This window comes from Scyliorhinus torazame, chromosome 10 (assembly GCF_047496885.1).
Source record: "Scyliorhinus torazame isolate Kashiwa2021f chromosome 10, sScyTor2.1, whole genome shotgun sequence".
NCBI lineage: Eukaryota > Metazoa > Chordata > Chondrichthyes > Carcharhiniformes > Scyliorhinidae > Scyliorhinus > Scyliorhinus torazame.
The window spans coordinates 134042971-134619686 of NC_092716.1; the positions used below are offsets into that span (position 1 = coordinate 134042971).

General features: G+C 51.6%; 3 protein-coding genes across 4 annotated transcripts in view; 1 reads left to right on the forward strand and 2 right to left on the reverse strand.

Annotated features, from left to right (window-relative positions):
- LOC140430941 (zinc transporter ZIP13-like) overlaps nt 1-19847 on the reverse strand; it is a 56986-nt gene extending 37139 nt beyond the window's left edge. The window contains exons 1-2 of one of the 2 annotated variants that reach the window (XM_072518772.1): nt 19662-19847; nt 8701-9056 (exon numbers count right to left, since the gene is read on the reverse strand). In XM_072518772.1, the coding sequence (XP_072374873.1) occupies nt 8701-9016 (316 nt within the window). In that variant the 5' untranslated portion in view covers nt 9017-9056; nt 19662-19847. The remainder of the gene's footprint in view (nt 1-8700; nt 9057-19661) is intronic. The other variant, XM_072518771.1, reaches the window with a different exon arrangement.
- A 58884-nt stretch (nt 19848-78731) lies between these two features.
- Nucleotides 78732-84723, reverse strand: LOC140384869 (maestro heat-like repeat-containing protein family member 1). The gene has a single exon (XM_072466812.1). The coding sequence runs from the start codon at nt 84354-84356 to the stop codon at nt 79482-79484; it is 4875 nt and encodes a 1624-aa protein (XP_072322913.1). The 5' UTR covers nt 84357-84723; the 3' UTR covers nt 78732-79481.
- Nucleotides 84724-162105: 77382 nt separating this feature from the next.
- LOC140430942 (SITS-binding protein) lies at nt 162106-418785 on the forward strand. Its single transcript, XM_072518773.1, has 10 exons — nt 162106-162665; nt 218194-218365; nt 240234-240441; nt 255533-255683; nt 298498-298689; nt 326758-327026; nt 356854-356990; nt 389296-389417; nt 413884-414063; nt 415912-418785. Exons 1-10 carry the CDS (start codon nt 162201-162203, stop codon nt 416125-416127), a joined length of 2112 nt encoding a protein of 703 aa, XP_072374874.1. The 5' UTR covers nt 162106-162200; the 3' UTR covers nt 416128-418785.
- The last annotated feature ends 157931 nt before the right edge of the window (nt 418786-576716 follow it).

Consider the following 576716-nt stretch of genomic DNA (forward strand, 5'->3'; position numbering starts at 1 on the left):
AAGAAAGGAAACCAACTTGGCGACAAAGCAAAAAAAGGCACTGCCCGAATGTAACAAAGATCAATGGAAACTTAAAAACATCAAATGAGTGTGTAATTAAAGGGGGAAATAAAGCACTTCAAACCCTGCTGTGGTCACCGGGCATGGAAGGCTTTGATGGTGCCTATGGCATAGCATACTCCCTTTCTATGGGCCCCGGTCGCGAATATAACCGTGGAAGAGGAGCAGACAGTTTGGTCAGACGGCCCCGCGGTCAACCACTGCCTGCACCTATAAATGAAGAGCTTCGCCAGGCCCAGGAGCAGATTCACGAGGAGGCCCTCCACCTTTTCCGCCCCTCTCCACACCAGGTGCCCGTAGATCAGGAGCGTGGGGCTGAAGAGCAAACAAAACTTCAACAAAAGATTTTTGAGTAAACTAAAAAGGGAGTGCAGCCTATAACATGTAACACAGACATGGTCCACGGACTCCACAAGGCCGAAAAAATGGCAGGCTTCTTGGGAGTCAGTGAACCGGTGCAACTGGTGATTGTACGGCACTGCTGCATGCAACACCCTCCACCCCCATGTCCCCAAAATTGAGGGGGCGACTCCTCCATAGAGGGACCTCCAGAGGGGACCTCTGCCGCTGGACAGCAACAAGGCACATAATGGTGTGTCTGGGCGACGGGCAAGGACAAGGAGGTGAAAGGTGTGCAACAGCAGCCCGTGCAGGAAACCCCTCCAATGCAGTGCGAAAAGGAACAGAGGGCATTTTGGTAAGGTGGCTAGGATTGTGGGGCACCAGGCCCCGAGGGAGGATTTGGGGCTTGGGACCAATGTGGAATTCTGTCCGAGCAGTGGTTCGCTCAGACCGGATACCACCGCACACCTGCGCATGCCATTGGGCCCGTGCACGACCGATTAGAGGCTCTGATGGCATCAGCGCGAGCCGGATGTCCACCGCCGTGCATTGTGCTAACTTGTGGGGTGTCATCCAGCCCACTCCTCCCCCACCCAGCACGACCCGATCCCGGTCACCCCGGCAGCCACAGCCACTCCTCCGCAAGCCACTGGAAATGGTATTGGTGGAGTTGCGGATTCCTGAGTAGCGGCTCCCTGATGACAGCCCTCACTCCTGATGGGCAGGCGGGCGGGGGGGGGGAGAGAGGAGAGAGAGAGAGAGAGAGAGAGAGAGAGAGAGAGAGAGAGAGAGAGAGAGAGAGAGAGAGAGAGAGAGAGAGAGAGAGAGTGCTGCGGCAAGAAGCGACCATCTCCAGACTTTGAGAATATCCTGGTAAAAGACGGGCAGTGCCTGCTGGAGGTAACGAAGACTCTGCTGATCTATGAACAGGAGCTGCACGTCATAATTCAGGCCGTGCACCTGGCGGAAGAAATGCATCGCCAGGGCACACCATCGTGGAGGGGGCTCAACGTAAAGTTATCGCTGCAGGGTCTGAACGTGGACGGTTGCCACCTGGATGCTAAGGCACACCAGTGCCTACGCGGGCGACTCAGAACCTCAGCAGAGACCCAGTGCAGTCTCTTGTCCCAGAAAAACTCTACAAGCATTCTCTGGAGCGTTGTGGCAAAATCAGGGGGAGGGGTCAAAGTGATAACATGGAGGCTATCAACTGCCTTATGACGAGAACTCTACCCCTGTAAAGCCAGCACTCTGAGCAGTCCTGTCCAGCATCTCAAGCGAGCGGTGACCTTGGCCTCCAGCTTGTGCCAGTTAGCCGGCCAGGATTCCTTGACCGGACAAAGACCGGCTGCCAAGTAGAGAATGCTGGTCTTGCTGCAGGTGAAAGGCCGGAACTCCTCTGGGAGGGGGGGTCCAAATGCCACGGACCGACCTGGAGTCTGGAACACTTGGTCCAATTGATCCTGGCAGAGGATGCGGCGGAGTACACAGCCTGGCACACTTGCATTTGCTGCAGGTCAGCAGAGTCGGTGGCAAGGTCGGTGAACATGAGAAGCACGTCACCAGTGTTAGCTGAGAGGTCCACCTCAGTGCCCAGCTTATGCAAACAATCCAGACAACCTCCTCCGCTGGAGGCACAGGAAAGGCTCCATGCAAATGGAATAGAGTTGGCCAGACAAGGGGCAGCCCTGTCGCACTACTGTCCCAAAATGAAGGGGCGCGGCCAGGGACCCGTTAACTTTAACGAGACAATTTGTGGCAGTGTACAGAACTTGGATCCAGGTGACGAAATACATCCCGAATCCGAATGATTGCTGAATCCTGAATAAATATTGTGATCCACCCTGTCGAACGCCTTTATCATAGAATTTACAGTGCAGAAAGAGGCCATTCGGCCCATCGAGTCTGCACCGGCTCTTGGGAGAGCATCCTACCCAAGGTCACACCTCCACCCTATCCCCATAACCCAGTAACCTCACCCAACACTAAGGGCAATTTTGGACACTAAGGGCAATTTATCATGGCCAATCCACCCAACCTGCACATCTTTGGACTGTGGGAGGAAACCGGAGCACCCGGAGGAAACCCACGCACACACGGGGAGGATGTGCAGACTCCGCACAGACAGTGACCCAAGCCGGAATTGAACCTGGGACCCTGGAGCTGTGAAGCAATTGTGCTATCCACAATGCTACCGTGCTGCCCCGCTCCTGATTAAGAGACAGGAAGGCGCTTGAAACACCAGCCCTCTGGGAATGATGGACCAGGTCCCAGACCAGATGGATATTGTTGTAGATTGTTCGTCCTGGGACAGTGTAGGACTGGGTGGATCATGTGGTCCAGCACAGCACCAATGCACAAACTCATCACCTTGGCGAAGACCCTTTAGTGCGTGCTGAGGAGGGAAACCAGTCGCCGGTTTTTAAAGTGGCATAGATCCTCCCTCTTTGGCAGCAGGGTAATGGTGGTCCTGCATCACAAGAGGGCCATCTCCCCAGTTCAATACTTTCCCCAAGATCCAGCGAAGTAGCTTCCCAGGGCATCTCCGAACGCCCTGAAGAATTCCACAGTCAGCCCACCTTGCCCTGGGATTTTGTCCCTGAAAAGGGTGTCGAGGGCACCCCATCTTGCCCTGGGGTTTTGCCCCTGGAAAGGATGTCGAGGACACCGGTCAGCTCCTCCAGGCTTATAGGGGCATCAAGCCTCCCGGCACCCTCGGGCCCACCTGCGGAAGATCCTCCCACAAAACTCTGCAAAGATCCTGGAGGATCTTTGCTGGATGGATCCGAGGAGAAGAGCGCTGTAGAAGCTTTGAGTTTGTGCCTGACATCCTCCGGATCCAAGACAAGGGACTCGTCTTTGGCAAGCACCTTAAGGAGCTTCTGACGGACCTCATGCGCTTTTTCCAGCGAGCAGACAGGGGAGCCGCAGTCTATGTCCATGAGGATCTGGGTCCGCAACCTCACGGATGCACCGTGGAACCAGACCAGTTTCAGGTCCCGCAGCGCGCCCTTCTTCTCTCTGTACACCAGCCACAGGGCCAGGTCCTCATTGGGCTGACTAAGACGTGAGAGTTAAGCACCTCCTTCTCCAACTCCTTGACCCTGATTTCCACCTCTATGCCGATCCACTCGCATATTCCTGACAGAATGCACGCCAAGTCTTGCCCAAGTCCCACCATAGCCTAAAGGAGGGGAAGCGTCCATGCTTCCTTCTCCAGCCGGTCCAGATGTGACAATACGAGCCCAGGAAGCGCTCGTCCTTCAGCAGCAGCTCATTAAAGTGGCAGTACGCGGACTGCAACTGAGCGCAAGACAGAGGGAGACCCGCTCATACCAGACGGTGGTCCAAGCACGGCATTTGCTGCACAGATGCTGTCAGGACACGGAGCAGGTACACCCTTGAAATGTAAAGGCGGTCGATTCTGGACGCTCCGACCCCAGGCCTCATGGAGCCGAAGACGCAGGAGTCAGGATGGAGAGTCCGCCAGATGTCCACCAAGTCAAAGAACCCGACCAGGTTCTTTAAATTCACCACTGCACAAGAGCCGCACTGGGTACAGAGGCAGTCCTTTGTCCTGAGGGTGCAATTAAAATCCCCCTTCCCAGGACAATGCACTCACCCACGGTGATGGTGCCACGATGAGTGGACACTTGCTCGAAGGAAGTCGCCTGCTGCTGGCCAGCATGGGGAGGCAGGCATTCATAAAGTGAAGTACTTCGTCCACCTCGCATCAGGTACAGTAACCGGCCTGGCACTGGCTCCTTGACCCTCCTCCCCCCTCAAATCTCCGGCTGAAGATGTGGGACACAATCGCCAACCTGCCTAAATGTGAGATCAAGTGGCTCACGTAGACACCCCCCCCCTCACTGCTCCCCTCCAGGTGTCACGTGGCTTCGTCTCCCAGAGCGATGTGGATTTCTTGCAGGAAGCATCCTGGGACTACACACCGATGGAATGCAGGCGCTCGTTTGCAAGTTCTTCAGCCCAGAAGGGGCTCAGCAAACACACTGTCTACCCGATCCCCACCTGATGGACAAGCACACCTAATAGAATGAGAAAAAGGCTTTGTCCTCTCTGAAAAGCATTTGTTGATAGGAGGACGGGGCCGAACAGATCCTTCAGCCCGGGAGGGGTCCAGCAAATAAGCAGTCCAGAGGGCTCCGCTCCCACCCTGGTGTCAAAAGTTGTTCTCTTCTCCTTCTCTCCTCGGTGGGGGGGCCTAGGTAAGATGCTCTTTCAGAGGATCGGTGCAGACCCGATGGGCCAAATGGCCTCCTTCAGCATTGTCAGGATTCTATGCATCTCAACCAGGAATTCCCTCTTTCCGCAACTCCTTTAGTTTCATTTTAGTTTCAAGAGATATCGCACAAAAACTTTTTTTAAAGCAAGTACATCAGGAAACCAAGGGTCTAGTGAGAGGGCAGAATTGAAGGGAACCAGGGGCAGCACAGTGGCTAGCACTGCTGCCTCACGGCACCAAGGACCCGGGTTCAATCCCAGCCCCGGGCCACTATCTGTGTGGAGTTTGCACATTCTCCCCGTGTCTGGGTAGGTTCATCCCCACAACTCAAAAAAGGTGTGCAGGGTAGGTGAATTGGCCATGTTAAATTGCCCTGCAATTGGAAAAAAAGAACTGGGTACTCTAAATCTAAAAAAAGAAAAAGAATTGAAGGGAACCTGTATTAGTAAGAAAATAGTGCTGAGGAAATTAATGGGGTGAAAAGTTTATTTTAAAAAATTTTTTAAAAATAAATTCAGAGAACCCAATTCATTTTTTCCAATTAAGGGGCAATTTAGCATGGCCAGTCCACCTAGCCTGCACATCTTTGGGTTGTGGGGGCGAAACCCACACAAACACGGGGAGAATGTGCAAACTCCACATGGACAGTGACCCAGAGCCGGGATCGAACCTGGGACCTCGGCACCGTGAGGCAGCAGGGCTAACCCACTGCACCACCGTGCTGCCCTATGGGCTACATTCAAGAGTATTACAGGAAGTGATCCTGGGAATAGTGGATGCATTGAACAAAGAACAATACAGCACAGCAACAGGCCCTTCGGCCCTCCAAGCCTGTACCAGTCATGATACCACCCTTGGGCAAAGCCCTGCGTGCATGGGTTTCCTCCGGGTGCCCCAATTTCCTTCCACATGTCCCGAAAGATGTGCTGTGAGGTAATTTGGACATTCTGAATTCTCCCTCTGTGTACCCGAACAGGCGCCGGCATGTGGCGATTAGGAGCTTTTCACAGTAACTTCATTGCAGTGTTAATGTAAGCCAACTTGTGACAATAATAAAGATTATTATTAAAGAACAAAACAGCACAAGAATGGTGGTCATCCTCCAAAATTCTATAGACTCTGGAATGGTTCCTCCAGATTGGAGGGTGGCAACTGTAACAATTCTATTGAAAAAGGGAGAGAGAAAAAAAGGGAGAATTACAGTCCAGTTAGCCTGACATAAGTAGTGGGGAAGATGCTAGGATCTATTACAAAAGATGTGATAACAGAACATTTGGAAAGCATGAAACACAAATCACGCTTAACAAATCTACTGGAGTTTTCTGAGGATGTAATGAGTGCAATAGATAAGGGACAACCAGTGGTGTATTTGGACTTTCAGAAGGCTTTTGATAAGGTCCCTCATAAGAGGTTAGTGGGCAAAATTAAAGCACATAGGATAGGGGGTAATGTATTGGCATGGATCGAGAATTAGTTCATAGAAAGGAAACAGAGCGTGGGAATAAATGGATCTTTTTCTGAGTGGCAGGCAGTGACTAGTGAGGTGCCACAGGGATCAGTGCTTGGGCCCCAGCTGTTCATGATATATATAAATGGCCTGGATGAGGGAACCAAATGTAACATATCCAAGTTTGCTGACAGCACAAAACTGGGCGGAATTGTGAGTTGTGAGGAGGGTACGAGAAGGCCTCAAGGCAATTTAGACAAGTTAAGTGAGAGGGCAAACACATGGCAGATGCAGTACAACGTGGTTAAATGTGAAGTTATACATTTTAGTATGATAAGCAGAAAGGAAGATTAATATTTTAATGGTGAATGGTAAAAGATGTGGCTGCAAGGGGATCAGGGCTGGGATCTAAGTATACAAGGATATGTGTCCTATCGAAAGGACAGGCAGATGGGCAAAGGGGGCAGGGTTGCATTGTTAGTAAGGAATGAAGTTAAATCGATAGCAAGGAGCAATATGGGATCAGAAGGCATAGAATCTCTGTGGGTATAGGTGAGGAATCACAATGGTAAAATTACCCTGATGGGAGTTATGTACAGGCCCCCGAGCAGTAGTCAGGATGTGGGGCAGAAAATGAATCAGAAGATAGAAAAGGCATATAAAAAAAAAGGTAATATTATAATAATCATGGGGGACTTCAATATGCAGGTTGGGACTGGGAAAATCAGGTTGGTAGTGGATCCCAAGAAAAGGAATTTGTGGAATGCCTGAGAGATGTTTTTTGGAGCAGCTTGTGACAGAGCCTACTAAGGAACAGGCAGTTTTGGATTTGGTGATGTGTAATGAGGCAGACTTGATTAGGGAACTTAAGGTGAAGGAACCCTGAGGGAACAGTGACCACAATGTGATAGAATTTACCCTGTAGTATGATTTGGAGAAGCTGGAATCGAATGTAACGATATTACAATTAAATAAGGGTAACTACAAAGACATGAGGGAGGAGCTGGCCAGAGTTGATTGGAGAAGGAGCCTAGCAGGGTAGACAGTGGAACAGCAATGGCAGGAGTTTTGGGGGGTTATTTGGGAGACACAACAGAAATTCATCCCAAGGAGGAGGAAACATGCTAAGGGGAGGACGAGGCATCCATGGCTGATGAGGTAAGTCAAGGACATCTCAGTCTCTGCTGTTAAAGAAAGACAAGGACACAACAGTGTGAGAGTCATATCGGCACATATCGTCACTGAATGTAGTCGCCAAGATTCTGGCAAGGTACAGGCGGCAATGTTGGAGGGGTGTCTCATGAAGGTGATAGGGGGAGACCAGACAGGGTTCGTGAAAGGAAGGGAAATTTAGCACGATCAATCCATCTAATCTGCACATCTTTGGACTGTGGGGGGGAAACCGGAGCATCCGGAGGAAACCCACGCTGACACGGGGAGAAGTGCAGACTCCGCAGACAGTGACCCAAGTCGGGAATCGAACCGGGGTCCCTGGCGCTGTGAAGCAACAGTTCTAAGCACTGCTACCATGCCACCCCCAAGGTTTGAGCCGGGATGGCTGGATGGGAGGTTTCGGAAATGGAAGTAGAGTGGGGGGGGGGCGGGGGGGGGATCAGGGTATTAAAAGACCTGTTCCTGGTGAAATGTTTTGCAAGGTTGGAAGAGTTGGGGGAGAAGTATGGACTGGGGCAAGGGGAAGAGTTTAGGTACCTGCAGCTCTGAGATTTTGCAAGGAAGGAGGTTCCTAGCTTCCCAATAGTGCCAGCCCCCCCTTGTTGTTGGAAGAGGCATTGGCGGCAGGGGGAATGGAGAAGGAGGCGGTGTCAGCGATTTATGGGAAGATTCTGGAGGAGGGCGGAGTGTCCATGGAAGGGATTAAGGCCAAGTGGGAAGAAGAACTGAGCCAGGTAATGGAAGAAGGTTTGTGGCGTGAGGTATTACGAAGGGTGAACGCCTCAACCTCATGCGCGAGATTGTGGCTGATACAACTGAAGGTCGTGTATAGGGCACACCTCACGAGAGCAAGGATGAGCCACTCTTCAAGGGGGTGGAGAATGTCTGTGCACAGTGTGGGAGGGGGCCTACAAACCATGTACACATGTTTTGGCCCTGTCCGAAGCTGGAGAGGTGTCAGAGGGAGTCTTAGCATCATCTCGAGTTTCTGGTTGGGGTGAAGGTTACCTCTTACAAAAGACAACAAGGAATGATCAGGGCCTGAGTAATCTCCTGAATTACTTTAGACTATCTAGAAGACCATAAGACATAGGAGTAGAATTAGGCTATTCGGCCCATCGAGTTTGCTCCGCCATTTAATCATGGCTAATATGATGCTCATTTCTTCTCCTGCCTTCTCCCCATAACCCCCTATTAATCAAGAACCTATCTATCTCTGTCTTAAAGACACTCAGTGATTTAGCCTCCACAGCCTTCTGCGGCAGAGTTCCACAGATTCACTAGCCTCTGGCTGAAGAAATTCCTCTTCACCTCGGTTTTAAAGGATCATCCCTTCAGTCTTAGGTTTTATGCCCTCGGGTTCTAATTTTTCCTACTAGTGGAAGCATCCTCTCCACACGTTAACTCTTCTTTGCCAGAGTTTGTACAAGCTTACCTTTCGATTTCAGCGCTGCCCCAGCCTCAATTGGGATGACAAGGAGGGGAAAGATGCCACTAAGCCCAACGATCACCGAGCCAATCAAAGAGCAGATCCAGGCATCAACACGTTCTCCAGAGAATAGTTCTGACCATGAACGAAGTTCAAACACATTTTCGGGGCACCACTTATGGCTCCCAATAGCAGCTTGTGCAGCTGCCGCCTTTCGGGCCAACTTCTTGGCATTGGCTCTGTGGATATCTGCGCTGGACAGTGACAGGAACAACATACAAAAGACGGCAACAAGAGTCCAGAGTCGTGTCTGTCCCACCATCCTGATCCCAGGCTGAGGTGGACCAACACCAGTCCATAAACTGCAAATTAAAAAGAGACAAGATCATCTGAAAGGCAAGAAGGCGGTCTGCAAATGGAATTGACAAGTAATTTGCTTGAATTTACCCAAATTCAAACCATTTTCCAGGTGAGAATTTTTTCAAAACATATGTTTATTCTCCTTTTTCACATTTTCTCCCAAATTTACACCCACCAATAATAAACAATAAGCAGTAACGACTAGGATGTCAATCCCCATATCAACAACAACAATCCCATCCTCCCATCATTCCTCCAAATAGCATCCCGCACGTTAACATAAACAAATAACAAAAAGGAATCACCCATAGTCCCCCTCCCCCCAAACCCCCCACCCTCAATGTTCGATGTCATCCAATTCTCGAAAGTGCACAATGAATAACGCCCATGAATTGTAGAACCCCTCCATCCTTCCCCTCAGTTCAAATTTGACCTTCTCAAGAGTCAAGAATTCCAACAGGTCCCCCCGTCACGCCAGGGCACAGGGTCGAGAAGTTGATCTCCATCCCAACAGAATCTGCCTTCGGGCGATAAACGAGGCGAAGGCTACAACATCTGCCTCAGCACCCGTTTCCAACCCCGGCTGGTCCGACACCCTGAACATGGCCTCCCGAGGGCCCGGGTCCAGTTTCACGTGCACCACTTTAGAGATGACCCTAAAAACCTCCTTCCAGTAATCCTCCAGCTTTGGACAGGACCAAAGCATATGAACGTGGTGTGGTGTGCGGAAACCCCCCCTCCCCCCGCAACGCTCACATACACCTTCTACCACCTCAAAGAGCCAGCTCATCCTCGCCCTTGTGAGGTGTGCTCTATATACCACCATCAGCTGTATCAGCCCCAATCTCGCACACGAGGTGGAGGCGTTCACCCTCCGGAGCACCTCACACCTCCATACCCTCTCCCAGCTCTTCCTCCCACTTTGCCTTGATCCCATCCAGCGGTGCCTTCTCCTCTGTCAAAATAGCCCCGAAACCGCCGACATGACCGCCTTCTCCAGTCCCCCCGTCGTCAGCACCTCCTCCAGCAATGTGGAGGCCAGCTCTACCAGGAAGTTCTGTATCGCCTTTCTGGCAAAGTCTCAAACCTTCATGATCTAAATATTTCCCCCTGCTCCAGCCCATACTTCACTCCCAGCTCCTTCAATCCTGCAAACCGACCCCCAAGAAACAAATCTTTTAGTGTCCTAATTTCTTTCTCCTTCCATCTCCGAAAATTTCCATCCCACTGTCCTGGCTCAAATCTATGGTTTCCCCGAAACGGCATTTCCCTTGACCCTGCCCCAACCCGAAGTGTTGGCGAAACTGCCTCCAAATTCTAAATGAAGCTATAACTACCGGACTTCCTGAGTATTTCCCCGGGGCCGTCGGCAGTGGTGCTGTTGCTAATGCCTTCAATCCCCACCCCCTACACAAGCTCTCCTCCAGTCTGACCCACTGAGAGTCAACCTCTCTCACCCTGCTCCGTACCTTCGCCACATTTGCCGCCCAGTAATAATACATCAGGTTTGGAAGACCCAAATCCCTTGCCTGCATTCCTCTCTGTAATAGCACCTTTCTAATTCTGGCCACCTTCCCTCCCCATATGAACGAGGTAATCATGCCTTCAATCTCTCTAAAAAATGCCTTTGGCAGGAAAACGGCAGGCATTGGAAAATAAACAGAAATTGCGGCATCACGTTCATTTTAACCGCCTGAAACCAACCCGAAATGGGTGTTTCTTAACTGCAGTGATGTCAGAGTGTGGGTGGAGCTGGTCTGTCTGTCAGCTTTTTAGTTCGTTTTAGGCTGTTTGCTGCAGGGTGTCTTTTAGTTTCGCTTTTCAGTGTTGAAGCTGAAGCCAGGCAGAGCAGGTGTACTGTTGATCTCTGCCATCAAAAGACTATCTCTTGATCATTTGGTGAATTCAGAATTATAAATGTTCTCAGTAGTGAATGTCAACCTTATGTGCTTCTGTTAAAAGGTGTTTCTTCTGTCTTCTGGATGTTGTTTGGGAAGTTATTAAGGATTACTTAGTGTTGTATTCTTTGGGGGTTGTATTTGAATTGATGGTTGCTAAGATGTTCACTGTATGTTTTAAAAGGTTAACTTGAGTTCATAGAATAAACATTGTTTTGCTTTAAAAATTACTTTTCCATTTCTGCTGTGCCACACCTGTAGAGTGGGCCGTGTGCTCCCCCATACCACAATCTATTAAAAGCTGTGGGTCAGGTGAACTCCATGATACACTTTGGGGTTCTCTAAACCCTGGCCCATAACACTTCACTATACTAATTGGTGGCTGTCTAATAACTTTCATGTTAACTAGGGCAGGATGTCATTCATTCAGGTTTTGCATCATTCATCTTCAAAGTCAATACTTAATCCAGGTACACCTAGAATTCCTTACAGAAATCCACAAACTCGAGGGCATTAAATCTAGCTGCCCATGTTAGCCATTTTTTTCACTCCTAAATTTTAGGATTACCCTAGGGTATCACACAGTCATAAACAAAGAACAAAGAACAATCTAGCACAGGAAGAGGCCCTTCAGCCCTCTAAGCTTGCACCGATCACGAGTCCTATCTAGACTAACCGCCTGTATTCTTCTATACCCCGTCTGTTCATGTACCGATCCAGATAAGTCTTATAGATCGTTAACGTATCTGCCTCAACCACCTCACTTGGCAGTGCATTCCAGGCCACTACCACCCTCTGTGTAAAAAATCTTCCCCCGTACATCTCCACTGAACCTTTCCCCCCTCACCTTGAACTTGTGCCCCTTTTTAATTGTCATTTCCGGCCTGGGAAAAAGCCTCCAACTGTTCACCCTATCTATACCCCTAATAATTTTATAAACTTCTATCAGGTTGCCCCTCAGCCTCCGTCTCTCTAGGGAGAACAATCCCAGTTTATTCAATCTCTCCTCATAGCTAATACACTCGATACCAGGCAACATCCTGGTAAACCTTTTCTGTACTCTCTCCAAAGCCTCCATGTCCTTCTGGTAGTGCGGTGACCAGAATTGGACACAGTATTGCAAATGTGGCCAAACCAACGTTTTATATAACTGTAACATAATTTTTGAGCTTTTATACTTGATACCCCATCCTATGAAGGCAAGCATGCCATATGCTTTCTTTACCACCATTTCCACCTGTGCTGCCATTTTTAAGGATCAGTGGACCTACACGCCCAGATCTCTCTGTGTCTCTATGCTCCTGATGGTTCTGTCATTTATTTTATAGCTCTCACCTGAATTGGATCAACCAAAATACATCACCTCGCATTTGTCCGGATTAAATTCCATCTGCCATTTCTCTGCCCAATTTTGCAGCCTACATCCTGTTGTATTCCCTGACAATCTTCATCACTGTCCGCAACTCCTGCAATTTTAGTATCATCCGCAAACTTGCTAATCAGACCCGCTACGCTTTCTTCCACGTCTTTTATATATATTACAAAGAGCCGATCCCAGTCCCAGTACCGATCCCTGCGGAACACCACTAGTTACAGACCTCCATTCGGAAAAACACCCTTCCACTGCTACCCTCTGTCTTCTATGGCCAAGCCAGTTCTGGGTCCATACAGCTCGTTCACCCCTGACCCCATCTGATTTAATCTTTTACAACAGCCTGCCATGGGGGACCTTATCAACTGCTTTACGAAAGTCCATGTCGACAACATCCGCAGCCCTTCCCTCGTCAATCATTTTTGCCACCTCCTCAAAAAATTCAATTAAATTAGTGAGACATGACCCCCCTCGTACAAAACCATGCTGCCTGTCGCTAATAAGACCATTCACTTCCAAACGTGCATAGATCCTATCTCTGAGAATCATTTCCAACAATTTCACTATCACTGATGTCAAGCTCACTGGCCTATAATTACCCGGATTATCCTTGTAACCCATTTTAAATAACAGTACAACATTGGCTATCCTCCAATCTTCTGGGATCTCACCTGTGGCCAACGAGGACACAAAGGTTTTTGTTAGAGACCCAGCGATTTCATCTCTTGTCTCCCTCAGTAATCTGGGATAGATGTCATCTGGCCCTGGAGATTTGTCTACTTTAATGCTTTTTAACATACCTAACACTTCCTCCCTCGTAATAACGACCTGTGCTAAAGTGTTTACACATCCCTCTGAGACACCTCCAATCCCTCGCCTTTATGTTTTAAAATTTTTTTTAATTAAGGGGCAATTTAGCGTGGCCAATCAACCTACCTGCACATCTTTTGGGTTGTGGGGGTGAAACCCACGCAAACACGGGGAGAATGTGCAAACTCCACACGGACAGTGACCCAGAGCCGGGATCGAACCTGGGGCCTCGGCGCCATGAGGCCGCAGTGCTAACCACTACGCCACCGTGCTGCCCAACTCTCCTTTGTGAATACCGATGCAAAATGCTCATTAAGGACCTCACCTACTTCCTCTGGTTCTTCGCATAATTTCCCTCCTCTCTCTTTCTTACCCTCTTGTTCCTAATATACGTATAAAATGCCTTGGGATTCTCCTTAATCCTGTCTGCCAGGGACATTTTGTGACCCCTTTTTGCCCTCCTAACTCTCTGCTTGAACTATTTTCTACTTTCCTTGTATTCCTCAAGGGCTTCATCTGTTTTTAGTTGCCTGTACCTCTCATATGCATCTTTTTTCTTTTTGACAAGATTCGCAATTTCCCTGGTCATCCATGGTTCCCGAATCCTGCCTTGCCTGTCCTTCCTTTTTACCGGCACATGCCTGTCCTGCACTCCCAGCAACTGCTCCTAAAAAGACTCCCACATGCCAAATGTGGATTTACCACAGGTCAAACAGCCTCTCCCAAACAATAGCCTCCAAATCCTGCCTAATCTGGTTGTACATAGCCTTCTCCCAATTTAGCACCTTAACCCTACATCATAGAATTTACAGTGCAGAAGGAGGCCATTCGGCCCATCGAATCTGCACCGGCTCTTGGAAAGAGCACCCTACCCAAGCCCACACCTTCACCCTATCCCCATAACCCAGTAACCCCACCCAACACTAAGGGCAATTTTGGACACTAAGAGCAATTTATCATGGCCAATCCACCTAACCTGCACATCTTTGGACTGTGGGAGGAAACAGGAGCACCCGGAGGAAACCCACGCACACACAGGGAGAACGTGCAGACTCCGCACAGACAGTGACCTTGTGGGGAATCGAACCTGGGACCCTGTGCTGCCCACAAGTATAGGTGTTTTAGTATAGGCCATCCACTTGTGCTACCCAATGTGATATGTGATGATCAGTGGGAAATTAGAGGGGATGCCGGTAGTCCTGGTGAACATTTATGCCCTGAATTGGGACGACATGGACTTCATGAGGCGAATGTTAGGGACGATCCCGGACCTGGACACGCATAGGCTGATTATGGGGGGGGGGGGGGGGGGGGGGGGGGCGATTTCAGTACGGTCCTAGATCAGAGGTTGGACGGGTCAAGTCCTGAATCATCGAGGGTGATGATGGTGGCTAGGGAGTTGAGGGGGTTCATGTAGATTAGAGAGGTCGAGGGCGAAGAAGTTCTCGTACTTCTTACATGTGCACAGGGTGTATTCCCAGATCGATTTCTCTGTGATGGATAAGGCATTGCTGGCAGGGGTGGCCGACTCGGGAGTACTTGGCAATTATGGTTTATGGCCATGCGTCACACTGGGTAGTTTTGCAGATGGTTCAGGGGGAGGCTCAATGGCCACAGTGGCGGTTAGATGTGGGGCTGTTGGCAGATAAGGGGGGGGGGGGGTGGCCATTCGGGTTATGTGGAACTGAATGACAAGGGTGAGGTCACGACCGCCATGCTATGGGAGGCACTTAAGACAGTAGTAAGGGGTGAATTTATTTGGATCCAGGCGCATAGGGAGAGGGTGGAACGAGAGGACAGCACGAGGCTGGAGAATGAGATCTGAGGGTGGATCGGAGGAACCCGGTGACACCAGAGGAGGGGTTGCTAAAGGAGAGGCAGAGGCTCCAGGTGAAGTTCAGGTTAGTGTCCAAGGAGAAGGCAGTGGGGTAGGTGCGGAGGGCCAGAGGGGCAGTGTATGAGTACGGGGAAAAGGCGAGTAGGATGCTGGCCCACTAGGTGAGGAAGCAGGCAGCGACAAGGGAGATCGGTAGAGTGAGGGATGAGTACAGTGATGTTTGACCCGGAGTGGGTGAATGAGATATTTCAGACCTTTTATAGGGGTCTCTACGAGTCAGAGCCCCCGACAGGGGAGATGGGGATGAGAAGGTTCCTGTTTGTGTTTGTGGTTTGTGGTTTGTGGTTTCTGTTCATGTTTTGGTCTTCTGACATTTTCATGTATATCATATTCTATATATATATAAAAGCCTGGAATAAAAATATATATTTTTTTTCAAAGATCATCAGGTGGATGGTAATATTCGGAAGAAGAGCAGGGGTGGGGTATTCTCCTCGATATTTATCCTGGCCAATATTTATCCATCTTAAAGTTATGTATCTAGTATGAACCTTTTAAAACCAGGTACCTTTCAAATCAGCTCCAAGAGCACAAGGTAAGCAATAAATATTTTAAATTGGTGTGAAGTTCATAATGGAAATCTATAAAGACTCAGCTGTTTGAAATGTATGCAGAAACTGCTAATGATGCCCGAATAGGTGCGAGGGGCAAGGTATAGAGGAGATGTACAAGGCAAGCTTTTTTACACAGAGGGTAGTGGGTGCCTGGAACTCGCTGCCGGAGGAGGTGGTGGAAGCAGGGACGATAGTGACATTAAAGGGGCATCTTGACAAATACATGAATAGGATGGGAATAGAGGGATACGGACCCAGGAAGTGTAGAAGATTGTAGTTCAGATGGGCAGCATGGTCGGCACAGACTTGGAGGGCCGAAGTCCCTGTGTGCTGTATTTTTCTTTGTTCTCTGTTTTAATAGAACCAAGGTCTGGAAGTGTATTCACAGAAAGCTAGCTTTGTGCTATTATGTAGGAATTGCATGGTACCTACAACACAGGAACAGGCCATTTGGCCTGACTGTTGTTTTCTGGTGTGAGCCAGAACCCACTAAAAGAACATCTTGGCCCAGAACATCCTGATTCTCCAGCACTGTATTTGGGGGGTACTCCAATGATGCACTGGGGAATCCCTCTAGGAGGTTCCCAAGTAAGGGTTTACCTTGGGGCTGGTTTAGCTCAGTGGGCCAGACAGCTGGTTTGTGATGCAGTGCCCTCAGATCATCAGTCAAGGCCTATGGATTATTAATTCAGGAACATATGACGAATGTGATATAAAATAGTAAGTTTAAATATTAGTTACAGTAATGTAGAGAGAGGCCAGTTTAATTCTAGTGAGTTCACAATGGATTTCAGAAAGGATGGCAAGGAAGGAGGGAGGGGTGTCTGGTAGAGGAGGAGAAAAGGATGCTGGGTAACAAGAGGCCCAGGGTTAAGGAATGAGAAGTGAGCCAATTAGGATGTATGGCCAGGTCAGGAGGGGTATAGGATGACCTATGGGAATCGTGTATGTGAAACTTGATGCCATTTGAATGTATTTGCAGAGATCCCTTTGTCTCGGACCTCATTCGTTTCCAAGGGGTCCAGGAGACTGGTTCTGTGTTCTGTGTTCCTGAGAAGCGAGTCAGACTTGCAAGTTGGTTAAAATTAAATAATACTATGCCTACAAATCCATCTCGAGTTTTATTGAGGCCAGACTGACGGGTAAAGAATTCAATGTTTTGTCACATAAACACTGCTACCGTTCCCTTGTATTAGACTTTTGACCAGTTAACCACATGGCTACACTTTCAGAAATAACTATCCCCACCATGTCTTCTTTGCAAAATATTATTGCGGGTAGTCCTATCAGAAATTGTAAAGTACAAAAATATACATTTCAAGAATTATTTTTATTTCAAGACAATTCCAAACCAACAGTAGTTCTGCTGCACTGACTCCAGCTGCTACTATTTTGCACGAGGATAAACAAATTCCCTTTGTGCATTCCAAAACCACTTGAAGGTCCAATTCTCACTATGTTCTTGTAAACTCCAAAACATGGGCGTACATAATTTGCATTGCTGCAAAGTTCCACCCTACCCTGCAGCAGTTTAGAGATTCAATCCAACTCTCCACATTCGAACAAGACAGGGAAAGATTTATAGACAGCTGCAGCCTTCCCACTCCAATGTCCCTCTCTTGACATGTCCCAAAGGCAGGTATTAATACTGGCAACACTTCACAGAGCATTGACATAGCTTTCAGCACACGATTAATAAGCATTCATCCACACCCCAAACACTCACCAAGCATACCTACCAGATCCTTCCTTTCCACCACCTGAATTTACACTGCGTACTTTACATCTTGTTAATAAAACATAAAGCCATAAAAACTTGCATGTGAATCTCCTCAATATAAAATTCTCAGTTTGTTTAAACCTCTCACCTTTCCCCATCTCGGTTACATCACTGCTATCTCCACATGCCAACTGAATTAGTCCATGTTAGACTGATTTTTGATTGATAAAGGAGTCCAGGGGAGCAATGGAGTTAAAGCCACAATCAGATCAGCCATGACGGCCTACTCTGCTTATGATCTTATGTAATAAATCTGTCAAATACCATTTCCTTTTCATAAAACTATGTTGACTCTGCGAGATTGTATTCGGATTTCCGAAATGCCCTGCTGTGACTTCCTTAATAGTAGATTCCAACATTTTTCCCAGGTAGGCTGACTGGCCTATCATTTTCCGCTTTCTGTCTCCTCTCTTTCTTAAGTTGAGGTAGGGAATTTTGAAAGATTACAACCAATGAGCAATCTTTCTGTAGTCACTTCTTTTAACACCCTGGGAAGCAAGCCATCAGGTCCCATTAGCTTTCCTCGTAATTTTTCTCGAGTGATCATGATTGTTTAAATTTCTGCCCCTTTAACAGCTCGATTTTCTACTATTCCTGGGGTGCTTTTTGTGCCGTCTTCTATGAAAACAGATTCAAAATACTTGTCCAAAGTCTCTCCCATTCCTTGCATCCCATTATTTATTCCCCAGTTTCATCTAAGGGACCTATCCTCACTTTAGCTACTTTTTCTTTATACTTGTGAAAGTTTACTGTCTGTTGTTATATTTCTTGCTACCTTTCTCCCTAACATTTTTTAACAAGACTTTTTTTTTTAAAGTCTTCATAGAATCCCTACAGTGCAGGAGGCTATTCGGCCCATCGAGTCTGCACCAACTCTCTGAAAGAGCACCCTACCAAGGTCACTCCCCATCCTGTCCCCATAACCCCACCTACCTTTTGGACACTAAGGGCAATTAGTGGCTAATCCACCTAACCTGTTCATCTTTGGGCTCCGGGAGAATACCGGAGCACCCAACGCAGATACGGGGAGAACGTACAAACTCCACACAGACAGTGTGGAATTGAAGGCTGGAATTGAACCCGGGTTCCTAGCGCTGTGAAGCAACAGTGCTAACCACTGTGCCATCATGACGCACTATCTTTTGCTGGTTTCTAATAACTTTCCAATCTTTTGACCTACCACACACCTTGACAGCATTGTACACCTTTTCTTTCAAATTAATGTCATTCTTCACTTCCTTACTTAACCACAGATTGTGCACCCTTCGCGTAGTCTTTCTTTCTCAATGGAATATATATTTTTTGAGAGTTATGGAATGTTTACCTCTGCTTCTCTACTGTCTTATCATTTAATATATTTTCCCCATTCTACTTCAGCCAACTTTGTTTTCATGCCCTTTTAGACCCAAATTTCCATCCTCAAACTGTATGGGAAATTCCATCATGTTTTGATCAGTCTTGCCTAGACAATCCTTTACAAAGTCATTCACAAACCCTGTCACATTAAACGTTACCAGGTCAAATAATGCCAGCACTCCGCTGGTTCCCGAATGTTTTGTTCTAAGAAACTGGCCACAATACACTGCGTCAGGTATAAACTGCATAAGCCTCCAGGCTACCTTTGCTAATTTGAGTTGTCTAATCTATCTGAAAATTAAAATCGCCCATGATAATTGCACTACCTTTTTACAAGCCCCCATTATTTCTTCATTTATACACTGTTCTACAGTGTAGCTACGGTTCGGGGCTTGATAAACAACTCCCACCAGTAACATTTTTTTCTTCACTATTATTTTCACTTAAACTGATTCCACAGCTTGATACTCCATCCTGGCCCCCTGTCCGTGTGGAGTTTGCACATTCCCCCTGTGTGTGGGTCTCACCCACCCAGATGTGCACAATAGGTGAATTGGCCACGCTAAATTGCCCCTTAGGTAGGTGAAGGGGGGCCAGGTGGCTGAGGGGGGGGGGGGGGCAGGTGGGTGAGGGAGGGGGCTAGGTGGATGGGGGGGGGGGGGGGCTAGAGTGGGTGAAAGGGGTCTAGGTGGGGGCAAGGAGGGCGACCAATGGGGGTGATGGGGGCAGTCGATTGGGGCGACCGATGGGGGTGGGGGAGGTTGGTGGGGGTAAGGTGGTGGAGGGGATTACACTTTCCCTTTGATTTGGGTTCTATGGGAACACTGATTCTCTCGGATTGTCGGTTAAGTTTTAAGGAGGTGGGAATTGCATTAACTTTCCAGAAAGTTAGCGAGATTCTGGGGTCCGCTAACTTGGTCTGTCCACCTTGAGCACTCACCCCGTCCGGGGTCTCCGGGCAATCTTCACCGAGTGATCAGAAGCAAACACTGCTGTCGTCGTATTCCGTTGTTTATTCCTCCCTCTTCCCCGATCGCCCTGTGATCCTGGGGTTCCAGCCGCCGCCACGTAGCCAGCGGAGAAAACAGGGCTCAGAGGCCGGCAGAGTGCACGGGCACGCACTGGATTCGGGGGGCTGCATGCACCAGCACGCACAGCATATTAAAGACGCATGCGCCTGCTTAATCGTGAGGACGCGTGCACGCACGTGACTCAGACCTGAGGCAGTTAATCACGCGCAGGGCTAACCTGCAGCCCCCATGCTCCCTAAAGCTGGGCGCGCGCAGGGTGTTTGAATTTTCCGTCCGTTGTCCGCGCAGCGCCGCGTGCCCCCATTCTCAGGGGTGGGGAGTTGGGGAGGGGTGGGGAGTGGGTGCGGCCCTGGACCTACCCGCTGGCCGGGAGGGCCGCCCCCTGGTGGGGGGTCTGGCTCCCATCCGCATGGCCGGGAGGTTTGCGCTAAGCCAACGCCCGGGGTCAGTGCCCATCAGCCTGGTCGCCGTAAGGTCGTCCGTGACTTTGGCACCGTCCTGCCACGGCGGGCCATTCCCAGCCGGTGGGGCTGTCCTCCCCACCCCTCAGCCACGGCTGTGCCCGTCCCGCCAGCCCGAGGTTCCTCTTCCCCCCCCCCCGGCCGACCCCTACCTCCTGCTGCCGCATCGCTGGCTGACGATTTTTATAACCACATTAGATCTCCGGTAACTGCGTCAGGACTTCAGCCCATCCGGGGCCGCAGTATCGCCGGGAGCCCGGAGATCGCTCATCAGACCACCTCAGGCGATTCTCCGGGCTGCGCGGCACCTTTCATGACCATGCCGTTTTCACTTGTGCGGAGAATAGAGAAACGGCGTTGCGTGACTTTCCATCGAGAACGACGATTCTCCCACCCAACATTCTTCATCCTCTGAGGCTTTCAAACTGACAACATCAGTGTGGCATGTGTAACCTCGGATGTGTTTGACAGCAGATCAGAAGAGGAAGACCCACAGCATGCAAAGCAGTGATGACGTCCAGTGGTGGGATCTGCACACACACAGGAGAGTGGGACACAGGAGGAACATTGATGGGGATGAGAGGCAAAATTGACTGGGTGTTGGTGGAGTTGCGAAATGAATCAGTGGCACTGGTACAATAAGCCTCACTTCTCGAAGCTGCTCTCAGTTTGACAGAGATATGGTGGAATCCTTGCAGTAGCATCCATGGATGAGTCACCATCGATGGGAGATCAGCAACAAACAATCAAACATTAAAAAAAGGTGGCACCGTAGTTAGCACAGCTGCCTCAGAGCACCAGGGATCCAGATTCAATTCCGACCTCGGGTGATTGCCTGTGAGGAATTTGTACGTTTCCGTCCTGTCTGCGTGTGTTCCTTCCAGGTGCTTTGGTTTCCTCTCGCAGTCCAAATATGTGCAGATTAGGTGAATTAGAAACATAGAAAATAGGTGCAGGAGTGCCATTCGGTCCTTCAAGCCTGCACCACCATTCAATATGATCATGGCTGATCACGTAACTTCAGAATCCCACTCCCATTTTCTCTCCATACCCCTTGACCCATTTAGACGCAAGGGCTACGTCCAGCTCCCTCTTGAATATATCCAATGAACTGGCCTCAACAGCTTTCTGTGGTAGAGAATTTCACAACTCTGAGAGAAGACGTTCTTCCTCATCTGAGTCTTGACTGGTTTACCTCTTATTCTTAGGCTGTGACCTCAAGTTCTGGACTTCCCCGACATTGAGAACATTTTTCCTCCATCCAGCCTGTCCAGTCCCATCAGAACTTGTATATGTTTCTGAGATCCCCTCTCATTCTTAACAACTCCAGTGAGTCAGTCGATCCAGTCTTTTTTCATGTGTCAGTCCTGCCATCCCAGGAATTAGTCTGGTGAACCTTTGCTGGACACCCTCAATAGCAAGAATGTCCTTCCTCAAACTGGAGACCAAAATTGCACACAATACTCAAGATGTGGCCTCACCAAGGCACTGTATAACTGCAGCAAGACATCCCTCTACTCAAATCTTCTCGCTATGAAGGCCAGCATGTCATTAGCTTCCCTCACCGCTTGCTGTACCTGCATGTCAACCTTCAGCGACTGATCCACCATGGCACCCAGGTCTTGTTACACTTCCCCTTTTCCTAAACTGCCACCATTCAGATAATAATCTGCCTCCTGTTTTTGCCACCAAAGTGGATAACCTCACATTTACCCACATTATATTGCATTTGCCAAGTGTTTGCCCACTAAGCCAGCCTGTCCAAGTCACCCTGCAGCCTAAATTACCCCTTAGTGTCCAAAGGTGAAGTGGGGTTACAAGGATAGGGCGGGGGAGTGGGCCTAGGTTAGGATGCTCTTTCGGAGAGTTGTTGCAGAATGGCCTATTTCTGCACTGTAGGGATTCTATGAAACCCTGTGGCCCTGATGATATTCCAGCTGAGGGTTTCAAAGCTGCCTGGCTTCTGCTCACATCAACACTCCATGAACTCATTCTACAGATTTGGGAGGAAAATGAACTCCCCTAGACTTCAGGAATGTGACAATTGTAATTATCTTCAAGAAGGGAGAAAAATCATGTCCAGGGGAGGGAAATTCCTGGCACACATTCTCCTGAATCACCTACTTCCTGAGCTGAGGAAATCCTCCCAAAGAGGCAGTGACAGCCCCGTCTAATATCTCCTTTTTTGTCTCGGTGTTAATTTTTCTCTGATTACGTCTCTGGGGTGTTTGACTATGTTAAATCGATCCATAAATACAAGTTGTTGTCCTCTCACATTCCCTCCAATCCTCAAGGTACTGATCTGAAGTAGATTGGACATTGATTTGCCTCTAGTACGATGTTCGAATGGCCATTCAGCATGTGTAGACCCAGACAGTGAGACATTGGAGATTGTCACAGCCGATACACATCCTGTCCTCCCCCTCACCTCCTAGCTGGTTTACTGATAAGGAATGGGATTCCTGTCTGATTCTCCCCCGCATGTAGATCAGAGATGCTGAGGCTAATTGAAGTCCTTCCATTACTACCCCAGGATTGGCTCCTATCCTGAGGGGGTTGTGTGGGTAGATCACAAGCTAAATCGTTCTAACCATTGATTATCTGATTGCCTTCTTGACCTGATTAAGAGCCAGTGGGGATGTGTGTTGTGTTCTCATAATGATACAAGTCCTTCAGTGTATTTGCACTATAAGACACCAGTCACCAATCATGCATGCAAGATTTATTCAGACTTAGCCAGAAGAGAACAGTCTGACATAGTTGTATAGCTTGGAGACATTAGGAGCTGTGTTGTCTGTTCTGATGATTAGTGATTATACAAACACATGTTCATCCTCTGAAAGGCATACAATAACATCCCCTTTCTCTTTTAAGTATATTTTACCCTTCTTCCAAAGATGTTTATTTACAATACATCTTCTAGTTTAGTTGCAATTACTTTTTTAAAAATATTTTTATTCGCCTCCTTTTTCAGATTTTCTCCCAAATTTACACCCAACAATAAACAATAATCAGTAACAAATACAATGTCAATTCCCATATCAACAACAATCCCATCCTCCCCACCAAACCCCCAAACAGCAGCCTGCATGTTAACATAAACAAATAACAAAAAGGAATCAGGAATCACCCATAGTCACTATTAACACACAGTCCCCCTCCCCCCAACCCTCACAACACCACTCCCCCCCGGTAATGTTCGATGTAATCCAATTCTGAAAGTGCATAATGAATATCGCCCATGAATTATAGAACCCCTCCATCCTTCCCCTCAGTTCAAACTTAACTTTCTCAAGAGTTAAGAATTCCAGCAGGTCCCCTGCCACGCCTGGGCACTGCTGAATTTGAGCTGTGCAACAGGCACCGGGGGAGAGGTTGATCTCCATCCTAACAGGATCCGCCTTCAGGCAATCAACGAAACGAAGGCTGCAACATCTGTCTCCGCACCCGTTTCCAACACTGGCTGGTCCAACACCCCGAATATGGCCTCCCGAAGGCTCAGGTCCAGTTTCACGTGCACCACTTTAGAGATTACCCTAAAAACCTCCTTCCAGTAATCCTCCAGCTTCGGACAGGACCAAAACATATGAACATGATTTGCGGGGCACCCGCCGCAACGTTCATACGCATCTTCTACCCCCTCAAAGAGCCGGCTCATCCTTGCCCTTGTGAGTTGTGCTCTACATACCACCTATATAGCCCCAATCTCGCGCACAAGGTGGAAGCGTCCACCAGAACCCCTCCTCCATACCCTCTCCCAACTCTTCCTCCCACTTTGCCTTGATGTCTTCCAGTGGTGCCTTCTCCCCTTCCAAAATATCCCCGTAAACCGCCGACACTACCCCCTTCTCCAGTCCACCTGTCATCAGCACCTCCTCCAGCAATGTGGAGGCTGGCTCCACTGGGAAGCTCGAAATCTTCTTCCTGGCAAAATCTCGAACCTGCATGTATCTAAACATTTCCCCCTGCTCCAGCCCATACTTCGCTCCCAGCTCCTTCAATCCTGCAAACCGATCCCCAAGAAACAAATCTTTTAGTGTCTTAATCCCCTTCTCCTCCCATCTCCGAAAATTTCCATCCCACTTCCTCGGCTCAAATCTATGGTTCCCACGCATCGGCATTCTCCTTGACCCTGCCCCCAACCCGAAGTGTCGATGAAACTGTCTCCAAATTCTCAATGAAGCTATTCTTACCGGACTCCCTGAGAATTTCTCCGGGGCCATCGGGGACAAACTCTCCTACATAAACTCTCCTCCACTCTGACCCACTGGGAATCAATCCCTCTGACCCAGCTCCGCACCTTCTCCACATTCGCCGCCCAATAATAATACATCAGGTTCGGAAGACCCAAACCCCCTGCCTGCCTTTCCCTCTGCAGCAACACCTTTCTAACTCTGGCCACCTTCCCTCCCCAAATGAACGAGGTAATCATTCCTTCAATCTCTCTAAAAAATGCCTTTGGCAGGAAAATCGGCAGGCATTGGAAAATTAACAGAAATCGCAGCAACATATTCATTTTAACCGCCTGTACCCAACCCGCCAGTGACAGAGAGAGACCATCCCACCTTGCCAGATCAGCTTTCACCTTCCCCATCAAACTAGAAATGTTGTACCTACGGAGCCCCCTCCAATCCTGAGCAACCTGCACCCCCCAGGTATCTAAACTGAGTCCCTGCCGTACGCTTTCTCGGCATCCAATGCCACAACCACCTTTGTTTCCTTCCCCTCCGCCGGTGCCATAACCACGTTCAATATCCTCCTAATGTTCGAAAAGAGCTGCCTCCCTCTCACAAACCCCATTTGATCTTCACCTATCAGCTTCGGGAGGCATTCCTCCAGCCTACCTGCCAGTAACCTGCGTCAATATCTTTGCGTCCACGTTTAAAAGTGATATGGGCCTATACGACCCACACTCGGTTGGATCCTTACCTTTTTTAAGCAACAGGGAAATCGATGCCTTCCCCAAAGTTTGTGGTAACACCCCCTTTCCTATTGCCCCCTCAAACATCCCCACCATCAGCGGTGCCAGCTTATCCTTGAATTTTTTCTAATATTCCACCGGAAACCCATCCGGCCCTGCCACCTTCCCCGATTGCATCCACCCAATCGCATCTTTTATCTCCTGCTCCACTATCGCCCTTCCCAATATAGCCCTGTCGCCCTCCCCTAACCTCGGGTACTCCAGCCCATCTCGAACTTCCTGCACCTCCCGGACTCCCCCAGGTGGCTCTGTCCTGTGCAACCTCTCATAGAATTCCTGAAAGACCTTATTAATCTTATCCGGAGCGACCATCAACTTCCCTACCCTGTCCCGCACCTGAACAATTTCCCATGCCGCCGCCTCTCTCCAAAGCTGACCTGCCGCTTTAAATGTGCGGATCCACAGTTGCCGCACGTCGTGACATCATGACAGGTTGATTCAATATTATACGTGGATTGCAGCAGCTGGTTAGTCAGTCTGGGTAGCTATAGTAGGATTAGCAGTAATGTCGAACCCGAATAATAGAAGTGTAAATAGTTTAATAAACGTGTTGAAGTTATCTCCACGTCTGAACCTTCCTTTGTCAAGTGCACCACAAGGAAGCCGCTTATGTTACACCTGCAACATAACAAATCATGGTACCAGAAGTGAACTGTTTCAATCCACATAGCCATACCTCAGCGTACAGTGACAACCAACGATACCCAGGCAAGATGTTCGAGATCCGGGTTCCGCAGCAGCTCCAGTGCCACGGCGATCTCTGCGAAAACTGGCGGGCATTCCGGCAAAAGTTTGAAATCTTCCTGGTGGCAGCCGAACTAGAAGATGTGGCCAATCCTGAAAAACAGATCCTCACCATCGCCGGTGCCAGAGCAGAAGAAATCTTTTAAAAATTCAAGTTCTCCAAGGGGCAAAACAGGAGCGACTTCCAGGCAGTCCTGGACAAATTCGGCAAATACTGTGAGGAAAACACACTCTAACCAGCAAGAAAAGGTAAGAGAAGCGCCAGTACTCACCTCGAGGCCAAATTCCCGGAGCAGAGAACGATTTTGATCGGCGGCCATCTTTCTAAAGGGACTGCACTTGCGCAGTTGCGCGAGAAGCGCACAGAATCGGAATGTCCGCAAGTAAAGGAACAGCAATCTGCGCATGCATAATCGCTTCCTGCGCGCTACGTCACATGTGTCATGACGTCAGAGGCCCTGGAACACGCCCATTTAAAGGGGAAACGTCCCAAATCAAAGAAAAAATCTTTGTAAAAATCAAAGAAAAAAGCTGTAAATCATCGTTCCTTCACCTGGAATGACAGCACACTGCCTCAAATTGAACCAGGAAATAAAATAAACCTCCGAAGAAACCTGCAACAAGCAGTTACCGACGCCCATACCGATGATTCCGACGTTGAATACTTCGATACTGACCGTTACATTTTCTCTGGACCTTGCGAGCCCAATGCCAGCTCCGACGCAAACAGTGATGATATGGTCCTCGAAGACAATGACTCAGATGAACCTTTCACCTTGGGAGGCTACCACAGTACCAAATCCGAACCGCAATTAGACGTATTGCACATTGGCGACCCCCGTATTGAATCCGACGCAGACACGGATTCGTTCTTCGGATTTGAGGATCTTCAGCCCAGCGGATATGACATCCCAACTCGTGAGTGCAGGATGATACTGCAGCCTGAAACCAAGAGTCAGAGAGTGGTACAAGCCCACAGAGAGCGGCCTGCTGCCATACAGAGCGTGGTCAACGCACCACTCAGGGTTCCCGACTCTACGAAAGAAGACACGTAAGACTCCACACCGCTGTCCTTGCATGAACAAGAAGTGACTCCAGTGTCACAAGCCTCCACAGTGAGCTCGTGGACAGACTCCACGATAGAAGCAACGCAAGACTCCGACGCGCAGTCCTTGCAGGAACAAGACCATGAGGGTCTAGCAACCTCCTCTGACCAACTGGCGGCAGACGATGCAAGTCTGCCATGCTCAAGTAAACAGCAAGAAGACTATGACAGTCTACCACGTTCCAGTGCACAGCAGGACGACCATGATGGTCTATCATGCTACAGTGAAGAACAAAGCGACGTTGACAGTCCAACCCCAAATGAAGGACAACAGCAAGACAATGACAGTCCGCCCACATTGTTTGCACCACCAGATGAAGACTCTGACAATTTACCCAACCCAAGTGAACAACAAGCAGCTACTGAGGCTCTACCCACGGTATGTGAGACGAGTGACGACAGCATCCCACTTCCCATGCAAGATGTGCAAAGTGACAGACCTCAGCTAGTGTGTACAGAGGCACTCAACGATCACTGTGAGACCACTGGTGACTCCGGTGGCACCATGATACTTCCTCCCTCATTCGCTCGAACCTCTCCACAAGTCAATGCATTCCTGCATGTTCCGACTCCAGACGTGCAGCTTCAAGAAATCTCAGCTGACTCCAGTGAACCTGCTAAGACTCTGGACGGGGAGCATCAACAAACCAACACTGACTCAGTTAACACAGACCAGACTCCAGATGGGGAGCAACCAAACGCCAACTCTGATTCATGTAAGCTGGTCTTTACTCCAGACAGGGAGTGCCACAACCTCAGTGATGGCCGCTCAGGGTGACAGCAGATGCCACAACGACAGGAGATGGATCACTTAACAATTACACTGGGTCACTAATAACAAGCAGTAGCTACAGTCCAATATTCACCACAGCTATATCCACACATTTCTTCCACACCAACAGTGCAGCCAATGACAGCTCATGCTGGACAAACCCAGTATTCAGACATGCTGCAGCCAGCAGCATATTCTCAAACAGGCCAGCACTATGGATTGCCCACTAATGGAATCAAGACCGAAGGAGGACTACCGCAAGCGCAATCTGCACTACAGACTGGATTCCTCAGTTACAGCCCAGGATTTCCTGCACCCCAGCCTGGCCAGACGGCATATTCCTATCAGATGCAAGGTTCTAGTTTCACACCATCACCAGGTATTTATGCGAGCAGCAATTCTGTTTCCAATTCGACAAGCTTCAACGGTTCTCAGCAGGGTCACCCTTCCAGCACAGCACGTGGCCAGAACCAGTATGTACTGTCTTATCCAACTTCAACATATGGCACATCCATGACCTCGAATGATACTGTTGATGGTACCTCTTTAGCATCAACACCTTATCAGCTATAAGATGCCATCCGACAGCACCATCACAAACATCGAAAAAAGAAAGGGATCCCAAATCAGACAGCGAAGTGATTTGATCACTTCTTGGTTCCTGTGGCACAGGGACGTTGATGGCGTTCATAACCAAGAGAGACATTTAACCATGATGATTGATGGTTTATGGACTCACAAGAATGATTTGTACTTATTGTTTAATCACTGTTCCCATGACTTATCAACCTGTTCTTTGTTCAATTTTCTTAAAGTGTACAGAAAATATGAACATATAAAAAAGCGGGGATGTGGTGATGTGCATTAATGTAAATGCATGTAGGCTAGCTAGACACTAGAGGGAGCACCAGAAACATCACACACACACTCAACCAATAGATCAGTTAGATAGGAGACGACCAATAGACATTCACGATACACAAGGAGGTGACAAGACCACAGGGGGACATTACACCAACCCATATACAAAGGACACCACACACATGATCTGCCTCTTTCCAGTGGAGACAGTCAGTGAGTACAGACACAGGGTTGATTCAATATTACACCCACCACGTGGATTGCAGCAACTGGTTAGTCAGTCTGGGTAGCTATAGTAGGATTAGCAGTAGTGTTGAACCCGAGTAATAGAAGTGTAAATAGTTTAATAAACGTGTTGAAGTTATCTCCACGTCTGAACCTTCCTTTGTCAAGTGCACCACAAGGAAGCCGCTTATGTTACACCTACAACATAACAAATCAGTAAAGTCCCAACAATGTTACTGCACCCTTCCTATTTCTTAGCCCTACCTATATTGCCTCAGTGCTCGAATCCTCCATTGTGCCCTCCTTAATCACAGCTGTGATATAATCTCTGACCAGTAATGCAACTCCTCCACCCCTTTTACCTCCCTCTCTATCCCTCCTGAAGCATCTGTACCCTGGGATATTTAGTTGTCAGTCTTGCCCTTCCCTCAACCAAGTCTCAGTAATACCAATAACATCATATTCCCAGGTACTAATCCAAGCCTTAAGTTCATCTGCCTTACCTGCTACACTTAAAACAAATGCACCTCAGACCACCTGTCCCTTTGCGTTCATCATCTCTTCCCTGTCTACTCTTCCCCTTAGTCACATTGAGTTTATTATCTAGTACCTTACTGGCTTTAGTTGCTGCCTCTTTACTGACCTCTAACTTCCTAATCTGGGACGAAATTCTCCCGAAACGGCACGATGTCCGCCGACTGGCACCCAAAACAGCGCCAATCAGACGGGCATCGCGCCGCCCCAAAGGTGCGGAATGCTCCGCATCTTTGGGGGCAGAGCCCCAACATTGAGGGGCTAGGTCGGCGGCGGAGGAATTTCCGCCCCGCCAGCTGGCGGAAACGGCATTTGGTGCCCTGCCAGCTGGCGCGGAAATTACATCCCAGGGCGGCGCATGCGCGGGAGCGTCAGCGGCCGCTCACAGTTTCCCACGCATGCGCAGTGGAGGGAGTCTCTTCCACCTCCGTCATGGTGGAGACCGTGGCAGAGGCGGAAGCGAAAGAGTGCCCCCACGGCACAGGCCCGCCCGCGGATCGGTGGGCCCCGATCGCGGGCCAGGCCACCGTGGGGGCACCCCCCCGGGGCCAGATCGCCCCGCGCTCCCCCCAGGACCCCGGAGCCCGCCCACGCCACCTTGTCCCGCCGTTCAAAAGGTGGTTTAATCCACGCCGGCGGGACAGGCAATTTATTGGCGGGACTTCGGCCCATCCGGGCCGGAGAATCGAGCGGGTGGGCCCGCCAAGCGGCGCGGCGCGATTCCAGTCCCCGCCAAATCTCCGGTGCCGGAGACTTCGGCACCCGGCGGGGGCGGGATTCACGCCAGCCCCTGGCGATTCTCCAACCCAGCGGGGGGGTCGGAGAATGACGCCCCTGGTTCCCATCCCCCTGCCACATTAGTTTAAAACCTCCCCAACAGTGTTAGCAAAAGCACCCCCTTGGACATTGGTTCCAGTCCTGCCCAGGTTTGTAATGGACCCACCGCCCCCAGAACAGGTCCCAATGTCCCAAAAATCTGAACCCCTCCCTCCTGCACCACCTCTCAAGCCACGTATTCATTCTGACTATTCTTGAATTTCTACTCTGACTGTCTCGTGGCACTGGTAGCAATCCTGAGATTACTACCTTTGAGGTCCTACTTTTTAACTTATCTCCTAAATCCCTAAATTATGATTGTAGGACCTCATCCAGTTTTTTACTTATATCGTTGGCGCCTATATGCACCACGACAACTGGCTGTTCACCCTTCCCTTCAGTATGTCCTGCAGCGATCTGAGACATCCCTGACCCGTGCACCCGGGAGGCAACATACCATTCGGGAGTCTCGTTTTCGACCACAGAAACGCCTATCTACTCCCCTTACAATTAAATCCCCTCTGACTATAGCCCTGCCAGTCATTTTCACGCCCTTCTGTGCAGCAGAGCCAGCCATGGTGCCATGAGCCTGGCTACTACTGCCTTCGCTATTAACATCCTGTTCCCTTGGTTTCTCTGACTATGTCTCACCTTTCAATCTCTCACTCCACAGTATAAATATTTCCCACTTTCACAATCTTTTAGAAAATGGTAGCTCTTTTCTCTCCCTGCAGATGCTGCCAGACCTGCTGAGATTTTCCAGCATTTTCTCTTTGGTTTCAGATTCCAGCATCCGCAGTAATTTGCTTTCAATCATAAAGCACATTTGTTGACCAATTTAGTATATCATCCCATCCCACAACTGGAATTGACTCTTTAACCATTAGTACTACTCCCCCTCCTTTTTTGTCTTCAACTCTGTCCTGCTTGAAAACTCTATAAACAGGGATATTGAGCTGCTAATTTTGCCCCTCCTTGAACCAGGTTTCCATTATAGCAATTACATCCTGCTGCCATGTGGCTACCTGTGCTCTTAACTCATCTACCTTGTTAGTAATACTTCTTGCATCAAAATATAAACAGTTTAACCCCACTATTTTCCCTTGCTGGACACTTTTAAAATTTTGCTTCTCCTGTAATTCCAAGTCTATCACTACATCTTCTACATCGCTAGCTAATGTTTTACCTACAATCCTGATCTGAATATGACCTATCTGATCCTACTCCTGGGATCCCATCCCCGTCCCACACTAGTTTAAATACTCTCCAACAGAACTAGCAAAAGCCCCCACAAGGATATTGGTCCCAGCTCTGCCTGGTTGCAACCCGTCTGGTTTGTATAGATCCTACCTGCCCAACAACTGGTTCCAGTTCCTCAAGAATCTGAATCCCTCCCGACTGCACCATCCCTCCAGCCATGCATTCATCTGATCTATCCTCCTATTCCTATTCTCTCTAGTGCGTGGAGATGGGAGTATTCTTGAGATTACTACATTTGAGGTCCTGCATTTTAGTTTATCTCCTAACTTCCTGTACTCGGCTTGTAGGTCCTCATCCCTTAGTTCACCTATGTCAGTGGTTGCATTGTGTACCACGAACACTGGCTGTTCACCTTCTCTCCCTAGAATGCCCTGCTGCCGATCCATAACATCCTGGACCCTGGCACGAAGGGGCGATTCTCTGATATGGAGTCCAAGGGTTCTCGCCGGCGTGAACGCCGTCGCGTTTCACGACGGCGCGAACAGGACCCGGGCACGACCTATTCTCCCCTCCACAGGGGGCCAGCACGGCGCTGGAGCGGTTCACGCCGCTCCAGCGTCCTTACGCGGTGCCAAATGGGCGCCGCGCCAACCCGCGCATGCACAGTTGGGGCAGCCCAATCCTGCGCATGCGCGGGGAACGTCTTACGCACGCCGGCCCCTCACCAACATGGCACCGGTGTTCTGGGGCCGCGCACGAAAGGAGATTGGCCCGGGGGGGGGGAGAGGCTGGCCCGCCAATCGGTGAGCCCCGATCGTGGGCCAGACCCCATTGGAGGCCACCCCGGTGAAGGAGCCCCCCTCCCTCCCCCACAGGCAGCCCCCCCAGCACCATTCCCGCAGAGTTCCCGCCGGCAGCAACCAGGGGTGGACGGCGGCGGCAGGAACCTGTCGTGTCGTAGCGGCCGCTCGGCCCACTCGGGCTGGAGAATCGCCGCTCGCCGGTTCTCCGAGCGGCCCGGTGTGAATCGCGTGCTGTTGGTTTCTGGGGGGCGGGAGAATCGCGTGCGGGAGTTGGGGCAGCGTGGCGTGATTCGCGCGGCACCCCGGCGATTCTCCCACCCGGCGTGGGGGGGGGGGGAGGGGGAGAGAATAGCGCCCCAGGGAGGCAACATACCATCCTCAATTCACATTTGCGGCCACAGAAGCGTCTATCTGTTCCCCAAAACTATTGAATCTCCTATCACTATAGCTCTGACATTCATTTTTCTCCCACCCATCTCAGCAGCAGAGCCACCTATGGTGCTGTGGATTTGGCTGCTGCTGCTTTCCCCTGAGAGGCCACCCCCCAACAGTATCCAAAGTGGTATTTCTGTTTGAGAGGGGGATAACCACAGGGGACGCCTGCACTGCCTTCCTTTTCTGTTCCTGATGGTCATCCATTCCCTTTGTGCCGTTGTGGCGTCTGGGTGACCACTGTGGAGATCCTTCAGGAGGGACTCCTAACCCTTCAGTAGCATGACCACGCGATCTTCCCACAGTATGATATCGTCCTCCATACTTAGTTCCTGGAGTTTCTGGGCATAAGGCTGCAGGGCTACTTGGGGTGTCCCCTGCAATTCGCCATTTAAAAGCAAGCGGCAGAGCTTTGCTAGTTTGGGATCCCACACTGAGTCCATGTTCGGACCTGAACAGCTGTCACTGGCAGAGAATCCATAAAATTGAGGGTTGCTACCACTTAGAGTCATAGAATTTACAGTGCAGAAGGAGGCAATTCGGCCCACCGAGTCTGCACCGGCCCTCGGAAAGAGCACCCCACCCAAGCCCTATCCCCGTAACCCAGTAATCCCACCCAACCGTTTTGGCACTAAGGGCAATTTAGCATGGCAAATCCACCTAACATCTTTGGACTGTGGGAGGAAACCGGAGCACCCGGAGGAAACCCACGCACACAAGGGGAGAAAGTGCAAACTCTGCTCAGACAGTGTTCCAAGCCGGGAATCGATCCTGGGACCCTGGAGCTGTGAAGCACCTGTGCTATCCACTATGCTACCCTGCCCCCTCCACCTGCCACTGGTTGGGATGGGGGATTCACGGGAAATGGGAGACGACGAAGGGCATCAGCGTGGGCATCTGCATAGCGGGACTGTGTTGGATCGCTGAACACTGAACGCGGAACGCTGAATCCGGGCTGATGCAATGGATGGAATCTCTTTGCCCTCCCTAAAGAGGCCCAGCAGAGGCTTGTGATCAGTCACAATGGAGAAGTGCCGTCCGTAGATGTATTGATGGAATTTCTTGACTCCAAATATCAACGCAAAGCCTTCCTTCTCTATTTGGGCATAATGTTGATCCGCGTCTGCCAGGGTCTTTGAAACAAAAATAATAGGGCGCTCTGCAGTTGTCCCATCTGTGGGCCAGTACCGCCCCAATGACATAGGGGGACTTATCGCACGTCAGGGCTAGCGGACAAACTGGGTGAGGGGCTACGAGGATGATAGGTGCTTTTTCACCCCAACGAATGCTTCATCCTGTAAAACACCCCAAACCAACCTCTGAGCCTACTTTAGTATGTGGAGGGGCGCCAATACGGTGGCCAAGTTGGGGATGAACTTCCCATAATAATTCACCAGGCCTTAAATGACTGGAGTTCAGTGGTGTTCCTTGGAGTTGGGAAACCCTTTTATGTCCTGAACTTTCTCCTCCACCAGGTTTCGGCCATCCCTGTCCACCCTGTACCCCAAATAAGTTACCACTTTCGCTCTGAACACGCACTTGCTCCTCTTCAGCTGGGCTCCCACTTTCCAGAACCAAGTCAGCACTTCCTGCAGGTTGGCCATGTGCTCCTTATTGATGGCACATCGGGCAGCAGGTGGCGCAGTGGGTTAGCCCTGTTGCCTCACGGCGCCGAGGTCCCAGGTTCGATCCCGGCTCTGGGACTGTCCGTTTGGAGTTCTCCCCATGTTTGCGTGAGTTCCGACCCCACAACCCAAAGATGTGCAGGGTAGGTGGATTGGCCACGCTAAATTGCCCCTTAATTGGAAAAAATTAAGTGGGCACTCTAAATTTATTTTTAAAAATTTTAAAAATTGATGGCACATCATCCAAATATACTCCTTTTGCAGACCCTGAGGAATACCCTCCATCACTCATTGGAAGATTGCCAGAGGAGACGAGATCCCGAATGGGAGGCGGGTGTATTCAAATGACCCTCTATGGGTGTTTATAGTTGTGTGCTTCCTGGATGCGGGGTCCAGCTCCACCTGTAAATAGGCATGGCTCATATTGAGCTTCTTAAAAGGAACATCCTTCAGCCAGTTTCGCATATAAATCTTCCACCCTGGGCAGGCATCAGATAACGGTTTAGGCGCAAATCCTGTGAGCTTGTAATCCCCGCAGCTGTCCGGCTTCATTATAGGCACCCTGGGTGCAGCCCACTCCACAAACGACTGGATTTCTGATTTCCAGATCCTTTAGGCGCAATAGCTCCATGTCAACTTTGGCAAGCAAGGCATAGGGAACAAGCCTTGCCCCAAAGTGTCTGGATTGAGCCTCTGGGACAACATAAATACGAGCCTTGGCCCCATTTATCCTGCCCAGACCTTCCTGGAACACTTCAGGTGGCTGAATTCTCCCAAAATGGGACTATGTCCCCATGCCAGCGTAAAAACGCTGGAGTTTTACTTTGGAGGTTCCTGCAAAACATATCAGCTAATTCAATGCCCTGCAGGGGGCTAGCAGCGTCCTAGAGTAATTCACGCAGCTTTAGCTGCGGATACGGGCCCCTGCACTTCCGGTTTTGAGTCCGCGCATGTGCACGGCGACGGCCTCCAGCGTCCGCGCCAAGTGCCAAGTGCAGACTGAAAACGTAGACCACCCCCCCCCCACCGATCGGTCACACGCCCGAGGATCTGACCGCGTGGATATTAACCCCGGCCGCCGATAAAGTACCCCCCCCAAGTGTCCGATCCCCCCGTCCACCACCAGGGCGGCCGCGGAGGATCGCTGGGCTGACCTCTGTCAATGGGCCCCCAGCCGCGCGGCGTACTCCGCGATCACGCCGATTCTCGGGTCCTGGTTTCTGTACCACGACGAAGGGAAGCCTGATCAATTGCTGTCCATGTGTCACTGGAGTCACAATGGTCCCCATGATGCTCAGCAGTTCGCTGGTACAGGCTACCAACCTCGCCTTGGTGTCTCGCAATGTCAGCGATAAGGTCGCTGAACGAAGCCGTCGAAAGATATGTTGGTCACAATGGAGACGGCAGCTTCAGAATCCATTTTCATTATTAAAGGATGCAATTTACTTGCAATATGACCCGATCAATGGCATCTTCGGGGCCGTGACGCAGTTCTACTGCATCATACAGTCTTCTTCTCGAGGGGCCATGTGCAACGCCCTGGCTCGTGGTAATCTTGGCGGCTGCCCTGGATGATGTTCTCTTCACCAGTTCTGGCTACTCTGACCACCACATGCTCTCTGTCCACACATCTGGCAATGTGGCCGGCCCTTCCCTTCATCCTCGGGGCAGGTATCCAGCAGGTCTGCAGTGCCTTCCGAGTATCATACCTGACTGTGGAATTGTGTCTTGGGTTGCCTCTAGGGAGATGATCCGGCTAGTCCGGCACAGCCCCGTAATGCTGCAGGAGTCCGATAGGAAGAACAAAGAACAAAGAAAAGTACAGCACAGGAACAGGCCATTCGACCCTCCAAGCCCGTGCCGACCATGCTGCCCGACTAAACTACAGTCTTCGATACTTCCTGGGTCCGTATCCCTCTATTCCCATCCTATTCATGTATTTGTCAAGATGCCCCTAAACGTCACTATCATCCCTGCTTCCACCACCTCCTCCGGCAGCGAGTTCCAGGCACCCTCTGCCCTCTGTGTAAAAAACTTGCCTCGTACATCTACTCTAAACCTTGCCCCTCGCACCTTAAACCTATGCCCCTAGTAATTGACCCCTCTACCCTGGGGAAAAGCCTCTGACTATCCACTCTATCTATGCCCCTCATAATTTTGTAGACTTCAATCAGGTTGCCCCTCAACCTCTGTCATTCCAGTGAGAACAAACCGAGTTTATTCAACTGCTCCTCATAGTTAATGCCCTCCATACCAGGCAACATCCTGGTAAATCTCTTCTGCACCCTCTCTAAAGCCTCCACATCCTTCTGGTAGTGTGGCAACCCGAATTGAACACTATGCTCCAAGTGTGGCCTAACTAAGGTTCTATACAGCTGCAACATGACTTGCCAATTCTTATACTCAATGCCCCGGCCAATGAAGGCAAGCATGCCGTATGCCTTCTTGACTACCTTCTCCACCTGTGTTGCCCCTTTCAGTGACCTGTGGACCTGTATACCTAGATCTCTCTGACTTTCAATACTCTTGAGGGTTCTACCATTCACTGTATATTCCTTACCTGCATTAGACCTTCCAAATGCATTACCTCACATTTGTCCGGATTAAACCCCAAATGCCATCTCTCCGCCCAAGTCTCCAAACAATCTAAATCCTGCTGTATCCTCTGACAGTCCTCATCGCTATCCGCAATTCCACCAACCTTTGTGTCGTCTGCAAACTTACTAATCAGACCAGTTACATTTTCCTCCAAATCATTTATATATACTACAAACAGCAAAGGTCCCAGCACTGATTCCTGCGGAAAACCACTAGTCACAGTCCTCCAATTAGAAAGGCATCCTTCCATTGCTACTCTCTGCCTTCTATGACCTAGCCAGTTCTGTATCCACCTTGCCAGCTCACCCCTGATCCCGTGTGACTTCACCTTTTGTACTAGTCTACCATGAGGGACCTTGTCAAAGGCCTTACTGAAGTCCATGGAGACAACATCCACTGCCCTACCTGCATCAATCATCTTTGTGACCTCTTTGAAAAACTCTATCAAGTTAGTGAGACACAACCTCCCCTTCACAAAACCATGCTGCCTCTCACTAATACGTCCATTTGCTTCCAAATGGGAGTAGATCCTGTCTCGAAGAATTCTCTCCAGTAATTTCCCTACCACTGACGTAAGGCTCACCGACCTGTAGTTCCCTGGATTATCCTTGCTCCCCTTCTTAAACAAAGGAACAACATTGGCTATTCTCCAGTCCTCAGGGACATCACCTGAAGACAGTGTGGATCCAAAGATTTCTGTCAAGGCCTCAGCAATTTCCTTTCTAGCCTCCTTCAGTATTCTGGGGTAGATCCCATCAGACCCTGGGGACTTATCTACCTTAATATTTTTCAAGACGCCCAACACCTCGTCTTTTTGGATCTCAATGTGACCCAAGCTATCTACACACCCTTCTCCAGACTCAACATCCACCAATTCCTTCTCTTTGGTGAACACTGATGCAAAATATTCATTTAGTACCTCGTCCATTTCCTCTGGCTCCACACATAGATTCCCTTGCCTATCCTTCAGTGGGCCAACCCTTTCCCTGGCTACCCTCTTGCTTTTATGTACGTGTAAAAAGCCTTGGGATTTTCCTTAAGCCTATTTGCCAATGACTTTTCGTGACCCCTTCTAGCCCTCCTGACTCCTTGCTTAAGTTCCTTCCTACTTTCCTTATATTCCACACAGGCTTCGTCTGTTCCCAGCCTTTTAGCCCTGACAAATGCCTCCTTTTTCTTTTTGACGAGGCCTACAATAACTCTCGTTATCCAACGTTCCCGAAAATTGCCAGATTTATCCTTCTTCCTCACAGGAACATGCCGGTCCTGAATTCCTTTCAACTGACACTTGAAAGCCTCCCACATGTCAGATGTTGATTTACCCTCAAACATCCGCCCCACAATCTAGGTTCCTCAGTTCCCGCCTAATATTGTTATAATTAGCCTTCCCCCAATTTAGCACATTCACCCTAGGACCACTCTTATCCTTGTCCACCAGCACTTTAAAACTTACTGAATTGTGGTCACTGTTCCCGAAATGCTCCCCGAAATGCTGAAACTTCTAACACCTGGCTGGGCTCATTCCCCAATACTAGGTCCTGTACAGCCCCTTCCCTAGTTGGACTGTCTACATATTGTTTTGAGAAGTCCTCCTGGATGCTCCTTACAAACTCTGCCCCGTCTAAGCCCCTGGCACTAAGTGAGTCCCAGTCAATATTGGGGAAGGTGAAGTCTCCCATCACAACAATCCTGTTGTTTTTACTCTTTTCCAAAATCTGTCTACCTATCTGCTCCTCTCTCTCCCGCTGGCTGTTGGGAGGCCTGTAGTAAACCCCCAACATTGTGACTGCACCCTTCTTATTCCTGATCTCTACCCATATAGCCTCACTGCCCTCTGAGGTGTCCTCCCGTAGTACAGCTGTGATATTTTCCCTAACCCTTTTCCCTAAGGGGTGGCAACTCCGCCACCCCTTTTACATCCCCCTCTAAACCGCCTTAAACATCTAAATCCTGAAATGTTTAGCTGCCAATCCTGCCCTTCCCTCAACCAGGTCTCTGTAATGGCAACAACATCATAGTTCCAAGTACTAATCCAAGCTCTAAGTTCATCTGCCTTACCCGTAATACTTCTTGCATTAAAACATATGCACTTCAGGCCACCAGACCCGCTGTGTTCAGCAACTTCTCCCTGTCTGCTCTGCCTCAGAACCATACTGGCCCTATGCCTTAGTTCTTCCTCAATGCTCTCACCTTCTAACCTATTGCCCTGTGCCCACCCTCCTGCCATACTAGTTTAAACCCTCCCGTGTGACACTAGCAAACCTTGCGGCCAGGATATTTATGCCTCTCCAGTTTAGATGCAACCCGTCCTTGTTATACAGGTCACACCTGCCCCGGAAGAGCTCCCAGTGGTCCAGATAACGGAAGCCCTCCCTCCTACACCAGCTGTTTAGCCATGTGTTTAGCTGCTCTATCTTCCTATTTCTAGCCTCACTGGCACGTGGCACAGGGAGTAATCCCGAGATTACAACCCTAGAGTTCCTGTCTTTTAACTTTCTGCCTAGCTCCCTGAACTCCTGCTGCAGGGCCTCATGCCCCTTCCTGCCTATGTCGTTAGTACCAATATGTACAAGGACCTCTGCCTGTTTGCCCTCCCCCTTCAGGATGTCTGCTACCCGCTTGGAGACATCCTGGACCCTGGCACCAGGGAGGCAACATACCATCCTGGAGTCTCTTTCACGTCCACAGAAGCGCCTATCTGTGCCCCTGACTATAGAGTCCCCTGTGACTATTGCTCTTCTGCGCTTTGACCTTCCCTTCTGAACATCAGAGCCAGCCATGGTGCCAGTGCTCTGGCTGCTGCTGTTTTCCCCTGATAGGCTATCCCCCCCCCCGACAGTATCCAAAGGGGTATACCTGTTCGAGAGGGGGACAACCACAGGGGATTCCTGCACTGACTGCCTGCCCCTTCTGGTGGTCACCCATTTCTCTGCCTGCATCTTGGGTGTGACCACATTTATATAACTGCTATCTATGACGCTTTCCGCCACCTGCATGCTCCTAAGTGCATCCAACTGCTGCTCCAACCGAACCATGCGGTCTGTGAGGAGCTCCAGTTGGGTGCACTTTTTGCAGATGAAGACATCCGGGACGCTGGGAGCCTCCCGGACCTGCCACATCTCACAGTCAGAGCACTGCACCCCTCTAATTGACATTACGTCAATTAATTCGTAAATTAAATTTAAACGTTTTTTTAAAAAGTTACTGTTAACTATCTGTTTACTAGCACTAGATTTCTACTACAAATGTGAAAGCTAAATACAGTACTCTCCGGCCTCTGGCTTAGATACCCCTCTAAATTATAATTAAGTAATTATGTTTAATTAGTTTACCAATGCTTAATTTTTTAAATTTAGTGTAGATTCCCAACCAGCCAATCAGGTCACAGCTTTTCTGTGATGTCACTTCAGTTTCCCCCCCCACACACAATTTGAAAAGGTAATAAAAGTAAAAATGAATAAAAATCACTTACTTACCTCCGAGGGTCTCAGATGCTCTCTGGTTCTCTCACTGCAGATTAAAAGTTACAGGCCAGAAGAAAGAGAGAGAACAAAACAGTTGGGGAAAAGCACCTTCTCCCACTCTCCACCAAATTACCTCACTGCACCAAATTACCAAGTTCCAAATTCCCACTCTGGATATGTCTCACTCCGGCTGTGTCTCCTTCACTTGCGCAAAGGGCGGGCCAAACTATGGCCACCATAGTCCATGGACCCCTGAAGCTCCTGCACCCCTTTCTCTGCATTTTTACGGGATTGTGACAATTGATGGCCAATTTCAAGTCTACCGTGGGCTCCGCAACAGCTTCCTTTATTCCACAAACAAGCCTATCCTTCAACGTCTCCGAGAGTTATGGCCCAAGCCTCAAATGCTTTGCCAACTGTCTATGGCGGGTCCAAAAGTCAGTAACCGACTCACCCTGAGACCACACAGCCATGTTGACCACAAAGTCCATTATAACGGAAGGTTTTGGATGTTCAGCCACTTGTGCAACAAACTCATCGAATTGGGCTTTTCACAGTAACTTCATTGCAGTGTTAATGTAAGCCTACTTGTGACACTAATAAAGATTATTATTATTTGGAGTCTGATGTAGTTGGGTAAGTAAGACTCTTTATAATTCCAAAAGTTGGGGCCTCGCAGGCGGTCAGGAGGATCACTTTTTGATGATCTTCCCCCAAGATATGGTTGGCCTGAAAGAAGTATGTCATACGTTCTGCGGATTGGCGTCAATATTCCAGACCCTTGTCGAAGGCCTCTGGCTTACCAAAATAGCGTCATTTTTAAACTTTATATCCTCACGTTCCTTTACTGTAGGTGTTCGGGGTGGCTGGGCATTTCAACAGGAGAGTGTGGAGTCTTCTTTTTGTCCCTGTTGCCAGTTTTAGGACCAAGAAAGCCAACTGCAGGAAGCAAAATATTTATTTTACTATTTAAAAAATTTAGTGTACTCAGTTCTTTTTTTCTTCCCAATTATGGGGCAATTTAGTGTGGCCAATCTACCTACCCTGCATATCTTTGGGTTTGTTGGGGGTGAGACCCACGCAGGCATGGGGAGAATGTGCAAACCCCAACGGACAGTGACCGAGGGCTGGGATCGAACCCGGGTCCTCATCGCCGTGAGGCAGCAGTGCTAACCACTGCGCCATCGTGCCGCCTTATTTTACTATTAACAATAAATGCCCATGGCAGTAACTATTGGGACAGCCAACGTGCTGGTCCCTGCTTGGACCGGCTTTTATGTTCAGTTCTAACGAGCCCCAGCTGGGTGGCCTCCGCTATCTATGCGGGAAGTACATATTCCACGAATTCCACAGGGAGATCGATAATGGTTTCCCTGTAGACTCATGGGGATTATGACATTGGGGAAGCAGGGAGGGGGAATGAGTTTGGGGAAATGTGATAGGGAAAAAGCAGTTGGAAATGGAGGATTGGGAATGGGACGGTCACATGTCGGGAAAATCAGAGGGAAAAGGAGCCAGGAAAGAGGAGGATGGGGAAAAGGAGATGGGGTAAGGAAGAAAGGGGTTGGGGAAAAAGGGAAGGTGAAAGGGTTTGGAAATGAGGCAGGGGGAAGTGGGTGGGGAAATGGAAGGGGGAATGGGGTAGCAGTGGAAATATCGGGAGGGGGAAAGGGGGGAATGTGAGTGGAAGGAAAGAGGGTGGGGTAATAAGAGGGAGTTGGTGGGGAGGGGGTAGGGGATGGGGAAAAGCGGTTGGGAATTGGGAAAGGGTGAAGGGCTGGGATAAGGAAATGGTAAAATGGTGGTGGAAGAGAGCTGTGGGGAAAGGGGTGAGGGCCAGGCCGACCGGACAAAGGATTTTGAAAACAGTTTTATGCCAGATGCTTTAAAGTTTGTACCTTGGACTTGAGGGAATGAAGATGGAGGCCATATCAGCGAGCGTCGACCAGAGCAGGAGAGAGTAAGGGCTTTACTAGAAACAAGGACATGAAAGATGTAGCTGGGTGATTGAGCAGATAGAGAACTGCAGGCATATCATGACCAACAAAGGATAATGACAAGCCCATTGGGTGTTTGAAAGTGCAATTGTAAGCGATGTGGAGGCGAGACTTTTCCAAGAACATATGCAAAATCGGAAGATAATTCTATAGGAAATGGGGATAGATGGCCTTATCGGTGATTGAGACAATGGGGGAGGCTGTGGGAAATGGCATGGTCAAAGGAATAGCCATGAATATGGGGATCTCAAATGTGAAATAATTAATTATTTAATAAGGGATTATAAGGGGAAGGCAGGTGAATGGGGATGAGAAACATGTCAGCCATGATTGAATGGTGGAGCAGACTCGATGGGTCGAATGGCCTAATTCTGCACCTATGACTTATGGTCTTATGGACAGAGATGAAGAGTAGAAGCAGGAGGTTAGGTGATCTCAGTCCTGGCTCTACCTGATGTTCATTCGCTCACATTCTGCTGTGAGGCATGGAATCACTGAATACTGAGGAACTCTGTCTAAGCTTCCATCTTTAAACAGGATATTGAGGCCAACTGTGGCATTCTTCCCAGTGTCCTGGCAATGGTCACCTTTGAAGAACTGGAGAGCTGAAAAGTATTCAGCTGGAGTAGTTTTCTGTGTTCGTTCAAGGTTGATTGCTTCTGGGGAGATTTAGAGCTTTATTTTTCTTTTAAATTGTGACTGTTTTTCAGCTCTGGGTTTTTTTGAAAATAAAGCAAATTGTTTCAACGTGGGTGTGATTGCCAAGAGTGCAGAAGATAAAAGTCAAAGCAACCTGGTAGATGTAGAGGTAAGAGGGATTTCTACTTCATCTGTTCCTCCCACCAGTTTATTCGATTTTTAATTGAAGTACTGTGTTCAGCAGATGCTTTCAGATTCAAATTCAATGTTGTCTTGGGTGGTATAACAAGACTGTATCAAGGACAATTTACCAAGTCAGGTATCTCATGGTTTTAACCTCATTATGCACTAAGAGCCCAGAGAAAACACTTTTCCATTATTTTGGTGCCAGGCGTTTGCACAGGTCTCATGCAGCCAATTGCAATCCTCAAGTAACCTGCCAGATTTCTAAGGCTGCCAGCTGAGATTATCCAAGCGTTTTTAGCCTTAGCTAAGATCTGAGTTTGTACAGTTTTGCTGTCAGCTGCACAAACCCAGTAACGCAGCAACGACATAAGAAAGGTTAAAGACCTTGGATCGAGTTCTAGATATCAGCCTTGTCTGGGAGCAAGGCAGAAGAAGCAGTGGCTGAAGCTTTGTCACTCTTATTCTGTGATATTTAGCACAATCTCACACAAATTTGCAGATGCCAAGAAACACACTCCATTTATTCAGTACAAAATCCCCCAAATAAATTCAAATAATTATCATTAAACTCTCTAAGTGACCCCACCCCCTGCGCATGCGCAGGGATGACGTCAGCAGCCGCTGACACTCCCGCACATGCACGGACTTCCGCCGGCCAGCGAAGTCCCTTCAGCCCCAGCTGGTGTGGCGCCAAAGGCCTTTCCTGCCGGCCGGCTGCGCACCAACCACTCCGGCGCAGGCCTAGCCCCTCAAGGTGAGGGCTTGGCCCCTAAAAGTGCGGATTTGGGGGGGCCCGACGTCGGAGTGGTTCCCACCACTCCATCCCGCCGGGAACCCCTGCCCCGCCGGGTAGGGGAGAATCCCGGCCCTGATCTTTCTATGCATCTAGTTGTGGCACTATACACCACATACTTCATCTGCTGTCTATGTTTGTGTGTTTTCATTATGTATCCTCATGTATTTACAATATTCTATGTTCCCTTATATGGAGCGATCTGCCTAGACTGTACGCAGAACAATACTTTTCACTGTACCATAGTACTCATAACAATAAATCTAAATCTAAAAATCCATACCTTTCAGCTGATCACTAAAATCACACTGTGATCTTTTACCATCAGATTATCCTTAGGAGAGAAACATAGCAAACTCATACAACAGAGTTTAAAATTAAAGCCATTTAGAATAATTTTAAAATGTGCAACCCTAGATACTATCTTGTCCCTGTTTTTTTTACAAATTTAGACTACCCAATTCATTTTTCCAATTGAGGGGCAATTTAGCATGGCCAATCCACCTACCCTGCACGTCTTTGGGTTGTGGGGGCGAAACCCACGCAAACACGGGAGAATGTGCAAACTCCACACGGACAGTGACCCAGAGCCGGGATCGAACCTGAGTTCTCAGCACCATGAGGCAGCAGTGCTAACCCACTGCACCACCGTGCTGCCCTCATCTTGTCCCTTTTGAAAGAAGTACATTTTGTGCTCTGCTCTGTGAACTATTAAGGTTGCGCTCCTGGAGGATATCCACATTGGACTAGGTATAGTGTATGCAAGTTAGTGTTTTTCTTTTGTCATAGTCCAGGATGTGACTGTGAGCCTGCTCATGGCTATTACTAACAACATAATTAACCAGTGTCATGCATGGGTGGGGGAACTGCTAGATGTAAATTTGGAGTGTGGGGATTTACAGATCATTACTGTATATGCCCTATCATATCAAGTATCAGCTTTAATAGTACAAATGTCCTTCTCATACACAAGAACAACTGACATTTATATAGTGCCTTTAATGTAAAAAACATCTCGAGGCACTTCACAGAGGTGTGAACAAAATCTGGACTCGGTCAAAGCATGAACATTTAGAAGGAGTGATAAAAACCTTTATCAAAGTGATATTGAAGTCACAGCTACCATTGGTGAGGGGAAGGGAGGGAGAATACACAAGGAGATTTTATGACCTGCATAAGACCTACGGGGTTGGAGCAATCAGTCTCCCCCTGATTCTCGGCAAATACAAGCTCTCTCCGCTAAGGGGGCGGGAGCCCGAGCACATTCATGATTGAGATCTGTGTAAAGTCGGCCAGGTGTGGAACTGACAGCAGATCCAATTCGGACCTGATGTATATTATAAATATAATTGCTTTGCAATAAACCAAGTTTTCTTTTGACTATCTTGGTTCGGACTTGTTTGTGGCCTACTAAACTGGCACGAGGATTTAACTGGATTACTGTCAACGCTGCTACGCCATCAGACGAATAGGCAACTCTTTTCCCATGCTGGACTAAGGTTGGAGAATTTATTTTGTTGCAAATATGCCTTTGTTTGGAAGATTGGACGTGTTCAACAGAAGCTTAGCAAATTGGATACAATGCGCAGAAGACATGCGTTTTGTTTTTCCAATGGAACACAATCATGGATGTTGACCGACAGACAGTGATATTGGTGATTGCCTGTGGACCTCATACCTATGGAGTGATGAAAAGCCTTTGATATCCTGCAGCTCTGGACACTAAAGCTTTTGAACAATCGGTGACCCTAGCGGTGCAAAACTTCAACCCCAAACCATCTGTTATAGTGCAGAAATACTGTTTTAATAGGGCAGCGAGGAACCCTGGAGTGTCTGTAACCGGGTTTTTGACAAGGCTACGAAAACTAGCTGAATATTCCCTTTCCAAAATGCTGTGCAACTGTTTGGTCTGCAGCGTAAATAATTTGGCTACTCAAAGAACGTTGTTAGCCGAACCGTCCCTAGATCTTCAGCAGGCCGTAAGAAGTTTGCTTTGCTGTGAAAGTGCGGAGAGAGGAGTGCAAGAGATCCAGGGATGGAAGTAAACACCATAGGATGCACCCCCTCCCAGTGAGTGCCTCCCCCCAGCCCCAAGATGGAAAACCCGCCCTGGACTGAGTACCATAGGGGCCAGTCCGTTGGTCAAGGACCAAAACATCCCGACAAGACATCTCCCAGAGTCTGTAGGGGGAAAGCCCAGGCGTTGTGGGGCATGTGGACGCAGGAGCCGCAGGGAGCGCAAGGCACAAGTCAGCCAGCAACTCCGGCCCCCTGTTGGTGTTAGCCAAGGGCTCACACCTACCACCTGGACCAGCCAGAGGAGGAGTGCATGCAGCTGAATTGTATTGAAGCACCCCAAATGGCCCCCAACAAGATGACCTAGCAAATTTTACAAATGGGCTCTGGGATCTGGGAACCTTGTTAAGTCACCTGCAGGGATTCTCAGAAAATGGGATTTCGCCGGCGGGATTCTTGTTTTCCGGGTCTCGCGAGATTTTGTGCCCACATCCCTATTTACGCTCACGGTGAACATGGTTGCAAAGTCACGGAAACTAAGCCTGATGATATTTGAATAAACACCAAAGGTGCCTTGTCGTCTGTCCATATTTCCATTTTGATAATGGCTTTTAAATTCAATGTAAAGGTTTGAAAGCAAATAATGTGCCTTTAATACAGTTGTCCTTAAAATTTATAATATCATAATTACATGTTCATGAAACAGAGTTAAAATCAGGCCCTAGATCATTTCTGGCACGGAAGGAGGCCATTCAACCCATGATGTCCACGAGCCAAAAAAGAATAATCCAACCGAATCCAGCTTTCCAGCCTTCGAATCATAGCCCAGTAGCTTACAGCACTTCAAATGTGCATCCAAGTATGTTTTAAAAGTCCTGACGGTTTCTGTCTCTACCACCCTTTCAGACAGTGAGTTCCAGATTTCCACCATGCTAAAAGCTCAACTATGTCTGTGTATATCGGATGAGTTCCACCGATGTGCACTTTCCATGAATCAGAACCATAGGGAGCCGATTGCAAAGTGCTGAACACATCAGCTGGTGTCTATCACAGAAGCATAGAATGACATGGCGCAGAATGAGGCAATTAGCCCATTGTGCCGGCTTTGTAAGAGCTGTCTAATTCCCTTCTGAAAGTCATTAGTAAACCTGCTTCAATCACCTTTCAGGCAGTCCAGCATTCTAGATTTTCCCCTGTGGTTAATCTCATAATCACATCCTGCCAAGAGAATTGTACAAAGGGTTACATTTTGAAATAACCCCCTGGATTTAGCATTTACTTTGAGCCAGTGAGCAGAAGATTGTCTGCTGAGATTGTTACCTGAGTATAAATAGCTGAGGAAAGTAAAAAAGGAGTTCCAGTTGAGTTAAGAGGGTTCCGGGGCGTCATTCTCCGACCCCCCGCCGGGTCGGAGAATGGCCGTAGGCCGCCGTGAATCCCGCCCCCGCCGAAGTCTCCGGTACCGGAGATTAGGCGGGGGCGGGAATCGGGCCGCGCCAGTTGGCGGGACCCCCCGCTGGATTCTCCGGCCCGGATGGGCCGAAGTCCCGCCCAGAAATTGCCTGTCCCGCCGGCGTAAATCAAACCTGGTATTTACCGGCGGGACCAGGCGGCGCGGGCGGGCTCCGGCGTCCTGGGGGGGGGGGGCACGGGGCGATCTGACCCCGGGGGGTGCCCCCACGGTGGCCTGGCCCGCGATCGGGGCCCGCCGATCCACGGGCGGGCCTGTGCCGTGGGGGCACTCTTTCCCTTCCGCCTCCGCTACGGCCTCCACCATGGCGGAGGCGGAAGAGACTCTCCCCACTGCGCATCCGCGGGAAACTGTCAGCGGCCGCTGACCATCACGCGCATGCGCCGCATTTCCGCGCCAGCTGGCGGGGCAACAAACGCCATTTCCGCCAGCTGGCGGGGCGGAAATCGCTCCGGCGTCGGCCTAGCCCCTCAATGTTGGGGCTCGGCCCCCAAAGATGCGGAGCATTCCGCACCTTTGGGCCGGCGCGATGCCCGTCTGATTGGCGCCGTGTTTGGCGCCAGTCGGCGGACATCGCGCCGTTGGGGGAGAATTTCACCCCTGCTCTGTGAAACTGTAAGGCATAAAAAGGAATTTACCAATACACTCTGTTGGCCAGTGACCACAATCTTGCTGAAATAACCAAAAGCTGTGTGTGAATTGTGCTCTATTTTAGTTCTAGGATGTGCACCTTTGTCTTACTGTTACTTTTCACAGAAAATATTAACACCTCAAATTCATTCCAACTGTCAAGAATTAACCAATTCAGGCTTTGTGAAGATCTAACTCTCTCATTACCGCCCTTAGCCCCTTTCTAATTCTGGCTTGATTTCGGTTTTACCTTTTGCTTTTTGATGATTGCTGAATTAAAGGTACAATTTTAAGCCGTTGTTTCAGTTCCCAAGCTCCTAGAATGCAGGGTCAGCTCAACCACCTTACGATATCATCTAACACAGGGTCATTTGCCAAAACAAATCAGTCAGATTCATCTGCAAGATTGTCCCGATCACATCCTGCCAAGAGAATTGTACAAAGGGTTACATTTTGAAATAACCCCCTGGATTTAGCATTTACTTTGAGCCAGTGAGCAGAAGATTGTCTGCTGAGATTGTTACCTGAGTATAAATAGCTGAGGAAAGTAAAAAAGGAGTTCCAGTTGGGTTAAGAGGGTTCCGGGGCGTCATTCTCCGACCCCCCGCGATCGCCAGAACCCGGAGCGGATCGCTCCGGTGTCGGGCCCCCCCAAATGGCGCAAAGTCTCCGGCCCGGAATGAGCTTGTAGCGGCGTGACACCATCCGCGACGGCGTCACCTGCCGCTGACTCGCGGCGTCACAGCACAAAAGACGCCTCCCCCCCCCACCCACCGGAGAGCCATCAAGATGGCCGCCCGCCGCGCAGTTCCGAGGTTCCAGGAGCGCGACATTGAGGCGCTCCTGGAAGCAGTAGAGCAGAAGAGGGAGGCCCCGTACCCCGGACACGGCCGCAGGGTCGCCCCACGCCTCAGCTGGCGCCTGTGGAGGGAGGTGGCAGAGGCCGTCAGCACTATGGCTGTAACACCAAGAACAGGTGCCCAGTGCCACAAGAAGGTGAATGACCTCGTCAGTGCAGCCATGGTGAGTACCCCCCCCCCCCCCCCCCCGATGTGCGGCACACCCCCAGGTGCAACTAATCCTAGCCCTAATGTCCTGCGCACCTCTGCCAATATATGCACAACTGCTGGCCTGCATGTATATCTGTGCCTAACACTGTTGCCTTTTATCCCTGCCACCCACCCACCCGCCCCCCACAGGAGAAGCGCGCACACAACAACCAGGAGCATGAGAGGACCGGAGGGGGCCCAGCTGATGAGAGACCACTCACCGTTCGTGAGAAGAGGGCCCTGGAACTGGCAGGTGGATCCGAGGACCGGGAGGTTGCCGATGCAGAGGTCTGTGGCCCACCAGTAAGTGAGACCCCCCACGGACCGTCCCCCATATCCCCCCTTCCCACATATCTCCCCTCCCCCATATCCTCCCTCCCCCATATCCCTCCTTGCCCATATCCCCCCTTCCCCATATCCCGCCCCCCATATCCCCCCTCCCCCATAGCCCCCCTCCCCATATCCCCCCTCCCCAAAAACGTTTTTAAGAAAAAGATAGATGCCTTTCTAAAGAATAAAGGGATTCGGGGATACGGTGTACGGGCCGGAGAGTGGAGCTGAGTCCACAAAGATCAGCCATGATCTCATTAAATGGCGGAGCAGGCTCGAGGGGCCAGATGGCATACTCCTGTTCCTAGCTCTTATGTTCTTATATTCTTATATCACCCCTCCCCCACATCCCCCGATCACCGCCAGCGTGTCTAACCATGCATGCTGTATTGTGTATTGCGGGACCAAACGTCGAGGCACCCGTCCCCGCGGATGCCGACCGCCCCCAGGACGTCCCACGTGCGGCCACGAGACAGGGACAGGCCGGAGCAACAGGGATACGACGCCCCCGTCTCGTGCGAGTGCGGCGGCGCTGGCGTGTGACACCCAATGACATGGGGGGCAGCCACATCCCCCGTCGCAGCCAGTACACCACTACCCAGGACACCACTACCCAGGACACCACTACACAGGAAACCACTACCCAGGACACTGCTACCCAGGACACCACTACCCGGGACACCCCTACCCAGGACACCCCTACCCAGGACACCCCTACCCAGGACATCACTACCCAGGACACCCCTACCCGGGACACCACTACCCAGGACACCCCTACCCAGGACACCACTACCCAGGATAGACCTACCCAGGACACCCCTACCCAGGACACCCCTACCTGGACACCCCTACACAGGACACCCCTACCCAGGACACCCCTACCCAGGACACTGCTACCCAGGACACCCCTACCCAGGATAGCCCTACCCAGGACACCCCTACCCGGGACACCACTACCCAGGACACCCCCACCCGGGACACCACTACCCAGGATAGACCTACCCAGGACACCCCTACCCAGGACACCCCTACCAGGACACCCCTACACAGGACACCCCTACCCAGGACACCCCTACCCAGGACACTGCTACCCAGGACACCACAACCCAGGATAGCCCTACCCAGGACACCCCTAACCAGGACAGCCCTACCCAGGACACCCCTACTCAGGACACCACTACCCAGGACACCACTACCCAGAACACCCCTACCCAGGACACCCCTACCCGGGACACCCCTACCCAGGGCACCACTACCCAGGACAGCCCTACCCAGGACTACCCTACCCAGGACACTGCTACCCAGGAGACCCCTACCCAGGACACCACTACCCAGGACAGCCCTACCCAGGACACCCCTACACAGGACACTGCTACCCAGGAGACCCCTACCCAGGACACCACTACCCAGGACACCCCTACCCAGGACACCACGACCCAGGAGAGCCCTACCAAGGAGAACCCGACCCAGGACAGCCCTACCCAGGACACCCCTTCCCAGGACGCCACTACGCAGGACAGCCCTACCTAGGACAGCCTTACCCAGGACTCCCCTACCCAGGACAACCCTACCCAGGACACCACTACCCAGGACACCCCTACCCAGGACACCCCCACCCAGGACAGCCCTACCAAGGACAGCCCTACCAAGGACCTAGCCAGGACACTGCTACCCAGGAGACCCCTACCCAGGACACCCCTACCCAGGACAGCCCTACCAAGGACCTACCCAGGACACTGCTACCCAGGAGACCCCTACCCAGGACACCGCTACCCAGGACACCGCTACCCAGGACACACCTACCCAGGACAGCCCTACCCAGGACACCCCCACCCAGGACAGCCCTACCCAGGACACCCCTACCCAGGACACCACTACCCACGACACATCTACGCAGGTCACCCCGACCCAGGACACCCCTACCCAGGACACCACTAGCCAGGACACCCCTACCCAGGACAATCCTACCCAGGACACCCCTACCCAGGACACTGCTACCCAGGACACCCCTATCTAGGACACCCCTACCCAGGTCACCACTACCCAGGACACCGCTACCCAAGACACCCCTACCCAGAACACCCCTACCCGGGACACCACTACCCAAGACACATCTATCCAGGTCACTCCTACCCAGGACACCTCTACCCAGGACACCACTACCCAAGACACATCTATCCAGGTCACTCCTACCCAGGACACTCCTACCCAGGACAACCTTACCAGGACACTGCTACCCAGGACACCCCTACCAAGGACACCCCTAGCCAGGACACCACTACCCAGGACACCAATACCCAGGACACCACTACCCAGGACACCCCTACCCAGAACACCCCTACCCAGGACACCCCTACCCATGACACCCCTACCCAGGACACCACTACCCAGAACACCCCTACCCAGGACACCCCGACCCAGGACACCACTACCCAGGACACCCCTACCCAGGACACCACTACCCAAGACACATCTATCCAGGTCACTCCTACCCAGGACACCCCTACCCAGGACACCACTACCAGGACACCCCTACCCTGGACACTCCTACCCAGGACAACCCTACCAGGACACTGCTACCCAGGACACCCCTACCCAGGACACCACTACCCAGGACACCCCTACCCAGAACACCCCTACCCAGGACACCCCTACACAGGACACCCCTACCCAGGACACCACTACCCAGAACACCCCTACCCAGGACACCCCTACCCAGGACACCCCTACCCAGGGCACTGCTACACAGGACACCACTACCCAGGACACCCCTACCCAGGACACCACTACCCAGGACACCCCTATACAGGACACTGCTACCCAGGACACCCCTACCCAGAACACCACTACCCAGGACACCCCTACCCAGGACAGCCCTACCAAGGACACCCCTACCCAGGACACTGCTACCCAGGACACCCCTACCCAGGACACCACTACCCAGGACAGCCCTACCCAGGACAGCCCTACGAAGGACACCCCAACCCAGGACACTGCTACCCAGGAGACCCCTACCCAGGACACCCCTACCCAGGACACCGCTACCCAGGACACCCCTACCCAGGACACCCCTACCCAGGACAGCCCTACCCAGGACAACCCTACCCAGGACAGCCATACACAGGACACTCCTACCCAGGACAGCCCTACCCAGGACAGCCCTACCCAGGACACTCCTACCCAGGACACCCCTACCCAGGACAACCCTACCCGGGACACCACTACCCAGGACACCCCTACCCAGGACACCCCTACCCAGGACACCCCTACCCGGGACACCACTACCCAGGACACCCATACCCGGGACACCACTACCCAGGACACCCCTACCCGGGACACCACTACCCAGGACAGCACTACCCAGGACACCCCTACCCAGGACACCACTACCCAGGACACCCCTACCCAGGACACTGCTACCCAGGACACCCCTACCCAGAACACCACTACCCAAGACACCCCTACCCAAGACACTCCTACCCAGGACACCCCTACCCAGGACACTGCTACCCAGGACACCCCTACCCAGGACACCGCTACCCAAGACAGCACTACCCAGGACACCCCTACCCAGGACACCCCTACCCAGGGAACCACTACCCAAGACACATCTATCCAGGTCACTCCTACCCAGGACACCCCTACCCAGGACACCACCACCAGGACACCCCTACCCAGGACACTCCTACCCAGGACACACCGACCAGGACACTGCTACCCAGGACACCCCTACCCAGGACACCCCTACCCAGGACACCACTACCCAGGACACCAATACACAGGACACCACTACCCAGGACACCCCTACCACGGACACCACTACCCAGGACCCCCCTACCCAGAACAACCCTACCCAGGACACCCCTACCCAGGAACCCCCTACCCAGGACACCACTACCCAGAACACCCCTACCCAGGACACAACTACCCAGGACACCCCTACCCAGCACACTGCTACCCAGGACACCACTACCCAAGACACCCCTACCCAGAACACCACTACCCAGGACACCCCTACCCAGAACACCACTACCCAGGACACCCCTACACAGAACACCACTACCCAGGACACCCCTACCCAGAACACCACTACCCAGGACACCCCTACCCAGCACACCGCTACCCAGGACACCACTACCCAAGACACCCATACCCAGAACACCACTACCCAGGACACCACTACCCAGAACACCACTACCCAGGATACCCCTAACCAGAACACCACTACCCAGGACACGCCTGCCCAGAACGCCACTACCAGGACACACCTACCCAGGACACCACTACCCAGGACAACCCTACCCAGGACACCCCTACCCAGGACACCACTAACCAGGACACTCCTACCCAGGACACCACTACCCAGGACACCCCTACCCAGGCACTGCTACCCAGGACAACCCTACCCAGGATCCACCTACCCAGGGCACCACTACCCAGGACACCCCTACCCAGGACACCCCTACCCAGGGCACCACTACCCAGGACACCCCTACCCAGGACACCCCTACCCAGGACACTGCTACCCAGGACACCCCTACCCAGGACACCACTACCCAGAACAGCATTATGCAGGACACCACTACCCAGGACACCCCTACCCAGGACACCCCTACACAGGACACTGCTACCCAGGACACCCCTACCCAGGGCACCACTACCCAGAACACCATTACCCAGGACACCACTACCCAGGACACCCTTCCCAGGACATCCCTACCCAGGACAGCCCTACCCAGGACACCCCTACCCAGGACACCCCTACGCAGGACAGCCCTACCCAGGACACCGCTACCCAGGACACCCCTACCCAGGACACCACTACCCAGGACACCACTAACCAGGACACCCCTACCCAGGACACCTCTACCCAGGACACTCCTACCCAGGACACCCCTACCCAGGACACTGCTACCCAGGACACCACTACCCAGGACACCCCTACCCAGGTCACCGCTACACAGGACACCGCTACCCAGGACACCCCTACCCAGGACAGCCCTACCCGGGACACCCCTACCCAGGACACCACTACCCAGGACACATCTACCCAGGTCACTCCTACCCAGGACACCCCTACCCAGGACACCACTACCCAGGACACCCCTACCCAGGACACTCCTACCCAGGACAACCCTACCCACGACACTGCTACCCAGGACACCCCTACCCAGGACACATCTACGCAGGTCACCCGACCCAGGACACCCCTACCCAGGACACCACTAGCCAGGACACCCCTACCCAGGACACTCCTACCCATGACACCCCTACCAAGGACACTGCTACCCAGGACACCCCTACCCAGGACACCCCTACCCAGGACACCCCTACCCAGGACATCCCTACCCAGGACACCCCTACCCAGGACACCCCGACCCAGGACACCACTACCCAGGACACCAATACCCAGGACACCACTACCCAGGACACCCCTACCCAGGACACCACTTCCCAGGACCCCCCTCCCCAGAACACCCCTACCCAGGACACCCCTACCCAGGAACCCCCGACCCAGGACACCACTACCCAGAACACCCCTACCCAGGACACCCCTACCCAGGACACCCCTACCCAGGACACTGTTACCGAGGACACCACTACCCAGGACACCCCTACCCAGGAGACCACTACCCAGGACACCCCTACCCAGGACACTGCTACCCAGGACACTCCTACCCAGAACACCACTACCCAGGACACCTCTATCCAGCACACTGCTACACAGGACATCACTACCCCAGACACCCCTACCCAGAACACCACCAACCAGGACACCCCTACCCAGAACACCCCTACCCAGGACACCCCTACCCAGGACACCACTACCCAGTACACCACTAACCAGGACACCCCTACCCAGGACACCCCTACCCAGGACACCCCTACCCAGGACACTCCTACCCAGGACACCCCTACCCAGGACACTGCTACCAAGGACACCCCTACCCAGGACACCCCTACCCAGGTCACCGCTACACAGGACACCGCTACCCAGGACACCCCTACCCAGGACACCCCTACCCAGGACAGCCCTACCCAGGACACCCCTACCCAGGTCAGCCCTACCCAGGACACCCCTACCCAGGACACCCCTACCCAGGACACCACTACCCAGGACACATCTACCCAGGTCACTCCTACCCAGGACACCCCTACCCAGGACACCACTACCCAGGACACCCCTACCCAGGACACTCCTACACAGGACAACCCTACCCAAAGAACAAAGAACAAAGAACAAAGAAATGTACAGCACAGGAACAGGCCCTTCGGCCCTCCAAGCCCGTGCCGACCATACTGCCCGACTAAACTACAATCTTCTACACTTCCTGGGTCCGTATCCTTCTATTCCCATCCTATTCATATATTTGTCAAGATGCCCCTTAAATGTCCCTATCGTCCCTGCCTCCACTACCTCCTCCGGTAGTGAGTTCCAGGCACCCACTACCCTCTGCGTAAAAAACTTGCCTCGTACATCTACTCTAAACTTTGCCCCTCTCACCTTAAACCTATGCCCCCTAGTAATTGACCCCTCTACCCTGGGGAAAAGCCTCTGACTATCCACTCTGTCTATGCCCCTCATAATTTTGTATACCTCTATCAGGTCGCCCCTCAACCTCCTTCGTTCCAGTGAGAACAAACCGAGTTTATTCAATCGCTCCTCATAGCTTATGCCCTCCATACCAGGCAACATTCTGGTAAATCTCTTCTGCACCCTCTCTAAAGCCTCCACATCCTTCTGGTAGTGTGGCGACCAGAATTGAACACTATACTCCAAGTGTGGCCTAACTAAGGTTCTATACAGCTGCAACATGACTTGCCAATTCTTATACTCACGACACTGCTACCCAGGACACCCCTTCCCAGGACACATCTACGCAGGTCACCCCGACCCAGGACACCCCTACCCAGGAAACCACTAGCCAGGACACCCCTACCCAGGACACTCCTACCCATGACACCCCTACCCAGGACACTGCTACCCAGGACACCCCTACCCAGGACACCCCGACCCAGGACACCCCTACCCAGGACACCCCGAACCAGGACACCACTACCCAGGACACCAATACCCAGGACACCACTACCCATGACACCCCTACCCAGGACACCACTACCCAGGACCCCCCTACCCAGAACACCCCTACCCAGGACACCACTACCCAGAACACCCCTACCCAGGACACCCCTACCCAGGACACCCCTACCCAGGACACTGCTACCCAGGACACCACTACCCAGGACACCCCTACCCAAGACACCACTACCCAGGACACTGCTACCCAGGACACTCCTACCCAGAACACGACTACCCAGGACACCTCTACCCAGCACACTGCTACCCAGGACATCACTACCCAAGACACCCCTACCCAGGAAACCCCAACCAGGACACCCCTACCCAGAACACCACTACCCAGGACACCCCTAACCAGAACACCACTACCCAGGACACGCCTACCCAGAACACCGCTACCAGGCCACCCCTACCCAGGACACCACTACCCAGGACACCCCTACCCAGTACTCCCCTACCCAGGACATCACTAACCAGGACACCCCTACCCAGGACACCACTACCCAGGACACCCCTACACAGGACACTGCTACCCAGGACACCCCTACCCAGGATCCACCTACCCAGGACACCACTACCCAGGACACCCCTACCCAGGACACCCCTACCCAGGACACCACTACCCAGGACACCCCTACCCAGGACAACCCTACCCAGGACACTGCTACCCAGGACACCCCTACCTAGGACACCACTACCCAGAACACCATTACCCAGGACACCACTACCCAGGACACCCCTACCCAGGACACCCCTACCAAGGACAGCCCTACCCAGGACACCCCTACCCAAGACACGCCTACCCAGAACGCCACTACCAGGACACACCTACCCAGGACACCACTACCCAGGACAACCCTACCCAGGACACCCCTACCCAGGACACCACTAACCAGGACACTCCTACCCAAGACACCACTACCCAGGACACCCCTACCCAGGCACTGCTACCCAGGACAACCCTACCCAGGATCCACCTACCCAGGGCACCACTACCCAGGACACCCCTACCCAGGACACCCCTACCCAGGGCACCACTACCCAGGACACCCCTACCCAGGACACCCCTACCCAGGACACTGCTACCCAGGACTCCCCTACCCAGGACACCACTACCCAGAACACCATTACGCAGGACACCACTACCCAGGACACCCCTACCCAGGACACCCCTACCCAGGACACTGCTACCCAGGACACCCCTACCCAGGGCACCACTACCCAGAACACCATTACCCAGGACACTACTACCCAGGACACCCTTCCCAGGACATCCCTACCCAGGACAGCCCTACCCAGGACACCCCTACCCAGGACACCTCTACGCAGGACAGCCCTACCCAGGACACCGCTACCCAGGACACCCCTACCCAGGACACCACGACCCAGGACACCACTAACCAGGACACCCCTACCCAGGACACCCCTACCCAGGACACTCCTACCCAGGACACCCCTACCCAGGACACTGCTACCCAGGACACCCCTACCCAGGACACCCCTACCCAGGTCACCGCTACACAGGACACCGCTACCCAGGACACCCCTACCCAGGACAGCCCTACCCAGGACACCCCTACCCAGGACAGCCCTACCCAGGACACCCCTACCTAGGACACCACTACCCAGGACACATCTACCCAGGTCACTCCTACCCAGGACACCCCTACCCAGGACAGCACTACCCAGGACACCCCTACCCAGGACACTCCTACCCAGGACAACCCTACCCACGACACTGCTACCCAGGATTCCCCTACCCAGGACACATCTACGCAGGTCACCCGACCCAGGACACCCCTACACAGGACACCACTAGCCAGGACACCCTTACCAAGGACACTCCTACCCATGACATGCCTACCAAGGACACTGCTACCCAGGACAGCCCTACCCAGGACACCCCTACCCAGGACACCCCTACCCAGGACATCCCTACCCAGGACACCCCTACCCAGGACACCCCGACCCAGGACACCACTACCCAGGACACCAATACCCAGGACACCACTACCCAGTTCACCCCTACCCAGGACACCACTACCCAGGACCACCCTACCCAGAACACCCCTACGCAGGACACCCCTACCCAGGAACCCCCTACCCAGGACACCACTACCCAGAACACCCCTACCCAGGACACCCCTACCCTGGACACCCCTACCCAGGACACTGCTACCGAGGACACCACTACCCAGGACACCCCTACCCAGGACACCCCTACCCAGGACACCACTAACCAGGAGACGCCTACCCAGAACACCGCTACCAGGCCACCCCTACCCAGGACACCACTACACAGGACACCCCTACCCAGGACACCCCTACCCAGGACACCACTAACCAGGACACCCCTACCCAGGACACCACTACCCAGGACACCCCTACACAGGACACTGCTACCCAGGACACCCCTACCCAGGATACGCCTACCCAGAACACCGCTACCAGGCCACACCTACCCAGGACACCACTACCCAGGACACCCCTACCCAGGACACCCCTACCCAGGACACCACTAACCAGGACACCCCTACCCAGGACACCACTACCCAGGACACCCCTACACAGGACACTGCTACCCAGGACACCCCTACCCAGGATCCACCTACCCAGGACACCACTACCCAGGACACCCTTACCCAGGACACCCCTACCCAGGACACCCCTACCCAGGACACCACTACCCAGGACACCAATACCCAGGACACCACTACCCAGGACACCCCTACCCAGGACACCACTACCCAGGACCCCCCTACCCAGAACACCCCTACCCAGGACACCCCTACCCAGGATCCCCCTTCCCAGGACACCACTACCCAGAACACCACTACCCGGGACACCCCTACCCAGGAAACCCCTACCCAGGACACTGCTACACAGGACACCACAACCCAGGACACCCCTACCCAGGACACCACTACCCAGGACACTGCTACCCAGGACACTCCTACCCAGAACACCACTACCCAGGAAACCCCTACCCAGGACACTGCTACACAGGACACCAGTACCCAGGACACCCCTACCTAGGACACCACTACCCAGGACACTGCTACACAGGACACTCCTACCCAGGACACCCCTACCCAGAACACCACTACCCAGGACACCCCTACCCAGAACACCACTACCCAGGACACCCCTACCCAGGACACCACTACCCAGGACACCCCTACCCAGGACATCCCTACCCAGGACACCCCTACCCAGGACACCACTACCCAGGACTCTGCTACCCAGGACACCCCTACCCAGGACCCACCTACCCAGGATACCACTGCCCAGGACACCCCTACCCTGGACACCCCTACCCAGGACACCACTACCCAGGACACCCCTACCCAGGACACCCCTACCCAGGACACTGCTACCCAGGACACCCCTACCCAGGACACCACTACCCAGAACACCATTACACAGGGCACCACTACCCAGGACACCCCTACCCAGGACACCCCTACCCAGGACACTGCTACCCAGGACACCCCTACCCAGGACACCCCTACCCAGAACACCACTACCCAGGACACCCCTACCCAGGACACCCCTACCCAGGACAACACTACCCAGGACACCCATACCCAGGACACCCCTACCCAGGACACTGCTACCCAGGACACCCCTACACAGGACACCACTACCCAGGACACCCCTACCCAGGACATCCCTACCCAGGACACCACTACCCAGGACATCCCTACCCAGGACACCACTACCCAGGACACCACTAACCAGGACACCCCTACTCAGGGCACTCCTACCCAGGACACCCCTACCCAGGACACTGCTACCCAGGACACCGCTACCCAGGACACCCCTACTCAGGACACCACTACCCAGGACACCAATACCCAGGACACAACTATCCAGGACACCCCTGCCCAGGACAGCCCTACCCAGGACATCACTACCCAGGACACCCCTACCCAGAACACCCTTACCCAGGACACCCCTACCCAGGACACCCCTACCCAGGACACCACTACCCAGAACACCCCTACCCAGTACACCCCTACCCAGGACACCCCTACCCAGGACACTGCTACCCAGGACACCACGACCCTGGACACGCCTACCCAGGACACTCCTACCCAGGAAACCCCTAACCAGGACACCCCTACCCAGGACACCCCTACCCAGGACACCCCTACCCAGAACACCTCTACCCAGGACACCCCTACCCAGGATACTGCTACCCAGGACATCACTACCCAAGACACCCCTATCCTGAACACCACTACACAGGACACCCCTACCCAGAACACCACTACCCAGGACACCCCGACCCAGAACACCACTACCCAGGAAACCCCTACCCAGCACACCCCTACCCAGGACACTCCTACCCAAGACACCCCTACCCAGGACACTGCTACCCAGGACACCCCTACCCAGGACCCCCTACCCAGGTCACCGCTACACAGGACACCGCTACCCAGGACACCCCTACCCAGGACAGCCCTACCCAGGACACCCCTACCCAGGACAGCCCTTCCCAGGACACCCCTACCTAGGACACCACTACCCAGGACACATCTACCCAGGTCACTCCTACCCAGGACACCCCTACCCAGGACACCACTACCCAGGACACCCCTACCCAGGACACTCCTACCCAGGACAACCCTACCCACGACACTGCTACCCAGGACTCCCCTACCCAGGACACATCTACGCAGGTCACCCGACCCAGGACACCCCTACCCAGGACACCACTAGCCAGGACACCCTTACCCAGGACACTCCTACCCATGACACCCCTACCAAGGACACTGCTACCCAAGACAGCCCTACCCAGGACACCCCTACCCAGGACACCCCTACCCAGGACATCCCTACCCAGGACACCCCTACCCAGGACACCCCGACCCAGGACACCACTACCCTGGACACCAATACCCACACACCACTACCCAGTTCACCCCTACCCAGGACACCACTACCCAGGACCCCCCTACCCAGAACACCCCTACGCAGGACACCCCTACCCAGGAACCCCCTACCCAGGACACCACTACCCAGAACACCCCTACCCAGGACACCCCTACCCAGGACACCCCTACCCAGGACACTGCTACCGAGGACACCACTACCCAGGACACCCCTACCCTGGACACCCCTACCCAGGACACCACTAACCAGGATACGCCTACCCAGAACACCGCTACCAGGCCACCCCTACCCAGGACACCACTACCCAGGACACCCCTACCCAGGACACCCCTACCCAGGACACCACTAACCAGGACACCCCTACCCAGGACACCACTACCCAGGACACCCCTACACAGGACACTGCTACCCAGGACACCCCTACCCAGGATCCACCTACCCAGGACACCACTACCCAGGACACCCCTACCCAGGACACCCCTACCCAGGACACCCCTACCCAGGACAAACAAAGAACAAAGAACAAAGAAATGTACAGCACAGGAACAGGCCCTTCGGCCCTCCAAGCCCGTGCCGACCATACTGCCCGACTAAACTACAATCTTCTACACTTCCTGGGTCCGTATCCTTCTATTCCCATCCTATTCATATATTTGTCAAGATGCCCCTTAAATGTCCCTATCGTCCCTGCCTCCACTACCTCCTCCGGTAGTGAGTTCCAGGCACCCACTACCCTCTGCGTAAAAAACTTGCCTCGTACATCTACTCTAAACTTTGCCCCTCTCACCTTAAACCTATGCCCCCTAGTAATTGACCCCTCTACCCTGGGGAAAAGCCTCTGACTATCCACTCTGTCTATGCCCCTCATAATTTTGTATACCTCTATCAGGTCGCCCCTCAACCTCCTTCGTTCCAGTGAGAACAAACCGAGTTTATTCAATCGCTCCTCATAGCTTATGCCCTCCATACCAGGCAACATTCTGGTAAATCTCTTCTGCACCCTCTCTAAAGCCTCCACATCCTTCTGGTAGTGTGGCGACCAGAATTGAACACTATACTCCAAGTGTGGCCTAACTAAGGTTCTATACAGCTGCAACATGACTTGCCAATTCTTATACTCAATGCCCCGGCCAATGAAGGCAAGCATGCCGTATGCCTTCTTGACTACCTTCTCCACCTGTGTAGCCCCTTTCAGTGATCTGTGGACCTGTACTCCTAGATCTCTTTGACTTTCAATACTCTTGAGGGTTCTACCATTCACTGTATATTCCCTACCTGCATTAGCCCTTCCAAAATGCATTACCTCACATTTGTCCAGGTTAAACTCCATCTGCCATCTCTCCGCCCAAGTCTCCAGACAATCTAAATCCTGCTGTATCCTCAGACAGTCCTCATCGTTATCCGCAATTCCACCAACCTTTGTGTCGTCTGCAAACTTACTAATCAGACCAGTTACATTTTCCTCCAAATCATTTATATATACTACAAAGAGCAAAGGTCCCAGCACTGATCCCTGTGGAACACCACTGGTCACAGCCCTCCAATTAGAAAAGCATCCCTCCATTGCTACCCTCTGCCTTCTATGGCCTAGCCAGTTCTGTATCCACCTTGCCAGTTCACCCCTGATCCCGTGTGACTTCACCTTTTGTACTAGTCTACCATGAGGGACCTTGTCAAAGGCCTTACTGAAGTCCATATAGACAACATCTACTGCCCTACCTGCATCAATCATCTTAGTGACCTCCTCGAAAAACTCGATCAAGTTAGTGAGACACGACCTCCCCTTCACAAAACCGTGCTGCCTCTCACTAATACGTCCATTTGCTTCCAAATGGGAGTAGATCCTGTCTCGAAGAATTCTCTCCAGTAATTTCCCTACCACTGAAGTAAGGCTCACCGGCCTGTAGTTCCCGGGATTATCCTTGCCACCCTTCTTAAACAGAGGAACAACATTGGCTATTCTCCAGTCCTCCGGGACATCCCCTGAAGACAGCGAGGATCCAAAGATTTCTGTCAAGGCCTCAGCAATTTCCTCTCCAGCCTCCTTCAGTATTCTGGGGTAGATCCCATCCGGCCCTGGGGACTTATCTACCTTAATATTTTTTAAGACACCCAACACCTCGTCTTTTTGGATCACAATGTGACCCAGGCTATCTACACCCCCTTCTCCAGACTCAACATCTACCAATTCCTTCTCTTTGGTGAATACTGATGCAAAGTATTCATTTAGTACCTCGCCCATTTCCTCTGGCTCCACACATAGATTCCCTTGCCTATCCTTCAGTGGGCCAACCCTTTCCCTGGCTACCCTCTTGCTTTTTATGTAAGTGTAAAAAGCCTTGGGATTTTCCTTAACCCTATCCACTACCCAGGACACCAATACCCAGGACACCACTACCCAGGACACCCCTACCCAGGACACCACTACCCAGGACCCCCCTACCCAGAACACCCATACCCAGGACACCCCTACCCAGGAACCCCCTACCCAGGACACCACTACCCAGAACACCACTACCCGGGACACCCCTACCCAGGAAACCCCTACCCAGGACACTGCTACCCAGGACACCACTACCCAGGACACCCCTACCCAGGACACCACTACCCAGGACACCCCTACCCAGGACACTGCTACCCAGGACACTCCTACCCAGAACACCACTACCCAGGACACCCCTACCCAGGATACTGCTACCCAGGACACCACTACCCAAGACACCCCTACCCAGAACACCACTACCCAGGACACCCCTACCCAGAACACCACTACCCAGGACACCCCTACCCAGAACACCACTACCCAGGACACCCCTACCCAGGACACCACTACCCAGGACACCCCTACCCAGGACATCCCTACCCAGGACACCCCTACCCAGGACACCACTACCCAGGACTCTGCTACCCAGGACACCCCTACCCAGGACCCACCTACCCAGGACACCACTGCCCAGGACACCCCTACCCAGGACACCCCTACCCAGGACACCACTATCCAGGACACCACTACCCAGGACACCCCTACCCAGGACACTGCTACCCAGGACACCCCTACCCAGGACACCACTACCCAGAACACCATTACACAGGACACCACTACCCAGGACACCCCTACCCAGGACACCCCTACCCAGGACACTGCTACCCAGGACACCCCTACCCAGGACACCCCTACCCAGAACACCACTACCCAGGACACCCCTACCCAGGACACCCCTACCCAGGACAACACTACCCAGGACACCCATACCCAGGACACCCCTACCCAGGACACTGCTACCCAGGACACCCCTACCCAGGACACCACTACCCAGGACACCCCTACCCAGGACATCCCTACCCAGGACACCACTAACCAGGACACCCCTACCCAGGACACCACTAACCAGGACACCCCTACCCAGGACACCATTAGCCAGGACACCCCTACACAGGACACTGCTACCCAGGACACCCCGACCCAGGATACGCCTACCCAGAACACCGCTACCCAGAACACCGCTACCAGGCCACCCCTACCCAGGACACCACTACCCAGGACACCCCTACCCAGGACACCCCTACCCAGGACACCACTAACCAGGACACCCCTACCCAGGACACCATTAGCCAGGACACCCCTACACAGGACACTGCTACCCAGGACACCCCGACCCAGGATACGCCTACCCAGAACACCGCTACCAGGCCACCCCTACCCAGGACACCACTACCCAGGACACCCCTACCCAGGACACCCCTACCCAGGACACCACTAACCAGGACACCCCTACCCAGGACACCACTACCCAGGACACCCCTACACAGGACACTGCTACCCAGGACACCCCTACCCAGGATCCACCTACCCAGGACACCACTACCCAGGACACCCCTACCCAGGACACCCCTACCCAGGACACCACTACCCAGGACACCAATACCCAGGACACCACTACCCAGGACACCCCTACCCAGGACACCACTACCCAGGACCCCCCTACCCAGAACACCCATACCCAGGACACCCCTACCCAGGAACCCCCTACCCAGGACACCACTACCCAGAACACCACTACCCGGGACACCCCTACCCAGGAAACCCCTACCCAGGACACTGCTACCCAGGACACCACTACCCAGGACACCCCTACCCAGGACACCACTACCCAGGACACCCCTACCCAGGACACTGCTACCCAGGACACTCCTACCCAGAACACCACTACCCAGGACACCCCTACCCAGGATACTGCTACCCAGGACACCACTACCCAAGACACCCCTACCCAGAACACCACTACCCAGGACACCCCTACCCAGAACACCACTACCCAGGACACCCCTACCCAGAACACCACTACCCAGGACACCCCTACCCAGGACACCACTACCCAGGACACCCCTACCCAGGACATCCCTACCCAGGACACCCCTACCCAGGACACCACTACCCAGGACTCTGCTACCCAGGACACCCCTACCCAGGACCCACCTACCCAGGACACCACTGCCCAGGACACCCCTACCCAGGACACCCCTACCCAGGACACCACTACCCTGGACACCACTACCCAGGACACCCCTACCCAGGACACTGCTACCCAGGACACCCCTACCCAGGACACCACTACCCAGAACACCATTACACAGGACACCACTACCCAGGACACCCCTACCCAGGACACCCCTACCCAGGACACTGCTACCCAGGACACCCCTACCCAGGACACCCCTACCCAGAACACCACTACCCAGGACACCCCTACCCAGGACACCCCTACCCAGGACAACACTACCCAGGACACCCATACCCAGGACACCCCTACCCAGGACACTGCTACCCAGGACACCCCTACCCAGGACACCACTACCCAGGACTCCCCTACCCAGGACATCCCTACCCAGGACACCACTAACCAGGACACCCCTACCCAGGGCACTCCTACCCAGGACACCGCTACCCAGGACACCCCTACTCAGGACACCACTACCCAGGACACCAATACCCAGAACACCCTTACCCAGGACACCCCTACCCAGGACACCCCTACCCAGGACACCACTACCCAGAACACCCCTACCCAGGACACCCCTACCCAGGACACCCCTACCCAGGACACTGCTACCCAGGACACCACGACCCTGGACACGCCTACCCAGGACACTCCTACCCAGGACACCCCTACCCAGGACACCCCTACCCAGGACACCCCTACCCAGGACACCTCTACCCAGGACACCCCTACCCAGGATACTGCTACCCAGGACATCACTACCCAAGACACCCCTACCCTGAACACCACTACACAGGACACCCCTACCCAGAACACCACTACCCAGGAAACCCCTACCCAGGACACCATTACCCAGGACACCCCTACCCAGGACACCCCTACCCAGGACCCACCTACCCAGGACACCACTACCCAGGACACCACTACCCAGGACACACCTACCCAGGACACCCCTACGCAGGACACCACTACCCAGATCACCATTACACAGGACACCACTACCCAGGACACCCCTACCCAGGACACCCCTACCCAGGCCACCCCTACCCAGGACATCACTACCCAGGACTCCACTACCCAGGTCACCCCTACCCATGACACCCCTACCCAGGACACCCCTACCCAGAACACCACTACCCAGGACACCCCTACCCAGGACACCACTAATCAGGACACCCATACCCAGGACACCCCTACCCAGGGCACTGCTACCCAGGACACCCCTACCAAGGACACCACTACCCAGGTCACCCCTACCCAGGACACCCCTACCCAGGACAGGACACCACTTCCCAGGACACCACTACCCAGGACACCACTACCCAGGACACCACTACCCAGGACACCAATACCCAGGACACCCCTACCCAGGACACTCCTACCCAGGACACCCCTACCCAGGACACTGCTACCCAGGACACCCCTACCCAGGACACCCCTACCCAGGACACCACTACCCAGGACACCAATACCCACAACACTACTACCCAGGACACCCCTACCCAGAACACCACTACCCAGGACACCCCTACCCAGAACACCTCTACCCAGGACACCCCTACCCAGAACACCACTACCCAGGACACCCCTACCCAGAACACCACTACCCAGGACACCCCTACCCAGGACACCACTACCCAGGACACCCCTACCCAGGACACCTCTACCCAGGACACCCCTACCCAGGACACCACTACCCAGGACTCTGCTACCCAGGACACCCCTACCCAGGACCCACCTACCCAGGACACCACTGCCCAGGACACCCCTCCCCAGGACACCCCTACCCAGGACACCACTACCCAGGACACCCCTACCCAGGACACCCCTACCCAGGACACTGCTACCCAGGACACCCCTACCCAGGACACCACTACCCAGGACACCCCTACCCAGGACACCCCTACCCAGGACACTGCTACCCAGTACACCCCTACCCAGGACACCCTTACCCAGAACACCACTACCCAGGACACCCCTACCCAGGACACCGCTACCCAGGACACCCCTACCCAGGACACCACTACCCAGGACACCCCTACCCAGGACATCCCTACCCAGGACACCACTACCCAGGACACCCCTACCCAGGCACCACTACCCAGGACACCACTAACCAGGACACCCCTACCCACGACACTCCTACCCAGGACACCCCTACCCAGGACACTGCTACCCAGGACACCCCTACCCAGGACACCCCTATCCAGGACACCACTAGCCAGGACACCAATACCCAGGACACAACTATCCAGGACACCCCTACCCAGGACACCCCTACCCAGTACACCACTACCCAGGACACCCCTACCCAGAACACCCCTACCCAGGACACCCCTTCCCAGGACACCCCTTCCCAGGACACCCCTACCCAGGACACCGCTACCCTGGACACCCCTACCCAGCACACCACTACCCAGGACACCCCTACCCAGGACACCCCTACCCAGGACACCCCTACCCAGGACACCACTACCCAGGACTCTGCTACCCAGGACACCCCTACCCAGGACCCACCTACCCAGGACACCACTGCCCAGGACACCCCTCCCCAGGACACCCCTACCCAGGACACCACTACCCAGGACACCCCTACCCAGGACACCCCTACCCAGGACACTGCTACCCAGGACACCCCTACCCAGGACACCACTACCCAGGACACCCCTACCCAGGACACCCCTACCCAGGACACTGCTACCCAGTACACCCCTACCCAGGACACCCCTACCCAGAACACCACTACCCAGGACACCCCTACCCAGGACACCCCTACCCAGGACACCCCTACCCAGGACACCCCTACCCAGGACACCGCTACCCAGGACACCCCTACCCAGGACACCACTACCCAGGACACCCCTACCCAGGACATCCCTACCCAGGACACCACTACCCAGGACACCCCTACCCAGGCACCACTACCCAGGACACCACTAACCAGGACACCCCTACCCACGACACTCCTACCCAGGACACCCCTACCCAGGACACTGCTACCCAGGACACCCCTACCCAGGACACCCCTATCCAGGACACCACTAGCCAGGACACCAATACCCAGGACACAACTATCCAGGACACCCCTACCCAGGACACCCCTACCCAGTACACCACTACCCAGGACACCCCTACCCAGAACACCCCTACCCAGGACACCCCTTCCCAGGACACCCCTTCCCAGGACACCCCTACCCAGGACACCGCTACCCTGGACACCCCTACCCAGCACACCACTACCCAGGACACCCCTACCCAGGACACCCCTACCCACGACACCGACACACATGACACTGACTCACAGGACACTGATGCACATGCGACGTGTGGACAGGAACCACCTCCCCAGGGGTCCATGGACTTTGGGTCGCACGATGAGAATGACACAACGCCACTGCTATCTCCAACACCCTCCACCATCTCAGACACTCACCTCTGTTGGCCACTTTAGCAATGAGGCTTCCGGTACACTCACTGGTGCGCACAACAGAGCCGTACAGGTACAGCAGGTGGAGGTAGGAGCAGGCGAGGGGCCGGGAGGTCGGAGAGCATCCCAGCGCAAGCAACCATCTGCTGCCCAGATGGGTCCCGGGTTCCTGGAGTTACCACACCCACCCATAGACCCGATGCAGTCACTGAACCAAGGACGATCGAAGGGGGTGACGGCCGGCTTGCAGCGGCTGCAGTCGCAGGTGGAGGAGTGCACCCGTGTCCAAGAGCTGGGAGTGGTGCCGGTCATGCATGCCACCCAGGCCGAAACCGCACGGGTGGCGTCCGCGGTGGAGGCAATGGGTGCGACAGTGTCAGACATGGAAAGCCAGTATGCAAGACCTGGGGCTTTCCGTGCAGGTGGCGTCTGTGGCCCAGGACATGGCTGCCCTCTCACAGGAAGCCATGAGCCAGAGCCAGTGGCAGATGCGCTCCGTGGCCCTGTCTCAGCAGGCCATGGCCCAGTCTCTGCAGGCAGTGGGCCAGTCTCAGCAGTCCATCGCTGAGGGCATCGGCACCATTGCCCAGGTGCTGGCCGGCGTCGCCCAGACACAGGCAGGGATGGCCAACTCCCTGAGCTCCATGGCTGCAAACTTGCAGACCCTTGTTGATACCAGGGCTGGCCTCCAGGACTGGCAGCGCCAGGTGTTGGGGGGTGTCGGATGGCCGGTCCGTTCGCAACACCGGCCCATGTAGAGGCCCGGGGGCCATCGGGCACCCCGAGGGAGGAGGAGGTGCTGAGGCCTGTTCTGGGTTCCCTGTAGGGGAGGTCCCGGAACACCGCGGCACCTTGGACTCCCCCCCCCATTCCGTCCCAGGTGCATCTGGTGGGCAGGGGGCAGGACAGGCTGGCAGCTCGCCATCCCAGTCGCCCGATGTCACAGCCGCATGCACGGATGGTCCGGCTGGAGGGTGGTACTGTGGCCATGGGTCAGGCGTTGTCCAACGATGTGGAGCCAGGAGCTTATCGCAGAGCGGGTTGTCATCATCCCCCATGGCCTGCAATAGACACGCGTCCACCGGCGACCGTGTGAGCCCGGCCGTCGTGCCGCAGGTGGATCTGCAATGGAGGGGTGGTGTGCATGGGGGGGGGGGGGTGAGTGTGGTTGGTGGTGGGCGAGTGTGGTTGGTGGTGGGTGGGTTGGGGGGGTGAGGGTGGTCGGCTGGTGCCGTGCCCGCTGGCCCAGCCGGTAACGGTGGGCAGCCTCCCGTCCATGTCCAGCCCGTCTGCCCTGACCATTGCCCCCATCCTCCTCATCTGGGGAGGACTGCGCCTCTTCCTGCTGCTCCTCCACTCCCCCCTCCTCTGCCTGCAGAACATCGCCCCTCTGCTGGGCTATGTTGTGCAGGACGCAGCAGACCGTAATGATGCGGCCGAGCCTATCTGGCGGGTACTGGAGGGCGCCCCCAGAGAGGTCCAGGCACCTGAAACGCATTTTTAGCAGCCCAAAGCACCTCACTATCACACCCCTTGTCGCTACATGGGCATCGTTGTAGCCGTTCTCTGCGTCAGTCTGTGGCCTCCGTATATGCGTCATCAGCCACGGCTGCAACGGGTAACCCCTGTCGCCCAACAACCAGCCCCTCAGCCGTGGGGGCGTCCCTCGGACACGCCGGGGATATAAGACTGCGCCAATACGAATGAGTCATGTACACTGCCCGGGTACCGGGCGCAGACGTGCAGGATCATCATGCAGTGATCGCAGATCACCTGAATGTTCATGGAATAGGTTCCCTTCCTATTGGTGAACACGGCCGTGTTATCTGCAGGTGGCCGCACGGTGACGTGCATCCCATCGATCGCGCCCTGGACCATGGGAAACCCGGCCACGGCAGCGAAGCCCGCTGCCCGGGCATCCTGGCTGGCCCAGTCCACAGAGAACTGGATGTAGCGGTCTTCAATGGCATATAGGGCATCTGTCACTGCCCGGTGCACCGATGTCTGCAAGATGCCAGACAGGTCCCCACTCGGTGCCTGGAATGACCCCATGGCATAAAAGTTCAGGGCCACCGTAACCTTGACGGACATGGGGAGAGGGTGTCCTCCCCCAGTGCCACGCGGTGCCAGATGTGCCATCCAGGTGGCAGATGTGTACCATGGTTTCCCGGCTCATCCGGAGTCTCCTCCTGCATGCCCGGTTCGTGAGGTCCTGGTACGACGAGTGGAGTCGGTACACACGGGGCCTCATCGGGCATCTCCGTCGCCGTGGCGCCACCGTCTCCTCCTCCTCCTCCTCCTCGTGCTCCACCTCCTCCTCGTGCTCCACCTCCTCCTGTCGGACGGGAGGCCCTCCAGCCGGCCGGCTGATGCCTGCCCCTCTGCGGCAGCCTGCGCCGCCTCCCTGGCATGCTCCTCCTCCTGCTCCCCCAGGGCAACATGTAGAAGTGCGGCTCCCGCCCCGGCGGCCAATAGGAGGTTGGCACCTTGCCAGCCGGATGACCTCCCTCGCCCTCTACTCCCTCCCCGGCACTCCCCCTTCCCCCTCCCCGGCACTCGCCCCCTCCCCCCTCCCCGGCACTCGCCCCCTCCTCCCTCCCCGGCACTCGCCCCCTCCCCCCTCCACGGCACTCGCCCCCACCCCCCTCCCCACTCACCCTCTCCCTTCCCCGGCACTCGCCCTCTCCCCGGCACTCGTCCCCTCCCCGGCACTCGCCCCCTCCCCCCCTCCCGGGCACTCGCCCCCTCCCCCCTCACCCCGGCACTCGCCCTCTCCCCCCTCCCCACTCACCCTCTCCCCTCCCCGGCACTCGCCCTTTCCCCCCTCCCCAGAAATCGCCCTCTCCCCCCCTCCCCACTCACCCTCCCCTCCTCGCCGGCACTCGCCCCCTCCCCCCCTCCCCGGCACTCGCCCCCTCCCCCCCTCCCTGGCACTCGCCCCCTCCCGACACTTGCCCCCTCCCCGGCACTCGCCCCCTCACTCCCCCCCCTCCCCAGCAATCCCCCCCCCGGCACTCGCCCCCTCCCCCCACCCGGCATTCGCCCTCTCCCCCCTCCCCACTCATCCTACCCTCCTCCCCGGCACTCGCCCCCTCCCTGGCACTCGCCCCCTCCCCGACACTTGCCCCCTCCCCGGCACTCGCCCCCCCACTCCCCCCCCCCCTCCCCGGCACTCGCCCTCCCCCCTGGCACTCGCCCCCTCCCCCCCCCCCTCACCGTCACTCGCCCCCTGCCCCCCCACTCCCCGGCACTCCCCCCCTCCCCCCCCAGCACTCCCCCCCTGCCCCCCCAGGCACTCGCCCCCTCCCCCCCCTCTCCGGCACTCGCCCTCTCCCCCCTCCCCGGCAATCGCCCTCTTCCCCCCTCCCCGGCAATCGCCCACTCCCCTCACCCCGGCACTCGCCCTCTCCCCCCTCCCCGGCACTTGCCCTCTCCCCCCTCCCCACTCACCTTCTCCCCTCCCGGCACTCGCCCTTTCCCCCCCTCCCCGGCAATCATCCTCTACCCCCCCCTCCCCGGCACTCGCCCTCTCCCCCCTCACCCCGGCACTCGCCCTCTCCCCCCTCCCCACTCACCCTCTCCCCTCCCCGGCACTCGCCCTTTCCCCCCTCCCCAGAAATCACCCTCTCCCCCCCTCCCCACTCACCCTCCCCTCCTCCCCGGCACTTGCCCCCTCCCTCCCACCCCCCCTCCGGCACTCGCCCCCTCCACCCCCCCCCCTCTCCGGCACTCGCCCTCTCCCCGCTCCCCGGCACTCACCCTCTCCCCCCTCCCTGGCACTCGCCCTGTCCCCGCTCCCCGGCAATCGCCCTCTCCCCCCTCCTCGGCAATCGCCCTCTCCCCCCTCCCCGGCACTCGCCCTCTCCCCCCTCCCCGGCACTCGCCCTGTCCCCCCTCCCCGGCAATCGTCCTCTACCCCCCTCCCCGGCACTCGCCCTCTCCCCCCTCACCCCGGCACTCGCCCTCTCGCCCCTCCCCACTCACCCTCTCCCCTACCCGGCACTCGCCCTCTCCCCCCATCCCCGGCACTCGCCCCCTCCTCCCCCTCACGCTCTCCCCCCTCCCCGGCACTCGCCTCCTCCCCCCCCCCCCGCACTCGCCCCCTCCCCCCCCCTCACCGGCACTCGCCCCCTGCCCCCCCACTCCCCGGCACTACCCCCCTCCCCCCCCCCGGCACTCCCCCCCTGCCCCCCCAGGCACTCGCCCCCTCCCCCCCTCTCCGGCACTCGCCCTCTCCCCCCTCCCCGGCAATCGCCCTCTTCCCCCCTCCCCGGCAATCGCCCACTCCCCTCACCCCGGCACTCGCCCTCTCCCCCCTCCCCGGCACTCGCCCTCTCCCCGCTCCCCGGCAATCGCGGCCTCCCCGCTCCCCGGCACTCACCCTCTCCCCACTCCCCGGCAATCGCCCTCTCCCCACTCCCCGGCACTCGCCGCCTCACCCCCCCTCCGGCACTCGCCCCCTCCACCCCCCCTCCTCGGCACTCGCCCTCTCCCCCCTCCCCGGCAATCGCCCTCTCCCCTCACCCCGGCACTCACCCTCTCCCCTCCCCGGCACTCACCCTTTTCCCCCTCCCCAGAAATCGCCCTCTCCCCGCTCCCCGGCAATCGCCCTCTCCTCTCACCCCGGCACTGGCCCTCTCCCCCCTCCCTGGCACTCGCCCTCTCCACCCTCCCCACTCACCCTCTCCCCTACCCAGCACTCGCCCTCTCCCCCATCCCCGGCAGTTGTCCTCTACCCCCTCCCCACTCCCCGGCACTCGCCCCCTCCCCCCCCTCACGCTCTCCCCCCTCCCCGGCACTCGCCTCCTACTCCCCCCCCCCGCCCCGGCACTCGCCCCTCCCCCCCCCCTCCCCGGCACTCCCCCCCCCCCCCCCCCCCTCCCCGGCACTCGCCCTCTCCCCTCACCCCGGCACTCGCCCTCTCCCGGCACTCGCACTCTCCCCTCACCCCGGCACTCGCCCTCTCCCTTCACCCCGGCAATCGCCCTCTCCCCTCACCCCGGCACTCGCCCTCTCCCCCCTCCCCGGCACTCGCCCTCTCCCCCCTCCCCACTCACCCTCTCCCCTTCCCGGCACTCGCCCTTTCCCCCCTCCCCAGAAATCGCCCTCTCCCCGCTCCCCGGCAATCGCCCTCTCCTCTCACCCCGGCACTGGCCCTCTCCCCCCTCCCTGGCACTCGCCCTCTCCCCCCTCCCCACTCACCCTCTCCCCTACCCGGCACTCGCCCTCTCCCCCATCCCCGGCAGTCGTCCTCTACCCCCTCCCCACTCCCCGGCACTCGCCCCCTCCCCCCCGCTCACGCTCTCCCCCCTCCCCGGCACTCGCCCCCTCCCCCCCCTCACGCTCTCCCCCCTCCCCGGCACTCGCCCTCTCCCCTCACCCCGGCACTTGCCCTCTCCCGGCACTCGCACTCTCCCCCTCACCCCGGCACTCGCCCCCTCACCACGGCACTCGCCCTCTCCCGGCACTCGCCCTCTCCCCTCACCCCGGCACTCGCCCTCTCCCGGCGCTCGCACTCTCCCCTCACCCCGGCACTCGCCCTCTCCCCTCACCCCGGCACTCGCCCTCTCCCGGCACTCGCACTCTCCCCTCAACCCGGCACTCGCCCTCTCCCCAAACTCCCCGGCACTCGCCCTCCCCTCCCCACCTTTCCAAGCCCCCCCACACCCCCCTCACCCCCTCCTTCACCCCCCCACACCCCCCCCTGTCACACACACCCCCCCTCCATATCCCCCCCACCCCCCCCTGTCACACACATACCCCCCTCCACACCGGCTGCGACCGCGCTGTCACTTCTCCTGCGGCCACCCCTCGCTGTGACCTACCTCCACGCTGTCCGGCGTCAACCATTGGCACTGGTTGACGCCGTTATATAGGTGGTTCAATTTAGACCAGCGTGACCCGTGGTCACGCCGGCTGGACTTCAGCCCACCCGGCCGGGAGAATTCGGGCAGCCCCAGGACCATAGCGTCGCGCCGGTCCTCGCCATTCTCCAAGGCGGGCGGCGTGATTCACGCGGGGCAAAATTTTGGGGGGTAGGAGAATTCGGAGGACGGCGGGGCGGGATTCACGCCACCCCCCCCCCGGCGATTCTCCGACCCGTTGGGGGGTCGGAGAATCCCGCCCATGGTATCTCAGGACTACTGCTACTGTTTAAACACATTACTTCCCAACATGTTGAATCAGGACAAAATTCCTGCCAGCACCGTCAACTATCATTTACCTGCCCTTCAATATGATAACACACCCTAAAGCCTGGCCAATTATTGTTTCAGAAAAACATAGCTGATAGAAGGTATTGTAGTTATGCTTCCAATAGGATAAATGAAATGGTTGACAAAAATTCTGGGGTCTAAAGAAATCTCTATATTCTTAGGCAATTTGGTGTTGCATGACTCAAGTCTTGATCCTTGTAAAATATTAATTAGGTTGGGAAGCCGAAAGAGGTCACAGCAATGATGCTGAGACTCTATAACAGAGGTCAGTGCCTGATTCTGTCTGCTCGTGATAACACAAGGACTATCATAGAATCCCAACAGTGCAGAAGGAGGCCATTCAGTCCATCCATCGAGTCCGCACCTACCCTTCGAAAGATCACCCGTGTCCACTTCCCGTCAACCCCACCCTATCCCCGTAACCCTGTAACTTAACCTGAACATCCCTGGACACTGAGGGGCAATTTAGCATGGCCAATCCACCTAACCTGCACATCTAAGGACTGTGGGCATCTGGAAGAAACCCACACAGACACGAGGAGAACATACAAACTCCACACAGACAGCAACCCAAGGCCTGAATTGAACGCTGGTCCTTGGCACTGTGAGGCAGCAGTGCTTACCGCTGTGCAACCGAGGACATCAGTCAAAAAGTAGAATACATTGTTTTTTCTGAGGGAATATAGGCTTGAAGTGGACTGATTTGGCCTCATTTTAAAGCTAGCGTGAAGGATTTACTTGCAGAATATGATTCTTTCTTCAGGTGAGCTGGTGGCACACTCCTGTATGCTACATCCAACTGCGGTGATGGCTGCCCGTCAAACATTTCCAATAGCCAACTGCATCACAACACCAGGTAGCACCTTCTCTGGAGATTGGCTGACTCCTGAAGGAGAAGCCCCATTTCCTAGATACAAATGGGTCTCCCACACATGCACTAACTCACTCTCTCACTCCCACAGACACACACACACAGATGAAAATCAGCATTTTCCTACTGGGAGGTGAAGGAGAGAGGGGGGTGTTGGGGGGTTTGAAGGCAGGGGTGATGGGGGTTGGAGGAGGGGGTGATGGGGGTGAAGGTGAGAAATCTTAATTCTTTACCCATCAGCCTGGCTTCAATAAAACTCGAGATGGATTTGCAGGCATAGCATTAGTTATTTTTATTTGACTTGCAAGTCTGACTCGTTTCTCACAGACACAGGACACAGAACCAGTCTCCTGACCCCTGGAAAACGAATGAAGAAGGAGACAAAGGGATTTCTGCAAATACATTCAAATGGCATCAAGTTTTACATACACGATTCCCACAGGTCATCCTATACCCCTCCTGACCTGGCCATACATCCTGATTGGCTCACTTCTCATCCCTTCCTCTGGCCTCCTATTACCCAGCATCCTTTTCTCCTCCTTAGCTGGACACCCCTCCCCCTTGCTTTGCCATGCGTTCTGAAATCCTTTGTCTGTGAACTAACAGAATCAGACCGGCCGAGATTTACATTACAGTAACTAATATCTCTAAAGTAACTATTTTATATCACATTCGTCAAAGGAGGGGTGTTGGGGTGAAGGAGGGGGAAAGGGTGTGAATGAGGATGGGGTGAAGCAAGAGGTACGGGTGAAGGGTGGATAGAATAGAGGTTAAATGCCTGCAATCCTAGTTTCTTGCTGCCTGGGGTTTACAGGTGTGCATCTCCAATTCCAGACCCACCCATGTGACAGCTATTTTGGCTTGCTCTTTCTCAGGCAGTACGGGCTGGGCCTCCCCGATTCCATACTAATGGCTCCTCACTGCGCAGATGCTCGGCCACATGCAGAATAGATCATTTAGTTCCACATGGGGAAATGTCCCTGCAGCAGACCAGATACATTCTATCCTCTCATTTGTGCTGAAACGTTTGAATTGTGAGCAGCAATGTATGTCTCTACCTGAATGGCTGTGAAAGACATCAATCAGAGAAGCTGCATTTTGGACCCCCCCTGTCTTTGGGGGCCCCATGTATTTCATTGTAAACCCACCCCTCGTAGCTGGGCCAACAACACTTTGTTGTGAGTTATCACAGGAAATCAATCCACTTTACAATCTGCTTTTTTAAGGGAGTTGTCTCCTTTTGAAATTGTGTTTTCTTCTTTTTACATCAATCTTCCCCTCTTTTGGGATTGTGTTCCACTCTTTTGGAAGTCACCGTCACATTCTTCAGGCTGCAATGCCAAACATCTCCAAAGAATTTATTAAAATTTCAAAATTTTACTAATTTTATGATCAAAACAAGTTTAGGTATTCATTTGCTACCCAGATCGTTAGCCCCTTTGCCTCTTGCTCTACCTCAGCAGCAGTATCAGTTCAAATGAGCAGAATTGGAGCTGTTAGCCACCCCTTTTCTGATGCAAGACTGAGCTGTGGATTAGACTTGTACTATTCATTGTGACCAGGCCGTACGTACAGGCCTCCTGACCATGGCCCTGTCAGAGTATAAATCTACACTCTGGGTTATAACGAGAGCATCTTGATGTTCCACTACATCACTTTGTGCCAGGACTAAGTTTCAAAACAACTGAAACTGCCTCTCCAGCATCATGATAGGTCAACTGGAAAAATCAATCCTTACAACACCAGATGTAAGAGTCCTCCCTCTTTACTTCCTTTGTTCGCATTTTATTTTATTATTTTTGGTCCATGGACCCATTATCGGAATGTGCCTTTAAGTAGAAGACTCAATCTGAAGCAGCCTGCTTGTCAAGATATTGTGTTCCCAGGTTTTATGTTTGGAGAGGAGAGATCAAGATGAATCTTTGGAACCAGCTTTGCATGACGTCGGTTCAATTGGTTGGCCGGCAATCTGTGGGCTGCCCAGGGCCAGTGTTCTGCCTGACAATCAATCCATACAGTACCAGGACAGAAAGAACAGTGTTGTCCCAATCACCAGGACAGGGTTGGGTTCTGACCAGACAGTAGTGTGTGCAGTTAATCTGTTCTAAGATACACTGTGTGTTAAAGAATAGAACTGTTTGAAAAATCAAATAGCATCCTGATAGGCTGAAGGATTGAATTTGTCTCTACATCAGAATTTAGCATTGCACATTTTGAAGTTTGCCTAGTAACTAGAAAGGAACAACAGGATTTCAGTTTATTTATAATAAAGTTACAAAACGTCATTTAGCAGCAATCAACAATTCATTGCAAAGTAGAGAATTTGGAGTAGGATCAGGGTCTGTGTTGAAGGGAAGGTCAAGGAGGATCAGGGTCTGTGTTGATAGCAGGTCGAGGAGGATTATTTCTCTGTTGAAGAGGTTGAGGAGGATCAGGGCCTGTGTTGAAGAGAAGGTCGAGGAGGATCAGGGCCTGTGTTAAAGAGAAGGTCGAGGAGGATCAGGGCCTGTGTTGAAGAGAAGGTCGAGGAGGATCAGGGCCTGTGTTGAAGAGAAGGTCAAGGAGCATCAGGCCCTGTGTTGAAGAGGTCGAGGAGGATCAGGGTCTGTGTTGATAGCAGGTCGAGGAGGAGCAGGGCCTATGTTGAAGAGAAGGCCGAGGAGGATCAGGGCCTGTGTTGAAGAGAAGGTCGAGGAGGATTAGGGCCTGTGTTGAAGTGAAGGTCGCGGAGGATCAGGGCCTGTGTTGAAGAGAAGGTCGAGGAGTATCAGGGCCCGTGTTGAAGAGATGGTCGAGGAGGATCAGGGCCTGTGTTGAAGAGGCCGAGGAGGATCAGGGTTCTGTGTTGAAGAGGAGGTAGAGGAGGATCAGGGTCTGTGTTGAAGCGGAGGTCAAGGAGGATCAGGGTCTGTGTTGAAGAGGAGGTCAAGGAGGATCAGGGTCTGTGTTGAAGAGGAGGTCGATGAGGGCCTGTGCCGAATTCAGACAAATGGTTAGTCTCAGCTTTAATATTTATATTTTTTCCACCACCTAATTCTTTGGGCGGGCTTTGAACTTTCTTCTGGATTTTGGAAAAAGAAAACTGAAAGTTTGACGGCATTTGCTCGGATCTGCACCAGTGGGTTGTTGAAGAAAGATACACAGTCTGTAACATATGTGTGTATCCTATCAGGAAAATCTTTAATGAATTGTTTTGAAATGTCTCTGAGGAATTCTGTGTAGTTCAGGGTAGTCGCCCCTAAATGCTTCTCAATCTTTGTGCATGCCTCAGCTGAGCCAATAAGGGGAATGATCAAACCAAGTGTCGAGTTACATGACCGAGACACTTCCTTGCTCTTCCCACCCAGGTGCAGCAACAAACAAACCAGGTGTGAATGGATTTGTTGGTAAAAATAGGTTCTGGGATCTCGGCATCCACACTTGGCTAAACTCCCCAACACGCTAAATGCTTCAGCCTGCACCTTATCACACTTAGCTTCAAAGAATGGTTGGATCCCACTGATGATTTTCAGTACAAAGGGTCTGATAGTATTTGGTCTCAACTGATCTAAATGTTTTGAGAGGCATAACAACACCTCAAACATGAGCAGCTCATTGTCATTTTCTCCAGTTTCCATCAGACCAGTCATTGCACAAAGTACGGGTCGTGAATATTTTTCTATTCTGTGAGGAGCTCCAGTTGTAACGTTGCTCAGGCCCCGAACACAGAGAAACTGGACTACTGAAGAAGAATTAAACAGACACCTGAGCAGTCTGTTCATCAGGGTATCTGTCAGTTGAAGCTGTGAAGTCAATGGAGACTTTACCAGTTCTCCAAAGAAGGCAGCCACAGTGACTTTCTGACATTCTTCTACTGTGAGGATTAGAGCGGAGAGTTGCACTACAATCCCAATGAGACTCGGGCCAGCATACCGGACCATTGCTTTAGCCAGCAGAATAACTCCTCTGTGTGACTTGCGTAAATCCATCATCTGATTCCAACCTCCACATTCCAGCATGAAATGCACCACATGTTTATTGTTTGACATATTCAGCACCTCTATTAACATCTCTACACAGTTCACACACACATCTCTGCTGCTCAATGACTGTGGTTCAGCTGAGAAATCTTTCTGCTTTGATTCATGATGGGGAACAAAAACCTTGGGCAGACGGACATTGATGGAAGAGCTGTGATGGACGAGCAGCGTGCTGAATAATTGGGGGAATAGTTTGATGACAGTCTCCCTTGACTCGGGTGTAGTTATCATCTCATACAGAGCACACACAGCAGCCAGGGATTCAAGAGCTGAATATTGATTCAAGTTCTCAGTGATGGGATACGTTCTCCTTTCCCCAACTGGTATCTGTTTGTTCAGTATATTCAGCAGCTCCCTCATTGTATTCATAGAACATTCTGTGTCCTCTGCCAGTGCTCTCCATATGTCACTGACATACTCATCCAAAGGAACAGGGAAAGTGAGGAGACAGGACACAACCGTTGGCGTGTTGTGCGTGGTTAGAATTGCAATACTCCGTAGAACTGAAAATTTCACAGCCTCTGAAGGAACTGACTGTAACTGAACTCTCAGCAGGTCAAGTATCTCAGAGACCTGGTCCCGAAGTTCACTGCCACGCCTCTTAATGATGGTTTTCAGGAGGACAGCGGCTGCACTGGAACAGTTGGAGTGTTGGTCAGTCAGTCCTTTAAAGATGGCAAAGAGCAGATTGCTCAGCTGGTCATGGGGCAAACAGTTCGAAATGACCTCAGTGATCTGACTGCATGTTTGAAAGAGGACTGAGCTGTCAATGTTGACAAATTCTTCTCTGACTGCTTTCAGAACATCGAGCTGCTCTTTGTGTTGATTCTGGTTGGTGCCTTCATATGAGAACTGAATAGACAGGATAATATACAAACTGTCCATGGCCAATTGCCCAATGGATGGTGACGGATCTACACAGCGTGGCATCAATCGTCCAATCAGAGTCCCAATGTTATTTAATGGTACTACATTTTTAACATCGAGTGTCTCCAAGTAACATTTCATCAGCTCGAAGATCGTGCCCATGGCTCTCTCTCGCTCATAATCCTTTGTTGACATGATCCACTCTTCTACCTGCATGAATATGGCCTGAAGACCTTCAGGGGACAAATCCTGAAGTAATATTTGCTTCAGAAGCTCTTGCAAGGCAGTAATGGTTTGTTTATAAAGCGTGGCTGTCTCTTTGGTGTTCCTCTCTGTGTCTTTGCCCTTGTCCAATTCAGCAGGGACTAGGCTGAAAGTACTGGTTAGGCAGATTTGAATTAATTGTGAGGTGTCATCTTGGTTTGAGTCAGTGCGTAGTTGAACGAGATACATGCAGGCGGACATTGCTAATTGTCGAACAGGGTTCAGCAGTAACTCTGGTGGCTCAGCCCCAATAAGGTCCTGCATGTATATCAAAAGCTGTCTTTTTCCACTGAAGTTGAAGGGAACTCTCTGGTGGATTGATTGGAGGGATCTGGCAATCAGAGTCACAGTCTTTATTAGGCTGAGCTTTAGTGTGAGATCCTTGGATTCGGCCTTTATCCCCTGAACCCTGGCACTAAATTGGTTAGCCACAGCTGGCAAGATATGGTTCTCGATTCTGGATAGAACTAGTTCCTCAGGTGAATAGAGGGCCGTGTTCCCATAACACAGAACCAGTGTGCTCTTAACTTTATCCAGATCCACATCAGACTTATCCCTCAGAATATTGAAGAAATTATTTGTGTTCTTTAAGCTGTTGGAATTCGTAAACTCCTCTAGGATACTGAGGGCATCATCAAAGTGGGTCATAGCACAGAAACCAATGGCAGCGGCCATGCCCTCTCTCTCCACACTCTCACTGTGCTGCACACTTAGTAACATTTGGTGAAGCTCTTGCTTTATGTTCTTACTGGGGACATGATGGAGCACTGTCCCGAGAGATTGATAAAGAAAGCCTTTCTCTTGTGGGGAGCGATGATCGGTTTGGATCAGTTTACACATTTCATCACTCAGTTTTGCTGTCCATTCCCCATTGTCAATGTGATTCAGAGTTCTGGACAAGAGCAACAACAGCTTCTTCTCCCATTCTTGTTGGAGCAGAGACTCCTCTGTATTTGCCAGTAAATGATCAGCTAATGATGGGAGCTCCTCTGCCCAACTTGTCACTGTGGCTGGGTGGATATTGAAACTCAGGACTTGCAATAGCCTCAATGCAGCAGCTCCTTGGCCTCCTCCCTGATATGGACAACAGGACACAATGAGGAGTCGGGCCAACAATGCCTGGGCTGTAGGGAGATTGCTTTCTTCATTGGAAGGGAGTGAAAAGCTTTCATTGCCAGCTTGCAATTTCCTTTTCCCCAACTGTGTTAAACAATTACAGATTGTTGTTAAAGCTTTAGCATACTGGCTCATTGTGACACACTCTAATAAGAATGGCCAGAGAATATCCTCCATCCTCATTGTATTTGTGATCATAAACATCACTGTCTCACATGCTGTAACTACATCTTCATCTGTAACCTGATCTGGATGTTGATCAGATGATGCCATGCTCCCTGAATGAATAGGTGCAGCGCATTGCCGAATGAGAAATTCCACCATTACCTTTCCGCCTTCTGGCTCAAGGTAACCTTGCTGGGCCATAGCACATATTACCTGGGCAGTGATCTTCTTTTCCTGATTGGTGCTCTTGTCTAGGAGAACTGGTTTTACTGCAGCCACAATCTCAGCCTTCCTCCTCTCTAAGTGCGAGGAGGCTGAGCTGATGAGGTGTCTCAGTACAGTGAGAGTTCCTACTCTCACTTGTTGGTCAGCATTTTCTAACTTAGTCAAGAGGAAGTCAACCAATGAGTCTGCATAAACTGGAGCCAGTACCGTGAAACAGCGAAGGGTCTCAGTGTGGTTCTTCACAGAAAGTTGGTTACTAAAGTCCACTGAAAGACAAATCTGCTGGTGGAGATTGTTAAGCACGTTGTCCACCTGTGCTTTCAGATTGAAACATTTCATTTCCGTGGCAATATCCAATACCCTGCACAGACACTCAGTGATTGAACAATGTCCCCCTTGTTTCTTGGAGAGAGACAGGAGGCCTCGGATTAACTTGGGTAGCTCTTCCTCTAGTCTGTCCTTGGGTAGCAGGGCACTAACGTAACCTAGAGCTTCCACTGTGGGGATGTTGAACTTCAAATGCTCCTTCTCGAGCCACATTTTGAACAATAGACTATAGACAATGTTGATCTCGGTAGCGAAAGTATTTTTAGTCACTGTAGGGTCGGAGACTTTATCCTTATTCTCCAGATAGTTCAGGATGCTTTTGCTAAAGCTACCCATTGCTGAAGCAAACACAGACTTCAGCTCATCCTCTTTAACTCCAATAAGAACTGGGATCATAGTTTCCATGATAGATTTAAGAAAAGGGACCATGCCGTACACATTTTGCATTGACATTTTGCTCAAGGTCTTCACCATGTACAAATGGGGAAGGTTCCCTTGTTTAAAATTTTCCATTGTCAACTGAACAACTTGATTAATAAATCTGAAGCTCATGGCCACAAGGAGATTGCATGCAGCTTCCTGGCTGTCAGCTTGTGTTCCTGTTAATGCTGTCATCCACTGTGTAGCCAGAGAGATAACTTTCTGTGCTAGTGCTGGGCTGATTTGATCAATGGTGTCCTTGATAATCTTTGTCATACTCTCCAATATTATAACCCCCTGTGGAACTGTCAGCATGGTGTGTTGGGACAAATGGTCATGGCAGCACTTTAACACTGTTTCTGGGTGATGACATCCCAATGTATGGAGGGTGTTTGATATTTTTTGATGACAACTTTCATCTTCCTCTCCAGCCATCTTCACCAGGGCAACTGAGAATAATTCCACACTGCTGTACATCTTAGCAATCTTTCCACAACCTGAGTTTGGAAAGCTAAAACTGATGAGTTCAGTCCTTACAAAGATTATTAGTGCAGTCTTCCTGAAGGATGTGTCCTTTCAGAATGGAAATCCTGAACTGTCTGATATATTCTAAGCAGATCAGTCTTGATCTTTGCTCTGTACTCTAATCTCTACTCTTCAACTTGAAGGATCTGATTGATCAATGACTTTCTGCAAAAGATTAAAGACCTTTCTTCACTCACTCTCAGAATGAAATCTCCTGTTGGGTGATTATTCTCTCACTATTCTTTCTCTCTAATTGTTAATGTTGTTCTTTTACACAGTGTTTTCACTCCTCTCCAGTGTTCCTCCCAGATGTGAACAAATATGATAAACACACCCGTTTTCTAGCTCTCTCTCGTCACTTTCTCAAATACAAATGCACACTTGGTAACACAGTGCTGTGTTTTGTCCAATCCCTGCTGCCTTTGGGTTGTTATGGTTTTCATTGTGAAGTCACATGACATAAGATGTTATGTTATGATGCTGCCCAGCTGATGGTGCCAGTTTCAGATGGGTAGAGGTTCAGCTTAAGGCACAGACAAGGCAACCACTGCAACACTTGGCAGCCAAGCTGGATTGTACAATAGTTTGTTTCCTAATATCAACTCGACAGTATCACACAAAGTGCTGATACCAAAATATATAGAAACGGTATTGCAGGGTAGATATTTGTTGAACTTTGTCAAATACTTTCTAAAATCCAATAAGACAACATCCACAGCATTCCCTTCATTGACCTTCTCTGTTACTTCAACCAAAAATTTCAATTCAATTCTGCCTTTTATAAATCCATACTAACTCTTTATTCACTGAGAACTCGCCAGTTCATGTTTTCTTGGACTATTGTTTCTAAAACTATGCCTTTATTACCCCCCGGTTTGACCATCTCACTGTGTCCAATATTCCAACCTCCATAGACATCAACTCATCCAGAAAATTACTGCTCATATCTTAATGTGCACTAAGACCCAATCACCCATTATCCCTTGGCTCGCTGACCTACATTAGCTCCGAGTATGGCAATGTCTCAGTTTTAAATTTCTCATACTCAGGTTCAATCTTTCCACATATTTACCTCTCTATATCAATGTAACCTCCAGCTCAGCTCTTTGGTCAAACCTTTTTCACTCTTTCTAATATTTGCCTTCTTTGCATCAGTAGTCATTTCTCTCTGAATACACTTATGTGAAGTGCGCCTACTGGTAGAAAAGGCAAGTAAAAACTCAGTCAGTTGTCTCAGTGTCTGGAGTACGTCTCAGGATGTTTAAACCTGTACATAGGACATACAGTGCACTTCCAGTTGCGGCTATGCGGAGCTAAGTCGCATATTCGGCGGCTCCTGCAAAAACGGACTTTTGGGCTCTTTTCAGGGCCCCCAACGGCACTTTTTCGATGTTTCCCGGTGTGGGAAGGAGTCTACAACAGCTCCTCGTGGGGCTGTTTAGCACTGGGCTAAATCGCTGGCTTTGAAAGCAGACCAAGGCAAGCCAGCAGCACGGTTCGATTCCCATAACAGCCTCCCCGAACAGGCGCCGGCATGTGGCGACTAGGGGCTTTTCGCAGTAACTTAATTTGAAGCCTACTTGTGACAATAAGCGATTTTCATTTCATTTCATTTTTGGTATATGGCTTCAACTAGGAGCGGGGCGACAAAAAAGGTGGTGGTGGACCCGAAGAAGGTGTGAGGGAAGAAGGACAAAATGGCGGCGGGCGGAGACCAAGCAGCGTGGATGCAGTGGGCGGAGGAGCAGCAGGAGGGTATCCAGCACTGCTTCAGAGAGATTAAAACGGACCTGCTAGAGCCGATGAAGGCTTCTATTGATAAGCTGCTGGAGACAGAGACGGCCCAGGGAGTGGCGATCCGTGAGGCTCGACAAAAGATCTCTGACAATGAGGACGAGATCTTAGGCCTGCAGGTAAAGGTGGAGGCGCACGAGGTGCTCCACAAGAAATGGCAGGAGCGGTTCGAGGAGATGGAGAATCGGTCGAGGCGGAAGAATCTGCGGATTCTGGGCCTCCCGGAGGGGCAGAAGGGGCCGGATGTGGGGGCCTATGTGGTCACCATGTTGAACACGCTGATGGGAGCGGGGTCCTTCCAGGGGCCCCTGGAGCTGGAAGGGGCCCATAGAGTGCTGGCGAGGAGGCCCAAGGCTAACGAGCCTCCACGGGCGGTGCTGGTGCGGTTCCATCGGTTTGTCGATCGGGAGTGTGTGCTCAGGTGGGCCAAGAAGGAGAGGAGCAGCAGGTGGGAGAACGCGGAGGTTCGGATATATCAAGACTGGAGTGCAGAGGTGGCGAAGAGGATTGCCGGGTACAATCGAGCGAAGGCGGTGCTGCACAGGAAGGGAGTGAAGTTTGGCATATTGCAGCCAGCGCGACTGTGGGTTACCTACAAGGACCGGCACCATTATTTTGAGTCTCCGGAGGAGGCGTGGGCCTTTGTTCAGGCCGAGAAGTTGGACACAGATTGAGGGTCGGGAGAGGAGGGTGTGCCACACAATGGGAGGAGTTGAAGGAGAGGCGGGAGTGGCCGGGGTCAGCAGGAGTCAGCTGACTTGCGGAAGTGCAATGGGGGAAGTAAATCAGCTAGGATGGATCCTAGCCGGGGGCAGGGGGTGGCTGGGGGGGTTGGGTTGGGTGGGGGGGGGGATCGAGTTACTGCTGTTATGGTCAAGGAGGAGCTGGAGCAAGTGGGGGGGGGTCAAGACGGTGGTATGCCGCTGTGGGGAACGGGCCGGGTGTGGGGTGCGGGCGCGTGGCTGGCCGAGGAGGGGTCATGGCTAGTCGGTGGGGGAGGGGGGTGGGTAACTTCCTGATCCGGCTGATAACCTGGAATGTAAGGGAACTGAATGGGCCGGTTAAGCGGGCCCGCGTGTTCACACACCTGAAGGGGCTCATGGCGGATGTGGTTATGCGTCAGGAAACACACCTGAAGGTGGCAGACCAGGTAAGATTGAGGAAAGGGTGGGTAGGTCAGGTGTTTCACTCGAGGCTGAATGCCAAAAATCGAGGGGTGGCGATCTTGGTGGGAAAGAAGGTGCGTTTGAGGCGGCGAGCATTGTGGCAGATAATGGCGGCAGGTACATAATGGTAAGTGGTAAGTTGCAGGGAGAGAGGGTGGTACTGGTCAATGTGTATGCCCCGAACTGGGACGATGCGGGTTTTATGCGGCGTATGTTGGGTCGGATCCCAGACTTGGAAGTGGGGGGGCCTGATAATGGGGGGAGGCTTTAACACGGTGTTGGATCCGGCACTGGATCGCTCCAGGTCTAGGACGGGTAAGAAGCCGGCGGCGGCTAAAGTGCTGAGGGGGTTTATGGACCAAATGGGAGGGGTGGACCCTTGGAGATTTGCAAGGCAGGGGGCTAGGGAATTTTCATTCTTCTCACATGTCCACAAGGCTTCTTCCCGAATCGACTTTTTCATCTTGAGTAGGGCGTTGATAGCGAGAGTAGAGGATACTGAGTATTCGGCAATAGCCATTTCGGACCACACCCCGCATTGGGTGGACTTGGAGATGGGGGAGGAGAGGGACCAGCGCCTGCTGTGGTGCTTGGAGGTGGGGCTGTTGGCGGACGAGGATGTGAGCGAGCGGGTCCGAGGAAGTACAGAGAGGTACCTGGAGACCAACGACAACGAGGAGGTCCGAGTGGGGACGGTATGGGAGGCACTGAAGGCGGTGGTGAGGGGAAAGCTGATCCCCATTAGGGCCCACAAGGAGCAGAGGGAGTGGGGGGAGAGGGAGAGGCTGGTGGGGGAGATGGTGAGAGTAGACAGGAGGTATGCAGAGGTGCCTGAGGAAGGATTGTTGAGGAAGAGGCGCAGCCTCCAGGCCGAATTCGACCTGGTGACCACCAGGAAGGCGGAGGTGCATTGGAGGAAGGCCCAGGGGGCGATTTACGATTTATGGGGAAAAGGCATCAGCTTCGGAAGCAGGACGCAGCTAGGGTGATCGGGGGAGTTAAGGACGGGAGGGAGTGTGGTGCGGAGTGGACCTGGCATCAATGGGGTCTTCAGGGACTTCTACGAGGAATTGTACCAATCCGAGCCCCCACGGGAGGAGGGAGGGATGGGCCGCTTCCTGGACCAATCAAAGGTGGAAGAGGGACTGGTGGCGGGATTGGGGGCCCCGATTAGGCTGGAGGAGCTGATCAAAGGGATAGGAAGCATGCAGGCGGGGAAGGCACCGGGGCCGGACGGTTTCCCGGTCGAATTCTATAAAAAAATATATGGACCTGTTGGGCCCGCTGTTAGTTAGGACCTTTAATGAGGCAAGGGAGGGGGGGGCTTTGCCCCCGACGATGTCCCGGGCACTGATCTCCTTGATCCTGAAGCGGGACAAGGATCCCCTGCAGTGTGGGTCTTACAGACCGATTTCCTTGCTAAATGTAGATGCCAAGGTGCTAGCGAAGGTCTTAGCCACGAGGATTGAGGATTGTGTACCGTAGATCATCCATGAAGACCAGACAGGGTTTGTGAAGGGGAGGCAGTTGAACACGAATGTGCGGAGGCTTTTGAACGTTATCATGATGCCGGTGAGGGAGGGGGAGGCGGAGATAGTGGTGGCGATGGATGCTGAGAAAGCCTTTGATAGGGTAGAGTGGGGGTACCTGTGGGAGGTGCTGAGGAGGTTTGGGTTTGGGGAGGGGTTTGTCAGGTGGGTTAGGCTGTTGCATGAGGTCCCGATGGCGAGTGTGGCCACAAACTGGAAGAGGTCCGAGTACTTTCGGTTGCACCGAGGGACGAGACAGGGGTGTCCCTTATCCCCCCTGCTCTTCGCACTGGCGATTGAACCCCTGGCTATGGCACTGAGGGAGTCGAGGAACTGGAGGGGGTTGGTGCGTGGTGGGGAGGAGCATAGGGTGTCACTTTATGCGGACGACGTGCTGCTGTATGTGGCGGACCCGGTGGGAGGAATGCCGGAGGTAATGAGGATTCTTAAGGAATTCGGGGATTTTTCGGGGTACAAGCTCAACATGGGGAAGAGCGAGCTGTTCGTAGTTCATCCAGGGGACCAGGAGAGGGGGATTGGCGAGCTCCCACTAAAAAAGTCGGAGAGGAGCTTCAGGTATCTGGGGAGTCCAGGTGGCCAGGAGCTGGGGGGCCCTGCATAGGCTTAATTGTACAAGGCTGGTGGAGCAAATAGAGGAGGAGGTTAAGAGGTGGGACGTGTTGCCGCTGTCCTTGGCGGGTAGGGTGCAGTCAATCAAAATGACGGTGCTCCCAAGGTTTTTGTTCCTGTTCCAGTGCCTCCCCGTGTTTAGCCCGAAGGCTTTTTTCAGGCGGGTTAACAGGAGTATAATGGGATTTGTGTGGGCGCGAGGGACTCTGAGGGTGAGAAGGGTGTTCCTGGAGCGGAGTAGAGATAGGGGGGGGCTGGCGCTGCCCAATCTCTGTGGATACTACTGGGCCGCCAATGCGACAATGGTGCGCAAGTGGGTGATGGAGGGGGAGGGGGCCGCATGGAAGAGGCTGGAGACGGCATCTTGTGTGGGTACAAGTCTGGGGGCGCTGGCAATGGCGCCGCTGCTGCTCCCTCCAAGGAGGTATACCACGAGCCCGGTGGTGGTGGCTGCCCTCAAAATTTGGGGGCTGGTTTAGCACACTGGGTTAAATCGCTGGCTTTTAAAGCAGACCAAGGCAGGCCAGCAGCACGGTTCGATTCCCGTACCAGCCTCCCCGAACAGGCACCGGAATGTGGCGACTAGGGGCTTTTCACAGTAATTTCATTTGAAGCCTACTTGTGACAATAAGCGATTTTCATTTCATTTCAGGGGGGAAATGGGGGCCTCGGCGGGGACCCCATTACAGGGGAACCACCGGTTCGCCCCAGGAAGAAAAGGTGGAGGGTTTGCGGGGTGGCACAGGGCAGGGATACGAAGGTTGGGGGACCTGTTTGTGGACGGGAAGTTTGCGAGCCTGGGTGAGCTGGAGGAGAAGTATGGGGAACACCTTCAGGTACTTACAGGTAAGGGCGTTTGCCAGACGGCAGGTGGCTGAATTCCCGCGGCTACGGTCACACACAGTACAGGACAGGGTGCTCTCGGGGGGGGTGGGTGGGAGTGGGGAAGATCTTGGAAATTTACCAGGTGATGCAGGAGGAGGAGGAGGCCTCGGTGGTGGAGGTAAAAGGTAAGTGGGAGGAGGAGTTGGGAGAGGAAATTGAGGAAGGGACGTGGGCAGACGCCCTGGGGAGGGTGAACTCTTCCTCATCGTGCGCAAGGCTCAGCCTCATACAGTTTAAGGTGCTGCACAGGGCACACATGACCGGGACAAGGATGAGTCGTTTTTTGGGGGGTGAGGACAGGTGCGTTAGGTGCTCAGGGAGCCCAGCAAACCACACCCATATGTTCTGGGCATGCCCAGCGCTGGAGGAATTTTGGAAGGGCGTAGCGAGGACGGTGTCGAGGGTGGTAGGATCAAGGGTCAAGCCGGGCTGGGGGCTCGCAATATTTGGGGTGGCAGAGGAGCTGGGAGTGCAGGAGGCGAAAATGGCCGGAATTCTGGCCTTTGCGTCCCTGGTAGCCTGGCAGAGGATTCTTCTTCAGTGGAAGGATGCAAGGCCCCCAAGCGTGGAATCCTTGATCAGCGATATGGCAGGGTGTATTAAGTTGGAGAGGATGAAATTCCCCTTGAGAGGGTCGGTACAAGGGTTCTTTAGGCGGTGGCAACTGTTCTTAGACTTCCTGGCAGAGCGGGAGACATTGGTCAATGGCAGCAGCAACTCGGGGGGGGGGGGGGGGGGGGGGGGGTCACTTTACTTTTTTGTTTTTGTTATTTATACTGGAGGGTCTGAGGGGGTGTATATACTTGTATTAAGTCGGGGTGTTAATGTTAATTTATTATTTATGTACAGGGGGTGGAGGGGGGTATGGAGGGTTGTTTTTCTGGACTGTGTTTTGTATTTAACCCTGTTGGGTTTCTTTTTCATTTTGTTATTGATATTTTATGAAAACCCTTAAATAAAAATTATTTTTTAAAAAAAAGACCATACAGTGCAGAAGGAGGCCATTCGGCCCATCGAGTCTGCACTGACCCACTTAAGCCCTCACTTCCACCCTATCCCCATAACCCAATAACCCCTCCTAACCTTTTTTGGTCACTAAGGGCAATTTAGCGTGGCCAATCCACCTAACCTGCACGCCTTTGGACTGTGGGAGGAAACCGGAGCACCCGGAGGAAACCCACGCACACACGGGGAGAACTTGCAGACTCTGCACAGACAGTGACCCAGCGGGGAATCGAACCTGGGACCCTGGCACTGTGAAGCCACAGTGCTAGCCACTTGTGCTATCGTGCTGCCCATACAAAGTCACATTGTTTCTAAACAACTCTTGAATAAAGCTCACTCCCATATCTTCTGTCAAAATAAAAGAGCAAAAAGTCTGAGATCTGATAGTTATGCGAATGTAATGAAAGTATGTTACATTGGTTAGCACAATTGCTTCACAGCTCCAGGGTCCCAGGTTCGATTCCCGGCTTGGGTCACTGCCTGTGCGGAGTCTGCACATTCTCCCCGTGTGTGCGTGGGTTTCCTCCGGGTGCTCCGGTTTCCTCCCACAGTCCAAAGATGTGCAGGTTAGGTGGATTGGCCATGCTAAATTGCCCTTAGTGTCCAAAATTGCCCTTAGTTGAGGGTGGGGTTACTGGGTTATGGGGATAGGGTGGAGGTGTTGACCTTGGGTAGGGTGCTCTTTCAAAGAGCCGGTGCAGACTCGATGGGCCGAATGGCCTCCTTCTGCACTGTAAATTCTATGATTCTATGATTCATGCTCTTTCTGTGTTCAATACATTTGTATGGTGTTAAGACCCAAGTAAAAGACAAAGATAGTGTTACTCTTCCCCCTACTGGGAACAGGCGGGATCAGATATAAAACTGAATCCAAAGAAGTTGAGTGGGCGGGTTTCTCCGTCAGCTGATGCCGAAATCTGGAAAGGGGATTGGCCGAACAATCGGTCTTGACAGTGGAATCGTGGCCAGCAACGGGTTCACACCAAATCGCAATTCTCTGGTGCATTGACAGCAGCATCAATGCGTTCCACTCCGCAGGTACAGTAAATGCCATTCGCATATCATTAACGGGCCTGAACCGGTATTCTCCGGGGCCTCCATGATTCTCCACCGAGGGTTCACTTGTGCTCTTAAAAACCGGGAAAAAGGCATAATTTCTGTTGAAAGTCTGAGGAGCTAGGACATGGAGAGGCGCTACCGGTCCTAACACTGGCTGAGCTGGCAGGTTTGAGGTTTGGTGGGTAACCAGGGGACAGGCCTAGGGCCTTGGTGACCCCCCCCCCCCCCGCCCCCCCACGGGGCCAGGTGTCCCGGCATGGGCTGCTATTGCCGAGGTCTGCAAGGCAGCCACCTTGCTGCGTACCCAATTGACCACCCACCTTGGCTCGTAGTTCTGCAGAGTGACACTGGCCGTATGGGTCACACCGCCGCCTACACCCCACTCCCACCCTTCGCTATGCCAGCCACTTCCCAACCGGCTGCCACTTGTCGGTAGGGCATCATGCGGCTCATCCAAGGGCAACGCCCATAGTAGCCCCTATAGGGAGTGTCCTTCTGGCACGGGCAGCGCCAGGTACCCCTGGCAGCAGGGACTGGGGCCTGAGGCCCTCACGGTTCCAGCCACCGATGGGTCCCATGGTGATTTGGGGTGGGGGGGGCATACGGGGACAGAGCCTGCAGTGCCAACTGGGGCCAATGTATAGCCTATTGGACCTGATCGGGGACAGGGGTACACACCATGCTAACATATCGACTTTTCACCCCCTGCAGACAATAGAACATAGAACATTACAGCGCAGTACAGGCCCTTCGGCCCTCGATGTTGGGCCGACCTGTGAAACCACTCTAAAGCCCATCTACACTATTCCCTTATCGTCCATATGTCTATCCAATGACCATTTGAATGCCCTTAGTGTTGGCGAGTCCACTACTGTTGCAGGCAGGGCATTCCACACCCTTACTACTCTCTGAGTAAAGAACCTACCTCTGACATCTGTCCTATATCTATCTCCCCTCAATTTAAAGCTATGTCCCCTCGTGCGAGACATCACCATCCGAGGAAAAAGGCTCTCACTGTCCACCCTATCCAATCCTCTGATCATCTTGTATGCCTCAATTAAGTCACCTCTTAACCTACTTCTCTCTAACGAAAACAGCCTCAAGTCCCTCAGCCTTTCCTCATAAGATCTTCCCTCCATACCAGGCAACATTCTGGTAAATCTCCTCTGCACCCTTTCCAATGCTTCCACATCCTTCTTATAATGCGGCGACCAGAATTGCACGCAATACTCCAAATGCGGCCGCACCAGAGTTTTGTAAGCTGCAACATGACTTCATGGCTCCGAAACTCAATCCCTCTACCAATAAAAGCTAACACACCGTACGCCTTCTTAACAACCCTCTCAACCTAGGTGGCAACTTTCAGGATCTATGTACATGGACACCGAGATCTCTCTGCTCATCCACACTGCCAAGAATCTTACCATTAGCCCAGCACTGTGGCTTCCTGTTATTCCTTCCAAAATGAATCACCTCACACTTTTCTGCATTAAACTCCATTTGCCACCTCAGCCCAGCGCTGCAGCTTATCTATGCCCCTCTGTAACTTGTAACATCCTTCCGCACTGTCCACAACTCCACCGACTTTACTATCATCTGCAAATTTACTCACCCATCCTTCTACGCCCTCCTCTAGGTCATTTATAAAAATTACAAACAGCAATGGATATTGGTAAACAACCAGTAATGGGGGCCTTCTTCCTAGTTGCTGCAGCCCCGTGTTTAACTTTGATTTTGCTGTTTTAACTTGTGTCTTTCTGTAATTTTGCCCTGGTTTTAACTCGGGTCCATCTGCGATTTAGGTCTGGTTTTAACTTGGGTCCATCTGCGATTTTGGTCTGGTTTTAACTTGGGTCTATCTCTGGTTTTGCTCTGGGACTTGTTCTCATTTTGCTCTGAGTTTAACTCGGGTCTATCTGTGATTTTACTCTGGTTTTAATTCGGGTCTATCTGTAATTTTGTCTCTGGGTTTAACATGGGTCTATCTCTGACTTTGTTCTGGTTTTAACTTGGGTCAATCTCTGACTTTTCTCTGGGTTTAACCTGCATCTATCTCGGATTTTGCTCTGATTTACCTCGGGTCTATGTGTAATTTTGTCTCTGGGTTTAACTCAGGTCTATGCATTAGCTATGAGGAGCGGTTGAATAAACTCGGTTTGTTCTCACTGGAACGATGGAGGTTGAGGGGCGACCTGATAGTGGTCTACAAAATTATGGGAGGCATAGACAGAGTGGATAGTCAGAGTCTTTTCCCCAGGGTAAAGGGGTCAATTACTAGGGGCCATAGGTTTAAGGTGCGAGGGGCAATGTTTAGAGTAGATGTACGAGGCAAGTTTTTTACACAGAGGGTAGCGGGTGCCTGGAACTCGCTGCCGGAGGAGTTGGTGGAAGCAGGGATGATAGTGACATTTAAAGGGCATCTTGACAAATACATGAATAGGATGGGAATAGAGGGATATGGACCCAGGAAGTGTAGAAGATTGAGTTTAGTCGGGCAGCATGGTCGGCACGGGCTTGGAGGGCCGAAGGGCCTGTTCCTGTGCTGTACTTTTCTTTGTTCTTTGTTCTATGTGTAATTTTGCTCTGGGTTTAACTTGGGTCTGTCTGTGATTTTGCTCTGGTTTTAATTTGGGTCTACTCTGACTTTGCTTTGGTTTCAACTTGGGTGTATCTGTGATTTTGCTCTGGGTTTAACTCATTTTGCTCTTGTTTCAACTTGGCTTTAACGTGGGTCTATCAGTGATTTTGATGTGGATGTAACTCGGGTCGTTCTCTCTTTTGCTCTGGTTTCAACTCGGGTTTTCTGTGAGTTTGCTCTGGGTTTAACTCGGGTTTTCTGTGCGTTTGCTCTGGGTTTAACTCGGGTTTTCTGTGAGTTTGCTCTGGGTTTAACTCGGGTTTTCTGTGAGTTTGCTCTGGGTTTAACTCGGGTTTTCTGTGAGTTTGCTCTGGGTTTAACTCGGGTTTTCTGTGAGTTTGCTCTGGTTGTAACTTGGGACTATCAGTGATTTCGCTGTGGTTTTATGTCCGGACTATTTCTGATTTTACTCTAGTTTTAACTAGGACCAATCTGTGATATTGTTCTGGGTTCAACTCGGGTCTAGACTTTGTTTTGGTTTTATTTATTTTTTTATCTTAATTCAGAATCTCCAATTATGTTTTTTCCAATTAAGAGGCAATTTAGTGGAGTCAATCCACTTATTTGATTTGATTTGATTTGATTTATTGTCACATGTACCCAAGAACAGTGAAAAGTATTGTTCTGCGGCTAAGGGAACGTACACAGTACGTACATAGTAGACAAAAAGAATAATCAACAGATTACATTGACAAATGGTACATCGACAAACTGTGATTGGTTACAGTGCGGAACAAGGGGCCAAACAAAGAAAATACATGAGCAAGAGCAGCATAGGGCGTCGTGAATAGTGTTCTTACAGGGAACAGATCAGTCCGAGGGGGAGTCATTGAGGAGTCTTGTACCTGTGGGGAAGAAGTTGTTTCTAACCTGCACATCTTTGGGTTGGGCGGGGTGAAACCCACACAGACACAAGGAAAATGTGCAAACTCCACATGGACAGTGACACGGGGCCGAGATCGAACCCAGGCCCTCAGCGACGTAGGTAGCAGTGCTAACCACTGGGTCGCCGTGCCGCCCTTGTTCTGGCTTTAACTCGGGTTTATCTGTGATTTTGCTATGATTTTAATTCGGATCTATCTATGAATTGGCTCCGGTTTTAACTAGGGTCTATCCGTGATCTTGGTCTGGTTTTAACTGGTTGTAATGTTCTTGTTGGATGGCGTGATTTATATTACAAGAACACTTGTAGCTAAAGCTATGAATGATTTATTAACATTAACTGTGGGTCAAATAAATACAAAACAACAGATGAAGAACAGTATTAACATGCACCAGCAACCTCTCTCCTAGCTTCCTCGTCAGTCTGAGTCACCTTACTCTTTTTAAAATAAATTTAGAGTATCCAATTCATTTTTTCCAATTAAGGGGCAATTTAGCGTGGCCAATCCACCTACACTGCACATCTTTGGTTTATGGGGGCAAAACCCACGCAAACACGGAAAGAATGTGCAAACTCCACACGGACAGTGACCCAGAGCCAGGATCAAACGAGGAATCTCGGCATCGTGAGGCAGCAGGGCTAACCCACTGCGCCACCGTGCTGCCCTAGGTCACCTTACTCTCACATTCACTTATATACTAATGAGAGCCCTAGTGGTCAGCTGGTGAACTACAACACAACTATGCTATACTTTTAAGGAATAAATTAATACATTTTCATCAGTATATTTACATGTGATATCATTAGCCTCTGTGTTTAACAGTATTAATTTTCTCTTTGAAATTTAAAAAACTGGTTGAACAAATATATATATATATTACACATATTCATCAAAAATAGTGGGCGCGATTCTCCGCTCCCGCGCTGGTTGGGAGAATCGACTGGGTCGCCAAATCTTCCCGCGACGCCGGTCCGATGCCCTCCCGCGATTCTCCCAAGTGGCGAGAACGGTCCTGTCGATTTCCGCACGGCGCAGGCCGGAGAATCGCCCGAGACACCCAAAATGGCGATTCTCCGGCACCCCTGCTATTCTCAGGCCCGGATGGGCCGAGCGGCCAGCCCAAAACGGCGGGTTCCCCCCGGCGCCGTCCACACATGGTCGCTGCCGGCGGGAACAGCGCAGGAACGCTGGGGGGGGGGTGGCCTGCGGGGAGGGGAGGGGGGATCCTGCACCGGTGGGGGGGCCTCAAATGGGGTGAAGGAGGACCTCCTTTCTTCCGCAGCCCCACAAGATCCGTCTGACATCTTCTTGCGGGGCGGACTCGGAGAGGACGGTAATCACGCATGCACGGGTTGGCGCCGGCCAACCCGCGCATGCACGTGTGACACCAGTTTTGCGGTGCCGGCCGTGTCATGTATGCGGCGCCGCCTTGACGCGGCTCCAAGGCCTGACGCACGTAAATGACGCGGCGCCGCTCCTAGCCCATTATTGGGCCCTGAATTGGTCGGGATAGGGTCCGTTTCGCGCCGTCGTGAACCTCGACGGCGTTCACGACGGCGCGAACATTCTGCCTCCATTTTGGAGAACCCCGCCCAGTATGTACAATGAGTCCAAATCTACAAATTGAGTCAATCGCGTTTTCTTCTGATTCTGGTTGATGTGCTCAAAGTTTGACCTTGCTGCTCAGAACTTGTAGAATCAGGGCTGGGTTCTCCAGTCGCCATCGCCGAAATAGCGTTTGGCGACCGGCCGGAGAATCCAAGTTTCCGATGAAATCGGGAGCAGTGCCGCTTATGCGATGCTCCGCCCCCTCCAAAGCAGCGTAGTTGCAGAGAACGCCGCGCCACATATCGAGGGCCTCGATGTTCTGCCCCCGACTGGCCGAGTTTCTGATGGCTTGGGTCGCGTGTGGCCTCATTTGTTGGGAACTCGGCGTCGCGGCTGCAGACTCAGTCCAGCGCCGCCACAGTGGAGCCACTGTGTGGGGGTGGCACGCGTGAGCCGGCCGAAGTTGGGGACTATTTTGCGGGCCGGGTCCGCGATCGATCGCCAGTATGTAGCATCGCGCGGCCGCTGCAGGCTGTGCACATGCGCGGCCACAGACCTGGCAATTCTCTGGCAGCAAAACGGGGAATCGGTGGCCATTTTGCAGCAGTTTTTCTGGTGTAAAACGCCACCATTCCCATGCCGGTGTGGGGACATAGCCCCAGAATCGGAGAATCCAGCCCTCAACATTCGCCATGACATTCTCATGCTCAGGAACTGCTGAACTATCTGACACTGCAGCTGACTTTGATTCTGATGTAGATTCGCCATCCATCACGTTGTTGTGAAAATCTTCTCTGTTTTTTTAAGTGCAGATAGATTTCTTCTTAAAACCAACCCTTCCTCTGTCTGTACATTGTAGAAACGAGGTGCTACTTCTTTTCTCGACCAATTGCCTGAATCTTCTATTCTCAAAATGTTAAGAAGGCATATGGCATACTTGCATTCAGCAGCCGGGACATTGAGTACAAGAGTTGGGAAATCATGTTGCAGCTATATAAAACCTTGGTTAGGCTGCATTTGGAGTACTGCGTGTAGTTCTTGTCACCACATTATCAGAAGGATGTGGAATCTTTGGAGAGAGTGCAAAGAAGGTTCACCAGGATGTTGCCTGATCTCAAGGGTGTTGGCTATGAGGAGAGGTTGAATAAACCAGGATTGTTTTTACAGAAACGACGGAGGCTGAGGGGAGACCTGATAGAGGTCTACAAAATTATGAGAGGCATAGACAGGGTGGATAGTCAAAGACTTTTTCGAAAGGGTGGAAGTGTCAATTACAAGTGGGCACAGGTTCAAGGTGAGAAGTGGAAAGTTTAAGGGTGATGTGCATGGTAAGTTGTTCACGCAGAGAGTGGTGGGTGCCTTGAATGCGCTGCCAGAGGATGTGGTGGAAGCAGGCACATTAGCGACATTTAAGAGGCAGCTGGATGGATATATGAATAGGGAGGAAATAGAGAGATACGGACCGAGTAAGGGCAGGTTTTTTTTTTAGTTCAGACATCATGGGCGGGATTCTCCCCTACCCGGCGGGGCGGGCCCTACCGGCGGTGAGGATTGGCGTGAACCACTCCGGCGTCGGGCCGCCCGGAAGGTGGGGAATCCTCCCCACCTTCAGGGGCGAGGCCGGCGGCGGCGGGGTTGGCGCCGTGCCAATCGCGTGTGCTGGAGTCATCCCAGTGCATGCGCAGGGGTGTTCTTCTCCGCGCCAGCCATGGCAGACCGTTACACTGGCCGGCGCGGAGGGAAAGAGTGCCCCCACAGCACAGGCCCGCGCGCTAATCAGTGGGCCCCGATAGTGGGCCAGGCCACCGAGGCCCCCCCCCGTGCCAGATCCCCTTGCCCCCCCCCCGAGGACCCCACAGAACGCCTGCAGAGCGAGGTCCCGCCAGTACGGACCTGATATATTTTACGCCGGCGGGACCCACCGAAAACGGGCAGCCACTCAGCCCATCGCGGGCCAGAGAATCGCCAGGGGGGCCCCGCCAGGGGGGCCGCTGCCAACGGCCTCCGACCTGCACGACGCGATTCCCGCCCCCACCGAAAAACCGGAGCCGGAGAATCCGGCAGCCGGCGCCGGGGCAGCGGAGCGGAATTCACGCCGCCCCCGGCGATTCTACGGCCCGGCTGGGGGTCGGAGAATCCCGCCCCATGATTGGCACAAGCTTGGAGGGCCGAGGGGCCTGTTCCTGTGCTATACTTTTCTTTGTTCTTTATTCTTTGTCATCACTACTCAGAGGTGGTAAAATTCTGGACACTCTATCAAAGAACGGCTTTTGTTTTGCTTTAATGTTTTACGTTTCCTGCAGCATCACAGCATTCTCCTTCTTCTTTTCCAAGTATTGAAGTGTGGTACGCAACCTTCCATTCATGAGTAACTCTGTTGACGATCTACCATGTGACAATGGTAACGCTTTGCAACGTGGTTTCGCAAGATATGGATCAGATTGGCTGCCCATTGCTTTATGTAATGATTGTTTTACAATATGTACACTTTTTTCGTTAAGATCGTTGGGATCCATGTCTGTACGAGCATCATCATTTTCTCGTTTCACACATATCATGGAATTTACCCCATTGGTAAGTTCTTCTATCTTCTTGATAACTTGTGATTTCATATCTGATACAGGTGGTAGGGTAGAAATGAGATTGACATGCAGATCTACATCTTCAGCAATTTCACAACTAATAGTTTGTATCAGTGCTTTAGACAATGCATCTACTTTAAATTGTATCTTGTTGGCGAATGGTAGTGCACTAAAATTAGTGAACACATCGCTGAATTTGCTATAATGTTCTCAGAATCGTTGGAGAGTTGATCCAATCCTTTGTGGATGCTATAGTACAACTGCACTAGACCGAATTCTTCACAGGACTGATCACCTAACAACGAATCCAAGGCCTCAGATACAATATGGAATGGGACAGTATAAACTGTGTTCTTCACCACCACACTCAGGTCACAAGCACAATAACATTTAATGCTTGTCTCATTATAGTCTCTTAGAGATATTTTGTGATTTCTTCTAATCGGTTGAATTTTTAGATTTTAAATCAGTCATACGGATTAAATTGGCTTTGGCACCAGTGTCTAACTTCAATTGGACCACTATACCGTTCACTTCAAGTGGTAGCAGCCATTTGTCCTCATCATCTGCATTTATTTTCAATGGAGTCTCAGTTTGGATTTTTTAAAGTGCTGGAGAATTTTTTGATGTCTCCAAAAAATTATTCTTCTCTGTTATTACTCCAACAAACAATGATGTTTCATCACTGGAGACTGTTGGCTGGATTCTCTGACTTTCGGCTACATTCAGAGGAAGTGTCTAGTTTTACAATGTAAAGGTCGGTGGTGCCTCTGCTCCGTCTGGTGGGGGGCTAGCAGCCGCGCCACGTAAAGCCCCCGGCGTGGTCTTGGCCTGCCAGATAGTATACCCCTGTAACCCCACCTCGCCACCTCCGGACCCCCCCCCCCACCAGTCCCCCCAGCCCCCGCCGAAGCCCCCCCTGGCCAGCAGAATGTCTCACCCCAACCCCTCGACTGTGGCGGCGCGAGGCTCCCGAAAACTGAGAGGACACACGGCCGATACCACCGGGAAGTTGGCCCATCGTCGTGAGGCTGTCCCAATGGCGTGCCTCAGCGCTTATGCCATTTTGAGGGGGCAGAGCATCTGAAAAACGGCACCGCCCACGCTTTTGCCGTAAAACGGATTCTCCGGCCAATCGCTGAACACGATTTTGGTGTCAGCAATCGGAGAATCCCCTGTGTCTTCCACTGTGTTGACTGATATGGGATTGAGCTTAGAGTAACAATTCTGAGCAAAGTGAGTTTTTTCCTTTGCACCTGTAACAAATCTTGCCAAATGCTGGACACTGCCTTAATTTGTACCTTTGACCACATCTTTTACACACAAATGCTTTGTCATGATCTTTAACGTGTTTGCTGGTGTATGAGGAGCTGTAGGAATTTTCCTGCCTTTTGTCAGAAATGTCCCGCCTTTTTGGAAAAAGGGCAGCAACCGCACAGCTCTCCTCCAAGAAGACGCCGCCATTACTGAGAAACATTTTAGAATGCTGTGCTGCTCACTCGTGTGCCTGACAAATCTTAACTGTTTGTTCCAAATACAGCTCCGATTCACTCAGCAACCATTCCCTCAGCTTATTTTCATGCACACCAAACACAATCTGGTCCCAAATCATGGAAGGTTCCACTGCAGAAAATTTACAGCTATTGGCTTTTAACTTTATATCAGTGATGAAATCATAGAATTTACAGTGCAGAAAAAGGACATTCGACCTATCGAATCTTCACTGGTTCTTGGAAAGATCACCTCAGTTAAGCCCGTGCCTCCACCGCAACCCCGTAACCCAGTAACCCCACCTAAACTTTTTGGACACTAAGGGCAATTTATCATGGCCAATCCACCTAACCTGCACATCTTTGGACTGTGGGAGGAAACCGGAGCACCCGGAGGAAACCCACGCAGACACGGGGAGGATGTGCAGACTCCGCACAGACAGTGACCCAAGCCGGATTCGAACCTGGGACCCTGGAGCTGTGAAGCAACTGTGCTAACCACTGTGCTACCATGCTGCCCCCATGATCTATGATCAATGGACTCTTCTGTAATTGTGATCCAAACACATTGGACGGGATTCTCTAATCCTACGGCAGAGTGTCCACGGCGTTGTAAACGCCGTCGCATTTTACAACGGCATGAATGGGACGACCCCAAGACTAATTCTGGCCCCTACAGGGGGCCAGCATGGCACTGGAGCGGTTTGCGTCGCTCCAGCTGCAGATTGCAGCGCGAACTGGGCACCGCATGCGCAGTAGGAAGGGAGGCCCCCAGCCAGAGAGGCCGGCCCGACGATTGGTGGGTCCCGATGGCCAGGCCATGTCAGAGGCTCCTCCGGGGTCGGACACCCCTTCCCCCCCACAGGCCGCCCCCCGACCCTTCCACATCGGTGTCCCGCCGGCTGAGAGCTGGTGTGGACGTTGCCGGCGGGACTCGCCGTTTTCACGACGGCCGCTCGGCCCATCTCGGGCCGAGGATCGCCGGGCCGGTAGCGTAGGGCGGCCCACGACCGGTGCCGCGCCAACCACACCAGCGCCAATGGTGCCAATTCTGCGGAGAATCGCGTGCTGACGTCAGGGCGGCGTGGCACAATTCGTGCCGGTCACGGGGGTTCTCCGGCCCAGCCCTGGGCTGAGAGAATCCCTCCCATAGTGGTCATAAATTTCAGTCTTTCTGGGGTGCAATGTGCATCAAGTCTTCGAATTACTTCATAAAACTTTTTACTATCATCATCGTTTGCAAATTTAAATGTACTAAACACAGCAATTGCTTCAGGCTCTGTTGCTGATAGGAGCATTGCTACATTAACAAATTTGATTGATCTCCTAAATTTATTGCAGTATGAAACAGATTATGTTGTTGTTTAAATGAATGCCAGTTGATGTCCACATTACCATGAAATTTGAGGCTCATTGGTGGCTTCAAAGACTCCATGTTGTTAATTCTTGCACTCTGCAAAATCCTCAAATCCCTGTGGACCTCGTGGCAAACTGATAGTTTTTTTCTCAGTGTTTAATACCATCCAACCCTGGTACCATGTTATGTTCTTTTTGGAATGGCCTGATATATATTACAAGAACACTTGTAGCTGAAGTGATAAATAATTAACGTTAACTGTGGGTCAAATATATACAAAACAACAGATGAATAACAGTATTAACATGCACAAGCAACCTCTCTCCCTGCTTTCTGGGCATCATGGTGGCACGGTGGTTAGCACAGTTGCTTCACAGCTCCAGGGTCCTAGGTTCGATTCCCGGCTTGGGTCACTATCCGTGCGGAGTCTGCACGTTCTCTCCATGGCTGCGTGGGTTTCCTCCGGGCGCTCCGGTTTCCTCCCACAGTCCAAAGATGTGCAAGTTAGGCGGATTGGCCATGATAAATTGCCCCTCAGTGCCCAAAAGGTTAGGTGGGGTTACTGAGTTACGGGGATAGGGTGGAAGCGTGGGCTTAGGTAGGGTGCTCTTTCCAAGGGCTGGTGCAGACTCGATGGGCCGAATAGGCTCCTGCACTATAACTTCTATGATTCCTCGTCAGTCTGAGATCACCTGACTCTAACTTTCACTAATATACTAATGAGACTCCTAGTGGTCCGTCGGTGAATTACAACACCATGATATCACTACACTTGAGTCAATCTGTGATTTTGTCTCTGGGTTTAACTCGGATTTATGTGTGATTTTCGTCAGGTTTTAATTCGGGTCTATCTGTGATTTTGATGTGGATTTAACTCGGGTCTTTCTCATTTGCTCTGGTTTCAACTTAGGTTATCTGTCATTGCCCTTAGTGTTGGGTGGGGTTGCTGGGTTATGGGGATAGGGTGGAGGTGTTGACCTTGGGTAGGGTGCTCTTTCCAAGAGCCGGTGCAGACTCGATGGGCCGAATGGCCTCCTTCTGCACTGTAAATTATATGATTCTATGATTCTATGATTGTGCTCTGGGTTTAACTTGGGTCTATATGTCATTTTGCTCTGGTTTTATATCGGCACTATTTCTGATTTTGCTCTAGTTTTAACTCCGGTCTATCTGTGATTTTGCTCTAGTTTTAACTCCGGTCTATCTCTGACTTTGTTCTGGTTTTAACTTGGGTCTATCTATTGTCTGGATTTAGCTCGCGTCTATCCCTGACTTTTCTCTGATTTTAACTCCTGTCTATCTCTGATTTTGTTCTGGTTTTACCCCTGGTTAATCTATGAATTTGTTCTTGTGTTGACTCAGGTCCAGCTGTGATTTTTCTCTGGTTTTAACTTGGGTCAATCTGTGATTTTGTCTCTGGGTTTAACTCTGGTCTATGTGTGACTTTGGTCTGGTTTTAATTTGGTTCTACCTGTAATTTTGTCTCTTGGTTTAACTTGAATGTATCCGTCATTTTGCTCTGCTTTATCTTGGGTCTGTCTGTTATTTTTATGTGGTTTTAACTCGGTTCTGTCAGTGATTTTGCCCTGTTTTTAAGTGAGGTCTATTTCTAATTCTGGTCTGGGTTTAACTAGGATCTATCTGTGACTTTGCTCTGGTTGTAACTTGGGTCTCTCTTTGGGTTTGCTCTGATTATAACACCAGTCTATCTCTGATGAGATCTGTTTTTGACTCAGGCCTATTTATGAATTTGCTCTGGTTTTAACTCGGGTCTATCTTTAATTTTGCTCTGATTTTAACTCCTGACTATCTCTGATTTTGTTCAGGTTATTTTTTAAATTAGCGTACCCAACTCCTTTTTTTCCAATTAAGGGGCAATTTAGCTTGGCCAATCTACCTGCCCTGCACATCTTTTGGGTTGTGAGGGTGAGACACAAGCAGACCGGGGAGAATGTGCAAACTCCATTTTATCCTAGAATTTACAGTGCAGAAGGAGGCCATTCGGCCCATCGAGTCTGCACCGGCTCTTGGAAAGAGCCCCCTACCCAAGGTCAACACCTCCACCCTATCCCCATAACCCAGTAACCCCACCCAACACGAAGGGCAATTTTGGTCACTAAGGGCAATTTATCATTGGCCAATCCACCTGTGGGAGGAAACCGAAGCACCCGGAGGAAACCCACGCACACACGGGGAGGATGTGCAGACTCCGCACAGACAGTGACCCAAGCCAGAATCGAACCTGGGACCCTGGAGCTGTGAAGCAATTGTGCTATCCACAATGCTACCGTGCTGCCACAATGCTACCGTTCTGTTAGGGCCAAGAAGAATCCAACCTGAGTAGATTCAACAGAAGTAACTTTATTTACAATGATAGAAACACAGCAGAAGCAATGTGGTAGTCACCACTGTTGTATTATATTGTATATAATGCACTGCATACGGGAATACTGCATCGCCACCCTCACCATCCAGGGCGTAGAGTTCAGCGGCTTCCGGCTCTACATCCTCCCCAACCTCTGCGCTGCCTTGCTACTCGGCTTGGACTTCCAGTGCAACCTCCAGAGCCTAACCCTGAAGCACAGAAGCTCCAGATTCTGTACACACGGCTGAGCTCCGATGTCTTTCCCCTCATCCAGGACGCGCCTACCTACGCAAAGGCCATGGCGCTACTGAAGGAGAACTACGCTCAGCAGACCAACAAGATCTATGCCAGACACTTCCTGTCCACGCGGCACTAATTTCCCGGTGAGTCTGTGGAAGATTTCTGGCATACGCTGCTCGCCCTGGTGAGAGACTGTGATTGCCAGGCCGTTTCGGCCGCTGAACATTCTAACCTGCTAATGAGAGACGCGTTCATTACGGGCATAGGGTCGGCCTACATCCACCAGCGCCTCTTAGAAGGGGCTACGCTTGACCTCGCAGCGACCAAGAAACTAGCGCTCTCGCTCACAGTCGCCTCACGCAACGTACAGGCTTATGCCCCCAATCGCACGGCGCACTCCTCCTGGGCCAGCGGCCACTCCATCGTGGACCCCATCAGCGACCGCCCCAGCCAACCCCACGCCTGCGCCGCGCAGCAGCCAACCAACCAACCCTGGAGGACCCAAGTGCTACTTCCGCGGACAGACAAAACACCCCCGGCAGCGCTGCCCGGTGCGGAGCATGCTCTGCAAGGCCTGCGGCAAGAAAGGACATTTAGCTGCAGTGTGCCAGGCCTGCTCAATTGCCCCTATTGTCCCTGTACACCCCGCGTGTGGCCAGTGGGTGCCGCCATCTTCCTCGCCTCAGACCACATGCGGCGATGCACGCGGTCGACGTGATGCTCTCCTTCCAAGTTGAGAGCGATGCATCAGACGTCGCTCTGGACGCCACCCCCAACCAGGCAGGCAGGCCCATGGCATTCTTTTCCCGCACCCTCCATGCCTCCGAAATTCGGCACTCCTCCGTCGAAAAGGAGGCCCAAGCTATCTTTGAAGCTGTGCGGCACTGGAGGCATTACCTGGCCGGCAGGAGATTCACTCTCCTCACATACCAACGGTCGGTTTCCTTCATGTTTAATAACACACAGCGGGGTAAGATCAAAAATGATAAGATCTTGCGGTGGAGGATCGAGCTCTCCACCTTTAATTACGAGATTTTGTATCGCCCTGGTAATGTCAACGAGCCCCCCGATGCCCTGTCCCGAGGTACATGTGCTAGCGCACAAGTGGACCGACTCCAGACCGTGCACGATGATCTCAGTCACCCAGGGGTCACCCGCTTTTACCATTTCATTAAGGCCCACAATCTGCCCTAGAGGACGTCAGGGCTGTCACCAGAGACTGCCAGGTCTGCGCGGAGTGTAAACCGCACTTCTACCGTCCAGACCGTGCGCGCCTGGTGAAGGCCTCCCGCCCCATTGAACGCCTCAGCGTGGACTTCAAAGGGCCCCTCGCCTCCACCGACCGCAACATGTATTTTCTCAATGTGGTCGACGAATATTCCAGATTCCCCTTCGCCATCCCATGCCCCGATATGACGTCTGTCACCGTCATCAAAGCCCTCAACACCATCTTCGCTCTGTTCGGTTTCCCCGCCTATGTCCACAGCGACCGGGGATCCTCATTTATGAGCGAGGAGCTGCGCCAGTACCTGTTCAACAAGGGCATTGCCTCGAGCAGGACGACCAGCTACAACCCCCGGGGAAACGGGCAGGTGGAGCGGGAGAATGGGACGGTCTGGAGGGCCGTGCAGCTGGCCCTACGGTCCAGAAATCTCCCGGCCTCCCGCTGGCAAGAGGTCTTCCCTGACGCACTTCACTCCATTCGGTCGCCCCTGTGCACGGCGACTAACGAAACTCCCCATGAACGTCTCTTTGCCTTCCCCAGGAAGTCCATCTCGGGGTTTCACTCCCAACGTGGCTGGCAGCTCCAGGACCCGTTCTCCTCTGCAAGCACGTGCGGCTCCACAAGGCGGTGCCGTTGGTTGAGAGAGTGCAGCTACTCCACGCAAACCCGCAGTACGCCTACGTAGCATACCCCGATGGCCGCCAAGACACAGTCTCCCTCAGGGACCTGGCACCAGCTGGGTCTCCACCCCCCCCCCCCCCCTCTGCCCCGGCGCCACCCTCCTTTCCCCCAGCGCACCCCACCACAGCCCCCGCTCCAGGACAATCAGTCCTCCCCTTGGTCCCACCCGGGGATGAAGAGGATGTCGACACGCTACCGGAGTCACCGACGACCGAGCCGACACCTGACTCGCCACCAGCACTGTGGCGCTCGCAACAACGGATCAAGGCACCCTAAATTTATAACCTTCTCTGAAATTTTAATGACAACCTGTATGTAAATAGTTTTCCACCACCCCCGCAGGACTCATTTTTAACAGGGGGTGAATGTGGTAGTCACCACTGTTGTATAATATTGTATATACTGCACTACATACAAGGGTATTACGGTCAGGCCCCTGGTCATAACAGCCTACTACAGGTACGGGGGTAGATCCCTGCCTGCTGACTCCGCCCAGTAGGCGGAGTATAAATGTGTGTGCTCTCCGAACTGCAGCCATTTCAGCAGCAGCTGTAGGAGGCCACACATTTCTGTGTAATAAATCCTCGATTACTCTCTACTCTTGTCTCGTCATAATTGATTGTGCATCAAGCAGTTCACCACTGCTTCCTTCATTTTTTGTTTTTGAAATTTTTTATTTAAAACAAATTTGTAACATTTCCAATGAGAAAACAGGCCCTATGCAAAGAGCCTTGACATAGTGAAAACAAACAGTGGGAAGGAATAAACATGTTAATAAAGCACTTCCCCTGTCAGCTCTGTTTGCCATGCCCCACGTGTTCAACTAAACTAACGTGGCTCTAACCCCCCCACCCCCCGCTCCCTCGGGTGCTGCTGTTGGTTTCCTGCGCTGTTCCCTGAGAGTCTGCAAGCGACCTTCTCCCCCGGGGGGTCCCTAGACACCCCCCCCCCTTGCCCACTTAAGCCTTCTCTGCTCACCTTCCCGGCTGCCACCCCCTCCCCAACCTCCCCTACCCCCAAGGCCTGACCTGCCAGGCCAGCCCTGTGCTTGGCCCTAGCCCGCCCCTCCTCCTACTCTCCCTGGTGCCCCCTGACCTACGCTAGCTACGCTGACCCCTGCCCTTGGCGCCTGTCTGTCTCCCACCCGAGCGCTCGGGCCCTCCCCCCACACACCAAGGACCCATTAACCTGATTGTATCTCCCCGTGCCCGTCCAACTCCCCTGACCAGCCCCTAGCCCATCCCCCTCTCCGAGGCTCCGATCTCCCGCCAAAAGGTACCAAGCGCAGGACCCACTTTGCAGGGCCCCTCTCCCTACCCCCCCCCCCCCCCCCCCCCCTTTGATGCTATCCCCCAAGACACCCTACACAATGCGCCCTCCAGCCCTCACTCTCTGTCCCGGCTGAAATCAATCTTGGATAGAACATTACAGTACAGAATAATTTAATAAACCACCGCCACACAAATGCTCTGAGAGCCCAGAGTCCTTTAGTTCAAGTCCAGCTTCTTCTTTTAATCATAGTCCACACCTGGTCAGAGCAAATTAGGTTAACAGACCGCCGCCACTGTACAGCATTGAGAAAACTAATTGCCTGTTAGTTCAAGTCCAGCTTCTTTTCTTTAATAAAAGTCCAAACCTGTTCTGGAATCTCAAAGCAGTAGTGGAGTTCCTCAAACGTAATCCAAACCTCACCTCCTTTTTGTAGAGGGCTGCCTTCACCTTGATGAATCCTGCACGCCTCTTGGCCAGCTTCATTCCCAAGTCCTGGTAGATGCGCACCTCACAATTCTCCGCACCTCTCCGCCTTGGCCCATCGCAGCACACGCTCCCTGTCAGCAAGCCGGTGAAAGCAGACCACCAAGGCCCTCGGTCGGTCGCTGTGATGAACAGTTACAGCCTTATCATCATGTAAGGTGATGTCCCCTTTAAGACCGGGCTTGGAACCCTGGGGACTCCACCTCTGGCTCCGCCCATCTGTGAGCCATATATAAGGGGCTGCCTCATGGGCTGTGTAGCAGTCAGCACTTGTCTCAGCTCTAACATAGTTCTTAGTCTAATAAAGCATTCTTTACCGTTTACACTCTAAGCGTCGTTATTGAGGGTACCTCAATTTATTAGACTAAACTAGATTCAGGATGGGCGCAGGCCTAAAACCAGAGAAGCTCAATCTGGAAGCACGAACACCGGAGGCAAAGGAAATTTTTAAATACTGGCTGCGGTGCTTCGAGGCCTACCTGGACTCCTCAGAGACTCCCATCCTGGGGCCACGCAAGCTGCATCTACTCCAAGCCCGGGTGAGTCACAGAATCTCCGCCACACTCGAAATGGTGACGACTTATGATGAGGCGGTCGAGTTACTCCGCAAGCAGTTTGTCAAACCCATCAATGAGGTGCACGCCCGGCATCTGCTCTCTACCTGCCGGCAGCGCTCGGGGCAATCGCTAGACGAGTTTGTTGAGAAACTCACCGTGCTTGCCAGGGACTGTGACCATCAGGATGTGACAGGCGAAGTCCATATGAACCTGCATATCAGAGACGCTTTCGTGTCCGGCATCTGCTCGACCTACATCCGGCAGCGGCTGCTCGAAAATGGGGCAAATGACCTCCTGGACACGCTAACGCTCGCCTCCTCGCTGGAGGTGGCCCGACATAACTTGGGTACGTACCCCGCGGACCCTGCGAGCCCTCCCCGGGCTTCCTCAGACTCAGCCGTATTACAGGCCTGCGCCACGCGGCGACCTGCTCACCATGGGGGCACACCGTGCTACTTCTGCGGACAGGGCCAGCACCCACGCCCACGCGGCACAGCCCGCTCCGCGATCTGCAGCGACTGCGGGAAGATAGGACACTTTGCGAGGGTCTGCCTGGCCAGACCCAGGGGCCAGAAAAACAAAGAACAGCCGATCCGAAAATCAGGCTCTCAGGCCCGCAGGCCTCGCAATGCTGCTGCGCACCGACCCGACACGCTCCCTTCTGACGTGTCATCAGCCTCGTGCGAATCATGGGAGCGGCCATCTTGTCGGCGGCCATCTTCTCGACCCGACACGTGCGACCGACGGCAGCGGCCATTTTACGAGTCCGACTCAGCTGAGGACTCGGACTACCCGCGAGTGGGTGCGATCACCCTCGACCAAACTCGGCCAAAACACCTGCAGAACTCTATGATGCAGGACCAGGTCAACGGGCGCGACACTGCATGCCTCTTCGACTCCGGGAACACGGAGAGCTTTATCCACCCTGAAACGGTAAGGCGCTGCACCCATCCCGCATCCCAAACCATAGCCCTCGCATCTGGGTCCCACTCGGTGCAAATCAAGGGGTATTGTATTGTAGATCTCTTGATCCAGGGCGCCAAATACACCCGTTTCAAATTTTATATCCTCCCTCACCTCTGTGCCCCCCTGCTGCTTGGACTGGATTTCCAGTGCAGCCACCGAAGCCTGACTCTGAAGTTCGGCGGACCCTTGCCCCCCTCACGGTATGCTGCCTTGCGACACTGAAAGTCGCATCCCCCTCGTTATTTGCGAACCTCACTCCCGACTGTAAGCCCATCGCCACCAGGAGCCGGCGCTACAGTGCCCAAGATATGGCTTTTATCAAGTCAGAGGTCCAGCGTTTACTGGGAGAGGGGGTCATCGAGGCTAGCAACAGCCCTTGGAGAGCGCAAGTGGTGGTAGTCCGGTCCGGGGAGAAGAAATGGATGGTCGTGGATTATAGCCAGACCATAAACCGATTCACGCAGCTTGATGCGTACCCACTTCCTCGCATCGCGGAAATGGTAAATCGGATTGCCCAATACTGAGTCTTTTCCACGGTCGACCTCAAATCCGCCTGCCACCAGCTCCCCATCCGACCAAAAGACCGCCCCTATACTGCCTTCGAAGCAGCCGGCCGGCTCTTCCACTTCCTCAGGGTCCCCTTCGGTGTCACAAATGGGGTCTCCGTCTTTCAAAGGGCGATGGACCAAATGGTGGACCAGTACAGTTTGCGGGCTACATACCCGTACTTGGACAATGTCACCATCTGCGGGCATGACCAGCAGGACCATGACGCTAACCTCAAAAAGTTCCTCCAGACCGCCCGAGCCCTTAACCTGACCTAGAACGAGGGCAAATGCGTTTTCCACACCATCCGGCTGGCCATCCTCGGCTATGTCATGGAAGATGGGGGTCCTAGGTCCCGACCCCGACCGCATGCGCCCCCTTAAGGAACTCCCTCTCCCCCACAGCCTCAAGGCCCTCAAACGGTGCTTGGGGCTTTTCTCCTATTACGCCCAGTGGGCCCCCAAGTATGCGGACAAAGCCCGCACACTCCTAAAGACCACCATTTTTCCCCTCTCGGCTGAGGCTCAATTGGCCTTCAACCACATCAAGGCCGACATCACCAAGGCCGCTATGCGCGCGGTGGACAAAACTATCCCCTTCCAGGTAGAGAGTGATGCAGCAGACATCGCCCTGGCTGCTACACTCAATCAGGAAGGCAGACCAGTAGCGTTCTTCTCCCGAACCCTCACCGCCTCCGAGGTTCGACACTCTGCAGTCGAAAAGGAGGCACAAGCCATTGTGGAGGCTGTGCGGCGCTGGAGACACTACCTCGCCGGTAGGAGGTTTACCCTCGTCACCGACCAACGGTCGGTCGCCTATATGTTCGATAACACGCAACGGGGCAAAATAAGAAACGGTAAATTTTTGAGGTGGAGGATCAAACTCTCCACCTACTCGTACGATATCAAGTATCGTCCAGGGGAGCTCAAGGAGCCCTCAGATGCCCTGTCCTGCGGCACATGCGCCAACGCGCAGGAGGACCGCCTGTAAGCCATCCACAATGACCTTTGCCACCCGGGGGTTACCCGGCTCGTCCATTTTATCAAGTCCCGCAACCTACCTTACTCAACCAAGGAGGTCAAGGCCATGGTCAGGGCCTGCGAAGTCTGTGCGGAGTGCAAACCGCACTTCTATCGGCCAGACAAGGTTTGGTTCGTGAAGGCCTCAGGTCCCTTTGAGCGACTGAGCGTGGACTTCAAGGGGCCCCTCCCGTCCACCAATCGTTATGCCTATTTCCTCACCGTGATCGATGAGTTCTCCCGTTTCCCATTCGCCATTCCCTGCCCCGACATGACCTCAGCCACTGTGATTAAGGCACTGCACAGCATCTTCACCCTGTTCGGTTTCCCCGCTTATATCCACAGCGACCGGGGTACATCGTTCATGAGCGATGAACTGCGTCAGTATCTGCTCAGCAAAGGCATCGTCTCGAGCAGAACGACCAGTTATAACCCGCGGGGAAACGGGCAGGCGGAGAGGGAGAACGCGACAGTGTGGAAGGCTGTCCTTCTGGCCCTGTGGTCAAGAAGTCTCCCAACCACCCGCTGGCAGGAGGTCCTACCCGATGCCCTACACTCCATTAGGTCACTCCTCTGCACGGTCACGAATGAGACCCCTCACGACCGATTGTTTCTCTTCCCCAGGAAGTCTACCTCCGGGGTCTCGCTTCCACCTTGGCTGATGGCTCCGGGACCTGTTCTTCTCCGGGGGCATGCGAGGAGCCATAAAACGGACCCCCTGGTCGAAAGGTTCCGGCTGCTCCACGCCAACCCCAGTTACGCCTACGTGGAGTACTCCGACGGCAGGCAAGATACGGTTTCCCTCCGGGATCTGGCACCCGCTGGATCCCCCACCACAGACGCCCCTTCCCGCACCGCTCCCCTGCAGGACCCGGCGCCCCCTACAACACACCCCCTTCCGGCCCTACCCCCCGTTGGTGAGCACCTACCGCGCCCCCTTGTGCCCCCCCTTTACACACCCCGCCGGCGCCGGCACCGCTACCCCCGGCCCTGCCTAGTCTCCCTGCCCCGACCCGGACCGAAGCTCCGACCGCTGTGCTCCCGGATGTGCCCTCAACCGGGACGTCCGTGCCCGCCGCACCACCGCCCGAATTGAGGAGGTCGAGGAGGACGATCCGGCCACCGAGACGGATGGACCTATGATGGCACTTCACCCCCGCCGGACTCTTTTTAAACAGGGGGTGAATGTGATGAACGGTTACTGCCTTATCATCATGTAAGGTGATGTCCCCTTTAAGACCAGGCTCGGAACCCTGGGGACTCCGCCTCTGGCTCCGCCCATCTGTGAGCCATAGGCTGCCTCATGGGCTGTGTAGCAGTCAGCACTTGTCTCAGCTCTAACATAGTTCTTAGTCTAATAAAGCCTTCTTTACAGTTTAATCTCTAAGCTTCGTTATTGAGGGCACCTGTCGCCCATCCTGGGCTTCCTTGCGGGGGCTCTATGCGCCCCATCCAACTCCAGGGGTCGGGGGAAGGCCTCCGGCCCCATCAGCGCCTCGAGCATACCTTTCACGTATGCACCCACATCCAACCCCCCGCAGCCCTCGGGGAGGCCAACAATCCTCAAATTCTGCCTCCTTGCTCTGTTCCCCAGCTCTTCAAGCTGCTCCTGCATCCTCCTCTGGCGGGCGTTCAGCTCTTCCACCTCGTGCTCCAGCTCCACCACCGTGTCCGCCTGGCTGGAGAGCTTCACCTCGACCTCCATGAGTGCCTTCACCTGGACCGCCTGTGTCTCGACCATTCGGTCCATTACCGCCCTCATCGGGTCCAACGTGTCCCTCTTCAATTCGGCGAAGCAGCTCTTAAAAAACTCCATCTGCTGCTCCCTTGGCCAGTGAGCCTCCGCTCGCTGGTCCCTGCCGTCCGCCATGTTTCGCCGCCCGGCCTGGGGTCCCTGCTGCTCCCGCTTCGAGCCCTGCCGCTCCACTCGACCACTTCTGGTCCAGCTGTCCATACCCTGGGGGGGCGGGGGGAAGCCTCTTCCCTATCGCCCTCTCAACCTAACCAGGTCGCCAGGTCCCGCAAAAGTCCGTTTAAAAGGTCTGTTTGCCCATCGCGGGTGGGAGCGATCCGACCTGCGACCTGCTTCCTCGAGGGCCCACTGCTTCCTTCATTGACTAGTACCACACTGGCCAGCTCTATTTCTACAATTGAAACTGCTAATGATTCCCTCCCCTCCCCCTCCCCCTCCCCCCTCATTTGGGAGCTCACCCCCCCCACCTGCGTAGCTCATACTCTGAAGGGCAGGCGGGGAATCGGTCTCTGAGCTCCTGCTGCCTCTGTCTGTAACCCTGCTTCGGAGCTGGAGTGCTATTCTGTGTGCTGGCTGCCTTTTCTGGACTTTGAAAACTGGACCACGGCAAGTTGAATGGTGGTTGTTGCCTGTTGCTGATGCCAGTTGCTTGCAGGGGACTGAGAGGAGATTGCTTTCCTGCAGTTGCTGCAGCTGGGACTCGTACTTTTCACTGGTTGCCTTTCTGCTTATCGGCTTGGAGTGGAGCGAGGTGCGGATCTTGGTTGGCTGTCGGGCTGAAAGTGGAGTGGAATGGACTCGCCTTTGCAGTTTTATACTAGATGGTGCCTGGAGACCGGATGCCGGGACTGTGAGAGCAGCAGGGTGGTGACCCAATTGACTATGTGTACTGTCTGTACTGATGTTGGTTGGGTTGTGTTTTACTGTTGGCGGATTGTATGGTTATGATTGTATTTTTGTTGTGTATTGTTATTTTGGGCTTGGCGCTGGGTGCTCACCAGTTGCGGCCCTCCTGCTTCTGTGCACTTGGGGTTGAGGAGTTCTTCCTGGTGCCAGTGCGGGGGAGGGGTGTTCTCTCTCTGCCTCCTCAACCGTGCGCTGCCTGTCCTTCTCTGGTGAACTGAGCTACTTGCGAGATCCTCTTCACCAACGTGGGGCTGTTGCTGGAGCAGGGGGAGGGTGGGGTAGAGGAGCGTGCGCTGGCTTGAGTGCTGGCAGCTCTGACTTGTATTTAATTGTTTGTTATGTTTCTCGCGATTGCTCTGTATTTGTTTCTGTAAAGGGAGACCCCTCTCTCTCTCCCTCCTTTTTGCCATGTTGTATGTGTGTGTGTTGTTTTTGCATTTTACTGACTTTGTTTTTTGGATTGTTGAGTTGTCAATATACTAAAATACATTATGGGACTTTTAACTCGGGTCTATCTATAAATTTGCTCTGGGGTTAACTCGGGGCTATCTGTGATCTTGCTCTGGTTTCAATTCGGGTCTGTCTCTGATTTTGCTCTGCTTTTGACTCAGGTCTATGTGTGATTTACTTTGCAAATTTAGAGTACCCAATTATAGTTTCTTCCAATTTAAGGGGCAATTTTGTGCGGCCAATCCACCTACCCTGCACATCTTTGGGTTGTAGAGGTGAAACCCACGCAGGCATGGGGAGAATGTGCAAATTCTTACGGACGTCTGGGTCCTCAGCGCCATGAGGCAGCAGTGCTTGCCACTGTGACACCGTGCTGCCCTTGTGTCTGATTTTTGATATGGTTTTAACTCTGGTCAATCTGTAATTTTCTCTCTGAGTTTAACTTGGGTGTGTCTGTCATTTTGACGTGGATTTAACTCTGGTCTTTAATTTGCTCTGGTTTTAACGCGGGACTATCTGTGATTTTGCTCTGGTTTTAGTTGGGACTGTTCCGAATATTGCTCTGGTTGTTACTTGGGTCTATTTCTGATTATGGTCTGGTTTTAACTTGGGCCCATCTGTGATTTTGCTCTGGTCTTTAGTTGGGACTATTTCTGATTTTGCTCTGGTTTTTACTCGGATCTAACTCTCATTGTGCCCTGCTTTTAATTTGGTTGTATTTGATATCGTGGTTTGTTTTTAACTTGCGTGTATCAGTATTTTGGCTCTGGTTTTAACTCGGTTCTTTCTCTCATTTTGCTCTGATTTTATCTGGGATCTATCTGTGATTTTGCTCTGGTTTTATCTCTGGTCTATCTGTGATTTTGCTCTGGTTTTAACTCGGGTCTATCTCTGACTTTACCCTACTTTTAACTAGTGCCAGGCAGTGATTTTGCTCTGTTTTTAAAAAAATGTTTTTATTGAGGGTTTTGTATTTCACAGATCAAGGATAAGCGTGGACAAAGATTTGAAGACAAAAGAAGAATAAAGAGAAACATATATACATCGATCAGCTTCTGTTATTTACATCAGTCGTCTTATGTTATTTACAATGGTTACAGCTTTCTGTTTTTCGTTTTCCAATGAGCACATAGTTCTGGTTGGGTCTCCCCCTTTTCTTCTTGACCACCCCCCCTCGGCCGTCTAGCATGCCTTCCTTCTTCGTCTGCTCCTGTGTCCTGCTCCAGTTGCATTGGTGTGATGCTGTATCTCTTGCTATTTGATGGGCATGGTTGTGTTGTGTGCCTCTTTGTTTCCCTCCCCCAGCCCCACCATTGTTGTATTGTGACTACCCTCTCCTTTGCTTTGGCTTATTGGCTGTTGGATACAAACAGGTCTTGGAACAACTGGGTGAATGGCTCCCATGTTTTGAGGGAGCCCTCTTTCGACCCCCGGATGGTGAATTTAATTTTCTTCATTTGGAGAAATTCTGATAGTTCGTACAGCCAGCCTGCAGCTTTGGGTGGTGCTGCTGACCACCAGCCGAGCAGGATTCTCCAGCGGGTGATTGGGGAGGCAATGGCAAGAGCATCAGCCCTCCACCCCATGATTTAGATCTGGCTGTTCTGAGACCCGCTCTTGGGCCTGGCTCCACCCTCATTCCCACCACTTTGAACATTACCTCAAAGAAGGCTGTCAAAAAGCCAGCAAGTCTGGGGCAAGACAGAACATCTGAGCATGGTTGGCCAGGCCTCGTTGGCACCGTTCGCATCACAGTCCTCCACCTCTGGGAAGAACCTGCTCATTAAGCGGTTAAGTGGGCTCTGTGTACCACCTTTAGCTGCATTAGGCTTAACTTGCATGTGGAGGTGGAGTTGATCCTCTGCAGTGCTTCGCTCCAGAGTCCCCACCCTATTTCAAATCCCAAGTCCTCCTCTCACTTTTCTCTTGTCCAGTTGGATGTTAGCCCTTCTTAATACTCGCGCATACATTTTGCCGCAATTCCCCTTCCTTAGGATGTCCACGTCCAGCTGGTCCTATAGCAGTGATTATTGTGGCTGACGTGGATATGTCCTCGTTTCCCTGCAAAATACATTTTTGACCTGCATGTAGCTTAGTCCCCCCGCCACCCCCCCCCACCGGCCCCCAACCCCACCAGCTGGCAGCTGGAACTTCTCTGTCAATTCCTTGAGCGTTATCTGTCTGTTGTCAGTGTAGAAGTTCCTAACTGTCAGCTGTTCTGTTCTGTAATCTTTCTGTTGCAATGATATACACAGAACATCTGGTTGCTTAACTAGAACGATGATTTATCGATGAACACGTGGAAAGATAACAAACAGATTACTATACAGACAAAGTTACTAAATGAGTTCCTGGAGCTACTCCATGTACGACTGTCCTGTTGTATGCCTTACCACCAACTGATGAGTGTCTCACGTCACGTGACCGATGTCTGACACCACCAGCTGGTTGGTGGTCACATTACAAACTATGTACAAAATTATTCACAGGCATATCACCATATCAGTGTCCCTCTGTCCTGTCTCCACCTTTTGAAGGTGACGTCCATTGTCGCCGGTGTGAACCTGTGGTTGTTGCAAATGGGAGCCTTGTCGGACATTTCGGTTAGCCCGAAGTGCTGTCACTGTTGGATCCACAACTAGAGTGTTGCTACCACCACTGGGCTTGTTGAGTATTTATTCAGTGGGGATGGAAGTGCCGCCATGGCTAGGGCCCGGAGAGAGGTCCCTCTTGTTATGTGAGAGTGCCTTTAAGAAATGGGTGTTTATAAAATAACTGTAGCGGATGTACCTTTAAGAAATGGGTGTTTATCAGTGATGTCAGAGTGTGGGTGGAGCTGGGCTACCTGTCTGCTTTTACTTTCATTTTGACCAAGCAGCTCCAGGGTCTGTTTAGTTTCGTTTTAGATTTGGAGAAGCTGCAATCACAGCGTGATGTGTATGAAACTCTGTAAGCTAAAGAATGTTCATTTGGTGATTTCAAAGTGGTAACTGTTCTCAGTAGAGAAGTTAAACCTGATGTCTTTCTGTAAAAATGATTATTTTTTGTCTTATGGATATTGCAAAGAAGGATTAAGAGTTACTTATAGAGTACTGTATTCTTTGGGGATTTATTGGTGTTGTTAGTTGTTAAGATGTTTACTGTGGGTTTATAAAGTGTTAACTGGTTTCATAAATAAACATTGTTTTAATTTAAAAGTACTGTAGATCTCTGTTGCACCACACGTGTAGAGTAGGCCCGTGTGCTCCCCATAATCACAATCTATTAAAAGTTGTGGGTCAGGTGAACTCTCAATCCTGGTCCATAACACTCTTCAGGAGCCCTCCTCCATAAGCACCCACTCGGTTTCTGGCTCTTTTATCCACCCCTTTACCCTCTCCGTGGTTGCCGGCCAGTGGTAATATTGCAGTTTTGGGAGGGCTAGACCCCCCCATGGTTCTTGCTCTCTGCAGTGCTCTTTGTGGGATCCTTGCGATCTCAATCCCCACCCAGCCCACACACATACACGCAAAGGCCATAATCAGGTTTTCTAGTGAGTTGAAAAAGGCCTTGGGGATGTAGATCAGGATGGATCTGAACTGGAAAAGGAACCTGGGAAGTACATTCATCTTGATCATCTGCTCTCTCCCTGCCAGGGAGAGTGGGAGTGTGTTCCATCTCTGCAGGTCCTTTTTCACTTCCTCCATCCGGCTGGTCAGGTTCTATTTGTGGATCCCTGCCCAGTCATGAACGATTTGGATCCCCAGGTAGCGGAATTTGCGTCGGGCTGTGTGGTATTATCAGGTATTGCAGTACCCGAGAGGCTGAAGTTCCATTGGTTAAACCTGGGGGTTTACCATTGGCTGTATAGTATGTAGCTCCGCCCTGATAGGCGGGGTATAAGAGATAGTGCCGTCCCAGCAGCCCTCATTCTGTACCTGAGCTGCTGGGGAACAGTTCTAGTATATTAAAGTCTTCAGTTGAGCTACAACCTCGTTTTAGTAGTTATTGATCGTGCATCAATTTAATAGACTAGACTTAAGTAGAAAGGATGGATCTCCGAATCAAGCCGGAGTGTCTGCAACTCAGCCCCACGGGGCGAACTCTGCGGCGATTTTCAAGCATTGGCTGGCGTGTTTCAAAGGCTACCTTGAGACGGCTGGAGGCACACCCTCGGGGGAGCAGAAACTGCACCTCCTGCACACAAGGGTAAGCCCTGGGATCTACACCCTCATCGAGGTGGCGGAAGACTTTGATGCAGCAATCAAACTTTTAAAAGGACATTATATCCGCCCAGTAAATCAGGTCTACGCACATCACCTGCTTGCAACGATACGACAAAGCCCCGGGGAATCGTTGGAGGAGTTCTACCGCGCGCTTCTGGTGCTGGGCAGAAGCTATGGCTGCCCGCAAGTTTCGGCGAGTGACCACACGGAACTCCTAATCCGGGATGCCTTCGTAGCAGGTATGAGCTCCTCAGAGATCCGCCAGCGTCTTTTAGAGAAAGACACCCTGGGACTTAGGGACGCAGGGGCCCTGGCAGGGTCCATGGACGTTGCCTCCAGGAACGCAAAATCCTACGTGCCCGACCGCACGGCGGCCCCCTGGGCAGCGTGGAATCCCACAGCTGCAGCCCCACAGACCTTCCCATTGTCCCCGCAGGCCTGCACTGTAAAGTGGCCCGCCAACTCCGATGGGCCCCGCTGTTTCTTCTGCGGGCAGGAAAAGCACCCCCGCCAGCGCTGCCCGGCCTGCACATCCACCTGCAAAGGGTGCGGCAAGAAGGGCCATTTTGTGGGGGTCTGCCAGGCACGAGCGGTGGCTGCGGTCTCCAGCGGCGACTCCGGACTGCCACAGCGAACTTCTCCTCGGGCCCCAGGCGGCCAGCAGTCACCGCCACCCATATCCTAGGGCCATGTGTGGCCCACGGGCGCCGCCATTTTGTTCCCCGGACACCACGCTGGACGGATGTGCGCCGCCATTTTATCCATCTTCGACCACCATGTGCGACCCATGTGAGACGCCATCTTGGATGGGGCCCCAGGACCCCAGCCCGGCCGACTACACACTGCCTGATCAAAATTCACAACCACTGCGCCTGGCCTCGGTGACTCTGGACCAAACTCGACAAAGAACACTCTCAACAGCAACGACGACAGTCTTCATCAACGGCCATGAGACGTCCTGCCTGATCGACTCTGGGAGCACGGAGAGCTTTATACACCCCGACACGGTAAGGCGCTGTTCACTTTTTACCCACCCTGTAAATCAAAGAATCTCCCTGGCCTCCGGTTCCCACTGAGTGGAGATAAAGGGGTTCTGCCTAGCAAACCTCACAGTCCAAGGAAGGAGATTCAACAATTTCCGCCTTTATGTCCAGCCGCACCTCTGCGCGGCTAAACTCCTGGGGTTGGACTTCCAATGTAACCTGCAAAGTCTGACCTTCCAATTCGACGGCCCTATACCCCACCTTACTGTCTGCGGCCTCGCGACCCTTAAGGTTGACCCGCCTTCCCTGTTTGCGAACCTCACCCCGGATTGCAAACCCGTCGCCACCAGGAGCAGACGGTACAGTGCCCAGGACCGGACCTTCATCAGGTCAGAGGTCCAAAGGCTACAGGGGGAAGGGGTCATTGAAGCTAGCAACAGTCCCTGGAGAGCCCAAGTAGTGGTGGTAACGACCAGGGAGAAACATAGGATGGTCATTGACTACAGTCAGACCATCAACAGGTTTACGCAGCTGGACGCGCACCCTCTCCCCCGCATATCCGACATGGTAAACAGGATCGCGCATTATAAGGTCTTCTCCATGGTGGATCTCAAGTCCACCTACCACCAGCTACCCCTCCGCACTAGTGACCGCAAATACACTGCCTTCGAAGCTGATGGGAGGCTCTATCATTTTTTAAGGGTTCCCTTCAGTGTCACTAACAGGGTCTCGGTCTTCCTACGCGAGATGGACCGAATGGTTGACCGGTACAGCTTACGCGCAACGTTTCCGTATCTCGATAACGACACCAGCTGCGGCCATGGCCAGCAGGACCACGACACCAACCTCCGAAAATTTCTGCAGACCGCTAAAATCCTTAACTTAACGTACAATGAGGATAAATGCGTGTTTAGCACCGACCGTCTAGCCATTCTCGGCTGCGTAGTGCGAAATGGAGTTATAGGCCCCGACCCTGAACGCATGCGCCCCCTCATGGAGTTCCCCCTCCCTCACTGCCCCAAAGCCCTGATGCGCTGCCTCGGGTTTTTTAGCTACTACGCCCAGTGGGTCCCTAACTATGCAGACAAAGCCCGTCCCCTGATCCAGTCCACAACCTTCCCCCTGTCGACGGAGGCCCGCCAGGCCTTCAGCCGCATCAAAGCAGACATTGCAAAGGCCACGATGCACGCCATTGACGAATTCCTCCCCTTCCAGGTTGAGAGTGATGCGTCCGACGTAGCTCTGGTGGCCACCCTCAACCAAGCGGTCAGACCCATGGCCTTCTTCTCCCGTACCCTCCATGCTTCTGAAATCCGCCACTCCTCAGTCGAAAAGAAGGCCCAAGCCATAGTAGAAGCTGTGCGACACTGGAGGCATTACCTGGCCGGCAGGAGATTCACTCTCCTCACTGACCAACGGTTGGTGGCGTTCATGTTCGATAATGCACAGGGGGGCAAGATAAAAAACGACAAGATCTTGCGGTGGAGGATACAACTCTCCACCTACAACTACGAGATCTTGTATCGTCCCGGGAAGCTAAATGAGCCTCTTGATGCCCTGTCCCGTGGCACATGTGCCACTGCACAAGTGGACCGCCTCTGAGCCCTCCACGAGGACCTCTGCCACCCGGGGGTCACTCGCTTCTTCCACTTCATCAAGACCCGCAACCTGTCCTACTCCATCGAGGAGGTCAGGACAGCCACCAGGGACTGCCAAATCTGCGCGGAGTGCAAACCGCACTTCTATCGGCCAGAGAGGGCGCACCGGATAAAGGCTTCCCGTCCCTTTGAACGCCTCAGCATGGACTTCAAAGACCCCCTCCCCTCCACCGACTGCAACACGTACTTCCTGAACGTGATTGAACAGTACTCCCGGTTCCCATTCGCCATCCCCTGCCCAGACATGACCGCAACCACCGTCATCAAGGCCCTCCATAGAATCTTTGCACTGTTCGGTTTCCCCGCTTACATACACAGTGATAGGGAGTCCTCCTTTATGAGCGACGAACTGCGTCAATTCCTGCTCAGCAAGGGCATCGCCTCAAGCAGGACGACCAGTTACAACCCCCGGGGAAACGGGCAGGTAGAGAGGGAGAACGGAACGGTCTGGAAGACCGTTCTACTGGCCCTACGGTCCAGGAACCTCTCAGTCTCCCCCTGGCAAGAAGTCCTCCTGGAGGCCCTCCACTCCATCCGGTCACTGCTCTGTACGACCACCAATCAGACATCTCACGAACGTCTCCTTATCTTCCCCAGGAAGTCCTCCTCCGGGACCTCGCTCCCGACCTGGCTAGCAACACCCGGACCCATCCTGCTCCGAAAACAAGTGCGACCGCACAAGTCGGACCTGTTGGTCGAGAGGGTCCATCTGCTGCACCCTAACCCCCAGTACGCCTACGTGGCGTTCCCTGATGGCCGACAAGATACGGTCTCCCTACGGGACCTGGCGCCCGCCGGAACCTCACGCGCACCCCAACCACCACCCCCACCCCTCCCCCTCCACAGCACCTCACAGGAGGGTCAGTCCTCCCGCCGCCCCTGTCTGGGCCCTCCCACCCAACTTACAGGTCGCCCCTTACAGGCGCCCCTCTCCCAGGTCAACCGCTTTCCCCACCAGCACTGTCTAGGGGTGACAAAGTTGCCATGGAGGCCGAAGCCACACTCCCGGAATCGCAGACGCCTGGACCCCCACCGGAATCACCACCGAGGCCCAGACGATCCCAGAGGACGACCAGGGCACCCGACCGACTGATTGCTTCATCTTAACCGATCTGTAACTGTAAATAATAAACACTGACTGCATATATCTGCCATGACTGTAAATATTCTCTAAACACTGTAAGGAGGTATCACGATACCTCCATATCTGATCATACCATGTTGAATACAGTTGTAGCCGCTGGCCACCCCCCCCCCCCCCCCCCCCCCCCGCCGGACTCCTTTTTAACCGGGGGTGAATGTAGTATTATCAGGTATTGCAGTACCCGAGAGGCTGAAGTTCCATTGGTTAAACCTGGGAGTTTACCATTGGCTGTATAGCATGTAGCTCCGCCCTGATAGGCAGGGTATAAGAGTCAGTGCTGTCCCAGCAGCCCTCATTCTGTACCTGAGCTGCTGGGGAACAGTTTGAGTCTAGTAAAGCCTTCAGTTGTGCTACAACCTCGTTTTAGTCGTTATAGATCGTTCATCAGGCTGTTTAAATGGCAACCCCTCCAGCTCTGACTCTCCCCCTTGCAGGTTCACCGGGAAGATCTTGCTTTTGCTCAGGTTCAGTTTGTAGCCCGAGAAGACTCCAAACTCTTTCAAGAACGCCATGATTCCTTCCATGCTGCTTTGCGGGTCCGAGATGTAAAAGAGCAGGTCATCCGCATAGAGCAAGACTCTGTGCTCTCTTTCTCCTCTCTGGATCCCCTCCAATTCTTTGCCGCCCGAAGCGAGATCGCCAGTGGTCCGATCGCTGGGGTGAACAACAGCGGGGATAACGGGCATCCCTGACTTGTGCCTCTGTGCAGCTGGAAGTACGAGGAGCTGGTGGTGTTTATCCATACGCTCGCTGTGGGAGCATTGGACAGGAGTTTCACCCAGGCGTTGAACCCTGCTCCAAGCCCAAATTGTTCCAGTACCTCTATGAGGTACTTCCATTTGACTCTCTCAAAGGCCTTTTCTGCGTCCAGGGAGACCTCATCCTCAAGTCCCCTATTGGGGGCTTGGAGGTGTACAGACCTCGGTAGATGGCCTCGAATGCCATGTTGACCTTATACTGCTCTGCTACTAGTTTGTCTTTGTTGTCCCTAATCTGGGCTAGTGCCCTCGTGGCTGCCTGCTTTCTCAGCTGGTGAGCCAGCAGACGGCTGGCTTTGTCTCCATTCTCGTACAGGGTCCCCTATGCCTGGCAGAGTTGGTACACTGCTTTCCTCGCGGAGGGAGAGCAGGTCGAAATCCATCGGTTGCTTTTTCCTCTCCGCCAGAAGCTCTACGGTTCAGGCCTCGGAGTATTGCCAGTCTAATTCCAGTATGGAGTCGACTAGCTGTTGCCTAGCCACCGTCTCTTCCCTGTCTCGGTGTGCTTTAGAAGCGATAAAATCATCCCTGATCACAGCCTTCAGCGCCTCCCAGAATGTAGAAGACCTCCCCATTATGGTTATTAGTAACATACTCCTCTATGGCCTGCGATATTTTCTCGCAGAAAGCCTTATTATCCAGGAGGGTTGTGCCCAACCTCCATGGGGGTCCTGGGCACGGCCCATCTCCAACCTCACATCTACGTAATGTGGAACATGGTCGTAGATTCCGACCGTGGAATATTCCGCTCTTACTATTCCTGGAAGCACCGATATCCCCATTACAAAGAAGTCGGTCTATGAATATACATTGTGTACCTGGGAGAAGAAGGAGAACTCCTTCTCCCCTGGGTGGGCGAACCTCCATGGGTCCACTACCCCCATCTGCTCCATGAATGTGCCGAGTTCTTTCGCCATGTTGGAGGCCTTTCCTGTTTTGGAATTCGACCTGTCTGTCCGTGGGTCCTGTACACGGTTAAAGTACCCCCCCCATGATTAGTCGGTGTGTGTCTATGTTGAGGATTTCCGCCATGGTCTTTTAAATAAAATCTGTGTCGTCGCAGCCTTGAGCGAACACATTCACCAGGACGACCGGTGCCCCGTCCAGGACACAGCTGACCATGACATACCGTCCCCCTGGGTCCGTAACCATCCTCGTCGCGTTAAACATTGTCCTCTTATTTAGCAGTGTGGCTACCCCAGTGGCCCTTGTCCTGCAGTAGGACTGGTCCCACTCAGCCCATCCTTACCCGCAGTCCGGCCTTCTCCCTCGGGTGCGTATCTTGGAGGAAGATGATGCTGGCTTTCAAACTTTTCAGGTGGGTGAAGACTCTGGATCTTTACACTGGGCCATTAAGCTCCCTGACGCTCCAGGTGATAATCCTGATTGGGGGGGGGCGTTTGTCTCCCTGCACTTGCGGGATCAACCATACTTACTTTGTGGACGCTCCCTGCACTCCGGGGTTTCCCTTTGTTCAGGGACCCTCCCAAGTGGCTGCTTGCGATGCCACATGCGGCCTGTTGTACCCAGCCTAATGTCCATGTTCGCTTCCAGTATTCCCCTTGTGGTGTTTCCCCCCCTCGCATCTTCCTTCTCCCCCCTCCCGTTCCCTCTGTTTCTTCTCCCAGTTGTCCTTCTATTCCCAGTGTCTGCCCCCCCCCCCCCCCCCCCCCCCCCGCTTGCCTGGCGCTTTCCCCCTTGCAGGAGATGCACCACAGCCTCTCTCTCCTGCACACTTCCCGATGCTAGTTTCCCCGCTAGTGTGGTGGTCCCCTCATCTCCCGGGGCTAGTAGTGCATCTTCCTGTCTCCCGTTCCCTGTGCTTCTTAGCTGCTGTTTCCCTCACCTCTAGTGTGCTCTTCTACCCATGCTCCTTCCTTCCTCTCTTTCCTCCATCATCCCCAGATCGAGGCAGTACAATCCCGCACAAAGTGTTCAACATGGTGATTCACAATTGGCAATTCAGAAAGTAAAAGTCTCTTCCGATGAGCTCTTTATCGCTGTCCCTGCTGCTGTTTCTCTGGACCGTTCTCTGAGACAAACTTGTCCGCATCCGCAATGTTCCCTGCCATGGAATGTGACCCAGAGCTTGGCTGTGTACAAACTTTACGCCGCTTTTGTACAGGCGGCCTTCGCCCTATTGACTTATGCCAGGCGTTGGCCAGATCAGCCCCAATGTCTTGGTATATCTGAATCTGGTGACCTTCCCAGTTACAGTTCATAGTTTGTCTCACCCAGTGCAGAATTCGTCCCTGCAAGTCCGGTGCAAATCTGTGATTTTGCTCTGGTTTTAACTCGGATCTATCTGTGATTTTGCTTTGGGTTTAACTCAGGTCTATCCACCAATTTGCTTGTGTTTCAACTCGGGTCTATCTCTGATTTTGATTTTGGGGTTTATCTTGACTTTGGTCTGAATTCAATTTGGCTCTATCTGTAATTTTGTCTCTGGGTTTAACTCGGGTGTATCTGTCATTATGCTCTGGGTTTATTTCTGGTCTATCTGTTATTTTTATGTGGTTTTACCTCGCATCTAGTGATTTTATCCTGTTTTTAACTAGAATCTATTTCTGATTCTGGTCTGGTGTTTAGTCGGAGTTGTTCCTGATTTTTGTTCTGATTGCAACTCAGTCCATCTTTGATTTTGCTCTGGTTTCTAGTCGGGACTATCTTTGGTTATGCTCTGGTTTTAACTTGGGTCTCTGTGAGTTTACTCTGGTTTTAACTTGGGTCTCTGTAACTTTACCCTGGTTTTAACTTGGGTTTCTGTGACTTTACTCTGGTTTTAACTTGGGTCTCTGTGAGTTTACTCGGTTTTAACTTGGGTTTCTGTGACTTTACTCTGGTTTTAACTTGGGTTTGTTAAGGGAGAGGTGTTTTCAGAACCCCAAAATGTATCATGGAGTTCAACCAACCTCACCCTTAATACCCATTCCAGCATTTGAGGAACCTTTTACGAGGGTCATAATTGATTGTGTAGGACCGCTTCCTAAAACAAAAGTGGGAATCAATATCTTTTGACTATAATGGATGTGTCTACTAGGTTTCCAGAGGCCATTCCAGTACATAATATTACAGCTGAAAGGATTGTGGAGGAGTTACTTAAATTCTTTACTAGATATGGACTGCCCACAGAAATTCAATCGGATCAAGGATCAAATTTTACTTCAAAGTTATTCAAAGAAGTTATGGATAGCTTAGGAATAAAACAATTTAAATCAACTGCGTACCATCCAGAATCGCAGGGAACGTTAGAAAGGTGGCATCAGACATTAAAGACAATGTTGAGGGCATATTGTCAAGATTATCCAGAGGATCGTGATAAAGGAATCCCATTCGTATTGTTTGCAATTAGGGATGCACCTTTTGAACTAATTTTTGGTCATGAGGTAAGAGGACCACTTAAATTGATTAAGGAAAAATTGGTGGGTGAGAAATCGGAAATTACACTATTGTATTATGTGTCAAATTTTAGGGAACAATTAAATAGAGCAGGTGAATTGGCTAGACAACGTTTGAAAGTTGCACAAAATGTGATGAAACGGGTAGCGGACAAGAAATCCAAAGTTCGTAGTTTTGCCAGTAGGGATAAAGTTTTAGTGTTGTTACCAGTGGTAGGGGAGCCTTTAAAAGCTAGGTTTTGTGGACTGTATCAGATTGAAAGGAAATTAAGTGAGGTGAATTATGTGGTAAAAACACCAGGGAGAAGGAAGACTCACCGAGTGTGTCATGTGAATGTGCTGAAAAGGTACTTTGAAAGGGAAGGAGAGAAAAAGGAGGTTTTAACGTTTCTAACTCAAAGTGACAAACCAAATCCAGATGACTGTGAATTTGACATACCTCAAATTGAATTGGAAAATGAGGATGTTTTTAAAAATTGGGATGAATTGTTAAGTTACCTTCCAGAGGAAAATGAACTGACCTGAAAGAGTTATTGGTATCACATGGGCAAGTTTGTAGAGATAAATTGGGAAGTACTAAAATGGCTATATATGATGTAGATGTGGGAAATGCTGTTCCTTTCAAACAACATCCATGTAGACTTAACCCTTTAAAATTGGCACAGGTTAACAAAGAGATTGAGAGTATGCTTACAAATGGCATAATTGAAGTGGGTTGCAGCCAATGGAGCTCACCCATAGTGATGGTACCTAAACCAGATGGTACCCAACAGTTGTGTGTGGACTATCGAAAGGTGAATGCAGTTACAAGAACGGACACTTATCCTATCCCACATTTGAAGGATTGCATTGAGAAAGTGGGACAATCTGCTTTTATTTCCAACTTCCAGACATGGAAAGAACATTTAAAACATCGTATGGAATTCTTCGATCGACTTCAGGCGGCGGGTTTGGTGATGAACCTAGCCGAAAGTGAATTTGGAGAAGCCTGAATCACTTTCCTTGCGGAGTTTTCGATACCTTCAAGATGAAGGGAAATAATGCACTCTCTTAGCATGAATGAATTTGATCGACCCTTTGTGCAAAAGATTTGTAGCGTGGTTGCTCCACTGATGGACTTGCTAAAGAAACGTCAAAAATTTCAACGGGCGGCGGACTTTCAGCAGGCATTTGACTGCCTGAAAGCTGTGATCACCAATGTTTCTGTATTGGAGCATTGCAAGGGTCTCTGTGGTCAGATTGAACTAAAGTATCTGATTCTAAAGAGAAATGCCGAGCAATAGAGGAACGGATGGATCGCGCAGAGACTTTGCTCAAAGAGACTGTCAATCGAGAAGGATTTTGGTTGGAGGAAGAAGAACAAAGAAAAATGGACTATATTATTATACCTGTTTGCGTGTGTTTTTTTTTAAAACAAAAAGGTATATTTCTTAGTGGATGGTGCAAAAGTGAAAAATGAAACCATCTTGAAGTTGATGGTTTATTTTTTTTTCTTGGGGGGAGGTATCATGTGAGAGTGCCTGTAAGAAATGGATGTTTAAGCAATGTACCTTTAAGAAAACAGTGATGTCAGAGAGTGGGTGGAGCTGAGCTCAGTTCAGCCATTTTGAAGTTTCAGTTTGAAAAGAGCTTGGTGTGTGTCTGTATTTCCAGTGAGCTGGAACTGCGGTGATCTCTGCCATGAAAGACTATCTCTGGATCATTTGGGTGATTTAAACTCATAATAGTAAAGGTTTAACCTGATGTGTTTCTGTTTAAAGGTGTTAAGTCTCTCTTGGCTGTTGAAAGGAATAACTGAAGGATTATTTAGAGTTGTAAAATTTTCAGAGTTATCTTTGAAGGAAGGGGGTGTTAAGAGATCCAATGTTTACTTAAGAGGTTAAGTTGAGTTCATGGAATAAACATTGTTTTGTGTTTAAAAACCCACGTGTCCATAATTGTAATATCACACCTGGAGAACAAGCCGTGTGCTCGGAAAAGCAACAATAGCATTAAAGGGGAGGTTGGTTGAACTCCATGATACATTTTGAGGTTCTGAAAATGTCTTGCCCATAACATTTTTCCCTGATCTGTATCTCCCTTTCTTTTTCTTTTTGTCCTGCTAGGGCTATTCTTTCTTTTCTCCTTTCTTCTCTCTCCTTTCCTTTTCCCACTCTCTCTCTTTCTCTCTCTTTTTCCTCTCTCTCTTTCTCGTATGCAAGCCACTTTAATTCTTTCTCATGTTCCATTTGTTTAATTTGCAACTGAATTTTTGCCATTTCCAATGAGTCAAACTCTACCTCAGGCAACTTTAAATGCTTAACCACCGTCATAATTACCTCACCTTTTCGCATTTTGTCAGGTAATGTTAACTGCAATGTTTTTGCCAGACCCAACAATCTGCGTTTAGTCTCTGTCCGTAAGGTACTGCGTGTGACAGTCTCCACCCCCGAAAACCTCTGAGCCTCTGAAAGAGCCATTGTCCACAACACACTTAAACTAAAATACCACACCGGAAAAGCAACAATCCTTCACTGTCTTTAAGTTCACAAAAGCCAATCCAATAGATAGAATTTTATCCTGGACGAGCCCCCAATTGTTATGGGAGAGGTGTTTTCAGAACCCCAAAATGTATCATGGAGTTCAACCAACCTCCCCCTTTAATGCTATTGTTGCTTTTCCGAGCACACGGCTTGTTCCCTAGGTGTGGGATTACAATTATGGACACGTGGATTTTTAAACACAAAACAATGTTTATTCCATGAACTCAACTTAACCTCTTAAATAAACATTGGATCTCTTGACACCCCTTACTTCAAAGATAACCCCGAAAATATTACAACACTAAATAATCCTTCAGTTATTCCTTTCAATATCCAAGAGAGACTGTTCACCTTTAAACAGAAACACATCAGGTTAAAGGCTTTACTATTATGAGTTTAAATCACCCAAATGATCCAGAGATAGCCTTTCATGGCAGAGATCACAGCAGATCCAGCTCACTGGAAACACAGACACACACCCAAGCACTTTTCAAACTCAAACTGAAAAACTGCAAAATAGCTGATCTAAAGCCCAGCTCCACCCACACTCTGACATCACTGCATTTCTTAAAGGTACATTGCTTAAACATCCAATTCTTAAAGGTACCCTCACATGACAGGTTTCTGTGACTTTGCTCTAGTTTTAACTAGGGTTTCTGTGCCATTACTCTGATTTTAACTAGGGTCTCTGTGACTTTACTCTGGTTTTAACTTCGGTTTCTGTGAGTTTACTCAGGTTTTAACTTGGGTTTCTGTGAGTTTACTCTAGTTTTAACTTGGGTTTCTGTGACGTTACTCTGGTTTTAACTTGGGTTTCTGTGACGTTACTCTGATTTTAACTTGGGTTTCTGTGAGTTTACTCTAGTTTTAACTTGGGTTTCTGTGACGTTACTCTGGTTTTAACTTGGATCTTTGTGACTTTACTCTGGGTTTAACTTGGTTCTATCTGTGGTTTTGCTCTGGTTTCAACTCGGGTCTAACTCTGCTTTTAACTTGTTGCTATTTCTCATTTTCTTCTGGTTTTAATGCGGGACTCGTTCTCCTTTTATTCTGATTTGAACTCGGGTCAATCTGTGATTTTGTCTCTGGGTTTAACTTGGGTCAATCCGTGATATTGATGTGATTTTAACTCCGGTCAATCTGTGATTTTGTCTCTGGGTTAACTGAGGTAAATCTGTGATTTTGATGTGCATTTAACTCGGGTTGTTCTCTGATTTTGCCCTGGTTTTAACGCGGGACCATCTGTGATTTTGCTCTGGTTTTAGTCGGACTGTTCCGGATATCGCTCTGGTTGTTACTCGGATCTATTTCTGATTCAGGTCTGGTTTTAACTTGCGTCCATCTGTGATTTTGCTCTGGTCTTTAGTTGGGATTATTTCTGATTTTGCTCTGGTTTTTACTCGGTTCTATCTATTATTTTACTCTGTGCTTATTTCGGGTCTATCTCTGATTTTACTCTGGTTTTAACTCGGGTCTAACTCTCATTGTGCCCTGGTTTTAACTTGGTTGTAGTTTATATTTCCGCCTATTTTTAACTCGAGTGTATCTGTATTTTGACTCTGGTTTTATCTCAGGGTTGGAGCCATCTATTATTTTGCTCTGGGCTTAATTTGGTTCTATCTCTGATTTCGCTCTGATTTTAACTCTGGTCTAACTCTCATTGTGTCCTGGTTTTAACTCGGTTGTTTTTGATCTATATTTAACACTGGTCTATCAGGGATTTTGTCTCTGGTTTTAATTTGGGTCTATCAGTGATTTTGTCTCTGGTTTTAATTTGGGTCTATCAGTGATTTTGTCTCTGGTTTTAAATCGGGTCTATCTGTGATTTGTCTCTGGTTTTAATGTGGGTCTGTCTGTAATTTTGTCTCTGGTTTTAACTCGGGTCTATCTGTGATTTGTCTCTGGTTTTAAATTGGGTCTATCTGTGGTTTGTCACTGGTTTTGACTCTGGCCTATCTGTGATTTGTCTCTGGTTTTAATTCGAGTCTATCTGTGATTTTGCTCTGGTTTTAAATTGGGTCTATCTGTGATTTTGTCTCTGGTTTTGACTCAGGTCTATCAGTGATTTTGCACTGGTTTTAACTCGGGTCTATCTGTGATTTGTGTCTGGTTTTAATTTGGGTCTGTCTGTGATTTGTGTCTGGTTTTAACTCGGGTCTATCTGTGATTTGTCTCTGGTTTTAATTTGGGTCTGTCTGTGATTTTGTCTCTGGTTTTAACTCGGGTCTATCTGTGATTTGTCTCTGGTTTTAATGTGGGCCTGTCTGAGATTTGTCTCTGGTTTTAACTCGGGTCTATCTGTGATTTGTCTCTGGTTTTAACTCGGGTCTATCTGTGATTTTGCACTGGTTTTAACTCGGGTCTATCTGTGATTTGTCTCTGGTTTTAACTCGGGTCTATCTGTGATTTTGCACTGGTTTTAACTCGAGTCTATCTGTGATTTGTGTCTGGTTTTAACTCGGGCCTATCTGTGATTTGTCTCTGGTTTTAACTCGGGTCTGTCTGTGATTTGTCTCTGGTTTTAATGTGGGCCTGTCTGTGATTTGTCTCTGGTTTTAACTCGAGTCTATCTGTGATTTGTCTCTGGTTTTAACTCGGGTCTATCTGTGATTTTGCACTGGTTTTAACTCGAGTCTATCTGTGATTTGTGTCTGGTTTTAACTCGGGTCTATCTGTGATTTGTCTCTGGTTTTAACTCGGGTCTATCTGTGATTTGTCTCTCGTTTTAATTTGGGTCTATCTGTGATTTGTCTCTGGTTTTAATTTGGGTCTGTCTGTGATTTGTGTCTGGTTTTAACTCGGGCCTATCTGTGATTTGTCTCTGGTTTTAATGTGGGCCTGTCTGAGATTTGTCTCTGGTTTTAACTCGGGTCTATCTGTGATTTGTCTCTGGTTTTAACTCGGGTCTATCTGTGATTTGTGTCTGGTTTTAACTCGGGTCTATCTGTGATTTGTCTTTGGTTTTAATTTGGGTCTACCTGTGATTCGTCTCTGGATTTGACTCGCGTCTATCTGTGATTTGTCTTTGGTTTTAACTCGCGTCTATCTGTGATTTGTCTTTGGTTTTAATTTGGGTCTGTCTGTGATTTGTCTCTGGTTTTAACTCGCGTCTATCTGTGATTTGTCTCTGGTTTTAACTCGGGTCTATCTGTGATTTGACTTTGGTTTTAATGTGGGTCTATCTGTGATTTGTCTTTGGTTTTAACTCGCGTCTATCTGTGATTTGTCTCTGGTTTTAACTCGGGTCTATCTGTGATTTGTCTCTGGTTTTAATTTGGGTCTGTCTGTGATTTGTCTCTGGTTTTAACTCGGGTCTATCTGTGATTTGTCTCTGGTTTTAACTCGGGTCTATCTGTGATTTGTCTTTGGTTTTAATGTGGGCCTGTCTGAGATTTGTCTCTGGTTTTAACTCGGGCCTATCTGTGATTTGTGTCTGGTTTTAACTCGGGTCTATCTGTGATTTGTCTTTGGTTTTAACTCGCGTCTATCTGTGATTTGTCTCTGGTTTTAACTCGGGTCTGTCTGTGATTTGTGTCTGGTTTTAACTCGGGTCTATCTGTGATTTGTCTTTGGTTTTAATTTGGGTCTATCTGTGATTCGTCTCTGGTTTTGACTCTGGTCTATCTGTGATTTGTCTCTGGTTTTAACTCGCGTCTATCTGTGATTTGTCTTTGGTTTTAATTTGGGTCTGTCTGTGATTTGTCTCTGGTTTTAACTCGGGTCTATCTGTGATTTGTCTCTGGTTTTAACTCGCGTCTATCTGTGATTTGTCTCTGGTTTTAACTCGCGTCTATCTGTGATTTGTCTTTGGTTTTAATTTGGGTCTGTCTGTGATTTGTCTCTGGTTTTAACTCGGGTCTATCTGTGATTTGTCTGTGGTTTTAATTTGGGTCTGTCTGTGATTTGTCTCTGGTTTTAACTCGCGTCTATCTGTGATTTGTCTTTGGTTTTAATTTGGGTCTGTCTGTGATTTGTCTCTGGTTTTAACTCGCGTCTATCTGTGATTTGTCTTTGGTTTTAATGTGGGTCTATCTGTGATTTGTCTTTGGTTTTAACTCGCGTCTATCTGTGATTTGTCTCTGGTTTTAACTCGGGTCTATCTGTGATTTGTCTCTGGTTTTAATTTGGGTCTGTCTGTGATTTGTCTCTGGTTTTAACTCGCGTCTATCTGTGATTTGTCTCTGGTTTTAACTCGGGTCTATCTGTGATTTGTCTTTGGTTTTAATTTGGGTCTATCTGTGATTCGTCTCTGGTTTTGACTCTGGTCTATCTGTGATTTGTCTCTGGTTTTAACTCGGGTCTATCTGTGATTTGTGTCTGGTTTTAATTTGGGTCTGTCTGTGATTTGTCTCTGGTTTTAATTCAGGTCTATCTGTGATTTGTCTCTGGTTTTAACTCGGGTCTATCTGTGATTTGTCACTGGTTTTGACTCTGGTCTATCTGTGATTTGTCACTGGTTTTAATTCGAGTCTTTTGTGATTTTGTCTCTGGTTTTAATTTGGGTCTCTGAGATTTTGTCTCTCGTTTTAATTAGGGTCTATCAGTGATTTTGTCTCTGGATTTAACTCGGGTCTATCTGTGATTTGTCTCTGGTTTTAATTCGGGTCTATCTGTGATTTGTCACTGGTTTTAATTCAGCTCTATCTTTTATTTGTCACTGGTTTTAATTCTGGTCTGTCTGTGAATTTGCTCTGGTTTTAATTCAGCTCTATCTTTGATTTGTCTCTGGTTTTAACTCAGGTCTATCTGTGATTTGTCTCTGGTTTTAATTCGGGTCTATCTGTGATTTGTCACTGGTTTTAATTCGAGTCTATCTCTGATTTGTCACTAGTTTTGACTCTGGCCTATCTGTGATTTGTCACTGGTTTTAAATTGGGTCTATCTGTGATTTTGTCTCTGGTTTTAACTCGGGTCTGTCTGTGATTTGTCACTGGTTTTGACTCGGGTCTATCTGTGATTTGTCTGTGGTTTTGACTCTGGTCTATCTGTGATTTGTCTGTGGTTTTAATTCGAGTCTTTTATGATTTTGTCTCTGGTTTTAATTTGGGTCTCTGAGATTTTGTCTCTCGTCTTAATTTGGGTCTATCTGTGATTTGTCTCTGGTTTTAATTTGGGTCTGTCTGTGATTTGTCTCTGGTTTTAACTCGGGTCTATCTGTGATTTGTGTATGGTTTTAACTCGGGTCTATCTGTGATTTGTCTCTGATTTTAATTTGGGTCTACCTGTGATTTGTCTTTGGTTTTAATTTGGGTCTATCTGTGATTCGTCACTGGTTTTAACTCGGGTCTATCTGTGATTTGTCTCTGGTTTTAATTTGGGTCTGTCTGTGATTTGTCTCTGGTTTTAACTCGGGTCTATCTGTGATTTGTCTCTGGTTTTAACTCGGGTCGATCTGTGATTTGTCACTGGTTTTAATTTGGGTCTATCTGTGATTTGTCTCTGGTTTTGACTCTGGTCTATCTGTGATTTGTCACTAGTTTTAATTCGAGTCTATCTGTGATCTGTCACTGGTTTTGACTCTGGTCTATCTGTGATTTGTCTGTGGTTTTAATTCGAGTCTTTTATGATTTTGTCTCTCGTTTTAATTTGGGTCTATCTGTGATTTGTCATTGGTTTTAACTCGGGTCTATCTGTGATTTGTCTCTGATTTTAACTCGGGTCTATCTGTGATTTATCTCTGGTTTTAATTTGGGTCTATCTTTGATTTGTCTCTGGTTTTAATTCTGGTCTGTCTGTGATTTTGCTCTGGTTTTAATTCAGCTCTATCATTGATTTGTCTCTGGTTTTCACTCAGGTCTATCTGTGATTTGTCTCTGGTTTTAACTCAGGTCTATCTGTGATTTGTCTCTGATTTTAACTCGGGTCTATCTGTGATTTGTCTCTGATTTTAACTCGGGTCTATCTGTGATTTATCTCTGGTTTTAATTTGGGTCTATCTTTGATTTGTCTCTGGTTTTAATTCTGGTCTGTCTGTGATTTTGCTCTGGTTTTAATTCAGCTCTATCATTGATTTGTCTCTGGTTTTAACTCAGGTCTATCTGTGATTTGTCTCTGGTTTTAACTCAGGTCTATCTGTGATTTGTCTCAGGTTTTAAATTGGGTCTATCTGTGATTTGTCTCTGGTTTTAATTTGGGTCTGTCTGTGATTTGTCTCTGGTTTTAACTCGGGTCTATCTGTGATTTGTCTCTGGTTTTAACTCAGGTCTATCTGTGATTTGTCTCAGGTTTTAAATTGGGTCTATCTGTGATTTGTCTCTGGTTTTAATTTGGGTCTGTCTGTGATTTGTCTCTGGTTTTAACTCGGGTCTATCTGTGATTTTGTCTCTGGTTTTAACTCGGGTCTATCTGTGGTTTGTCACTGGTTTTGGCTCTGGTCTATCTGTGATTTGTCTCTGGTTTTAATTTGAGTCTATCTGTGATTTTGCTCTGGTTTTAAATTGGGTCTATCTGTGATTTTGTCTCTGGTTTTAATTTGAGTCTATCTGTGATTTTGCTCTGGTTTTAAATTGGGTCTATCTGTGATTTGTCACTGGTTTTGACTCGGGTCGATCTGTGAATGTGTCCCTGGTTTTAACTCGGGTCTATCTGTGATTTGTCTCTGGTTTTAACTCGGGTCTATCTGTGATTTGTCCCTGGTTATAATTTGGGTCAGTCTGTGATTTGTCACTGGTTTTAACTCGGGTCTATCTATGATTTTGTCTCTGGTTTTAACTCGGGTCTATCTGTGACTTGTCTCTGGTTTTAATGTGGGTGTGTCTGTCATTTGTCTCTGGTTTTAACTCGGGTCTATCTGTGATTTGTGTCTGGTTTTAACTTGGGTCAATCTGTGATTTGTCACTGGTTTTAATTTGGGTCTGTCTGTGATTTGTGTCTGGTTTTAACTCGGGTCTATCTGTGATTTGTCTCTGGTTTTAACTCGGGTCTATCTGTGATTTGTGTCTGGTTTTAAGTTGGGTCAATCTGTGATTTGTGTCTGGTTTTAATTTGGGTCTATCTGTGATTTTGTCTCTGGTTTTAACTCGGGTCTCTCTGTGATTTGTCACTGGTTTTGACTCTAATCTATCTGTGATTTGTCACTGGTTTTAATTCGAGTCTATCTGTGATTTTGTCTCTGGTTTTAATTTGGGTCTCTGAGATTTTGTCTCTGGTTTTAATTTGGGTCTATCTGTGATTTGTCATTGGTTATAATTCGGGTCTGTCTGTGATTTGTCACTGGTTTTAATTCAGCTCTATCTTTGATTTGTCTCTGGTTTTAATTCTGCTCTGTCTGTGATTTTGCTCTGGTTTTAATTCAGCTCTATCTTTGATTTGTCTCTGGTTTTAATTCGGGTCTATCTGTGATTTTGCTCTGGTCTTAATGCGGGTCTATCTGTGATTTTGTCTCTGGTTTTAATTTGGGTCTGCCTGTGACTTTGGTCTGGTTTTAATTTGGGTCTATCTGTGATTTTGCTCTGTTTTTAAATTGGGTCTATCTGTGATTTTGTCTCTGGCTTTAACTCGGGCCTATCTGTGATGTGTCTTTGGTTTTAATTTGGGTCTATCTGTGATTTGTCACTGGTTTTAACTCGGGTCTATCTGAGATTTTGTCTCTGGTTTTAACTTGTGTCAATCTGTGATTTGTCTGTGGTTTTAATTTGGGTCTATCTGTGATTTGTCACTGGTTTTGACTCTGGTCTGTCTGTGATTTGTCACTGGTTTTGGCACGGGTCTCTCTGTGATTTGTCACTGGTTTTGACTCTGGTCTATCTGAGGTTTGTCACTGGTTTTAACTTGGGTCAATCTGTGATTTGTCTGTGGTTTTAACTCGGGTCTATCTGTGATTTGTCTCTGGTTTTAACTCAGGTCTATCTGTGATTTGTCTCAGGTTTTAACTCGGGTCTATCTGTGATTTGTCCCTGGTTATAATTTGGGTCTGTCTGTGATTTGTCACTGGTTTTAACTCGGGTCTATCTGTGATTTTGTCTCTGGTTTTAACTCGGGCCTATCTGTGATTTTGTCTCTGGTTTTAACTCAGGTCTATCTGTGACTTGTCTCTGGTTTTAACTCAGGTCTATCTGTGACTTGTCTCTGGTTTTAATGTGGGTGTGTCTGTCATTTGTCTCTGGTTTTAACTCGGGTCTATCTGTGATTTGTGTCTGGTTTTAACTTGGGTCAATCTGTGATTTGTCACTGGTTTTAATGTGGGTCTGTCTGAGATTTGTGTATGGTTTTAACTCGGGTCTATCTGTGATTTGTCTCTGGTTTTAATTTGGGTCTGTCTGAGATTTGTGTATGGTTTTAACTCGGGTCTATCTGTGATTTGTCTCTGGTTTTAATTTGGGTCTGTCTGAGATTTGTGTATGGTTTTAACTCGGGTCTATCTGTGATTTGTCACTGGTTTTAATGTGCGTCTATCTGTGATTTGTCACTGGTTTTGACTCAAGTCTGTCTGTGATTTGTCACTGGTTTTGACTCCGGTCTCTCTGTGATTTGTCACTGGTTTTAACTCGGGTCTCTCTGTGATTTGTCACTGGTTTTATTTCGGGTCTATCTGTGATTTGTCACTAGTTTTGACTCTGGTCTATCTGTGATTTGTCACTGGTTTTGACTCCGGTCTGTCTGTGATTTGTCACTGGTTTTGGCACGGGTCTCTCTCTGATTTGTCACTGGTTTTGACTCTGGTCTATCTGTGATTTGTCACTGGTTTTAATTCGAGTCTGTCTGTGATTTGTCACTGGTTTTAATTCAGCTCTATCTTTGATTTGTCTCTGGTTTTAATTCTGATCTGTCTGTGATTTTGCTCTGGTTTTAATTCAGCTCTATCTTTGATTTGTCTCTGGTTTTAATTCGGGTCTATCTGTGATTTTGCTCTGGTCTTAATGCGGGTCTATCTGTGATTTTGTCTCTGGTTTTAATTTGGGTCTGTCTGTGACTTTGGTCTGGTTTTAATTTGGGTCTATCTGTGATTTTGCTCTGTTTTTAAATTGGGTCTATCTGTGATTTTGTCTCTGGCTTTAACACGGGCCTATCTGTGATGTGTCTTTGGTTTTAATTTGGGTCTATCTGTGATTTGTCACTGGTTTTAACTCGGGTCTATCTGAGATTTTGTCTCTGGTTTTAACTTGTGTCAATCTGTGATTTGTCTGTGGTTTTAATTTGGGTCTATCTGTGATTTGTCACTGGTTTTGACTCTGGTCTGTCTGTGATTTGTCACTGGTTTTGGCACGGGTCTCTCTGTGATTTGTCACTGGTTTTGACTCTGGTCTATCTGAGGTTTGTCACTGGTTTTAACTTGGGTCTATCTGTGATTTGTCTCTGGTTTTAACTCAGGTCTATCTGTGATTTGTCTCAGGTTTCAACTCGGGTCTATCTGTGATTTGTCCCTGGTTATAATTTGGGTCTGTCTGTGATTTGTCACTGGTTTTAACTCGGGTCTATCTGTGATTTTGTCTCTGGTTTTAACTCAGGTCTATCTGTGACTTGTCTCTGGTTTTAACTCAGGTCTATCTGTGACTTGTCTCTGGTTTTAATGTGGGTGTGTCTGTCATTTGTCTCTGGTTTTAACTCGGGTCTATCTGTGATTTGTGTCTGGTTTTAACTTGGGTCAATCTGTGATTTGTCACTGGTTTTAATGTGGGTCTGTCTGAGATTTGTGTATGGTTTTAACTCGGGTCTATCTGTGATTTGTCTCTGGTTTTAATTTGGGTCTGTCTGAGATTTGTGTATGGTTTTAACTCGGGTCTATCTGTGATTTGTCACTGGTTTTAATTTGGGTCTGTCTGTGATTTGTGTCTGGTTTTAACTCGGGTCTGTCTGTGATTTTGTCTCTGGTTTTAACTCGGGTCTATCTGTGATTTGTCTCTGGTTTTAATGTGGGCCTGTCTGAGATTTGTCTCTGGTTTTAACTCGGGTCTATCTGTGATTTGTCACTGGTTTTAATTCGGGTCTATCTGTGATTTGTCTCTGGTTTTAACTCGGGTCTATCTGTGATTTGTGTCTGGTTTTAACTCGGGTCTATCTGTGATTTGTCTTTGGTTTTAATTTGGGTCTACCTGTGATTCGTCTCTGGTTTTGACTCTGGTCTATCTGTGATTTGTCTCTGGTTTTAACTCGCGTCTATCTGTGATTTGTCTCTGGTTTTAACTCGCGTCTATCTGTGATTTGTCTTTGGTTTTAATTTGGGTCTGTCTGTGATTTGTCTCTGGTTTTAACTCGCGTCTATCTGTGATTTGTCTCTGGTTTTAACTCGGGTCTATCTGTGATTTGTCTTTGGTTTTAATGTGGGTCTACCTGTGATTTGTCTTTGGTTTTAACTCGCGTCTATCTGTGATTTGTCTCTGGTTTTAACTCGGGTCTATCTGTGATTTGTCTTTGGTTTTAACTCGCGTCTATCTGTGATTTGTCTCTGGTTTTAACTTGGGTCTGTCTGTGATTTGTGTCTGGTTTTAACTCGGGTCTATCTGTGATTTGTCTTTGGTTTTAATTTCGGTCTATCTGTGATTCGTCTCTGGTTTTGACTCTGGTCTATCTGTGATTTGTCTCTGGTTTTAACTCGCGTCTATCTGTGATTTGTCTTTGGTTTTAATTTGGGTCTGTCTGTGATTTGTCTCTGGTTTTAACTCGGGTCTATCTGTGATTTGTCTCTGGTTTTAACTCGCGTCTATCTGTGATTTGTCTCTGGTTTTAACTCGCGTCTATCTGTGATTTGTCTTTGGTTTTAATTTGGGTCTGTCTGTGATTTGTCTCTGGTTTTAACTCGGGTCTATCTGTGATTTGTCTCTGGTTTTAACTCGGGTCTATCTGTGATTTGTCTTTGGTTTTAACTCGCGTCTATCTGTGATTTGTCTCTGGTTTTAACTTGGGTCTGTCTGTGATTTGTGTCTGGTTTTAACTCGGGTCTATCTGTGATTTGTCTTTGGTTTTAATTTCGGTCTATCTGTGATTCGTCTCTGGTTTTGACTCTGGTCTATCTGTGATTTGTCTCTGGTTTTAACTCGCGTCTATCTGTGATTTGTCTTTGGTTTTAATTTGGGTCTGTCTGTGATTTGTCTCTGGTTTTAACTCGGGTCTATCTGTGATTTGTCTCTGGTTTTAACTCGCGTCTATCTGTGATTTGTCTCTGGTTTTAACTCGCGTCTATCTGTGATTTGTCTTTGGTTTTAATTTGGGTCTGTCTGTGATTTGTCTCTGGTTTTAACTCGGGTCTATCTGTGATTTGTCTCTGGTTTTAATTTGGGTCTGTCTGTGATTTGTCTCTGGTTTTAACTCGCGTCTATCTGTGATTTGTCTTTGGTTTTAATTTGGGTCTGTCTGTGATTTGTCTCTGGTTTTAACTCGCGTCTATCTGTGATTTGTCTTTGGTTTTAATGTGGGTCTATCTGTGATTTGTCTCTGGTTTTAACTCGCGTCTATCTGTGATTTGTCTCTGGTTTTAACTCGGGTCTATCTGTGATTTGTCTCTGGTTTTAATTTGGGTCTGTCTGTGATTTGTCTCTGGTTTTAACTCGCGTCTATCTGTGATTTGTCTCTGGTTTTAACTCGGGTCTATCTGTGATTTGTCTTTGGTTTTAATTTGGGTCTATCTGTGATTCATCTCTGGTTTTGACTCTGGTCTATCTGTGATTTGTCTCTGGTTTTAACCCGGGTCTATCTGTGATTTGTGTCTGGTTTTAATTTGGGTCTGTCTGTGATTTGTCTCTGGTTTTAATTCAGGTCTATCTGTGATTTGTCTCTGGTTTTAACTCGGGTCTATCTGTGATTTGTCACTGGTTTTGACTCTGGTCTATCTGTGATTTGTCACTGGTTTTAATTCGAGTCTTTTGTGATTTTGTCTCTGGTTTTAATTTGGGTCTCTGAGATTTTGTCTCTCGTTTTAATTAGGGTCTATCAGTGATTTTGTCTCTGGTTTTAACTCGGGTCTATCTGTGATTTGTCTCTGGTTTTAATTCTCGTCTATCTGTGATTTGTCACTGGTTTTAATTCAGCTCTATCTTTTATTTGTCACTGGTTTTAATTCTGGTCTGTCTGTGAATTTGCTCTGGTTTTAATTCAGCTCTATCTTTGATTTGTCTCTGGTTTTAACTCGGGTCTATCTGTGATTTGTCTCTGGTTTTAACTCGCGTCTATCTGTGATTTGTCTCTGGTTTTAACTCGCGTCTATCTGTGATTTGTCTCTGGTTTTAATTTGGGTCTGTCTGTGATTTGTCTCTGGTTTTAACTCGCGTCTATCTGTGATTTGTCTTTGGTTTTAATTTGGGTCTGTCTGTGATTTGTCTCTGGTTTTAACTCGCGTCTATCTGTGATTTGTCTTTGGTTTTAATTTGGGTCTATCTGTGATTCATCTCTGGTTTTGACTCTGGTCTATCTGTGATTTGTCTCTGGTTTTAACCCGGGTCTATCTGTGATTTGTGTCTGGTTTTAATTTGGGTCTGTCTGTGATTTGTCTCTGGTTTTAATTCAGGTCTATCTGTGATTTGTCTCTGGTTTTAACTCGGGTCTATCTGTGATTTGTCACTGGTTTTGACTCTGGTCTATCTGTGATTTGTCACTGGTTTTAATTCGAGTCTTTTGTGATTTTGTCTCTGGTTTTAATTTGGGTCTCTGAGATTTTGTCTCTCGTTTTAATTAGGGTCTATCAGTGATTTTGTCTCTGGTTTTAACTCGGGTCTATCTGTGATTTGTCTCTGGTTTTAATTCGGGTCTATCTGTGATTTGTCACTGGTTTTAATTCAGCTCTATCTTTTATTTGTCACTGGTTTTAATTCTGGTCTGTCTGTGAATTTGCTCTGGTTTTAATTCAGCTCTATCTTTGATTTGTCTCTGGTTTTAACTCGGGTCTATCTGTGATTTGTCTCTGGTTTTAACTCGCGTCTATCTGTGATTTGTCTCTGGTTTTAACTCGCGTCTATCTGTGATTTGTCTCTGGTTTTAATTTGGGTCTGTCTGTGATTTGTCTCTGGTTTTAACTCGCGTCTATCTGTGATTTGTCTTTGGTTTTAATTTGGGTCTGTCTGTGATTTGTCTCTGGTTTTAACTCGCGTCTATCTGTGATTTGTCTTTGGTTTTAATTTGGGTCTATCTGTGATTCATCTCTGGTTTTGACTCTGGTCTATCTGTGATTTGTCTCTGGTTTTAACCCGGGTCTATCTGTGATTTGTGTCTGGTTTTAATTTGGGTCTGTCTGTGATTTGTCTCTGGTTTTAATTCAGGTCTATCTGTGATTTGTCTCTGGTTTTAACTCGGGTCTATCTGTGATTTGTCACTGGTTTTGACTCTGGTCTATCTGTGATTTGTCACTGGTTTTAATTCGAGTCTTTTGTGATTTTGTCTCTGGTTTTAATTTGGGTCTCTGAGATTTTGTCTCTCGTTTTAATTAGGGTCTATCAGTGATTTTGTCTCTGGTTTTAACTCGGGTCTATCTGTGATTTGTCTCTGGTTTTAATTCGGGTCTATCTGTGATTTGTCACTGGTTTTAATTCAGCTCTATCTTTTATTTGTCACTGGTTTTAATTCTGGTCTGTCTGTGAATTTGCTCTGGTTTTAATTCAGCTCTATCTTTGATTTGTCTCTGGTTTTAACTCAGGTCTATCTGTGAATTTGCTCTGGTTTTAATTCAGCTCTATCTTTGATTTGTCTCTGGTTTTAACTCGGGTCTATCTGTGATTTGTCTCTGGTTTTAACTCGCGTCTATCTGTGATTTGTCTCTGGTTTTAACTCGCGTCTATCTGTGATTTGTCTCTGGTTTTAATTTGGGTCTGTCTGTGATTTGTCTCTGGTTTTAACTCGCGTCTATCTGTGATTTGTCTTTGGTTTTAATTTGGGTCTGTCTGTGATTTGTCTCTGGTTTTAACTCGCGTCTATCTGTGATTTGTCTTTGGTTTTAATGTGGGTCTATCTGTGATTTGTCTCTGGTTTTAACTCGCGTCTATCTGTGATTTGTCTCTGGTTTTAACTCGGGTCTATCTGTGATTTGTCTCTGGTTTTAATTTGGGTCTATCTGTGATTTGTCTCTGGTTTTAACTCGCGTCTATCTGTGATTTGTCTCTGGTTTTAACTCGGGTCTATCTGTGATTTGTCTTTGGTTTTAATTTGGGTCTATCTGTGATTCATCTCTGGTTTTGACTCTGGTCTATCTGTGATTTGTCTCTGGTTTTAACCCGGGTCTATCTGTGATTTGTGTCTGGTTTTAATTTGGGTCTGTCTGTGATTTGTCTCTGGTTTTAATTTAGGTCTATCTGTGATTTGTCTCTGGTTTTAACTCGGGTCTATCTGTGATTTGTCACTGGTTTTGACTCTGGTCTATCTGTGATTTGTCACTGGTTTTAATTCGAGTCTTTTGTGATTTTGTCTCTGGTTTTAATTTGGGTCTCTGAGATTTTGTCTCTCGTTTTAATTAGGGTCTATCAGTGATTTTGTCTCTGGTTTTAACTCGGGTCTATCTGTGATTTGTCTCTGGTTTTAATTCGGGTCTATCTGTGATTTGTCACTGGTTTTAATTCAGCTCTATCTTTTATTTGTCACTGGTTTTAATTCTGGTCTGTCTGTGAATTTGCTCTGGTTTTAATTCAGCTCTATCTTTGATTTGTCTCTGGTTTTAACTCAGGTCTATCTGTGATTTGTCTCTGGTTTTAATTCGGGTCTATCTGTGATTTGTCACTGGTTTTAATTCGAGTCTATCTGTGATTTGTCACTAGTTTTGACTCTGGCCTATCTGTGATTTGTCACTGGTTTTAAATTGGGTCTATCTGTGATTTTGTCTCTGGTTTTAACTCGGGTCTGTCTGTGATTTGTCACTGGTTTTGACTCGGGTCTATCTGTGATTTGTCTGTGGTTTTGACTCGGGTCTATCTGTGATTTGTGTATGGTTTTAACTCGGGTCTATCTGTGATTTGTCTCTGATTTTAATTTGGGTCTATCTGTGATTTGTCTTTGGTTTTAATTTGGGTCTATCTGTGATTCGTCACTGGTTTTAACTCGGGTCTATCTGTGATTTGTCTCTGGTTTTAATTTGGGTCTGTCTGTGATTTGTCTCTGGTTTTAACTCGGGTCGATCTGTGATTTGTCACTGGTTTTAATTTGGGTCTATCTGTGATTTGTCTCTGGTTTTGACTCCGGTCTCTCTGTGATTTGTCACTGGTTTTAACTCGGGTCTCTCTGTGATTTGTCACTGGTTTTAATTTGGGTCTATCTGTGATTTGTCTCTGGTTTTGACTCTGGTCTATCTGTGATTTGTCACTGGTTTTAATTCGAGTCTATCTGTGATCTGTCACTGGTTTTGACTCTGGTCTATCTGTGATTTGTCTGTGGTTTTAATTCGAGTCTTTTATGATTTTGTCTCTCGTTTTAATTTGGGTCTATCTGTGATTTGTCATTGGTTTTAACTCGGGTCTATCTGTGATTTGTCTCTGATTTTAACTCGGGTCCATCTGTGATTTATCTCTGGTTTTAATTTGGGTCTATCTTTGATTTGTCTCTGGTTTTAATTCTGGTCTGTCTGTGATTTTGCTCTGGTTTTAATTCAGCTCTATCATTGATTTGTCTCTGGTTTTAACTCAGGTCTATCTGTGATTTGTCTCTGGTTTTAACTCAGGTCTATCTGTGATTTGTCTCTGATTTTAACTCGGGTCTATCTGTGATTTGTCTCTGATTTTAACTCGGGTCTATCTGTGATTTATCTCTGGTTTTAATTTGGGTCTATCTTTGATTTGTCTCTGGTTTTAATTCTGGTCTGTCTGTGATTTTGCTCTGGTTTTAATTCAGCTCTATCATTGATTTGTCTCTGGTTTTAACTCAGGTCTATCTGTGATTTGTCTCTGGTTTTAACTCAGGTCTATCTGTGATTTGTCTCAGGTTTTAAATTGGGTCTATCTGTGATTTGTCTCTGGTTTTAATTTGGGTCTGTCTGTGATTTGTCTCTGGTTTTAACTCGGGTCTATCTGTGATTTTGTCTCTGGTTTTAACTCGGGTCTATCTGTGGTTTGTCACTGGTTTTGACTCTGGTCTATCTGTGATTTGTCTCTGGTTTTAATTTGAGTCTATCTGTGATTTTGCTCTGGTTTTAAATTGGGTCTATCTGTGATTTTGTCTCTGGTTTTAATTTGAGTCTATCTGTGATTTTGCTCTGGTTTTAAATTGGGTCTATCTGTGATTTGTCACTGGTTTTGACTCGGGTCGATCTGTGAATGTGTCCCTGGTTTTAACTCGGGTCTATCTGTGATTTGTCTCTGGTTTTAACTCGGGTCTATCTGTGATTTGTCCCTGGTTATAATTTGGGTCTGTCTGTGATTTGTCACTGGTTTTAACTCGGGTCTATCTATGATTTTGTCTCTGGTTTTAACTCGGGTCTATCTGTGACTTGTCTCTGGTTTTAATGTGGGTTTGTCTGTCATTTGTCTCTGGTTTTAACTCGGGTCTATCTGTGATTTGTGTCTGGTTTTAACTTGGGTCAATCTGTGATTTGTCACTGGTTTTAATTTGGGTCTGTCTGTGATTTGTGTCTGGTTTTAACTCGGGTCTATCTGTGATTTGTCTCTGGTTTTAACTCGGGTCTATCTGTGATTTGTGTCTGGTTTTAAGTTGGGTCAATCTGTGATTTGTGTCTGGTTTTAATTTGGGTCTATCTGTGATTTTGTCTCTGGTTTTAATTTGGGTCTATCTGTGATTTTGCACTTGTTTTAACTCGGGTCTCTCTGTGATTTGTCACTGGTTTTGACTCAGGTCTGTCTGTGATTTGTCAATGGTTTTGACTCAGGTCTATCTGTGATTTTGTCTCTGGTTTTAACCCGGGTCTATCTGTGATTTGTCTTTGGTTTTAATTTGGGTCTATCTGTGATTCATCTCTGGTTTTGACTCTGGTCTATCTGTGATTTGTCTCTGGTTTTAACCCGGGTCTATCTGTGATTTGTGTCTGGTTTTAATTTGGGTCTGTCTGTGATTTGTCTCTGGTTTTAATTCAGGTCTATCTGTGATTTGTCTCTGGTTTTAACTCGGGTCTATCTGTGATTTGTCACTGGTTTTGACTCTGGTCTATCTGTGATTTGTCACTGGTTTTAATTCGAGTCTTTTGTGATTTTGTCTCTGGTTTTAATTTGGGTCTCTGAGATTTTGTCTCTCGTTTTAATTAGGGTCTATCAGTGATTTTGTCTCTGGTTTTAACTCGGGTCTATCTGTGATTTGTCTCTGGTTTTAATTCGGGTCTATCTGTGATTTGTCACTGGTTTTAATTCAGCTCTATCTTTTATTTGTCACTGGTTTTAATTCTGGTCTGTCTGTGAATTTGCTCTGGTTTTAATTCAGCTCTATCTTTGATTTGTCTCTGGTTTTAACTCAGGTCTATCTGTGAATTTGCTCTGGTTTTAATTCAGCTCTATCTTTGATTTGTCTCTGGTTTTAACTCGGGTCTATCTGTGATTTGTCTCTGGTTTTAACTCGCGTCTATCTGTGATTTGTCTCTGGTTTTAACTCGCGTCTATCTGTGATTTGTCTCTGGTTTTAATTTGGGTCTGTCTGTGATTTGTCTCTGGTTTTAACTCGCGTCTATCTGTGATTTGTCTTTGGTTTTAATTTGGGTCTGTCTGTGATTTGTCTCTGGTTTTAACTCGCGTCTATCTGTGATTTGTCTTTGGTTTTAATGTGGGTCTATCTGTGATTTGTCTCTGGTTTTAACTCGCGTCTATCTGTGATTTGTCTCTGGTTTTAACTCGGGTCTATCTGTGATTTGTCTCTGGTTTTAATTTGGGTCTATCTGTGATTTGTCTCTGGTTTTAACTCGCGTCTATCTGTGATTTGTCTCTGGTTTTAACTCGGGTCTATCTGTGATTTGTCTTTGATTTTAATTTGGGTCTATCTGTGATTCATCTCTGGTTTTGACTCTGGTCTATCTGTGATTTGTCTCTGGTTTTAACCCGGGTCTATCTGTGATTTGTGTCTGGTTTTAATTTGGGTCTGTCTGTGATTTGTCTCTGGTTTTAATTTAGGTCTATCTGTGATTTGTCTCTGGTTTTAACTCGGGTCTATCTGTGATTTGTCACTGGTTTTGACTCTGGTCTATCTGTGATTTGTCACTGGTTTTAATTCGAGTCTTTTGTGATTTTGTCTCTGGTTTTAATTTGGGTCTCTGAGATTTTGTCTCTCGTTTTAATTAGGGTCTATCAGTGATTTTGTCTCTGGTTTTAACTCGGGTCTATCTGTGATTTGTCTCTGGTTTTAATTCGGGTCTATCTGTGATTTGTCACTGGTTTTAATTCAGCTCTATCTTTTATTTGTCACTGGTTTTAATTCTGGTCTGTCTGTGAATTTGCTCTGGTTTTAATTCAGCTCTATCTTTGATTTGTCTCTGGTTTTAACTCAGGTCTATCTGTGATTTGTCTCTGGTTTTAATTCGGGTCTATCTGTGATTTGTCACTGGTTTTAATTCGAGTCTATCTGTGATTTGTCACTAGTTTTGACTCTGGCCTATCTGTGATTTGTCACTGGTTTTAAATTGGGTCTATCTGTGATTTTGTCTCTGGTTTTAACTCGGGTCTGTCTGTGATTTGTCACTGGTTTTGACTCGGGTCTATCTGTGATTTGTCTGTGGTTTTGACTCGGGTCTATCTGTGATTTGTGTATGGTTTTAACTCGGGTCTATCTGTGATTTGTCTCTGATTTTAATTTGGGTCTATCTGTGATTTGTCTTTGGTTTTAATTTGGGTCTATCTGTGATTCGTCACTGGTTTTAACTCGGGTCTATCTGTGATTTGTCTCTGGTTTTAATTTGGGTCTGTCTGTGATTTGTCTCTGGTTTTAACTCGGGTCGATCTGTGATTTGTCACTGGTTTTAATTTGGGTCTATCTGTGATTTGTCTCTGGTTTTGACTCCGGTCTCTCTGTGATTTGTCACTGGTTTTAACTCGGGTCTCTCTGTGATTTGTCACTGGTTTTAATTTGGGTCTATCTGTGATTTGTCTCTGGTTTTGACTCTGGTCTATCTGTGATTTGTCACTGGTTTTAATTCGAGTCTATCTGTGATCTGTCACTGGTTTTGACTCTGGTCTATCTGTGATTTGTCTGTGGTTTTAATTCGAGTCTTTTATGATTTTGTCTCTCGTTTTAATTTGGGTCTATCTGTGATTTGTCATTGGTTTTAACTCGGGTCTATCTGTGATTTGTCTCTGATTTTAACTCGGGTCCATCTGTGATTTATCTCTGGTTTTAATTTGGGTCTATCTTTGATTTGTCTCTGGTTTTAATTCTGGTCTGTCTGTGATTTTGCTCTGGTTTTAATTCAGCTCTATCATTGATTTGTCTCTGGTTTTAACTCAGGTCTATCTGTGATTTGTCTCTGGTTTTAACTCAGGTCTATCTGTGATTTGTCTCTGATTTTAACTCGGGTCTATCTGTGATTTGTCTCTGATTTTAACTCGGGTCTATCTGTGATTTATCTCTGGTTTTAATTTGGGTCTATCTTTGATTTGTCTCTGGTTTTAATTCTGGTCTGTCTGTGATTTTGCTCTGGTTTTAATTCAGCTCTATCATTGATTTGTCTCTGGTTTTAACTCAGGTCTATCTGTGATTTGTCTCTGGTTTTAACTCAGGTCTATCTGTGATTTGTCTCAGGTTTTAAATTGGGTCTATCTGTGATTTGTCTCTGGTTTTAATTTGGGTCTGTCTGTGATTTGTCTCTGGTTTTAACTCGGGTCTATCTGTGATTTTGTCTCTGGTTTTAACTCGGGTCTATCTGTGGTTTGTCACTGGTTTTGACTCTGGTCTATCTGTGATTTGTCTCTGGTTTTAATTTGAGTCTATCTGTGATTTTGCTCTGGTTTTAAATTGGGTCTATCTGTGATTTTGTCTCTGGTTTTAATTTGAGTCTATCTGTGATTTTGCTCTGGTTTTAAATTGGGTCTATCTGTGATTTGTCACTGGTTTTGACTCGGGTCGATCTGTGAATGTGTCCCTGGTTTTAACTCGGGTCTATCTGTGATTTGTCTCTGGTTTTAACTCGGGTCTATCTGTGATTTGTCCCTGGTTATAATTTGGGTCTGTCTGTGATTTGTCACTGGTTTTAACTCGGGTCTATCTATGATTTTGTCTCTGGTTTTAACTCGGGTCTATCTGTGACTTGTCTCTGGTTTTAATGTGGGTTTGTCTGTCATTTGTCTCTGGTTTTAACTCGGGTCTATCTGTGATTTGTGTCTGGTTTTAACTTGGGTCAATCTGTGATTTGTCACTGGTTTTAATTTGGGTCTGTCTGTGATTTGTGTCTGGTTTTAACTCGGGTCTATCTGTGATTTGTCTCTGGTTTTAACTCGGGTCTATCTGTGATTTGTGTCTGGTTTTAAGTTGGGTCAATCTGTGATTTGTGTCTGGTTTTAATTTGGGTCTATCTGTGATTTTGTCTCTGGTTTTAATTTGGGTCTATCTGTGATTTTGCACTTGTTTTAACTCGGGTCTCTCTGTGATTTGTCACTGGTTTTGACTCAGGTCTGTCTGTGATTTGTCAATGGTTTTGACTCAGGTCTATCTGTGATTTTGTCTCTGGTTTTGACTCTGGTGTATCTGTGATTTGTCTTTGGTTTTAATTTGGGTCTATCTGTGATTTGTCTCTGGTTTTGACTCTAGTCTAACTGTGATTTGTCACTGGTTTTGACTCTAGTCTATCTGTGATTTGTCACTGGTTTTGACTCTGGTCTATCTGTGATTTGTCACTGGTTTTGACTCTAGTCTATCTGTGATTTGTCACTGGTTTTAATTCGAGTCTATCTGTGATTTTGTCTCTGGTTTTAATTTGGGTCTCTGAGATTTTGTCTCTGGTTTTAATTTGGGTCTATCTGTGAGTTGTCACTGGTTTTGACTCAAGTCTGTCTGTGATTTGTCACTGGTTTTGACTCCGGTCTCTCTGTGATTTGTCACTGGTTTTAACTCGGGTCTCTCTGTGATTTGTCACTGGTTTTATTTCGGGTCTATCTGTGATTTGTCACTAGTTTTGACTCTGGTCTATCTGTGATTTGTCACTGGTTTTGGCACGGGTCTCTCTCTGATTTGTCACTGGTTTTGACTCTGGTCTATCTGTGATTTGTCACTGGTTTTAATTCGAGTCTACCTGTGATTTTGCTCTTGTTTTAAATTGAGTCTATCTGTGATTTTGTCTCTGGTTTTAATTCGGGTCTGTCTGTGATTTGTCACTGGTTTTAATTCAGCTCTATCTTTGATTTGTCTCTGGTTTTAATTCTGATCTGTCTGTGATTTTGCTCTGGTTTTAATTCAGCTCTATCTTTGATTTGTCTCTGGTTTTAATTCGGGTCTATCTGTGATTTTGCTCTGGTCTTAATGCGGGTCTATCTGTGATTTTGTCTCTGGTTTTAATTTGGGTCTGTCTGTGACTTTGGTCTGGTTTTAATTTGGGTCTATCTGTGATTTTGCTCTGTTTTTAAATTGGGTCTATCTGTGATTTTGTCTCTGGCTTTAACTCGGGCCTATCTGTGATGTGTCTTTGGTTTTAATTTGGGTCTATCTGTGATTTGTCACTGGTTTTAACTCGGGTCTATCTGAGATTTTGTCTCTGGTTTTAACTTGTGTCAATCTGTGATTTGTCTGTGGTTTTAATTTGGGTCTATCTGTGATTTGTCACTGGTTTTGACTCTGGTCTGTCTGTGATTTGTCACTGGTTTTGGCACGGGTCTCTCTGTGATTTGTCACTGGTTTTGACTCTGGTCTATCTGAGGTTTGTCACTGGTTTTAACTTGGGTCAATCTGTGATTTGTCTGTGGTTTTAACTCGGGTCTATCTGTGATTTGTCTCTGGTTTTAACTCAGGTCTATCTGTGATTTGTCTCAGGTTTTAACTCGGGTCTATCTGTGATTTGTCCCTGGTTATAATTTGGGTCTGTCTGTGATTTGTCACTGGTTTTAACTCGGGTCTATCTGTGATTTTGTCTCTGGTTTTAACTCAGGTCTATCTGTGACTTGTCTCTGGTTTTAATGTGGGTGTGTCTGTCATTTGTCTCTGGTTTTAACTCGGGTCTATCTGTGATTTGTGTCTGGTTTTAACTTGGGTCAATCTGTGATTTGTCACTGGTTTTAATGTGGGTCTGTCTGTGATTTGTCTCTGGTTTTAACTCGGGTCTATCTGTGACTTGTCTCTGGTTTTAATGTGGGTCTGTCTGTGATTTGTCACTGGTTTTAACTCGGGTCTATCTGTGATTTGTCTCTGGTTTTAACTCAGGTCTATCTGTGATTTTGTCTCTGGTTTTAACTCAGGTCTATCTGTGACTTGTCTCTGGTTTTGACTCAGGTCTATCTGTGATTTGTCACTGGTTTTAACTCGGGTCTATCTGTGACTTGTCTCTGGTTTTAATGTGGGTCTGTCTGTGATTTGTCTCTGGTTTTAACTCGGGTCTATCTGTGATTTGTCTCTGGTTTTAACTCGGGTCTATCTGTGATTTGTGTCTGGTTTTAACTTGGGTCAATCTGTGATTTGTGTCTGGTTTTAATTTGGGTCTATCTGTGATTTTGTCTCTGGTTTTAATTTGGGTCTATCTGTGATTTTGCACTGGTTTTAACTCGGGTCTCTCTGTGATTTGTCACTGGTTTTGACTCAGGTCTGTCTGTGATTTGTCACTGGTTTTGACTCAGGTCTATCTGTGATTTTGTCTCTGGTTTTGACTCTGGTGTATCTGTGATTTGTCTTTGGTTTTAATTTGGTTCTATCTGTGATTTGTCTCTGGTTTTGACTCTAGTCTATCTGTGATTTGTCACTGGTTTTGACTCTAGTCTATCTGTGATTTGTCACTGGTTTTGACTCTGGTCTATCTGTGATTTGTCACTGGTTTTGACTCAGGTCTATCTGTGATTTGTCACTGGTTTTAATTCGAGTCTATCTGTGATTTTGTCTCTGGTTTTAATTTGGGTCTCTGAGATTTTGTCTCTGGTTTTAATTTGGGTCTATCTGTGATTTGTCATTGGTTATAATTCGGGTTTATCTGTGATTTGTCACTGGTTTTGACTCTAGTCTATCTGTGATTTGTCACTGGTTTTAATTCGAGTCTATCTGTGATTTTGTCTCTGGTTTTAATTTGGGTCTCTGAGATTTTGTCTCTGGTTTTAATTTGGGTCTATCTGTGATTTGTCATTGGTTTTGACTCTGGTCTATCTGTGATTTGTCACTGGTTTTGACTCTAGTCTATCTGTGATTTGTCACTGGTTTTAATTCGAGTCGATCTGTGATTTTGTCTCTGGTTTTAATTTGGGTCTCTGAGATTTTGTCTCTGGTTTTAATTTGGGTCTATCTGTGATTTGTCATTGGTTATAATTCGGGTTTATCTGCGATTTGTGACTCGTTTTAATTTGGGTCTATCTGTGATTTGTCACTGGTTTTGACTCCGGTCTCTCTGTGATTTCTCATTGGTTTTTACTCGGGTCTCTCTGTGATTTGTCACTGGTTTTAATTCGAGTCTACCTGTGATTTTGCTCTTGTTTTAAATTGAGTGTATCTGTGATTTTGTCTCTGGTTTTAATTCGGGTCTGTCTGTGATTTGTCACTGGTTTTAATTCAGCTCTATCTTTGATTTGTCTCTGGTTTTAATTCTGATCTGTCTGTGATTTTGCTCTGGTTTTAATTCAGCTCTATCTTTGATTTGTCTCAGGTTTTAATTCGGGTCTATCTGTGATTTTGCTCTGGTCTTAATGCGGGTCTATCTGTGATTTTGTCTCTGGTTTTAATTTGGGTCTGTCTGTGACTTTGGACTGGTTTTAATTTGGGTCTATCTGTGATTTTGCTCTGTTTTTAAATTGGGTCTATCTGTGATTTTGTCTCTGGCTTTAACTCGGGCCTATCTGTGATGTGTCTTTGGTTTTAATTTGGGTCTATCTGTGATTTGTCACTGGTTTTAACTCGGGTCTATCTGAGATTTTGTCTCTGGTTTTAACTTGGGTCAATCTGTGATTTGTCTGTGGTTTTAATTTGGGTCTATCTGTGATTTGTCACTGGTTTTGACTCGGGTCTATCTGAGATTTTGTCTCTGGTTTTAATTTGGGTCTCTGAGATTTTGTCTCTGGTTTTACTTTGGGTCTATCTGATTTGTCACTGGTTTTGACTCTGGTCTGTCTGTGATTTGTCACTGGTTTTGGCACGGGTCTCTCTGTGATTTGTCACTGGTTTTGACTCTGGTCTATCTGAGGTTTGTCACTGGTTTTAATTTGGGTCTCTGAGATTTTGTCTGTGGTTTTAATTTGGGTCTATCTGTGATTTGTCACTGGTTTTGACTCCGGTCTGTCTGTGATCTGTCACTGGTTTTAAATTGAGTCTATCTGTGATTTTGTCTCTGGTTTTAATTCGGGTGTGTCTATAATTTGTCACTGGTTTTAATTCAGCTCTATCTTTGATTTGTCCCTGGTTTTAATTCGGGTCTATCTGTGATTTTGCTCTGGTCTTAATTCGGGTCTATCTGTGATTTTGTCTATGGTTTTAATTCGGGTCTATCTGTGATTTTGTCTCTGGTTTTAATTCGGGTCTATCTGTGATTTTGCTCTGGTTTTAAATTGGGTCTATCTGTGATTTTGTCTCTGGTTTTAATTCGGGTCTGTCTGTGATTTGTCACTGGTTTTAATTCAGCTCTATCTTTGATTTGTCTCTGGTTTTAATTCAGGTCTATCTTTGATTTGTTTCTGTTTTTAATTTGGGTCTATCTGTGACTTTGCTCTGGTCTTAATTCGGGTCTATCTGTGATTTGTCTCTGGTTTTAATTTGGGTCTCTGAGATTTTGTCTCATTTTAACTCGGGTCTATCTGTGATTTGTCACTGGTTTTGACTCAGGTCTGTCTGTGATTTGTCTCTGGTTTTGACATCGGTCTCACTGTGATTTGTCTTTGGTTTTAATTTGGGTCTATCTGTGATTTGTCACTAGTTTTACCTCTGGTCTATCTGTGATTTGTCACTTGTTTTGACATGGGTCTCTCTGTGATTTGTCACTAGTTTTACCTCTGGTCTATCTGTGATTTGTCACTGGTTTTGACATGGGTCTCTCTGTGATTTGTCTTTGGTTTTAATTTGGGTCTATCTGTGATTTGTCACTAGTTTTGCCTCTGGTCTATCTGATTTGTCACTGGTTTTGACGCTGGTCTATCTGTGATTTATCACTGGTCTTAATTCGGGTCTTTCTGTGATTTTGTCTCTGGTTTTAATTCGGGTCTGTCTGTGATTTGTCACTGGTTTTAATTCAGCTCTATCTTTGATTTGTCTCTGGTTTTAATTTGGGTCTATCTGTGATTTTGCTCTGGTTTTAATTCGGGTCTATCTGTGATTTGTCTCTGGTTTTAATTTGGGTCTCTGAGATTTTGTCTCATTTTAACTCGGGTCTATCTGTGATTTGTCACTGGTTTTGACTCAGGTCTGTCTGTGATTTGTCTCTGGTTTTGACATCGGTCTCACTGTGATTTGTCTTTGGTTTTAATTTGGGTCTATCTGTGATTTGTCACTAGTTTTACCTCTGGTCTATCTGTGATTTGTCACTTGTTTTGACATGGGTCTCTCTGTGATTTGTCACTAGTTTTACCTCTGGTCTATCTGTGATTTGTCACTGGTTTTGACATGGGTCTCTCTGTGATTTGTCTTTGGTTTTAATTTGGGTCTATCTGTGATTTGTCACTAGTTTTGCCTCTGGTCTATCTGATTTGTCACTGGTTTTGACGCTGGTCTATCTGTGATTTATCACTGGTCTTAATTCGGGTCTTTCTGTGATTTTGTCTCTGGTTTTAATTCGGGTCTGTCTGTGATTTGTCACTGGTTTTAATTCAGCACTATCTGTGATTTTGCTCTGGTCCTAATTCGGGTCTGTCTGTGATTTGTCACTGGTTTTAATTCAGCTCTATCTGTGATTTTGCTCTGGTCCTTTGGATTTCGGCGGCAGCGGTGCGCAGGGGCCTTCTTGGAGGTGAGTAGTGTATTTAAAAACCTTACCTTTACAGGAGCAGCCCTTTGGATTTCGGCGGCAGCGGTGCGCAGGGGCCTTCTTGGAGGTGAGTAGTGTATTTAAAAACCTTACCTTTACAGGAGCAGCCCTTTGGATTTCGGCGGCAGCGGTGCGCAGGGGCCTTCTTGGAGGTGAGTAGTGTATTTAAAAACCTTACCTTTACAGGAGCAGCCCTTTGGATTTCGGCGGCAGCGGTGCGCAGGGGCCTTCTTGGAGGTGAGTAGTGTATTTAAAAACCTTACCTTTACAGGAGCAGCCCTTTGGATTTCGGCGGCAGCGGTGCGCAGGGGCCTTCTGGGAGGTGAGTAGTGAGTTTAAAAGCTCTTACCTTTACAGGAGCAGCCCTTTGGATTTCGGCGGCAGCGGTGCGCAGGGGCCTTCTTGGAGGTGAGTAGTGTATTTAAAAACCTTACCTTTACAGGAGCAGCCCTTTGGATTTCGGCGGCAGCGGTGCGCAGGGGCCTTCTTGGAGGTGAGTAGTGTATTTAAAAACCTTACCTTTACAGGAGCAGCCCTTTGGATTTCGGCGGCAGCGGTGCGCAGGGGCCTTCTTGGAGGTGAGTAGTGTATTTAAAAACCTTACCTTTACAGGAGCAGCCCTTTGGATTTCGGCGGCAGCGGTGCGCAGGGGCCTTCTGGGAGGTGAGTAGTGAGTTTAAAAGCTCTTACCTTTACAGGAGCAGCCCTTTGGATTTCGGCGGCAGCGGTGCGCAGGGGCCTTCTTGGAGGTGAGTAGTGAATTTAAAAAGCCTTGCCTGGTCCCGTGTCTGTTCTTCTTTTCTGTTTTATTTGTTTTTATATAAGGCGGGAACCGGAAGTTCGACCTCTGGCAAGTCCCCCCCCCCCCCCCCCAACCAATAAATTCTGGTGGAGAGGAAACCCGAGACACTACACGTGTAGTGTCTCCCACCCGCCCTCCTCCTCTAACCTAATAATAAGACCCATTGGTGTAAGGTAAGTGCCATATTATATTAATTTATTATTAGCATTGTGCAGGTCAAGGATCGGAGGTGGAGGAGCAGTCTCTGTCAGCGAGAGAACCTGAGAACATCTCAGACACTCAGAAGGTAAGTAAGTGATTTTTGCTTTTATACCTTTTTTCAAATTGTGTGTGTCGGGGGGAAACTGAAGTGACATCACAGAAAAGCTGTGACCTGAGTGGCTGGTTGGGATTCTAACCTAAATTTAAAAAAAAAATAAAAAATTTGAGTATTTGGGAACTAATTAAACATCATAACTTAATTATAATTTAGAGGATATCTAAGCCAGAGATCGGAGAGTATTATAGTTAGCTATCGCATTTCTATTAGAAATCTAGTGCTAGGAAACAGATAGTTGACAGTAACTTTGCAATTTTTAAAAAAAGTATTAAAAAAAAAAAAAAGACAAATTTTAATTTTAATTAATTGACGCAATGTCAGTTAGAGGGGTGCTGTGCTCTGACTGTGAGATGTGGCAGGTCCGGGAGGCTTCCAGCGTCCCGGATGGCTTCATCTGCAGAAAGTGCACCCAACTGCAGCTCCTCACAGACCGCATGGTTCGGTTGGAGCAGCAATTGGATGCACTTAGGAGCATGCAGGTGGCGGAAAGCGTCATAGATCGCAGTTATGTAAATGTGGTCACACCCAAGGTGCAGGCAGAGAAATGGGTGACCACCAGAAAGGGCAGGCAGTCAGTGCAGGAATCCCCTGTGGTTGTCCCCCTCTCGAACAGATATACCCCTTTGGATACTGTCGGGGGGGATAGCCTATCAGGGGAAAACAGCAGCAGCCAGAGCAGTGGCACCACGGCTGGCTCTGATGTTCAGAAGGGAGGGTCAAAGCGCAGAAGAGTAATAGTAATAGGGGACTCTATAGTCAGGGGCACAGATAGGCGCTTCTGTGGACGTGAAAGAGACTCCAGGATGGTATGTTGCCTCCCTGGTGCCAGGGTCCAGGATGTCTCCGAACGGGTAGAGGGAATCCTGAAGGGGGAGGGCAAACAGGCAGAGGTCGTTGTACATATTGGTACTAACGACATAGGCAGGAAGGGGCATGAGGTCCTGCAGCAGGAGTTCAGGGAGCTAGGCAGAAAGTTAAAAGACAGGACCTCGAGGGTTGTAATCTCGGGATTACTCCCTGTGCCACGTGCCAGTGAGGCTAGAAATAGGAAGATAGAGCAGACAAACACGTGGCTAAACAGCTGGTGTAGGAGGGAGGGTTTCCGTTATCTGGACCACTGGGAGCTCTTCCGGGGCAGGTGTGACCTGTATAAGATGGACGGGTTGCATCTAAACCGGAGAGGCATAAATATCCTGGCCGCGAGGTTTGCTAGTGTCACACGGGAGGGTTTAAACTAGTATGGCAGGGGGGTGGGCACGGGAGCAATAGGTCAGAAGGTGAGAGCATTGAGAGAGAACTAGGGAATAGGGACAGTGTGGCTCTGAGGCAGAGCAGACGGGGAGAAGTTGCTGAACACAGCGGGTCTGGTGGCCTGAAGTGCATATGTTTTAATGCAAGGAGCATTACGGGTAAGGCAGATGAACTTAGAGCTTGGATTACTACTTGGAACTATGATGTTGTTGCCATTACAGAGACCTGGTTGAGGGAAGGGCAGGATTGGCAGCTAAACGTTCCAGGATTTAGATGTTTCAGGCGGGATAGAGGGGGATGTAAAAGGGGAGGCGGAGTTGCGCTACTTGTTCGGGAGAATATCACAGCTATACTGCGAGAGGACACCTCAGAGGGCAGTGAGGCTATATGGGTAGAGATCAGGAATAAGAAGGGTGCAGTCACAATGTTGGGGGTATACTACAGGCCTCCCAACAGCCAGCGGGAGATAGAGGAGCAGATAGGTAGACAGATTTTGGAAAAGAGTAAAAACAACAGGGTTGTGGTGATGGGAGACTTCAACTTCCCCAATATTGACTGGGACTCACTTAGTGCCAGGGGCTTAGACGGGGCGGAGTTTGTAAGGAGCATCCAGGAGGGCTTCTTAAAACAATATGTAAACAGTCCAACTAGGGAAGGGGCGGTACTGGACCTGGTATTGGGGAATGAGCCCGGCCAGGTGATAGATGTTTCAGTAGGGGAGCATTCCGGTAACAGTGACCACAATTCAGTAAGTTTTAAAGTACTGGTGGACAAGGATAAGAGTGGTCCGAGGATGAATGTGCTAAATTGGGGGAAGGCTAATTATAACAATATTAGGCGGGAACTGAAGAACATAGATTGGGGGCGGATGTTTGAGGGCAAATCAACATCTGACATGTGGGAGGCTTTCAAGTGTCAGTTGAAAGGAATACAGGACAGGCATGTTCCTGTGAGGAAGAAAGATAAATACGGCAATTTTCGGGAACCTTGGATGACGAGTGATATTGTAGGCCTCGTCAAAAAGAAAAAGGAGGCATTTGTCAGGGCTAAAAGGCTGGGAACAGACGAAGCCTGTGTGGCATATAAGGAAAGTAGGAAGGAACTTAAGCAAGGAGTCAGGAGGGCTAGAAGGGGTCATGAAAAGTCATTGGCAAATAGGGTTAAGGAAAATCCCAAGGCTTTTTACACGTACATAAAAAGCAAGAGGGTAGCCAGGGAAAGGGTTGGCCCACTGAAGGATAGGCAAGGGAATCTATGTGTGGAGCCAGAGGAAATGGGCGAGGTACTAAATGAATACTTTGCATCAGTATTCACCAAAGTGAAGGAATTGGTAGATGTTGAGTCTGGAGAAGGGGGTGTAGATAGCCTGGGTCACATTGTGATCCAAAAAGACGAGGTGTTGGGTGTCTTAAAAAATATTAAGGTAGATAAGTCCCCAGGGCCTGATGGGATCTACCCCAGAATACTGAAGGAGGCTGGAGAGGAAATTACTGAGGCCTTGACAGAAATCTTTGGATCCTCGCTGTCTTCAGGGGATGTCCCGGAGGACTGGAGAATAGCCAATGTTGTTCCTCTGTTTAAGAAGGGTAGCAAGGATAATCCCGGGAACTACAGGCCGGTGAGCCTTACTTCAGTGGTAGGGAAATTACTGGAGAGAATTCTTCGAGACAGGATATACTCCCATTTGGAAGCAAATGGACGTATTAGTGAGAGGCAGCACGGTTTTGTGAAGGGGAGGTCGTGTCTCACTAACTTGATAGAGTTTTTCGAGGAGGTCACTAAGATGATTGATGCAGGTAGGGCAGTGGATATTGTCTATATGGACTTCAGTAAGGCCTTTGACAAGGTCCCTCATGGTAGACTAGTACAAAAGGTGAAGTCACACGGGATCAGGGGTGAACTGGCAAGGTGGATACAGAACTGGCTAGGCCATAGAAGGCAGAGGGTAGCAATGAAGGGATGCTTTCCTAATTGGAGGGCTGTGACCAGTGGTGTTCCACAGGGATCAGTGCTGGGACCTTTGCTCTTTGTAGTATATATAAATGATTTGGAGGAAAATGTAACTGGTCTGATTAGTAAGTTTGCAGACGACACAAAGGTTGGTGGAATTGCGGATAGCGATGAGGACTGTCTGAGGATACAGCAGGATTTAGATTGTCTGGAGACTTGGGCGGAGAGATGGCAGATGGAGTTTAATCCGGACAAATGTGAGGTAATGCATTTTGGAAGGGCTAATGCAGGTAGGGAATATACAGTGAATGGTAGAACCCTCAAGAGTATTGAAAGTCAAAGAGATCTAGGAGTACAGGTCCACAGGTCATTGAAAGGGGCAACACAGGTGGAGAAGGTAGTCAAGAAGGCATACGGCATGCTTGCCTTCATTGGCCGGGGCATTGAGTATAAGAATTGGCAAGTCATGTTGCAGCTGTATAGAACCTTAGTTAGGCCACACTTGGAGTATAGTGTTCAATTCTGGTCGCCACACTACCAGAAGGATGTGGAGGCTTTAGAGAGGGTGCAGAAGAGATTTACCAGAATGTTGCCTGGTATGGAGGGCATAAGCTATGAGGAGCGATTGAATAAACTCGGTTTGTTCTCACTGGAACGAAGGAGGTTGAGGGGAGACCTGATAGAGGTATACAAAATTATGAGCGGCATAGACAGAGTGGATAGTCAGAGGCTTTTCCCCAGGGTAGAGGGGTCAATTACTAGGGGGCATAGGTTTAAGGTGAGAGGGGCAAGGTTTAGAGTAGATGTACGAGGCAAGTTTTTTACGCAGAGGGTAGTGGGTGCCTGGAACTCACTACCGGAGGAGGTCGTGGAAGCAGGGACGATAGGGACATTTAAGGGGCATCTTGACAAATATATGAATAGGATGGGAATAGAAGGATACGGACCCAGGAAGTGTAGAAGATTGTAGTTTAGTCGGGCAGTATGGTCGGCACGGGCTTGGAGGGCCGAAGGGCCTGTTCCTGTGCTGTACATTTCTTTGTTCTTTGTTGTTCTTTGTTTGTCCTAATTCGGGTCTATCTGTGATATTGTCTCTGGTTTTAATTTGGGTTTATCTGTGATTTTGTCTCTGATTTTAATTTGGGTCTATCTGTGATTTTGTCTCTGGTTTTAACTCGGGTCTAGCTGTGATTTTGCTCTGGTTTTAACTCGGGTCTATGTGTGACATTGGTCTGGTTTTAATTTGGTTCTATCTGTAATTTTGTCTCTTGGTTTAACTCGGATATAGCCGTCATTTTGCTCTGGTTTATCTTGGGGCTGTCTGTTATTTTTATGTGGTTTTAACTCGGTTCTGTCAGTGATTTTGCCCTGTTTTTATGTCTGGTCTATTTCGGATTCTGGTCTGGTGTTTAGTTGGGACTATTCCTGATCTTGCTCTAGTTTTTACTTGGCTCTATCTATTATTTTACTCTGGGCTTAATTCGGGTCTATCGCTGGTTTTGCTCTGGTTTTAACTCCGTTATATTTATATTGTGCTCTGTTTTTAATTCGGGTCTATCTCTGATTTTGCTCTGCTTTAAACTCGGATCTGTATGATTTTGCCATTATTTTAACTCCAGTCTATCTCTGATTTTGCTCTGTTTTACCTCGGGTCTTTTATTTTGCTCTCCTTTTACCTCAGTCCATGTGTGGTTTTGGTCTAGTTCCAGCCCGGGTCATGTGTCTGCCTTGTTTGGATTTGCAGACTATCCCAGTCCGCACTGAGTGAAGTGTTGAGTAACAGTTTGCTGGCTGCAGATTCCGTTGTTTCATTCCTATCTCGGGAGAGGGTTCAGGAGGCAGCTCTGGAAGCTCGGGCCGGACACTGGACATGCTTAGAAGGGGCAGAGAGATGCCCAGCCCCGGGGGCGATGCCAGCCTGGAGCCTGGGGTCAAGGAGATGAACGAGAAGTGGAAAGGGGCGATCGCCTGCCTTGGGGTCGCTTTGCTGTCGGTGATGACTATCGGAGTACTTTACTGGCAGGTTGTGGAGAAACCGGACACTGACTGGATCCTAAAGGGACAGTTCAGCGGGCTGGTGTGGGACAGGAAAACTTTGTCCCTCTCACTGAGATCCCTAAACCAGGACAAGATCTTCACTCAGATCGAGCACAGGCACCTGCCCAACACAGGAGTCACTCTTATTCATAATCTCTGCTGGTTTAACCGAAGCCAGTTCTGCTCTATTTGGGACGAAGTGACTGAACTCCAGGTCTTTTTGGAGCCAGTAAACCAGAGTGTGGCGGAATGTTACCGAGTGGAGTGGACACCTAGACACTGCCAAGTGGCCCTCAAGGTAATTCCACAGTCACATCGATTCCTTCGAACCAACTTGTTGACGAGGTGCTTGGGCTATAATACTCTCTCATTTATAGCAAGTGTTGGGGACAATTAAATGGCAACGAAAATTCAACCCATTATAGAATGAAACATGTATTTTAAGTACTAGTAAAATCTGGGCAATTGGAGGGTTCAGGTCCAAAGCAATAATGAAGGCAGTGGGCGGGATTCTCAATCGGCGGACGGCAAAATCGGGAAATACGATTGGGCGGAGAATCAGTTCCGGGACTGAAATTGTGGCACCCACTGGTTTCACGCCAAATCGCAATTCTCCATCGCCTCAACATTGGCTTCAATGCGTTCCGGAAAGCATGCACAGTAAATGGCGTTGGCATATCATTAGCGGGCCCAACCCAGTATTCTCCGGGGCCCCCGCGATTCTCCGCCTCCGATGGACCAAATTCCCGACGGCGTGGTTCTGCACCGCCAGTTCTGCTGTTGAGGAACTCCACGAATCCTGCGGCGGCTTCAACACTTAGGATCTTCCCAAAAGCGAACAAAGTTCCCAAGTGAGTGTGTTTAGCCGTGTGTTTCCCGGCACTTGCAGTGCCGAGAACCACATGGCTATTCAACGCGACTCACGTTGAATAAGGGGTCTAAATGGGGAACGCGCTGCTGAGGCCGCACATAGCCCTGTTTTTTACAATGGGAAGCTCTGCTCATCAGAATTCCCTGCTGTAGCGGGAGATCAGGACGCCATTTTAAAATGGTATCCCTATCTCTGAGGTCCACAAGAAAATCCCCCCCCCGCAAGCCCAGACGTGACATGGGAGGGTGCCCCAGCCACCACGTAGCCCCCAACACCCACACCGGGCAACCCCAACCCTATTACGCACACACAAAAAAATGCCCTTGGAGACTCCTGTCATGAGAATGTCACTTTAAGAAATGTTTGGCTGCTCATGTTACTGCAGTGATGTCAGAGTGTGGGTGGAGCTGAGCCTGGCTCTGCTTTTTAGTTTCACTTTGAGAAAAGCGTGGGTGTGTCTGTGTCTTTTTGCTTTCGTTTTTCAGTATTGGAGCTGAAGCCAGACAAAGCAGCTGTACTGCTGTTCTCTCTGCCATGAAAAGACTGTCTCTTGATCATTTGGTGAATTCAGAATTATAAATGTTTTCAGTAGTGACTTTAACCTGATGAGCTTCTGATAAAGGCTCTGTTTTTGTAAGTCTTCTGGATGTTAAAAGGACAGCGTAAGCATTACTTAGTGTTGTACTCTTTGGGGGTTGTATTTGAATTGATGGTTGCTAAGATATTCACTGTTTGTCTTAAAAAGGTTAACTTGAGTTCATAGAATAAACATTGTTTTGCTTTCAAATATACTTTTCCATTTCTGCTGTACCACACCTGTAGAGTGGGCCGTGTTCTCCACATACCACAATCTATTAAAAGTTGTGGGTCAGGTAAACTCCATGATACACTTTGGGGTTCTCTAAACCCTGGCCCATAACAAATTGGGGGCTCATCCGGGATAAAAGTCTATTTATTGGATTGACTTAGTGAACTTAAAGACAGTGAGGGGTGAGCATATTGTGGTTGCTTTTCATGTGTGGTATTCCAGTTTAACCTCTTTCAGAAGTTCAGAAGTGTTTGGGGGTGGAGACGGTCACACACAGTACCTTACGGACAGAGACTAAAAGCAGACTGTTAGATTTGGCAAAGGCATTGCAGTTAACATTACCTGACAAAATGCGAAAAGATGAGGTAATTATGGCAGTGGCTAAGCATTTAAAGTTGCCTGAGATAGTTTGACTCATTGGAAATGGCAAAAATTCAATTACAAATTAAACAAATGGAACATGAGAAATAATTAAAGCAACTCGAAACGAAAGAGATAAAGAGGAAAAAGAAAGAGACAGGGAGACAGATCAGGGAAAAATATAAAGAGAGAGTGTTTGAACTTCAGAAAATGGCCATGAAACATGACAGTCAGTTAAAATTGGCAGGCATAAAGGGAAACATACGGTTGGATGTTAGTGATGAGGATAGTGAGAAAGAGCGAAGGCTTGGTGGGGATCTATTTAAGTATGTCCAAGCATTGCCAAGGTTTGATGAGAAGGAGGTAGAAGCCTTTTTCATTTCATTTGAGAAGGTGGCAAACCAAATGAAATGGCCACAGGACATGTGGGTATTACTGATTCAAGCAAAGCTGGTGGGTAGGGCGAGTGAAGTGTTTGCATCACTACCAGAGGAGGTTTCTGAGATGTATGAGGAGGTGAAAAAATCCATCTTAGGTGCATATGAACTAGTGCCTGAAGCCTACAGACAAAGGTTTAGAAATTTAAGGAAAGAACCTGGTCAAACATACATGGAGTTTGAAAGAATCAAACAGAGTAATTTTGATAGGTGGATAAGGGCTTTGAAAATAGACCAAATGTATGAAGCTCTCAGAGAAATTATACTTTTGGAGGAGTTTAAAAATTCAATTCCTGATGCAGTGAGAACTCATGTGGAAGAGCAGAGGGTTAAAACTGTGAGGTTAGCAGCAGAAATGGCAGATGATTATGAATTAGTTCATAAATCAAAGCTTGGTTTCCGACATCAGTTTCAGCCTGTGAGGGATAGAAACTGGCGACATGAGAAATACTCAAGTGGTGAAGGTAAAGAGGATCTGATGGGAGATAATAAGGAGAGTGGACCTCAGACTAAAACAAAAATCCAGGAGGGTGGAAAAGAAATGAAAAGTTTCAAATGTTTCCACGATACTAAACGAGGCCATGTAAAGTCACAGTGTTGGTGGTTGAAGAAAAGCACTGGGAAGGCTGATGTGGTAAAACAGGATAAGACAGTGGGGTTTGTTAAAGTGGTAAAGGAAAGCCAGTGAAGTGAAGGTGGTGCAAAAGATTGTACAGCCTGATCAAGAGGTGATTGATAAGAAGGTGCCAGATCTCTTTAAAGAATTTACTTGTGTGGGTAAAGTTTACTCATGTGTATCAGGAGGAGCAGGTAAAGAAGTCACAATTTTAAGAGATACGGGAGCTAGACAATCTTTAATGGTAAGAGATGAGGAGTTATATAGTTTGGGAAGAATGTTGCCAGAAAAGGTGGTAATATGTGGAATTCAGGGTGAGAGGAGTAGTGTTCCATTATACAAGGTAAGATTGGAAAGTCCAGTGATGAGTGGTGAAATGGTATTAGGAGTAATAGAGAAGCCATCTTGTCCAGGAATACAGTTTATCTTGGTTTACCAAGGAAGTGGAATCTCTTGTTAAGAGGAAGAAGGAGGCCTATGTGAAGATGAGGTGTGACGTTTCAGTTGGGGCGATGGATAGTTACAAGGTAGCGAGGAAGGATCTAAAGAGAGAGCTAAGAAGAGCAAGGAGGGGACATGAGAAGTATTTGGCAGGAAGGATCAAGGAAAACCCAAAAGCTTTCTATAGGTATGTCAGGAATAAGCGAATGACTAGGGAAAGAGTAGGACCAGTCAAGGACAGGGATGGGAAATTGTGTGTGGAGTCTGAAGAGATAGGCGAGATACTAAATGAATACTTTTCGTCAGTAATCACTCAGGAAAAAGATAATGTTGTGGAGGAGAATGCTGAGCCCCAGGCTAATAGAATAGATGGCATTGAGGTACGTAGGGAAGAGGTGTTGGCAATTCTGGACAGGCTGAAAATAGATAAGTCCCCGGGACCTGATGGGATTTATCCTAGGATTCTCTGGGAGGCCAGGGAAGAGATTGCTGGACCTTTGGCTTTGATTTATATATCATCATTGGCTACAGGAATAGTGCCAGAGGACTGGAGGACAGCAAATGTGGTCCCTTTGTTCAAAAAGGGGAGCAGAGACAACCCCGGCAACTATAGACCGGTGAGCCTCACGTCTGTAGTGGGTAAAGTCTTGGAGGGGATTATAAGAGACAAGATTTATAATCATCTAGATAGGAATAATATGATCAGGGATAGTCAGCATGGCTTTGTGAAGGGTAGGTCATGCCTCACAAACCTTATTGAGTTCTTTGAGAAGGTGACTGAACAGGTAGATGAGGGTAGAGCAGTTGATGTGGTGTATATGGATTTCAGCAAAGCGTTTGATAAGGTTCCCCACGGTAGGCTATTGCAGAAAATACGGAGGCTGGGGATTGAGGGTGATTTAGAGATGTGGATCAGAAATTGGCTAGCTGAAAGAAGACAGAGGGTGGTGGTTGATGGGAAATGTTCAGAATGGAGTACAGTCACAAGTGGAGTACCACAAGGATCTGTTCTGGGGCCGTTGCTGTTTGTCATTTTTATCAATGACCTAGAGGAAGGCGCAGAAGGGTGGGTGAGTAAATTTGCAGACGATACTAAAGTCGGTGGTGTTGTCGATAGTGTGGAAGGATGTAGCAGGTTACAGAGGGATATAGATAAGCTGCAGAGCTGGGCTGAGAGGTGGCAAATGGAGTTTAATGTAGAGAAGTGTGAGGTGATTCACTTTGGAAGGAATAACAGGAATGCGGAATAACGTTCTTGAAAGTGTGGATGAGCAGAGGGATCTAGGTGTCCATGTACATAGATCCCTGAAAGTTGCCACCCAGGTTGATAGGGTTGTGAAGAAGGCCTATGGACTGTTGGCCTTTATTGGTAGAGGGATTGAGTTCCGGAGTCGGGAGGTCATGTTGCAGCTGTACAGAACTCTGGTACGGCCGCATTTGGAGTATTGCGTACAGTTCTGGTCACCGCATTATAGGAAGGACGTGGAGGCTTTGGAGCGGGTGCAGAGGAGATTTACCAGGATGTTGCCTGGTATGGAGGGAAAATCTTATGAGGAAAGGCTGATGGACTTGAGGTTGTTTTCGTTGGAGAGAAGAAGGTTAAGAGGAGACTTAATAGAGGCATACAAAATGATCAGGGGGTTGGATAGGGGGGACAGTGAGAGCCTTCTCCCGCGGATGGAAATGGCTGGCACGAGGGGACATAACTTTAAACTGAGGGGTAATAGATATAGGACAGAGGTCAGAGGTAGGTTCTTTACGCAAAGAGTAGTGAGGCCGTGGAATGCCCTACCTGCTACAGTAGTGAACTCGCCAACATTGAGGGCATTTAAAAGTTTATTGGATAAACATATGGATGATAATGGCATAGTGTAGGTTAGATGGCTTTTGTTTCGGTGCAACATCGTGGGCCGAAGGGCCTGTACTGCGCTGTATTGTTCTATGTTCTAATGATATAGCTGGATCGCAGATGGGAGTGATGCCTACTGTGGTTGATAAGCCAGTGGAAAATCAGACAACTGAAGTGTTGAAGGACGAATATCCTGGGATTTTTCCGGATTGTGTAGTAACTAGGTCGCAGGTGAGCCAAGAGATTGAGAGTATGCTTAAAAATGGCATAATTGAAGTGGGTTGCAGCCAATGGAGCTCACCCATAGTGATGGTATCTAAACCAGACGGTACCCAATGATTGTGTGTGGACTATAGAAAGGTTAATGCAGTTACAAGAATGGACTCTTATCCTATCCCACCTTTGGAGGATTGCATTGAGAAAGTGGGACAATCCGCTTTTATTTCCAAATTGGATTTACTTAAAGGTTACTGGCAGGTAACTTTATCCGAAAGGCCGAAGGAGATTACAGCTTGTGTGACTCCAGATGGTATATACCAATTCAAACTTATGTCATTTGGCATGAAAAACACCCCAGCCACATTTCAACGGTTAACTAACAAAGTCATTTCAGGATTACCCAATTGTGCCGTATACATCGACGTTCTGGTAATTTTCAGCCAGACATGGAAAGAACATTTAAAACATCTGATGGAGTTATTCGATCGACTTCAGGAGGTGGGTTTGGTGGTAAACCTAGCCAAAAGTGAATTTGGAAAAGCCCAAGTCACTTTCCTTGGCCATACAATCGGACAGGGTCGAATGGTCAAACGGAATGTGAAGACGACAGTTATTGAGGAGTTTCCAATACCCTCATTGCAAAGGGAAATAATGCCAGCTCTTGGCATGAGTGGATTTAATCGAAGATTTGTGCAAAAGTGTTGTAGCGTGATTGCTCCACTGATGGAGTTGCTGAAGAAACGTCAAAAATTTCAGTGGACAGCGGACTTTCAACAGGCATTTGACGGCCTGAAAGCTGTGATAACCAATGCTCCTGTGTTGGAGAATTACAAGGGGCTCTGTGATCAGATTGAACTAAAGTATCTGACTTTAAAGAGAAATGCCGAGGTGTAGAGAAATGGATGGATCGTGCAGAGACCTTCTTGTTCAAAGAGACTGTCAATCGAGAAGGATTCCAGTTGGAGGAAGAAGAAAAAAAAATGGACTGTATTATTATACCTGTTTGCGTGTGTTTGTTTTAAAACAAAAAAGTATATTTACTGTGTGCATTTCTTAACGGATAGTGAAAAGGTGAAAAATGAAACCATCTTGGGGGGAGGTGTCATGAGAATGTCGCTTTAAGAAATGTTTGCCTGCTCATGTTACTGCAGTGATGTCAGAGTGTGGGTGGAGCTGAGCCTGGCTCTGCTTTTTAGTTTCACTTTGAGAAAAGCTTGGGTGTGTCTCTGTCTTTTTGGTTTCGTTTTTCAGTGTTGCGGCTGAAGCCAGACAAAGCAGCTGTACTGTTGTTCTCTCTGCCATGAAAAGACTATCTCTTGATCATTTGGTGAATTCAGAATTATAAATGATTTCAGTAGTGACTTTAACCTGATGTGCTTCTGTTAAAGGTTATTTTTTTTTTGTAAGTCTTCTCGATGTTAAAAGGACAGCGTAAGCATTACTTAGTGTTGTACTCTTTGGGGATTGTATTTGAATTGATGGTTGCTAAGATGTTCACTGTTTGTTTTAAAAAGGTTAACTTGAGTTCATAGAATAAACATTGTTTTGCTTTAAAAAATACTTTTCCATTTCTGCTGTACCACACCTGTAGAGTGGGCCGTGTGCTCCCCATACCACAATCTATTAAAAGTTGTGGGTAAGGTAAACTTCATGATACACTTTGGTCCGAGATCCCCAAGGCGAAGAGATTGAATCCCAAAGCCTCAGGTACCTTGGGAATCTGCAAGTAAGGTTTACTGCCTCGCTCTAATATGCAATTTTCCCAAAACTGATCTCACCCATTGTGGGCGGGATTCCCATTGCCATGCCTCGCGAGATTGCTTTGAATCTCAGGAGGCTTAGCGAGCGTGGCAGATCCTGGGAGCCTGGGTTTTCTGGATTTTCTGGCGGAGCGTGGAAGATCGCATCCTTAGTCTCAGGAATGGAGAATCCTGCCCAGTGTATCTGTTGTTGGTGGAGAGTGTGCGGTGTCGGGAGGGGCTATGAGTTTGGAGAAAGACCCAGAGGAAGGCGGATTCCCTTGAGGACAACAATTGGCAACTGTTTCCACTCCTGTTGTTCAATTGTTTCTTCTTTCAAAAAGATTTGAACGTCTCCCAATGTGGCCTTGGTAACAATTCAAGGGATTTTCTGTCATTTCAGTGGAAATCTACCATGAACACATGAAAGGCTGAAGCAGCACGATTATGAACAATGTTTAACTAGTTCATTATGAAAAAAAATCACCTGAAATTAAACCAGATTTTTCTCCAACATATATCTTACAATCAAGTTATTCTGCCGAGTAAGGTTCAGTGGGAGAGATAAGGGGCAGGATTTTGCATCCAGCGACACCAGAATCGTGAAGCACGATCAGACAGAGAATAGCGCGCCAGCTGAAAATAGCGTCCAGCCGGACTCTGCACGGAATGCCATGCTTCGGTGCCTTGACAGTGGCGTAAATGTGTTCAATGGTGCATGCTGGCATGGGCATGCAAATCGTACAGTAAACACCATTGACATGTCATTAACGGGCCCAACCCGGCATTGCCTCCTGCGATGCCTGCCTCCATCAGGGGGAATTACCAATGATGCGGTTCACTTGTAGTACTTAAAATCAGGAAATAGGCACCATGGCTGCTGAGGGAGAAGGAGGAGGCAAGACATGTACCCAAAGGCACAACCACGGGCTGCCAAATCGTTTGCTGACCGCTAGGGCCTTGGAGAGCAGCGGGGGTGACCAGAGGATGGTCCGGAGCACTGGGGTGACCCCCGGGACCGGGATGTCAAGGCATGGACTGCCATTGCTGCCTCCTGAAAGGAGCCATCTTGCAGCACACTCCACCGACCGCCCATCGTGGCCCCGTAGTTGTGCCAAGCGCCACTGGCCATATGGGTGCCCTGCCCTCCCCAAGACTGTACCACCACAGCCAGGTGCCACATCCATGGGAGGGTATAGGACAAGTGCTGCAGAGCGTACCGCTGGCATTGATAGCACCAGCCACCAGTACTCCTACCGGCAGAGTGCTGGGGTCGGGCACCATGGTGCCAAGGATACGGTGAGGGGGGCAAGGTGCTGGAGGGACTGACCGGGGGTAGGGTTGAGATGAGCAAGGAAGGGGACATGCGGGGGCAGGGGCTGCAGTGTAGGGTAGGGTCATCCTGTAGCCCATTGGATCTGGTTGGGCACTGGAGTACTCACCATGCCTTTCACCCCCGACAGAGAATGGATTTCATTATCCAATAGGGTCCGATCCATGGAATGGGGGATGACGACACCTGCTGTGCAATGAGCCCTGGTGCTCCGCATCGTTGGAAGCAGTCTAACTCCTGCCCTCGGTAGCACTCTCCATCCGCCAGGTGATTCCTGCATGCGTGCTGGCCATTCCATCCCACAGTCCCAACGAACCCCTGCGGTTGCGGGGGTGTGGATGGGGTCTGGTGGGTAGGGGGTGGGGGCAGTGGGCGGGGCAGGGTAATGGGGCGGTGTGGTGGCCACCCTGGGTGCCGTAGCCAATGCTCAGCTCCAACCCGCGCTCTACTCCTCACACCCTTTAGAGAGAGGACCGAGGCAGTTTGGAACATTGGTGGACATGGGTTTATTGTGCTTTTTACAGGTATTTTGCCCTCGCCCCTATCGCTAACCTATATGCTTCGCCTGTGCCAACTTACCTGGTGTCTACCTTTCTGGTCTTATGGGCCCTAACGTTCGCTCCATCTAGGTTCCCCAGGAGTGGAGGTGGCCTGCTGCGATTCCTGTCCTATGACCTGAGTTCCCTTTGGTGGCCGTCCTCTGGAGCGAAGGGCTTGGATGGGCCCGGCTGTCTTCCGGGTGTCACTTGTAATGTAGAGACACCGCAATCCATCGGGGGCTCACTTGCTTCCCCGATGTCGACCTCCGCCTCGCCTATTGCCCGCTCTCCAGGCCCACTGACCAGGTCCAATGGCCTCTGCTCTGCTGCATTGAGGGGCAGCAGGTCCTGCAGGCCCACACCGGTCTTCTCTCCCTCCCTTGGTTGTGGGTCGCCTTCTCCTGGGCGGAGAGGCGGGACAGACAATGCACAGTGTGACACACTCGGAGCGGGCATCAAGGGGTCCGCGGCTGGTGAATTGTATTAACAGGGCACCTGGCCATGGCAGGCGGTATGGGTGTTGGAATGTGGTGCAGGGTGGGATGAGCGTCGACTGTGGTTGGTGGGGTTTGATTGCCCCCTAAGGGGGTGGGAGGGGCTACGATGTGTGGGATGGGGGTTTGTGCCAGGGGCATGGTGATGAAGATGACGCACCCCGGCTGGCCTGGAGGTTTGCGCATTCTCCCCAGCGCTGACTGCCGGTCTGCCTGGTGGGGGCCACGTAGGGGGCGGTGGGTTATGGATGTGGGAGGTGTGGGGTGGGGTAGTGGTGCCATGGGCACGGTGGTGGTAACTCATCCGGGCCACCCTGAGGAGGTCGTGCAGCTTATTCCTGCACTGCTGACTGGTACTGGCAGTGGTGCCCATGGCACTCTCAGCCTCTGCCACCTGCGTCCAGGCTTGGTTTACATCTGCGGGTGGCAGCATTCTTCCCACCCAGCCTGGTTGGGCACGAGGTATGCCCCATGCTAACATGTCAGCCTTTCACCTGTTGCACAATGGACATTGAATTCAACCAGCAATGGTTGCCTTCACTCTAGTCGCCATAGCCCTGGGGGATGCACTGAGGCTGTACGAGCTGGAGCTGCTCGAAGATAAAGAGGACCATGCAGCAGCAGAGCCTGCCACAGAGGAACAAGAAGCAGCTGGTAAGGATGGAAAGCTGGCCGCCCAACAGGCCGAGGAGGAGGTGCAAAGGGAGCACCCCATGAGGCCGACTGCGTACCAGTAGTACCTGTCATTTGAGGACCTGCCGGACCGGGCATGCCGTTGAAGACTGCGGCTGAGTAGGGGGACAGTGCGACATATCTGCCGGATCATGGTACATGCGAGGGTATGGGGGAGAATACCCCCTCCCGGTGGCCGTCATGGTGACGGTCGCCCTGAACTTTTCCAGGCGCTGAGTGGGGACCTGTCCAGAATCTCTCAGAGCTCGTTGCACAGGTGCAGTGTGTGGTCACGGAGGCCCTTTACGCCCGTTCAGCACAATACATCCATTTCAATGTGGACCGAGCCGACCAGGATGCCCGGGCAGCGGGGTTTACCGTAATCGCTGAGATGCTCCAGGTCCAGGGGATAATCAACGGGATTCATGTCATCCTATGAACACCTGCAGAAGCAGGCCGCTCTACACCAACCGAAAAGGGTTACACTTGATGAAGGTGCGGCTGGTGTGAGACCATGATATGTGCACCATGCACGTCTGCGCCCGATACGCAGTCCGTGCGCAAAGTGCCTTCATCCTGGCACACTCGACGGTTGTCTGGCCTTTTCGAAGCATCCAAGGTGTATACATGCCGATGTTGGTGACAGCTTGATGGGAAGTCTGTGTCTTCCTTGGACTCGGGCTCTGGAGTCTCATGGGATGCAGGCTGAGGGCTCCTCCCAATTGGGGTCATCGCCGTCGCTGCTCGAAAGCTGGGGTTTTGGTTGTGCTTGGGGGAGGGGGACACCAGAAGAGTTCCCCCATCACCAGCAGCTCCTGCAAGACATGACACAAGACAAGCTGCATGATTGCATGCTGGACCGGGGAGAGAGTGGGGGTGGTAGGGGGAGGAGGTTGTGTGAAGAGGGGGGAGGTGGTGGTGGTGGAGAAGGGTGTGGAGAGGAGGGGTGGTGTGAGTGTGATGGTGGTGTGGGGATGGTGGTGGAGAGGAGTTGTGGGGGTGGAGGTGGAGAGGGGGTGTGGGGGTGGTGGGGGAGAGGGGGTGTGGGGGTGGTGGGGGAGAGGGGTGTGGGGGAGAGGGATTGTGGGGGTGGTGGGGGAGAGGGGGTGTGGGGGTGGTGGGGGAGAGGGGTGTGGGGGAGAGGGATTGTGGGGGTGGTGGTGGAGAGGGGTGTGGGGGAGTAGGGGGAGTGGGGGTGGTGGGGGAGAGGGGGAGTGGGGGAGAGGGGGTGGTGGGGGAGAGGGGGTGTGGGGGTGGTGGGGGAGAGGGGGTGTGGGGGTGGTGGGGGAGAGGGGGTGTGGGGGAGAAGGGGTGTGGGGGTGGTGGGGGAGAAGGGATTGTGGGGGTGGTGGGGGAGAGGGGTGTGGGGGAGAGGGATTGTGGGGGTGGTGGTGGAGGGGGGAGTGGGGGTGGTGGGGGAGAGGGGGTGTGGGGGTGGAGGTGGAGAGGAGTTGTGGGGGTGGTGGTGGAGAGGGGGTGTGGGGGTGGTGGTGGTGTGGGGGTGGTGGTGGAGAGGGGGTGTGGGGGTGGTGGTGGAGAGGGGGTGTGGGGGTGGTGGTGGAGAGGAGTTGTGGGGGTGGAGGTGCAGAGGGGGTGTGGGGGTGGAGGTGGAGAGGAGTTGTGGGGGTGGTGGTGGAGAGGGGGTGTGGGGGTGGTGGTGGAGAGGGGGTGTGGGGGTGGTGGTGGAGAGGGGGTGTGGGGGTGGTGGTGGAGAGGGGGTGTGGGGGTGGTGGTGGAGAGGGGGTGTGGGGGTGGTGGTGGAGAGGGGGTGTGGGGGTGGTGGTGGAGAGGGGGTGTGGGGGTGGTGGTGGAGAGGGGGTGTGGGGGTGGTGGTGGAGAGGGATTGTTTGGGTGGGGGTGGTGGGGGAGAAGGGGTGTGGGGGTGGTGGGGGAGAAGGGGTGTGGGGGAGAGGGGGTGGTGGGCGAGAGGGATTGTGGGGGTGGTGGGGGAGTGGGGCTGTGGGGGTGGAGGTGGAGAGGAGTTGTGGGGGTGGTGGTGGAGAGGGGGTGTGGGGGTGGTGGTGGAGAGGGGGTGTGGGGGTGGTGGTGGAGAGGGGGTGTGGGGGTGGTGGTGGAGAGGAGTTGTGGGGGTGGAGGTGCTGTGGGGGTGGTGGGGGAGAGGGATTGTGGGGGTGGTGGGGGAGAAGGGGTGTGGGGGTGGTGGGGGAGAAGGGGTGTGGGGGTGGTGGAGGAGAAGGGGTGTGGGGGTGGTGGGGGAGAAGGGGTGTGGGGGTGGTGGGGGAGAAGGGGTGTGGGGGTGGTGGGGGAGAAGGGGTGTGGGGGTGGTGGGGGAGAAGGGATTGTGGGGGTGGTGGGGGAGAAGGGATTGTGGGGGTGGTGGGGGAGAAGGGATTGTGGGGGTGGTGGGGGAGAAGGGGTGTGGGGGTGGTGGGGGAGAAGGGGTGTGGGGGTGGTGGGGGAGAAGGGGTGTGGGGGTGGTGGGGGAGAAGGGGTGTGGGGGTGGTGGGGGAGAAGGGATTGTGGGGGTGGTGGGGGAGAAGGGATTGTGGGGGTGGTGGGGGAGAAGGGATTGTGGGGGTGGTGGGGGAGAAGGGATTGTGGGGGTGGTGGGGGAGAAGGGGTGTGGGGGTGGTGGGGGAGAAGGGGTGTGGGGGTGGTGGGGGAGAAGGGGTGTGGGGGTGGTGGGGGAGAAGGGGTGTGGGGGTGGTGGGGGAGAAGGGGTGTGGGGGTGGTGGGGGAGAGGGATTGTGGGGGTGGTGGGGGAGAAGGGGTGTGGGGGAGAGGGATTGTGGGGGTGGTGGGGGAGAGGGGGTGGTGGGGGAGAGGGATTGTGGGGGTGGTGGGGGAGAGGGGATGGTGGGGGAGAGGGATTGTGGGGGTGGTGGGGGAGAGGGATTGTGGGGGAGAGGGATTGTGGGGGTGGTGGGGGAGAGGGATTGTGGGGGTGGTGGGGGAGAGGGATTGTGGGGGTGGTGAGGGAGAGGGGATGTGGGGGTGGTGGGGGAGAGGGGGTGTGGGGGTGGTGGGGGAGAGGGGGTGGTGGGGGAGAGGGGGTGTGGGGGTGGTGGGGGAGAGGGGGTGTGGGGGTGGTGGGGGAGAGGGATTGTGGAGGTGGTGGTGGAGAGGGGTTGTGGGGGTGGTGAGGGAGAGGGATTGTGGGGGTGGTGGTGGAGAGGGGGTGTGGGGGTGGGGGGGGAGAGGGATTGTGGAGGTGGTGGTGGAGAGGGGTTGTGGGGGTGGTGAGGGAGAGGGATTGTGGGGGTGGTGGTGGAGAGGGGGTGTGGGGGTGGAGGTGGAGAGGAGTTGTGGGGGTGGTGGTGGAGAGGGGGTGTGGGGGTGGTGGTGGAGAGGTGGTGTGGGGGTGGTGGTGGAGAGGGGGTGTGGGGGTGGTGGTGGAGAGGAGTTGTGGGGGTGGAGGTCCAGAGGGGGTGTGGGGGTGGTGGGGGAGAGGGATTGTGGGGGTGGTGGTGGAGTGTGGGTGTGGTGGGGGGGAGGGATTGTGGCGGTGGTGGTGGAGAAGGGGTGCGGGGGTGGGGTGATGGTGTGTGTGGGGGTGGTTGGGGAGTGGCACACATGCCATGGGAAACCGCAACTCATGGAGGTCTCACTTCCTCGCCCGATGCTGACCTCTGCGACTGCCCTTTCTTCAGGCCCTCTGACCACATCCAGTGCCCTCTGTTCTCCTGCAGTGAGGGGCCACAGGTCCGACAGACCCCTCTAGTCTTCTCCCGCTCCCGGCGGTTTTGTGTGGCCTTCTCCCAGGGGAGGAAAACAGTCCGACACAGGCAGCCCAGGGGTTGTGTATCTGGTGGCTTCAGTGGCCAGGGCACCCGGACATGGTGGCTGGTATGGGTGCAGGCATGTGGTGTGTTGTAGGAGTTTGGCCGCCCTCCGGGGGGGGGTTACAGGTGTGTGCGACGGGGGTTGGGGCTAGGAGCACAGTGCTGCCTACTCACCCTGGCCACCCTGAGGAGGTTGTGCACTTCACTTTCTGCACTTCCGGCCGGTCCTCGCGGTATTGCCAATGGCGCTGACAACCTCTGCCACCTGCGCCCAGGCCCAGTGAATGGCGGCAGCTCGCAGCCTCCTTCCCACTCTGGAGTACTGTGTCGCCCATCTCTCCTCCACGGCGTTCATCAAGGTCTCGAGTTCGGCATGTGTACACCTTGGTGCCGCTTATCTTGCTGCCATTTTGTTGGCTGGGGTGGTGTGTGTAGGGAGTGAAGTGTGGATATGTGCTGCAGCTTGTCAGCCTCCTGGTGTCCATCCCGAATCCAGCACCATTTCTCATTGGAATCGATCGTGTTCCACGCGGCACCGGTGCTAGCCCTTTAAAGGTTGGTGAATTTGTCCAGGTGCGGCACCAGTTTTGCTGTCACTGAACTCCATTAATCCTGCCCGGCCTGTTGTATTTGGTGTGTTGTACACACTGATTGTTAAGTGTAATCTCTGTGTTGTGTGCACCGATTGTTATGTTATCTTTGGTGTGTTGTATATATTAATAGTTATGTTGTACTCTCTATGTTGTATACACTGATTGTTATATTGCACTCTCTGTTGTATACTGTAATGGGCCAGGGTTGAGAGAACCCCAAAGTGTATCATGGAGTTCACCTGACCCACAACTTTTAATAGATTGTGGTTATGGGAGTACACGGGCCTACTTTACAGCTGTGATGCAACAGAAATCTACAGTACTTTTAAATTAAAACAAAATGTTTATTTATGAAACCAGTTAACACTTTATAAACCCACAGGAAACATCTTAACAACTATAAACACCAATAAATCCCCCAAAGAATACAGTACTCTATACGTAACTCTTAATCTTTCCTTGCAACATCCATAAGACAAAAAAGAACCCTTTTTACAGAAAGACATCAGGTTTAACTTCTCTACAGAAACAGGCATTATTTTTAAATCACCAAAGGATCTGGAGACAGTCTTTAGATTGCAGAGAGAGAGGCTAATACACCTTCTTGCTGTGACTGCAGCTACCCAGCTCTCAAAACGAAACTAAAATACACCCTGTAGCAGACAGCCCAAAGCGAAAGTAAAAGCAGACAGACAGCCCAGCTCCACCTACACTCTGACATCACTGATAAACACCCATTTCTTAAAGGTACATCCACTAAAGCTATTTTATAAACACCCATTTCTTAAAGGTACTCTCACATGACAATACACAGATTATTATGTTGTATTGTATGCACTGACTGATATGTACACTTGATTGGTTATGATAATTAAAATTGAGTCCGGTGGGGGTGGTGGAAAACTATATACAATTCACAATTTTTAATATTTACAGAGCAGTAAACAAAAATGTCTCTGGTCATCCGGCGGGCCGGTCAGAGGTTCAGCCAGTCCGGCGCCTTGACCGTCCTCTGGGATCGACGAGGTGGAGCCGACGATGTTGGCGCTGTCGTGGTCGAAGTTGACTCCGGGAGCGTGCCAAAATCCATTTCATCAATGGGGGTGGGCAGGGGGAGGACGGACGATCCTAGGGGGGGTGATGGGAGCTGTGGGGGTGGAACCGGTGCCAGGTCCTTGAGGGAGACGGTATCCTGGCAGCCGTCGGGGAACGCCATGTAGGCGTACTCTGGGTTTGCGTGGAGCAGGTGCACCCTTTCCACCAATGGATCTGCCTTGTGGAGCTGCACATGTTTACGGAGAAGCACGGTTCCCGGAGCTGTGAGCCAAGTTGGGAGCGATACCCCGGATGTGGACTTCCTGGGGAAGGCAAAAAGACGTTCATGTGGTGTACTGTTAGTTGCAGTGCAGAGTAATGAGCGAATGGAATGTAATGCATTAGGGAGGACCTCTTGCCAGCGGGAGGCCGGGAGATTTCTGGACCGCAGGGCCAGCTGGACGGCCCTCCATACCGTCCCATTCTCCCTTTCTACCTGTCCGTTTCCCCGGGGGTTGTAGCTCGTCATTCTGCTGGAGGCGATACCCCTGCTGAGCAGGAACTGACATAGCTCATCACTCATGAATGAGGATCCCCTGTCACTGTGGATGTAGGCGGGGAAGCCGAACAGAGTGAAATTAGAATTAAGGGCTTTAATGATGGTGGCAGACGTCATGTCGGGACATGGGATGGCGAAGGGAAGCCGGGAGTATTCATCGATCACACTGAGGAAATATGTGTGTCGATCGAAAGAGGGGAGAGGTCCTTTGAAATCCACGCTGAGGCGTACAAAGGGGCGGGAGGCCTTCACCAGGTGCACGTGGTCCGGCCGGTAGAAGTGCGGCTTGCACTCCACACAGACCTGGCAGTCCTTGGTGATTGTCTTTACTTCCTCGACGGAGTAGGGCAAATTTTGTGCTTTAATGAAATGGTACAAACGAGTGACCCCTGGGTGACAAAGGCTGTCGTGCAGGGCCCGGAGTCGGTCTACTTGTGCGCTGGCACATGTACCTTGTGATAGGGCGTCTGGGGGCTCGTTGAGTTTGCAAGGGCGATACTTAATCTCGTAATTAAAGGTGGAGAGCTCGATTCTCCACCGCAAGATTTTATCATTTTTGATCTTGCCCCGCTGTGTGTTGTTGAACATGAAGGCTACCGACCGTTGGTCAGTGAGGAGAGTGAATCTCCTGCCGGCCAGGTAATGCCTCCAATGTCGCACAGCCTCAATGATAGCCTGGGCCTCTTTTTCGTCAGCTGCTGTGGGAGGCCACACATTTGATACTAATAAATTGAGGCACGATCAATTTGACTGGAGACGAAGTTGAATCCAATCTGAGGCTTTATTAGTATCAGGTGTGTGGCCTCCCATAGCAGCTCATGAAATGGCTGTGAGCTAGAGGCCACGCATATTTATAACCCGGCTCCTGGGCGGAGCTAGCATGCAGGGGCCACAGGTGAACCTGTAGTGCAGGTTCTACCGTACAACCTCTAATACCAGAACACAGTGGTTTACCACAGCCGAGGTGCTGCGGAGCTTGTCCCAGTCGCAGATGGGCATGGCTGAAGCACTGCCAAGCATGTCTCAGTCACTGGGGGCGCTGGGGTGCCGACGCGGACCCATACCATGGAGTGGCAATGGTGGCCACAAGCTCCCCATGTGCCACCCCTCTGATGAGGTTGCATCCTGGGGTCAGCACACAGGACAGGGCGGCATGGCTGTAAATGACAAGTGAGCCAGGGCCCTCTGGCCCCAGAGCCCCCAGAGGACTCCTGCCAGGGGCATCAATGGCCACGGGACGAGGTAAGCAGCTGACTGCCTTCACCTGGGGAAACACGAAGACGTAGTGGTAGAGCTAGGAGGGCAGGCACATTGATATTCACTGAGGGCACAGGGTAGGGGGTAGGGGTAGGGGGTGTTAGGGAGGGGTGGGGTTGGGGCTGGGGGTCTTGGGGGGGCAGAACTATCAGAAATGGGGTATTGTACAGCACAGTAAACAACTATTTGCTCAACCATTATGATGCCTCTGTCACTTTCTTCTGCAACGCGGGCTGATTCCTGGTCCCTTTCCCATCTCTCCCATGGCTGCCCACCCCTGCGGAGGGTCCCCCACCCCACCACCGAGCACAAAGTGGCACGCCCAGCACACCCGGGCTCTTTGCTTGTGAGGAAAGATTGCTACTCAGCTCCTTGGCTCCCCACAGAAGCCTTTCCGCCAGGTTCACGTTTTTCAAAAGGAGTACCAATTAGTGCCAGGGTGACCACTTGCTGGGGAGGCCGATGAATGATGGGAGGCCGTTGGATATGGGGTGGCTCTCGTTGTTTATATGGAAATGGGGCTTGAGTGGTTATAATTGGTTTCTTGCCATGCCACGGCGAGATCACGATTTTTCCTCAGGGAGCAGGCCGGTTGCATGGTAAACTGTTTGGCGCCCGGCGTGGATCTCGTTTTTGGCCTCTCCTGCTATTCATAGAATCATAGGATTTACAGTGCAGAAGGAGGCCATTCGGCCCATCTAATCTGCACCGGCCCTTGGAAAGAGCACCTCACCCAAGCCCACACCTCCACCCCATCCCCGTAACCCAGTAATCCCACCCAACCTTTTTGGGCACTAAAGGCAATTTATCATGGCCAATCCACCTAACCTGCACATCTTTGGACTGTGGGAGGAAACTGGGACTTGGACTGTTGCCTAGTTATTTTATTTCTACCTGTGGCTAGGAAATAAACTATTTTTGACTCACCTTTTCAGGACTTCCCACTGACTACAATAACCATCGTGTAACCCTTTAGTACACAGTCCACCAGGGCCAAGATGTTTCCAGCATCTTTAAAACTGCTGAATTAAACAGCAGCAACCAGAGTCCTCCATTAACCTTTTAAGGGGCAGCGTCTTTTGAAAAAAAAACAATTTTCCAAATGCTCCTCGAAGGTAAACCATTTTCCCATGTTTCAAATGTTTATGATGTGGAGATGCCGGCGTTGGACTGGGGTGAGCACAGTATGAAGTCTTACAACACCAGGTTAAAGTCCAACAGGTTTGTTTCGATGTCACTAGCTTTCGGAGCGCTGCTCCTTCCTCAGGTGAATGAAGAGGTCTGTTCCAGAAACACATATATAGACAAATTCAAAGATGCCAAACAATGCTAGGAATGCGAGCATTAGCAGGTGATTAAATCTTTACAGATCCATCTGCCCGCTGTGTAAACCCACATCCCACACTTTAGCATCTCCAAAGTTCAGTGACCTCACACACCTCTCAGTCCATGGTCTGTCATAAATCACTCGCCCCCTCCGACGTGTCGAAATACAAATGTGAGGTAATGCATTTTGGAAGGTCTAATGCAGGTAGGGAATATACAGTGAATGGTAGAACCCTCAAGCGTATTGAAAGTCAAAGAGATCTAGGAGTACAGGTCCACAGGTCATTGAAAGGGGCAACACAGGTGGAGAAGGTAGTCAAGAAGGCATGCGGCATGCTTGCCTTCATTGGCTGGGGCATTGAGTATAAGAATTGGCAAGTCATGTTGCAGCTGTATAGAACCTTAGTTAGGCCACACTTGGAGTATAGTGTTCAATTCTGGTCGCCACACTACCAGAAGGATGTGGAGGCTTTAGAGAGGGTGCAGAAGACATTTACCAGAATGTTGCCTGGTATGGAGGGCATTAGCTATGAGGAGCGGTTGAATAAACTCGGTTTGTTCTCACTGGAACGAAGGAGGTTGAGGGGAGACCTGATAGAGGTATACAAAATTATGAGGGGCATAGACAGAGTGGATAGTCAGAGGCTTTTCCCCAGGGTAGAGGGGTCAATTACTAGGGGGCATAGGTTTAAGGTGAGAGGGGCAAGGTTTAGAGTAGATGTACGAGGCAAGTTTTTTACGCAGAGGGTAGTGGGTGCCTGGAACTCGCTACCGGAGGAGGTAGTGGAAGCAGGGACGATAGGGACATTTAAGGGGCATCTTGACAAATATATGAATAGGATGGGAATAGAAGGATACGGACCCAGGAAGTGTAGAAGATTGTAGTTTAGTCGGGCAGTATGGTCGGCACGGGCTTGGAGGGCCGAAGGGCCTGTTCCTTTGCTGTACATTTCTTTGTTCTTTGTTCTTTGTTAAAACTCTCAATTCTGGTGCGTGACCCACAGATGAGCAGGATGCAACACCCCAAACTTCACCCCTTCCTTGTAGAGGGCAGCCTTGATCCAATTATTACCGGCCCACCCCTTGTCCAACTCTGCACCAAGGTCCTGGTAGATCGTCAGCACATTCCCTTCCCTCAGCATTTTCTCGCCCACCTCAGTATCTTCTCCTTGTCGAGAAAACGGTGCAGCTGCACCACCATTGCGCACGGTGGCTTCCCCTTCTTTGGCCTCCTCCTCAGTTCGCTGTGCGCTTTATCCACCTCGGGGGGGGGGGGGGCCGAATGGTCAAACACCCCCTCCCCCAACAACTTCTCTAACATACTCGCTAGGGGGCAGCATGATAACACAGTGGTTAGCACTGTTGCTTCACAGCTCCTGGGTCCCAGGTTCGATTCCCGGCTTGGGTCACTGTCTGTGCGGAGTCTGCATGTTCTCTCTGTGTCTGCGTAGGTTTCCTCCAGGTGCTCCGGTTTCCTCCCACAAGTCCCGAAAGATGTGCTGTTAGATGAATTGGACATTCTGAATTCTCCCTCTGTGTATCCGAACAGGCGACGGAATGTGGCAACTAGGGGCTTTTCACAGTAACTTCATTGGAGTGTTAATGTAAGCGTACTTGTGACAATAAAGATTATTAAATTATTATGCTTACTTTCCAGCCTGTGTTCCCTCGATCTCCTTAGGCATCCCCACAATCCGGAGATTCTACCTCCTCGAACGATTCTCGAGCTCCTCCACCATCTCCCTCAAACTCTTATGGCTATCCGCCATGAGCATCATCTCTGCCTCCAGTGAGGCCAGCTGGTCCTTGTGCTCCCCCACCAACTCCTGCACCTTCTGGAGTGCCAGATCCTTCACCTCCAGCCTCTGCTACACTTTCTTGATAGCCACCCTAAGCGGCTCTGCCACCTTCGCCAGGTCTTCGGAGGCCTCCTGTCTCTACTGCTGGAACTTCTCATTCAAAAAGTCCACAAGTTATTCAATAGACTACTGGGCAGGCAATGACGCCCCAGCACCCTCCGCCATCCTTTCCTGTGTCGCACCTCGAATAACCTTTCACTCTGCATCGTACTTGTTACACTCCACATCTGGTAAGCCATAAACTGGCCCCATCAATGGAGTACTGCAATTCCTAAGATCTCATAAATATCACACCAGCTACCACCGCGTGAATCATGTGGAAAAGGATCAAAGAAATTCCACCTCGAGCGGGAGCCACCAAATGTTTGACCACTCATTCCATAACCGCCACTGGAAGAGGATAAAATATACTTATAAAGATGAAATTTGGTTCAATCTTGTAATATATGGTTGAAAGCACATAGGTTGCTGTTGAAGTGTTGGTTGGCCGGAGTGAAGAGTTAAAATTGAAGAGTTCCGTTCCGAAGCTGTGATGGCTTCTGTAATTGATTAGTCTGCGTTTGCCTTTCAGGTGAATTTAGCGGGTCAATCAACTTTTGGAAGAAGGAAAATGTTTCTTTTTCTTCACAAGTTCTGCGATTATGACACTTAAAGGTTGTCCTGATATAGAACATAGAACATGGAAAAATACAGCACAGAACAGGCCCTTCGGCCCACGATGTTGTGCCGAACCTTTGTCCTAGATTAATCATAGATTATCACAGAATCCACAATGCAGAAGGAGGCCACTCGGCCCACCGAGTCCGCACCAGCCCCTGGAAAGCGCACCCCACCCAAAGCCAACACCCCCACCCAACACCAAGGGCAATTTTGGACACTAAGGGCAATTTATCATGGCCAATCCACCTAACCTGCACATCTTTGGACTGTGGGAGGAAGCCGGAGCACCCGGAAGAAACCTACGCAGACACGGGGAGGATGTGCAGACTCCGCACAGACAGTGACCCAAGCCGGAATCGAACCTGGGACCCTGGAGCTCTGAGGCAATTGTGCTAACCACCATGCTACCGTGCTGCCCTTAAGAACAAATAAATCTACACTATATCATTTTACCGTAATCCATGTACCTATCCAATAGCTGCTTGAAGGTCCCTAATGTTTCCGACTCAACTACTTCCACAGGAAGTGAATTCCATGCCCCCACTACTCTCTGGATAAAGAACCCACCTCTGACATCCCCCCTATATCTTCCACCATTCACTTAAATTTATGTCCCCTTGTAATGGTTTGTTCCACCCGGGGAAAATATCTCTTGGGGCTGTCAATGAAAGGAGCTGTTAATGAAACCTACAACTCCTCCACCCACTGTGATAATGACAGGTTGTGGAAGCAGTCAGGCAGTAATAATACCATAATGATAAGTTTATGTCCACAAATAGCTATTGAAACTGCAAGCATTGATTTTATTTCAACTCGGAAACGCAAGCAGGCCTTTTTAATTTAAAGGGCAGCATATTTTAAAAAGTTGTCAGCTTGACAGTACCACAAACCTTATCTCCCCTTAATGCACATCTACATCTACTGTTTGTAACTCCCACACTGCAGCAGAAATAGATTCCGTTTCAACCGAGCATTCAAATGAACTTACTGTGTTCAGATTTCTCCCATGTATGAGCCACATCTCACCCCCATTCCCCTCCAGGCAAAATTAGGATCTAATGGAAATGGGACGGGACCTCCAGATCTGGCTACCCAGCAACAGTCATGGAGTCTCCACGGCTCCACAAAATTCCAAGCCACAGTGTGGCTGACTAAAATCAATGTAAATGCACATGTGCAACCATTGAAATTCCTTCTGATGTCTCCTAACCTTGTTTCTTGGTTCCAGACTTTGTGTTTATGATTTTCTCAGGTACTTTGTAAGAATCAATCATTATCACGGCACTTGACCAACCTTCCTTCAACCACCAACTCTATCACCCGGTCGTTTTAGTCATTGCTGTTTGCGGGATTTTGCTGTGTGAAAATCAGCTGCCTTATTGTTTAATGAACATTAGTGACTGCATGTAAGTGATATGCTTTGGGCTATTTTGGAGATGCGAGGAGGTATTATATAACGACAGGGTTTATTACATATTGCCCTCTCCTTTGAATATTTAAGTCACTTTTTATGTATCAGGTTATTATCTTATTAAATCTGAATTGCCCTGTTTCTATCTGTGTAAATATTCATACATCAGAGTTGGCATCTACTGTGAGTGAACCAACAATAGAATTGGATTAGTGGCCAATTCAAAGGGCAGAATTTAATTCCTATAAAGGATTAGCAGATTGTAATTGGTTCAGAGATTTACAGCAAACAGAGAGAACATTGATGTGGGGCTCAGACAGAAGGGATCAGAGCTCAGTGACTGAGCTTTGCACCACCCTGTAATTCACCAGCTTCTCACTATGACTACAGAGGCAATGCCAACATTGCAAATTAGGGGTGCTGTGCTGTCACCTACTGCGAGCTTTGAGTGTGTGGAGCAAGGGTCATCTCCCTGGTGATTAATCCCTTTGTCTAATAGGCATAGCAGAAAACCCAAATGAGTTACCACTGAGTCAGATTCTTTGGTATTTGGGTATTCGGATTTCCCTTGCACAGCCATTAGGCTGATTGTGATTGTCTGAAGCGATGTTATTGTAGGGAAGTCAGGGAAACTGAGCAGCGGGTAGTCATGCGGAATGGTTTCTGACATGGCTAATCCACAGACCAAGAATCCAGTAAATTGAGGCAGTAATTGACAGTAATAAAGATTTTCATTTATTTAACACCTTTCAGAACATTAGGATGTCTCAAAGCACTTTGCTGACAATGAAGTACTTTTGAATTTGAGTCACTGTTGTAATTTGTTCTCATATACTACAAAATGCTTAGTTTTTTAGTGCTCTGATTAGCAATAAATATTGGCTAGGGATAGATTCCCTGCGTTTCTTCAAAATAGTGTCATGAAATCTTTTGCATCCATATGATGACAGGACAGACGGAGCCTCAGTTTAATGTTTCGTTCAATGTAGCACTCCTCACTGGAATGAATGTCCAGATTATTGTGCCCCAAGGGCCTACGTCAGGACTTCAACCCACAATCTTGTGATTCAGTCGCAAGAGAGCTAGACTTCAGATTTGCTAGAGCTCCTTGATACCACACTCAGTCAAATACTGGCTTGGAAGTCACACTCGCCTCACCTCTTGAGTTCAACCTCTCTTGCCCATGTTTATCCAATGCTGTAATGAGATCTGGAACTCAGTGGTCCTGGCTGAACCCAATCTGAACATTGGTGGGTAAGTGCTGCTTGATAGCACTGTCAATATTTTGCCTCCCATTACTTTTGTTGATGAGCAAGGGTAGACTGATGGAGCAGTAATTGGCCAGGTTACATTTGCCCTGTTTTCTGTGGACAGACTTACCTGGACAAACTTCCACATTGTGGGTAGACGCCAGTGTTGTAGATGTCCTGGAACAGCTTGGCTAGGGGTATGAAGGGTTCCAGAGCACAAGTCTTCAGTACTATTGCTGAGCTTTGTTTTGAATATTTACCTTTCAGAACATGAGAACATAAGAAATAGGAGCAGGAGTAGATCATTCCACCCCTTGAGGCTGTTCCACATTCAGTATAATCATGGTTGATCTTCTGCCAATCTCCATTTCTTGCTGCTCCCCATATCCCTTGATTCCCTGAGACCAAAATTCTGTCAATTCCAACCTTAAATATATTTAGTGATGGAGCATCCACAACCTATTGGGATAGAGAATTCCAAAGATTCACAACCCTATATGAATGAAGAGGTTTCTTCTCATCTCAGTCCTAATTCTGAGACAATGTGCCAGTGATTTAGATTTGCTGACCAGTGGAAAGTTCAGTGAGATCACCTGTCATTCTTCTAACCTGTAGAGGATGTAGATCCAATTTACTGTACTGCTTCCAGTGCACGTATTTAGTGTCTTCCGTTGTTTCTTCATATCATCCAGAGTGAATTGAACTGGCTGAAGACTGTTATGATGGGACCTCAGGAGGAGTAGATCATTATTCAGCAATTCAGGATGGAGATGGTTGCAAATGCTTCAGCCTTCCCTTTGCATTCATCTACCAGGCTTCTGCTATTTGAATTTCACGTAGTCCTGAGTTGTAGTGTTACCAATTTGGCACCTCATTTTTAGTTATGTCCTGTGCTGCTCCTGGCATGCTCTCCTGCACCCTTCATTGAACCAGGTACCCATGTTGCTTATGTGTTCAGTTCGTAACCCATTGATGTGGTCTGCTGCTGACATAACTGCTGGTGTTATGTGGATGCTGAACGGTTGAGGACTCTGGGTTTGTACTCGTTGGAGAGGGATGAAGAGGGATCTTATTGCAACTTACAGGATACTACGAGGCCTGGATAGAGTGGACGTGGAGAGGATGTTTCCACTTGTAGGTAAAACTAGAACCAGAGGACACAACTTCAGACTAAAGGGACGAACCTTTAAAACAGAGATGAGGAGGAATTTCTTCACCAGAGAGGTTGGTGAATCTGTGGAACTCTTTGCCGCAGAAGGCTGTGGAGGCCAAATCACTGAGTGTCTTTAAGACAGAGATAATGTTGCTCTTTTTAATGAGTGGAATACTGTCCCACAAGCGTCACCAATAATGTTGCCAATCGGCACCGGAGTCACCAATAATGTTGCCAAATTAATAGATATGGCAGTTATTAATGATAATATTGCTTTTCAGAGTCGCCAGGTATCAAATGATACCACCACAAGGCTTTACTGGATATCGATCAAAGACCAAACAACCAGTTAGTCAGTTCAAGTTCAAAGATGGTTTATTTACACACAAGGATTACTTCGACATGCAACGCAAAACACTACAAGTTAAACACACCTAACAACTACAATAACCTATACTTAACTTCAGGGCAACCGGTTCTTTGCAGATGAACAAGGCCTTTGTTCGGATCTTGCGTGGCTGGGTAGAAGAAGTGGCTTCGTTTCTGCTGGGCTCATCCGTCTGGTAGCAATCGTTGGTCTTGAACTCGTCTTCTGGTCGTAATGCTACACTTGGTTTTAGGCGTAGGCCGGGGCCAAGAGAGACCGAGCGCCGAGGCCAAGAGAGACCGAACACGTGGCAGTGTCTCTCTTTATCAAATCTGGGGTTTTGCGCTCTTTTGGGCGGTCCTTAGTTTTGGACCCAATAATTCGGTAGGCTTCGATTACTGCCTTCGATTTTGGCCAATAAAGGGGCGGGTGCCTTGATGGCGGAGTGTGTCCTGAGCGGTCATTGACCTTGGCTTTTTGGACTCCCTGAGCAAAGGGAGTGGCGCCGATGAGTCTGCTTCTGTATCTGTTACCTGAGTACAGGTCTTTTGTTCTGGGGAAATGGGCCATTAAATTGCAAAGTCGCTGGGGGTTTTGATAGCGTCTAGTTATGAGTTGCCAGTATACATAAGCTCTGAGCGTCTGAGTCCTGGGTTGACCATATTTCCCATGGTCCTTTGCAGGTGGCCATATTTCCCGGGATCCTTTGTAAGTGGCCATCCCAGATGGCTACATCCCATCCTTTTGATCCTGAACGAGAAGCGTGGTGGATCACACTGTTTATCCTCATCCGTCCCTGGTGTGCCTGTTACCCTTGGTCAAGGACAGGTTTTACACTCTGTCCTATGTTTTTGGAGCATTTACCTAATTTTATCAACACATCATAAATTCATAAACTCTAAGGGGCCATGATAAAACATTTAATCATTACACATTTAACTTATTTACACAAGGGAACCTCTAACTATCATTACCTAAGCTACTCTCATGCTACTGGCAAATATCAAAAAGGAACTTATGTACAATACAATTTTTTTAAAAAAAGAAATAAACAGCAGCATCACATCTCTACTTAATCTATTACAGTCATAGAAGAAGTACAATCTTTTTATTTTGTCAGTGAAAAAGGTTTAAAAGGTTTGTGGAGTTTGTTGGATTCCAAGGAAACGGGCTCGGAGTGTGTAAACTAGGGGTTGGTATGGCTCACTGGGCTAAATCGCTGGCTTTTAAAGCAGACCAAGGAAGGCCAGCGGCACGGTTCGATTCCCGTACCAGCCTCCCCGAACAGGTGCCGGAATGTGGCGACTAGGGGCTTTTCACAGTAACTTCATTGAAGCCTACTCGTGACAATAAGCGATTTTGATATTGGGGAGCGGGAGGCTCTCCTTCGCCATTTGCGGAGTCTAAGTGTCTGAATGACACTGCAGAGTATTATCATAGAATTTACAGTGCCGAAGGAGGCCATTCAGCCCATCGAGTCTGCACCAGCTCTTGGAAAGAGCACCCTACCCAAGCCCACACCTCCACCCTATCCCCATAACCCAGTAACCCCATCCAACACTAAGGGCAATTTTGGACACTAAGAGCAATTTAGCATGGCCAATCCACCTAACCTGCACATCTTTGGATGTGCAGACTCCGCACAGACAGTGACCCAAGCCAGAATCGAACCTGGGACCCTTGAGCTGTGAAGCAATTGTGCTACCCACTTGCTATTACCAAAAGGGCTTCTACTGTATCGGAAAGGGAATACCATTTTACAATGTTTTCGCACCATGTGGGGGTATCAGTGTTTATTTTCATGTGAGGTGTGGTGTCCGGGCGAGGGGTCTCATATTGTATGGTCATGTCTGGGGCCGGTGTGGTGTGGGGTACAAAGGCTGTCAACACGCACAGTTGTAGGAGTCCAGCGTGTCATGATATTCAGGTAAACATCATGGTACAAACATACAGACATACTGATGGACAGATCAACGGGCCAATCAACACACACACAACACCACAGCCAATCACAGGCAAGAGCATACACAGTGCAAAACAGGGAACACAACACTTCCCGGGCATTCCAGCAGGAGACAGCTCAGGGCACAGAGCTCACAGCAAGCCACTCAGATATCCACCATGTGCTGAGTGCCACTCCAAGATAGTATTAGGAATAGGTCCACAGATTCCAGGGTTATGATGGAACCTCAGTAACCAGTTTACCACTGTAAATAAATGTTAGTAATAAAACTGAGTTGTACTATTCGCAACCGTGTTGGTTCGTCTGTGTAGCAGAGTACCCAACACATCACAGCGATGATCACAATGGAGGTCATCAGTCCTGTCTTCATCTTGTCTTTTTGTTCTTCGTTCTTTGTATATTCCTGAGGGTGCAAGCACAATATCTGTTATTATCGTTGGTTAACATCTTGTTTTGTTTGTCTTTCTCTCTTCAACTTCAATTACCCATTAGAATTGTCACCACGTGTGACTCCCTCTATTTTTTTAAATAACCATTTTAGAGACAAGACATGCCCCCCAAAAAATTCTGTTTAAGTGCAAGGAATCCTGCAGCTTGTGGTCGATGTGGTGAGTGGGCGGACAATTTCTCCGTCCAGGGTCCAGAGATAGTTCACGCATAGCAGCAAATGTGTAACAACCAAGTGTGTCAAACATGTAAATAGCAGTTGAGATAGCGACCAAAGAGTCGCAGAAGGTAAAGAGCTGAGTGTACAGGCTGTGGCAAAAGGCATTCTTTAAACCACACTAAAGAGCAGATAAGGGGAAACAAAGACCTGCAAGGACAGTAAGGAGTGTAAAAAAAAACATTCCAGATTATTTGAAGTGATCGAAGCATGAGGTGCGTGTGGGCTGCGGCAGGGCAAGAATGGGTGGGATTCCCCGGGTAGGGCGGTGATCAGTGCCGTTGATCCACTACCTGAGCTTGGCTGACCGGATGCATTGGGGATCCTCAGGCAGGGTGAGGATTAGTGCCGTTATTCCCTACCTGGGTGACCGAATGAGCGGAAAGAATTTGTAACATATGGGATCCAACAATTTGTTCCTCTAACGGTCATTGGGCAGTAAATGGCGTCAGACGAGTAACCATGACTGTATCAAGAAATGTTGTAACTGGCCGACATTAATTAAAACCATGTAGCAATAAGAAAGAAAGAAAGAAAGAAAGCGGGCAGGTTCCATCAGGAAATAGGACACCGTAATTCACATGCGGTTCCTTTTTATCATCATCTGGACACCTCAGGGTTCCGTATCAAAAAGCATCGCGAAAGGGTTACCGTAACGGGAGTCAGACTCTGAGTCATCACCATCTCCCGGTTGCCAAACTCATGTCTGTCGTTTCTGTGCCGTGGTCGCGTGGGCCATCTTGGGATCTGAATCGTCAATCCTTACTAATCGACAAGAGTTGTCGCGGTGACAATGGGGGGGTTTGTTTGTCATGAGGGGCGATAGCTGCAAAGGGTAAATTTCCATTGTTGGGCGGTGGCGGTGGCTCTGGCTGTGGCAGTGAAAGGGGGTATAGGGGCCAAACATATCCTGGTCGTGGTTCCAGGGGCTGTCGCTGTCGTCCGAATCAAGCTCAAGGTGGAAAGGTGTACCTGTGGGCGGAGACAAGGTCGGGTCTGTAGGCGTGGATGTGCTGTCCTGGCTGGGGGGGGGGGGGGGGGGGGGGCGGGCTGGTCTAAGTTGTCGATGGGCGGGGCAGAATCGTCTGCCATTGCTAGGGAGACGTGGTGGGAGTGGGTACATTGGGTTTTATAAACTTTAAGCTGGTTGATATGGAACCAACCTGTTTTTCCATCGGGGTACGTTATTTTGCACACAGAGGGGCTCACTTTATCCAAAATGGAGTAGGGTCCTGCAAATTTACGGGTGAGGAACGAACTGGGATTATACAGGGAAACCATCACTTGCTGACCGACTGTATACTCTACTGGGTGGACTGCTTTATCAAAGCAGGCCTTACTTTGCTTTTTCCTAGCGCCTAGTCAGACAGCTGCAGCGAGCTGGGCTGTTTTAATATTTCCTGTGAGTTGTTGGACTGCTTTTTCGTGGGTGAGGGCGTTGATTGTGGGGCTGGCTAAATCAAGTCCTAATAAATATTCAGTTCCTTTCATGGGTCGTCCGGTCATGAAGGTGTGGGGGGTGAATCCTGTGGAACTTGACACTGTGTTCCTAATAAACCTAAGGGCAAATGGAAAAACTGTGTCCCATGTGGTGTTATGCTGTTGCACCATTTTCCGAATAGTTGCTTTCAGGGTCCGATTCATACGTTCCACAATACCGCTGGATTGGCGGTGATGAGCAATGTGGAATTTTTGTTTTATTCCAAAAATCATTAGGACATTCTGCGTTACTCTGCCGGTGAAATGGGAACCTTGGTCTGATTCAATGCTGCGGGGTAAATATCTGCTGTGTTAAGATCTTGGCTGTTGCCTTAGCCATGTTTGTCCTGGAGGGAAATGCTTCCACCCACTTTGTGAAGGTGTTGATTATTACCAACACATATTTAAAACCATTTCTCCAGGGGGGAGGGGACCAATGTAATTGAGCTGTAAATTCGTCCATGGGGCATTAACAGGTCGGATGTGTCTTAATTGTCCTTTCCTGGAGTACCTTTCAGGATTATTCTGTGCGCAGATTAAACAATTCTCAACGTAATGCGTGACGTCTGCTTTTAAATCGGGCCACCAGCACAAAGGTCTTAAGTGGTTTCTATCCCCTGATGTCCGTGTCCGTCATGAAACTGGCAAATTATCTGGTTTCTGTCCTGGGTGGGGACCACATAAATTCCATTCTTTAAAATTATATTGTCCTGTACCGTCAGTGAGTCCTTGAATTTGTCGTAGGGGGCTGTGTAGTTTCCATCTAAAACTTGCTTAAGAGTATCATCTACCTTTTGGGCTTGGGCTAAATCTTCGATATTGGTCTGTGAAACCTGGACTGCGTGTATCGGTTCACTCTCGGGGGATTGCCGAAAGTGACCGTGTCATGATCCTGACTTTGCTAAGGCGTCTGCCTTTACATTACCGGGTGGGGAGGAACGATGATGGCTTCTGACTTTGATTATGTGCAGTCTTTTGCTGTCTCAAGAATATGCTTCAATAATGGGGCTGAGGGTAGGGGATATCCTCTAGATTCCCACAGGGGCAGGAATTCTGTCATACTATTGCAGACATATAAACTGTCTGAATATATATCTGCGGGGGTCGGGAAATAATCTGGGTTCTGCACTACATATGCTATTGCTGCTAATTCGGCTGCTTGTGATCCTAAGTGGCCTGGCAATTTAAAAGATATTTCCTCTAATGCGCATCCCTGCGCGTCTTCCACATAAATACCGCATCCTGTATTCTTTTTCCATTGTCAATGGTGGAGGAACCATCTACATAAATTTTTTAAGAGTTATCCCTGGTCGGGGGATTCTGTGTTCTGATGCCTGCTTGTGTGGGTAGTGATTTCAGAATAAAGGGTCCTGTGTGGTGTTGGGCTGCAATGATCTGGCACTCATGTGGGGTTCCTTCATACTGCAGGTTGTCCGCTAAAAATGTGTGGGTCTTTGTCCGTTTAACTGTGATGTTCCTTCCTTGTAACAACAGTGTCCAGCAAGCTGCTCTGATCTGGCTGACTGAACCGTCCTTTAACCTACCATCTAACAATAGCTGCGTTGGGGTGTGCTTGGTTAAAATTGTTACTGGGTTGAGGCCTGTGATATATGCAAAATATTGAACGACCAAAAAGAATGCGAGCAAGTGCCATTTGCAGGCTGAAATTCCTTGCTCCACGGGATCCAATACTCGTGAGGCACAGGCTACGGGTCCTAATCAGTCATGTCTTTCCTGTAGTACTGCTGATAGGGTTCGGTCGGTGGTCGCTACTTCTATGGCACAGGGAGAGTGTGGATCTGGTACCTGCAAAGCGAGGGCTGTGCCTAGGGCGCGTTTTAATTCATCGATGGCGTCCGTGTGCTGAGGAAGCCATTCCCATGGGGCGTTCTTTTTAAGGAGTTCTGAAAGTGGGGCTGCTTTTGTGGAAAAACCATCTATCTGGTTCCTACAATAACCAACTAATCCTAAGAATGATTGGAGTGCAGTAACATTGTGGGGCAGGGGCAATTTAACTATTGATTCAATCCGTTTATGTTTGATCTCTCTTTTCCCGCATGTGATAATGGTACCTGAGTAAATTACCTTTTCTTTCAGGATCTCGGCTTTTTTCGGGTTGACTTTGCATCCAATTGATTGTAAGCCCTAGCAATTCGGAAAGAAGCTTAACATGCTCTTCCTTTGTGTCCGTCTGTAGGAGTAAGTCGTCCGCACTTCTGGGGGGCTAGGTGGGTGCTGGAGGGGTTGGCGCCGCGCCAGCCGGCGGCGAAGGGACTGCTCGAGTCCACGCATGTGCAGAACCACTGGCGTACACTGGCTCATGCGCAGGGGGGTGTCTCCTCCGCGCTGGCCATGGCGGAGCCCGAGGGGGACCGGCGCGGAAGGAAGGAGTGCCCTTATTGCACAGGTCCGCCCGCAGATCGGTGGGCCCCGATCGCAGGCCAAGCCACCGTGGGGGCCCCCCCGGAGTCGGATCCCCTCGCCCCCTTCTCCCCCCGAGGACCGTCTCAGCCGACTTACCTGCCAGGTCCCGCCGGTGGGGCCATGTCTAATCCACGCTGGCGGGACTGCCCAAAAACCGACGGCCGTTCAGCCTATCGGGGCCCGGAGTATTGCCGGGGGGGCTGCTGCCAACGGCCCCTGACCGGCGTGGCACGAACCCCGCCCCTGCACGAAAACCGGTGCCAGAGAATACGGCAGCCGGCGTTGGGGCGGCAGGGCGGGATTCGCGCCGCCCCCTCCCCGGAGATTCTCCGACCTGGTGGAGGGGGGTCGGAGAATCCTGCCGATGATCCATATCCTGGGAAAAGCCTGTACTTTCATTTATGTGATGTCCCTTTAACAACAAAGTGGACTGGTGGACATCTGAGAGAGAGTTGATTGATTTCCTGATGAGGACATCATTCATTTCCAAAGAAATACCCATATGAACTCGAGTTGGCAGGTGATGAAGAACTAAGAAGCAATGTGTAAAATAGAAAGCTAATTGCAGTGGGGTTGGATTTCAGCCTCTTTTCTTATGCTTGGCAGTTTAGGACACTGAATTTGTACAAAGAGAAAATAAGCAAGGCTCTTTCTTATCAGAACATTTATTTATTTGGCAGTCTTTGGACCTTTCCTGGTGTTGAAGCAGGACTGAGAATAGAGCAGAGATATGGGGCGGGATTCTCCATTGTCCATCGCCAAAATCAGGAACGGCGATTGGGCGGAGAATGGCTCTGGACGGTGAAATCACGGCAGGTGCTGGATTGACGCCGAGTCGCGATGCTCCGCCGCCTCCAAATAGGCCTCATCGAGACTCGCGCTGCGTGCAGTCGCAACCGCATTTGCAAATCATTATCGGGCCCACCCATGATGCTGCACTTCCGATGGGCCAAGTTCCCAGCGCGGACCATGTGTGACCCGAACTGTCGTGAGCCTGGCATGGCGGCTCCGGCGAGAGATTGGGCATGTGGACAGTGTCCAGCAACACTACACTTTGCCACTGGCCGGGGGGGCTTCGGCCAGGGCTGGGGGTGGGGCGGTGGGGGGGTTAGTGGTGGGTGGCCAGGAGGTGGCTGTGGGTTCGGGGTGGCTGGGTACGCAGTCCAGCACAAACGGCGTCAACTTTGCGGTTTAGCATACGCGCGACTGCAGCTTGTCAACCCTGCACGTGTCCAGCAAGGATCTGATGATTCTCCTACCGTTTTTTGCGGTTCCAAGGGTGTTTCACGTGGCGCCAGTGCTAGCCCCTCATCGGAATCGGTGCGGGCGTGGCGCCGATTTTTCAGTCGTAGGACACCACAGATCCACCATTGGTGTCAGCACTTAGGCACAGGAATGGAGAATCTGGCCCATATTACTCTGTGTGTTATACAACTGGAAAGAACAGAACACCAACACCAGGAAAAGCAATGGCTTATGGATGGGACAATTGGAATATAACTTAGGAAAATGTGAAGTTATGCACTTTAGTAGGAAGAATAAAGGAGCTGAATGTTATTTGAATGGAGAAAGCTAGCAGGAAGCTGCAGCACAGGGGGAAGTGGGGGTCTTCATGCATAAATCACAAAAAGCTAGCATGCAAGTTCAGCAGGCAATTGGGAAGGCAAATGGAACGTTGGCCTTCATTTCAAAGGGAATGGAGTAGAAAAATAGGGAAGTCTTGCTAAACTATTAAAAAAAACACTAGTTAGACCTAACCTGGAATACTGTAAACAGTTCTCGACCCCTTATCTAAGGAAAGATATACTGGCATTGGAGGCTGTCCAGAGAGGGTTCAGAAGGTTGATCCTGAGTATGGCAGAGGATTCTCATGAGGAGAGGTTGAGTCGGTTGGGCCTCTATACATTGGAGTTTAGAAGAATTAGAGGTGACCTCATTGAGGCATATAGGATTCTCAGGGAGCTTAACAAGGTAAATGCTGTGAGGTCTTTCCCCCTTGTTGGAGAATCTAGGATCAGAGGATATAATCTCAGAGTAAGGGGTTGTCCACTTAAGACAGAGATGAGGAGGAATTTCTTCCCTCAGAGGGGAAGTAACTGGAATTCTTTACTGCACAGTGCTGCAGACACTGGGTCATTAAATATGTTCAAGGCTGAAATAGACAGATTTTTAATCAATGAGGGAATCAATGGGAATAAGGCAGGAAAGTGGAATTGAGGATTATCACGACATGTCGAGTCATGACCTTATTGCACAGTAAGAAGTCTTACAACACCAGGTTAAAGTCCAACAGGTTTGGTTCAAATCACTAGCTTTCGAAGCACTGCTCCTTCCTCAGGTGAATGAAGAGGTATGTTCCAGAAACATTTATAGAGACAAAGTCAAAGATGCAAGACAATGCTTTCAACGCGAGCATTTGCAGGTAATTATGTCTTTACAGAGCCAGAGAGAAGGGTAACCCCAGGTTAAAGAGGTGTGAATTGTCTCAAGCCAGGACAGTTGGTAGGATTTTGCAAGCCCAGGCCAGATGGTGGGGGGGTGAATGTAATGCGACATGAATCCAAGAGCCCGGCTGAGTCCGCACCCATGTGTGCGGAACTTGGCTAGAAATTTCTTGGCGATTCTGCGTTGTCGCACGTCCTGAAGGCCGCAATGGAGAACGCTTACCCGAAGATCAGAGGCTGAATGCCCTCGACTGCTGAAGTGTTCACTGACTGGAAGGGAACATTCCTGCCTGGCGATGTCCATTCATCTGTTGCCGCAGCATCTGCATGGTCACGCCGAACAGTGAACCCAATGAGACAACCAATGATCCAGAACAGAAGACCGAGAGATCTGCGGTGCGGCAACCGAAGAGGAAAGAGACGGAAGGCCGCTGCCCTAGACTTGACATGTATGCTCAAGCCGTCAGTAATGGCGTCAATGCCAGATTCATCAGTTGCATTCATAAGAGAGCCCTGCACGTCACCCAAGCACAACGCAACGCCATCCGCGCTCTCAAGACCAACCGCACCATCGTCTTAAAACCAGCAGACAAAGGAGGGGCCACAATCATACTAAACATAAGAACTAAGAACATAAGAACTAGGAGCAGGAGTAGGCCAACTGGCCCCTTGAGTCTTCTCTGCCATTTAGTGAGATCATGGCTGATCTTTTGTGGACTCAGCTCCACTTTCCGGCCCGAACACCATAACCCTTAATCCCTTTATTCTTCAAAAAACTATCTATCTTTATCTTAAAAACATTTAATGAAGGAGCTTCAACTGCTTCACAGGGCAAGGAATTCCATAGATTCACAACCCTTTGGGTGAAGAAGTTCCTCCTAAACTCAGTCCTAAATCTACTTCCCCTTATTTTGAGGCTATGCCCCCTAGTTCTGCTTTCGCCCGCCAGTGGAAACAACCTGCCCGCATCTATCCTATCTATTCCCTTCATAATTTGATAAATTTCTATATTTTATCGCTTAAATAATAATCCCTTTTGCTGTTATTCCTACCAAAATGGATAACCTCACATTTGTCAACATTGTACTCTATCTGCCAGACCCTAGCCCATTCACTTAACCTATCCAAATCCCTCTGCAGACTTCCAGTATCCTCTGCACTTTTTGCTTTACCACTCATCTTAGTGTCGTCTGCAAACTTGGACACATTGCCCTTGGTCCCCAACTCCAAATCATCGATGTAAATTGTGAACAATTGTGGGCCCAACACTGATCCCTGAGGGACACCACTAGCTACTGATTGCCAACCAGAGAAACACCCATTAATCCCCACTCTTTGCTTTCTATTAATTAACCAATCCTCTATCCATGCTTAATCCTCTACCCTTAATGCCATGCATCTTTATCTTATGCAGCAACCTTTTGTGTGGCACCTTATCAAAGGCTTTCTGGAAATCCAGATATACCACATCCATTGGCTCCCCATTATCTGGTAATGTCCTCAAAAAATTCCACTAAATTAGTTAGGCACGACGTGCCCTTTATGAACCCATGATGCGTCTGCCCAATGGGACAATTCCCATCTAGATGCCTCGCTATTTAGAACATAGAACATAGAACGATACAGCACAGTACAGGCCCTTCGGCCCACGATGTTGCACCGAAACAAAAGCCATCTAACCTACACTACGCCATTATCATCCATATGCTTATCCAATAAACTTTTAAATGCCCTCAATGTTGGCGAGTTCACTACTGTTGCAGATAGGGCATTCCACGGCCTCACCACTCTTTGCATAAAGAACCTACCTCTGACCTCTGTCCTATATCTATTACCCCTCAGTTTAAAGCTATGTCCCCTCGTGCTAGCCATTTCCATCCGCGGGAGAAGGCTCTCACTGTCCACCCTATCTAACCCCCTGATCATTTTGTATGCTTCTATTAAGTCTCCTCTTAACCTTCTTCTCTCTAACGAAAACAACCTCAAGTCCATCAGCCTTTCCTCATAAGATTTTCCCTCCATACCAGGCAACATCCTGGTAAATCTCCTCTGCACCCGCTCCAAAGCTTCCACGTCCTTCCTATAATGCGGTGACCAGAACTGTACGCAATACTCCAAATGCGGCCGTACCAGAGTTTTGTACAGTTGCAACATGACCTCATGACTCCGGAACTCAATCCCTCTACCAATAAAGGCCAACACTCCATAGGCCTTCTTCACAACCCTATCAACCTGGGTGGCAACTTTCAGGGATCTATGTACATGGACACCTAGATCCCTCTGCTCATCCACACTTCCAAGAACTTTACCATTAGCCAAATATTCCGCATTCCTGTTATTCCTTCCAAAGTGAATCACCTCACACTTCTCTACATTAAACTCCATTTGCCACCTCTCAGCCCAGCTCTGCAGCTTATCTATGTCCCTCTGTAACCTGCTACATCCTTCCGCACTGTTGACAACACCACCGACTTTAGTGTCGTCTGCAAATTTACTCACCCACCCTTCTGCGCCCTCCTCTAGGTCATTGATAAAAATGACAAACAGCAACGGCCCCAGAACAGATCCTTGTGGTACGCCATTTGTAACTCAACTCCATTCTGAACATTTCCCATCAACCACCACCCTCTGTCTTCTTTCAACTAGCCAATTTCTGATCCACATCTCTAAATCACCCTCAATCCCCAGCCTCCGTATTTTCTGCAATAGCCTACTGTGGGGAACCTTATCAAATGCTTTACTGAAATCCATATACACCACATCAACTGCTCTACCCTCGTCTACCTGTTCAGTCACCTTCTCAAAGAACTCGATAAGGTTTGTGAGGCATGATCTACCCTTCACAAAGCCATGCTGACTATCCCTGATCATATTATTCCTACCTAGATGATTTTAAATCTTGTCTCTTATAATCCCCTCCAAGACTTTACCCACAACAGACGTGAGGCTCACCGGTCTATAGTTGCCGGGGTTGTCTCTACTCCCCTTTGTGAACAAAGGGACCACATTTGCTATCCTCCAGTCCTCTGGCACTATTCCTGTAGCCAATGATGACATAAAAATCAAAGCCAAAGGCCCAGCAATCTCTTCCCTTGCTTCCCAGAGAATCCTAGGATAAATCCCATCAGGCCCCGGGGACTTATCTATTTTCAGCCTGTCCAGAATTGTCAACACCTCTTCCCCACGTACCTCAATGCCATCTATTTTAATAGCCTGGGTCTCAGCATTCTCCTCCACAACATTATCTTTTTCCTGAGTGAATACTGACGAAAAATATTCATTTAGTATCTCGCCTATCTCTTCAGACTCCACACACAACTTCCCATCCCTGTCCTTGACTGGCCCTACTCTTACCCTAGTCATTCTTTTATTCCTGACATACCTATAGAAAGCTTTTGGGTTTTCCTTGATCCTACCTGCCAAATACTTCTCATCTCCCCTCCTTGCTCCTTTCTTCCTTGATGATAGATTCCAGCATCTTCCCTACTACCGAAGTTAAGCTAACTGGCCTATAATTACCCGCTTTCTGCCTACCTCCTTTTTTAAACAGTGGTGTCACGTTTGCTAATTTCCAATCCGCCAGGACCACCCCAGAGTCGAGTGAATTTTGGTAAATTATCACTAGTGCATTTGCAATTTCCCTAGCCATCTCTTTTAGCACTCTGGGATGCATTCCATCAGGGCCAGGAGACTTGACTACCTTTAGCCCCATTAGCTTGTCCATCACTACCTCCTTAGTGATAACAATCATCTCAAGGTCCTCACCTGTCATAGCCTCATTTCTATCAGTCACTGACATGTTATTTGTGTCTTCCACTGTGAAGACCGACCCAAAAAACCTGTTCAGTTCCTCATCTCCCATTATTAAATCTCCCTTCTCATCCTCTGAAGGACCAATATTTACCTTAGCCACTCTTTTTTGTTTTATATATTTGTAGAAACTTTTACTATCTGTTTTTATATTCTGAGCAAGTTTACTCTCATAATCTATTTTATTCTTCTTGATAGCTTTTTAAAAAATTAAATCTTTTTATTCTCCTCCTTTTTCACATTTTCTCCCACATTTACACCCATCAACAATAAACAATAATCAGCAAGATATGTCAATCCCCATAATAACAACGATCCCATCCGCCCACCAACCCCCAAACCTCAACCCGCATGTTTACATAAACAAATGACAAAAAGGAATCAGGGATTACCCGTAGTCACCCTTAATCTACACAGCCCCCCCACCCCCCCACCCACCCCCCAACCAACGTCATCCAGCCTCTGAGAGAGTACCGTATATGATACCCCAGGGTTGTAACCCCCTCCCCCGCCCCCACAAGTCTCCAGCTCCTCCCATCCACTGCCTCTTGGGGTTCCCTCCCCCCAACTTTCCACCCCGGCTAGATCACTCGGACCCTGTTCTGCCAGGCTCCGATGGCCGCAGCCCCTCCCCCCACCTCACTCCCGTTCACTGGCCGGCTTAAACCGGCCAGCGTGGAGGCCCCTGCCCGGGTCCCTTTACCCCTTGCCCGGCCCTAGCAAAGCCCAAAGATCCCCTTTTAGCACACACACCCCGCATATCCACCTACACCCCAAAGAGCCCTCATTTTGAGTGAAAGTCCCGTCCCTTCCCTTGTCCAAATATATACAACATTGGCTCCTTTAGCCTCTACAGTGATACAAAAAAGAAGAAAATACAGTCATGAGGTTACATCGGCACATGACCATTCCTCAATTTGTCAGTTCTGCCACAGTCCTTCTGCCTTCGCAAACTCCTCCGCTGCTTCCGCCGTTCCAAAATAAAAGTCCCTGAGCTTATAAGTCACCCTCAGCTTCGCTGGATATACAATGCCGCACTGCACCTTGCTAATGTACAGTGCCCTCTTCACCCGGTTGAAGGCAGCCCGCCTCCTCGCCAGCTCCACCGTAAAGTCCTGGCATACACGTATACCAGCTCCAGCCCACTGCACCACCCGCTTCTGCTTGGCCCAGCTCAGGACCTTCTCCTTCACACTGTACCTACGGAAGCACAGAGTCACTGCCCTTGGCGGCTCACTCGCCTTTGGTACAGGCCTCCACGACCGATGAGCCCGATCCAGTTCATATCGGGAAGGATCCTCCCGCTCCCCCAGTAGTTTTGCCAGCATCGCGGCAAAATACTCAGTCGGCTTTGGTCCTTCAACTCCTTCGGGCAGCCCCACGATCCTCAAATTCTGTCGCCTGGATCTGTTTTCCAGATCTTCCATTTTTCCTCGCAGGTCCTTGTTAGTATCCATCACCTTCCGCATCTCCTTCCCCATCGAGGCAAGTTGATCACCGTGCTGCAATAACGTCTCCTCCACTTCCTTCAGCGCCTCCCCTTGCTCTCGCACCTCCGCCACTGCACTCGCCACCGCCGCCATCACCGGGGAAACCGCCTCCTCCACTAGCGCACTCAACACCTCCCTCATCTCCTTCCTCACCGTCTCCATGCATTTCGCTATCTGCGCCAACTGCTTTTCGAATTCCGCAGCCATCACCTTAGTTAGTTCTTCAGCCGTAAGCACTGCAGCCTCCCCTGGTGCTTCAGTCTCCATTTTCTTTGTTGACCCCACGGTGACCTTTCTACTCCCCAACGGACTTTCAGCCGCTTTTTTCCCGGCCATTTGTTTGGTGTTTTTTAACATCCTTCTTCTCTGTGCGCTGTCTCCCGACCTTTACTGCCGTCGCTGGCCCTAGGACTGGACGTTACTCCCCGTCAATGCCGTTCCCGAACGGGAGCCCTCCAACGCGCGGCTGCCTCCCCCTTTATAGCTATTTTAGTAGCTTTCTGTTGCTCCCTCAAGATTTCCCAGTCCTCTAGTCTCCCACTAATCTTTGCCACTTTGTATGCTTTTTCCTTCAATTTGATACTCTCCCGTATTTCCCTAGATATCCACGGTCGATTTTCCCTCTTTCTACCGTCGTTCCTTTTTGTCGGTATAAACCTTTGCTGAGCACTGTGAAAAATCGCTTGGAAGGTTCTCCATTGTTCCTTAACTGTTTCACCATAAAGTTTTTGCTCCCAGTCTACCTCAGCTAGTTCTTCTCTCATCCCATTGTAATCTCCTTTGTTTAAGCACAAAACACTAGTGTTTGATTTCACCTTCTCACCCTCCATCTGTATTTTAAATTCCACCATATTGTGATCGCTCCTTCTGAGAGGATCCCTAACTATGAGATCATTAATCAATCCTGTCTCATTACACAGGACCAGATCTAGGACCGCTTGTTCCCTCGTAGGTTCCATTACATACTGTTCTCGGAAACTATCGCGGAAACATTCTATAAACTCCTCCTCAAGGCTGCCTTGACCGACCTGGTTAAACCAATCGACATGTAGATTAAAATCCCCCATGATAACTACTTTACCATTTCTACATGCATCCGTTATTTCTTTGTTTATTGCCTGCTCCATCATAATGTTACTATTTGGTGGCCTATAGACTACTCCTATCAGTGACTTTTTCGCCTTACTATTCCTGATTTCCACCCAAATGGATTCAACCTTATCCTCCATAGCACCGATGTCATCCCTTACTATTGCCCGGATGTCATACCACTGTTTTGAATCTTAACACCTCGATCAGTAACCTCCCCTATGTTATATTTCCTCTTAACTTTTCTCCTAATTTTCATTGTCGTTGAACCCATATCTTCATGTAACAACCTGCCGCGTCGCTGACCATTTATGCTTTTACTTCCCGTTTTATTCCTTTTAGTATTACTGGACCTATTCACTGAGCTCCCCTCAGTCACTGTACCTTGTACTGTCGCCCTTTTTGATTTTTGATTATGGCTTCTCTGCCTTACACTTTTCCCCTTACTGCCTTTTGTTTCTGTCCCTGTTTTACTATCTTCTGACTTCCTGCATCGGTTCCCATCCCCCTGCCACATTAGTTTAAACCCTCCACAACAGCTCTAGCAAACACCCACCCTAGGACATCGGTTCCAGTCCTGCCCAGGTGCAGATTGTCCGGTGTGTACTGGTCCCACCTCCCCCAGCACCGGTTCCAATGCCCCAGGAATTTGAATCCCTCCCTCTTACACCATCTCTCGAGCCACGCATTCATTCTATTTATCCTGACATTCCTACTCTGACTAGCTCGTGGCACTGGTAGCAATCCTGAGATTACTACCTTTGAGGTCCTAACTCCCTGAATTCAGCTTGTAGGACCTCGTCCCATTTTTTACCTATATTGTTGGTGCCTATGTGCACCACGACAGCTGGCTGTTCACCTTCCCCCACCCCAGAATGACCTGCAGCCGCTCCGAGACATCCTTGACCCTTGCACCAGGGAGGCAACATACCATCCTGGAGTCTCGATTGCGTCCGCAGAACCGCCTGTCTATTCCCCTTACGATTGAGTCCCCTATCACTATAGCCCTGCCATTCTTCTTCCTGCCCAGCTGCGCAGCAGAGCCATGGTGCCATGAACCTGACTGCTGCTGCCTTCCCCTGGTGAGCCATCTCCCTCAACAGTATCCAAAGCGGTATATCTGTTTTGCAGGGAGATGACCGCAGGGGCCACCTGCACTGACTTCCTACTCTTGCTCTGTCTTTTGGTCACCCATTTTCTATCTCCCTCAGTACCTTTCACCTGCGGTGTGACCAACTCGCTAAACGTGCTATCCACGACGTCCTCAGCATTGCGGATGCTCCAAAGTGAGTCCATCCGCAGCTCCAGAGCCATCAAGCAGTCTAACAGGAGCTGCAACTGGACACACTTCTTTCACGTGAAGGAGCCTGGGACAGTGGATGTGTCCCTGAGCTCCCACATCGCACACGAGGAGCATGACACGGGTCTGGGATCTCCTGCCATGTCTTAAACCTTAGGTTAACTTGTACAACTACAATTCCAAAAAACGAAAAAAAAAATAAATTAAATTAGACAATGAAAAGAAAACCTACTTACCAGTCACTTACAAGGGTTAAAAAGCACCTCCTCCCCACCCAGCTTCGAATTCCCACCTAGCTTCAAATTCCCAAACCCACTCTTTGCTGTCTCACTCTGGCTGTATCTTCTCTGGCTCACTGGGAGAACTCACTGGGAGTGAGTTACAAGTTGCTCTTTTAAATTGGTCTGAGTTGACTCCCCCCCCCCCCCCCCCCCACCTGCTTTAAGATCAAAGTAGATTAAGGTGACTGACACTTAACTGCCAACCAGTTATGTGAGTGGGTGGGGCAGCCCTTGTTAACCTTCACTGCACAATTCTAGATAAATTTAAACTCCTGAAATTTAAAAAGGAACAGTCTTACCGATTCAATTCCCACCTAGCTTCAAATTCCCAAACTCACTCTTTAAACAGAACAGATTACTGCAACGAAGTGTACCGACAACTCAACAACAGGAACACTACAGACAGTTACCCACAAATCCAACCAAGGAACACACTCGCCAACTGAACAGACTGATCAAGACGTTGGATCCAGACCCTCAGAGCACCATACGTGCTCTCATCCCACGTACTCCCTGCGTTGGTGATCTCTTCTGCCTCCCTAAAATACACAAGGCCAACACACCAGGCCGTCCTATCGTATCAGGCAATAGGACCCTGTGTGAGAACCTCTCTGGCTACATCGAAGGCATCTTGAAACCCATCGTACAAGAAACGCCCAGCTTCTGTCGCGATACGACGGACTTCTTACAGAAACTCAGCACCCATGGACCAGTTGAACCAGGAACATTCCTCATCACAATGGACGTCTTGGCACTCTACACCAGCATCCCCCATGATGACGGCATTGCTGCAACAGCCTCAGTACTCAACACCGACAACTGCCAATCTCCAGACGCAATTCTGCAACTCATCCGCTTCATTCTGGATCACACCGTCATCACCTTCGACAACAAGTTCTTCATCCAGACACACGGAACAGCCATGGGGAACAAGTTCGAACCTCAATATGCCAACATCTTCATGCACAAGTTTGAACAAGACCTCCTCACCGCACAGGACCTTCAACCGACGTTATACACTAGATACATCAATGACATTTTTTCCTTTGGACCACGGCGAAGAATCATTGAAACGACTACACAATGACATCAATAAGTTCCATCCAACCATCAGACTCACCATGGACTACTCCCCAAAATCGGTTACATTCTTGGAAATACTCGTCTCCATCAAGGACGGTCACCTCAGCACTTCGCTTTACCGTAAGCCCACGGATAACCTCTGTAGCCACTTAAAATGGCTAACTCCCGATTCAAAATGGCGAACGGCAAAGACTGATGGGAAAGACAGCCAACAGGACAAAAATGAGCAGCTGCAGGTTGAGTGTGTATTTACCTCTGGAAAGGCCAGACAAGATCGATACCAGCAACCATCAGCATAACAAAACACCAGCCATCTGCATACTAATGAGCAATCCCCGGGAACAGTAAGCAACATTTAGACACATAAAGCAAAACCAGACTCTTCGGCGCCAGCAGAAGCCGACACAAAGGGAGGTGAACGACCACCTCAGGACCGCCCATCGATCAGGGAACCGCTCCAGCATTGGAGAAAATTGAACCAAGTGATTGGGACGAAGTCCAATCACTTGGGACCAGGTACAGAGTCCGCCCCGAAAGGCAGGAAGCCCCTGGGGACTATAAGAATTGAGCCCCAAGTTCAAATCGCTCTTCCTCAGCTCTTCAGCTCTTCTCCACCGCTTCTCCAGCTCTTCACTCTTCAACAGCTGATCAAAACTGTAAGTCTTACTTCAACGCTCGCTACGAGATAGGCGCTCCTAGCTATCAATCTGTACCAACTTCGAATCCCGCAGGCTCAGAACCCGAACAAAAGGCCATTTGTTTCCCTGACCTGGTGGGCCAGTTCCAAGTTAAGTATAGGCCTGTTAGCTGTAGAAGTAGCTTAAACGTAGAATTTGTGCATGAGTAGCGATTACTGTGTATAATAAATGTGCTTTGATTTAAATCTTACTAATTGGTGTATTGGATTATTGATCATTACTCGGACTTGAACCACGTGGTGGTATCAGAAAGATACTTGGCGACTCAAGAGCAAAGGTGATAAAACAGAGCAATTGAACTAAGGCAAAGTTAGCAACATTATTTGGCGACATCCTGACGGGACCCGATCTCGAAGTGGAAAACCACTCCGGGAGAACCCAAGAATTTGAATTAGTGATCCAATTGGCAACAGAAAACCACAAGTGTTCAAGCAGTTCTGATCAATACTCATAATTCGGAAGTGTGTGTATGCATGAGTAACTAACAGGGCGATAAGGTAAAACTGGTAGATTTTTTTGTTGCGACAAAACTGTCGGAAGTTTGTATATCGGAAAGTAGCGAAATCCGTACCCGTATTTACAGCACCGCCTTAATACCCCTGTCCAAATTTGAAGAGCAGCATTCGGATTAATACCCCTGTCCCAAAATTTGAAGAGCAGCATTCGGATAGGAAAGATGGCAATGCAGGCAATGCAGCGACTAATGAACCCAGAGGAATTTGCGGTCACAGCGACCAGCAGCAGTAGAGTGGGACGATGTCCCATTTGGGAGGAAGAGATCAGGAAATATCTCAAAGGGAAAGGATGGCCCCTTTGGAATTAATTCTGTGACAACGAGGAATCAGGCTCCGGGAGTATAGGACATACTTGGTGGGAGAACCTGAGTGAGATCCACAAAAAGAGCTCAGGGAAAGCTCGCAAGCCGATGGCAATCGTGTCCTGCTTGGCACAATTGCGAGGCACAGAGGAGATCGTTAGGACGCTCCGGAAAGAAGTTGAGGGCATACTTCGAGTAAGGTCGATGTAAGCGAGGTAGAAAAGGAGAATTTGGAATTGAGGAGGAAGTTGGCAGCAAAAGATGGAGAGGTGGATGACGCCAAAAGGGCTCACCAGTCTTGTCTGGCGCACTTAAGCAGCTTCCAGTCTCAATACGAAAAGGCCTATCAGGACACGCAACGTGCAGTCCTGGTACGTGAAGAAACAGAAAAACAGGTAGAGGCATTACAGAGACAGTGTAGTGATCTAAAGGCAGCATTAAGAGCACTCCATGCTGCCACCACAGAACAAAGACAAAACACGCTAGATCACGCAAAGTGCCGGAAGCAGATTGCAGAGCTGCAATCACTGCTTTCAGTTCAGAAAGGTTTTCAGGAAACCTTTGGAGAAAAATTAGATCAGGAAGACGGCCCTGATTGGGAAGAATTGAACGAAACAGCGCAGAGAGATGTTCAGGGAACATGTGCGCAGGGAAAGCCACAAAAGAGAAAAGCGCCCCAAACCCCCACCCAGCAGATAGTTCAAGGTCCAATGAACCCACTAACCAGCCACATCGGACGATGAGAAATTTCTATATTCCACCCCCTTAACAGTGACCCAATTACGGGACGCGTGCGATAAGATCACACCGTTCCTCCCCACCTCAGACCCCCACCATTTCTTTACCACAGTTAAGCATCAGGCGACCACGTACGGCCTGGATGAGCTAGAGCATGTAAAGCTCACAGTTTTAAGTTTAGACCCTTCAGTAGCAGCAGCCCTTCCCGACCCACAGAATGTAGGAGGAGGCACCCTTGCAGAAATGCATACCGCGATCCTGGATGCGATCGGGTATAACCGGGGTGACCCCGTAGATGGCCTCAACAAATGTAGGCAAAATAAATCTGAGCACCCCACAGCGTTTGCTGGACGCCTGTGGATCCACTTTGCAGCAGTCTTTGGAGACTTAGACCGTGCCCATTTGTCCCCAGACAACATGGCCAAATGGACCCGCACCCTTATCTCCCATGTCACAGAAACAGGACAGAAAGCCTGCACGAGTTATGATCCCTCAGAGGAGGCCCATAACGAGAAGTGGGTAGTCCCGCGATTGGGAGCAATCTATACAAAGTAAACCCGCAGTCATGAATCCCGAGGAAAAGCAGGCCGGAGCAGATATGCAGGCAGTAAAAACACACCAGAACCCCGCATGGGTGAATGAGGGAAAGAACAGCCCCCCACCCAAGTCACAGGAGTGTTACAACTGCGGACAGTTGGGACACTTCGCAAGAGAGTGCAATGCTCCTAAAAAGCCACAGAGAGCCCAGCAGACGGGCACTCTGAGTAAGAAAAAGACAGGGCCCATTCATAGCGTTAGCGCCCGTTCAGATCAGACAGACTTGACCGGAATGGACTGACGGTGTACGGGCTCCCCCAGTTGGGTCTGCGACACCCTTTGGGATAGGGCCGGACGACCGGTAGTTGCAGCGAAAATTCGGGGACAGCCCATCGAATTTCTATGGGACACAGGAGGGTCCCGCACCACAATAAATTCCTCCACTATGTTCCAAAAAGACACGTGGCCCACTACAGCCACCATCACCCTCAGCGGCTTTACAGGCCACTCACAGCAGGGACACATCACAGCCCCTGTACCCATTCAAATCGGTACCATCATCACCAAGCACCCGGTAGTTTTAGTTGACCTGCCCCACACAGCAGAGCACATTCTGGGAATCGATTTCATGAATTCCCATAATCTTTCATTCGATCCAGTCAACCAGTGTGTCTGGAAGATGGCAAAATCCACAAGAGCCCCCGCAACACTCAACATAGGAGAGTACGTGAACAAAATTAGCGCAGTAGGTGAATTTTGGTTCAACCCGACCACGCTTAGTACGGACAAGCAGGTAAGGGCAGTTCTGCAAAAGAGCAGGGCAGCATTCGCGACCCACAAGCACTACTGTGGACGGATGACTGGCTCCGTACAAATAACAGGACCTGACCCTAGACCCCAAAAACAGTATGGATTTCCCCAAGAGGCAGAGGTAATAGAAAGCTTATTAGAGCAGGGCGTACGTAGATCAGTAGCCTCCACTAATAATGCCCCGATTTGGCCAGTAAGAAAGCCCGATGGATCATGGTGACTGACCATGGATTACCGGGAACTCAACAAAGTCACCCACGCAGCAGCCCCCACAGTAGCAACAAGTCCCGAGACCATGCTCAAGCAGGGACTCAATTCCCGATTCTTTATGGTTTTGGACGTCAGTAATGGATTCTGGTCCATTCCATTGGCAAAGGCGTGCCAGTACAAATTTGCCTTCACCTTTAAAGCAAGCAGTACACGTGGACATGTCTGCCACAAGGCTTCCACAACTCCCCCTCCATTTTCCACCGACAGCTGACAAATGGTTTAGCCAAATTCTCTCGCCCCGAATGCCTCGTTCAGTATGTAGACGACCTACTACTGCAGACGGACACCAAGGAAGAGCACATTGAGCTTCTGTCCGAACTCCTGGAACTCTTACACTCAATCGGTTGTAAAGTCAACCCCAAAAAGGCCCAGATTTTGGAAGAAAAGGTGATATATTTGGGAACAATTATCACACATGGTAAACGCGAGATCGAGCATAAAAGGATTGACTCGATTGCTAAATTGCCCCTTCCCCAGAACGTTTCAGCCCTCCGGTCGTTTTTAGGACTGGTTGGCAATGCCGAAACCACATTGACGGTTTCGCCAGCAAGGCAGCGCCCCTCTCAGACCTCCTAAAGAAAGGAGCCCCCTGGGAATGGCTTCCGCAGCACACGGATGCTGTGGACTCTTTAAAACAGGCACTCATAGCAGCCCCGCACTGCAAGTTCCAGACCCGCTTTCCCCTTACGCATAGAGGTAGCGACCACAGACCGCACCCTTTCGGCCGTGCTCCTCCAGGAACGGCACGACCAGTTAAGGCCCGGAGCTTACACCTCCAGAATTTTAGATGCTGTGGAGCAGGGATTTTCAGCCTGTGAGAGGCACCTACTCGCAGTAATTTGGACAGTGCAGTATTTTTCATATATTACCGGACTGAACCCCATTACAATTCTCACCGAACACACCCCCACCCAACTTTTACTGGACAGACGACTCAAGGACGGTACAGTTAGTGAGATTAGAGCAGCGAGATGGACCCTTCTTTTGCAGGGAAGGGGCATCACTGTTAAACGGACAAAGACGCACACCTTTTTAGCCGACAACTTACAGTACCCCGGAACCCCCCATGAATGCGAAATTATCTCTCCACACCACGACACAGGCCCCTTTATTGCGAAAACACCCCCCAGAAAGATAGGAAGTTCAACCCAGAGCCCCCAGCACACAGACACGTGTGAGCCCATAAAGATCTATGTGGATGGATCTTCCACAGTCTTGGATGGGAAGCGCATAACAGGTTGCGGTATATATGTCTAGGACGCGCAGGGATGCGCCCTTGAGGAAATATCGTTAAAACATCCAGGCCGCTTAGGCGCGCAGGCAGCAGAGCTCGCGGCCATCGCGTATGTAGTGGAATACCCAGATTCCTTCCCCAGCCCAGCAGACATATACTCGGACAGCCTCTATGTCTGCAACAGCCTCACGGAATTCCTGCCCCTGTGGAAAGCAAGAGGATTTGTTTCTGCAGACGGAAAACCCCTCCCCTCAGCCCCATTGCTCCGTCACATTTTAGAGAAAGCCCAGAACAGGACTTTTCGGATAATCAAGGTTCATAGTCACCATCGTTCCTCCCCCCCTGGAAAGGTGAAAGCCAACGCACTGGCCAAAGCAGCTTCCAGGCATGGATACTGTTGGACACCCCCCAAAGGCGCACCAGTGAGTGCAGTTCAGGTCTCACAGACAAAGATCGAGGATCTAGTGGAGGCCCAGAAACAGGACAGCAATCTCAGGGAGATTGTAAAAGGTAAATATCCAGCACCCTATGAGAGCTTTGAAAATGCTCTGACCACACATGACGGTGTGGTGTTAAAAGATACCCTTTATGTGGTTCCTGAACAGGACAGGAATCAACTGATTTGTTTATTCCATGACGGTCATGGACATCAGGGAATCAATCCCAGTACAGCCCATCGCACGCAGCTTTGTTGGTGGCCGAATTTAAAGGAAGATGTAAACCATTACATCGAGAATTGTCTTATCTGTGCCCAGAATAATCCGGACAGATATGTCAAAAAGGCTCAACTCAGCCACATCCGACCCGTTAATGGCCCCTGGACTAACCTCCAGATCGATTTTATAGGACCATTGCCCCCTTGCAGGAATGGCTATAAATATGTACTTGTGGTAATTGACACATTTACAAAATGGGTGGAAGCATTCCCAGCCCGCACAAACACGGCAAAAACCACAGCCAAGATTTTGACCCACCACACCTTTACAAGATGGGGACTCCCCCACAGCATTGAATCCGACCAAGGCTCCCATTTTACGGGACGTGTCATGCAGAACGTCCTCACGCTATTTGGCATCACCCAAAAATTCCACATAGCATACCACCCACAGTCGAGTGGTATCGTGGAGCCCATGAATCGGACCCTAAAAACCACCCCCAGAAAAATGGTCCAGCAGAACAACACCACTTGGGACTCAGTCCTCCCTTTTGCGCTGGTGTTTTTGCGTAACACAATTTCTACTTCCACAGGTTACATCACACACACCCTCATGACCGGACGCCCCATGAAAGGCACAGAATATTTGTTAGGTTTAGACTTGACCAGCCCCGAGATGACGGCCCTCACACACGAGAAAGCAGTAGAACAATTAGTGGAAAATGTTAAAACGGCTCAGCTAGCAGCCGCAGTGAAATTGGGCACCAGAATGAAACAGTGCAAGACCTGTTTCTACAAGACAGTGCATGCGACTGAGTACAGTACAGGACAGCAAGTCTCTGTATATAACCCCAGCACATTCCTGTCACCAAAATACCCGGGTCCGTACTCCATTGTGGATAAAGTAAGCCCTTCTGTATATAAAATAAAGTACCCCAATGGTACGACTGCGTGGTTCCATATAAACCAGCTGAAGGCATATGGAACACAGTCGAACCACCCACACCACGTCATGCTCGACGCAGCACACCACGCCCCGCCCACAGCCAACGTAACCCTACCAACCCCCAACACGTCCAGCCCAGCCACGGACTCGACCTCGACTCCACCCCCGAAATATACACTCCGCCCCGGAACGCCCACCGATTGCAGCAGCAGAGACAGCGACTGTGACTCGGACGATAGCCACAGCACGCCTCCCTACTATCCCCATGCAACAGGCCCCACACCCAGCGATTCTGACTACGATCCAAATGATCCCTTCATGATCACTTTCCGAAACAAAACCCACCACCGAACTTCCATGACGACCCCGATTTTGTCCCCACACAACTAGACACCAACTATTGGCACCGAGATAACTCATTCCGACTCGTCCACAACGACGAGAGCGACCCCACCTCACACCATGCAGCCCTTTCAGCCCTGATACACTCAAGAGTTTGGCACCCGGGAAAAGGTGACGACCTCGGGTCTGACTCCCAAACCGAGAACCCCTTTGCGACCCTGTTCACAACCGAGAACTGAGGTGTCCAGATGATGTTTTAAAAGGAACTGCTTGGGAGAAGTGGTGTCCTTTCTGATGGAAGCTGCAGAATGTTTTATGTTGTTTGTACGTTTGTTAAATGTTGTATGTCCGACAGAAGAATTTTTTTCTCACTGCCCCACGCCTATTCGGCCGAAACCTCTGAGAACTTGTCCGCACGCCTTTTCAGCAGAAACCTCTGAGGACTTGCCCACAGAGACTCACTATTTCCAGACACTAGTTCAGCGGAACTAGCTTGTCTGCAGATACTGGTTTAGGTACCAGACGCCCGTTCGTAACTGCCCTTCTGTTTTGAAGGAGAGAACCACTACGGCAGCCCCACCACGATGACTGCATTTTGTGCCCGTTCTTGTCGGTTGCCCAGGCAGTGGAGAAACGGCTTGGGGCCCGCCGTGCCTGCGACCCTCCCCTCTGGTCAACTACGTTCGGGTAGGAGAGACACAGCATTGGTAGCCATCCTACCCGGGGACTCCATCCCTTACCCGTCGCGGCCCAGACGCACCTCATTTTGGCACTTTTCGTTCAAAACGTTTTGTTTTGTTTTAGGTAACCTTTAGGTTGACAACCACATGCTATTTACATCCTGAAACATTTGGATGGTAAATTGCACAGTCTGCGAGACGGCTCGCACTGGTTCATTATTGGGAAGTGTGTCTTGTCCTAAAATTTGATTTTTGAAAAAAAAATGAGGGAGTCACACATAGTGACCAATTATAAAGGGAGTAATTGGCACTACAGGACAGACACAGTATCGTACGAGATATTAAACAAAGATAGTTACAGACACTATGCTTGTTTCCACAGAACTCCAGAAGCTCCAGGACCGGAGAAGAGAAGAAAGACATGGAAGAGCCATGAGGACTTCCTTCACATGGATCAGCATCATCTTTATGGACATTTGGTTGCCAATGAACGCGAACCCCATGACTTCAAGCCCCCCAGCCGTTAATGTTTCACTTCCCCACAGTACCCAGAGCCCAGTCACCAGCGACACCACATCATCTTGGTGTGCCAGGTTTATAACCTGGTATTCCCTGTCCTATGTAATAGAAACCTTACTGGTATTAGCGATACTCTGCTGCATAGTGCAGACTATGCGTCTACGGAAATGGAGGAGAGCCTACCGTGCTCGAACCCCGGTATATAGGATCAGATCCCCTATTTTCGGATACGACCAGACCCCCGACCTCCGCGATCTATAATAAAGAGCATTCACTTGCGTTTTATTGTAAATAAAGAAATGTAAAGAACTGTTCATGAGCAAATTGTACGATCCTGAGCTTGACTGCCAAGCCAGGAAGACTGATGTATAAACTGCTATGATTTTGTTTGTATGGTTGAGGAAGGTAGAATAATGAAATGTTTAAGTGAGTGTAGTGTATTAAGAATAGTTAGAGGTTCCCAGTTTATTGTTTTGTAATGCATGTCCCTGTTTGACATAGCGCCCTTCGAATTGTTAGTAACATTTTTTTGCATAGCTGTGGTCAGTGCAGAGGCCATGAAGGAGGTGCCCCCCCCCCCCAGGTCAGGGAATGGAAAGCAACATAGTTATGTGATCCTTCACGCTTCGCGTTAGGATCACAAGGAGGGAATGTAGCCACTTAAAATGGCCAACTCCCGATTCAAAATGGCGAACGGCAAAGGCTGATGGGAAAGTCAGCCAACAGGACAAAAACGAGCAGCTGCAGGTTGGCTGTGTATTTACCTCTGGAAAGGCCAGACAAGATCGATACCAGCAACCATCAGCATAACTAAACACCAGCCATCTGCATACTAATGAGCAATCCCCGGGAACAATAAGCAACATAGACACACAAAGCAAAACCAGACTCTTTGGCGCCAGCAGAAGCCTACACAAAAGGAGGTGAACGACCAACTCAAGACCGCCCATCGATCAGGGTACCGCTCCAGCATTGGAGAAAATCGAACCAAGTGATTGGGACAAAGTCCAATCACTTGGGACCAGGTACAGGATCCGCCCCGAAAGGCGGGAAGCCCCTGAGGACTCTAAAAATTGAGCCCCAAGTTCAAATCGCTCTTCCTCAGCTCTTCAGCTCTTCTCCACCGCTTCTCCAGCTCTTCACTCTTCAGCAGCTGATCGAAACTGTAAGTCTTACTTCAACGCTCGCTACGAGATAGGCGCTCCTAGCTACCAATCTGTACCAACTTCGAATCCCGCAGGCTCAGAACCCGAACAAAAGGCCATTTGTTTCCCTGACCTGGTGGGCCAGTTCCAAGTTAAGTATAGGCCTGTTAGTTGTAGAAGTAGCTTAAACGTAGAACTTTTGCACGAGTAGTGAATACTGTGTATAATAAATGTGCTTTGATTTAAATCTTACTAATAGGTGTATTGGATTATTGATCATTACTCGGACTTGAACCAGGTGGCGGTATCATAAAGATACCTGGCGACTCAAGAGCAAAGGTGATAAAACAGAGCAATTGAACTAAGGCAAAGTTAGCAACACCTCACAATGTTCCACTTCTCCTGCTTCCACCCTAAACACATTAAAGATGCCATCCCCTATGGACAAGCCCTCCGTATACACAGGATCTGCTCAGACGAGGAGGAGCGTAATAGACATCTACAGACGCTGAAAGATGCCCTCGTACAAACGGGACATGGCGCTCGACTCATCGAGCGACAGTTCCAACGCGCCACAGCAAAAAAAAGCACCGACCTCAGAAGACAAACACGGGACACAACTGACAGAGTACCCTTCATCGTCCAGTACTTCCCCGGAGTGGAGAAACTACGACATCTTCTTCGCATCCTTCAACATGTCATCGATGAAGACAAACATCTTGTCAAGGTCATCCCCACACCCCCAGTACTTGCCTTCAAACAACCGCGCAACCTCAAACAAACCATTGTTTGCAGCAAACTACCCAGTCTTCAGAACAACAACCACGACACCACACAGCTCTGCCATGGCAATCTCTGCAAGACGTGCCAGATCATCGACATGGGTACCACCATTACACGTGCGAACACCACCCACCAGGTACACGGTACATGCTCGTGCGACTCGGCTAACGTTGTCAACTCATACGCTGCAGGAAAGGATGTCCTGAAGCGTGGTACATTGGCGAGAACATGCAGACGCTGCGGCAACGGATGAACGGATATCGCGTGACAATCACCAGGCAGGAATGTTCCCTTCCAGTCGGGGAATACTTCAGCAGTCAAAGGCATTCAGCCTCTGATCTCTGGGTAAGCATTCTTGCCAAGCAGAAACTTATAGCCACGTTCTGCACACATGAGTACAGCCTCAACAGGGACCTTGGATTCGCATTACATTCACCCCCCACCATCTGGCCTGGGCTTGCGAAATCCTACCAACTGTCCTGGCTTGAGCCAATTCACACCTCTTTAACCTGGGGTTACCCCTTTCTCAGGCTCTGTAAAGACTTAATTACCTGCAAATGCTCGCATTTGAAGTATTATCTTGCATCTTTGACTTTGTCTATATAAATGTTTCTGGAACCTCCCTCTTCATTCACCTGAGGAAGGAGCAGTGCTCCAAAAGCTAGTGATTTGAAACAAATCTGTTGGACTTTAACCTGGTGTTGTAAGATGTCTTACTGTGCTCACCCTAGTCCAATGCCGGCATCTCCACATCATGACCTTATTGAATGCTGGAGCAGACTCAATGGGCCAAATGGCCTACATTTGCCCCTATGTCTTATGGTCATACAATACCCATTGCTGTTGGTTCAGTGTTGCCAAAACACAGCATACCTACCAAAGAGTTTGGAGAGGGAGTTTCTGGGCATTCTATGCGATTCGGACTGTTGTGACCCGAGAGACAGAGGATTTGTAGATGTGTACCTTGTTGGTGGTAATCATGTACAGTGGGACTTTGGATGGATTACAGATGCTGGTAAATGCAACTTAAGAGCCAAAACAATTGGATGGGAGGCGAGAGATCTTACATAACGGAGGCTGTGTTGGAAAGGCAATGAGATTATACATGGTCCCAAACTTGTGTGGAAAATAATATGAATGCTTGTAACTAAGCGAGGTGTATCTTTGTTGCATCGAGTAAAACTTACCTTTTAATTTGAAATAGCCTTCACCTATTAATTAATGTTTGTATCAAGGTGAGTTTAGTTGCTTTGTTACAGTAAAAGTTTTCAAAAGTGAAATCCTGTCCAGTGATTTTCTTTCTGTTAGCTTCATGGGGATCTCTTTAAAAAAAAAGTTATATCTCTACAAGGATCATAATCACGTACATGTGTGTGAATGTTATGTGAGACCTGGATCAAGCTGCAATTTCTCGTACAATCAACTTCCCAGCAAACGCTAGGTTAAATGAGTAGAGATCTTGCGAGGGAGGGTGTACATAAACAGTTGAAGAAGATTCAATGAGTGGGGAGAATGCATAATAGTGGAGGTTGTTGTTAGGTTGTGGAAGGCGATTCACTGTGTGGATAGAATCCACGATAATATGGAGTATATATGGGCTGTGGTTGGAGATTAATTAATCACATTACTTTTAATAATTGCATATTTTTTCAATTCTTATAATTTTCCAGTAGATAAGGAGTTTTGTGGAGAACATTCTATATTCTCCAGGCTCCTCTTAGCACTTTTTAAATTGAAAGATTGTAAATGGGGTCTTGTGGAGTCCAAAATTAGCAGCTATGAATATAAGATAGTCGCTAATAAATCCATTGGAAGATTCAGTAGGAAGGAATTTGAGACAAATAACATAGGTATGTTTAAGGGAGAACCAGATCAGCACACAGGGAAGAAAGGATTAACAGGTACTGATAGGGTGAGATGAAGTAGAATGGAGGAGCATAAATATCAGCATTGATCCGATAGACTTGTTTCTGCGCTGTAGATGTACAGTAATCACTGTAATATGTAATGGAATTATCTGTAACTTGTTCACAGGATTGTTTCTCTATGGTAAATGTGTCCTGGTTCGGAGGAGGAAGTATGTATTCACAGTACTGGCCTATAAACAATGCTGACATTGACTCCCAGCCATTCATCATCAGCGACCTTCAGGACACCCCCACAGGTTATGGATCTGTGTTAGAGAGGTACTTCCTTGGATCAACAGGTGAGAATGTGGATGTTCTGTGCACTTCATCCAAATCAAACTCTTCAAGAAATTTGGTTTCATTTTAAATCTGTACAGTGGTCACATAGGTCACTGTGATAATTCATGGCCACAGGCAATGTCAGGATGGGGATTGATCACCCTCAATGTCATTAAGTGCATTAATCTAAGCTATAACTGAGTTCATCTGGAGGATGGGGTGGACAAGAAATGGGGAAAGTCATCACTACTCCAGGTAGAATCTATTCACTGTCAAAGATCAATGCCTGCAGTGAAAGGAGATTTGTGCATTTGTGGAATAATGAAGAGGTTGGTAGACATTAGGGAGAAAAAATACTTGAATTACCCTTACCATCTTTGTTGAGGGTTCAATGTCCTCTTTAGGAAGTCTTTCAGCTGGACCAGCCATCACCATGGATATATTATTGCTGTCCAATCATTTTCTGTGCAACATTTATGGCCAGTGTTGTATATTTATTCACAAGGTCTGTGCACCTATTGAGATCAGACTGATTCACAACCCTACATCTGCCGTATTTCTATTGATTTACAAAAACACTTTGCAGAAGCTTTGTCCTCAGACCTGCTCTGACCACTTCCTGAGGCTGCTGTCATGTGGCACATTGACATCTTGCCCCTCTGTTTTGAAATTCATCACTTACTGATGATGGATTCATTGATTGAATGTTTACATTGATAATTTATTCATATTGGATTGGCGTTCAGCCAGTAATTAGTATTTCAGCAATTCAAAGATAGAGCGTGAGATCTCTCCAGTCTCAGTAGCAGTATAATCCGTGATCTGTTGATGCTGTTGTTGCACCAGCAATCTTCCCTTGGAGTTCTGCTCAGAGCTCTCTATACAAGCTGTGAAAGAAGACAACGTGGATGGTTAGAATCTATGAACTTTCTGGAACTTCTCTGTGCTTTGTAAGGACAAAGGTCAGCACAATTTGAGGAAAGGTAATTTATGCATCATGTCCGCTCTTCCTAGTGACAGCATACAACCCATCCTATTTGACATTGGAGGCCACCTCCTTTAATCTCTTTTTACAGGCCCCATCATGGCTCTACCCACCCATTTAATCTCCTTCCACAGCAATGAGCCAGAATTCCATTTGATAGTTCTTCAAACGAACAAATGTTGTATATTTAGCTTAACCATCTTTGGACGTAAGGGAGAAGAACATTTGCAGAAATTCCCCTCCAAGATTAAAGTAAGTGCTGTGGAGTCTATTATATGGCACAGTGTTTACAGGCAGTGCTGATAATGATCTCACCCCAGTGTAAATAATGATCCTATCAATGGAATCCTCTTTATTCCAGTGCAGGAACGTTGGAACAGGTGGAAACCATTCAGGCCCTCGAGCCTTTCCACTGTCCAGTGAGATTGTGGCTGATCTGTATTTTAATTGCACCAAACTAGCTGGATAGCATACCTAACTTCAATTAAAAATGATGAATTGAGCTTTCAATGGGAGAAAATTCCACACTTTGATCTCTTTTTTACATGAAGAAATATTTTCAAACGTCTCTCCTGAACAGCCTGGCTCTGATTTTAACGTTCGATCACTTTGCCCTAAACTGCCCCATCAGTGCCGCACATTCTCTCTATCTAACCAACCAGTTCCTTTCAAAATCCCACAAACCACAATGAAAATACCCCTGAATCTTTTATATTCCAGGGAACACAAGTTTAGATTATGTAATCTCTCATCATAATCTAACCATTGTAACCCTGGTAACATTCTGGTGAATGTGCACTGCATTCCTTCCAATGACAATATATTCTTTCTCTGGTGTAGTGCCCTTTATGGGGCCCAATATTCCAGAAGGGATCCATCAAGGCATTACATAAATTTAACAGTACTTCTTCCACTTTGTCCTCTATTTATAGTCCATTCCATTTATCATTTTATTCATTATTTGTACCTGATGGTAGTGTAAATTGGATCCACATCAGTGGACATCCCTTCATGCCAGTGTAAATAATGATGCCATTAATAGATTTGATCTTCATGTTCGAATAGATATGGGGTGGAATTCTCCGTTGCTGAGACTAAGGGTTTGCCGCTCGCCAAAATCGCAAAACTCGATTGGGCTGAGAATAGCTTCCGAGGCCAAATTGAGATATACGTCGGTTTGACACCAAATCGGGATGTTCCTGCACCCCAAAAATGGGGTAAATGCATCACTTGTTGCGCGGGGTTAAAGTACAGGAGGCATAACATTAGCGGGCCTGACACCCTGGGCTGGATTCTCAGTTTGGGAGACTAAGTCCCCATGTCACCGTGAAAACGGTAATGTGTTACGCCAGGAAAACTGGCGCAAAACGGCCACCGATTCCCTGCTCCGGGGAGGGCTAGCACCCAGGCAGAGTAGAGCTCCCAGCTCTAGCTGCCGATACGGCCTGGAGCATTGCCGGGTCCGTGGCTGCGCATGCGCTCGCAGGCGGCCTGCAGCGGCCGTGCCGTGCTTCATGGGGACCACCCATGGACCCGGACCGCAAGAATAGTTCCCCCTTTTGGCCAGCTCGCGTGCTCGGACTGCTCCCCATAGTGCCTCCACCCTGAATAAACCCCCCCCCCTGCCCGCGGATCGGCCCACCCCTGTCTGTGGCAGTGCGGGACTGAGTCCGCAGTCACTACGCTGAGTTCCGACAGGTGAGATTACATGTGTTCCACGCCGTCGGGAACTCAGCCAGTCGGGGACAGAGTATCGCAGGGCGGGCCTCAGGCAATGACCTGAGGCCGTGGATACAGCGTACGGTGTACTCCTACAGTACGCCATTTTTCAGGAGGTGGAGCATCGCGAAAGCAGCGCCGCCCCTGATTTTGGTGTCAATGGGAATTCTCCACCCCGTCGCCGAACCCGATTTCGGCGTCGAGGATCGGAGAATCCAGCCTCCTATTCTCCAGGGGCCTCCGAGATTCACCATCTGCGATGGGCCGAGTTTCCGACGAAATGGTTCACTTGTGGTTTCAAAAGTCGTGAACCTGGTGTCGTGGCTGCTGAGCGAGAGAGAGGAGGTACGAAATGGCGTGGAGTGACTATGGGCAGCTGCCCGGACACCGGCCTTGCTGGCTACAGTAGGGGGCCCTTTGCCAGGGCCGGGGGAGACTGGTCGAGCAGCCGGGGTGCCCCCCCACAGGATTGGGGCGGTACCCAGGCAACGACCGCCAATATGGCAGCCATCTTGCTGCGCACCTACTGACCACCCACCTTGGCCCCTGGCTCTACACAGTGACACCGGCCGTATGGGTGCGCCCACCCGCACAACCCACCCCCTGCCACAGCCGCCACCCACCGGCAGACCACTCAAGGGCACACCCACGACAGCCCCCAGTGAGTGCAGTGCCAACGGACGGTACCCCTGGCAGCAGAGGCGGGCACCCGGCCATGGCGGCTTGCATGGGTGCTGGCATGTGGGGCAGGCTGCGATTTGGCCATCCCCCGGGGGAGGGGCCGGTTACAGGTGTGTGGGGGGGGGGGTTAGTGCCAGGGGAATGGAGCGGTCAACTCGCCCTAGCTGCCCTGAGGAGGTCGCGGAGTTTCTTCTGGCGCTGCAAGCCAGTCCGGATGACGTTACCCACAGCGCTGACCGCCTCTGCCACCTGCGCCCAGGCACGGCGAACGGCGGCGCCTGGCGGCCTTTCTCCTGGGCCAGAGTACACGATTAACCTTCTCTCCTCCATGGCATCCAGGAGGGTGTCCAGCTCAGCGTCCCTGAACCGTGGCGCTGCTCTCTTTCTAGCCACCTTGTTGACTGGGACGGTGTGTGTGGGAAAGGACCGTTTAAGTGCGGCTGCGGCGTGTGAACCTCATGTGTGCCAATCATGGACCCAGCGAATCCGGCACCGTTTTGCATGGAATTGATTGCGTTCCACGTGGTGATGGTGCTTGCCCATTTAAGGTAGCTGAATCAGTGCAGCTATTGCGCCGTTTTTTCTGTCGTAAAACACTACGGTTCCCATACCGGCATCGGCACTTAGTCTCACAATCGGAGAATTCTGCCCTCAGTGTTGACGCCGGGGCAGGATTCGTGGACTTGTACGAGCCGCCTCGCCTGGACCGATTCAGCGACTGCTGAGGGGCGAGCACAATTGGTTCCAACGAGAAATGGTGCCGGATTTGAGATTGACACCCAGAAGGCTGACAAGCTGCAGCTGCATATACACACCCGTACCCTAACCCCCCCAACCCCGAGGGCAGCCGACCCCTCACCCTGCACCACATGCCAGCACCGATACCTGCTGCCATGGCTGGGTGCCCTGGCCATTGAAGACACCAGCTACCCACTCCCTGGGCTGCATGCGTCGAACCGTCTGAATCTGTGCGTTTTCTGTCCCCCCCCCCCCCCCCCAGGAGAAGGCCGCCCATAACCGGCGGGAGCGGAACAATACAGGAGTGGAACCGCTGGATGTACGGCCCCTCACCGGAGCAGAGCAGAGAGCCCTGGACGAGGTCGGCGGGTCCGAAGAAAGGGCAGTCACCCATCCAGGCCCGCTTGCCCCTGAAGACAGCCGCCAAAAGGGGCTCACGTCACAGGGCGGGAATCACAGAGGGCCACCTGCACTCCTGATGTACCATCTGGGGATCCACCTAGACGTAGCGTTAAGTCCAGAATAGTAGACACCAGTTAAGTTGGCACAGGTACAAGGCAGTTTCGTAATAGGGGCTAGGGCACATTTCTGTGAAAATGTTTTCACATTAAACACCCGTGCACAATGTTACAACTTGTCTCGGTGCCCTGTCAGAACGGTGTGAGAGGTGGGTTGGTCTGGGTTGGCCGCAGAGGGGGCAAGGGTAGGGGGGGGGTGGGATTTAGCGGACGTTGTGGGTGGGCTTGGCTCAGGGGGTCAGTTCAGCCAGCGCTTACTGGTGTCCCACTCCCATCCTCCCCCCTACTTTCCGCACCCCAGGGATTCGATGGCACTGTATGATGGAATAGCTAGCACGCATGCAGGGATCATCCAGATGGACGGTGGGAAGTGCTACTGTGAGCAGGAGTCAGACATTGTCAAACTATACGGAGCATCAGAGGTTATCGCAGAGCAGGTTGTCATCATCCTCCATCCCATGGACCAGACCCTCTGTCGCTGCCATCCCACGGCCCGCACCACATAGTGAGGCAGGCATGTATCACGGAGGGGTTGCAGGCGGGGTGGGGTGGGGGGGGGGGGGGCGTGGGATGTGGTGTTTGTGCCCTTGGCCAGTCCCCCTCCAGTCGGTAAACCTGTAGGTGCTCAAAGCGTCCCTTGTGCATTGGCCCTGGCGTACAAGTTGTGCGGCCTCAATGCCTGCCCGGGCCACATATCCTGCCCATCCCCAGCCTCCACTGCATCCTCCACGTCTGATGAGGACTGGCATTCATCTTCCTCCTCCAGCATGTTGCCCCTCTGCTACGCGATGTTGTGGACAACACTGCAGGCTGCCACGATACGAGTGACCCTCCCAGCGCCATAGTGGAGGGCCCCTCCAAAGCGGTGTGCTCCCCTTACCACAATCTATTAAACGTTGTGGGTCAGGTGAACACCATGATACACTTTGGGGTTCTCTAAACCCTGGCCCATAACACTTGCTCCTTAGAGCCCACTGGCACCCACCAGCACAACCCCTTCATGTACAGGTTTGGTGCCAACACATGCCACCTGCTATAGACTCCCTGATCCATCAAGCGTTCGGCTCACAATACCCTTTCTCCCCGCAGGAGAAGATAGCCCACAATAAGCAGACAAGAGCCAAGATGGGTGGGCGGAGCCCCAGGGATTCGGGTCCTTACTCCCTATACGGAACGGGCCCTGGAGACCGCGGGGTTGATCGAGGTCAGGGCAGTCAGCGACAGTGAGGTTGGTCTGCGCCACAAAGGTGAGGATCCACTGCTCCTTCACCCAGATGACCTGTCTCAAGTGAGTAGTTCATGTCAGACAAAATGATCCTTCCTTCTCACTGACCATACTGTCACCAGCCCCCGAACTCCCACCCCCACTGCGCTTCACCCAAGAGACCACCTCGCAAGAGAGTTCCAAGGAGACCACCATCGAGGCATCACAGCTATCACCCGCATCTTCCACCCATGCAATGATACATACCACAGTGGGCGACATTAGTGTTCAGGAATCTGGGGCACAATCTGGCGAACACCACACAGTTGCTGATCACATCAGGTGGAGGCATCCAGGGGAGACACCAGTCGGAGGTCTACTCGATCCCAGGACTCAGCTAGGTGCCAGCCAAATGCCGAACATCTAGACAAGGTTCTCCCAGCGCTGATGCACAAGATAGGACACAGCCATGAGATTCAGGAGGAGATGTCAGCGACATTCCAGCGAGTGTATAGCCGATTGGAGGAGTCCCAAAGGCTACGCGTGTGGGAGATAATGCCAACAATGCGTGGCACCCAAGCCAACACTGTTAGGATGGCGGCCGCAGTGGAAAGCCTGGAGCACGACTTTCGCGTCTTGAGTGGTGGTGCCCAAGGCATGGCTCAGTCTGTGACAACCTTGGCTGAGGGTCTCGACATCATGTCCCAGTCGTTGAGGGAGACATAGGTGAACATTGCTGAGGCACTGCAGAGCATGTGCACCATGGTGCAGACAATGGGGAGCTGCCATGACCTGCAGAGCCAGATGACTCAGACCTCTGTAGCTCATTCCAGCTCTCCCTCCATCCCATGGAGTTCCCCAAGGCCCTATGGGCACCATCAGGGAGGAGGAAGCACTGAAGGCCAACCTGGGACCTGCCACCAAAGAGACAATGGCTGTCTCCAGTTCTTCCGAATCCCCTCCTCTTGACAGCGGCGCATCTCAAGGTCAGTGGGCAGAACATGGTGGCAAGGCACTGTCTGTGACACTGGTAAACCGGCCGGTGCCCTCTGGCTCCATGCCCTCCAGAGGAAGTCCGCCAAGGGCATCAAAGGCCACAGTGCGCAGGAAGCAGCAGGTTGCTTCCATCTCTGATGTGCATCCGAGGGACACACCTAGCAGTAGATCACATAAGATCAAGAAGAGTGAGAAGCACTGAGTGGACACTGAGGGGGTGTGAGAGGTGGTCACAATCTGTAGCTCGGGGGAATGGAACTACTCAAACATGTTGCACCTGATACATGTCGAGCCTCTGTCTGCCTGCAGCCCACTCTCTGTTGCCATCCACTTCCCTCCAATGCCTGCCCCCATGGGCACAGTGGTCCCAGATCCCCCGATGCAGACCCCATTCAGAAGATGAGTGCGAGCGCGCTGTCATCGAAAAACCACCAATGCATGTACACCTTGGGCCATCCTTGACGACCCCCTCTGGATTCCTCCTTGGCCTGATGGGTGTCCGGGTCTTCAGGGTGTGGGGTGGCCCCCTGCACATGGAATGCCAACGTCTGGCCACCTGGGCTTCCACTGGCAATGTGTGTGCAGCCTTTCCGGGGCTGACGATACTAGCCAGTTTGGTATCTGTCAGGGATTGGAGGAGAGAAACCAACAATTAGTTAGGGCTTCCATCCCGGAACCTTCAAATACCCCAAACCTCCCCCACCCCTTACGTGTCCCGCCTTCTCTCAGAGTGCCATCCACTGAGCCAATTTTGCTGGGAAACCTTGCTTTGCACACTCACTCAAGGCCACATCAGGACTTCCCAGACCCCAGACCTCTGCCGGAAACATTAGGGAGTTTGTGCTCAGGTGCCCTCCCCTGATCCACACACTTACCCTTTGATCGAGAGATGATCCCCAGCGCTGAAACCCTGCTCTTTAGTGTTTGATTGTTGGTAGCTGTGTCTATGGTGCTGATGCTCCGAGAGTACAGCTAAAGTGTTCAAGCATCAAAGTTTGATTAAAATGCAATGCACTAATCATTCTCTGAGTCATGCCACCTGTGCCCATGAGAAGCCATTTGAGAGTTGAGGACGACTAACAAGGCCAATTCCTCCTTTGCAATAACCTTCAACTGCGAAGCTAGAGGCTGCTCAAAGTCAAAGGGAGTTAAAGTGACCGTCAGCATAGAATCAAGAATGGGGCTCTGTCTTGGAAGTGTTTGGTAGGATAGGCAACAGCTGTAGTTGCCCCTATTATGGGTTTCCACAATATTTAAAGATGGTTTGAAGGACTTTCAGATACAAAGCCCCTCAACCCCCGACCCAGGGGCAACGCCCAACTTACAACCCCCGACCCAGGGGCAACGCCCAACTTACAACCCCCGGCCAAGCACCACCATCCTGAGGTTTCTCCCTCCCCCACCGAGCACTGGGCTAGCAGCTCCGGGGCCCTTGAGCTGCATGCTGGAAAATGGAAAGAGCTACTCACCTCCTCAGTTCCCCTCAGTAACCATTGCGCCAGCTTCCTATTTTTAAAAGGGAGTATTTAACGATGCCCGTGTGATTTCCCACTGGGGAGCCAGTTAGTTCCCAGGAGGCCGCTGAACTTGACTTCAATCTCGCTAATGAGATGGAAATGAATGCAAATGAGGGTTAATAATATGCTCACCATTCTTGGGTGAGATCGGGAACTCGTCATTGGGAGTGGGCCAGTTAAATTGCAAACTGATTCGCACCCTGCATGAATCAATAATTTTGGCCTTTCCTGCTATTTAACCTGACACGCCCAGATCCACGCTGAGCGCAAGGCGGTGGTTAAATCGTACCCATTATTATTCTGATGAATCTGCACGCCCACCAAGGCCACTTTCTCCTTTAGGTGTGGTGCCCAGAACGGAACATAAATTTCCCAGATTGAATCTGACCAGAGCTTTATATAATCGGAGTAAAATATTCTTCCCTTTGTATTTGAGCCTCAGAGGGATAGAAACTACAATGATTATATAACAGACAAGTTCAGAGTGAGATACAAAGAGTGAAAGTGTTAACGCTGATCACATTTTCTTAAGAATTCTGGTCATTCCTACATTGCAACTAGTGCTCCTTGATAGAATCAGGGGCAGGATTCTCCCATCTGAAGGCAGAGTGTTGACGCCATCGTAAAAACTGGAGAGTTTAACGACGGTGTCATCGGGCCGCTAGGTGTAGTGATCCTCTGTCCTACAGGAAGCCAGCACGGCACTGGAGTGACCCACGGCATTAAATGGGTGCCACGGGTCTGCGACCGGCACGAATGCGCGCATGCAGGGTAGCGTCCTTCTCCGCGCTGGCCCCGATGCAACATGGCGTAGGGCTACAGGGGCTGGCGCGGAGGAAAAGAGGCCCCCACCAGGAGAGGCTTGCCCACCGATCGGTAGGCCCCGATCACGGGCCAGTCCACGTGGAGGCCCCCCGGGGTCGGACCCCCCCTCCCTCCACCCACCAGGCCGCCCAAGACAGGATGGATGCCGAGGTCCCGCTGGGTAATACTAGATGTGAACGGCGCCGGCAGGACTCGGGCATTTTTTGGCGGCCACAAGGCCCATCCCGGGCGGAGAATCGCCGGGAGGGCCGCGTAGAGTGGCCCCCGACCGCCGTCGTGCCGACACCAACGCCGCCGATTCTCCAGTGACCAGATTAGTTGGCGCCGGCCCAACTGCGCATGAGCGGTCCCTGCGGCACCTGGTCATCTTCGGGCCAGGCAGCTGGAGCGGCGTGGGCTGCTCCAGCGCCATACTGGACACCCCAGGACCTGAGAATCGGGTCTCGGAACCGGCGCTGGAGTAAAGTACTCCCGTTTTGGCACCGGTGCTGAACCAGAGAATTGCGGCCAGGGTATATTTACAGAAACTATTTCCACTGGTTGAAGAGTTTAGGATAGGGGACCTTTCAGGAATTAAATTAGAAAAAACTTAAACGTATAAGGGTGGTAGAAATGTGGTATTCTCTTTGCAAATGGCAATTGATGCTCGGTCAATTGTTAACTTTAAATTTCAGATTTTGTTTGTTAACGAAGCTATTAAGGGATAGTAAGATAGTAGAAAGTAAGTGAGCACGAAGACAGCAACTGGTGATTGACTGCAGCTAGTCTCAGAGTGTGAGCTTGGGAATTTGGTGAATGAGGGAATTTATTGCAATGAGGGAGGAGCTGCTGTTCACATATGTTTGAGGTTAAAAGAGTGTGAAGAGTGTTTAATCAGTTTAAAAGAGCGTGAAGAGTGTTGACCAGTTTAAAAGAGTGTGAAGAGTGTTGACCAGTTTAAATGAGTGTGAAGAGTGTTAGACCAGTTTAAACGAGTGTGAAGAGTGTTGACCAGTTTAAAAGAGTGAAGAGTGTTTGACCAGTTTAAACGAGTGTGAAGAGTGTTTGACCAGTTTAAAAGAGTGAAGAGTGTTTGACCAGTTTAAAAGAGCGTGAAGAGTGTTGACCAGTTTAAAAGAGTGAAGAGTGTTTGACCAGTTTAAAAGAGTGAAGAGTGTTTGACCAGTTTAAAAGAGCGTGAAGAGTGTTGACCAGTTTAAAAGAGTGTGAAGAGTGTTGACCAGTTTAAACAAGTGTGAAGAGTGTTGACCAGTTTAAAAGAGTGTGAAGAGTGTTTGACCAGTTTAAAAGAGTGTGAAGAGTGTTGACGAGTTTAAAAGAGTGAAGAGTGTTTGACCAGTTTAAACGAGTGTGAAGAGTGTTTGACCAGTTTAAAAGAGTGAAGAGTGTTTGACCAGTTTAAAAGAGCGTGAAGAGTGTTGACCAGTTTAAAAGAGTGAAGAGTGTTTGACCAGTTTAAAAGAGTGAAGAGTGTTGACCAGTTTAAAAGAGTGTGAAGAGTGTTGACCAGTTTAAACGAGTGTGAAGAGTGTTGACCAGTTTAAAAGAGTGTGAAGAGTGTTTGACCAGTTTAAAAGGGTGTGAAGAGTGTTTGACCAGTTTAAAAGAATGTGAAGAGTGTTGACCAGTTTAAAAGAGTGTGAAGAGTGTTGACCAGTTTAAACGAGTGTGAAGAGTGTTGACCAGTTTAAAAGAGTGTGAAGAGTGTTTGACCAGTTTAAAAGAGCGTGAAGAGTGTTTGACCAGTTTAAACGAGCGTGAAGAGTGTTTGACCCGTTTAAATGAGTGTGAAGAGTGTTTGACCCGTTTAAATGAGTGTGGAGAGTGTTTGACCCGTTTAAATGAGTGTGGAGAGTGTTTGACCAGTTTAAACGAGTGTGAAGAGTGTTTGACCCGTTTAAATGAGTGTGGAGAGTGTTTGACCAGTTTAAAAGAACGTGATGAATGTTTGACCAGTTTAAACGAGTGTGAAGAGTGACCAGTTTAAACGAGTGTGAAGAGTGTTTGACCAGTTTAAACGAGCGTGAAGGGTGTTTGACCAGTTTAAATGAGTGTGAAGAGTGTTAGACCAGTTTAAACGAGTGTGAAGAGTGTTGACCAGTTTAAAAGAGTGAAGAGTGTTTGACCAGTTTAAACGAGTGTGAAGAGTGTTTGACCAGTTTAAAAGAGTGAAGAGTGTTTGACCAGTTTAAAAGAGCGTGAAGAGTGTTGACCAGTTTAAAAGAGTGAAGAGTGTTTGACCAGTTTAAAAGAGTGAAGAGTGTTTGACCAGTTTAAACGAGTGTGAAGAGTGTTGACCAGTTTAAAAGAGTGAAGAGTGTTTGACCAGTTTAAAAGAGCGTGAAGAGTGTTGACCAGTTTAAAAGAGTGTGAAGAGTGTTGACCAGTTTAAACAAGTGTGAAGAGTGTTGACCAGTTTAAAAGAGTGTGAAGAGTGTTTGACCAGTTTAAAAGAGTGAAGAGTGTTTGACCAGTTTAAAAGAGTGAAGAGTGTTTGACCAGTTTAAAAGAGTGAAGAGTGTTTGACCAGTTTAAAAGGGTGTGAAGAGTGTTTGACCAGTTTAAAAGAATGTGAAGAGTGTTGACGAGTTTAAAAGAGCGTGAAGAGTGTTGACCAGTTTAAAAGAGTGTGAAGAGTGTTGACCAGTTTAAACGAGTGTGAAGAGTGTTGACCAGTTTAAAAGAGTGTGAAGAGTGTTGACCAGTTTAAAAGAGTGTGAAGAGTGTTGACCAGTTTAAAAGAATGTGAAGAGTGTTGACCAGTTTAAAAGAGTGTGAAGAGTGTTGACCAGTTTAAAAGAGTGTGAAGAGTGTTGACCAGTTTAAACGAGTGTGAAGAGTGTTGACCAGTTTAAAAGAGTGTGAAGAGTGTTGACCAGTTTAAACAAGTGTGAAGAGTGTTGACCAGTTTAAAAGAGTGTGAAGAGTGTTTGACCAGTTTAAAAGAGTGAAGAGTGTTTGACCAGTTTAAAAGAGTGAAGAGTGTTTGACCAGTTTAAAAGGGTGTGAAGAGTGTTTGACCAGTTTAAAAGAATGTGAAGAGTGTTGACGAGTTTAAAAGAGTGTGAAGAGTGTTGACCAGTTTAAAAGAGTGTGAAGAGTGTTGACCAGTTTAAACGAGTGTGAAGAGTGTTGACCAGTTTAAAAGAGTGTGAAGAGTGTTTGACCAGTTTAAAAGAGCGTGAAGAGTGTTTGACCAGTTTAAACGAGCGTGAAGAGTGTTTGACCCGTTTAAATGAGTGTGAAGAGTGTTTGACCCGTTTAAATGAGTGTGGAGAGTGTTTGACCCGTTTAAATGAGTGTGGAGAGTGTTTGACCAGTTTAAACGAGTGTGAAGAGTGTTTGACCCGTTTAAATGAGTGTGGAGAGTGTTTGACCAGTTTAAAAGAACGTGATGAATGTTTGACCAGTTTAAACGAGTGTGAAGAGTGACCAGTTTAAACGAGTGTGAAGAGTGTTTGACCAGTTTAAACGAGCGTGAAGGGTGTTTGACCAGTTTAAATGAGTGTGGAGAATGTTTGACAAGTTTAAAAGAGTGTGAAGAGTGTTTGACCAGTTTAAAAGAACGTGATGAGTGTTTGACCAGTTTAAACGAGTGTGAAGAGTGTTTGACCAGTTTAAAAGAACGTGATGAGTGTTTGACCAGTTTAAACGAGTGTGAAGAGTGTTTGACCAGTTTAAACGAGTGTGAAGAGTGCTGACCAGATTAAACGAGTGTGAAGAGTGCTGACCAGTTTAAACGAGTGTGAAGAGTGTTTGACCCGTTTAAATGAGTGTGGAGAGTGTTTGACCAGTTTAAAAGAACGTGATGAATGTTTGACCAGTTTAAACGAGTGTGAAGAGTGACCAGTTTAAACGAGTGTGAAGAGTGTTTGACCAGTTTAAAAGAGTGTGAAGAGTGTTTGACCAGTTTAAATGAGTGTGGAGAATGTTTGACAAGTTTAAAAGAGTGTGGAGAGTGTTTGACCAGTTTAAAAGAACGTGATGAATGTTTGACCAGTTTAAACGAGTGTGAAGAGTGACCAGTTTAAACGAGTGTGAAGAGTGTTTGACCAGTTTAAAAGAGTGTGAAGAGTGTTTGACCAGTTTAAACGAGTGTGAAGAGTGTTTGACCAGTTTAAACGAGTGTGAAGAGTGTTTGACCAGTTTAAATGAGTGTGGAGAATGTTTGACAAGTTTAAAAGAGTGTGAAGAGTGCTGACCAGTTTAAAAGAGTGAAGAGTGTTGACCAGTTTAAACGAGTGTGAAGAGTGTTTGACCAGTTTAAACGAGTGTGAAGAGTGTTTGACCAGTTTAAACGAGTATGAAGAGTGCTGACCAGTCTAAAAGAACGCAATGAGTGTTTGACCAGTTTAAAAGAGTGTGAAGAGTGTTGACCAGTTTAAAAGAGTGTGAAGAGTGTTGACCAGTTTAAAAGAGTGTGAAGAGTGTTAACCAGTTTAAAAGAATGTGAAGAGTGTTGACGAGTTTAAAAGAGTGTGAAGAGTGTTGACCAGTTTAAAAGAGTGTGAAGAGTGTTTGACCAGTTTAAAAGAGTGTGACAAGTGTTTGGCCAGTTTAAACGAGTGTGAAGAGTGTTGACGAGTTTAAAAGAGTGTGACAAGTGTTTGACCAGTTTAAACGAGTGTGAAGAGTGTTGACGAGTTTAAAAGAGTGTGAAGAGTGTTGACCAGTTTAAAAGAGTGTGAAGAGCGTTGACCAGTTAAAAGAGTGTGAAGAGCGTTGACCAGTTAAAAGAGTGTGACAAGTGTTTGACCCGTTTAAAAGAGTGTGAAGAGTGTTGACCAGTTTAAAAGAGTGTGACAAGTGTTTGACCAGTTTAAAAGAGTGTGAAGAGTGTTGACCAGTTTAAAAGAGTGTGACAAGTGTTTGACCAGTTTAAAAGTGCTAGGCATTTTTGGACTGGCCACATCTTGAGAAAAAAATCAAAGTATGTGTCACAGGGAAACAATTAAATATTTGGTTGGTGAATATTTTGCCAATTTGTCTTTCAAAACTCAGGAAATGTAGCAGTAATTGCTGGCTTTATGAGGTTTACAAGCAGTAGCAAAACTCATTCGGAGCATAGCGTCTAGGTTTTTAGTCACCAGTTTTATAATAAATAGTCTGTAAAGTTAATGCAGGCAGGGCAACTCAGCTGCAAGTTACACCCATTCTGTAACATGTAGAAAGTCATGGGTGCATCCTGTGGCCTAGGCAAGCATATGTACAGGAGATACCACCAGCTGCAGAAAGTTGAAGTCTGTGTTTTGAAATTCAAGTGATGGCTGGAGTCACTAAAAGCATCTAAAAGGCTGAGAACGATGTGGATAGCATGCAGAGGGTTAGTTACACCACAGATTCAGAGAACCTAGGCAGAGATGGAATAGGTGACCACCAGAGAGTCCAGGAGGATCACAGAGGTAGTGCAGGAGTTCCCAGAGTCCATCTTGCTCGTTAACCGGTTTGCCATTTTGGATAATGATAGTTGCTCAGAGGAGTGCAGCCAGAGCCTAGCATGTGGCGCCACAGGCAGATCAGCTGGACAGATGGGGAGGAGGGAGAGTCAAAGAGCAATATTAATAGGGGATTACTTAGTTCAGGGGACAGGCGGACGTTTCTGCATCTGTAGACGTGACTCCTGGATGGTGTATTGCCCTCCCTGTTTCCAGGATCAAGGATGTGACGACGGGACATTCTTATGGGAAAGAATGAACAGTCAGAAGTTGTGGTCCATATTAGTACCAACTAGGTAGAGCGAGGGTTGAAGTCCTAAAAGCAGATTTTAGAGAGCTTGGAAAGAGATTAAAAAGCAGGACTTCAATCTCAGGATTGTCCCTATGCCATGTGCTAGTGAGTACAGAAATAATAGAGCAAATGAACTCTTGGCGGGAGATAATGGTGCAGGAGGGAAGGGTTTAGATTTCTGAGGCACCAAGATCAAATTTGGGGCAGGTGGGAGCTGCATATGGCGATGGGTTACACCTTAGCCAGATCAGGACCAAGTTCTTCAATGGGAGATTAGGTCATTCTGTTTTGAAGAGTTTAAACTAGCTTAGCAGGGGGGTGAGAACCAGCAAAAGAATTTGGATAAGAGTGAAACAAAACTGGTAATGGTAGGAAGAAAAGTTGTAAGCAAAATTGGGGAAGGCAACATAAACAAAAGGCCAGCATCTAATAGGGTCAAGATACAGTAACATTTTTTAAAAATGCAACATTTTAAAGGCACTCTCAGAACGCACACAGCATTTGCACTGAGGTAGATGAATTGATGGAACAAATAGAAATAAATAATTAAGATCCAATTGTCCTTATGTAGATGTAGTTACAGGGTGACGGAAAATGGAACCTGAATGTTCTAGGTTATTCAGCATTTAGAGCTGGCAAAAAGAAAAATGAGGTGGATTAATAGTGTTAATAAAGGATGGAATCGGTACATTAGTGACAGAGGATCTTGGATCAAAGGATCAAGATGTAGAGCTACAAAACAGAAAGGGGCTGCAAACTTTCGTGGAAAATAGTGGTAATGTGAGTACAGTATAAATCAAGAAATTAGAGCTGCCTGTAACAAGGGTAATACAGTAATAATGGGGGACTTCAATCTACATTATGTAAACCTAATTAGCACTCATGCTGTGGAGGATGAATTTCTGAAAGTATATGAGATGGTTTTTATGAACAATATGTTGAGGAACCAACTAGAGAGTTAACTATTTTAGATAAAGTTTTGTGCAATGAGAAAGAGCTAATTAATAATCTCATGTAAAGAAGCATTTAGGGAAGAGTGACCATAATATTTGAGAATTTTACATGAAGTTTGAAAATGATGTAGTTCAATCCGAAACTAGAGTCTAAACTCTAAACAAAGCAAGCAATGGTGGTCTGAGCGGAAAATGGGCTGTAGTAGACTGGGAAACTACATTAAAAGGTATGATGGTAGACAAACAATGGCTAGCATAATTGATACATGATTTACAACAAATATATATTCCTCTGAGGCACAAAAAACCAACTGGAAAAGTGATTCAACTATGGCTAACAAGAGAAGTTAAAGACTGTATTAGATCAAAAGAAGTGGTTTATAAAGCTCCCAAACAAGTAGTAATCTTATGGTTTGGGAGCTTTTAAATATCCTGCAATGGATAACCAAGAAACTTATAAAGATAGAGAAAATAAAACATGAGAGTTAACTAGCAAGAAACATAAAAGCAGGTTGTAAAAGTTACTATAGGTGTGTAAAAAGGAAGGGATCACCAAAAACAAATGTGGGCCCACTGCAAGTGAAAATAGGAGAATTTATAATGGGACATGAGGAAATGGCAGAGAATGTAAACAAATATTTTTTGTCAGTCTTCATGGAGGAAGAAACAAAACAACTTCCCAGAAATTCTAGAGATGAAAGAACTAGTGAAAATGAAGAACTGAAAGAAATTAGCAAAAAGGTAGTACTGGAGAGGTAACACCTGAAAACTGATAAATCCTCTGGACCCCTCATGATCTACATTCAAGAGTGTTGAAAGAGGTGGCTGTAGAGATAGTGGATGTATTAGTGCTCCTATTCCCAAATTCTGTAGATTGTGGAATTATGCCTGACGATTGGATAGTGGCAAATATAACCCCACGATTCAAGAAAGGAGGGAGAGAGACAATGGGGAAGTACAGACCTGTTAGCCTGACATCAGTAGTGGGAAAAATGTTAGAATCTATAATAAAGGACGTGATAACTGGACACAGAAAATAATGGTAGGATTGGGCAGAATCAACATGGGCTTATGAAAGAGAAATCAACTGGGGGATTCTCCATTGGCAGGATCCTTTGCTTCGCCGGCAGCGCACCCATGGGTTTCTGACGGTGCAGGGGTGGCCACAATGGGAAATCTCATTGGCGGCTGTGGGAACGGTGAATCTCCCTGCTGGCGGGGGCGCGCCGCACTGAAAAATGGGGCGAGTAGGATGGAGAATACTGCCCCATGTCCGACAAACCAGTTGGATTTATTTTTTAATTAGCAGAGTAGATCAGAGGGAATTCGTGCATTTGATATAACTGGACTTTCAGAAGGCCTTTGACAACATCCCAGACTAGTGGGTAGTAAGGAAAATAAGAGCACATAGGATCGAGTTAATATACTGACATGGACTGAGGATTGGTTAACAGACAGAAAACAGAGAGTAGGATAAACAGGTCATCCTTACTTTTGCAGGCTGTGTCTAGTTGGGTATTGCAAGGATTCGTGCTTGGGGCCCCAGCATTTCATAATCTATATCAATGATTTGGATGTGGGGATTGAATGTAATTTTCCAAGTGTGTTGATGACACAAAACTGGGTAAGATTGTGAGATATGAAGATGAGGCAAAGAGGCTTCAAAGGGATTTATTTAGACAGGCTAAGTGAGTGGGCAAGAACATGACAGATGGAGTATAACTTGGGAAAAATGTGAAGGTATCCACTTTGGTAGGAAAACAGAAATGCAGAGTTTTTCTGTAATGGGGAGAGACTGGAAAGTGTTGATGTTCAAATTAAACTGGGAGTCCTTCTCCATGAGTCACTATAAAGCTAACATACAGGTACAGCAAGCAATTAGGAAGACAAATGGAACATTGGCTTTTATTGCAAGAAGATTTGTTTACTGGAGTAAAGATAGCTTGCTGCAATTGTACAGAACCTTGGTGAGACCACATCTGGAATATGTGTACAGTTTTGGTCTCTATCTAAGAAGAGATATACTTGCCATAGAGAGAGTGCTGCGAAGATTCACCAGACTGATTCCTGGGTTAGCAGAATAGTCCCATGAGGAGAGACTGAGGGGTCAGGACCTGTAATCTCTGGAGTTTAGAAGAATGAGAGGTGTCCTAAATGGAACCTACAAATTTCTACCCTTCAAAAGGGTAGATGTAGGAAGAATGGTTCCCCTGGCTGGTGAATCTAGAACCAGGGTACACAGTCTCAGAATAAGGGCTAGGCCATGTAGGCCTGAGATGAGGAGGAACTTCTTCACTCCAGAGGTTGGTGAACCTTTGGAATTCTCTATCCTTGGGATCTGTGGAAACTCAGTCGTTGTGTTTATTCAAGATTCTAATTTATAGATTTCTAGATATTAAAAACATAAAGGGATATTGGCGTGATCTACCGGCTGTGTTACGCCCAAAAAGCAGTGCTGCACAATGTGGCCAGTAAATACCGGGAGACCCCTATTCCAGGATCTATCGCCAAGACTCGAGAGACATCGTGAAGTGAATCCTGCCCATTGTGGGTGGATCACCTTTTAGCCAACCTGCACTCTAATATGTACTCCCACAATCTAACCAAGGTGTTGGGATCTAACCCCTTCACCTTGGAGATCTCAGTCAAGCACCGTTTAGAGCTTGTCAGCTGGTCCCCACAAATGGAGACCAGATGGAACGGCACTTGTGAGGGTCTCCCAGTGGATTGAAGGCTCCCAGGTGCTTACCCTCTGGGCAGGGTCACAGCCTGGCACTGCTAATGCCACCTGGGCACCTTGGCACCCTGGCAGTGCCACCTGGATGCAAGCTTGGCACTGCCAAGGTGGCACTACCAGGTTGGCAATGCCAAGGTGTAAAGATGGCATTTTTCCCACGATGGGGATCAGGCCCTGTGCGGCTGCAGTGGGTGTGGGAGGTAGCTGAATACACCCTTTTACGTGAGTGGGGCTTTGGGGAGGTTCGGACGTCCCGATCACCTTCTGCACTGAGGAATTCCAGCACGCGGTGCTCCTCAGTCCAGAAAATGGCCCCAAATCTACCTGAAGGGGAATAGAATCCTGTTTGTTAGTGTGGGGATCTCGGCACTCCGAGTGCTGGCTAACACCCGGCTAAACGCGATTGCAATGGGACTCTGTTCCCATTTGGGTAGATCGTGCCCGTGGTGATCGTGTGGGAAAGTGGAGTTGAAGGGAAGATCAGCTATGATCGGATTGGCAGATCAGGCTCAAGGGGCTGAATGGCCTATTCTTTGCCATTTCCGATGTTCCTATATGGGGCAAAGGCGGATATATGAAGTTAGGTCATAGATCAGCCATTATCTATCTACCGAATGGCAGAACAGACTTGAGGAGTTCGGTGGCCTCCTGCATTCATACTGAAAGTGCATGTCGGTTACGTGTACTTAACAGGTTAAACACTTGCAGCAGAAGTTTTCATAATTCTGAGGGGCTTTGATAGAGCAAGTCAGAAGAAATAGTTTCCTCTGTCAAATGGGCAGATTTTAAAAAATAATTGACAAAGAGGAAAGAAGGAAAAATGATTTCACACACAGGACTGTTTCCCTGGACAAACAGCTGCCGTAGGAACTTTCCAAAGGCATCTGCTTGAAGAGGATTCATTTGTAGCTCAAGGTGAGAAAAATCTGGGGTGTGGGATGAAATTGGATAGTATTTTCAAAGAGCTGGCACAAACCCGGCAAACAGAATGGCCTCCTTCTATGCTGGAAGCTTCTATGATTCAATGATCACGTAGCAGTGAGCTCCACATTCTCGACACTCTCTGGGTAAAGGAATTGCTCCTGGTTTCTGTGGTAGTACCAGGTATTGCGGTACCTGAGAGGTGGATGACCATTGGTTAGACCCAGGAAACTACCATTGGCTGATGTACATAGCTCCGCCCTGAGGGGCGGAGTATAAGAACCGATGCCGTCCCAGCAGCCTTCACTTCCTGTATCGAAGCTGCTGGGGAAGAGTTCTAGCAGATTAAAGCCTTCAGTTATGAATCACTTTGTCTTGAGAGTAATTGATTGTGCATCAGTTTCTTTATTTAATCTGTCAACGGCTACCACACAAGCTAAGCCATTGGATTGGAACTGTTAAACCACATGCACTTTTCACTTTGAACCTTTCAACAGCTGGGCTAAGCTTAACATTCACATGAGATGATTCCACAATACCACACTCCTGGGGCCCATACCTGAGCCACGCTTATTGTCCGTGCAGCTCCCTGATATTTTGCATTTCTACACGGTATTCAAACTGAATGGATGCTAGGATCCACCACACTAGCCAACAGCCGCAGCTTCACAAGTCTGCTGGCTTCCTGCTAATTTGGGACACTTGTTATTGAGCTAGTCTTCAGGGATGCAGAGAACATATCAAGCTTTTAATGCAAAGGCAGAACTCGCAAGGGAATATCGTATTTCTCTGAAACCATGACAGCCGGGCCAGTCAGCTCTTGCTGATGGACAGCAGGTTTCCTTGACGACACCCACTTGACAACGTAGAGTGATCTATTTTAGAAAGTTACTAGCTTGGGGAGCTCCCTGTAGAGCCTCAGTTGAGAAATGTTCTGCCCTGTATGTAACTGAGCACCTCAGTCGAGGAAGGTTCCTGTTCCTAACTCTGGTCTATATTGAGCAGCAGCGAGGGAAATGGGGAGATAGATATCAGGCAGGAATGTTGGTGGATGTAGGATCTGCCTGCAAAGACCCTCACCTCACAATGTGGCCCCAACTAAATGAATAAGTACAACTGCTTAGCTAAATTAATAGGAGAGCGAAAAGGCAACAGAGTACCCAGCAGGAGAGGAGAAAAAAACAACAAGAGGTTGTATTTATATAGCACCTTTCACATAACACTCTCAAAGAGCGTTAGAAAGCAAAACTTGGCAGCAATTTGTACAAGGAAATAGTCAGGAAAGAGGGAAGTTTGATGGATTGTTTTAAAGAAGGAAAAAGTGTTAGTCGGAGAGGTTTAGGGAGGGAAATCCTGAGCTTAGAGTCTTGGCCTCCAATGTTGGAGTAATTAAAATCAATGATGCTCAAGAGACCAGAGTAAGAGGAGCAAAGAAATCGCAGAGGATTGTGGAGCTGGAGGGGTTACCAAGATAGTGAGGGGCGAGGCCCTGGCGGGATTTGTAAACAAGGATGAGAATTTTAAAATTGAAGCAATTCTTAACTGAGAGCCAATATAGGTCAACACGCACAGTGGGAATGGGAGTTGGTACTAGTTAGGACACGGTCAGCAGAGTTTTGGATAACATAGAGCTCTTGTTCTTGTCTAATATATAAATGTTTAAGATGTAGCATCACAGCTTCTTGTGTTCGCTTTCTGTTCGAATGAGCTTTCAGGCTGCATCTGTCATCTTGGAATTCCCAGAAGACAGTCCTGCCAACGAAGGCTTTACTGGAATTAGAGTGTGATCAGGTGATGTCACGCAGAGAAATGTGAGAGGAGGGTGGGGGTGGTGGCTGGGCAGAGAAGAGGCACACACACACACACATACACAGCTGATGTAACTTCCATCAAACACAGGCCACACTCAGAGAGAGTGAAGAGTACTTAGGGACTGTAGGTCCTGTAGCTTTCTATGCATTATAGACACAACACACTGCATCCAAACCATTAATCTGGCAGAGAATATGGATATTCCACTCTGGTCAAAGTTGTAAATAGCCAAGGTGTGTGTGGGCTTGGTTTAGAGATGCAAGACCGACTCCTGGGCTTTTGGGCTGTGATAAGTGACCCTGGGCTTCCCAGGGTAAGCCAGGAATTCTGCTAGTGATCTATGACTCCTGTTGGAAGGCCAAGTGAAGACAGGCAGTGATGCCCGATGTAGTCCATTAACTTGTATGTTTTAGCTCGCCCATGAGAAGTGGTTACTGGAGTGAGACTGGGGGCAGCGTTATTCTACCCCAGTGGGGGAAATCGCTGGGGAGGGGAGAAGGACAAGATCTATTTTTACATGTTCCTCTTTGTGTGTGTGTGTCTCTCTTTTGTTAGGCGTGGCTGTGCGGATTCATCAGGATGTCCCGTTGCACGTTGGGATTACCAGCAGGAAGTGGCTGTGCCTGGGAATTCCACCCAGCACTGAGATGGTGCCTCTGAGGTACACAGTGTGTGTCAGTGACAGCCTCAGAACAGTCCACCAGCAAGTGGGAAGTATGATCCCTGCAGCCCAGTCTGCCCTCCCAGACACCAGCATCCTACAGTAAGAAGCAACACTCCAAAACCTCTCTGCTCCACGAATAAACCCTTCCTGTGCATTGCTCGCTTGAATCTTTGCTATTTTGTTTGATCAGAATGGTCCTTTTTATTACATAAAACTATCTCTGTTCAGAACAATCACTAAGCAGATTGAGTTTTTATAAAAGAATGACAGGTTTGAGGCAAAACCATTAGCGTGGCTAAAAGAATGGAAACAGGATGGTCTGAAATGAGAGATGTTGAGGCACAAAGAGAGATACTGAATCAAAAGCGATCAGGGGAAAAAGGAGAGCCAGGTACTAAACAGGAAGAAAGGTTTGAGATTGCTGAATTTAGAAAATACAATAGCAAAATACTGCACATGCTGGAAATCTGAAATCAAAACTGAAAATTCTGGAAATGCTCAGGTCAGACAGCGAAGAGAAACAGAAGTTAATGTTTCAGGTCACTGCCCCTTTAGCAGAACTCAGCACTAGAAAATACAAAGTTGTTCCAAAAAAAAGAATGAAATGGACATACATGAATTGTGAGTATAGTTTTGTGGCTAACAACATGGAATCCAAAAGACTTGTGAACATTCCTTTGACCAAACACAGTTTGGTCAAAGGAAGAGTAGGCCAATTAGAGCCCTGAAAGAGACAGTGACAGCGAGTTGGGAGGGGTCGGTTACTGGAAAATAAGGGCACGATCTAACTGAAAAGTGTCATTGGTGGCGGGTTTTGCTGTGAGTTTCCTGCCGCTATCTAAAGACACTTACGCAGTCAATCAAATTGACGGTGCTCCCAAGGTTTTTGTTCCTGTTCCAATGCCTCCGCGTGTTTATCCCGAAGGCTTTTTTCAGGCGGGTTAACAGGAGTATAATGGGGTTTGTGTGGGTGCGAGGGACTCCGAGGGTGAGAAGGGTGTTCCTGGAGCGGAGGAGAGATATGGGGGGCTGGCGCTGCCCAGCCTCTGTGGGTACTACTGGGCCGCCAATGCGACAATGGTGCGCAAGTGGGTGATGGAGCGGGAGGGGGCTGCATGGAAGAGGCTGGAGACGGCGTCCTGTGTGGGCACGAGTCTGGGGGCGCTGGCAACGGCGTCGCTGCCGCTCCCTCCAAGGAGGTATACCACGAGCCCGGTGGTGGTGGTGGCCCTCAAAATTTGGGGGCAGTGGAGGCGGCATAGGGGGGGAAGTTAGGGCCTCGGCGTGGACCCCATTACGGGGGAACCACCGGTTCGCCCCAGGAAGAACAGGTGGAGGGGTTTTGAGGTGGCACAGGGCAGGGATATGAAAGTTGGGGGACCTGTTTGTGGACGGGAAGTTCGCGAGCTTGGGTGAGCTGGAGGAGAAGTACGGGCTCCCCCTGGGGAACACCATCAGGTACTTACAGGTAAGGGCGTTTTCCAGACGGCAGGTTGTGGAATTCCCACGGCTACTGCCACACACAGTACAGGACAGGGTGCTCTCAGGGGGGGGGGGGGTGGGTGGGAGTGGGGAAGATCTCGGAAACGTACCAGGTGATGCAGGAGGAGGAGGAGGCCTCAGTGGTGGAGTTGAAAGGTAAGTGGGAGAAGGAGTTGGGAGAGGTGATCGAAGAGGGGATGTGGGCAGATGCCCTAGGGAGGATGAACTCTTCCTCTTCGTGCGCGAGGCTCAGCCTCATACAGTTTAAGGTGCTGCACAGGGCACACATGACCGGGACAAGGATGAGCTGGTTCTTTGGGTGCAAGGACAGGTGTGTTAGGTGCTCAGGGTGCCCAGCAAATCACACCCATATGTTCTGGGCATGCCCAGCACTGGAGGAATTTTGGAAGGGCGTAGCGAGGACGGTGTCGAGGGTGGTAGGATCCAGGGTCAGACCGGGATGGGGGCTCGCAATATTTGGGGTGGCAGAGGAGCCGGGAGTGCAGGAGGCGAAAGAGGCCGGAATTCTGGCCTTTGCGTCGCTGGTAGCCCGGCGAAGGATTCTCCTTCAGTGGATAGATGCGAGGCCCCCAAGCGTGGAATCCTGGATCAGCGATATGGCAGGGTTCATTAAATTGGAGAGGGTGAAATTCGCCTTGAGAGGGTCGGTACAAGGGTTCTTTAGGCGGTGGCAACCGTTCTTAGACTTTCTGGCAGAACGATAGACATTGGTCAATGGCAACACCAGCTCGGGTGGGGGGGGGGGGGTTTACTTTATTTTGTTTATGTTATTTACACTGGAGAGTCTGAGGGGGTGTAAACACCTGTTGTGTTAAGTCAGGGTATTAATGTTAATTTATTATTTATGTACAGGGGGGGAGGGGTTTGGGGGGTTGCTTTTTTAGATTGTGTTTTGTACTTAACCCTGTTGGGTTCTTTTTTCTTTCTCATTTTGTTATTGATATTTTATGAAAACCTTTAATAAAAATTATTTAAAAAAAAAAAAAGACACTTACGGCGGAATTTACCAGCTGTTCACACTACCAGGATATTCTGGTCCCGCTGGCTGATCATGAAAATTCTGTATTCCACTCCCACTTTCTCTCCATACCCCTTAATCCCTTCAGCTGCAAGAGCCACGTCCTGCTCCCTCTTGAATATATTCAACAAACTGGCCCCAAGAGCTTTCTGTGGTAGAGAATTTCACAAATTCACAACTCTCTGAGGGATGTGGTTCTTCCTCATCTCAGTCCTGAATTGCTTACCCCTTATTCTTAGGCTGTGACCCTTAGTCTGGACGTCCCCAACATCGGGAACATTCTTCCTGCATCTAGCCGGTTCAGCCCCATCAGGATTTTATATGTTTCTTTGAGATCCCCTCTCATTCTTCTAAACTCCAATGAGTACAAGCCCAGTGGATTCAGTCTTTCTTCATATATCAGACCTGCCATCCCGGGAATTGGTTTGGTGAACCTTCACTGGACACCCTCAATAGCAAGAATATCTTTCCTCAAACTAGGAGACCAAAACTGCACATAATACTCGAGGTGCGGCCTCACTAAGGCCCTTTATAACTGCAGCAAGACATCCCTACTCCTATACTCAAATCCTCTTGCGATGCATGACAGCATGCATTCACTTTCCTTACCGCCTGCTGTACCTGCATGCCAACCTTCAGCGGCTGTTCCACCATGACACCCAGGTCTCATTGCACTTCCCCTTTTCCTAAACTTCCACCATTCAGATAATAGTCTGCCTTCCTGTTTTTGCCACCAAAGTGGATAACCTCACATTTGCCCACATTATATTGCATTTGCCAAGAATTTGCCCACTCAGCCAGCCTGTCCAAGTCACCCTGCAGCCTCTTTGCATCCTCCTCACAGCACACATTGCCACCCAGCTTAGCGTCATCTGCAAATTTGGAGATATTGCATTCAATTCCTTTGTCCAAATCATTAATGTATATTGAGAACAGCAGGGGTCGCAGCACTGAGCCCTGCGGCACCCCACTAGTCACTGCCTGTCACTCTGAAAAGGACACGGGCAACTAATAGATTTTCACAGTAACTTCATTGCACTGTTAATGTAAGCCTACTTGTGACAATAATAAAGATTTTATAAGATTATGTTTATTCCCACTCTCTGCTTCCTGTCTGCCAACCAGTTCTCTATCCACGTCAATACATTGCCCCCAATACCATAAACTTTAATTTTGCTCACTACTCTCATTTGTGGGACCTTGTGAAGAGTCTTTTGAAAGTCCAGATACACAACATCCAATGATTCACCCTTGTCCACTCTACTGGTCACATCCTCAAAAAATTCCAGAAGATTTGTCAAGCATGACTTCCCTTTAGTGAATCCATGCTGATCTAGACTGATCCTGTCCCTGCTTTCCAAATGCTCAGTTATTTCATTCTTAATATTGACTCCAGCATTTCCCCCACTACCGATGGCAGGCTAACCAGTCTATCATTTCCCATTTTCTCTCTACCTCCTTTTTTAAAAGGTGTGTGTGAGATGATATGCATAAAGCAATTCTGTACATAATGTTATGCACGACCTCCGACCATTAGGTGACAGTATATACCCACAACATGACCCAGTGGCTGGGGAGTTGGGAATAGATGTATTTTGCAGTAGCTCTACAACAGTTAATTAGTGTTAGTAATTTATTATTTTATTCATCCTAGTTGTCTTTATCACACAGTTGTTTCTTAATAAATTATTTAAACTAGATGTTCTGTAGTTCATCATTCACTTCGGCCAGTCTACAGAACATGACAGTGTAGTTACATCAGCTACCCTCCAATCCATTGGAACTTTTCCAGAGTCTATAGAATGCTGGAAAATGATCACCAATGTGTCTACTATTTCCAGGGCCACGTCCTTGTGTACTCCGGGATGCAGAGCATCAGGCTCTGGGAACTTATTGGGTTTTAATCCCATCAATTTCATCAATTCCGAATAATAAATATTTCCTTCAGTTTCTCCTACCTGCTAGACCCTCTATCTCCTAGTATTTCTGGAAAGTTATTTGTGTCCTCCTTAGTGAAGACTGTTATGGGCCAGGGTTTAGAAAACCCCAAAGTGTATCATGGAGTTTACCTGACCTACAACTTTTAATAGATTTTGGTTATGAGGAGCACAAGGGCCTACTTTCCAAGTGTTATGCAACAGAGTCCTTAAGTATTTTTAAACAAAACAATGCTTATTCTATGAATTCAGTTCACATTTTATAAACACACAGTAAACATTTTATCAACTACCAACACAAATACCCCACACAGATACAGTACTCTATAAGAAACCCTTAATAATACTCCTAACAACATTCATAAACCAAACACCCTTTTTAACAAAGCAGTAGGTATACATTCTTTACACAAGACAGTTACCACTTTTAAATTATCAAGTGATCTGGACACCTTTTAACATACAGACAGAGAGACAAAATGAACCTTCCTTGTCTGAATTCAGCTTTCAACTGCCTAAAACGAAAGTATAAGACAACGCCACAAACAGTTTCCAGTTCAAAACAAAAGTAAAACAAAAACCACAAAACAGCTTCCAGCTCAAAACGAAAGTAAAAGCCAGAGACTCAACCCAGCTCCACCCACACAATGACATCACTGCAGCTATTTGATAAACACCCATTTCTTAAAGGTACACTCCCATGACAAGACAGATCCAAAGTATTTGTTCAAGTGGTCTGCCATCTCTTTGTTGCCCATTATAAATTCACCTGATTCTAACTGTAAGGGACCTACATTTGTCTTCACAAGTCTTTTTCTCATTACATATCTTTAGAACCCTTTGCAGTCAGTTTTTATGTTTCCTCAAGCTTACTCTCGTATTCTATTTTCCCCTTCCGAATTAAACCCTCTGTCCTCTGCTGTATGTCAAATTTCTCCCAGTCCTCAGCCTTGCTGCTTTTTCTGGCTAATTTATATGCTTCCACTTTGGCTTGAACAACACCCCTGATTTCCCTTGTTAGCCATGTTTGAGCCACCTTCCCCGTCTTACTCTTGTGCCAGACAGGGATGTACAATTGTTGAAGTTCATCCATGTGTTCTTTACATGTCTGCCATTGCCTATCCACCATCAGCCTATTGGGTGACCTGATCCCTAAGTGAGCTTGTGGGTCCCCCACACTCCCCACCCATGGGCAGTGTCACCCCTCCACACATAGGGGCATTATCCTCACCACTCCAAGTGAAGACACTCTGCTATGGGATCCCTGGGTCCCCCCTGCCCTGCCCACATCCCCTTACAGGCCACCCCATCCAGGACCCAAACCCATTACCCCTCAACCTCCCAGTGGCCCCTACTTACCTGCCCTACACCCACCCCACCCTTCATAGTACCCCCCTCATCCTCCTTTCACGGGCGTGACCCCCCTCAGGCACTGACCCTTGATAGTGCCACGCTGGCACCTAGGCATCTTTGCACTTGCACCCTGGTCGTGCTCCTGCCAGCTTGACAGTGCCACCTGGGTGCCTTCACAGTGCCAGGTGTCAGTGCCAAGATGCCAGCCTGGCAGTGCCAAGGTGCCCGCAGGGCCAGGGGCCATCCTGTACTATACCTGACCACGCCGGGACCTTAATGATCTCGGAGGCTCCCCGGGTGCTGTCCTGCTTTGTCCACACTTGTGTGGACCAGTACTGAGCGGCGCCCAGTTGCAGCCTCCCTGGGGAAGTCGGTAGATCCCGGGAGGTTGGTAGATACCTGGTAAGTTCGCCTAAAGTAGGTTTAAACCCTACTTAGGTGCGCGCAGTTTTGTCACGCCATTTCTGGGTGGAGTTCTGATTCTGGTGCCTCCCGAGATATGGGTAGATCTCTCGAGGTGCAAAGGCTGCCAGGAAGCCTGCGGGAGGCTTCGCCTAGGATCTACCCACCGCGCTCTCGCTTGAGCGCAATGCTGCCGGTAGATTGTGCCCTAGATACGGTAGAGGGAGTAACTGGGAATTAGAGGGAGGATTAACGGTAAATTAGAGAGAGAGAGGGAGGCTTGAAATCTCTCCCTTGCCTCCTTTCTTGACAGAGTGGTTGCTTCTCTGCTTCTGGATGAGCAGATTTCTCCAACACCTGGGACTGAAGCAGTTTGCACCGTGTGCATTTTGTTCGCTTCCCGCATTGTGTACAGACATTCCCTCTCTTGCACCGTGTGCAGTACCGTACCATTGTGTCGATAACTTGGTGGATACCCGGCCAACAACCGTACCGCCCATTAGAGAGCAAGGGGGAGGGGGGTAACTGAGAACCCTAGACTGAGGCGTCAATGTAGCACAGTGGTTAGCACTGTTGCTTCACAGCGCCAAGGTCCCAGGTTTGATTCCCGCTTGGGTCACTGTGAGGAGCCTGCACGGTCTCCCTGTGTCTGTGTGGGTTTCCTCCGGGTGCTCCGGTTTCCTCCCACAAGTTCCGAAAGACGTGCTGTTAGGTGAATTGGACATTCTGAATTCTCCCTCTGTGTACCCGAACAGGTGCCGGAATGTGGCGACTCGGGGATTTTCACAGTAACTTCATTGCAGTGTTAATGTAAGTCTACTTGTGACAATAATAAAGATTATTATTATAGGGAGTTAGAGCATGAGGGGGAGAGGCCTAACTGGGAATTAAAGAGTGAGGGAGATAACTGGTGAGGGAGATAGGGGTTGGTTTAGCACAGTGGGCTAAACAGCTGGCTTGTAATGCAGAACAAGGCCAGCAGCGCGGGTTCAATTCCCGTACCAGCATCCCCGAACAGGCGGCGGAATGTGGTGACTAACGGCTTTTCACAGTAACTTCATTGAAGCCTATTTGTGACAATAAGCGATTATTATTATTATTAACTGGGAATGGAAGAGAAAGAGGGGGTAACGGAATTAAAGAGTGATGGGGATAACTGGAAATTAGAATGAGAGGGGAGTAACTGGGGTTAAAGAGTGGGGAGGTGCATGGAATTAGAGAGCAAGAGGAGTAACTGGGAATTCGAGAGTGAGAGGGGGAGGGAGGTAACTGGGAATTAAAGAGTGAGGGGGCTAAATGGGAATTAGCGAGTGACGGCGTACCTTGGAATTGGAGTGTGAGAAGGGAATTAGAGAGCAAGAGGAGTAACTGGGAATTGGAGAGTGAGGGGGTACAAGGGTAACTGGGAATTAGGGAGAGAGGGCTAACTGGGAATTGGAGACTGAGGTAGAGGGCGTAACTGGGAATTAGAGAGTGCAGTGGGTATCTGGGAATTAGAGATTCAGGGGGGTAACTGGGAATTAGAGTGTGAGGGGGAAGGGGAGTAATTGGGAATTAGAGAGTGAGGGTGTTAATTGGGAATTAGAGAGTGTGGGGAGTAACTGGGAATCAGAGTGTGAGGGGGAGGAGGGTAACTGAGAATTAGAGAGAGAGGAGGTAACTGGGAATCAGAGTGTGAGGGGGAGGAGGGTAACTGAGAATTAGAGAGTGAGGGGGGTAACTGGGAATTATACCGTGGAATTTCCTGGGAATCAGAGAGTGGGTTAAGTAGGAATTAGTGAGCGAGGGAAAGAGGGATAACTGGGAATTAGAGAGGGAGTCAAATGGTATTCGAGAGTGAGGGGGAGAGCGGTAACTGCGAATTAGAGAGTGAGGGGAGGAGGTGTAACTGGGAACTAGAGGGGGTGGGGGCAACTAAGAATTCGAGAGAGGATTAACTGGGAATTAGAGGCTGAGGGGGAGGAGTAATTAGAAATTAGATATGGAGTTAACTGGGAATTAGACAGTGAGGGGTAGAGGAGTAACTGGGAATTAGAGAGTGAGGGGGAGGTTGTAACTGGGAATTAGAGAGTGAGGGGGTTAACTGGGAATTAGCCAGTGACGGGGTAACTGGGAATTAGAAAGTGAGGGGGAAGGGGGTAACTGGGAATTAGAGAGTGAGAGTGGTAACTGGGAATTAGATTGTGAGGTGTGGAACTGAAAATTAGAGAGTGAGGGGGTAACTGGGAATTAGAAATGGGGCAACCTTGCATGAGCAATCATGTAAATAGTAATGCATACGACCTCCAACCAGCAGATGGCAGTCAAGAACAATCATGTGACACTGATACCTCAGGAAATCTGGAGATAGTTGTCGTAGTGGATAGTCACATTCGTAGTAGCTCTTAATTAATAATAGTTAGTAGTTTTTGATTTTCGTCTTATGGTTATCTTACACGTTATTGTTTAACAATAAACATTTGGCTAGTCACGAACTAGAAATTCTCTAGTGCACTTATTCCGACTGGCCTAGCTCCAGAAAATAACATGGTACCAGGATTGGTTTTGAAGCTCTAACAAGGTACCAGGATTGGTTTTGAAGATCCAAAAAGACAAAGATAACAGAGAAGAAAGAAGAAAAAGAATTTCTGCTAACCACGTAGAGTACTGACAGATATCACTCAATGCACTGCCAGGCATGGAAGTCCAGGATGGAAGGTCTGAAGACACCACACCAGATTCGAGTCACTGGTAATATAGATGTGAATTGGCGTGCTTTTAAACAGCAATTCACACTCTACGTAGCAGCTCTAGGTCTTCGGTCACAGCCTGATGAACAAAGTTGCTACTCACTGTAGCAGGTCCACAGGCGATAAAAATCTTTAACACCTTCACATTCGATAATGAAGCTGTTAAAAATAACTTTGATGACGTCGTGATAAAATTTGATTGGCAGTGCACACTGAAAAATAAATGTTTAAGCGGTATGTTTTTCACACACGTACACAGCAGGCAGGTGAATCGTTCCAAAGCTACTTAACATCTTGAGATTAAAAGCTCAGACATGCAACTTTGCAAGCGCCGATGATTCGTGATCAAATCGTGTTCGGGATTAGAAATGACAAAGTTCGGGAGAGATTGTTGAGGGAGAATGAAGTCCAACTCGACGATGCGGCACCCCAGCACTGCTCCTCTGACCCGTGTGGGGCTAGAAACCATGCCACGTAAAATGCCCGGCCTCCACGACAAAAAGGGCCGGAGAATTGCATGTGCACGGCGACGATCTGCAGTGGTTGCATCATACAACATGGCGGCAGCCATGCATGGACCCAACCTGCCAGATAGTGCCCCCCCCAGACACCACCTTGCCACCCCCCACCAGTGGGCCCAGCCCTGGCCGAAGCCCCCTCCCACCCGAATGTGGCGACGCTAGACACAGTCCCCAGCTGCCATGCCGGGTTCCCGACCGCTGAGACCACACGTCCCCCGCATGGTCGGGACCTCAGCCCATCAGGGGTGGAGCATCAGGGGAAGGCCTTCAGGTGATGTCCTGAGGACCTTCCAATAGCTTGCGGCGCGCTCCTCGATTACGCTGTTTTGGAGGGGGCGGAGCGTCCCAAAAAAGGCACCACCCCCGATTCCATCGTATAACGGGATTCTCCGCCCGATCGCTGATTACAAAATCGCCATTGGGAATCGGGAAATCCCACCCAAGATATCTAATGAAGATAAACATTGTAACTGCATGCAAGCAGACAAGGCTTCAAAACAATTTGCAGTAATAGCAATGTAAATACAAGTGTTCAAAGAAATAACTCGACAGTTCCTCTGATGATTAAAAAAACATTAATGAATGTTAAACTTGACACTGGAGCAAGGGCCAATCTTATATGAGCAAGAACTGAAAATGAAACCTCACGTTTTAATTAAAACGGTACTTTTGACGGATTACAACGGCAAAAGAATTAATACTCTGGGAGTATGCGAACTAGAGGTCAGTGTAAGGAATAAGGTGCATAGACTGAAGTATTTCATTGTAGAGGCTGAGCATGAATCATTACTGGGAGTGGAAGCATGTGAAGCAGTTGAATTAGTAAAAAGAGTATACAGTGCTGACTGCTGTAACCACGCAAAGTACATCAGTGGATTCAATCCTGAAAGCATTTCCAGAAATATTTCAAGGATTTGGAGTTTTTCCATTCACTTAAAATAATAATAATAATAATAATTGCTTATTGTCACAAGTAGGCTTCAATGAAGTTACTGTGAAAAGCCCCTAGTCGCCACATTCCGGGCCTGTTCGGGGAGGCCGGTACGGGAGTTGAACCCGCGCTGCTGGCATTGTTCTGCATTACAAGCCAGCTGTTTAGCCCATTTATCGAATCCAGTTAAAAGAGAATGTGCAACCAGTCATACATGCACCAAGGTGCGTACCAGCTAAATAATGAACTAGAGAAAATGACTAATCTGGTGGGGTGATAAAACAGATTGAAGAACCAACGGATTGGGTGAACTCCATGTTCTGCGTAAAAAAATGGAATAATGATCTGAGAATCTGCAAGGATCCCAAAGATCTCAATTTAAACATAAAGGGAGAGCATTATCCTGTTCCGAAAAGAGAAGAATTACCTGTGAAATATCAGGAGTGACATGCTTTCACAAACTAGATGCATCGCAGGGTTTTTGGCAACTCAATTTAGATGAGGAGAGCTCAAAGCTGTGCCTCTTTAATACTCCATTCGTGCAATACTGTTTTCTCAGAATGCCATTTGGTATTATTTCAGCATATGAAATTTTCCATAGAGCATTGGAGCACGGCGTAGAAGGAATTACAGGCATCGGAGTATACAAAGACGATATTATCATTTGGGGCTCAACAAGAGAAGAGCACGATGAAAGGCTTATCAAAGTGCTGAGGAGCATCAAAACGCAGGGTCTGAAGTTAAATAAAGCCAAATGCTAGTTTGGTGTCGAAAAAAATCACATTCTTGGGAGACAAACTTTCTGTTTGAGGTATACAACCTGACCAAGAAAAGTTAAAAGCGATATTAAACATGCCACATCCAACAGACAACAAAGGAGTCCTCAAGATGTTAGGTATGATAAATTTCGTAGGGAATTGTACTTCTAATCTAGCAGCAAAAGCGACATGCTTGAGGGAAATCGTCAAAAAGGATACTATTTTCTAATGGTCTGACAGACATGAGCATGAGTGACAAATGTTACAGGAAGCATTGACAACAGCTCCAATTTTTTGACTCTACAAAGAAGACTAAAATATTGCCAGATGCATCGAAAGATGGGTTGGGCGCGGTGTTATTGCAGCAAGGCAATGATAAAAATTGGCTTCCAATTGCCTATGCTTCAAGGTCAATGACTGAGCGTAAATATGCTCAAATAGTAAAAAAATGCTTGGGCTTGATAAATGGATCGAACAAATTCCATGATTACATAAATGGTCTACCGACATTCTTAGTTGAAACTGACCATAGACCACTTGTGGCGATAGTAAAGAAAAATCCTAAATGAGATGTCACCAAGAATACAACATATGATGGTGAAGTTACAGAGGTACGACTTCAATCTCATTTATACGGCAGGAAAACATCTCATAGTAGCTGATGCACTTTCTTGAGCTGTGGACATGAAGGAAGAACATTGTGTGGATGAGGATGTGCAAATACACCTGAATATTGTGACAGAATCCCTTCCAATGTCCAATAAAGACAAAATTAATCAGAAACATAACCAACAAAGGTGAAATCTTACAGAAGATAATAAAATATGTCACTGAGGTATGGCCAAAAGGATCCTGTTCCAAATATTATAACATTAGAGCAGAGCTAAGAGCAGCCAATGGTTTTTGCTCAGGCAAAACAGGATTGTAATACCACAATCTTTATGATCCTTGATTCTAAAGAAGATTCATGAGGTACACTTAGGCATATTGTAGCCACCTGGGTTGGCCACTTCCCGACTTAAAATGGAGAACCGCAAAGACTACAGGGAAATTCAGCCAACACAGGCAAAAAACTAGCAAGTGCAGAAATCCTGTGTATTAGAACTTGCAAAAGCCCAGACAGCACTGAAACCAGCAGCCATCTGCATATTAATGAGCGATCCCCGGGCACAATTGAAACACTTAAGGTGAATAAGGCCAAGCCAGACTCCTTGGCGCCAGCAGGAGCCAAGACAAAGGAAGGCCAACGGACACTTAGGGACCGCCCAACGATCAGGGAACAACTCCAGTATTGGAGAAATCGATCCAAGTGATCGGAACGCAGTCCAATCACTTGGAACCAAGTACGGGGTCTGCCCCGAAGGGCAGGAAACCCCTGGGGACTATAAAGTAGAGTCCCCAAGTTCAAATCGGTCTTCTTGGCAGGGTCACTCAGCAACTCGAATCAACCCGTGAGAGTGAACTGTCTAAGCTGCCGCATCAACCAAGTAAGTCTCCAGTCAATGCACGCTACGAGATAGGCGCTCCTAGCTACTAGTCCATACCAGCTTTTGAATCCTGCAGACTCAGAATCGAACGAAAGGCCATTTGTTCCCCTGACCTGGTGGGCCAATTCCGAAGCTAAGAATAGACCTTTTAGTGATAGAGAATAGTCTAGAAAGTAGAGTTTATGCATGAGTAGTCATTTACTGTGTATAATAAATGTGTTTTGATTTGAATCTTACTAACTGGTGTGTTGAGTTATTGATCAGTACTTGAACTTGAACCTCGTGGCAGTATCATAAAGATACCTGGCGACTCTCGAGCAAATGTTATAGAAACAGAGCAAATTCAGTAAAGACCCAACGGGCAACGAATTAAGAGCCAACCAAAGTTAGCAACAATATAAAAATGCAAACGAAGAGCTAGAGAAACGGTATACTGGCCAGTCATCAATCAAGACATTCAGAGCATGATAGAAAACTGTGCAACTTGTCAGTAGGTTCAGTACAAACAACGAAAAAAAACAATGCAAATGGGCGAAATCATTACGACTCTATGGCAGAAAATGGGAATGGATCTGTTCTATCTGGCAGAGAAAGAATATCTGTTAGCGATAGACTATTTCTCTAACTTTCCAGAAGTGGTACAACTAGCAAACTCATCAGCTATGTGTGTTATCAAACACACCAAAGACATTTTTGCTCGCCATGGAATATTTCAAATTGTCATGAGTGACAATGACCCACGTTTTAGCAGTCGTGAATGGATAGAGTTTGCACTGAGCTATGATTTTTGACATATTTCTAGTCCTCTTTATCCACAATCCAATGGGACTGCTGAAAAGGTGTCCACATTGTGAAGCAGCTACTCAAAAAAGCTATGGACAGTCGAGAAGATCCATATAACCATATCTCGTGTTACTTAACAGCACCATTGATTAATGAATTATCACTGTCATGATTGTTGATGAATCGACAGCTCAGCACAACCTTTACCTGACATTCCACAGGAACCAACAAATCGAAAACTTGTGAAGAAGCTCACATTTCAAAAAAGGAGGCAGAAGAGGTATTGTGATGTCTTTTCCCTTATTGTGGCCTCTCTATCAGAGCTGGGGTCCGACAATCCAATGCTGAGGCACGGCCTTCACCTTAGCTCCCAGTACATGTTACTCCAGGCCTCCTTACACCATCTCCCTCATTGTGCCATGCGGCTATCTCATCAACACATTGATCCATAGCTAGGTTTCACTTCCTGTGACCCTCGACAGCCTTCCTCTACCCACGATTCAGAATGCCTGTCTGAATTGAGCTGGAATTACTTTTTTTTTCAATAAATTTAGAGTACCCAATTCATTTTTCCAATTAAGGGGCAATTTAGTGTGGCCAATCCACCTACCCTGCACATCTTTGTGGGGCAAACACGGGGAGAATATGCAAACTCCACATGGACAGTGACCCAGAGCCGGGATTAGACCTGAGGCCTCAACAATGTGAGGCTGCAGTGCTAACCCACTGCGCCACCGTGCTGCAAGCTGGAATTACTTAATAAGTTTTAATAATAATCTTTATTGTCATAAGTAGGCTTACATTAAGACTACAATGAAGTTACTGTGAAAAGCTCCTAGTCCATTGAAGTTACTGTGAAAAGCTCCGGCACCTGTTTGGGTACGCCGAGGGTGAATTCAGAATGTCCAAATTAGAATTAAATTTTAAAAGATTAGAGCGAGTATAAGTTAAGTAAAAAGTGGATCTGTTGGGGAGAGCTCGCAGAGAGAGTCCCCTCGCTCCGGCGCCATCTTCTTGGAGTACTGGATGTCAGATAAGCAGTCTGATAGTTTAGAGAGTGGCGGTGAAATAGAACTGGCTGTCATCAGCGTATATCTGGAACCTGGCATTGTGGTTTCGGACAATACCACAAAGGGGTGATGAGAAATTGGATTGGACCAAGGATTGATCCTTGGGAGATACCAGAGGTAACAGTGCAAGAGTGAAGAGGAATCACTGTTGGTCATTTTCTGGCTATGATTAGATAGATAAGAATTGAACCAGGTTGGAGGGATTCAAACATAGATTTGGGAGCTGACAACTTGTTCAAGGACTAGAGGGGAAAGAGAGGTTTGCAAGGACAGAAGAATCAAGGGTTATTTTTTAAGGAGAAAGGCGATAATGGCAGACTTAATAAATAATTGTTCAACACCCAGTTTCCCTTTCTTCCTCCTCGCTTTAAGACCACTCCCTTTCTCTCCTCTCACTATCTTTCTCTTTATCTAGTACCAGTTTCTTCCCTTCCCTCTTGCACTCTCTCTCTGTTTAATACCTAGTTATCCTCTCCCCTCCCTCACATGCTCTCTCTCTCTCTAATACCCAGTTCTCTTTTCCCTCTCTCTGTTTAACACCAAGATCCCCTCTTTTTCCCCAGCTGTCTCGCTCTGTCCCCATGTTTAATACCTACTTCTCTGTTCACCTGACCGCCCCACTTCCATTAAAATGGAGAGGTTGTAGTTATTTTTGTTCTGGTTAATGAAAAGTGTTTCTTTGCTCCTTTTGAATGCAGCTTTCCGTTCTGGAGATTACAGAAATCTGCTGATGTAGTGCAGAAACTTGAGCACAACCTGAAGACATTGTCCAATAAACTGAAGCAACATCAGCTTGGATACGGATTGATAGATCTCAGCGAGCAATCCACAAAGCTGCTGTTTGGAGAGGTACAAGAGCCATCTGTCTGAACAATGTGATGTTTGTTTAAAATTCACTGACGGGATGTGGGCATTGCTGGGAAGGTGGTGGTGAGCTGCCTTCTTGAACCGCTGCAGTTCTTGAGGTGTAGGTACACCCACTGTGCTGTCAGGAAGGGAGTCCCAGGATGTTGCCCTAGCGACAGTGAAGGAACAATGATATATTTTGAAGTCAGGAAGGTGAGTAACTTGGAGGGGAACCTCCAGGTGGTGGGGTTCCCAGGTATCTGCTGCTCTTGTCAAGATGGTAGTGGTCGTGGGTTTGGCAGGTGTTGTTGAAGCAAGCTTGGTGAGTTTCTGTAGTGCATCTTGTAGATGGTACACACGGCTGCCACTGTTTATGGTGGAGGGTTTGAATGTTTGTGGAAGGGGGAGCAATCAAGTGGACTGCTTTGTCCTGGATGGTGACGAGCTTCTTGAGTGTTGTTGGAGCTGCACTCATCCAGGCAAGTGTGGAGTATTCCATTACACTCCTGACTTGCTTGTAGATGGTTATCAGGCTTCCGGGCTCTGTGAGATCCCGGAGAGTTCCCCACTCGGCACCTGGAAGGACCTCGTGGCGCAGAAGTTCAGGGCGACCATCACCTTGATGGCCACCGGGAGTGGGTGTCCTCCCCCATTCCCTCACGGTACCAGATGCGCCATGATCTGGCAGATATGTCGCACTGTCCCTGTGCTCAGCCGGAATCTTCGATGGCATGCCCGGTCCGGCAGGCCCTCGAATGACGGGCACTGCTGGTACATGCGAGGCCTGATGCGGCACATCCTTTGCACCTCCTACTCATCCTTCTCTGCCCGTTGGGCAGCCTGCTTTCCATCCTGTCTCCAGTTCCTCGAGGACAGGCTCTGCTGCTGCAGCTTCCTCCTCCTTCAGCAGCTCCAGCCACACAACTGCAGTGCATTTTCCAGGGCTGCGGCGACTAGCAGGAAGGCCACCATTGCTGGTTATACTCCAATATCCATTGCCTGCAGGGGTTAAAGGCCGACATGTTAGCATAGTGCGTGCCCCCCTTTGCCGACCAGGCCCATCGGGCTACTTGTGGCCCTGGTTTGCACTGTGGACCTTCATCCCCTATCCGCACACCCCTGGCCCCATTGGTGCTCGGCATCGTAGGGCATCTGGCTCTGGCATCCAACCCTGCTGCCAGGGGTATCATCGGCTGGCCCTGCCCTTGCCAGCGGTATGCTCCACGGCCCCTGTCCGGCGCTCCCCTGTACGGGTTACTGTTGGCATTGCCTTTGGTGGCCCGCATGATGCCCCACCTGCTGGTGACGGCTGGTTGTGGGGCCAGGCATGGCGGAGTGTGGGATGCAGGGGTGGTAGGGTGGGAGAGTGGGGGCTGGGGTGTGGCGATGGGAGCACCCATACGGTCGGTATAACTCTGCAGAACCAGGGACCAAGGTGGGTGGTCAGTGTGGAGCATAGCAAGATGGCTGTCATGCAGGCCACGGCAATGATAGTCCGTGCCTGGGCACCGCCCCAGTCCCATGGGGGCCACCCCAGAGCCATCCCATGGCCCGTCCCCTGTTCAACAGCCTCCCCCCCCCCCACCCCCAACCACGTTTTCGGTGTCAAAAACGATTCTCCGCCCAATTGCGTTTCCTGATTCCGGCATCAGCTGACAGAGAATCCCGCCCTCTATCATTTGTGGCGGGTTTTGCTGGGAATTTCCCGCCGGCGAGTTCCCCACCGCTATCTAACCAGACTTAGCCACCTATTTAGGCCCTGGGGAGTTTCTCACTGGTTTAGCCCATACTTTGAATTAGTTTCATCACTGGGGAGTTGAACTTATTGGCCAGACCGGCTCCTCAGAGTTTGGGGTGCCATTTTGAAAGGGTCCCCCGATCTTTTAGTGTGCATGAGGGCCCCCCACACCCTCCACCCTTGGGCAATGTCACCTCCCCCAACACACAAGGGCTTTACCCTATGTGAGGACACTCCACTATGGGGTCCCTCGTCCCCCTCTTCAGGCATGCCCACACCCCTTACAGGCCCGCCTCTTCCAGGACCCCCCTTCATCCCCCCTAACGTCTCAGAGGCCCCTACTCACCTGCCCTGCACACTCCCTCCACCCTTCATATCCCTCCTCCACCCTCATTCTATGGGCATGGCCTCCTCAGGCACTGACTCTTTGCAGTTCCACTCGGGCACCCTGGCTATACCACCCTGGCAGTGCTCCTGATGGTTTTGCAGTGCCACCCGGCACCTTGGTAGTTACAGAGTGGCAGTGCCACATTGCCAGCCTGCCAGTGCCAAAGTGACCACGTTCCAGGGGGAGAGCCAGGGGCCACTCTACCCTGTACCTGACCACTCAGAGGCCTATGATGGTCTAGGAGACCCCTGGGTGCAGTTCCGCCTGGTCCACGTTTGTGTACATCAGTATTGAATGGCGCCTGGCTAGGCCTCCCTGAAGATTTGGGTAGAGGCTTCTCCCAGTATCCATCGGCCACGCCACGCTCCTGATCGGGCGAGCCCTGGCCAGTCGATCGCATCCCTAGTGTTGAACATGTAGCATTTATAAATAATGTTAATGAGGGCTCAAAGTGGGTTTTCATGGCCTCCAACATTTCACAAGACTGGCTATTCTTCTCCTCAATGACCAGTAAAGCTTGGGAGGCAGTGGAGTAGTGGTATTGTCACTGGACTAGTAAACTGAGACAAAGAGTAATGCTCTAGGGATCCAGGTTCAAATCTCACCACTGCAGATGGAGAAATTTGAATTCAATAAAAATCTGGAATTAAACGTCTAATGATGACGATTGTTGCAAAACCATTTGGTTCACTGATGTCCTTTCTGGAAGGAAATCTGGCCTACATGTGACTCCAGACCCACAGCAATGTGGTTGACTCTTAACTACTCCCTCAAGGGCAATTAGATATGGATAATAAATGCTGGCACAGCCTGAGACGCCCATGTCCCATAAATGTATTAAAAACACTCTTTCCCCAGTACTGAAAATCAGGTTTCTTGTTTAGCTCTTGGGCAATTCCATATTTCTGCCTTTGAGACTGGTATAATTTCCAACTTGTTCTCAAACCACCCTTCATCTCCTTATAAGCTGGTTCTGGAAAGCCATATTGATGCAACCGGCAATCAATGCCCTTTACAAAGTTACAGACTGAACTTTTAATGATTCTTACAGCAGCTGGCTCTCTTACAGCTATCAAAATCCACTCAAATTCAGCTGTACACTCCTTACATCATGGTTCATGTTGTGGGTAAAAATAGCTTCTGTCCAAAGCCTTTACCCAAGATGATCTCAATGGTCACATGATTATGGTAAGTCAAGGTGCACAAATGCATTTCTCCAAACAGCTTTGGCTCTGTTCCAAGTGTCGGCTTCAAAGTCCAGGCTCTGTAGCTGCAGAGCTCCCTCCAGACTCAGGCCTCACGCCAGACCCAGGCCTCTGCTCATGGAGGCCCCTCTCCGGGTGCAGGCCTCTCTCCAGGCCCAGGCCCCTCCCCAGATGTAAACCCCCAGGCCTAGGCCAACATATGACTCATTCCAGGTCCAGGGCCAACTCCAGTTAAAAGGCCTTTCTCTGAGGTTGCCGTCTCTGACCTCCTGATCCTCAAGCTATCTGGAGAAATGAATGGGAGTTCACAACCAGTCTATGGTGAGAACCAGTGGGTGGGCAGAGAAACTCGAGTGTAGAATGGTCAGGATTTTCTGACGAATGCTAACAGATAGCGACAAGCTTGCTGTCTCATATAACATTATTGGTGGCTGCCAGGACGAACTCTGAATTTCAGTGCTACTGGAACAGCCTGACTCAGAATCAACAGAAGGTCAAAGAATTTGTAAACACTCTGAATGCTGAGACCAGTCATTTTCACACCTGTCTACAGACAGACTTATCTTTGATGTGGAGATGCCGGCGTTGGACTGGGATGAGCACAGTACGAAGTCTTACAACACCAGGTTAAAGTCCAACAGGTTTGTTTCGATGTCACTAGCTTTCGGAGCGCTGCTCCTTCCTCAGGTGAAAGGAAGGAGCTCACCTGAGGCAGGAGCAGCGCTCCGAAAGCTAGTGACATCGAAACAAACCTGTTGGACTTTAACCTGGTGTTGTAAGACTTATCTTTGGAACAGATGGTTCCCACTCTCTCACCATGTGAGATAGTCTGTACAACTGGGTCTACAAGTGGCCCTGGGCTCTTCGCAGGACTCGCTCTCTGCCCAAGTTCATTCCTGGTAACATTTCAAATGGCTTGCTTGGTCTGCTGGCTGATGTAGTCGATTCCTTGCATGTCTCCGGCACTGCCTGGTTCTCTTCTCCACCTGCCTGGCGCCCTCTCCCACCTGCCTGGCCCCCTCACCCTCCTCCAACCTGCCTGGCCCCCTCCCCCTCCCCCACTTGCCAGGCCCCCTCCCCAACTGCCTGGCCCCCTTCCCCACCTGCGTGGTCCCCTCCCCCTCCCCCACTTGCCTGGCCCCCTCCCCAACCTGCCTGCCCCTTCCCCCTCCCCCACTTGCCAGGCCCCCTCCCCCTCCCCCACTTGTCTGGCCCCTTACCCTCCTCCCACCTGCCTGGCCCCCTTTCCCTCCCTTCACCTGCCTGGCATACTTACCCTCCTCCCACCTGCCTGGCCCCCTCTCCCATCTGCCTGCCCCCCTTACCCTCCTCCCACCTGCCTGGCCCCCTCCCCCACTTGCCAGATCCCCTCCCCTCCCCACTTTCCAGGCCCCCTCCACCACTTGCCAGGCCCCCTCCCCCTCCCCCACTTGCCTGGCCCCCTCCCCCTCCCCCTCCCTCACTTGCCAGACCCCCTCCACTCCACCACTTGCCTGGCCCTCTCCCCCACCTGCCTGCCCCCCTCTCCCTCCCCCACTTGCCAGGCCACCCCCCCCACTTGCCTGGCCCCTCCCCCCCCCCCCCACTTGCCTGGCCCCTTACCCTCCTCCACTTGCCTGGCCCCCTCCCCCACTTGCCAGGCCCCCTCCCCCACTTGCCAGGCCCCCTCCCCCACTTGCCTGCCCCCCTCCCCCTCCCCTCCCCTTCCACTCCCCCACTTGCCAGACCCCTCCCCTCCCCCACTTGCCTGGCCCCCTCCCCCACCTGCCTGCCCCCCACCCCCACCTGCCTGCCCCCCTCCACCACTTGCCAGGCCACCTCCCCCCCCCCACACTTGCCTGGCCCCTTACCCTCCTCCCACCTGCCTGGCCCCTTACCCTCCTCCCACCTGCCTGGCCCCCTCCCCCTCCCCCACTTGCCAGGCCCCTCCCCCACCTGCCTGGCCCCCTCCCCCACCTTCCTGGCCCCCTCCCCCACCTGCCTGGCCCCCTCCCCCTCCCCCACTTGCCAGGCCTCCTCCCCACCACACTTGCCTGGCCCCTTACCCTCCTCCCACCTGCCTGGCCCCTTACCCTCCTCCCACTTGCCAGGCCTCCTCCCCCACTTGACTGGCCCCCCTCCCCTCCCCTCCCCCTCCCCCCCCCCCCCTCCACCTCCCCCTCCCCTCCACCTCCCCCTCCCCTCCCCACTTGCCAGACCCCCTCCTCCACTTGCCTGGCCCCCTCCCCCACCTGCCTGCCCCCTCCCCCTCCCCCACTTGCCAGGCCACCTCCCCCCACCACACTTGCCTGGCCCCTTCCCCTCTCCCCACCTGCCTGGTCCCCTTCCCCTCCTCACACCTGCCTGGCTCCCTTACCCTCCTCCCGCCTGCCTGGCCCCCTTCCCCTCCTCACACCTGCCTGGCTCCCTTACACTCCTCCCACCTGCTTGGCCCCCTTACCCTCCTCCCACCTGCTTGGCTCCCTTTCCCTCCCCCTCCCCCACCTGCTTGGACCCCTTAACCTCCCCCACCTGCCTGGGCCCCTTACCCTCCCCCACCTGCCTGGCTCCCTTCCACTCCCCCACCTGCCTGGACCCCTTACCCGCCCTCACCTGCCTGGCTCCCTTCCCCTCCCCCACCTACCTGGCTCCCTTCCCCTCCCCCACCTGCCTGGACCCTTTCCCCTCCCCCACCTGCCTGGCTACCTTCCCCTCCCCCACCTGCCTGGCTACCTTCCCCTCCCCCACCTGCCTGGCTCCCTTCCCCTCCTCACACCTGCCTGACTGCCTCCCCCTCTGGCCACCTGCCTGGCTCCCTTTCCCTCCCACCACCTGCTTTGCCCCCTTCCCCTCCTCCACTTGCCAGACCCCCTCCCCTCCCCCACTTGCCAGACACCCTCCCCTCCCCCGTTTTCCAGGCCCCCTCCCCCACTTGCCAGCCCCCCCCCCCCACTTGCCTGGCCCCCTCCCCTCCCCCTCCCTCACTTGCCAGACCCCCTCCCCTCCCCCACTTGCCTGGCCCTCTCCCCCACCTGCCTGCCCCCCTCTCCCTCCCCCACTTGCCAGGCCACCTCCCCCCCACCCCCCCACCCCACTTGCCTGGCCCCTCCCCCCCCCCACTTGCCTGGCCCCTTACCCTTCTCCCACCTGCCTGGCCCCCTTACCCTCCTCCCACTTGCCTGGCCCCCTCCCCTCCCCACTTGCCAGGCCCCCTCTCCCACTTGCCTGCCCCCCTCCCCCTCCGCTCCCCTCCCCTTCCCCTCCCCCACTTGCCAGACCCCCTCCCCTCCCCCACTTGCCTGGCCCCCTCCCCCACCTGTCTGCCCCCTACCCCCACCTGCCTGCCTCCCTCCACCACTTGCCAGGCCACCTCCCCCCCCCCACACTTGCCTGGCCCCTTACCATCCTCCCACCTGCCTGGCCCCTTACCCTCCTCCCACCTGCCTGGCCCCCTTGCCCTCCTCCCACTTGCCTGGCCCCCTCCCCCTCCCCACTTGCCAGGCCCCCTCCCCCACTTGCCAGGCCCCCTCCCCCACTTGCCTGCCCCCCTCCCCCTCCGCTCCCCTCCCCTTCCCCTCCCCCACTGGCCTGACCCCATCCCCTCCCCCACTTGCCTGCCCCCTCCCCCACCTGCCTGCCCCCCACCCCCACCCCCACCTGCTTGCCCCCCTCCACCACTTGCCAGGCCACCTCCCCCCCCCCACTCTTGCCTGGCCCCTTACCCTCCTCCCACCTGCCTGGCCCCTTACCCTCCTCCCACCTGCCTGGCCCCCTCCCCCTCCCCCACTTGCCAGGCCCCCTCCTCCACTTGCCAGGCCCCCTCCACAACTTGCCTGGCCCCCTCGCCCTCCCCTCCCCTCCCCCTCCCCCTCCCCCTCCCCCTCCCCCTCCCCTCCCCCTCCCCCTCCCCCTCCCCCTCCCCCTCCCCCTCCCCTCACCCTCCCCCTCCCCCTCCACCTCCCCTCCACCTCCCCCTCCCCCACTTGCCAGACCCCCTCCCCCACTTGCCAGGGCATCTCCCCCACCACACTTGCCTGGCCCCTTACCCTCTCCCCACCTGCCTGGCCCCCTTCCCCTCCTCACACCTGCCTGGCTCCCTTACCCGCCTCCCACCTGCCTGGCCCCCTTCCCCTCCTCACACCTGCCTGGCTCCCTTACCCTCCTCCCACCTGCTTGGCCCCCTTACCCTCCTCCCACCTGCTTGGCCCCTTTACCCTCCTCTCACCTGCTTGGCTCCCTTTCCCTCCCCCTCCCGCTTGGACCCCTTAACCTCCCCCACCTGCTTGGACCCCTTAACCTCCCCCACCTGCCTGGACCCCTTACCCTCCCCCACCTGCCTGGCTGCGTTCCTCTCCCCCACGTGGCTGGACCCCTTACCCTCCCTCACCTGCCTGGCTCCCTTCCCCTCCCCCACCTACCTGGCTCCCTTCCCCTCCCCCACCTGCCTGGACCCTTTCCCCTCCCCCAGCTGCCTGGCTACCTTCCCCTCCCCCACCTGCCTGGCTACCTTCCCCTCCCCCACCTGCCTGGCTCCCTTCCCCTACTCACACCTGCCTGGCTCCCTTCACCTCCCCCATCTGCTTGGACCCCTTAGCCTCCCCCACCTGCCCAGCTCCCTTCACCTCCCCCATCTGCTTGGACCCATTAGCCTCCCTCACCTGCCCAGCTCCCTTCCCCTCCTCACACCTGCCTGACTGCCTCCCCCTCCGACCACCTGCCTGGCTCACTTTCCCTCCCACCACCTGCTTTGCCCCCTTCCCCATATACCTGCCTGGCCCCGTCCCCCACCTGCCTAAATCACCTCCCCTCCCCCACCTGCCTGGCTACCTTCCCCTCCCCCACCTGCCTGGCTCCCTTCCTCTCCTCACACCTGCCTGGCTCCCTTCCCCTCCTCATACCTGCGTGGATCCCTTCCCCTCCCACCACCTGCCTGGCTCCCTTCCCCTCCCACCACCTGCCTTGCCCCCTTCCCCTCCTCATACCTGACTGGCCCCTCCCCCACCTGCCTAAATCACTTCCCCTCCCCCACCTGCGTGGACCCCTTCCCTTCCCCCTCCCCCACCTGCCTGGACCCCTTCCCTTCCCTTCCCCCTCCCCCACCTGCCTGGACCCTTGCCCCTCCCCCACCTGCCTGGCTCCCTTCCCCCACCTGCCTGGCTCCCTTCCCCTCCCCCACCTGCCTGGCTCCCTTCCCCTCCCCCACCTGCCTGGCTACCTCTCCCTCCCCCAGCTGCCCGGCTCCCTTCCCCTCCCCTCCCCCCACCTGCCTGGACCCTTTCCCTCCCCCCACCTGCCTGGATCCCTTCCCCTCCCCCACCTGCCTGGATCCCTTCCCCTCCCCCACCTGCCTGGCTCCCTTCCCCTCCCCCTCCTGCCTGGCTCCCTTCCCCTCCCCCACCTGCCTGGCTACCTCCCCCTCCCCCACCTGCCTGGCTACCTCCCCCTCCCCCACCTGCCTGGTTCCCTTCCCCTCCCCCCCACCTGCCTGGTTCCCTTCCCCTCCCCCCCCACCTGCCTGGACCCTTTCCCCTCCCCCACCTGCCTGGCTCCCTTCCCCTCCCACATCTGCCTGGCTCCCTTCCCCTCCCCCACCTGCCTGGCTACCTCCCCCCCCCACCTGCCTGGCTCCCTTCCCCTCCCCCACCTGCCTGGACCCTTTCCCCTCCCCCACCTGCCTGGCTACCTTCCCCTCCCCCCCCTGCCTGGCTCCCTTCCCCTCCCCCACCTGCCTGGCTCCCTTCCCCTCCCCCACCTGCCTGGATCCCTTCCCCTCCCCCACCTGCCTGGATCCCTTCCCCTTCCCCAGCTGCCTGACTTCCCTCCTGCCACTCCATTTCCCAGGTTCTCCCCCCTCTCGCTGCTCAACTTGCCACTTCAACATAAATTGACTCTCTGGGTCTATGGGCGAGGACACAGTATGAACATGTGGGCAAGCCTGTTCCAATCAGCAGGCTGTCAGTCCAGGGACCCCAGTAGTATTGTCTACCTGGCTGCAGTGCACTGCCTGGATAAGGCTGGGCTGGTTATCAGGAAGTCTAATTTCCTAGGCCTTCCTGTGCCTCTCCATGTGACACGCCCTCCTTTTGGGTCAACATGGCTTCAGGGAAGGGAGGAGACCCCCCCCCCCCCCCCCACTCCATATTTGAAGGAAAACCTACTATTTTGGAAATCCCTTCTCCAGAACTGTTTAGACTCGAGGTCCAACTCAGCCCAGCTGCCTTTGACGGTGCTTTGAGTGTATGTGCAATTTTTTAAAAATTCATTCATGGGACATGGGTGTCGTCGGCTGGGCCAGAATTTATTGCCCATCCCCAATTGCCCTTGAGGGGGCTGTTAAGAGTCAACCACATTGCTGTGAATCTGGAGTCACATGTAGGCCAGACCAGGTAAGGACGGCAGATTTCCTTCCCTAAAGGACGTTAGTGAACAGATGGGTTTTTACAACCATCGACAATGGTTTCATGGTCATCATTCGACATTTTTAATTTCAGATTTTTTAATTGATTTCAAATTTCACCATCTGCAGTTGTGGGATTTGAACCTGGGTCTGTGGTTTACTAGCCCAGTGACAATTGGGGCAGCACGGTAGCCTTGTGGATAGCACAATTGCTTAACAGCTCCAGGGTCCCAGGTTCGATTCTGGCTTGGGTCACTGTCTGTGCGGAGTCTGCACATCCTCCCCGTGTGTGCGTGGGTTTCCTCCGGGTGCTCCGGTTTCCTCCCACAGTCCAAAGATGTGCAGGTTAGATGGATTGGCCATGATAAATTGCCCTTATTGTCCAAAATTGCCCTTAGTGTTGGGTGGGGTTACTGGGTTATGGGGATAGGGTGGCGGTGTTGACCTTGGGTAGGGTGCTCTTTCCAAGAGCCGGTGCAGACTCGATGGGCTGAATGGCCTCCTTCTGCACTGTAAATTCTATGAAATTCTATGAATACCACTACCTCCCCAGCGAGGGACGCAGTATCTGTTCAGTAAGTCTCACAAAGAGATTCTGAGTCTTGTATGGTTGAACAATAAGTGCTTATTGTTAACACAGATCTAACACACATATACAGGATATAGCCCAAGCTAGGAGATAACTCCAAGCTTGCTTCCACACAGGTCTCTGTCCAGTCCCCAACTGACTCTAGTATCAGACCTTGTGCCTCTTCACATCACACTGTAGGTGGTACTGTTCCTCAGTCCCACATTATGATTGAATTCAGTGTAGTGTTTGAAAGTAAAAAGCACTTTTCGCCGTTACAGAATCTTAGACTTGGGTAAGGTTGATTTTAACTGGATGAGGCAGAGACTGTCCACAGTAAATTGGGAAGACCTGTTAATGGGTCAAACCACGAGAATATTTAAAGAAACATTAAACGGGATACAGAGGAAGTATATCCATCTGAGAAGGAAATGGTCTGCTTCACAAACAAAACAGCCATGGACAAAGAACAAAGAAAAGTATAGCACTGGAACAAGCCCTTCGGCCCTCCAAGTCTGCGCTGACCATGCTGCCCGTCTAACCTAAAACCTTCTACACTTCCGGGATCGGTATCAATCTATTCTCATCATTTATTTGTCAAGGTGCCCCTAAAACATCACCATCACCCCTGCTTCCACCACCTCCTCCAGCAGCGAGTTCCAGACACCCACTACCCTCTGTGTAAATACTTCCCTTGCACATCTCCTCTAAAGTTTGCCCCTCGCACCTTAAACCTATGATCCCTAGTAATTCACTCTTCCACCCTGGGAAAAAGCTACTAAAGAGGCAAGGGAGGGAATTGCTGGGGCCTTGACAGAAATCCTCACTGGCTACAGGTGAGGTCCCAGAGAATTGGAGAAAACCAATGTTGTTCCTTTGTGTGGTGAACGTATTGCTGCTGCAATTCACCACTGTATTGTGTTGTATTATGTTGATGCCCTTGTGGGCTCTGCCTGTGGCTCCGCCCCCTCTGGGGTGGTATATAGATCTACAGCCTGTAGGTGGCACTCAGAACAGGGCAGTCGTAGGCAGGTACAGATCTAGCTTATTAAAACCACTGTTCACTTCTACTAATCGTCTCGTGTGAATTGATGGTCGCATCACTTTGTTTAAGAAGGGTAGCGGGGATAATCCAGGAACTTAGTAAGACCATTAATTAAACCTAAGCACTCTTTCAATTTGCGTAGACCTGCTTTCCGTATCTGACATTGACCTGGAAGTGTAGGCAATTGGAAACCAATTTGCTTCATTGTCTTGTTGCAATAGCACCACTCCCAACCCATCTTTCAAAGCATCTGTCGATATTTTTGTCTTCTTCATAGGGTCAAAGAATGTCAGCACTGGCGCTGTTGTCAATGCTTCTTGGAATGCTTACCATTCCTGTTCATGTCTAGTAAGCCATTGGAATATCGCGTCTTTCTTGATTGTTTCTCTGTGATGCGAGGTTTTTGCTGCAAGATTGGGAATAGATTTTCCAATTAAATTTATTATTCCTAACATTCTTAGTATACCTTTCTTGTCATTGGGACGTGGCATATTCAAAATTGCCTTTACTTTTTCTTGATCAGGTTGTATACCTTTTGCAGAAAGCATATCTCCTAAGAATGTGATACTGTCAACATCAAATTGACATTGGCTTTATTCAACTTTAAGCCATTCTTTTTAATGCTCTTCAGCACCTTAAGAAGCCTTTTGTCATGTTCTTCTCATGTCGATCCCCAAATGATTATGTCATCAACATAGACTCTGACTCCTGTAATTTCTTCAATGATGTGCTCCATGGCACAATCGAAAATCTCTGCGCAGAAATTATACCAAATGGCATCCTTAAGAAACAGTATCGTCTGAATGGAGTGTTGAAAGTACACAACTTTGTGCTTTCTTTGTCTAATGTGAGCTGCCAGACACTTTGTGGAGCATCTAGCTTACTGAAACATGTTGCTCCTGACATCTCACATGTCATTTCTTCCCTCTTTGGTATCGGATAATGTTGTCTTTTAATGTTGAGGTTCAGATCTTTGGGGTCCATACAGATTCGTAGATTGTTATGTTTCTTCTTTTTAAAAAAAATATTTTTATTCTCCTTTTTCACATTTTCTCCCAAATTTACACCCACCAACAATAAACAATAACGAATATGTCAATCCCCATATCAATAACAACAATCCCATCCTCCCACTAAACCCCAAATATTAGCCCGCATGTTCACATAAACAAATGACAAAAAAGGAATCAGGAATCACCCATAGTCACCATTAACACACACAGTCCTCCTTCCCCCAACTCTCCCAATCCACCCCCAACTAACGTTCGATGTTATCCAGTTCTTGAAAGTGCATAATGAATAATGCCCATAAATTGTAGAACCCCTCTATCCTTCCCCTCAGTTCAAACTTAACCTTCTCAAGAGTCAAGAATTTCAACAGGTCCCCCCGCCACGCCAGGGCACAAGGTGGAGATGTTGCTCTCCATTCTACCAGCATCCGCATTCGGACGATCAACGAGGCGAAGGGTACAACATCTGCCTCCGCACCCGTTTCCAACCCCGGCTGGTCGGACAACCTGAATATGGCCTCCCGAGGGCTCGGGCCTTGTTTCACGTGCAACAGTTTAGAGATTACCCTAAAGACCCCCTTCCAATAATCCTCCAACTTTGGACAGGACCAAAACATATGAGCGTGATGTGCGCCCCCCCCCCCCCGCCCCCCCCCCCCCCCCCCGCGCGCGCCCCCCCCCCCCGCAACATTCACACATCTTCTACGCCTTCAAAGAATCGGCTCATCCTCGCCCTTGTGAGGTGTGCTCGATATACCACCTTCAGCTGTATCAGCCCCAACCTCGCGCACGGGGTGGAGGCGTTCACTCTCCGGAGAACCTCACACCAGAACGCCTCCTCCATACCCTCTCCCAACTCTTCCTCCAACTTTGCTTTGATCCCTTCCAGTGGTGCCTTCTCCTCTTCCAAAATAGCTCAGTAAACCGCCGACACTACCCCTTCTCCAGTCCCCCTGTCGTCAGCACCTCCTCCAGCAATGTGGAGGCCAGCTCCACCGGGAAGCTCTGTATCTCCTTTCTGGCAAAATCTCGAACCTGCATGTATCTAAACATTTCCCCCTGCTCCAGCCCGTACTTCGCTTCCAGCTCCTTCAATCCTGCAAACCGATTTCCCAAGAAACAAATCTTTCAGTGTCTTAATCCCCTTCTCCTCCTATTTCCGAAAGTTTCCATCCCACTTCCCTGGCTCAAATCTGTGGTTCCCCCGAATCGGTATTTCCCTTGACCCTGCCCCCAACCCGAAGTGTTGGCAAAACTGCCTCCAAATTCTCAATGAAGCTATTATTACCGGACTCCCTGAATATTTTTCCGGGGCCATCGGGAGCGGCGCTGTCGCTTGTGCCTTCAATCCCGACCCCCTGCACAAACTCTACTCCATTCTGACCCACTGAGAATCAACCCCTCTGACCCAGCTCCACATCTTCTCCACATTCGCTGCAAAGTAATAATACATCAGGGGCGAAATTCTCCGGAAACGGCGCGATGTCCGCCGACTGGCGCCCAAAACGGCGCAAATCAGACGGGCATCGCGCCGCGCCAAAGGTGCGGAATGCTCCGCATCTTTGGGGGCCGAGCCCCAACATTGAGGGGCTAGGTCGGCGCCGGACGAATTTCCGCCCCGCCAGTTGGCGGAAAAGGCCTTTGGCGCCCTGCCAGCTGGCGCGGAAATGACATCTCCGGGCGGCACATGCGCGGGAGCGTCAGCGGCCGCTGACAGCTTCCCACGCATGCGCAGTGGAGGGAGTCTCTTCTGCCTCTGCCATGGTGGAGACTGTGGCGGAGGTAGAAGGGAAAGAGTGCCCCCACGACACAGGCCCGCCCGCGGATCGGTGGGCCCCGATCTAGGGCCAGGCCACCGTGGGGGCACCCCCCGGGGCCAGATCGCCCCGCACCCCCCCCAGGACCCCGGAGCCCGCCCACGCCGTCTTGTCCCGCCGGTAAGGTAGGTGGTTTAATTTACGCCGGCGGGACAGGCATTTTAGCGGCGGGACGTCGGCCCATCCGGGCCGGAGAATCGAGCGGGGGGGCCCGCCAACCGGGGCGGCGCGATTCCCGCCGAGTCTCTGCTGCCGGAGACTTCGGCAACCGGCGGGGGCGGGATTCACGCCAGCCCCCGGCGATTCTCCGACCTGGCGGGGGGTCGGAGAATCTCGCCCCAGGTGTGGAAGACCCAAATCCCTTGCCAGCCTTCCCATCTGTAGCAGCACCTTTCTAACTCTGGCCACCATCCCTCCCCATTTGAACAAGGTAATCATTCCTTCAATCTCTCTGAAAAATGCAGGAAAATTGACAGGCATTGGAAAATAAACAGAAATCGCAGCAACATATTCATTTTAACTGCCTGTACCCGACCCGTCAGTGACAGAGGGCGACCATCCCACCTTGCCAGATCAGCTTTCACCTTCCCCATCAAACTAGAAATGTATCTGCGGAGCCCCGGCCACTCCCGGGCAACCTGCACCCCCAGGTTTCTAAAGTGAGTCCCTGCCCTATGGAATGACAGCCTCCCCACCCCTTCCCCCTCCCCGGCCAAGACACCACAAAATACTCACTCATGTCTAGATTTAGTTTGTACCCCGAGAAAGACCCAAAAACCCGAAGCAGCTCCAATATTCCCTCTATTGACACACTCGGTTCCGACACGTATAACAGCAAGTCATCGGCATATAACTTGCTCTGCTCTGTCCCCTCCCCCACACTATTCCTTTCCATACCCCCAAACTTCTTAATGCGATGGCCAACGGCTCAATCGCAAGTGCAGGGGGTGTCATAATATCCACTCATGTATATAATGAGATGCAGACAGGCAGTGATTGACACATAGGATGACCAGTAAGCATACAACACAGCTCAGCCAATCACCAGACAGGACATTACCACTGTAAAGCCAGAGGGCACTAGGTTTCCCGCTCTCTCAGGACCCAGCTACTGAGACAGTCAGAGTCCACGAGCTAGCAAGCACAAACACCATGCGGTAGCTAGTATGCCTGGTCAGGCTACTACAAGGTCACTAGTCAGATCAGTATAGTGTCGACCCACAGCTGAATATGTATAGCAGTTCACCTAGTTGAATAAAACCGTGTTGGATCTTCTCCTGTGTTAGACGTCTTTTTCCAACTTCCCTGCATCGAGTGCAGTCCACATTGAGCCAACCTGCCTAACACATCAGGGGGGACATAGGGCATCCCTGCCTAGTCCCACGGTGGAGAGAAAGTGATATGGGCCTATACGACCCACACTCCGTCAGGTCCTTATCTTTTTAAGCAACAGGGAAATCGATACCTGCCCCAAAGTTTGTGGCAGCACCCCCTTCCCTATCATCTCCTCAAACAACCATCAGGGGTGCCAGCTTATCCTTGAATATTTATAATATTCCACTGGAAACCCATCCGGCCCTGTCACCTTCCCCGACTGCATCCTCCCAATCGCATATTTTGTCTCCTGCTCCACTATCGTTCCTTCCAATGTAGCCCTGTCCCCCTCCCCTAACCTCGGGTACTCCAACCCATCTAGAAATTCCTGTATCTCCCGGTCTCCCCCAGGTGGCTCTGACCTGTCCAACCTCTCATAGAATTCCTCAAAGACCCTGTTAATCAGATCCGGAGCCACCACCAACTTCCCTGCCCTATCCCTCACCTGCACAATTTCCCTTGCCGCTTCCTCCCTCCAAAGCTGACCTGCTAACTGTTATGGGCCAGGGTTTAGAGAACCCCAAAGTGTATCACACAGTTCCCCTGACCCACAACTTTTAATAGATTGTGGTATGGGGAGCACAGGGCTCACTCTACAGGTATGGTAGAGCAGAAAATGGACCAGTGGCTTTTAAAACAAAACAATGTTTATTCTATGAACTCAAGTTAACCTTTTTAAAACAAACAGTGAATATCTTAGCAACCAGTAAATCAAATACACCCCCAAAGAATACAACACTAAGTAATCTGTATGCCGTCCTTTTAACATCCAAAAGACTTAACAAACCTTCAAACAGGAGCACATTAGGGTTTACATTCAAGACTGAAAACATTTTTAATTCTTCTCAAGTCACCAAATGATCCATAGATAGTCCTTCATGGCAGAGATCAACAGCAGTGCAGCTCACTTTTAACTTCAGATTCAGCTCACTGAAAAACACAGACACACCCAAGCTCGTTCTCAAACTGAAAATAAAAATCAGAAGTGGAGCTCAGCTCCACCCATACTCTGACATCACTCCAATAACATGAGCAGCTCCATTTCTTGAAGGTACATTTCTTAAACACCCTTTTCTTAAAGGATACTCTCACATGATATAACATTTATCTCCATGCTCGTAAACTGCACCCCTTGCTCGCCTCAGTTGGCGCACCGCCTTCCTGGTAGATAGTCGGTCAAAGCTCGCCTGTATTTCCTTCCTCTTTTTCAACTTCGCTGGGTCCCCATTTTCTGCATAACTACTATCTACCTCCAACATCTCATCTATTACCCTCTGCCGCTCTAACCTCTCCTCTTTGTCCACCGTTGTGTTTCTTCTTGACGCATACCATAGAGTTAACACAATCTGTATGTTCTTCTGTTCATTTGATTATACCTAAAGCCGTCATCCTATCTAGTTCATCCTTCAATTTATCTTTCAACGGAGCTGGTACACGACTTGGTGCGTGTATTACTGGATTCAATACATGAAAGGTAAAGTGCCAAAGCCTTGAAACATCCCAGGAAATTGCTTCAGTATGGAATCTACTGATGAGAACAGCACACTAGCATAGTGGTTAGCACAGTTGCTTCACAGCTCCAGGGTCCCAGGTTCGATTCCTGGCTTGGGTCACTGTCTGTGTTGAATCTGCACATTGTCCCCATGTGTGCGTGGGTTTCCTCCGGGTGCTCCGGTTTCCTCCACATTCCAAAGATGTGCAGGTTAGGTGGATTGGCCATGATAAATTGCCCTTAGTGTCCAAAAAGGTTAGGTCGTGTTTTGGGGATAAAGGCGGATAGGGTGGAGGCGTGGGGCTTAAGTAGGGTGCTCTTTCCAAGGGCCGGTGCAGACTCGATGGGCTGAATGGCCTCCTTCTAAACTGTAAGTTCTATGAATTCTTTGATTTTGTCTGGTTACTGCGCAGTCTGCACTGTAAACTCGCTTATCCAGCTCAAATGCTTCACACTTTTCCACTCCTAGTAGAGACTCTCATTCCGCCTCTACAATGGAAAACTTTACTGTGTGAACTTTTTTCTTCACTGTTATATTGTGCTCGCATGTTCCTAGTGTAGTAATTTCATTTCCGTTGTAGTCTTTCAGTAGTACTGCTATATTTAACACTTGCAGTTTAATTCCCAGCTTTTTAAAATCTGACAAACTGATAACAAAGAACAAAGAACAAAGAAATGTATAGCACAGGAACAGGCCCTTCGGCCCTCCAAGCCCGTGCCGACCATGCTGCCTGACTAAACTACAATCTTCTACACTTCCTGGGTCCGTATCCCTCTATTCCCATCCTATTCATGTATTTGTCAAGATGCCCCTTCAATGTCACTATCGTCCCTGCTTCCACCACCTCCTCCGGTAGCGAGTTCCAGGCACCCACTACCCTCTGCGTAAAAAACTTGCCTCGTACATCTACTCTAAACCTTGCCCCTCTCACCTTAAACCTATGCCCCCTAGTAATTGACCCCTCTACCCTGGGGAAAAGCCTCCGACTATCCACTCTGTCTATGCCCCTCATAATTTTGTAGACCTCTATCAGGTCTCCCCTCAACCTCCTTCGTTCCAGTGAGAACAAACCGAGTTTATTCAACCGCTCCTCATAGCTAATGCCCTCCATACCAGGCAACATTCTGGTAAATCTCTTCTGCACCCTCTCTAAAGCCTCCACATCCTTCTGGTAGTGTGGCGACCAGAATTGAACACTATACTCCAAGTGTGGCCTAACTAAGGTTCTATACAGCTGCAAAATGACTTGCCAATTCTTATACTCAATGCCCCGGCCAATGAAGGCAAGCATGCCGTATGCCTTCTTGACTACCTTCTCCACCTGTGTTGCCCCTTTCAATGACCTGTGGACCTGTACTCCTAGATCTCTTTGACTTTCAATACTCTTGAGGGTTCTACCATTCACTGTATATTCCCTACCTGCATTAGACCTTCCAAAGTGCATTACCTCACATTTGTCCGGATTAAACTCCATCTGCCATCTCTCCGCCCAAGTCTCCAAACAATCTAAATCCTGCTGTATCCTGCTATCCGCAATTCCACCAACCTTTGTGTCGTCTGCAAACTTACTAATCAGACCAGTTACATTTTCCTCCAAATCATTTATATATACTACAAAGAGCAAAGGTCCCAGCACTGATCCCTGTGGAACACCACTGGTCATAGACATCCAATTAGAAAAGCATCCTTCCATTGCTACTCTCTGCCTTCTATGACCTAGCCAGTTCTGTATCCACCTTGCCAGCTCACCCCTGATCCCGTGTGACTTCACCTTTTGTACTAGTCTACCATGAGGGACCTTGTCAAAGGCCTTACTGAAGTCCATATAGACAACATCCACTGCCCTACCTGCATCAATCATCTTAGTGACCTCCTCGAAAAACTCTACCAAGTTAATGAGACATGACCTCCCCTTCACAAAACCATGCTGCCTCTCACTAATACGTCCATTTGCTTCCAAATGGGAGTAGATCCTGCCTCGAAGAATTCTCTCCAGTAATTTCCCTACCACTGAAGTAAGGCTCACCGGCCTGTAGTTCCCTGGATTATCCTTGCTACCCTTCTTAAACAGAGGAACAACATTGGCTATTCTCCAGTCCTCCGGGACATCCCCTGAAGACAGTGAGGATCCAAAGATTTCTGTCAAGGCCTCAGCAATTTCCTCTCCAGCCTCCTTCAGTATTCTGGGGTAGATCCCATCAGGCCCTGGGGACATATCTACCTTAATATTTTTTAAGACACCCAACACCTCGTCTTTTTGGATCTCAATGTGACCCAAGCTATCTACACACCCTTCTCCAGACTCAACATCTACCAATTTCTTCTCTTTGGTGAATACTGATGCAAAGTATTCATTTAGTACCTCGCCCATTTCCTCTGGCTCCACACATAGATACCCTTGCCTATCCTTCAGTGGGCCAACCCTTTCCCTATCCTTCAGTGGGCCAACCCTTTCCCTGGCTACCCTCTTGCTTTTTATGTACGTGTAAAAAGCCTTGGGATTTTCTTTAAGCCTATTTGCCAATGACTTTTCGTGACCCCTTCTAGCCCTCCTGACTCCTTGCTTAAGTTCCTTCCTACTTTCCTTATATTCCTCGCAGGCTTCGTCTGTTCCCAGCCTTTTAGCCCTGACAAATGCCTCCTTTTTCTTTTTGACGAGGCCTACAATATCTCTCGTTATCCAAGGTTCCAGAAAATTGCCGTATTTATCCTTCTTCCTCACAGGAACATGCCGGTCCTGTATTCCTTTCAACTGCCACTTGAAAGCCTCCCACATGTCAGATGTTGATTTGCCCTCAAACATCCGCCCCCAATCTATGTTCTTCAGTTCCTGCCTAATATTGTTATAATTAGCCTTCCCCCAATTTAGCACATTCATCCTAGGACCACTCTTATCCTTGTCCACCAGTACTTTAAAAATTACTGAATTGTGGTCACTGTTACCGAAATGCTCCCCTACTGAAACATCTACCACCTGGCCGGGCTCATTCCCCAATACCAGGTCCAGTACCGCCCCTTCCCTAGTTGGACTGTCTACATATTGTTTTAAGAAGCCCTCCTGGATGCTCCTTACAAACTCCGTCCCGTCTAAGCCCCTGGCACTAAGTGAGTCCCAGTCAATATTGGGGAAGTTGAAGTCTCCCATCACCACAACCCTGTTGTTTTTACTCTTTTCCAAAATCTGTCTACCTATCTGCTCCCCTATCTCCCGCTGGCTGTTGGGAGGCCTGTAGTAAACCCCCAACATTGTGACTGCACCCTTCTTATTCCTGATCTCTACCCATATAGCCTCACTGCCCTCTGAGGTGTCCTCCCGCAGTACAGCTGTGATATTCTCCCGAACCAGTAGCGCAACTCCGCCTCCCCTTTTACATCCCCCTCTATCCCGCCTGAAACATCTAAATCCTGGAACGTTTAGCTGCCAATCCTGCCCTTCCCTCAACCAGGTCTCTGTAATGGCAACAACATCATAGTTCCAAGTACTAATCCAAGCTCTAAGTTCATCTGCCTTACCCATAATACTTCTTGCATTAAAACATATGCACTTCAGGCCACCAGACCCGCTGTGTTCAGCAACTTCTCCCTGTCTGCTCTGCCTCAGAGCACCACTGTCCCTATTCCCTAGTTCTCCCTCAATGCTCTCACCTTCTGACCTATTGCTCCCGTGCCCACCCCCCTGCCATACTAGTTTAAACCCTCCCGTGTGAGACTAGCAAACCTCGCGGCCAGGATATTTATGCCTCTCCGGTTTAGATGCAACCCGTCCTTCTTATTTAGGTCACACCTGCCCCGGAAGAGCTCCCAGTGGCCCAGATAACGGAAACCCTCCCTCCTACACCAGCTGTTTAGCCACGTGTTTAGCTGCTGTATCTTCCTATTTCACTGGCACGTGGCACAGGGAGCAATCCCGAGATTACAACCCTAGAGGTCCTGTCTTTTAACTTTCTGCCTAGCTCCCTGAACTCCTGCTGCAGGACCTCATGCCCCTTCCTGCCTATGTCGTTTGTACCAATATGTACAACGACCTCTGCCTGTTTGCCCTCCCCCTTCAGGATGCCCTCTACCCGTTCGGAGACATCCTGGACCCTGGCACCAGGGAGGCAACATACCATCCTGGAGTCTCTTTCATGTCCTCAGAAGTGCCTATCTGTGCCCCTGACTATAGAGTCCCCTATTACTATTGCTCTTCTGCGCTTTGACCCTCCCTTCTGAACATCAGAGCCAGCCGTGGTGCCACTGCTGTGGCTGCTGCTGTTTTCCCCTGATAGGCTTTCCCCCCCCGACAGTATCCAAAGGGGTATACCTGTTCGAGAGGGGGACAACCACAGGGGATTCCTGCACTGACTGCCTGCCCTTTCTGGTGGTCACCCATTTCTCTGCCTGCACCTTGGGTGTGACCACATTTACATAACTGCAATCTATGATGCTTTCCGCCACCTGCATGTTCCTAAGTGCATCCAATTGCTGCTCCAACCGAACCATGCGGTCTGTGAGGAGCTCCAGTTGGGTGCACTTTCTGCAGATGAAGCCATCCGGGACGCTGGAAGACTCCCGGACCTGCCACATCTCACAGTCAGAGCAATGCACCCCTCTAACTGACATTGCGTCAATTAATTTACATAGACATAGAATTTACAGTACAGAAGGAGGCCATTCAGCCCATCGAGTCTGCACCGGCTCTTGGATCTAACCAAGATCCACACCTCCACCCTATTCCCAGAACCCAGTAACCCCACCCAGCACTAAGGGCAATTCTGGACACTAGGGGCAATTTAGCACAGCCAATCCACCTAACCTGCACATCTTTGGACTGTGGGAGGAAACCGGAGCACCCGGAGGAAACCCACGCAGACACGGGGAGAACGTGCAGACTCCGCACAGACAGTGACCCAAGCCTGGAATCGAACCTGGGACCCTGGAGCTGTGAAGCAATTGTGCTATCCACTGTGCTACCGTGCTGCCCACGGTAATTAACTAAAATTAAAATTCAAATTTTTAAAAAAATATATATATTTTTAAAATTTTTTCAAAGTTACTGTTAACTATCTGTTTCCTAGCACTAGATTTCTAATAGAAATGCGAAAGCTAAATATAGTACTCTCCGATCTCTGGCTTAGATACCCCTCTAAATTATAATTAAGTAATTATGTTTAATTAGTTACCAATGATTAACTTTTTTAATTTAGTGTAGATTCCCAACCAGCCTCTCAGGCCACAGCTTTTCTGTGATGTCACTTCAGTTTCCCCCCGACACACACAATTTGAAAAAGGTATAAAAGTAAAACTGAGTAAAAATCACTTACTTACCTTCTTACCTTCTGAGTGTCTTCGATGTTCTCAGGTTCTCTCCCTGACAGAGACTGCTCCTCCTCCTCCGAACGGCTCCCGAAACTAGGCTGCGATCTTTTAAAATCTCCGCTCTGACCCGCAGCTCCTGCGCTTTTTAAATCTCCCGCGCTGTTTTCACTGTCCCGGCTCACTCAGCTCCCGTGCTGTTTTCACTGTCCCGGCTCACTCACCTCCCGCGCTGTTTTCAATTTCCCGGCTCACTCAGCTCCCGCGCTGTTTTCAATGTCCCGGCTCACTCACCTCCCGCGCTGTTTTCACTGTCCCGGCTCACTCACCTCCCGCGCTGTTTTCAATGTCCCGGCTCACTCACCTCTCGCACTGTTTTCAATGTCCCAGCACACTCAGCTCTCGCGCTGTTTTCACTGTCCCGGCTCACTCACCTCTCGCGCTGTTTTCACTGTCCCGGCTCACTCACCTCTCGCGCTGTTTTCAATGTCCCGGCTCACTCACCTCTTGCGTTGTTTTCAATGTGCTGGCTCACTCACCTCTCGCGCTGTTTTCACTGTCCCGGCTCACTCACCTCTCGCGCTGTTTTCACTGTCCTGGCTCACTCAGCTCCCGCGCTGTTTTCAATGACCCGGCTCACTCAGCTCCCGCGCTGTTTTCACTGTCCCGGTTCAGTCAGCTCCCACGCTCTTTTCACTGTCCCGGCTCACTCACCTCTCGCGCTGTTTTCACTGTCCCGGCTCACTCAGCTCCCGCGCTGTTTTCACTGTCCCGGCTCACTCACCTCCCGCGCTGTTTTCAATGTCCCGGCTCACTCACCTCCCGCGCTGTTTTCACTTTCCCGGCTCACTCACCTCCCGCGCTGTTTTCAATGTCCAGGCTCACTCAACTCCCGCGCTGTTCTCAATGTCCTGGCTCACTCACCTCTCGCGCTGTTTTCACTGTCCCGGCTCACTCCGCTCCCGCGCTGTTTTCACTGTCCCGGCTCACTCAGCTCCCGCGCTGTTTTCAATGTCCCGGCTCACTCAGCTCCCGCGCTATTTTCAATTTCCCGGCTCACTCAGCTCCCGCGCTGTTTTCACTGTCCCGGCTCACTTACTTCCCGCGCTGTTTTCAATGTCCCGGCTCACTCACCTCCCGCGCTGTTTTTACTTTCCCGGCTCACTCACCTCCCGCGCTGTTTTCAATGTCCTGGCTCACTCACCTCCCGCGCTGTTTTCAATGTCCTGGCTCACTCACCTCTCGCGCTGTTTTCACTGTCCCGGCTCACCCAGCTCCCGCGCTGTTTTCAGTTTCCCGGCTCACTCAGCTCCCGCGCTGTTTTCAATGTCCCGGCTCACTCAGCTCCCGCGCTATTTTCAATTTCCCGGCTCACTCAGCTCCCGCGCTGTTTTCACTTTCCCAGCTCACTCACCTCCCGCGCTGTTATCAATGTCCCGGCTCACTCACCTCCCGCGCTGTTTTCACTTTCCCGGCTCACTCACCTCCCGCGCCGTTTTCAATGTCCTGGCTCACTCACCTCTCGCGCTGTTTTCACTGTCCCGGCTCGCTCAGCTCCAGCGTTGTTTTCAATGTCCCGGCTCACCCAGCTCCCGCGCTGTTTTCAATTTCCCGGCTCACTCAGCTCCCGCGCTGTTTTCACTGTCCCGGCTCTCTCTCCTCCCGCGCTGTTTTCACTGTCCCGGCTCACTCACCTCTCGCGCTGTTTTCACTGTCCCGGCTCACTCACCTCTAGCGCTGTTTTCACTGTCCCGGCTCACTCAGCTCCCACGCTGTTTTCAATGTCCCGGCTCACTCACCTCTCGCGCTGTTTTCACTGTCCCGGCTCACTCACCTCTCGCGCTGTTTTCACTGTCCCGGCCCACTCACCTCTCGTGCTGTTTTCACTGTCCCGGCTCACTCAGCTCCCGCGCTGTTTTCAATGTCCCGGCTCACTCACCTCTCGCGCTGTTTTCAATGTCCCGGCTCACTCACCTCTCGCGGTGTTTTCACTTTCCCGGCTCACTCGCCTCTCGCGCTGTTTTCACTGTCCAGGCTCACTCAGCTCCCGCGCTGTTTTCACTGTCCCGGCTCACTCACCTCTCGCGCTGTTTTCAATGTCCCGGCTCGCTCACCTCTCGCGGTGTTTTCACTTTCCCGGCTCACTCAGCTCCCACGCTGTTTTCACTGTCCCGGCTCACTCAGCTCCCGCGCTGTTTTCACTGTCCCGGCTCACTCAGCTCCCGCGCTGTTTTCACTTTCCCGGCTCACTCGCCTCTCGCGCTGTTTTCACTGTCCAGGCTCACTCAGCTCCCGCGCTGTTTTCACTGTCCCGGCTCACTCACCTCTCGCGCTGTTTTCAATGTCCCGGCTCGCTCACCTCTCGCGGTGTTTTCACTTTCCCGGCTCACTCAGCTCCCACGCTGTTTTCACTGTCCCGGCTCACTCAGCTCCCGCGCTGTTTTCACTGTCCCGGCTCACTCAGCTCCCGCGCTGTTTTCACTGTCCCGGCTCACTCACCTCTCGCGCTGTTTTCACTGTCCCGGCTCACTCACCTCTCGTGCTGTTTTCACTGTCCCGGCTCACTCACCTCTCGTGCTGTTTTCACTGTCCCGGCTCACTCAGCTCCCGCGCTGTTTTCAATGTCCCGGCTCACTCACCTCTCACGCTGTTTTCAATGTCCTGGCTCACTCACCTGTCGCGCTGTTTTCACTTTCCCGGCTCACTCAGCTCCCGCGCTGTTTTCACTGTCCCGGCTCACTCACCTCTCGCGCTGTTTTCAATGTCCCGGCTCACTCACCTCTCGCGCTGTTTTCACTGTCCCAGCTCACTCACCTCCCGCGCTGTTTTCACTGTCCCGGCTCACTCACCTGCCGCGCTGTTTTCAATGTCCTGGCTCACTCACCTCCCGCGCTGTTTTCAATGTCCTGGCTCACTCACCTCTCGCGCTGTTTTCACTGTCCCGGCTCGCTCAGCTCCAGCGTTGTTTTCAATGTCCCTGCTCAACCAGCTCCCGCGCTGTTTTCAATTTCCCGGCTCACTCAGCTCCCGCGCTGTTTTCACTGTCCTGGCTCTCTCTCCTCCCGCGCTGTTTTCACTGTCCCGGCTCACTCACCTCTCGCGCTGTTTTCACTGTCCCGGCTCACTCACCTCTCGTGCTGTTTTCACTGTCCCGGCTCACTCAGCTCCCACGCTGTTTTCAATGTCCCGGCTCACTCACCTCTCGCGCTGTTTTCACTGTCCCGGCTCACTCACCTCTCGCGCTGTTTTCACTGTCCCGGCTCACTCACCTCTCGTGCTGTTTTCACTGTCCCGGCTCACTCAGCTCCCGCGCTGTTTTCAATGTCCCGGCTCACTCACCTCTCGCGCTGTTTTCAATGTCCTGGCTCACTCACCTCTCGCGCTGTTTTCACTTTCCCGGCTCACTTGCCTCTCGCGCTGTTTTCACTGTCCAGGCTCACTCAGCTCCCGCGCTGTTTTCACTGTCCCGGCTCACTCACCTCTCGCGCTGTTTTCAATGTCCCGGCTCACTCACCTCTCGCGCTGTTTTCACTGTCCCGGCTCACTCAGCTCCCGCGCTGTTTTCACTTTCCCGGCTCACTCAGCTCCCACGCTGTTTTCACTGTCCCGGCTCACTCACCTCTCGCGCTGTTTTCACTGTCCCGGCTCACTCACCTCTCGCGCTGTTTTCACTGTCCCGGCTCACTCACCTCTCGCGCTGTTTTCACTTTCCCGGCTCACTCACCTCTCGCGCTGTTTTCACTGTCCCGGCTCACTCACCTCTCGCGCTGTTTTCACTTTCCCGGCTCACTCACCTCTCGCGCTGTTTTCACTGTCCCAGCTCACTCACCTCCCGCGCTTTTTTCACTGTCCCGGCTCACTCAGCTCCCGCGCTGTTTTCACTGTCCCAGCTCACTCACCTCTCGCGCTGTTTTCAGTGTCCCGGCTCACTCACCTCTCGCGCTGTTTTCACTGTCCTATGTTTGGTCCTCGCTCCCGTGTCGAGTTTGAAGTTAATTAATGTGTAATTAATCATTAATGCAACTGTCCATTTGTCTTTGAAAATGAAATGAAATGAAAATCACTTATTGTCACGAGTAAGCTTCCATGAAGTTACTGTGAAAAGCCCCTCGTCGCCACATTACAGCACCTGTTCAGGGAGGCTGGTACGGGAATTGAACCGTGCTGCTGGCCTGCCTTGGTCTGCTTTAAAAGCCAGCGATTTAGCCCAGTGAGCTAAACCAGTACTTGCATTTACTTCACTATTGCTGAAAATCTTCATGACAGCGTTGTCATTTTGCATGCCTTTACTATCCTTGTCCTCACTAGAAATCATGTCAATGAAGAACGTGCCTTTGAGGCATGCTTCATCAACCTTGTTTAAAAAAAACAAAATTTAGAGTATCCGATTCATTTTTTCCAATTGAGGGGCAATTTAGCGTGGTCAATCCACCTACCCTGCACATCTTTGGGTTGTGGGGGTGACACCCACGCTAACACAGGGAGAATGTGCAAACTCCATACGGACAGTGACCCAGGGCCGGGATCGATCCTGGAACCTCGGCGCCGAAGGCAGCAGTGCTAACCACTGCACCACCGTGCTACCCCTTCATCAACCATGTTGATTGATTTTGTTTGTTCTGCTTTTTTACTGGTAAAGCATTGCTGAGCAAAATAATTTATGCTTTTACATTTGGAGCATATCTTTCCCAACGCTGGATATTGTCGTGGAAAATATCGATTGCCGCATCGCTTGCATGAAATGGAGGATTCGGGCGGCCGCTTAAAATGGCCGCCGTGCTGGGACCATGTTTTATACTCGAGTGCGTCACTACACTAATGCCATTGGCTGCCTCTCCTATTTTTGCGTCAAAATGATTGAGATTCAAAGTGCTAATCTGCTGTGCAGCTAACTCGCTGGCATGAAAAATTTTGATAGCATCATCAAGTTGAAGCTCATTTTCTCTCAGCCTCTTACATACCTTGTCATTACAAATCCTGAACACGATCTGATCGTGGATCATTGGCGACTGTGGGGTAGCAAAATTACACGACTATGCCTTCAATCGCAATTCCGTCAGAAAACTATCAAATGATTTGCTTGCCTTCTGGGTGTGCGTACGAAATATGTAGCACTCGAACGTTTTGGAGTGCAACGCCGATCAAATTGCTTTACAATTACCTCGAAGTTCTTGCTATTCGCCGAGCTATTGAAAACAAATGTATTAAATATTTATATCGCTTGTGGACTTGCTACAGTGATGCAGCAACACTGTGCGCCTCTCATCAGGCTGTGCCTGATTTAATTTGATTTGATTTATTGTCACGTGTACTGAAGTACAGTGAAAAGTATTTTTCTGCGGCCAAGGGAAGGTACACAGTACGTACATAGTAGACAAGTACTACTGAACAAGTACATATAGCAGTACTAATGAAAGACTACAACGGAAATGAAATTACTACGCTAGGAGCATGCGAGCACAATATAACAGTGAAGAACAAAGTTCACACAGTAAAGTTTTCCATTGTAGAGGCGGAACATGAGTCTCTACTAGGAGTGGAAAAGTGTGAAGCACTTGAGCTGGTTAAGCGAGTTTACAGTGCAGACTGCGCGGTAAACAGACAAAAAAAGAATAAACGTCAGAGTACATTGACAAATGGTACATCGACAAACAGTGATTGGTTACAGTGTGGAACAAGGGCCCAAACAAAGAAAATACATGAGCAAGAGCAGCATAGGGCGTCGTGAATAGTGTTCTTACAGGGAACAGATCAGTCCGAGGCAGAGTCATTGAGGAGTCTAGTAGCTGTGGAGAAGAAGCTGTTCCAATGTCTGTATGTGCGGATCTTCAGACCTCTGTATCTTCTGCCTGATGGAAGGGTCTGGAAAAAGGAAAAGCCTGGGTGGGAGGGGTCATGCCTTCCTGAGGCAGCGGGAGGTGTAGACAGAATCAATGTGCAGGTGGCAAGCTTGTGTGATGCGTTGGGCTGAGTTCACCATGTTCTGCTGTTTCTTGCGATTTTGGGCCGAGCAGTTGCCATACAAAGCTTGTGATGCAGCTGGATCTGATGCTCTCTATGGCACATTTGTAGACGTTTGTGAGAGTCGATGCCAACATGCCAAACTTCTTTAGCTTCCGTAGGAAGTAGAGACATTGTTGGGCTTTCTTGACTGTTACATCAACATGAGTGGACCAGGGCAGACTGTTGGTGATGGTGACCCCCAGAAACTTAAAGCTATCGACCATCTCCACTTCGGAGCCATTGATGCAGACTGGGGTGTGTGTCGTGTTATGCTTCCTGAAGTCGATGATCAGTTCCTTGGACTTTTTGACATTTAGAGAGGGGTTGTTTTCAGTACACCATGCAACCAGGTGATTTATCTCCCATCTGAGTCTGCAGACCAAGGGCTGAAACATAGAGTTTGAATTGCTGTTTGAATACATGGCAATTCTCATCTACATTACCAGCAACTCGAAGCTGGTGTGGTGCCTTCAAACCTTCCATCCTGGACCTCGAAATCTAACATTGCGTTGAGTACTAGTTGCCAGTAGTTCACGAGGCTAGTAGATGATTTTTCTTTTACATTCTTCTTCTTCAAAGTATCTTTAGTTGATCTTCAAGGAATCTTGTTTTCTTAGTAGATCTTCAACCTGGTACCATGTTACGTTCTGGTGCTTGGCCGGTAGGATTGATGCACAGTAGAACGTCTAGTTCTTGACTAGTTAAAGTATTTTATTATAAAACAAATGGGTGGTAAAGATAACTATAAGAAATATATTACAAACTGCTAATACCGATGAATTATTCTAGAGCAAGTGTGATTATCCACTAACCCGACTGTCTCCCAACTCCTTGAGGTACATTGTCACATTGTAGATTTACACTGCCACTTGCTGGTCGGAGGTCATTTACATCATTATATACAAGATTGCTGATGCATACTATCACACGCAGTTCTCATTTTCGGCCTCTCCCACTGTTCACGGGCTCATTTTGCTCGAGCGAGAGCACAAGAGGCTAAGGAAATCACGCCCATAGTTTTCAATTCTAGTCACCATACTACCAGAAGGATGTGGAGGCTTTGGAGAGGATACAGAAGAGGTTTACTAGGATGTTGCTTAGTATGAAGGGCATTAGCTATGAGGAGACGTTGGATAAACTCGGTTTGTTCTCGCTGGAATGGTGGAGGTTGAGGGGCAACATGATAGAAGTCTATAAAATTATCAGGGGCATGGACAGAGTGGATAGTCAGAAGCTTTGTCCCAGGGAAAATGAGTCAATTACCAGGGGACATGGGTTGAAGGTGCAAGGGACAAAGTTTAGAGGAGGTGTGCGAGGGTAGTGGCTGCTGGAACTCGCTGCCGGAGGAGGTGGTGGAAGCAGGTACAATAGTGACGTTTAAGGGGCATCGTGACAAATACATGAATAGGATGGGAATAGAGGGGCACAGACCCCGGAAGTGTAGAAGGTTTTAGGTTGGACGGCGCAGCATGGTCGGCGCAGGCTAGGAGGGCCGAAGGGCCTGTTCCTGTGCTGTATTCTTTGTTCTTTGTTAGAGACAACATAAAACTAAAAGAAAGGGTTTCCAAAAATGCAAGACGTAGCGGAGATCCAGGTGAATGGGATAAGGACAATGACCAGCAAAGGGTCACAAAGCAGCTTATAAGAGCTACTAAAAGGGATTATGAAAGGAAACTTGCAATGGACATCAAAAACAATCAGAAATATTATCATAATATAAAGGAAAAATGGGTGGTGAAGATCAATGTAGGCCCAAAAGCTGAAAATGGAGATGTTGTCAGTGAAAATGGGGAAATGACAGACATGTTGAACAATTACTTTACTGGAATAACTTGCCGGAAGTCCCCCCCAAAATTATAGTCGATAGAGGATAGGGGCTTAATACAATTAACGTAAGTACAGCAACATATCACTAACTAGAAAACTATCAGAACTAAAAATGGCAAAACCCCAGGATCTGATGTTTTCCATCCAAGGGTTTTAAAGGAAGTAGGGGAGCACATTGTAGATGCCCTATCTATAATTGTCCAGAGTTGCCTAGATTCAAGAATAGTTCCTCTGGATTGGAAAATTGTATATGTCACGGCACCACACCACCCAGGACACCTGAGCAGCAGCCGGGCATATCCAGGCCCAATCTCATGCAGAAGACTCCCCCAACGGGGACCCAAGTCGCAGGGCGAGAATCCAGCAGGCTGCCTCCACTCTTGATGTGCCTTCTGGGGAGCCACCTAGATGTAGCGTTAGGGGCCATAAGGCCAGAAAGTTAGACACCAGTTAAGTTGGCACGGGTGCAGGGCACAGTTTAGTTGTAGGGGCTAGGGCACAAATCTGTGTGTACGTTGTCACATTAAACACCTGTTACCACTGTTACAACCTGCCTCAGTACTCTGTCAGATGGGTGTGTGGGGTGGGCTAGTCTGAGCTGGCCAGAGAGGGAGTGCGGGGGTGGGGTGGAATGGACGGATGTTGTAGGTGGCCCATGCTCCCCATCTTGCCCCCACCCCCGACCATCCCCACCACCGTCACCCAGGGATCCGATGGGACCTTGTAATGGAATGGCCAGCTTGCATGTAGGGATCACCCAGGTGGACGGCGGAAAGTGCTACCATGGGCAGGAGTCAGACCTCATCATACAATGTAGAGCACAAGAGCTTATCGCAGAGTGGGTTGTCCTTATCTTCCTCCCAGGGACCATACTGTCAACCCAGAGCCGACACACCCGTAGTGTAGCAGGTATGTATCATGGAAGGAGTTACAGGCAGGGGGGGTGGCCAGATGTGGGGGTGGGATGCGGTGCCCTTGCCACTGGCCAGTCTTGCCCCTCGCCCTCAAGTCGGTGAACCTGGTGGCGATCAGAGCGTCCATTGCGCATAAGTCGTGCGGGCTCCCTTGACTACCTGGGCCCCATATGCTGTCCATCCACCCCCATGTCCTCCTCATCAGACGAGGCCTGCCGTTCATCCTCCTCCTCCAGCCCACCGCCCTTGTACTGCTCGATGTTGTGGAGGATGCATCAGGCCACCACGATGTGGTCGACCCTGTCGCGTTGTTCACTCTGGGGTAACACGGACTGCACACAATGCAGTTAACTGATCAAGCATACACCAAACGTGGGCGTTGGTTCAATTTATTGAACTTCGGTAACAAAGCACACAGCTGCCTGTGGGTTGACTCTACTACTCTAAGTAAACTAACATTAACTATCTAGACCAGGCTAGCTCTGATCCACGTGTAGAAGGTGTTGAATGATTTGTACACCCTGACTGTCACTACAGTTGTCACCAGTGGAAAGAGGCAGAGTGCTGATGCCTCGTGTGTTTTATAGTTGGACGACCCCCTCTGGTGTTCTGTCTGGTGATTGGTCGTGTTCTGTTCTGTATGTTGATTGGCTCACCTGGGTGTCTGTCACTACCTGCTTTTACCTCATGATGTGCATGGGTACATATTATGACATCCCCCTTTTTAAAAAAAATTGTCGGCTGCTTAGAGCATAAACAAAATATTTACAAAAGTAACTATATACAGCAATTGGTGAGTGGATGGATATGTACATGTAAGGTGTCTAGCGTGCAGAAACATAACAGTATATATACAAAGGAACTATGTATAAGTCCAGTCATTGGGGCTGTCATCGGATTCTTGTGGGCCGCTTGATAGGTGGAGGCGGGGAAGGTGGTGTCTTGACCGGTTGGCATGCAGCCAGATTGGTGGCCTCATGGAGTGAAGTTTGCGGATAAGGCAGAACGACATCTGGGAAAGTGTGATCCAGTGGTGGGCAGGCAGGTTTGCGTAGTGCCCTTCTGTTGCGCCTGACAATGGATCCATCTGCCATGCGAACCATGAATGACCTGGGAGCAGCCTGTCGAACACCAACAGCTGGAGCTGACCAACCTCCACCAGGCAACTTGATGCGAACAGCGTCCTTCGGAGAGAGCACGGGCAGATCAGTAGCATGAGCACCATATGTCAGCTTTTGACGGGTTCTGATCTGCAGCACTGGAAGGTGATCCAGGTCAGGTACATGAATGGACGGAACAGTCGTCCGCAGGTTACGGTTCATAAGGAGCTGGGCCGGAGGCAGACCGTTGGACAGAGGGGTTGCCCTGTACGCCAGAAGAGCAAGATTAAAGTCCGAAGCTGAGTCCGCAGCCTGACAGAGCATCTGCTTCATGATATGGACCCCTTTTTCGACCTTCCCATTAGATTGTGGGTAATGCGGGCTCAAGGTGATGTGCTGGAAGTTGTATTGCTTTGCAAAGTTGGACCATTCTTGACTATAGAAACAGGGACTGTTGTCGCTCATGACCGTGAGCGGGATTCCATGCCTGGTGAATGCCTCTTTGCAGGCCTTTATGACGGTCCTGGATGTTAGGTCCGACAGTTTCACTACCTCGGGGTAACTGGAGAAGTAATCAATCATCAGGATGCAGTCACGCCCGATGGCGTGAAAAAGGTCCACTCCAACCTTAGACCATGGAGAGGTCCCGATCTCGTGCTGCTGGAGCGCAATTGAGGACCATGTTTGAGATGTCCTGATTGATGCCGGGCCAATAGTCAGCCTCCCGGGCCCTGCGCCTGCACTTCTCAATACTGAGGTGTCCCTCGTGTATCTGCGTGAGCACCAAGCTCTGGAGGCTGCGCGGAATGACGATGCGATCCAATTTCAGGAGAATTCCCTCGACAATAGTTAGGTCATCCTTTACATTATAGTATTGGGGGCATTGCCCATTCTGCCAGCCATTCGTGAGGTGATGTATGATCCGCTGCAGCAGAGGGTCTTTGGCGGTCTCTTCTCGAATGATAACGAGTTGTTCGTCGGATGACGGGAGGGTGCTTGCTCACAGTTTAATCTGCGCCTCAATGTCGTGTATAAAGTCTACCTGCTCACATGGCGAGGTGATGGCACGTGATAGGGCATCCGCGATGATTAGCTCCTTTCCAGGTGTGTAAACCAGTTCAAAACCATACCTGCGGAGTCGAAGGAGAATGCGCTGGAGACTGGGTGTCATGTCATTTAGGTCCTTGTGTATAATGTGCACTAGGGGTCTTTGGTCCGTCTCTACTGTGAAGGTCGGGAGACCATAGACATAATCGTGGAATTTCACGATGCCAGTGAGAAGGCCCAGGTATTCTTTCTCTATTTGAGCATATCGTTGCTCAGTGGGGGCCATGGCCCTTGACCCGTAGGCCACTGGAGCCCAGGACAAGGTGTCGTCCTTCTGGAGGAGCACCGCCCCAATGCCGTCCTGGCTGGCGTCTGTGGAGATTTTAGTCTCCTTTGCTGGGTCAAAGAAAGCTAAAACAGGAGCGGTGGTTAGCTTCGCTCTCAACTCAAGCCACTCTGCTTGATGTACGGGCAGCCACTGGAAAGTGGTGGACTTCTTCACCAGGTGTCTGAGGGGCGTGGTGTGTGATGCGAGGTTGGGAATGAACTTCCCCAGAAAATTTACCATCCCCAGGAAGTGGAGGACCGCCTTCTTGTCCTCTGGGGTCTTCATTGTTTTGATTGCCTTGACTTTGTCCGAGTCTGGCTGCACGCCCTGCTGGGAGATCTGATCACCCAGAAACTTAATTGACGACATGCCAAAGGAGCATTTGGTTTTATTTAATTTCAGGCCGTTGGCATGTATGCGCCTGAAGACCTGCTGCAGACGAGAAATATGTTCCTCCGGGGTCATGGACCAGATGATGACGTCGTCAACATAAACCCGCACACCGTCAATGCCCTCGAGCATTTGCATCCAGGAGAGTTTTTTTAGAGCAGTATGTAAATAGTCCAACTCGGGAAGGGGCCATACTGGACCTGGTATTGGGGAATGATCCCGGCCAGGTGGTTGAAGTTTCAGTCGGTGATTACTTTGGGAATAGCGATCACAATTCCGTAAGTTTTAGAATACTCATGGACAAAGACGAGAGTGGTCCTAAAGGAAGAGTGCTAAATTGGGGAAAGGCCAAGTACAACAAAATTCGGCAGGAGCTAGGGAATGTGGATTGGGAGCAGCTGTTTAAGGGTAAATCCACATTTGAAATGTGGGAGTCTTTTAAAGAAATGTTGATTGGAGTGCAGGGCAGACATGTCCCTGTGAAAATGAGGGATAGAAATGGCAAGATTAGGGAACCATGGATGACGGGTGGAATTGTGAGACTAGCTAAGATGAAAAAGGAAGTATACATAAGATCTAGGCGACTTAAAACTGATGAAGCTTTGGAGGAATATCGGGAAAGTAGGACAAATCTCAAACACGTAATAAAGAGGACTAAAAGATCATTCCCCAATACCAGGTCCAGTATGGCCCCTTCCCGAGTTGGACTATTTACATACTGCTCTAAAAAACTCTCCTGGATGCAAATGCTCGAGGGCATTGACAGTGTGCGGGTTCATGTTGACGATGTCATCATCTGGTCCATGACCCCGGAGGAACATATTTCTCGTCTGTAATATCTTTGGCTAATAGGGTTAAGGAAAATCCCAAAGCCTTTTATTCGTAGATAAGGAGCAAGAGGGTAACTAGCGAAAGGATTGGCCCACTCAAAGACAAAAGAGGGAATTTATGCGTGGAGTCAGAGGAAATGGGTGAGATTCTTAATGAGTACTTTGCATCGGTATTCACCAAGGAGAGGGACATGACGGATGTTGAAGCTAGGGATGGATGTTGAAATACTCTAGGTCAAGTTGGCATAAGGACGAGGGAAGTGTTGAGTATTCTAAAAGGCATTAAGGTGGACAAGTCCCCAGGTTCGGATGGGATCTATCCCAGGTTACTGAGGGAAGCGAGGGACGAAATAGCTGGGGCCTTAACAGATATCTTTGCAGCACCCTTGAGCACGGGTGAGGTCCAGGAGGACTGGAGAATTGCTAATGTTGTCCCTTTGTTTAAGAAGGGTAGCATGGATAATCCAGGGAATTATAGACCTGTGAGCTTGACGTCAGTGGAATGCAAACTGCTGGAGAAGATACTGAGGGATAGGATCTATTCACATTTGGAAGAAAATAGACTTATCAGTGATAGGCAGCATGGTTTTGTGCGGGAAGGTCATGTCTTACAAACCTAATAAAATTCTTTGAGGAAGTGACAAAGTTAATTGATGAGGGAAGGGTTATAGATGCCATATACATGGACTTCAGTAAAGAGTTTGATAAAGTTTCCCATGGCAGGTTGATGGAAAAAGTGAAGTTGTATGGGGTTCAGGGTGTACTGGCTAGATGGATAAAGAACTGGCTGGGCAACAGGAGACAGAGAGTAGTGGTGGAAGGGAGTGTCTCAAAATGGAGAAAGGTGACTAGTGGTGTTCCACAGGGATCCGTGCTCGGACCACTGTTGTTTGTGATATACATAAATGATCTGGACGAAGGTATAGGTGGTCTGATTAGCAAGTTTGCAGATGATACTAAGATTGGTGGAGTTGCAGATAGCGAGGAGGACTGTCAGAGAATACAGCAAAATATAGATAGATTGGAGAGTTGGGCAGAGAAATGGCAGATGGAGTTCAATCCAGGCAAATGCGAGGTGATGCATTTTGGAAGGTCTAATTCAAGAGCGGACTCTACGGTCAATGGAAGAGTCCTGGGGAAAATTGATGTACAGAGAAATCTGGGAGTTCAGGTCCATTGTACCCTGAAGGTGGCAACGCAGGTCGATAGAGTGGTCAAGAAGGCATATAGCATGCTTGCCTTCATCGGATGGGGTATTGAGTACAAGAGTTGGCAGGTCATGTTACAGTTGTATAAGACTTTGGTTAGGCCACATTTGGAATACTGTGTGCAGTTCTGGTCGCCTCATTACCAGAAGGATGTGGATGCTTTAGAGAGGGTGTAGAGGAGATTCACCAGGATGTTGCCTGGTATGGAGGGTGCTAGCTATGAAGAAAGCTTGAGTAGATTAGGATTGTTTGCGTTGGAAAGACGGAGGTTGAGGGGGGAACCTGATTGAGGTCTACGGAATTATGAGAGGTTTGGACAGGGTGGATAGCAACAAGCTTTTTCCAAGAGTGGGGGTGTCAATTACAAGGGGTCGCGATTTCAAGGTGAGAGGGGGAAAGTTTAAGGGAGATGTGCGTGGAAAGTATTTTGCACAGAGGGTGGTGGGTGCCTGGAACGCTTTGCCAGCGGAGGTGGTAGAGGTGGGCACGATAGCATAATTTAAGATGCATCTAGACAGATATATGAACGGGCGGGGAACAGAGGGAAGGAGATCCTTGGAAAATAGGCGACAGGTTTAGATAAAGGATCTGGATCGGCGCAGGCTGGGAGGGCCGAAGAGCCTGTTCCTGTGCTGTAATTTTCTTTGTTCTTTGTTCTATTATTCGATGAAAGATTTCGGAGGCCGAAACAATGCCAAATTGCATGCGGTTGTAGCAATATCTTCCGAAGGGTGTATTAAACGTGCAGAGCTTCCTGCTGGACTCGTCCAGTTGTATCTGCCAGAAGCCACCCGATGCATCCAGCTTTGTAAAGAATTTGGCATGTGCCATCTCCCTCGTCAGCTCCTCCCGCTTTGGGATCGGGTAGTGTTCCCTCATAATTTTGCGGTTCAGATCCTTGGGATTGATACAAATGCGCAGTTCTCCAGAGGGCTTCTTGACACAGACCATTGAGCTGACCCAGTCAGTTGGTTCCGTCACCTTGGATATTATTCCTTGATCATGGAGCTCCTGCAGCTGCGCCTTTAGATGGTCCTTGAGGGGCGCCGGCACCCGGCGTGGCGCATGGATGACAGGCGTGACATCAGGCCTGAGCAATATTTTATAGCGGTAGGCCAGCGTACCCATCCCACTGAACACATCCGGGTATTGCAATAGTAGCTCCCCAATGTCGGCTTGAAGAGTGCTGTTGGCAGAGGACATGGCATGTACACGCTGGACGAGATGGAGTACCTTGCATGCAGAGAAGCCTTGCCGGACTTGACGATCTCAAACCACAATGTGGCCTTGATGGCCTTGTTGGATATGTGCAGATGGCAGGACCCTAACGCCGTGATGGCATTCCCATTGTAGTCGAGCAACTGGCAGGTCAGCAGAAGAATGGTCGGCTGCCTTTGGATACGAGCAAGATCTGCTTGGGATATTAGATTGTCCGAAGCACCGGTGTCCAGCTTGAACCGGATGCTACAATCGTTGACTTGTATTGTGGCATGCCACTCGTCCGCATAATCCACATTAAGGATGGGTGTGTGTGTTGCTGAATGCGAGAAGGCCTTGTCATGCATGGTGATGATGCCCACTCGATGTGGGGACACCGGGCAGTCGTCCTCTGGATCGGTGACGGGATCCGGTTCCTGATCCAGCAGCCCTTGCTGCACACTTCGTCTGCATTGGAACTGGGATCGCTGGCCCGCAGTCGGAGGTGCAGACCTGCACAAAGCCGTATAATGGCCAAGCTTCTTGCAGATGAGACATCGCCTGCCTCTTGCAGGGCATTGCCGCTTTAAATGGGCGGTGCCGCAGTTGGGGCACGTCATCACGTCGACGTCATGACGCTCCACGCATCGTCGCACATGCGCAGTGTGGTCAGCCGCCGCTCGTACCTGCGCAGTGTGGTCTTCGGCCGCTTCGTTCTCCCGATCGTGGTGCGCATGCGTGGGACCCCTGGAAAAGTGCGCGAAATGGCCGCCTTCATCAATGCTCAAGCGCCGCATTCGGGCGATGGCCTGTACACTCGCAGCCTTGTGGGAAGGAAGTAGGTCCTGCTCTGCCGACTTAAGGCGTGAATAGCGACTTTTTGCCTGTTCATGGACTTTGCACGTCTCGATGGCCACTGGCAGGGTCATATTTTTTATTTTTATTTTTAGGAGCAGCTCCTTCAGGGCGTCGGAGTGGACGCCAAACACAATCTGATCCCTGATGCGGGATCTCCGGTGTCTCCATAGTTGCAGGATTGCGCGAGAATGCGAAGATGAGTGAGAAAAGACTGAAAAGGCTCGTCCTTACCCTGAAGGCGCTGCTGGAAGACATAATGCTCGAAGCTTTTGTTTGTCTCGATCTCGCAGTGACTGTTGAATTTGGCTAAAACGGTCTGGAACTTGGTCTTGTCCTCACCGTCGGCAAAAGTGAGCGAATTGAATATCTGGATGGCCTGGTCCCCCGCAGTAGACAGCAGCAGCGTGATTCTTTGGGCATCGGAGGCACTTTCGAGGCCAAGGCCTCAATGTATAGATTGAATTTCGGCTTGAAGACCCGCCAGCTGGCGCCAAGGTTCCCGGAGATCCGGAGCTGTGGAGGTGCCTGGATGTTTTCCATGCCACTGGTCGTCAGTGAATTTTCGAAGGTAAATTACTTAGAAGAAGTAGCCACTTCTGGTATCACGTCGTGTTGTTCACCCTGGGGTAACACGATGCAGTTAACTGATCAAGCATACACTAAACGTGGGCATTGGTTCAATATAAGATTTATTGAACCTCAGTAATGAAGCACACAGCTGCCTGTGGGTTGACTCTCTACTACTCTAAGTAAACTAACATTAACTATCTAGACCAGGCTCGCTCTGATCCACGTGTAGAAGGTGTTGAATGATTTGTACACCCTGACTGTCACTACAGTTGTCACCAGTGGAAAGAGGCAGAGTGCTGATGCCTCGTGTGTTTTATAGGTGGAAGCCCCCCTCTGGTGTTCTGTCTGGTGATTGGTCGTGTTCTGTTCTGTATGTTGATTGGCTCACCTGGATGTCTGTCACTGCCTGCTTTTACCTCATGATGTGCATGGGTGCATATTATGATAGACCCTCTCAGCATTATACAGGCACCTGAACCGCAACTTCAAGAGCCCGAAGAACCACTCAGTCACACCCCTGGTCGCTGCGTAGGTGTCGTTGTAGTGGGTCTCGGCATCGGCCTGTGGCCTCCGGATAGGCGTCATCAGCCACAACATGTCAGAATTTCTAGAGTGTGCCAGGATGAAGGTGTTGTGCACACTGCCTGGGTATTGGGCGCAGACATGTATTTTGCGCAGCTGCAGGTTCATCGAGTGGAACCCCTTTTGGTTTGTATCATCTGCAGGTGTTCATAGGGGGACATGCATCCAGTCAATCACCCCCTGGACTCGGGCATCTCGTCAATGGCGGCGAACCCCGCTGCCTGGGTATCCTGGTGGGCTCGGTCCACATTGAAATGGATGTATTGAGCCATCTGAGCATATAGGGCCCCCGTGATGGCGCAGATGCACCTTGCACTGAGGTCTGTGAAATCCCATGCAGGTCCGCATTCGGCGCCTGGCAGGACACCTTGGCGTAAAGGTTCAGGGCGACCATCACCTTGACGGCCACTGGGAGCGGGTGTCCTTCCCCCATACCTCCAAGGTGCCAGGTGTGCCATGATCTGGCCGATATGTTGCATTGTCTGCCTGCTCAGCCATAGTCTTCAACGGGGTGCCTGGTCCAGCAGGTCCACGAATGACAGGAGGGCTGGTACACACAAGGTCTCATACGGTGCCTCCTTGGCACATCCTCCTCCTCGGCCTGTTGGGCGGCCCACTCTACATCCTGGCCGCTACCACCTGTTCCTCTGGGGCATGCTCTGCTGCTGGACGCTCTGCTGCTGCAGCTTCCTTCTCCTCCTCGAGCAGCGCCATCTCGTACATCCGTCGGGCATCCCCCAGGGCTGCGGTGACTAGCAGGACGGCCACCATTGCTGGTTGAATTCCAATATCCATTGTCTGAAGGGGGTGAAAGGCCAACATGTTAGCATGACGCACATCCCCGTGCCGAACCATGTCCCACGGGCTACTCGGTGGCCTCGGTTAGCACTGCGGGCTCCCACCCCCTGTATGTCCTGGCCCTGTCTGTGGGCACCATGGGGGCCTCTGGCCTGATGCCTGCCCCTGCTGCCAGGGGTACCATCAGCTAGTGCTGCCCTTGCCAGTAGCACACTCCGCAGCCCCTGCCTGGTGACCCCATCGGGGCGACAGTGGGCAATGCCCTTGGGTGGCCTGATGTCCTGCCGGCGGGTGACGGCCGGGTTCTGAGGGGTGGGTTATGGCGAAGGCTGGGGTGTGGGGCTGGGGGACCCATATGGCTGTTGTCATTCTGCAGTATCAAGGGCCAAGGTTGGTGGTCATTGGGGTGCACAGCAAGATGGCTAATTTGCATGCTGCGGTAATGGTGGTCCATGCCTGGGCACCGCCCCAGTCCCGTGGTGGGGGTCACCCCGGCCACTAGGCCTGTTTCCCCGTCACCCCCATCCCTCCAGGCCCTGGCAGGCTCCCCCCACCCCAGCCAGCCCGACCAGTGACTGGCCTGGCAGCCCACAGTCACGCCTCTCCATGTTCTACCTCCTCTCTCTCCCTCAGCAGCCACGACGGCGGTTTCACGATTTTTAAAAGCACAAGTGAACAGCACCATTGGGAACTCAGCCCATCGGAGGCGGAGAATAATGGGGGCCCGATAAATACTGGGTCGGGCCCGTTAATGACATGCAAACAGTGTTTACTGTACATGCGTTCCAGACCGCATTGATGCCGCTGTCGAGGTGACGGTGAATTGCGATTTGCCAAATCGGTTCCTGCTGCATTTTTGGTGTCAGAACCGATTCTTCGCCCAATCGCATTTCTTGATTTTGGCATCAGCCAATGGAAAATCCCCCCCCCAGCCTCCAGATTAGCTTTGAGACTTCCATTCAAAACGAGTAGAGTTTAACCAAAATTCATGACGAGCATAATTTTGCAGGCCTGTTCTGGCAGGGCCAGAGCCATAAAATTCAGCAAGTCATTCAAACGTCCACTGACTTCGGCAGAACTCGGAAATCCCATTGATCCCATTGGTGGAAGGAATCATAACATTCTGTCCATGGAGTGGGGGATGAGAGAGGAGAGTGACACAGACATGAACAAGGACATTCTCCATCTCTCTCTCTCTCTGTCTGTCTATACCAGGTCCAGATGTTTTAGGAATACAGATTTAACATCGAAATGACAGTGCAACATCCCTCCCCCAACAAATAGTCCCTTTTATTTTTTTTCTCTTGGGTTAGGATATGAAGAGCCAAAGTGAGCAGATTACAGAGCACTGCCAATCGATAGAAAATGGGTATAGACGTGCAGTTGACTCCCAGCAATGTGCAGAGGAGACAAGGGGGTAATAAAACCAAATCAATTACATTTTTCTCAATACCTTTAGTTGAGTCCACAAGCAGCATTCAGGTAAGGTGGACACAATCTTGCTAGGAGTGCGTTATGGAGACAGAGGGCAAGTGTTTGTGTTGGGAATCCCAGAGGTTCATCGTTCCATGCATGCTGCGTAGTTTTTAACATCACAGCGTGCGCTGTTTTAGTTTGACAGGTTTCTTGACAGGGTTTAGATTAAATGACAGGCAATGCTCCCAGTTAGTCAGGAAGCTTACTGAAGGAGTCTGCAAATGCCTGTGTGAGCAAGATAGCGGATTGTGTACTGCACTGTCCGAGGCTCCAGACTGAGGGAGTGTTACACTGTCGGTGGGTCAGTACTGAGGGTGTGCCACACTGTCAGACGGTCAGCACTGAGGCAGCGTTGCATGTCAGAGGGTCAGTACTGAGGGAGTGTTACACTGTCGGTGGGTCAATACTGCGGGAGTGCCACACTGTCAGAGGGTCAGTACTGAGGGACTGTTACATTGTCAGAGGCTCAGTACTGAGGGAATGCTACACTGACAGAGGGTCAGTACTGAGGGAGTACCACACTGTCAGATGGTCAGCACTGAGGCAGCGTTGCATGTCAGAGGATCAGTACTGAGGGAGTGCTGCACTGTCAGATGGTCAGTACTGAGGGGGTGTTACACTGTCGGTGGATCAGTACTGAGGGAATGCTGCACTGTCAGAGCGTCAGTACTGAAGGAGTGTTATCTGACAGAGGGTCAGTACTGAAGGAGTGCTGCACTGTTAGAGGGTCAGTACTGAGGAAGTGCTGCACTGTCAGAGGGTCAGTACTGGGGGAGTGCTACACTGTTGGAGGGTCAGTACTGAGGAAGTGCTGCACTGTCGGAGGGTCAGTACTGAGGGAGTGCTGCACTGTCAGAGGGTCAGTACTGAAGGAGTGCTGCACTGTCAGAGGGTCAGTACTGAGGGAGTGCTGCACTGTCTTAAGGTCAGTACTGAGGGAGCACTGCACTGTTGGAGGGTCAGTACTGAGGGAGCAATGCACTGTTGGAGGGTCAGTACTGAGGTAGTGCTGCATTGTTGGGGGGTCAGTACTGAGGGAGTGCTGCACTGTGAAGGGTCCCACTTTCAGACAGCATGTTCAACAAAATCTGATCTGCCTGATCAGATGGATCAGTTATTCATTGTGCGGGGTAGTGTCCGTTTTGCTTTTATGAGATCTTACAGTGCATCTCATCTCAGGAACTGTGTTGAGCACCATCATGGATTCCTGTTGAAGGTGTCATCGGCTCAGTGAAAACATTTTGGTTGGTATCCAACAGTATTTACCAGCATCTGGCCTGTCATGCTGTATTTGAGTGGCTCTGCATTTGCACTTAGTGCTATCAGTTGAACTGTTGAAGATTATTCCAGTCTTTAATTGCTATGTTCTCCTATTCACAGGAACACAGTCTGCTTGACGCCCTGGGGAAGATTCACACACCACAGGGCAGATACCTCGACCTGCATCAGCTGAAATTGTCCTTAACGCTCTCCCCTTATACCAGCATCGACACCTACCAGTTCCGGACCATCCTACAGGAAGGGAGGGAGAGATTCTGGCTCAGTCTCCCAACAACAGCAAACGCGTCTCCAGTAATTCCTTGGCTATTTCTCTGCACTTTTTGCTCTGAGTGGGCATAGTCACCTCTGCATTCCTGAGGCTTTATGTGGCCTGGATCCAGTCCAGTTCGGCAGTTTCAAAGTTTAATTTGCTAGTTCATGTTTCAAACACTCTGTGGATTTGGGATCCGAGAACCCATTCACCAGTTCATCTCAGCACACAGAATAGCTTGTTAGAAAATGGTTCGGAAGGAGGCAATTAAGCACGGTTTGCAAAGGCCCACCATGTGCGCAGTGCAGAGGGAGCATTACTCTGTATCGAATTCTGTGCTGTATCCATCCTGGGAGCGTTTGATGGGGTCAGTGTAGAGGGAGTGTTACTCTGTATCTAGCCTTGTGTTGTATCTGTCCTGAGAGTGTTTGATGGGGACAATGTAGAGGGAGCTTTACTCTGTATCTAGCCTTGTGTTGTATCTGTCCTGAGAGTGTTTGATGGGGACAATGTAGAGGGAGCTTTACTCTGTAACTAGCCTTGGGTTGTACCTATCCAGGGGGTGTTTGATGGGACAGTGTAGAGGGAGCTTTACTCTGTATCTAATCCTGTGCACAGTAAGAATTTTTACAACACCAGGTTAAAGTCTGACAGGTTTATTTGGAATCACTAGCTTTCGGAGCATAGCTCCTTCACTTACCTGATGAAGGAGCTATGCTCCGAAAGCTAGTGATTCCAAATAAACCTGTTGGACTTTAACCTGATATTGGAAAACTTCTTACTGTGCCCACCCCAGTCTAACCCCGTGCCGTACATGGCCTGGGAGACTTTGATGGGCACAGTGTAGAGGAAATGTTGCTCTGTAGCTAACCCACTGCAATTCCTGTCCTGGGAGTGTTTGATTGGACAGTGTAGAGGGAGCTTTACTCTGTATCTAACCCTGTGCTGTACCTGTCCTAGGAGTGTTTGATTGGACAGTGTCGAGGAAGCTTTACTCTGTATCTAACCCTGTGCTGTATCTGTCCTGGGAGTGTTTGACGGGGATAGTGTAGAGGGAGCTTTACTCTGTATCTAACCCCGTGCTGTACCTGTCCTGGGAGTGTTTGATTGGACAATGTAGAGAAAGGTTTACTCTGTATCTAAACCGGTGCTGTACCTGTCCTGGGAGTGTTTGATTGGACAGTGTAGAGGCAACTTTATCTGCACTCTGTATCTAACCCATGCTGTACCTGTATTGAGAGTGTTTGATGGGGACAGTGTAGAGGGAGCTTTACTCTGTATCTAACCCCGTGCTGTACCTGTCCTGGGAGTGTTTGATTGGACAATGTCGAGAGAGGTTTACTCTGTATCTAAACCGGTGCTGTTCGTTAAAAAATATTTTATTCATGGAATTTTCATATAACAAACAAAAGCAGAAAAAAAATCATACAACATTATAAATAACCAACTCCCACTCCGCCCCCACTCCCTAATATCACCCACCTTCTCCCATCCTGCCATCCCCATTTTAACCCCTTTAGCCCTCCTTCCCCCATTTGCTGACCCTTCAATCCTCCGAAAAGAAGTCAATAAAAGGTATCCACCTCCGGGTGAACCCATCAACTGACCCCCTCAAGACAAGCTTGACCTTCTCCAGCCTCAGGAATTCCGCTAGGTCGCTCACCCAAACCTCCGCTTTCGGTGAATCTGAGTTCCTCCATCCAAGCAAGATCCTTCTCCGGGCTATCAGGGAGGCAAAGGCCAAGACATCAGCCTCTCTCACCCGCTGGACTCATGGATCTTCCAACACCCCAAATATCGCTATCTCTGGACTCGGGGCCACCTTCACCCCAGCACGTCGGGCTTTACATCTGCAAATCCCTGCCAGAACACCTTCAGCTTCGGACATGCCCAAAACGTGTGGACGTGATTCGCGGGCCTCCTCACACACTGCCCACACCTAACCTCTACCCCCTCAAAAAACCTACTCATCCGTGTTCCCGTCTTATGTGCTCTTTGAATTACTTTAAACTGAATAGGCTTAGCTTCGCACACGTCGAGAACGCATTCACCCTCCGCAGGGCCTCAGTCCACGTCCCGCCTCCACCTTCCTTCCTGGCTCCCCCTCCCACAAGGGCCCCTTCCCAGTCCATCAATTCCTTTTCTCTCGGATACCTTCCCCTCCCCTGTCTCCTCCTTCGACAGTACCTCATCCTGCAACCCCAGGGGCGGCAGCCCTGGAAAGGGCGGCGCCTCGCTCCTCACAAAATCCCAGACCTGTAGGTACCTAAAACTGTTCCCCCTGGGCAACTCGTGCTCTTCCTCCAGATCCTCCAGCTCCGCAAATCTGCCCCCTGTAAGCAGATCACCTATCTACTCAATCCCCGCCTGCCGCCACCCCCGAAAGTTTGCATCCAGTCCACCCCACCTGGCGCAAACCTGTGGTTGTCACAGATTGGTGCCCAGACTGAGGCACCCTCCAATCCCAAATGCTGTCTCCAATGCCCCCACACCTTTAAAGCCAACACCCCCACTGGGTTCACAGAGTGTCTGGCCGGCGAGAACTGCAGAGGCGCTGTCAACAACGCCCTTAAGCGCATTCCCCGACCCAAAGCGCCTCCATCCGCCCCCACGGCAACCCCTCCACGAAACACGAACAGAAACCTTGGCAACACCCGTTCCGCCAGCGACAACGGCAGCACATCCCACCTGTTAAAGTCCCCCTTCATCTGCTCTACCAACCGAGTCAAGTTTACCTTGTCCAGCTGCGCCCAGCCCCGTATCACCTGGATGCCCAAGTATCCAAAATTCATCCTCACTACCTTGAACGGCAGCCCACTAATCTCCTCTCCTGCCCTCTAGTCTCAATCAGGAACACCTCACTCTTTCCCATATTCAACATGTACCCAGAGAACTGGCCAAATTCTTCCAAAATCCCCATAATGCCTTCAATACCGGCCAATGGGTTCGAAATGTATAACAGCAGGTCGTCTGTGTACAGCGAGACCCTATGCTCAGTGCCCCCCTGCTCAATCCCTCGCCAATCCCCCGATGCCCAAAGCGCCATTGCCAGTGGCTCTATCACCAAAGCGAAGAGCAACAGGGAGAGCGGGCACCCCTGCCTCATTCCCCGATGCAACCCAAAATATCCCGAACTCAGTCGGTTCATCCCCACACTTGCGACCGGTGCCTTGTATAACAACCAAACCCATTCCACAAACGCCTGCCCAAATCCAAACCACCCTAGCACCTCCCACAGGTAGTCCCACTCCACCCGATCAAAAGCCTTCTCTGTGTTCAACGCCACCACCACCACCGCCTCCTGCCCCTGTGAAGGCACCATAATTACAATGAGTAGCTTCACATTTTCTGACATCTGCCTCCCTTTTACAAAACCAGTTTGACCCTCGCCTATCACCCCCGGGACGCAGTCCTTGATTCGCGAAGCCAACACCTTCGCCAATAACTTGGCGTCTACGTTCAATGATATCGGGTGGTACGTCCCACACTGCTCCGGATCCTTGTCCTTTTTCAATATGGATGCCTGCGATAACGTAGGGGTAGAGTTCCCCCCTCTCCCTAGCCTCGTTATACATCCTCACCAGCAGTTGCTCCAGGTTCCCCCCAAAACGCATCCGGACCCGGGGCCTTTCCTGCCTGCATCGCCCTCATGCTCTCCATCACCTCTCTCAACCCAATTGGGACCCCAATCCCTGAATCAACTCTTCCTCTACCTTGGGAAACTCCAACCCGTCCAGGAACACCCACCGCCAGCCTAGGGCTCAGACTCATATAATCTCCTGTAAAAAGAGGGAAAGAGGTCCACAGATCACCAGCCTCTGGCTGAAGAAATTCCTCTTCATCTCTGTTTTAAAGGATTGTCCCTTCAGTCTGAGATTGTGTCCTCTGCTTCTAGTTTTTCCTACAATTGGAAACATCCTCTCCACATCCACTCTATCCAGGCCTTGCAGTACCCTGTTTCAATAAGATCCCCCCTCATCCTTCTAAACTCCAACGAGTACAGATTCCTAAGCATCTTCCCATTTGGAAAATAGTCTATGCCTCCATTTCTCCATCCAAAGTGCATAACTTCACACTTTTCCACATTGTATTCCATCTGCCACTTCTTTGTCCACTCCCAACCCGTGCAAGTTCTTCTGCAGCCTCTACAGACCTTTGTATCATCTGCAAACTTAGCAACAGAGCCTTCAGTTCCTTCTTTCAGATCATTAATGTATATTGTGAAAAGTTGTGGTTCCAGCACCGACCCCTGAGGTATGCCACGAGTCACCGGCTGCCATCCTGAAAAAGACCCCTTTATCCCCACTCTCTGCCTTCTGCCAGTCAGCCAATCCTCTATCCATGCCAGGATCTTACCCTTAACATCATGGGCTCTTAATTTATTTAACAGTCTCCTATGCGGCACCTTGTCAAAGGCCTTCTGGAAATCTAAATAAATCACGTCCATGGTTCTCCTTTGTCTAACTTCCTTGTTACTTCCTCAAGAACTCTAACAGATTTGTCAGACATGACCTCCCCTTGACAAGGCCGTGCTAACTCAGTCCTATTTTACCATGCACTTCCAAGTACTCCGTGATCTCATCTTTAATAATGGACTCTAAAATCTTACCAATGACTGAAGTCAGGCTAACCGGCCTATAATTTCCCGTCTTCTGCCTCCCGCTTTTCTTAAAAAGGGGTGTTACATTAGCCACTTTCCAGTCCTCTGGGACCCTTCCTGCCTCCAGTAATTCCTGAAAGATCATCACCAATGCCTCCACAATCTCCTGAGCTATCTCTTTTACAACCCTGGGGTGTAGTCCATCCGGTCCAAGTGATTTATCCACCTTCAGGCCTTTCAGTTTTCCCAGAACCTTCTCCTTAGTAATAATCACTGCACTCACCTCTGCCCTTTGGTTCTCCTGGAGCTCTGGCATCCCACTGGTATCTTCCACCGTGAAGACTGATGCAATGTAACTACTCAGTTCATCTGCCATTTCTTTGTTTCCTATTATTCTCCAGCCACATTTTCCAGTGGTCCAATGTCTATTTTTGCCTCTCTCTTACCTTTTCTATATTGAAAAAAACTCAGCCTATCATCCTTTATATTGCTAGCTAGCTTGCACTCATATTTCATCTTCTCTCCCTGTTGCTTTTTTAGTTGTCCTCTGCTCACTTTTATAGGCTTCCCAATCCTCTGGCTTCCAACTAATCCTCGCCACTTTGCATGCTTTTTCTTTTGCTTTTATGCTGTCCTTGACATCCCTTGTCAGCCATGGATGCCTTGTCCTCCCCTTAGCATGTTTCCTCCTCCTTGGGATGAATTTCTGCTGCGCCTCCCGAATAACCCCCCAAAACTCCTGCCATTGTGTTCCACTGTTTTCCCTGCTAGGCTCCTTTTCCAATCAACTCTGGTGTTGCCCTTTCTAAACCACAGTGTCTTAACTCGTATACGGTGGACAGATGACTACGAGACTCAGTTTATAAAACAGAACAATATTTATTCACGCGTACACAATGGTTATGGTTATTCAATCACACACTCCCAATCATAGGTTACACTATACACCAATAGTTCCAAGATCTTAACTTAACTTGGCAATGACTGACAAGCATTAGGCAGATATAAGCCTGTTTTCTGTAGTTCTGGTCTTGTAGTCCTCTGTTAGTTGGTTATCAATCTGGTTCTCTTCTGGCACTGGTCTGCCTTCTGTTGGTAGTGTGGATGGTCTCCTTCATCGGCTGATGAACAAGGACTCCTAAATTCCTTTGTGCTTCTGATTTCCTAAGCATCTTCCCATTTGGAAAATAGTCTATGCCTCCATTTCTCCATCCAAAGTGCATAACTTCACACTTTTCCACATTGTATTCCATCTGCCACTTCTTTGTCCACTCCTAACCCGTGCAAGTCCTTCTGCAGCCTCTACAGACCTTTGTATCATCTGCAAACTTAGCAACAGAGCCTTCAGTTCCTTCTTTCAGATCATTAATGTATATTGTGAAAAGTTGTGGTTCCAGCACCGACCCCTGAGGTATGCCACGAGTCACCGGCTGCCATCCTGAAAAAGACCCCTTTTTCCCCTCTCTCTGCCTTCTGCCAGTCAGCCAATCCTCTATCCATGCCAGGATCTTACACTTAACATCATGGGCTCTTAATTTATTTAACAGTCTCCTATGCGGCACCTTGTCAAAGGCCTTCTGGAAATCTAAATAAATCACGTCCATGGTTCTCCTTTGTCTAACTTCCCTGTTACTTCCTCAAGAACAGATTTGTCAGACATGACCTCCCCTTGACAAGGCCGTGCTAACTCAGTCCTATTTTACCATGCACCTCCAAGTACTCCGTGATCTCATCTTTAATAATGGACTCTAAAATCTTACCAATGACTGAAGTCAGGCTAACCGGCCTATCATTTCCCGTCTTCTGCCTCCCGCTTTTCTTAAAAAGGGGTGTTACATTAACTTGGCAATGACTGACAAGCATTAGGCAGATACAAGCCTGTTTTCTGTAGTTCTGGTCTTGTAGTCCTCTGTTAGTTGGTTATCAATCTGGTTCTCTTCTGGCACTGGTCTGCCTTCTGTTGGTAGTGTGGATGGTCTCCTTCATCGGATGGTGGAAGTGACCTTTGTTAGTTACTGCTGCTCCAGAGAAAGAACAAATCCGTGCAGTACCTCTTATGCTGTTTGAATTTTGTGACTCTTTTGGTGGGCGGTCTCTGGGTCATTTGTCAATCAATTGATCAGCGCTCAATCAGCCTGATCGATAAAGTCCAATCAGGGGCTGCCACATCAATTTTGGGGTGGGCACTCAGTTGCCATACTTGAAAGTGTTGGAAACATGTAGGCCCTTCCAAATAAGGAAGTTAGGAGCCGCTGTGTCTTGTAAACAATTGTGATTAACAAGACAGCTCTATTGATCCTGTTGGTGGCCTGGAGATAGCACTTTACTTACGTTATTCACATCTAGCTGTGAAATTGTTTGAAGTCTGCAAAGCCTTTTCCTGTAGCTTTATTTGATCTGCCTGCAGCCTGCTTGTCCATACCCTTGACCACGTTTCACTGCATCCCTTGCTAGATATCATTTTAGGTGACCACACTGGCCAGCTCCTCCCTCATGTCTTTGTAGTTACTCTTATTTAATTGTAATACCGTTACATCTGATTGCAGATTCTCCCGCTCAAACTGCAGGGTAAATTCTATCATATTGTGGTCACGGCTCCCTAAGGGATCCTTCACCTTAAGTTCCCTAATCAATTCTGCCTCATTACACATCACCAAATCCAGAATTGCCTGTTCCCTAGTAGGCTCTGTCACAAGCTGCCCCCCCAAAATCTCTTAGACATTTGTTATGGGCCAGGGTTTAGAGAAAAGTGTATCATGGAGTTCACCTGACCCACAACTTTTAATAGATTGTGGTACGGGGAGCACACGGCCCACTCTACAGGTGTGGTACAGCAGAAATGGAAAAGTATTTTTTAAAGCAAAACAATGTTTATTCTATGAACTCAAGTTAACCTTTTTAAAACATACTGTGAACATCTTATCAACCATCAATTCAAATATAACCCCCAAAGAATACAACACTAAGTAATCCTTAATAACTTCCCAAACAACATCCAGAAGACAAAAGAAACACCTTGGGCATCATTCTCCGCCGGCGGGAGTCTCCATTTTGCCGGCGCCCAGGGGTTTCCCGACGGCGTGGGGCTGCCCCACAATGGGAAACCCCATTGACCGGCCGGTGTAACGGAGACTCCCGCCGGCCGGTCGGGGCAGAAATGTGGCGGGGCGGGTAGGAGAATTTCGCTCCTTGTAACAGAAGCACATTAGGTTTACATTCACTACTGAGAACATTTATAATTTTGAATTCACCAAATGATCAAGAGACAGTCTTTTCATGGCAGAGAGAACAGCAGCACACCTGCTCTGTCTGGCGTCAGCTCCAACACTGAAAACGAAACTAAAACACACCCTGCAGCAAACAGCCTAAAACGAAAGTAAAAAGCTGACAAACAGCCCAGCTCCAACCACTCTCTGACATCACTGCAGTAGTAAACACCCATTTCTTAAAGGTACTCTCACTACAGATATTTATATACACACCCATTTATAAACACCCATTTCTTAAAGGTACTCTCACATGACACATTCTACAAATTCCTTTTCTTGGGATCCATTACCAACCTGATTTTCCCAGTCTACCTGCATGTTGAAGGCCCCCATGATTATTGTAATATTGCCTTTTTTACATGCCTTTTCTATCTCCTGATTTATTTTCTTCCCCACATTCTGACTACTGCCAGGGGGCCTGTACACAACTCCCATCAGGGTCTTTTTATTTTTGCGATTCCTCAACTCTACCCAGAGATTCTATGCCTTCTGATCCTATATCACTCCTTGCTATCAATTTAACTTCATTCCTTACTAACAATGCAACCCTTTGCACATCTGCCTGTCCTTTCAATAGGACACATATCCTTGTATATTTAGATCCCAGTCCTGATCCCCTTGCAGCCACGTCTCTGTGATGCCCACAACATCATACCGGCCAATTTCAATGTGCGCAAGAAGTTCATTTACCTTGTTCTGTATACTGCGCGCATTTAGGTACAACACCCTCAATCCTGCATTGACCACCTGCCTTTTCCCACTTGTCACCTTTTTTGCTCTGCCTGAGGGTGATGTTGTTCTTTTATTTTGGTTCTCTATTTCCCTTTCAGTCATTATACCTTCTAAGCTCACATTCTGGTTCCCACCCCCCTGCCATACTAGTTTAAATCCTCCCGAGTGAATTTAGCAAACATCCTAGCCAGGATATCGGTGCCCATCCAGTTTAGATGCAACCTGTCGTTCTTGTACAGGTCCCGCGTGCCTGGAAGAAATCCCAATGGTGCAAAAACCTGAAACTCTCCCTCTTACACCACCAGTTTAGCCATGTGTTTAGCTGCACTATCCTCCTATTTCCAGCCTCACTAGCAGCAGTAATCCTGAGATTACAACCCTAGAGGTCCTGCTTTTTAGTTTACTGGTTAACTCCCTGAACTCCTTCTGGAGGACCTCATCACTCTTCCTGCCTATGTCGTTAGTACCTATGTGTACTACGACAAAAAATGAAGAAAGAACAAAGAAACATTACAGCACAGGAACAGGCCCTTCGACCCTCCAAGCCTGCGCCGATCCAGATCCACTATCTAAAACCGTTGCCTATTTTGTAAGGATCTATATCCCTCTGCTCCCTGCCCATTCATGTATCTGTCTAGATACATCTTAAATGACGCTATCGTGCCCGCCTCTACCACCACCGCCGGCAATGCGTTCCAGGCACCCACCACCCTCTGCGTAAAGAACATTCCATGCATATCTCCCTTAAACTTTTCCCCTCCCACCTTGAACTCGTGACCCCTAGTAATTGAGTCCCCCACTCCGGGAAAAAGCTTCTTGCTATCCACCCGTCTATACCTCTCATGATTTTGTAGACCTCAATGAGGTCCCCCCCTCAACCTCCGTCTTTCTAATGACAATAATCCTAATCTACTCAACCTCTCTTCATAGCTAGTGCCCTCCATACCAGACAACATCCTGGTGAACCTCCTCTGCACCTTCTCCAAAGCATCCACATCCTTTTGGTAATGTGGCGACCAGAACTGTACGCAGTATTCCAAATGTGGCCGAACCAAAGTCTTATACAACTGTAACATGACCTGCCAACCTTTGTACTCAATATCCCTTCCGATGAAGGAAAGCATGCCGTATGCCTTCTTGACCACTCTATCGACCTGCGCAGCCACCTTCAGGGTACAATGGACCTGAACACACAGATCTCTCTGTACATCAATTTTCCCCAGGGCTTTTTCATTTACCATATAGTTCGCTCTTGAATTGGATCTCATAGACAAAAGAGGGAATTTATGAGTGGAGTCAGAGGAAAGGGATGATATTGGTGCTATGGAGGACAAGGTTGAATCAATTTGGGTGGAAATCAGGAATAGTAAGGCGAAAAGGTCACTGATAGGAGTAGTCTATAGGCCACCAAATAGTAACAGGATGGTAGGGCAGACAATAAGAAAATAAATAACGGATGCATGTAGAAATGGTACAGCGGTTATCATGGGAGATTTTAATCTGCATGTCGATTGGTTTAACCAGGTTGGTAAAGGCAGCCTTGAGGAGGAGTTTATAGAATGTGTCCGGGATAATTTCCTGGAACAGTATGTAATGGAACCTACAAGGGAACAAGCGGTCCTAGATCTGGTCCTGTGTAATGAGGCAGGATTGATTAATGATCTCATAGTTCGGGATCCTCTTGGAAGGAGCGACCACAATATGGTGGAATTTAAAATACAGTTGGAGGATGACAAGGTAAAATCAAACACTAGTGTTTTGTGCTTAAACAAAGGCGATTACAATGGGATGAGAGAGGAACTAGCTAAGGTAGACTGGGAGCAAAGACGTCATGGTGAAGCAGTTGAGGAACAGTGGAGAACCTTCCGAGCGATCTTTCACAGTGTTCAGAAAAGGTTCATACCGACAAAAAAGAAAGACGGTAGAAAGGGGAAAAATCGACCGTGGATATCTAAGGAGGTGAGGGAGAGTATCAAATTGAAGGGAAAAACATACAAAGTGGCAAAAATTAGTGGGAGACTAGAGGACTGGGAAGTCTTTAGGGGACAACAGAAAGCTACTAAAAAAGCTATAAAGAGTAAGGTAGACTATGAAAGTAAACTGGCTCAGAACATAAAAGCAGATAGTAAAAGCTTCTACAAATATATAAGACAAAAAAAAGTGGCTAAGGTAAATATTGGTCCTTTGGAAGATGAGAAGGGAGATTTAATAATAGGAGACGGGGAAATGGCTGAGGAGCTGAACAGGTTTTTTGGGTCAGTCTTCACAGTGGAAGACACAAATAACATGCCAGTGACTGATGGAAATAAAGATATGATCGGTGAGGACCTTGAGATGATTGTAATCACTAAGGAGGCAGTATTGGGCAAGCTAATGGGGCTAAAGGTAGGCAAGTCTCCTGGCCATGATGGGATGCATCCCAGAGTGTTAAAAGAGATGGCTAGGGAAATTGTAAACGCACTAGTGATAATTTATCAAAATTCACTAGACTCTGGGGTGGTCCCAGAGGATTGGAAAGTAGCAAACGTGACACCACTGTTTAAAAAAGGAGGTCGGCAGAAAGCGGGTAATTATAGGCCGTTAAGCTTAACTTCGGTTGTAGGGAAAATGCTGGAATCTATCATTAAGGAGGAAATAGCGGGGCACCTGGAGGGAAATTGTCCCATTGGGCAGACACAGCATGGATTCATAAAGGGTAGGTCGTGTCTGACTAATTTGGTAGAATTTTTTGAGGACGTTACCAGTGCAGTAGATAACGGGGAGCCAATGGATGTGGTATATCTGGATTTCCAGAAAGCTTTTGACAAGGTGCCACACAAAAGGTTGCTGCATAAACTAAAGATGCATGGCATTGAGGGTAAAGTGGTAGCATGGGTAGAGGATTGGTTAACTAACAGAAAGCAGAGAGTGGGGATAAATGGGTGTTTCTCTGGTTGGCAACCTGTAACTAGTGGGATCCCTCAAGGATCAGTGTTGGGCCCGCAGTTGTTCACAATTTATATAGATGATTTGGAGTTGGGGACCAAGTGCAATGTGTCAAAGTTTGCAGACGACACTAAGATGAGTGGTAAAGCAAAAAGTGCAGAGGATACGGAAGTCTGCAGAAGGATTTGGATAGGTTAGGTGAATGGGCTAGGGTCTGGCAGATGGAATTCAATGTTGCCAAGTGTGAGGCTATCCATTTTGGGAGGAATAACAGCAGAATGGATTATTATTTAAACGGTAAGATGTTAAAACATGCTGCTGTGCAGCGGGACCTGGGTGTGCTGGTGCACGAGTCGCAAAAAGTTGGTGTGCAGGTGCAACAGGTGATTAAGAATGCTAATCGAGTTTTGTCTTTCATTGCTAGAGGGATGTAGCTCAAGACTAGGGAGGTTATGCTGCAATTGTATAAGGTTTTGGTGAGGCCACATCTGGAGTATTGTGTTCAGTTTTGGTCTCCTTACCTGAGAAAGGACATATTGGCACTGGAGGAAGTGCAGAGGAGATTCACGAGGTTGATCCCAGAGTTGAAGGGATTAGATTATGACGAGAGGTTGAGTAGACTGGGACTGTACTCATTGGAGTTTAGAAGGATGCGGGGGGATCTTATTGAAACATATAAAATTATGAAGGGGATAGATAGGATAGATGCGGGCAGGTTGTTTCCACTGGTCAGGGAAATCAGAACTAGGGGGCATAGCCTCAAAATAAGGGGAAGTAGATTTAGGACCGAATTTAGGAGGAACTCTTCACGCAAAGGGTTGTGAATCTCTGGAATTCCTTGCCCAGTGAAGCAGTTGAGGCTCCTTCTTTAAACGTTTTTAAGAAAAAGATAGATACCTTTCTAAAGAATAAAGGGATTCGGGGATATGGTGTATGGGCCGGAGAGTGGAGCTGAGTCCACAAAGATCAGCCATGATCTCATGAAATGGCGGAGCAGGCTCGAGGGGCCAGATGGCCTACTCCTGTTCCTCGTTCTTATGTTGTTATGTTCTTAATGCCTTTTAGAATACCCAACACATCCTCCTTCCTTATGCCGACTTGACCTAGAGTAATCAAACATCTATCCCAAACCTCAACATCCGTCATGTCCCTCTCCTCGGTGAATACCGATGCAAAGTACTCGTTAAGAATCTCACCCATTTTCTCTGACTCCACGCATAACTTTCCTTCTTTGTCCTTGAGTGGGCCAACCCATTCTCTAGTTACCCTTTTGCTCCTTATAGATGAATAAAAGGCTTTGGGATTTTCCTTAACCCTGTTTGCTAAAGATATTTCATGACCCCTTTTAGCCCTCTTGATTCCTCGTTTCAGATTGGTCCTACATTCCCGATATTCTTCCAAAGCTTCTTCTGTCTTCAGTCGCCTAGACCTTATGTCTGCTTCCTTTTTCCTCTTAGCCAGTCTCACAATTCCACCCGTCATCCATGGTTCCCTAATCTTGCCATTTCTATCCCTTATTTTCACAGGGACATGTCTGTCCTGCACTCTAATCAACCTCTCTTTAAAAGCCTCCCATATATCAAATGTGGATTTACCTTCAAACAGCTGCTCCCAATCCACATTCCCCAGCTCCTGCTGAATTTTGGTACGGTTGGCCTTCCCCCAATTTAGCACTCTTCCTTTAGGCCCACTCTTGTCTTTGCCCATGAGTATTCTAAAACTTACGGAATTGTGATCACTATTCCCAAAGTAATCCGTGACTGAAACTTCAACCAACTGGCCAGGCTCCTTCCCCAACACCAGGTCCAGTATGGCCCCTTCCCGAGTTGGACTATTTACATACTGCTCTAGACAACCCTCCTGGATGCTCCTTACAAATTCTGCTCCATCTAGACCTCTGACACTAATGTATCCCAGTCAATGTTGGGAAAATTAAAATCTCTTATCACCACCACCCTGTTGCTCCCACATCTTTCCATAATCTGTTTATATATTTGTACCTCTATCTCACGCTCGCAGTTGGGAGGTCTGTGGTACAGCCCCAACATTGTTACCGCACCCTTCCTATTTCTGAGCTCTGCCCATATCACCTCACTGCTCGTGTCCTCCATAGTGCCCTCCTTCAGCACAGCTGTGATATCCTCTCTGACCAGTAATGCAACTCCTCCACCCCTTTTACCTCCCTCTCTATCCCACCTGAAGCATCGATATCCTGGGATATTTAGTTGCCAATCATGCCCTTCCTTCAACCAAGTCTCAGAAATAGCAATAACATCAAATTCCCAGGTACTAATCCAAGCCCTAAGTTCATCTGCCTTACCTATTACACTAGTGGGCAGCACGGTAGCATTGTGGATAGCACAATTGCTTCACAGCTCCAGGGTCCCAGGTTCGATTCCCGGCTTGGGTCATTGTCTGTGCGGAGTCTGCACATTCTCCCCGTGTCTGCGTGGGTTTCCTCCGTGTGCTCCAGTTTCCTCCCACAGTCCAAAGATGTGCAGGTTAGGTGAATTGGCCATGCTAAATTGCCCTTAGTGTCCAAAATTGCCCTTAGTGTCCAAAATTGCCCTTAGTGTTGGGTGAGGTTATTGGATTATGGGGATAGGGTGGAGGTGTGGACCTTGGGTAGGGTGCTCTTTCCAAGAGCCGGTGCAGACTCGATGGGCCAAATGGCCTCCTTCTGCACTGTAAATTCTATGAAAACAAATGCACCTCAGACCACCAGTCCCTTTGCGTTCATCATCTGCTCCCTGCCTATTCTTCCCCTTAGTCACGCTGACTTCATGATCTAGTTCCTTACAGGCTTTAGTTACTACCTCCTTACTGTCCACTAACCTCCTCATTTGGTTCCCATCCCCCTGCCACATTAGTTTAAACCCTCCCCAACAGCATTAGCAAAAGCACCCCCAAGGACATTGGTTCCAGTCCGGCCCAGGTGTAGACCGTCCAATTTGTAGTCGTCCCACCACCCCCAGAACCGGTCCCAATGTCCCAAAAATCTGAACCCCTCCCTCCTGAACCATTTCTCAAGCCACGCGTTCATCCTGCCTATTCTTTCATTTCTACTCTGACTACCACGTGGCACTGGTAGCAATCCTCAGATTACTACCTCTGAGGTCCGACTTTTTAACTTGGCTCCTAACTCCCTAAATTCTGCTTGTAGGACCTCATCCTGTTTTTTACCTATATCATTGGTGCCTGTATGCACCACAAGAACTGGCTCTTCACCATCCCCCTTCAGAATGTCTGCAGCTGATCTGAGACATCCCTGACCCGTGCACCTGGGAGGCAACATACCATTTGGGAGTCTCGTTTCCGACCACAGAACCGCCTATCCATAAATCCCCTATGACTATAGCCCTTTGTTGCTAACTTTTGCCTCAGTTTAATTGCTCTGTTTTATCACCTTTGCTCTTGAGTCGCCAGGTATCTTTATGATACCGCCACGTGGTTCAAGTCAGAGTAATGATTAATAATCCAATACACCGCTTAGTAAGATTTAAATCAAAGCACATTTATTACACACAGTAATCACTACTCATGTATAAATTCTACATCTAAACTACTTCTACGACTAACAGGCCAATACTTAACTTGGTACTGGCCCACCAGGTCAGGGAAACGAATGGCCTTTCGTTCGGGTTCTGAGCCTGCGGGATTCGAAGTTGGTACAGATTGGTAGCTAGGAGCGCCTATCTCGTAGCGAGCGTTGAAGTAAGACTTACTGGATATCAGCGGTGGCTGGACCGGTCACTGTCAAGGGTTGGTTCGTGTTGCTGAGTGACCCGATCAAGAAAGAACAATTTGAACTTGGGCTTAATTCTTATAGTCCCCAGGGGCTTCCCGCCTTTCGGAGCGGACCCTGTACCTGGTTCCAAGTGATTGGACTTTGTCCCAATCACTTGGTTTGATTTTCTCCAATGCTGGAGCGATTCCCTGATCGATGGGCGGTCCTGAGGTGGTCGTTCACCTCCCTTTGTGTCGGCTTCTGCTGGCGCCAAAGAGTCTGGTTTTGCTTTATGTGTCTAAATGTTGCTCATTGTTCCCGGGGATTGCTCATTAATATGCTGATGGCTGGTGTTTTGTTATGCTGATGGTTCCTGGTATCGATCTTGTCTGGCCTTTCCAGAGGTAAATACACACTCAACCTGCAGCTGCTCGTTTGTGTCCTGTTGGCTGACTTTCCCATCAGCCATTGCCATTCACCATTTTAAATCAGGAGTTAACCATTCTAAATCGGGAGTTAGCCATTTTAACTGGCTACACCTTCCACTCTTTTTCCCACCATTCTGTAAAGCAGAGCCAGCCACGGTGCCATGAACCTGGCTACTGCTGCCTTCCCCTGGTGAGCCATCTCCCCCAACAGTATCCAAAACGGTATACCTGTTTTGGAGGGAGATGACCGCAGGGGACACCTGCACTGCCTTCCTGCTTTTTCTCTGCCTTTTGGTCACCCATTCCCTTTCTCCCTCAGCAATCCTAATGTGTGGTGTGAGCAATTCGCTAAACGTGCTATCCACGACCTCCTCAGCATCGCGGATGCTCCAAAGTGAGTCCATCCGCAGCTCCAGTGCCGTCATGCGGTCTAACAAGAACTGTAGCTGGACACACTTCCCGCCCGTGAAGGAGCCAGGGACATCAGCCACGTCCCTGAGCTCCCACATTGAACAAGAGGAGCATAACACGGGTCTGAGTTCTTCTGCCATTTTTAATCTTATGCTTAACTTAGTCCAACTATAATATCAAATAATAGATAAATGAAAAAGGAAAAAAAAAGTAAAATTGTTACCAATCACACGATAAAATAAAAATAGAAATAGAAAAACCTTACCTTATCAACACACCTCAGGGAAAAGAAAAACTACTTACCAGTCACCCGCCAATCACTTACCTGCTGACTGTGACATCTTTCTACTTCTACCTCGAGTATCCCTCTTGATCTTCACTCGGCTGGCATCCTTACAGTGATTGTTTTTTTTTGGTTAGAGGAGGTGGTAGGGAGGGAAACACTGAAGAAGTGTTTGGGGTTTAACTGTCACTTGACAACAGCTCCTCCACAAACCACCTTCGGGATACAGTGACTGCAATGCACTGATGCAAATTAAAAAAAAAAAAATTATTCAAAAAAATATACTTTATTCACAACATTTATCATAAGCATTACAGAAACATTTCAAATTGTCTTGACTGTACATTTCCAGCAGAGTTACACATTGCCTTGACTTTCTTCCATTCAATTTTGATATTATTATACACATATCACTCTTTACATTACAATTCCTTGCACTGATGCAAATTTGCCCCGCAACAGCCAATCAGCATCTCTGCTCTGCTGGATGCTTGCCTTCACTTGAACATGGAGGGTGTCTTGCTCAGGTACACCTTCTGGATACAGTGACTGCAATGCACTGATGCAAATGTTCCCCTAAACAGCCAATCAGCAGCTCCGCTCTGCTGAATGCTTGCCTTCACTTGAACACGGAGGGTGTCTTGGTCAGGTACACCTTCTGGATACAGTGACTGCAATGCAAATTTTCCCCGCAACAGCCAATCAGCGGCTCTGCTCTGCTGCCCTCTGCTGGATGCTTGCCTTCACTTGAACACGGTGGGTGTCTTGCTCAGGTACAGACCTCTGGCTGTTAACCCTCCCCTTTCAGGATGTCCTGTGTTCATTCAGAGACATCCTTGACCCTGGCACCAGGGAGGTAACACACCATCCTGGAGTCTCTTTCACGTCCGCAGGAGTGCCTATCCATGCCTCTTACTATAGAGTCCCCTATAACTATCGCTCTCCTGCACTTTGCCCTCCCCTGCTGAGCAACAGAGCCAGTTCTGGTGCCACTGTTCTGGCTGCTGTTGTTTTCCCCTGATAGGCTATCCCCCTCAACAGAATCAAAAACAGTATACCTGTTAGGGGCCAACCACAGGGGATTCCTGCGCTGATTGCCTGCCCTTTCTAGTGGTCACCGATCTGTCTGCCTGCTCCTTGGGTGTGACCACATCTCTGCAACTCCTATCTGTGACGCTTTCCGCCACCTGCATGCTCTTAAATGCATCCAACTGCTGCTCCAACCGAACCACGTGGTCCGTGAGGAGCTGCCATTGGCTACACTTGCTGCAGATGTAGTCAACCGGAACACTGGAAGCATCACAGAATTGTCACACCTCACAGTTGGAGCACTGCACCCCGCTGAGTGACATTTAAGCACTTGTTCATTAATTTAAAATAAATACTTGAATTATTGTTAGATTGAGTTACAATTAACTCGTATGCCCCTGATGCTAGATATTTACTGTAAAATTAAATGCTAAATACTAATCTCTGCCCTCAGGTTTAGTTACTCCTCTACCTAGATTATTGATAAATTTTAATTAGTTTTTTCTTCAATGTTATTATTTTTTAATTTAACAGATTTCCTACCTGTCAATTAGGTCACAGCTTTACTGTGATTTCACTTCAGTTTTCCCCCCACAATTTGAAAAGGTATTTGTATCACTTACCTTCCCTCGATGCTCTCTGGATCTCTCCCTGCAGATTAACAGTTACAAAAGCCAGAAGAAGAAAACAAAACAAAAAGGGAAAAAGCACCTCGTCCCACTCTGCACGGAATTACCACACTGCTCCAAATTGCAAGTTCCAATTCCCACTCTGGATATCTCATTCACTCAGGATGTCTCGACTTCACCGTATTCATATATTGCCCCTCTGGCCCTCCGTAACTGCCTCACCCCCTTCCCCATGGACACTAACCAAAACGCCATCTGGAGCCTCTGTCACTCCTTCAACAGCCCTGCCTCTGGGTTCTCTGAATACCTTCTGTGTTCCCTCAGGATCTCATCTACCAGCCTTGCCATCTCCCCCTGCTCTGCCTTCTCCCTATGCGCCCGAGTTGAGATAAACTTCCCCCTAACCCCCATTTTGAGCGCCTCCCAAATCGTGGCGGCTATGACCTCCCCCATGCCATTTAGCTCCATGTACCCTCAGGTGGCAGCACTCACCCGCTCACACACCACCTCACCTGCCAACAGCCCCACATCCAACCTCCACTGCGGGCACTGAACCCCCACCCCCCAGTCCACTCGCCAATCCACCCAGTGCGATGCGTGGTCAGAGACCATGATTGCCGAATACTCCAAGTCAACCACCCCCGGCAGCAACGCCTTATCCAGCACAAAAAAGTTAATCTGGGAGTACACCTGGTGCATGTGGGAGAAGTATGAAAATTCCTTTTCCCTCAGTTTCCCAAACTTCCATGGGTCCCCCAGCAGCCCCCCTCCCTCCCCACCCTGCCATATGCTCCATAAACCCCTTCAACTCCTTCTTCGCCACTGCAGACACCTTCACTGACCTCCGGCTCGACCGTTTTAAGCTCGATTCCGTAACCATACTAAAATCTACCCCCATGATCAACCAGTGCGAGACAAAGTCATAATGTTCCCCAGCACCCGCATCATAAAGTCTCCATCATCTCAGTTTGGGACTAAACGTTTACCAGGACCACCGACAACCCCTCCAGCTTTCCACTTACCATCACAAACCTCCCCCCATGGGTCTGCCACTATACTCCCCACCTCAAACGCCACTCGCTTATTCACCAGTACCACCACCCCCTTCGTATTCATATCCAGTCTCGAATGGAACACCTGCCCCACTCAACCTTTCCTCAATCCCCTATCTTTAAGTGCGTGTCCTGCAAGCTTCAGATTTTTCAGGTGCACAAACACACATGACCGTCTGACTGGCCATTCAGCCCCCTCACGTTCCAAGTAGCCAGCCTGGTCAGTGGGCTCCCCATCCCCCTCCCCTGCTGATCAGCCATACCCCTTTTTGGGCAGTTCCAGGCCCACCCTTGGATGTCCACCATCATCGACCCTTTTCTCACTGCGCCATATTAACCGCGCCCTTGTCAGCAACCTTCCCCCTTCTCCCCCACTCTTAATGAAAACATCAACCACATCCAACCCTCCTACTCCCACCTCCTGACAACCCCCCACAGCACTCTCGTTAACGAGACCGCCCAGCTAGCATGGTGGCCTATGCCCAAGGCCTCCAACCAACCTACCTCCCCAATTCCCCTCCCCCCATGCATACTCCCCTAAAGAACAGGAAAGGGTGCACTCACCCGCGATGTTCCCACATGAAGAGCCTACCCTCCAAAAAGCCCACCATTAAAACAAAGAAACAATTCAAAGGGAACCATTTCTCAGAAAACAAACAATCACACGCCCAAGATCCTCCAAAGTTCAATGTCCTCAATCTCCTCCCATACCGTCGTCCCTCATGAACTCCATCGCATCTTCTGACATACCAAAATAATATGGAAAGTCACCCAGAGACAGGCCAGGTACAGCACTCTGAACTTCACCCCATTCTTAAAGAGGGCAGCCTTGACCCAGTTAAACCTGGCCCTCCCCTTCACCAGTTCTGCTCTCAAGTCCTGGTACACCCGCAGCTCTTTCCCTTCCCAGGTACACATCCTCGTCTGCCTCGCCCATCGGAAGATTTTATCCTTATCCAGGAAGCGGGGCAACTGCACCACCATTGCCCTTGGTGGCTCGCCCGCCTGCAGCTCCTCATCAGCGCCCTGTGCGCTCGGTCGACCTCCAGGGACCGGTCAAAGGCCCCCTCTCCCATCAGCTTCTCCAACATTCCAGCCACATACGTGCCAGCCTCCGCTCCTTCGATGCCTTCAGGCATCTCCATGATCCTCAAATTTTGTCTTCTGGAGCGATTCTCCAGATCCTCCACTTCCTCCTTCAGCCTCTTCTGGGTCTCCCGCATCACCCCCACCTCGGCCATGAACAAGGCCAACTGCTCCTCCTGCTCTCCCACCGCCTCCTCCACTTTGTGGATCGGCCGGCTCTGGGACTCCAGCTTCTGTCCACTTTCTCGATACCCATTTAAATCGATTCCACCACTTTGGTCAGGTCTTCGGGCCTCCTTCCTCTGCTGACTGAACTTTATGTTCAGCACCTCCACTAGCTGCTCTGATGGTCATTGGACACTTGACCCCTTGCCCTCCGCCATCTTATCCTGTGGCGCACCAGGAAGACTCTCCTATTCCAGCAGCTCCTTTCTTCTCATCCAACGTCTAGTTCATGGATCCATCCACCAGCCACACCAGAGGAGTAAAACCTTCTACAGGCACCCCTCCACCTCTTGCCATCAAAGCTTTTGCCATTCTTTTGGGGAAAAGACAGATAAATACCGCCTTGAGCAGGAGCCACCAAATGTGCGACCACTCACTCCATGGCAGCCACCGGAAGTCTGTCTTGGGGCTGTTGGATTGGCACAATGCAGGTGAAGCTTTTCTCTGTATCTAATCCTGTGCTGTCCTTGTCCTGGGACCATTTGACGGGACAGTGTAGAGAGAGCTTGTCTGTATCTGACCTCTTGTTGTACATGCCTAGGAATGTTTGATGGGGACAATGTAGGCGGAGCTTTACTCTGAATATAAGCCAGTGCTGTATCTGTCCTGGTAGTGTTTGATGGGAACAGTGTACATAGAACATAGAAAAATAAAGCACAGAGGCCCTTCGGCCCACGATGTTGTGCCGAACCTTTGTCCTAGATTAATCATAGATTATCATAGAATTTACAGTGCAGAAGGAGACAATTCGGCCCATCGAGTCTGCATCGGCTCTTGGAAAGAGCACCCTACCCAAGGTCAACACCTCAACCCAACACTAAGGGCAATTTTGGACACTAAGGGCAATTTATCATGGCCAATCCACTTAACCTGCACATCTTTGGACTGTGGGAGGAAACCGGAGCACCCGGAAGAAACCCACGCACACACGGGGAGGATGTGCAGACTCCGCACAGACAGTGACCCAAGCCGGAATCGAACCTGGGACCCTGGAGCTGTGAAGCAATTGTGCTATCCACAATGCTACCGTGCTGCCCTTAAGAACAAATTAATCTACACTATATCATTCTACCGTAATCCATGTACCTATCCAATAGCTGCTTGAAGGTCCCTAATGTTTCCGACTCAACTACTTCCACAGGCAGTGCATTCCATGCCCCCACTACTCTCTGGGTAAAGAACCTACCTCTGATATCCCTCCTATATCTTCCACCATTCACCTTAAATTTATGTCCCCTTGTAATGGTTTGTTCCACCTGGGGAAAAAGTCTCTGACTATCTACTCTATCTATTCCCCTGATCATCTTATAAACCTCTATCAAGTCGCCCCCTCATCCTTCTCCGTTCTAATGAGAAAAGGCCTAGCACCCTCAACCTTTCTTTGTAAGACCTACTCTCCCTTCCAGGCAACATCCTGGTAAATCTCCTTTGCACCTTTTCCAAAGCTTCCACATCCGTTCCAAAATGAGGCGACCAGAACTGTACACCGTACTCCAAATGTGGCCTTACCAAAGTTTTGTACAGCTGCATCATCACCTCACGGCTCTTAAATTCAATCGCTCTGTTAATGAACGCTAGCACACCATAGGCCTTCTTCACAGCTCTATCCACTTGAGTGGCAACTTTCAAAGATGTATGAACATAGACCCCAAATGTAGATGGAGCTTTACTGTGTATCTAATCCCATGCTGTACCTGCATTGGGGGTGTTTGATTAGACAGTGTAGTTGAAGTTTTACTCTGTATCTAACCCCGTGTTGTACCTGTCCTGTAGGTGTTTGATGAGGACAGCATAGAGGGAGCTTTAATATGTATTTAACCCTGTGCTCTACCTATCCTGGGAGTGTTTGATTGGGGACCATGTGGAGGGAGCTTTACTCTGTATCTAACCCCGTGCTGTATCAGTCCAGGGAGTATCCAGTCCTGGATGTATTTGATGGGGCATTGCAGAGGGACATTTATTCTGTATATAGCCCCGTGCTGTACCTGTCCTGGGATTGTTTGATGGGGACAGTGTAGAGGGATATTTACTCTGTATCTAACCCTGTGCTGGCCTTGATCTGGGACCATTTGACGGGACAGAATAGAGGGAGCTTTGTCAGTATCTGACCACTTGTTGTACCTGTCCTAGGAATGTTTGATGGGGACAATGTAGATGGAGCTTTACTCTGTATCTGATCTTGGCAGTTTTTGTTGGGGACAGTGGAGAGTGAGGTTTACTCTGCATCTAACTCCGTGCTGTATCTGTCCTAGGAGTGTTTGTTCAGACAGTGTAGATAGAGCTATTGTCTGTATCTAGCCCCGTGCTGTCCCTGTTCTGGGAGTATTTAATGGGGAGACTGTAAAGGGAGCTGTAGCACTGTCAATATGACGCGAGGCAGGTTGAGGTAATGTCAATTGAAGGCTTTATTAAGCAGAACTTTATCCCCAGCAGCGTGGTTACAGAATGCAGCTGCTGAGGAAAATGGAGGGAAAAGCTGGGTTCTTATACCGGCATTTCTGGGTGGAGTCCAGTAGGTGGCAGATACTATCAGGACCTGGCATCCCTCCACCAATAGCCTGTCAACACGTGGTGTACCGTATTACCCCTAATACATACCACCACATTCACCCCTTGTTGAAAAAGAACCCGCATGGTGGTAGGGGTTTACAGAGTCGGTACTGTGCCGTAGCTTTGAACAAAACACAAAATTATCGCTTCAACTGGGCCAACGGGCCAAACAGGGTCGGCATGATGCCATAACTATAACACAATAACTGAAAACGTTGAGAGTTAAAGTGATTCGATGAGCCGGATGGGCACCCTGGTCGTCCTTTCCGATCGTCTCGGGCGTGGTGGTGATGGCGCTGGCTCGAGTCCCGTCGACTCTGGAAGCGTAGTGCTGTCCCCTGTGCCCTTACTCCTGGGCGGGTCTGGGAGGAGAGCTGAACCCCCCGGGAAGGGGGTGGCTGCAGGATGAACCGGCGGGAGTGAGGAGGTGATGATTGGCGTTGGGGGTGTGTGGGTAGCTCCGGCGGGCGCCAGATCTCGCAGGGAGACCATGTCCTGTCGGCCATCGGGGTACTCCACATAGGCGTATTGCGGGTTGGCGTGAAGGAGATGCACCCGTTCCACCAACGGATCTGACTTGTGCGCCCGCACATGTTTCCGGAGCAGAATGGGTCCCGGAGCTGCTAGCCAGGTCGGAAGTGGCGTTCCAGAGGAGGACTTCCTAGGAAAGAGGAGGAGGCGCTCGTGAGGCGTTTGATTCGTGGTGGTGCACAGCAGGGACCGGATAGAGTGAAGGGCATCCGGGGGGACCTCCTGCCAGCGGGAAATTGGGAGACTCCTAGACCGGAGGGCCAGCAGGACGGCCTTCCAGACCGTTCCATTCTCCCTTTCTACCTGCCCGTTCCCCCGGGGGTTGTAACTGGTCGTCCTGCTCGAGGCTATGCCCTTGCTGAGCAGGAATTGACGCAGTTCGTCACTCATAAAGGAGGACCCCCTGTCGCTATGGATATAGTCGGGGAAACCGAACAGTGTAAAAATGGTACCGAGGGCTTTAATGACCGTGGACGCTGTCATGTCGGGGCGGGGGATGGCGAAAGGGAAACGGGAGTATTCGTCAACGATGTTCAGGAAGTACGCGTTGCGATCGGTGGAGGGGAGGGGGCCTTTGAAATCCAAACTGAGGAGTTCAAAGGGTCAAGAGGTCTTAACCAGGTGCGCTCTATCTGGCCTGAAAAAGTGCGGTTTGTACTCAGCGCAGATCTGGCAGTTTCTGGTGACTGTTCGGACGTCCTCAACGGAGTAAGGGAGGTTGTGGGCCTTAAGGAAGTGGTAGAAACGAGTGACCCCCGGGTGGCAGAGGTCCTCGTGGAGGGCTTGTAGATGGTCCACTTGTACATTGGCACATGTGCCGTGAGATAGGGCATCGGATGGCTCGTTCAGCTTTCCGGGACGGTACAAGATCTCATAATTGAAGGTGGAGAGTTCGATCCTCCACCGCAAGATCTTGTCGTTCTTGATCTTGCCCCGCTGTGCATTATCGAACATGAAGGCAACCGACCGTTGGTCAGTGAGGAGAGTGAATCTTCTACCGGCCAGGTAATCCCCCAGTGTCGCACAGCTTCCACTATTGCTCGTGCCTCCTTTTCCACTGAGGAGTGGCGGATTTCTGAAGCGTGGAGGGTTCGGGAGAAGAAGGCCACGTGTCTGCCTGCTTGGTTGAGGGTGGCCGCCAGAGCTACATCCGATGCGTCGCTCTCGACCTGGAAGGGGAGGGACTCATCGATGGCGCCCATCATGGCCTTTGCGATATCCTCTTTGATGCAGCTAAAGGCCTGGCATGCCTCTGTCGACAGGGGAAAAGTAGTGGACTGGATTAGCGCACGGGCCTTGTCGGCGTATTGTGGAACCCACTGGGCGTAATAAGAAAAGAAGCCCAGGCAACGTTTCAGGGCTTTGGCACAGTGGGGGAGAGGGAACTCCATGAGGGGGCGCATGAGTTCAGGGTCGGGGCCTATCACTCCATTACGCACAACGTAGCCCAGGATGGCTAGACGATCGGTGCGGAACACACATTTTTCTTTGTTGTAAGTGAGGTTCAGGGCGTGAGCGGCCTGGAGGAATTTTTGGAGGTTGGCGTCGTGGTCCTGCTGGTCGTGGCCGCAGATGGTGACGTTGCCGAGATACGGGAATGTGGCCCGTAAATCGTGCTGGTCAACCATTCGGTCCATCTCTCGTTGGAAGACCGAGACTCCGTTCGTGACGCCGAATGGAAACCTTAAAAAGTGGTATAACCGCCCGTCTGCTTCGAAGGCAGTATAGTTGCGGTCACCGGGACGGGTGGGGAGCTGGTGGTAGGCGGACTTGAGGTCCACGGTGGAAAAGACCTTGTACTGTGCAATCCGATTGACCATGTCGGATATGCGGGGGAGAGGGTACGCATCTAGCTGAGTGTACCTGTTGATGGTCTGACTATAGTCGATGACCATCCTCTGTTTCTCCCCGGTCTTAACGACTACCACCTGGGCTCTCCAGGGAGTGTTGCTAGCCTGAATGATGCCTTCCTTCAGCAGCCTCTGGACTTCGGGCCGGATAAATGCTCGGTCCTGGGCGCTGTACCGTCTGCTCCTTGTGGCGACGGGTTTGCAATCTGGGGTGAGGTTCGCAAACAAGGAAGGCAGTTCAACCATGAGGGTCGCGAGGCTGCAGACAGTCAGTGGGGGTATAGGGCCGCCAAATTTAAATGTTAAACTCTGGAGGTTGCGTTGGAAGTCCAACCCTAGGAGTGTGGGCGCACAGAGATGGGGGAGGACATATAGCCGGTAATTTCGGAACTCCCTCCCCTGCACCGTTAGGTTAGCGATGCAGAACCCCGTGATCTGAACGGAGTGGGATCCCGCCGCCAGGAAAATTTTCTGGGTGCTTGGCTGAATTACGAGGGAACAGCGCCTTACCGTGTCTGGATGAATGAAGCTCTCCGTGCTCCCAGAGTCGATAAGACACGGCGTCTCGTAGCCATTCACTAGGACTGTAGTGGTTGCAGTCTGGAGCGTCCGGAGTTGCGACTGGTCGGGGGTCGTCGAAGCCAGACGTGGTTGTTGAAGTTGAGCATCGTAATCAGGCAGTATGTGGCCGTGTGTGTCGGGGTCCTTCAGCCAAGATGGCAGCGTCCACGGATCGAGCGCGGTCGGGGGTGGACAAAATGGCGGCGCCCAGCTCTCCCTCGTGGCGTCCGGGGTCCAAAATGGCGGCGTCCATTGGTCGCACGTGGATCGCTGGGGGGGCTGGGTCTGTGGTCCCGTTTCTTCCCCGGAGATAGCGGCGACCCCGTGGGACTTGCACACCATCGCGTAGTGGCCCTTCTTCCCGCAGCTTTTGCAGGTAGCCGCGCGGGCCGGGCAGCGCTGCCGAGGGTGTTTCGGCTGGCCGCAAAAATAGCAGCGGGGCCCCCCCGGTTTGTCTGGTGTTTTGGCCGCGCAGGTTTGCGGGGGTGGGGGGGCGGGGTGTCGGAGAGTCGACCACAGCGGGGGTCCACGGAGCCCAAGGGGCTGTAGTGCGGTCGGGGGCGTAGGCGCGGGCTTTACGCGAGGCCACATCGAGGGATGCCGCCAGGGCCCGAGCTTCTGTAAGTCCCAGAGATTCTTTCTCCAGAAGCCTCTGGCGGATCTGGGAAGAGGCCAAACCTGCCACATACGCATCGTGGACCAGGAGCTCTGTGTGTTCATTCGCTGTTACCACCGGGCAGTTGCAGTTTCGACCCAGGATCTGCAGGGCGTTATAAAACTCGTCCAGCGATTCCCCGGGAAATTGCCGTCGTGTAGCGAGCTGGTAGCGAGCAAAAACCTGGTTGGCGGGCCGGATGTAGATACCCTTCAGCGCGCGATGGCACCGGTGAAACCGTCCTCGTCCTCGATAAGGGAGTAGACGTCAGGACTCACCCTGGAATAGAGGACCTGCATCTTTTGTTCGTCTGTCGGTGTGCCGGGAGCCGTTCGGAGATAGCCCTCAAAGCATGCCAGCCAGTGTTTGAAGATAGAGGCCGAGTTAGCTGCTTGGGGTGCGATGCGCAGGCACTCCGGGGTGATTCGGAGCTCCATGTTCCCACGTCGTTTTCTTCAATTTAAATTCTGCTTAATAAATTGTACCACCGTCAATATGACGCGAGGCAGGTTGAGGTAATGTCAATTGAAGGCTTTATCAAGCAGAACTTTATCCCCAGCAGCGTGGTTACAGAATGCAGCTGCTGAGGAAAATGGAGGGAAAAGCTGGGTTCTTCTCCCGGCATTTTTGGGTGGAGTCCAGTAGGTGGCAGATCCTATCAGGACCTGGCATCCCTCCACCAATAGCCTGTCGACAAGTGGTGTACCGTATTACCCCTAATACATACCACCACAGGAGCTTTACTCTAAACCTAACCCCGTGCGCTACCTATCCTGGGAGTGTTTGATGGGGGAATTTGTAGAGGGAGCTTTACTTTGTATTCAACCCTGTGCTGTAGCTGCCCTGAGAGTGATGGGGACAGTGCAGAGGGAGCTTTACTCTGTATCTAACCCCGTGTTGTGCATGCCCTGGGAGTGTTTGATGGGGACGATATAGATGGACCTTTTCTCTGTATAAACCCCATGCTGCACCTGTCCTGGAAGTGCTTCATGGGGTAGTGTAGAGGGAGCTTTGCTCTGTATTTAACCCTGTGCTGTAGCTGACCTGTAAGTGTTTTATGGGGACAGTGTAGAGGGAGCTTCACTCTGTATCCAACCCTGTGCTGTACCTGTCCTGGGAGTGTTTGAAGGGGATATTGTAGGGGGAGCTTTCCTCTGTATCTAGCCCTGTGCTGTTCCTGTCTTGGGAGGGTTTGATGGGAAGTGCAGAGAGAGGCTTTACTCTGTATCTAACTCTGCGCTGTACCTGCCTGGAACTGTTTGATCTTTAGCAGTTCCTATGTTTGAGAGGTAAATGAATGCCTGGCCTAGGCTAGATTGCCCTCTGGTGGGCTGCGCTCGAGAAGGTTTAGCAAGGGTGGAATAATTATGTATATATTTTCAATGAAGCCCAGAATGCTGACTGCAGAGTCTTCCTCTTTCACTGAAATGGCAGTCAGACTGTCTCCCTTCTCTGTTAAACATCACTGGGTCGTTCATTCCCGAGACTGCTGGCTTACCTTCTGCGCTGTTGCCTTTCCCTTTGTAAAAGGCACTAAACTCTACTTCTCCCTTTATTTATCTGCAGGCCCCTGCCTTGATGAAGTGGAGGGGAAAGTTTGCTGTGAAGCTGAACATCAGCAATGAGGAATCATGTGACTGGTTCCTTGCTCAGGCCCTCAGTCTTCAGAGACGGACAGAGGTCAAATATCTCACACTGGAAGGAGGAGAGGGGAGCCCCTACATTGGCCAATTGCAGCAGCATTCCTGGCAGCTCGGCAGTGATAAATACATCACCCAGTTCACACTACTGGCTGAAAAACTGGGGAATGCAACCATTATATCAACCGCTACTCGGTAAGTTGTGACATTCTCTGTGATTCCCCACAATCCATCTGGGTTTTTTTGTACATGAATCACAACAAATAGCAAAGAGGTACAACAAGTAGTTTGGAAGGCAAATGGAAAGGTAGCCTTTACTGCAAGGGGGATGGAGTGTAAAAACAGACGAGGGGTCACTGGCCTGTCTGTCTTGCCCTCTATTGCAGTTATATTCACGGCCAGATGTCAGTGGAGATGGATCACATGATGTCTGCTGGCATCATCAAGGCCTTCCGTGCCTCGTTGGCACCATGGGGAATTGGGTGTTTCAGAGATCCCTTGAATCACATTTCAATTTCATGTTTTAATTTTCCTTTGTCATTTGTTTTTTTGCTTGATTCAATATCCCTTTAAGGGACTGTCCATTTAATTTTTCCCTCAGTTTGTTCATTTAGTTTAATTGGTTTAACCCCAAAATAGTATAATAACAGGCAATTCTTGCTACAGGTCTCCAGGGCATTGGTGAGACTGAACCTAGAGTACAGTGTACTGGATTAGACTCGGGCACGGTGGCGCAATGATTAGCACTGCTGCCTCACAGCTCGAGGGACCCGGGTTCAATTTCGATTTCGGGTGACTGTGTGGAATTTTCATTTTCTCCTCATGTCTGCATGGGTTTCCTCCGGGTGCTCTGGTTTCCTCCCACAGTCCAAAGATGTGCAGGTTAGGTGGACTGGCCATGCTAAATTGCCCTTCGTGCCCAAAATGGTTCGGTGGGGTTACTGGGTTATGGGATAGGGTGGAGGCATGCTACTCTTTGTAAGGGCCAGTGCAGACTCGATGGGCCGAATGACCTACTTTTGCACTGTAAATTCTATGATTAAGGAGGGATATACTTGCATTTTCAGAGAAAGTTCATGAGGCTGATTCCTGGGCTGAGGAGTTGAGGAAAGGTTGAGCATGCTGCGTTGTACTTACTGGAGTATTGCAGAACGAGAGGCAATCTTACTGACACTGTTACGACACCCTGGACGAGTGCACAGTCAGTTCCAGCCCCACAGACCCCAGAGTCCCAATATACATGAACTAACCAATGATTTGTGTATTTTCCTGATAGCTTTAACCCTCAATGAGTTACAGGCACCAGATTTATAAGTAAAACATTAATAAAATGTTTATTTATGACAAGAGTAAAGGATGAACATATAATGGAAATAATGAAACAATGGTCTACAAGTCAACCTATTCCGAAAATCCCATCCCACCCTCCATCCAGACACGCACGAGAAAGACACATGGTGAAGGGATAGGAAAGGTTAAAAAATAACAGGGATTAAGAGGTATGAAAGATTTGAGGATCTTCGCTGCTGAAATTAAGATCCTTATAGGCGGTGATCTCTTCAGAATGCGAGGTTTTGCAAACCATCGGTAAGTTCGGATCTTATAAGGACTACCATCCATTAGAACTTCCAAACTGTAGGTCATCCTCTGGGGAATCGCCTTCACACAGGAGATTCAGGTCTGTGCAATTCTATGATACGACCACCGGAGATATTATTGGGGTTTTCTACCTGAGAGTTTACAGCAGATTTTACATCCTCTCTGCCTTTCAACTGCATGTCTGATCTCTATGCAGAGATTCTGGCTGTATCGTGAAGAGAATTCTCAGACTGGGCTCTTCCCAGCCATTCAGACAGAGGATTAAACTGTTACAGACCTGATAGGAGAACCTGCTCACAGCGTTTCAAACCAGCTGTACCCTTCACAGGTCTGGCTACTGTCCTTAGTCTTTTAAATTGGTGTGCTTGCCACAGGTCTGGCTGGGAGCCTCTTAAATCGCCTGAGAGAAGGCTGAGAGAGAGTGCCTTAAAGCTGCTTCAGGCTTGGATCTTTCACTGAACTGACAAAATGGGTTTGACTTCTCCTGTTCCAGAAGTTTCTGAAAAGCTCCACCAATCCCAGACAAGAATTTGTCCAAGGCCCGGATTGCAAACAAGCTAATTGGCTGCTTGCCAAGTCCATCAACATGACATACATAGATACATAGAAGATAGGAGCAGGAGGAGGCCTTTTGGCCCTTCGAGCCTGCTCCGCCACTCATCATGATCATAGCTGATCATCCAACTCAATAGCCTAAGCCTGCTTTCTCCTCAAAGCCTTTGATCCCATTCTCCCCAAGTGCTATATCCAGCCGCCTCTTGAATATATTCCAAGTTTTAGCATCAACTACTTCCTGTGTAATGAATTCCACAGGCTCACCACTCTTTGTGTGAAGACGTGTCTCCTTATCTCTGTCCGAAATGGTTTACCCTGAATCATCAGCACGGTAGCATTGTGGATAGCACAATTGCTTCACAGCTCCAGGGTCCCAGGTTCGATTCCGGCTTGGGTCACTGCCTGTGCGGAGTCTGCACATCCTCCCCGTATGTGCGCGGGTTTCCTCCGGGTGCTCCGGTTTCCTCCCACAGTCCAAAGATGTGCAAGTTAGGTGGATTGGCCATGATAAATTGCCCTTCGTGTCGAAAATTGCCCTTGGTGTTGTGTTGGGTGGGGTTACTGGGTTATGGGGATAGGGTGGCGATGTTGACCTTGGTGGGGTGCTCTTTCCAAGAGCCGGTGCAGACTCCATGGGCCGAATGGCCTCCTTCCGCACTGTAAATTCTATGATAATCAGGCTGTGACCCCTGGTTCTGGACACACCTACCATTGGTAACATCTTCCCTGCATCGACCCTGTCTAGTCCTGTTAGAATTTTATAAGTCTCTATGAGATCCCCCCTCATTCTTCTGAACTTCAGCGAGAACAATCCCAACCTCGTCAATCTCTCCTCATATGACAGTCCCGCGATCCCTGGAATCAGTCTGGTAAACCTTCGCTGCACTCCCTCGAGAGCAAGAACATCCTTCCTCAGAGAAGGAGACCAAAACTGCACACAATACTCCAAGTGTGGCTTCACCAAGGCCCTGTACAATTGCAGCAACACATCCCTGCTTCTACACTCGAAACCTCTCGCAATGAAGGCCAACATACCATTAGCCTTCTTTGCCGCCTGCTGCACCTGCATGTTTACCTTCAGCGAATGGTGCACAAGGACACCCAGGACCCACTGCACATTCCCCTCTCCCAATTTACAACCATTCAGGTAGTAATCTGTCTTCCTGTATTTGCTTCCAAAATGAATAATCTCACACTTATCCAAATTATACTGCATCTGCCATTGATTTGCCCACTCGCCCAACCTGTCTAGATCATGCTGTAGGATCCCTGCATCCTCGTCACAGTTCGCCCTCCCACCTAACTTGGTATCATCTGCAAACTTTGAGATGTTACATTTTGTTCCCTCATCCAAATCATTAATATATATTGTGAATAGCTGGGGTCCCAGCACCAATCCCTGTTGTACCCCACTGGTTACTGCCTGCCAATTTGAAAAGGACCAATTAATCTCTACTCTTTGTTTCCTCTCTGCCAACCAGTTTTCTATCCACCTCAATACATTTCCTCCAATCCCATGCGCTTTAGTTTTGCACAATAATCTCTCATGCAGGACTTTGTCAAACGTCTTCTGAAAGTCCAAATATACCACATCGACTGGCTCTCCCTTGTCGACTGTACTGGTTACCTCTTCAAAGAATTCCAACAGATTTGTCAAGCATGATTTCCCCTTCATAAATGCATGCTGACTCTGACTGATCCTGCCACTGCTTTCTAAATGTTCCGTTATAAAGTCCTTGATAATGGATTCAAGCATTTTCCTCACTACCGATGTTAGGCTTACTGGTCTATAATTCCCTGTTTTCTCTCTACCACCCTTTTTGAATATCAGAGTGACGTGAGCTACCCTCCAATCTACAGGGACTGTTCCAGAGTCTATAGAATCCCGGAAGGTGACCACCAATGCATCCACTATTTCCAGAGCCACCTCCTTAAGCACTCTGGGATGCAGATTCTCAGGCCCTGGGGATTTATCCGTCTTCAATCCCATCAGTTTTCCCAGCACCATTTCTCTACTAATGTTGATCTCCCTCAGTTCTTCCCTCTCACTAAATCTTTCATTCTCCAACATTTCTGGGTTCTGATTTGTGTCCTCATTTGTGAAGACAGAACCAAAGTATAAGAACATAAGAACATAAGAACTAGGAGCAGGAGTAGGCCATCTGGCCCCTCGAGCCTGCTCCACCATTCAATGAGATCATGGCTGATCTTTTGTGGACTCAGCTCCACTTTCCGGCCCGAACACCATAACCCTTAATCCCTTTATTCTTCAAAAAACTATCTATCTTTATCTTAAAAACATTTAACGAAGGAGCCTCTACTGCATCACTGGGCAAGGAATTCCATAGATTCACAACCCTTTGGGTGAAGAAGTTCCTCCTAAACTCAGTCCTAAATCTACTTCCCCTTATTTTGAGGCTATGCCCCCTAGTTCTGCTTTCACCCGCCAGTGGAAACAACCTGCCCGCATCTATCCTATCTATTCCCTTCATAATCTTATATGTTTCTATAAGATCCCCCCTCATCCTTCTAAATTCCAATGAGTACAGTCCCAGTCTACTCAACCTCTCCTCGTAATCCAACCCCTTCAGCTCTGGGATTAACCTAGGGAATCTCCTCTGCACACCCTCCAGTGCCAGTACGTCCTTTCTAAAGTAAGGAGACCAAAACTGAACACAATACTCCAGGTGTGGCCTCACTAACACCTTATACAATTGCAGCATAACCTCCCTAGTCTTAAACTCCATCCCTCTAGCAATGAAGGACAAAATTCCTTTTGCCTTCTTAATCACCTGTTGCACCTGAAAACCAACTTTCTGCGACTCATGCACTAGCACACCCAGGTCTCTCTGCACAGCAGCATGTTTTAATATTTTATCATTTAAATAATAATCCCTTTTGCTGTTATTCCTACCAAAATGGATAACCTCACATTTGTCAACATTGTATTCCATCTGCCAGACCATAGCCCATTCACTTAGCCTATCCAAATCCCTCTGCAGACTTCCAGTATCCTCTGCACTTTTTGCTTTACCACTTATCTCAGCTATTTCTTTGTCCCTTATTATGCATTTCCCTGTTTCTGTCTGCAGTGGGCCTACATTTCTCTTTACCAATCTCTGTCTCTTCACATATCTGTAGAAACTCTTAGTGTCAGTCTTTGTGTTCCTTGTAAGCAAACCTGGACACATTGCCCTTGGTCCCCAACTCCAAATCATCGATGTAAATTGTGAACAGTTGTGGGCCCAACACTGATCCCTGAGGGACACCACTAGCTACTGATTGCCAACCAGAGAAACACCCATTAATCCCCACTCTTTGCTTTCTATTAATTAACCAATCCTCTATCCATGCTACTACTTTCCCCTTAATGCCATGCATCTTTATCTTATGCAACAACCTTTTGTGTGGCACCTTGTCAAAGGCTTTCTGGAAATCCAGATATACCACATCCATTGGCTCCCCGTTATCTACCGCACTGTTAATGTCCTCAAAAAATTCCACTAAATTAGTTAGGCACGACCTGCCCTTTATGAACCCATGCTGCGTCTGTCCAATGGGACAATAACATCCAGATGCCTCGCTATTTCTTCCTTGATGATAGATTCCAGCATCTTCCCTACTACCGAAATTAAGCTCACTGGCCTATAATTACCCACTTTCTGCCTACCTCCTTTTTCAAAGTGGTGTCACGTTTGCTAATTTCCAATCCGCCGGGACCACCCCAGAGTCTAGTGAATTTTGGTAAATTATCACTAGTGCATTTGCAATTTCCCTAGCCATCTCTTTTAGCACTCTGGGATGCATCCCATCAGGGCCAGGAGACTTGTCTACCTTTAGCCCCATTAGCTTGCCCATCACTACCTCCTTGGTGATATCAATCCTCTCAAGGTCCTCACCTGTCATAGCCTCATTTCCATCTGTCACTGGCATGTTATTTGTGTCTTCCACTGTGAAGACCGACCCAAAAAACCTGTTCAGTTCCTCAGCCATTTCCTCATCTCCCATTATTAAATCTCCCTTCTCATCCTCTAAAGGACCAATATTTACCTTAGCCACTCTTTTTTGTTTTATGTATTTGTAGAAACTTTTACTATCTGTTTTTATATTCTGAGCAAGTTTACTCTCATAATCTATCTTACTCTTCTTTATAGCTTTTTTAGTAGCTTTCTGTTGCCCCCTAAAGATTTCCCAGTCCTCTAGTCTCCCACTGATCTTTGCTACTTTGTATGTTTTTTCCTTCAATTTGATACTCTCCCTTATTTCCTTAGATATCCACGGTCGATTTTCCCTCTTTTTACCGTCCTTCCTTTTTGTATGTATTTAATTGCTCAGCCATTTCTTTGTCCCTTATTATGCATTTCCCTGTTTCTGTCTGCAGTGGGCCTACATTTCTCTTTACCAATCTCTGTCTCTTCACATATCTGTAGAAACTCTTAGTGTCAGTCTTTGTGTTCCTTGCAAGCTTCCTTTCGTATTGTACTTTCCCCTTCTTAATCAATCCCTTCGTCCTTTGCTGAATTCTAAACTGCTCCCAATCCTCAGACCTATTATTTTTCTTGGCCAATCTATATGCTTCTTCCTTGGATCGGATACTATTTCTAATTTCCTTTATAAGCCATGGATTGGCCCACTTACCCCCTTTGCTTTTGTGCCAGACAGAAATGAACAGTTGCTGTAGTTCCTCCATGCGTTCCTTGAATGTTTGCCATTGTCTATCCACTCTCATCCCTTTGAGTAACTCTCCCCAATCTATCAAGGCAACTCACGCCTCATATCCTCATAGTTCCCTTTAAGATTCAGCACCCTCGTCTCCGAATCAACTACTTCGCTCTCCATCTTGATAAAAAATTCTATCATGTTCTGGTCGCTCATCTCCAAGGGGTCTCGTACAGCCAGATTGGCAATGATGCCCTTCTCATTACACAGTACCCAGTCTAAGATGGCCTGCTTTCTAAGTTGGTTCCTCCACATATTGGTCAAGTATACACTCCAGGAATTCCTCCTCTGCGGCATTGTGGCTAATTTGATTTGCCCAATCTATGTGAAGATTAAAATCACCCATGATCACCGATATTCCCTTATTACATGCATCACTAATTTCTTGTTTAATGCCATTCCCAACCTGACCAGTGCAGTTTGTGGGTCTATATATGACACCCACTAATGTTTTTTGTCCTTTGGTATTTCTCAACTCTACCCATACAGATTCCACATTGTCAGAGCTAATATCCTTTCTCACTATTGTGTTAATTTCCTCTTTAACCAGCAGTGCCACACCACCACTTTTTCTTTTGTGCCTGTCCTTCCTAAATACTGAGAACCCTGGGACATTCAGTTCCCATCCCTGTTCACCCTGCAGCCATGTCTCCCACACTCCACTTTATTGCAAATGCTCCGTGCATTAAGGCACAGAGCCTTTAAGTTTGTCTTTTTCACAATGTTTGTCTTGCTCCCAATATTTTTCTCAACTGCCCTGTTTGAATTTTGCTCTTGGTTTCTCCACCTATCACTTTTCTTATTCACTTTTCTACCTTTTGTTTTTGTCAATGCTCCTTCTTTCTCTGACTCCTTGCGTAGGTTCCCACCCCCCTGGCATTTTAGTTTAAACCCTCCCCAACTGCTCTCACAAATAGCCCCCCCCCAAGGACATCAGTTCCAGTCCTGCCCAGATGTAACCCGTCCAGTTTGTACAGGTCCCAACTCCCCCAGAACCGGTCCCAATGCCCCAGGAATCTGAACCCTCCCCCTGACACCATCTCTTCAGCCACGTATTCATCCTATATATCCTGTCATTTCTACTCTGACTAGCACGTGGCACCGGTAGTAATCCTGAGATCACTACCTTTGAGGTCCGATTTCTTAACTTCCTTCCGAGCTCCCTGTATTCTGCCTTTATCACGAGCTATGTCACAGAACATACTGATTGTAAGGGTTTTATCAGATCAGTAAAGCGGGTGGCAGTTCAAAACCAAAAGTCTGTGATTTTAAAACCAGCCAGCAGGATAAATATTAAACGAGAAACACAAAACACAAAACAGACCAGAATTTAGCAAGTTCCTCACAACACATATAAGATCCTTAGAGGGTGTGACATGGTGGATGCTGTGAGAACGTTTCCCATCATGGGGGAATTGAGAACTACGGGCACCATAGGGGCTGGTTTAGCACAGTGGGCTAAACAGCTGGCTTGTAATGCAGAAAAAGACCAGCAGCGCGGGTTCAATTCCTGTACCGGCCTCCCTGAACAGGTGCCGGAATGTGGCGACTAGGGGCTTTTCACAGTAACTTCATTGAAACCTACTTGTGACAATAAGCAATATTATGATTTAAGAATAGGGGGATTCCCATTTAAGACAGGGATGAAGAAGAATTTCTTCTCTCAGAGCATCTTTAGTCTTTGGAATTTTCTTCCCCAAAGAGCAGTATTAGCTGGGACATTGAATATATTTGAGGCTGAGTTAGACTGATTTGTGAACAAGAGAGTCAAATGTTAAGGGGACAGGCAGGAAAGTGGAGTTTAAGATCCAGACCAGCTATATTCTTTTTGAACGACGGAACAGCCTTGAGGAGCCAAATTACCTACTCTTTCTCTGCTTCATATGTTCTTTTGTTCTTCTGTAACCAGGGCTGGGAGTGAGAGTAATCGGGCTGGGGAGTGAGTATTGTCGACTGTGTCAGGTGGCACTTATCAGCTCACTGATGCGCAGTTTGGTTTCCAGCAGTGTCACTCAGCTCCTGATCTCATTGCAGTCTTGGTTCAAACATGGACGGAAAAGTTGAACTCAAGAAATGAGAAGATAATGCAAGTGACATCATGCAGCATTTGGCCAACTGTGGCATCAAGGAGCCCAGACAAAATCAAAAGGAATCGGGGAAAAACTCTCCACCGGTTTGTTGCGAAACCCTGGGTGAGTGCGCGGTCAATTTCAGCCCCAGAGACCCTGGAGTGCCAACATAAGTGAATTAACCAATATTTTGTGTTTTCCTGAGATCTTGAACTCTCAACTGCCCAATGAGTTACATACACCAGAACAAACTGTTTATTAATAATGAGAGGAAACAATGAATATATAAAGAAATAACAGGGCAATGGTCTACCAGTCTACCTAATACCAAAACCCTCTCCCACACTCCACCCAGACACACACCAGACAGACACATGGTAAGGATAGGAGAGGATCAAAAAATGGGGATTAAAGGGAAAGGTTTGAGATGACTCTTCATTGCTATGACTATGGTCTCTGGGAAATAGATTTACTCAAGAGTTTCAGGTTGGCGCAAGTTCCGTCCTTCGACCACCAGATGGTGTTTTACATAAGAGTTCCAGGTTGGTGCAATTTCCCCTTCTACCACCAGGTGGAGCTTCATACAGGATTCAGGTCTATCCGCTTCCGCCCTTCTACCACCCGATGGAGCTTCTGCCTCTTTGAGATATTACCGGGCTTTAAATCTGAGAGTTTGCAGGCCTTTTGTTTGCTTGATTTCTGTGCACAAATTCCAGCTGTATTTTAAAGAAGGCTCTCAGTTTGAGCTCTTCACAGCCTTCCAGACAGAGGAATAAAAGGTTACAGACCTGGTGAGTGACTGCTTATTTTCTTACTCCAGATGTCCTCCACAAACTTGAGTGCTGCCTGTGACTTTTCACTAGGACAGCCTTCACATAAGTGGCTTGGAGGTTTTAGATATCGCTTGGCAGAAAGAGCAGTGAGAGAGAGTGTATTCCAGCTACAACCTGGCTGAATCCTTTTCAGAACTGCCAAAATGACTGGCTTTTCTTGCTCCAGATGTTTCTGAAAAGCTCCACTAATCCCAAGCAACAATAGAAGATGGCTGGGAAGCCTACATTCACTGATTGACTGATTACCAAGTCTATCAAACTGACATTATGGGCTCTGCCACAAAACCTAAAGGGGACATCTTGGCCTGGCCCATTAGTGTACCCAATATCTGTAGTTTAAATGGAAATCTCAGTATCACAGCAGCTAGCAGGAAGATGGTGGATTAAAGACAGTCAGGACAGGAATTTAAAAAAAGGAAACACAGAGCAGACAAAGCTTTTACAACAATATCCTAACAGGTTGAAGTCATACATATCACAAGGAAGATGTTTCTGGTTGCTGAAGGTCATTCATCCCAGTCCTAGGACATCACTGCAGGAGTTCCTCAAGTTAGTTTCTTAGGCCCAACTATCTTCAGCTGCTTCATCAATGACCTCTGTTCCAACATAAGGACAGAAGTGGGATATTCACTGATGTTTTCACAATGTTCAGTGCTATTAGCGACTCCTTAGATACTGAACCGGTCTGTGCGTATATGCAGCAAGACCTGGACAATATCCAGGCTTGGGCTGACAAGTGGCAAGTTACATTTGTGCCACACAAGTGTCAAACAATCACCATCTCCAAAATTAGAAAATCCAATCAGTGCCCCGTTATATTCAATGTCATTATCATTGCTGTATTCTCCACTCTCAACATTTTAGGGGTTACCATTGATCAGAAATTGGGGCAAAATTCTCTGGTATCAGCGCGATGTCTGCCGACCGGCGCCAAAAACGGCGCAAATCAGTCCGGCATCGCGCCGCCCCAAAGGTGCGGAATCCTCCACATCTTGGGCGGCCCAGCCCTAACCTTGAGGGGCTAGGCCCGCGCCGGACTGATTTCCGCCCCGCCAGCTGGCGGAAAAGGCCTTTGGTGCCCCACCAGCTGGCGCGGAAATGACATTGCCGGGCGGCGCATGCGTGGGAGCGTTAGCGGCCGCTCATGGCATCCCCGCGCATGCGCTGTGGAGGGAGTCTCCTCCGCCTCCGCCATGGTGGAGGAAAAGAGTGCCCCCACGGCACAGGCCCGCCCGCGGATCGGTAGGCCCCGATCGCGGGCCAGGCCACCGTGGAAGTACCCCCCATGGTACAGCTCCTGACAGGGAAGGAGTGCCTAGCAGGGGAAGGGGGGGGGGCATGTGTCAGTGCCAGAAAATGGAGGAAAGAATGGAAAGACAGAGGGGGGCACAGGGGCACAGAGAGGGGGGAACAAGAGAGGTTAACAGACCCAAGAAGGATAACGGGGGTATGGTGATATGCATGTGCACAGTCGTGTAGAGAGTTATCTATTAATGTATATAGTTATCGATCCGGCCTCCAACCTGCAGGTGACAACAGAGATCCACCATGTGACTCGAGAGATCCAGCAGTTGGTAGTAAGTCGTACTGGAGGACAGTCGCACTAGAAGTAGCTCCAGGAGAATTCACTGAATTCAATTATTCGTTACAATTTTTATTACAGTTCGTTAGTTATCTTTCCACCTGTTCATTCTGTTAATAAACTATCCTGTTAGTCAAAGAACTACATGTTCTGTGTGCATCTTTACAATGGCCATAACACAGAACATAACATGATACCAAGAGTGTAGAACAATTGAAGATAACTATGAAGAAGACGGGATGAAACAGGCCGGAGAAAGAAAAAAAAATAAAAATTCTTCCGCCTACCTGGTAAACTACGGGTAACTGGAACTCAACGCATGAAAAGACTGTGAAGTTAGAAATGGAAGGTCTGAAGGCACCTCACCAGCTTCAAGTCACCAGTAATGTAGATGAGAATTGGTGTGTTTTCAAGTAGCAATTCGGACTCGATGTTGCAGCCCTTGGCCTACAGGCACAGCCTGACGAGAGGCATATTGCTGCTCACGGTAGCAGGTCCTCAAGCAATAGAAGTTAATAATACCTTCGCATTTGACAGCGATGCAGAAAGCAAGAGCATTGATGAAGTAATAAAGTACTTTGATCGGCATTGCTCCGCGAAGAAAAATGAAACTTTCGAACGTTATATCTTTCATACGTGTACCCAGAAAGCAGGCAAATCTTTTGATAATTTTCTAACCGACTTGCGGTTGAAGGGGCAGTTGTGCAATTTTAGTATGTTAAAGTCGTCGATGATCCGCGATCAGATAGTGTTCGGGATATCGAATGATAAGGAATGTGAAAGGCTATTGAGGGAAGAAGAGCTTCAATTAGAAAACGCTATCAAGATTTGTCATGCCTGTGAACTAGCTGCACAGCAGATCAGTACGATCAACTTGAAACATTTTGCTGCCAATCTGGAAGAAGATGCCAGTGTCATAAGCACTGTGATGCAGTTGAATAAGAAACGTGGTCTCTGTGCGGGTGGCCATTTTAATCGGCCGACCAGGCCCGCCGTTTTATGCCAGCGATATGGCAATCGACATGGGCCATGACAATGTCCAGCATTTGGGAAGGTATGTTCCAAGTGTGGCAGAACAAATCACTTTGCAAAGCAATATTTTTCACGTCCAACAGTGGACCAAACAGGATCAGTCAACACGATTGATGAGATATCCATTGAAGACCTGTTTTTCTGATTTCGACAAAGAGCACGATAACTCTGAATATGCAAAGTGAAAAAATCTTACTGCTCAGTTGCAGTAATAGTGATGGTGATGCCGATACCACTGAAGACAAATGGACAATTACATTGATGCTGAATGGCAAATTGATTAAATGCAAGCTCGACACAGGAGTGATGGCCAACCTTCTCAGTTTGTCCATTGTGGAAATGCTTCATCCACGAGTTCCCTTCAGGGGGCTTGGAGGTGTACAGCCCCCGATAGAAGGCCTCAAATGCATTGTTGACCTTTTCCAGCTCCGCTACTAGTTTACCTAGTCTGAGCTATTTCCCTCATGGCTGCCTGCTTTCTCAGCTTGTGAGCCAGCAGGCAGCTGGCTTTGTCTCAGTGTTCATACAGGGTACCCCGTGTCAGGCAGAGTTGGTGCACCACTTTCCTTGTGGAGAACAGGTCAAAGTCCATTTGTAGCTTTTTCCTGCCCGCCAGGAGCTCCATGGTCGGTGTCGCGGAGAATTGCCGGTTCATCTCCAGTGTGGAGTCGACCAGCTGTTGCTTGGCCACCCTCTTTTCCCTGTCTCTTTGTGCTTTGCAAACTATAATTTCACCCCTGATCACACCCTTCAGTGCCTCCCAGAGAGTGGAGGGTGGGACCTCCCCATTCTGGTTGTTGGTAATATACCCATGTGATATTTTCTCGCAGAAAGCCTTGTTGGTGAGGAGGGCTGTGGCCAACCTCCACGGGGGGCGTTGGGCACGGCCCGTCTCCAACCTCACATCCGTGTAATGTGGAACGTGGGCGGAGATTATGATCGCGGAGTATTCCTCTCTTACTATCCCTGGAAGCACTGATTTCCCCACTGCAAAGATGTCAATTTGAATATATACGTTATGTACCTGGGAGAAGAAGGAGAATGCCTTCTCCCCTGGGCTGGTGAACCTCCATGGGTCCACTGCCCCCATTTGCTCCATGAATGTGCCGAGTTCTTTCGCCAATTTAGAGGTCTTCCCTGTTTTGGGCTTCGACCTGTCTGTCCGTGGGTCCTGACACAGTTAAAATTGGCTCCCCCAACGTGATAAGTTGGTGTGTGTCTAAGTTGGGGATTTCCGCCATGGGAGTTTCTTTATAAATTCTATATCGTCCCAATTGGGAGCATACACGTTCACCAGTGCTGCCGGTGCCCCGTCTAGGACATCGCTGACCGTGACGTACTGTTCCCCTTGGTCCGTAACCACCTTTGTCACCATGAACACTGTCCTCTTATTTATCGTACGAAGTCTTACAACACCAGGTTAAAGTCCAACAGGTTTGTTTCGATGTCACTAGCTTTCGGAGCACTGCTCGTCCCTCAGGTGAATCCGAAAGCTAGTGACATCGAAACAAACCTGTTGGACTTTAACCTGGTGTTGTAAGACTTCGTACTGTGCTCACCCCAGTCCAATGCCGGCATCTCCACATCATCACTTATTTATCAGTATTGCTACTCTCCTAGCTCTTGTCCTATAGCAAGAATGGCACGTCTGTCCCACCCAGCCCTTCCTTACTTCAGTCGGCCCTTTTCCCTTAGGTGCGTCTCTTGGAGCAAGATTATGTCGGCTTTCATACTTTTCAGGTATGCTAATGCTCTGGATCTTTTTACTGGGCTGGTAAGTCCCCTGACATTCCAGGTGACTATTCTGATGGAGGGGTTTCTGTCCCCCCCTTCCCCCTCCTGCGGGATCAACCATACTTACCTTGTGGATGAGCTTCTGCGCTCCCGGATTTCCCTTTGTTAGGTGGCCATCCAAAATTACCACGGTCACCGTACTCACCATGAGGCCAGACCCCTGCACTCCAGGGTTTCCCTTTGCTCAGGGGCTACCCAACATGGCCGGCAACTATGTGTACACCACATGGGTGAGCCCCTTCACTCCAGGGTTTCCCTTTGTTTAGGAACACTCCAAAGTGTCTGTCGGCGGTGCCACCTTTTTCCGTGTTGCCACCTGCGGACTGTAGTAACCAGCCTAGAGCCCTTTTCCTCGTTGTCCCTTTGTTCCCCCTATGGTTCTGTGCTTTCCCCCTTCCCCCTCTCCTTCTGCTAGTGTCTCTTTCTTCCCCCCCCTTTCTTCCCCCATTTGACTCCCTTCTTGTGATGTTTTCCCCCCCTCGCCAGGTGCTGTTTCCCTCATAAGATATGCGCCGCGGCCCTCCTCTCTCGTACCTCCTGGCGCTAGCTTTCCCGTTAGTGTGGTGACCCCACTCCCAGGGTCGGTCTGAGTTTCCCCTTTGCCCGCTGCTTTTCTTCCCTTTCAGCATTCCTTTTTATCCCCTGTTTCTGCACCCTGCTGCTCTCGCACCCCTCTTCCCGGGCCTTAGCTTTTGGTTTTAGAACGAGGCAGTACAGTCCTGCGCAAATTGCCTCTCAGCCTGTTCAAGCTGATGGCTTCACCTCTGCTTCTGCTGTTGCTTTCCCAGCCCGTTCTTTTAGATGGACTTGTCCGCTTCTGCAGAGTCTGTAAAGTAGTGCTCCTTGTGTTGGTAGGTTACCTAAAGATTGGGCTGGGTAAAACATCCCAGCTTTACCCCACTTTTGAATAGGGCTGCCTTCGCTCTTTTGAATTCAGCCCGGCACTTGGACAGGTCTGCTCCAATATCCTGATGATATCTTATCTAATGTCCCTCATCTGCCTGGCCCATCTTAGTATCCTTTCCCGGTCTTGGTACCAGTGCATCTTTGCAATTATTGCCCTCGGTTGTTCTCCGTGCCTGGTTTTGGTTTGGAGCGACCTGTGTGCTCTGTCTAACTCGGGTGGGCTGGGGAAGCTATCCCTTCCCACCAGATGTCCCAGCATCTGGGTAACATAGTCTGTGGGGTTTCTGCCTTCAGTCCCCTCCACCAGCCCCACTATTCTAAGGTTTGGTGCCGCGACTGGTTTTCTTGGTCCTCCACGTTCCCCTTCAGGCTCCCCTGGGATGCCACCAACCTTGCTATGTCTGCCTCTAGGACCCTTTGGGTCGTGGAGGCCTTTTCTAGTTCTTGAATTATGTTTTCCTGAGCTTCTAATCACCTGTCCATTTTGTCGAGGGCTGTCTGCAAGATGGCCAATGCTTCCGTGACTGCCACCTTGACCGCTGCCTGCATCTTGAGCCTTATACCCTCTTTGGGCTCCTTTAGCTCTCAGGCGAGACATTTCCTCCAGCCATCATCTGGTGAGGAGGTGTTCCTTGCATGGGCCCTCTCTTTCGAGTTTGGGTAGGCTTCCTCGCCTCATCGGTCCGTTGTCTTGCCTATTGGCTTTTCTAGGTTCCTGCTCCCTCTCGTCTCCTTGTGGCCTCTGGTGCAGCTGCTTTTTGGCATTTCGATTGTTGGCCTGTATCTTCTTTAGTGGATCGAACAGGATGATGAGGGCGTGCTTTTTCCCCAGATCTGGCGTTAATTTGGGGTAAAATTGCCGTAATTCAATTTCCTCGGAGAGCCGCCCGCCATGCGTTCGTTCAGCATATCCCCATCACCAGAAGTCCTCGAATCTGGTGATCATTTCTGATGTAAAGGCATTTTTCCATATGTTTCAATGGGTTCCAGTACGTAAGCAGAGCCCCCTACCATCACACATAAAACGGAATGGCCGAAAGAGCTGTCCAAACCTTCAAAGCATCAATGAAGAAACAAGGTAATCGGCCACTACTGCTTCACTTAGCGGACTGCTTGCTCTCGTACAATTCAACCCCAAATACCAACAGTGGCGTTGTCCCAGCTGAGTTGTCAATGGGCCGACATCTCCGAACCCGGTGCAACCTTATTTTTCTAAATTGGTTGGGGTGGGTGGGGACTAAGCAATACTCACAGAAAGGCCTCCACGATACAGCCGAGAACGACAGGTCGTTTCAAACAGATAATTTAATATACATGCAGGAGACTTCCAGTAACGGTGATGCACTGAACGGGCGCATACCAGGTGGCCCACCTCTGAACCAGGACAAAAAAAGGCACTTTTAATTGAATTTTGTCCAAATTTCAACGGAAAAATCCCTCAACAGCCAGAGGAGGGCAACCAAGAAAAGATGCCAGCAAACGGGAGCTCGAGGGGCCAAAGAAATGGCAAAAGCGGTGGAAAGAGCTACGACCAGCAGGCAGACGAAACAGCGGACCTACCAGGCGTAGGGGCGCCAGGTGAGAGGGCGGTGAATGACCTGAGCAGCAGCCCCCCCCCCCTCCCCCCGCCCCCAACCCCGACCTGGAGATGGATGGAAGAGCTTCCTGATGAAGGGGCTGACCACCATGAAGGAGACGACTTACCAGGGGTAAGCCATGGGGTACAGGTCTCTGGCACAGAGTCTGTCCCTGTTGCTCAGAAGGGAAGGGGGGAGAGGAGTAGAGCATGAGTCATTGGAGACTCCATAGTTAGGGGGATAGATAGGAGATTTGTGGGAACGAGAAAGACTCGCAGTTGGTGTGTTGCCTCCCAGGTGCCAGAGTCCGTGATGTCTCGGATCGTGTTTTCGGGATCCTTAAGGGGAGGGGGAGCAGCCCCATGTCGTGGTCCACATAGGTACCGACGACATAGGTAGGAAAAGGGATAGGGATGTAAGGCAGGGATTCAGGGAGCTAGGGTGGAAACTTAGATCTAGCACAAACAGAGTTATTCTCTCTGGGTTGTTACCTGTGCCACATGCTAGCGAGACGAGGAATAGGGAGAGAGAGCAGTTGAACACGTGGCTACAGGGATCGTGCAGGAGGGAGGGTTTCAGATTTCTGGATAATTGGGGCTCATTCTGCGGTCGGTGGGACCTCTACAAATGGGATGGTCTACACCTGGACCAGAGGGGTACCAATATCCTGGGGGGAAATTTGCTAATGCTCTTCGGGAGGGTTTAAACTAGTTCAGCAGGGGATTGGGAACCTGAATTGTAGCTCCAGTATGCAGGAGGTTGAGAGTAGTGAGGTCATGAGTAAGGTTTCAAAGTTGCAGGAGTGTACCGGCAGGCAGGAAGGTGGTTTAAAGTGTGTCTTCTTCAATGCCAGGAGCATCCGGAATAAGGTGGGTGAACTTGCGGCATGGGTTGGTACCTGGGACTTTGATGTTGTGGCCATTTCGGAGACATGGATACAGCAGGGACAGGAATGGTTGTTGCAGGTGCCGGGGTTTAGATATTTCAATAAGCTCAGGGAAGGTGGTAAAAGAGGGGGAGGGGTGGCATTGTTAGTCAAGGACAGTATTACGGTGGCAGAAAGGACGTTTGATGAGGACTCGTCTACTGAGGTAGTATGGGCTGAGGTTAGAAACAGGAAAGGAGAGGTCACCCTGTTAGGGGTTCACCATAGGCCTCCGAAAAGTTCCAGAGATGTCGAGGAAAGGATTGCAAAGATGATTCTGGATAGGAGCGAAAGCAACAGGGTAGTTGTTATGGGGGACTTTAACTTTCCAAATATTGACTGGAGACGCTATAGTTTGAGTACTTTAGATGGGTCCGTTTTTGCCCAATGTGTTCAGGAGGGTTTCCTGACACATTATGTAGTTAGGCCAATGTGGGCGAGGCCATATTGGATTTGGTACTAGGTAATGAACCAGGACAGGTGTTAGATTTGGAGGTAGGTGAGAACTTTGGTGATAGTGACCACAATTCGATTACGTTTACTTTAGTGATGGAAAGGGATAGGTATATACCGCAGGGCAAGAGTTATATCTGGGGGAAAGGCAATTATGATGCGATGAGGCAAGACTTAGGATGCATCGGATGGAGAGGAAAACTGCAGGGGATGGGCACAATGGAAATGTGGAGCTTGTTCAAGGAACAGCTGCTGCGTGTCCTTGATAAGTATGTACCTGTCAGGCAGGGGGGAAGTGGTCGAGCGAGGGAACCGTGGTTTACTAAAGCAGTCAAAACACTTGTCAAGAGGAAGAAGGAGGCTTATGTAAAGATGAGACATGAAGGTTAAGACAAAGCTCGAGAGTTACAAGTTAGCTAGGAAGGACCTAAAGAGAGAGCTGAGAAGAGCCAGGAGGAGACATGAGAAGTCTCTGGCAGGTAGGATCAAGGATAACCCTAAAGCTTTCTATAGATATGTCAGGAATAAAAGAATGACTAGGGTAAGAGTGGGCCAGTCAAGGACAGCAGTGGGAAGTTGTGCGTGGAGACCGAGGAGATAGGAGACGTGCTAAATGAATATTTTTCGTTAGTATTCACACAGGAAAAAGACAATGTTGTCGAGGAGAATACCGACATTCAGGCTACTAGACTAGAAGGGCTTGAGGTTCATAAGGAGGAGGTGTTAGCAATTCTGGAAAGTGTGAAAATAGATAAGTCCCCTGGGCCGGATGGGATTTATCCTAGGATTCTCTGGGAAGCTAGGGAGGAGATTGCTGAGCATTTGGCTTTGATCTTTAAGTCATCTTTGCCTGCAGGAATAGTGCCAGAAGACTGGAAGATAGCAAATGTTGTCCCCTTGTTCAAGAAGGGGAGTAGAGACAACCTCGGTAACTATAGACCAGTGAGCCTTACTTCTGTTGTGGGCAAAATCTTGGAAAGGTTTATAATAGATAGGATGTATAATCATCTAGAAAGGTATAATTTGATTAGAAATAGTCAACACGGTTTTGTGAAGGGTAGGTCGTGCCTCACAAACCTTATTGAGTTCTTTGAGAAGGTGACCAAACAGGTGGATGAGAGTAAAGCAGTTGATGTGGTGTATATGGATTTCAGTAGAGCGTTTGATAAGGTTCCCCACGGTAGGCTACTGCAGAATATACGGAGGCATGGGATTCAGGGTGATTTAGCCGTTTGGATCAGAAATTGGCTAGCTGGAAGAAGACAAAGGGTGGTGGTTGATGGGAAATGTTCAGACTGGAGTCCAGTTACTAGTGGTGTACCACAAGGATCTGTTTTGGGGCCACTGCTGTTTGTCATTTTTTAAATGGCCTGGAGGAGGGCGTAGAACATAGAACATAGAACATAGAAAATACAGCACAGAACAGGCCCTTCGGCCCACGATGTTGTGCCGAACCTTTGTCCTAGATTAATCATAGATTATCATTGAATTTACAGTGCAGAAGGAGGCCATTCGGCCCTTTGAGTCTGCACCGGCTCTTGGAAAGAGCCCCCTACCCAAACTCAACACCTCCACCCAACACCAAGGGCAATTTTGGACACTAAGGGCAATTTATCATGGCCAATCCACCGAACCTGCACATCTTTGGACTGTGGGAGGAAACCGCAGCACCCGGAGGAAACCCACGCACACATGGGGAGGATGTGCAGACTCCGCACAGACAGTGACCCAAGCCGGAATCGAACCTGGGACCCTGGAGCTGTGAAGCAATTGCGCTATCCACAATGCTACCGTGCTGCCCTTAAGAACAAATAAATCTACACTATATCATTTTACCGTAATCCATGTACCTATCCAATAGCTGCTTGAAGGTCCCTAATGTTTCTGACTCAACTACTTCCACAGGCAGTGCATTCCATGCCCCCACTACTCTCTGGGTAAAGAACCTACCTCTGATATCCCTCCTATATCTTCCACCAATGGGTGAGTAAATTTGCAGATGACACTAAAGTCGGTGGAGTTGTGGACTGTGCGGAAGGATGTTACAAGTTACAGAGGGACATAGATAAGCTGCAGCGCTAGGCTGAGAGGTGGCAAATGGAGTTTAATGCAGAAAAGTGTGAGGTCATTCATTTTGGAAGGAATAACAGGAAGACAGAGTACTGGGCTAATGGTAAGATTCTTGGTAGTGTGGATGAGCAGAAAGATCTCAGTGTCCATGTACATAGATCCCTGAAAGCTGCCACCCAGGTTGATAGGGCTATTAAGAAGGCGTACGGTGTGTCAGCTTTTATTGGTAGAAGGATTGAGTTTCGGAGCCATGAGGTCATGTTGCAGCTGTACGAAACTCTGGTGCGGCCGCATTTGGAGTATTGCGTGCAATTCTGGTCACTGCATTATAGGAAGGATGTGGAAGCATTGGAAAGGGTGCAGAGGAGATTTACCAGAATGTTGCCTGGTATGGAGGGAAGATCTTATGAGGAAAGGCTGAGGGACGTGCGGCTGTTTTCGTTAGAGAGAAGAAGGTTAAGAGGTGCCTTAATTGAGGCATACAAGAAGATCAGAGGATTAGATAGGGTGGACAGTGAGAGCCTTTTTCCTTGGATGGTGATGTGTAGCACGAGGGGACATAGCTTTAAATTGAGGGGAGATAGATATAGGAAAGATGTCAGAGGTAGGTTCTTTACTCAGAGAGTAGTAAGGGCGTGGAATGCCCTGCCTGCAACAGTAGTGGACTCGCCAACACTAAGGGCATTCAAATGGTCATTGGATAGACATATGGACAAAAAAGGGAATAGTGTAGATGGGCTTTAGAGTGGTTTCACAGGTCGGCGCAACATCGAGGGCCGAAGGGCCTGTACTGCGCTGTAATGTTCTATGTTCTATGTTCTATCAGGATGGAGATCCAGGTGTCGGTCAAGGTGGCGGTAGCAGAGGCGATGGACACCATTCAGAAGGCAATCAATGGCCTGGGGAAAAAAGTGGCAACTCAAGAGCGGACGATCCTCGACCTGGAAAGGGCCTCGACGGACCAGAGCAACAGGATCGTCACCCTGGAGGCGGGGGTAAAAAGGTTGGTGGTGGTCCAGGCGAACCGAAGGGGGAAAGTCGAGGAGAACAAGTCCCGACGACAGAACATCAGGACCGTGAGCCTGCCGGAAGGCATTGAGGGCAAAGACACGACGGATTATGTCACCAAAATGCTGGGCAACTTAGTCGGGAGAGACAGCTTCACCAAACCCCCAGAGCTTGCCAGAGCACACAGATCGCTCAGACCGAAACCTAAAGCCAGGGAGCAGCCGAGGGCGATTATCGCAAAGCTCCACCGATACCAGGACCATGAGAGGATCCTGCGGTGAGCACCTGGGAAGGACACAAAATCAGAATCTACCAGGACATCGGGACAGAGAAAGCAAAACGCTGAGCCGAGGCTAACCAGGCAAAATCGGCCCTGTACAAGAAAGGGGTACGTTTCGATATGCTGTTCCCAGCTAGGCCCGGGTCACATACCGAAAAAAGGAACATTACCTCAACTCCCCAGAAAAAGCGATAGAGTTCATCCGAATCAATGGCCTGGATAAGGGACAGTCATGGTAATGAAGAGAGTTGCGCAGGGAAAAACTCTGAAAAAGCAAAAGATTCGTTGGACAGTGAGCATGTTTACGTGGAACTATGCTGCCCCATTCCAATTGTAAAGGGAAGACTGGATCTTAGAAAGGAGAGGGTGCTGGGAAGGCAGGTGAGGGTCTAAACATGGAGAATGGGCTGTCCATGTATTAAAGGAAGGGGCTAGTCCAGCCCAGGGAGGAGTACCACCACGCAGAAATAGCTAGCACAGGAAGGCAGAAAGCGGGGGGAACCGCGGAGGGAGCACCTGGTTGGGTGGGGGGGCGGGGTGCACAGGGACGGGGAATGGGAAAGCATAGGGGGAGAAGGGGTGCAACACAGATGGGGGGATGAGGGGAGATGCGGGGGGAAGGGACACAAAAGGAACAGAGCAGAAACAATGAACTGGTAATCGTACAGGCCTTGGGAGGGGAGGAACGGGCTGAAGAAACAAGATGGCACCACAGGCAGCCACTTTGGAGCATCCCTAAACAAAGGGACACCCTGGAGTGCAAGGGCGCGCCCATGTGTCATACACAGTGGGGGGCCATGTTGGGTGGCCACTGGATAAAGGGAACAGGGGCCCGACCTCATGGGGAGAGAGGCGACCTTGGCCATTTTGGACAGCCCCCTAACAAAGGGAAACCGCGGAGTGCAGGGGTGCGTCTACTAGGTAAGTATGGTTGATCCTGCAGGAGCGGAGGGACAAAAAAATCCCATCAGGATTATCACCTGGAATGTCAGGGGACTTTACGGCCAGTGAAAAGATCCAGAGTGTTCACCCATCTGAGAAGCCTGAAAACCGACAAGGTGTTCCTGCAGAAAACACACCTGAGAGCGAAGGACCAACTGCGGGTAAGAAAGGGCTGGGTGTGACAGATGTACCATTAATGCTACTGGAGAAGGGCTCGGAGAGTAGTCATATTGATCAGCAGGAGGACGAGGTTCACGGCGACAAGGACAGTTATGAACCAAGGGGGATGGTATGTCATGGCAAGCAGTGTCCTAGACGGTCTGGTGATCTGTATATCTGCTGGTATGTAAAGGATTAACAACTGTATCATAGTGCTATACAGCCACTAGATGGCAGCACCAGATCCATGTATATAAACTGAACTCAGAGGATCTTCCCGCCTCTTCGTATCAGGAGTAACGAGATAACAGAGTTTTAGAGAGATATATCTTAGTTGGCACGTGTAGTTAAACATTATTAATGTATTAATGCTTCTTCTGATTTACTTTATCATCAGTTATAGTTGTAGAAGAGTGAACAAACTCATTAGTATTTATATTCGTTATTCATTAAATATTATTTGCTTAAACTGAAGACTGATAGTTTCATTGAACTACGACCATCAGACCATTCTGGAAGTATGCAAAAGAGTAACGACGTATTGCAATCACGTACTATAACGGACAGGGCACCGGTAATCCTGGTAAATGTGCACGTGCCCAACTGGGATGAGCACAGTACGATGTCTTACAACACCAGGTTAAAGTCCAACAGGTTTGTTTCGATGTCACTAGCTTTCGGAGCGCTGCTCCTTCCTCCTTGCTAGTGACATCGAAACAAACCTGTTGGACTTTAACCTGGTGTTGTAAGACTTCGTACTGTGCTCACCCCAGTCCAACGCCGGCATCTCCACATCACAACTGGGATGACGCAGGCTTCATAAAAAAGACCATGGCGGAAATCCCCGACATTGACACGCATCGACCGATCATGGGGCAACTTCGACTGTGTGCAGGATCCATTGACAGACCGATTGAACCCCAGATTGGGGAAAATGACAGGCATGACCAGGGAGCTGGCAACATTCATGGAGCATATGGGGACGGTGGCCCCTTGGCGGTTCCTACACCCCAGTGAGAGGGAATTCTCGTTCTTTCCGGCGGTTCACAAAGTACAGTCGAGAATAGACTTCTTTGCAATGGGGAAAGCGGTGCTTCCAGGAATAGTAAGAGCGGAATATTCCATGATAGTTATCTCCGACCACGCTCGGCATTACATGGGCGTGAGGTTGGAGACGGGCCGTGCCCAGCGCCCAACGTGGCAGTTGGACATGGACTTACCGGCCGATAAGGACTTCTGCCAAAAAATATCAAAAACCAATAGGCGAGTATGTTAGAAATAACAGGAGTGGGGAAGTCTCACCTTCCACATTCTGGGAGGTACTGAAGGTGGTGATTAGGGTAGAGATTATAGCCTACAAGGCACGAAGAGATAGGGAAGAGAGGGCGGCCAGGCAACAATTGATCAACTCCATTCTGGAGGTCGACAGAAAGTACTCCGAGGCCCCAACTGTAGAGCTTCTGGTGGAGAGGAAAAAGCTACAAATGGACATTAACTTGCTATCCAGCAGGAAAGCAGTGCAACAATGCTGCCAGACACAAGCGCAGGGAAAGGCTGGCCACCTACTGGCTGACCAGCTGAGAAAGCAGGCTGCCACGAGGGAGATAGCGTAGATGAAGGATAGCAGAGGCAGACTGATAATCGAGCAAAAAGTGGTCGACCAAACATTTGAGACCTTATACCGAGGGCTGGACACCTCCGAACCCACCTGACGGGGATGTGGAGATTAAATGGTTCCTCGATGGACTGGACATGCCAGTCGTGGGGGACGATAGACGGGGGGAGCTGGAAGCGCCAATTGGACTGGAAGAGATCATGGAGAGCAATCAGCTCCATGCAGGCAGGGAAGGCACCGGGACCTGGCGGATTCCCGCTGGACTTCTATAAGAAATTCATGCCAGCCCTGGCTCCACACCTACAGGACATGTTCACAGACTTGCTAGCGAAGGGCATCCTGCCTCCGACACTAACACAGGCGATATCGCTGATACCCAAAAAATACAAGGACCCGGCGCAATGTGGATCATATAGACCCATTTCACTGCTGAATGCAGTCGCAAAGATACTCGCAGAGGTCCTGGCCAAGGATCTGGAGAACTGCAGACCAGAGGTGGTCGCAGAAGATCAGATGGGCTTTGTAACAATAATAATAATCTTTATTGTCACAAGTAGGCTTACATTAACACTGCAATGAAGTTACTGTGAAAAGCACCCAGTCGCCACATTCCGGAGCCTGTTCGGGTACAACGAGGGAGAACTCAGAATGTCCAATTCACCTAACAGCACGTCTTTCGGGACTTGTGGGAGGAAACCGGAGCACCCGGAGGAAACCCACACAGACACAGGGAGAAAGTGCAGACTCCAACACAGACAGTGCCCCAAGCCGGGAATCGAACCTGGGACCCTGGAGCTGTGAAGCAACAGTGCTAGCTACTGTGCTACCGTGCCATCCATCAAGGGTATGCAGCTAACTGCGAACATCAGGCATCTGCAGAATGCAATAAAGACCCCTTCCGGGAAGAGAACACCAGAGTCGATCGTCTCGCTGGATGCAGAAAAGGCCTTCAACCGAGTCGAATGGAAGTACTTCATCGAGGTGCTGGAGCGGTTCAGGCTAACGACAAGATTCACCTCATGGGTGAAACTCCTGTACAATGCCCACAGGTGAGAGTTCGGACCAACACCACCAGCTCTGAATACTTCCAGCTGCACAGAGGCACAAGGCAGGGGTGCCCACTGTCCGCACCCCTGTTCGCCCTGGCAATTGAACCACTGGCGATCGCTCTGTGAGACGCGAAAAGCTGGAAGGGCCAAAGAGGGGCCAGAGAGCACAGAGTGTCGGTCTATGTGGATGACCTACTCCTCCACGTCTCGGATCTACAGAAAGGCCCGAAAGCAACCCTGAAACTTCTGAGAGTTTTGGAGCCTTCTCGGGCTACAAATTCAACCTGGGCAAGAGCGAGGCATTCCTGGTGAACCCGAATGGGGATGGACAGAGTTGAAGGGACCACCATTCAAACTAGCCCTAAACAAATTCCACTACCTGGGGATCCAGATAGCCCATGACTAGACATAGATCCACAAGTGGAACCTGTCCAGTCTGGCGGGAGGAAGTGTAAAATGACCTGCAGAGATGGGGTGCACTCCCTCTTTCCCTAGCTTGGAGATTGCTGATGATCAAAATGAACGTACTGCTGAGGTTCCTCTTCCTGTTGCGATCCATAGTGATCTTCATCCCCAAGGCCTATTTCCACAAAGTAGACAAAATGATCATACCGTTTGTGTGTGTGTGTGTGTGGGGAGAGGGGGGGGGGGGGGGGGGGGATAAGAACCAGAGGATCTGGTTGACACTGCAAAGGAGAAAAATATGGGCGGTCTAGCCTTGCCAAATCTACAGTACTACCATCGGGCGGCCACAGACGGGAGGGTGAGGGGATAGATACGAGATTCAAATACGGAATGGGTGAGGCTGGAGGAGTCCTCCTGCAAGGGAATGACCCTCCGAGCACTTGCCACAGCAGCGCTCCCAGCGCCCCCCCATCAAGGTACACATCCAGCCCAGTGGTGGTAGCCACATTAAAGACGTGGAACCACATGAAGCAACATTTTGGTTTCACCAAGATGTCCCCCATGGCCCCGATCTGCGCCAACCTCAAATTCCCGGCAGCCATGCTCGATGCCACCTTTAAAAAATGGAGACAGGACGGAGAGACGCTAGCGGTTAGGGACCTCTACCGAGGGGTCAGAATTGCGACCTTGGAAAAACTGACAGAGTGTAGCCATCTCAGATAGCCACCTGCAAAGGACCATGGGAATTATGGCCAACCCAGGACTCAGACACACTCAGAGCTTGTGTGTGTATTTGCAAACCAGATAGCTAGACGCAATCGAAATCCCCGCTCGTTTGTTTTCTAATGGCCCATTTCCCCAGAACAAAAGGACTGTACTCAGGTAACCGATACAGATGCAGACTAACAGGCACCACTTGCTTTGCTAAGAAAGCCCAAACAGCCAAGGTCAATGACCGCTCAGGACACGCCCAGCCATCAAGGCACCCGCCCCTTTATTGCCCAAAATCGAAGGCAGTGATCGAAGCCTGTCGAATTGTTGGGTCCAAAGCTAAGGACCGCCCCAAAGAGCGCAAAATCCTAGAGGGATAAAAAGAGACACAGGTCTCTCTTGGCCCCGGCCTACGCCTAAAACCAAGTGTAGCATTACGACCAGAAGACAAGTTCAATACCAACGATCGCTTCCAGACGGATGAACCCAGCAGAAATGAAGCCACTTCTTCTACCCAGCCCCGCAAGATCCGAACAAAGGCCTTGTTCATCTGCAAAGAGCCGGTTGCCCTGAAGTTAAGTATAGGTTATTGTAGTTGTTAGGTGTAGTTTTAAAAAATATATATATTTATTCTCCTTTTTCACATTTTCTCCCAAATTTACACCCACCAACAATAAACAATAATCAGCAACAAATATGTCAATCCCCAACGATCCCATCCTCCCACCAAACCCCAAACATTAGCCCGCATGTTCACATCAACAAATGACAAAAAGGAATCAGGAATCACCCATAGTCACCCTTAATACACACAGCCCCCCCTCCCCCAACCCTCCCACTCATCCCCCCAACTAATGTTCGATGTTACCCAGTTCTTAAAAGTGCATGATGAATAATGCCCATGAATTGTAGAACCCCTCCATCCTTCCCCTCAATTCAAACTCAACCTTCTCAAGAGTCAAGTATTCCAACAGGTCCCCCTGCCACACCAGGGAACAGGGTGGAGAGGCTGCTCTCCATCCCAACAGGATCCGCCTTTGGGCGATCAACGAGGCGAAGGTTACGATATCTGCCTCCGCACCCGTTTCTAACTGGTTCGACACCCCGAATATGGCCTCCCAGGGACCCAGGTCCAATTTCACGTGCACCACCTTGGAAATTACCCTAAAAACCTCCTTCCAGTAATCCTCTAGCTTTGGGCAGGACCAAAACATATGAACGTGATTAGCGCCCCCCCCCCCCCCCCCCCCCACACACACAACGCTCGCACCCATCTTCTAATCCTTCAAAGAATTGGCTCATCCTCGCCCGAGTAAGGTGTGCTCTGTATACCACCTTCAGCTGTATCAGCCCCAATCTCACGCATGAGATGGAGGCATTTACTCTCGGAGCACCTCACACCAGAACCCCTCCTCCATAACCTCTCCCAACTCTTCCTCCCACTTTGCTTTGATTCCTTCCAGTGGTGCCTTCTCCTCTTCCAAAATAGCTCCGTAAACCGCTGACACTAACCCCTTCTCCAGTCCCCCTGTCGTCAGCACCTCCTCCAGCAATGTGGAGGCCGGCTCCTCCGGGAAGTTCTGTATCTCCTTTCTGGCAAAATCTCGAACCTGCATGTATCTAAACACTTCCCCCCGCTCCAGCCCATACTCCACTTCCAGCTCCTTCAGTCCTGCAAATCGACCCCGAAGAAATAAATCTTTTAGCGTCTTAATCCCTTTCTCTTCCCATTTCCGAGAATTTCCATCCCACCTCCCTGGCTCCAATCTGTGGTTACCCCGAATCGGCATTTCCCTTGACCCTGCCCCCAACCCGGGGCTCCTGACTGGTGGTGCAGATCTGCACAGGGCTGCATAGTGGTTTGGTTTCCCACAGTTTAAACAGCGCTTGCCTTATGCAGGGCAGTTTTTTAAAAAAATGGGCGGTGCCGCAGTTTGCACGCGTCATGACGTCGGCATCATGACGCTCAGTGCGTCGTTGCACATGCGCAGTGCGGTTCTCGGACATCTGCACCTGCACGGTGCGGTTTTCAGCCGCTTTGTGTCCCCGATCGCATTGCGCATGCGTTGGGCCCCGGGATGAGCACGCAAAATGGCCGCTTTCGTCAATGTGGAGGTGCTGCATCCGGGAGATGGCCTGAACAGTCTCCACCTTGTGGGAGGCTTGTTTTTCACTTTCTGCCGTTTTGTACAATGAATAGCGATTTTTAGAGTGCTCATGCACAGTACACGTTTCAATCGCGACTGGCAGGGTCATGTGCTTGATTTTCAACAATTGGTCTCGCAGAGGATCAGAGTGGACTCCAAAAACGATTTGGTCTCTGATCATGGAGTCAGTGATATCACCGAAGTTGCAAGATTGCGCTAGCAGTCTAAGGTTAGTTAGATAGGAGTTGAAGGATTCGTCTTTACCTTGCATCCTCTGCTTGAAGATGTAGCGCTCGAAGATTTCGTTGGTGTCCACCTCGCAGTGGCTGTCAAATTTGTCCAGGATGGTTTGGTACTTTGTTTTGTCCTGCCCTTCGGAAAAGTGAAAGGAGTTGAAGATCTCTATCGCATGGTCACCCGCAGTGGTGAGTAGAAGAGCTATCTTCCGAGCATCGGTCGCACCATTGAGGTCGGATGCTTCCACGTATAGTTGGAATTTCTGCTTGAATGATCGCCAGTTGGCACTAAGATTGCTGGTGGTCCTGAGCTGATGAGGAGCCTGAAACTTGTCCATTGTGCCTGTATTCAGTAGCTGGTTGTCACGGATCTTGCTGAGTTGAACTAAATAGATTGAACAGTCACTCCTGGTATCATGTTGTATTATGCTGCTTCGGATAACATAGGCTGCTACTTGATGCAGTCTTAACTAAAGGATGCTCCAGACTCTGAAATGAGTCCAACGTGTTTATTGAACTATTAACACAGTTCTCAAATGAGTTTGACTCTCTGCTGATCTAACTGTAAACTCAGTCTAACTGTCCCAGCTTGCTCTAAGCCAAGGGCTGGGATGTGATGCTGCTGATCAACCCTGTCTAACTCTCTTGATGTCAGTCTGTGGAAAGGCGCAGGGTGTGAGTGCCTCATCCCTTTTATAGTGTTTATGTCATGCCCCCTTGTGGTGATGCCACCTCTGAGTCTCCTGACTGCCCATTGGTTGTGTCCTATTCTGAGTGTTCATTGGTTGCATGTTTGCATATCATGACACCTTCCTCTCCCTTTCTCTCTCTCCCTCTCTCTCTGTCCCTCCCTCTCCCTCTCTCTCTCCCTCTCTCTCTCCCTCCCTCCCTCTCTCTCTCTCCCTATCTCTTGCTCTATTACCCTCTCTCTCTATCTCACTGTCCCTTTCTCCCTTGCTCTGTTACCCGCTTTCTATCTCTCCCTCTCTCTATCCCTCCCTTCCTCTCTCTCCCTTCCTCTCTCTCCCTCTCTCTCTATCCCACCCTCTCTCTCCCACCCTCTTTCTCTCTCATTCACCCCCTCCCTTCTAGTTCTCTCTCTCTCTCGCTCTCTCTCTCTTTCCCTCTGTCTCATTCCCTGCCTCCTATTTCCCTGTCTCACACACATGCCCCTGAGTAAATCTGTCATTATATTGCACTTAGACTCATTCCCATGCTGGATTTCCCAGGTCACCTTGTTTGACCAGTGACTTGGTTCTTTCGAGAGCAACATTAAGGGATTTCTCAGGCTGAGGTTATAAGAGTGATTGTTGTTCTCAAAGATGCTGATTGAAGCTGTCCTCTTGTATATTGCAGGGCCGCACACTTACCTGTGTTTGTTCGGATGGCTCCTCGACAGTCAGACTGGAGTTACGCAGGATTGAAGGGCCTCATTCCCACTGTTCTCCATTACAGCTTGCTGGGATACAACTTCTTCATTCCGGATACAGTAGGTAATATGGCAGCAAGAGGCAGCCAATCAGATCACTCACAATGACTTTTTATCATCCACTTGGCAATTCAAACTGATTCCACTTCTATTTTATTTTCAGAAAATATTTTATTGAAGCATTTATAACTTTAACATTTTTCAACAATAACATCCAACAGAACCCACAATGAAATAACCATCATTCCCCCCAAACACAAACCCCAACCAACATGGTTTCTAAAAACACACTGCCAGCCCTTCCCGGCCCTCCTGCCATTAGTTTTCCTACTCTCATTCGTTATTTCCATGCCTCTCCTCTCCCACCGGACAGTCTAATTTTTCTCGAAGAAGTCGATGAGCGGCTGCCACCTCCGAGCGAACCCCCATGTAACGAACCCCTCAAGGCAAATTTAATTTTCTCAAGCCTGAGAAACCCCTCCATGTCGCTAGCCCAAACCCCTGACTTTGGGGGCTTCGAGTCCCTCCATCCCAGTAAAATCCGTCTCCGGGCCACCAGGGAAGCAAAGGCCAAAACATTAGCCCCTTTCCCTCCATCCTGGGCTCCCGGGTCTTCCAACACTCCAAAGATTGCCACCTCTGGACTCGGCACCACCCTCCCTTGCAGGGCCTCTGACATGACGTCCGCAAATCCCTGCCAAAAGCCCCTCAGCCTCGGACACGCCCAGAACATGTGTACATGATTCTCTGGACTTCCCCCACATCGCCCACACCTGTCGTCCACCTCCTCAAAGAACCTGCTCATCCGGGCCACAGTCATATGAGCCCTGTGGGCCATCATAAATTGGATTAATCTGACCCTGGCACACGACAACGACACGTTAACTCTCCGCAGGGCTTCCTCCCATAACCCAGCCTCCAACTCCCCCCCCCCCCCCCCCCCCCCAACTCTTTTTCCCACTTTCTCTTCACCACCCCTATTGGGTCTCCCTCCAACAGCTCCTTAAAGATCTCTGAGACCATCCCCAACCCAACCCCTGTTCTTGACATCACCTTATCCTGTAACCCCCTTTGCAGGAGGCGCGGAAAGCCCGAGACCTGCTTCCATACAAAATCCCTCACTTGCAGGTACCGGAACTCGTTCCCACCCGGCAACTCAAACTCCTCCCCCAGCTCCTCCAAACTCGGAAAACCCTCATCAAGAAACAGATGCCCAAATCTCTCGATCCCTGCCTGCTGCCCCCTCCGAAACCCTCCCCATCCAACCCCCCCGGAGCGAACCAATGGTTATCGCTTATCAGTGCCCACACCGATGCCCCCTCCAAACACCTGCGCTGCCGCCACTGTCCCCACACCTTCAGGGCTGCCACTACTACCAGGCTTGTGGAGTATCGAGCCGGCGGGAACGAATGCCCTCAAACCTGTGCCTTGACAGGATGCCGCCTCCACCCACTTCCACACCGACCCCTTCCCCACTACCCACTTTGTGACCATCGATATATTCGCACCCAGTAATAGTTAATAAAGCTCAGAAGAGCCAGCTCCCTCCTCCCCACGCCTCCACTCCAGCAGCACTTTCCTCACCCGCGGGGTTTTACCGGCCCAAATAAATCCCAAAATTATCGCATTCATCCTCCTAAAAAACACCTTAGCGATAAAAATTGGGAGACATTGAAAAACAAACAGCAACCTCGGCAGGACTGTCATTTCCACAGCCTGTACCCTCTCCGCCAGAGACAGCGGGAGCACGTCCCACCTCCGGACGTCCCCCTTAAACCGCTCTACTAGCCTACCCAGATTCAATTTGTGAAGCTGTCCCCATTCCCGTGCCACCTGAATACCTAAGTACCTAAACCTCCCTCCCGCCACCTTGAATGGCTTCTCCCCCAATCTCCTCTCCTGCCCCCTTGCCTGGATTGCAAAAGCATCACTTTTGCCCATATTCAATTTGTACCCTGAGAACCGGCCGAATTCCTCCAGTATCGCCATAACCCCTCCAATCCCCTCCAATGGGTCTGATATATATAAGAGCAAATCATCCCCCCCTCGCACTATCCCCTGCCAGACCTCCGAAGCTCACAGCGCCATAGCCAAAGGCTCTTTGGCCAGGGCAAACAGCAGTGGGGAGAGTGGACATCCCTACCTCTTCCCCCGGTACAGCCTAAAATACTCCGACCTCACCCGATTCGTCTGCACGTTTGCCACCGGTGCCTGATAAAGCAACCGGACCCAGTCCACAAATCCCTGCCCAAACCCGAACCATCCCAAGACCTCCCATGAGTACCCCAGCTCCACCCGATCAAAGGTCTTCTCTGTGTCCATAGCCACCACCACCTCAACCTCGCGTCCCTCTGTAGGCATCATGATAACGTTCAAGAGCCTCCTAATATTGGTTGCCAGGCTCTGCCCCTTATCAAACCCCGTCTGATCTTCCCCTACTACCCCTGGGACACAATCCTCGATCCATGTGGCCAGGATCTTTGCCAGCAGTTTGGCATCCACATTCAATAGGGAGATAGGTCCATATGACCCGCAGTTTTCCAGGTCTTGGTCCCACTTCAAAATTAGAGAGATCGATGCCTGCGACAATGTCAGGGGGAGCACTCCCAATTCCTTTGCTTCATTAAATGCCCTTCCCAACAGCGGTTCCAGCACCCCCGAAAACTTCTTATAAAATTCCACCGGGTATCGCCGGTCCCGGGGCCTTACCCGATTGCATCGCCTCCAGCCCCTCTATTACCTCTCCAAGCCCAATTGGGGCCCCCAGGCCCTCCATCAGCTCCTCGTCAACCTTCGGGAACTCCAGCACTCCCAAAAATCACCTCACCCCTCTTCTCCAGCCGGGTGCTCCGATTTATACAGCTTGCTGTAGAAATCTCGAAACACTCCATTCACCCCCGTGGGATTCAAGACCACGTTCCCCCCTGTATCCCTCACTTTCCCGATCTCTCTCGCCGCCTCCTGCTTCCTCAACTGATGCGCCAGCATCCTGCTCACTTTTTCCCTGTACTCATACACCACCCCTCTCACCCTCCTCAGCTGTCCCACCGTGGATAGGAGACCAAATTCTAATTGTAGCCTCTGGCGTTCCTTCAAAAGCCCTTCCTCTGGGGTCTCTGCGTACCTCCTGTCCACTTGTAGGATTTCTCCCACCAGCCCCTTAGTCATAGACTTAGTCATAGAATTTACAGTGCAGAAGGAGGCCACTCAGCCCATCGAGTCTGCACCGGCTCTTGGAAAGAGCACCCTACTTTAGCCCCACACCTCCACCCTTTCCCCGTGACCCAGTAACACCACTGAACCTTTTTGGACACTAAGGGCAATTTAAAATGGCCAGTCCACCTAACCTGACAATAAGCGATTTTCATTTCATTAATTTCATTTTCATCTCCCTCTCATGCCATTCAAAATGTTTACTGAACTGCCGTTCAAAGTCAGCTGCCATCACCTCCACCAGCATATCCACCATAATAGGAGCGGTGCCACCCAGAGAGCGTGCCCCTTTCAGCTTCCCTCCCAATCCACTTCGTACTGCGTTTGACATTGCCAGCTTTTGAACCTTTCTTCCCCATATTCTTTCTTTGGTTCCTGTGGCTATTCCCCCGTGAAACAGATAAACCAATTGGATACTGTTGAGGGGAATGACCTCTCAGGGAAAAGCAGCAACAGACAAATTTATTGCACCATGGATGGTCCTGCTGCAGAGGGGAGGAGTAAAGAGTGTGAGAATGCAATGGTTATAGGGAATTCAATTCTAAGAAGAATAGATTGGCATTTCTGTGGATGCAATCAAAGACTCCAGGATGGTATGTTGCCCCCCCTGGTGCTAGGGTCAAGGATGTCTCGGAGTGGTTACAGGACATACTGGAGGAGGAGAGTGAACAGCCAGTGGTCATGGTAAATGTAGGTACCAACAACATAGGTACAAAAAGGGATGAGATCCTAAAAGCAGAATACAGGGAGCTGGGAAGGAAGTTAAGAAATCAGACCTCAAAGGTAGTGATCTTAGGATTACTACCAGTGCAACGTGCTAGTCAGAGTAGAAACAGCAGGATATATCGGATGAATATGTGGCTGAAGAGATGGTGTGAGGGAGAGAGTTTCAGATTCCTGGGGCATTGGGACCGTTTCTGGGGGAGGTGGGACCAGTATAAACTGGGTGGGTTACACCTGGGCAGGACTGGGACCGATGTCCGAGGGGGAGTATTTGCTAGATTGATTGGAGAGGGTTTAAACTAAAATGGCAGGGAGTCAGAGGAGGAGGAAACAAGGACAAAAACAAAAGACAGAAAGGGGAACAAGAAAAGTGATAGACAGAGAAACCAAGGGCCAGATTCAAAACGGGCCACAGTCAAAAATATTGGCGGCGAAACAAATAATGTTAAAAAGACGAGCTTAAAGGCTTTATGCCTTAACGCGTGGAGCATTCGCAATAAAGTGGATGGACTAATTGCGCAAATAGACGTAAACGGGTATGATATAATCAAGATTCCAGAGACATGGCTGGAGGGTGACCAGAGATGGGAACTGATCATCCAGGAGTAATCAGTATTTAGGAAGACAGACAAAATGGAAAAGGCGGTGGAGTGGCAGTGCCGGTTAAAGAGGAAATTAACGCAACGGTGAGGACGTATATCAGCTCTGACAATGTGGAATCTGTATGGATAGAGCTGAGAAACACCAAGGGGCAAAAAACATTAGTGGGCGTTGTATATAGACCCCCAAACTCTAGTCGTGATGTTGGGAATGACATTAAACAGGGAATGAGATTTGCAATAAAGAACATCTGCAATTATGGGTGATTTTAATCTGAATATAGATTGGGCAAATCAAATTAGCCACAATACCATAGAGGAGGAATTCCTGGAGTGTATACAGGATGGTTTTCTGGACCAATACGTTGAGGAATCAGCTAGAGAGCAGGCCACCCAAGACCAGGTACTGTGTAATGAGAACAGAATCATTGGCAATCGAATTGTGCAATACCCCTTGGGGATGAGTGACCATAATATGATAGAACTTTTCATAAAGATGGAGAGTGAAGTAGTTGATTCTGAGCTTCGGGTCCTGAACCTTAATAAAGGAAAATATGATGGTATGAGGCGCAAGTTGGCCTTGATAGATTGGGAAACGTTACTTCAGGGATGACAGAGGATAGGCAACGGCAAACATTCAAGGAGCGCATGGGGACCTGCAACAATTGTTTATTCCTGTTTGGCACAAATGTAGAATGGGAAAGGTGGCCAATCCATGGTATCCAATAGTGGACTTCCGGTTGCGGTGATGACCAGCTAAGCCGCACGTTTCGGCGGCTCCAGCTTAGACGGACCTTCGACTCTTTTAAGAGCCCCAACGGGAATTTTGTTTTCGACAAAACCCGGTGTGGGGTGAGGCAACAGGGAGTCCCCCCCAGTGGGAAAGAAAAATATCGGCGGCAGCGGCCAGATCGCGGAGAATCCTCGAGGGCTGCGGCAGAAGAAAGAAAGGATCAAGATGGCGTCGGACGGAGCCCAGTCGACATGGGGACCGGACCAAGACGAATTTTTAAGACGGTGTGTGGAGCTGCTTAAAAAGGAGGTGCTGGCCCCGATTCTACAGGCAATCGAAGGGCTTAAAGAGACACAAAAGGCCCAGGAGATAGAGCTCCGTGTGGTGGAGCAGAAGGTAACGGACAACGAGGACGAGATCCTGGCCTAGCGGTCAAAATGCAGACGCACGAGGCGCTCCATAAGAAGTGCATCGAAAGGATTGAAGTCCTGGAAAATAGATCAAGGAGAAAGAACCTCCGGATCCTGGGTCTCCCGAGGGAGTGGAAGGAGCTGATGGCGGGGCTTACGCGAGCAAGATGCTACGCTCGCTAATGGGAGCTGAGGCCCCCTCGGGCCCCTTGGAAGTGGAAGGGGCCCACCGGGTCCCTGCGAGGAGACCAAAGGCTGGAGAACCACCTAGGGCGATGATCGTGTGATTTCACCGCTTCAATGACAGAGAGGTGGTTCTGAGATGGGCCAAGAAGGTACGAAGTAGCAGATGGGAGAATGCGGTGATACGAGTGTATCAGGATTGGAGTGCGGAGGTGGCAAGAAGGAGGGCGAGTTTCAATCGAGCCAAGGAGGTGCTGCATAAGAAGAAAGTGAAGTTCGGGATGTTGCAGCCGGCGCGATTGTGGGTCACGCACCAGGACAGACATTACTATTTTGAGATGTCGGAAGAAGCATGGACCTTCATTCAAAAAGAGAAACTGGACCAGAACTGAGGGACTGATGTTGGAGGGGAAACGACAATGCTGATGTATAGAGGTGTAAATTGGGGAGGGGGGGGGACACTGAGAAATGTGGGCGCCGTGGGGGGGAAGAAGAGACACTGGCGGGGGATGGGGAATGGGAACGGGGCGGTAGGGGGAGCTGCGCCATGGGGGGGGCGGGATGGTTCTAGAAAGCGCGGGGTTTCTTTTTCTTTTCCCGCGCCAGAGGGATGATGGCGGTAAGATAGGCGCAAGGAGGATGGGAGGTCCTCACACGGGGGGGGGGGGGGTCAAGGAGAGAGCGGGAGAAGCCGGGGTCAGTTGAAGTCAGCTGACTTTCGGAAGCAATATGGGGGGGAGTAACCATGCTAGATGGGGATCTAGTGGGGGGGGGGGAGGGATTGGGGGGACAACTGGGTTGCTGCTGCGGAGATCGAAAGGGAGCTGGTAAGAGAAAAGGTGGTCGAGGTGGGAATGCGCCGCCTGGGGGACGGGTGGGTGCGCGGAACTGGGACGTGGGACTGGCCCAGAGAGGGTGATGGCTAGTCGACGGGGGGGGGGGGGGGGGGGGGGGGGGTGGTGTGGCAGCCCCCCAGTCCTGCTGATCACCATGTGGAACATGAGAGGCCTAAATGGGCCGATTAAGAGGGCCCGAATGTTCGCGCACTTAAAGGGACTGAAGGCAGGCGTGGCCATGCTTCAAGAGACGCATCTGAAGGTGGCGGACCAAGTTAGGTTAAGGAAAGGATGGGTGGGACAGGTGTTCCACTCAGGCTGGATGCAAAGAATAGAGGGGTGGCTATATTGGTGGGGAAACGGGTGTCGTTCAAGGCTAGGAACATTGTAGCGGACAGCGGGGGCAGATATGTGATGGTGAGTGGCAGACTGCAGGGAATGGAGGTCATACTGGTCAACGTATATGCCCCGAACTGGGATGATGCGGGATTTATGAAGTGGATGCTGGACGCATCCCGGACCTGGAGGTAGGAAACCTGGTAATGGGGGGGGACTTCAACACCGTGCTAGACCCAGGGTTAGATAGATCTAGATCCAGGACCGGAAGAAGGCCGGCAGCGACAAAGGTGCTTAGGGGGTTTGTGGACCAAATGGGGGGAGTGGATCCGTGGAGATTTGCTAGGCCGCTGGCCAAAGAGTTCTCCTTTTTCTCCCATGTCCATAAGGTATACTCCCGGATAGATTTCTTCATTTTGGGAAGGTCACTGATTTCGAGGGTGGAAGGAACGGAGTACTCGGCCATAGCTGTTTAAGACCATGCCCACATTGGGTGGATCTGGAACTAGGAGAGGAGAGGGAGCAGCGCCCGCTCTGGCGACTGGATGTGGGACTATTGGCGGATGAGGGAGTCTGCGGAAGAGTGCGGGGATGTATCGAAAGGTACCTGGAGGCCAACGATGATGGGGAGGTCCGAGTGGGGGGTAGTATGGAAGTGCTGAAGGCGGTGGTCAGGGAGAGTTGATCTCCATCAGGGCTCACAAGGGGAAAACAGAGGCCAAAGAAAGGGAAAGATTACTGGGGGAGATTTTGAGTGTGGATAAAAAATATGCGGAGGCCCCAGACGAAGGACTATACAGGGAGCGGCGACGACTCCAGACGGAGTTCGACCTGCTGACCACAGGGAGGGCAGAGGCACAGTGGAGGAAGGCACAGGGGATGAGATATGAATATGGGGAAAAGGCGAGTCGCCTGTTGGCCCACCAGCTTCGAAAGAGGACAGCGGCGAGGGAAATAGGGGGAGTTAGGGATGAAACGGGAACCACGGTGCGGAGAGCAGGGAAGGTAAATGAGGTGTTCAAGACCTTTTATGAGAGGTTATATAGGTCCAACCCCGGAGGGAAAAGAGGGGCTGCAGCAGTTTCTGGACCAACTAAGGTTCCCGAGGGTGGAGGAGCAGGAGGTGGAAGGCCTGGGGGCGCCAATTGGGGTGGACGAGGTGACCAAAGGGCTGGGGAACATGCAGGCAGGGAAGGCCCCGGGACCTGACGGGTTCCTGGTGGAATTTTATAGGAAATATGTGGACTTGTTGGCCCCGCTGCTGGTAAGAACCTTTAACGAGGCCAGAGAAGGGGGCACCCTACCCCCGACAATGTCGGAGGCGACGATATCACTAATCCTGAAGCGAGATAAAGACCCGCTGCAATGCGGGTCTTATAGGCCTATCTCACTGCTAAATGTGGACGCCAAGTTGCTGGCAAAAGTGCTGACAATGAGGATAGAGGATTGTGTCCCGGGGGTGGTGCACGAAGATCAGACAGGGTTCGTAAAGGGGAGACAATTGAATGTCAACGTGCGACGGCTATTGGGGGTGATAATGATGCCCCCAGCAGAGGGGGAGGCTGAGATAGTGGCGGCAATGGATGCAGAGAAGGCATTTGATAGGGTAGAGTGGGAGTATCTATGGGAGGTGCTGAGGAGGTTCGGGTCCGGGGAGGGGTTTGTCAGCTGGGTTAAACTCCTCTATGGGGCCCCAATGGCAAGTTTAGTCACAAATCGGCAAAGGTCGGAGTATTTTCGACTACATAGGGGAACAAGACAGCGATGCCCGCTGTCCCCATTACTTTTCGCGCTGGCAATTGAACCACTGGGCCATAGCGCTGAGAGACTCCAGGAAATGGAGAGGGGGGGTTAGAGGGGGAGAGGAACACCGAGTGTCACTCTACGCAGATGACCTACTGCTATATGTGGCGGATCCAGTGGGGGATGATAGAGGTTATGCAGATATTGAGGGAGTTTGGAGATTTCTCGGGATATAGGTTTAACATGGGGAAGAGTGAGCTTTTCGTAATGCACCCTGGGGACCAGAGTAGAGGGATAGATGGCCTGCCACTAAGGAGAGTGGAAAGAAACTTCCGATACCTGGGGATTCAGGTAGCCAGGAGCTGGGGAACCTTACACAGACTCAATCTGACTCGACTGGTGGAGCAAATGGAAGAGGATTTCAAAAGGTGGGATATGCAGCCGCTGTCACTGGCGGGCAGAGTGCAGGCGATTAAGATGATGGTCCTCCCGAGGTTCCTATTTGTGTTTCAATGTCCCCCTATATTGATCACTAAGGCCTTTTTCAAAAAAATAGATAGGAGCATCATGAGCTTCGTGTGGGTAGGGAAGGTACCGGGGGTAAGGAGGGGTTCCTGCAACGTAGCAGGGACAGAGGGGGACTGGCGTTGCCGAATTTGGGCGACTATTACTGGGCCGCCAACGTGGCGATGATCCGTAAGTGGATGATAGAGGGAGAGGGGGCGGCATGGAAAAGGCTGGAGATGGCGTCCTGTAAAGGAACGAGCTTAAAAGCGCTGGTGACGGCGCCACTACTGCTCTCCCCGAAAAGGTTTACCACAAACCCAGTGGTGGCGGCAACATTAAGTATCTGGGGGCAATGGAGGCATCAGAGGGGTGTGTTGGGAGCCTCGGTGTGGTCCCCGATCAGGAACAACCATAGGTTTGCCCCAGGGAGGTTGGACGGAGGGTTCCAGAGCTGGCACCGGGCAGGAATTAGGAGAGTGGGAGACTTATTTATAGATGGGACGTTTGCGAGCTTGGGAGCGCTAGAGGAAAAGTATGAGCTGCCCCCGGGGAATATCTTTAGGTATATGCAGGTGAGGGCGTTCACGAGACAACAGGTGAGGGAATTTCCGCTGCTCCCGACACAAGGGATCCAGGATAGAGTGTTTTCGGGGTGTTTTCGGGAGGGCAAAGTGTCCGAAATATACCGGGAGATGAGAGAAGAGGGGGAGGAGCTGGTAGAAGAACTGAAGGAAAAATGGGAAGAAGAGCTCGGGGAGGAGATTGAGGAGGGTTTGTGGGCTGATGCCCTCGGTAGGGTAAATTCCTCTTCCTCGTGTGCCAGGCTTAGCCTGGTCCAATTTAAGGTGCTACATAGAGCACACATAACGGGAGCGAGGTTGAGCAGGTTCTTTGGAGTGGAGGACAAGTGCGGGAGGTGCGGGGGAAGCCCGGCGAACCACACACATATGTTTTGGTCGTGTCCGGCACTGGAGGGGTATTGGAGGGGAGTGGCGGGAGTGGTCTCGAAGGTGGTGAAGGTCCGGGTCAAGCCAAGCTGGGGGTCAGCTATATTTGGGGTAGCGGATGAGCCGGGAGTGCAGGAGGCGAAAGAGGCCGAAATTGTGGCCTTTGCGTCCCTAGTAGCCCGGCGTAGGATTTTACTCATGTGGAAGGAAGCGAAACCCCCCGGCGTGGAGGCCTGGATAAACGATATGGCAGGGTTCATAAAACTGGAGCGGATGAAGTTTGCGCTGAGAGGATCGGCTCAGGGGTTCACCAGGCGGTGGCAACCGTTCCTCGACTATCTAGCGGAACGTTAGGGGGGAAAATAGATAGCCAGCAGCAGCAGCCCAGGGGGGGGGGGGGGGGGGGGGGGGGGGAGGGAGGGAGGGAAGGGGAGGTAAACTGTTTGTGTTCTAGATGGGATGAGGGGGCGGGGGGGAGCACTATTTTGTGTTATTTTATTCATTCACTATTTTATTTAAACAATGTTATCTATCAGTTATCATGTTACCGTTTTTGTTGATTTGTAAGGGGGAAAAATTGTGTTTGAAAACTTTAATAAAATATATTTAATTTAAAAAAACAAGGGAATAGTATTCAATCCAAAGAAGCATACAGATTGGCCAAGCAAAACAACAGGTCTGAGGAATAGGAGCAGTTTATAGTTCAGCAAAGAAGGATTAAGAAGGGGAAAATAGAGTACGACAGTAAGCTTGCAAGGAACATAAAAACTGACTGTAAAAGTTTCTGTAGGTACAAGAAAAGAAAATGATTGCTGAAGACAAATGTTGGCCCCTTACAGTCAGAAACAGGGGAATGTACGATAGGGGACAAAGAAATGGCTGAGCAATGAAACACATTCTTTGGTTCTGGAGGTGAGCTTCCCAAAAGGAAACAAAGTTCTCGAGCGAGCGAATTTAGCCTTGTATTTCCCCGCGCTAGCAGTGCCGAGAAACACATGACTATTCAATGCTGTACGTGTTGAATAAGGGGCCTGAATGGAGAACGCATGGCCAAGGTCACACATAGCCCCGTTTTTTACAATGGGGAGCTCTTCTCGCCGGAACTCCCTACTGTAGTAAGAGATCGAGACGCCATTTAAAAATGGCATCCCGATCTCCGAGGCCCAGACCTTCCCCCAAGCCTGAATGCAATTTGGGACTAAACGCAATATTGGAAAGTGATTGAGCCTTTGGCCATCGCTTTGAGGAATTCAGATAAGTGCAGGGGCATAGTTAGAGGGGTGGACTATATGGTGTCCCTGTATGCTGATGATTGCTATTGTACATTGCGGCCCCGGTCCCCATAATGTGGGACATAATGACCCTGTTGAAGCAGTTTGGGGCTAAATGTGGAGAATAGTGAGTGTTTTCCGATTACCTCGCCGGGGAAGGCTGCTAATCTGGGGGTGTTGCCGTTCCGTTTGATGGGCACTCACTTTAGGAACTTGGGGGTGCAGGTGCCTTGGGATTGGGCCCGGCTTCATAAATTAAATGTTATGAGTTTGGTGAGTAGGGTTAAGGTCAATCTACAGAGGTGGGATAGCCTTTCTTTATCATTGGCAAGCCAATGAACATTCTGACATAGTTTTGGTTTTTATTCCCATGACTACCATTTGTTTTTACCAAAAACATTTTTGTGGGGGTGGAGAGATTGACCTTGTCCTTCACTTGGGTGGGCATAGTAGCCAGGTTTCACAAAACGGTCCTGCAGAGGGATTGGCTGTCAGGGGGGGGGGCTTGGCATTGCTGAGCCTGATATGCTGTTATTGAGCTGCAAATGTGGAGAAGGTGTGGGTTGGTGCAGGGACCAGGAGGCAGTTTGGGTGTAGATGGAGTCAGGTTCATGGCGGGGGTTGGGGCTGCGGGCATTAGTGATGGTTGTCGCTATATTGAGAATATGGAGACAATTTCGGCAGCACTTTAAATTGGAGGCGGTGTCCAAGATGCTGCCGATTTGTACTAATCACATGTTCAGAGCCAGAAAGTTTAGAGCTGGGAGGACAAGGGATGGAAGGAATGAGGGATTTGTATCTGGAGGGGTGATTCTCGAGTTTAAAGCAGCTGCCAGAGAGGATTGAGCTTTCACAGCTGGAAAACTTTATGTATCTGCAGGTTTGGGACTTTGTGAGGAAGATTTTCCCATCATTCCCAGTAGTGCTGCCTTGGTTGCTGTTGAAAAGGATTTTGTTGCTCACGAGGAGTGGAATACTTCTTTAATTTACAGGAGGATCTTGGCGGAGGATGCTGCATCTCTAGAGGGGGTTAAGGCCAAGTGGGAGGAGGAGTTGAGGGTGGAATTGGAGAAAGAGGTGCAGTGTCAAGCCCTGCAAAGGGTGAATGCCTTTGTTGTGCACGACACTTGGGCTTATACAGTTGAAGGTGGTACACTGGGTGCATTGAACAAGGTCTAGGATGAATCGGCTGTTTGAGGGAGTGGATGGTAAGCGTGAGCACTGGGGGAGGTGCCCGGTCAACCATGTACATATGTTCTGGACATGTCCTAAGCTTGTGAGATTTTGACTCTCCTTCTTCAGCACTATGTCGGCGATTCTACAAATTGAACTGGAGCCCAGTCCCTTAGGTGCCATTTTTGGGGTATCAGACCTGCCGGAGCTGCAGACGGGAGCGCAGGCGGATGTCCAAGACTTCGCCTTGCTGATTGCGTGCAGGCAGGTGCTGTTGGAGTTGAGGTCAGCCTCCACCCAATGCCTCAGTATGGCTGGGGGATCTTATGGAGTTTCTACACCTTGAGAAAATTAAGTACGTCATGAGGGGAGCAATTGAGGGGTTCCACAAAAGATGGCAGCCGTTTATTCTGTACTTTAAAGAGCTTGTCACCGTCAGTTGTTGGGGGAATCAGGGTTCCGGGGAAATTGTGGTTTCGGTTTGTTTTTCTTGTTTTACTGTTTTGTATTCATCAAAAAATGTTTCTAAAAATATTTTTAAAAATACATTCCCAGGACAGGTACAGCATGGAGTTAGATACAGAGTAAAGCTCACTCTACACTCTCCCCATCAAACACTCCCAGGACAGGTACAGCACAGGGTTAATATTTCCATGTCAAGATAGTGAGTGACCTGGAAAGGAACTGCCAGGTGATATTCCCATGTATCTTCTGCCCCTGTCCTCTAGATGGGTCTCTTGAAGCCACCTACACCTTCTATAATAAGGACATGCATTCCCTTGTTATTATACCTCCTCTGTAATTCAAATCCACAAACTTTTGACTTATCAATATCTTACACCTATCACTTTGTTGTCCAATTATCAGGATAGCATATCCACAAGACACTGGCTCTGTTCAAGTTCACTCTCACTGGGTCCAAATCCTGGAATTCCTCCCCCCCCCCCCCCCCCCCCCCCCCCCCTGCTAACAGCACTGTGGTTGTAACTACACCACATGAACTGCAGCGGTTCAGGAAGTCAGCTCACGACCAGCTTGTCAAGGGCAATTAGGGATGGACAATAGATGCTGGCCCAGCCAGTTATGCTCACACTCCATAAACATCGACTCATAAAACAGTGACAGCACAGAAGGAGGCCGTTCATCTCATTATGACTGTGCTGACTCTCCGCAAGAGCAAATATCCCAGTGCCGCTGCTCCACCTTTTCACCATAGCCCTGTAAATGTTCTCTCTTCAGTTAACTATTCAAACCTCTTTTGAAAACTATAATTGAATCTGCCTCCACCATACTCTCAGGCAATTCATTCCATCCTACTCACTCACTGCGTAAAACATTTTTCCTCATGTCTCCATAGCTTCTTTTGCCAGTTACATTAAATCAGTGTTCTCTGTTTCTGGATCCTTCTGCCAATATGAACAGTTTCTCCTTACGTACTCTGTCCAGCACCCAGTGATTTAGAATGCCTCTGTCAAATCTCTCAACCTTTCCTTCTCGAAGGAGAAAAGTCCCAACTTCTCCAATGCATCTACTAAAACCTTCACAACCTTCCTATAGTGTGGAGCCCAGAACTGGATGCAATTCTCCAACTGAGACCAAACCAGTGTTTTATATAGGTTCATCATAACCCCCTTAAACAAACACATTTAAAAAATTAGGTTAATTCTTGCAGTTTTATTTCTGATTGTTGTGCTGATTCTACATTTTAAGAGAAACAGCATGACCACTGTGTTGCTGCTGCTACTGGAATAGCCCATTGACCATCAGGCTGTTTGTTAATGGTAATGCGCAGAGAAAGAGCATTGTAATTTTAATGAAAATCATATGGGATGATAATTGCCACCTAGTGGCACATGGTCAGAATTACAAACAGGATAAATTTCAACTGCTTGTCAAACAATACTCTTGATTTTCCTAAAATTTTGAGGAGTTGGTAGAAATTTGTGGGCAAGAAAAAACACACAAGAAATTGTACTCACGGTATTCATGATGCTGGGAGCATTTCAGTAGCTCACTGGAGTAATTGCTGTATTTTTCTGCAGTGTATCAGTTTAGAATTTTTATCTTTTGCTCAGTTTATTAAAGACCTCAAGTCAGGGTAAAATGAAGTTTATTTTAACTGCAAGCATGACCTTCACAGTTTCAATCTTACCTCTGGTGCTTTCTACTGCCTATAGTCTGTCCATGTCAAAAACCACCCTCTCGACTGAAGTAATACTGTTATGGGCCAGGGTTTAGAGAACCCCAAAGTGTATCACGAAGTTCACCTGACCCACAACTTTTAATAGATTGTGGTTATGGGGAGTACACGGACCTACTCTACAGGTGTGATGCAAAACAGAAATCTACAGTATTTTAAAATTAAAGCAATGTTTATTTATGAAACCAGTTAACACTTTATAAACCCACAGTAAACATCTTAACAACTATCAACACCAATAAATCCCTAAAGAATACAGTACTCGACGGATAACCCTTAATAAATTCCCAAACAACATCCGGAAGACAAAGACCCTTTTTGACACAGAGGTCAGGTTTAAATTTACTATTGAGCGCAGTCAGCACTTTTAAATCACCCAATTGATTTGGAGGCAGTCCTTAGTTTGCAGAGAGAGATCCTTATGTAGCTCCTTGCTTTGCCTGCAGCTATTCAGCTCTGGAAACAAAACTAACCACACCCTGTAGCAAGCAGCCTAAAACAAAAGTAAAGCAAACAGACAGCCCAGCTTCACCCACTCTCTGACATCACTGCAGCTCTCTAATAAACATCCATTTCTCAAAGGTGCATCCAGTACAGCTATTTTATAAACCCCTATTTCTTAAAAGGCACTCTCACATGACACCTCCCCCCAAGAAAAAAAAACCCATCAACTTCAAGATGGTTTCATTTTTCACTTTTTCACTTTCCTTTAAGAAATATGGACAATGAATACACGTTTTTTTTTAACAAAACAAAACATGCAAACATTTAATAATAACAGTCCATTTTTTGTTCTTCTTCCTCCAACTGGACTTCTTCTCGATTGACAGTCTCTTTGGACAAGAAGGTCTTTGCACGATCCATCCATTTCTCTATGCCTCGGCATTTCTCTTTAAAGTCAGATACTTTAGTTCAATCTGATCACAGAGTCCCTTGTAATTCTCCAACACAGGAGCTTTGGTTATCATAGCTTTCAGGCAGTCAAATGCCTGTTGACACTCCGCTGTCCACTGGAATTTGTTACGTTTCTTGAGCAAGTCCGTCACTGTCGAGGGTATCTGAAACTGCTCAATAACTTTTGTTTTCACGACCCGTGCGACCATTCAATCCTGTCCGATTGTATGGCCAAGGAAAGTGACTTGGCCTTTTCCAAATTCTCTTTTGGCTAGGTTTACCACCAAACCTGCCTCCTGAAGTCGATTGAATATCTCCATCAGATGTTTTAAATGTTCTTTCCATGTCTGGCTGCAAATTACCAGATCGTCGATGTATACTGCACAATTGGATAATCCTGAAACAACTTTGTTAGTTAACCGTTGAAATGCGGCTGGTGCGTTTTTCATGCCAAATGGCATATTTTTGAATTGGTAGATACCATCTGGAGTCACAAAAGCTGAAATCTCCTTCGCCCTGTCGGATAACGGTACCTGCCAATAACCTTTAAATAAATCCAGTTTGGAAATAAAAGCTGATTGTCCCACTTTCTCAATGCAATCCTCCAAACGTGGAATAGGATACGAGTCCATTCTTGTAACTGCATTAACCTTTCTATAGTCCACACACAACCATTGGGTACCTTCCGGTTTTGGTACCATCACTATTGGTGAGCTCCATTGGATGCAATTATGCCATTTTTAAGCATACTCTCAATCTCTTTGTTAACCTGTGCCAATTTTGAAGGGTTAAGTCTATATGGATGTTGTTCGATTGGAACAGCATTTCCCACATCTACATCATGAATAGGCATTTTACTACTCCCCAATTTATCTCCACAAACTTGTCCATGTGATATCAATATCTCTTTCAGGTCAGTTTGTTTTTCCTCTGTAAGGTAACTCAACAATTTATCCCAATTTTTAAGAACATCCTCATTTTCCAATGTAATTTGAGGGATGTCAAATTCACAGTCATCTGGATTTGGTTCGGCACTTTGAGTTAGAATCATTACAACCTCCTCCTTTTTCTCTCCTCCCCTTTCAAAATACCTTTTAAGCATATTCACATGACACAGTCGGTGAGTTTTCCTTCTATCTGGCATTTTTACCACATAATTCACCTCACTTGATTTCCTTTCAATCTGATAAGGTCCACAAAACCTTGCTTTTAAAGGTTCACCTACCACTGGTAATAATACTAAAACGTTATCTCCACAGGCAAAACTACAAACTTTGGATTTCTTGTCAGCTACCCATTTCATCACATTTTGTGCAATTTTAAACTGCTGTCTAGCCAATTCACCTGCTCTATTTAATCGTTCCCTAAAATCTGACACGCAATGCAATAATGTAAGTTCCGACTGCTCACTCACCAATTTTTACTTTATCAATTGAAGTGGTCCTCTTACCTCATGACCAAAAATTAGTTCAAAAGGACTGAATTTGGTTGGCTCATTAGGTGAATCCCTAATTGCAAACCGTACGAATGGAATTCTTTTATCCCAATCCTCTGGATCATCTTGACAATAAGCCCTCAACATTGTCTTTAATGTCTGATGCCACCTTTCTAAATCTCCCTGCGATTCTGGATGGTATGCAGTTGATTTAAATTGTTTTATTCCATGTTATCCATAACTTCTTTGAATAACCTTGAGGTAAAATTTGATCCTTGATCCGATTGTATTTCTGTGGGTAGTCCATATCTTGTAAAGAATTCAAGTAACTCCTCCACAATCTTTTTAGCTGTAATATTACGTACTAGAATGGCCCCTGGAAACCTAGTAGACACATCCATTATAGTCAAAAAATATTGATTCCCACTTTTTGTTTTAGGAAGCGGTCCTACGCAATCAATTAGGACCCTTGTAACAGGTTCCTCAAATTCTGGAATGGGTATAAAGGGCGCTGGTTTTATCACTGCTTGAGGTTTCCCTATCACTTGACATGTGTGACATCATTGACAAAATTTAACGAATCTTTAGATAGCCCAGGCCAATAAAAATGTTTTTGTATTTTAGCATGAGTTTTCCTTACTCCCAAATGACCTCCCACCGGTACCTCATGTGCAACTCGCAACACCTCCTTTCTATATCCTACCGCAATGCTACTTGATGAACGTCTGCCCACTTTTCATCTGCCTGCATATGTAAAGGTCTCCATTTTCTCATCAAGATATCACTTTTACGGTAATAACACTCTGGTATACACTCAGATTCCTCTTCCGTGTATGCTTTCTGATACATTCGGTTTATTTCTACATCTTTCTGTTGTAACTCCGCCAATTTTCCTGAATTAAAAATATCTGCCTCATCCTCCATCTGTTCTTTTCCAACCATCTGATCAAAAATCGTTTCTGATAATTGCACTTCACTTTTATCTTCACTCTCTGATTTCTCCTCTTGTCTTAACCTGTGACTTTGCGACCTTGTTACTACACAATCCAGAAAAATCCCAGGATATTTGTCCTTCAACACTTCAGTTGCCTGATTTTCCACTGGCTTATCAACCACAATAGGCATCACTCCCACCTGCGATCCAGCTATATCATTCCCCAAGATAAACTGTATTCCTGGACAAGATAGTTTCTCTATTACTCCTACTACCACTTCACCATTCTTCACTGGACATTCCACCGTTACCTTATATAATGGAACACTACTCTTCTCACCCTGAATTCCACATATTACCACCTTTTCTGGCAACATTCTTCCCAAACTACATAACTCCTCATCTCTTACCATCAAAGATTGACTAGCTCCTGTATCCCTTAAAATTGTGACTTCTTTACCTGCTCCTCCTGATACACATGAGTAAACTTTACCCACACATGGAAATTCTTTAAAGACATCTGGCACCTTCTTATCAATCACCTCTTGATCAGGCTGTACAATCTTTTGCACCTCCTTCGCTTCACTTGGGCTTTCCTTTACCACTTTAACAAACCCCACTGTCTTATCCTGTTTTACCACATCAGCCTTCCTAATGCTTTTCTTCCACCACCAACATTGTGACTTTACATGGCCTGGTTTATTACAGTGAAAACATTTTACTCTTTTCATGTCTCTTCCACCCTCCTGGATTTCCTTTTTAATCTGAGGTATACTCTCCTTATTATCTCCCATCTGATCTCCTTTACCTCTACCACTTGAATATTTCCCTTTTCCCCAGTTTCTATCCCTCACCGGCTGAAACTAATGTCGGAAACCAAGCTTTAATTTATGAACTAATTCATAATCATCTGCCACTTCTGCTGCTAATCTCACAGTTTTAACCCTCTGCTCTTCCACATGAGTTCTCACTACATCAGGAATTTAAGTTTTAAACGCCTTCAAAAGTATAATTTCTCTGAGAGGTTCATATGTTTGGTCTATTTTCAAAGCCCTTATCCACCTATCAAAATTACTCTGTTTGGTCCTTTCAAACTCCATGTATGTTTGACCAGGTTCTTTCCTTAAATGTCTAAACCTTTGTCTGCAGGCTTCAGGCGCTAGTTCATATGCACCTGAGATGGATTTTTTCACCCCTCATATGACCCAGATACGTCCTCTGAAAGTGATGCAAACACTTCACTAGCCCTACCTACCAGCTTTGTTTGAATCAGTAATAGCCACTTGTCCTGTGGCCATTTCATTTGTTTAGCCACCTTCTCAAATGAAATGAAAAAGTCTTCTATCTCCTTCTCATCAAACCTTGGCAATGCTTGGACATATTTAAATAGATCCCCACCAAGCCTTTGACTATGACGCTCTTTCTCACTATCTTCATCACTAACCTCCAACTGTACGTTTTTCTTTCCAGCCGCCAAACTTAACTGACTGTCATGTTTCATGGCCATTTTCTGAAGTTCAAACTCTCTCTCTTTTTCCCTTTCCTCTCACTCTTTTTCTTTTTCCTTGATCTGTATCTCCCTTTCTCTTTCTTTTTGTTCTGGGCTAGGGCTATTCTTTATTTTTCTCTCATTGCGTATTCAAGCTGTTTTAATTCTTTTTCATGTTCAAGTTGCTTAATCTGCAACTGGATCTTTGCCATTTCCAATGTGTCAGACTGTATCTCAGGCAATTTTAAATGCTCAGCTACCACCATAAGTGCCTCATCTTTTTGCATTTTGTCAGGTAATGTTAACTGCAATGTTTTTGCCAAATCCTTAAGTCTGCTTTTAGTCTCTGCCCATAAGGTACTGACCACTTTCACCCCCAAATACTTCTGAGCCTCTGAAAGAGCCATTGTCCACAACACCCCCCCTACTTAAACTGTAATACCACACCCGAAAAGCACCCACAATATGCTCACCCCTCACCATCTTTAAGTTCACAAAGCCAATCCAATAGATAGACTTTTATCCCCCTCGAGCCCCCAATTTGTTATGGGCCAGGGTTTAGAGAATCCTTAAGTGTATCATGGAGTTCACCTGACCCACAACTTTTAATAGACTGAGGTTATGAACTGAAAAAATGAAAATCGCTTATTGTCACAAGTAGGCTTCAAATTAAGTTACTGTGAAAAGCCCCTAGTCGCCACATTCCGGTGCCTGTTCGGGGAAGCTGGTACGGGAATTGAACCGTGCTGCTGGCCTACCTTGGTCTGCTTTAAAAGCCAGCTCTTTAGCCCTGTGCAAAACCAGCCTCGATGGTTATGGGGAGCACACGGGCTTACTCTGCAGGTGTGATGCCAACAAATATCTACAGTATTTTTAAATTAAGGCAATGTTTATTTATGAAACAAGTTAACACTTTATAAACCCACAGTAAACATCTTAACAACTATCAACACCAATAAATCCCCAAAGAATACAGTACTCGACAGATAACCCTTAATAAATTCCCAAACAACATCTGGAAGACAAAAGACCCTTTTTAACACAGAGATCAGGTTTAAATTCACTATTGAGAGGAGTCAGCACTTTGAAATCACCCAATTGATTTGGAGGCAGTCCTTAGTTTGCAGAGAGAGATCCTTATGTAGCTCCTTGCTTTGCCTGCAGCTATCCAGCTCTCAAAACAAAACTAACCACATCCTGAAGCAAACAGCCTAAAATGAAAGTAAAGCAAACAGACAGCCCAGCTCCACCCACTCTCTGACATCACTGCAGCTCTCTAATAAACACTCATTTCTTGAAGGTACATCCAGTACAGCTATTTTATAAACCCCCATTTCTTAAAAGGTACTCTCACATGCCAGGCATGCAGGCTATCAATTCAGCCATTTCATTTTCTATATTTGCATGCAGTGCTGAGAATTCCCAGAAGTGTTTGATTATGTTACGACACCCTGGGCTAGAGTGCGGTCAATTCCAGCCCCCCTTGACCATGAGCCGCAACACAATTGAATTGGAATCCATAGAAACCTACAGCGCAGGAAGAGGCCATTTGGCCTTTTGATTTCACACCGACCCTCCAAAAGAGCACCCCACCTAGGCCTACAACCCCACCCTGTCCCCATAACCCTATCTAACCTGTAAATTCCTGGACATTAAGAGGCAATTTTAGCATGGCCAATTCACTTAACGTACACATCTTTAGACTGTGAAAGGAAATCGGAGCACCCGGGGGAAACTCACGCAGACACGGGTAGAACATGCAAACACCACACAGACAGTGACCCAAGGCCCGAATTGAACCCGGATCCCTGGCGCTGTAAGACAGCAGTGCTAACCACTAGGACAGCATGTCTCCCCAAATTAATCGATAATTCTTAGAAAACTACCCAAAGTCTTTGGCACTTAGCTGCCCAATAACTACAGTCATCGGGTTTGTAAATTTAAACACAATTAAGTTTATTAATAACAGTAACAGTGACAGTAACTATGATTAAATATGCACCAAATACAACAGATTAACTATTATCTAATTCCTAAACATGTCCTCCCCCTACACACTTGCCCAAGACAGACAAACACAGAGGGGAGAAGAGGGGTGTAATATAACAATGAAAAGAATAAACGTTTTTGTTTTAAATGGTTGCCTTATAGCACACCTTCCTCAAATTTAGACTTTAGTTCGAGGTTTTCACTGTAGATTCATTCAGGGCTCTGCAGCCTCAGAATAACAGCAGTTTTTCTGGAGAGAGAGCAGGTCCTTTCCCCTCTTAGCAATCAGGATTCAAACTCCGCTTTACTTTCGTCTGTGGAAATCATCCCATTCAGGCAGGATCCAATTACCACTGGTTAACGGGCAGAATATGGATTTTTGGCCAATTCATTGGCCACCAACCAACCAATCGAACTGAGTCCACCCCCATTTCTCGAGTGCCACAAAGTCTGAGTTATGCTGCTTGAAACTAGCAGAGTGTCCTCTTTTGTAACTTTGAATTCCTTTCTTCCCCTGCTCAACTTAAAGGTATATGTCCAAATACAGCAAAAAACAAAAGAAAAGGGGAAGAAAAGAATCAACACGAAGGGCCTTACAATTACTTCATCCTAACTGCCACGTCCTGTGACTATAGTTGCATCCTTCCATTTACTCAGCTTCCCTGTCATAAACCACATTGAGCAGAGTTATTTCACCACTGTATGTATTACAGTTCATTCAGGGAGTCCAGTTACTGTGGAAATGTGAACACTTCTGTAGCTATGAATAGTGATGGGAGAGGCTCCAATTGTATTTCCATCATGTGGCTGACCAGGGATCTCTCCTGCTTTTGCTGCTGGCCTTTGGCATATGTAGGAAGGATTTACAAGTTTAAACTCAACCTTTTTGGCCACATCCTATGGATGGACTTGGACCCAGAGCTTCTGGATCAGAGGCAGGGACATGACCTACTGCAGCACAAGACCTCCTCATCATCGAAAAGTATACCTTTGATAATTACCCCATTTGTGCATTTATTCTGTAGTTGTACAAATTATTTTTCAATTTTGGATCATAACAAAACTTTCTTTGAAAGCAGACACATTACATACCTTCGATCAGCTGTATGCTTAATATGCACATAGTTGTGTTGAAGAAAGATCCTGCCATAAGACCATAAGACCATAAGACATAGGAGCGGAAGTAATGCCATTCGGCCCATCGAGTCCACTCCACCATTCAATCATGGCTGATTTCAACTCCATTTACCCGCTCTCTCTCCATAGCCCTTAATTCCTCGAGAAATCAAGAATTTATCAACTTCTGTCTTAAAGACGCTCAACGTCCCGGCCTCCACCGCCCTCTGTGGCAATGAATTCCACAGACCCACCACTCTCTGGCTGAAGAAATTTCTCCTCATCTCTGTTCTAAAGTGACTCCCTTTTATTCTAAGGCTGTGCCCCCGGGTCCTAGTCTCCCCTGCTAATGGAAACAACTTCCCTACATCCACCCTATCTAAGCCATTCATTATCTTGTAAGTTCCTATTAGATCTCCCCTCAACCTCCTAAACTCCAATGAATATAATCCCAGGATCCTCCTTTAGATGTACTGACATGTCGCCATCCCCAATTCTTCACGGTCTCTAAGTTTTTCTCATTAAAACATTCTTCTTCACGCTTGTAACTACTCCGATTTTGAGATTGTTTAAGGTATCAACTGACTCTCCTGCACAGCAATCATCTCCCTTAAGCGATTTGAAAAGCTAACGTGTTTACATTATTAAATGCAAGCCAGAATTAGATACGCTGGTCATCATACTTTTTTGTGAAGGTCAACTGAGCGCTTTCCCTCTGACAAGAATAATAACTTCACTGATTCCCAAAGTTGAAGGAACTTCTTTAAAGCATGCAACACTGACAGTTAACCCTCATGACTCTATCCCAGTATATTCTGATATTCTTGCCCCACAAACTCAGAAACATTTCAATCTTTCTGTACAAACAGTGATTAAATGAATATACAGTACTGTTCACTTGGATTACATTCCTTGCATGTCAAACCGTGTTATGTACAATATGACCAGTGGCCTCACTTGCCTTTTTAAAACTTTACTCAAGATATTTTTCTTGCATATCCCTGTAAACCACCAATGTTTGTGTTTCGAACATCTGTTAGCAATGCCACAACATTATTTTTGAATTCATAGCTGTAGCAAGTCTGATCTCAGCTACAATAATTTTTGATATCTCTTTTCTGTGTTTGACAAAATCCACAAGTTTACCTTGTACAACCAAACTGTCTTTATAAATCTTGGACTAACAAAGCAAGAAAGGAAATCATTTTACCAGTTATTTGATGCATCAACAGATTGTAACACAAATGGAGCACCATTCAGGCCTTCAGTTGGACCATAATTTTCCCATTAATTAAAAACATTGATAATAATGATAATCTTTATAATCTTTATTGTCACAAGCAGGCTTACATTAACACTGCAATGAGGTTACTGTGAAAATCCTCTAGTCGCCACACTCTGGCGTCTGTTCAGGTACACAGAGGGAGAATTCAGGATGTCCAAATTACCTGACAGCATGTCTTTCGGGACTTGTGGGAGGAAACCGGAGCACCGGAGGAAACCCACGCAAACACGAGGAGAACGTGCAGACTCCACACAGATGGTGACACATGTGGGAATCGAACCTGGGGACCTTGGCGCTGTGTAGAAACAGTGCTAACCACTGTGCTAGCATGCCGCTCGATTGCAGCTATTGCTTCGCATTTTACCATATATATTTGGGGTTGCTAATGTTTTATTTAAACCGGAAGTCCAGTACATTAACCTGAAACTTGTGATTACATTGAACAGTACGGTACAAAAATATTGGTATGGCACAGGTTAGCACTGCTGCCTCACAGCACCAGGGACCGGGGTTCAATTCCAGCCTTGGATGACTGTCTGTGTGTATTTTACACATTCTCCCCATGTCTGTGTGCGTTTCCTCCGGGTGCTCCGGTTTCCTCCCACAGTCAAAAGATGTGCAGTTAGGTGGACTGGCCATGCTAAATTGCCCTCAGTGTCTAAAGATATGCAGGTTAAGTGGATTGCCCATGCCAAATTGCTCCTGGTGTCCAAGGATGTGCATGTAAAATCTTGTAAGGATACATTTTTAATTGGCAACATTGCTGAACTCGTCAAATGTTCCTGACTCTTTGTACTTCACAGGTAATTTTGACTCCTTTCAATACAGTGTAAGAATATTTACTGGAAGCATTTGTGACAGGTATTATTAAACAGACCTTCTGAATGGTTTCCACATTTTGAAAGGCTGCCTGCAAACCATCATCTATAAATCTGTACAAATCAGCTGGTGATCTTGGAACACAGCTCATCATTATCGATGAAATTAATTAACTGTTTAACTTCCTCTTCAAAAAGATTTGTGTCTATGTCCTCCCGGTACAATTCAATTAACCACTTACTTAAGCAGCTCTTAGCATTCTCATCCAAACTTTTGTTGAAAATCACGCAAAATAATTCAATATTCTTCTTCAGAGATTCACTTCTACTCTACAATTGTACTATTATTGTGGAACAAATAACGTTGACCGTCTGAACAATGATCTTCTCTTTCCCTTTTAAAGTGGTTTAATTGTCTCAAATTTAATCAAAAACAACTTCCTGTGTCTTGTACACTTTTATCATCAGAGAGTCCTGTATTCTTTGTTAATGATGGTGCCTCTCCTTCCATTGAGGTATAGTAATTTCATGACAAAACATCAAACTGAGGCTACCAATTGTAAGCATTCTATAATGTTGCATCAATATTTTGCAGTGATTAGCTGACAGCATTAATTCTTTGAAGTAGAAGGCAGAAGGCAGATAGTGGGGATAAAGGGGACTTTTCCAGGATGGCAGCCGGTGACTAGTGGTGTGCCTCAGGGGTCTGTGCTGGAACTACAACTTTTCACCATATACATTAATGATCTGGAAGAAGGAACAGAAGACACTGGGCGAAATTATCCGGAAACGGCGCGATGTCCGCCGACTGGCACCCAAAACGGCGCAAATCAGACGGGCATCGCGCTGCCCCAAAGGTGCGGAATGCTCCGCATCTTTGGGGGCCGAGCCCCAACCTTGAGGGGCTGGGTCAGCGCCGGATGAATTTCCGCCCCGCCAGCTGGCGGAAAAGGCCTTTGGTGCCCCGCCAGCTGGCGCGGAAATAACATCTCCGGACGCCGCATGCGCGGGAGCGTCAGCGGGCGCTGACGGCATTCCCGCACATGCGCAGTGGAGGGAGTCTCTTCCGCCTCCACTATGGTGGAGACCGTGGCGGAGGCGAAAGGGAAAGAGTGCCCCCACGGCACAGGCTGGCCCGCGGATCGGTGGGCCCCGATTGCGGGCCAGGCCACCGTGGGGGGCTACAGAAGTATTTGGACAGGCTAGGAGAGTGGGCAAAGAAGTGGCAGATGGAATACAATGTGGAAAAGTGTGAGGTTATGCACTTTGGAAGGCGGGATGGAGGCATAGACTATTTTCTAAATGGGGAAATGCTTAGGAAATCAGAAGCATAAAGGGACTTGGGAGTCCTTGTTCACAATTTTCTTAAGGTTAACGTGCAGATTCAGTCAGCAGTTAGGAAGGCAAATGCAATGTTAGCATTCATGTCGAGAGGGCTAGAATACAAGACCAGGGATGTACTTCTGAGGCTGTATAAGGCTCTGGTCAGATCCCATTTGGAGTATTGTGAGCAGTTCTGGGCTCCACATCTAAGGAAGGATGTGCTGGTCTTGGAAAGGGTCCAGAGGAGGTTCACAAGAATGATCTCTGGAATGAAGAGCTTGTCGTATGAGGAACGGTTGAGAACTCGAAGTCTGTACTCGTTGGAGTACAGGCTTAGAGAAGGATGATGGGGGATCTTATTGAAACTTACAGGAGGCCTGAATAGAGTGGATGTGGAGAGGATGTTTCCACTTGTCGGAAAAACTAGAACCAGAGGACACAATCTCAGACTAAAGGGACGATCCTTTAAAACAGAGGTGAGGAGGAATTTCTTCAGGCAGTTGGTGGTGAATCTGTGGAACTCATTGCTGCAGAAGGCTGTGGAGGCCAAATCACTTGAGTGCCTTTAAGACAGAGATAGATAGGTTCTTGATTAATAAGGGGACCAAGGATTATGGGGAGAAGGCAGGAGAATGGGGATGAGAAAATATCAGCCATGATTGAATGGCGGAGCAGACTCGATGGGCTGAGTGGCCTAATTCTGCTCCTATCTCTTATGGTCTTAAATGGTTCCACAAAACAGTAAAAACTACAATTTTGTACTTTTCAAACTTCTCTGAAGGGATTTTGCTTCAGCTTTCATATGTGGCTTCTCTGAATTTGATGTGGATACGCCTGATAAGCATTCCTTTATATCGATAAAGTACAGTCTCAATACCAGAACAGCAGCTGCACGTGCGGACCACCTGATGTCACAAATTCTTTTGAACATCAAATGTTTATTCATGTGTCTGCTAAAAGCGTGAGTGCAGCATACTCCGCAGATGCATTGAAATGAAAAATGAGGCATACAAATTTTGAACAAAGTAAAAAAATGTACCTCACACAATTCAGCTGCAGCTTGAATTCAAGGAGTGACTGCAACATGGGATGAATAACACACAGGGGATTGAATTGCTCAGTTCTGCTTGTAGATCTGAATTTTTTTCTTGCCATATTTGCAGCATTATCAAAGTTCCGCACATGACAATTTTTGATGTTCAAACCTAAGTTTGAAATGATATCCAAATCCATTATCTCTAGACACACAAAAGGGATTGGAGCTGGACAAAACCGAGAAATTGCTCTGCACCTTCACCATTGCTGGTTACATAATTTTAAAATTAGTGCTAATTGGTGTCCACATCTGGGAGACCTGTGCTCTCACCCTCTACCACCGTCCCCATTCCTGGGAGATCTGTGCTCTCACCCTCTACCACCGTCCCCATTCCTGGGAGATCTGTGCTCTCACCCTCTACCTCCGTCTCCATTCCTGGGAGATCTGTGCTCTCACCCTCTACCACCGTCCCCATTCCTGGGAGATCTGTGCTCTCACCCTCTACCACCGTCTCCATTCCTGGGAGATCTGTGCTCTCACCCTCTACCACCGTCTCCATTCCTGGGAGATCTGTGCTCTCACCCTCTACCTCCGACCCCATTCCTGGGAGACCTGTGCTCTCACCCTCTACCTCCGTCTCCATTCCTGGGAGATCTGTGCTCTCACCCTCTACCTCCGTCCCCATTCCTGGGAGATCTGTGCTCTCACCCTCTCACTCCATCCCCATTCCTGGGAGACCTGTGCTCTCACCCTCTCACTCCATCCCCATTCCTGGGAGATCTGTGCTCTCACCCTCTACCTCCGTCCCCATTCCTGGGAGATCTGTGCTCTCACCCTCTACCTCCGTCCCCATTCCTGGGAGATCTGTGCTCTCACCCTCTCACTCCATCCCCATTCCTGGGAGATCTGTGCTCTCACCCTCTACCTCCATCCCCATTCCTGGGAGATCTGTGCTCTCACCCTCTACCTCCATCCCTATTCCTGGGAGATCTGTGCTCTCACCCTCTACCTCCATTCCCATTCCTGGGAGATCTGTGCTCTCACCCTCTCACTCCATCCCCATTCCTGGGAGATCTGTGCTCTCACCCTCTACCTCCATTCCCATTCCTGGGAGACGTGTGCTCTCACCCTCTACCTCCGTCCCCATTCCTGGGAGACCTGTGCTCTCACCCTCTACCTCCGTCTCCATTCCTGGGAGATCTGTGCTCTCACCCTCTACCTCCGTCCCCATTCCTGGGAGATCTGTGCTTTCACCCTCTCACTCCATCCCCATTCCTGGGAGATCTGTGCTCTCACCCTCTACCTCCATTCCCATTCCTGGGAGACGTGTGCTCTCACCCTCTACCTCCGTCCCCATTCCTGGGAGAACTGTGCTCTCACCCTCTCACTCCATCCCCATTCCTGGGAGATCTGTGCTCTCACCCTCTACCTCCGTCCCCATTCCTGGGAGATCTGTGCTTTCACCCTCTACCTCCATCCCTATTCCAGGGAGATCAGTGCTCTCACCCTCTACCTCCTTTCCCATTCCTGGGAGATCTGTGTTCTCACCCTCTACCTCCGTCCCCATTCCTGGGAGACCTGTGCTCTCACCCTCTAACTCCGTTCCCATTCCTGGGAGAACTCTGCTCTCACCCTCTACCTCCGTCCCCATTCCTGGGAGATCTGTGCTCTCACCCTCTACCTCCGTCCCCATTCCTGGGAGATCTGTGCTCTCACCCTCTACCTCCGTCCCCATTCCTGGGAGATCTGTGCTCTCACCCTCTACCTCCGTCCCCATTCCTGGGAGATCTGTGCTCTCACCCTCTACCTCCGTCTCCATTCCTGGGAGACCTGTGCTCTCACCCTCTAACTCCGTTCCCATTCCTGGGAGAACTCTGCTCTCACCCTCTACCTCCGTCCCCATTCCTGGGAGACCAGTGCTCTCACCCTCTACCTCCGTTCCCATTCCTGGGAGACCTGTGATCTCACTCTCTACCTCCGTCCCTATTCCTGGGAGACCTGTGTTCTCACCCTCTACCTCCGTCCCGATTCCTGGGAGATCTGTGCTCTCACCCTCTACATCCGTCCCCATTCCTGGGAGACCTGTGCTCTCACCCTCTACCTCCGTCCCCATTGAGTCCACTCCACCATTCAATCATGGCTGATTTCAACTCCATTTACCCGCTCTCTCTCCATAGCCCTTAATTCCTCGAGAAATCAAGAATTAATCAACTTCAGTCTTAAAGACACTCAACGTCCCGGCCTCCACCGCCCTCTGTGGCAATGAATTCCACAGACCCACCATTCTCTGGCTGAAGAAATCTCACCTCATCTCTGTTCTAAAGTGACTCCCTTTTATTCTAAGGCTGTGCCCCCGGGTCCTAGTCTCCCCTGCTAATGGAAACAACTTCCCTACATCCACCCTATCTAAGCCATTCATTATCTTGTAAGTTTCTATTAGATCTCCCCTCAACCTCCTAAACTCCAATGAATATAATCCCAGGATCCTCAGACGTTCATCGTATGTTAGACCTACCATTCCTGGGATCATCCGTGTGAATCTCCGCTGGACCCGCTCCAGTGCCAGTATGTCTTTCCTGAGGTGTGGGGCCCAAAATTGCTCACAGTATTCTAAATGGGGCCTAATTGATGCTTTATAAAGCTTCAGAAGTGCATCCCTGCTTTTATATTCCAAGCTTTCTTAATTACGGACTCAACATGCAAGTTTACCTTTAGAGAATCCTGGACTCGGACTCCCAAGTCCCTTTGCGCTTCAGCATTATGAATTTTGTCACCGTTTAGAAAATAGTCCATGCCTCTATTCTTTTTTCCAAAGTGCAAGACCTCGCACTTGCCCACGTTGAATTTCATCAACCATTTCTTGGACCACTCTCCTAAACTGTCTAAATCTTTCTGCAGCCTCCCCACCTCCTCCATACTACCTGCCCCTCCACCTATCTTTGTATCATCGGCAAACTTAGCCAGAATGCCCCCAGTCCCGTCATCTAGATCGTTAATACATAAAGAGAACAGCTGTGGCCCCAACACTGAACCCTGCGGGACACCACTCGTCACCGGTTGCCATTCCAAAAAAGAACCTTTTATCCCAACTCTCTGCCTTCTGCCTGACAGCCAATCGTCAATCCATGTTAGTGCCTTGCCTCGAATACCATGGGCCTTATTTTACTCAGCAGTCTTCCGTGAGGCACCTTATCAAAGGCCTTTTGGAAATCAAGATAGATAACATCCATTGGCTCTCCTTGGTCTAACCTATTTGTTATCTCTTCAAAGAACTCTAACAGGTTTGTCAGGCACGACCTCCCCTTACTAAATCCATGCTGACTTGTCCTAATCCGACCCTGCGCTTCCAAGGATTTAGAAATCTCATCCTTAACAATGGATCTAGAATCTTGCCAACAACCGAGGTTAGGCTAATTGGCCTATAATTTTCCATCTTTTTCCTTGTTCCCTTCTTGAACAGGGGGGTTACAACAGCGATTTTCCAATCCTCTGGGACTTTCCCTGACTCCAGTGCCTTTTGAAAGATCATAGTGGGCAGCACGGTAGCATTGTGGATAGCACAATTGCTTCACAGCTCCAGGGTCCCAGGTTCGATTCCGGCTTGGGTCACTGTCTGTGCAGAGTCTGCACATCCTCCCCGTGTGTGCGTGGGTTTCCTCCGGGTGCTCCGGTTTCCTCCCACAGTCCAAAGATGTGCAGGTTAGGTGGATTGGCCATGATATTTCACTGCAGGTTTGATGCATTCCCTAACTTCCTTTGTCAGCCATGGCTGCCTAATCCCCCCTCTGATAACCTTTCTTTTCTTTGGGATGAACCTCTGTACTGTGTCCTCAATTACTCCCAGAAACCCCTGCCATTGCTGTTCTACTGTCTTTCCCACTAGGCTCTGCTCCCAGTCGATTTTCGGCAGTTCCTCCCTCATGCCCCTGTAGTTACCTGAGCTACCACCCTCTACCTCCGTCCCCATTCCTGGGAGATCTGTGTTCTCACCCCCTGTCTCTGTGCCCACTCCTGGGAGATCAGTGTTCTCACCCCCTGTCTCTGTGCCCCCTCCTGGTAGACCTGTGTTCTCACCCCCTGTCTCTGTGCCCACTCCTGGGTGATCTGTGTTATCACCCCCTGTCTCTGTGCCCACTCCTGGGAGATCTGAGTTCTCACCCCCTGTCTCTGTGCCCACTCCTGGTAGACCTGTGTTCTCACCCCCTGTCTCTGTGCCCACTCCTGGTAGACCTGTGTTCTCACCCCCTGTCTCTGTGCCCACTCCTGGGTGATCTGTGTTATCACCCCCTGTCTCTGTGCCCACTCCTGGGAGGTCTGTGTTCTCACCCCCTGTCTCTGTGCCCACTCCTGGAAGATCTGTGTTCTCACCCCCTGTCTCTGTGCCCACTCCTGGTAGATCTGTGTTCTCACCCCCTGTCTCTGTGCCCACTCCTGGGAGATCTGTGTTCTCACCCCCTGTCTCTGTGCCCACTCCTGGTAGATCTGTGTTCTCACCCCCTGTCTCTGTGCCACTCCTGGGAGGTCTGTGTTCTCACCCCCTGTCTCTGTGCCCACTCCTGGTAGATCTGTGTTCTCACCCCCTTTCTCTGTGCCCACTCCTGGGAGATCTGTGTTCTCACCCCCTGTCTCTGTGCCCACTCCTGGGAGATCTGTGTTCTCACCCCCTGTCTCTGTGCCCACTCCTGGGAGATTTGTGTTCTCACCCCCTGTCTCTGTGCCCACTCCTGGGAGATCTGTGTTCTCACCCCCTGTCTCTGTGCCCACTCCTGGGAGATCTGTGTTCTCACCCCCTGTCTCTGTGCCCACTCCTGGTAGATCTGTGTTCTCACCCCCTGTCTCTGTGCCCACTCCTGGGAGATCTGTGTTCTCACCCCCTGTCTCTGTGCCCACTCCTGGGAGATCTGTGTTCTCACACCCTGCCTCTATATCTCTCCTGAAACTTTATGAGGTTTAGACTTTGAACACAACAGAGGTCCAGTCATGTACCCCAGCAGAATCCTAGCTGCTGTTCCCCACATTAGAGATACCTTAACCCATGACTCCATTACATGAATATCAAGTAAGTGAGAATCTCTCCCCTTTCTCTGAAATTAATTCAGAAATATGCATAAGCTGGTCTTGTGTTCCAAGGTAAAACATGCGACTGACCGATAACTTGTGGCCTTTGACCTTTCAGGAGGTTCATTGACGAATGGGTTCCTAGCAGATGAGGAGCTGTTTGTTCGCTGGTTGCAGATCGTGTCCTTCCTACCTGTGATGTCATTCAGTACTCCACCTTGGGCCTTTGGAGAGAGCTGGGTATGTGGCGAGAGGGGGAGGCATACTGTGGGCCTTTTGCTGGACATTTGAAGGTTGCCTATTGAATTGTAGTCTGTCACTCTCGGGTATCCATTATTGTATATATAAAACACCCAAATCCCCCCAACTATACTCCAGTCTGTAACTCACTCCCAGATATCTGTTATTGTATATATAAAACACCCAAATCCCCCCAACTATACTCCAGTCTGTAACTCACTCCCAGATATCTGTTATTGTATATATGAAACACCCAAATCCCCCCAACTATACTCCAGTCTGTAACTCACTTCCGGATATCTGTTATTGTATATATAAAACACACAAATCCCCCCAATTATACTCCAGTCTGTAACTCACTCCCAGGTATCTGTTATTCTATATATAAACCACCGAAACCCCTTGATTAGATTCCAGTCTGTAACTCACCCCCGGGTATCTGTTATTCTATATATAAAACACCCAAATCCCTCGATTAGATCCCAGTCTGTAACTCACCCCCGGGTATCTGTTATTCTATATATCAACCACCCGAACCCCTCGATTAGATTCCAGTCTGTAACTCACTCCCAGGTATCTGTTATTCTATATATAAACCACCCAAACCCCTTGATTAGATTCCAGTCTGTAACTCGCCCCCGGGTATCTGTTATTCTATATATAAACCTCCCAAACCCCTCGATTAGATTCCAGTCTGTAACTCACTCCTGGGTATCTGTTATTCTATATATCAACCAACCGAACCCCTCGATTAGATTCCAGTCTGTAACTCACTCCCAGGTATCTGTTACTCTATATATCAACCACCCGAACCCCTCGATTAGATTCCAGTCTGCAACTCACTCCCAGGTATCTGTTACTCTATATATAAACCACCCCAAACCACTCGATTAGATTCCAGTCTGTGACTCACTCCCGGGTATCTGTTATTCTATATATCAACCACCTGAACCCCTCGATTAGATTCCAGTCTGTAACTCACTCCCAGGTATCTGTTACTCTATATATAAAACACCCAAAAACTCTTGATTAGATTCCAGTCTGTAACTCACTCCCGGGTATCTGTTATTCTATATATAAACCACCCAAACCACTCGATTAGATTCCAGTCTGTAACTCACCCCCGGGTATCTGTTATTCTATATATCAACCACCCGCACCCCTCGATTAGATTCCAGTCTGTAACTCACTCCCAGGTATCTGTTACTCTATATATAAAACACCCAAACCTCTCGATTAGATTCCAGTCTGTAACTCACTCCCGGGTATCTGTTATTCTATATATAAACCACCCAAATCACTCGATTAGATTCAAGTCTGTAACTCACCCCTGGGTATCTGTTATTCTATAGATCAACCACCCGAACCCCTCGATTAGATTCCAGTCTGTAACTCACTCCCAGGTATCTGTTACTCTATATATAAAACACCCAAACCTCTCGATTAGATACCAGTCTGTAACTCACTCCCGGGAATCTTTTATTCTATATATAAAACACCCAAATCCCTCGATTAGATCCCAGTCTGTAACTCACCCCGGGCATCTGTTATTCTATAGATCAACCACCCGAACCCCTCGATTAGATTCCAGTCTGTAACTCACTCCCAGGTATCTGTTACTCTATATATAAAACACCCAAACCTCTCGATTAGATTCCAGTCTGTAACTCACTCCCGGGTATCTGTTATTCTATATATAAACCACCCAAACCCCTCGATTAGATTCCAGTCTGTAACTCTCCCCCGGGTATCTGTTATTCTATATATAAACCACCCAAACCCCTCGGTTAGATTCCAGTCTGTAACTCACTCCCGGGTATCTGTTATTCTATATATAAACCACCCAAATCACTCGATTAGATTCAAGTCTGTAACTCACCCCTGGGTATCTGTTATTCTATATATCAACCACCCGAACCCCTCGATTAGATTCCAGTCTGTAACTCACTCCCAGGTATCTGTTACTCTATATATAAAACACCCAAACCTCTCGATTAGATTCCAGTCTGTAACTCACTCCCGGGAATCTGTTATTCTATATATAAAACACCCAAATCCCTCGATTAGATCCCAGTCTGTAACTCACCCCGGGTATCTGTTATTCTATAGATCAACCACCCGAACCCCTCGATTAGATTCCAGTCTGTAACTCACTCCCAGGTATCTGTTACTCTATATATAAAACACCCAAACCTCTCGATTAGATTCCAGTCTGTAACTCACTCCCGGGAATCTGTTATTCTATATATAAAACACCCAAATCCCTCGATTAGATCCCAGTCTGTAACTCACCCCGGGTATCTGTTATTCTATAGATCAACCACCCGAACCCCTCGATTAGATTCCAGTCTGTAACTCACTCCCAGGTATCTGTTACTCTATATATAAAACACCCAAACCCCTCGATTAGATTCCAGTCTGTAACTCTCCCCCGGGTATCTGTTATTCTATATATAAACCACCCAAACCCCTCGGTTAGATTCCAGTCTGTAACTCACTCCCGGGTATATGTTATTCTATATATAAACCATCCCGGACTTCTAGGGCGGGATTCTCCGTCGGCCACGCTGGAATCGGGAAACAGGATTGGGCGCAGAATTGGTTCCGATGGCAAAATCGCAGCGGGTGCCGATTTAACGCCAAACCGCAATACTCCTTTGCCTCGATAGCGGTGCCAATGTGTTATGGAACACACGTACAGTAAACACCAGGCTTGACCCAGTATTCCCCGGGGTCTCCGCGATTCACTATCCCCGATGGGCCGAGTTCTCGATGGCGCGATTCACTTGTGCTTTTAAAAATTGTGAAAGTGGCATTGTGATGATGAGGGAGAGAGAGGAGGTAGGACACAGAAAGGCGTGACTGAGCTGCCGGGTGGAACACTGGCTGGGCTGACAAGGGTGGTGGGGGGCCCCTGCCCGGGCGTTGGGATGGGTTGGTGATGGGGGAACGGACCAAGTGGTCGAAGTGGCCCCCGTGGGACTGGGGCAGTGTTCAGCCATGGACCACCATTGCCGCGGCCTGCAAGGCAGCCATCTTACTGCACACCCCACTGACCACCCACCTTGGCCCTGGTTCTGCAGAGTGCCACCATCTCTATGGGTGCCCCCAGCTCCCCCAACGCATCCCACCTCCAACCACATCCCCACCATCCAAACGATTGCCACCCGTCAGCAGGGTATCAGGCGGCCCAAAAAAGGGCAATGCCCACTGTAGCCCCAATGGAAGTGACGGGCGGGAGCCACGGATCATACCGCTGGCAAGGGCAGCGCCAGTCTACGGTACCCCGGGCATCAGGGATGGGTGCCAGGGGTGCAGAAATGGGAGGGGGCATGCGGAGGTAGATCCCGCAGTGCCAACCAGGGCCATCATGTGGCCTGATGGACCTGGTTGGGCATGGGGGTATGCACCATGCTAACATGTCAGCCTTTCACCCCTCTGCAGGCAATGGATATTGGAATTCAACCAGCAATGGTGGCCTTCCTGCTAATCAGCCCTGGGGGATGCCTTACGGCTCTACGAGCTAGCACTGCTCGAGGAGGAAACTGCATAACTGTGCCTGCCGCAGAGGAACAGGAGGCAGCCACTCAGGATGGAGAGCCAGACGCCCAACAGACTGAGGTGGAGGAGGTGCAAAGGACACACCGCATGAGGCCTCGCGTGTACCAGCAGAGCCTATCATTAGAGTACCTGCCGGACCGGGCATGCCATCAAAGACTCTGGCTGAGCAGAGTGACAGTGTGACATATCTGCCAGATCATGGAACACCTGGCACCGCGGGGGAATGGGGAGCACACCTGCTCCCGCTGACCGTCAAGGTGATGGTCGCCTTGAACCTTTACGCCACGGGGTCCTTCCAGGCAATCGAGTGGGAAACTGTCCAACATTACACAGACCTCGATGCACAAGTGCATCCATGCCATCACGGAGGCCCTCTATGGCCAGTCGGCACATCCACTTCAATGTGGACCGAGCCCACCAGGATACCCGGGCAGCGAGTTTCACCGCCATCGACGGGATGCCCCAGGTCCAGGGATGATCGACTGGATGCATGTTACTCTACGAGCACCTGCAGATGGCAGATCTCTCTACACAAACCAAAAGGGGTTCCACTCGATGAACGTGCAGCTGATGTTACCATGAGCTGCGCATCATACACGTCTGCGCCCGATACCCGGGCAGTGTGCATGATGCTTTCATCTTGGAACACTCACGATTCCTGACCCGTTCGAGACATCCCATCCCAGCTGGGTTATCCACTGCGGTCGTGGCTGTCAGGGGTAGGGGGTTGGGGGTGGAGGGGGAAGCCCAGGTGTTATGGGCCAGGGCTTAGAAAACTCCAAAGTATATCATGGAGTTCACCTGACCTATAACTGTTTATTGATTTTGATTACAATGAGCACAGAGTCTGCCTTACAGGTGTTATTCAACAGAGTTCCGAGCCACTTTTAATAAAAAACAACAAGCTTTTTTCTACAAATTTAGTTAACAATTGTATAAACACACAGAGTAAGCATTATCAACTACTCACACAAAGACCCCACACAGCTACGGTAAACTATGTATAGCCCTTAATGAATTGCCCCTTAACTGTTCCAATTCAATAACAAAATCCAAGTAAAACCAAAAACTCCATTTCAAAGGTGTGGCCCAGCACACGGCTTTCTTACTGGTCTAAGACTTGATATTGATGCTCTTGTTCCCCTTTCCAAACAGCAGGTTTGAATTCCTTCCAGAAAGCAATTATCTTTTCTAAGTTATCAAGCAGTCAGGAAACAGCTTTTAAAATAAAGATAGAGAGAAATGTCTTTCAACCTGTGCAGTTCAAAACCAGTTCACACTCAAAGCAAAATTAAAACCCAGAGCCACAGCCCAGCCCCACCCACACAATGAAATCACTGAAGCCATGTGATAAGACGAAAACATTTCTTAAAGAGACACTCTCATGACACAGGCCCCCCACAATGTCTACCCATCCCCCGCCCCCCGCATTCCCTCTCTGGCCAGACCAGACCAACCCACCCGTCACACCCATCTGACAGAGCGCCGAGACAGGTTGTAACATTGTGAACAGGTGTTTAAAGTGCACAAATATTTACAGATGCATGCCCTAGTCCCTATCCCTGCACCCATGCCAAATTAACTGGTCTCTAACTTTCTGGCCTAATGGGCCCTAACGCTACATCTAGGTGGATTTCAAGTGGAGGCGGCCTGATGTGATTCCCGCCATGCGACCTGGGTCCCCGTTGGCGGCCATTTGCTGGGACAACCGAGCCTAGATGCTGCTCGGGTGTCCCAGGTGCCACCATGCCATCCTGTTCTGCTCACTGCCCACCAGATGCTGCAAGGACAGGAGGGGGTGGGGGGGGGGGGGGTCATCCGAGGTGATGTAGTGTTGCTGCACCTCCCCTGTGGGAGACACCGGCACCGGCCACATCACTTCCTCTTCCCTTGGGGTGCCCGATGGCCCCCAGTCTATTCCATAGGACAGGGGTATGAGCGGAGCCATCCCCTGAGGCTTCCCTGCCACCTGGCACTGCCAGTCCTGGAGGTCCGCTCTGTTCTCGGCCAGGGTCTGCATGTTCGTGGCCATGGAGCACAGGGAGTGGATCATCGTTGCCTGGGACTATGCCACATCACCCACTGACGGTGCCACCACCTTCTGGGTTCTGTGTCACATCAGCCAGTGACTGGGCCATCGCTCTCTCTGGAAGACGTTCTCAGCCATGGCCCGCTGTGACTGGGCCACGCTGAGGAACGCTGCTGCAATTTCCAGGTTCTCGCGCGGCTGCCTGTGAGGCAGCAACCCTGTCCCGGTGCTCGGTCAGCACCTGCACAGAATGCCCCAGGCCTTGGACATGCTGATCCATAGCCACAACCCTCGCTCCGAATGCCTCCACCGTGGACAGCACCCGTGCGTTGTTGGCTTGGGTGGCATGCATGGTCGGCACCACCTCCTGCTCCTGCGCGTGGTTGGACTCCAACTGCACCTACAGGGGCTGGTTGCTCGCCAACAACCCCTCATGTCCCTGGCTCTGCGACTGCATCTCCATAATCAATGGGACTGTCCGCTCCAGAAACCAAAAACCTGACTGGATGGCAGCTAGTTCCTGGGGTCGGCCCGCCCTCCGACCGTTCGCCCCCTCGGGTGTTCCTATCTCTACCTGATGTACCGGATATGCCATGTGGTGCGCACCAGATAGTGTCCTAGGAGCCTCTTCACTACAGTACCCAACCAAGGTGAGTGTCTCTGGGATGGTGGAGGGTGTTGGAGAAGCTGTGATAAGAAATCTGTGTCATCCTTGGACTCGAGCTCCGGGGTGTCCTGAGTCTCAGATTGCGGGCTGCCGTCCGGACTGCTCTCCTCATCAGTGCTCGGCTCACAGGGGGTGATATTGGCTGGGGACGGGGGACACCTGATGGACAGGGTCCATCACCAGCAGGTCATGCAAGACACAAGACGTATGATTAGACTGCGGGCCGAGGGGGAGTGGGGGTGGTGGGGGTGAGGCTGGTGTGTGGGTGAGGGTGATGATGAGGCTGAGGGTGGTATGGAGGGATGGTGATGTGGGGGTGAGTGTGAGGGTAGAATGGGGGTAGTGTTGCCGGGGGGACGGGGGAGGTTGGCACAAGTGGAATGGGGGTGTGGGGTCAGGTTTTGGGTGTGTGGGATGGGTTAGTTACAGGGGCACAGTGCTGCCTACTCACCCTGGCCTGAGGAGGTGTAATTTTTTTACGACACTGCTGGCCGATCCGGACGGTGTTATTCACGGCGCTCACCACCTCTGCCACCTGCGCCCAGGCATGGAAAATGGCGGCAGGTAGCAGGCTCCTTTGCAGGCCGGGGTACAGGGTTAACCGCCATTCCTCCAACGCATTCAGGAGAGTCTCCAGCTCGGCGCTGGTGAATCTTGGGGCCACTCTCCTTACTGTCACCTTGCTGGCTCGGATGGTGTGTGTGTGGAGTGAAGTGTGTCTATACGGCTGCAACTTGTCAGCCGACTGAGTGTCAATCGCGAATCCAGCGAATCCTGCACCGTTTCTCGTTGGAATCAATTGTGTTCCACGTGGCATTGGTGCTAGACCCTTAACGTCACTGAAGCGGTTCAGGCCAGGTGCAGCACCAGTATTGCTGTCGTGGAAGTCCACAAATCCAGCCCTGGTGTCAACACTTAGTCTCAGGAGCGGAGAGTCCAGCCCCTCGATTAGATTCCAGTCTGTAACTCACTCCCGGGTATCTGTTATTCTATATATAAACCACCCGAACCCCTCGATTAGATTCCAGTCTGTAACTCACTCCCAGGTATCTGTTATTCTATATATAAACCACCCGAACCCCTCGATTAGATTCCAGTCTGTAAATCACTCCCGGGTATCTGTTATTCTATATATAAACCACCCGAACCCCTCGATTAGATTCCAGTCTATAACTCACACCCGGGTATCTGTTATTCTATATATAAACCACCCCAAACCCCTCGATTAGATTCCAGTCTGTAACTCACTCCCGGGTATCTGTTATTCTATATATAAACCACCCGAACCCCTCGATTAGATTCCAGTCTGTAACTCACTCCCAGGTATCTGTTATTCTATATATAAACCACCCGAACCCCTCGATTAGATTCCAGTCTATAACTCACACCCGGGTATCTGTTATTCTATATATAAACCACCTGAATCCCTCGATTAGATTCCAGTCTGTAACTCACTCCCGGGTATCTGTTATTCTATATATAAACCACCCGAACCCCTCGATTAGATTCCAGTCTGTAACTCACTCCCGGGTATCTGTTATTCTATATATAAAACACCTGAACCCCTCGATTAGATTCCAGTCTGTAACTCACTCCCAGGTATCTGTTATTCTATATATAAACCACCCGAACCCCTCGATTAGATTCCAGTCTATAACTCACACCCGGGTATCTGTTATTCTATATATAAACCACCTGAATCCCTCGATTAGATTCCAGTCTGTAACTCACTCCCGGGGATCTGTTATTCTATATATAAACTACCCGAACCCCTCGATTAGATCCCAGTCCGTAACTCACTCCCGGGTATCTGTTATTCTATATATAAACCACCCGAACCCCTCAATTAGATTCCAGTCTAGAACTCACACCCGGGTATCTGTTATTCTATATATAAACCACCTGAATCCCTCGATTAGATTCCAGTCTGTAACTCACTCCCGGGTATCTGTTATTCTATATATAAACCACCCGAACCCCTCGATTAGATTCCAGTCTGTAACTCACTCCCAGGTATCTGTTATTCTATATATAAACCACCCGAACCCCTCGATTAGATTCCAGTCTGTAACTCACTCCCGGGTATCTGTTATTCTATATATAAACCACCCCCAAACACCTCGATTAGATTCCAGTCTGTAACTCACCTCCGGGTATCTGTTATTCTATATATAAACCACCCCAAACCCCTCGATTAGATTCCAGTCTGTAACTCACCTCCGGGTAACTGTTATTCTACATATAAACCACCCGGACCCCTCGATTACATTCCAGTCTGTAACTCACTCCCGAGTATCTGTTATTCTATATATAAACAACCCCCAAACTCCTCGATTAGATTCCAGTTTGTAACTCACTCCTGGGTATCTGTTATTCTATATATTAACCACCCAAACCCCTCGATTAGATTCCAGTCAGTAACTCATTCATGGGTATCTGTTATTCTATATATAATCCACCCGGACACCTCGATTAGATTCCAGCCTGAAACTCACTCCCGGGTATCTCTTATTCTATACATAAACCACCCCCAAACCCCTCGATTAGATTCCAGTCTGTCAACTCACTCCCGGGTATCTGTTATTTTTTAATAAGCCATGCCAAACCTCTCGATTAGATTCCAGTCCGTAACTCACTCCCGGGTATCTGTTATTCTATATATAAACCACCCAAACCCCTCAATTTGATTCCAGTCTGTAACTCACCCCCGGGTATCTGTTATTCTATACATAAACTACCCAAACCCCTCGATTAGATTCCAGTCTTTAACTCACCACCGGACATCTGTTATTCTATATATAAACCACCCGAACCCCTCGATTAGATTCCAGTCTGTAACTCACTCCCGGGTATCTGTTATTCTATATATTAACCACCTAAACCCCTCAATTAGATTCCAGTCTGTAACTCACTCCCGGGTATCTGTTATTCTAGAAATTAACCACACAAACCCCTCTATTAGATTCCAGTCTGTAACTCAATCTTGGGTATCTGTTATTCTATATAAACCCTCCCCCCCAAACCCCATGGTTAGATTCCAGTCTGTAGCTCACTCCCGGGTACCTGTTATTCCATATATTAATCACCCGAACCCCTCGATTAGATTCCAGTCTGTAACTCACTCCCGGGTATCTGTTATTCTATATATTAACCACCTAAACCCCTCGATTAGATTCCAGTCTGTAACTCACTCCCGGGTATCTGTTATTCTATACATAAACCACCCAAACCCCTCGATTAGATTCCAGTCCGTAACTCACTCCCGGGTAACTGTTATTCTGTATGTAAACCACCCGACCCCCTCAATTTGATTCCAGTCTGTAACTCACTCTCGGGTATCTGTTATTCTATATATAAACCACCCGAACCCCTCGATTATATTCCAGTCTGTACCTCACCCCTGGGTATCTGTTATTCTATATATTAACCACCCAAACCCTCGATTAGATTCCAGTCTGTAACTCAATCTCGGGTATCTGTTATTCTATATAAACCCCCCCCCCCAAACCCCTTGATTAGATTCCAGTCTGTAACTCACTCCCGGGTACCTGTTATTTTATATATAACCGACCCAAACCCCTCGATTAGATTCCAGTCTGTAACTCACTCCCAGGTATCTGTTATTCTATATGTAAAGATAAACTACCCAAACCCCTCGATTAGTTTCCAGTCTGTAACTCACTCCCGGGTATCTGTTATTCTATATATAAACCCCCCCAAACCCCTCGATTAGACTCCAGTCTGTAATCACCCCCGGGCATCTGTTATTTAATATATAAACTACCCGAACCCCTCGGTTAGATTCCAGTTTGTAACTCACTCCCGGGTATCTGTTATTCTATATATAAACCACCCGAACCCCTCGATTAGATTCCAGTCTGTAACTCACTTCCGGGTATGTGTTATTCTATATATAAACCACCCAAACCCCTCGATTAGACTCCAGTCTGTAACTCACTGCCGGGTATCTATTATTTTATATATAAACCACCCAAAGCCCTCGATTAGATTCCAGGGCGTCATTCTCTGACCCCCCAGCGGGTCGGAGAATGGCAGTTGGCCGCCGTGAATCCCGCCCCCGCCGGTTGCCGAAGTCTCCGAAGGGAGAAAATGTCGCCGCTGCCGCGGAGATTGTCACGGGTCTGCGCAAGGCAGCCGATTTTCGGCCTGCCGATATTCTCCCTTCCGGATTGGCCGAAGTCCCGTCGACGTGATGACCGTTCACGTCGACGTAAATTAAACCTCCTTTTCATCGGCGTGACCCTGTGCTCCAGGTTCACGCCGACCAGCGTGGAGGTGAGTGACGGCCTGGGGGGTTGGCTCTGGGCAGGCGATGGCGTGGCCACAGTCTGAATGCGTGAGGAGAGGTGTGTCTCGGGTTGTGTGTGTGTGTGTGCGGCGGGGGGTGGGGGGGGTGGTTAGAATAGGCTGGGCTCCGGGTGTGTGCCGGGAGGGGGTCCGTGCCGGGGAGGGGGACGGGGGGTCCGTGCCGGGGTGGAGGTTGGGGGGGGGTCCGTGCCGGGGAGGGGGATGGGGGGGGGTCCGTGCCGGGGAGGGGGATGGGGGTGTCCGTGCCGGGGTGGAGGTTGGGGGGGAAGGTCCGTGCCGGGGAGGGGTTGGGGGTGTCCGTGCCGGGGTGGAGGTTGGGGGAGGGGTCCGTGCCGGGGAGGGGGATGGGGGGGGGTCCGTGCCGGGGTGGAGGTTGGGGGGGGGGTCCGTGCCGGGGAGGGGGATGGGGGGGTCCGTGCCGGGGTGGAGGTTGGGGGGGGGGTCCGTGCCGGGGTGGAGGTTGGGGGGGGGTCCGTGCCGGGGAGGGGGATAGGGGTCCGTGCCGGGGTGGAGGTTGGGGGGGGGGGGGGTCCGTGCCGGGGAGGGGGATGGGGGTCCGTGCCGGGGTGGATGTTGGGGGGGGGGGCCGTGACGGGGGGGGGGGGGGGGGTGGCGGGGGGGGGGGGGTTCCCTGCCTGGGAGGGGGATGGGAGGGCAAGTGAGTTGGTCCACCTGGCCAGGTGCCAGCCTCCAACAGCTGGACCCATGCGGTCCATGCCACCTGGCTGGGGGGAGGAGGGGATATGGGCAATGATGACATGTCGTCGTTCCCCTCCCCCCACCAGGCCGTCATGTTTTCAGATCATCCAGCGATGTTGGCCGCCGTGGCGGCAGCCGCTCATGTCTATGTTGCCCTGGATGAGGAGGAGGAGGAGGAGGAGGAGCGTGCCAGAGAGGCGGCGCAGGCTGCTGCAGAGGGGCAGGCGGCAGCCGCCCAGGCTGGAGGGACACCCGACCGACAGGACGAGGAGGGGGAGGAGGACGTCGCGGCCCCACGGCAACGGAGGCACCCGAGGGCGCCCCGTGTGTACCGGCCCAGGCAGTCATACCAGGACCTCACGGACCGGGAATGCAGGAGGAGACTCCGGATGAGCCGGGAAACCGTGGCACACATCTGCCACCTGCTGGCACACCTGTCACCGCGTGGCACTGGCGGGGGACACCCTCTCCCCGTGTCCGTCAAGGTTACGGTGGCCCTGAACTTTTATGCAACGGGGTCATTCCAGGCACCGAGTGGGGACCTGTCCAGCATATCGCAGACATCGGTGCACCGGTGCATCCGGGCAGTGACAGATGCCCTATATGCCATGGCGCACCGCTACATCCACTTCCCCGTGGACCGGGCCAGCCAAGATGCCCGGGCCGTGGGCTTCTCTGCCGTGGCCGGGTTCCCCTGGTCCAGGGCGCGATCGATGGGATGCACGTCGCCATGCGGCCACCTGCAGATAACGGGGCCGTGTTCACTAATAGGAAGGGGACCTATTCAATGAACGTACAGATGGTCTGCGACCACCGCATGATGATCCTGCACATCTGCGCCCGTCACCCAGGCAGTGTACACACCTCATTCGTGTTGTCGCGGTCATCCATCCCCGGCATGTACGAGGGACGCCATCCCCGGCTGAGGGGCTGGTTGCTGGGCGACAGGGGCTAGCCATTGCGATCGTGGCTGATGACGCCTATACGGAGGCCACGCAATGAGGCGGAGAACCGCTACAATGATGCCCATGTAGCGACAAGGAGAGTGATAGAGAGGTGCTTTGGCGTGCTGAAGATGCGTTTCAGGTGCCTGGACCTCTCTGGGGGCGCCCTCCAGTATCGGTCAGATAGGGTCGGCCGCATCATTGTGGTGTGCTGCGTCCTGCACAACATAGCCCAACAGAGGGGTGATGTGCCGCAGGCAGAGGAGGACGGAGTGGAGGAGCAGCAGGAAGAGGCGCAGTCCTCCCCAGATGAGGGGGATGGGGGTAATGGTCAGGGCAGACGGGGTAGACACAGGCGGGTGGCTGTCCACCGTTACCGGCTGGCCCAGCGGGCACGGGACAGACTGATAGACGCCCGCTTCACTGACTAGATGGGCGTGGGAATCGGGTAGTATGGCCAGACCGCACACCATGGCAACAGCCGACCACCCACACCCCCCACCCATCCACCCACCCAGCACCCTCACCCCCCTCCCAAACCCCACCCACCCCACCCGCATGCACACCCCCCCCCCCCCATTGCCGATCCACCTGCGGCACAACGGGCCGGGCTCACACAGTTGCGGGTGGACGCGTGTCTATCGCAGGCCATGGAGGATGATGACAACCCGCCCTGCGGTGAGCTCCTGGCTCTACATCGTTGGACTATGTCTGACCCATGGCCACAGTACCACCATCCACCCGGACCATCCCTGCATGCGGCTGTGACACTGCAGCGCACGGTCCCGTCCTCTGCCCGGGGGATGTTGATGGCGGCCCAGGGGGAAGGGGGCAGACTCACCTGGGGCTGAAGTAAGACCACCCCTCACACACACACTTGCGCTCAACGTACATGATACCCCCGCACACTTTGGACAGAGCACAAAGGCAGCTTCTGTAGGTGTAACATTGACTTTAATAACCAAAGGAGTTCATGCACGTGCCCTAGCCCCTAAAACTCATCTGTGCCCTGCAACCGTGCCAACTTACTCAGTGTCTAATTGTTTGGCCTTACGGGCCCTCTGACTACGTCTAAGTGGTTCCCCAGACGGTACTGCAGAACTGGAGGTGGACTTCTGTGATTCCTGCCCTCTGACACGGGATCCCTTTGGCGGCCGTTTCCTGGGGCGTCCTGGCCTAGATGGGCCAGGCTGCGGCCCGGGCGACTGGGATGGCGAGCTGCCAGCCTGTCCTGCCCGTTGCCCACCCTATGCACCTGGGACGGAAGGGGGGGGGAGTCCGAGGTGTCGCGGTGTACCGGGATCTCCCCTACAGAGGGAGCCGGGACGGACCACACCACCTCCTCCTCCCTCGGGGTGCCCGATGGCCCCCAGGCCTCTACATGGGTGGGGGATGTGAACGGACTGGCCATCCGACGCCCCCCCGACATTTGGCGCTGCCAGTCCTGGAGGCCCGTGCTGGTATCGACAGGGGTCTGCAGGTTTGCAGCCATGGAGCCCAGGGGGTTGGCAAACCCTGTCTGTGACAGTGCGACGCCGGCTCGCACATGGCCACTGGCGCCGATGCCCTCAGCGATGGCCTGCAGAGACTGGGCCATGGCCTGCTGAGACTGGGCCATGGCCTGCAGGGACTGGGCCATGGCCTGCTGAGACTGGGCTATAGCGTTGAGCGCCTCTGCCATCTGGCGCTGGCACTGGCTCATGGCCTCCTGTGAGAGGGCAGCCATTTCCTGGGCAACAGACGCCGCCTGCACGGAAAGCCCCAGGCCTCGCAAACCGTTCCCCATGTCTGACACCGTCGCACCCATTGCCTCCACCGTGGACGCCACCCGTGCGGTGTCGGCCTGGGTGGCACGCATGACCGGCACCACTCCCAGCTCCTGGACGCGGGTGGACTCCTCCACCTGCGACCGCAGCCGCCCGTCACCCTCTTCGCTTGTCTCCGGGTCGGTGGTTGCATCGGATCTATGTGTGGGTGTGGTAACTCCAGGAACCCGGGATCCATCTGGGCGGCAGATGTTCGCTTGGGCTGGGCTGCCCTCCGACCGCCCGGCCCCTCTGCTGCTCCTACCTCCACCTGCTGTACCGGGACGGCTGTGTTGTGCACACCAGTGAGTGTACCAGTCGCCTCATCACTAAAGTGCCCAACCGAGGTGAGTGTTTCTGCGATGGTGGAGGGTGTTGGTGACAGCAGTGGCGTTGTGTCGTGCTCTTCGTCCCACTCTGAGTCCATGGCACTTTGGGGTGGGGGTTCGTCTCCACCCATCCACTCTGAGTCACTGTCCGGTATTTCGTCTTCCTGGGTAGTGCTGTCCCGGGTACTGCTGTCCCGGGTAGTGGTGTCCCGGGTAGTGGTGTCCTGGGTAGTGGTGTCCTGGGTAGTGGTGCCCTGGGTAGTGGTGTCCTGGGTAGTGGTGTCCTGGCTCGGATGTGACGGGGGCCTGTGGCTGCCCCCCTCATCGCTGGGTGGTCGCTCCCGCACGTGACGGGGGTGTCGTCTCCCTGTTGCTCCAGGTCTCTCCGTCTCCCGTGGTGTGCGAGGGGCATCCTGCGGGCGTCGCATGCTGGAGGGTGCGGGTCTCTCCGTCTCCCGTGGTCTCCGAGGGGCATCCTGCAGGCGTCGCATGCCGGAGGGTCCAGGTCTCTCCGTCTCCCGTGGCCTCCAAGGGGCATCCTGCGGGCGGTCTGCATCTGCGAGGATGGGTGCCTGGACGTTTGGTCCTACGATACACAATGAAGCATGCATGGTTAGACATCAGGCAGTGATCAGGTGATACGGGGGAGGGGGATATAGGGGAGGGGGGATATGGGGACGGGCTGTCGGTGGCTCACTTGCTACTACGCCCCCGACCTCTGCATCAGCAACCTCCCGGTCCTCAGGCCCACCAGCCAGTTCCAGGGCCCTTTCCTGGTGTTCGGTCAGTGGCCTCTCATCAGCGGGGCCTCCTCCAGTCCTCACATGCTCCCTATTGTTGTGTGCGCGCTTCTCCTGTGGGGGGGGGTGGGTGGCAGGGGTAAAAGGCAACACTGTTAGGCAGGTATATGAATGCACGCCATCGGTTGCGCGTGCATTGCAGAGGTTAAGGTTAGGGCTGGATTCACTTGGGGATATGGGGGAGGGGGGGATATGGGGGAGGAGGGGATATGGGGGAGGGGGGGATATGGGGGAGGGGGGGATATGGGGAGGCTCACCCTGCCTGCTCTGACGAGGTCGTTCACCTTCTTGTGGCACTGGGTGCCTGTCTGTGGTGTCAGGGCCACAGCGGTGACAACCTCTGCCACTTCCCTCCACAGACGCCGGCTGTGGCGTGGGGCAACTCTGCGGCCGTGCCTGGGATACAGGGCGTCCCTCCTCTGCTCCACCGCGTCCAGGAGCGCCTCCACATCGCGTGACTCGAACCTCGGGGCTGAGCGGCGGCCAGCCATCCAGTCGGGTGTTGCGGTCGGGTGTTGCGGTCGGGTGGGGGGGAGCAGCGCGGCCTTATGAGCCGTCACGCCGTGCAGCGCGTATGACGCTGCACGGCGTGAACCACTGCGCAAGCGCGGATCCCGTTACGTCGCTGCTAGCCCATTTCGGGCCGGAGACTATCGACCCATTTTTCCGACGTGACGCAAGTTGGATTTGCGCCGTTTTTTGCGCCGATCGGCGGACTTTCCGCCGATAACGGAGAATTTCGCCCCCAGTCTGTAACTCACCCCCGGGTATCTGTTATTCTATATATAAACTCCCCAAACCCCTCGATTAGATTCCAGTTTGTAACTCACTCCCAGGTATCTCTTATTCTATACATAAATCACCCGAACCCCTCGATTGGATTCCAGTCTGTAACTCCCCCCCCGGGTATCTGTTGTTCTATATATAACCCCCCCCGCCAAACCTCTAGATTAGACTCCAGTCTGTAATTCATTCCCCGGTATCTGTTGTTCTATATATTAACCACCCAAACCCCTTGATTAGATTCCAGTCTGTAACTCAATCCCGGGTATCTGTTATTCTATATATAAATCCCCCCAAACCGCTTGCTTAGATTCCAGTCTGTAACTCACTGCCGGATACCTGTTATTCTTTATATTAACCACCCGAACCCCTCGATTAGATCCCAGTCTGTAACTCACTCACGGGTATCTGTTATTCTACATATAAACCACCCCAAACCCCTCGATTAGATTCCAGTCTGTAACTCACCCCCGGGTAACTGTTATTCTATATATAACCGACCCAAACCCCTCGATTAGATTCCAGTATGTAACTCACTCCCAGGTATCTGTTACTCTATACGTAAAGATAAACTACCCAAACCCCTTGATTAGGTTCCAGTCTGTAACTCAACCCCGGGCATCTGATATTCTATATATAAACTACCCAGACCCCTCGATTAGACTCCAGTCTGTAATCGCCCCCGGGCATCTGTTATTTAATATACAAACAACCCGAACCCCTCGGTTAGATTCCAGTTTGTAACTCACTCCCGGGTATCTGTTATTCTATGTATAAACCACCCAAACCCCTCGATTGGATTCCAGTCTGTAACTCCCCCCCCCGGGTATCTGTTGTTCTATATATAACCCCCCCCCCCAAACCTCTAGATTAGACTCCAGTCTGTAATTCACTCCCGGTATCTGTTGTTCTATATATTAACCACCAAAACCCCTCGATTAGATTCCAGTCTGTAACTCAATTCCGGGTATCTGTTATTCTATATATAAACCCACCCAAACCCCTTGCTTAGATTCCAGTCTGTAACTCACTCCCGGGTACCTGTTATTCTTTATATTAACCACCCAAACCCCTCGATTAGATTCCAGTCTGTAACTCACTCTCGGGTATCTGTTATTCTACATATAAACCACCCGAACCCCTCGATTAGATTCCAGTTTGTAACTCACTCCCAGGTATCTGTTATTCTATATATAAACCACCCGAACCCCTCGATTAGATTCCAGTCTGTAACTCACTCTCGGGTATCTGTTATTCTATATATAAACAACCCCCAAACCCCTCGATTAGATTCCAGTCTGTAACTCACTCTCGGGTATCTGTTATTCTACATATAAACCACCCGAACCCCTCGATTAGATTCCAGTCTGTAACTCACTCCCAGGTATCTGTTATTCTATATATAAACCACCCGAACCCCTCGATTAGATTCCAGTCTGTAACTCACCTCCGGGTATCTGTTATTCTATATATAAACCACCCCAAACCCCTCGATTAGATTCCAGTCTATAACACACCCCCGGGTAACTGTTATTCTATAGATAAACCACCCGGACCCCTCGATTAGATTCCAGTCTGTAACTCACTCTCGGGTATCTGTTATTCTATATATAAACAACCCCCAAACCCCTCGATTAGATTCCAGTCTGTAACTCACCTCCGGGTATCTGTTATTCTATATATAAACCACCCCAAACCCCTCAATTAGATTCCAGTCTGTAACACACCTCCGGGGAACTGTTATTCTACATATAAACCACCCGGACCCCTCGATTAGATTCCAGTCTGTAACTCACTCCCGAGTATCTGTTATTCTATATATAAACAACCCCCAAACTCATCGATTAGATTCCAGTCTGTAATCACCCCCGGGCATCTGTTATTTAATATATAAACTACCCGAACCCCTCAGTTAGATTATATAAACTCCCCGATCCCCTCGATTGGATTCCAGTCTGTAACTCCCCCCCCCCGGGTATCTGTTGTTCTATACATAACCCCCCCACAAACCTCTAGATTAGACTCCAGTCTGTAACTCACTCCCGGGTATCTGTTATTCTTTATATTAACCACCCAAACCCCTCGATTAGACTCCAGTCTGCAACTCACTCCCGAGTATCTGTTATTCGATATATAAACCCCCCCAAACCCCTTGCTTAGATTCCAGTCTGTAACTCACTCCCGGGTACCTGTTATTCTTTATATGAACCACCCAAACCCCTCGATTAGATTCCAGTTTGTAACTCACTCCCGGGTATCTGTTATTCTATGTATTAACCACCCAAACCCCTCGATTCGATTCCAGTCAGTTACTCACTCCCGGGTATCTGTTATTCTATATATAAACCACACCCAAACCCCTCGATTAGATTCAAGTCTGTAACTCACCCCCGGGTATCTGTTATTCGATAAAAAACCTACCCAAACCCCTCGATTAGATTCCAGTCTGTAACTCACCCCCGGGTATCTGTTATTCTATATATTAACCACCCAAACCCCTCGATTAGATTGCAATCAGTAACTCACTCCCGGGTATCTGTTATTCTATGTACAAACCCCCCCAAACCCCTTGATTAGATTCCAGTCTGTAACTCACCCCCGGGTATCTGTTATTCGATAAAAAACCTACCCAAACCCCTCGATTAGATTCCAGTCTGTAACTCACCCCCGGGTATCTGTTATTCTATATATTAACCACCCAAACCCTTCGATTATATTGCAATCAGTAACTCACTCCCGGGTATCTGTTATTCTATGTACAAACCCCCCCAAACCCCTTGATTAGATTCCAGTCTGTAACTCACCCCCGGGTATCTGTTATTCGATAAAAAACCTACCCAAACCCCTCGATTAGATTCCAGTCTGTAACTCACCCCCGGGTATCTGTTATTCTATATATTAACCACCCAAACCCCTCGATTAGATTGCAATCAGTAACTCACTCCCGGGTATCTGTTATTCTATGTACAAACCCCCCCAAACCCCTTGATTAGATTCCAGTCTGTAACTCACTACCGGGTACCTGTTATTCAATATAGAAACCACCCGAACCCCTCGATTAGATTCCAGTCTGTAACTCTCCGCCGGGTATCTGTTATTCTATAGAGAAACCACCCGAACCCCTCGATTAGATTCCAGTCTGTAACTCACTCCCGGTCATCTGTTATTTAATATATAAACTACCCAAACCCCTCGATTAGATTCCAGTTTGTAACTCACTCCCGGGTATCTGTTATTCTATATATAAACCACCCCAAAGCCCTTGATTGGACTCCAGTCTGTAACTCACCCCCGGGTATCTGTTATTCCATATCCATATGTAACCTACCCAAACCTCTCGATTAGATTCCAGTCTGTAACTCACCCCCGGGTATCTGTAATTCTGTAAATAAACCACCGAAACCCCTCGAATAGATTCCAGTCTGTAACTCACCCCCGGGTATCTGTTATTCTATATATAAACCAACCAAACCCCTCGATTAGATTCCAGTCTACAACTCACTCCCGTGTATCTGTTATTCCATATATAAACCATCCCAAACCCCTCGATTAGATTCCAGTCTGTAACTCACTCCCGGGTATCTGTTATTCTATATGTAAACCATCCCAAACCCCTTGATTAGATTCCAGTTTGTAACTTACTCCCGGGTATCTGTTATTCTATATATAAACCATCCCAAACCCCTCGATTAGATTCCAGTGGGTAACTCACTCCCGGGTATCTGTTATTCTATATATAAACCACCCCCAAACCCCTCGATTAGATTCAAGTTTGTAACTCACTCCAGGGTATCTGTTATTATATATATAAACCACTGAAACCCCTCAATTTGATTCCAGTCTGTAACTCACCACCGGGTATCTGTTATTCTATAAATAACCTACCCAAACCCCTCGATGAGATTCCAGTCTGTAACTCAACCCCGGGTATCTGTTATTCTATACGTAAACTACCCAAACCCCTCGATTAGATTCCAGTCTGTAACTCATTCCCGGGTATCTGTTTTTCTATATATAAACCACCCAAACCCCTCGACTACATTCCAGTCTGTAACTCACGCCAAGAATCCGTTATTCAATATAGAAACTAACCGAACCCCTCGATTAGATTCCAGTCCGTAACTCACTCCCGGGTAACTGTTATTCGATATATAAACCACCCGAACCCCTCGGTTAGATTCCAGTCTGTAACTCACTCCCGGGTATCTGTGATTCTATATATAAACCACCCGAACCCCTCGATTAGATTCCAGTCTGTAACTCACTCCCGGTCATCTGTTATTTAATATATAAACTACCCAAACCCCTCGATTAGATTCCAGTTTGTAACTCACTCCCGGGTATCTGTTATTCTATATATAAACCACCCAAACAGTTTGATTGGACTCCAGTCTGTAACTCGCTCCCAGGTATCTGTTATTCCATATCCATATGTAACCTACCCAAACCCCTCGATGAGATTCCAGTCTGTAACTCACCCCCGGGTATCTGTTATTCGATATATAAAAAATCCCCAAACCCCTCGATTAGATTCCAGTCTGTAACTCACCCCCGGGTATCTGTTATTCCATATCCATATGTAACCTACCCAAACCTCTCGATTAGATTCCAGTCTGTAACTCACCCCCGGGTATCTGTAATTCTATAAATAAACCACCCAAACCCCTCGATTAGATTCCAGTCTGTAACTCACCCCCGGGTATCTGTAATTCTATAAATAAACCACCCAAACCCCTCGATTAGATTCCAGTCTGTAACTCACCCCCGGGTATCTGTTATTTAATATATAAACTGCCCAAACCCCTCGATTAGATTCCAGTTTGTAACTCAATCTCGGGTATCTGTTATTCTACATACAAACTACCCAAACACCTCGATTAGATTCCAATCTATAACGCACACCGAGAATCCATTATCCAATACATAAACCACCCGAACCCCTCGATTAGATTCCAGTCTGTAACACACCCCCGGGTATCTGTTGTTCTACATATAAACCAACCAAACCCCTCGATTAGATTCCAGTCTATAACTCATTCCCGTGTATCTGTTATTCTATATATAAACCCACTCAAACCCCTCGATTAAATTCCAGTCTGTAACTCGCTCCCGGGTACCTGTTATTCCATATATAAACCATCCCAAACCCCTCGATTAGAATCCAGTGGGTAACTCACACCCGGGTATCTGTTATTCTATCTGTAAACCATCCCAAACCCCTTGATTAGATTCCAGTATGTAACTCACTCCCGGGTATCTGTTATTCTAGATAAAAACTACCCAAACCCCTCGATTAGATTCCAGTCTAACTCACGCCGAGAATCCGTTATTCAATATAGAAACTAACCGAACCCCTCGATTAGATTCCAGTCCGTAACTCACTCCCGAGTATCTGTTATTCGATATATAAACCACCCGAACCCCTCGATTAGATTCCAGTCTGTAACTCACTCCCGGGTATCTGTGATTCTATATATAAACCACCCGAACCCCTCGATTAGATTCCAGTCTGTAACTCAATCTCGGGTATCTGTTATTCTACATACAAACTACCCAAACCCCTCGATTAGATTCCAATCTATAACGCACACCGAGAATCCATTATTCAATACATAAACCACCCGAAACCCTCGATTAGATTCCAGTCTGTAACACACCCCCGGGTATCTGTTGTTCTATATATAGTACGAAGTCTTACAACACCAGGTTAAAGTCCAACAGGTTTGTTTCGATGTCACTAGCTTTCGGAGCGCTGCTCCTTCCTCAGGTGAATGAAGAGGTCTGTTCCAGAAACACATATATAGACAAATTCAAAGATGCCAAACAATGCTTGGAATGCGAGCATTGGCAGGTGATTAAATCTTTACACATCCAGAGATGGGGTAACCCCAGGTTAAAGAGGTGTGAATTGTACCAAGCCAGGACAGTTGGTAGGATTTCGCAGGCCAGATGGTGGGGGATGAATGTAATGCGACATGAATCCCAGGTCCCGGTTGAGGCCGCACTCATGTGTGCGGAACTTGGCTATAAGTTTCTGCTCGGCGATTCTGCGTTGTCGCGGGTCCTGAAGGCCGCCTTGGAGAACGCTTACCCGGAGATCAGAGGCTGAATGCCCTTGACTGCTGAAGTGTTCCCCGACTGGAAGGGAACATTCCTGCCTGGTGATTGTTGCGCGATGTCCGTTCATTCGTTGTCGCAGCGTCTGCATGGTCTCGCCAATGTACCATGCTTCGGGACATCCTTTCCTGCAGCGTATGAGGTAGACAACGTTGGCCGAGTCGCACGAGTATGTACCGCGTACCTGGTGGGTGGTGTTCTCACGTGTAATTGTGGTATCCATGTCGATGATCTGGCACGTCTTGCAGAGATTGCCATGACAGGGTTGTGTGGTGTCGAGGTCACTGTTCTGAAGACTGGGTAGTTTGCTGCAAACAATGGTTCGTTTGAGGTTGCGCGGTTGTTTGAAGGCAAGTAGTGGGGGTGTGGGGATGACCTTGGCAAGATGTTCATCGTCATCAATGACGTGTTGAAGGCTGTGAAGAAGATGACGTAGTTTCTCCGCTCCGGGGAAGTACTGGACGACGAAGGGTATTCTGTTGGATGTGTCCCATGTTTGTCTTCTGAGGAGGTCGGTCCGGTTTTTCGCTGTGGCGCGTTGGAACTGTCGATCGATGAGTCGAGTGCCATATCCCGTTCGTACGAGGGCATCTTTCAACGTCTGTAGATGTCTGTTACGCTCCTCCTCGTCTGAGCAGATCCTGTGTATACGGAGCGCTTGTCCATAGGGGATGGCTTCTTTAATGTGTTTAGGGTGGAAGCTGGAGAAGTGGAGCATCATGAGGTTATCCGTGGGTTTGCGGTAAAGCGAAGTGCTGAGGTGACTGTCCTTGATGGAGACAAGTGTGTCCAAGAATGCAACTGATTTTGGAGAGTAGTCCATGGTGAGTCTGATGGTTGGATGGAACTTATTAATGTCATCGTGTAGTCGTTTCAGTGATTCTTCGCCGTGGGTCCAAAGGAAAAAAATGTCATCGATGTATCTGGTGTATAACATCGGTTGAAGGTCCTGTGCGATGAGTAGGTCCTGTTCAAACTTGTGCATGAAGATGTTGGCGTATTGGGGTGCGAATTTGGTCCCCATGGCTGTTCCGTGCGTCTGGATGAAGAACTTGTTGTCGAAGGTGAAGACGTTGTGATCCAGAATGAAGCGGATGAGTTGCAGAATTGCGTCTGGAGATTGGCAGTTGTCGGTGTTGAGTACTGAGGCTGTTGCAGCAATGCCGTCGTCATGGGGGATGCTGGTGTAGAGTGCCGAGACGTCCATTGTGACGAGGAATGTTCCTGGTTCAACTGGTCCATGGGTGCTGAGTTTCTGTAGGAAGTCCGTCGTGTCGCGACAGAAGCTGGGTGTACCTCGTACGATGGGTTTCAAGATGCCCTCGATGTAGAGGTTCTCACACAGGGTCCCATTGCCTGAAACGATAGGGCGGCCTGGTGTGTTGGCCTTATGTATTTTCGGGAGGCAGTAGAGATCTCCAATGTGGGGAGTACGTGGGATGAGAGCACGTAGGGTGCTCTGAAGATCTGGATCCAAGGTCTTGATCAGTCTGTTAAGTTGGCGGATGTGTTCCTTGGTCGGATCTGCGGGTAACTGTCTGTAGTGTTCTTGGTTGTTCAGTTGTCGGTATACTTCTTTGCAGTAGTCCGTTCTGTTCAGTACGACAGTGGCCTGGTTCTGGCCTGGCCTGGCCTGGCCTGGTTCTATATATAAACCAACCAAACCCCTCGATTAGATTCCAGTCTATAACTCACTCCCGTGTATCTGTTATTCTATATATAAACCCACTCAAACCCCTCGATTAAATTCCAGTCTGTAACTCGCTCCCGGGTACCTGTTATTCCATATATAAACCATCCCAAACCCCTCGATTAGAATCCAGTGGGTAACTCACTCCTGGGTATCTGTTATTCTATATGTAAACCATCCCAAACCCCTTGATTAGATTCCAGTTTGTAACTCACTCCCGGGTATCTGTTATTCTATATATAAACCTCCCAAACCCCTCGATTAGATTCCAGTCTGTAACTCACTCCCGGGAATCTGTTATTCTATATATAAACCTCCCAAACCCCTCGATTAGATTCCAGTCTGTAACTCACTCCCGGGTATCTGTTATTCAATATATCAACCAGCCAGAAACCATCGATTAGATTCCAGTCTGTAACTCACTCCCGGGTATCTGTTATTCTATATATAAACCTCCCAAACCCCTCGATTAGATTCCAGTCTGTAACTCACTCCCGGGAATCTGTTATTCTATATATAAACCTCCCAAACCCCTCGATTAGATTCCAGTCTGTAACTCACTCCCGGGTATCTGTTATTCAATATATCAACCAGCCAGAAACCATCGATTAGATTCCAATCTGTAACTCACTCCCAGGTATCTGCTATTCTCTATATAAACTACCCCAAACTCTTTGATTCTCTGTTCATTAATACGGAGCTCTCTATTTCAGATTGTGAATTTGACCCGGTCATACATATACAGACACAAGACCTTTGTCGCGCCACTCATTGTTAAACAGACTGCAATGCTGGCAGTGCTTGGGGACCCCGTGTTTCGGCCTATGTGGTGGGTCAGCCCTGATGACCCAAGAACATTGACCATTGATGATGCATTTCTGATTGGCGATGAGGTATGTTGTTGGTTGTAAGGTTAGTGTCACTGGTACATGCTCCTGAGAACTGTGTTGCTCATTGGTCTTTACTGTCCAGCTATCTCAACAGAAACATAGGGTTAGAAAATCTTTTGGGTCTGTGGGTATAAATTACTTTTGGTGATAGTGGGCCTGCTGCCCTGAATACAGTCAGTTCCACTTTATTTTCAACTGACTTAAAGAAAGAAAATATAATGAATGAGTTACTCTGGAGGTGTTCACAGGACGTTACTGAGACAAAACTTGACTATGAGCCATGGAATGGAAATATTGGAAGATTTACTAAAAACTTGGTCAAAGAGGTGGGTTTTAAGGAATGTCTTAAGGGAGAGCACAGAGATTAAGGGAGGGAATTCCAGAGCTTTGACAGATAAAGGCACAGCTACCAGTGGTGCAACAAAAAGGATAGGATGCTGAAGAGGGCAGAATTGAAGGAGTGGCGATATCTCAGAGGGTTGTGGAGCTGGTAAAGATTACAGCAAGAGGGAGGCATGAGACCTTGAGAACAAGGATAAGAATTTTTAAACCCAGCCATTGCCAGACCAGGATCCAGGGTAGGTCAGCGAGTACAGGAGACGATAAGGGAATGAATGAGACTTGGTATGAGTTAGGATAGAGGCAGCAGGCATTTGGATGAGATCTAGTTTATTCAAGGTAGAAGTTGTGAGGCCAGTTTGGATTTGTCAAGTCCAGAGATGACAATGGTATGATTGAGGGTTTCAGCAGAAGATGAGATGTGACGATGGTGAGAATCTAGCAATGTTTCAGAGGTGGTCTTAGCAATAGAGAAGATATGTGGTTGGCAGCGTCAGATGCAATAGCTGGAGTCAGTGGCTAGCGTTTGTAGTGGGGGTCAATGGCTTCCGTCATATCAATGTTTAATTTGAAAAAATTGCAGCTCATCCCAGCAGCAAATGTTGAGAAAACTGTTTGACAATATTGAGACAGAGGATGTGTTAAAAGAAAGGGTTGGTGTGATGGAGCTGAGGTGGGGCCAGCATATACACAGAAACAGGAACAGAGCCCATGTCTTACTATCCAGCCAGGGTTGGAACTCTAGGCTAAAATTGAATTGAAAACTATTTTCACCACAAGGCCCACAAATGATGGAGCAGCATTCCTTGTGGGAATTTTGCAGCAGGTCACCACTATTTTGGGCTTTTATTCACCTGATCTCCGAATGTGACCATTTTCCAGCTGGGGTCAGTTGTCACCCCAGGCTCCGCCCTGGAACATTGCGGACAATTATAATGCCCCAGTGTGACATTGGTTCCCTCAGCACAGTATTGGGATAGAAACTTGCTATTCTCACAGAGAGTCTCTTTATTTACTGAGGAGTTGCCTCCAGTTTTGGTGGACATGTTTTTTTTTCATTCATTCATGGGATGTGGGTGTTGCTGGCTAGGCCAGCATTTATTGCCCATCCCTAATTGCCCTTGAATGCCATTTCAGAGGATATTTAAGAGTCAACCACATTGCTGTGAGTCTAGAGTCCCAAGTAGGCCAGACCAGGTAAGAACGTCAGATTTCCTTCGCTAAAGGGCATTAGTGAATCAGGTGTGTTTTTTTTACCACAAGTGACACTAATTTCATGGTCATTATTGGATGTTTAATTCCAAATTTGTATTGATTTCAAATTTCACCATCTGCCATTGTGGGATTGAACCCGAGTCCAGCGGCACTTCCTATCCCTATATTGACTGAAACGTTCCTTGTGGGCATTCACTGTTCTGAGATGGTGATCCTGTCTGGTCTGTGGGTAAGCGAAGCAATTCCTGCTTGGTCCAGTGCCCACTCTGTGTAATCTATCTGTTTCCCTCCATTCAGGTACTGGTGGCGCCAGTGACAGAGCCAGGCAGAGTCCACAGAGATATCTACTTGCCAGGAATCAGCTATCAGTGGAAAGATGTGAACACAGCGCAGGTTTTTGATGGCGGAACTCTCCTGCAAGATTACCCAGTGGCCCTCACTGATGTGGCAGTTTTTGTTAGACAGAACTCCCAAACTTCTCCTACATTTGAGAGCCAGCGAACAGCATCCTAGGCCTGAGAGACGGAGGAAACTGTTCCTAGTTCCTGGACAATTACCAAGACTTTCGCTCCTGACTATAAGTTGGCAATGTCCTGAGTGTCAGCAGGCACCTGAAAAGATGCCACAACCCACGATCACCTAATTTATGGGAGGAAAAACACCTCTTTCTCTCTATTGCTCCAATCTTAACAGCTCAGCCTGCAATCGGGTCCAGTCTTCCCTAAAATATGTTGCCAGTAAAGATGAATTGTATCCTGACTACAGTTGAATAAAGTATTCTCTGAGCACTGAAGAGGAGAGCTCAAATCCAGGTTCCAACTCAGCAGTTCAGAGTGAAGCTTAGGCCTGCATTTAGGGCCCAGGCTCCCAGCCAGCGCCACGCTCAAGTCACCGCTTGTTATTAATCATTCCGCCAGTCACTTACATATCGAAACATTGTAGAGTATTTTTAAGCTCATTGATATGAATGTTGTTCAAATCAACCAAGGTTCCATCAAACACTCCCAGGACAGGTACAGCACGGGGTTAGGTACAGAGTAAAGCTCCCTCTACACTGTCCCCATCAAACGCTCCCAGGACAGGTACAGCACGGGATTAGATACAGAGTAAAGCTCCCTCTACACTGTCCCCATCAAACGCTCCCAGGACAGGTACAGCACGGGATTAGATACAGAGTAAAGCTCCCTCTACACTGTCCCCATCAAACACTCCCAGGACAGGTACAGCACGGGGTTAAATATAGAGTAAAGCTCCCTCTTACTGTCCCCGTCAAACACTCCCAGAACAGGCACAGCACGGGATTAGATACAGAATAAAGCTCCCTCTACACTGTCCCCATCAAACACTCCCTGGACGAGGGTGGGAGTCACATGATAAGAGCACAATAGTGGTGGCGTTTCTGCAGGCTCTGATTCTACTTTTCTTTTAATCCTTTATTTTTTGCTAATGCACATCCCATAATTACTTGTTTTTGGGATATATGTCTTGCACTTTGTCCCTGGAAGTTCCTGGCTAGATTTTAGTTATGAGGGGCCAAGTAAATCAAAAACCTCTGCATTGATTGAGATGGCCGGAGGTGCTGGGGTAGGGCCCAGGTTGTAATGGTGATTGTCCCGGTGAACAGGCCTACACCTCGGCGGTGCTGTCTGTATCGAGATGATGGCCGCCATTGAGAATGATGTTCCAGATGATGATCCAAGCTCAATGTTGCCGATTTTTGGTACTCAGTTTGATGAGCTGAAAAATATCCCTGGGAGAATGATGGAAGGGGAGAAGAGAATCCTGGTATTTGATAAATCAAATTCCCTGCTGGGGGTCTGCCTTTGGTCCCTGGAAATCCTGCTGCATGGTACGTCATCTATCCTGACTCACTCGGGAGTAGGAGCTGTTCAGGGAGCATTTGCGCACCCGGTCTCTTTCGAAGAGTGGAAGACGAATCCCCAACCAATTTTTGGGAATTGGCTTCCATGCTTTTGCAATCGTGATTTGAAGGCTGGGAGTTTTATGTTTGACGGAGCACATTGTATCTGGTCTTCGAGGCCTGGGGTCAGTCGGGGCTCCCGACCACTGGTCTTATGTTGTCTTGTCCTTGATGCTCATTGTGAGGGGTTGGAGGCAGCTGGGGGTGTTGAGTCACCCCCTCCTGCTGAGGCCTAAATTCCTTGCTGCCTGGGCGTCAGGACGACAGCTTGGCGGAGGTGACAGAACTTGGGAGGGATCCTGAACGTTGCTCGACGATCCAGCCTTTCCAAATAACATGAATGGTGTTATTATCCTGCAGTTCATCAATAATCCCAAACTATATTCCCTTGCGATTATGCTATTGATTCCATGTTATTGTCATTTTTCCTAACAAAGGTGTATAATATATGACCACAGAGGCGAGGGTCACCTATTACCCTGTTATGGCACAAACCATACTGAGTTGGTAATGTGACATGTGGTTTGTGCATAGTCTTGCCCTTTTTAATGTGCTGTAATCCTTGCATTTACAAAGAGGGAGTACATTTTAGACACCTCTGACCTTGTTTATAGAAACGATGAGTTGAGATACGGCAGAGTGATGGGTGGTAAGGTTAGGTAAGTCACCATTTGGATTGAGACCCCCCCCCCCCCCAGTGAGAACTATTTGTATCAAGTTTTTATTTTGTAATTTTATTATTTTGAGTCTTGAGAATCCGTGCTTATCTCCTACAAAAGCCCGGACAGATGTTCCTCAAGAGGACTGGGTTCCTCGTGATTGGCAAATCTGGAGTTGTTGGAGTGGGGGGAAATGTGTGATGATGTGATTAACATGTTCAGTTAATCTTTGTTCAATTTGTTGCTGTGGATCTGTGGTGTTGGAGCCCTTCTATGATTTGAGGGGAGGCGAGGTGGGGAGATTGGTGCCCCCCTCCAAGTGGTCTTTCATGGTGTCTTCCTGAGTCTCCTCCTCATTGTAGTTGGGTCTTCCATGAGGCGGCAGTGTTTTTGTCTCTGATGAGGCAGCACTGCTTTGTCCGCTTGTATCCTCTTTGTAATGGCGTGCTGGTCTGTGTCTGACATTCCTTGGTTAATCCAGGTGTTCCTCCCTAATGGCGATGTCTCCTCCTAATCTGGGTGGGTAGCGTGCAGTTGCAGTTTCCAAATTGGTGTCTTGGGTTGCGGGGATTTCCCTTATTGTGTCGGGGTTTTGGGGGAGTGAGGGGGGGGGGGGGGGAGGATTGGCCTCCTCCCAGAATGTCCAGTTGATGGGTATCTTGACGATATTTCTCCTTGACGGTGGGATCTCCTTGATTGAGAATGATGTGGCTTTTCTAGCATTGGTAGGGCTGGTGCACTGCCCTGGATACAGTTAATGAGGAGTGAGACCGATTGAGTGCTGAGTCTTGGCATGTGTTGGGTATCATAGGGGTACTGACTCCTCTGTGTAAGAGCGTGCTCGACTAGGCCAGGTCCTGTACAGGGGCTGGTATCCTGTTGTTCCTTTATGCTTGGGACTTTCCTTCTCAAAGTCACTTAGTAGCGGGTACTGAGAGGCTGAGTCTTGATATGTTCTGAGCATCCTTGGTTTAATGACGCCTAAGTGCATTAGGCTGTGGGGCTGGGTCAGGTAGTACTGTGTTGGCATGCTTTTGCCCCCTTATGTTTGAGACGTTCCTTCTTAGCCAGGATGTTACAAGAGGCTGAGTGAGGATTGAACAAGCAGATTTTTCTTTTCTTTGTCTTATGGTGACGGGCGTGCACCTGAGGATCATGGGCATATGGCTAGGTCCTGCTCCTTATTATCCTGAGACCCTCTACTCCCGGTAATGCTCCTTGTTTATCCTGTCTCTGTTGGGAGGCGCTGACCGCACTAACTACAATCCAAACCTATTGTATGAATATTTGTTGGTCCTCTGTGGAAATATGTGGAACGACGATTGTTTTGTTCTGTGCCTGAGGTTGGGTTATGTTGGTCTTGTGGAATATATAAAATATCCTTTTAGAACTGGTGTCTTCACAAATGTACTTTTCTCTCTGTATTTTTTTATTTATGTTATTGTGGGCTTAAAGAATCCATGATAGGCACCTGCAAGGGCAGAGACAGGTCTGCTATCTGAGAGGAGGACCTTCCAGCGTGTTAGTGGTGCCTCTGGTGTAACTGGAGTTGAGGGAAATATGTTCTGGTGTGTGCCTGAACATGTCGCGAAGATCTTATCCTAAATTCCCATGGTCACTGTGAGCAATCACTGCATGGGAAGGTGTGCACCTTTTTACCTTGTTTTCGTGGCCTTATTCTTCTCTCATTGTTCTCTGGTAATGCGTGACAGGTGCTGAGGAGAGTCTAATAAATGTATTACGCCAACTTATTGCTGTTCTTCTATCCTCCTCTGTATCTATGAATGTTGAGACATTTTTGCTATGCTGTACTATTCCTGTGGTTTTGTTGCATTATTTGATAAAATGGAAAAACTTCAATAAAAATACATTAAAAAATACTCTCAGGACAACACTTTCCCATGAAACACTCCCAGGACAGGTACTGCGCAGGGTTAAATGCAGAGTAGATCTCTCTCTACACTGTCCCCATCAAATATTTCCAGGACAGTTATAACGTGGGGTTAGATACAGAGTAAAGCTCCCACTGTCCCAGCAAACACTCCCAGGACAGGGACAGTAGGGGGCCCTGTGGATCCTCTCGTCTGCGGCATGCGCCGACCTCCACATTGGTGACTGCTCTGTCCTCGCCAACCCCATCACCTCCACCTCCAGGGCCCGTTACTCGAAGATTCCTATGCCCGGCACCCCTCCGCCAGGCTGGGCCCTCTCCTGATGATTGTGGGACAGCTTCTCCTATGGAGACAGAAAGGCCATCATTAACCACACGTGGGGTTTACATTCATGGTGGGGTGTGAGGGGTGGCGGTATGAGGGAAGATTTGGGAAGGGTGAAGGGAGGGGTGTGAAGGAAGAGGGGTGAATGATGGGTTAGGGGGCAAATCGAGGTTTGGGGAGGCTGGTCGCGAGGGGATGGGTCGGTTTCGGGGGGTGATCTGTCAACTCACGTGCGTGGCCCGGAGTAGGCTGTTGACTTGCGGCACTGGAGGTCAGTCCTCTGGGTCATGCTTCCCGACCTGACGGCCATTGCCACCTCATCCCTGGTGGCATTGGCTGCCCTGTGGCTCTCTCTCCGGGGCCCATGGAAGAAGAGGAGATCCCTCCTGGCTTTGTCCGCAACTAGAAGCTTCCCCAGGTCTGCATCTCCAAACCTTGTCTCGGTGCCGTGGCCTCGAGCTGACGGGTTGGCTGAGTAAGTGCTGTTGAAGTGCTTCTCGACCTTGTTAGCGGGAGGCTGGCAGTGCAGTCCTGGTGAATCAGCTGGTGAGCCTTCATTTGCAGGCTGGTTAAGTGCACCAATTTACATTGCCAACCTCGCCGGGCCGAGCGTCAGGAAGCTCACGGCATTTCCCGCTCACTGCCACGCTTAGAAATCTTTCCAGAAAAACATGCCCATAGTAAAGCTCGCTCTACACTGTCCCCATCTAACACTCCCAGGACAGGTACAGCATGAGGTTAGATACAGAGTAAAGCTCCCTCTACACTGTCCCCATCAAACACTCCCAGGACAGATACAGCACGGGGTTAGGTACAGAGTAAAGCTCCCTCTACACTGTCCCCATCAAACACTCCCAGGACAGGCACAGCACGGGGTTAGATACAGAGTAAAGCTCCCTCTACACTGTCCCCATCAAACACACCCAGGACAGGTGCAGCACGGGGTTAGATACACAGTAAAGCTCCATCTACACTGTCCCCATCAAACACTCCCAGGACAGGCACAGCACGGAGTTAGATATAGAGTAAAGCTCCCTCTACACTGTTCCCATCAAACACTCCCAGGACTGGTACAGCACGGGGTTAGATACAGAGTAAAGCTCCCTCTACACTGTCCCCATTAAACACTCCCAGGACAGGCACAGCACGGGGTTAGATATAGAGTAAAGCTCCCTCGACACTGTCCCCATCAAACACTCCCAGGACAGGCACAGCACGGGGTTAGATATAGAGTAAAGCTCCCTCGTCACTGTCCCCATCAAACACTCCCAGGACAGGCACAGCATGGGGTTAGATATAGAGTAAAGCTCCCTCTACACTATCCCCGTCAAACACTCCCAGGACAGGTGCAGCACGTGGTTAGATACAGAGTAAAGCTCCCTCTACACTGTCCCCATCAAACACTCCCAGGACAGGCACAGCACGGGGTTAGATATAGAGTAAAGCTCCCTCTACACTATCCCTGTCAAACACTCCCAGGACAGGTACAGCACGGGGTTAGATACAGAGTAAAGCTTCCTCAACACTGTCCCCATCAAACACTCCCAGGACAGGCACAGCATGGGGTTAGATACAGAGTAAAGCTCCCTCTACACTATCCCCATCAAACACTCCCAGGACAGGTACAGCACGGGGTTAGATACAGAGCAATAATAATAATAATCATCTTTATTAGTGTCACAGGTAAGCTTGCATTAACACTGCAATGAAGTTACCGTGAAAATCCCCTCATCGCCGCACTCCTAAGACCATAAGACATAGGAGCTGAATTAGGCCACTCTGCCCATCGAGTCTGCTCTGCCATTCAATCATGGCTGATATTTTTCTCATCCCCATTCTCCTGCCTTCTCCCCATAACCCGTGATTCCGTTTTTAATCAAGAACCTATATATCTCTATGTTAAAGACACTCAGTGAACTGGGCTCCGCAGCCTTCTGCAGCAAAGTGTTCCACAGATTCACCCCCTCTGGCTGAAGAAATTCCTCCTCATCTCTGTTTTAAAGGATCGTCCCTTTAGTCTGAGATTGTGTCCTCTGGTTCTAATTTTTCCTACAAGTGGAAACATCTTCTCCACGTCCACTCTATCCAGGCCTCGCAGTATCCTGTAAGTTTCAATAAGACCCCCTCCTCATCCTTCTAAACTCCAACGAGTACAGGCCCAAAGTCCTCAACCGTTCCTTATATGACAAGCTGTTCATTCCAGGAATCATTCTTGTGAACCTCCTCTGGACCCTTTACAAGGCCAGCACATCCTTCCTTAGATACAGGGCCCAAAACTGCTCACAATACTCCAAACGGGGTCTGACCAGAGCCTTATAAAGCCTCAGAAGTACATCCCTGGTCTTGTATTCTAGCCCTCTTGATCTAACATTGCATTTGCCTTTTTAACTGCTGAATGAACCTGCATGTTAACCTTAAAAGAATCGTGAACAAGGGCTCCCAAGTCCCTTTGTGCTTCTGATTTCCTAAGCATTTCCACATTTAGTCAATAGTCTATGCCTAAAGAGGAGATTGTGTCTCACTAACTTGATAGAGTTTTTCGAAGAGGTCACAAAGATGATTGATGCAGGTAGGGCAGTGGATGTTGTCTATATGGACTTCAGTAAGGACTTTGACAAGATCCCTCATGGTAGACTGGTACAAAAGGTGAAGTCACACAGGATCAGGGGTGAGCTGGCCAGGTGGATACAGAATTGGCTAGGTCATAGAAGACAGAGAGTAGCAATGGAAGGGTGCTTTTCTAATTGGAGGGCTATGACTAGTGGTGTTCCGCAGGGATCAGTGCTGGGACCTTTGCTGTTCGTAGTATATATAAATGATTTGGAGGAAAATGTAACTGGTCTGATTAGTAAGTTTGCAGACGATACAAAGATTGGTGGAATTGCGGATAGTCAGAGGATACAGCAGGATTTAGATCATTTGGAGACTTGGGCGGAGAGATGGCAGATGGAGTTTAATCCGGACAAATGTGAGGTAATGCATTTTGGAAGGTCTAATGCAGGTAGGGAATATACAGTTAATGGTAGAACCCTCAAGAGTATTGAAAGTCCGGGAGATCTAGGTGTACAGGTCCACAGGTCACTGAAAGGGGCAACACAGGTGCAGAAGGTAGTCAAGAAGGCATGCGGCATGCTTGCCTTCATTGGCCAGGGCATTGAGCATAAGAATTGGCAAGTCATGTTGCAGCTGTATAGAACCTTAGTTAGGCCACACTTGGAGTATAGTGTTCAATTCTGGTCCCAACCTACCAGAAGGATGTGGAGGCTTTAGAGAGGGTGCAGAAGAAATTTACCAGAATGTTGGTATGGAGGGCATAAGATATGAGGAGCAGTTGAATAAACTCGATTTATTCTCACTGGAACGACGGAGGTTGAGGGGCGACCTAATAGAGGCCTACAAAATTATGATGGGGCATAGACAGAGTGGATAGTCAGAGGCTTTTCCCCAGGGTAGAGGGGTCAATTACTAGGAGGCATAGGTTTAAGGTGTGAGGGGCAAGGTTTAGAGTAGATGTACGAGACAAGTTTTTTACACAGAGGGTAGTGGGTGCCTGGAACTCGCTGCCGGAGGAGGTGGTGGAAGCAGGGACGATAGTGGCATTTAAGGGACATCTTGACAAATACATGAATAGGATGGGAATAGAAGGATACGGACCCAGGAAGTGTAGAAGATTGTAGTTTAGTCGGGCAGCATGGTCGGCACGGGGTTGGAGGGCCGAAGGGCCTGTTCCTGTGCTGTACTTTTCTTTGTTCTTTGTTCTTTGTAAATTCTTCCTTCCAAAGTGCGTAACCTCACACTTTTCCACATTCTATTTCATTTGCTACTTCATTGCCCACTCTCCCAGCCTGTCCAAATCCTTCAGCAGCCCCATTGCTTCCTCAATACTATCTGTCACTCTACAATCTTTGCATCATCTGCAAACTTAGCAACAGTGCCTTCAGTTCCTTCTTCCAGATCATTAATGTATATTGTGAAAAGTGGTCCCAGCACAGACCCCTGAGGCACCCCAACAAGTCACCGGCTGCTTTCCTGAAAAACACCCCACTATCCCCACTATCTGCCTTCTGCCAGTCAGCCAATCCTCTATCCATGCCAATGCCTTACCCTTAACACCATGGCTCTGAACTTATTTAACAATCTCCTGTACAACACCTTGTCAAAGGCCTTCTGGAAATCTAAATAAATCACGTTGACTTGTTCTCCTTTGTCTAACATCCTCAAAGAACTCTAACAGATTTGACAGACATGACCTCCCTTTACAAAGCCGTGCTGACTCAGTCCTATTTTACCATGCACTTCCAAGTACTCTGCGATCTCATCTTTAATAACGGACTCTAAAATTTTACCACTGACCGAAGTCAGGCTAACCATCCTATAATTTCCCGTCTTCTGCCTCCCTCCCTTCTTAAACAGTGGTGTTACATCAGCCACTTCCCAGTCCTCTGGACCCTTCCTGCCTCCAGTGATTCCTGAAAGATCACCACCAATACCTCCACAATCTCCTCAGCTATCTCTTTCAGAACCCTGGGATGTAGTCCATCTGGGCCAGGTGACATATCCACCTTCAGATCTTTCAGTTTCCCCAGAACCTTCCCCTTCGTGATGGCCACTGCACTCACCTCTGCCCCCTGGTTCTCCTGGAGCTCTGGCATCCCACTGGTGTCTTCCACCATGAAGACTGATGCAAAGTAACTATTCAGTTCGTCTGCCATTTCTTTGTTTCCTATTATTACTTCTCTAGCCACATTTTCCAGTGGTCCAATGTCAATTCTTGCCTCTCTCTTACCTTTTATATATTGAAAGAAACTCATCCTCTCTTCTTTTATATTAGCTAGCTTGCACTCATATTCTCTCCCCTTATTGCTTTTTTAGTTGTCTTCTGCTCACTTTTAAAGGATTCCCAATCCTCTGGCTTCCCACTAATTCTTGCCACTTTGTATGCTTTTTCTTTAGCCTTTATGCTGTCCTTGACTTCCCTCATCAACCATGGATGCCTTGCCCTGCCCTTAGCAAGTTTCCTCCTCCTTGGGATGAATGTCTGCTGTGCCTCCCAATTAACCCCCAGAAACTCCTGCCATTGCTATCCCACTGTCTTCCCTGCTTGGCTCCTTTTCCAATCAACTCTGGCCAGCTCCTCCCTCATGTCTTTGTAGTTACCCTTATTTAATTGTAATACCGTTACATCTGACTCCAGCTTCTCCCTCTCAAACTACAGGGTAAATTCTATCATATTGTGGTCACTGCTCCCTAAGGGTACCTTCACCTTAAGATCCCTAATTAAGTTTGCTTCATTACACATCACCAAATCCAGAATTGCCTGTTCCCTAGTGGGCTCTACCATGTGCGTGTTCCGGTTCTTTCGGGACTTGCGGGAGGAATCTGGAGCACCTGTAGGAAACCCATGCAGACAGGGGGGGAACGTGCAGACTCAGCACAGACAGTAACCCAGACCGGGAATCAAACGCGGGTCCCTGGCGCTGTGAAGCAAATATGCTAACCACTGTGCTACCGTGTAAAGTTCCCTCAACATTGTCCCCATCAAACACTCCCAGGACAGGTACAGCACGGGGTTAGATACAGAGTAAAGCTCCCTTTACACCGTCCCCATCAAACACTCGCAGGACAGGTACAGCACAGGGTTAGATACAAAGTAAAGCTCCCTCGACACTGTCCCCATCCAGCACTCACAGGACTGGTACAGTACTGGGCTAGACACAGAGTAAATGTTCCTCTACACTGCAACACACAGTGGGTGCGATTTCCTGGCCTGACACCAGCAAACATCCTCGCAGGTGCACAAGAAATTATGGAGAGCCAAGATGTTTCCGTCCTGCCCGCAATGATGCCTGCCGGTGATAGGTGAGAAAATGCTGCCCACTTGGCTTTTTTTGTGAAATTGTTTTTCTAACAAACCTTCAATTCTCATGAAGTAAAAATGTGGCCTTATCCTGTCACTCAATGAGATTAGTCTTTTGAAAAATGGAAGTAAAGTGCTTTTAAGTCCAGAAAGATGTGTTAGTAATTAGCTTTTTCAGAAACTCCCCAGAAGTCAAATGGAAACAGAGGCTCTTTTTTAATTTAAAGTTGATGTTTAATTTTCAAATGAGGCGGAAAACATGTAAAGTAACAGTAAAGCCATACAGGTATGAGACCAGTAACTCCTGAATCAAATCACAGCCACTCGTCACGCTACTCTCCCATGTTCTGTCTGTCTTTGCCTGTACATTCCAGTCCTGAATGCAGTACCTGTGAGGACAAGGCCAGCAGACACATGGGAACACCACCACCTGCAATTTCCCTTCCATGTCACTCACCATCCTGACTTGGAATTATATGTCGCTGGGTCAAAATCCTGGAATCCCTTCCGAACAGCATTGTAGATGTACCTACACCACAGTGACTGCAGCAGTTCAAGAAGACCGCTCATCAAGCTATGGTGATGGGCTAGCAGTGGCTACTTACCCTGAATGAGTTGAACAATCTGAGAGGTGAGCTGGCACTTAGAAGAATGCCGAATTGTTTCAATACACCCAAAGCACTGTCCAAACGATGAGGATTCTTGGGCAGGGAGATGAGAGGCTGACCGGGCTTGTCCGAGGTTTGGGCAGGAGATGGGAAATCTGCCCTGACCCTGCCCCATCTGCCAAGTTCCATTGCAGTGTCTCAACTTGAGTTATGCCTGATGATACGAATAACCACTTTGAAAAATCCAACTCATGTAAAAAAAGGTTTCAGCTGTTGAGTCCTGTGGAATGATTCAAGGCAGCAACAATAGGTTCATAGTCTAGAAGACTGTGCACATAGCCCAACACATTGTTCCAATTATACAACATCCAGTCCTTTTCCCAGACTTGGATATAAATGTTTGTTCTTTTGCAAACAATACTTTGGATTAGGCAGTGAGTTTTATTAAGTTGAACCATTATTTTGGCTGTTTTATCAGCTGTAGGTTACTGCTTTGACACAGAATGTATCCCATCTGACAGGAATCTGAAAGACAGCTTGTCGTCACACTTTCTAGTTTTGCCATTTGCTGTTGCTGTTTTTCATCGATCCATTCCCCACTTCCTCCCATTTCTTCAGCTGTCTTCTACAATTCCTTTTGTAGAACAACTTTGCCTTTCCACTTTCCCTCCCTCCATTACAGGGAACTGGCTGGGATCGCTCTCCTCCCCTTCCCGTCATTACAAGGAACTGCTGAAATCGCTCTTCTCCACCTTCCCCCATTACAGGGAACTGGCTGGGATCGGTCTCCTTCCCCTCCCTTCATTATGAAAATGAAAATGAAATGAAAATCACTTATTGTCACAAGTAGGCTTCAAATGAAGTTACTGTGAAAAGCCCCTAGTCACCACATTCCGGCGCCTGTTCGGGGAGGCTGTTACGGGAATTGAACCGTGCTGCTGGCCTGCCTTGGGCTGCTTTCAAAGCCAGCGATTTAGCCCTGTGCTAAACAGCTCCTGAGGGCTGTTTTTCCATTACAAGGAACTGGCTGGGACCATGCTTGTCCCCTTCTCTCCATTACAGGGAACTGGTGTGGAATGCTCTCTTACCCTTCCCTCTATTACAGGGAATTGACTGGGATCGCTCTCCTCCCTTCCATTATAGGGAACTGGCTGGGAAAGCTTTCCTCACCTTCCATCCATTACAAGGAACTGACTGGGGCCTTTCTGACCCTCTTTCCTCCAATTCAAGGAACTGGCTGAGATCACTCTCCTCCCCTTCCTTCCATTGCAGGGAACAGGCTAGGATCACTCTCGTCCCCATCCCTTCATTGCAAGGAACTGGCTGGGACCACGCTTGTCCCCTTCCCTCCATTACAGGAAACTGGCTGGGATCGCTCTCCACCCTTACCTCCTGAGGCACGATCAATTGCACAAAGACGCTAGTTGAATCCAACTGAGGCTTTATTGCTATCAGATGTGTGGCCTCCCACAGCAGTTGGTGAAATGGCTGCTGGCTGGAGGACACGCATATTTATACCCCGCCTCTTGGGCGGAGCCAGCAGCCAGGGACTACCGGCGAACTTGTAGTACAGGTCCTACTGTACATCACCTAATACAGGTGTAACAGTGGTTTACCACACCTCCATTACAAGGTAACTGGCTGATTCACACTTCTTCCCTTCCCTCAAATCTAAGGAAGTGGCTGGGATCGCTCTGGCCCCTTCCCTCCATTACAGGGAACTGGCTGGGATTTCTCTCAAAACTTTCCCACAGTTACAGAGAACTGGCTGGGATCGCTCTGGCCCCTTCCCTCCATTACAGAGAACTGGCTGGGATCACTCGTGCACACTTTCCTCCATTCCAGGGAACTGGCTGGGATCGCTGTCGTCCCCTTCCTGTCATTACAGGGAGCTGGCTGGGATCGCTCTCCTCACCTTCCCTCCAGTATAGGGAACAGGCTGAGATCGCTCTCGTCCCCTTCCTGTCATTACAGGGCGCTGGCTGGGATCACTCTTCTTCCCTTCCCGTCATTACAGGGAACTGGTTGGGATCACTCTCCTCCCCTTCCCATCATTACGGGAATTGGCTGGGATCGCTCTCGTCCCCTTCCCTCCAATGCAAGGAACTGACTGGGATCGCTCTCCTCCCCTTCCCTCCAATGCAGGGAACTGGCTGCGATTGCTCTCGTTAGTTGGGGTTGCTGGGTCCTGGGAATGGAGTGGAGGTGTGGGCTTGGGTGTGGTGCTCTTTTCGGGGGCCGGTGCAGACTCGATGGGCTGAATAAGCCTCCTTCTGCACTGTAAATTCTATGATCTATGATTAGAAGCTACTTGCTGGGATCTCTGTCCCTCTTCCCTCCAAGACAGGGAACTGGCTGGGATTTCTCTCGTCACCTTCCCTCTTTTACAGGGAACAGGCTGGGATCACCCTCCTCTCCTTCCCTCCATTACAGGGAACTGGCTGGGATTGCTCTCCTCTCCTTCCCTCCATTACAGGGAACTAGCTGGGATCGCTCTTGAACCGTTCCCTCCATTACAGGGAACTGGCTGGGATCGCACTCCTCCCCTTTCCGCCATTACAGGGAAGTGCCTGGGATCGCTCGTGAACCCTTCCCTCCATTACAGGGAACTGGCTGGGATCATTCTCCTCTCCTTCCCTCGATTACAGGGAACTGGCTGGGATCGCACTCCTCCCGTTTCCGCCATTACAGGGAACTGGCTGGGATCGCTCGTGAACCCTTCCCTCCATTACAGGGAACTGGCTGGGATCGCTCTCCTCTCGTTCCCTCAATTACAGGGAACTGGCTGGGATCGCTCTCCTCCCCTTCCCTCCATTACAGGGAACTGGCTGGGATCGCTCTCCTCTCCTTCCCTCCATTACAGGGAACTGGCTGGGATCGGACTCCTCTCCTTCCCTCCATTACAGGGAACTGGCTGGGATCGCTCTCCTCTCCTTCCCTCCATTACAGGGAATTGGCTGGGATCGCTCTCCTCTCCTTCCTTCCATTACAGGGAACTAGCTGGGATCGCTCTTGAACCCTTCCCTCCATTACAGGGAACTGGCTGGGATCGCTCTCCTCTCCTTCCCTCCATTACAGGGAACTGGCTGGGATCGCTCTCCTCTCCTTCCCTCCATTACAGGGAACTGGCTGGGATCGCTCTCCTCTCCTTACTTCCATTACAGGGTGTGGTAGTATGTATTAGGGGTCATGTGGGACTGTGAAGCCGTGATGCTATTGGCTGACAGATCCCGGGTCCTGGTTGGCTGTTGACTCCTGGCTCCGCCCTGAAGGCGGAGTATAAGAACCCGGGCTTCTCCCCGCCGCTCCATTCTGTTGCTGAACTGCTGGGGACATGTCTCGCTCAATGAAGCCTCATCGACTTCATCTCTACTCGTCTCTCTCGTAAGTCATTGTGTGCTACACAGGGAACTGGCTGGGATCACTCTCCTCTCCTTCCCTCGATTACAGGGAACTGGCTGGGATCGCACTCCTCCCCTTTCTGCAATTACAGGGAACTGGCTGGGATCGCTCGTGAACCCTTCCCTCCATTACAGGGAACTAGCTGGGATCGCTCTTGAACCCTTCCCTCCATTGCAGGGAACTGGCTGGGATCGCTCTCCTCTCCTTCCCTCAATTACAGGGAACTGGTTGTGATCGCTCTCCTCCCCTTCCCTCCATTACAGGGAACTGGCTGTGATCGCTCTCCTCCCCTTCCCTCCATTACAGGGAACTGGCTGGGATCGCTCTCCTCTCCTTCCCTCCATTACAGGGAACTAGCTGGGGTCGCTCTCCTCTCCTTCCCTCCATTACAGGGAACTAGCTGGGGTCGCTCTCCTCTCCTTCCCTCCATTACAGGGAACTGGCTGGGATCACTCTCCTCTCCTTCCCTCCATTACAGGCAACTGGCTGGGATCGCTCTCCTCTCCTTCCTTCCATTACAGGGAACTGGCTGGGATCGCTCTTGAACCGTTCCCTCCATTACAGGGAACTGGCTGGGATCGCCCTCCTCTCCTTCCCTCCATGACAGTGAATTGGCTGGGATCGCTCTCCTCTCCTTCCCTCCATTACAGGGAACTGGTTGGGATCGCTCTCCTCTCCTTCCTTCCATTACAGGGAACTCGCTGGGATCGCTCTTGAACCGTTCCCTCCATTACAGGGAACTGGCTGGGATCGCCCTCCTCTCCTTCCCTCCATTACAGTGAATTGGCTGGGATCGCTCTCCTCTCCTTCCCTCCATTACAGGGAACTGGTTGGGATCGCTCTCCTCTCCTTTCCTCCATTACAGGGAACTGGCTGGGATCGCTCTCCTCCCCTTCCTTCCATTACAGGGAACTGGCTGGGATCGCTCTCCTACCCTTCCCTCCATTACAGGGAACTGGCTGGGATCGCTCTCCTCCCCTTCCCTCCATTACAGGGAACTGGCTGGGATCGCTCTCCTCTCCTTCCCTCCATTACAGGGAACTGGCTGGGATCGCTCTACTCTCCTTCCCTTCATTACAGGCAACTGGCTGGATCGCTCTACTCGCCTTCCCTCCATTACAGGCAACTGGCTGGGATCGCTCTCCTCTCCTTTCCTCCATTACAGGGAACTGGCTGGGATCGCTCTCCTCCCCTTCCTTCCATTACAGGGAACTGGCTGGGATCGCTCTCCTCCCCTTCCCTCCATTACAGGGAACTGGCTGGGATCGCTCTCTTCCCTCCATTACAGGGAACTGGCTGGGATCGCTCTCCTCCCCTTCCCTCCATTACAGGCAACTGGCTGGGATCGCTCTACTCTCCTTCCCTTCATTACAGGCAACTGGCTGGGATCGCTCTCCTCTCCTTCCCTCCATTACAGGCAACTGGCTGGGATCGCTCTCCTCTCCTTCCCTCCATTACAGGCAACTGGCTGGGATCGCTCTCCTCTCCTTCCCTCCATTACAGGCAACTGGCTGGGATCGCTCTCCTCTCCTTCCCTCCATTACAGGGAACTGGCTGGGATCGCTCTCCTCTCCTTACTTCCATTACAGGGAACTGGCTGGGATCGCACTCCTCCCCTTTCCGCCATTACAGGGAACTGCCTGGGATCGCTCGTGAACCCTTCCCTCCATTACAGGGAACTGGGTGGGATCGCTCTCCTCTCCTTCCCTCCATTACAGGGAACTGGCTGGGATTGCACTCCTCTCCATCCCTCCATTACAGGGAACTGGCTGGGATCGCTCTCCTCTCCTTCCCTCCATTACAGGGAATTGGCTGGGATCGCTCTCCTCTCCTTCCTTCCATTACAGGGAACTAGCTGGGATTGCTCTCCTCTCCTTCCTTCCATTACAGGGAACTGGCTGGGAAGTCTCTTGAACCCTTCCCTCAATTACAGGGAACTGGCTGTGTTCGCTCTCCTCCACGTCCCTCCATTACAGGGAACTGGCTGGGATCGCTCTCCTCTCCTTCCCTCCATTACAGTGAACTGGCTGGGATCGCTCTCCTCTCCTTCCCTCCATTACAGGGAACTGGCTGGGATCGCTCTCCTCTCCTTCCCTCCATTACAGGCAACTGGCTGGGATCGCTCTCCTCTCCTTCCTTCCATTACAGGGAACTGGCTGGGATCGCTCTCCTCTCCTTCCCTCCATTACAGGGAACTGGTTGGGATCGCTCTCCTCTCCTTTCCTCCATTACAGGGAACTGGCTGGGATCGCTCTCCTCTCCTTCCTTCCATTACAGGGAACTGGCTGGGATCGCTCTCCTCCCCCTTCCCTCCATTACAGGGAACTGGCTGGGATCGCTCTCTTCCCTCCATTGCAGGGAACTGGCTGGGATCGCTCTGCTCCCCTTCCCTCCATTACAGGGAACTGGCTGGGATCGCTCTCCTCTCCTTCCCTCCATTACAGGGAACTGGCTGGGATCGCTCTACTCTTCTTCCCTTCATTACAGGCAACTGGCTGGGATCGCTCTCCTCTCCTTCCCTCCATTACAGGGAACTGGCTGGGATCGCTCTCCTCTCCTTCCCTCCATTACAGGCAACTGGCTGGGATCGCTCTCCTCTCCTTCCCTCCATTACAGGCAACTGGCTGGGATCGCTCTCCTCTCCTTACTTCCATTACAGGGAACTGGCTGAGATCGCACTCCTCCCCTTTCCGCCATTACAGGGAACTGCCTGGGATCGCTCGTGAACCCTTCCCTCCATTACAGGGAACTGGCTTGGATCGCTCTCCTCTCCTTCCCTCCATTACAGGGAGCTGGCTGGGATCGCTCTCTTCCCCTTTCTGCCATTACAGGGAACTGGCTGGGTTCGCTCGTGAACCCTTCCCTCCATTACAGGGAACTAGCTGGGATCGCTCTTGAACCCTTCCCTCCATTAGAGGGAACTGGCTGGGATCGCTCTCCTCTCCTTCCCTCAATTACAGGGAACTGGCTGGGATCGCTTTCCTCTCCTTCCCTCCATTACAGGGTACTGGCTGGGATCGCTCTCCTCTCCTTCCCGCAATTACAGGGAACTGGCTGGGATCGCTCTCCTCTCCTTCCCTCCATTACAGGGAACTGGCTGGGATCGCTCTCTTCCCTCCATTACAGGGAACTGGCTGGGATCGCACTCCTCCCCTTCCCTCCATTACAGGGAACTGGCTGGGATCGCACACCTCTCCTTCCCTCCATTACAGGGAACTGGCTGGGATCGCTCTCCTCTCCTTCCCTTCATTACAGGCAACTGGCTTAGATCGCTCTCCTCTCCTTCCCTCCATTACAGGGAACTGGCTGGGATCGCTCTCCTCTCCTTCCCTTCATTACAGGCAACTGGCTTAGATCGCTCTCCTCTCCTTCCCTCCATTACAGGGAACTGGCTGGGATCGCTCTTGAACCCTTCCCTCCATTACAGGGAACTGGCTGGGATGGCTCTCCTCTCCTTCCCTCAATTACAGGGAACTGGCTGGGATCGCTCTCCTCTCCTTCCCTCCATTCCAGGGAACTGGCTGGGATCGCTCTCCTCTCCTTCCCTACATTACAGGCAACTGGCTGGGATCGCTCTCCTCTCCTTCCTTCCATTACAGGGAACTGGCTGGGATCGCTCTCCTCTCCTTCCTTCCATTACAGGGAACTGGCTGGGATCGCTCTCGTCTCCTTCCCTCCATTACAGGGAACTGGCTGGGATCGCTCTCTTCCCTCCATTACAGGGAACTGGCTGGGATCGCTCTCCTCCCCTTCCCTCCATTACAGGGAACTGGCTGGGATCGCTCTCCTCTCCTTCCCTCCATTACAGGGAACTGGCTGGGATCGCTCTCCTCTCCTTCCTTCCATTACAGGGAACTGGCTGGGATCGCTCTCCTCTCCTTCCCTCCATTACAGGGAACTGGCTGGGATCGCTCTCTTCCCTCCATTACAGGGAACTGGCTGGGATCGCTCTCCTCTCCTTCCCTCCATTACAGGGAACTGGCTGGGATCGCTCTCTTCCCTCCATTACAGGGAACTGGCTGGGATCGCTCTCCTCCCCTTCCCTCCATTACAGGGAACTGGCTGGGATCGCTCTCCTCTCCTTCCCTCCATTACAGGGAACTGGCTGGGAACGCTCTCCTCTCCTTCCCTTCATTATAGGCAACTGGCTTAGATCGCTCTCCTCTCCTTCCCTCCATTACAGGGAACTGGCCTGGATCGCTCTCCTCTCCTTCCCTCCATTACAGGCAACTGGCTGGGATCGCTCTCCTCTCCTTCCCTCCATTACAGGCAACTGGCTGGGATCGCTCTCCTCTCCTTCCCTCCATTACAGGGAACTGGCTGGGATCGCTCTCCTCTCCTTCCCTCCATTACAGGGAACTGGCTGGGATCGCTCTCCTCTCCTTCCCGCAATTACAGGGAACTGGCTGGGATCGCTCTCCTCTCCTTCCCTCCATTACAGGGAACTGGCTGGGATCGCTCTCTTCCCTCCATTACAGGGAACTGGCTGGGATCGCACTCCTCCCCTTCCCTCCATTACAGGGAACTGGCTGGGATCGCACTCCTCTCCTTCCCTCAATTACAGGGAACTGGCTGGGATCGCTCTCCTCTCCTTCCCTTCATTACAGGCAACTGGCTTAGATCGCTCTCCTCTCCTTCCCTCCATTACAGGGAACTGGCTGGGATCGCTCTCCTCTCCTTCCCTTCATTACAGGGAACTGGCTGGGATCGCTCTCCTCTCCTTCCCTCCATTACAGGGAACTGGCTGGGATCACTCGTGAACCCTTCCCTCCATTACAGGGAACTGGCTGGGATCGCTCTTGAACCCTTCCCTCCATTACAGGGAACTGGCTGGGATGGCTCTCCTCTCCTTCCCTCAATTACAGGGAACTGGCTGGGATCGCTCTCCTCTCCTTCCCTCCATTCCAGGGAACTGGCTGGGATCGCTCTCCTCTCCTTCCCTCCATTACAGGCAACTGGCTGGGATCGCTCTCCTCTCCTTCCCTCCATTACAGGGAACTGGCTGGGATCGCTCTCTTCCCTCCATTACAGGGAACTGGCTGGGTCACTCTCTTCTCCTTCCCTCCATTACAGCGAACTGGCTGGGATCGCTCTCCTCTCCTTCCTTCCATTACAGGGAACTGGCTGGGATCGCTCTCCTCTCCTTCCCTCCATTGCAGGGAACTGGCTGGGATCGCTCTCTTCCCTCCATTACAGGGAACTGGCTGGGATCGCTCTCCTCCCCTTCCCTCCATTACAGGGAACTGGCTGGGATCGCTCTCCTCTCCTTCCCTCCATTACAGGGAACTGGCTGGGATCGCTCTCCTCTCCTTCCCTCCATTACAGGGAACTGGCTGGGAACGCTCTCCTCTCCTTCCCTTCATTATAGGCAACTGGCTTAGATCGCTCTCCTCTCCTTCCCTCCATTACAGGGAACTGGCCTGGATCGCTCTCCTCTCCTTCCCTCCATTACAGGCAACTGGCTGGGATCGCTCTCCTCTCCTTCCCTCCATTACGGGGAACTGGCTGGGATCGCTCTCCTCTCCTTCCCTCCATTACAGGGAACTGGCTGGGATCGCTCTCCTCTCCTTCCCTCCATTACAGGGAACTGGCTGGGATCGCTCTCCTCTCCTTCCCTCCATTACAGGGAACTGGCTGGGATCGCTCTCCTCTCCTTACTTCCATTACAGGGTGTGGTAGTATGTATTAGGGGTCATGTGGGACTGTGAAGCCGTGATGCTATTGGCTGACTGATCCCGGGTCCTGGTTGGCTGTTGACTCCTGGCTCCGCCCTGAAGGCGGAGTATAAGAACCCGGGCTTCTCCCCGCCGCTCCATTCTGTTGCTGAACTGCTGGGGACATGTCTCGCTCAATGAAGCCTCATCGACTTCATCTCTACTCGTCTCTCTCGTAAGTCATTGTGCGCTACACAGGGAACTGGCTGGGATCACTCTCCTCTCCTTCCCTCGATTACAGGGAACTGGCTGGGATCGCACTCCTCCCCTTTCTGCAATTACAGGGAACTGGCTGGGATCGCTCGTGAACCCTTCCCTCCATTACAGGGAACTAGCTGGGATCGCTCTTGAACCCTTCCCTCCATTAGAGGGAACTGGCTGGGATCGCTCTCCTCTCCTTCCCTCAATTACAGGGAACTGGCTGGGATCGCTCTCCTCTCCTTCCCTCCATTACAGGGTACTGGCTGGGATCGCTCTCCTCTCCTTCCCGCAATTACAGGGAACTGGCTGGGATCGCTCTCCTCTCCTTCCCTCCATTACAGGGAACTGGCTGGGATCGCTCTCTTCCCTCCATTACAGGGAACTGGCTGGGATCGCACTCCTCCCCTTCCCTCCATTACAGGGAACTGGCTGGGATCGCACTCCTCTCCTTCCCTCCATTACAGGGAACTGGCTGGGATCGCTCTCCTCTCCTTCCCTTCATTACAGGCAACTGGCTTAGATCGCTCTCCTCTCCTTCCCTCCATTACAGGGAACTGGCTGGGATCGCTCTCCTCTCCTTCCCTTCATTACAGGCAACTGGCTTAGATCGCTCTCCTCTCCTTCCCTCCATTACAGGGAACTGGCTGGGATCGCTCTTGAACCCTTCCCTCCATTACAGGGAACTGGCTGGGATGGCTCTCCTCTCCTTCCCTCAATTACAGGGAACTGGCTGGGATCGCTCTCCTCTCCTTCCCTCCATTCCAGGGAACTGGCTGGGATCGCTCTCCTCTCCTTCCCTACATTACAGGCAACTGGCTGGGATCGCTCTCCTCTCCTTCCTTCCATTACAGGGAACTGGCTGGGATCGCTCTCCTCCCCTTCCCTCCATTACAGGGAACTGGCTGGGATCGCTCTCGTCTCCTTCCCTCCATTACAGGGAACTGGCTGGGATCGCTCTCTTCCCTCCATTACAGGGAACTGGCTGGGATCGCTCTCCTCCCCTTCCCTCCATTACAGGGAACTGGCTGGGATCGCTCTCCTCTCCTTCCCTCCATTACAGGGAACTGGCTGGGATCGCTCTCCTCTCCTTCCTTCCATTACAGGGAACTGGCTGGGATCGCTCTCCTCTCCTTCCCTCCATTACAGGGAACTGGCTGGGATCGCTCTCTTCCCTCCATTACAGGGAACTGGCTGGGATCGCTCTCCTCTCCTTCCCTCCATTACAGGGAACTGGCTGGGATCGCTCTCTTCCCTCCATTACAGGGAACTGGCTGGGATCGCTCTCCTCCCCTTCCCTCCATTACAGGGAACTGGCTGGGGTCGCTCTCCTCTCCTTCCCTCCATTACAGGCAACTGGCTGGGATCGCTCTCCTCTCCTTCCCTCCATTACAGGGAACTGGCTGGGATCGCTCTCCTCTCCTTCCCTCCATTACAGGGAACTGGCTGGGATCGCTCTCCTCTCCTTCCCGCAATTACAGGGAACTGGCTGGGATCGCTCTCCTCTCCTTCCCTCAATTACAGGGAACTGGTTGTGATCGCTCTCCTCCCCTTCCCTCCATTACAGGGAACTGGCTGGGATCGCTCTCTTCCCTCCATTACAGGGAACTGGCTGGGATCGCACTCCTCCCCTTCCCTCCATTACAGGGAACTGGCTGGGATCGCACTCCTCTCCTTCCCTCCATTACAGGGAACTGGCTGGGATCGCTCTCCTCTCCTTCCCTTCATTACAGGCAACTGGCTTAGATCGCTCTCCTCTCCTTCCCTCCATTACAGGGAACTGGCTGGGATCGCTCTCCTCTCCTTCCCTTCATTACAGGGAACTGGCTGGGATCGCTCTCCTCTCCTTCCCTCCATTACAGGGAACTGGCTGGGATCGCTCTCTTCCCTCCATTACAGGGAACTGGCTGGGATCGCTCTCCTCTCCTTCCCTCCATTACAGGGAACTGGCTGGGATCGCTCTCTTCCCTCCATTACAGGGAACTGGCTGGGATCGCTCTCCTCCCCTTCCCTCCATTACAGGGAACTGGCTGGGGTCGCTCTCCTCTCCTTCCCTCCATTACAGGCAACTGGCTGGGATCGCTCTCCTCTCCTTCCCTCCATTACAGGGAACTGGCTGGGATCGCTCTCCTCTCCTTCCCTCCATTACAGGGAACTGGCTGGGATCGCTCTCCTCTCCTTCCCGCAATTACAGGGAACTGGCTGGGATCGCTCTCCTCTCCTTCCCTCAATTACAGGGAACTGGTTGTGATCGCTCTCCTCCCCTTCCCTCCATTACAGGGAACTGGCTGGGATCGCTCTCTTCCCTCCATTACAGGGAACTGGCTGGGATCGCACTCCTCCCCTTCCCTCCATTACAGGGAACTGGCTGGGATCGCACTCCTCTCCTTCCCTCCATTACAGGGAACTGGCTGGGATCGCTCTCCTCTCCTTCCCTTCATTACAGGCAACTGGCTTAGATCGCTCTCCTCTCCTTCCCTCCATTACAGGGAACTGGCTGGGATCGCTCTCCTCTCCTTCCCTTCATTACAGGGAACTGGCTGGGATCGCTCTCCTCTCCTTCCCTCCATTACAGGGAACTGGCTGGGATCGCTCGTGAACCCTTCCCTCCATTACAGGGAACTGGCTGGGATCGCTCTTGAACCCTTCCCTCCATTACAGGGAACTGGCTGGGATGGCTCTCCTCTCCTTCCCTCAATTACAGGGAACTGGCTGGGATCGCTCTCCTCTCCTTCCCTCCATTCCAGGGAACTGGCTGGGATCGCTCTCCTCTCCTTCCCTCCATTACAGGCAACTGGCTGGGATCGCTCTCCTCTCCTTCCTTCCATTACAGGGAACTGGCTGGGATCGCTCTCCTCTCCTTCCCTCCATTACAGGGAACTGGCTGGGATCGCTCTCTTCCCTCCATTACAGGGAACTGGCTGGGATCACTCTCTTCTCCTTCCCTCCATTACAGCGAACTGGCTGGGATCGCTCTCCTCTCCTTCCTTCCATTACAGGGAACTGGCTGGGATCGCTCTCCTCTCCTTCCCTCCATTACAGGGAACTGGCTGGGATCGCTCTCTTCCCTCCATTACAGGGAACTGGCTGGGATCGCTCTCCTCCCCTTCCCTCCATTACAGGGAACTGGCTGGGATCGCTCTCCTCTCCTTCCCTCCATTACAGGGAACTGGCTGGGATCGCTCTCCTCTCCTTCCCTCCATTACAGGGAACTGGCTGGGAACGCTCTCCTCTCCTTCCCTTCATTATAGGCAACTGGCTTAGATCGCTCTCCTCTCCTTCCCTCCATTACAGGGAACTGGCCTGGATCGCTCTCCTCTCCTTCCCTCCATTACAGGCAACTGGCTGGGATCGCTCTCCTCTCCTTCCCTCCATTACAGGCAACTGGCTGGGATCGCACTCCTCCCCTTTCTGCAATTACAGGGAACTGGCTGGGATTGCTCGTGAACCCTTCCCTCCATTACAGGGAACTAGCTGGGATCGCTCTTGAACCCTTCCCTCCATTACAGGGAACTGGCTGGGATCGCTCTCCTCCCCTTCCCTCCATTACAGGGAACTGGCTGGGATCGCTCTCCTCTCCTTCCCTCCATTACAGGGAACTAGCTGGGGTCGCTCTCCTCTCCTTCCCTCCATTACAGGGAACTGGCTGGGATCACTCTCCTCTCCTTCCCTCCATTACAGGCAACTGGCTGGGATCGCTCTCCTCTCCTTCCTTCCATTACAGGGAACTGGCTGGGATCGCTCTTGAACCGTTCCCTCCATTACAGGGAACTGGCTGGGATCGCCCTCCTCTCCTTCCCTCCATTACAGTGAATTGGCTGGGATCACTCTCCTCTCCTTCCCTCCATTACAGGGAACTGGTTGGGATCGCTCTCCTCTCCTTTCCTCCATTACAGGGAACTGCCTGGGATCGCTCTCCTCCCCTTCCTTCCATTACAGGGAACTGGCTGGGATCGCTCTCCTCCCCTTCCCTCCATTACAGGGAACTGGCTGGGATTGCTCTCTTCCCTCCATTACAGGGAACTGGCTGGGATGGCTCTCGTCCCCTTCCCTCCATTACAGGGAACTGGCTGGGATCGCTCTCCTCTCCTTCCCTCCATTACAGGGAACTGGCTGGGATCGCTCTACTCTCCTTCCCTTCATTACAGGCAACTGGCTGGGATCGCTCTCCTCTCCTTCCCTCCATTACAGGGAACTGGCTGGGATCGCTCTCCTCTCCTTACTTCCATTACAGGGTGTGGTAGTATGTATTAGGGGTCATGTGGGACTGTGAAGCCGTGATGCTATTGGCTGACTGATCCCGGGTCCTGGTTGGCTGTTGACTCCTGGCTCCGCCCTGAAGGCGGAGTATAAGAACCCGGGCTTCTCCCCGCCGCTCCATTCTGTTGCTGAACTGCTGGGGACATGTCTCGCTCAATGAAGCCTCATCGACTTCATCTCTACTCGTCTCTCTCGTAAGTCATTGTGCGCTACACAGGGAACTGGCTGGGATCACTCTCCTCTTCTTCCCTCGATTACAGGGAACTGGCTGGGATCGCACTCCTCGCCTTTCTGCAATTACAGGGAACTGGCTGGGATCGCTCTTGAAATCTTCCCTCCATTACAGGGAACTGGCTGGGATCGCTCTCCTCTCCTTCCCTCAATTACAGGGAACTGGTTGTGATCGCTCTCCTCCCCTTCCCTCCATTACAGGGAACTGGCTGGGATCGCTCTCCTCTCCTTCCCTCCATTACAGGGAACTAGCTGGGGTCGCTCTCCTCTCCTTCCCTCCATTACAGGGAACTGGCTGGGATCACTCTCCTCTCCTTCCCTCCATTACAGGCAACTGGCTGGGATCGCTCTCCTCTCCTTCCTTCCATTACAGGGAACTGGCTGGGATCGCTCTTGAACCGTTCCCTCCATTACAGGGAACTGGCTGGGATCGCCCTCCTCTCCTTCCCTCCATTACAGTGAATTGGCTGGGATCGCTCTCCTCTCCTTCCCTCCATTACAGGGAACTGGTTGGGATCGCTCTCCTCTCCTTTCCTCCATTACAGGGAACTGGCTGGGATCGCTCTCCTCCCCTTCCTTCCATTACAGGGAACTGGCTGGGATCGCTCTCCTCCCCTTCCCTCCATTACAGGGAACTGGCTGGGATCGCTCTCTTCCCTCCATTACAGGGAACTGGCTGGGATCGCTCTCCTCCCCTTCCCTCCATTACAGGGAACTGGCTGGGATCGCTCTCCTCTCCTTCCCTCCATTACAGGGAACTGGCTGGGATCGCTCTACTCTCCTTCCCTTCATTACAGGCAACTGGCTGGGATCGCTCTCCTCTCCTTCCCTCCATTACAGGCAACTGGCTGGGATCGCTCTCCTCTCCTTCCCTCCATTACAGGGAACTGGCTGGGATCGCTCTCCTCTCCTTACTTCCATTACAGGGAACTGGCTGGGATCGCTCGTGAACCCTTCCCTCCATTACAGGGAACTGGCTGGGATCGCTCTCCTCTCGTTCCCTCAATTACAGGGAACTGGCTGTGATCGCTCTCCTCCCCTTCATTCCATTACAGGGAACTGGCTGGGATCGCTCTCCTCTCCTTCCCTCCATTACAGGGAACTGGCTGGGATCGCACTCCTCTCCTTCCCTCCATTACAGGGAACTGGTTGTGATCGCTCTCCTCCCCTTCCCTCCATTACAGGGAACTGGCTGGGATCGCTCTCTTCCCTCCATTACAGGGAACTGGCTGGGATCGCACTCCTCCCCTTCCCTCCATTACAGGGAACTGGCTGGGATCGCACTCCTCTCCTTCCCTCCATTACAGGGAACTGGCTGGGATCGCTCTCCTCTCCTTCCCTTCATTACAGGCAACTGGCTTAGATCGCTCTCCTCTCCTTCCCTCCATTACAGGGAACTGGCTGGGATCGCTCTCCTCTCCTTCCCTTCATTACAGGGAACTGGCTGGGATCGCTCTCCTCTCCTTCCCTCCATTACAGGGAACTGGCTGGGATCGCTCGTGAACCCTTCCCTCCATTACAGGGAACTGGCTGGGATCGCTCTTGAACCCTTCCCTCCATTACAGGGAACTGGCTGGGATGGCTCTCCTCTCCTTCCCTCAATTACAGGGAACTGGCTGGGATCGCTCTCCTCTCCTTCCCTCCATTCCAGGGAACTGGCTGGGATCGCTCTCCTCTCCTTCCCTCCATTACAGGCAACTGGCTGGGATCGCTCTCCTCTCCTTCCTTCCATTACAGGGAACTGGCTGGGATCGCTCTCCTCTCCTTCCCTCCATTACAGGGAACTGGCTGGGATCGCTCTCTTCCCTCCATTACAGGGAACTGGCTGGGATCACTCTCTTCTCCTTCCCTCCATTACAGCGAACTGGCTGGGATCGCTCTCCTCTCCTTCCTTCCATTACAGGGAACTGGCTGGGATCGCTCTCCTCTCCTTCCCTCCATTACAGGGAACTGGCTGGGATCGCTCTCTTCCCTCCATTACAGGGAACTGGCTGGGATCGCTCTCCTCCCCTTCCCTCCATTACAGGGAACTGGCTGGGATCGCTCTCCTCTCCTTCCCTCCATTACAGGGAACTGGCTGGGATCGCTCTCCTCTCCTTCCCTCCATTACAGGGAACTGGCTGGGAACGCTCTCCTCTCCTTCCCTTCATTATAGGCAACTGGCTTAGATCGCTCTCCTCTCCTTCCCTCCATTACAGGGAACTGGCCTGGATCGCTCTCCTCTCCTTCCCTCCATTACAGGCAACTGGCTGGGATCGCTCTCCTCTCCTTCCCTCCATTACAGGCAACTGGCTGGGATCGCTCTCCTCTCCTTCCCTCCATTACAGGGAACTGGCTGGGATCGCTCTACTCTCCTTCCCTCCATTACAGGGAACTGGCTGGGATCGCTCTCCTCTCCTTCCCTCCATTCCAGGGAACTGGCTGGGATCGCTCTCCTCTCCTTACTTCCATTACAGGGTGTGGTAGTATGTATTAGGGGTCATGTGGGACTGTGAAGCCGTGATGCTATTGGCTGACTGATCCCGGGTCCTGGTTGGCTGTTGACTCCTGGCTCCGCCCTGAAGGCGGAGTATAAGAACCCGGGCTTCTCCCCGCCGCTCCATTCTGTTGCTGAACTGCTGGGGACATGTCTCGCTCAATGAAGCCTCATCGACTTCATCTCTACTCGTCTCTCTCGTAAGTCATTGTGCGCTACACAGGGAACTGGCTGGGATCACTCTCCTCTCCTTCCCTCGATTACAGGGAACTGGCTGGGATCGCACTCCTCCCCTTTCTGCAATTACAGGGAACTGGCTGGGATTGCTCGTGAACCCTTCCCTCCATTACAGGGAACTAGCTGGGATCGCTCTTGAACCCTTCCCTCCATTACAGGGAACTGGCTGGGATCGCTCTCCTCCCCTTCCCTCCATTACAGGGAACTGGCTGGGATCGCTCTCCTCTCCTTCCCTCCATTACAGGGAACTAGCTGGGGTCGCTCTCCTCTCCTTCCCTCCATTACAGGGAACTGGCTGGGATCACTCTCCTCTCCTTCCCTCCATTACAGGCAACTGGCTGGGATCGCTCTCCTCTCCTTCCTTCCATTACAGGGAACTGGCTGGGATCGCTCTTGAACCGTTCCCTCCATTACAGGGAACTGGCTGGGATCGCCCTCCTCTCCTTCCCTCCATTACAGTGAATTGGCTGGGATCACTCTCCTCTCCTTCCCTCCATTACAGGGAACTGGTTGGGATCGCTCTCCTCTCCTTTCCTCCATTACAGGGAACTGCCTGGGATCGCTCTCCTCCCCTTCCTTCCATTACAGGGAACTGGCTGGGATCGCTCTCCTCCCCTTCCCTCCATTACAGGGAACTGGCTGGGATCGCTCTCTTCCCTCCATTACAGGGAACTGGCTGGGATGGCTCTCGTCCCCTTCCCTCCATTACAGGGAACTGGCTGGGATCGCTCTCCTCTCCTTCCCTCCATTACAGGGAACTGGCTGGGATCGCTCTACTCTCCTTCCCTTCATTACAGGCAACTGGCTGGGATCGCTCTCCTCTCCTTCCCTCCATTACAGGGAACTGGCTGGGATCGCTCTCCTCTCCTTACTTCCATTACAGGGTGTGGTAGTATGTATTAGGGGTCATGTGGGACTGTGAAGCCGTGATGCTATTGGCTGACTGATCCCGGGTCCTGGTTGGCTGTTGACTCCTGGCTCCGCCCTGAAGGCGGAGTATAAGAACCCGGGCTTCTCCCCGCCGCTCCATTCTGTTGCTGAACTGCTGGGGACATGTCTCGTTCAATGAAGCCTCATCGACTTCATCTCTACTCGTCTCTCTCGTAAGTCATTGTGCGCTACACAGGGAACTGGCTGGGATCACTCTCCTCTTCTTCCCTCGATTACAGGGAACTGGCTGGGATCGCACTCCTCCCCTTTCTGCAATTACAGGGAACTGGCTGGGATCGCTCTTGAAATCTTCCCTCCATTACAGGGAACTGGCTGGGATCGCTCTCCTCTCCTTCCCTCAATTACAGGGAACTGGTTGTGATCGCTCTCCTCCCCTTCCCTCCATTACAGGGAACTGGCTGGGATCGCTCTCCTCTCCTTCCCTCCATTACAGGGAACTAGCTGGGGTCGCTCTCCTCTCCTTCCCTCCATTACAGGGAACTGGCTGGGATCACTCTCCTCTCCTTCCCTCCATTACAGGCAACTGGCTGGGATCGCTCTCCTCTCCTTCCTTCCATTACAGGGAACTGGCTGGGATCGCTCTTGAACCGTTCCCTCCATTACAGGGAACTGGCTGGGATCGCCCTCCTCTCCTTCCCTCCATTACAGTGAATTGGCTGGGATCGCTCTCCTCTCCTTCCCTCCATTACAGGGAACTGGTTGGGATCGCTCTCCTCTCCTTTCCTCCATTACAGGGAACTGGCTGGGATCGCTCTCCTCCCCTTCCTTCCATTACAGGGAACTGGCTGGGATCGCTCTCCTCCCCTTCCCTCCATTACAGGGAACTGGCTGGGATCGCTCTCTTCCCTCCATTACAGGGAACTGGCTGGGATCGCTCTCTTCCCTCCATTACAGGGAACTGGCTGGGATCGCTCTCCTCCCCTTCCCTCCATTACAGGGAACTGGCTGGGATCGCTCTCCTCTCCTTCCCTCCATTACAGGGAACTGGCTGGGATCGCTCTACTCTCCTTCCCTTCATTACAGGGAACTGGCTGGGATCGCTCTCCTCTCCTTCCCTCCATTACAGGCAACTGGCTGGGATCGCTCTCCTCTCCTTCCCTCCATTACAGGGAACTGGCTGGGATCGCTCTCCTCTCCTTACTTCCATTACAGGGAACTGGCTGGGATCGCTCGTGAACCCTTCCCTCCATTACAGGGAACTGGCTGGGATCGCTCTCCTCTCGTTCCCTCAATTACAGGGAACTGGCTGTGATCGCTCTCCTCCCCTTCATTCCATTACAGGGAACTGGCTGGGATCGCTCTCCTCTCCTTCCCTCCATTACAGGGAACTGGCTGGGATCGCACTCCTCTCCTTCCCTCCATTACAGGGAACTGGCTGTGATCGCTCTCCTCTCCTTCCCTCCATTACCGGGAATTGGCTGGGATCGCTCTCCTCTCCTTCCTTCCATTACAGGGAACTATCTGGGATTGCTCCTGAACCCTTCCCTCCATTACAGGGAACTGGCTGGGATCGCTCTACTCTCCTTCCTTCCATTACAGGGAACTGGCTGGGATCGCTCTCCTCTCCTTCCCTCCATTACAGGGAACTGGCTGGGATTGCTGTCCTCTCCTTCCCTCCATTACAGGGAACTAGCTGGGATCGCTCTCCTCTCCTTCCTTCCATTACAGGGAACTAGCTGGGAAGTCTCTTGAACCCTTCCCTCAATTACAGGGAACTGGCTGTGTTCGCTCTCCTCCACGTCCCTCCATTACAGGGAACTGGCTGGGATCGCTCTCCTCTCCTTCCCTCCATTTCAGGGAGCTGGCTGGGATCGCTCTCTTCCCCTTTCTGCCATTACAGGGAACTGGCTGGGTTCGCTCGTGAACCCTTCCCTCCATTACAGGGAACTAGCTGGGATCGCTCTTGAACCCTTCCCTCCATTAGAGGGAACTGGTTGGGATCGCTCTCCTCTCCTTCCCTCAATTACAGGGAACTGGCTGGGATCGCTCTCCTCTCCTTCCCTCCATTACAGGGAACTGGCTGGGATCGCTCTCCTCTCCTTCCCTCCATTACAGGCAACTGGCTGGGATCGCCCTCCTCTCCTTCCCTCAATTACAGTGAATTGGCTGGGATCGCTCTCCTCTCCTTCCCTCCATTACAGGGAACTGCCTGGGATCGCTCTCCTCTCCTTCCTTCCATTACAGGGAACTGGCTGGGATCGCTCTCCTCCCCCTTCCCTCCATTACAGGGAACTGGCTGGGATCGCTCTCTTCCCTCCATTACAGGGAACTGGCTGGGATCGCTCTCCTCCCCTTCCCTCCATTACAGGGAACTGGCTGGGATCGCTCTCCTCTCCTTCCCTCCATTACAGGGAACTGGCTGGGATCGCTCTACTCTCCTTCCCTTCATTACAGGCAACTGGCTGGGATCGCTCTCCTCTCCTTCCCTCCATTACAGGGAACTGGCTGGGATCGCTCTCCTCTCCTTCCCTCCATTACAGGCAACTGGCTGGGATTGCTCTCCCTCCTTCCCTCCATTACAGGCAACTGGCTGGGATCGCTCTCCTCTCCTTACTTCCATTACAGGGAACTGGCTGGGATCGCACTCCTCCCCTTTCCGCCATTACAGGGAACTGCCTGGGATCGCTCGTGAACCCTTCCCTCCATTACAGGGAACTGGCTGGGATCACTCTCCTCTCCTTCCCTCCATTACAGGGAGCTGGCTGGGATCGCTCTCTTCCCCTTTCTGCCATTACAGGGAACTGGCTGGGTTCGCTCGTGAACCCTTCCCTCCATTACAGGGAACTAGCTGGGATCGCTCTTGAACCCTTCCCTCCATTCGAGGGAACTGGCTGGGATCGCTCTCCTCTCCTTCCCTCAGTTACAGGGAACTGGCTGGGATCGCTTTCCTCTCCTTCCCGCAATTACAGGGAACTGGCTGGGATCGCTCTCCTCTCCTTCCCTCCATTACAGGGAACTGGCTGGGATCGCTCTCTTCCCTCCATTACAGGGAACTGGCTGGGATCGCACTCCTCCCCTTCCCTCCATTACAGGCAACTGGCTGGGATCGCTCTCCCTCCTTCCCTCCATTACAGGCAACTGGCTGGGATCGCTCTCCTCTCCTTACTTCCATTACAGGGAACTGGCAGGGATCGCACTCCTCCCCTTTCCGCCATTACAGGGAACTGCCTGGGATCGCTCGTGAACCCTTCCCTCCATTACAGGGAACTGGCTGGGATCGCTCTCCTCTCCTTCCCTCCATTACAGGGAGCTGGCTGGGATCGCTCTCTTCCCCTTTCTGCCATTACAGGGAACTGGCTGGGTTCGCTCGTTAACCCTTCCCTCCATTACAGGGAACTAGCTGGGATCGCTCTTGAACCCTTCCCTCCATTAGAGGGAACTGGCTGGGATCGCTCTCCTCTCCTTCCCTCAGTTACAGGGAACTGGCTGGGATCGCTTTCCTCTCCTTCCCTCCATTACAGGGAACTGGCTGGGATCGCTCTCCTCTCCTTCCCGCAATTACAGGGAACTGGCTGGGATCGCTCTCCTCTCCTTCCCTCCATTACAGGGAACTGGCTGGGATCGCTCTCTTCCCTCCATTACAGGGAACTGGCTGGGATCGCACTCCTCCCCTTCCCTCCATTACAGGGAACTGGCTGGGATCGCACTCCTCCCCTTCCCTCCATTACAGGGAACTGGCTGGGATCGCACTCCTCTCCTTCCCTCCATTACAGGGAACTGGCTGGGATCGCTCGTGAACCCTTCCCTCCATTACAGGGAACTGGCTGGGATCGCTCTTGAACCCTTCCCTCCATTACAGGGAACTGGCTGGGATCGCTCTCCTCTCCTTCCCTCAATTACAGGGAACTGGCTGGGATCGCTCTCCTCTCCTTCCCTCCATTCCAGGGAACTGGCTGGGATCGCTCTCCTCTCCTTCCCTCCATTACAGGCAACTGGCTGGGATCGCTCTCCTCTCCTTCCTTCCATTACAGGGAACTGGCTGGGATCACTCTCTTCTCCTTCCCTCCATTACAGCGAACTGGCTGGGATCGCTCTCCTCTCCTTCCTTCCATTACAGGGAACTGGCTGGGATCGCTCTCCTCTCCTTCCCTCCATTACAGGGAACTGGCTGGGATCGCTCTCTTCCCTCCATTACAGGGAACTGACTGGGATCGCTCTCCTCTCCTTCCCTCCATTACAGGGAACTGGCCTGGATCGCTCTCCTCTCCTTCCCTCCATTACAGGCAACTGGCTGGGATCGCTCTCCTCTCCTTCCCTCCATTACAGGGAACTGGCTGGGATCGCTCTCCTCTCCTTCCCTCCATTACAGGGAACTGGCTGGGATCGCTCTCCTCTCCTTCCCTCCATTACAGGGAACTGGCTGGGATCGCTCTCCTCTCCTTCCCTCCATTACAGGGTGTGGTAGTATGTATTAGGGGTCATGTGGGACTGTGAAGCCGTGATGCTATTGGCTGACTGATCCCGGGTCCTGGTTGGCTGTTGACTCCTGGCTCCGCCCTGAAGGCGGAGTATAAGAACCCGGGCTTCTCCCCGCCGCTCCATTCTGTTGCTGAACTGCTGGGGACATGTCTCGCTCAATGAAGCCTCATCGACTTCATCTCTACTCGTCTCTCTCGTAAGTCATTGTGCGCTACACAGGGAACTGGCTGGGATCACTCTCCTCTCCTTCCCTCGATTACAGGGAACTGGCTGGGATCGCACTCCTCCCCTTTCTGCAATTACAGGGAACTGGCTGGGATCGCTCGTGAACCCTTCCCTCCATTACAGGGAACTAGCTGGGATCGCTCTTGAACCCTTCCCTCCATTACAGGGAACTGGCTGGGATCGCTCTCCTCTCCTTCCCTCAATTACAGGGAACTGGTTGTGATCGCTCTCCTCCCCTTCCCTCCATTACAGGGAACTGGCTGGGATCGCTCTCCTCTCCTTCCCTCCATTACAGGGAACTAGCTGGGGTCGCTCTCCTCTCCTTCCCTCCATTACAGGGAACTGGCTGGGATCACTCTCCTCTCCTTCCCTCCATTACAGGCAACTGGCTGGGATCGCTCTCCTCTCCTTCCTTCCATTACAGGGAACTGGCTGGGATCGCTCTTGAACCGTTCCCTCCATTACAGGGAACTGGCTGGGATCGCCCTCCTCTCCTTCCCTCCATTACAGTGAATTGGCTGGGATCGCTCTCCTCTCCTTTCCTCCATTACAGGGAACTGGCTGGGATCGCTCTCCTCCCCTTCCTTCCATTACAGGGAACTGGCTGGGATCGCTCTCCTCCCCTTCCCTCCATTACAGGGAACTGGCTGGGATCGCTCTCTTCCCTCCATTACAGGGAACTGGCTGGGATCGCTCTCGTCCCCTTCCCTCCATTACAGGGAACTGGCTGGGATCGCTCTCCTCTCCTTCCCTCCATTACAGGGAACTGGCTGGGATCGCTCTACTCTCCTTCCCTTCATTACAGGGAACTGGCTGGGATCGCTCTCCTCTCCTTCCCTCCATTACAGGGAACTGGCTGGGATCGCTCTCCTCTCCTTACTTCCATTACAGGGTGTGGTAGTATGTATTAGGGGTCATGTGGGACTGTGAAGCCGTGATGCTATTGGCTGACTGATCCCGGGTCCTGGTTGGCTGTTGACTCCTGGCTCCGCCCTGAAGGCGGAGTATAAGAACCCTGGCTTCTCCCCGCCGCTCCATTCTGTTGCTGAACTGCTGGGGACATGTCTCGCTCAATGAAGCCTCATCGACTTCATCTCTACTCGTCTCTCTCGTAAGTCATTGTGCGCTACACAGGGAACTGGCTGGGATCACTCTCCTCTCCTTCCCTCGATTACAGGGAACTGGCTGGGATCGCACTCCTCCCCTTTCTGCAATTACAGGGAACTGGCTGGGATCGCTCGTGAACCCTTCCCTCCATTACAGGGAACTAGCTGGGATCGCTCTTGAACCCTTCCCTCCATTACAGGGAACTGGCTGGGATCGCTCTCCTCCCCTTCCCTCCATTACAAGGAACTGGCTGGGATCGCTCTCCTCCCCTTCCCTCCATTACAGGGAACTGGCTGTGATCGCTCTCCTCTCCTTCCCTCCATTACAGGGAACTGGCTGGGATCGCTCTCCTCTCCTTCCCTCCATTACAGGGAACTGGCTGGGATCGCTCTCCTCTCCTTCCCTCCATTACAGGGAACTGGCTGGGATCACTCTCCTCTCCTTCCCTCCATTCCAGGCAACTGGCTGGGATCGCTCTCCTCTCCTTCCTTCCATTACAGGGAACTGGCTGGGATCACTCTCCTCTCCTTCCCTCCATTACAGGGAACTGGCTGGGATCGCTCTCCTCTCCTTCCCTCCATTACAGGGAACTGGCTGGGATCACTCTCCTCTCCTTCCCTCCATTCCAGGCAACTGGCTGGGATCGCTCTCCTCTCCTTCCTTCCATTACAGGGAACTGGCTGGGATCACTCTCCTCTCCTTCCCTCCATTACAGGGAACTGGCTGGGATCACTATCGGCCCCTTCCCAACATTATAAAGAACTGGGTGGGGTCGTTCTCATTCCCTTGCCGTCATTACAGGGAACAGACTGGGTTCACACTCGCCCCTTTCCCTCCATCACAGGGACCTGGCTGGGATTACTCTGGTTCCCTTCCCGTCATTACAGGGAACTGGATGGGATTGCTCACACCCCCTTCCCCACATCACAGGGAATGGCTGGGTTCACTCTCGTCCTCTTCCCTCCATTACAGGGAACTGGCTGGGATCGCTTTCCTCCCCTTCCCTCCATTACAAGGAACTGGCTGGGATCGCTCTCCTCCCCTTCTCTCCATTACAACAAACTGGCTAGGATCGTTTTCATCCCCTACCCACCATTACAGGGAACTGGCTGTGATTGGTCTCGTCCCCTTCCCGTCATTCCAGGTAACTGGCTGGGATCGCTTTCCTCCCCTTCCCTCCATTACAAGGAACTGGCTGGGATCGCACTCCTCCCCTTCTCTCCATTACAGGGAACTGGCTGGGATCGCACTCCTCCCCTTCCCTCCATTACAGGGAACTGGCTGGGATCACTCTCCTCTCCTTCCCTCCATTACAGGGAACTGGCTGGGATCGCACTCCTCCCCTTCTCTCCATTACAGGGAACTGGCTGGGATCGCTCTCCTCTCCTTCCCTCCATTACAGGGAACTGGCTGGGATCGCTCTCCTCTCCTTCCCTCCATTACAGGGAACTGGCTGGGATCGCTCTCCTCTCCTTCCCTCCATTACAGGGAACTGGCTGGGATCGCTCTCCTCTCCTTCCCTCGATTACAGGGAACTGGCTGGGATCGCTCTCCACTCCTTCCCTTTAGTACAGTTTTGGTTACTTGATGAGACTAGCTTAATCCGAGAGTTGAATGTGCTGGCACGCCTCATTAGCACCCATTGATAGTGACAGCGGCGTAAGGACATTTCCTTAATTGTGGAAAACAATGTTGTATTTTTGCATTCACCCTTTATTGAATGTTTATGTTGGTATCCAATGTTGTGCTTACTACTCTGTGGTACATGGCTACAGAGATCGTTGGCCATCCTATCTATGTCAAAGAACAAAGAAAATTAGAGCACAGGAACAGGCCCTTCGGCCCTCCCAGCCTGCGCCGATCCAGATCCTTTATCTAAACCTGCCTTCTATTTTCCGAGGGTCTACTTCCCTCTGTTCCCCGCCCTGTCTAGATGCATCTTAAATGATGCTATCGTGCCCGCCGCTACCACCTTCGCTGGCAAAGAGGTCCAGGCACCCACCACCCTCTGCGTAAAAAACTTTCCACGCACATCTCCCTTAAACTTTCCCCCTCTCACCTTGAAATCGTGACCCCTTGTAATTGACACGCCCACTCTTTGAAAAAGCTTGTTGCTATCCACCCTGTCCATACCTCTCATAATTTTGTAGACCTCAATCAGGTCCCCCCTCAACCTCCGTCTTTCCAACGAAAACAATCCTAATCTACTCAACCTTTCCTCATAGCTAGTACCCTCCATACCAGGCAACATCCTGGTGAACCTCCTCTGCACCCTCTCTAAAGCATCCACATCCTTCTGGTAATGTGGCGACCAGAACTGCACGCAGTATTCCAAATGCGGCCTAACCAAAGTCCTATACAACTGTAACATGACCTGCCAACTCTTGTACTCAATACTCCTTCCGATGAAGGCAAGCATGCTGTATTGCAAAAGAGATTGTCCAAATTCACTCTTGGTAGCAACAATTGAAATGTTACAAGTGGGCTCAAAGCCTACGGAGAACTACAACACCCTGAGGTGGATCCATAAGACTGCGAGACATAGGAGCAGAAGTTGGCCATTCAGCCCCTCCAGTCTGCCCTACCATTCAATGACATTATGACCTATCTGATGTCGCAATCCTCAACTTCAGTGTCCTGCCTTATCCCTTGTGATGAACGGTTACTGCCTTATCATCATGTAAGGTGATGTCCCCTTTAAGACCGTGCTTGGAACCCTGGGGACTCCGCCTCTGGCTCTGCCCATCTGGGAGCCATACATAAAGGCCTGCCTCATGGTCTGTGTAACAGTCAGCTCTCGTCTCTAGCTGTAGTATAGTTCTTAGTCTAATAAAGCCTTCTTTACAGTTTAATCTCTAAGCGTCATTATTGAGGGTACCTCAATTTATTAGACTAAACTAGATTCAGGATGGACGCAGGCCTAAAACCAGAGAAGCTCAATCTGGAAGCATGAACGCCGGAGGCGAAGGAAATTTTAAAATACTGGCTGCGGTGCTTCAAGGCCTACCTGGACTCCGCAGAGACTCCCGTCCTAGGGCCACGCAAGCTGCGTCTACTCCATGCCCGGGTGAGTCACAGAATCTCCACCACGCTCGGAAAGGCGACGACTTATGAGGAAACTATTGAGTTGCTCCGCAAGCGGTTTGTCAAACCCGTCAATGAGGTGCACGCCCGGCATCTGCTCTCTACCTGCCGGCAGCGCTCGGGGGAATCGCTCGATGAGTTTGTTGAAAAACTCACCGCCCTTGCCAGGGACTGTGACCATCAGGATGTGACAGGGGAAGTCCATATGAACCTGCACATCAGGGATGCTTTCGTGTCCGGCATCCGCTCGACCTACATCCAGCAGCGGCTGCTTGAAAACGGGGCAAAAGACCTCCAGGAGAAGCTAACGCTCACCTCTGAGCTGGAGGTGGCCCGGCATAACTTGGGTACATACCCCGCGGACTCTGCCAGCCCCCCCCGGACTTCCCCAGACTCAACCGTATTACAGGCCTGCGCCACGCAGCGACCCTCTCACCATGGGGGCACACCATGCTACTTCTGCGGGCAGGGCCAGCACCCACGCCCACGCTGCCCATCCCGCTCCGCGATCTGCAGCGACTGCGGGAAGAAAGGACACTTTGCGAGGGTATGCCTGGCCCGACCCAGGGGCCAGAAAAACAAAGAACAGCCGGCCCGAAAATCAGGCTCTAAGGCCCGCAGGCCTCACAATGCTGCTGCGCACCGACCCGACACGCCCTCTTCTGATGCGTCATCAGCCTCGTGTGAATCATGGGAGCGGCCATCTGGTCGGCGGCCATCTTCTCGACCCGACACGTGCGACCAACGGCAGCAGCCATTTTACGAGTCCGACTCGGCTGACGACTCCGACTACCCGCGACTGGGTGTGATCACCCTCGATCAAACGCGGCCAAAACACCTGCAGACCTCCATGATGCAGGTCCAGGTCAACGGGCACGACACTGCATGCCTCTTCGACTCCGGGAACACGTAGAGCTTTATCCACCCTGAAACGGTAAGGCGCTGCTCCCTACGCACCCATCCCACATCCCAAACCATAGCCCTCGCATCTGGGTCCCACTCGGTACAAATCACGGGGTACTGTATTGCGGATCTCTCGATCCAGGGTGCCAAATACACCCGTTTCAAATTTTATATCCTCCCTCACCTCTGTGCCCCCCTGCTGCTCGGACTGGATTTCCAGTGCAGCCACCGAAGCCTGACACTGAAGTTCGGCGGACCCTTGCCCCCCCTCACGGTGTGCTGCCTTGCGACACTGAAAGTCGCACCCCCCTCGCTATTCGCTAACCTCACTCCTGACAGTAAGCCCGTCGCCACCAGGAGCCGGCGCTACAGTGCCCAAGATATGGCTTTTATCAAGTCAGAGGTCCAGCGTTTACTGAGAGAGGGGGTCATCAAGGCTAGCAACAGCCCTTGGAGAGCGCAAGTGGTGGTAGTCTGGTCCGGGGAGAAGAAACGGATGGTCGTGGATTATAGCCAGACCATAAACCGATTCACGCAGCTTGATGCGTACCCCCTTCCTCGCATCGCGGAAATGGTAAATCGGATCGCCCAATACTGAGTCTTTTCCACGGTCGACCTCAAATCTGCCTACCACCAGCTCCCCATCCGACCAAAAGACCGCCCCTATACTGCCTTCGAAGCAGCCGGCCGGCTCTTCCACTTCCTCAGGGTCCCCTTTGGTGTCACAAATGGGGTCTCCGTCTTTCAAAGGGCGATGGACCAAATGGTGGACCAGTACGGTTTGCGGGCTACATACCCGTACTTGGACAATGTCACCATCTGCGGCCATGATCAGCAGGACCATGACGCTAACCTCAAAGTTCCTCCAGACCGCCCGAGCCCTTAACCTGACCTCTTACGAGGGCAAATGCGTTTTCCACACCACCCGGCTGGCCATCCTCGGCTATGTCGTGGAAGACGGGGTCCTAGGTCCCGACCCCGACCGCATGCGCCCCCTTAAGGAACTCCCTCTCCCCCGCAGCCTCAAGGCCCTCAAACGGTGCTTGGGGCTTTTCTCCTATTACGCCCAGTGGGTCCCCAAGTATGCAGACAAAGCCCGCCCACTCCTAAAGACCACCACTTTTCCCTTCTTGGCTGAGGCTCAATTGGCCTTCAACCGCATCAAGGCTGACATCATCAAGGCCGCCATGCACGCGGTGGACGAAACCATCCCTTTCCAGGTAGAGAGCGATGCATCAGACATTGCCCTGGCTGCTACCCTCAATCAAGGAGGCAGACCAGTAGCGTTCTTCTCCCGAACCCTCACCGCCTCCGAGGTTCGACACTCTGCAGTCGAAAAGGAGGCACAAGCCATTGTGGAGGCTGTGCGGTGCTGGAGACACTACCTCGCCGGTAGGAGGTTTACCCTTGTCACCGACCAACGGTCGGTCGCCTATATGTTCGATAACACGCAATGGGGCAAAATAAAAAACGATAAAATTTTGAGGTGGAGGATCGAACTCTCCACCTACTCGTACGATATCAAGTATCGTCCAGGGGAGCTCAACGAGCCTCCAGATGCCCTGTCCCGCGGCTCATGCACCAATGCGCCGGAGGACCGCCTGCAAGCCATCCACAATGACCTCTGCCACCCGGGGGTTACCCGGCTTGTCCATTTCATCAAGTCCCGCAACCTACCTTACTGAACCAAGGAGGTCAAGGCCATGGTCAGGGCCTGCCAGGTCTGTGCGGAGTGCAAACCGCACTTCTATCGGCCAGACAAGGTTCGGCTCGTGAAGGCCTCGGGCCCCTTTGAGCGACTGAGCGTGGACTTCAAGGGGCCCCTCCCATCCACCAACCGTTATGCCTATTTCCTCACCGTGATCGATGAGTTCTCCCGTTTCCCATTCGCCATTCCCTGCACCGACATGACCTCAGCCACGGTGATTAAGGCACTGCACAGCATCTTCACCCTGTTCGGTTTCCCTGCTTATATCCACAGCGACCGGGGTACATCGTTCATGAACGATGAACTGCGTCAGTATCTGCTCAGCAAAGGCATCACCTCGAGCAGAACGACCAGGTATAACCCATGGGGAAACGGGCAGGTGGAGAGGGAGAACGCGACCGTGTGGAAGGCTGTCCTTCTGGCCCTGCGGTCGAGAAATCTCCCAACCACCCGCTGGCAGGATGTCCTACCCGATGCCCTACACTCCATTAGGTCACTCCTCTGCACGGCCACGAATGAGACCCCTCACGACCGATTGTTTCTCTTCCCCAGGAAGTCTACCTCCGGGGTCTCGCTTCCACCTTGGCTGATGGCTCCGGGACCTGTTCTTCTCCGGAGGCACGTGAGGAGCCATAAAACGGACCCCCTAGTTGAAAAGGTCCGACTGCTCCACGCCAACCCCAGTTACGCCTACGTGGAGTACTCCAACGGCAGGCAAGATACGGTTTCCCTCCGGGATGTGGCGCCCGCTGGATCCTCCACCACAGACGCCCCTTCCCGCACCGCTCCCCTGCAGGACCTGTCGCCCCCTACAACACACCCCCTTCCGGCCCTACCACCCGTTGGTGAGCTCCTACCGTGCGCCCCCCCTTTACACACCCCGCCGGCGCCGGCTCCGCTAGCCCCGGCCCTGCCTAGTTCCTTTGCCCCGACCCGGACCGAAGCTCCGACCGCTGTGCTCCCGGATGTGCCCTCAAACGGGACGTCCGTGCCCGCCGCACCACCGCCCGAATTGAGGAGGTCGAGGAGGACGATCCGGCCACCGAGACGGATGGACCTATGATGGCACTTCACCCCCGCCGGACTCCTTTTTAAACAGGGGGTGAATGTGATGAACGGTTACTGCCTTATCATCATGTAAGGTGATGTCCCCTTTAAGACCGGGCTTGGAACCCTGGGGACTCCGCCTCTGGCTCCGCCCATCTGGGAGCCATACATAAAGGCCTGCCTCATGGTCTGTGTAACAGTCAGCTCTCGTCTCTAGCTGTAGTATAGTTATTAGTCTAATAAAGCCTTCTTTACAGTTTAATCTCTCAGCGTCATTATTGAGGGTACCTCATCCCTATAACCGTTGTTCCCCTTATTGATGTAAAATCTGTCTATCTCAGCCTTGAACACAGAACAAAGAACAATACAGCACAGGAACAGGCCCTTTGGCCCTCCAAGCCTGCACCGGTCATGATACCAATGTGGTATTATCAGGTATTGCAGCATCTGAGAGGCTGAAGTCCATTGGTTAAACCTGGGGGTTTACCATTGGCTGTATAGTATGTAGCTCAGCCCTGATAGGCAGGGTATAAGAGCCGGTGCCATCCCAGCAGCCCTCATTCTGTACCTGAGCTGCTGGGGAACAGTTCTAGTCTACTAAAGACTTCAGTTATGCTTCAACCTCGTCTTTGCAGTAATTGATTGTGCATCAATTTAATAGACTACACTTAAGCAGAGAAGATGGATCTCTGAATCAAGCCGGCGTGTCTGCAACTCAGTTCCCACGCGGCGAACTCAGCGGCGATTTTCAAACACTGACTGGCGTGTTTCAAAGGCTACCTTGAGACGGCTGGAGGCACACCCACTGGGGAGCAGAAACTACATCTCCTGCGCTCAAGGGTACACCCTCTACACCCTCATCGAGGAGGCGGAAGACTTTGATGCAGCCATCAAACTTTTAAAAGAACATTATATCCGCCCAGTAAATCAGGTCTACGCATGTCACCTGCTTGCAACGAGACGACAAAGCCCCGGGGAATCGTTGGAGGAGTTCTACCGAGCGCTGCTGGTGCTGGGCAAAAGCTGTGGCTGCCCGCAGGTTTCGGCGAGCGACCACACGGAACTCCTAATCCGGGATGCCTTCGTAGCAGGTATCAGCTCCTCAGAGATCTGCCAGCATCTTTTAGAGGAAGACACCCTGGGACTTAGGGAGGCACGGGCCCTGGCAGAATCCATGGACGTTGCCTCCAGGAACGCACAATCCTACGTGCCCGATCGCGCGGCGGCCCCCTCGGCAGCGTGGAATCCCACAGCGGCAGCCCCACAGACCTTCCCCCTGTCCCCGCAGGCCTGTGCTGTAAGGCGACCCACCAACTCCAATGGGCCCCGCTGTTTCTTCTGCGGGCAAGAAAAGCACCCCCGCCAGCGCTGCCCGGCCTGCACATCCACCTGCAAAGGGTGCGGCAAGAAGGGCCATTTTGTTCGGGTCTGCCAGGCACAAGCGGTGGCCGTGGTCTCCAGCGGCGACTCTGGGCTGCCACAGCGAACCTCCCCTCGGGCCCCAGGCGGTCAGCAGTCACCGCCACCCCATATCCTAGGGCCATGTGCGGCCCACGGGCGCCGCCATCTTGTTCCCCGGACACCGCGCTAGACGGATGGGCGCCGCCATTTTGTCCATCTCCAACCACCATGTGCGACCCATGGGAGATGCCATCTTGGATGGGGCCCCAGGACCCCAGCCCGGCCGACTATGCACTGCCCGATCAAAATTCACAGCTACTGCGTCTGGCCTCGGTGACTCTGGATCAAACTCGACATCGAACACTCTCAACAGCAACGACGACAGTCTTCATCAACGGCCACGAGATGTCCTGCCTGATCAACTCTGGGAGCACGGAGAGCTTTATACACCCCGCCATGGTAAGGCACTGTTCACCTTTTACCCACCCTGTAAATCAAAGAATCTCCCTGGCCTCCGGTTCCCACTCAGTGGAGATAAAGGGGTTCTGCCTAGCAAACCTCACAGTCCAAGGAAGGAAATTCAACAATTTCCGCCTTTATGTCCTGCCGCACCTCTGCGCGGCTACACTCCTGGGGTTGGACTTCCAATGTAACCTGCAAAGCCTGACCTTCAAATTCGGCGGCCCTGTACCCCCCTTTACTGTCTGCGGCCTCGCGACCCTTAAGGTCGACCCGCCTTCCCTGTTTGCGAACCTCACCCCGGATTGCAAACCCGGCGCCACCAGGAGCAGACGGTACAGTGCCCAGGACCGGACCTTCATTAAGTTGGAGGTCCAAAGGCTACTAAGGGTCATTGAAACTAGCAACAGTCCCTGGAGAGCCCAAGTAGTGGTGGTAAAGACCAGAGAGAAACATAGGATGGTCATTGACTACAGCCAGACCATCAACAGGTTTACGCAGCTGGATGCGTACCCTCTCCCCCGCATATCCGACCTGGTAAACAGGATCGCGCTTTATAAGGTCTTCTCCACGGTGGATCTCAAGTCCGCCTACCACCAGCTACCCCTCCGCAAATACACTGCCTTCGAGGCAGATGGGCGGCTCTATCATTTTTTAAGGGTTCCCTTCGGTGTCACTAATGGGGTCTCGGTCTTCCAACGCGAGATGGACCAAATGGTTGACCGGTACGGCTTGCACGCAACGTTCCCGTATCTGGATAACGTCACCATCTGCGGCCATGACCAGCAGGACCACGACACCAACCTCCAAAAATTTCTCCAGACCGCTAAAATCCTTAACTTAACGTATAATAAGGATAAATGCGTATTTAGCACCGACCGTCTAGCCATTCTCGGCTACGTAGTGCGAAATGGAGTTATCGGCCCCAACCCTAAACGCATGCGCCCCCTCATGGAGTTCCCCCTCTCTCACTGCCCCAAGGCCCTGAAGCGCTGCCTCGGGTTTTTTAGTTACTACGCCCAGTGGGTCCCTAACTACGCAGACAAAGCCCGTCCCCTGATCCAGTCCACAACCTTCCCCCTGTCGATGGAGGCCCGCCAGGCCTTTGACGAGCCCTTCCCCTTCCAGGTCGAGAGCGATGCGTCCGACGTAGCTCTGGAGGCCACCCTCAACCAAGCGGGCAGGACCGTGGCCTTCTTCTCCCATACTCTCCATGCTTCCGAAATGAATGAAATGAAATCCGCCACTCCTCAGTCGAAAAGGAGGCCCAGGCCATAGTAGAATTCACTCTCCTCACTGACCAACGGTCGGTGGCCTTCATATTCGATAATGCACAGCGGGGCAAGATCAAGAACGACAGGATCTTGCGGTGGAGGATAGAACTCTCCACCTACAACTACGAGATCTTGTATCGCCCTGGGAAGCTAAACGAGCCTCCTGACGCCCTGTCCCGCGGCACATGTGCCACCGCACAAGTGGACCGCCTCCGAGCCCTCCACAAGGACATCTGCCACCCTGGGGTCACTCGCTTTTTCCATTACTTTGTTAAGACCCGCAACCTGCCCTACTCCATCGAGGAGGTCAGGACTGCCACCAGGGACTGCCAAATCTGCACTGAGTGCAAACCGCACTTCTACCGGCCAGAGAGAGCGCACCTGATAAAGGCTTCCCGTCCCTTTGAACGCCTCAGCATGGACTTCAAAGACCCCCTCCCCTCCACCGACCACAACACGTATTTCCTGAACGTGATTGATGAGTACTCCCGGTTCCCCTTCACCATCCCCTGCCCCGACATGACCGCCACCACCGTCATCAAGGCCCTCCAGGGTATCTTTACACTGTTCGGGTTCTCCGCTTACATACACAGTGATAGGGGGTCCTCCTTTATGAGCGACGAACTGCGTCAATTCCTGCTCAGCAAGCAAAATCCAAATTCTTCAATTCCTGTCTAATGTTTTTGTAATTTACCTTTCCCCAGTTTAGCACCTTAACGCGAGGGTTTAGAGTACTTTCCAAAAGTACTCTAAAACTTACGGAATTGTGGTCACTGCTCCCAAAATGTTCCCCTATTGAAACCTCAACCACCTGTCCAGGTTCATATGATAGTCAAGGGGCAGCATGGTAGCATTGTGGATAGCACAATTGCTGCACAGCTCCAGGATCCCAGGTTCGATTCCCGGCTTGGGTCACTGTCTGTGCGGAGTCTGCACATCCTCCCCGTGTGTGCATGGGTTTCCTCCGGGTGCTCGGGTTTCCTCCCACAGTCCAAAGATGTGCGGGTTAGGTGGATTGGCCATGCTAAATTGCCCATAGTGTCCAAAATTGCCCTTAGTGTTGGGTAGGGTTACTGGGTTATGGGATTAGGTGGGGTTACTGGGTTATGGGGATAGGGTGGAGGTGTGGACCTTGGGTAGGGTGCTCTTTCCAAGAGCCGGTGCAGACTCGATGTGCCGAATGGCCTCCTTCTGCACTGTAAATTCTATGTAAATTCATTCCCCAATACTAGATCCAGTACTGCCCCTTCCCTGGTTGGATTATCTATATATTACATCAAGAAGCCTTCTTGGATACACCTTACAAATTCTGCCCCATCGAAGCCCCTAGCACTAAGTGAGTCCCAGTCAATATACGGGAAGTTAAAATCCCCTACTACAAAAACCCTGTTACTTTTGCACCTATCCAATATCTCTCTACCTATCTGCACCTCCATCTCTGACTGGCAGTTGGGGGTTACTCAACGACTCAGCCTCTGCAACCCTCAGCGGTAGAGAATTCCACAGATTCTGAGAGAAGATATTTCTCCTCATCTCTGTCTTAAGTGGGCCACCCCTGACTCGGAATTATGCCCTCTGGTCCTGGACTCTCTCAAGTGAAATCTCTGCTCCCGCCTAATTAAGTCACCCCGCCCGCCATGTTTTCCACATTTGGAAAGCCCAATAAAGTTCCCCATTGTTTCCATCCTTGCAGACTATGTAAAGTGAAGCCGGATGATTTATTTGGTGTTGTGTTTGACCCCAAGATGAGCTTCTGACCACATATCCATCCATCAGTAAGATTGCCTGCTTTCACCTCTGAAACACCACTCAGCTCCATCCTGCCCCGCTCATCCACTGTTGAAGGTCTCTTCCATGCCTTTGTTCCCTCTAATCCTGACTATTCCAATTGTCCTGGTTGGCTCTCAACCTCAATCCTTTATAAACTTATACTCATTGAAAACTTTGCTGCCTGGATGTTAACTTACTCCAAACGTCATTCAACAATCGCCCCTGTGCTCACTGACCCATACTGGCCACTGATCTGAAAATATATCAGTTTCAAAGTTCTCAACCTTGTTTTCAAATCCCTTCATGGCTTCACTCCCACCCTTTTCATGGAGTCTCTTCAGCTCTAAGAAACTTTGAAATCCCTAAGTTCTGGTTCTGGTCTTGTGTGCAGCCTCAAATTGTGCATCTTTGGGAAGGTGTGGTGAACCATGGAGTAGAGACAACGCAAGGGGGAAAAGTACTAATATGGGAAATGATAAGCAGACCATGAAAGGAAGGGACAGAGTACAAATCGAAGAGTAAATCAGCAGATAAGGCTAGATGCTACAAAAATAATAAAAGGACAAATCTTAAGGCTCTGTATCTGAATGCATATAGCATTCAAAACAAAACAGATGAACTGACGGCGCAAATCAAAATGAATAATTATGATATGGCTACAGGATAACAAAGATTGGGACTGGAATATTGAAGGGTACATGATATTCAGGAAGGATAGAAAGTTAGGAGAAGGTGGAATCAAAGAGTTTTCCAGCAGAAAATGAAGTCCTTTGACCCATTGTGTCTGCGCCTGCCATTAGGCGTCTATCTATTATAATCCCATTTCCAGCACTTCATCCATAGCTTTGTATCCTCTGGCGTTTCAAGTGCTCTTAAATGTTGTGAGCATGCCCACCTCTAGCACTCTTTCAGGCAGTGTGTTCCAGATTCCAGAAAAAGATTTTCCTCAAATCCCCTCTAAACCTCCTGCCTGTATCTTAAATCTGTGCCCTCTGGTTACTGACCCCTCCATTAGGGGGAAAGGTTCTTTCCTATCTACCTTATCCATGTCCCTCATCATTTTGTGCACCTCAAACAGGTCTCCCCTCAGCTTTCTCTGCTCTAAGGAAAACAATCCCAGCCTATCCAACCTCTCTTCATAGGTGAAATGCTCCAGCCCAGGCAACATCCTGATCAATCTGCTCTGCACTCTTTCTAGTGCAATCACGTCCTTCTTCTTGTGTGGCGGCCAGAACTGCAGACAGTACTCTAGCTGTGGCCTAACCAGTGTTTTATACAGCTCCAGCATAATCTCTCTGCTTCTGTACTCTATGCCTTGGCTTCTAAAGACAAGTATCCAATTTGCCTTCGTAACCACCTTATTTGCGTGTCCTGTTGCCTTTAGGGATCTACAGACGTGCACCCCAATGGGTCCATCATACTTCCCAGTGTCATACCGTTCATTGTGTATTTTCTTGTCTTGTTAATCTTCCCAAAATGCGGCACTTCACACTTTTAAGGGTTAAATTCCATTTGCCACTGTTCTACCCATCTGGCCAGCTCGTCTATCTGGGCCTGTAATCCACGTCTTTTCTCCTCACTTTTACCATACCACTAACTTCCATGTCATCTGCAAACTTACTAATCATACCCCCCATATTCGACATTCATGTCTAGATCACCCTCCCATCCCCGCGATCAATGAAGTGTGCGGCTAACGATGCATCCTCAGTGTCCTCGCAGGAGAAGTTGGCCCATAATAGACGGGTGGCGGAGTGCCGGACATCAGAGTCCTCATCCCCTGTGAGAAACGGGCCTGGAGGTTGCGGGGGTGGCCGAGGGTAGATCTGTCACTGATGTAAAGGTTAGTGTACGATGGAGAGATGAGGAGCCACTGGTGCCCACCCAGATGACCTGTCACACGTGAGTTGTTAATGCCATCCCTGGACTGACCCATCCCTCCCGCTGACCACACATCCATTCTCTCCCAGGATCTCCATCCTGATGCCGGCCCATCCGAGTAGTTACCACCGCCCTCTGCCCCCCCCCCCCCCCCCCCCACCCCCCGCCCCACCACTATATTTACGACATAGAACATACAGCGCAGTACAGGCCCTTCGGCCCTCGATGTTGCGCCGACCTGTGAAACCACTCTAAAGCCCATCTACACTATTCTCTTATCGTCCATATGTCTATCCAATGACCATTTGAATGTCCTTAGTGTTGGCGAGTCCACGACTGTTGCAGGCAGGGCATTCCACGCCCTTACTACTCTCTGAGTAAAGAACCTACCTCTGACATCTGTCCTATATCTATCTCCCCTCAATTTAAAGCTATGTCCCCTCGTGCTAGACATCACCCTCCGAGGAAAAAGGCTCTCACTGTCCACCCTATCCAATCCTCTGATCATCTTGTATGCCTCAATTAAGTCACCTCTTAACCTTCTTCTCTCTAACGGAAACAGCCTCAAGTCCCTCAGCCTTCCCTCATAAGATCTTCCCTCCATACCAGGCAACATTCTGGTAAATCTCCTCTCACCCTTTCCAATGCTTCCACATCCTTCCTATAATGCGGCGACCAGAATTGCATGCAATACTCCAAATGCGGCCGCACCAGAGTTTTGTACAGCTGCAACATGACCTCATGGCTCTGAAACTCAATCCCTCTACCAATAAAAGCTTACCATGCGCCTTCTTAACAACCCTCCCAACCTGGGTGGCAACTTTCAGGGATCTATGTACATGGACACCGAGATCTCTCTGCTCATCCACACTGCCAAGAATCTTACTATTAGCCCAGTACTCTGTCTTCCTGTTATTCCTTCCAAAATGAATCACCTCACATTTTTCTACATTAAACTACATTTGCCACCTCTCAGCCCAGCTCTGCAGCTTATCTATGTCCCTCTGTAACTTGTAACATCCTTCCGCACTGTCCACAACTCCACCGACTTTAGTGTCATCTGCAAATTTATTCACCCATCCTCCAGGTCATTTATAAAAATGACAAACAGCAGTGGCCCCAAAACAGATCCTTGTGGTACACCCCTAGTAACTGGACTCCAGGCTGAACATTTCCCATCAACCACCACCCTTTATCTTCTTCCAGCTAGTCAATTTCTGATCCAAACTGCTAAATCACCCTGAATCCCATGCCTCCGTATTTTCTGCAATAGCCTACCGTGGGGAACCTTATCAAACGCTTTACTGAAATCCATATACACCACATCAACTGCTTTACCCTCATCCACCTGCTTGGTCACCTTCTCAAAGAACTCAATAAGGTTTGTGAGGCACGACCTACCCTTCACAAAACCGTGTTGACTATCGCTAATCAAATTATTCCTTTCCAGATGATTATACATCCTATCTCTTATAAACCTTTCCAAGACTTCATCCCCACCTCCCCACACACATCTCTTTGGAGAGGGTGAGAGACTTGCAACTAGCGGTGTCTTCCACCCAGCGACCCTCCATTCCGTCATTGGCCTCCCACCACCCCTACATCCCCTGCCATTCAACACGCCCAGCCAACGCACCCCCGGCTGCAGCAGGGCCCACATCCTGTACCCGACAGACACCCCCTGTGGTGAATGTATTATGGCAACCATTCACCACTGTATTACATTACATTGTACTATGCTGATGCGCTTGTGGGCTCCACCTATTACATTACATGGTATCATGTTGGTGCCCTAGTGGGCTCCGCCCCTGGCTCCGCCCCCTCAGGGGAGGTATATACATCTGCTGCCTGCAGGTGGCTCTCAGTGCAGAGCAGTCACAGGCAGGCACAGTTCTAGCTGATTAAAACCACTGTTCACTTCAACTCTCCGTCTCGTGTGAATTAATGGTCGCATCAATTTAATCAGCTACAACATTGTGATGGAAGCAGCCCTTAAACCTGATGGACTGGAACTCAACCCACAGGCCGCTGAAGCAAAAGGGATTTTTTCGCACTGGCTCCGCTGTTTTGAGGCCTACCTCGCCACCTCCTCCTCGCATTCCGTCACCGAGGAACAGAAACTGAGCCTCCTCCACGCCCGGGTGAGCCATTGAATCTCCATGCAGATCGAGGAAGGGATCACGTACGCAGATGCGGTCGCGATCCTGAAAAGGTAACACGTGAGGCCGGTGAACGAAGTGTTCGCGCGGCATCTCCTCACCACTCGCCATCAGCGCCCCGGGGAATCGCTGGAGGAATACCTACGCGACCAGAAAGTACTCGCGCGAAACTGCAACTACCAGGACGTCACGGCCTCACAGCACATGGAACTCGTCATCCGGGACGCCTATGTGGCTGCAGTCCAGTCCAACTACGTCAGACAGCGCCTGTTCGAAAAGGGCGCCCTCGACCTAGAAGAGACGGTAAAACTATCCACCTCCTTAGAAGTAGCTTTCCAGAGCCTCAACGCTTTCCCCTCCGACCACGCGACCCACTCGTGGACACCTGACCAGAGGGTGCGCCAGGCCTGTGCCGCGCGGCTGCCTGCCCAACCCGGGTGGCTGCCCTGCTATTTCTGCGTCCAGCACCAGTACCCCAGGCAGCGTTGTAGCGACTGCGGCAAGAAAGGACACTTTGCCAAAGTTTGCCTGGCCAGATCCAAAATCTCTAAATCACAGGCCCGACTTTCAGACTCACAGGCCCGCAGATCCCCCAGCGTGGTTGCGTGCCCGCCGGCACCGCCCCCTCTGGACACGTCATCTGCTTCATGCTGTCCATGGGGGCAGCCATCTTTGACTCTACCCAACACGTGCGACTCACGGGGGCCGCCATCTTGGCCGCCATCTGCATCGCCGCCCGACACGTGTGACCGACGGGGGCAGCCATCTTGGGACCATCCCACCACCTCCGACTACCCGCAACTCGGCACGGTCACCATCGACTAGTCTCGCCCCAAACACCTCAGGAACTTGATGATTACCATCCGGGTCAATGGGCATGAAACGCCCTGCCTGTTTGACTCTGGGAGCACGGAGCGCTTTGTACATCCAGACACAGTAAGGCGCTGTTCTCTCCAAATTTCACCCGCATCCCAAACAATCTCCCTCGCTTCCGGATTGCATTCAGTGCAGATCCGGGGGTACTGTGTCGCGAACCTCGCGATACAAGGCGCCGAGTGCACCACTTTTATACTATATGTCCTCCCCGATCTCTGCGCTCCTCTCCTGTTGGGACTGGTCTTCCAGTGCAACCTCAGGAGCCTGACCCTGAGGTTTGGCGGGCCCCTACCCCCTCTCACCGTATGTAGCCTCGCGACCCTAAATGCCAACCCGCCCCCACTCTTCGGAACCACACCGCCGACTGTAAACCCGTCGCCACCAGGAACAGGCGGTCCAGTATCCAGGACAGGACTTTTATCAAGTCCGGGGTCCAGTGGCTCTTGAAGGAGGGGATCATCGAGGCCAGTAATAGCTCCTGGAGAGCCCAGGTTGTGGTTGTCAGGACTGGGGAGAAGAACCGGATGGTTGTAGACTACAGCCAAACCATAAACCGGTACACGCATCTCGATGCGTACCCCCTTTCCTGGATAACGGACATTGTGAATCAGATTGCACACTTCCGGGTGTTCTCCACAGTAGATCTGAAGTCTGCATACCACCAGCTCCCAATCCGCCCGGAAGATCGCCACTACACGGCCTTTGAGGCAGACGGCCGTCTTTTCCACTTCCTCTGGGTCCCCTTTGGTGTCACCAATGGGGTCTCGGTCTTCCAAAGAACGATGGACCGAATGGTGGACCAGTACAGGCTGCGGGCCACATTTCCGTACTTGGACAACGTCATCATCTGCGGCCACGGTCAGCAGGACCACGACGCCAACCTTCAGAAGTTTCTCCAAACCGCCCAAGCCCTCAACCTCACCTACAACAAGGAGAAATGTGTTTTCCGCACAACCCGACTGGCCATCCTCGGCTATGTCGTGGAAAACGGAGTCCTAGGGCCCGACCCCGACCGTATGCGCCCCCTCCTGCAACACCCCCTCTTTCACTGTCCCAAGACCCTGAAAAGATGCCTCGGGTTCTTTTCGTATTATGCCCAATAATCCCCAACTATGCAGACAAAGCCCGCCCAGTGATCAAAGCCACCATCTTCCCACTGACGGCTGAGGCCCGCCAGGCCTTCAGCCGCATCAAGGCAGATATTGCCAAAGCCGCGATGCGCGCGGTGGACGAGTCCATCCCCTTCCAGGTGGAGAGCGACACGTCAGAGGTCGCCCTCGCCGCAGCCTTTAATCAGGCAGGCAGGCCCGTAGCCTTTTTCTCCCGTACCCTCAACGCCTCCGAGATTTGACACTCCTCAGTCGAAAAAGAAGCTCAAACCATCGTGAAAGCTGTGCGGCATTGGAGGCACTACCTGGCTGGTAGGAGGTTCACCCTCGTCACCGACCAATGGTCGGTAGCCTTCATGTCCGACAATACAAGATCAATGCAAGATCAAGAATGATAAAATCTTGAGGTGGAGGATCGAACTCTCCACCTATAATTACAATATAGTATATCGTCTCGGGAAGCTCAATGAGCCCCCAGATGCCCTGTCTCGCGGCACATGCGCCAGCGCGCAAGATGACCGACTCCGGGCTATCCACAAAGACCTCTGCCATCCGGGGGTCACCCGGCTTCTCCACTACATCAAGGCCCGTAACCTGCCCTACTCCGCCGAGGAGGTCAGGGCCATGACCAGGGACTGCCAAATCTGTGCGGAGTGTAAACCGCACTTCATTCGACCAGACAAGGCCCAACTGGTAAAGGCATCCCGGTCCTTTGAGCACCTCAGCATCGACTTCAAAGGGCCTCTCCCTCTACCAACTGCAACGCGTATTTTCTCAACGTCGTTGACGATTACTCCCCCTTCCGCTTTGCAATCCCTTGCCCCGACATGACCGCGGCCACCGCCATTAAGGCCCTGCAAGGTATCTTCACCTTGTTCGCTTTCCCCACTTACGTCCACAGTGACCGGTGCTCCTCGTTTATGAGCGATGAACTGAGTCAGTACCTGCTCGGTCAGGGCATCGCCACAAGCAGTACTACCAGTTACAACCCCCGGGGAAACGGGCAGGTGGAGAGGGAGAATGCGACGGTATGGAAGGCCATCCTCCTGGCCCTACGGTCTAGGAGTCTCCCAGTTTCCTGCTGGCAGGAGGTCCTCCCCGACGTGCTCCACTCCATTAGGTCACTCCTATGCACAGCCACGATCGAGACCCCTCGTGACCGTCTATTTGTTTTCCCCCGGAAATCCACTTCCGGGGCCTCGCTTCCGCCCTGGCTGACGACACCGGGGCCTGTACTCCTCCGAAAACACGTGAGGAGCCATAGGTCCGACCCCCTGGTCGAGAGGGTCCAGCTCCTTCACGCCAACCCCCAGTATGCCTACGTGGAGCACCACGACGGCCGACAAGATACAGTCTCCCTCCAGGACCTGGCATCCGCAGGTTCCCCTACGACCATCACCTACCTCCCCCCAACCAACACCGTATTGCACCCCCGCCCCTGCATGGCCTACACCCCCCTCCTGCACACCCTCCCCCCATCACCGACCTATAGGGGCGAAACTCCAGAAGACACGCTCCCGGAGTCAACACCCGTGCCCGCAGCGACGAGTTCAACACCCGTGCCCGCAGCGACGAGTTCAACAACGTGCCCGCGGCAACGAGTTCAACACCCGTGCCCGCAGCGAAACCAGAGCTCAGGCGATCACAGCGAACGATCAAGGCGCTGGACAGACTCGACCTGTGAGCCACTTCACCCCCGCAGGACTTCAATTTTTTAACCGGGGGTGAATGTATTACGGCAACCATTCACCACTGTATTACACTACATTAAATTGTACTATGCTGATGCCCTTTTGGGCTCCACCTATGGACCATTGTATTCCATTACATTACATTGTATCATGTTGATGCCCCTGTGGGCTCCGCCCCTTGGGGGAGGTATATAGATCTGCTGCCCTGCAGACGTCTCTCAGTACAGAGCAGTCGCAGGCAGGCACAGTTCTAGCTGATTAAAACCACTGTTCACTTCAACTCTCCGTCTCGTGTGAATTGATGGTCGCATCACCCCCACGTAACATTACCTGGACCAGGCACTGGTCCCCTCCCGGGCACTCACACACCTCTGGTCACGGTACTGCCCCGGTGCTGGGCACAGACCCTGGGCTTTTGGATGTTGTCCGCTGCGTCTGTGGTATTACCTCCAGCAGTGCTCAGGTACAGAGTGCAGGCATCACGGTCTGATTGGGATGCTAGGCAATAAGGCCCACATGCTACATGGTCCGCCCACCCACGAGAATTGATTGGGAGCTGTGAAGTGCTCACTTAACTACGATTGGCAATTCCCTATTAGCTGTAGACCTTCAGCCACACAGTCAGAGGCCTCCACGGTCAGTGGGAGTTATGCGGCAACTGTGTGACAGACAAGGGCTGGGTGTTGCCCCGTTACGGGTACACACAAGACACCTCCAGCCCAGGAGTATCCACTCCGACCAAGGCGCGCCCCCCGGTGGCTACCCCCCCCCACCCACCCACTTTGAGCACAGGGGCAGAAACCCCATTGCCGCCATGCTCATTGCCTGGAAGCAAAGCTGGCTCCTCACCACCTTGGGTCCCCACAGCGGCCATTCAGCCAGCATTACATTTTTAAAAGGGAGTACTAATCGGCACCCACAGGACCGCTGGCTGGGGAGGCAGTTACATAGGCGGTCTTTACCATTAATTGTGTGGAGATTGGCCTTAAGTGGTGATGATTGGTTTCTTTCGAAGCCACGGTAGGATCCTGATTTTTCTGGGCCGTTAGATCACAAGCCGATTGGGGCACGGCGCAGTTCTCGACTTTGGCCTCTCCCACAATCTAACGGCCGTATTGTGTTCTTGCGCAAGTGCATCGTGGCCATTAAACCTCACCGTATATCTCCACAGTGTGACCCATCTCAGTACCAAATTTGTTCTCATAGCCGCCCCGCCGCCTCTTTCTATGCTCTTAATTCTTGCCTTGAATTTATGCCAAGGAGAAATTATTTAGTTCTGGTGCCATCAGGATTCTGGAGACTGGCGGCTCCGCTTCTTACCCACTGGTCCCTCACAGCCCAGCTCCCGACTGTCTGGATTATTCTGCTCCTTCCCCACTGCTGCCACACAGCCCAGCTCCCGACTGTCTGGATTATTCTGCTCCTTCCCCACTGGTCCCACATAGCCCAGCTCCTGACTGTCTGGATTATTCTGCCCTTTCCCCACTGCTCGCTCAACAACCCAGCTCCTGACTGTCTGGATTATTCTGCCTCTTCCCCACTGGTCCCTCACAGCCCAGCTCCCGAGTGTCTGGATTATTCAGCCCCTTCCCCACTGCTCCCTCACAGCCCAGCTCCCGACTGTCCGGATTATTCTGCCCCTTCCCCACTGCTCCAACACAGCCCAGCTCCCGACTGTCTGGATTATTCTGCTCCTTCCCCACTGCTCCCACACAGCCCAGTTCCCGACTGTCTGGATTATTCTGCTCCTTCCCCACTGCTCGCACACAGCCCAGCTCCCGACTGTCTGGATTATTCTGCTCCTTCCCCACTGGTCCCACACAGCCCAGCTCCCGACTGTCTGGATTATTCTGCCCCTTCCCCACTGCTCCCTCACAGCCCAGCTCCCGACTGTCTGGATTATTCTGCCCCTTCCCCACTGCTCCATCACAACACTGCTCCCGACTGTCTGGATTATTCTGCCCCTTCCCCAATGGTCCCTCACAGCCCAGCTCCCGACTGTCTGGATTATTCTGTCCCTTCCCCACTGCTCCCTTACAACCCAGCTCCCGACTGTCTGGATTATTCAGCCTCTTCCCCACTGCTCCCTCACAGCCCAGCTCCCGACTGTCCGGATTATTCTGCATCCTTCCCCACAGCTCCCACACAGCCCAGCTCCCGACTGTCTGGATTATTCTGCTCCTTCCCCACTGCTCCCACACTGCCCAGCTCCCGACTGTCTGGATTATTCTGCTCCTTCCCCACTGCTCCCACACAGCCCAGCTCCCGACTGTCTGGATTATTCTGCCCCTTCCCCACTGGTCCCTCACAGCCCAGCTCCCGACTGTCTGGATTATTCTGCCCCTTCCCCACTGCACCCTCACAGCCAAGCTCCTGACTGACTGGATCATTCTGTTCCTCGACACTGCTCCCTCACATCCCAGCTCCCGACTGTCTGGATTATTCTGCCCCTTCCCCACTGCTCCCTCACAGCCAAGCTCCTGACTGACTGGATCATTCTGTTCCTCCCTACTGCTCCCACACAGCCCAGCTCCCGACTGTCTGGATTATTCTGCCACTTCCCCACTGTTCCCTCACAGCCCAGCTCCCGACTGTCTGGATTATTCTGCCCCTTCCCCACTGCAGCCTCACAGCCAAGCTCCTGACTGACTGGATCATTCTGTTCCTCGCCACTGCTCCCTCACATCACAGCTCCCGACTGTCTGGATTATTCTGCCCCTTCCCCACTGCACCCACACAGCCCAGCTCCCGACAGTCCGGATTATTCAGCCCCTTCCCCACTGCTCCCACACAGCCCAGCTCCCGACAGTCCGGATTATTCTGCCCCTTCCCCACTGCTCCCACACAGCCCAGCTCCCGACTGTCTGGATTATTCTGCCCCTTCCCCACTGCTCCCTCACAGCCAAGCTCCTGACTGACTGGATCATTCTGTTACCCCCCCCCCCCCACTGCTCCCACACAGCCCAGCTCCCGACTGTCTGGATTATTCAGCCCCTTCCCCACTGCTCCCACACAGCCCAGCTCCCGACTGGATACTGGATAATTCTGTTCCTCTCCCACTGGTCCCACACACCCCAGCTCCCGATTGTCTGGATCATTCTGCTCCTCACCACTGGTCCCTCACAGCCCAGCTCCCGACTGTCTGGATTATTCTGCACCTCCGCACTGCTCCCACACAGCCCAGCTCCCGATTGTCAGGATCATTCTGCTCCTTCCCCACCGTCTTTCACAGCCCAGCTCCCGACTGTCTGGATCATTCTGCTCCTCCCCCACTGCTCACACACAGCCCAGCACCCGACTGTCTGGATCATTCTGCTCCTCCCCACCGCTCCCTCAAGACCCAGCTCCCGACTGTCTGGATCATTCTGCACCTCCCCACTGCTCCCACACAGCCCAGCTCCCGACTGCCTGGATCATTCTGCTCCTCCCCACTGCTCCCTTACAGCCCAGCTCCCGACTGGATACTGGATCATTCTGTTCCTCCCCCACTGCTCCCCCACAGACAAGCTGCCGACTGTCTGGATCATTCTGCTGCTCCCTACTGCTCCCTCACAGCCCAGCCCCCGGCTGTCTGGATCATTTTGCTCCTCCCCCTCTGCTCCCTCACAGCCCAGCTGCCGGCTGTCTGGATCATTATGCTCCTCCCCACCGCTCCCTCACAGCCCAGCTCCCGACTGCCTGGATCAATCTGTTCCTTCCCCACTGCTCCCTCACTGCCCAGCTCCCGACTGTCTGGATCATTCCACTCCTCCCCACTGCTCCCTCGCAGCCCAGCTCCCGACTGTCTGGATCATTCTGCACCTCCCCACTGCTCCCACACTGCCCAGCTCCCGATTGTCAGGATCATTCTGCTCCTTCCCCACCGCTCCCTCACAGCCCAGCTCCCGACTGTCTGGATCATTCTGCTCCTCCCCCACTGCTCCCACACAGCCTAGCTCCCGACCGTCTGGATCATTCTGCTCCTCCCCACCGCTCTCTCACAGCCCAGCTCCCGACTGTCTGGATCATTCTGCACCTCCCCACTGCTCCCACACAGCCCAGCTCTCGACTGCCTGGATCATTCTGCTCCTCCCCCACTGCTCCCTCACAGCCCAGCTCCCGACTGGATACTGGATCATTGTGCTCCTCTCCCACTGGTCCCTCACAGCGCAGCTCCCGATTGTCTGGATCATTCTGCTCCTCCCCACTGCTCCCACACAGCCTAGCTCCCGGCTGTCTGGATCATTCTGCTCCTCCCCCACTGCTCCCTCACAGCGCAGCTCCCGACTGTCTGGATCATTCTGCTCCTCCCCCACTGCTCCCACACAGCCCAGCTCCCGACTGTCTGGATCATTCTGCTCCTTCACCACTGCTCCCTCATGGCCCAGCTCCCGACTGGATACTGGACCATTCTGCTCCTCTCCCACTGCTCCCTCAGAGCCCAGCTCCCGGCTGTCTGGATCATTCTGCTCCTCCCCCACTGCTCCCTCACAGCGCAGCTCCCGACTGTCTGGATCATTCTGCTCCTCCCCCACTGCTCCCACACAGCCCAGCTCCCGACTGTCTGGATCATTCTGCTCATTCCCACTGTCCCCTGACAGCCCAGCTCTGGACTGTCTGGATAATTCTGCTCCTTCCCCACTGCTCCCTCACAGCCCAGATCCCGACTGTCTGTAACATTCTGCTCCTCCCCACTGCTCCCACACAGCCCAGCTCTCGATTGTCAGGATCATTCTTCTCCTTCCCCACCGCTCCCTCACAGCCCAGCTCCCGACTGTCTGGATCATTCTGCTCCTCCCAAACGCTCCCTCACAGCCCAGCTCCCGACTGTCTGGATCATTCTGCTCCTACCCCACTGCTCCCACACAGCCCAGCACCCGACTGTCTGGAACAATCTGACCCTCCCCACTGCTCGTTCACAGCCCAGCTCCCGACTGGATACTGGATCATTCTGTTCCTCCCCCACTGCTCCCCCACAGACAAGCTGCCGACTGTCTCGATAATTGTGCTGCTCCCCACCGCTCCCTCAAAGCCCAGCTCCCGACTGTCTGGACCAATCTGCTCCTTCCCCACTGCTCCCTCACTGCCCGGCTCCCGACTGCCTGGATCATTCTGCTCCTCCCCACTGCTCCCTCACAGCCCAGCTCCCGACTGTCTGGATCACTATGCTCCTCCCCACTGCGCCCTCTGAGCCCAGCTTCCGAATGTCTGGATCATTCTGTTTCTCCCCACTGCTCCCTCACAGCCCAGCTCCCGACTGTCTGGATCATTCTGCTCCTCCCCACCGCTCCCTCAAAGCCCAGCTCCCGACTGTCTGGATCAATCTGCTCCTCCCCACTGCACCCACACAGCCCGGATCCCGTCTGTTTGGAGCATTCTGCACTTCCCCACTGCTCCCTCACAGCCCAGTTGCCGACTGGATGCTGGATCATTCTGCTCCTCCCCCACTGGTCCCTCACAGCCCAGCTCCCGATTGTCTGCATCATTCTGCACCACCCCACTGCTCGAACTCAGCCCAGCTCTGGACTGTCTGGATCATTCTGCACCTCCCCACTGCTCCCTCACAGCGCAGCTCCCAACTGTCTGGATCATTCTGCTCATTCCCACCGCTCCCTCACAGCCCAGCTCCCGACTGTCTGGATCAAACTGCTCCTTCCCCACTGCTCCCTCTGAGCCCAGCTTCCGAATGTCTGGATCATTCTGCTCCTTCACCACTGCTCCCTCACAGCCCAGCTCCCGACTGGATACTGGATCATTCTGCTCCTCTCCCACTGCTCCCTCAGAGCCCAGCTCCCGATTGTCTGGATCATTCTGCTTCTCCCCACTGCTCCCACACAGCCCAGCTCCCGGCTGTCTGGATCATTCTGCTCCTCCCCCACTTCTCCCTCACAGCCCAGCTCTGGACTGTCTGGATCATTCTGCACCTCCCCACTGCTCGCTCACAGCCCAGCTCCCGACTGTCTGGATCATTCTGCTCCTTCCCCACTGTCCCCTCACAGCCCACCTCTGGACTGTCTGGAACATTCTGCTCCTCCCCACTGCTCCCACACAGCCCAGCTCCCGATTGTCTGGATCATTCAGCTCCTCCCCACCGCTCCCTCACAGCCCAGCTCCCGACTGTCTGGATCATTCTGCTCCTCCCCCACTGCTCCCTCAAGGCCCAGCTCCCGACTGTCTGGATTATGCTGCACCTCCCCACTGCTCCCACACAGCCCAGCTCCCGACTGGATACTGGATCATTCTGTTCCTCCCCCACTGCTCCCCCGCAGACAAGCTGCCGACTGTCTGGATCATGCTGCTGCTCCCTACTGCTCCCTCACAGCCCAGCTCCCGGCTGTCTGGATCATTTTGCTCCTCCCCCTCTGCTCCCTCACAGCCCAGCTCCCGACTGTCTGGATCATTATGCTCCTCCCCACCGCTCCCTCACAGCCCAGCTCCCGACTGCCTGGACCAATCTGCTCCTTCCCCACTGCTCCCTCACTGCCCAGCTCCCGACTGTCTGGATAATTCCACTCCTCCCCACTGCTCCCTCACAGCCCAGCTCCCGAATGTCTGGATCATTCTGCTCCTCCCCACTGCACCCTCAGAGCCCAGCTTCCGAATGTCTGGATCATTCTGCTGCTCCCCACTGCTCCCTCTGAGCCCAGCTCCCGACTGTCTGGATCATTCTGCTCCTCCCCACTGCTCCCTCGCAGCCCAGCTCCCGACTGTCTGGATCATTCCGCACCTCCCCACTGCTCCCACACAGCCCAGCTCCCGATTGTCAGGATCATTCTGCTCCTTCCCCACCGCTCCCTCACAGCCCAGCTCCCGACTGTCTGGATCATTCTGCTCCTCCCCCACTGCTCCCACACAGCCTAGCTCCCGACTGTCTGGATCATTATGCTCCTCCCCACCGCTCTCTCACAGCCCAGCTCCCGACTGTCAGGATCATTCTGCTCCTTCCCCACCGCTCCCTCACAGCCCAGCTCCCGACTGTCTGGATCATTCTGCTCCTCCCCCACTGCTCCCACACAGCCTAGCTCCCGACTGTCTGGATCATTCTGCTCCTCCCCACCGCTCTCTCACAGCCCAGCTCCCGACTGTCTGGATCATTCTGCACCTCCCCACTGCTCCCACACAGCCCAGCTCTCGACTGCCTGGATCATTCTGCTCCTCCCCCACTGCTCCCTCACAGCCCAGCTCCCGACTGGATACTGGATCATTCTGCTTCTCTCCCACTGGTCCCTCACAGCGCAGCTCCCGATTGTCTGGATCATTCTGCTCCTCCCCACCGCTCCCTCACAGCCCAGCTCCCGACTATATGGATCATTCTGCTCCTCCCCACTGCACCCTCACAGCCCAGCTCCCGACGGTCTGGATCATTCTGCTCCTCCCCACTGCAACCTCACAGCCCAGCTTCCGAATGTCTGGATCATTCAGCTCCTCCCCACTGCACCCTCACAGCCCAGCTCCCGACTGTCTGGATCATTCTGCTCCTCCCCACCGCTCCCTCACATCCCAGCTCCCGACTGTCTGGATCAATCTGCTCCTTCCCCACTGCTCCCTCTGAGCCCAGCTTCCGAATGTCTGGATCATTCTGCTCCTTCACCAGTGCTCCCTCATAGCCCAGCTCCCGACTGGATACTGGATCATTCTGCTCCTCTCCCACTGCTCCCTCAGAGCCCAGCTCCCGATTGTCTGGATCATTCTGCTCCTCCCCACTGCTCCCACACAGCCTAGCTCCCGGCTGTCTGGATCATTCTGCTCCTCCCCCACTGCTCCCTCACAGTGCAGCTCCCGACTGTCTGGATGATTCTGCTCCTCCCCCACTGCTCCCACACAGCCCAGCTCCCGACTGTATGGATCATTCTGCTCATTCCCACTGTCCCCTCACAGCCCAGCTCTGGACTGTCTGGATCATTCTGCACCACCCCACTGCTCCCTCACAGCCCAGCTCCCGACTGTCTGGATCATTCTGCTCATTCCCACTGTCCCCTGACAGCCCAGCTCTGGACTGTCTGGATCATTCTGCTCCTTCCCCACTGCTCCCTCACATCCCAGATCCCGACTGTCTGTAATATTCTGCTCCTCCCCACTGCTCCCACACAGCCCAGCTCCCGATTGTCTGGATCATTCAGCTCCTCACCACTGCTCCCTCGCAGCCCAGCTCCCGACTGTCTGGATCATTCTGCACCTCCCCACTGCTCCCACACAGCCCAGCTCTCGATTGTCAGGATCATTCTGCTCCTTCCCCACCGCTCCCTCACAGCCCAGCTCCCGACTGTCTGGATCATTCTGTTCCTCCCCCACTGCTCCCACACAGCCCAGCACCCGACTGCCTGGATCATTCTGCTCCTCCCCACTGCTCCCTCACAGCCCAGCTCCCGACTGTCTGGATCATTCTGCACCTCCCCACTGCTCCCACACAGCCCAGCTCCCGACCGCTTGGATCATTCTGCTCCTCCCCCACTGCACCCTCACAGCCCACCTCCCGACTGGATACTGGATCATTCTGCTCCTCTCCCACTGGTCCCTCACAGCGCAGCTCCCGATTGTCTGGATTGTTCTGCTCCTCCCCACCGCTCCCTCACAGCCCAGCTCCCGACTGTCTCGATCATTCTGCTCCTCCCCACTGCACCCTCACAGCCCAGGTGCCGACTGTCTGAATCATTCTGCTCCTACCCACAGCTCGCTCATAGCCCAGCTCCCGACTGTCAGGATTATTCTGCTCCTTCCCACTGTTCCCTCACAGCCCAGGTCCCGACAGTCTGGATCATTCTGCTCCTCACCACTGCTTCCTCACAGCCCAGTATCCCGACTGGATACTGGATCATTCTGCTCCTTTCCCACTGCACCCTCACAGCCCAGCTTCCGAATGACTGGATCATTCTGCTCCTCCCTACCGCTCCCACACAGCACAGCTCCCGACTGTCTGGATCATTCTGCTCCTCCCCTCTGCACCCTCACAGCCCAGCTTCCGAATGTCTGGATCATTCTGCTCCTCCCCACTGCTCCCTCAGAGCCCAGCTCCCGATTGTCTGGATCATTCTGCTCCTCCCCACTGCTCCCACACAGCCTAGCTCCCGGCTGTCTGGATCATTCTGCTCCTCCCCCACTGCTCCCTCACAGTGCAGCTCCCGACTGTCTGGATCATTCTGCTCCTCCCCACCGCTCCCTCACAGCCCAGCTCCCGACTGTCTGGATCAATCTGCTCCTTCCCCACTGCTCCCTCTCAGCCCAGCTTCCGAATGTCTGGATCATTCTGCTCCTTCACCACTGCTCCCTCACAGCCCAGCTCCCGACTGGATACTGGATCATTCTGCTCCTCTCCCACTGCTCCCTCACAGCCCAGCTCCCGATTGTCTGGATCATTCTGCTCCTCCCCACTGCTCCCACACAGCCCAGCTCCAGACTGTCTGGATAATTCTGCTCCTCCCCCACTGCTCCCTCACTGCGCAGCTCCCGACTGTCTGGATTATTCTGCTCCTCCACCACTGCTCCCTCACAGTCCAGCTCCCGACTGTCTGGATCATTCTGCTCCTTCCCCACTGCTCCCTCACAGCCCAGCTCCCGACTGTCTGGAACAATCTGACCCTCCCCACTGCTCCCTCACAGCCCAGCTCCCGACTGGATACTGGATCATTCTGTTCCTCCCCCACTGCTCCCCCACAGACAAGCTGCCGACTGTCTGGATAATTCTGCTGCTCCCCACCGCTCCCTCACAACCCAGCTCCCGACTGCCTGGACCAATCTGCTCCTTCCCCACTGCTCCCTCACTGCCCGACTCCCGACTGCCTGGATCATTCCCCTCCTCCCCACTTCTCCCTTCCAGCCCAACTCCCGACTGTCTGGTTCATTCTGCTCCTCCCCACCGCTCCCTCACAGCCCAGCTCCCGACTGTCTGGATCATTCTGCACCTCCCCACTGCTCCCACACAGCCCAGCACCCGACTGCCTGGATCATTCTGCTCCTCCCCCACTGCTCCCTCACAGCCCACCTCCCGACTGGATACTGGATCATTCTGCTCCTCTCCCACTGGTCCCTCACAGCGCAGCTCCCGATTGTCTGGATTGTTCTGCTCCTCCCCACCGCTCCCTCACAGCCCAGCTCCCGACTGTCTGGATCATTCTGCTCCTCCCCAATGCACCCTCACAGCCCAGCTCCCGACAATCTGGATCATTCTGCTCCTCCCCACCGCTCCCTCACAGCCCAGCTCCCGACTGTCTGGATCAATCTGCTCCTTCCCCACTGCTCCCTTTCAGCCCAGCTTCCGAATGTCTGGATCATTCTGCTCCTTCACCACTGCTCCGTCGCAGCCCAGCTCCCGACTGGATACTGGATCATTCTGCTCCTCTCCCACTGCTCCCTCACAGTCCAGATCCCGATTGTCTGGATCATTCTGCTGCTCCCCACTGCTCCCACACAGCCCAGCTCCCGACTGTCTGGATAAGTCTGGTCCTCCCCCACTGCTCCCTCACTGCGCAGCTCCCGACTGTCTGGATTATTCTGCTCCTCCACCACTGCTCCCTCACAGCCCAGCTCCCGACTGTCTGGATCATTCTGCTCCTTCCCCACTGCTCCCTCACAGCCCAGCTCCCGACTGTCTGGAACAATCTGACCCTCCCCACTGCTCCTTCACAGCCCAGCTCCCGACTGGATACTGGATCATTCTGTTCCTCCCCCACTGCTCCCCCACAGACAAGCTGCCGACTGTCTCGATAATTCTGCTGCTCCCCACCGCTCCCTCACAGCCCAGCTCCCGACTGCCTCGACCAATCTGCTCCTTTCACACTGCTCCCTCACTGCCCGGCTCCCGACTGCCTGGATCATTCCACTCCTCCCCACTGCTCCCTTACAGCCCAGCTCACGACTGTCTGGATCAATCTGCACCTCCCACCGCTCCCTCACAGCCCAGGTCCCGACTGTCTGGATCATTCTGCTCCTCCCCACTGCACCCTCACAGCCCAGCTTCCGAATGTCTGGATCATTCTGCTCCTCCCACCGCTCCCACACAGCACAGCTCCCGACTGCCTCGACCAATCTGCTCCTTTCACACTGCTCCCTCACTGCCCGGCTCCCGACTGCCTGGATCATTCCACTCCTCCCCACTGCTCCCTTACAGCCCAGCTCACGACTGTCTGGATCAATCTGCACCTCCCCACCGCTCCCTCACAGCCCAGGTCCCGACTGTCTGGATCATTCTGCTCCTCCCCACTGCACCCTCACAGCCCAGCTTCCGAATGTCTGGATCATTCTGCTCCTCCCCACCGCTCCCACACAGCACAGCTCCCGACTGTCTGGATCATTCTGCTCCTCCCCACTGCACCCTCACAGCCCAGCTTCCGAATGTCTGGATCATTCTGCTCCTCCCCACTGCACCCACACAGCCCAGCACCCGACAGTCTGGATCATTCTGCTCCTCCCCACCGCTCCCTCACAGCCCAGCTCCCGACTGTCTGGATCAATCTGCTCCTTCCCCACTGCTCCCTCTCAGCCCAGCTTCCGAATGTCTGGATCATTCTGCTCCTTCACTGCTCCCTCACAGCCCAGCTCCCGACTGGATACTGGATCATTCTGCTCCTCTCCCACTGCTCCCTCACAGCCCAGCTCCCGATTGTCTGGATCATTCTGCTCCTCCCCACTGCTCCCACACAGCCCAGCTCCCGACTGTCTGGATAATTCTGCTCCTCCCCCACAGCTCCCTCACTGCGCAGCTCCCGACTGTCTGGATTATTCTGCTCCTCCACCACTGCTCCCTCACAGTCCAGCTCCCGACTGTCTGGATCAGTCTGCTCCTTCCCCACTGCTCCCTCACAGCCCAGCTCCCGACTGTCTGGAACAATCTGACCCTCCCCACTGCTCCCTCACAGCCCAGCTCCCGACTGGATACTGGATCATTCTGTTCCTCCCCCACTGCTCCCCCACAGACAAGCTGCCGACTGTCTGGATAATTCTGCTGCTCCCCACCGCTCCCTCACAACCCAGCTCCCGACTGCCTGGACCAATCTGCTCCTTCCCCACTGCTCCCTCACTGCCCGACTCCCGACTGCCTGGATCATTCCCCTCCTCCCCACTTCTCCCTTACAGCCCAACTCCCGACTGTCTGGATCATTCTGCTCCTCCCCACCGCTCCCTCACAGCCCAGCTCCCGACTGTCTGGATCATTCTGCACCTCCCCACTGCTCCCACACAGCCCAGCTCCCGACTGCCTGGATCATTCTGCTCCTCCCCCACTGCTCCCTCACAGCCCACCTCCCGACTGGATACTGGATCATTCTGCTCCTCTCCCACTGGTCCCTCACAGCGCAGCTCCCGATTGTCTGGATTGTTCTGCTCCTCCCCACCGCTCCCTCACAGCCCAGCTCCCGACTGTCTGGATCATTCTGCTCCTCCCCAATGCACCCTCACAGCCCAGCTTCCGAATGTCTGGATCATTCTGCTCCTCCCCACTGCACCCTCACAGCCCAGCTCCCGACAATCTGGATCATTCTGCTCCTCCCCACCGCTCCCTCACAGCCCAGCTCCCGACTGTCTGGATCAATCTGCTCCTTCCCCACTGCTCCCTTTCAGCCCAGCTTCCGAATGTCTGGATCATTCTGCTCCTTCACCACTGCTCCGTCGCAGCCCAGCTCCCGACTGGATACTGGATCATTCTGCTCCTCTCCCACTGCTCCCTCACAGTCCAGATCCCGATTGTCTGGATCATTCTGCTGCTCCCCACTGCTCCCACACAGCCCAGCTCCCGACTGTCTGGATAATTCTGGTCCTCCCCCACTGCTCCCTCACTGCGCAGCTCCCGACTGTCTGGATTATTCTGCTCCTCCACCACTGCTCCCTCACAGCCCAGCTCCCGACATGTCTGGATCATTCTGCTCCTTCCCCACTGCTCCCTCACAGCCCAGCTCCCGACTGTCTGGAACAATCTGACCCTCCCCACTGCTCCTTCACAGCCCAGCTCCCGACTGGATACTGGATCATTCTGTTCCTCCCCCACTGCTCCCCCACAGACAAGCTGCCGACTGTCTCGATAATTCTGCTGCTCCCCACCGCTCCCTCACAGCCCAGCTCCCGACTGCCGCGACCAATCTGCTCCTTTCACACTGCTCCCTCACTGCCCGGCTCCCGACTGCCTGGATCATTCCACTCCTCCCCACTGCTCCCTTACAGCCCAGCTCACGACTGTCTGGATCAATCTGCACCTCCCCACCGCTCCCTCACAGCCCAGGTCCCGACTGTCTGGATCATTCTGCTCCTCCCCACTGCACCCTCACAGCCCAGCTCCCGATTGTCTGGATCATTCTGCTCCTCCCCACTGTTCCCACACAGCCCCGCTCCCGACTGTCTGGATCATTCTGCTCCTTCCCCACTGCTCCCTCACAGCCCAGCTCCCGACTGTCTGGAACAATCAGACCCTCACCACTGCTCCCTCACAGCCCAGCTCCCGACTGGATACTGCATCATTCTGTTCCTCCCCCACTGCTTCCCCACAAACAAGCGGCCGACTGTCTGGATAATTCTGCTGCTCCCCACCGCTCCCTCACAGCCCAGCTCCCGACTGCCTGAACCAATCTGCTCCTTCCCCAGTGCTCCCTCACTGCCCGGCTCCCGACTGCCTGGATCATTCCACTCCTCCCCACTGCTCCCTTACAGCCCAGCTCCCGACTGTCTGGATCATTCTGCTCCTCCCCACCGCTCCCTCACAGCCCAGCTCCCGACTGTCTGGATCATTTTGCACCTCCCCACTGCTCCCACAGAGCCCAGCTCCCGACTGCCTGGATCATTCTGCTCCTCCCCCACTGCTCCCTCACAGCCCACCTCCCGACTGGATACTGGATCATTCTGCTCCTCTCCCATTGGTCCCTCACAGCGCAGCTCCCGATTGTCTGGATTGTTCTGCTCCTCCCCACCGCTCCCTCACAGCGCAGCTCCCGATTGTCTGGATTGTTCTGCTCCTCCCCACCGCTCCCTCACAGCCCAGCTCCCGAATGTCTGGATCATTCTGCTCCTCCCCACCGCTCCCACACAGCACAGCTCCCGACTGTCTGGATCATTCTGCTCCTCCCCAATGCACCCTCACAGCCCAGCTTCCGAATGTCTGGATCATTTTGCTCCTCCCCACTGCACCCTCACAGCCCAGCTCCCGATAGTCTGGATCATTCTGCTCCTCCCCACCGCTCCCTCACAGCCCAGCTCCCGACTGTCTGGATCAATCTGCTCCTTCCCCACTGCTCCCTCTCAGCCCAGCTTCCGAATGTCTGGATCATTCTGCTCCTTCACCACTGCTCCGTCGCAGCCCAGCTCCCGACTGGATACTGGATCATTCTGCTCCTCTCCCACTGCTCCCTCACAGCCCAGCTCCCGATTGTCTGGATCATTCTGCTGCTCCCACACAGCCCAGCTCCCGCCTGTCTGGATAATTCTGGTCCTCCCCCACTGCTCCCTCACTGCGCAGCTCCCGACTGTCTGGATTATTCTGCTCCTCCACCACTGCTCCCTCACAGCCCAGCTCCCGACTGTCTGGATCATTCTGCTCCTTCCCCACTGCTCCCTCACAGCCCAGCTCCCGACTGTCTGGAACAATCTGACCCTCCCCACTGCTCCTTCACAGCCCAGCTACCGACTGGATACTGGATCATTCTGTTCCTCCCCCACTGCTCCCCCACAGACAAGCTGCCGACTGCCTCGATAATTCTGCTGCTCCCCACCGCTCCCTCACTGCCCGGCTCCCGACTGCCTGGATCATTCCACTCCTCCCCACTGCTCCCTTACAGCCCAGCTCCCGACTGTCTGGATCATTCTGCTCCTCCCCACTGCTCCCTCACAGCCCAGCTCCCGACTGTCTGGATCACTATACTCCTCCCCACTGCGCCCTCTGAGCCCAGCTTCCGAATGTCTGGATCATTCTGTTCCTCCCCAACTGCTCCCTCACAGCCCAGCTCCCGACTGTCTGGGTCATTCTGCTCCTCCCCACCGCTCCCTCACAGCCCAGCTCTCGACTGCCTGGATCAATCTGCTCCTCCCCACTGCACCCACACAGCCCGGATCCCGTCTGTTTGGAGCATTCTGCACTTCCCCACTGCTCCCTCACAGCCCAGTTCCCGACTGGATGCTGGATCATTCTGCTCCTCCCCCACTGGTCCCTCACAGCCCAGCTCCCGATTGTCTGTATCATTCTGCACCACCCCACTGCTCGAACTCAGCCCAGCTCTGGACTGTCTGGATCATTCTGCACCTCCCCACTGCTCCCTCACAGCGCAGCTCCCAACTGTCTGGATCATTCTGCTCATTCCCAACGCTCCCTCACAGCCCAGCTCCCGACTGTCTGGATCAAACTGCTCCTTCCCCACTGCTCCCTCTGAGCCCAGCTTCCGAATGTCTGGATCATTCTGCTCCTTCACCACTGCTCCCTCACAGCCCAGCTCCCGACTGGATACTGGATCATTCTGCTCCTCTCCCACTGCTCCCTCAGAGCCCAGCTCCCGATTGTCTGGATCATTCTGCTTCTCCCCACTTCTCCCACACAGCCCAGCTCCCGGCTGTCTGGATCATTCTGCTCCTCCCCCACTGCCCCCTCACAGCGCAGCTCCCGACTGTCTGGATCATTCTGCTCCTCCCCCACTGCTCCCACACAGCCCAGCTCCCGACTGTCTGGATCATTCTGCTCATTCCCACTGTCCCCTCACAGCCCAGCTCTGGACTGTCTGGATCATTCTGCTCCTCCCCACTGCTCCCTCACTGCCCAGCTCCCGACTGTCTGGATCGTTCTGCTCCTCCCCCACTGCTCCCTCACAGCCCAGCTCCCGACTGTCTGGATCATTCTGCACCTCCCCACTGCTCCCTCACCGCGCAGCTCCCGATTGTCAGGATCATTCTGCTCCTTCCCCACTGCTCCCTCACAACCCAGCTCCCGACTGTCTGGATCATTCTGCTCCTCCCGACCGCTCCCTCACAGCACAACTCCCGACTGTCTGGATGAATCGGCTCCTTCCCCACTGCTCCCTCACTGCCCAGCTCCCGACTGCCTGGATCAGTCCACTCTTCCCCACTGCTCCCTCACTGCCCAGCTCCCGACTGTCTGGATCATTTCACTCCTCCCCACTGCTCCCTCACAGCCCAGCTCCCGACGGTCTGGATCATTCTGCTCCTCCCCACTGCACCCTCTGAGCCCAGCTTCCGAATGTCTGGATCATCCTGCTCCTCCCCACTGCTCCCTCACAGCCCAGCTCCCGACTGGACACTGGATCATTCTGCTCCCCCACACTGCTCCCACACAGCTCTGCTCCCGACTGTCTGGATCATTCTGCTCCACCCCACCGCTCCCACACAGCCCAGCTCCCGACTGGACACTGGATCATTCTGCTCCCCCACACTGCTCCCTCACAGCCCAGGTCCCGACTGTCTGGATCACTCTGCTCTTTCCCCACTGCTACCTCACAGCCCATTCCAGACTGGATAATGGAACATTCTGCACCTCCGCCACTGGTCCCTCTCAGCTCAGCTCCCGACTGTCTGGATCATTCTCCTCCTACCCACAGCTCGCTCATAGCCCAGCTCCCGACTGTCAGGAGTATTCTGCTCCTTCCCACTGTTCCCTCACCGCACAGGTCCCGACAGTCTGGATCATTCTGCTCCTCACCACTGCTACCTCACAGCCCAGTATCCCGACTGGATACTGGATCATTCTGCTCCTTCCCCACTACTCCCTCACAGCCCAGCTCCCGACTGTTTGGATCATACTGCTCCTCCCCACTGCTCCCTCACAGCCCAGCTCCCGACTGTCTGGATCGTTCTGCTCCTCCCCCACTGCTCCCTCACAGCCCAGCTCCCGACTGCCTGGATCATTCTGCTCCTCCCCCACTGCTCCCTCACAGCCCAGCTCCCGACTGTCTGGATCATTCTGCACCTCCCCACTGCTCCCTCCCAGCGCAGCTCCCGACTGTCTGGATCATTCTGCTCATTCCCTCTGTCCCCTCACAGCCCAGCTCTGGACTGTCTGGATCATTCTGCTCCTTCCCCACTGCTCCCTCACAGCCCAGCTCCCGACTGTCTGGAACATTCTGCTCCTCCCCACTGCTCCCACACAGCCCAGCTACCGACTGCCTGGATCATTCTGCTCCTATCCACTGCTCCCACACAGCCCAGCTCCCGATTGTCTGGATCATTCTGAACCTATCCACTGCTCCCTCGCAGCCCAGGAGCCGACAGTCTGGATCATCCTGCTCCTCACCTCTGCTTCCTCACAGCCCAGCTCCCGACTGTCTGGATCATTCTGCACCTCCCTACTGCTCCCACACAGCCCAGCTCCCGATTGTCAGGATCATTCTGCTCCTTCCCCACTGCTCCCTCACAGCCCAGCTCCCGTCTGTCTGGATCATTCTGCTCCTCCCGACCGCTCCCTCACAGCCAGCTCCCGACTGTCTGGATCAATCTGCTCCTTCCCTACTGCTCCCTCACTGCCCAGCTCCCGACTGCCTGGATCATTCCACTCCTCCCCAATGCTCCCTCACTGCCCAGCTCCCGACTGCCTGGATCATTCCACTCCTCCCCACTGCTCCCTCACAGCCCAGCTCCCGACTGTCTGGATCATTCTGCTCCTCCCCACTGCAGCCTCTGAGCCCAGCTTCCGAATGTCTGGATCATTCTGCTCCTTCACCACTGCTCCCTCATAGCCCAGCTCCCGACTGGATACTGGATCATTCTGCTCCTCTCCCACTGCTCCCTCAGAGCCCAGCTCCCGATTGTCTGGATCATTCTGCTCCTCCCCACTGCTCCCACACAGCCTAGCTCCCGGCTGTCTGGATCATTCTGCTCCTCCCCCACTGCTCCCTCACAGTGCAGCTCCCGACTGTCTGGATGATTCTGCTCCTCCCCCACTGCTCCCACACAGCCCAGCTCCCGACTGTATGGATCATTCTGCTCATTCCCACTGTCCCCTCACAGCCCAGCTCTGGACTGTCTGGATCATTCTGCACCACCCCACTGCTCCCTCACAGCCCAGCTCCCGACTGTCTGGATCATTCTGCTCATTCCCACTGTCCCCTGACAGCCCAGCTCTGGACTGTCTGGATCATTCTGCTCCTTCCCCACTGCTCCCTCACATCCCAGATCCCGACTGTCTGTAATATTCTGCTCCTCCCCACTGCTCCCACACAGCCCAGCTCCCGATTGTCTGGATCATTCAGCTCCTCACCACTGCTCCCTCGCAGCCCAGCTCCCGACTGTCTGGATCATTCTGCACCTCCCCACTGCTCCCACACAGCCCAGCTCTCGATTGTCAGGATCATTCTGCTCCTTCCCCACCGCTCCCTCACAGCCCAGCTCCCGACTGTCTGGATCATTCTGTTCCTCCCCCACTGCTCCCACACAGCCCAGCACCCGACTGCCTGGATCATTCTGCTCCTCCCCACTGCTCCCTCACAGCCCAGCTCCCGACTGTCTGGATCATTCTGCACCTCCCCACTGCTCCCACACAGCCCAGCTCCCGACCGCTTGGATCATTCTGCTCCTCCCCCACTGCACCCTCACAGCCCACCTCCCGACTGGATACTGGATCATTCTGCTCCTCTCCCACTGGTCCCTCACAGCGCAGCTCCCGATTGTCTGGATTGTTCTGCTCCTCCCCACCGCTCCCTCACAGCCCAGCTCCCGACTGTCTCGATCATTCTGCTCCTCCCCACTGCACCCTCACAGCCCAGGTGCCGACTGTCTGAATCATTCTGCTCCTACCCACAGCTCGCTCATAGCCCAGCTCCCGACTGTCAGGATTATTCTGCTCCTTCCCACTGTTCCCTCACAGCCCAGGTCCCGACAGTCTGGATCATTCTGCTCCTCACCACTGCTTCCTCACAGCCCAGTATCCCGACTGGATACTGGATCATTCTGCTCCTTTCCCACTGCACCCTCACAGCCCAGCTTCCGAATGACTGGATCATTCTGCTCCTCCCTACCGCTCCCACACAGCACAGCTCCCGACTGTCTGGATCATTCTGCTCCTCCCCTCTGCACCCTCACAGCCCAGCTTCCGAATGTCTGGATCATTCTGCTCCTCCCCACTGCTCCCTCAGAGCCCAGCTCCCGATTGTCTGGATCATTCTGCTCCTCCCCACTGCTCCCACACAGCCTAGCTCCCGGCTGTCTGGATCATTCTGCTCCTCCCCCACTGCTCCCTCACAGTGCAGCTCCCGACTGTCTGGATGTTTCTGCTCCTCCCCCACTGCTCCCACACAGCCCAGCTCCCGACTGTATGGATCATTCTGCTCATTCCCACTGTCCCCTCACAGCCCAGCTCTGGACTGTCTGGATCATTCTGCACCACCCCACTGCTCCCTCACAGCCCAGCTCCCGACTGTCTGGATCATTCTGCTCATTCCCACTGTCCCCTGACAGCCCAGCTCTGGACTGTCTGGATCATTCTGCTCCTTCCCCACTGCTCCCTCACATCCCAGATCCCGACTGTCTGTAATATTCTGCTCCTCCCCACTGCTCCCACACAGCCCAGCTCCCGATTGTCTGGTTCATTCAGCTCCTCACCACTGCTCCCTCGCAGCCCAGCTCCCGACTGTCTGGATCATTCTGCACCTCCCCACTGCTCCCACACAGCCCAGCTCTCGATTGTCAGGATCATTCTGCTCCTTCCCCACCGCTCCCTCACAGCCCAGCTCCCGACTGTCTGGATTATTCTGCTCCTCCACCACTGCTCCCTCACAGTCCAGCTCCCGACTGTCTGGATCAGTCTGCTCCTTCCCCACTGCTCCCTCACAGCCCAGCTCCCGACTGTCTGGAACAATCTGACCCTCCCCACTGCTCCCTCACAGCCCAGCTCCCGACTGGATACTGGATCATTCTGTTCCTCCCCCACTGCTCCCCCACAGACAAGCTGCCGACTGTCTGGATAATTCTGATGCTCCCCACCGCTCCCTCACAACCCAGCTCCCGACTGCCTGGACCAATCTGCTCCTTCCCCACTGCTCCCTCACTGCCCGACTCCCGACTGCCTGGATCATTCCCCTCCTCCCCACTTCTCCCTTACAGCCCAACTCCCGACTGTCTGGATCATTCTGCTCCTCCCCACCGCTCCCTCACAGCCCAGCTCCCGACTGTCTGGATCATTCTGCACCTCCCCACTGCTCCCACACAGCCCAGCTCCCGACTGCCTGGATCATTCTGCTCCTCCCCCACTGCTCCCTCACAGCCCACCTCCCGACTGGATACTGGATCATTCTGCTCCTCTCCCACTGGTCCCTCACAGCGCAGCTCCCGATTGTCTGGATTGTTCTGCTCCTCCCCACCGCTCCCTCACAGCCCAGCTCCCGACTGTCTGGATCATTCTGCTCCTCCCCAATGCACCCTCACAGCCCAGCTTCCGAATGTCTGGATCATTCTGCTCCTCCCCACTGCACCCTCACAGCCCAGCTCCCGACAATCTGGATCATTCTGCTCCTCCCCACCGCTCCCTCACAGCCCAGCTCCCGACTGTCTGGATCAATCTGCTCCTTCCCCACTGCTCCCTTTCAGCCCAGCTTCCGAATGTCTGGATCATTCTGCTCCTTCACCACTGCTCCGTCGCAGCCCAGCTCCCGACTGGATACTGGATCATTCTGCTCCTCTCCCACTGCTCCCTCACAGTCCAGATCCCGATTGTCTGGATCATTCTGCTGCTCCCCACTGCTCCCACACAGCCCAGCTCCCGACTGTCTGGATAATTCTGGTCCTCCCCCACTGCTCCCTCACTGCGCAGCTCCCGACTGTCTGGATTATTCTGCTCCTCCACCACTGCTCCCTCACAGCCCAGCTCCCGACTGTCTGGATCATTCTGCTCCTTCCCCACTGCTCCCTCACAGCCCAGCTCCCGACTGTCTGGAACAATCTGACCCTCCCCACTGCTCCTTCACAGCCCAGCTCCCGACTGGATACTGGATCATTCTGTTCCTCCCCCACTGCTCCCCCACAGACAAGCTGCCGACTGTCTCGATAATTCTGCTGCTCCCCACCGCTCCCTCACAGCCCAGCTCCCGACTGCCGCGACCAATCTGCTCCTTTCACACTGCTCCCTCACTGCCCGGCTCCCGACTGCCTGGATCATTCCACTCCTCCCCACTGCTCCCTTACAGCCCAGCTCACGACTGTCTGGATCAATCTGCACCTCCCCACCGCTCCCTCACAGCCCAGGTCCCTACTGTCTGGATCATTCTGCTCCTCCCCACTGCACCCTCACAGCCCAGCTCCCGATTGTCTGGATCATTCTGCTCCTCCCCACTGTTCCCACACAGCCCCGCTCCCGACTGTCTGGATCATTCTGCTCCTTCCCCACTGCTCCCTCACAGCCCAGCTCCCGACTGTCTGGAACAATCAGACCCTCACCACTGCTCCCTCACAGCCCAGCTCCCGACTGGATACTGCATCATTCTGTTCCTCCCCCACTGCTCCCCCACAAACAAGCGGCCGACTGTCTGGATAATTCTGCTGCTCCCCACCGCTCCCTCACAGCCCAGCTCCCGACTGCCTGAACCAATCTGCTCCTTCCCCAGTGCTCCCTCACTGCCCGGCTCCCGACTGCCTGGATCATTCCACTCCTCCCCACTGCTCCCTTACAGCCCAGCTCCCGACTGTCTGGATCATTCTGCTCCTCCCCACCGCTCCCTCACAGCCCAGCTCCCGACTGTCTGGATCATTTTGCACCTCCCCACTGCTCCCACAGAGCCCAGCTCCCGACTGCCTGGATCATTCTGCTCCTCCCCCACTGCTCCCTCACAGCCCACCTCCCGACTGGATACTGGATCATTCTGCTCCTCTCCCATTGGTCCCTCACAGCGCAGCTCCCGATTGTCTGGATTGTTCTGCTCCTCCCCACCGCTCCCTCACAGCGCAGCTCCCGATTGTCTGGATTGTTCTGCTCCTCCCCACCGCTCCCTCACAGCCCAGCTCCCGAATGTCTGGATCATTCTGCTCCTCCCCACCGCTCCCACACAGCACAGCTCCCGACTGTCTGGATCATTCTGCTCCTCCCCAATGCACCCTCACAGCCCAGCTTCCGAATGTCTGGATCATTTTGCTCCTCCCCACTGCACCCTCACAGCCCAGCTCCCGATAGTCTGGATCATTCTGCTCCTCCCCACCGCTCCCTCACAGCCCAGCTCCCGACTGTCTGGATCAATCTGCTCCTTCCCCACTGCTCCCTCTCAGCCCAGCTTCCGAATGTCTGGATCATTCTGCTCCTTCACCACTGCTCCGTCGCAGCCCAGCTCCCGACTGGATACTGGATCATTCTGCTCCTCTCCCACTGCTCCCTCACAGCCCAGCTCCCGATTGTCTGGATCATTCTGCTGCTCCCACACAGCCCAGCTCCCGCCTGTCTGGATAATTCTGGTCCTCCCCCACTGCTCCCTCACTGCGCAGCTCCCGACTGTCTGGATTATTCTGCTCCTCCACCACTGCTCCCTCACAGCCCAGCTCCCGACTGTCTGGATCATTCTGCTCCTTCCCCACTGCTCCCTCACAGCCCAGCTCCCGACTGTCTGGAACAATCTGACCCTCCCCACTGCTCCTTCACAGCCCAGCTACCGACTGGATACTGGATCATTCTGTTCCTCCCCCACTGCTCCCCCACAGACAAGCTGCCGACTGTCTCGATAATTCTGCTGCTCCCCACCGCTCCCTCACTGCCCGGCTCCCGACTGCCTGGATCATTCCACTCCTCCCCACTGCTCCCTTACAGCCCAGCTCCCGACTGTCTGGATCATTCTGCTCCTCCCCACTGCTCCCTCACAGCCCAGCTCCCGACTGTCTGGATCACTATACTCCTCCCCACTGCGCCCTCTGAGCCCAGCTTCCGAATGTCTGGATCATTCTGTTCCTCCCCAACTGCTCCCTCACAGCCCAGCTCCCGACTGTCTGGGTCATTCTGCTCCTCCCCACCGCTCCCTCACAGCCCAGCTCTCGACTGCCTGGATCAATCTGCTCCTCCCCACTGCACCCACACAGCCCGGATCCCGTCTGTTTGGAGCATTCTGCACTTCCCCACTGCTCCCTCACAGCCCAGTTCCCGACTGGATGCTGGATCATTCTGCTCCTCCCCCACTGGTCCCTCACAGCCCAGCTCCCGATTGTCTGTATCATTCTGCACCACCCCACTGCTCGAACTCAGCCCAGCTCTGGACTGTCTGGATCATTCTGCACCTCCCCACTGCTCCCTCACAGCGCAGCTCCCAACTGTCTGGATCATTCTGCTCATTCCCAACGCTCCCTCACAGCCCAGCTCCCGACTGTCTGGATCAAACTGCTCCTTCCCCACTGCTCCCTCTGAGCCCAGCTTCCGAATGTCTGGATCATTCTGCTCCTTCACCACTGCTCCCTCACAGCCCAGCTCCCGACTGGATACTGGATCATTCTGCTCCTCTCCCACTGCTCCCTCAGAGCCCAGCTCCCGATTGTCTGGATCATTCTGCTTCTCCCCACTTCTCCCACACAGCCCAGCTCCCGGCTGTCTGGATCATTCTGCTCCTCCCCCACTGCCCCCTCACAGCGCAGCTCCCGACTGTCTGGATCATTCTGCTCCTCCCCCACTGCTCCCACACAGCCCAGCTCCCGACTGTCTGGATCATTCTGCTCATTCCCACTGTCCCCTCACAGCCCAGCTCTGGACTGTCTGGATCATTCTGCTCCTCCCCACTGCTCCCTCACTGCCCAGCTCCCGACTGTCTGGATCGTTCTGCTCCTCCCCCACTGCTCCCTCACAGCCCAGCTCCCGACTGTCTGGATCATTCTGCACCTCCCCACTGCTCCCTCACCGCGCAGCTCCCGATTGTCAGGATCATTCTGCTCCTTCCCCACTGCTCCCTCACAACCCAGCTCCCGACTGTCTGGATCATTCTGCTCCTCCCGACCGCTCCCTCACAGCACAACTCCCGACTGTCTGGATGAATCGGCTCCTTCCCCACTGCTCCCTCACTGCCCAGCTCCCGACTGCCTGGATCAGTCCACTCTTCCCCACTGCTCCCTCACTGCCCAGCTCCCGACTGTCTGGATCATTTCACTCCTCCCCACTGCTCCCTCACAGCCCAGCTCCCGACGGTCTGGATCATTCTGCTCCTCCCCACTGCACCCTCTGAGCCCAGCTTCCGAATGTCTGGATCATCCTGCTCCTCCCCACTGCTCCCTCACAGCCCAGCTCCCGACTGGACACTGGATCATTCTGCTCCCCCACACTGCTCCCACACAGCTCTGCTCCCGACTGTCTGGATCATTCTGCTCCACCCCACCGCTCCCACACAGCCCAGCTCCCGACTGGACACTGGATCATTCTGCTCCCCCACACTGCTCCCTCACAGCCCAGGTCCCGACTGTCTGGATCACTCTGCTCTTTCCCCACTGCTACCTCACAGCCCATTCCAGACTGGATAATGGAACATTCTGCACCTCCGCCACTGGTCCCTCTCAGCTCAGCTCCCGACTGTCTGGATCATTCTCCTCCTACCCACAGCTCGCTCATAGCCCAGCTCCCGACTGTCAGGAGTATTCTGCTCCTTCCCACTGTTCCCTCACCGCACAGGTCCCGACAGTCTGGATCATTCTGCTCCTCACCACTGCTACCTCACAGCCCAGTATCCCGACTGGATACTGGATCATTCTGCTCCTTCCCCACTACTCCCTCACAGCCCAGCTCCCGACTGTTTGGATCATACTGCTCCTCCCCACTGCTCCCTCACAGCCCAGCTCCCGACTGTCTGGATCGTTCTGCTCCTCCCCCACTGCTCCCTCACAGCCCAGCTCCCGACTGCCTGGATCATTCTGCTCCTCCCCCACTGCTCCCTCACAGCCCAGCTCCCGACTGTCTGGATCATTCTGCACCTCCCCACTGCTCCCTCCCAGCGCAGCTCCCGACTGTCTGGATCATTCTGCTCATTCCCTCTGTCCCCTCACAGCCCAGCTCTGGACTGTCTGGATCATTCTGCTCCTTCCCCACTGCTCCCTCACAGCCCAGCTCCCGACTGTCTGGAACATTCTGCTCCTCCCCACTGCTCCCACACAGCCCAGCTCCCGATTGTCTGGATCATTCTGAACCTATCCACTGCTCCCTCGCAGCCCAGGAGCCGACAGTCTGGATCATCCTGCTCCTCACCTCTGCTTCCTCACAGCCCAGCTCCCGACTGTCTGGATCATTCTGCACCTCCCTACTGCTCCCACACAGCCCAGCTCCCGATTGTCAGGATCATTCTGCTCCTTCCCCACTGCTCCCTCACAGCCCAGCTCCCGTCTGTCTGGATCATTCTGCTCCTCCCGACCGCTCCCTCACAGCCAGCTCCCGACTGTCTGGATCAATCTGCTCCTTCCCTACTGCTCCCTCACTGCCCAGCTCCCGACTGCCTGGATCATTCCACTCCTCCCCAATGCTCCCTCACTGCCCAGCTCCCGACTGCCTGGATCATTCCACTCCTCCCCACTGCTCCCTCACAGCCCAGCTCCCGACTGTCTGGATCATTCTGCTCCTCCCCACTGCAGCCTCTGAGCCCAGCTTCCGAATGTCTGGATCATTCTGCTCCTTCACCACTGCTCCCTCATAGCCCAGCTCCCGACTGGATACTGGATCATTCTGCTCCTCTCCCACTGCTCCCTCAGAGCCCAGCTCCCGATTGTCTGGATCATTCTGCTCCTCCCCACTGCTCCCACACAGCCTAGCTCCCGGCTGTCTGGATCATTCTGCTCCTCCCCCACTGCTCCCTCACAGTGCAGCTCCCGACTGTCTGGATGATTCTGCTCCTCCCCCACTGCTCCCACACAGCCCAGCTCCCGACTGTATGGATCATTCTGCTCATTCCCACTGTCCCCTCACAGCCCAGCTCTGGACTGTCTGGATCATTCTGCACCACCCCACTGCTCCCTCACAGCCCAGCTCCCGACTGTCTGGATCATTCTGCTCATTCCCACTGTCCCCTGACAGCCCAGCTCTGGACTGTCTGGATCATTCTGCTCCTTCCCCACTGCTCCCTCACATCCCAGATCCCGACTGTCTGTAATATTGTGCTCCTCCCCACTGCTCCCACACAGCCCAGCTCCCGATTGTCTGGATCATTCAGCTCCTCACCACTGCTCCCTCGCAGCCCAGCTCCCGACTGTCTGGATCATTCTGCACCTCCCCACTGCTCCCACACAGCCCAGCTCTCGATTGTCAGGATCATTCTGCTCCTTCCCCACCGCTCCCTCACAGCCCAGCTCCCGACTGTCTGGATCATTCTGTTCCTCCCCCACTGCTCCCACACAGCCCAGCACCCGACTGCCTGGATCATTCTGCTCCTCCCCACTGCTCCCTCACAGCCCAGCTCCCGACTGTCTGGATCATTCTGCACCTCCCCACTGCTCCCACACAGCCCAGCTCCCGACCGCTTGGATCATTCTGCTCCTCCCCCACTGCACCCTCACAGCCCACCTCCCGACTGGATACTGGATCATTCTGCTCCTCTCCCACTGGTCCCTCACAGCGCAGCTCCCGATTGTCTGGATTGTTCTGCTCCTCCCCACCGCTCCCTCACTGCCCAGCTCCCGACTGTCTCGATCATTCTGCTCCTCCCCACTGCACCCTCACAGCCCAGGTGCCGACTGTCTGAATCATTCTGCTCCTACCCACAGCTCGCTCATAGCCCAGCTCCCGACTGTCAGGATTATTCTGCTCCTTCCCACTGTTCCCTCACAGCCCAGGTCCCGACAGTCTGGATCATTCTGCTCCTCACCACTGCTTCCTCACAGCCCAGTATCCCGACTGGATACTGGATCATTCTGCTCCTTTCCCACTGCACCCTCACAGCCCAGCTTCCGAATGACTGGATCATTCTGCTCCTCCCTACCGCTCCCACACAGCACAGCTCCCGACTGTCTGGATCATTCTGCTCCTCCCCTCTGCACCCTCACAGCCCAGCTTCCGAATGTCTGGATCATTCTGCTCCTCCCCACTGCTCCCTCAGAGCCCAGCTCCCGATTGTCTGGATCATTCTGCTCCTCCCCACTGCTCCCACACAGCCTAGCTCCCGGCTGTCTGGATCATTCTGCTCCTCCCCCACTGCTCCCTCACAGTGCAGCTCCCGACTGTCTGGATGTTTCTGCTCCTCCCCCACTGCTCCCACACAGCCCAGCTCCCGACTGTATGGATCATTCTGCTCATTCCCACTGTCCCCTCACAGCCCAGCTCTGGACTGTCTGGATCATTCTGCACCACCCCACTGCTCCCTCACAGCCCAGCTCCCGACTGTCTGGATCATTCTGCTCATTCCCACTGTTCCCTCACAGCCCAGGTCCCGACAGTCTGGATCATTCTGCTCCTCACCACTGCACCCTCACAGCCCAGCTTCCGAATGACTGGATCATTCTGCTCCTCCCTACCGCTCCCACACAGCACAGCTCCCGACTGTCTGGATCATTCTGCTCCTCCCCTCTGCACCCTCACAGCCCAGCTTCCGAATGTCTGGATCATTCTGCTCCTCCCCACTGCACCCACACAGCCCAGCTCCCGACAGTCTGGATCATTCTGCTCCTCCCCACCGCTCCCTCACAGCCCAGCTCCCGACTGTCTGGATCAATCTGCTCCTTCCCCACTGCTCCCTCTCAGCCCAGCTTCCGAATGTCTGGATCATTCTGCTCCTTCACCACTGCTCCCTCACAGCCCAGCTCCCGACTGGATACTGGATCATTCTGCTCCTCTCCCACTGCTCCCTCACAGCCCAGCTCCCGATTGTCTGGATCATTCTGCTCCTCCCCACTGCTCCCACACAGCCCAGCTCCCGACTGTCTGGATAATTCTGCTCCTCCCCCACTGCTCCCTCACTGCGCAGCTCCCGACTGTCTGGATTATTCTGCTCCTCCACCACTGCTCCCTCACAGTCCAGCTCCCGACTGTCTGGATCATTCTGCTCCTTCCCCACTGCTCCCTCACAGCCCAGCTCCCGACTGTCTGGAACAATCTGACCCTCCCCACTGCTCCCTCACAGCCCAGCTCCCGACTGGATACTGGATCATTCTGTTCCTCCCCCACTGCTCCCCCACAGACAAGCTGCCGACTGTCTGGATAATTCTGCTGCTCCCCACCGCTCCCTCACAACCCAGCTCCCGACTGCCTGGACCAATCTGCTCCTTCCCCACTGCTCCCTCACTGCCCGACTCCCGACTGCCTGGATCATTCCCCTCCTCCCCACTTCTCCCTTACAGCCCAACTCCCGACTGTCTGGATCATTCTGCTCCTCCCCACCGCTCCCTCACAGCCCAGCTCCCGACTGTCTGGATCATTCTGCACCTCCCCACTGCTCCCACACAGCCCAGCTCCCGACTGCCTGTATCATTCTGCTCCTCCCCCACTGCTCCCTCACAGCCCACCTCCCGACTGGATACTGGATCATTCTGCTCCTCTCCCACTGGTCCCTCACAGCGCAGCTCCCGATTGTCTGGATTGTTCTGCTCCTCCCCACCGCTCCCTCACAGCCCAGCTCCCGACTGTCTGGATCATTCTGCTCCTCCCCAATGCACCCTCACAGCCCAGCTTCCGAATGTCTGGATCATTCTGCTCCTCCCCACTGCACCCTCACAGCCCAGCTCCCGACAATCTGGATCATTCTGCTCCTCCCCACCGCTCCCTCACAGCCCAGCTCCCGACTGTCTGGATCAATCTGCTCCTTCCCCACTGCTCCCTTTCAGCCCAGCTTCCGAATGTCTGGATCATTCTGCTCCTTCACCACTGCTCCGTCGCAGCCCAGCTCCCGACTGGATACTGGATCATTCTGCTCCTCTCCCACTGCTCCCTCACAGTCCAGATCCCGATTGTCTGGATCATTCTGCTGCTCCCCACTGCTCCCACACAGCCCAGCTCCCGACTGTCTGGATAAGTCTGGTCCTCCCCCACTGCTCCCTCACTGCGCAGCTCCCGACTGTCTGGATTATTCTGCTCCTCCACCACTGCTCCCTCACAGCCCAGCTCCCGACTGTCTGGATCATTCTGCTCCTTCCCCACTGCTCCCTCACAGCCCAGCTCCCGACTGTCTGGAACAATCTGACCCTCCCCACTGCTCCTTCACAGCCCAGCTCCCGACTGGATACTGGATCATTCTGTTCCTCCCCCACTGCTCCCCCACAGACAAGCTGCCGACTGTCTCGATAATTCTGCTGCTCCCCACCGCTCCCTCACAGCCCAGCTCCCGACTGCCTCGACCAATCTGTTCCTTTCACACTGCTCCCTCACTGCCCGGCTCCCGACTGCCTGGATCATTCCACTCCTCCCCACTGCTCCCTTACAGCCCAGCTCACGACTGTCTGGATCAATCTGCACCTCCCACCGCTCCCTCACAGCCCAGGTCCCGACTGTCTGGATCATTCTGCTCCTCCCCACTGCACCCTCACAGCCCAGCTTCCGAATGTCTGGATCATTCTGCTCCTCCCACCGCTCCCACACAGCACAGCTCCCGACTGCCTCGACCAATCTGCTCCTTTCACACTGCTCCCTCACTGCCCGGCTCCCGACTGCCTGGATCATTCCACTCCTCCCCACTGCTCCCTTATAGCCCAGCTCACGACTGTCTGGATCATTCTGCTCCTCCCCACCGCTCCCTCACAGCCCAGCTCCCGACTGTCTGGATCATTCTGCACCTCCCCACTGCTCCCACACAGCCCAGCTCCCGACTGCCTGGATCATTCTGCTCCTCCCCCACTGCTCCCTCACAGCCCACCTCCCGACTGGATACTGGATCATTCTGCTCCTCTCCCACTGGTCCCTCACAGCGCAGCTCCCGATTGTCTGGATTGTTCTGCTCCTCCCCACCGCTCCCTCACAGCCCAGCTCCCGACTGTCTGGATCATTCTGCTCCTCCCCAATGCACCCTCACAGCCCAGCTTCCGAATGTCTGGATCATTCTGCTCCTCCCCACTGCACCCTCACAGCCCAGCTCCCGACAATCTGGATCATTCTGCTCCTCCCCACCGCTCCCTCACAGCCCAGCTCCCGACTGTCTGGATCAATCTGCTCCTTCCCCACTGCTCCCTTTCAGCCCAGCTTCCGAATGTCTGGATCATTCTGCTCCTTCACCACTGCTCCGTCGCAGCCCAGCTCCCGACTGGATACTGGATCATTCTGCTCCTCTCCCACTGCTCCCTCACAGTCCAGATCCCGATTGTCTGGATCATTCTGCTGCTCCCCACTGCTCCCACACAGCCCAGCTCCCGACTGTCTGGATAATTCTGGTCCTCCCCCACTGCTCCCTCACTGCGCAGCTCCCGACTGTCTGGATTATTCTGCTCCTCCACCACTGCTCCCTCACAGCCCAGCTCCCGACTGTCTGGATCATTCTGCTCCTTCCCCACTGCTCCCTCACAGCCCAGCTCCCGACTGTCTGGAACAATCTGACCCTCCCCACTGCTCCTTCACAGCCCAGCTCCCGACTGGATACTGGATCATTCTGTTCCTCCCCCACTGCTCCCCCACAGACAAGCTGCCGACTGTCTCGATAATTCTGCTGCTCCCCACCGCTCCCTCACAGCCCAGCTCCCGACTGCCGCGACCAATCTGCTCCTTTCACACTGCTCCCTCACTGCCCGGCTCCCGACTGCCTGGATCATTCCACTCCTCCCCACTGCTCCCTTACAGCCCAGCTCACGACTGTCTGGATCAATCTGCACCTCCCCACCGCTCCCTCACAGCCCAGCTTCCGAATGTCTGGATCATTCTGCTCCTCCCCACCGCTCCCACACAGCACAGCTCCCGACTGTCTGGATCATTCTGCTCCTCCCCACTGCACCCTCACAGCCCAGCTTCCGAATGTCTGGATCATTCTGCTCCTCCCCACTGCACCCACACAGCCCAGCACCCGACAGTCTGGATCATTCTGCTCCTCCCCACCGCTCCCTCACAGCCCAGCTCCCGACTGTCTGGATCAATCTGCTCCTTCCCCACTGCTCCCTTTCAGCCCAGCTTCCGAATGTCTGGATCATTCTGCTCCTTCACTGCTCCCTCACAGCCCAGCTCCCGACTGGATACTGGATCATTCTGTTCCTCTCCCACTGCTCCATCACAGCCCAGCTCCCGATTGTCTGGATCATTCTGCTCCTCCCCACTGTTCCCACACAGCCCCGCTCCCGACTGTCTGGATCATTCTGCTCCTTCCCCACTGCTCCCTCACAGCCCAGCTCCCGACTGTCTGGAACAATCAGACCCTCACCACTGCTCCCTCACTGCCCAGCTCCCGACTGGATACTGCATCATTATGTTCCTCCCCCACTGCTCCCCCACAAACAAGCGGCCGACTGTCTGGATAATTCTGCTGCTCCCCACCGCTCCCTCACAGCCCAGCTCCCGACTGCCTGAACCAATCTGCTCCTTCCCCAGTGCTCCCTCACTGCCCGGCTCCCGACTGCCTGGATCATTCCACTCCTCCCCACTGCTCCCTTACAGCCCAGCTCCCGACTGTCTGGATCATTCTGCTCCTCCCCGCCGCTCCCTCACAGCCCAGCTCCCGACTGTCTGGATCATTTTGCACCTCCCCACTGCTCCCACACAGCCCAGCTCCCGACTGCCTGGATCATTCTGCTCCTCCTCCACTGCTCCCTCACAGCCCACCTCCCGACTGGATACTGGATCATTCTGCTCCTCTCCCATTGGTCCCTCACAGCGCAGCTCCCGATTGTCTGGATTGTTCTGCTCCTCCCCACCGCTCCCTCACAGCGCAGCTCCCGATTGTCTGGATTGTTCTGCTCCTCCCCACCGCTCCCTCACAGCCCAGCTCCCGAATGTCTGGATCATTCTGCTCCTCCCCACCGCTCCCACACAGCACAGCTCCCGACTGTCTGGATCATTCTGCTCCTCCCCAATGCACCCTCACAGCCCAGCTTCCGAATGTCTGGATCATTTTGCTCCTCCCCACTGCACCCTCACAGCCCAGCTCCCGATAGTCTGGATCATTCTGCTCCTCCCCACCGCTCCCTCACAGCCCAGCTCCCGACTGTCTGGATCAATCTGCTCCTTCCCCACTGCTCCCTCTCAGCCCAGCTTCCGAATGTCTGGATCATTCTGCTCCTTCACCACTGCTCCGTCGCAGCCCAGCTCCCGACTGGATACTGGATCATTCTGCTCCTCTCCCACTGCTCCCTCACAGCCCAGCTCCCGATTGTCTGGATCATTCTGCTGCTCCCACACAGCCCAGCTCCCGCCTGTCTGGATAATTCTGGTCCTCCCCCACTGCTCCCTCACTGCGCAGCTCCCGACTGTCTGGATTATTCTGCTCCTCCACCACTGCTCCCTCATAGCCCAGCTCCCGACTGTCTGGATCATTCTGCTCCTTCCCCACTGCTCCCTCACAGCCCAGCTCCCGACTGTCTGGAACAATCTGACCCTCCCCACTGCTCCTTCACAGCCCAGCTACCGACTGGATACTGGATCATTCTGTTCCTCCCCCACTGCTCCCCCACAGACAAGCTGCCGACTGTCTCGATAATTCTGCTGCTCCCCACCGCTCCCTCACTGCCCGGCTCCCGACTGCCTGGATCATTCCACTCCTCCCCACTGCTCCCTTACAGCCCAGCTCCCGACTGTCTGGATCATTCTGCTCCTCCCCACTGCTCCCTCACAGCCCAGCTCCCGACTGTCTGGATCACTATACTCCTCCCCACTGCGCCCTCTGAGCCCAGCTTCCGAATGTCTGGATCATTCTGTTCCTCCCCCACTGCTCCCTCACAGCCCAGCTCCCGACTGTCTGGGTCATTCTGCTCCTCCCCACCGCTCCCTCACAGCCCAGCTCTCGACTGCCTGGATCAATCTGCTCCTCCCCACTGCACCCACACAGCCCGGATCCCGTCTGTTTGGAGCATTCTGCACTTCCCCACTGCTCCCTCACAGCCCAGTTCCCGACTGGATGCTGGATCATTCTGCTCCTCCCCCACTGGTCCCTCACAGCCCAGCTCCCGATTGTCTGTATCATTCTGCACCACCCCACTGCTCGAACTCAGCCCAGCTCTGGACTGTCTGGATCATTCTGCACCTCCCCACTGCTCCCTCACAGCGCAGCTCCCAACTGTCTGGATCAAACTGCTCCTTCCCCACTGCTCCCTCTGAGCCCAGCTTCCGAATGTCTGGATCATTCTGCTCCTTCACCACTGCTCCCTCACAGCCCAGCTCCCGACTGGATACTGGATCATTCTGCTCCTCTCCCACTGCTCCCTCAGAGCCCAGCTCCCGATTGTCTGGATCATTCTGCTTCTCCCCACTCCTCCCACACAGCCCAGCTCCCGGCTGTCTGGATCATTCTGCTCCTCCCCCACTGCCCCCTCACAGCGCAGCTCCCGACTGTCTGGATCATTCTGCTCCTCCCCCACTGCTCCCACACAGCCCAGCTCCCGACTGTCTGGATCATTCTGCTCATTCCCACTGTCCCCTCACAGCCCAGCTCTGGACTGTCTGGATCATTCTGCTCCTCCCCACTGCTCCCTCACTGCCCAGCTCCCGACTGTCTGGATCGTTCTGCTCCTCCCCCACTGCTCCCTCACAGCCCAGCTCCCGACTGTCTGGATCATTCTGCACCTCCCCACTGCTCCCTCACCGCGCAGCTCCCGATTGTCAGGATCATTCTGCTCCTTCCCCACTGCTCCCTCACAACCCAGCTCCCGACTGTCTGGATCATTCTGCTCCTCCCGACCGCTCCCTCACAGCACAATTCCCGACTGTCTGGATGAATCGGCTCCTTCCCCACTGCTCCCTCACTGCCCAGCTCCCGACTGCCTGGATCAGTCCACTCTTCCCCACTGCTCCCTCACTGCCCAGCTCCCGACTGTCTGGATCATTTCACTCCTCCCCACTGCTCCCTCACAGCCCAGCTCCCGAAGGTCTGGATCATTCTGCTCCTCCCCACTGCACCCTCTGAGCCCAGCTTCCGAATGTCTGGATCATCCTGCTCCTCCCCACTGCTCCCTCACAGCCCATCTCTCGACTGACTGGATCATCCTGCTCCTTACCACTGCTCCCTCACAGCCCAGCTCCCGACTGGACACTGGATCATTCTGCTCCCCCACACTGCTCCCACACAGCTCTGCTCCCGACTGTCTGGATCATTCTGCTCCACCCCACCGCTCCCACACAGCCCAGCTCCCGACTGGACACTAGATCATTCTGCTCCCCCACACTGCTCCCTCACAGCCCAGGTCCCGACTGTCTGGATCACTCTGCTCTTTCCCCACTGCTACCTCACAGCCCATTCCAGACTGGATAATGGAACATTCTGCACCTCCGCCACTGGTCCCTCTCAGCTCAGCTCCCGACTGTCTGGATCATTCTCCTCCTACCCACAGCTCGCTCATAGCCCAGCTCCCGACTGTCAGGAGTATTCTGCTCCTTCCCACTGTTCCCTCACCGCACAGGTCCCGACAGTCTGGATCATTCTGCTCCTCACCACTGCTACCTCACAGCCCAGTATCCCGACTGGATACTGGATCATTCTGCTCCTTCCCCACTACTCCCTCACAGCCCAGCTCCCGACTGTTTGGATCATTCTGCTCCTTCCCCACTGCTCCCTCACAGCCCAGCTCCCGACTATCTGGACCATTCTGCTCCTTCCCCACTGCTCCCTCACAGCCCAGCTCCCGACTGTCTGGATCATTCTGCTCCTCCCCACCGCTCCCACACAGCCCAGCTCCCGACTGGACACTGGATCATTCTGCTCCCCCACACTGCTCCCTCAGAGCCAAGTTCCCGACTGTCTGGATCATTCTGCTCTTTCCCCACTGCTCCCTCACAGCCCATTCCAGACTGGATAATGGAACATTCTGCACCTCCGCCACTGGTCCCTCTCAGCTCAGCTTCCGACTGTCTGGATCATACTGCTCCTCCCCACTGCTCCCTCACAGCCCAGCTCCCGACTGTCTGGATCGTTCTGCTCCTCCCCCACTGCTCCCTCACAGCCCAGCTCCCGACTGCCTGGATCATTCTGCTCCTCCCCCACTGCTCCCTCACAGCCCAGCTCCCGACTGTCTGGATCATTCTGCACCTCCCCACTGCTCCCTCCCAGCGCAGCTCCCGACTGTCTGGATCATTCTGCTCATTCCCTCTGTCCCCTCACAGCCCAGCTCTGGACTGTCTGGATCATTCTGCTCCTTCCCCACTGCTCCCTCACAGCCCAGCTCCCGACTGTCTGGAACATTCTGCTCCTCCCCACTGCTCCCACACAGCCCAGCTACCGACTGCCTGGATCATTCTGCTCCTATCCACTGCTCCCACACAGCCCAGCTCCCGATTGTCTGGATCATTCTGAACCTATCCACTGCTCCCTCGCAGCCCAGGAGCCGACAGTCTGGATCATCCTGCTCCTCACCTCTGCTTCCTCACAGCCCAGCTCCCGACTGTCTGGATCATTCTGCACCTCCCTACTGCTCCCACACAGCCCAGCTCCCGATTGTCAGGATCATTCTGCTCCTTCCCCACTGCTCCCTCACAGCCCAGCTCCCGTCTGTCTGGATCATTCTGCTCCTCCCGACCGCTCCCTCACAGCCAGCTCCCGACTGTCTGGATCAATCTGCTCCTTCCCTACTGCTCCCTCACTGCCCAGCTCCCGACTGCCTGGATCATTCCACTCCTCCCCAATGCTCCCTCACTGCCCAGCTCCCGACTGCCTGGATCATTCCACTCCTCCCCACTGCTCCCTCACAGCCCAGCTCCCGACTGTCTGGATCATTCTGCTCCTCCCCACTGCAGCCTCTGAGCCCAGCTTCCGAATGTCTGGATCATCCTGCTCCTCCCCACTGCTCCCTCACAGCCCAGCTCTCGACTGACTGGATCATCCTGCTCCTCCCCACTGCTCCCTCACAGCCCAGCTCCCAACTGTCTGGATCATTCTGCTCCTCCCCACTGCTCCCTCACACCCCAGCTCCCGTCTGTCTGGATCATCGTGCTCCTCCCCACTGCTCCCTCACAGCCCAGCTACCGACTGTCTGGATCATCCTTCTCCTCCGCACTGCTCCCTCATCACCCAGCTCCCGACTGTCTGGATTATCCTGCTCCTCCGCACTGCTCCCTCACAGCCCATCTCCCGACTGTCTGGATCATTCTGCTCCTCCCCCACTGCAACCTCACAGCTCAGCTCCCGACTGTCTGAATCATTCTGCTCCTCTCCACTGCTTCCTCACAGCCCAGCTCCCGACTGTCTGGAGCATTCTTCTCCTTCCCCACAGCTCCCTCACAGCCCAGCTCCCGTCTGTCTGGATCATCCTGCTCCTCCCCACTGCACCCTCACAGCTCAGCTCCCCACTGTCTGGATCATGCTGCTCCTCCCCACTGCACCCTCACAACGCAGCTCCCGACTGTCTGGATCATTCTGCTCCTCTCCACTGCTTCCTCACAGCCCAGCTCCCGATTGTCTGGATCATTATTCTCCTTCCCCACAGCTCCCTCACAGCCCAGCTCCCGTCTGTCTCGATCATCCTGCTCCTCCCCATGCACCCTCACAGCTCAGCTCCCGACTGTCTGGATCATTCTGCTCCTCCCCACTGCTCCCTCACAACCCAGCTCCCGACTGTCTGGATCATTCTGCTCCTCACCACTGCTCCCTCACAGCCCAGCTGCCGACTATCTGGATCATTCCACTCCTCCCCACTGCTCCCTCACAGCCCCGCTCTCGACTATCTGGTTCATTCTGCTCCTCCCCACTGCACCCTCACAACTCAGCTCCCGACTGTCTGGATCATTATGCTCCTCCCCACTGCACCCTCACAACCCAGCTCCCGACTCTCTGGATCATTCTGCTCCACCCCACTGTCCCTCACAGCTCAGCTACCGACAGTCTGGATCATTCTGCTCCTCCCCACTGCTCCCTCCCAACCCAGCTCCCGACTGTCTGGATCATTCTGCTCCTCCCCACTGCTCCCTCACAGCCCAGCTCCCGACTGTCTGGATGATTCCACTCCTCCCCACTGCTCCCTCACAGCACAGCTCCCGACAGTCTGGATCATTCTGCTCCTCCCCACTGCTCTCTCACAGCCCAGCTCCCGAGAGTCTGGATCATTCTGCTCCTCCCCACTGCTCCCTCACAGCCCAGCTCCCGACAGTCTGGATCATTCTGCTCCTCCCCACCGCTCCCTCACAGCCCAGCTTCCGACAGTCTGGATCAATCTGCTCCTTCCCCACTGCTTCCCTCTGAGCCCAGCTCCCGATTGTCTGGATCATTCTGCTCCTCCCCCACTGCTCCCACACATCCCAGCTCCCGACTGTCTGGACCATTCAGCTCCTTCCCCACTGCTCCCTCACAGCGCAGCTCCCGACTGTCTGGATCATTCTGCTCATTCCCACTGTCCCCTCACAGCCCAGCTCTGGACTGTCTGGATCATTCTGCTCCTCCCCACTGCTCCCTCACATCCCAGCACCCGATTTTCTGGATCATTCTGCTCCTCCCCCACTGCTCCCTCAGAGCCCAGCTCCCGACAGTCTGGATCATTCTGCTCCTCCCCCACTGCTCCCTCACTGCCCAGCTCCCGACTGTCTGGATCATTCTGCTCCTCCCCACCGCTCACTCACAGCCCAGCTCCCGAAAGTCTGGATCATTCTGCTCCTCCCCCACTGCTCCCTCACAGCCCAGCTCCCGGCTGTCTGGATCATTCTGCTCCTCCCCAACGCTCCCACACAGCCCAGCTCCCGACTGGTCACTGGATTATTCTGCTCCTCCCCACTGCTCCCTCACAGCCCAGCTCCCGACTGGACACTGGATCATTCTGCTCCCCCACACTTATCCCACACAGCTAAGCTCCCGACTGTCTGGATCATTCTGCTCCTCCCCACCGCTCCCACACAGCCCAGCTCCCGACTGGACACTGGATCATTCTGCTCCCCCACACTGCTCCCTCACAGCCCAGGTACCGACTGTCTGGAGCACTCTGCTCTTTCCCCACTGCTCCCTCACAGCCCATTCCAGACTGGATAAAAAAACATTCTGCACCTCCGCCCCTGGTCCCTCTCAGCTCAGCTCCCGACTGTCTGGATCATTATGCTCCTACCCACAGCTCGCTCATAGCCCAGCTCCCGACTGTCAGGATTATTCTGCTCCTTACCACTGTTCCCTCACAGCCCAGATCCCGACAGTCTGGATCATTCTGCTCCTCACCACTGCTTCCTCACAGCCCGTATCCCGACGTATTACTGGATCATTCTGCTCCTCCCCCACTGCAACCTCACAGCTCAGCTCCCGACTGTCTGGATCATTCTGCTCCTCTCCACTGCTTCCTCACAGCCCAGCTCCCGACTGTCTGGAGCATTCTTCTCCTTCCCCACTGCTCACTCACAGCCCAGCTCCCGTCTGTCTGGATTATCCTGCTCCTCCGCACTGCTCCCTCACAGCCCATCTCCCGACTGTCTGGAGCATTCTTCTCCTTCCCCACAGCTCCCTCACAGCCCAGCTCCCGTCTGTCTGGATCATCCTGCTCCTCCCCACTGCACCCTCACAGCTCAGCTCCCCACTGTCTGGATCATTCTGCTCCTCCCCACTGCACCCTCACAACGCAGCTCCCGACTGTCTGGATCATTCTGCTCCTCTCCACTGCTTCCTCACAGCCCAGCTCCCGATTGTCTGGATCATTATTCTCCTTCCCCACAGCTCCCTCACAGCCCAGCTCCCGTCTGTCTCGATCATCCTGCTCCTCCCCATGCACCCTCACAGCTCAGCTCCCGACTGTCTGGATCATTCTGCTCCTCCCCACTGCTCCCTCACAACCCAGCTCCCGACTGTCTGGATCATTCTGCTCCTCCCCACTGCTCCCTCACAGCCCAGCTGCCGACTGTCTGGATCATTCCACTCCTCCCCACTGCTCCCTCAGAGCCCCGCTCTCGACTATCTGGTTAATTCTGCTCCTCCCCACTGCACCCTCACAACTCAGCTCCCGACTGTCTGGATCATTATGCTCCTCCCCACTGCACCCTCACAACCCAGCTCCCGACTCTCTGGATCATTCTGCTCCACCCCACTGTCCCTCACAGCCCAGCTACCGACAGTCTGGATCATTCTGCTCCTCCCCACTGCTCTCTCCCAACCCAGCTCCCGACTGCCTGGATCATTCCACTCCTCCCCACTGCTCCCTCACAGCACAGCTCCCGACAGTCTGGATCATTGTGCTCCTCCCCACTGCACCCTCACAGCCCAGCTCCCGACTGTCTGGATCATTCCCCTCCTCCCCACTGCTCCCTCACAGCCCAGCTCCCGACAATCTGGATCATTGTGCTCCTCCCCACTGCACCCTCACAGCCCAGCTCCCGACTGTCTGGATCATTCTGCTCCTCTCCACTGCTCCCTCGCAGCCCAGCTCCCGACAGTCTGGATCATTCTGCTCCTCCCCACTGCTCTCTCACAGCCCAGCTCCCGAGAGTCTGGATCATTCTGCTCCTCCCCACTGCTCCCTCACAGCCCAGCTCCCGACAGTCTGGATCATTCTGCTCCTCCCCACCGCTCCCTCACAGCCCAGCTTCCGACAGTCTGGATCAATCTGCTCCTTCCCCACTGCTTCCCTCTGAGCCCAGCTCCCGATTGTCTGGATCATTCTGCTCCTCCCCCACTGCTCCCACACATCCCAGCTCCCAACTGTCTGGACCATTCAGCTCCTTCCCCACTGCTCCCTCACAGCGCAGCTCCCGACTGTCTGGATCATTCAGCTCATTCCCACTGTCCCCTCACAGCCCAGCTCTGGACTGTCTGGATCATTCTGCTCCTCCCCACTGCTCCCTCACATCCCAGCACCCGATTTTCTGGATCATTCTGCTCCTCCCCCACTGCTCCCTCAGAGCCCAGCTCCCGACAGTCTGGATCATTCTGCTCCTCCCCCACTGCTCCCTCACTGCCCAGCTCCCGACTGTCTGGATCATTCTGCTCCTCCCCACCGCTCACTCACAGCCCAGCTCCCGAAAGTCTGGATCATTCTGCTCCTCCCCCACTGCTCCCTCACAGCCCAGCTCCCGGCTGTCTGGATCATTCTGCTCCTCCCCAACGCTCCCACACAGCCCAGCTCCAGACTGGTCACTGGATTATTCTGCTCCTCCCCACTGCTCCCTCACAGCCCAGCTCCCGACTGGACACTGGATCATTCTGCTCCCCCACACTGCTCCCTCACAGCCCAGGTCCCGACTGTCTGGAGCACTCTGCTCTTTCCCCACTGCTCCCTCACAGCCCATTCCAGACTGGATAAAAAAACATTCTGCACCTCCGCGACTGGTCCCTCTCAGCTCAGCTCCCGACAGTCTGGATCTTTCTGCTCCTACCCACAGCTCGCTCATAGCCCAGCTCCCGACTGTCAGGATTATTCTGCTCCTTCCCACTGTTCCCTCACAGCCCAGATCCCGACAGTCTGGATCATTCTGCTCCTCACCACTGCTTCCTCACAGCCCGTATCCCGACGTAATACTGGATCATTCTGCTCCTTCCCCACTGCTCCCTCACAGCCCAGCTACCGACTGTCTGGATCATCCTTCTCCTCCCCACTGCTCCCTCATCACCCAGCTCCCGACTGTCTGGATTATCCTGCTCCTCCGCACTGCTCCCTCACAGCCCATCTCCCGACTGTCTGGATCATTCTGCTCCTCCCCCACTGCAACCTCACAGCTCAGCTCCCGACTGTCTGGATCATTCTGCTCCTCTCCACTGCTTCCTCACAGCCCAGCTCCCGACTGTCTGGAGCATTCTTCTCCTTCCCCACAGCTCACTCACAGCCCAGCTCCCGTCTGTCTGGATCAACCTGCTCCTCCCCACTGCACCCTCACAGCTCAGCTCCCCACTGTCTGGATCATTCTGCTCCTCCCCACTGCACCCTCACAACGCAGCTCCCGACTGTCTGGCTCATTCTGCTCCTCTCCACTGCTTCCTCACAGCCCAGCTCCCGACTGTCTGGATCATTATGCTCCTTCCCCACAGCTCCCTCACAGCCCAGCTCCCGTCTGTCTCGATCATCCTGCTCCTCCCCATGCACCCTCAGAGCTCAGCTCCCGACTGTCTGGATCATTCTGCTCCTCCCCACTGCTCCCTCACAACCCAGCTCCCGACTGTCTGGATCATTCTGCTCCTCCCCACTGCTCCCTCACAGCCCAGCTGCCGACTGTCTGGATCATTCCACTCCTCCCCGCTGCTCCCTCACAGCCCCGCTCTCGACTATCTGGTTCATTCTGCTCCTCCCCACTGCACCCTCACAACTCAGCTCCCGACTGTCTGGATCATTATGCTCCTCCCCACTGCACCCTCACAACCCAGCTCCCGACTCTCTGGATCATTCTGCTCCAACCCACTGTCCCTCACAGCCCAGCTACCGACAGTCTGGATCATTCTGCTCCTCCCCACTGCTCTCTCCGAACCCAGCTCCCGACTGTCTGGATCATCCTGCTCCTCCCCACTGCTCCCTCACAGCCAGCTCCCGACTGTCTGGATCAATCTGCTCCTTCCCTACTGCTCCCTCACTGCCCAGCTCCCGACTGCCTGGATCATTCCACTCCTCCCCAATGCTCCCTCACTGCCCAGCTCCCGACTGCCTGGATCATTCCACTCCTCCCCACTGCTCCCTCACATCCCAGCTCCCGACTGTCTGGATCATTCTGCTCCTCCCCACTGCAGCCTCTGAGCCCAGCTTCCGAATGTCTGGATCATCCTGCTCCTCCCCACTGCTCCCTCACAGCCCAGCTCTCGACTGACTGGATCATCCTGCTCCTCCCCACTGCTCCCTCACAGCCCAGCTCCCAACTGTCTGGATCATTCTGCTCCTCCCCACTGCTCCCTCACACCCCAGCTCCCGTCTGTCTGGATCATCGTGCTCCTCCCCACTGCTCCCTCACAGCCCAGCTACCGACTGTCTGGATCATCCTTCTCCTCCGCACTGCTCCCTCATCACCCAGCTCCCGACTGTCTGGATTATCCTGCTCCTCCGCACTGCTCCCTCACAGCCCATCTCCCGACTGTCTGGATCATTCTGCTCCTCCCCCACTGCAACCTCACAGCTCAGCTCCCGACTGTCTGAATCATTCTGCTCCTCTCCACTGCTTCCTCACAGCCCAGCTCCCGACTGTCTGGAGCATTCTTCTCCTTCCCCACAGCTCCCTCACAGCCCAGCTCCCGTCTGTCTGGATCATCCTGCTCCTCCCCACTGCACCCTCACAGCTCAGCTCCCCACTGTCTGGATCATGCTGCTCCTCCCCACTGCACCCTCACAACGCAGCTCCCGACTGTCTGGATCATTCTGCTCCTCTCCACTGCTTCCTCACAGCCCAGCTCCCGATTGTCTGGATCATTATTCTCCTTCCCCACAGCTCCCTCACAGCCCAGCTCCCGTCTGTCTCGATCATTCCACTCCTCCCCACTGCTCCCTCACAGCCCCGCTCTCGACTATCTGGTTCATTCTGCTCCTCCCCACTGCACCCTCACAACTCAGCTCCCGACTGTCTGGATCATTATGCTCCTCCCCACTGCACCCTCACAACCCAGCTCCCGACTCTCTGGATCATTCTGCTCCACCCCACTGTCCCTCACAGCTCAGCTACCGACAGTCTGGATCATTCTGCTCCTCCCCACTGCTCTCTCCCAACCCAGCTCCCGACTGTCTGGATCATTCTGCTCCTCCCCACTGCTCCCTCACAGCCCAGCTCCCGACTGTCTGGATGATTCCACTCCTCCCCACTGCTCCCTCACAGCACAGCTCCCGACAGTCTGGATCATTGTGCTCCTCCCCACTGCACCCTCACAGCCCAGCTCCCGACTGTCTGGATCATTCCCCTCCTCCCCACTTCTCCCTCACAGCCCAGCTCCCGACAATCTGGATCATTGTGCTCCTCCCCACTGCACCCTCACAGCCCAGCTCCCGACTTTCTGGATCATTCTGCTCCTCCCCACTGCTCTCTCACAGCCCAGCTCCCGAGAGTCTGGATCATTCTGCTCCTCCCCACTGCTCCCTCACAGCCCAGCTCCCGACAGTCTGGATCATTCTGCTCCTCCCCACCGCTCCCTCACAGCCCAGCTTCCGACAGTCTGGATCAATCTGCTCCTTCCCCACTGCTTCCCTCTGAGCCCAGCTCCCGATTGTCTGGATCATTCTGCTCCTCCCCCACTGCTCCCACACATCCCAGCTCCCGACTGTCTGGACCATTCAGCTCCTTCCCCACTGCTCCCTCACAGCGCAGCTCCTGACTGTCTGGATCATTCTGCTCATTCCCACTGTCCCCTCACAGCCCACCTCTGGACTGTCTGGATCATTCTGCTCCTCCCCACTGCTCCCTCACATCCCAGCACCCGATTTTCTGGATCATTCTGCTCCTCCCCCACTGGTCCCTCAGAGCCCAGCTCCCGACAGTCTGGATCATTCTGCTCCTCCCCCACTGCTCCCTCACTGCCCAGCTCCCGACTGTCTGGATCATTCTGCTCCTCCCCACCGCTCACTCACAGCCCAGCTCCCGAAAGTCTGGATCATTCTGCTCCTCCCCCACTGCTCCCTCACAGCCCAGCTCCCGGCTGTCTGGATCATTCTGCTCCTCCCCAACGCTGTCACACAGCCCAGCTCCAGACTGGTCACTGGATTATTCTGCTCCTCCCCACTGCTCCCTCACAGCCCAGCTCCCGACTGGACACTGGATCATTCTGCTCCCCCACACTTATCCCACACAGCTAAGCTCCCGACTGTCTGGATCATTCTGCTCCTCCCCACCGCTCCCACACAGCCCAGCTCCCGACTGGACACTGGATCATTCTGCTCCCCCACACTGCTCCCTCACAGCCCATTCCAGACTGGATAAAAAAACATTCTGCACCTCCGCCACTGGTCCCTCTCAGCTCAGCTCCCGACTGTCTGGATCATTCTGCTCCTACCCACAGCTCGCTCATAGCCCAGCTCCCGACTGTCAGGATTATTCTGCTCCTTCCCACTGTTCCCTCACAGCCCAGATCCCGACAGTCTGGATCATTCTGCTCCTCACCACTGCTTCCTCACAGCCCGTATCCCGACGTAATACTGGATCATTCTGCTCCTTCCCCACTGCTCCCTCACAGCCCAGCTACCGACTGTCTGGATCATCCTTCTCCTCCCCACTGCTCCCTCATCACCCAGCTCCCGACTGTCTGGATTATCCTGCTCCTCCGCACTGCTCCCTCACAGCCCATCTCCCGACTGTCTGGATCATTCTGCTCCTCCCCCACTGCAACCTCACAGCTCAGCTCCCGACTGTCTGGATCATTCTGCTCCTCTCCACTGCTTCCTCACAGCCCAGCTCCCGACTGTCTGGAGCATTCTTCTCCTTCCCCACTGCTCACTCACAGCCCAGCTCCCGTCTGTCTGGATTATCCTGCTCCTCCGCACTGCTCCCTCACAGCCCATCTCCCGACTGTCTGGATCATTCTGCTCCTCCCCCACTGCAACCTCACAGCTCAGCTCCCGACTGTCTGAATCATTCTGCTCCTCTCCACTGCTTCCTCACAGCCCAGCTCCCGACTGTCTGGAGCATTCTTCTCCTTCCCCACAGCTCCCTCACAGCCCAGCTCCCGTCTGTCTGGATCATCCTGCTCCTCCCCACTGCACCCTCAGAGCTCAGCTCCCGACTGTCTGGATCATTCTGCTCCTCCCCACTGCTCCCTCACAACCCAGCTCCCGACTGTCTGGATCATTCTTCTCCTCCCCACTGCTCCCTCACAGCCCAGCTGCCGACTGTCTGGATCATTCCACTCCTCCCCACTGCTCCCTCACAGCCCCGCTCTCGACTATCTGGTTCATTCTGCTCCTCCCCACTGCACCCTCACAACTCAGCTCCCGACTGTCTGGATCATTATGCTCCTCCCCACTGCACCCTCACAACCCAGCTCCCGACTCTCTGGATCATTCTGCTCCACCCCACTGTCCCTCACAGCCCAGCTACCGACAGTCTGGATCATTCTGCTCCTCCCCACTGCTCTCTCCCAACCCAGCTCCCGACTGCCTGGATCATTCTGCTCCTCCCCACTGCTCCCTCACAGCCCAGCTCCCGACTGTCTGGATCATTCCACTCCTCCCCACTGCTCCCTCACAGCACAGCTCCCGACAGTCTGGATCATTGTGCTCTTCGCCACTGCACCCTCACAGCCCAGCTCCCGACTGTCTGGATCATTCCCCTCCTCCCCACTGCTCCCTCACAGCCCAGCTCCCGACAATCTGGATCATTGTGCTCCTCCCCACTGCACCCTCACAGCCCAGCTCCCGACTGTCTGGATCATTCTGCTCCTCTCCACTGCTCCCTCGCAGCCCAGCTCCCGACAGTCTGGATCATTCTGCTCCTCCCCACTGCTCTCTCACAGCCCAGCTCCCGAGAGTCTGGATCATTCTGCTCCTCCCCACTGCTCCCTCACAGCCCAGCTCCCGACAGTCTGGATCATTCTGATCCTCCCCACCGCTCCCTCACAGCCCAGCTTCCGACAGTCTGGATCAATCTGCTCCTTCCCCACTGCTTCCCTCTGAGCCCAGCTCCCGATTGTCTGGATCATTCTGCTCCTCCCCCACTGCTCCCACACATCCCAGCTCCCAACTGTCTGGACCATTCAGCTCCTTCCCCACTGCTCCCTCACAGCGCAGCTCCCGACTGTCTGGATCATTCAGTTCATTCCCACTGTCCCCTCACAGCCCAGCTCTGGACTGTCTGGATCATTCTGCTCCTCCCCACTGCTCCCTCACATCCCAGCACCCGATTTTCTGGATCATTCTGCTCCTCCCCCACTGCTCACTCACAGCCCAGCTCCCGAAAGTCTGGATCATTCTGCTCCTCCCCCACTGCTCCCTCACAGCCCAGCTCCCGGCTGTCTGGATCATTCTGCTCCTCCCCAACGCTCCCACACAGCCCAGCTCCAGACTGGTCACTGGATTATTCTGCTCCTCCCCACTGCTCCCTCACAGCCCAGCTCCCGACTGGACACTGGATCATTCTGCTCCCCCACACTTATCCCACACAGCTAAGCTCCCGACTGTCTGGATCATTCTGCTCCTCCCCCCCGCTCCCACACAGCCCAGCTCCCGACTGGACACTGGATCATTCTGCTCCCCCACACTGCCCCCTCACAGCCCAGGTCCCGACTGTCTGGAGCACTCTGCTCTTTCCCCACTGCTCCCTCACAGCCCATTCCAGACTGGATAAAAAAACATTCTGCACCTCCGCCACTGGTCCCTCTCAGCTCAGCTCCCGACTGTCTGGATCATTCTGCTCCTACCCACAGCTCGCTCATAGCCCAACTCCCGACTGTCAGGGTTATTCTGCTCCTTCCCACTGTTCCCTCACAGCCCAGATCCCGACAGTCTGGATCATTCTGCTCCTCACCACTGCTTCCTCACAGCCCGTATCCCGACGTAATACTGGATCATTCTGCTCCTTCCCCACTGCTCCCTCACAGCCCAGCTACCGACTGTCTGGATCATCCTTCTCCTCCCCACTGCTCCCTCATCACCCAGCTCCCGACTGTCTGGATTATCCTGCTCCTCCGCACTGCTCCCTCACAGCCCATCTCCCGACTGTCTGGATCATTCTGCTCCTCCCCCACTGCAACCTCACAGCTCAGCTCCCGACTGTCTGGATCATACTGCTCCTCTCCACTGCTTCCTCACAGCCCAGCTCCCGACTGTCTGGAGCATTCTTCTCCTTCCCCACAGCTCACTCACAGCCCAGCTCCCGTCTGTCTGGATCAACCTGCTCCTCCCCACTGCACCCTCACTGCTCAGCTCCCCACTGTCTGGATCATTCTGCTCCTCCCCACTGCACCCTCACAACGCAGCTCCCGACTGTCTGGATCATTCTGCTCCTCTCCACTGCTTCCTCACAGCCCAGCTCCCGACTGTCTGGATCATTATGCTCCTTCCCCACAGCTCCCTCACAGCCCATCTCCCGTCTGTCTCGATCATCCTGCTCCTCCCCATGCACCCTCACAGCTCAGCTCCCGACTGTCTGGATCATTCTGCTCCTCCCCACTGCTCCCTCACAACCCAGCTCCCGACAGTCTGGATCATTCTGCTCCTCCCCACTGCTCCCTCACAGCCCAGCTGCCGACTGTCTGGATCATTCCACTCCTCCCCACTGCTCCCTCACAGCCCCGCTCTCGACTATCTGGTTCATTCTGCTCCTCCCCACTGCACCCTCACAACTCAGCTCCCGACTGTCTGGATCATTATGCTCCTCCCCACTGCACCCTCACAACCCAGCTCCCGACTCTCTGGATCATTCTGCTCCAACCCACTGTCCCTCACAGCCCAGCTACCGACAGTCTGGATCATTCTGCTCCTCCCCACTGCTCTCTCCCAACCCAGCTCCCGACTGTCCGGATCATCCTGCTCCTCCCCACTGCTCCCTCACAGCCCAGCTCCCGACTTTTTTGGATCATTCTGCTCCTTCCCCACTGCACCATCACAGCTCAGCTCCCGACTGTCTGGATCATTCTACTCCTCTCCACTGCTCCCTCGCAACCCAGCTCCCAAGTGTCTGGATCATTCTGCTCCTCCCCACTGCTCCCTCACAGCCCAGCACCCGTCTGTCTGGATCATCCTGCTCCTCCCCACTGCTCCCTCACAGCCCAGCTCCCGACTGTCTGGATCATCCTGCTCCTCCCCACTGCTCCCTCCAACCCAGCTCCCGACTGTCTGGATCATCCGGCTCCTTCCCCACTGCTTCCTCACAGCCCAGCTCCCGACTGTCTGGATCATTCTGCTCCTCCACACTGCTCCCTCACAGCCCAGCTCCCGACAGGATACTGGATCATTCTGTTCCTCCCTCACTGCTCCCCACAGACAAGCTACCGACTGTCTGGATCATTCTGCTGCTCCCCACTGCTCCCGCAAAGCCCAGCTCCCGACTGTCTGGATCATTCTGCTGCTCCCTCACAGCCCAGCTCCCGACTGCCTGGACCAATCTGCTCCTTCCCCACTGCTCCCTCACTGCCCAGCTCCCGACTGCCTGGATCATTCCACTCCTCCCCACTGCTCCCTCACAGCCCAGCTGCCGACTGTCTGGATCATTCTGCTCCTCCCCACCGCACCCTCTGAGCCCAGCTTCCGAATGTCTGGATCATTCTGCTGCTCCCCACTGCTCCCTCTGAGCCCAGCTCCCGACTGTCTGGATCATTCCACTCCTCCCCACTGCTCCCTCACAGCCCATCTCCCGACTGTCTGGATCATTCTGCTCCTCCCCACTGTCCCCTCACAGCGCAGCTCCCGATTGGCTGGATCATTCTGCTCCTTCCCACTGTTCCCTCACAGCCCAGCTCCAGACTGTCTGGATCGTTCTGCTCCTCCCCCACTGCTCCCTGACAGCCCAGCTCCCGACTGCCTGGATCATTCTGCTCATCCCGCACTGCTCCCTCACAGCCCAGCTCCCGACTGTATGGATCATTCTGCACCTCCCCACTGCTCCCTCACAGCGCAGCTCCCGACTGTCTGGATCATTCTGCTCATTCCCTCTGTTCCCTCACAGCCCAGCTCTGGACTGTCTGGATCATTCTGCTCCTTCCCCACTGCTCCCTCACAGCCCAGCTCCCGACTGTCTGGAACATTCTGCTCCTCCCCACTGCTCCCACACAGCCCAGCTCCCGATTGTCTGGATCATTCTGCACCTACCCACTGCTCCCTCGCAGCCCAGGTGCCGACAGTCTGGATCATCCTGTTCCTCAAAACTGCTTCCTCACAGCCCAGCTCCCGACTGTCTGGATCATTCTGCACCACCCCACTGCTCCCACACAGCACAGCTCCCGATTGTGAGGATCATTCTGCTCCTTCCCCACTGCTCCTCACAACCCAGCTCCCGACTGTCTGGATCATTCTGCTCCTCCCGACCGCACCCTCACAGCCCAGATCCCGACTGTCTGGATCAATCTGCTCCTTCCCCACTGCTCCCTCACTGCCCAGCACCTGACTGTCTGGATCATTCCACTCCTCCCCACTGCTACATCACTGCCCAGCTCCCGTCTGTCTGGATCATCCTGCTCCTCCCCACTGCACCCTCACATCTCAGCTCCCGACTGTCTGGATCATTCTGCTCCTACCCACAGCTCGCTCATAGCCCAGCTCCCGACTGTCAGGATTATTCTGCTCCTTCCCACTGTTCCCTCACAGCCCAGGTCCCGACAGTCTGGATCATTCTGCTCCTCACCACTGCTTCCTCGCAGCCCAGAATCCCGACTGGATACTGGATCATTCTGCTCCTTCCCCACTACTCCCTCACAGCCCAGCTCTGGACTGTCTGGATCATTCTGCTCCTTCCCCACTGCTCCCTCACAGCCCAGCTCCCGACTGTCTGGAACATTCTGCTCCTCCCCACTGCTCCCACACAGCCCAGCTACCGACTGCCAGGATCATTCTGCTCCTATCCATTTCTCCCACACAGCCCAGCTCCCGATTGTCTGGATCATTCTGCACCTACCCACTGCTCCCTCGCAGCCCAGGTGCCGACGGCCTGGATCATCCTGCTCCTCACCACTGCTTCCTCGCAGCCCAGAATCCCGACTGGATACTGGATCATTCTGCTCCTTCCCCACTACTCCCTCACAGCCCAGCTCTGGACTGTCTGGATCATTCTGCTCCTTCCCCACTGCTCCCTCACAGCCCAGCTCCCGACTGTCTGGAACATTCTGCTCCTCCCCACTGCTCCCACACAGCCAAGCTACCGACTGCCAGGATCTTTCTGCTCCTATCCATTTCTCCCACACAGCCCAGCTCCCGATTGTCTGGATCATTCTGCACCTACCCACTGCTCCCTCGCAGCCCAGCTCCTGACTGTCTGGATCATTCTGCTCCTCCCGAACGCTCCCTCACAGCCCAGCTCCCGACTGTCTGGATCAATCTGCTCCTTCCCCACTGCTCTCTCACTGCCCAGCTCCCGACTGCCTGGATCATTCCACTCCTCCGCACTGCTCACTCACTGCCCAGCTCCCGACTGCCTGGATCATTCCACTCCTCCCCACTGCTCTCTCACAGCCCAGCTCCCGACTGTCTGGATCATTCTGCTCCTCCCCACTGCACCCTCTGAGCCAAGCTTCCGAATGTCTGGATCATCCTGCTCCTCCCCACTGCTCCCTCACAGCCCAGCTCCCGACTGTCTGGATCATCGTGCTCCTCCCCACTGCTCCCTCCCAGCCCAGCTCCCGACTGTCTGGATCATCCTGCTCCTTCCCCACTGCACCCTCACAGCTCAGCTCCCGACTGTCCGGATCATTCTGCTCCTCTCCACTGCTTCCTCACAGCCCAGCTCCCGACTGTCTGGATCATTCTGCTCCTTCCCCACAGTTCCCTCACAGCCCAGCTCCCGTCTGTCTGCATCATCCTGCTCCTCCCCACTGCACCCTCACAGCTCAGCTCCCGACTGTCTGGATCATTCTGCTCCTACCCACTGCACCTTCACAACCCAGCTCCCGACTGTCTGGATCATTATGCTCCTCCCCACTGCTCCCTCACAGCCCAGCTGCCGACTGGCTGGATCATTCCACTCCTCCCCACTGCTCCCTCACAGCCCAGCTCCCGACTGTCTGGGTCGTTTTGCTCCTCCCCACTGCACCCTCACAACCCAGCTCCCGACTGTCTGGATCACACTGCTCCTCCCCACTGCACCCTCACAACCCAGCTCCCGACTGTCTGTATCATTCTGCTTCACCCCACTGCCCCTCACAGCCCAGCTGCCGACAGTCTGGATCATTCTGCTCCTCCCCACTGCTCCCTCACAGCCCAGCTCCCGACTGTCTGGATCATTCCACTCCTCCCCACTGCTCCCTCAGAGCCCAGCTCCCGACAGTCTGGATCATTGTTCTCCTCCCCACTGCACCCTCACAGCCCAGCTCCCGACTGTCTGGACCATGCTGCTCCTCCACACTGCTCCCTCACAGCCCAGCTCCCGACAGTCTGGATCATTCTGCTCCTCCCCACTGCTCTCTCACAGCCTAGCTCGCGACAGTCTGGATCATTCTGCTCCTCCCCACTGCTGCCTCACAGCCCAGCTCCCGACAGTCTGGATCATTCTGCTCCTCCCCCACTGGTTCCTCACAGCTCAGCTCCCGACTGGTACTGGATCATTCTGCTCCTCCCCACTGCTCCCTCACAGCCCAGCTCCCGACTGGACAGTGGATCATTCTGCTCCCCCACACTACTCCCTCTCTGCCCAGGTCCCGACTCTCTGGATCATTCTGCTCCTTCCCCACAGCTCCCTCACAGCCCAGCTCCCGTCTGTCTGGATCATCCTGCTCCTCCCCACTGGACCCTCACAGCTCAGCTCCCGACTGTCTGGATCATTCTGCTCCTCCCCACTGCACCCGCACAACCCAGCTCCCGACTGTCTGGATCATTCTGCTCCTCTCCACTGCTTCCTCACAGCCCAGCTCCCGACTGTCTGGATCATTCTGCTCCTTCCCCAAAGTTCCCTCACAGCCTAGCTCCCGTCTGTCTCGATCATCCTGCTCCGTCCCCAAAGTTCCCTCACAGCCTAGCTCCCGTCTGTCTCGATCATCCTGCTCCTCCCCACTGCACCCTCACAGCTCCGCTCCCGACTGTCTGGATCATCCTGCTCCTCCCCACTGCACCCTCACAGCTCAGCTCCCGACTCACTGGATCATTCTGCTCCTCCCCACTGCTCACTCACACCCCAGCTCCCGACTGTCTGGATCATTATGCTCCTCCCCACGGCTCCCTCACAGCCCAGCTGCCGACTGTCTGGATCATTCCACTCCTCCCCACTGCTCCGTCACAGCCCAGCTCCCGACTGGACACTGGGTCATTCTGCTCCACCCCACTGTCACTCACAGTCCAGCTGCCGACAGTCTGGATCATTCTGCTCCTCCCCACTGCTCTGTCACAGCCCAGCTCCCGACAGTCTGGATCATTCTGTTCCTCTCCACTGCTCCCTCACAGCCCAGCTCCCGACAGTCTGGATCATTCTGCTCCTTCGCCACTGCTCCCTCACTGCCCAGCTCCCGACAGTCTGGATAATCCTGCTCCTTCCCCACTGCTCCCTCACAACCCAGCTCCCGACTGTCTGGATCATTCTGCTCCTCCCCACTGCTCCCTCACTGCCCAGCTCCCGACAGTCTGGATCATTCTGCTCCTTCCCCACTGCTCCCTCACAACCCAGCTCCCGATAGTCTGGATCATTCTGCTCCTCCCGACCGCTCCCTCACAGCCCAGCTCCCGACTGTCTGGATCAATCTGCTCCTTCCGCACTGCTCCCTCACTGCCCAGCTCCCGACTGCCTGGATCATTCCACTCCTCCCCACTGCTCCCTCACTGCCCAGCTCCCGACTGACTGGATCATTCCACTCCTCCCCATTGCTCCCTCACAGCCCAGCTCCCGACTGTCTGGATCATTCTGCTCCTCCCCACTGCACCCTCTGAGCCCAGCTTCCGAATGTCTGGATCATCCTGCTCCTCCCCACTGCTCCCTCACAGCCCACTCTCGACTGACTGGATCATCCTGCTCCTCCCCACTGCTCCCTCACAGCCCAGCTCCCAACTGTCTGTATCATTCTGCTCCTCCCCACTGCTCCCTCACAGCCCAGCTCCCGTCTGTCTGGATCATTCCACTCCTCCCCACTGCTCCCTCAGAGCCCAGCTCCCGACAGTCTGGATCATTGTTCTCCTCCCCACTGCACCCTCACAGCCCAGCTCCCGACTGTCTGGATCATGCTGCTCCTCCACACTGCTCCCTCACAGCCCAGCTCCCGACAGTCTGGATCATTCTGCTGCTCCCCACTGCTCCCGCAAAGCCCAGCTCCCGACTGTCTGGATCATTCTGCTGCTCCCTCACAGCCCAGCTCCCGACTGCCTGGACCAATCTGCTCCTTCCCCACTGCTCCCTCACTGCCCAGCTCCCGACTGCCTGGATCATTCCACTCCTCCCCACTGCTCCCTCACAGCCCAGCTGCCGACTGTCTGGATCATTCTGCTCCTCCCCACCGCACCCTCTGAGCCCAGCTTCCGAATGTCTGGATCATTCTGCTGCTCCCCACTGCTCCCTCTGAGCCCAGCTCCCGACTGTCTGGATCATTCCACTCCTCCCCACTGCTCCCTCACAGCCCATCTCCCGACTGTCTGGATCATTCTGCTCCTCCCCACTGTCCCCTCACAGCGCAGCTCCCGATTGGCTGGATCATTCTGCTCCTTCCCACTGTTCCCTCACAGCCCAGCTCCAGACTGTCTGGATCGTTCTGCTCCTCCCCCACTGCTCCCTGACAGCCCAGCTCCCGACTGCCTGGATCATTCTGCTCATCCCGCACTGCTCCCTCACAGCCCAGCTCCCGACTGTATGGATCATTCTGCACCTCCCCACTGCTCCCTCACAGCGCAGCTCCCGACTGTCTGGATCATTCTGCTCATTCCCTCTGTTCCCTCACAGCCCAGCTCTGGACTGTCTGGATCATTCTGCTCCTTCCCCACTGCTCCCTCACAGCCCAGCTCCCGACTGTCTGGAACATTCTGCTCCTCCCCACTGCTCCCACACAGCCCAGCTCCCGATTGTCTGGATCATTCTGCACCTACCCACTGCTCCCTCGCAGCCCAGGTGCCGACAGTCTGGATCATCCTGTTCCTCAAAACTGCTTCCTCACAGCCCAGCTCCCGACTGTCTGGATCATTCTGCACCACCCCACTGCTCCCACACAGCACAGCTCCCGATTGTGAGGATCATTCTGCTCCTTCCCCACTGCTCCTCACAACCCAGCTCCCGACTGTCTGGATCATTCTGCTCCTCCCGACCGCACCCTCACAGCCCAGATCCCGACTGTCTGGATCAATCTGCTCCTTCCCCACTGCTCCCTCACTGCCCAGCACCTGACTGTCTGGATCATTCCACTCCTCCCCACTGCTACATCACTGCCCAGCTCCCGTCTGTCTGGATCATCCTGCTCCTCCCCACTGCACCCTCACATCTCAGCTCCCGACTGTCTGGATCATTCTGCTCCTACCCACAGCTCGCTCATAGCCCAGCTCCCGACTGTCAGGATTATTCTGCTCCTTCCCACTGTTCCCTCACAGCCCAGGTCCCGACAGTCTGGATCATTCTGCTCCTCACCACTGCTTCCTCGCAGCCCAGAATCCCGACTGGATACTGGATCATTCTGCTCCTTCCCCACTGCTCCCTCACAGCCCAGCTCCCGACTGTCTGGAACATTCTGCTCCTCCCCACTGCTCCCACACAGCCCAGCTACCGACTGCCAGGATCATTCTGCTCCTATCCATTTCTCCCACACAGCCCAGCTCCCGATTGTCTGGATCATTCTGCACCTACCCACTGCTCCCTCGCAGCCCAGGTGCCGACGGCCTGGATCATCCTGCTCCTCACCACTGCTTCCTCGCAGCCCAGAATCCCGACTGGATACTGGATCATTCTGCTCCTTCCCCACTGCACCCTCACAGCTCAGCTCCCGACTGTCCGGATCATTCTGCTCCTCTCCACTGCTTCCTCACAGCCCAGCTCCCGACTGTCTGGATCATTCTGCTCCTTCCCCACAGTTCCCTCACAGCCCAGCTCCCGTCTGTCTGCATCATCCTGCTCCTCCCCACTGCACCCTCACAGCTCAGCTCCCGACTGTCTGGATCATTCTGCTCCTACCCACTGCACCTTCACAACCCAGCTCCCGACTGTCTGGATCATTATGCTCCTCCCCACTGCTCCCTCACAGCCCAGCTGCCGACTGGCTGGATCATTCCACTCCTCCCCACTGCTCCCTCACAGCCCAGCTCCCGACTGTCTGGGTCGTTTTGCTCCTCCCCACTGCACCCTCACAACCCAGCTCCCGACTGTCTGGATCACACTGCTCCTCCCCACTGCACCCTCACAACCCAGCTCCCGACTGTCTGTATCATTCTGCTTCACCCCACTGCCCCTCACAGCCCAGCTGCCGACAGTCTGGATCATTCTGCTCCTCCCCACTGCTCCCTCACAACCCAGCTCCCGACTGTCTGGATCATTCTGCTCCTCCCCACTGCTCCCTCACAGCCCAGCTCCCGACTGTCTGGATCATTCCACTCCTCCCCACTGCTCCCTCAGAGCCCAGCTCCCGACAGTCTGGATCATTGTTCTCCTCCCCACTGCACCCTCACAGCCCAGCTCCCGACTGTCTGGACCATGCTGCTCCTCCACACTGCTCCCTCACAGCCCAGCTCCCGACAGTCTGGATCATTCTGCTCCTCCCCACTGCTCTCTCACAGCCTAGCTCGCGACAGTCTGGATCATTCTGCTCCTCCCCACTGCTGCCTCACAGCCCAGCTCCCGACAGTCTGGATCATTCTGCTCCTCCCCCACTGGTTCCTCACAGCTCAGCTCCCGACTGGTACTGGATCATTCTGCTCCTCCCCACTGCTCCCTCACAGCCCAGCTCCCGACTGGACAGTGGATCATTCTGCTCCCCCACACTACTCCCTCTCTGCCCAGGTCCCGACTCTCTGGATCATTCTGCTCCTTCCCCACAGCTCCCTCACAGCCCAGCTCCCGTCTGTCTGGATCATCCTGCTCCTCCCCACTGGACCCTCACAGCTCAGCTCCCGACTGTCTGGATCATTCTGCTCCTCCCCACTGCACCCGCACAACCCAGCTCCCGACTGTCTGGATCATTCTGCTCCTCTCCACTGCTTCCTCACAGCCCAGCTCCCGACTGTCTGGATCATTCTGCTCCTTCCCCAAAGTTCCCTCACAGCCTAGCTCCCGTCTGTCTCGATCATCCTGCTCCGTCCCCAAAGTTCCCTCACAGCCTAGCTCCCGTCTGTCTCGATCATCCTGCTCCTCCCCACTGCACCCTCACAGCTCCGCTCCCGACTGTCTGGATCATCCTGCTCCTCCCCACTGCACCCTCACAGCTCAGCTCCCGACTCACTGGATCATTCTGCTCCTCCCCACTGCTCACTCACACCCCAGCTCCCGACTGTCTGGATCATTATGCTCCTCCCCACGGCTCCCTCACAGCCCAGCTGCCGACTGTCTGGATCATTCCACTCCTCCCCACTGCTCCGTCACAGCCCAGCTCCCGACTGGACACTGGGTCATTCTGCTCCACCCCACTGTCACTCACAGTCCAGCTGCCGACAGTCTGGATCATTCTGCTCCTCCCCACTGCTCTGTCACAGCCCAGCTCCCGACAGTCTGGATCATTCTGTTCCTCTCCACTGCTCCCTCACAGCCCAGCTCCCGACAGTCTGGATCATTCTGCTCCTTCGCCACTGCTCCCTCACTGCCCAGCTCCCGACAGTCTGGATAATCCTGCTCCTTCCCCACTGCTCCCTCACAACCCAGCTCCCGACTGTCTGGATCATTCTGCTCCTCCCCACTGCTCCCTCACTGCCCAGCTCCCGACAGTCTGGATCATTCTGCTCCTTCCCCACTGCTCCCTCACAACCCAGCTCCCGATAGTCTGGATCATTCTGCTCCTCCCGACCGCTCCCTCACAGCCCAGCTCCCGACTGTCTGGATCAATCTGCTCCTTCCGCACTGCTCCCTCACTGCCCAGCTCCCGACTGCCTGGATCATTCCACTCCTCCCCACTGCTCCCTCACTGCCCAGCTCCCGACTGACTGGATCATTCCACTCCTCCCCATTGCTCCCTCACAGCCCAGCTCCCGACTGTCTGGATCATTCTGCTCCTCCCCACTGCACCCTCTGAGCCCAGCTTCCGAATGTCTGGATCATCCTGCTCCTCCCCACTGCTCCCTCACAGCCCACTCTCGACTGACTGGATCATCCTGCTCCTCCCCACTGCTCCCTCACAGCCCAGCTCCCAACTGTCTGTATCATTCTGCTCCTCCCCACTGCTCCCTCACAGCCCAGCTCCCGTCTGTCTGGATCATTCCACTCCTCCCCACTGCTCCCTCAGAGCCCAGCTCCCGACAGTCTGGATCATTGTTCTCCTCCCCACTGCACCCTCACAGCCCAGCTCCCGACTGTCTGGATCATGCTGCTCCTCCACACTGCTCCCTCACAGCCCAGCTCCCGACAGTCTGGATCATTCTGCTGCTCCCCACTGCTCCCGCAAAGCCCAGCTCCCGACTGTCTGGATCATTCTGCTGCTCCCTCACAGCCCAGCTCCCGACTGCCTGGACCAATCTGCTCCTTCCCCACTGCTCCCTCACTGCCCAGCTCCCGACTGCCTGGATCATTCCACTCCTCCCCACTGCTCCCTCACAGCCCAGCTGCCGACTGTCTGGATCATTCTGCTCCTCCCCACCGCACCCTCTGAGCCCAGCTTCCGAATGTCTGGATCATTCTGCTGCTCCCCACTGCTCCCTCTGAGCCCAGCTCCCGACTGTCTGGATCATTCCACTCCTCCCCACTGCTCCCTCACAGCCCATCTCCCGACTGTCTGGATCATTCTGCTCCTCCCCACTGTCCCCTCACAGCGCAGCTCCCGATTGGCTGGATCATTCTGCTCCTTCCCACTGTTCCCTCACAGCCCAGCTCCAGACTGTCTGGATCGTTCTGCTCCTCCCCCACTGCTCCCTGACAGCCCAGCTCCCGACTGCCTGGATCATTCTGCTCATCCCGCACTGCTCCCTCACAGCCCAGCTCCCGACTGTATGGATCATTCTGCACCTCCCCACTGCTCCCTCACAGCGCAGCTCCCGACTGTCTGGATCATTCTGCTCATTCCCTCTGTTCCCTCACAGCCCAGCTCTGGACTGTCTGGATCATTCTGCTCCTTCCCCACTGCTCCCTCACAGCCCAGCTCCCGACTGTCTGGAACATTCTGCTCCTCCCCACTGCTCCCACACAGCCCAGCTCCCGATTGTCTGGATCATTCTGCACCTACCCACTGCTCCCTCGCAGCCCAGGTGCCGACAGTCTGGATCATCCTGTTCCTCAAAACTGCTTCCTCACAGCCCAGCTCCCGACTGTCTGGATCATTCTGCACCACCCCACTGCTCCCACACAGCACAGCTCCCGATTGTGAGGATCATTCTGCTCCTTCCCCACTGCTCCTCACAACCCAGCTCCCGACTGTCTGGATCATTCTGCTCCTCCCGACCGCACCCTCACAGCCCAGATCCCGACTGTCTGGATCAATCTGCTCCTTCCCCACTGCTCCCTCACTGCCCAGCACCTGACTGTCTGGATCATTCCACTCCTCCCCACTGCTACATCACTGCCCAGCTCCCGTCTGTCTGGATCATCCTGCTCCTCCCCACTGCACCCTCACATCTCAGCTCCCGACTGTCTGGATCATTCTGCTCCTACCCACAGCTCGCTCATAGCCCAGCTCCCGACTGTCAGGATTATTCTGCTCCTTCCCACTGTTCCCTCACAGCCCAGGTCCCGACAGTCTGGATCATTCTGCTCCTCACCACTGCTTCCTCGCAGCCCAGAATCCCGACTGGATACTGGATCATTCTGCTCCTTCCCCACTACTCCCTCACAGCCCAGCTCTGGACTGTCTGGATCATTCTGCTCCTTCCCCACTGCTCCCTCACAGCCCAGCTCCCGAATGTCTGGAACATTCTGCTCCTCCCCACTGCTCCCACACAGCCCAGCTACCGACTGCCAGGATCATTCTGCTCCTATCCATTTCTCCCACACAGCCCAGCTCCCGATTGTCTGGATCATTCTGCACCTACCCACTGCTCCCTCGCAGCCCAGGTGCCGACGGCCTGGATCATCCTGCTCCTCACCACTGCTTCCTCGCAGCCCAGAATCCCGACTGGATACTGGATCATTCTGCTCCTTCCCCACTACTCCCTCACAGCCCAGCTCTGGACTGTCTGGATCATTCTGCTCCTTCCCCACTGCTCCCTCACAGCCCAGCTCCCGACTGTCTGGAACATTCTGCTCCTCCCCACTGCTCCCACACAGCCAAGCTACCGACTGCCAGGATCTTTCTGCTCCTATCCATTTCTCCCACACAGCCCAGCTCCCGATTGTCTGGATCATTCTGCACCTACCCACTGCTCCCTCGCAGCCCAGCTCCTGACTGTCTGGATCATTCTGCTCCTCCCGAACGCTCCCTCACAGCCCAGCTCCCGACTGTCTGGATCAATCTGCTCCTTCCCCACTGCTCTCTCACTGCCCAGCTCCCGACTGCCTGGATCATTCCACTCCTCCGCACTGCTCACTCACTGCCCAGCTCCCGACTGCCTGGATCATTCCACTCCTCCCCACTGCTCTCTCACAGCCCAGCTCCCGACTGTCTGGATCATTCTGCTCCTCCCCACTGCACCCTCTGAGCCAAGCTTCCGAATGTCTGGATCATCCTGCTCCTCCCCACTGCTCCCTCACAGCCCAGCTCCCGACTGTCTGGATCATCGTGCTCCTCCCCACTGCTCCCTCCCAGCCCAGCTCCCGACTGTCTGGATCATCCTGCTCCTTCCCCACTGCACCCTCACAGCTCAGCTCCCGACTGTCCGGATCATTCTGCTCCTCTCCACTGCTTCCTCACAGCCCAGCTCCCGACTGTCTGGATCATTCTGCTCCTTCCCCACAGTTCCCTCACAGCCCAGCTCCCGTCTGTCTGCATCATCCTGCTCCTCCCCACTGCACCCTCACAGCTCAGCTCCCGACTGTCTGGATCATTCTGCTCCTACCCACTGCACCTTCACAACCCAGCTCCCGACTGTCTGGATCATTATGCTCCTCCCCACTGCTCCCTCACAGCCCAGCTGCCGACTGGCTGGATCATTCCACTCCTCCCCACTGCTCCCTCACAGCCCAGCTCCCGACTGTCTGGGTCGTTTTGCTCCTCCCCACTGCACCCTCACAACCCAGCTCCCGACTGTCTGGATCACACTGCTCCTCCCCACTGCACCCTCACAACCCAGCTCCCGACTGTCTGTATCATTCTGCTTCACCCCACTGCCCCTCACAGCCCAGCTGCCGACAGTCTGGATCATTCTGCTCCTCCCCACTGCTCCCTCACAACCCAGCTCCCGACTGTCTGGATCATTCTGCTCCTCCCCACTGCTCCCTCACAGCCCAGCTCCCGACTGTCTGGATCATTCCACTCCTCCCCACTGCTCCCTCAGAGCCCAGCTCCCGACAGTCTGGATCATTGTTCTCCTCCCCACTGCACCCTCACAGCCCAGCTCCCGACTGTCTGGACCATGCTGCTCCTCCACACTGCTCCCTCACAGCCCAGCTCCCGACAGTCTGGATCATTCTGCTCCTCCCCACTGCTCTCTCACAGCCTAGCTCGCGACAGTCTGGATCATTCTGCTCCTCCCCACTGCTGCCTCACAGCCCAGCTCCCGACAGTCTGGATCATTCTGCTCCTCCCCCACTGGTTCCTCACAGCTCAGCTCCCGACTGGTACTGGATCATTCTGCTCCTCCCCACTGCTCCCTCACAGCCCAGCTCCCGACTGTCTGGATCATTCTGCTCCTTCCCCAAAGTTCCCTCACAGCCTAGCTCCCGTCTGTCTCGATCATCCTGCTCCGTCCCCAAAGTTCCCTCACAGCCTAGCTCCCGTCTGTCTCGATCATCCTGCTCCTCCCCACTGCACCCTCACAGCTCCGCTCCCGACTGTCTGGATCATCCTGCTCCTCCCCACTGCACCCTCACAGCTCAGCTCCCGACTCACTGGATCATTCTGCTCCTCCCCACTGCTCACTCACACCCCAGCTCCCGACTGTCTGGATCATTATGCTCCTCCCCACGGCTCCCTCACAGCCCAGCTGCCGACTGTCTGGATCATTCCACTCCTCCCCACTGCTCCGTCACAGCCCAGCTCCCGACTGGACACTGGGTCATTCTGCTCCACCCCACTGTCACTCACAGTCCAGCTGCCGACAGTCTGGATCATTCTGCTCCTCCCCACTGCTCTGTCACAGCCCAGCTCCCGACAGTCTGGATCATTCTGTTCCTCTCCACTGCTCCCTCACAGCCCAGCTCCCGACAGTCTGGATCATTCTGCTCCTTCGCCACTGCTCCCTCACTGCCCAGCTCCCGACAGTCTGGATAATCCTGCTCCTTCCCCACTGCTCCCTCACAACCCAGCTCCCGACTGTCTGGATCATTCTGCTCCTCCCCACTGCTCCCTCACTGCCCAGCTCCCGACAGTCTGGATCATTCTGCTCCTTCCCCACTGCTCCCTCACAACCCAGCTCCCGATAGTCTGGATCATTCTGCTCCTCCCGACCGCTCCCTCACAGCCCAGCTCCCGACTGTCTGGATCAATCTGCTCCTTCCGCACTGCTCCCTCACTGCCCAGCTCCCGACTGCCTGGATCATTCCACTCCTCCCCACTGCTCCCTCACTGCCCAGCTCCCGACTGACTGGATCATTCCACTCCTCCCCATTGCTCCCTCACAGCCCAGCTCCCGACTGTCTGGATCATTCTGCTCCTCCCCACTGCACCCTCTGAGCCCAGCTTCCGAATGTCTGGATCATCCTGCTCCTCCCCACTGCTCCCTCACAGCCCACTCTCGACTGACTGGATCATCCTGCTCCTCCCCACTGCTCCCTCACAGCCCAGCTCCCAACTGTCTGTATCATTCTGCTCCTCCCCACTGCTCCCTCACAGCCCAGCTCCCGTCTGTCTGGATCATTCCACTCCTCCCCACTGCTCCCTCAGAGCCCAGCTCCCGACAGTCTGGATCATTGTTCTCCTCCCCACTGCACCCTCACAGCCCAGCTCCCGACTGTCTGGATCATGCTGCTCCTCCACACTGCTCCCTCACAGCCCAGCTCCCGACAGTCTGGATCATTCTGCTCCTCCCCACTGCTCTCTCACAGCCTAGCTCCCGACAGTCTGGATCATTCTGCACCTCCCCACTGCTGCCTCACAGCCCAGCTCCCGACAGTCTGGATCATTCTGCTCCTCCCCCACTGGTTCCTCACAGCTCAGCTCCCGACTGGTACTGGATCATTCTGCTCCTCCCCACTGCTCCCTCACAGCCCAGCTCCCGACTGGACACTGGATCATTCTGCTCCCCCACACTACTCCCTCTCTGCCCAGGTCCCGACTCTCTGGATCATTCTGCTCCTCCCCACTGCTCCCTCACAGCCCAGCTCCCGTCTGTCTGGATCATCCTGCTCCTCCCCACTGCTCCCTCACAGCCCAGCTCACGACTGTCTGGATCATCCTGCTCCTCCCCACTGCTCCCTCACAAACCAGCTCCCGACTGTCTGGATCATCCTGCTCCTCCCCACTGCTGCCTCACAGCCCAGCTCCCGACTGTCTGGATCATTCTGCTCCTTCCCCACTGCACCCTCACAGCTCAGCTCCCGACTGTCCGGATCATTCTGCTCCTCTCCACTGCTTCCTCGCAGCCCAGCTCCCGACTGTCTGGATCATTCTGCTCCTTCCCCACAGCTCCCTCACAGCCCAGCTCCCGTCTGTCTGGATCACCCTGCTCCTCCCCACTGGACCCTCACAGCTCAGCTCCCGACTGTCTGGATCATTCTGCTCCTCCCCACTGCACCCGCACAACCCAGCTCCCGACTGTCTGGATCATTCTGCTCCTCTCCACTGCTTCCTCACAGCCCAGCTCCCGACTGTCTGGATCATTCTGCTCCTTCCCCAAAGTTCCCTCACAGCCTAGCTCCCGTCTGTCTCGATCATCCTGCTCCTCCCCACTGCACCCTCACAGCTCCGCTCCCGACTGTCTGGATCATCCTGCTCCTCCCCACTGCACCCTCACAGCTCAGCTCCCGACTCTCTGGATCATTCTGCTCCTCCCCACTGCTCCCTCACACCCCAGCTCCCGACTGTCGGGATCATTATGCTCCTCCCCACGGCTCCCTCACAGCCCAGCTGCCAACTGTCTGGATCATTCCACTCCTCCCCACTGCTCCCTCACAGCCCAGCTCCCGACTGGACACTGGGTCATTCTGCTCCACCCCACTGTCACTCACAGCCCAGCTGCCGACAGTCTGGATCATTCTGCTCCTCCCCACTGCTCCCTCACAACCCAGCTCCCGACTGTCTGGATGATTCTGCTCCTCCCCACTGCACCCTCACAACCCAGCTCCCGACTGTCGGGATCATTATGCTCCTCCCCACGGCTCCCTCACAGCCCAGCTCCCGACTGTCTGGATCATTACACTCTTCCCCACTGCTCCCTCACAGCCCAGCTCCCGACTGTCTGGATCATGCTGCTCCTCCCCACTGCTCCCTCACAGCCCAGCTCCCGACAGCCTGGATCATTCTGCTCCTCCCCACTGCTCTGTCACAGCCCAGCTCCCGACAGTCTGGATCATTCTGTTCCTCTCCACTGCTCCCTCACAGCCCAGCTCCCGACAGTCTGGATCATTCTGCTCCTTCGCCACTGCTCCCTCACAACCCAGCTCCCGACTGTCTGGATCATTCTGCTCCTCCCCACTGCTCCCTCACTGCCCAGCTCCCGACAGTCTGGATCATTCTGCTCCTTCCACACTGCTCCCTCACAACCCAGCTCCCGACAGTCTGGATCATTCTGCTCCTCTCGACCGCTCCCTCACAGCCCAGCTCCCGACTGTCTGGATCAATCTGCTCCTTCCGCACTGCTCCCTCACTGCCCAGCTCCCGACTGCCTGGATCATTCCACTCCTCCCCACTGCTCCCTCACTGCCCAGCTCCCGACTGACTGGATCATTCCACTCCTCCCCACTGCTCCCTCACAGCCCAGCTCCCGTCTGTCTGGATCATTCCACTCCTCCCCACTGCTCCCTCAGAGACCAGCTCCCGACAGTCTGGATCATTGTTCTCCTCCCCACTGCACCCTCACAGCCCAGCTCCCGACTTTCTGGATCATGCTGCTCCTCCACACTGCTCCCTCACAGCCCAGCTCCCGACAGTCTGGATCATTCTGCTCCTCCCCACTGCTCTCTCACAGCCTAGCTCCCGACAGTCTGGATCATTCTGCTCCTCCCCACTGCTGCCTCACAGCCCAGCTCCCGACAGTCTGCATCATTCTGCTCCTCCCCCACTGGTTCCTCACAGCTCAGCTCCCGACTGGTACTGGATCATTCTGCTCCTCCCCACTGCTCCCTCACAGCCCAGCTCCCGACTGGACACTGGATCATTCTGCTCCCCCACACTACTCCTTCTCTGCCCAGGTCCCGACTCTCTGGATCATTCTGCTCCTCCCCACTGCTCCCTCACAGCCCAGCTCCCGTCTGTCTGGATCATCCTGCTCCTCCCCACTGCTCCCTCACAGCCCAGCTCACGACTGTCTGGATCATCCTGCTCCTCCCCACTGCTCCCTCACAAACCAGCTCCCGACTGTCTGGATCATCCTGCTCCTCCCCACTGCTGCCTCACAGCCCAGCTCCCGACTGTCTGGATCATTCTGCTCCGTCCCCACTGCACCCTCACAGCTCAGCTCCCGACTGTCCGGATCATTCTGCTCCTCTCCACTGCTTCCTCGCAGCCCAGCTCCCGACTGTCTGGATCATTCTGCTCCTTCCCCACAGCTCCCTCACAGCCCAGCTCCCGTCTGTCTGGATCACCCTGCTCCTCCCCACTGGACCCTCACAGCTCAGCTCCCGACTGTCTGGATCATTCTGCTCCTCCCCACTGCACCCGCACAACCCAGCTCCCGACTGTCTGGATCATTCTGCTCCTCTCCACTGCTTCCTCACAGCCCAGCTCCCGACTGTCTGGATCATTCTGCTCCTTCCCCAAAGTTCCCTCACAGCCTAGCTCCCGTCTGTCTCGATCATCCTGCTCCTCCCCACTGCACCCTCACAGCTCCGCTCCCGACTGTCTGGATCATCCTGCTCCTCCCCACTGCACCCTCACAGCTCAGCTCCCGACTCTCTGGATCATTCTGCTCCTCCCCACTGCTCCCTCACACCCCAGCTCCCGACTGTCGGGATCATTATGCTCCTCCCCACGGCTCCCTCACAGCCCAGCTGCCGACAGTCTGGATCATTCTGCTCCTCCCCACTGCTCCCTCACAACCCAGCTCCCGACTGTCTGGATTATTCTGCTCCTCCCCACTGCACCCTCACAACCCAGCTCCCGACTGTCGGGATCATTACGCTCCTCCCCACGGCTCCCTCACAGCCCAGCTCCCGACTGTCTGGATCATGCTGCTCCTCCCCACTGCTCCCTCACAGCCCAGCTCCCGACAGCCTGGATCATTCTGCTCCTCCCCACTGCTCTGTCACAGCCCAGCTCCCGACAGTCTGGATCATTCTGTTCCTCTCCACTGCTCCCTCACAGCCCAGCTTCCGACAGTCTGGATCATTCTGCTCCTTCGTCACTGCTCCCTCACAACCCAGCTCCCGACTGTCTGGATCATTCTGCTCCTCCCCACTGCTCCCTCACTGCCCAGCTCCCGACAGTCTGGATCATTCTGCTCCTTCCCCACTGCTCCCTCACAACCCAGCTCCCGACAGTCTGGATCATTCTGCTCCTCTCGACCGCTCCCTCACAGCCCAGCTCCCGACTGTCTGGATCAATCTGCTCCTTCCGCACTGCTCCCTCACTGCCCAGCTCCCGACTGCCTGGATCATTCCACTCCTCCCCACTGCTCCCTCACTGCCCAGCTCCCGACTGACTGGATCATTCCACTCCTCCCCACTGCTCCCTCACAGCCCAGCTCCCGACTGTCTGGATCATTCTGCTCCTCCGCACTGCACCCTCTGAGCCCAGCTTCCGAATGTCTGGATCATCCTGCTCCTCCCCACTGCTCCCTCACAACCCACTCTCGACTGACTGGATCATCCTGCTCCTCCCCACTGCTCCCTCACAGCCCAGCTCCCAACTGTCTGGATCATTCTGCTCCTCCCCACTGCTCCCTCACAGCCCAACTCCCGTCTGTCTGGATCATCCTGCTCCTCCCCACTGCTCCCTCACAGCCCAGCTCCCGACTGTCTGCATCATCCTGCTCCTCCACACTGCTCCCTCACAACCCAGCTGCCGACTGTCTGGATCATCCTGCTCCTCCCCACTGCTCCCTCACTGCCCAGCTCCCGACAGTCTGGATCATTCTGCTCCTTCCCCACTGCACCCTCACAGCTCAGCTCCCGACAGTCTGGATCATTCTGCTCCTCTCCACTGCTTCCCCACAGCCCAGCTCCCGACTGTCTGGATCATTCTGCTCCTTCCCCACAGCTCCCTCACAGCCCAGCTCCCGTCTGTCTGGATCATCCTGCTCCTCCCCACCACACCCTCACAACCCCGCTCCCGAATGTCTGGATCATTCTGCTCCTTCCCCACTGCTCCCTCACAGCCCAGCTCCCGACTGTCTGGATCATTCTGCTCCTTCCCCACAGCTCCCTCACAGCCCAGCTCCCGTCTGTCTGGATCATCCTGCTCCTCCCCACCACACCCTCACAACCCCGCTCCCGAATGTCTGGATCATTCTGCTCCTTCCCCACTGCTTCCTCACAGCCCAGCTCCCGACTGGCTGGATCATTCTGCTCCTTCCCCACTGCTCCCTCACAGCCCAGCTCCCGTCTGTCTCGATCAACCTGCTCCTCCCCATGCACCCTCACAGCTCAGCTCCCGAATGTCTGGATCATCCTCCTCCTCCCCACTGCACCCTCACAGCTCAGCTCCCGACTCTCTGGATAATCCTGCTCCTCCCAATTGCTCCCTGACAACCCAGCTCCCGACTGTCTGGATCATTCTGCTCCTCCCCACTGCTCCCTCACAGCTCAGCTGCCGACTGTCTGGATCATTCCACTCCTCCCCACTGCACCCTCTGAGCCCAGCTTCCGAGTGTCTGGATCATTCTGCTGCTCCTCACTGCTCCCTCTGAGCCCAGCTCCCGACTGACTGGATAATTCCACTCCTCCCCACTGCTCCCTCACAGCCCAGCTCCCGACTGCCTGGATTATTCGGCTCCTCCCCCACTGCTTCCTCACAGCCCAGCTCCCGACTGTCTGGATCATTCTGCTCCTCCCCACTGCTCCCTCACAGCCCAGCTCCCGACTGCCTGGATCATTCTGCTCCTCCCCCACTGCTTCCTCACAGCCCAGCTCCCGACTGTCTGGATCATTCTGCTCCTCCCCCACTGCTCCCTCACAGCCCAGCTCCCGACTGTCTGCATCATTCTGCACCTCCCCACTGCTCCCTCACAGCGCAGCTCCTGACTGTCAGGATCATTCTGCTCATTCCCTCTGTCCCCTCACAGCCCAGCTCTGGACTGTCTGAATCATTCTGCTCCTTCCCCACTGCTCCCTCACAGCCCAGCTCCCGATTGTCTGGATCATTCTGCACCTCCGCACTGCTCCTTCGCAGCCCAAGTTCCGACAGTCTGGATCATTCTGCTCCTCACCACTGCTTCCTCACAGCCCAGCTCCCGACTGTCTGGATCATTCTGCTCCTTCCCCACTCCTCCCTCACAACCCAGCTCCCGACTGTCTGGATCGTTCTACTCCTTCCCCACTGCTCCCTCACTGCCCAGCTCCCGACTCCCTGGATCATTCTGCTCCTCCCCACTGCTCCCTCACAGCCCAGCTCCCGACTGTCTGGGTCAATCTGCTCCTCCCCACTGCTCCCTCACAGCCCAGGTCCCGACTGTCTGTATCCCTCTGCTCCTACCCACAGCTCGCTCATAGCCCAGCTCCCGACTGTCAGGATTATTCTGCTCCTTCCCACTGTTCCCTCACAGCCCAGGTCCCGACAGTCTGGATCATTCTGCTCCTCACCATTGCTTCCTCACAGCCCAGTATCCCGACTGGATACTGGATCATTCTGCTCCTTCCCCACTACTCCCTCACAGCCCAGCTCCCGACTGTCTGGATCATTCTGCTCCTTCCCCACTGCTCCCTCATAGCCCAGCTCCCGACTGTCTGGATCATTCTGCTCCTTCCCCACTGCTCCCTCACAGCCCAGCTCCCGACTGTCTGGATCATTCTGCTCCTCCCCACCGCTCCCACACAGCCCAGCTCCCGACTGGACACTGGATCATTCTGCTCCCCCACACTGCTCCCTCACAGCCCAGTTCCCGACTGTCTGGATCATTCTGCTCTTTCCCCACTGCTCCCTCACAGCCCATTCCAGACTGGATAATGGAATATTCTGCACCTCCGCCACTGGTCCCTCTCAGCTCAGCTCCCGACTGTCTGGATCATTCTGCTCCTACCCCACTGCTCCCTCACTGCCCAGCTCACGACTGCCTGGATCATTCTGCTCCTCCCCACTGCTCCCACACTGTCCAGCTCCCGACTGTCAGGATTATTCTGCTCCTTCCCACTGTTCCCTCACAGCCCAGGTCCCGACAGTCTGGATCATTCTGCTCCTCACCATTGCTTCCTCACAGCCCAGTATCCCGACTGGATACTGGATCATTCTGCTCCTTCCCCACTACTCCCTCACAGCCCAGCTCCCGACTATCTGGATCATTCTGCTCCTTCCCCACTGCTCCCTCATAGCCCAGCTCCCGACTGTCTGGATCATTCTGCTCCTTCCCCACTGCTCCCTCACAGCCCAGCTCCCGACTGTCTGGATCATTCTGCTCCTCCCCACCGCTCCCACACAGCCCAGCTCCCGACTGGACACTGGATCATTCTGCTCCCCCACACTGCTCCCTCACAGCCCAGTTCCCGACTGTCTGGATCATTCTGCTCTTTCCCCACTGCTCCCTCACAGCCCATTCCAGACTGGATAATGGAATATTCTGCACCTCCGCCACTGGTCCCTCTCAGCTCAGCTCCCGACTGTCTGGATCATTCTGCTCCTACCCCACTGCTCCCTCACTGCCCAGCTCACGACTGCCTGGATCATTCTGCTCCTCCCCACTGCTCCCACACTGTCCAGCTCCCGACAGCCTGGATCATTCTGCTCCTCCCCACTGCTCCCTCACAGCCCAGCTGCAGTCTGTCTGGACAAATCTGCTCCTCCCCACCGCTCCTTACAGACCAGCTCCCGACTGTCTGGATCAATCTGCTCCTCCCCACTGCTCCCTCGCAGCCCAGGTGCCGTCTGTCCTGATCATTTTGCTCCTCCCACTGCTCCCTCACAGCCCAGCTCACCACTGTCTGGATCATTCTGCTCCGCCCCACCGCTCCATCTCAGGCCAGCCCCCGATTGTCTGGATCAATCTGCTCCTTCCCCACTGCTCCCTCTGAGCCCAGCTTCCGAATGTCAAGATCATTCTGCTCCTTCACCACTGCTCCCTTACAGCCCAGCTCCCGACTGTCTGCATCATTCTGCTCCTCCCCACTGCTCCCTCACAGCCCAGCTCCCGACTGTCTGGATCGTTCTGCTCCTCCCCCACTGCACCCTCACAGCCCAGCTCCCGACTGTCTGGATCATTTTGCACCTCCCCACTGCTCCCTCACAGCGCAGCTCCCGACTGTCTGGACCATTCTGCTCATTCCCTCTGTCCCCTCACAGCCCAGCTCTGGACTGTCTGGATCATCCTGCTCCTTCCCCACTGCTCCCTCACATCCCAGCTCCCGATTGTCTGGATCATTCTGCTCCTCCCCCATTGCTCCCTCAGAGCCCATCTCCCGACAGTCTGGATCATTCTGCTCCTCCCCCACTGCTCCCTCACAGCCCAGCTCCCGACTGTCTGGATCATTCTCCTCCTCCCCAACGCTCCCTCACAGCCCAGCTCCCGACAGTCTGGATCATTCTGCTCCCCCACACTGCTCCCTCACAGCCCAGTTCCCGAATGTCTGGATCATTCTGCTCTTTCCCCACTGCTCCCTCACAGCCCATTCCAGACTGGATAATGGAACATTCTGCACCTCCGCCACTGGTCCCTCTCAGCTCAGCTTCCGACTGTCTGGATCATTCTGCTCCATCCACAGCTCGCTCATAGCCCAGCTACCGACTGTCAGGATTATTCTGCTCCTTCCCACTGTTCCCTCACATCCCAGTTCCCGACAGTCTGGATCATTCTGCTCCTCACCACTGCTTCCTCACAGCCCAGTATCCCGACTGGATACTGGATCATTCTGCTCCTTCCCCACTAATCCCTCACAGCCCAGCTCCCGACTGTCTGGATCATTCTGCTCCTTCCCCACTACCCACTCACAGACCAGCTCCCGACTGTCTGGATCATTCTGCTCCTTCCCCACTGCTCCCTCACAGCCCAGCTCCCGACTGTCTGGATCATTCTGCTCCTCCACTCTGCTCCCTCACAGCCCAGCTCCCGACTGGATACTGGATCATTCTGTTCCTCCCCCACTGCTCCCCCACAGACAAGCTGCCGACTGTCTGGATCATTCTGCTGCTCCCCACTGCTCCCTCACTGCCCAGCTCCCGACTGTCTGGATTATTCTGTTCCTCCCCCACTGCTCCCCCACAGACAAGCTGCCGACTGTCTGGATCATTCTGCTGCTCCCCACTGCTCCCTCACTGCCCAGCTACTGACTGTCAGGATTATTCTGCTCCTCCCCCACTGCTCCCTCACAGCCCAGCTCCCGACTGTCTGGATCATTCTGCTCCTCCCCACCGCTCCCTCACAGCCCCCCTCCCGACTGCCTGGACCAATCTGCTCCTTCCCCACTGCTCCCTCACTGCCCAGCTCCCGACTGCCTGGATCATTCCACTCCTCCCCACTGCTCCCTCACAGCCCAGCTCCCGACTGTCTGGATCATTCTGCTCCTCCCCACTGTCCCCTCACAGCGCAGCTCCCGATTGTCTGGATCATTCTGCTCCCTCACAGCCCAGCTCCCGACTGCCTGGATCGTTCTGTTCCTCCCCCACAGCTCCCTCACAGCCCCGCTCCCGACTGCCAGGATCATTCTGCTCCACCCCCACTGCTCCCTCACAGCCCAGCTCCCGACTGTCTGGATCATTCTGCACCTCCCCACTGCTCCCTCACAGCGCAGCTCCCGACTGTCTGGAACATTCTGCTCATTCCCTCTGTCCCCTCACAGCCCAGCTCTGGACTGTCTGGATCATTCTGATCCTCCCCCACTGCGCCCTCACAGCCCAGCTCCCGACTGTCTGGAACATTATGCCACTCCCCACTGCTCCCACACAGCCCAGCTACCCACTGCTTGGATCATTCTGCTCCTATCCACTGCTCCCACACAGCCCAGCTCCCGATTGTCTGGATCATTCTGCACCTAACCACTACTCCCTCGCAGCCCAGGTGCCGACAGTCTGGATCATCCTGCTCCTCACCACTGCTTCCTCACAGCCCAGGTCCCGTCTGTCTGGATCATTCTGCACCTCCCTACTGCTCCCACACAGCCCAGCTCCCGATTGTCAGGATCTTTCTGCTCCTTCCCCACTGCTCCCTCACAACCCAGCTCCCGACTGTCTGGATCATTTTCCTCCTCTCCACTGCACCCTCTGAGCCCAGCTTCCGAATGTCTGGATCATCCTGCTCCTCCCCACTGCTCCCTCACAGCCCAGCTCTCGACTGACTGGATCATCCTGCTCCTCCCCACTGCTCCCTCAAAGACCAACTCCCAACTGTCTGCATCATTCTGCTCCTCCCCACTGCTGCCTCACAGCCCAGCTCCCGTCTGTCTGGATCATCCTGCTCCTCCCCACTGCTCCTTCACAGCCCAGCTCCCGACTGTCTGGATCATCCTTCTCCTCCCCACTGCTCCCTCACAACCCAGCTCCCGACTGTCTGGATTATCCTGCTCCTCCGCACTGCTCCCTCACAGCCCAGCTCCCGACTGCCTGGATCATTCAGCTCCTCCCCCACTGCAACCTCACAGCTCAGCTCCCGACTGTCTGGATCATTCTGCTCCTTCCCCACAGCTCCCTCACAGCCCAGCTCCCGTCTGTCTCGATCATCCTGCTCCTCCCCATGCACCCACACAGCTCAGCTCCCGACTGCCTGGATCATCCTGCTCCTCCCCACTGCACCCTCACAGCTCAGCTCCCGACTCTCTGGATCATTCTGCTCCTCCCCACTGCTCCCTCACAACCCAGCTCCCGACTGTCTGGATCATTCTGCTCCTCCCCACTGCTCCCTCACAGCCCAGCTGCCGACTGTCTGGATCATTCCACTCCTCCCCACTGCTCCCTCACTTCCCAGCTCCCGACTGCCTGGATCATTCCACTCCTCCCCACTGCTCCCTCACAGCCCAGCTCCCGACAGTCTGGATCATTGTGCTCCTCCCCACTGCACCCTCACAGCCCAGCTCCCGGCAGTCTGGATCATTCCACTCCTCCCCACTGCTCCCTCACAGCCCAGCTCCCGACAGTCTGGATCATTGTGCTCCTCCCCACTGCACCCTCACAGCCCAGCTCCCGACTGTCTGGATCATTCTGTTCCTCTCCACTGCTCACTCACAGCCCAGCTCCCGACAGTCTGGATCATTCTGCTCCTCCCCACTGCTCTCTCACAGCCCAGCTCCCGAGAGTCTGGATCATTCTACTCCTCCCCACTGCTCCCTCACAGCCCAGCTCCCGACAGTCTGGATCATTCTGCTCCTCCCCACCGCTCCCTCACAGCCCAGCTCTTACTGTCTGGATCATTCTGCTCCTTCCCCACTGCTTCCTCACAGCCCAGCTCCCGACAGTCTGGATCATTCTGCTCCTCCCTACTGCTCCCTCACAGCCCAGCTGCAGTCTTTCTGGACAATTCTGCTCCTCCCCACCGCTCCTTACAGCCCAGCTCCCGACTGTCTGGATCAATCTGCTCCTCTCCACTGCTCCCTCACAGCCCATTCCAGACTGGATAATGGAATACTCTGCACCTCCGCCACTGGTCCCTCACAGCCCAGCTCCCGACTGTCTGGATCATTCTGCTCCTTCCCCACTGCTCCCTCATAGCCCAGCTCCCGACTGTCTGGATCATTCTGCTCCTTCCCCACTGCTCCCTCACAGCCCAGCTCCCGACTGTCTGGATCATTCTGCTCCTCCCCACCGCTCCCACACAGCCCAGCTCCCGACTGGACACTGGATCATTCTGCTCCCCCACACTGCTCCCTCACAGCCCAGTTCCCGACTGTCTGGATCATTCTGCTCTTTCCCCACTGCTCCCTCACAGCCCATTCCAGACTGGATAATGGAATATTCTGCACCTCCGCCACTGGTCCCTCTCAGCTCAGCTCCCGACTGTCTGGATCATTCTGCTCCTACCCCACTGCTCCCTCACTGCCCAGCTCACGACTGCCTGGATCATTCTGCTCCTCCCCACTGCTCCCACACTGTCCAGCTCCCGACTGTCAGGATTATTCTGCTCCTTCCCACTGTTCCCTCACAGCCCAGGTCCCGACAGTCTGGATCATTCTGCTCCTCACCATTGCTTCCTCACAGCCCAGTATCCCGACTGGATACTGGATCATTCTGCTCCTTCCCCACTACTCCCTCACAGCCCAGCTCCCGACTATCTGGATCATTCTGCTCCTTCCCCACTGCTCCCTCATAGCCCAGCTCCCGACTGTCTGGATCATTCTGCTCCTTCCCCACTGCTCCCTCACAGCCCAGCTCCCGACTGTCTGGATCATTCTGCTCCTCCCCACCGCTCCCACACAGCCCAGCTCCCGACTGGACACTGGATCATTCTGCTCCCCCACACTGCTCCCTCACAGCCCAGTTCCCGACTGTCTGGATCATTCTGCTCTTTCCCCACTGCTCCCTCACAGCCCATTCCAGACTGGATAATGGAATATTCTGCACCTCCGCCACTGGTCCCTCTCAGCTCAGCTCCCGACTGTCTGGATCATTCTGCTCCTACCCCACTGCTCCCTCACTGCCCAGCTCACGACTGCCTGGATCATTCTGCTCCTCCCCACTGCTCCCACACTGTCCAGCTCCCGACAGCCTGGATCATTCTGCTCCTCCCCACTGCTCCCTCACAGCCCAGCTGCAGTCTGTCTGGACAAATCTGCTCCTCCCCACCGCTCCTTACAGACCAGCTCCCGACTGTCTGGATCAATCTGCTCCTCCCCACTGCTCCCTCGCAGCCCAGGTGCCGTCTGTCCTGATCATTTTGCTCCTCCCACTGCTCCCTCACAGCCCAGCTCACCACTGTCTGGATCATTCTGCTCCGCCCCACCGCTCCATCTCAGGCCAGCCCCCGATTGTCTGGATCAATCTGCTCCTTCCCCACTGCTCCCTCTGAGCCCAGCTTCCGAATGTCAAGATCATTCTGCTCCTTCACCACTGCTCCCTTACAGCCCAGCTCCCGACTGTCTGCATCATTCTGCTCCTCCCCACTGCTCCCTCACAGCCCAGCTCCCGACTGTCTGGATCGTTCTGCTCCTCCCCCACTGCACCCTCACAGCCCAGCTCCCGACTGTCTGGATCATTTTGCACCTCCCCACTGCTCCCTCACAGCGCAGCTCCCGACTGTCTGGACCATTCTGCTCATTCCCTCTGTCCCCTCACAGCCCAGCTCTGGACTGTCTGGATCATCCTGCTCCTTCCCCACTGCTCCCTCACATCCCAGCTCCCGATTGTCTGGATCATTCTGCTCCTCCCCCATTGCTCCCTCAGAGCCCATCTCCCGACAGTCTGGATCATTCTGCTCCTCCCCCACTGCTCCCTCACAGCCCAGCTCCCGACTGTCTGGATCATTCTCCTCCTCCCCAACGCTCCCTCACAGCCCAGCTCCCGACAGTCTGGATCATTCTGCTCCCCCACACTGCTCCCTCACAGCCCAGTTCCCGAATGTCTGGATCATTCTGCTCTTTCCCCACTGCTCCCTCACAGCCCATTCCAGACTGGATAATGGAACATTCTGCACCTCCGCCACTGGTCCCTCTCAGCTCAGCTTCCGACTGTCTGGATCATTCTGCTCCATCCACAGCTCGCTCATAGCCCAGCTACCGACTGTCAGGATTATTCTGCTCCTTCCCACTGTTCCCTCACATCCCAGTTCCCGACAGTCTGGATCATTCTGCTCCTCACCACTGCTTCCTCACAGCCCAGTATCCCGACTGGATACTGGATCATTCTGCTCCTTCCCCACTAATCCCTCACAGCCCAGCTCCCGACTGTCTGGATCATTCTGCTCCTTCCCCACTACCCACTCACAGACCAGCTCCCGACTGTCTGGATCATTCTGCTCCTTCCCCACTGCTCCCTCACAGCCCAGCTCCCGACTGTCTGGATCATTCTGCTCCTCCACTCTGCTCCCTCACAGCCCAGCTCCCGACTGGATACTGGATCATTCTGTTCCTCCCCCACTGCTCCCCCACAGACAAGCTGCCGACTGTCTGGATCATTCTGCTGCTCCCCACTGCTCCCTCACTGCCCAGCTCCCGACTGTCTGGATTATTCTGTTCCTCCCCCACTGCTCCCCCACAGACAAGCTGCCGACTGTCTGGATCATTCTGCTGCTCCCCACTGCTCCCTCACTGCCCAGCTACTGACTGTCAGGATTATTCTGCTCCTCCCCCACTGCTCCCTCACAGCCCAGCTCCCGACTGTCTGGATCATTCTGCTCCTCCCCACCGCTCCCTCACAGCCCCCCTCCCGACTGCCTGGACCAATCTGCTCCTTCCCCACTGCTCCCTCACTGCCCAGCTCCCGACTGCCTGGATCATTCCACTCCTCCCCACTGCTCCCTCACAGCCCAGCTCCCGACTGTCTGGATCATTCTGCTCCTCCCCACTGTCCCCTCACAGCGCAGCTCCCGATTGTCTGGATCATTCTGCTCCCTCACAGCCCAGCTCCCGACTGCCTGGATCGTTCTGTTCCTCCCCCACAGCTCCCTCACAGCCCCGCTCCCGACTGCCAGGATCATTCTGCTCCACCCCCACTGCTCCCTCACAGCCCAGCTCCCGACTGTCTGGATCATTCTGCACCTCCCCACTGCTCCCTCACAGCGCAGCTCCCGACTGTCTGGAACATTCTGCTCATTCCCTCTGTCCCCTCACAGCCCAGCTCTGGACTGTCTGGATCATTCTGATCCTCCCCCACTGCGCCCTCACAGCCCAGCTCCCGACTGTCTGGAACATTATGCCACTCCCCACTGCTCCCACACAGCCCAGCTACCCACTGCTTGGATCATTCTGCTCCTATCCACTGCTCCCACACAGCCCAGCTCCCGATTGTCTGGATCATTCTGCACCTAACCACTACTCCCTCGCAGCCCAGGTGCCGACAGTCTGGATCATCCTGCTCCTCACCACTGCTTCCTCACAGCCCAGGTCCCGTCTGTCTGGATCATTCTGCACCTCCCTACTGCTCCCACACAGCCCAGCTCCCGATTGTCAGGATCTTTCTGCTCCTTCCCCACTGCTCCCTCACAACCCAGCTCCCGACTGTCTGGATCATTTTCCTCCTCTCCACTGCACCCTCTGAGCCCAGCTTCCGAATGTCTGGATCATCCTGCTCCTCCCCACTGCTCCCTCACAGCCCAGCTCTCGACTGACTGGATCATCCTGCTCCTCCCCACTGCTCCCTCAAAGACCAACTCCCAACTGTCTGCATCATTCTGCTCCTCCCCACTGCTGCCTCACAGCCCAGCTCCCGTCTGTCTGGATCATCCTGCTCCTCCCCACTGCTCCTTCACAGCCCAGCTCCCGACTGTCTGGATCATCCTTCTCCTCCCCACTGCTCCCTCACAACCCAGCTCCCGACTGTCTGGATTATCCTGCTCCTCCGCACTGCTCCCTCACAGCCCAGCTCCCGACTGCCTGGATCATTCAGCTCCTCCCCCACTGCAACCTCACAGCTCAGCTCCCGACTGTCTGGATCATTCTGCTCCTTCCCCACAGCTCCCTCACAGCCCAGCTCCCGTCTGTCTCGATCATCCTGCTCCTCCCCATGCACCCACACAGCTCAGCTCCCGACTGCCTGGATCATCCTGCTCCTCCCCACTGCACCCTCACAGCTCAGCTCCCGACTCTCTGGATCATTCTGCTCCTCCCCACTGCTCCCTCACAACCCAGCTCCCGACTGTCTGGATCATTCTGCTCCTCCCCACTGCTCCCTCACAGCCCAGCTGCCGACTGTCTGGATCATTCCACTCCTCCCCACTGCTCCCTCACTTCCCAGCTCCCGACTGCCTGGATCATTCCACTCCTCCCCACTGCTCCCTCACAGCCCAGCTCCCGACAGTCTGGATCATTGTGCTCCTCCCCACTGCACCCTCACAGCCCAGCTCCCGGCAGTCTGGATCATTCCACTCCTCCCCACTGCTCCCTCACAGCCCAGCTCCCGACAGTCTGGATCATTGTGCTCCTCCCCACTGCACCCTCACAGCCCAGCTCCCGACTGTCTGGATCATTCTGTTCCTCTCCACTGCTCACTCACAGCCCAGCTCCCGACAGTCTGGATCATTCTGCTCCTCCCCACTGCTCTCTCACAGCCCAGCTCCCGAGAGTCTGGATCATTCTACTCCTCCCCACTGCTCCCTCACAGCCCAGCTCCCGACAGTCTGGATCATTCTGCTCCTCCCCACCGCTCCCTCACAGCCCAGCTCTTACTGTCTGGATCATTCTGCTCCTTCCCCACTGCTTCCTCACAGCCCAGCTCCCGACAGTCTGGATCATTCTGCTCCTCCCTACTGCTCCCTCACAGCCCAGCTGCAGTCTTTCTGGACAATTCTGCTCCTCCCCACCGCTCCTTACAGCCCAGCTCCCGACTGTCTGGATCAATCTGCTCCTCTCCACTGCTCCCTCACAGCCCATTCCAGACTGGATAATGGAATACTCTGCACCTCCGCCACTGGTCCCTCTCAGCTCAGCTCCCGACTGTCTGGATCATTCTGCTCCTACCCCACTGCTCCCTCACTGCCCAGCTCCCGACTGCCTGTATCATTCTGCTCCTCCCCACTGCTCCCTCACTGCCCAGCTCCCGACAGCCTGGATCATTCTGCTCCTCCCTACTGCTCCCTCACAGCCCAGCTGCAGTCTGTCTGGACAATTCTGCTCCTCCCCACCGCTCCTACAGCCCAGCTCCCGACTGTCTGGATCAATCTGCTCCTCCCCACTGCTCCCTCACAGCCCAGCTCCCGACTAGATACTGGATCATTCTGTTCCTCCCCCACTGCTCCCCCACAGACAAGCTGCCGACTGTCTGGATCATTCTGCTGCTCCCCACTGCTCCCTCACTGCCCAGCTCCCGACTGTCTGGATTATTCTGTTCCTCCCCCACTGCTCCCCCACAGACAAGCTGCCGACTGTCTGGATCATTCTGCTGCTCCCCACTGCTCCCTCACTGCCCAGCTCCCGACTGTCTGGATTATTCTGCTCCTCCCCCACTGCTCCCTCACAGCCCAGCTCCCGACTGTGTGGATCATTCTACTCCTCCCCACCGCTCCCTCACAGCCCCCCTCCCGACTGCCTGGAACATTATGCCTCTCCCCACTGCTCCCACACAGCCCAGCTACCGACTGCTTGGATCATTCTGCTCCTATCCACTGCTCCCACACAGCCCAGCTCCCGATTGTCTGGATCATTCTGCACCTAACCACTACTCCCTCGCAGCCCAGGTGCCGACAGTCTGGATCATCCTGCTCCTCACCACTGCTTCCTCACAGCCCAGGTCCCGTCTGTCTGGATCATTCTGCACCTCCCTACTGCTCCCACACAGCCCAGCTCCCGATTGTCAGGATCATTCTGCTCCTTCCCCACTGCTCCCTCACAACCCAGCTCCCGACTGTTTGGATCATTTTGCTCCTCCCCACTGCACCCTCTGAGCCCAGCTTCCGAAAGTCTGGATCATCCTGCTCCTCCCCACTGCTCCCTCACAGCCCAGCTCTCGACTGACTGGATCATCCTGCTCCTCCCCACTGCTCCCTCAAAGCCCAGCTCCCAACTGTCTGCATCATTCTGCTCCTCCCCACTGCTCCCTCACAGCCCAGCTCCCGTCTGTCTGGATCATCCTGCTCCTCCCCACTGCTCCTTCACAGCCCAGCTCCCGACTGTCTGGATCATCCTTCTCCTCCCCACTGCTCCCTCACAACCCAGCTCCCGACTGTCTGGATTATCCTGCTCCTCCCCACTGCTCCCTCACAGCCCAGCTCCCGACTGTCTGGATCATTCAGCTCCTCCCCCACTGCAACCTCACAGCTCAGCTCCCGACTGTCTGGATCATTCTGCTCCTTCCCCACAGCTCCCTCACAGCCCAGCTCTCGTCTGTCTCGATCATCCTGCTCCTCCCCATGCACCCACACAGCTCAGCTCCCGACTGCCTGGACCATCCTGCTCCTCCCCACTGCACCCTCACAGCTCAGCTCCCGACTCTCTGGATAATTCTGCTCCTCCCCACTGCTCCCTCACAACCCAGCTCCCGACTGTCTGGATCATTCTGCTCCTCCCCACTGCTCCCTCACAGCCCAGCTGCCGACTGTCTGGATCATTCCACTCCTCCCCACTGCTCCCTCACTTCCCAGCTCCCGACTGCCTGGATCATTCCACTCCTCCCCACTGCTCCCTCACAGCCCAGCTCCCGACAGTCTGGATCATTGTGCTCCTCCCCACTGCACCCTCACAGCCCAGCTCCCGGCAGTCTGGATCATTCCACTCCACCCCACTGCTCCCTCACAGCCCAGCTTCCGACAGTCTGGATCATTGTGCTCCTCCCCACTGCACCCTCACAGCCCAGCTCCCGACTGTCTGGATCATTCTGCTCCTCTCCACTGCTCACTCACAGCCCAGCTCCCGACAGTCTGGATCATTCTGCTCCTCCCCACTGCTCTCTCACAGCCCAGCTCCCGAGAGTCAGGATCATTCTGCTCCTCCCCACTGCTCCCTCACAGCGCAGCTCCCGACAGTCTGGATCATTCTGCTCCTCCCCAGCGCTCCATCACAGCCCAGCTCTGGACTGTCTGGATCATTCTGCTCCTTCCCCACTGCTTCCTCACAGCCCAGCTCCCGACAGTCTGGATCATTCTGCTCCTCCCTACTGCTCCCTCACAGCCCAGCTGCAGTCTGTCTGGACAATTCTGCTCCTCCCCACCGCTCCTTACAGCCCAGCTCCCGACTGTATGGGTCAATCTGCTCCTCCCCACTGCTCCCTCACAGCCCATTCCAGACTGGATAATGGAATACTCTGCACCTTCGCCACTGGTCCCTCTCAGCTCAGCTCCCGACTGTCTGGATCATTCTGCTCCTACCCCACTGCTCCCTCACTGCCCAGCTCCCGACTGCCTGGATCATTCTGCTCCTCCCCACTGCTCCCTCACTGCCCAGCTCCCGACAGCCTGGATCATTCTGCTCCTCCCTACTGCTCCCTCACAGCCCAGCTGCAGTCTGTCTGGACAATTCTGCTCCTCCCCACCGCTCCTTACAGCCCAGCTCCCGACTGTCTGGATCAATCTGCTCCTCCCCACTGCTCCCTCACAGCCCAGCTCCCGACTGGATACTGGATCATTCTGTTGCTCCCCCACAGACAAGCTGCCGACTGTCTGGATCATTCTGCTGCTCCCCACTGCTCCCTCACTGCCCAGCTCCCGACTGTCTGGATTATTCTGTTCCTCCCCCACTGCTCCCCCACAGACAAGCTGCCGACTGTCTGGATCATTCTGCTGCTCCCCACTGCTCCCTCACTGCCCAGCTCCCGACTGTCTGGATTATTCTGCTCCTCCCCCACTGCTCCCTCACAGCCAAGATCCCGACTGTGTGGATCATTCTACTCCTCCCCACCGCTCCCTCACAGCCCCCCTCCCGACTGCCTGGACCAATCTGCTCCTTCCCCACTGCTCCCTCACTGCCCAGCTCCCGACTGCCTGGATCATTCCACTCCTCCCCACTGCTCCCTCACAGCCCAGCTCCCGACTGTCTGGAACATTATGCCTCTCCCCACTGCTCCCACACAGCCCAGCTACCGACTGCTTGGATCATTCTGCTCCTATCCACTGCTCCCACACAGCCCAGCTCCAGATTGTCTGGATCATTCTGCACCTAACCACTACTCCCTCGCAGCCCAGGTGCCGACAGTCTGGATCATCCTGCTCCTCACCACTGCTTCCTCACATCCCAGGTCCCGTCTGTCTGGATCATTCTGCACCTCCCTACTGCTCCCACACAGCCCAGCTCCCGATTGTCAGGATCATTCTGCTCCTTCCCCACTGCTCCCTCACAACCCAGCTCCCGACTGTCTGGATCATTTTGCTCCTCCCCACTGCACCCTCTGAGCCCAGCTTCCGAATGTCTGGATCATCCTGCTCCTCCCCACTGCTCCCTCACAGCCCAGCTCTCGACTGACTGGATCATCCTGCTCTTCCCCACTGCTCCCTCAAAGCCCAGCTCCCAACTGTCTGCATCATTCTGCTCCTCCCCACTGCTCCCTCACAGCCCAGCTCCCGTCTGTCTGGATCATCCTGCTCCTTCCCACTGCTCCTTCACAGCCCAGCTCCCGACTGTCTGGATCATCCTTCTCCTCCCCACTGCTCCCTCACAACCCAGCTCCCGACTGTCTCGGTTATCCTGCTCCTCCCCACTGCTCCCTCACAGCCCAGCTCCCGACTGTCTGGATCATTCAGCTCCTCCCCCACTGCAACCTCACAGCTCAGCTCCCGACTGTCTGGATCATTCTGCTCCTTCCCCACAGCTCCCTCACAGCCCAGCTGCAGTCTGTCTGGACAATTCTGCTCCTCCCCACCGCTCCTTACAGCCCAGCTCCCGACTGTCTGGATCAATCTGCTCCTCCCCACTGCTCCCTCACAGCCCATTCCAGACTGGATAATGGAATACTCTGCACCTCCGCCACTGGTCCCTCTCAGCTCAGCTCCCGACTGTCTGGATCATTCTGCTCCTACCCCACTGCTCCCTCACTGCCCAGCTCCCGACTGCCTGGATCATTCTGCTCCTCCCCACTGCTCCCTCACTGCCCAGCTCCCGACAGCCTGGATCATTCTGCTCCTCCCTACTGCTCCCTCACAGCCCAGCTCCCGACTGTCTGGATCATTCTGCTCCTTCCCCACAGCTCCCTCACAGCCCAGCTGCAGTCTGTCTGGACAATTCTGCTCCTCCCCACCGCTCCTTACAGCCCAGCTCCCGACTGTCTGGATCAATCTGCTCCTCCCCACTGCTCCCTCACAGCCCATTCCAGACTGGATAATGGAATACTCTGCTCCTCCCCACTGCTCCCTCACAGCCCAGCTCCCGACTGGATACTGGATCATTCTGTTCCTCCCCCACTGCTCCCCCACAGACAAGCTGCCGACTGTCTGGATCATTCTGCTGCTCCCCACTGCTCCCTCACTGCCCAGCTCCCGACTGTCTGGATTATTCTGTTCCTCCCCCACTGCTCCCCCACAGACAAGCTGCCGACTGTCTGGATCATTCTGCTGCTCCCCACTGCTCCCTCACTGCCCAGCTCCCGACTGTCTGGATTATTCTGCTCCTCCCCCACTGCTCCCTCACAGCCCAGCTCCCGACTGTCTGGATCATTCTACTCCTCCCCACCGCTCCCTCACAGCCCCCCTCCCGACTGCCTGGACCAATCTGCTCCTTCCCCACTGCTCCCTCACTGCCCAGCTCCCGACTGCCTGGATCATTCCACTCCTCCCCACTGCTCCCTCACAGCCCAGCTCCCGACTGTCTGGATCATTCTGCTCCTCCCCACTGTCCCCTCACAGCGCAGCTCCCGATTGTCTGGATCATTCTGCTCCCTCACAGCCCAGCTCCCGACTGTCTGGATCGTCCTGCTCCTCCCCCACTGCTCCCTCACAGCCCCGCTCCCGACTGCCTGGATCATTCTGCTCCACCCCCACTGCTCCCTCACAGCCCAGCTCCCGACTGTCTGGATCATTCTGCACCTCCCCACTGCTCCCTCACAGCGCAGCTCCCGACTGTCTGGATCATTCTGCTCATTCCCTCTGTCCCCTCACAGCCCAGCTCTGGACTGTCTGGATCATTCTGCTCCTTCCCCACTGCGCCCTCACAGCGCAGCTCCCGACTGTCTGGGTCATTCTGCTCATTCCCTCTGTCCCCTCACAGCCCAGCTCAGGACTGTCTGGATCATTCTGCTCCTTCCCCACTGCTCCCTCACAGCCCAGCTCCCGACTGTCTGGAACATTCTGCTCCTTCCCACTGCTCCCACACAGCCCAGCTACCGACTGCCTGGATCATTCTGCTCCTATCCACTGCTCCCACACAGCCCAGCTCCCGATTGTCTGGATCATTCTGCACCTACCCACTGCTCCTTCGCAGCCCAGGTGCCGACAGTCTGGATCATCCTGCTCCTGACCACTGCTTCCTCACAGCCCAGCTCCCGACTGTCTGGATCATTCTGCACCTCACTACTGCTCCCACCCAGCCCAGCTCCCGATTGTCAGGATCATTCTGCTCCTTCCCCACTGCTCCGTCACAACCCAGCTCCCGACTGTCTGGATCATTCTGCTCCTGCCGACCGCTCCCTCACAGCCCAGCTCCCGACTGTCTGGATCAATCGGCTCCTTCCCCACTGCTCCCTCACTGCCCAGCTCCCGACTGCCTGGATCATTCCACTCCTCCCCACTGCTCCCTCACTGCCCAGCTCCCGACTGTCTGGATCATTTCACTCCTCCCCACTGCTCCCTCACAGCCCAGCTCCTGACGGTCTGGATCATTCTGCTCCTCCCCACTGCACCCTCTGAGCCCAGCTTCCGAATGTCTGGATCATCCTGCTCCTCCCCACTGCTCCCTCACAGCCCAGGTCTCGACTGACTGAATCATCCTGCTCCTTACCACTGCTCCCTCACAGCCCAGCTCCCGACTGGACACTGGATCATTCTGCTCTCCCACACTGCTCCCTCACAGCTCTGCTCCCGACTGTCTGGATCATTCTGCTCCACCCCACCGCTCCCACACAGCCCAGCTCCCGACTGGATAATGGAACATTCTGCACCTCCGCCACTGGTCCCTCTCAGCTCAGCTCCCGACTGTTTGGATCATTCTGCTCCTACCCACAGCTCGCTCATAGCCCAGCTCCCGACTGTCTGGATCATTCTGCTCCTTCCCCACTGCTCCCTCACAGCCCAGCTCCCGACTGTCTGGATCATTCTGCTCCTCCCCACCGCTCCCACACAGCCCAGCTCCCGACTGGACACTGGATCATTCTGCTCCCCCACACTGCTCCCTCACAGCCCATTCCAGACTGGATAATGGAACATTCTGCACCTCCGCCACTGGTCCCTCTCAGCTCAGCTTCCGACTGTCTGGATCATTCTGCTCCATCCACAGCTCGCTCATAGCCCAGCTACCGACTGTCAGGATTATTCTGCTCCTTCCCACTGTTCCCTCACATCCCAGGTCCCGACAGTCTGGATCATTCTGCTCCTCACCACTGCTTCCTCACAGCCCAGTATCCCGACTGGATACTGGATCATTCTGCTCCTTCCCCACTAATCCCTCACAGCCCAGCTCCCGACTGTCTGGATCATTCTGCTCCTTCCCCACTACCCACTCACAGACCAGCTCCCGACTGTCTGGATCATTCTGCTCCTTCCCCACTGCTCCCTCACAGCCCAGCTCCCGACTGTCTGGATCATTCTGCTCCTCCACACTGCTCCCTCACAGCCCAGCTCCCGACTGGATACTGGATCATTCTGTTCCTCCCCCACTGCTCCCCCACAGACAAGCTGCCGACTGTCTGGATCATTCTGCTGCTCCCCACTGCTCCCTCACTGCCCAGCTCCCGACTGTCTGGATTATTCTGTTCCTCCCCCACTGCTCCCCCACAGACAAGCTGCCGACTGTCTGGATCATTCTGCTGCTCCCCACTGCTCCCTCACTGCACAGCTCCCGACTGTCTGGATTATTCTGCTCCTCCCCCACTGCTCCCTCACAGCCCAGCTCCCGACTGTCTGGATCATTCTGCTCCTCCCCACCGCTCCCTCACAGCCCCCCTCCCGACTGCCTGGACCAATCTGCTCCTTCCCCACTGCTCCCTCACTGCCCAGCTCCCGACTGCCTGGATCATTCCACTCCTCCCCACTGCTCCATCACAGCCCAGCTCCCGACTGTCTGGATCATTCTGCTCCTCCCCACTGTCCCCTCACAGCGCAGCTCCCGATTGTCTGGATCATTCTGCTCCCTCACAGCCCAGCTCCCGACTGTCTGGATCATTCTGCTCCTCCCCACCGCTCCCACACAGCCCAGCTCCCGACTGGACACTGGATCATTCTGCTCCCCCACACTGCTCCCTCACAGCCCAGTTCCCGACTGTCTGGACCATTCTGCTCTTTCCCCACTGCTCCCTCACAGCCCATTCCAGACTGGATAATGGAACATTCTGCACCTCCGCCACTGGTCCCTCTCAGCTCAGCTTCCGACTGTCTGGATCATTCTGCTCCATCCACAGCTCGCTCATAGCCCAGCTACCGACTGTCAGGATTATTCTGCTCCTTCCCACTGTTCCCTCACATCCCAGGTCCCGACAGTCTGGATCATTCTGCTCCTCACCACTGCTTCCTCACAGCCCAGTATCCCGACTGGATACTGGATCATTCTGCTCCTTCCCCACTAATCCCTCACAGCCCAGCTCCCGACTGTCTGGATCATTCTGCTCCTTCCCCACTGCTCCCTCACAGCCCAGCTCCCGACTGTCTGGATCATTCTGCTCCTCCACACTGCTCCCTCACAGCCCAGCTCCCGACTGGATACTGGATCATTCTGTTCCTCCCCCACTGCTCCCCCACAGACAAGCTGCCGACTGTCTGGATCATTCTGCTGCTCCCCACTGCTCCCTCACTGCCCAGCTCCCGACTGTCTGGATTATTCTGTTCCTCCCCCACTGCTCCCCCACAGACAAGCTGCCGACTGTCTGGATCATTCTGCTGCTCCCCACTGCTCCCTCACTGCACAGCTCCCGACTGTCTGGATTATTCTGCTCCTCCCCCACTGCTCCCTCACAGCCCAGCTCCCGACTGTCTGGATCATTCTGCTCCTCCCCACCGCTCCCTCACAGCCCCCCTCCCGACTGCCTGGACCAATCTGCTCCTTCCCCACTGCTCCCTCACTGCCCAGCTCCCGACTGCCTGGATCATTCCACTCCTCCCCACTGCTCCATCACAGCCCAGCTCCCGACTGTCTGGATCATTCTGCTCCTCCCCACTGTCCCCTCACAGCGCAGCTCCCGATTGTCTGGATCATTCTGCTCCCTCACAGCCCAGCTCCCGACTGTCTGGATCGTTCTGCTCCTCCCCCACAGCTCCCTCACAGCCCCGCTCCCGACTGCCTGGATCATTCTGCTCCACTCCCACTGCTCCCTCACAGCCCAGCTCCCGACTGTCTGGATCATTCTGCACCTCCCCACTGCTCCCTCACACCGCAGCTCCCGACTGTCTGGATCATTCTGCTCATTCCCTCTGTCCCCTCACAGCCCAGCTCTGGACTGTCTGGATCATTCTGTTCCTCCCCCACTGCGCCCTCACAGCCCAGCTCCCGACTGTCTGGAACATTATGCCTCTCCCCACTGCTCCCACACAGCCCAGCTACCGACTGCTTGGATCATTCTGCTCCTATCCACTGCTCCCACACAGCCCAGCTCCCGATTGTCTGGATCATTCTGCACCTAACCACTACTCCCTCGCAGCCCAGGTGCCGACAGTCTGGATCATCCTGCTCCTCACCACTGCTTCCTCACAGCCCAGGTCCCGTCTGTCTGGATCATTCTGCACCTCCCTACTGTTCCCACACAGCCCAGCTCCCGATTGTCAGGATCATTCTGCTCCTTCCCCACTGCTCCCTCACAACCCAGCTCCCGACTGTCTGGATCATTTTGCTCCTCCCCACTGCACCTTCTGAGCCCAGCTTCCGAATGTCTGGATCATCCTGCTCCTCCCCACTGCTCCCTCACAGCCCAGCTCTCGACTGACTGGATCATCCTGCTCCTCCCCACTGCTCCCTCAAATCCCAGCTCCCAACTGTCTGCATCATTCTGCTCCTCCCCACTGCTCCCTCACAGCCCAGCTCCCGTCTGTCTGGATCATCCTGCTCCTCCCCACTGCTCCTTCACAGCCCAGCTCCCGACTGTCTGGATCATCCTTCTCCTCCCCACTGCTCCCTCACAACCCAGCTCCCGACTGTCTGGATTATCCTGCTCCTCCCCACTGCTCCCTCACAGCCCAGCTCCCGACTGTCTGGATCATACAGCTCCTCCCCCACTGCAACCTCACAGCTCAGCTCCCGACTGTCTGGATCATTCTGCTCCTTCCCCACAGCTCCCTCACAGCCCAGCTCCCGTCTGTCTCGATCATCCTGCACCTCCCCATGCACCCACACAGCTCAGCTCCCGACTGTCTGGATCATCCTGCTCCTCCCCACTGCACCCTCACAGCTCAGCTCCCGACTCTCTGGATCATTCTGCTCCTCCCCACTGCTCCCTCACAGCCCAGCTCCCGACAGTCTGGATCATTCTGCTCCTCCCGACCGCTCCCTCACAGCCCAGCTCCCGACTGTCTGGACCAATCTGCTCCTTCCCCACTGCTTCCTCACTGCCCAGCTCCCGACTGCCTGGATCATTCCACTCCTCCCCAATGCTCCCTCTCTGCCCAACTCCCGACTGCCTGGATCATTCCACTCCCCCCCCACTGCTCCCTCACAGCCCAGCTCCCGACTGTCTGGATCATTCTGCTCCCCCCCCCCCCCCCCCCCCCCACTGCACCCTCTGAGCCCAGCTTCCGAATGTCTGGATCATCGTGCTCCTCCCCACTGCTCCCTCACAGCCCAGCTCATGACTGACTGGATCATCCTGCTTCTCCCCACTGCTCCCTCACAGCCCTGCTCACAACTGTCTGGATCATTCTGCTCCTCCCCACTGCTCCCTCACACCCCAGCTCCCGTCTGTCTGGATCATCGTGCTCCTCCCCACTGCTCCCTCACGGCCCAGCTCCCGACTGTCTGGATCATCCTTCTCCTCCCCACTGCTCCCTCACAACCCAGCTCCCGACTGTCTGGATTATCGTGCTCCTCCCCACTGCTCCCTCACAGCCCAGCTCCCGACTGTCTGGATCATTCTGCTCCTCCCCCACTGCAACGTCACCACTCAGCTCCCGACTGTCTGGATCATTCTGCTCCTCTCCACTGCTTCCTCACAGCCCAGCTCCCGACTGCCTGGATCATTCTGCTCCTTCCCCACAGCTCCCTCACAGCCCAGCTCCCGTCTGTCTCGATCATCCTGCTCCTCCCCATGCACAATCACAGCTCAGCTCCCGACTTTCTGGATCATCCTGCTCCTCCCCACTGCACCCTCACAGCTCTGCTCCCGACTCTCTGGATCATTCTGCTCCTCCCCACTGCTCCCTCACAACCCAGCTCCCGACTGTCTGGATCATTCTGCTCCTCCCCACTGCTCCCTCACAGCCCAGCTGCCGACTGTCTGGATCATTCCACTCCTCCCCACTGCTCCCTCACAGCCCAGCTCCCGACTGTCTGGTCCATTCTGCTCCTCCCCCACTGCTCCCTCACAGCCCAGCTCCCGACTGTCTGGATCATTCTGCATCTCCCCACCGCTCCTTCACAGCCCCCCTCCCGACTGCCAGGACCAATCTGCTCCTTCCCCACTGCTCCCTCACTGCCCAGCTACCGACTGCCTGGATCATTCCACTCCTTCCCACTGCTCCCTCACAGCCCAGCTCCCGACTGTCTGGATCATTCTGCTCCTCCCCACTGCACCCTCTGAGCCCAGCTTCCGAATAACTGGATCATTCTGCTGCTCCTTACTGCTCCCTCGCTGCCCAGCTCCCGACTGTCTGGATCGTTCTGCTCCTCCCCCACTGCTCCCTCACAGCCCAGCTCCCGACTGTCTGGATCATTCTGCACCTCCCCACTGCTCCCTCACAGCGCAGCTCCCGACTGTCTGGGTCATTCTGCTCATTCCCTCTGTCCCCTCACAGCCCAGCTCTGGACTGTCTGGATCATTCTGCTCCTTCCCCACTGCTCCCTCACAGCCCAGCTCCCGACTGTCTGGAACATTCTGCTCCTCCCCACTGCTCCCACACTGCCCAGCTACCGACTGCCTGGATCGTTCTGCTCCTCCCCCACTGCTCCCTCACAGCCCAGCTCCCGACTGTCTGGATCATTCTGCACCTCCCCACTGCTCCCTCACAGCGCAGCTCCCGACTGTCTGGGTCATTCTGCTCATTCCCTCTGTCCCCTCACAGCCCAGCTCTGGACTGTCTGGATCATTCTGCTCCTTCCCCACTGCTCCCTCACAGCCCAGCTCCCGACTGTCTGGAACATTCTGCTCCTCCCCACTGCTCCCACACAGCCCAGCTACCGACTGCCTGGATCATTCTGCTCCTATCCACTGCTCCCACACAGCCCAGCTCCCGATTGTCTGGATCATTCTGCACCTACCCACTGCTCCTTCGCAGCCCAGGTGCCGACAGTCTGGATCATCCTGCTCCTCACCACTGCTTCCTCACTGCCCAGCTCCCGACTGTCTGGATCATTCTGCAGCTCCCTACTGCTCCCACACAGCCGAGCTCCCGATTGTCAGGATCATTCTGCTCCTTCCCCACTGCTCCCTCACAACCCAGCTCCCGACTGTCTGGATCATTCTGCTCCTCCCGACCGCTCCCTCACAACCCAGCTCCCGACTGTCTGGATCAATCGACTCCTTCCCCACTGCTCCCTCACTGCCCAGCTCCCGACTGCCTGGATCATTCCACTCCTCCCCACTGCTCCCTCACTGCCCAGCTCCCGACTGTCTGGATCATTTCACTCCTCCCCACTGCTCCCTCACAGCCCAGCTCCCGACGGTCTGGATCATTCTGCTCCTCCCCACTGCACCCTCTGAGCCCAGCTTCCGAAAGTCTGTATCATCCTGCTCCTCCCCACTGCTCCCTCACAGCCCAGCTCTCGACTGACTGGATCATCCTGCTCCTTACCACTGCTCCCTCACAGGCTCGCTCCCGACTGGACACTGGATCATTCTGCTCCCCCACACTGCTCCCACACAGCTCTGCTCCCGACTGTCTGGATCATTCTGCTCCACCCCACCGCTCCCACACAGCCCAGCTCCTGACTGGACACTGGATCATTCTGCTCCCCCACACTGCTCCCTCACAGCCCATGTCCCGATTGTCTGGATCACTCTACTCTTTCCCCACTGCTACCTCACAGCCCATTCCAGACTGGATAATGGAACATTCTGCACCTCCGCCACTGGTCCCTCTCAGCTCAGCTCCCGACTGTCTGGATCATTCTCCTCCTACCCACAGCTCGCTCATAGCCCAGCTCCCGACTGTCAGGATTATTCTGCTCCTTCCCACTGTTCCCTCACAGCACAGGTCCCGACTGTCTGGATCATTCTGCTCCTTCCCCACTGCTCCCTCACAGCCCAGCTCCCGACTGTCTGGATCATACTGCTCCTTCCCCACTGCTCCCTCACAGCCCAGCTCCCGACTGTCTGGATCATTCTGCTCCTCCCCACCGCTCCCACACAGCCCAGCTCCCGACTGGACACTGTATCATTCTGCTCCCCCACACTGCTCCCTCACAACCCATGTCCCGACTGTCTGGATCACTCTGCTCTTTCCCCACTGCTACCTCACAGCCCATTCCAGACTGGATAATGGAACATTCTGCACCTCCGCCACTGGTCCCTCTCAGCTCAGCTCCCGACTGTCTGGATCATTCTCCTCCTACCCACAGCTCGCTCATAGCCCAGCTCCCGACTGTCAGGATTATTCTGCTCCTTCCCACTGTTCCCTCACAGCACAGGTCCCGACTGTCTGGATCATTCTGCTCCTTCCCCACTGCTCCCTCACAGCCCAGCTCCCGACTGTCTGGATCATACTGCTCCTTCCCCACTGCTCCCTCACAGCCCAGCTCCCGACTGTCTGGATCATTCTGCTCCTCCCCACCGCTCCCACACAGCCCAGCTCACGACTGGACACTGTATCATTCTGCTCCCCCACACTGCGCCCTCACAGCCCAGTTCCCGACTGTCTGGATCATTCTGCTCTTTCCCCACTGCTCCCTCACAGCCCATTCCAGACTGGATAATGGAACATTCTGCACCTCCGCCACTGGTCCCTCTCAGCTCAGCTTCCGACTGTCTGGATCATTCTGCTCCTACCCACAGCTCGCTCATAGCCCAGCTCCCGACTGTCAGGATTATTCTGCTCCTTTCCACTGTTCCCTCACAGCCCAGGTCCCGACAGTCTGGATCATTCTGCTCCTCACCACTGCTTCCTCACAGCCCAGTATCCCGGCTGGATACTGGATCTTTCTGCTCCTTCCCCACTACTCCCTCACAGCCCAGCTCCCGACAGTCTGGATTATTCTGCTCCTTCCCCACTGCCCACTCACAGCCTAGCTCCCGACTGTCTGGGTCATTCTGCTCCTTCCCCACTGCTCCCTCACAGCCCAGCTCCCGACTGTCTGGATCATTCTGCTCCTCCACACTGCTCCCTCACAGCCCAGCTCCCGACTGGATACTGGATCATTCTGTTCCTCCCCCACTGCTCCCCCACAGACAAGCTGCCGACTGTCTGGATCATTCTGCTGCTCCCCACTGCTCCCTCACTGCCCAGCTACCGACTGTCTGGATTATTCTGCTCCTCCCCCACTGCTCCCTCACAGCCCAGCTCCCGACTGTCTGGATCATTCTGCTCCTCCCCACCGCTCCCTCACAGCCCCCCTCCCGACTGCCTGGGCCAATCTGCTCCTTCTCCACTGCTCCCTCACTACCCAGCTCCCGACCGCCTGGATCATTCCACTCCTCCCCACTGCTCCCTCACAGCCCAGCTCGCGACTGTCTGGATCATTCTGCTCCTCCCCACTACACCCTCTGAGCCCAGCTTCAGAATGTCTGGATCATTCTGCTGCTCCCCACTGCTCCCTCTGAGCCCAGCTCCCGACTGTCTGGTCATTCCACTCCTCCCCACTTCTCCCACACAGCCCAGCTCCCGATTGTCTGGATCATTCTGCACCTACCCACTGCTCCCTCGCAGCCCAGGTGCCGACAGTTTGGATCATCCTGCTCCTCCCCACTGCTCCCTCACAGCCCAGCTCCCAACTGTCTGGATTATTCTGCTCCTCCCCACTGCTCCCTCACAGCCCAGCTCCCGTATGTCTGGATCATCCTGCTCCTCCCCACTGCTCCCTCACAGCCCAGCTCCCGACTGTCTGGATCATCCTGCTCCTCCCCACTGCTCCCTCACAACCCAGCTCCCGACTGTCTGGATCATCCTGCTCCTCCCCACTGCACCCTCACAGCCCAGCTCCCAACTGTCTGAATTATTCTGCTCCTCACCACTGCTTCCTCACATCCCAGCTCCCGACTGTCTGGATCATACTGCTCCTTCCCCACTGCTCCCTCACAGCCCAGCTCCCGACTGTCTGGATCATTGTGCTCCTCCCCACCGCTCCCACACAGCCCAGCTCCCGACTGGACACTGTATCATTCTGCTCCCCCACACTGCTCCCTCACAGCCCATGTCCCGACTGTCTGGATCACTCTGCTCTTTCCCCAATGCTACCTCACAGCCCATTCCAGACTGGATAATGGAACATTCTGCACCTCCGCCACTGGTCCCTCTCAGCTCAGCTCCCGACTGTCTGTATCATTCTCCTCCTACCCACAGCTCGCTCATAGCCCAGCTCCCGACTGTCAGGATTATTCTGCTCCTTCCCACTGTTCCCTCACAGCCCAGGTCCCGACAGTCTGGATCATTCTGCTCCTCACCACTGCTTCCTCACAGCCCAGTATCCCGGCTGGATACTGGATCATTCTGCTCCTTCCCCACTACTCCCTCACAGCCCAGCTCCCGACTGTCTGGATCATTCTGCTCCTTCCCCACTGCTCCCTCACAGCCCAGCTCCCGACTGTCTGGATCATTCTGCTCCTCCACACTGCTCCCTCACAGCCCAGCTCCCGCCTGGATACTAGATCATTCTGTTCCTCCGCCACTGCTCCCCACAGACAAGCTGCCGACTGTCTGGATCATTCTGCTGCTCCCCACTGCTCCCTCACTGCCCAGCTCCCGACTGTCTGGATTATTCTGCTCCTCCCCCACTGCTCCCTCACAGCCCAGCTCCCGACTGTCTGGATCATTCTGCTCGTCCCCACCGCTCCCTCACAACCCAGCTCCCGACTGTCTGGATCATCCTGCTCCTCCCCACTGCACCCTCACAGCCCAGCTCCCAACTGTCTGAATTATTCTGCTCCTCACCACTGCTTCCTCACATCCCAGCTCCCGACTGTCTGGATCATACTGCTACTTCCCCACCGCTCCCACACAGCCCAGCTCCCGACTGGACACTGTATCATTCTGCTCCCCCACACTGCTCCCTCACAGCCCATGTCCCGACTGTCTGGATCACTCTGCTCTTTCCCCACTGCTACCTCACAGCCCATTCCAGACTGGATAATGGAACATTCTGCACCTCCGCCACTGGTCCCTCTCAGCTCAGCTCCCGACTGTCTGGATCATTCTCCTCCTACCCACAGCTCGCTCATAGCCCAGCTCCCGACTGTCAGGATTATTCTGCTCCTTCCCACTGTTCCCTCACAGCCCAGGTCCCGACAGTCTGGATCCTTCTGCTCCTCACCACTGCTTCCTCACAGCCCAGTATCCCGGCTGGATACTGGATCATTCTGCTCCTTCCCCACTACTCCCTCACAGCCCAGCTCCCGACAGTCTGGATCATTCTGCTCCTTCCCCACTGCCCACTCACAGCCTAGCTCCCGACTGTCTGGATCATTCTGCTCCTTCCCCACTGCTCCCTCACAGCCCAGCTCCCGACTGTCTGGATCATTCTGCTCCTCCACACTGCTCCCTCACAGCCCAGCTCCCGCCTGGATACTAGATCATTCTGTTCCTCCCCCACTGCTCCCCCACAGACAAGCTGCCGACTGTCTGGATCATTCTGCTGCTCCCCACTGCTCCCTCACTGCCCAGCTCCCGACTGTCTGGATTATTCCGCTCCTCCCCCACTGCTCCCTCACAGCCCAGCTCCCGACTGTCTGGATCATTCTGCTCCTCCCCACCGCTCCCTCACAGCCCCCCTCCCGACTGCCTGGGCCAATCTGCTCCTTCTCCACTGCTCCCTCACTACCCAGCTCCCGACCGCCTGGATCATTCCACTCCTCCCCACTTCTCCCACACAGCCCAGCTCCCGATTGTCTGGATCATTCTGCACCTACCCACTGCTCCCTCGCAGCCCAGGTGCCGACAGTTTGGATCATCCTGCTCCTCCCCACTGCTCCCTCACAGCCCAGCTCCCAACTGTCTGGATTATTCTGCTCCTCCCCACTGCTCCCTCACAGCCCAGCTCCCGTATGTCTGGATCATCCTGCTCCTCCCCACTGCTCCCTCACAGCCCAGCTCCCGACTGTCTGGATCATCCTGCTCCTCCCCACTGCTCCCTCACAACCCAGCTCCCGACTGTCTGGATCATCCTGCTCCTCCCCACTGCACCCTCACAGCCCAGCTCCCAACTGTCTGAATTATTCTGCTCCTCACCACTGCTTCCTCACATCCCAGTATCCCGACTGGATACTGGATCATTCTGCTCCTTCCCCACTACTCCCTCACAGCCCAGCTCCCGACTGTCTGGATCATTCTACTCCTCCCCCATCTGCTCCCTCACAGCCCAGCTCTCGACTGTCTGGATAATTCTGCTCCTTCCCCACTGCTCCCTCACAGCCCAGCTCCCGACACTCTGGATCATTCTGCTCATCCACACTGCTCCCTCACAGCCCAGCTCCCGACAGGATACTGGATCATTCTGTTCCTCCCCCACTGCTCCCCCACAGACAAGCTGCCGACGGTCTGGATCATTCTGCTGCTCCCCACTGCTCCCCCCACAGCCCAGCTCCCGACTGTCTGGATCATTCTGCTCCTCCCCCACTGCTCCCTCACAGCCCAGCTCCCGACTGTCTGGATCATTCTGCTTCTCCCCACTGCACCCTCTGAGCCCAGCTTCCGAATGTCTGGATCATTCTGCTGCTCCCCACAGCTCCCTCTGAGCCCAGCTCCCGACTGTCTGGATCATTCCACTCCTCCCCACTGCTCCCTCACAGCCCATCTCCCGACTGTCTGGATCATTCTGCTCCTCCCCACTGTCCCCTCACAGCGCAGCTCCCGATTGTCTGGATCATTCTGCTCTTTCCCCACTGCTCCCTCACAGCCCATTCCAGACTGGATAATGGAACATCTGCACCTCCGCCACTGGTCCCTCTCAGCTCAGCTCCCGACTGTCTGGATCATTCTGCTCCTACCCACAGCTCGCTCATAGCCCAGCTCCCGACTATCAGGATTATTCTGCTCCTTCCCACTGTTCCCTCACAGCCCAGGTCCCGACAGTCTGGATCATGGCACTGGATTACATTTAGTCCTAGATCACTGAATGAGCTGGCGCTGGATTAAATTTAGTCCTAGACCAGTGAGTGAGCTGGCACTGGATTGCATTTATCCAAATCAGTGAGTATGCTTGCACTGGATTACGTTATCATCGATCAGTGAGTGAGCTCACATTGGCTTACATTTCCCCGAGACCGGGGAGTGAGCTGGCATTGGATTACATTTAGTCCTAGACTAGTGAGTCAGCTCGCACTGGATTACATTTATCCTCGATCAGTGAGTGACCTTGCACTGGATTATATTTAGTCCTAGATCAGTGAGTAAACTGGCACTGGATTACATTCAATCCTAGATCAGTGAGAGAGTTGGCACTTGATTACATTTATCCTAGATCAGTGAGTGGGTTGTCATTGGATTACATTTATCCTAGATCAGTGAGTGAGATGGCACTGGATTACATTTTTCCGAGATCGGTGAGTGACCTTGCACTGGATTACAATTTTCCTAGATCAGTGAGTGCACCGACACTGGTTTACATTTAGTCCTAGATCAGTGAGTGATCTTGCACCGGATTACATTAATCCTAGATCAGTGGGTGAGCTGGCACTGGATTACATTTAGTCCTAGATGAGTAAGTGAGCTGGCACTGGATTACATTTCCCCGAGACCGGTGAGTGAGCTGGCACTGGATTACATTTAGTCTTAGACTAGTGAGTCAGCTCGCACTGGATTACATTTATCCTCGATCAGTGAGTGAGTTGGCACTGGATTAAATTTATCCTAGATCAGTGAGTGAGCTGGCACTGGATTACATTTACCCTAGATCAGTGAGTGAGCTGGCACTGAATTACATTAATCCAAATCAGTGAGTGAGTTTGCACTGAATTACATTTATCCTAGATCAGTGAGTGAGCTGTTACTGGATTACATTTATCCTAGATCAGTGAGTGAGCTGGCACTGGATTACATTTTGTCCTGGACCATGTGTGTGCTGGCACTGGATCACATTTATCCTAGATCAGTGAGTGAGCAGGCACTGGATTACATTTAGACCTAGATCAGTGAGTGAACTGGCACTGGATTGCATTTATCCTAGACCGGTGAGTCCGCTGGAACTGGATTACATTTAGTCCTAGACCAGTGAGTGAGCTGGCACTGGATTACATTTATCCTAGATCAGTGAGTGAGCTGGCACTGCATTACATTTAGTCCGAGATCAGTGAGTGAGCTGGCACTGGATTACATTTAATCTTAGATCAGTGAGTGACCTGGCACTGGATTACATTCATCGTAGATCAGTGAGTGAGATGGTACTGGATTACATTTAGTCCTAGACCAGTGAGTGAGCTGGCACTGGATTACATTTAGACCTGGATCAGTGAGTGAGCTGGCACTGGATTACATTTATCCAAATCAGTGAGTGAGTTTGCACTGGATTACATTTATCCTATATTCAATGAGTGATCTTGCACTGGATTACATTTATTCCAAATCAGTGGGTGAGCTGGCACTGGATTACATTTAGTACTAGATGGGTAAGTGAGCTGGCACTGGATTACATTTGTCCTAGATCAGTGAGTGAGCTGGCAGTGGATTACATTTCCCCGAGACCGGGGAGTGAGCTGGCATTGGATTACATTTAGTCCTAGACTAGTGAGTCAGCTCTCACTGGATTACATTTATCCTCGATCAGTGAGTGACCTTGCACTGGATTATATTTAGTCCTAGATCAGTGAGTAAACTGGCACTGGATTACATTCAATCCTAGATCAGTGAGAGAGTTGGCACTTGATTACATTTATCCTAGATCAGTGAGTGGGTTGTCATTGGATTACATTTATCCTAGATCAGTGAGTGAGATGGCACTGGATTACATTCTTCCGAGATCGGTGAGTGACCTTGCACTGGATTACAATTTTCCTAGATCAGTGAGTGCACCGACACTGGATTACATTTAGTCCTAGATCAGTGAGTGATCTTGCACCGGATTACATTAATCCTAGATCAGTGGGTGAGCTGGCACTGGATTACATTTAGTCCTAGATGAGTAAGTGAGCTGGCACTGGATTACATTTATCCTAGATCAGTGAGTGAGCTGGCAGTGGATTACATTTCCCCGAGACCGGTGAGTGAGCTGGCACTGGATTACATTTAGTCTTAGACTAGTGAGTCAGCTCGCACTGGATTACATTTATCCTCGATCAGTGAGTGACCTTGCACTGGATTATATTTAGTCCTAGATCAGTGAGTAAACTGGCACTGGATTACATTCCATCCTAGATCAGTGATTGAGTTGGCACTGGATTAAATTTATCCTAGATCAGTGAGTGAGCTGGCACTGGATTACATTTACCCTAGATCAGTGAGTGAGCTGGCACTGAATTACATTAATCCAAATCAGTGAGTGAGCTGGCATTGGATTACATTTACCCTAGATCAGTGAGTGAGTTGGCACTGGATTACATTTATCCAAATCAGGGTGTTAGCTGGTACTGGATTACATTTAGACCTAGACCAGTGAGTGAGCTGGCACTGGATTGCATTTTGTCCTAGATCAGTGAGTGAGTTGGCATTGGATTATATTTATCGCAGATCAGTAAATGGCTTGCACTGGATTACATTTATCCCAGATCAGTGAGTGAGCTGGCACTGGATTACATTTATCCAAATCAGTGAGTGAGCTCGCACTGGATTACATTTATCCTAGATCAGTGAGTGAGCTGGCACTGGATTACAATTATCCTATATCAGTGAGTGAGCTGGCACTGGATTACATTTATCCTAGATCAGTGAGTGAGCTGGCACTGGATTACACTTATCCTTGATCAGTGAGTGAGCTTGCAGTGGATTACATTTATCCTTGATTAGTGAGTGAGCTGGCACTGGATTACATTTATCCTTTATCAGTGAGTGAGCTTGCACTGGATTACATTAGTCCTAGATCAGCGAGTGAGCTGGCAGTGGATTACAATTATCCTTGATTAGTGAGTGAGCTGGCACTGGATTACATTAGTCCTAGAGCAGTGAGTGAGCTGGCACTGGATTACATTTATCCTTTATCAGTGAGTGAGCTTGCACTGGATTACATTAGTATTAGAGCAGTGAGTGAGCTGGCACTGGATTACATTAGTCCTAGAGCAGTGAGTGAGCTGGCACTGGATTACACTTATCCTTGATCAGTGAGTGAGCTTGCACTGGATTACATTAGTCCTAGAGCAGTGAGTGAGCTGGCACTGGATTACATTTATCCTTTATCAGTGAGTGAGCTTGCACTGGATTACATTAGTCCTAGAGCAGTGAGTGAGCTGGCACTGGATTACATTTATCCTAGATCAGTGAGTGAGCTGGCAGTGGATTACATTTATCCTTGATTAGTGAGTGAGCTGGCACTGGATTACATTTATCCTTTATCAGTGAGTGAGCTTGCACTGGATTACATTAGTCCTAGAGCAGTGAGTGAGCTGGCACTGGATTACATTTATCCTAGATCAGTGAGTGAGCTGGCAGTGGATTACATTTATCCTTGATTAGTGAGTGAGCTGGCACTGGATTACATTTATCCTTTATCAGTGAGTGAGCTTGCACTAGATTACATTAATCCTAGATCAGTAAGTGATCTGGCACTGGATTACATTTATCCTTGATTAGTGAGTGAGCTGGCACTGGATTACATTTATCCTTTATCAGTGAGTGAGCTTGCACTGGATTACATTAGTCCTAGAGCAGTGAGTGAGCTGGCACTGGATTACATTTATCCTAGATCAGTGCGTGAGCTGGCACTGGATTACATTTATCCTAGATCAGTGAGTGAGCTGGCACTGGATTACATTTATCCTTGATTAGTGAGTGAGCTGGCACTGGATTACATTTATCCTTTATCAGTGAGTGAGCTTGCACTAGATTACATTATTCCTGGAGCAGTGAGCGAGCTGGCACTGGATTACACTTATCCTTGAATAGTGAGTGAGCTGGCAGTGGATTACATTTATCCAAATCAGTGAGTGAGTTTGCACTGGATTACATTAATCCAAGATCAGTGAGAGACCTTGCACTGGGTTACATTTACCTGAGACCGATGCGAGAGCAGGCATTGGATTATATTTAGTCCTAGATCAGTGAGTAAGATGGCACTGGATTACATTTCATCCTCGATGAGTGAGTGAGCTGGAACTGGATTACATTTATCCTAGGTCAGTGAGTGGGATGTCACTGGATTTCATTTATCCTAGATGAGTGAGTGAGCTGGCACTGGATTACATTTATCCTAGAGTGAGTGAGCTTGCACTGGATTACATTTATCCTAGATGAGTGAGTGAGCTGGCACTGGATTACATTTATCCTAGATCAGTGAGTGAGCTGGCACTGGATTACATTTATCCTTTATCAGTGAGTGAGCTTGCACTGGATTACATTAGTCCTAGAGCAGTGAGCGAGCTGGCACTGGATTACACGTATCCTTGATCAGTGAGTCAGCTGGCAGTGGATTACATTTATCCAAATCAGTGAGTGAGTTTGCACTGGATTACATTAATCCTAGATCAGTAAGTGATCTGGCACTGGATTACATTTATCCTAGATTATTGAGTGAGTTGGCCCTGGATTACATTTAGTCCTGGACCATGAGTGAGCTGGCACTGGGTTACATTTAGTCCTAGATCAGTGAGTGAGCTGGCACTGGGTTACATTTACCTGAGACCGATGCGAGAGCAGGCATTGGATTACATTTAGACCTAGACTAGTGAGTCAGCTCGCACTGGATTACATTTATCCTAGATCAGTGAGTGAGCTTGCACTGGACTATATTTAGTCCTAGATCAGTGAGTAAGATGGCACTGGATTACATTTCGTCCTCGATCAGTGAGTGAGTTGGCACTGGATTACATTTATCCTAGGTCAGTGAGTGGGCTGTCACTGGATTACATTTATCCTAGATGAGTGAGTGAGCTGGCACTGGATTACATTTATCCTAGATGAGTGAGTGATCTGGCACTGGATTAAATTTAGTCCTAGATCAGCGAGCGAGCTGGCACTGGATTACATTTAGTCCTAGACCAGTGAGTGAGCTGGCACTGGATTACATTTATTCCTGGATCAGTGAGTGAGTTTGGCACTGGATTACATTTATCCAAATCAGTGAGTGAGCTTGCACTGGATTACATTTCTCCAAATCAGTGAGTAAGTTTGCACTGGATTACATTAATCCTAGATCAGTAAGTGAGCTGGCACTGGATTACATTTATCCTAGATTAGTGAGTGAGTTTGCACTGGATTACATTTAGTCCTAGACCAGTGAGTGAGCTGGCACTGGATTACATTTATTCCTGGATCAGTGAGTTTGGCACTGGATTACATTGATCCAAATCAGCGAGTGAGCTTGCACAGGATTACATTTCTCCAAATCAGTGAGTAAGTTTGCACTGGATTACATTAATCCTAGATCAGTAAGTGAGCTGGCACTGGACTCCATTTAGTCCTAGATCAGTGAGTGAGCTGGCACTGGATTACATTTGTCCAAGGTCAGTGAGTGAGCTGGCACTGGATTACATTTATCCTAGATCAGTGAGTGAGCTGGCACTGGATTACATTTATCCTAGATCAGTGAGTGAGCTGGCACTGGGTTACATTTACCCGAGACAGGTACGTGAGCTGGCATTGGATAACATTTAGTCCTAGACTAGTGAGTCAGTTCGCACTGGATTGCATTTAGCCTAGATCAGTGAGTAAGCTTGCACTGGATTATATTTAGTCCTAGATCAGTTAGTAAAATGGCACTGGATTACATTTCGTCCTAAATCAGTGAGTGAGTTGGCACTGGATTACATTTATCCTTGATCAATGAGTGAGCTGGCACTGGATTACATTTATTCCTGGATCAGTGAGTGAGTTTGGCACTGGATTACATTTATCCAAATCAGTGAGTGAGCTTGCACTGGATTACATTTCTCCAAATCAGTGAGTAAGTTTGCACTGGATTGCATTAATCCTAGATCAGTAAGTGAGCTGGCACTGGATTACATTTATACTAGATTAGTGAGTGAGTTGGCACTGGATTACATTTAGTCCTAGACCAGTGAGTGAGCTGGCACTGGATTACATTTATTCCTGGATCAGTGAGTGAGTTTGGCACTGGATTACATTTATCCAAATCAGCGAGTGAGCTTGCACTGGATTACATTTCTCCAAATCAGTGAGTAAGTTTGCACTGGATTACATTAATCCTAGATCAGTAAGTGAGCTGGCACTGGATTACATTTTGCCCTGGACCATGTGTGAGCTGGCACTGGATCACATTTATCCTAGATCAGTGAGTGAGCAGGGACTGGATTACATTTAGACCTCGATCAGTAAGTGAGCTGGCATTGGATTACGTTTATCCTGGATCCGTGAGTGAGCTGGCACTGGATTACATTTAGTCCTAGATCAGTGAATGAGCTGGTGCTGGATTAAATTTAGTCCTAGACCAGTGAGTGAGCTGGCACTGGATTACATTTATCCAAATCAGTGAGTATGCTTGCACTGGATTACGTTATCATCGATCAGTGAGTGAGCTCACATTGGCTTACATTTATCCAAATCAGTGAGTGAGTTTGCACTGAATTACATTTATCCTAGATCAGTGAGTGAGCTGGTACTGGATTACATTTATCCTAGATCAGTGAGTGAGCTGGCACTGGATTACATTTTGTCCTGGACCATGTGTGTGCTGGCACTGGATCACATTTATCCTAGATCAGTGAGTGAGCAGGCACTGGATTACATTTAGACCTAGATCAGTGAGTGAACTGGCACTGGATTGCATTTATCCTAGACCGGTGAGTGCGCTGGAACTGGATTACATTTAGTCCTAGACCAGTGAGTGAGCTGGCACTGGATTACATTTATCCTAGATCAGTGAGTGAGCTGGCACTGGATTACATTCATCCTAGATCAGTGAGTGAGATGGCACTGGATTACATTCATCCTAGATCAGTGAGTGAGATGGCACTGGATTATATTTATTCAAATCAGTGAGTGAGTTGGTACTGGATTACATTTAGTCCTAGACCAGTGAGTGAGCTGGCACTGGATTACATTTAGACCTGGATCAGTGAGTGAGCTGGCACTGGATTACATTTATCCTAATCAGTGCGTGAGCTGGCACTGGGTTATATTTCTCCTAGATCAGTGAATGAGCTTGCCCTGGATTACATTTATCCAAATCAGTGAGTGAGTTTGCACTGGATTACATTTATCCTATATTCAATGAGTGATCTTGCACTGGATTACATTCATTCTAGATCAGTGGGTGAGCTGGCACTGGATTACATTTAGTCCTAGATGGGTAAGTGAGCTGGCAATGGATTACATTTGTCCTAGATCAGTGAGTGAGCTGGCAGTGGATTACATTTCCCCGAGACCGGGGAGTGAGCTGGCATTGGATTACATTTAGTCCTAGACTAGTGAGTCAGCTCGCACTGGATTACATTTATCCTCGATCAGTGAGTGACCTTGCACTGGATTATATTTAGTCCTAGATCAGTGAGTAAACTGGCACTGGATTACATTCCATCCTAGATCAGTGAGAGAGTTGGCACTTGATTACATTTATCCTAGATCAGTGAGTGGGTTGCCATTGCATTACATTTATCCTAGATCAGTGAGTGAGATGGCACTGGATTACATTTTCCCGAGATCGGTGAGTGACCTTGCACTGGATTACAATTTTCCTAGATCAGTGAGTGCACCGACACTGGATTACATTTAGTCCTAGATCAGTGAGTGAGCTGGCACCGGATTACATTTACCCTAGATCCGTGAGTGAGCTGGCACTGGATTACATTTATCCAAATCAGGGTGTTAGCTGGTACTGGATTACATTTAGTCCTAGACCAGTGAGTGAGCTGGCACTGGATTGCATTTTGTCCTAGATCAGTGAGTGAGTTGGCATTGGATTATATTTATCGTAGATCAGTAAATGGCTCGCACTGGATTACATTTATCCCAGATCAGTGAGTGAGCTGGCACTGGATTACATTTATCCAAATCAGTGAGTGAGCTCGCACTGGATTACATTTATCCTAGATCAGTGAATGGCTGGCACTGGATTACATTTATCCTGGACAACTGAGTGAGCTGGCACTGGATTACATTCACCCTAGGTGAGTGAGTGAGCTCACACTGGATTACATTTAGTCCTGGATTACTGAGGGAGTTTGGCACTGGATTACATTTAGTCCTGGATTACTGAGTGAGTTTGGCACTGGATTACATTTATCCAAATCAGTGAGTGAGCTTGCACTGGATTACATTTATCCTAGATCAGTGAATGTGCTCAGATTGTATTACAATTATCCTATATCAGTGGGTGAGCTGGCACTGGGTTACATTAGTCCTAGAGCAGTGAGTGAGCTGGCACTGGATTACATTTATCCTAGATCAGTGAGTGAGCTGGCACTGGATTACATTTATCCTAGATCAGTGAGTGAGCTGGCACTGGATTACATTTAGCCTAGATCAGTGAGTGAGCTGGCAGTGGATTACATTTATCCTTGATTCGTGAGTGAGCTGGCACTGGATTACATTAGTCCTAGAGCAGTGAGTGAGCTGGCACTGGATTACATTTATCCTAGATCAGTGAATGTGCTCAGACTGTATTACAATTATCCTATATCAGTGGGTGAGCTGGCACTGGGTTACATTAGTCCTAGAGCAGTGAGTGAGCTGGCACTGGATTACATTTATCCTAGATCAGTGAGTGAGCTGGCGCTGGATTACATTTATCCTAGATCAGTGAGTGAGCTGGCACTGGATTACATTTAGCCTAGATCAGTGAGTGAGCTGGCAGTGGATTACATTTATCCTTGATTAGTGATTGAGCTGGCACTGGATTACATTTATCCTAGATCAGTGAGTGAGCTGGCACTGGATTACATTTATCCTTTATCAGTGAGTGAGCTTGCACTGGATTACATTAGTCCTAGATCAGTGAGTGAGCTGCCACTGGATTACATTTATCCTAGATCAGTGAGTGATCTGCCAGTGGATTACATTTATCCTTGATTAGTGAGTGAGCTGGCACTGGATTACATTTATCCTTTATCAGTGAGTGAGCTGGCACTGGATTACATTTATCCTAGAGCAGTGAGTGAGCTGGCACTGGATTACATTAGTCCTAGAGCAGTGAGTGAGCTGGCACTGGATTACATTAGTCCTAGAGCAGTGAGTGAGCTGGCACTGGATTACACTTATCCTTGATCAGTGACTGAGCTGGCAGTGGATTACATTTATCCTTGATTAGTGAGTGAGCTGGCACTGGATTACATTTATCCTAGATCAGTGAGTGAGCTGGCAGTGGATTACATTTATCCTTGATTAGTGAGTGAGCTGGCACTGGATTACATTTATCCTAGATCAGTGAGTGAGCTGGCACTGGATTACATTTATCCTAGATCAGTGAGTGAGCTGGCACTGGATTACATTTATCCTAGATCAGTGAGTGAGCTGGCACTGGATTACATTTATCCTAGATCAGTGAGTGAGCTGGCACTGGATTACATTTATCCTAGATCAGTGAGTGAGCTGGCAGTGGATTACATTTATCCTTGATTAGTGAGTGAGCTGGCACTGGATTACATTTATCCTAGAGCAGTGAGTGAGCTGGCACTGGATTACATTAGTCCTAGAGCAGTGAGTGAGCTGGCACTGGATTACATTAGTCCTAGAGCAGTGAGTGAGCTGGCACTGGATTACATTAGTCCTAGAGCAGTGAGTGAGCTGGCACTGGATTACACTTATCCTTGATCAGTGAGTGAGCTGGCAGTGGATTGCATTTATCCAAATCAGTGAGTGAGTTTGCACTGGATTACATTAATCCTAGATCAGTAAGTGACCTGGCACTGGATTACATTTATCCTAGATTATTGAGTGAGTTGGCCCTGGATTACATTTAGTCCTGGACCATGAGTGAGCTAGCACAGGATTACATTTCGTCCTAGATCAGTGAGTGAGCTGGCACTGGATTACATTTCGTCCTAGATCAGTGAGAGACCTTGCACTGGGTTACATTTACCTGAGACCGATGCGAGAGCAGGCATTGGATTACATTTAGACCTAGATCAGTGAGTAAGATGGCACTGGATTACATTTATCCTAGATCAGTGAGTGAGCTTGCACTGGACTATATTTAGTCCTAGATCAGTGAATAAGATGGCACTGGATTACATTTCGTCCTCGATCAGTGAGTGAGTTGGCACTGGATTACATTTATCCTAGGTCAGTGAGTGGTCTGTCACTGGATTACATTTATCCTAGATGAGTGAGTGAGCTGGCACTGGATTACATTTATCCTAGATGAGTGAGTGAGCTGGAACTGGATTACATTTATCCTAGGTCAGTGAGTGGGCTGTCACTGGATTACATTTATCCTAGATGAGTGAGTGAGCTTGCACTGGATTACATTAGTCCTAGAGCAGTGAGTGAGCTGGCACTGGATTACATTTATCCTAGATCAGTGAGTGAGCTGGCAGTGGATTCCATTTATCCTTGATTAGTGAGTGAGCTGGCACTGGATTACATTAGTCCTAGAGCAGTGAGTGAGCTGGCACTGGATTACATTAGTCCTAGAGCAGTGAGTGAGCTGGCACTGGATTACATTTAGTCCTAGATCAGTGAGTGAGCTGGCAGTGGATTACATTTATCCAAATCAGTGAGTGAGTTTGCACTGGGTTACATTTACCTGAGACCGATGCGAGAGAAGGCATTGGATTACATTTAGACCTAGACTAGTGAGTCAGCTCGCACTGGATTACATTTATCCTAGATCAGTGAGTGAGCTTGCACTGGACTATATTTAGTCCTAGATCAGTGAGTAAGATGGCACTGGATTACATTTCGTCCTCGATCAGTGAGTGAGTTGGCACTGGATTACATTTATCCTAGGTCAGTGAGTGGGCTGTCACTGGATTACATTTATCCTAGATGAGTGAGTGAGCTGGCACTGGATTACATTTATCCTAGATGAGTGAGTGAGCTGGAACTGGATTACATTTATCCTAGATCAGTGAGTGAGCTGGCACTGGATTAAATTTAGTCCTAGATCAGCGAGCGAGCTGGCACTGGATTACATGTATTCCTGGATCAGTGAGTGAGTTTGGCACTGGATTACATTTATCCAAATCAGTGAGTGAGCTTGCACTGGATTACATTTCTCCAAATCAGTGAGTAAGTTTGCACTGGATTACATTAATCCTAGATCAGTAAGTGAGCTGGCACTGGATTACATTTATCCTAGATTAGTGAGTGAGTTTGCACTGGATTACATTTAGTCCTAGACCAGTGAGTGAGCTGGCACTGGATTACATTTATTCCTGGATTAGTGAGTGAGTTTGGCACTGGATTACATTGATCCAAATCAGCGAGTGAGCTTGCACTGGATTACATTTCTCCAAATCAGTGAGTAAGTTTGCACTGGATTACATTAATCCTAGATCAGTAAGTGAGCTGGCACTGGATTACATTTATCCTAGATTAGTGAGTGAGCTGGCACTGGATTACATGTATTCCTGGATCAGTGAGTGAGTTTGGCACTGGATTACATTTATCCAAATCAGTGAGTGAGCTTGCACTGGATTACTTTTCTCCAAATCAGTGAGTAAGTTTGCACTGGATTACATTAATCCTAGATCAGTAAGTGAGCTGGCACTGGATTACATTTATCCTAGATTAGTGAGTGAGTTTGCACTGGATTACATTTAGTCCTAGACCAGTGAGTGAGCTGGCACTGGATTACATTTATTCCTGGATTAGTGAGTGAGTTTGGCACTGGATTACATTGATCCAAATCAGCGAGTGAGCTTGCACTGGATTACATTTCTCCAAATCAGTGAGTAAGTTTGCACTGGATTACATTAATCCTAGATCAGTAAGTGAGCTGGCACTGGATTACATTTATCCTAGATTAGTGAGTGAGCTGGCACTGGATTACATTGAGTCCTAGATCAGTGAGTGATCTGGCACTGGATTACATTTGTCCAAGGTCAGTGAGTGAGCTGGCACTGGATTACATTTATCCTAGATCAGTGAGTGAGCTGGCACTGGATTACATTTATCCTAGATCAGTGAGTGAGCTGGCACTGGGTTACATTTACCCGAGACAGGTACGTGAGATGGCATTGGATAACATTTAGTCCTAGACTAGTGAGTCAGTTCGCACTGGATTGCATTTAGCCTAGATCAGTGAGTAAGCTTGCACTGGATTATATTTAGTCCTAGATCAGTTAGTAAAATGGCACTGGATTACATTTCGTCCTAAATCAGTGAGTGAGTTGGCACTGGATTACATTAATCCTTGATCAGTGAGTGAGCTGGCACTGGATTACATTTATTCCTGGATCAGTGAGTGAGTTTGGCACTGGATTACATTTATCC

What these genes read in the sequence shown, in the direction of transcription:
- LOC140384869 (XM_072466812.1), bottom strand. Translation starts at nt 84,356, where the DNA reads ATGTACAGCAGTGTGGAATTATTCTCAGTTGCCCTGGTGAAGATGGCT.
- LOC140430942 (XM_072518773.1), top strand. Translation starts at nt 162,201, where the DNA reads ATGCTTAGAAGGGGCAGAGAGATGCCCAGCCCCGGGGGCGATGCCAGC. An exon ending in ACTGCCAAGTGGCCCTCAAG is followed by an intron (nt 162,666 to 218,193) that starts GTAATTCCACAG and finishes ACTTGTTCACAG; the next exon opens with GATTGTTTCTCTATGGTAAA. An exon ending in CAACAGCAAACGCGTCTCCA is followed by an intron (nt 298,690 to 326,757) that starts GTAATTCCTTGG and finishes ATTTATCTGCAG; the next exon opens with GCCCCTGCCTTGATGAAGTG.